At 39.7% G+C, this 566,222-nt stretch overlaps 1 protein-coding gene across 4 annotated transcripts; it reads left to right on the top strand.

The window, feature by feature from the left end:
* Positions 1–204,504: 204,504 nt before the first annotated feature.
* Positions 204,505–535,179, top strand: LOC149168312 (mitogen-activated protein kinase 9-like). 4 transcript variants are annotated; one of them, XR_016259748.1, is made up of 11 exons: positions 204,507–205,215; positions 379,358–379,766; positions 379,907–380,034; positions 380,287–380,346; positions 443,669–443,818; positions 444,117–444,272; positions 444,434–444,571; positions 444,713–444,786; positions 534,135–534,236; positions 534,320–534,443; positions 535,048–535,179. XR_016259748.1 is itself a non-coding variant. In XM_089428259.1 (10 exons), the coding sequence occupies exons 1-10, from the start codon at positions 204,961–204,963 to the stop codon at positions 534,384–534,386; spliced, it is 1,530 nt and encodes a 509-aa protein (XP_089284385.1). In that variant the 5' UTR covers positions 204,507–204,960; the 3' UTR covers positions 534,387–535,179. The 4 variants fall into 4 exon arrangements, 3 of the variants coding, with proteins under 3 accessions (XP_089284386.1, XP_089284385.1, XP_089284384.1); XM_089428259.1 differs by having other exon boundaries at positions 444,713–444,777; positions 534,320–535,179; XM_089428258.1 differs by having other exon boundaries at positions 534,320–535,179.
* The last annotated feature ends 31,043 nt before the right edge of the window (positions 535,180–566,222 follow it).

Below are 566,222 nucleotides of genomic sequence, written 5' to 3'. Positions count from 1 at the left end.
ATACCTTGGACCAATACCATGGATCAAAATACCATGGACCAAATATCATGGACCAAAACTAAGTTTTCCAACATGTACGCACCTTTCCATCTGTGAAAGTGCGTGTGTACGCTATATGCACCTTTTGGTCTGCGAACCCACATGTACACACGGCTTGGTCAATGGGGAACCTGCGTATACCTCTCTTTCTTCATTCTATGAGCCTGAACTGTGATCTGTCATCTGCGTGAGTTGCCATCAAGGACAACACCTATGTCATAGTGCCAAATCTATATCATAATGCCAACAATCTCCCCCTTTGGACTTGATGAAAACCCCATGTCACTCTCCCCCTTTTTCATCAAGGGCAAAGGGTTATTCTCCCCCTGAGTACATGTTCTCTGATATGCTGAAGTGTGTTTTCCATGCTCCCCTTGAATATAAGCAAGGTCTGCAAAAAGATGACTCTATACATACATCATAAATGACCTTCCTATCACTAATGACTCATACATACATCCATCTCCCAACCAAGTGGGGATATACCAAGTTTGACTCATCCACCCAACCAAGTGGGTATATACCAAATTATTATACATGTCAGAACAAGAACATTACATCAACCATCCCATGCATAGTTGGGAAACAAAATAGGTTGTTTCATGACCTTGACAATAAAAGATATACATGACATAGAGGCCAAATATCTAAAACAAGACTATGATAGTTATCAGCAACTATCATCAGCAGCATCTGTCAATTACCATCCAGACCAGCAACCATGATCTCCCCTTGAACATGTTCCACCTGTATAAAAAAACAACTGTGAATTTATACCAAGATCTTCTAAGATAATGCCAATAATGCATTACTATAAGTATATGCTCCCCCTGAACCTGTGCTAGATGATCACTATCAGATCCATATCAAACTTCTTTCATCCACTGATTTTCTTCAAACCAACATATACACAACTGTATCCAAAGCAACCGACATATGTACACGGATACGCTTCATGAAACTCGCGTACAACCACTTTTCTCTGAAATAGATAAGTTTTAACAGCAAGATGACGCATCAACTAATCCCAGCTTCTATCTGACATATTCAAATGTCTCTCTAGGCAGTGGTTTGGTGAATATATCAGCAACCTATTCTTTGGAGGGAATATACTCCAATTTGAGCTTTTGTTCAAGCACTTGTTCAAGTAGAAAATTATATTTGATGGGTATGTGCTTGGTCTTGGAATGCATGACTAGATTCTTTGAAATACTGATTACACTCATATTATCACATAGAATGGAGATGGGTGGAGTACATGTGATCTGAATGTCCTACAATGTTTGCATCATCCAAAGGAGTTGTGTGCAACAAGATGTAGCAGCCACATATTCTGCTTCAATTGTAGATAATGCAATTGAACTTTGTTTCTTATTGAACCAAGACACTAATCTAGAACCCATATAGAAATCACTACCACTAGTGCTTTTTCTGTCATCCACTCTTCCTGCCAAATCTACAGATGTATATGCATGAAGTGTAAGATTTGTATCCCTAGGATACCATAAACCAAAATTCTAAGTTCCTTGAAGATATTTGAAGATCCTTTTAACTTCCTGAAGGTGTGATTCCTTTGGATTTGCTTGGAATCTTCCAACTATTCCCACTGCATGCATGATGTCTGGTCGGGTACCTATTAGATAAAGCAAACTACCAATCATGGATATGTAGGTTGGTTGATGTACTGTTGTTGATTCATCATTTGAGCTGAGACTGCATCCTGTTACCATGGGGGTACATACTGGTTTGGAACATTCCATGCCATATTTTTTCAAGATCTACTTGAGATACTTGGTTTGTGATAAAAAAATACCATCTTTATTTTGTTGAACTTGTAGGCCGAGAAAATATGTGAGCTCATCAAGAAGGGACATTTCAAATTCTTGCTGCATTACCAAAGCAAAGTTTTGACTCATGGCTTCTTCATTGCTACCAAAAATGATATCATCAACATACACTACAAGTATTAGCAATTTATCATTATCAATCTTTGTATATAGATTGCTATCAGTTGATCCTTTTGAAAAACCTTGTTGATGGAGGTATTTGTCAAGACGGTAATACCAGGCCCTTGGAGCTTGTTTTAGACCATAGAGAGCCTTTCTGAGTCAGCATACAAGTTTTGGATCATTTCCAAGGATGAATCCGTCTGGTTGCTCAATATATACTTCTTCTTCTAAGTCTCCATTAAGAAAGGCATATTTTACATCCATTTGGTATGCTTTGAATTTCTGAAAGCTAGAGAGAGCAAGGAACATTCTTATGGCTTCAAGTCTAGCAACAGGTGCAAAAGTTTCTTCAAAGTCTATACCTTCTTGTTGAGCATATCCTTTATAAACAAGTTTGGCCTTGTTTCTGATAACTTCACCATTTTCATTCAGCTTTTTTTTAAATATCCATTTGGTTCCTATGATATTCTTATCATGAGGTCTAGGAACTAATTCCCAAGTATTATTCTTTTCAATTTTCTCAAGTTCTTCATTCATGGCATTGACCCAACATTCATCTTTGCATGCTTCATTACATCTTGAGGTTCGATGGAGGAAATAAATGCTAGATAGCTTGAAGCTTCTGTAATAGTTCTTCTTGTCTGCACACCTGCCTCTTTCTATCCCAAAATTTGAGTTTCTGGATGATTTTTCTAAACAGACCTGGATGGAGTCTTTTCTTCTATTGTTATATGTTCTTCTGGTGCTTCATTGGTTTCTTCTTCTTCAAAATTAGTCTGATTTGATGTGGAAGGATAATCCTCATCTTCTTCACACTCTTCAGTTTTTACCTGCTTTGGATTTTTTCCTGCTTCATCAACCACAACATCAATACTTTCAATAATTTTCCCAAGTCTTTTATTATAACACTTATATCCTTTACTTCGGGAAGAGTAACCAAGGAGAATGCCTTCATCTGCTCTAGGTTCAAACTTGCCAAGTTTTTCATCAGTCCTTTTGATGTAACATTTTCTTCCAAAAACTTTGAAGTATTTTACAGTAGGAGTCTTACCATACCAAAGTTCATGTGGAGTTTGAGTGTTGTTTACCCGAACGTTTGCTTTGTTGAGGATAGTGATGACAGCAAATGTAGCTTCACCCTAGAAGGTTGCAGGAGTTCCAGACTCATCTAGCATGGCACGAGCCATTTGTTGAACAGTTATGTTCATCCTTTCTACCACTCCATTTTTCTAATGAGTCCTTGCGGTGGAGAATTCTATTTTCATTCCATGTTCTTCACAAAATTCTAAGAATTCATCTGAGGTAAATTCCCCTCCTCGATCAGATCTGAGGCATTTGATTTTGCGATCTGATTCATTTTCAACCAAAGCTTTGAAGGCTTTGAACTTTTCAAATGCTTCATATTTATGCTCTAGAAGTCCTATCCAACACATTCTGGAAAAATCGTCAATGAAAAATATAAAGTATTCTTCTCCACGAGGTGACTTTTTCCTTGATGGACCACATAAATCAGTATGAACAAGTTCAAGAGACTTACTAGCTGATCCTTCCTTCTCAGGGAAATGTGCTCCGGTTTTCTTACCAAATTGACATGATTTTCATATTGTATTTTCTGGAATGTTGATATCAGGAAGATCATGAACAACCTAGAATTTGCATGCTTTCCTTATTTGTGGGAAGCTTAGATGCCCCAATCTTCTGTGTCATAGCTAGTGTTCATCATTTTTGCTTAGATAGCATTGTTGTCGTCCTCCCTTGATTATGTATAAGTTGTTTGGAGTTCTTATGCCTTTGATCACGGTTTCTCCTGTATCAAGCTCACGAACAACACATCCATTTGATCAAAATACTACTTCATTTCCTTGATCACACATTTGACTGACACTCAATAAGTTATGCTTTAGACCATCAACATACATAACATTCCCATCTTTAACCTTTTCTTTTAAGAGAACATAGCCTTTACCTTTTATGATAGTAGGAATTTCATTTCCAAATGAGACCTTCTTTTCCTTTTCTAAGGCATTGTATGACTGAAGTTTTTCTTTATCACCTGTCATGTGTTTCGAGCATCCACTGTCGATGTACCACTGATTTTCTTGTCCTTCTGCATACAAGGCTATACCACATCTTTCTGTTTGTGGTTCTTTCTTTCTCCATATTTTGGGACTCAATGAAGTTTTCTCCTTCTGAGATGTTTCCTGAAATTTACTCCTGCATTCAAAATCTTCATGACCGAAGTTGTTACAGATAGAGCATTCTATTTCATTTTCAAGAAGAGAAAAGTTATTGTAGGTCCTTTTCATGATCCCTGTCACATTTCTTTGATTCCATGCTTCTCTATTCATGATGGTCTTGTAGGCAACACATTGAGTAGCTTTGTGTCCAAAGTTATGACATGAAAAACATTGGCCATTAAAGAAGTTCCTGCGATTTTTTAATCTATTGCCTGGTGATTGTAGTTTCCATTGACATTCATTCTTGAAGAAAATTAAGTATGATTTACCTGAGGTTGGTTGTAACTTTTGTTCATCCTTGAAGTAGATTGAACCCGATTTACTTGGTGAACTGCTTTATGCCTTTGCTGACGATTGTCAAACTGTTCACTGCTCTTGCTGCATCAAGCTAGCTTTTAGTGGAGGTTGACAGCTTTTGTGCTTGAGATGCTTCTTTAGTATATCCAAGACCTGTATTTATCAGAGGATAACGCTGCACTTTGATAATTTCATCTAAAGTTTCTAATCCTTTAGAAAATCTGAGATTGAGAACTTTTGTTTTCTCAATATCTTTCCTTAGACCCACAATTTCACATTCTAGTTTTTCATTGTGTTTTTCTCTTTCAGCAAGTTGGAGTGTTAGAGTATCTATAATAATATTCTTTTATTCTAAACAGATTTTGAGTTTAGATATTTATTCATAAATATTATCTTCATCTAAATCATCCAAGAAATCATCAGCTTCAAAAGCCATCAAAAGTCTATAGTCATTATTATCTTCATCACTATTTGATAAACCATCACTATCTTCATGCATATAGTAGCTCTTCTTACTTACACTTTGTTTTCTATTCCATTTTGTTGATTCCTTACCTTTATCAAGCTTATCTTTATGAGGACATTTTGCAGCATAGTGACAGACTCTTCAACAAGCAAAACATTTGAAAGGTAGTTTACCTCTGAATCTTCCAGAACCTCATTGAAGGTTCTTGACAAAGTTTTCTTCTTCCTCTTCTTCTGAAATATGTCCTGATTCATTGAGTTCTTCTCTTCCTGAAGCTTTGAATGTGGCTTGTCTCATGCCTGATGGACCTCCTTTTCTAATTTCGAAAGCAGTGAAGATTTCGTGCAGCTGTGTCATAGTGATACTCTGAAGATCCTGCTTTTCTTCTATGGCAGAAACTTTTGATTCAAACTTAGTAGACAAGGATCTTAAAACCTTTTCAACTAAAGTAACTTCTTTTATCTCTTCACCCAAGTTCTTCATGTAATTAACAATCTCATCTATACGTAAGAAGTAGTTAGTTATACTTTCATCATTGTCCATTTTGAGAGTTTCATATTGAATTCTAAGATATTGCAGTTTTGCATGTTTTACCTAATTATCTCCTTCATAGCTTAGAACGATCTTATCCCATATTTCTTTTGCAGTTTTGAGGTGCATAACTTTGACAAATTTTGATTGTGACAGACTCCCCAACAATGTATTGACAGCCTTAGCATTGGTTTCATATTGATTTTTATTTTCCGTATCTGTAGGAATTGCTGATGGAAATGTATATCCTCCTTCCACGATTTCCCAGACATCTGTTCCAAGAGATTGAAGATAGGTTGTGGTTCTTACCTTCCAATAAACGAAGTTTCTCCCATCAAATATTGGTGGTCTAATGGATCCCTCTCTTTCGTAGTTACTCATTATGATAGATCTTCCTTCAAGCGATCAAGCTTCTTCTGAAGGACCTGCTCTGATACCAATTGTTGGAAATAATACTAAGAGGGGCGGGGTGAATCAGTAATAGCAAGTCAATAAAATTTCATTTCATATTTATATACGCTACTTCAGTTAATAAAACTTGAGTGTATACGCAACTGTATTTAAGGAAACTAGTGTATACCCTTCAAACTTATAACTTAGTTAATTCATCATATGTTGATCTTTAATCTATGCATCAAAACCATATAAACAGTAACCAGGTGCAGTAAAAATAGAACAGACAATCACACACATGAACACAAGATATAAGGTGGAAACCCAATGTGGGTGAAAACCACCTGTTGCAATTGTCTCTATCTTCTTTTAATAAGAAACTTATTTTTACAATTTTTATACTGGTGCAGTCATATACCAGTACGCAGGCTTCTGCCTGCAAAAGGCTACAACCTTCTCTCATTCTCCAGCTTCTCCTGGAAGGGAGCTACAACCCCCTAGCTCTTGTACTAGTTGATGTGTTTACTAGTACGTAGGTGCTGGCCTACAGAAGGCTACAACCTTCTCTTTTCTTCCAGGGACCACGTTTCATAAATTTTCAGACTAGATCCATCAATAACATCAATCAAACATCAAATATATCTGCATCAATCAATCTCCTTTGCACCAACCAAAACTGAATCAATCAATCACTTCTCAAAATGTTGTAACCAAAATACAGTAACAGTAACCAGAACCCAAGCTAGAACCCAAAACACTGCAACAGCAAACAGAAGTAGCTAAAGCATATTTTATTAGGTATACGCTACTTCAATGTGTCGAACCTGCGTACATACGTTGTTTTCTCAAGGCGAACCTGCGTATACGTTGTTTTGATATGCATAACCAACGTGTATATGCGCCTCTGCTAAAGTGAACCTGCATACAGATCTGTAAATGATGATTTAAACTTTACAACAATTCCAGACATCAATTATACCCAGATCATCATATTTACAGATTACAACATGCACCAGTTATTCAGATAAAAGATAAAAACCACACAAACATACTTCTCTTCAAGCCTTAATATCTTGACCCATCAATAGAACTTATCCTTCATCAAGCGCTAAGGTTCATCCTTGATTCAGATCTAGTTGTGCACCATAACCCAATAACCTGTATTCTAGATCTTGCTCTTCATTAGATATTCAATTCATGAGTGCCTTTGCCTGATGATCTTCTCCTCCTTTTATAGTATTATACCTTACTCAATACCATGGTCCGAAAGCACTTAGAATCAATACCTTGGAACAAATACCTCGGGTCAACAATTCGGACAAGATACCTTGGACCAATACCATGGATCAAAATACCATGGACCAAATAGCACGGACCAAAACTAAGTTTTCCAACATGTACATGCCTTTCCTTCTGTGAAAGTGCATGTGTATGTTGTACGCACCTTTTGGTCTGCGAACCCGCGTGTACACGTGGCTTGGTCAATGGGTAACCTGCGTATACCTCTCTTTCTTCATTCTGTGAGCCTCAACTGTGATCTATCATTTGTGTGAGTTGCCATCAAGGACAACGCCTGTGTCATAGTGCCAAATCTATATCATAATGCCAACACTTCGTACAGTTCTCCCAACATCTTCTGCATAGTCAAGAATGCTTACTGAAATTTTTCATCACTCATCTTTGTTTCAGTGCTTTCACCTACATCATATCCTGTCATGGTCGACTTATGAATCACTCGTTGGTTTCCAATCTCTGGATCAATCTGCTCAAGGATTCCTTCTCCTAATTGCGACTTTGACCTAGTTAACATTTAATTGCAAATTCTACAAACACAACCAGCTTTGATACCAAATTATATGATCTGAAATGATCATAAGTTAAAACTAATGTAGAATCGATTATCCATTAATGATTTGAATGTTAACTAAAAGTGCGGAAATCGAGAGAACTGCATGAGAAAAAGACTTTACGACAGTTGATAAAACATAAGTAGGATGCAAATCAGAAGTGAAAATAGAAAAAACACAGAGATACCAGACAGCAAAATTTATTACGGAGTTTGTCCCTGATGGACTACGTCTTTGGGTCCACTTTCAATGGGTGAAGGCTTTATTAGTATTGAAACAGAAGAGGTCTATTACACAGAGATTTGACCAAACTTAATATATATGCAGGAAATTTTGGTCACTATCAAAGGATATCTCTTTGAACCAACTTTCCAATGCCTGTCACAATTCCCAATTTCGACTCGGGATGCTCCTATTACACTGAAAGCAAAACAGCCTCTAACCTCAAAAATCTACATACAAAAACAAAAATCACTCTCCCCCCACTTCAATGAACAAAAACTACCTCTTATAGCCCTACAGGTACATGTGAACTCCTTTGGACTAAACATGGTATGAATTTACTAAATTTAAGGGTTTTAGGTTTTGGTCTAACCATGTTCTGCCACCTTAGGGATAAGGTTACATGGTATTATAATTAGTTTTCACAAAATTCCAACAAAAAAAACCCATAAATAACTTTGGGTTAGCTCTGAACCATTAACAGTTACTGTCAGCATGAATTGGGTGGATCGCTGGCATGTGACCAAGTGGTCTAACCCTTGGCGGACACCTGAATAATTTACCCTCGTGGTTTCGGTGGTCAATCTGCTATGGTTACACCTGCTCACATGTTTCATGGATCCGCTACAGTTACACCTGCTCACATGTTTCTTGGATCTGCTGCGGTTATCTCCAAGCTTACGGTTAACTCTAGAACGGTCAATGCTAACCTCTGTCATTGTCAACACACCGCTCACATGTATACAGTTCCGACGCGGTTTAGTGTTGTGATTAGGAACTGTTGTAAACTCTGGCAGTTCCCATAATGTTGTTCACATTCTACCACTGTCCGCGGTATTCTCTTGCGCGGTTAAGACTGTGGTATTGCTTTTGCAATGCTTTAATGTTTTTGCAATAGGCCGAGGGTTTAGAACTTAGGGTTTAACACATAGGTTTAGGTTTTAATGCGTTAATATATTTTGTAATGTGTTGTAGTATGGTCTGAGACTTAGGTTTTTAGGTTTTTAGGTTTTTAATAATGTTTTATGTCATAGCTTTAGCACTAGGGTTTGACACCATAGCTTAGTGTTAGGACTTAGACTTAGGCTTAGGGCCATTACAAACATCTTTGTCACAATATGACATTTAGTCATTAACACCATGACTATAACCCATATCGAACCCCTGCAATGGACGACACACCCATGTTCATGATCAAACCTGGCAGAACTATCGAGGAACACTTGTCAACAACCAGATACAAAACCATTACCAAGAAAACCATTAACATCGCCTAAACAACCTGAACCATAATCAACACTGTCGAAGCTGAACGACACTGGACTGAATTGTTGATAACGAAACTGTACACTGAATGTTGATGATGACACTAAACACTAACAATGAACCTGTGCAATTGATCTGACGAAATCCTCCTGGATCAGTCGTGGTGATGATGTATCGCACACCTGTCTTCTTCCCTTGAGGCTGAATTGGACCCGCAAAGTCAATCACCCATTTCTCGAATGGTTGTAATGTCACCTGCGGCATCAAAGGAAGTTCATCCCTCTGCGATGGCCTGCCAATCCTTTAACATGCGTCACATGCCCTACAATATGCTTTCGCATCCTTATGCAGAGTTGGCCACCACAACCCAGCACACAGAACCTTCTGCGTTGTTGCTTTTCCTACATAATGTCCTCCTGCAGCTCCTCCATGAGCCTTCGCAAGAATGTTGCTTTGTTCAAAGTCAAGTACATAATGTCACAATATTTCATCTGACCCCATTTTGTACAAGTGCCCTGCAATGACGGAGAAGTCTGTCGCACGCACTACTAACTCCTTCTTCTGCTGGCTTGTATACCCTTCTGGAGTAGTTCTCATCATTAGGAAATGTATGATATCTTCAAAGTGACTGTCTGCGATGTGCACTGCAAAGAGTTGCATGTCAGGCAGCCCCTCCTCCAAGTTAGTAGGTTCCTCTCTTGTTTCAATGCGTGACAGATGATCAGGTCCCACATTCAATTGTCCTGGCTTCACAATAACTTCAAAGTCATACTCCTGGAACAACAACAACCATCTGCAGATCTCCCCCCCCAACACAGGCTTATTGACCAGGTATTTCAACACAGAATGATCTGTATACATCTTAAAATTTCCACCCAACAAATAGTGCCTGAACTTTTGGAGTGCGTACACCATGGCTAGTCCTTCGCGCTCTATAGTGGAATAGTTCTTCTCATCCTTTGACAACTTTTTTCTCATGAATGTTATAGGATGGTCCAATTCCCCCTCGCTCACTTGTGTTAGCATGGCCCCCAGCGCAATACATGAGGCATCCACGTGCACATGAAATTCCTTCTTCCAGTTCGGGAACACTAGGATTGGCGCGGTGACCATTTTCTATTTCGGCACGTCCAATCTCTTCTAGCATTCATCATTCCAACATAATGTAGCATCCTTTTTCAACAACTTCTCCATGGGCGTAGTGATCTGAGCATAGCTCTTGATGAACTTCCTATACTATCCAGTATGCCCTAGAGTTGTGCATAGTTGTTTCACATTCCTTGGTGCCTCCAATTTGATTATCACCACGATCTTCGAGGGGTCTACCATCAATCCTTGTCTACATACCACATGACCCAGCAAGATTCTGAAAGGGACACAACGCAGACACTTCCTTAGATTGAGCACGATCTGGTATCTCCAACATGTATCTAACCTCAAGCGCAGACTTGCCACATGACGCTTGACCAATCTAAGCACTATCCAATCGTCAAAGTATACCTCCAGAAACTTATAAATGAAATCTTTGAATGCCGCAATGACGACGTGTGAAATATTGCTGGCGTGTTCATTAGCCCAAAAGGCATTACGGTGTACTGAAAACATCCCCATTCAGTCAGGAAGGTCGTCTTGCTTCTATCCTCAGGCGCAATTTTGATCTGATGGTACCTAGAGAATGCATTAGTGAAAGAGTATGCTTCTTGGCCTCCTACGTTATCCATGACCTTGTCAGTGAACGGGTTTGGGAAAGGATCATGCACACAAGCATCATTCAGCTTCCGGAGATCCACACATATCCTTATTTCTTCTTTTTGTTTCTTTTCCTAAACCACTATTGGGCTTACCCAATCAAATTCTTCCGCTGGTTCAATAATTCATGCCGCAAGCATCTTATCTAACTCAGCACGAACCATTTCATTATACTTAGGATTAAGGTGGTAAGGTCTTTGTTTTACAGGTTTCGCATCCGGTTTTAGGGTGATCTTCATGACACCCAGGTCTCCTATTATCCCTTTTAAATCAAATAACTTTGTGGGGAACAAATCTTGATATTCACAGAGGAGCTCAACGGCCTTGCCTACTATCGCATCATCCCAATAGTCTCTAATCTTTGCAAATTTTGGTTCCTTCTCTGTGCCAATGTGGAACTGCCTAGTTTTCAGCTGCATGTTATGTCTGGATCCTCTATCTACGAACCTTCAACCTCTCGGTGACCTTCAGTTTCTGGAATATTAATCTTTCTGGGATCCTCGTCTTCTTCTTCAGCTGTCACATTATAGCATTCCAACGTGTGACTCAGCCGTGTAGTCCAATCAGGTTGGACCAGGTCTAAAGGATCTTGCGGTGTCCTAAAGATCACTACTTTAGCCTCCTATAGCGCTGCGTCAATACAGTCAAACCCATCCTCAAATCTGAACTTCATTATAAATCCTTGGTGCAAGATGTCCCATTCTCCAGTGCCATGGCGGAGCTCTGTTTCCAAGTACCAATGCATTGGTATGACGTCCAAGGTATGCCAAAACAGATGCACCCATTCAGGTTGGGGCTCTGCTCCATAAGCCTTAGTCTATTTGGACAAGTGATCACGCGGATCATCCCTTCCATCATACTTATCTGTCATACGCAATTTTGGCTGCCCAAAACATATTCTGATCATCCTTCTATAGTCACACCAATAATCAAAATTATCCTTGTGCATACCCCACCATCTTGCGGGCGTAGTGCGCAATACCCAGTCCAAGGCCTAGAAGTGATGTTTCTCTGGCACTTCTCTCTCAAATGCATCCAAAAAGTGATCAACATCAGTTAGCCCATCATAGTGAGGCAGATCCCTAACTTCGGATGACATGCAGCGCAATGACTTGGTCATCATATTACAACGCAGTGTAGATACTTCATGCAGTCGGTTCTGCCAGTGCTCTAATTCATCATCTAAATCTAGTGTGCAGGAGCTTTCATGGTCCCATGCAATATGTATGTCCACTGTTGAATTTACCCAATCCTAGTCTCATGTCGTTATCTTGCAAATCTAGACTAGATCGTCATCACTTTCATAATCTCGGACGGGTTCGGTATAGTGTGGTCCTTCCGCAGGATCTAGTGGCACCACCACACAGATCGACTTATTTTCAAATATCATATTTCGCTTCTTCAGGTTGATTACCCCATTCATGTCAGTGGCCCAATCGATTCCAAGGAGCGCAGGGTAGCGATTTCTATCATCCACAATCTCTATTACTTCAAAATCTGCCAGTGCGCTCACACCCTCGATGTCAAGTGTTACCCCTTACAGCCTCCCCATTGGGATAATTTTTTGTTGATTCACCAATATTAACTGGATCGGAGACCACAAGAGTGCAGGTCTCCCCATTCTTTCCCCTAGTCTATTTTGGCAAAACATTCACGTCGTACCCGAGATCTAGGATAACTTGGTCCATTTCGTATTCCCCTATTGCATGGTGAGTCTCATTTCTCGCCCGGTCCTTGCCTTATGCTTTCCAAGCTTCCTGACCTCGCATGGTTCACTAGTAGCACCATCCTTACCAGCGCACCGATTGGTTGGTTCCTGTAGGCCCTTCACAGCCTTACTATCGCAGAGTAGTTTCATGCAAGTCTCCAAGAATGTGGTAACCATGGATGGGTCCATTTCTTCAACTGGTTTCTCCTGACTTGCTGAGGTAGAGACCTCAACGAAGATTTTCTTTGCTTCCATAAATGTTTTGTTTACGTGTTCTAGATTAAACCCATTCTCTTTTTCTGGTGCTTTGCGGACCCATTCACCTTTTGCATGTTGCTTGCCTTTATCCTCCCCCATCGTAGTTCTGCTTCACAGCATAATGTTTACCTTAGGGTCTTCCTCGCGAGGCTCCACCCTCATCATCTAGAGGTTTTGCGTTGGTTGCGAAGGTTGTGCTCCCTTTTCGCGAATCTTAGCCAACAATATAGGGCAATCCTCAGTCGCATGGTCAAACTGAGTATAGTAGCGGCATCACAATCGTGTTGGATTTGGACAGTCCCTCGTGTAGTGTCCTGGTCCTCCATAATTGTAACGAATCAGTTGTCCTCAGCCTCTACCAGACCCTCCTCCACCTCGGCCTCGGTCACGCCCATGATACTCACCTCGCGTTCCCCCAACGCCTTGGTCTCGAGGCCACATTTTTGCCTACACCCTGTATGCATCTGCCTTGTCCATCATCAATTTGTAACTTAGGCAATTGCGCCCGTCATGACCTACTGATTGACAGAAGTTGCAGAAGAGTTGTTGTGGTGTCTACATGAATTTTTGCAGCAAATGGCAATTGTTGATCGCACGTTTCCCACCCACCTTGCATATAGCGCACCATAATGAGGGCCCTGTACTTTGCCTTATTGCAGCCTCCGTTGTAGAGGCACTGATCCCCCTGCTGCAACATAGTTCACGAAGACTGGGCAGTGATCCTTGTCATGCCCCTTACCTTTGCATTTTAGGCACCAAATGTTAGCCTCTATAATACTAGTGATTCCCCCATTACTATTTTCATGGTATCCCTTATTTATATTATTGTGCCCCTATTGTCCCCACATTGTTATTAGTATGCCCCATAGAAACCCACTATTGTTATTTTTGTTCCCTTATGTTATTACTGTTATGTCGGCTTGATTATATTGTGACCTCTTAGAATCCTATATATAGAAGGGAGCTTTAGTCATTTGTATCATCCAAGAATTTTTCATTTGTTTAATGTAAAGGAGGTTTCCCCCTCGAAGAGGCTGAATTCTAAGGCGTTGATCTATCTTTCCTATTGTTCTGTGAACTGGTTTCCTAATATTTGGTATCAAAGCTTTGGATTCTAGAGTTCTGTTGCCCCAAATAGGTCATCGTTGCATTTTCGCTATAACTTTTTTCTGTGACATTTCAGAAGCTACAAAAATACCCATTTAAGCCGAAATCGTTTTGAACTTCGGGTCTGAATTTTAGAGCTTGTCTCACTATATTTGCGGAGATATGGTATGAAGAAGTTAAGGTTTTTGTAGACTCCCGAATTACATTCCAAACAAGCGACCTAGGGAAAATCGTCATAACTTTTATTTTGAGTATCAGATTGAAATTTCATAAGATGTTTCAGAAAGAGGATGGCCTATAGTTTTTTGTGTATCAGTTTTAGGTACTAAGTTTGAAACAGTGACACGTGGCACGTGGTACAAGTTTGATCTACTAAACTAGTCTATAATCAGGTCACCGTGGGAGATTTGGCATAACTCTTTCTTGGAGAATCCAATCTTGATCAGACTTGCAAGGTTAGAAAGAGGACTCAAAGGGATATCGCAGGACGAGATTTTAGATATTCAATATTTACAGTTACAGAGATACGATAGATTCAATATCGAGCTCTTACAAAGTGAAAAAAAGGTGTGTAGTTTTTTTTTTGAATTTTGCATAAGATTGTTTTGAAAAATTAGTTTGAAGGAATTAAAAGGGAATAGTGAAGAATTATTAGCATTAATTAATGCCCCAAAGAAAGAAAATGGAAACACCTAGTAAACAACCTAAAATCTCTAGCATGACTCGTGAAGAAGAGGAAGAAATGCAACATGATATATCAAAATTACAAGACCAAGTACAACAAATTTCACTCTCACTAAAGGTAAATGAAGCCAAGATGAATGGCGTGGAAGCCAATATGAATGGAATGCAAGTTAATATGGACGGTGTAGAAGCTAAGATGAATGACATGGACGCTAAGATGAATGGCATGGACGATAAGATGGAAGAATTGAAGATAAATTTGAATAAGTTGCTACAAGAAATGGTCACTAATGGTGAAAGGGTATTAAAGGAAACTCATGATGAGAACAAAAGAAATGTTAATCATGATTCATAGACTCTAATGTTGGATTGAAAACCCACCATGTTCCAAAAATCGATATGAGGAAGTTTGAAGGGAAGGATCCCGGAACATGGATACTACAGATGGAGCAATTTTTCAATCTCCATAATGTAAAAAACACACAAAATGTACTTATTGTAACTTTATATTTGGAACCAAATAAGTTTGTATGGTATCGATATCTTTTCTCTTGTAAAAAAATTGTCACTTGGGCAATTTTTACGGAAGAAATGATAGCACATTATGAGGATACAAAAATCAACACCTTTTTTAGCCAATTGATAAATCTCAAACAAAAGGGTTCAATGATGGAGCACATTTAGGACTTCCAAAAATTGAACATAAGGGTAAAATATATTCCAGAGGAGCATAGGGTTAATGTGTTCATAGGGACTTTAAAGGATAATATCCAACATGAGGTTCGCCTTTGGGAACTTGATTCATTGGAGAAGGCATTCAGGTTAGCAAGAAAAATGGAAAGAAAAATTATGGCAACCAGGAAGCCTACCACTCACAACTATAAAGATGGAAGTGTTGTTGCCCCTAGCCTTCCACAACCTACAAGGCTGACACCACAACAATTGGAAGAAAAAAGAGCAAAAGGGCTTTGTTACAGTTTTGATAGAAAATACACTGAAGGTCATAAGTGTGTTGAGAAGAAATTATTCTACATAGATTATGAAGAGGAGGAAGAAAAGGAACAAGAAATGTCAAAAGAATAGGATATACTCCATGAACAAACCCTAGATAAAGAAGAAATGAATCCAACCATATCTTGTAATGCATTGGTTGGAATTACCACTCCTCAAACTATCAAGATAGAAGGAGATATCAAGAATAAAAAGGTAATAGTTTTGATTGATTCGGGAATTACCCATAATTTTATTCATTGTAAGATCGAAAAGGAATTGAATTGCTTCCTATATCCAGCACTAGAGTGTCAAGTGATGGTTGCAAGTGGAGGAACCATAAATTTCTCAGGAAAGTGCCATAATATCAAGCTATCCATGGGAGAATATGTATTGAATAGCCCAATGCTTTCTACTCCAATGGGTGGTGCTGATGTTGTACTAGGAGTCCAATGGCTACAATCCTTGGGTACAATAGCTTTTAATTTTCCAGAATTTTTCATGAAATTTTGTGTGGAAGGAAAGGAAGTTGAATTAAGGGGTATTGCAGGGAAACCGGGAAAGATAATCATCTCTAACAGTATGACAAAGCTTCTAAAGAAGGAACAATGAGGTTTAATTGCACAATTATGTTCGCTAGGGTTCCCACATTAAAATCATATATTTCTCCAGATCTCTAAAAAGCCTTGGACAACCATTCCAAGGTATTTGAGACTCCCAAAGCTCTCCCACCTATTCGTGATCATGATCATGCTATTCATTTTATTCCAGGAAGTGTTCCTCCAAACATCAAGTCGTACAGATATCCCTATGCCCAAAAGAGTGAAATTGAATGTATGGTTGTAGAAATGCTAGAGGCTGGTATAATTCAACCTAGTCAAATTTCTTTCTTTGCTCTAGTAGTATTGGTGCAAAAGAAGGATGGATCATGGCACATGTGTCCAGATTATAGGGAGCTCAACAAGGTCACTATTAAAGATAAATTTCCCATTCCTGTCATTGAAGAATTATTAGATGAATTGTAGGATGAATTTACTTCACCAAGTTGGATCTTCGTTCAGGATATCATCAAATCAGAATGAAGACAGAAGACATTCTAAAAACAACATTTAGAACTCATGAGGGTCATTATGAATTTTCGGTCATGCCTTTTGGCCTTACCAATGCACCTTCTACATTTCAAGGTTTGATGAATTCCATTTTCAAACCCTTCCTTAGAAAAATTGTGTTAGTATTTTTTGATGATATACTAATCTACAGCAAGTCTTGGAAGGATCATGTTGAACATGTTGACAAGGTGCTCAAACTATTGGAGGAGAAATAATTATATGCAAAAGGTTCCAAATATTTATTTGGAGTACAAGAGGTGGAATATCTGGGTCATATTGTATCTCATGAAGGTGTTAAGGTAGACCCTAGCAAAATTAAAGCCATTAAGGAATGGAAAATCCCCACATCCATAAAGCATCTGCGAGGATTTCTCGAGTTGACAGGGTATTTTCACAAGTTTGTTAAGAATTATGGGAGAATAGCAGCACCTCTAACAACATTATTGAAGAAAGATGCATTTTCATGGACTCCAGAAGCAACAAAGGCCTTCGAACATCTTAAAGAGGCAATGTGTCAAGCACCAGTCTTAGCTACGCCCGACTTCACAAAAACCTTTATTGTGGAATGTGATGCTTCAGGAAATGAAATTGGTGTTGTTTTAATGCAAGATGAAAGACCCATTACTTTCGAAAGTCGTCCAATCAAGGGAAAGTATTTACACAAAGCTATTTATTAGAAGGAAATGTTGGAAATACTACATGCACTTAAGAAATGGCGACCCTACCTAATGGCAATACACTTCAAGGTAAAAACTGATCATGATAGTCTTAAATACTTTTTAGAACAAAGATTATCCTCTGAAGAGCAACAAAAATGGGTCACAAAGATGTTGGTTATGACTTTGAAATCATCTAAAAAAAAGGGAAGCAAAATTTTGTGGCAGATGCACTCTCAAGAAAGGATGTGGATGTGGAATCATTGTTGTGCATCATTTCTATTATCCAACCAGATTGGATAAACAAAGCAAGGGAGGAATGGAAGAATGACGAAGAAGTGTGGGCACTCATTCAAAAGTTACAACAAGATCCCAATACATCTGATACATTTAGCTGGAAAATTGATTTGTTATGGTACAAAGATCGTTTATGCCTATGTAAGAATTCCCAACTCAAACAAAGTATTCTTATGGAATTGCACACTTCTCCCTTAGGAGGGCACTCAGGATTTTTAAAAACTTACCACAGGGTTAAGAAGGAATTTTTTTGGGATGGCCTTAAATCGAATATTCAAAAGTTTGTGGTGGAATGTTTAGTTTTCCAACAAAATAAAGTTGAAACAATTAAGACCTTGGGTCTATTACAACCTTTATCCATTCCAAGCTAGCGTTGGGAGGAGGCTTCAATGGATTTTATCATAGGTTTACCCAAGTCCGAAGGAAAGCGTGTCATCATGGTGGTAGTTGAAAAACTTACCAAGTATGCACACTTTTGTGCCTTATCACGTCCATTTAAAGAAAGTACAGTTTCTACTGCATTTATGGAAACAATTCAAAATCTACATTGAAACCCAAAGATTACTGTAAGCGATAGAGATCCCATTTTCACCGGAAATTTATGGACAAAATTATTTTCTTGTCTCGGTACTCAGTTAGATCATAACTCATCTTATCATCCTCAATCTGATGGGCAAACTAATATAGTAAACAAATGTTTGGAAGGATATCTTCGTTGTTTTGTATCTGATAAACAGACACAATGGGTCAAATGGTTGCCTCTGGCTGAATGGAAGTATAACACTTCCTTCCATACTGCAGCAAAAAATGACCCCATTTATGGGACTTTATGGATATCATCCACCATCAATCACATCATATTTAAGAGAAAATTCTAAGGTTCAAGCAGTGGAACATCACATCGATCATCAATAACAAGTTTTGCAACTCTTAAAGGATAACCTCACATTGGCACAAAATAGAATGAAACAACAGGCAGATCAACATTGCAGCGAAAGAAGTTTTCATGTAGGTGACTGGGTATTCCTATAGCTACAACCATATAAACAAATTTCCCTCAAGCAAGCTAAGAATGATAATAAATTATCACAAAAGTATTATGGTCCTTACAAGGCGTTGCAAAAGATTGGTACTATGGCATACAAATTGGAGCTTCCTGCAGCTTCCTGAGTGCACCCAGTTTTCCATTTTTCATGTTTAAATAAGGTTATAGGTGATAAGCTCCTAGTTAAAACAATATTTCCAGAACTTGAAAAGGAAGGAAAAATCATATTGGAACCGGAAGCATTCACAGAAAAAAGAACTCGACAGCTACGAAATCAATCAATTTCGGAGTATCTCATCAAGTGGAAGAACTTATCCGCTGAAGATTCCACATGGGAGGATGAGAATTTTATACAAAAGCATCCATAACTACTCAAGCATTGAGGACAACGCTTTTCGGAAGGAGAGGGGCATGTTATGCCCCTATAATACTAGTGATTCCCCCATTACTATTGTCATTGTATCCCTTATTGTTATTATTGTGCCCCTGTTGTCCTTATATTATTATTAGTATGCCCCATAGACACCCACTATTGTTATTTTTTTTCCCTTATGTTATTACTGTTATGTCAGTTTGATTATATTGTGACCCCTTAGACTCCTATATATAGAAGGGAGGTTTAGTCATTTGTATCATCCAAGAATTGTTCATTTGTGTAATTTAAAGGAGGTTTCCCCCTCAAAGAGCCTGAATTATAAGGTGTTGATCTATCTTTTATATATTTTTGTGAGCTGGTTTCTGCCAATGCGGTCGAGCCCATGGTCGATACCATCTGTGATCTTATCTTCAGAAGCTTCCAATCTCCTTTCTAACTCCAGTGTCCAAACAATCGGAGTGTCAAGCCTCCACCTTCCTTGGTCGTCTGCCAACTTCGCGATCCACTTGTATAACTCAACTTGGGAGGAATAGAAGAAGATTTCGTGTATTTCTATGTACAGGTATCTGTCCAACCACTTGTTATTTCTTCAATCACGGATTCTTGTTTTCTTGCGCCGCAAATTCGTGGATCTTTCTATCCAACCAGTTTTTGATATGTTTCTTAGTTGGATTCCAATGATACGACATCACACATCTTGTTATGCAGATCTCGGTTTGACAATCGAACCATTTTTTGGCTTGATGGGCCTTGACCCAGGTTCAGCGTTAAGCAGCCAAGCAAATACTTATGTTACTGGCCCTTTTGGCATCAACCCGTGGAGTGCGGACTGAAGTCTCACCCGAAGCAGTATGGGGGGATGTAGGAACCAAGTTTCTACACCTTGAGATAGTTGTGATGTCGATTTTATACCCTTACTCCTGTCTTCACACAGATCGATAAGCCTTTAGGGCTTATCGATGTATTTCCTCTTCCGTCTTTCAGAACCTCCACGAAGGTATCTGACTGTCCTTCACGCAACCCTAAACAATGATTCAGGCACTTACGCGCCTTTGTAACTATGTTACTGTCTTGTTTCCCTAATTATCTTAATGGTTAGCCAAATTTATCATGCAATTAAGATTACCCTCGCGTAAACATATATTATTACTTGTGTTCAAATAACATATAGAAATAGATACATTCACGCATCAATTTAACATTATAATGTAAACCCAGAACTTAACATATCATAATTGGATGTAATAATCAGAGATAGAAAACACAGTGATTCCAAAATACTTCTCTTTATTTACGATTCAAGTTCCTAGTACAGACTCTATCCACCCTGCGCACATAGCTGCAGGGTTCCACGCACTTGACCGCAGACTTCCAGCCTAGGCCTCTGTGCACTCAGCTATAGAGCCTCTTCCTATGCTAAGACTCTTGCTCTTAGCGCACCCAAACTTACTAATGACTCATGACTTCTAGCTTACTTACTGTACTGTCGACTTATATCTTCTAAGACTTCCCTTTTTATTCAATCCCATGGTCTCCGGACAATGGGTATATCTCCAAAACCGACACAACTTATCTAGACTAAGGGCAGAAAACCCTTTTAACTTTAGACATATTTGCGCTCTGCGACCACAAAATGTGGAGAATTTACGTTTCTTTAAAAAAAAATCGGGCCTTCTACCCCAAAACTTGGGTGTTTAACCCCAAAATTGACCCCTAGGGGAACCGTTCCCAACAGTCATCTACTACCTTACTCTACATTGTTCCCCAAAATTGCACATAGATGCCCAGATGACCCTTGCTGCCTTATTGTGCCCTACCTCTAGAAATTGTGCAGACATTACCAACTACTCATCTACTCCCTTCCTCTGCACTCTTCCCAAAAATTGCATAGAGTTGCCTAGATGACCCTTGTTGCCTTGATCTTCCCTTCCTCGTAAAATTGTGCAGACATGTATGGTAATGCCCCTACTGATTATTGTGAATTTTTCCCAGAAATTGTGCATTCATATTCACCAGGTCCCTCTATATCCCTGCTCTGTCTTCCATCTAGAAATTGCGCAGTCATGAACAACAGTCCCTCTCAAGTGCTGCTATGTCCCCCCTCTGGAAACTACGCAGAACTGCCAAGTAGTCCTTTTCTAGCCCCGCTTTGTCTTCCCTCCAAAAACTACACAAAGGTGTCTCCCTTCTGGGTCCAACTTTGCAACTAACACTAGTGACTTTCATTGCGCAATCCTGCCTCCCAGTGATCACTGCACAGTTTTTCCCGATAGTGGAGGTTGTCCTCCCGGAATGCCTCATTCTAGCCTGAGATGCATTATGTGTTCTCTCAATGAGTTTTCCTCCTTCCTTGTCACCTGAAACACGAGAACAATTCATCATGCTATATTAGGAGTTTTTGGATTTGATGTCATCCCCGTCATGAGTGAATTGCAGGAACAAGTACACTTGTAGATCACGGTGAGACGACGAAGGGGATGAAGAAGGATTGTACATGATATAAGACGTTCTTGTAGCTAGAAGGATGTACCAAGCATATCAAGAAACAAGCGAAAGGAACAAATGCATTGAAACATCAAGCAAGAACAATACCATCGAAGACCCCACAACACTATGACATGTTGAGCAGAAGACAAAGCACACCAAGAGTACATGCATCACTCAACAATGCAGCAGCTTGACATGGACACCACAGTCTGCCAATACATGTCAGCAATGTCATGTCGAGTTGTGTCATGAGTTGTCTCGACCACATCACCATTATGGTCCATATCCATTGTAACTGAATGTAATGTAAATTGAATTCCAATGGACGCACACGGAAGTCGAAGAGTCATGTTAGTTTAAAAGTCATGGGAAGTTGAATAGTCATGAGGGTATTCCAAGAGTCACAAGGGTCAAGAATCCCCCTTGGCTATATATACCCCTCCCTTTGTATGAGCAAGGACTTTTCACCTTGGCTCTTCCCACATAGCCTTGAGATTTTGTAGTTTTTTCTTTGAGGAGCGAGGAGTGGCTCCAATGTCCCACTACTGGGAGTTGTGATGTATGGTGTACAGATGTATCTTGGGAATTTTGCTTAACTTAGAAACCTATTCAAGCCAACACGTTTTCACACATGTTTTGTAGATTTTTGTAATATTACTCTTTAAATATTTATAATGCATATTTTCTTAACCCGTAATAAGATAGTTGACCTACTTTGGTTATTTTAGTACTTACATTGTTGAAGATGTGTTTTATTTTTTATCACTATTGTCTTTTCTGTGTGGACTACTCTACAGGACATTAGATAGACCATTCTTGTTTATTGGTTATAACGACTGTCACCTCCATGTGGACTACTCTGTTGGATGGTGTAAGTGTTTTCTCTTGCACTTTGGTTTTAGCGACTGTCGTATCCTTTGTGGACTACTCCGCTGGATGCCGGTTAGACCCTTTTTGTTTATCGTATCTCTCTCCCTGGGTGCTACTACTACCTCTCATCTAGAGGCTTACTTTTAATCTCTCCCTTTACAGTAAGAGGACCTGGACACAAGTTACATTACGCACTCACCAGGCATACTCACCTCTCTTTTTGAAGATACAAGCATAACACTCTCATGTGATGAACAACAAGAGCTAAGGCAAATCTCTAATATAATGGCAATCGAGCCATCGTACTGGATGGTACTTCTACACCAGTTGGGACTTCATGCCGGGGAGATCCCCTGAATGTTGGTGGGTCCAGCACCGTCAACAGGGTGTTTATGAGGCATTACTTCTATTTTCGTATTCACTATTTGCATTAGTTGTTATTTTTCCTACAATATAGGCTCTTGCATCTTTTCAAAATATTTAGCAAAATAACCATATTCATGGAACTTTGTTACAGTTAATTAGAGTTTCTCGTACTTCAACTCACGAAGGTGATCCTAGGCACTCAAATTCGGCTACACTACCTCAAGTAATCCATTCTTTAAGTCAACTATTTTCATATGTGCACTCAAGCATACTAACTTACCTTTGGTTCCCACTTATTTAAAAATTTATCAATATTATTTCCAATTACCTAGAAGGTTAAATCATCCCAAAATGTCAAAAATAAGTACAGAATATGAATGATACCATAATAGACTTGGTGATTTCCTCTTTAGGGTTATAGTCCATTAACCAACAATTTAATTATACCCTTAAGGAACCATGACCTACTTCTTAAGATAAGGACACACTTTCTTCAACTATAACATGAAGCCAATTTAAATTTGACCACACAAAAAGATAATTGAAGACCCTTGCATTAAGATAATTTAGTGTTTTTTCAAAAAATATCAATTACCTTATTATTTGGCCATTTCCCCATAAATTTCACAAACAACACTTTATGTACAAAGAGAAGAAATTTTTTTGTAATAAATGACGTAATGATTCTTATCTCAATGATGTTTCTAAGGTTCCATATAAATCTTTCATTGGATACTTGAGTTTTTTCTCTTTGAAGACTTTGCAACTAGGGCTTAGAAATCCACAACTCCTCTTCTAAATGATTGTGCATTGAGATCACAAACATAAATAGGGGATCAAATGAAACCATAGCACCAATCCAAAAATCAATAGTAAAAAGTTAAAAACTAGCACTAAATAGTGTCTTAGGTTTGAACCATGAGTGCGCTAAAGAGAGAAAGATGTCAAAGCATGAGTGCATTGTACATGATGTTGAAAGGTGTAACTATGTTCAATCTTCATAAGTATCATTGTACTTGTATCAATATTCATTTCATGTAAAAACAAAAATAAGAAAAAGAAATTATTATTATTATTATTATCTAGTCAAATCATGTTCTTCAGCCTTCTAGGGTTTATTGAGACACTAAGAAAAATTATCATGAGTCAAAGTCCCATTTGGACTATTTGTAAGAAAGAAAAAACTTGAGTCAAAACAATCAATTTTGTCACCACAAGACCAAATTGACCCTCCAAATGGACAAGTCGGCCAGCCCATAAGTTGTGTCTCTTCATATGCTTGAACAACTTTGCTCCATTTTTGGAAACCAATCACTCAATTTTTTGTGCAAAAGAAAGAAGGAAAATCAACTAATTCTAAGTAGAGAGAAGAATATAATAGAAGAGAGAAAAGAAGAATTTATTTCTACCCTAATTTTTGTTCACACGTGTTCTCACCGAAAAAATGATGACCTAGCCATTTCTAACTAGGTGGATCAAAATACACCATGTAGGATTAATTTTACCATTGTAAAATCACTTTCATTATAGGAAATAATTTAGTAAACCATTTTTATTAAATTATTTCTGTTTAAAATAATAATAAAACCCCAATGAAAATAATTGAATAAATCATTATTTACTTAATTTTTTCTAGAAATAATTATTAGACCGTTTTTTTATCATTATTTCTTAACACATTTGACTAAATTATCTTCGAATAATTAAGTAAATCACTATTTATTTATTCCTAATGGTTGGATTTTGATTTGGTCAATAATATTTTATTATTTTCCAATTCCTAATTTAGCCCAATACTTTGTTACAAATAAGAGGGTTTTCCATTCATTCTTGACCATGATCATTATCATCGCCACCATTATCATCTCATAACTTTTGAGCTCCCACTTGAGTTCCATATTTTTTTTGGTTTTTTTCTGCATATTTGAGAGAGAAGAACGAGACTGCTAAAGCACAAGGACATCAAAAGGACCCATCCCACGAAGGGGGATTTATAGACCCATGTTGTAAATCTTCGTCACTGGGTGTTTCAATAAAACTATAATTCATGTAAAGTCTTCTATTGGGTTATTACACTTATTTTTCTGCTACTACATGTTTTGGGTTTGCATTAGATATTTTCTTGCAGGGTTTTATCATGTTTTATTGCAGATCTGAAGCATAAAAGCGACCACATCTTATTGTTAGGGTCACTTGTCACCAGTGACTTAAGTGAATAATTTTTGGTACACATACTAAGAATTTTCATAGTAACAAATGGAGACTCCGCTAGTGTAGTGATTCAGATTCTTGGTGACTATCATTTCAATGGTCTTCAATATTTTTTCTAGCTATTTTTAGCCTCTCAATTTCCATTTTTAGATCTCCTTTGTTTTCTGGAAAAAAAATGGTTTATGTTGGTTTTCTGCAATCTCTCCGCGGGTCATAGGTACTATCCAAGTAGGAGACATCCCAATTTGGGTGATATCTATCAAGAGAAATTTGTGGGAGAAAAACACACTTTTGGCCTCTTTTCTATGTTCTACAACGCACTTTTCAGACCCTTTTCCGCATTCCAACACACTTTTTAGGCCAGTTTCTGCATTCTGTCATTTTTAAGGAATATATATATATATATATATATATAATAAAAAAATAAAAATTCAGGATTTTCTAGATTTGTTGATTGTGTTGCGTGTGTATTGGGAAGGGATTTTATTCTTTCCTGAGTCACCCCTAGGCCTAGATTCTCTTAGTAATTTCTCGTTGAGGAAGGAAAAATCCTCCAAGGGTTTAGAGTACACCTCCATCATTTAGGAAGACATTTGTTGAGTTGAGGAGTCTAGGGTACAACACTTTCAACTATTGATTTCTAGGGTTTTGTCCACTATTTTACAACCCTTTTAGATAGGTTTACTCACCATTTTACTCCCTTTATAGTTTGTTGTTTCCTTCCCCCTTAGGATACCCTTGTGTGTCCTAGGTTTTGAAGCTTCTTTCCTATCCTTTTTTAGAATTTTCACCTCTGATTTTTGTTGATTGTCTACACCATTTTCAGCAACCTTGTGCCTTTATATCCCAATCCCTTAGACATTAAATCTTTTGGCCATAAGTTTGTCTTTTAGTATCTTGTTCACCACATTTTTTTAACTACTTGATAACCTTCTTGGATGGGGGTTTGTGTGCCTAGATATGTTGTTCATTTACTGTCCATTTTCAACATTATTTACAGTTTTTCAACACTTTATTTTCAGCAACACATGGCATCATAAAACATGTTCAATTAACCCATCCACTTAACTCATCATTTTCACACACAAACACCCTAAGAGAACGTGAGCTTGGTTAACACTATCAAGCTAAGACTTAAAACACTACACCTTAATAATTCAAAACACATAGATTAAGCCCACTTGGGCAACAGGGCCAAAACAATATGTGTAGTTAGGTGTAGGATCAGTGGGATACGCTTCCAATAACACCCACCGATCACTTACATTGATTCATAGAAGTTGACTTATTAGGGAGCTTAAAATTATTCACCATCCCACGGTCCAAATTTTAAGTGCGTCAGAAATCTAATTCAGAGGGGATTAGGCTAGGTCATCGTGCGAGCGGTTCTCCTCGGGGCTACCTAACCCATGGCAGTGAATCTCATGCATTGTTTGATCACCAAGAAGCTAAAGACTCGACCGCCACCATGGGACAAAGGTAACCATAGTTACCAATCATGGGAAAACACCCTATAGGACTAGTTGTGTGCAGAAGTTGGTTCTCTACCCCACCTTTCTCTAGACATTTTTGCTTGTGCGGATTAGATTCCATCAAGTAAGAAGTCTTTTGGAAGGCCATCTAAAATAGTAGATTCAAGACATGTTTGAGGAATTAGATCACCTATAGGCTACATGTCATTTTTCTTTGATAGTATGTGTTTTCTTGAATTAGAGTAGCATATTAATATAATTAGTTTACACTTGGAATGATTGCATTAGGTGTTTTCTTGTTATTTATTTCTCTTTTTCTCCTATCGTCACCTTTTATCTTATAGAGTCATCTTTATCTTGACATCATTGCACCCTCTAGGTGTTTGTTGCAGAGACTTCCTGGACTTCACCCCATTTTTCTTTAGGACATCTTACCCCTCCTCGTCGAGTTAGAGTTCATCCTCCTATTCCTCCAATGAGTCCTCATTCTGGCTCTAGTTCTGATGATTCTTCCAATTCTTCCTTTGATTTTGCATCTTCCCAACCCCATACCACCACCATTTCAATCACCAAGGTGGTAACCAAGGTAGCCCCGTAGGTGGAACCTCTTCCAGTATGGTCACTAACCTCCCATTTCTCCCCTATATGGTTGGTTTGACCCTTCTATATTTCAGCCAGCTCATCAATGATCCTCTTCTCCATGACCCCAATTTTTCTGTTATGCCTACCAAACTTCCTTCTAACATCCCCAAGTTAGAAGGTAATCCTGAAGAAGACCCCACAAATCATTTTTTCTCTTTTCATATGTGGTGTCCATCTAATTCCATCATTGAAGACTCCATTCATTTTTTCCTTTTCTAGTGCACCCTTACTGGAGTTGCTATCAAGTGGTATGTAGACTAGCCGCATGCCTCCCATTCCACTTTCATGACTCTCACCAAATATTTTTTGTCATAATTCTAGTTACCCCTCCAATATGAAACCATTACTGAAACGGTGACCTCTTTTCATCAAACTTCTGCCACCCACCTATCTGACCATGTTTAAGAATGGCATAGGAGCAGGAGCATGTGTAGAAGCCATGAGTTTGAAGACCATGTCTATATGGGTTGGTTCCTGTTATATCGATTACAACCACCCTCCAAAATTTTGGCTCGCATGTGAATTTCGAAGCTTACCTTAAATCCTGCGATCAATCATCCTTGGTCACTTTGGTAAGATGATGATTTCAAGCTCCCCTCATGAATCTTGAGTTGTCAGTGTTCTCATATTTATGCAACATGTGTCATCTATGGGCATAGGGGTTGTTTTTTTACATGTAAAGGGAATGTTGTCCTGCTTCAAGGGAAGCATGTGTGCATGAGTGGTTGTCATCACATAGACATGTTTCACACTCACTTCATGCACTCTTGTCACGAAGGTTTTTGCATCAAGCAAAGTATGTATTGTGCATTATGGAGTGTCTACATTGTGCCACTAAGTTTCTATGTGTGATCACAGTCAAGTCCTATCAATGTGTACGTATATTTCATTGATATCACACTTAGCCATTTTCTCGAGCAACCTAACCTCATCTAGCTTCCGGGAACTATGTGCTTTGCTTCTGCAACCATCAAGCTTCCTCCCTTGCCTGCTGAAACCCCACAGAGACCCCAGCCAGCAATTATGTTCAAAAATGTGCAGAGCAGTCAGGTAACCAACACTGCTCTCCATAAATGTGCAAAGCATTCCAGCTGCACTGCACTCACAAATTGCGTAGAGGTGTCCTCCCAGGACCCATGTCCCGCAGCAATGCCCTGAGCCACAAAACCGTGTAGTGTAGTCCAAGTTGTGTTGTCAATATTGCATGCAGAAACTACACAGGTGAGCCTCCCAAGGCCTCATTCTGGCATAAGTCATTGTTCGTTGAAATTGCGTAAATCTACCTCTCTGTGACTACAGGAAAAGGTGACATGTTGAAATCGCTTCCAAGGAGTTGAGGAGAAGGACCAAGGAACCAAGTAATGGAAAAGATCAGGACCACATGCCAACTTCGTCAGATGCATGATCATCTTGAGGGTAAGCATGGTAAGTAAAGAACACCTTTCGTAGTATACTTCTTAGTTGAGTTTGCAGGACTGCTTGTCATTGTCATGTCATCCTATCCTCGATAACATGCATGTGTGTAAACATGAAAAGTTATTTTATGTGTTTCTTCTACCTGTCTTGCTTTCTTTTCACTTGTTTGACCAATTGTCGTCTTCAGCATGTTGATTGTTACGTCATGCTTGCGACCTCGTTCTAGTGATGTTGAAGGTTGTGTTTCAGTTGTGTTACTATGTAAACATATATCACACTCACAGACGATGTTGTAAGTACTTTCACCTGCATCCGAAAGCAAAAGACGATGCATCATGGTAGACTAGGAGAGTTTTGGATTTGATGTCGTCTATTCATGAGTGATTGCATATACAAGTACATGGATGAGACATGGCACGATGACGAACGGGATGGACAAGGAGTGCATGCAAGGAGACTTGTTTGCGAATGGACGAACACATGGAGCATTCCAAAGTACAAGCGAAGGAGAGACGTGCACATGCAACATCAAGCGAACACCAAAACCATCGAAGACCCCACACACCTTTCCATGTAGAGGTGAAGCTAGGATACACCAAGAGCACATCCATCACTCAGTAGCACTACAGATTGACATGCACACCACAACTAGCATGAACATACCAGCTATGTCGTGTCGAGTCATGTCATGAGTCATATCGGCCACATCACTATTGTGGGCCATACTGTTGTAATCAATGTAACGTAACATGGAAGTCCAGGAGACCCACATGTAAATTTGAAGACTCGTGTAAGTCAAATGGTCATGAGGGATGTCGAGCAGTCACAAGGGGTAGTTTTACCCTTGGCTATAAACACCCCTCATTTTCACATGCAAAGTCTTTTCACCTTGGCTCCTCCCACATAGCCTTAAGAGTCTATAATCTTTACTTTGAGTCGAGAAAATAGTGGCTCCAATGCCCCGCTATCAAGGTTAGTGATGTAATGGTGTATAGATGTGTATTGTAACTTTTTCTTAATTCAAAAGCTTGTTAATTAGCCAGCACATTTTCACACATGTATTGTATTCGTTTGTAACACTATTCTTTGGACGCTCGTAATTCATGTTGCTTTAACCTGTATTAAGACAGTTGAACTATTTTGGTTGTTTTAGTACATATGCTATTGGAAATGTGTTGTATTAGTTTCTAACATTGTCTCTCCGTGTGGGCTATTCCACCAGACACTCGACATATTCATTCTCGTAAACTTGTTATAACGCTCGTCGCACTCATGTGGACTATTCCACTAGGTTTTGTACGTGCTATCTGTTCACTTCATGTTTGTGACTTCCGCATCTGTGTGGACTACTCCGCTGGAAGTTGCGCATGTCCTATTGTGTTGTGTGTCTCTAGCAGAGTTGGGAATATTCCCTTTCAACCTAAGACTCACTTCCACCCTATCCCTCTGTAGTGAAAGAACTTTGACACAAGCGACACTAAGAATTAACCAAGCACATGAACCTTGGTTTTTGAAGGCAAAGCAAACCACTCTCATGTGCTAACAAGAAAGTGTTAAGGCATATCTTTAAGATAATGGCAACTGGTCCATCGTACTAGATGGGACTCCTATACCAAACAGTGTGAGGTCTAGTTGGGACTTCATGCCGAGGAGATCCCCTGAATGTTGGCGGGTCCAACACCATCAACATTTCTAGCATTAGAAGGAGGGCTAGATGACAAGATGAGTCCTCAAAATCTGTTTTGAATATTCCCACATCTATCATTTCTTATGTCACACTTAGTCCTCTTGAATGTATGTCCTATGGAAATGACTTTGAAATCCTGGAGTATTTATGGAATGACTTGTCACATAATACATATGATGTTGAAGATGAAGCATCCGTGCTTAGAAACGCAGTTGGCATCATAGGCTCTTGTGTGAGGCATGAAATCCATGAAGATTACATGACCTGTGCATTATTTGCATACACGCTTTGTGGGCACCCATTGCAATGGCTTGTCACGCTGCCCGAAAATATATTCACTCTTTCCACCATCTGTTTGCAGAGATAACCCATGCTTTCAATCATTTTTATCGTAAAGCACTCCATAAAGAAATTCTAGAATTTCGCAAAGCACCTAATGAATCTATTGAGCAATTTCACACATGCTTTTGCAATCTTACGTACTGATTTCCTGAAGATGAAATTGATTTGGAATTCCTTGATGGAAGACTTAACTATCTTCTTTACATCTTTGAAAATCTGAAATTCTTGGAATCATCTGAACCCCTCCCAGCATACCTCGGTGTTAGAGCTTCTAAATCTAAGATGAACGAGGTTGTTGTCACAAGTGATTGTCCATCCTCTTCTCATCCAACAGCTCTAGCTCCGCAATGTGAGGTGGGAGAAGGTGCGCGCATATCTGTTGAACTGCCACATCCTCCTACCCCACCTGCTCTTGATATCTGCATAGATTTGGCTTACAATCATGCTAGTTGTGATGTGGACTTATTACCTCAACCTCTATCCCCACACTCTTCTGATCCTCTGGATTGTATTGTCTTGTGTTCTTCCATTCCAGACTCCACACTTGTTATGAATGAGGATCAAGTTGTCGACGAAATCGGTGTTGTGCAACCAACCTGCGCTATCATTCATGATGAGTGTGTGTGGGAATCTAAAGAAGAACTGACGGTGAACGATGACTCCCTTCCATTCGTGCCTCATCCGCTCCATTGTAGAATCCCTGGTGATCCTTCCACTTTTCATTCTCCCTGTGAAAACTCATTTTCGGATGATTCTACCTTCGATCATTCACAGGACACACTGTATGTCAGCCTGTCATTTCAAATTAGAGAGGATGCATCTTCCTCTAAAAATTCGTCCTATTTGTCATCTATCATTTTTTTAAAAACAAAGGGTGAATATCCTTTCGTCTCATCCACCCCTCTATTCATCAAATCATGAGGATGCCGACAAACATCCCTAATTTTCTGATTGTGGTTATCATGATCTCTGTAATTCTTCATTTGATCATGATGTTGATTCACTTGTTGTTAATATATCTAATCCACTGGTATCTGATGATCTACCTATTGACGGAGTCGAAACCCTACAGGCTATCGAGGAACTTTAGCCTAGGTTGATGGTTATATCAGGACCTCATTGTCCTAAGGTTAGTTCCACTTTCAACCAGAAATTTTTTGAAACACCCAAGGCTCCTCATCACTCTCTGCTTTGCATTAAAGATCAACCAAACACCCAGATTTCGCTTCCTCCACTCGAATCACATGATCCCATCGCTAAAGCTTTGGAGGAATATTTCACAACCAACATGCTTTCAAAGCATAAGTTGTTGGTATTTCTCATGTTCGCTCGTATCTCATAGTCCAAAGAGTGTTTATGTTCACAGTCTCCATGCAATGCGTCACAACACCATGGTACATCTACAGAATGTTTATTTTGTGCATTGGCTCTTTTCTATTATATGGATGTTTTAGAACTCGGAGCGTTTTGGTCTTCGTTGATCTATATTTCTTGGTCACTGGTTTACATGCATATATTTCTTGTTAACCATGCCTTCACTAACATGGGCCAGCCAATGTGTCGGTGGTTGCATTGGAAATATCACTTCACATGAGTAGGCCCATGCATTGTTTAGCATAGGAGTAGGATTAGTCTTTGCTTCTTGCTTTTCTTTGCTTTCTGGTTTTCATGTTTGTTTGCTTGATTATTTTGTTTGGTTTTCTTGCTTGCTTTATTTTCTTACCTATTTTTCTCTCGCTTTACTTCTGTTTTTTTCTTGTTGCTTTCTTTTCTTGCTTGTATCCGTAGGTTAGCCTCTCGTGAAACTTTGTTTGGCTCTCGAGACAAGTTGGGAAAATATAAGAGGACTTGTACAACTAGCAAAATCTGGTTATCTGTTGTCCTCTCTCTTTATGAAGAACTTGTTGTCTTCAGTCGATGATGCCTTGATGGAAAATACATTGTGTTCAGAGTGAGTCTTGGTGAAAACACAAAGATTGCATTGTTAACTAGTACCACCTACTATAATCAGTTCTTTTGGGTTAACCCTTTTCATCTCATTCAAGTAGAGTAAGGTGAGGGGGAAAACATTAACAAGTATGTCAGAGGTATACATAACATACTTCTTTGAAGGAACAACATATTATGCTCTTAATATGTCGGGATCCCTCTTTCACCTCTGAAATAAATAAGTGCCTATGCACAGCTTAAATAATAATAATAATAATAATAATAATTAGTAAGGCGAAAGAAGAGAAAGGCTTCCTACATAGACAGGTGATGCAAGTAACTCTGCCAGCGTACTGACTAGGCTCACTTGCAGCAGAGTGATGCTTGTATTCCTATGTGACTCCATCAGGGTACTGTCCAGGCCTACTGGTAGCGGAGCAACACCACAGATGAAACTTAAAATTTGACAGTTATATTACCTATGCATCAATATATCCCTCATCCCCAATCAAAATAACTAAGTTGACTTGGCTTGGAATGTGTGTTTATCGATCAAGAGAATGGTAGGGACTACATCTTTCACACAAGCTAGTGTAGAAGCCATCATGATCAAAGAATCGAGAAATACTTTCAGAAGGGTTAGACTTGATTTTCACGAAACAAGGTCCATTAAAAGAGATGGCATTCTACCAGTGTGTTGCCAAGTGTTGTAGTGGCAACAACCACCCTCCAAAATTTTGGCTCACATGCGAATTCGGAGCCTACCTTGGATCCTACAATCGATCATCCTTTGTGACTTGTTGGTAAGATGATGATTTCAAGCTCCCCTCCTAGTTCTTAAGAGCTGTTAGTGTTCTCATCTTTATGTAGCATGTATCATCTTTACGCATAGGGGTTGTTGTTTTTTATGCAAAGGGAATGTTGTTTTTCTTCAAGGGAAGCATGTGCACATGAGTGATTGTCATCACATACACATGTTTCACACTCACTTCACACACTCTTGTCACAAATGTTGTTGCGTCAAGAAAAGTATGCCTTATGAATTCTTGGTGGTTTATGTTGTGTTACTAATTTTCTATGTGTGATCACAGTCAATTCCTATCAATGGTTACATATATTTCATTTATCTCACTCTTAGCCATTTTCCTGAGCAATCTAGCCTCATCCAACTTCCCAAAATTGTGCGCTTTGCTTATTATCCCATCAAGCTTCCTCCCTTTCCTACTAAAACCCCACAGCCCACAAAGACCCTAGCCAACACTTCTCTCCAAAAGTGTGCAGAGCACTCAAGCAGCCAGCACTGCTCTCCATAAATGAGCAGAGCAGTCCAGATGCACTGCAATCAAAAATTGTGCAAATATGTCCTACCAGGACCCTTGCCCTGCAATAGTGCCCTAATCCACAAAACTGTGCAGTGTAGTCCAAGTTGTCTTTTAGATATTGCATGCATAAACTGCAGAGATAGGCCTCCGAGGGCCTCATTCCTGCAGCAATCACTGTCCGTTGAAATTGTGCAGATCTACCTCTCAATGACTACATGAAAAGGTGACATGTTGAAATCACTTCCAAGGAGTTGAGGAGAAGAACCAAGGAACCAAGTAATGGAAAATATCACGACCGCATGCTAACTCTATCAGATGCATGATCATCTTGAGGGTAAGTATGGTAAGTAAAGAACACCTTTCGAAGTACACCTCTTAGTTGAGTTTGCAGGATTACTTTTTATTGTCATATCATCCTATCCTCAGTACATGCATGTGAATAAACACAAAAAGTTATTTTATGTGTTCTTCTACATGTCTTACTTCCTTTTCACTTGTTCCACTAAATGTCATATTTGGCATGTTGATTGTTATTTCATGCTTGCGACCTTGTTTTGGTGATGTTGAAGGTTGTGTTTGAGATGTGTTCACTCTATAAACATTTATTGCACTCATAGATGATGTTGTAAGAATTGTCATGCAAGTGTCGTCGTGGTTGTCTGAATGTCTATCTGAAGTGTCACACTTTTCGCTTTCACCATTTGACAGTCCCGCAATCAGTCACACTGAGCGTTGTTGGTTCGAGGTGTCTTGTTGTCGAGTCGTGTCGATTGTGTGTTTGCAAGGTTGTTTATGCACAAGTTCACTTCCTCACACACATTCATTTTTATGAAACTATGTCGACCGCACCACCCCCAAATGGTCGAACCACCGTTGAGTTGCACTGCATAGTCTCGGCCTTCAGTGATTATGTATTGTTGCTCAAACTTGTGCAGAGCTTGAGGTTGTCTCCCAGGCAATCTTCATAGCACAATCATGGAATCAACTCGAATGACTGTCATCCAAAATAGCACATAATTTTCTTAGCAAGCCATCTCAATCTCTGTTTCCTCCAAGCAAATCAACCAAGCCTCCAGCTGGTCAACCAGAGATTTTGATCGGGGAGTGGCCCCGGGCCTCACTCCTCCAAAAAATTGTGCAGAATCTGCCAAGCATGCCCGCTTCCGCTGATTGAAGAAACTACGTAGACATGCCAGACACACACATGTTGCCTATTACTGCACTGCCCTAAAAAATTGTGTAGTTTCTCCAGCCAGTCACCCTGTCAGCTAGCCTACTGCTCGTCCTAAAAACTACACAGTTTTCATGAGAAGTCTCCCAGTTTGCCAACATCCTACTCAGCTCAGAAGCTACACAGGGATGTCCAGCAGGCTAGCCTCCTAGCTCTGCGCAGTTTTTTCCAACAGCATCCCGCAGCCTGCAGCCACCCCAGAGAAATTGTACAGTTTTCACTGTCAGACTCCCTCTGATGCCTACATTGTCTCACTTAAAAAATTGTGTAGATCTACCCTCCAGCCGAGCCAGATCTAGTGGACAGTCACTGCTGATCTGGACTGCCCATATCATCTTCCCAGTGACCTCTGCGGAATTTTCATGGACGGTACCCAGAGCCCACATCCCAGGTTGAAATGTTCCTTGCACAGTTTCAAAGCCTTGTCCTCTCTCCTGATCACCTGCATCCAAAAGCGAAAGATAATGCCTCATGGTAGACTAGGAGATTTATGGTTTTGATGTCGTCTCTTCATGAGTGATTACAGATATAGGTACATGTATGAGACATGGGGCAATGATGAATGTGATGAACAAGGAGTGCATGCAAAGAGACTTGTTTGTGAACGGACAAACACATGAAGCATGCCAAAGTACAAGAGAAGGAGAGATGTGAACATGAAACATCAAGCGAACACCAAGACCATCGAAGACCCTACACACCTTGCCATGCAGAGGTGAAGCTAGGATACACCAAGAGCACATCCATCACTCAAAAACATTGCAACTTGATATGCACACCACCACCAGCATGAACATACCAGCTCTATTGTGTCAAGTCATGCCATGAGTCATCTTGGCCACATCACTATTGTGGGCCATACTGTTGTAATCAATGTAATGTAATGTGGAATTCCAAGAGACCCACATGTAAATCTAAAGATTCATGTAAAGTTGAAGAGTCGTGTAAGTCAAACAGTCATGATGGAAGTCAAACAGTCACAAGGGGTATTTTTACCCTTGGCTATAAATACCCCTCATTTATATATGCAAAAGACTTCTCACCTTGGCTCCTCCCACATAGCCTTGAGAGTATGTAATCATTTCTTTGAGGAGCGAGCAGTGGCTCCAACGCCCTGCTATCAGGGTTAGTGATGCAATGGTGTACATATGTGTCTTGGAACTTTCACTTATTTCAAAAGCCTGTTAACAGGTCAGCACATTTTCACACATGTATTGTATTCGTTTGTAAGACTATTCTTTGGACACTTGTAATGCATGTTGCTTTAACATGTATTATGATGGTTGAACTATTTCATTAGTTTTAGTACATATGTCGTTAGAAATGTGTTGTATCAATTGCTAATGTTGTCTCGCCCGTGTCGTCTATTACGTTGGACACTTGACTGATTCATTCTCATAAACTTGTTATAACGCCCGTTGCACTCATGTGGACTATTCCATTGGGTTTTGTGTGTGCTATATATTCACTTTGTGTTTGTGATTGCTACATCCATGTGGGCTAGTCCATCAGAAGCTACACATGTCTTGTTGTGTTGTGTGTCTCTAGCAAAGTTGGAACTATTCCCTTTCAACCTGAGACTCACTTCCACCCTCTCCCTCTGCAGTGAAAGAACTTTGACACAAGTGACTCAAAGCACTCACCAGGCACACCAACCTCATTGTTAGAAGACAAATAAAACCACTCTCACGTGATAACAATCAAGATCTAAGGCATATCTTTAAGATAATGGAAACCGGGCCATTGTACCGGATGGGACTCCTACACCAAACGGTGTGAGGTCTAGTTCGGACTTCATACCAAGGAGATCCCTTGAATGTTGGCGGGTCCAACACTATCAATAGTTCCTTTGAACACTTTTTGCCCCCATAGGTACATATGTTAACTCCCACTTCCCCCAGACTGAGGAAGAAGCGCTCTATGTAGCTTTGAAATATGACTTGATCTATGCATAATCATTATATGTTTATGTTGTCCTTCCCAATATACCTCGACCTGGTGCTGCTAATGCGTTGGTGGCATCTCGTGCCACTAACAGTATTGTTGGATCTGCCTCCCACCCTCCACCTTCACCATATGCTCCACCTTCGATGAGTTATGGTCAACCCCAAAGGGGGACCAGTTCCTCTTACACCTATCCCCCTTAGGTCAACACTTACCTAGGTGCAATCATGTCATATGCATATCCCTATCCACATCAGTCAATGCCAGGGCCAGTTTTTTCTCCACCTGGTTATCTAAATGTTGTCATGAATCATCTATACCCATATGCACCGCCCACCGCTCCAACCCCTCCAGCACCAATACCATAACCTCCCATGCCCCCTATACCTTTTCCACAACAAAAAACTCCTCCTCATGGTCAAGTGTATGCTTAGCAAAGTGCAACCAATCCCCCCAAATCCAAGAAAAATATTAAGGGGAAGGGTAACTAGAACCAACCATCTAAAGGTAACCAAGGAAACCAAGGTCCACCACCTAATGCCCCTAAGGGTGACCAGCCTAATCCTGCAACCCAACAATAGGGAATATAACCCAAGAAAAACAAAGCTCTTTGTATAAATAAATATTGTTCTTGTTGTGATGTATTTAGGCATTATACTCACGAGTCTCCTCTTTTACCTTAGATGGGCCAAGCATGGGAAGATTAAGCAGCTACTTCTAGGGGACCTCATCCCATTTCTCCACCTCCTCCCCATCCTACTTCATCACAACCAATTGTGCTTGTAAATCCCTTTCCCCATCAGGGATATGTAGCTGCCCAACCCATACAGGGTAATGTCACTCCTCAACCTTCACAATTTGGCTAGAATAATTACCAGTTCCTCATGATGAATTCCGACGAAGTCAAACGAAACAATTTAACCTTCAGACTCGGTCGCACCAATATGACAAGCCCCCTACAAAGTCAATAACTGATTCCCAACCTAAATTTTTCATTGAGCCTTTGTCATCACCAAATGGTCCCTTATAGATCCCTCTACCTAAATTCAAGGTTCCCTCCAAGATCCCCAAATGACCATTAGGTCGAATGCTACTTCTTTTAAAGTCACCCATACCTATATCATAGTAGATGACATGGCACAATCCCCTGCTCCCATGTCAATGTTGGAAGTCCTCCAGACGTTCCCATCCCAATGGAAAGCTCTATTATATTCTTTAGGCTTTATGGATCCCTCTGACGATTGTCTGGTTGTCTTTGACATTGACAAAGTAGAACATCCCCCCCCCCCCTCCTTCCTTAGTTTCCTTTCAAATACCAGCCTCCATAAAGAACGCCGCAGTCCAATGGTGTATCATAGATGAAAGAACCTCCACCTATGTGATGATCACTAGTGTTTGGAAGAAACTTGGTTCCCCTTATTTGTCCCCATCTACTATCACTCTTTGTTCATGAGACGGTCACCCCTCGAAGCCCCTCAATTTTTATCGCAATTGTCCCATCATCATTGTCAGAAAGACTGTCTTCATTGATAACGAAGTCATTTTTGCCCCATTACATTATAACATCTTGTAGGGTCGTAGTTTCACCTATGCCATGTCAGAAGTCACATTCGTTGTCTTTTTCAAGATGTGCTTTCCTCACAATGGAAAGACCATCACTATTGATTATTTGACTTACTAGGACCCTCAGTCTCATACATCTCCTCATACGATTATCTCATCAATGACGGGAAATAAGACTACCACTTCCCTTACCGATGTGTCTCGTGGAGTCTATAAAGATTCCACGCTACTTGGGGCTTGTTAGAGTCGGTCTAGTAGCCCTCCATCAGCGATAAAAACTCTTTGCATTTGCATAAGTAGGTGTCTCATCAGTGTCATTTCATTGCATTCCATTAGGCATGCCATAACCCTAATGGAGGAGCTGGTGTCTTTATTCCCCTCTTGGCACTGCTGGATCAAGTTGTTTCAGTCTATAAATTCTTTCAAGGTTCCTTGTCTTGTCAAAGTCCTAGGTCTAGGGTTTAGGTCCAATTTGTCTTTGAGGTCATGTCTTTAAAGGTCAATAAATGCCCAACAGGCCAGAGGGATGACTATCCAAGTTTTTCTTCAAAGCTTTCTTCAAAGATTTCATCTTGTACAGCTAATTTTAACCTTGGATTTAAAAACCCTGTTTTTAAAGACAAGGTCTTTTTCTCATTTTTGTAAAAAAAATTGTAAAAATTCAAAAAATTTCAAAGGACAGCATACAGCCCTGGTTCCCTTTGCCAAGATTCCTCAGAAGCGTTCCCTACAAAAATTTTCAAGACAAAGCATCAGTTCAAACAATTTTAGGACAAAAGGAAACCATAAAGTCAGCAGCATTTAAATTTTGAAAAAGTGTCAAGTTAAAAACATTAGAAAGAGGGTTTGAGGAGAAATTAATTTAAATCAAGCCTATAAAGCCCCTCTCTCCTTCTATTTGATCATCATTTGCCTCAAAGCAATAGTGAAGCGCGATTTGGGCGATTTGGAGAGAAATTGAGCAATATTGGCAATTTGAGCCCGCGCGAGACCTATTGAGCGCGCGCGACCTATCAGGGGGGTTCCTCCAGTTGAAAAATTACATTGGCGCGACCTATCAAGCGCGCGCGACCTATCAGCACCTGCGCGCGACCTGTTGGGAAATTCATCTACAAAAACCGCCAGTAAACTCCCAAACAACCTCAAAATTCTTCAAGACTGCAAGTAGACCTCTGATCATCAAAGTATTTTACTTGATAAAGAAAAATGAGCATGGGAAAGGTGTTTTAATGTCGTCAAATTGAAATGAGAGATTCATGTATATTTGCTTTAAGAATGTCAAAATGCTTGTAGAACTATGGTTTGTTTTGTTGTTTCAAGGTCATCCTTGTCACCCCACTTTTTCCCCACTTCTCTTTACCACCTCATATATCATTTCTACCTAATCTCCCTACCAAAATATCAAAAGCCACTAAAACCCTACCCCTATTCCTAAAAATCAAGAATCAAACCCTAAACCCTACTTCCCATAACATCCTTGCAAATGAAATTGTATGATGATATGTATGTCATGATTCTTCCCCTTAACTCCCTATTTCCCTATTTCATATATTTTTCCCAATTTCCCTTCAAAGTCTCCCTTCCCTAACATTTCCCTTGTGCTATTTGTCTCCTTGAAACAGCATTACAAACAGGGAAAAACAGCAGGTCATTTGAGCAGAAGCAGCAGTACATTTCAACCACTTTGCTCCTGAAACCATGTCAGAAACCGAAATCGACTATGAGCAAAGTGATGACCATGAGTCAACACCAGAAATTGAGATACAAAGGAGGCCTCACAGGGGTGGTAAGAGTGGACACCATAAGAGGGAGGAGCCCACCTCTTTGACCGATTTGCAGGCTTGTCCACTTGCGGTCACATGTTTCCGCTACCTCTCATGTTATGAATTTTGCGAGAGGATTTCTCAAATTCAGCATCATAGGGAATTGGCTCGCTTGTTTGTTTTGCATTTGCATAATGGGCATGTAAACCTTGCAGGGGTGGATTTTACATTGTCATCTGAAAGTATTGCTCAAGCAACAGGAATACCCAATGTGGGAGAAGAGTGGAACAAACGCAAAGTGTTGGACAGATTTCATTATGAGCCCTTCGTTAAACCTGCCTACATGAGGTCCATAACTGGTATGTTTCCTTTCAGATTTTTGAGGGATGAGTATGCTCCCATGATGAGGCTCATCATGCTCTACTTCACCTGTGAGGGCGGGTTTGCATATGTATATTCGTACCATATTCGCTTGTTGATGCATTTCACTCGGGTACGAATGATGAACATACCATGGTTCATGTGTCGGGATATTGAGAGGATGGTGCCCTTGGTGCAGAGAAGGAGCCCAGCACAGCAACATAGGAGCATTTATCATTATGGTTTGATTCAGCTTGTGTTCATGCATCAGTTGGTTCAGCAGGGTATCCCATGGGAGGATTTTATCTCTCGGGATTTTTTCACAGCATCAGCATCATCTCCCCCTGAGGTTGTTCATGAGGAGGTAGGGCCTTCACAGCAGCATGATAGTCCTGAGACCAGACATGTCAGCTCTCCTCCATTGGTCACTTATGAGAGAGGCCACAGAGGCAAGGAAAGATGTTAGATTGCCTATATTATGTACTTTCTTGGTCATTTTCATGGTTGGACTCTTGAGGGAGAAAGCTCTATTGTATTATTCATTGTATCTCTGCAATTTTGGCAAAGGAAGAAAGACCAGGGTTTTGCAGTCCTTTTTGGGATTCCTGTGGTTACATGTATTGATGGTGTGCTTCCCTTTGTACTTGTAAGTGTGTTGTGTGAAATCATCCTCTTTCTTTTTCTTATGAAATTAGGCAAATGAAGTGTTAAAGTAGAATTCATGATTTCCATGCTCTGCTTTTAAATTTGCTTAATATCAATGTTTTCATCTGTTTAAGGAGAACTCAAGGTGATTGCTTGCTCTCCTTAGCTCCTCACCGGTCATTCCTACCCATTCACTTAATTTAAAGGCATCAATACAGTCTCCTACCTTGCCCCAAAGAACCCCCTGCAAAAACTGTGTCCAATCCCCGCACCCAAAATTGCCTTTCCCCGATTTTCCACCAAAATCCAAAAATCCCAAAACAAACTCTTTTTATCAGTTTACTAGCCTAAAATCAGTGTTTCCTTATTGGTTGTCTCACATGTTGAAGATCTTTACCGAGATAGATCGGAGAGAGCCCTATCCTACCCCGTAGGGCTAGCTACGAGGCTAAGTGGTTTGATGTTGCCTTGAAGTTTTCCTTTCTCAGCCTGAGGTGAAATTTCAAGCACTAACATATTGGCGACCATACTGGGGAGAAAAAATTGTCTGTTGATTGATGTGTTTGCTTCATAAGTCTTAGACAGAGCCTGAAGTTACGCCAGGTAGCCTTCGAAACGCTTTTGCTTTGCATAAGCAGAAGTAGATAAATGCTGCTTCAGTCAATCTCCGTGAGCTTTTGAATACAGCACTTCAATTGCATTATACCCCAGTTCATTTGTAAACTCTGAACTTTTGGATGATTAGTTAAGAGTTTTCACAGGCTGATTGGTTATTTATTCCTTGATTTCCAAACTGGCTTCCAATTCTGGTCGTATATTCAAATTTCATTCCTGTCCAGCTATTTTTAAGTATCTTGAAGACATTGATTTTGACGAGAGTTTTGAGTTGTCCTTGTTCAAAACTAAATCTAAAAGTGCACTTGATTCTCTAGTTCTTAACCCTTATTTCGTAGCTGCTCTTGAAATTGAGAGACACAATAAATTGATTGACAATTTCATCCTAAGATCTCTTCAGTCGGATATTCACGCTACCAATCTTGCTGAGTTCATTGAAACTATATCAGGTCATATTGGATCTACTATCACAGCGCATGAGCAGTCCAATCCTCCTTTTATTTCTGTTTCTCCCATAATCACTTATCCCGCATCTACAATTGGTTCGCCTTCTACATCCCATACCACTTCTCCTCCTCATACACCTCATACTACAGCTAGACCCAATCTACCTAAAGCAATGGCTGCCCGATTTGCCGCACTTGCTCTTCCCCAAAATCTGCATGATATGCCAGCCGATTATCAAAGTAAAATTCCCATGTTTGATGGCACTCCACAGAGTATTTCTGCTCAGCAACATATAGATAAAATGACGACTTTCTTTGATCTATATGATATAGATGAAGAAGATGTAACTATGTGGTTGTTTGTACAAACGTTTGATGGCGAAGTAAGAAAGTGGTTCAGAGGTTTGACAGCCCTGAGCATTGCTACCTTGGAAGCACTTCAGAACCAGTTTCTAGATCGATGGGAAATCAGAAAGGATCTGCTTCAGATTAATGCTGAATACAACAACCTCAAGCGTAATCATGGTGAGTCAGTCCAAGACTACATTATAAGATTTAACACGGTTTACAATGCTATCCCAGATGATTTCAGGCCATCTAGAAAATCAGCACTTCTCAAATTCTCGGATGGTTTTGATCCGGAGATGGCTTATTCATTGCGAGATAGATATCTGCCTACCTTGGAGGATATGCAGAAAATTGTTGTTAGTGTTGAAGCGAATTTGAATGATAAAAGGTCAAGAATGAAGGAGGAAAAGCGAGTTACAATCAAAGAGGAAGCATCCACATCAGATCAGCTTCTTCGTGAAGTTGAAAAGATTAAAAGGGCACTTGAAAATGTTTGTATTGATAAGACGGAGCCTCAGATTCGTAATACTAATTTCCGAGGTACACAGCAGCCACAATATAGAATCAAGCAGCGTGAAACAAAGGCACAAGAGGCAGCAGTTCAGCAGCAAATTAAACCTCCTTTTCAACATAATTTTGTTAGCCAAGAATCAGAGGATGAAGGTGATACGGTGGGAGAGGAAAATCACTTCTTCACTCCTGATGATCTGCCCACTTATGTTACAGAAGAAGAAGAATTGGTAAGTCACTCCATCATCCCTCAGGATGAACACTATATCTTGTCAAATGATGCAGCACTTGAAGAAGAATCGGAAGAGTATCAAAGAGGGTACCTAAATGCTTTATCCGCTCAGCAGAGACAATTAAGAAACCGAGTTGTTCCCATAAATCCCATTCAGAAAAGGAAAGATACTTCAGCAAAGAATGATTCGGCTCCCCCACACACAAAAGGAAAAGACATAATTGATCCTTCAACAAGTCAATCATCCTCAGCAAGCAAGATAGATCAGTCATCAAGCACACCGAGAGATAAAGGTGAAAAAAGAGAGGTTCCGGCTAAAGAAGGTGAGAAGGTTTCAGTTTTCAGTTTGGAGAATGAAATTTCAAAGTTGAAAGTGTCCATTCCTTTGACGGAAATCATGAAGAACAGCACTTACCGAGGCCAAATTTCCAAGATGCTGAATTTTGATCCAATGCTAGACACGGTGAATGTAGAAGATGATCAGCCGGAGCTGATTTTTGGGCCTGCTTTAAATGGTGAGTCTCCCGAAAGTGATGTTCCTCCATTCTATATCAATTTAAGATTGCATGAGTATGTGTTGCACAATGCCATGTTTGACTCGGGAGCTTCCCATAATTTGATGCCGAAAATGATTATGGAGAAGCTGGGACTTGACATCACAAGGAAATACCATGATTTGTATTCGTTTGATTCCAGCCGGGTAAAATGTATTGGTTTGATCAAGGACTTGGTGGTGAGCCTAGATCAAATTCCAGGGAAGAATGTTTTGATGGATGTGGTGGTGGCGGATATTCCTCCACGATTCGGCATGTTGCTTTCTAGATCTTGGGGAGCGAAACTCTAAGGTACACTTCAGCTCGATTTTTCCTATGCTACAATTCTGGTCTTTGGTCCGATGAGGAAGTTATATCGGGAACAAAAGATGAAATACATGATCACTAGTAAGGAGAAGCCAATCAATCATCCTGTAAATTATGTACATACAGATTTAGAGTCATTTGTTTTCATTGCGGAGAATTTTAATGAGATAGATAGTCAGTTAGTTCAAGCAGAAGATATACTAGACATTTCAGAAAATTTCAGAGAAATTTTGAGAAAGGAAAGGGAAGAAAGGTCCGTTGTCATGAAGCCAACAGCTGAGATCAATGGGCAGCAAACAGAAAATGCAGAGACATCACATTTTCAGCACTTAGAGGATGATGAGGATGGTCTTTGGACCATGGATTTTGATGGCGCTGTGGGCAGCGATGGTGCTGGTATAGGTGTGTGGATTCGAAGTCCATTTTCTATCCGAAACGAAGTCCCAAGCAAGGTACGAGTATGCTCTTACAAACTGGCATTTGATTGTTCAAACAATGAGGCGGAATATGAGGCCCTCATTGCCGGTCTGAAAATACTTCGGAAGTTGAAGGCAAAGAAGATAGCAGTATATGGTGACTCCGAGTTGGTTATAAAGCAAGTGAAAGGTGAGTTTCAGGCCAAGCATCCTCGTATGCGAGCATATCGAAATGTTGTCCTAGATATCTTAAAACTGTTTTCTGAACATACTTTGACATGTGTGCCCCGTATCCAAAATGGTGTCGCGGATGCATTGGCTAAGGCAGCAAGTAATCTAAAAATCCCCATGAATTCCAGCAATAAGTTTGAGATTTATGTGAAGCACCGTCCTACAGTCCCAGACAATCAAAGTTGTTGGCAAGTTTTCTAAGATGATGAAGAAATCAAGGATTTTCTGCAAGTTGAAGGTGAGTTCAAAGACATTTCCATAGATACAGAACCTGAGGAAGTAAATCAAATGGATGTATTGCAGCTTAAGGATAATTTCATTCCTAAAGGATTAATTCCTTTGGAGGAGCTGTTTGATCAAGATGATGTGGCTCGCAAGCCAACCTTGAGGCCAACGGAAGAAGGTGTCGAAGAAGTGAATCTCAGAACAGCTGAAAATCCAAAGATGGTGAAATTATCGAAAGCATTGTCGCCTAAGGTAAAGAAAGAGTATATCAGATTGTTGTCTTCATTTTCTAATGTTTTTGCATGGGACTATTCAGATTTGAAAACTTATGACACAAGTATCATTCAGCATACCATTCCCATAAAGCCGAATCAAAAGCCTTTCTAACAAAAGTTGAGAAGAATTAATCCTAAGCTGTTGCCATTGATTGAGAAGGAAGTCAACAGGTTGTAAAAATCTGAAATTATAGTGCCAATCAGATTTTCCGACTGGATTTCCAACTTGGTGCCCGTGAGAAAGAATACCGGTGAGATCCGCTTGTGTATAGACTTTAGAAATCTCAATAAAGTGTCGCTAAAGGACAATTATCCGCTGCCCAAGATGGATCATATATTGCAGTGGGTATTTGGGGCATCAAGGATGTCTCTACTTGATGGTTATTCCGGGTACAATCAGATTTTGGTGCATGAGGATGACCGCGACAAGACTGCATTCACTACTCCATGGGGAACATTTCATTATGCCAAGATGCCATTTGGATTGAAGAACGCAGGTGCTACCTTTCAGCAGGCGATGGACATGGCCTTTTCTAATGAGAAAGATGTCTTTTTGGTCGTTTATCTTGGTGATTTAACTGTGTTTTCCAAATCTGATGAAGAGCATTTGTATCATTTGACAGTAGTGTTTGAAAAGTGCAGAAAATATGGTATCTCATTGAATCCGAAGAAGAGCCTTTTCGCCATGAGTGAAGGCAAGTTTTTGGGCCACATCATTTCCAAAGATGGCATTTGTATAGATCCTGCACGTGTGGAAGCAATTCAGCAATTAGAGCAGCCCCGAAACAAGAAGGAGATTCAGTCCTTTAATGGCAAGTTGAATTTTCTACGTCGCTTCATCCCAAATCTTGTCGAACACCTTAGAGAAATCACTAACATGCTCAAAAAGGACAGCCAGCTCAAGTGGACCGAAGAGGCGGTAAAATCTTTCAATTTAGTAAAATTAATTTTATCTTCAGCCCCAACTCTAATCAGCCCAAATTACACACAAGATTTTATTTTATTTTCATTTGCTTCTGAGCATACATTGGCAGCTGTGCTCATGCAAAAACAAGATGGAGTTGAGAAGACCATAGCTTTTTTCATTTGTATTATAAGGGATGGAGCGCTGAAGTATAATATCATTGAAAAACAAGAATTGGCGCTGATAAAAGCTTTGAAATATTTCCGTGTGTACATATTGAATTCTCATATTTTGGCATATGTTCCTAATGCTATTGTTAAATATGTTTTGATCCAAGTGGAGCCGGAAGGAAAACGGGGTAAGTGGATTGCTGCACTATTAGAGTATGATGTGGAAATCAAGCCTACCAAGCTGATCAAGGGCCAAGGTCTCGCTAAATTGATGGCTGAAACAAATCTCCATGTCCTAGACATTAATTTGATTGCTGCCTTGTCCGATGAAGATGAAGAAAATCCAGTGCTACAGGTATCCGATATCTTTGTTTCCTCTCCTTGGTATGCTAATATTGTATATGTGCTTCAAAACTTGTCTTCACCTCCCGGAATGCCTCGAAACAAAGCAAGGACATTGAAGTTAAAGGCTGCCAAATTCTGCATCATCAAATCTGCACTATATTGGAAAGACCCCGGTGGCATATTGCTGAATTGTTTGGTTGAGGAAGAAGCTAAGAGAGCTATTGAGGATTTCCACAAAGGTGACTGCGGGGGCCACTTGTTTTGGAAGACTACGGCAAACAAGATCCTAAGGGCAGGTTTCTATTGGCCTTCATTGTTTTCAGATGTATATAAAGCAGTCAAAAGTTGTCATCAATGTCAAATTTTTCAAGGAAAGCAGAAATTACAGCCTTTGCCTCTCAAACCTATTGAAGTCAGCGCACCATTTCAGCAGTGGGGCTTGGACTTCATCGGCGAAATTCATCCAGCATCTTCCGGACAGCATCGATGGATATTGACAGCCACCGATTACTTCACAAAATGGATTGAAGCCATTCCCACCCAGTAGGCCACGAACTTGGTAATTATTTCTTTCCTTGAAAATAACATATTGTCACGTTTCGGCTGTCCAAATAAGTTGATTACAGATAATGCAGCAGCATTTAAATCGAAGAAGATGATTGATTTTTGCTACAAATATAATATCAGTTTGGGGCATTCGTCCGCCTATCATCCGCAAGGAAATGGGCTGGCAGAATCTTCAAATAAATCCTTGGTAAACATCATAAAGAAATTGCTGGAAATCAACAAGAAGAGCTGGCACAAAAAGTTAGTAAATGCATTATGGGTTGATCGTGTAAGTCAGAAAAGGTCAATTGGGATGTCACCTTTTGAACTGGTTTACGGGACAGATGCACTGTTTCCTACTTCACTTAGTATTCTGGTAGTAAGGTTGCTTCAAGAAATTGGTGGTGAGGAAGATTCAATGCAAAGGTGGATTAGTCAAATGATTCATTTACAGCAGACACGGGAGGACGTTCTTCAAAATACTCTCAAGTTGCAAGAGCGCATAAAGAAAATCTATGACAGAAAAGCAAAGCCGGATGACTTTCAGATAGATTACGTTGTTTTGAGGTGGGATGCCCGAATTGAAGACAAAGGGAAACATGGAAAGTTTGATAACTTATGGAAAGGTCCTTACAAAATTGCAGCATACCGTGGTCCAAATGCCTTTCTTCTCAAGGAAATGAATGGTGATGATTGCCTCGGAGGGTCGGTCAATGGCCGACTGCTTAAAAAGTACCATGTCTGAGCATTTTTTGCTCTAGCCATTGTCATTGTAATTACCATTTTACTTTATATTTCAATGCAAGTGTGCACTGATCTTTCATCTTTAGTCTGGGGCCCGCGGTGAAGGCTATAATTCTGAAGATGGAGATTAGTTGGTGTGAGTTTTTATGTTGTTTTTATCAGTCCATTTTCTGTCCAAAGGTTGAGTTAGTTTGGGTCAAATTTAGTCCAATTTTCAGTCAGTTGTTAAAGTCAATAAAGCTGTCCCGTTTTGGGTCACATATGTAAATAATGACTCCATTGCCCAATGATCGAAAGGCACTGGTCTGCTCTCCCAGAGGTCTAAGGTTCTTGGTACCTCCAAGGAGCTACCATCGCCATTGGAGCCAATGTTAGAGTCGGTCTAGTAGCCCTCCATCAGCGATAAAAACTCTTTGAATTTGCATAAGTAGGTGTCTCATCAGTGTCATTTCATTGCATTCCATTAGGCATGCCATAACCCTGATGGAGGAGTTGGTGTCTTTATTCCCCTCTTGGCACTGCTGGATCAAGTTGTTTCAGTCTATAAATTCTTTCATGGTTCCTTGTCTTGTCAAAGTCCTAGGTCTAGGGTTTAGGTCCAATTTGTCTTTGAGGTCATGTCTTTAAATGTCAATAAATGCCCAGCAGGCCAGAGGGATGACTATCCAAGTTTTTCTTCAAAGATTTCATCTTGTATAGCTAATTTTAACCTTGGATTTAAAAACCCTGTTTTTAAAGACAAGGTCTTTTTCTCATTTTTGTAAAAAAAATTGTAAAAATTCAAAAAATTTCAAAGGACAGCATACAGCCCTGGTTCCCTTTGCCAAGATTCCTCAGAAGATTTCCCTACAAAAATTTTCAAGACAAAGCATCAGTTCAAACAATTTCAGGACAAAAGGAAACCATAAAGTCAGCAGCATTTAAATTTTGAAAAAGTGTCAAGTTAAAAACATTAGAAAGAGGGTTTGAGGAGAAATTAATTTAAATCAAGCCTACAAAGCCCCTCTCTCCTTCTATTTGATCATCATTTGCCTCAAAGAAATAGTGAAGAGCGATTTGGGCGATTTGGAGAGAAATTGAGAAAAATTGGCAAGCTGAGCCCGCGCGCGACCTGTCAGCACTTGCGCGCGACCTGTCAGCACTTGCGCGCGACCTATCAGGGGGGTTCCTCCAATTGAAAAATTACACTGGCGTGACCTATCAAGCGCGCACGACCTATCAACACCTGCGCGCGACCTGTTGGGAAATTCATCTACAAAAACTGCCAGTAAACTCCCAAACAACCTCAAAATTCTTCAAGACTGCAGGTAGGCCTCTGATCATCAAATTATTTTACTTGATAAAGAAAAATGAGCATGGGAAAGGTGTTTTAATGTCGTCAAATTGAAATGAGAGATTCATGTATATTTGCTTTAAGAATGTCAAAATGCTTGTAGAACTATGGTTTGTTTTGTTGTTTCAAGGTCATCCTTGTCACCACACTTTTTCCCCACTTCTCTTTACCACCTCATATATCATTTCTACCTAATCTCCCTACAAAAATATCAAAAGCCCCTAAAACCCTACCCCTATTCCTAAAAATCAAGAATCAAACCCTAAACCCTACTTCCCATAACATCCTTGCAAATGAAATTGTATGATGATATGTATTTCATGATTCTTCCCCTTAACTCCCTATTTCCCTATTTCATATATTTTTCCCAATTTCCCTTCAAAGTCTCCCTTCCCTAACATTTCCCTTGTGCTATTTGTCCCCTTGAAACAGCATTACAAACAGGGAGAAACAGCAGGTCATTTGAGCAGAAGCAGCAGTACATTTCAGCCACTTTGCTCCTGAAACCATGTCAGAAACCGAAACCGACTATGAGCAAAGTGATGACCATGAGTCAACACCAGAAATTGAGATACAAAGGAGGCCTCACAGGGGTGGTAAGAGTGGACACCATAAGAGGGAGGAGCCCACCTCTTTGACCGATTTGCAGGCTTGTTCACTTGCAGTCACATGTTTCCGCTACCTCTCATGTTATGAATTTTGCGAGAGGATTTCTCAAATTCAGCATCATAGGGAATTGGCTCGCTATTTTGTTTTGCATTTGCATAATGGGCATGTAAACCTTGCAGGGGTGGATTTTACATTGTCATCTGAAAGTATTGCTCAAGCAACAGGAATACCCAATGTGGGAGAAGAGTGGAACAAACGCAAAGTGTTGGACAGATTTCATTATGAGCCATTTGTTAAACCTGCCTACATGAGGTCCATAACTGGTATGTTTCCTTTCAGATTTTTGAGGGATGAGTATGCTCCCATGATGAGGCTCATCATGCTCTACTTCATCTGTGAGGGCAGGTTTGCATATGTATATTCGTACCATATTCGCTTGTTGATGCATTTCACACGGGTACGAATGATGAACATACCATGGTTCATGTGCCGGGATATTGAAAGGATGGTGCCCTTGGTGCAGAGAAGGAGCCCAGCACAGCAACATAGGAGCATTTATCATTATGTTTTGATTCAGCTTGTGGTCATGCATCAGTTGGTTCAGCAGGGTATCCCATGGGAGGATTTTATCTCTCGGGATTTTTTCACAGCATCAGCATCATCTCCCCCTGAGGTTGTTCATGAGGAGGGAGGGCCTTCACAGCAGCATGATAGTCCTGAGACCAAACGTGTCAGCTCTCCTCCATTGGTCACTTATCAGAGAGGCCACAGAGCCTTATTTGCATCAGCTAGGCGAGTATTATCTCCACACCAGGTGGAAGGGGTCTCGCCTTCTTGATCAGCACAACGAGTGTTATCTCCACACCAGGTGGAAGGGGCCTCGTCGCCGACAGCAGCATAGGTATCAGAGAGGGGTAAACAGCCCAGGATTGATGAGGGGCCATCAGGTGTTCCAGACATAGAGATTGTTGACCTTGATATCAGTTCTCCTAGTCTAGAGTCAAAGGAGATCATTCAGCACCTAAGAGCTGAAAATGATTCATTGCAGTGAAGATTGGAAGGAGCACAATGGACGATCACATATTTAGAGTAGCGCAAAAAGCAGTTGGAGGATGAGCACACTCTTGATGAGTTGCGGAGGATTCATGAGGACCGCAACTTGGCTCGAAAGAGACCCGGCGATTTGGTACCCGTTGAGCGAGAGGCTATGCTTCTCCGGGTCAATGCTCATTTGGAGAGGCTGCTGGCTAAGGCCAACAAAGATAAGGACTTGCTCAGGAACATGAAAAATCACTATTGGGCCCGAATGCACGTATGCAAGGCAAAGATGAAGGTGATTCAAGGGCGAATGGCCAAGGCAATAAAACGACGAAAAAGGCTTGATCCCCTCCACATCTTGGCTAAGGCTTCCTTGAAGGAGCATGATATTAAATGACCTCACTACAGCACAGATTTCAAAAAAATTTGAGCATTTTTGGTCTTTTATGAATTTTTGGGCAAAAAACAGGTTTTTCACCTTGATAGGTTGCGTGCCGCGCGCGACCTATCCGATTGGCAACTTCATTTTGGGAAAACTCAGCCTTTCTGGATTTTTCATGCAAAGTTACACCTGCTCAGCAATTACCAAGAGATTTCATCAAGTTTTGAGCCTCCAAAAGGTCAAAACACATGCAAAAAATGACTTTCTGCCACCTTTTTGACAAACAGGAAGCAGTATTGGGAGATTGCAATTTTGGAGGGGCAAATGGCCACCAAATTCAGAAATTATAGTTGGGTTGGAAAGTAGACATCCATACCTTTCCAACAAGCCCATTGTTGCCTCATGTGGACACCTAGAAGTGCCTCAAATAGAGCTCCAAAGAAGCGCAACCTATCAGGATTAGGGGCGCGACCTATCAGGCAATTTTCATAATTTTTCACCTACAGCTCAGGAATTCGCCCAGCTTTGGCCAGTTTTGACTTGGGATGGGATTTTTCACCCTCTTTGATGTAATTAATGTATTTTCATGTTGATATGACACTTATTTACCTATTCTAGAAGATTCATTCATGAAATAGCAAACATTTAATGAATGAATTGGTTTCCTAGCTTATAGAGGCAAGTTGTTTTGACTGCCTAGATTTTAGTGCTCAGTTTAGAATTGGTTGAAACAGCTCCTAGAAGGATGAGCTCGACCCCTAGAGGCAAGGAAAGATGTTAGATTGCCTATATTATGTACTTTCTTGGTCATTTTCATGGTTGGATTCTTGAGGGAGAAAGTTCTATTGTATTATTCATTGTATCTCTGCAATTTTGGCAAAGGAAGAAAGAACAGGGTTTTGCAGTCCTTTTTGGGATTCCTGTGGTTACATGTATTGATGGTGTGCTTCCCTTTGTACTTGTAAGTGTGTTGTGTGAAATCATCCTCTTTCTTTTTCTTCTGAAATTAGGCAAATGAAGTGTTAAAGTAGAATTCATGATTTCCATGCTCTGCTTTTAAATTTGCTTAATATCAATGTTTTCATCTGTTTAAGGAGAACTCAAGGTGATTGCTTGCTCTCCTTAGCTCCTCACCGATCATTCCTACCCATTCACTTAATTTAAAGGCATCAATACAGTCTCCTACCTTGCCCCAAAGAACCCCCTGCAAAAACTGTGTCCAATCCCCGCACCTAAAATTGCCTTTCCCCGATTTTCCACCAAAATCCAAAAATCCCAAAACAAACTCTTTTTATCAGTTTACTAGCCTAAAATCAGTGTTTCCTTATTGTTTATCTCGCCCGTTGAAGATCTTTACCGAGATAGATCGGAGAGAGCCCTCTCCTGCCCCGTAGGTCTAGCTACGAGGCTAAGTGGTTTGATGTTGCCTTGAAGTTTGCCTTTCCCAGCCTGAGGTGAAATTTCAAGTGCTAACATATTGGCGACCATACTGGGGAGAACAAATTGTCTGTTGATTGATGTGTTTGCTTCATAAGTCTTAGACGGAGCCTGAAGTTACGCCAGGTAGCCTTCGAAACGCTTTTGCTTTGCATAAGTGGAAGTAGATAAACGTTGCTTCAGTCAATCTCCGTGAGCTTGTGAATACAACACTTCAATTGCATTATACCCCAGTTCATTTGTAAACTCTGAACTTTTGGATGATTAGTTAATAGTTTTCACAGGCTGATTGGTTATTTATTCCTTGATTTCCAAACTGGCTTCCAATTCTGGTCGTATATTCAAATTTCATTCATGTCCAGCTATTTTTGAGTATCTTGAAGACATTGATTTTGACGAGAGTTTTGAGTTGTCCTTGTTCAAAACTAAATCTGAAAGTGCACTTGATTCTCTAGTTCCTAACCCTGATTTCGCAGCTGCTCTTGAAATTGAGAGACACAATAAATTGATTGACAATTTCATCCTAAGATCTCTTCAGTCGAATATTCACGCTACCAATCTTGCCGAGTTCGTTGAAACTATATCAGGTCATATTGGATCTACTATCACGGCGCATTAGCAGTCCAATCCTCCTTTTATTTATGTTTCTCCCATAATCACTTATCCCGCATCTACAATTGGTTCGCCTTCTACATCCCATACCACTTATCCTCCTCATACACCTCATACTACAGCTAGACCCAATCTACCTAAAGCAATGGCTGCCCGATTTGCCCCACTTGCTCTTCCCCAAAATCTGCATGATATGCCAGCCGATTATCAAAGTAAAATTCCCATGTTTGATGGCACTCCACAGAGTATTTCTGCTCAGCAACATATAGATAAAATGACGACTTTCTTTGATCTATATGAGATAGATGAAGAAGATGTAACTATGCATTTGTTTGTACAAACGTTTGATGGCGAAGTAAGAAAGTGGTTCAGAGGTTTGACAGCCCGAAGCATTGCTACCTTGGAAGCACTTCAGAACTATTTTCTAGATCGATGGGAAATCAGAAAGGGTCCGCTTCAGATTAATGCCGAATACAACAACCTCAAGCGTAATCATGGTGAGTCGGTCCAAGACTACATTATCAGATTTAACACGGTTTACAATGCTATCCCAGATGATTTGAGGCCATCTAGAAAATCAGCACTTCTCAAATTCCCGGATGGTTTTGATCCGGAGATGGCTTATTCATTGCGAGATAGAGATCCGCCTACCTTGGAGGATATGCAGAAAATTGTTGTTAGTGTTGAAGCGAATTTGAATGATAAAATGTCAAGAATGAAGGCGGAAAAGCGAGTTACAATCAAAGAGGAAGCATCCACATCAGATCAGCTTCTTCGTGAAGTTGAAAAGATTAAAAGGGCACTTGAAAATGTTCGTATTGATAAGTCGGAGCCTCAGATTCGTAATCCTAATTTCCGAGGTGCACAACAGCCACAATATAGAATCAAGCAGCGTGAAACAAAGGCACAAGATGCAGCAGTTCAGCAGCAAATTAAACCTCCTTTTCAACAGAATTTTGTTAGCCAAGAATCAGAGGATGAAGGTGATACGGTGGGAGAGGAAAATCACTTCTTCACTCCTGATGATCTGCCCACTTATGTTACAGAAGAAGAAGAATTGGTAAGTCACTCCATCATCCCTCAGGATGAACACTATATCTTGTCAAATGATGCAGCACTTGAAGAAGAATCGGAAGAGTATCAAAGAGGGTACCTAAATGCTTTATCCGCTCAGCAGAGACAATTAAGAAACTGAGCTGTTCCCATAAATCCCATTCAGAAAAGGAAAGATACTTTAGCAAAGAATGATTCGGCTCCCCCACACACAAAAGGAAAAGACATAATTGATCCTTCAACAAGTCAATCATCATCAGCAAGCAAGATAGATCAGTCATCAAGCACACTGAGAGATAAAGGTGAAAAAAGAGAGGTTCCGGCTAAAGAAGGTGAGAAGGTTTCAGTTTTCAGTTTGGAGAATGAAATTTCAAAGTTGAAAGTGTCCATTCCTTTGACGGAAATCATGAAGAACAGCACTTACCAAGGCCAAATTTCCAAGATGCTGAATTTTGATCCAATGCTAGACACGGTGAATGTAGAAGATGATCAGCTGGAGCTGATTTTTGGGCCTGCTTTAAATGGTGAGTCTCCCGAAAGTGATGTTCCTCCATTCTATATCAGTTTGCGATTGCATGAGTATGTGTTGCACAATGCCATGTTTGACTCGGGAGCTTCGCATAATTTGATGCCAAAAACGATTATGGAGAAGCTGGGACTTGACATCACAAGGAAATACCATGATTTGTATTCATTTGATTCCAGCCAGGTAAAATGTATTGGTTTTATCAAGGACTTGGTGGTGAGCCTAGATCAAATTCCAGGGAAGAATGTTTTGATGGATGTGGTGGTGGCGGATATTCCTCCACGATTCGGCATGTTGCTTTCTAGATCTTGGGGAGCGAAACTCAAAGGTACACTTCAGCTCGATTTTTCCTATGCTACAATTCCGGTCTTTGGTCAGATGAGGAAGTTATATCGGGAACAAAAGATGAAATACATGATCACTAGTAAGGAGAAGCCAATCAATCATCCTGTAAATTATGTACATACAGATTTAGAGTCATTTGTTCTGTTTGCGGAGAATTTTAATGAGATAGATAGTAAGTTAGTTCAAGCAGAAGATATACCAGACATTTCAGAAAATTTCAGAGAAATTTTGAGAAAGGAAAGGGAAGAAAGGTCCGCTGTCATGAAGCCAACAGCTGAGATCAATGGGCAGCAAACAGAAAATGCAGAGACATCACATTTTCAGTTCTTAGAGGATGATGAGGATGGTCTTTGGACCATGGATTTTGATGGCGCTATGGGCAGCGATGGTGCTGGTATAGGTGTGTGGATTCGAAGTCCATTTTCTGTCCGAAACAAAGTCCCAAGCAAGGTACGAGTATGCTCTTACAAAGTGGCATTTGATTGTTCAAACAATGAGGCGGAATATGAGGCCCTCATTGCTGGTCTGAAAATACTTCGGAAGTTGAAGGAAAAGAAGATAGCAGTATATGGTGACTCCGAGTTGGTTATAAAGCAAGTGAAAGGTTAGCTTCATGCCAAGCATCCTCGTATGCGAGCATATCGAAATGCTGTCCTAGATATCTTAAAACTGTTTTCTGAACATACTTTTACATGTGTGCCCCGTATCCAAAATGGTGTCGCGGATGCATTGGCTAAGGCAGCAAGTAATCTAAAAATCCCCATGAATTCCAGCAATAAGTTTGAGATTTATGTGAAGCACCGTCCTACAGTCCCAGACAATCAAAGATGTTGGCAAGTTTTCCAAGATGATGAAGAAATCAAGGATTTTCTGCAAGTTGAAGGTGATTTCAAAGACATTTCCATAGATACAGAACCTGAGGAAGTAAATCAAATGGATGTATTGCAGCTTAAGGATAATTTCATTCCTAAAGGATTAATTCCTTTGGAGGAGCTGTTTGATCAAGATGACGTGGCTCGCAAGCCAACCTTGAGGCCAACGGAAGAAGGTGTCGAAGAAGTGAATCTCGGAACAGCTGAAAATCCAAAGATGGTGAAATTATCGAAAGCATTGTCGCCTAAGGTAAAGAAAGAGTATATCATATTGTTGTCTTCATTTTCTAATGTTTTTGCATGGGACTATTCAGATTTGAAAACTTATGACACAAGTATCATTCAGCATACCATTCCCATAAAGCCAAATAAAAAGCCTTTCCGACAAAAGTTGAGAAGAATTAATCCTAAGCTGCTGCCATTGATTGAGAAGGAAGTCAACAGGTTGTACAAATCTGGAATTATAGTGCCAATCAGATTTTCCGACTGGATTTCCAACTTGGTGCCCGTGAGAAAGAAGACCGGTGAGATCCGCTTGTGTATAGACTTCAGAAATCTCAATAAAGTGTCGCTAAAGGACAATTATCCGCTGCCCAAGATGGATCATATATTGCAGCGGGTAGTTGGGGCTATAGGAATTTACAGGGTAAGTTCCTCAGAAAGAATACCAAAAGGACACTGCTCACAACCAGATCTCAAATCAATACACGAGTATTTTTGACGTGGTTAAAACCCTCAAAGTGCAAGGAGGGAAACAGTCCACGGCCTGTCCCAACGTGGGTACTACAGGCAATTTATTAATCAAAGAATGAAAATTTACATAAGCTTCTCTCATGCACGGATTACCCGAACAATGACCCTCCATGCGCTTTAAATAGAACTCATGGACCAATCGGGTGTCAAGCCACGGATCAAGTGTCGGTAATACCGAGGTGAGAGTGAACCGTCGGATCACTACATATCGTGACCGTCGGATTGTAAGTTACAAAATGTACAACGGTAAAGAAACACACTTTACCTAACTCTAACCTAACTCTATACTAGACCAAGTTGAACTTAACTATATCCTATGTGTCGGAATATCCTAACATCCCCCCTTAAGAACAACTTGGGATAGGATTGAAGGATTTACAAATATGACACAATAGGAGAAGGAAGGAGGCACTAGAGCCTATCCCCCCTTAGTGACAACTTCCTGAACTCCAAGCATATATCGAATTTTAGTGAACTTCGCCTCTGTGAGAGCCTTTGTGAAGATGTCTGCAACCTGATCATCTGTTGGACAATATTGCACTTCAAGAACATGGTCATGAATGAGCTTTCTGATGAAGTGCATGTGTAGTTCAATGTGTTTGCTGCGCTGATGCTGGACTGGATCTTTGCATAGCTGAATGGCACTTTGATTATCACACCAAAGTGTGGTTGGATGTTGCTGCTCAAAGCCAAACTCTGAGAGGATCTGACGAAGCCACAAGGCTTCCTTACTAGCTTCCACGACACCACGATACTCTGCTTCTGCTGACGAAAGAGAAATGGCAGCCTGTTTCTTACAAGCCCATGTAATAGGTCCTGAACCAAGAGTGAAGACATAACCGGCAGTAGACTTCCGATCATCAGGGTCACCAGCCCAATCAGAATCAGTGAAACCAACTAACAGAGGAGCTGCTTTGGCATTGTAATGAATCCCAAACTGTACTGTACCTCGAACATAACGAAGTATTCTTTTAGCTGCTTTCCAATGACTTTCACGGGTGTTTTGCATAAAACGAGCAACAAGGCCAACAGCAAAGGAAAGATCAGGACGAGTATGGGTTAAATACAAGAGTTTTCCGACAAGTTGACGGTATAAGGTAGCATCAACTTCAGGAGAAGTACAAGAGACTGAAAGTTTGACTCCAGACTGAAAGGGAGAAGGGGTTGGCTTACAGTCTTCCATGTGAAAATGACGAAGAATATCACAAGCATACTTGGACTGGGAAAGGAAAATACCCTCTTGGGATTGCAAGACTTGAAGACCGAGAAAATAGTGTAAGTGTCCTAAGTCTGTCATTTCAAATTTCTTTTTAAGGCTGGACTTCACATGGTTTATAAGGTTGGGATCACTACCAGTAAGAATAAGATAATCAACATAAAGAACAAGGATGATAAGAGAGTTGCCCACTTTCTTGGTGTAGACAGTATTGTCAGAATGACACCTAGAAAAGCCAGATTCTAAAAGAAAGCTATCCATTTTGGCATACCAAGCCCGAGGAGCTTGCTTGAGGCCATAAAGGGATTTCTTAAGTCGACAAACAAGGCTGGAGTCTGTTTGTATGAAGCCAATGGGTTGTTCCATATAGATTTCTTCCTGCAAGTCCCCATGCAAGAAGGCAGATTTAACATCCATCTGATGGACTTCCCATTTTAAAGAGGCAGCAAGGGAAAGAACAAGGCGGATAGAGTTCATTTTGGCAACAGGGGAGAAGGTTTCAGTGTAGTCAATGCCTTCAACCTGTGAAAAGCCCTTAGCAACGAGACGAGCTTTATGTTTATCAACTTTCCCATCTGGTCCATACTTGGTTCTGTAAACCCATTTACATCGAACAAGTTTGCGTCCTTTGGTAGAGGAACAAGATCCCATGTATCATTTGTCATCAATGAATGATATTCTTCATTCATAGCTGCTTCCCAATGTGGATGGCCTGAAGCTTCTGCAAAAGTGTCAGGATCATGATTTACTGGAGCTTGAGCCAGTAAAGAAGAGGCTCTTTCAAACTTAGAACGTGTACGTCGCTGATCTGTAGGATCACCGGCAAGATCACCTGCTGCATCCCGAGTAGCACGGACCCATCTTGGAAGTTGAGGATCCTGAGAAGGTGGGGGAGGATTATCATCCTCGCTTTCATCATCTGAAGAAGAAATGTTTTCAAAAGTAGAAGAGATAGAAAGAGGTGGCACATCCGCCGGACTAGGCTCGCAGGCCGATTTATTTTCATCAAATTTTACATCTCTTCTAATGAAAACATTTTTGGACTTAAATGGAATAAGTCTATAACCTTTTACATCTTCAGAATATCCAACAAAAGTACATTTCTCACTCTTAGGTTCTAAAGCTTTATGCTTTTCATCTGGAATATGGGCCCATGCTTCACTTCCAAACACACGAAAGTGACTTACATCTGGTTTAATGGAACTCCAAGCTTCTTCTGGAGTGATATTCTCTAGAACCTTAGTAGGAGTGCGATTGATTATATAATTTGCACAATTAATTGCTTCGGCCCAAAAACTAAGACTGAGTCCTTTAGATTGCAGCATACAATTAGCCATTTCCTTTAAGGTGCGATTTTTCCTTTCAGCTACACCATTTTGTTGTGGAGTGTATGGAACAGTATGTTGCATTTGAATGCCATTTTTGGTGCAAAAGTTGATGAATGTGTTTTTAACATATTCTCCACCATTATCAGTTCTTAGCTTAAGAATTTGATGTCCAGATTGTTTTTCAACAAAGGCTTTGAAGGCCAAAAAAGTGTTAAATACTTCGCTCTTGAGTTTTAAGAAGTATACCCAAGTGCGTCTGGAGAAATCATCAATGAAAGTTAAGAAGTACTTGCAGCCAGAGAATGAAGCAACAGGAAGAGGACCACATAAATCACTGTGCACAAGTTGTAAAGGGGCTGAGGCGTGCCAAGAGGCACGTTTGTCAAAATTGTCCCGATGATGTTTTCCAAGTACACATCCGGAACAAACACCATCTCTGCAAGATACCATAGGAAGACCTGTCACCATATTTTCTTTACATAGATGCTGAAGGGAGCGATAGTTTAAGTGACCAAATCGCTCATGCCAAAGTTTGCTCACTTCATCATTATGAGCAACAAATACTGAGGGAAGATTTGATGACCCAAAGTTGTGAAACTTATACAACCTTTTGGAATCATCAGCAAGACCAGTAGCTAGAATCTGTTTAGGATCTTTTAGATCCTTGATTACAACATCATGAGGTGAAAATTCAACAATTTTACCTTCACCTGAATGAGTTATCTGATAGACAGATAGAAGGTTGCAGGATAAGGTTGGAACACATAATACATCATTAAACTGACCATTGTCTAGATGAACAGTTCCAGTCCCTACAACATTAAGAGATCTATCATCACCAATATATATATTTTTGGTGTTACAATCATTTAAAGAAGAAAACATGGCTTGATTTTTGGCCATGTGACAAGAGGCTCCAGAATCAATGAGCCACTCATGAGAATGAGAAGAAGAAGAAGATACATTTAATGCATAACCAGACTGAGATGATTGATAATGACATGCAGAAAGTGCCATTCCGGAAGTTGAAGTTGAAGTAGGCTCCACATGGATGTTATGTTTCTTCATTGCAGCTTCCAAGGCTTCCATCTTCTTAAAGCATTTAGATTCTAAGTGGCCATCTCGATTACAAAAGTTACAATGTCTATCAGACTTCTTCCATTTGTTTTTATTGGTCTTATCATTTTGCTGAAATGATCTTTCATTTTGAGGCTGAGATGGTTTAGGACCATTCTTTTGAGGATATGACTTGTTAGGATTCTTTGAATTTGGTTGCTGCTGGGCTAACGCTTTCGTGGAAGAGTTTCCAAGATTAAGAAGACCAAGGTGTAAGAGTTTTTCTTGTTCTCTTATTAAGGAATCACAAAAGGAGTCAAAGGAAGGGGCCTTGTAGTCTTGTCCTTGACAAATGAAAGCTTCTCTTGTAGAATGGAAAGTGGAAACAAATACAGAGTAGGCTGGTCCCAACTTAGTAAGGATGGAATAAATAAGGTTACCATCGTCTTTCTTAACTTTAACACCTTCCAGGAGATATCTAAGGTTCTTGAATTTGGACAAGAAATCTTCAATGCAAGAAAAATTATTAGGATCCAAAGTAAGCAGCTCATTTTCAAGTTGATGGGCTCTAATTTCATTTTTAATCCCAAAAACTTTAGCATTTTCTAATGCTTCATGAGGAGTCTCAAGTTCTGCAATGTGGAATCTAAGATTAGGAGAAATAGACATCCCTATCAAACCACGTGCTTGATCTTGTCTATTTTCCCATTTTGCCACCTTGTCTTCATCTTTTGGTTTCTTCTCTTGGTCTTAGGCTATTCTGAAGAGACCTTTACTTCTAAGTAAATCTTCGATGTAGGCTACCCATTGGAAGTAGTTAGTGCTGTCAAGAATGACTTGGCATGGGCTTTCCATTTAAAAAAAAAAAAAACTGAAGCTGAAGATGCTGAAAGTAGGTGTTCCAATGGATAGATCTCGAAAAAATAGGCGGTTTTAAAAAAAAACGGCTCTGAAAAAGACTTCCGGATGAAGAAGTTATGGCTTTTTGAAAAATAATTGTTGAAGTTGTCGGCAAAGTGCGCGAATGTGCGGGAATGAAAAAAAATCTGCCCCCACAAAATGGAGACTTGAACCCAAGACCTCTACTCTCTTAAAATATCTTTGAACCAATTGATCTATACAAAAAATTTGAGAGAGAGAGAGAGAGAGGGGGGGGGGGCCTTGGTTTGTGTGCTTGCCTTGAGAAACCTCTTTTTCCCTACAAAACACAAAACACAAAACCCAACACGAATATGCAAAGAAAAACGAACCTTGCGGCTCGAAGTTAGCTTTAGCCAAAAAACTAGAAATTTTATAAAAAAAAATCTCAAAGTTAGCTTTAGCCGAAAAAACTAAATATTTTTCTCAATGTTTCTGATTTTCCGAGATCACACTAAGGTGCAGGGAAAAGAGCATACGCATGAGAAAAAACCTTCCTTTCTGTTTCTGATTTGCCCAGATCGCACAGAGTCGCAGGGCAAAGAGCATACGCAGAAATGAAAGGTATAGATCCGGTTAAAAAAAAAGCTAAATAAACCAAAACCGAAATAAGCAGAGAGAAAATAACAGTAAACTGCAAAAAAAACACTGTATACCTCCCGATCTGAAAAATGACGCAGCTAGGGCTACCGGAAACCTTTTCGCGTGAAACGAAAGGGGTTCCTCACTGTAACAGATGCTCCGAACGCAAAAAAGCAGTCCTCTCGGCCCGAAAGCAGTCAGAAACAGTAGATCTAGGAAACGACAGCCGCATGCAGTTCTACCGGCTTCAGATTTGGATCACCAATGGACGCGGCCCTCAAATAGCTCTGATACCATGTAGGAATTTACAGGGTAAGTTCCTCAGAAAGAATACCAAAAGGACACCGCTCACAACCAGATCTCAAATCAATACACCAGTATTTTTGACGTGGTTAAAACCCTCAAAGTGCAAGGAGGGAAACAGTCCACGGCCTGTCCCAACGTGGGTACTACAGGCAATTTATTAATCAAAGAATGAAAATTTACATAAGCTTCTCTCATGCACGGATTACCCAAACAATGACCCTCCATGCGCTTTAAATAGAACTCATGGACCAATCGGGTGTCAAGCCACGGATCAAGTGTCGGTAATACCGAGGTGAGAGTGAACCGTCGGATCACTACATATCGTGACTGTCGGATTGTAAGTTACAAAATGTACAACGGTAAAGAAACACACTTTACCTAACTCTAACCTAACTCTATACTAGACCAAGTTGAACTTAACTATATCCTATGTGTTGGAATATCCTAACAGGGGCATCAAGGATGTCTCTACTTGATGGTTATTCCGGGTACAATCAGATTTTGGTGCATGAGGATGATCACGACAAGACTGCATTCACTACTCCATGGGGAACATTTCATTATGCCAAGATGCCATTTGGATTGAAGAATGCAGGTTCTACCTTTCAGCGGGTGATGGACATGGCCTTTTCTAATGAGAAAGATGTCTTTTTGGTCATTTATCTTGATGATTTAACTGTGTTTTCCAAATCTGATGAAGAGCATTTGTATCATTTGACAGTAGTGTTTGAAAAGTGCAGAAAATATGGTATCTCATTGAATCTGAAGAAGAGCCTTTTAGCCATGAGTGAAGGCAAATTGTTGGGCCACATCATTTCCAAAGATGGCATTCGTATAGATCCTGCATGTGTGGAAGCAATTCAGCAATTAGAGCAGCCCCGAAACAAGAAGGAGATTCAGTCCTTTAATGGCAAGTTGAATTTTCTGCGTCGCTTCATCCCAAATCTTGCCGAACACCTTAGAGAAATCACTAACATGCTCAAAAAGGACAGCCAGCTCAAGTGGACCGAAGAGGCGGTAAAATCTTTCAATTTGGTAAAATTAATTTTATCTTCAGCCCCAACTCTAATCAGCCCGGATTACACACAAGATTTTATTTTATTTTCATTTGCTTCTGAGCATACATTGGCAGTTGTGTTCATGCAAAAACAAGATGGAGTTGAGAAGCCCATAGCTTTTTTCAGTCGTATTATAAGGGATGGAGCGCTGAAGTATAATATCATTGAAAAACAAGCATTGGCGCTGAGAAAAGCTTTGAAAGATTTCCGTGTGTACATATTGAATTCTCATATTTTGGCATATGTTCCTAATGCTGCTGTTAAAGATGTTTTGATCCAAGCGGAGCCGGAAGGAAAACGGGGTAAGTGGATTGTTGCACTATTAGAGTATGATGTGGAAATCAAGCCTACCAAGCTGATCAAGGGCCAAGGTCTCGCTAAATTGATGGCTGAAACATCTCTCCATGTCCTAGACATTAATTTGATTGCTGCCTTGTCCGATGAAGATGAAGAAAATTCAGCGCTACAGGTATCCGATATCTTTGTTTCCTCTCCTTGGTATGCTGATATTGTATATGTGCTTCAAAACTTGTCTTCACCTCCCAGAATGCCTCGAAACAAAGCAAGGACATTGAAGTTAAAGGCTTCCAAATTCTGCATCATCAAATCTGCACTATATTGGAAAGACCCCGGTGGCATATTGCTGAATTGTTTGGTTGAGGAAGAAGCTAAGAGAGCTGTTGAGGATTTCCACAAAGGTGACTGCGGGGGCCACTTGTTTTGGAAGACTACGGCAAACAAGATCCTAAGGGCAGGTTTCTATTGGCCTTCATTGTTTTCAGATGTATATAAAGCAGTCAAAAGTTGTCATCAATGTCAAATTTTTCAAGGAAAGCAGAAATTACAGCCTTTGCCTCTCAAACCTATTGAAGTCAGTGCACCATTTCAGCAGTGGGGCTTGGACTTCATCGGCGAAATTCATCCAGCATCTTCCGGACAACATCGATGGATATTGACAGCCACCGATTACTTCACAAAATGGATTGAAGCCATTCCCACCGAGCAGGCCACGAACTTGGTAATTATTTCTTTCCTTGAAAATAACATATTGTCACGTTTCGGCTGTCCAAATAAGTTGATTACAGATAATGCAGCAGCATTTAAATCGAAGAAGATGATTGATTTTTTCTACAAATATAATATCAGTTTGGGGCATTCGTCCGCCTATCATCCGCAAGGAAATGGGCTGGCAAAATCTTCAAATAAATCCTTGGTAAACATCATAAAGAAATTGTTGGAAATCAACAAGAAGAGCTGGCACAAAAAGTTAGTAAATGCATTATGGGCTGATCGTGTAAGTCAGAAAAGGTCAATTGGGATGTCACCTTTTGAACTGGTTTACGGGACAGATGCACTGTTTCCTACTTCACTTAGTATTCCGGTAGCAAGGTTGCTTCAAGAAATTGGTGGTGAGGAAGATTCAATGCAAAGGCGGATTAGTCAAATGATTCATTTACAGCAGACACGGGAGGACGTTCTTCAAAATACTCTCAAGTTGCAAGAGCGCATAAAGAAAATCTATGACAGAAAAGCAAAGCCGGATGACTTTCAGATAGATGACATTGTTTTGAGGTGGGATGCCCGAAATGAAGACAAAGGAAAACATGGAAAGTTTGATAACTTATGGAAAGGTCCTTACAAAATTGCAGCATACCGTGGTCCAAATGCCTTTCTTCTCAAGGAAATGAATGGTGATGATTGCCTCGGAGGGTCGATCAATGGCCGACTGCTTAAAAGGTACCATGTCTGAGCATTTTTTGCTCTAGCCATTGTCATTGTAATTACCATTTTACTTTATATTTCACTGCAAGTGTGCACTGATCTTTCATCTTTAGTCTGGGGCCCGCGGTGAAGGCTATAATTCTGAAGATGGAGATTAGTTGGTGTGAGTTTTTATGTTGTTTTTATCAGTCCATTTTCTGTCCAAAGGTTGAGTTAGTTTGGGTCAAATTTAGTCCAATTTTCAGTCAGTTGTTAAAGTCAATAAAGTTGTCCCGTTTTGGGTCACATATGTAAATAATGACTCCATTGCCCAATGATCAAAAGGCATTGGCCTGCTCTCCCAGAGGTCTAAGGTTCTTGGTACCTCCAAGGAGCTACCATCCCCATTGGAGCCAATGTTAGAGTCGGTCTAGTAGCCCTCCATCAGCGATCAAAACTCTTTGCATTTGCATAAGTAGGTGTCTCATCAGTGTCATTTCATTGCATTCCATTAGGCATGCCATAACCCTGATGGAGGAGTTGGTGTCTTTATTCCCCTCTTGGCACTGCTGGATCAAGTTGTTTCAGTCTATAAATTCTTTCAAGGTTCCTTGTCTTGTCAAAGTCCTAGGTCTAGGGTTTAGGTCCAATTTGTCTTTGAGGTCATGTCTTTAAATGTCAATAAATGCCCAGCAGGCCAGAGGGATGACTATCCAAGTTTTTCTTCAAAGATTTCTTCAAAGATTTCATCTTGTACAGCTAATTTTAACCTTGGATTTAAAAACCCTGTTTTTAAAGACAAGGTCTTTTTCTCATTTTTGTAAAAAAAATTGTAAAAATTCAAAATTTTTCAAAGGACAGCATACAACCCTGGTTCCCTTTGCCAAGATTCCTCAGAAGCTTTCCCTACAAAAATTTTCAAGACAAAGCATCAGTTCAAACAATTTCAGGACAAAAGGAAACCATAAAGTCAGCAGCATTTAAATTTTGAAAAAGTGTCAAGTTAAAAACATTAGAAAGAGGGTTTGAGGAGAAATTAATTTAAATCAAGCCTATAAAGCCCCTCTCTCCTTCTATTTGATCATCATTTGCCTCAAAGCAATAGTGAAGAGCGATTTGGGCGATTTGGAGAGAAATTGAGCAAAATTGGCAAGCTGAGCTCACGCATGACCTGTCAGCACTTGCGCGCGACCTGTCAACACTTGCGCGCGACCTATTGAGCGCGCATGACCTATCAGGGGGGTTCCTCCTGTTGAAAAATTACACTGGCGTGACCTATCAAGTGCGCGCGACCTATCAACACCTGCGCGCAACCTGTTGGGAAATTCATCTACAAAAACCGCCAGTAAACTCCCAAACAACCTCAAAATTCTTCAAGACTGCAGGTAGGCCTCTGATCATCAAAGTATTTTACTTGATAAAGAAAAATGAGCATGGGAAAGGTGTTTTAATGTCGTCAAATTGAAATGAGAGATTCATGTATATTTGCTTTAAGAATGTCAAAATGCTTGTAGAACTATGGTTTGTTTTGTTGTTTCAAGGTCATCCTTGTCACCCCACTTTTTCCCCACTTCTCTTTACCACCTCATATATCATTTCTACCTAATCTCCCTACCAAAATATCAAAAGCCCCTAAAACCCTACCCCTATTCCTAAAAATCAAGAATCAAACCCTAAACCCTACTGCCCATAACATCCTTGCAAATGAAATTGTATGATGATATGTATTTCATGATTCTTCCCCTTAACTCCCTATTTCCCTATTTCATATATTTTTCCCAATTTCCCTTCAAAGTCTCCCTTCCCTAACATTTCCCTTGTGCTATTTGTCCCCTTGAAACAGCATTACAAACAGGGAAAAAGAGCAGGTCATTTGAGCAGAAGCAGCAGTACATTTCAGCCACTTTGCTCCTGAAACCATGTCAGAAACCGAAACCGACTATGAGCAAAGTGATGACCATGAGTCAACACCAGAAATTGAGATACAAAGGAGGCCTCACAGGGGTGGTAAGAGTGGACACCATAAGAGGGAGGATCCCACCTCTTTGACCGATTTGCAGGCTTGTTCACTTGCAGTCACATGTTTCTGCTACCTCTCATGTTATGAATTTTGCAAGAGGATTTCTCAAATTCAACATCATAGGGAATTGGCTCGCTTGTTTGTTTTGCATTTGCATAATGGGAATGTAAACCTTGCAGGAGTGGATTTTACATTGTCATATGAAAGTATTTCTCAAGCAACAGGAATACCCAATGTGGGAGAAGAGTGGAACAAACGCAAAGTGTTGGACAGATTTCATTATGAGCCCTTCGTTAAACCTGCCTACATGAGGTCCATAACTGGTATGTTTCCTTTCAGATTTTTGAGGGATGAGTATGCTCCCATGATGAGGCTCATCATGCTCTACTTCACCTATGAGGGCAGGTTTGCATATGTATATTCGTACCATATTCGCTTGTTGATGCATTTCACACGGGTACGAATGATGAACATACCATGGTTCATGTGCCGGGATATTGAGAGGATGGTGCCCTTGGTGCAGAGAAGGAGCCCAACACAGCAACATAGGAGCATTTATCATTATGGTTTGATTCAGCTTGTGGTCACGCATCAGTTGGTTCAGCAGGGTATCCCATGGGAGGATTTTATCTCTCGGGATTTTTTCACAGCATCAGCATCATCTCCCCCTGAGGTTGTTCATGAGGAGGGAGGGCCTTCACAGCAACATGAGAATCCTGAGACCAGACGTGTCAGCTCTCCTCCATTGGTCACTTATCAGAGAGGCCACAGAGCCTTATTTGCATCAGCTAGGCGAGTATTATCTCCACACCAGGTGGAAGGGGTCTCGCCTTCTTGATCAGCACAACGAGTGTTATCTCCACACCAGGTGGAAGGGGCCTCGTCGCCGACTGTAGCACAGGTATCAGAGAGGGGCAAACAGCCCAGGATTGATGAGGGGCCATCAGGTGTTCTAGACATAGAGATTGCTGACCTTGATATCAGTTCTCCTAGTCTAGAGTCAAAGGAGATCATTCAGCACCTAAGAGCTGAAAATGATTCATTGCAGTGAAGATTGGAAGGAGCACAATGGACGATCACATATTTAGAGCAGCGCAACAAGCAGTTGGAGGATGAGCACACCCTTGATGAGTTGCGGAGGATTCATGAGGACCGCAACTTGGCTCGAAAGAGACCCGGCGATTTGGTACCCGTTGAGCGAGAGGCTATGCTTCTCCAGGTCAATGCTCATTTGGAGAGGCTGCTGACTAAGGCCAACAAAGATAAGGACTTGCTCAGGAACATGAAAAATCACTATTGGGCCCGAATGCACGTATGCAAGGCAAAGATGAAGGTGATTCAAGGGCGATTGGCCAAGGCAATAAAACGACGAAAAAGGCTCGATCCCCTCCACATCTTGGCTGAGGCTTCCTTGAAGGAGCATGATATTAAAGGACCTCACTACAGCACAGATTTCAAAAAAAATTGAGCATTTTTGGTCTTTTATGAATTTTTGGGCAAAAAACAGGTTTTTCACCTTGATAGGTCGCGCGCCGCGCGCGACCTATCCGATTGGCAACTTCATTTTGGGAAAACTCAACATTTCTATATTTTTCATGCAAAGTTACACCTGCTCAGCAATTACCAAGAGATTTCATCAAGTTTTGAGCCTCCAAAAGGTCAAAAAACATGCAAAAAATGACTTTATGCCACCTTTTTGACAAACAGGAAGCAGTATTGGGAGATTGCAAATTTGGAGGGGCAAATGGCCACCAAATTCCAAAATTCCAGTTGGGTTGGAAAGTAGACATCTAGACCTTTCCAACTAGCCCACTTTTGCCTCATTCGGACACCTAGAAGTGCCTCAAACGGAGCTCCAAAGAAGTGCGACCTATCAGGCAATTTTCATAATTTTTCACCTACAGCTCAGGAATTCGCCCAGCTTTGGCCAGTTTTGACTTGGGATGGGATTTTTCACCCTATTTGATGTAATTAATGTATTTTCATTTTGATATGACACTTATTTACCTATTCTAGAAGATTCATTCATGAAATAGCAAACATTTAATGAATGAATTGGTTTCCTAGCTTATAGAGGCAAGTTGTTTTCACTGCCTAGATTTTAGTGCTCAGTTTAGAATTGGTTGAAACAGCTCCTAGAAGGATGAGCTCGACCCCTAGAGGCAAGGAAAGATGTTAGATTTCCTATATTATGTACTTTCTTGGTCATTTTCATGGTTGGACTCTTGAGGGAGAAAGCTCTATTGTATTATTCATTGTATCTCTGCAATTTTGGCAAAGGAAGAAAGACCAGGGTTTTGCAGTCCTTTTTGGGATTCCTGTGGTTACATGTATTGATGGTGTGCTTCCCTTTGTACTTGTAAGTGTGTTGTGTGAAATCATCCTCTTTCTTTTTCTTCTGAAATTAGGCAAATGAAGTGTTAAAGTAGAATTCATGATTTCCATGCTTTGCTTTTAAATTTGCTTAATATCAATGTTTTCATCTGTTTAAGGAGAACTCAAGGTGATTGCTTGCTCTCCTTAGCTCCTCACCGGTCATTCCTACCCATTCACTTAATTTAAAGGCATCAATACAACTCCTACCTTGCCCCAAAGAACCCCCTGCAAAAACTGTGTCCAATCCCCGCACCCAAAATTGCCTTTCCCCGATTTTCCACCAAAATTCAAAAATCCCAAAACAAACTCTTTTTATCAATTTACTAGCCTAAAATCAGTGTTTCCTTATTGTTTATCTCGCCCGTTGAAGATCTTTACCGAGATAGATCGGAGAGAGCCCTCTCCTGCCCCGTAGGGCTAGCTACGAGGCTAAGTGGTTTGATGTTGCCTTGAAGTTTTCCTTTCTCAGCCTGAGGTGAAATTTCAAGACTGCAGGTAGGCCTCTGATCATCAAAGTATTTTACTTGATAAAGAAAAATGAGCATGGGAAAGTTGTTTTAATGTCGTCAAATTGAAATGAGAGATTCATGTATATTTGCTTTAAGAATGTCAAAATGCTTGTAGAACTATGGTTTGTTTTGTTGTTTCAAGGTCATCCTTGTCACCCCACTTTTTCCCCACTTCTCTTTACCACCTCATATATCATTTCTACCTAATCTCCCTACCAAAATATCAAAAGCCCCTAAAACCCTACCCCTATTCCTAAAAATCAAGAATCAAACCCTAAACCCTACTTCCCATAACATCCTTGCAAATGAAATTGTATGATGATATGTCTGTCATGATTCTTCCCCGTAACTCCCTATTTCCCTATTTCATATATTTTTCCCAATTTCCCTTCAAAGTCTCCCTTCCCTAACATTTCCCTTGTGCTATTTGTCCCCTTGAAACAGCATTACAAACAGGGAAAAAGAGTAGGTCATTTGAGCAGAAGCAGCAGTACATTTCAGCCACTTTGCTCCTGAAACCATGTCAGAAACCGAAACCGACTATGAGCAAAGTGATGACCATGAGTCAACACCAGAAATTGAGATACAAAGGAGGCCTCACAGGGGTGGTAAGAGTGGACACCATAAGAGGGAGGAGCCCACCTCTTTGACCGATTTGCAGGCTTGTCCACTTGCGGTCACATGTTTCCGCTACCTCTCATGTTATGAATTTTGCGAGAGGATTTCTCAAATTCAGCATCATAGGTAATTGGCTCGCTTGTTTGTTTTGCATTTGCATAATGGGCATGTAAACCTTGCAGGGGTGGATTTTACATTTTCATCTGAAATTATTGCTCAAGCAACAAGAATACCCAATGTGAGAGAAGAGTGGAACAAACGCAAAGTGTTGGACAGATTTCATTATGAGCCCTTCGTTAAACCTACCTACATGAGGTCCATAATTGGTATGTTTCCTTTTAGATTTTTGAGGGATGAGTATGCTCCCATGATGATGCTCATCATGCTCTACTTCACCTGTGAGGGCAGGTTTGCATATGTATATTCGTACCATATTCGCTTGTTGATGCATTTCACACGAGTACCAATGATGAACATACCATGGTCCATGTGCCGGGATATTGAGAGGATGGTGCCCTTGGTGCAGAGAAGGAGCCCAGCACAGCAAAATAGGAGCATTTATCATTATGGTTTGATTCAGCTTGTGGTCATGCATCAGTTGGTTCAGCAGGGCATCCCATGGGAGGATTTTATCTCTCGGGATTTTTTCACAGCATCAACATCATCTCCCCCTAAGGTTGTTCATGAGGAGGGAGGGCCTTCACAGCAACATGATAGTCCTGAGACCAGTCGTGTCAGCTCTCCTCCATTGGTCACTTATCGGAGAGGTCACAGAGCCTTATTTGCATCAGCTAGGCGAGTATTATCTCCACACCATGTGGAAGGGGTCTCGCCTTCTTGATCAGCACAACGAGTGTTATCTCCACACTAGGTGGAAGGGGCCTCGTCACCGACAACAGCACAGGTATCAGAGCAGCACAGGTATCAGAGAGGGGCAAACAGCCCAGGATTGATGAGGGGCCATCAGGTGTTCCAGACATAGAGATTGTTGACCTTGATATCAGTTCTCCTAGTCTAGAGTCAAAGGAGATCATTCAGCACCTAAGAGCTGAAAATGATTCATTGCAGCGAAGATTGGAAGGAGCACAATGGACGATCACATATTTAGAGAAGCGCAACAAGCAGTTGGAGGATGAGCACACTCTTGATGAGTTGCGGAGGATTCATGAGGACCGCAACTTGGCTCGAAAGAGACCCGGCGATTTGGTACCTGTTGAGTGAGAGGCTATGCTTCTCCGGGTCAATGCTCATTTGGAGAGGCTGCTGGCTAAGGCCAACAAAGATAAGGACTTGCTCAGGAACATGAAAAAACACTATTGGGCCCGAATGCACGTATGCAAGGCAAAGATGAAGGTGATTCAAGGGCGATTGGCCAAGGCACTAAAATGACGAAAAAGGCCCGATCCCCTCCACATCTTGGCTGAGGCTTCCTTGAAGGAGCATGATATTAAATGACCTCACTACAGCACAGATTTCAAAAAAATTTGAGCATTTTTGGTCTTTTATGATTTTTTGGGCAAAAAACAGGTTTTTCACCTTGATAGGTCGCGCACCGCGCGCGACCTATCCAATGGGCAACTTCATTTTGGGAAAACTCAGCAGTTTTGGATTTTTCATGCAAAGTTAAACCTGCTCAGCAATTACCAAGAGATTTCATCAAGTTTTGAGCCTCCAGAAGGTCAAAAAACATGCAAAAATTGACTTTCTGCCACATTTTTGACAAACAGGAAGAAGTCTTGGGAGATTGCAATTTTAGAGGGGCCAATGGCCACCAAATTCAGAAATTTTAGTTGGGTTGGAAAGTAGACATCCAGACCTTTCCAACAAGCCCACTTTTTCCTCATTTGGACACCTGGAAGTACCTCAAACAGAGCTCCAAAGAAACGCGACCTATCAGGATTAGGAGCGCGACCTATCAGGCAATTTTCATAATTTTTCACCTACAGCTGAGGAATTCGCCCAGCTTTGGCCAGTTTTGACTTGGGATGGGATTTTTCACCCTCTTTGATGTAATTAATGTATTTTCATGTTGATATGACACTTATTTACCTATTCTAGAAGATTCATTCATGAAATAGCAAACATTTAATGAATGAATTGGTTTCCTAGCTTATAGAGGCAAGTTGTTTTGACTGCCTAGATTTTAGTGCTCAGTTTAGAATTGGTTGAAACAGCTCCTAGAAGGATGAGCTCGACCCCTAGAGGCAAGGAAAGATGTTAGATTGCCTATATTATGTACTTTCTTGGTCATTTTCATGGTTGGACTCTTGAGGGAGAAAGCTCTATTGTATTATTCATTGTATCTCTGCAATTTTGGCAAAGGAAGAAAGACCAGGGTTTTGCAGTCCTTTTTGGGATTCCTGTGGTTACATGCATTGATGGTGTGATTCCCTTTGTACTTGTAAGTGTGTTGTGTGAAATCATCCTCTTTCTTTTTCTTCTGAAATTAGGCAAATGAAGTGTTAAAGTAGAATTCATGATTTCCATGCTCTGCTTTTAAATTTGCTTAATATCAATGTTTTCATCTGTTTAAGGAGAACTCAAGGTGATTTCTTTCTCTCCTTAGCTCCTCACCGGTCATTCCTACCCATTCACTTAATTTAAAGGCATCAATATAGTCTCCTACCTTGCCCCAAAGAACCCCCTGCAAAAACTGTGTCCAATCCCCGCACCCAAAATTGCCTTTCCCCGATTTTCCACCAAAATCCAAAAATCCCAAAACAAACTCTTTTTATCAGTTTACTAGCCTAAAATCAGTGTTTCCTTATTGGTTATCTCGCCCGTTGAAGATCTTTACCGAGATAGATCGGAGAGAGCCCTCTCCTGCCCCATAGGGCTAGCTACGAGGCTAAGTGGTTTGATGTTGCCTTGAAGTTTGCCTTTCTCAGCCTGAGGTGAAATTTCAAGCGCTAACAGGGCTTATTATGGCCCACCACCTACCCCTTTTGAGCCTAGATCATCCAGTGTTTGCATGCTTCAAGTGTCATGAGCTGCCAACAAGAGGTCAGGTAAGCCTTCATAGCAGCCAACCCCTCTGCAACCTACTTCTCCTAACTCAACCTTGCCTTCATATACAATTCCTCCAGGCCCATTTCATTCTATTGGTATCTCTCTTGGTCATTTTCGGCTCAAAACCATTCCCCTGGGTCTTTACCATATAGGATCAGTTCCCCGAGTCATTACCCCTTAGGTCAGATACCTATTTTATTCCTGCCAACAGGAATATTTTCTACCTTTTTTATGGCTATGTTGAGTCTAATTAACATTACCTTTGGGATCCTAATATGGTACATTGATCCTCCCACAAACACTCATATTAATCAACTCAAAACTTACACAACTTTGATCCTGGTTCAAACTATTTTTCCTCCCCATTCCTTTGCTTCGGTTATACAACAACCACAAGAGGAAACCACTCCTATTGCGAAAGCATCTGGTGAGGGGGGGAAATCCTAGAAAAGGGGACCCAAATACAAGGCACCCCAAACAACTCCAACTCCTCCTAAACCGTCAAAGCCTATTCATCCATGCGCTTTGTGTGATGTTTTTGGGCATGCCACCAATAATTGTACTAATCTCCCTCATATCAAGAATGTGGTTTTTGATACCTTTCTTGACTCTAGCATTCCTGAGGTCCATGTTACCTTACCTGAGTCCACCAAAAATAACAAATCCTTGCACATGAATCACACCCATTATTCCCATCACATTCCCCATCTCGAAGACTTTAGTGATACACTTCAAGTACTTTATGTGTTAGATGTCACTCAAAGTGATTCCACTTCCCCTCTACCTATGGGTTTTGGTCCACTGTTATTTCAAAATAGGAGGTTTCCCAACCCATCATTTTGATTCCCCCTCCTAATTTCGAGATGAAGGATAGTTTCACCCTTGTTCTCTACCTTTCGTTGTCCATGGTATCGATCTGTTGGGACTCTCTTGACATTTTCTATTGTGATTTAGTCAAACCTTCTTCGACGAACACTTCAGTCTCAACATCAGTAGATGTTACATCTACAAGCCATTTGTCTCCCCTTTTTTATGATGCACACGTGAACCTTGTCTCTCATGAAGATGCCTCAGGTAACTCCTTGATCCAAATTGGATCCTAGAACACTCTCTAAGTTTTCATGAACTCTTTAAAATTCACGCCAAGGATTAAAAGTCTTATAAATATCAAGCTTATTGGAGATATCCTCGTAACAATTGCAATTTGTGATCAGCGTGGAGCAACGAGGACCGTCAATCAAGCGCGCAAACCACCGGCCCAAGGTAATGCACGCTATCGCAAATTAGCAATCCGGAGGTTATTTTGAGAAATGGGGGTAGGTTTTGATATGCGATTCCAAGGCAAACCCCTCAAAGAAGGAAAGGCCGCAAGCACCCAGACCCGAAAATTTATAAAATGCAACGGATATCGTTCTGATTCCGTGGAAGCGGGATTCCACAAAATCGGAAAAATAATAGAGGGGCTTCGAGCAGTAAGCGGTTTCAACCGAGTCCCGCCCGATGCCATGCAACGAGTGCCACGCGTCCGGCAGAAGAGAGAGAAAACCGGACGGGTAAACATCATGCTACTTAACCGTCCGATATGAACGATGACCGTAGGATCTGGGGCCCCCATATCAATGGTGGAGATGTGTTCCGATGGATGACCGGACTTGACGAGGTTAACAGGTAGAGTTTTATAGGATTTAAAGTCCGACGTGGACGATGCGTTGGCAGAAGGTCATGTTTCATGGGCATTCTTGGAGTTAACGGAAGAAATGATCGTTTCGAAAACATCCAAGAGAACTGACACTCAGTTCGTTATGAAATAGGTGGCCACCTCCCTGTGAGGAGTTATACAGTGATGATTACGCAGAATAGAGGGATTCTGACAGACAGAGGCAAGGGAACCGAAAAGTCAGGAAGCGGAAACAAACAGTCGGGAATCAGATTGGCTTAAAAAGTCACAAGCTGACAGAGAAAGCAAGCAAGTTAGAAGCAGAGATAAGAAGTCGAGCTAACCTATAGAAGCAAAGGCAGCATCGAGCCAGAGTCAAGACAGAGACAGAGAGAGTCGGAGAGGTTGTTTGCTCCAGAGAAGGCTTGAGAGGTTCAAGCACACTCCTCTGTAATGCATGTCATATATGAGTCTCAAATTGGGCTCATACTACTATGACCAATAGAGGTTAAGAGTTCAGTGAGGAGAGTCTATGTACTCCAGAGACCTGGGGAATCCAAGTACATTCTTACTGATTTGTATCTACTGGGCGAGACTCAAATTGAGCTCACTGTTGTAAAAACTCTACTTTGAAAACATAATAGAGAGGCCACCATTGAAGGCTGGACTGGGAGACGTAACCCAGGAGTATTGGGTGAACTCCTTATTAAACTTGTTATGTTTATATGTTTTCCTGTTATGTTTTCTTTAACTGCTTCATTGCCGGTGTATTTCACAATATTATCGATCTGTTGCATAAAATAACATAGGCATATCCATGCACATGAGTCTGTAATACCTTAATAATTGTCTTGGATCAATTCCAGATCAAGTGGTATCAGAGCTCTAGGTTGCTAAGGTTAGACAAGCTTGTGTTGGATTCTTTTTGTTGAATGATAACTAGATCAAAGATTAAATTAGGAGAAGGAGAGTTGGTTGAAGCTAACCTAGAAATTGGAAGAGTCTATCCTAAGAGGAAAATGTCAAAAGAAAGTCCCTTGGAATCGAACTCCCAGTTCATGGATATTTTCATGACCATGAGAGCCATGGTAGAAGAAATGTATAGAGAAATTAAGAAAGGTAGAGGTGAAGAGTCATCAACCTCCAAACAAGATAAAGGAGTAGAAGAACCTCTTCTAGTTGCCCACCCATAAGGAAAAGGAAAAGAATAGAAGCCCTCTCCACCATCTCCCCCATGATCACCTTCATCATCATCTTCTTCACACAAAGAAAGCCCTGAAAAGAAAAATAAGAAACCTTCTTTGATTAAATTAGATGTGAAGTTTGATTTTCCAATTTATGATGGAGAATTGAATGTAGAAAATCTAGATAACTGGATTAGACAGATTGATGTATATTGCAGAGTGTAGAACATCAATTTAGAAAGGAGAAAGATTCAGTTCGCTAGCCTACGCCTTGGAGGCACCGCCCTGGTATGGTGGGAAGGCAGGACACAAGCTAATTTGAATAAGCATGGTAAAATTCTTTCTACCTAGAATGAATTTGTTTCTACAATTAAAAAACAATTCTATCCACTAGCTTATATGCAGCAAGCTATGATGAGTTGGAAAACTCTTCGCCAATTGAAAGGGAAAAGTGTACAAAGTTACACCCAAGAATTTATGAAAAGAGCTTTGATTCTAGGCATTTATTTGGACTCACCTGAAACTTTGCTAAAGTATATAGGTGGTCTACATAGTTATTTGAGACATGCCATTCTCATGTTTAATCCCACTAGCATAGATGAGGTATCTATTCAGGCTACATATCTAGAGGCTAGAGGCAAGAATGTGAACCCAGAAGTTGGGGGATCATCAAAACCCACTGCAAACAAGAGCAAGTAAAAGAGAAAGAAAAAATGGAGAGAGAGGAAGGAAAATGTTGTACAAAAGACCAAACCTTCATGCACTCACTGTAAGAAGGATGGGCATGATGATGGACACTGCTGGATTCTGCATCCGGAGCTGAAACCCAAGAAGTACGATGGAAAAAAGAAGAAGACTACTACAGCTATTCAGAAGGATTTGGGGTCAGACTCATGGGATGAAACAACAATCGCAGCCACAGGTTTAAAAGGTAGTCCGCTTTAGAGAATGCAGAAATCAAGAAGCAAGTACAGGAGCTGCTCGAGAAAGGGTTCATAAGACCTAGCACATCACCATGTGGGTCTCCAATTGTCTTGGTGAGAAATAAAGATGGCTAGTGGAGAATGTGCATTGATTACCGAGCACTGGATAAGATAATGATCAAAAATCATTATCCCCTTCCTCGTATAGATGATCTATTAGATCAGTTGCAAGAAGTTGTTTACTTTTCCAAGTTGGACCTGCATAGTGGCTACCATCTGGTGAGAGTTGCAGAGCAATATGCATGGAAGGCTACTTTCAAAACAAAGCAAGGATTGTATGAGTGGTTATTTATGCCTTTTGGCTTAACTAATGCTCCTGCTACTTTCATGAGATTAATGAATGATGTACTTAGGCCTTTTATTGATGATTTTTTCATTGTATATTTAGATGACATTCTTATATTTAGTAAAACATGGGAAGAACATTTGAAGCATGTAAAGCAGACCCTAGATGTTTTGAAAAGAGAAAATATTTATGTTAAGCTATCAAAATGTGAATTTGGAAAAACATCTTTGAATTATTTGGGTCATATTGTAGGGGGTGGTGAATTGAAGATAGATCCCTCTAAGGTTGCAGTCATTGTAAACTAGCCTAAACCCAAATCTGCTACAGAAGTTAGAAGCTTCCTAGGAGTAGCACAGTATTGGAGAAAGTTTATTGCTAACTTTTCCTTGATTGCAGCTCCCTTACATGCTTTAACAGGATTAAATAAGGTGTTTCAGTGGGGAGGCAAATAACAAAAAGCCTTTGACACCTTAAAAGAAAATATTAGTATAGCACAAGTACTAGCGCTGCCCGATCTTCAAAGACCCTTTGAGATTGAAATGGATGCCAGTGACTATGCCATGGGAGCAGTGTTGATGCAGCACGGTAAACCCATATGTTATCATTCTGAGACATTTAATTCTGCAATAGTTAATTATCCCACATATGATAAAGAATTGTATGCATTAGTACAAAGTGTGAAAAGGTGGAAACATTATTTAATGGGAAAAGGGACAGTTCTACATACTGATCATAAACCACTTCAATATTTACACTCACAAACTAAGTTGCAGCAATCAAGACACTATAGGTGGATGGGTTTTCTATAATAGTTTCATCTTGTCATCAGATACAAAAAGGGCATACACAATAAAGTTGCAGATATGTTGTCCAAACCAATCATAAATGCATCTACTATACTTAAGCATAATTCAGTATGCATGAAAGCTTCATTGAATAGTATGATCAAGATATAGATTTTAAAAATGTATATGCAACTTTAAGTCATGGAAAACAAGTAGAAGAATTGGATTATCATGTTAAGGACCAACTCTTGTATCATTTTGCAAAGTTATGCATTCCTCAAACTAAAAGAGTAAAGATCATTCGAGAAGTACACACTTCTCTAATATCAAGTCACCTTGGTGTAATTAAAACAGTTGCACAGCTGCAAATATTTTTTTATTGGCCAACAATGAATGAAACAATTTCTAGATATGTAAGAGGGTGTACCATGTGTGCTAAAAGCAAGCCCAGCAATAGAAAACTAGGCTTGTACACTCCACTACCAGTTCCTTCTCATCCTTGGGAAAGTGTTTCCATGGACTTTGTTGGGGGACTGCCTAAATCTAGAAAAGGTCATGACTATTTATATGTTATTGTGGATAGATTCAGAAAAATGTGTATTTTAATACCTTGTAACAAACAGATTACAGTTGAACAATAGAAAAAGTTGTTCTTTCAGCATGTGTGGGTTCATTTTGGATTACCCACTTCCATTGTATCTGATCGAGATTCCCGATTTGTTGGGAAGTTCTGGTCAAGTCTCTGGGAATTGATGGACACCAGACTAAAGAAGAGTACAACCTTTCATCCACAAACAGATGGCCAAACAGAAGTGGTCAACAAGACAGTAATCTAGTTTCTCAGAGGCTATTGTAGCAAGCATCCCAAGCTTTGGGATGAACATTTGTGTTATGTGCAACATGCTTACAACCGAGCTAAACATTCTTCTACACAGAGATCTCCTTTTGAGACCTGTTTTGGTTTCATACCAAGGTCTCCCTTGGATTTTGTCTTTGGTAAAGACATAGTGGTTGATGGACACAGTGATGTGGACAAGGAAACCAAGCTCATTGAACAAATCCAAGAGATTCACCAGGTAGTGCAGGAACAGCTGGAAGAGAGCTAAGCCAAGTACAAGGCAAGGCATGATAAGCATCGGACTGAGCATCGTTTCCAAGTTGGTGATCAAGTCTGGATGTATATCAGCAAAGACAGAATGCAAGGTGAAGGTAAGAAGCTGAAGCCGATAAGGTATGGAACTTTCTAGATACTTGAGAAAATCAGTGAGAATACTTTTTGCCTTAATTTTCCAGCTTACATGCACATCTATTCAGTAGTTAATGCGGAAAGCTTGAGACTGTTTGAACCTTCATTGATTGAAGATCCCGAAGAGTAGAGTCAATTGCCTTCTATTGATGATTTGTTGCCTGAATATCTCAATGAATTGCAGGAAGACACAATTCTGGATAGGAAGGTGAGAACTATGCGTAGAGGGGATGTTGAGTACCTCAGGATTGGGCTCAAAGGTTTAAAACCAAGCAGTGCAATATGGATAGAAATTGGGTAAGCGAGGAATCTATATCCTCACTAGATTGATGCTTAAAAACCAACTTTTGGTGGTCCAAAAGCTTTTTCAGTGGGAAGGCTATGATCCAAATTGGATCCTAGAACACTCTCTAAGTTTTCATGAACTCTTTAAAAATCATGCCAAGGATTAAAAGTCTTATAAAGATCAAGCTTATCGGAGATATCCTCATAACAGTTGCAATTTGTGAACAGCGCGAAGCAACGAGGACCATCGGTCAAGTGCACAGACAGTCGGCCCATGGTAACGCGTGCTATCGCAAATTAGCAATCTGGAGGCCATTTCAAGAAATGGGGGTAGTTTTTGATATGTGATTAGTGACAAGAAGGAAAGGCTGCAAGCACCCGGGCCCGAAAAATTATAAAACGCAACGGTTATCGTTCTGATTCCATGGAAGCAAGATTCCACAAAACAGGCAGAATATCAAAGGGGCTTCTAGTGGTAAGCGGTTTCAACCGAGTCCCACCCGATGCCATGTAGCGAGTGCCACATGTCCAGCGGAAGAGAGATAAAATCATTCACATCGGACGAGTGAACACCATGCTACTTAGCCACCCGATATGAATGATGACTGTAGGATCTGGGGCCCCCAGATCAACAGCGGAGATGTGTTCTAATGGATGACCAGACTTGAAGAGGTTAACAGGCAGAGGTATATAGGATTTAAAGTCCAACGTGGACGATGCATTGGAAGAAGGTCGTGTTTCGCGGGCATTCTTAGAGTTAACTAAATAAATGGTCGTTTCGAAAACGTCCAAGAGAACTGACACTTAGTTCGTTATGAAATAGGTGGCCACCTCCCTGTGAGGTGTTATGCAGTGATGATTACGTAGAACAGAGGGATTCAGACGGACAGAGGTAGCGGAACCGGAAAGCTGGGAAGCGGAAACAAATATTTGGGAAGAAGATCGGCTTAAAAAGCCACAAGCTGACAGAGAAAGCAAGCAAGTTAGAAGCAGAGATGAGAAGCTGAGCTGACCTGTAGAAGCAAAGGAAGCATTGAGCCAGAGTCAAGACAGAGACAGAGAGAGTCAGAGAGTCTGTGTGCTCCAGAGAAGGCTTGAGAGGTTCAAGCGCACTCCTCTGTAATGTATGTCATGTATGAGTCTCAGATTGGGCTCATACTAGTGTACCCAATAGAGGTCAAGAGTTCAATGAGGAGAGTCTGTGTACTCCAGAGACTTTGGGAATCCAAGTACAGTCTTACTGATTTGTATCTGTTGGGTGAGACTCAAATTGAGCTCACTGTTGTAAAAAATTTGCTTTGAAAACATAATAGAGAGGCCACCACTGAAGGTTGGACCAAGAGACGTAGCATAGGAGTATTGGGTGAATTCCTTATTAAACGTGTTGTGCTTATATGTTTGCCTGTTATGTTTTCTTTAACTAATTCATTTCCTATGTATTTCGCAATCTTATCAATCCATTGCATAAAACAACATAGGCATATCCATGCACATGAGTCTGTAATACCTTATTAATTGTCTTGGATCAATTCCAGATCACTCCTCTACATCATGTGGTCTCTCTTCCTCCCTTCCTTAAAAAAAACATCTCCCCTACCATCAAAATTAAAATTTTGAATAAACCACGGATAAAAAAATATATCACCTTGGGGCAAAATGCACCCCGGACACTTTTTCACTTGGTCTTATTCTAAGATGCCTAGACTCGATCCCACCATTGTTGAAAATCACATCGAAACTTGGACCAATGTCATTCTTGTTTACCAAAAGCAAAGGTCAATCCATCCTTTCAAGCGTGATGCTATCAAATCTGAAATCGATAAGATCAAGTAGGATGGTTTCATTTACCCCGTTGAATACACCACTTATGTGTCCAATCTTGTTCCTGTCCTAAAGAATCAAGGCACCATTCGTGTTTGCATGGACTTTTGCGATCTAAACAAAGCTTGTCCCAAAGGCAAATTTCCCAAATATTTCATAGACAAAATCATTAATGGGTGTGCAAGGCATGAGGTTCTTTCCTTTATGGATGGATTCTCTGGATATAAAATAAGTGATACTGACCAACTTAAAACCGCCTTCACTATTCCATGGGGAACTTTTGCTTATAGGGTCATGCCTTTCGTTTTAAATAATGCTTGGGCCACTTTTCAGTGTACCATGTCCTAATGTTTTCATGATTTGTCTCATATTATTCTTGGGTATATATCTAGATGATCTCACCGCTCGTTCCAAGCTTTGGTTGCAACACCTTCATGATTTGTGTACCATCTTCTTTCATTGCCTGAAGTATAACATTTGCCTCAATTCCTTTAAGCGTGTCTTTTGTGTTCATGTCGGCCTGTTATGCCCCTATACCAATAGGTGTCATATATCATGATTGACTTGGTTAGATTTGTAATATGTTCATACCTTTACCTGTTGCAAAGGTTTTCCATATTTGTAAAAAAATAAAAATAAAAATTTAAAAAATGTAAAGAGGGTATACCCCAACAAAAAGAGGTCAAAAAAGGTCAAAAAAAAATGAAAGAAAATGAACCCCAACAAAAAAAGAAAAAACCATGAAAGCGTGCAAGTCTAAATGCCACTACTTGTTTACTTTTGTATAATAAAAACTGTGTGTAGCTTGTCACTTATGCCACAATTCATGAATAGTCAAACAGTTTAAGCTTGGCTAGTTCATATTTTCAATTTCATGTTGTAGAAAAAGAGAATAAATATCTGACCAAACAGTGTAATCTTGGCAGATAAGTAGATAGGTAGAGTGAATAAAAGGAGCTCAACAGTTTAATCTGATCCCTTGGATGTAATAAGTGTAGACTTAGATAGGCATCACCATGTAAAAGAAAAGAAAGTTTGATAAGGGTTTTCCAATCTAAGTCCACCCTAATAAAGAAGTGAAAATGCTAAGTTAAGTAGGTAGGGTAAGTAGATGATGGTTGCAGAATAATATGTGGTGAATGATAAGTCTAAATGTGTAAATCTTTTACTTTCATCATAATGGCAATGGAATGTATCACATGGAAGTCACATCAAGCAAGCAAAATCAAAATTAATTAACTTCCCTACTCATTTCCCCTAAATTTTCACTAATTTCCCCTAAGTGCAAAGGTATTTGTCAAATTAGAGGGGCTCAGAGAATTTCTCTGACTTTTGGAGGGACCGGACCCTCGGCCCAATAATCTATAATACCTAAGCACTTAAGCTCATTCATCAATGATCACACCCCTTCATAAATTATTCATTTCCCTAATAAATCTTTGCCTAAGTAAAATCCTACTTTACTTGGGGAAAATAAAAACAATTTTTATATAAACCCTCATGTTCACTTAGCCAAGTTTTAATATACATGAAAATGTTTTGAACTTAGAACGCATTTCATAAAGTCATATTAACTACTAATTCATATTATTAAGTAATTCCCCTATAAAAAATTACCCACTCTCGTATTATTATAAAAATGTAAAAAATCCAAATTCTTATATATCCCGCCCCTCGGTTAAATATAACCATAATAGAGTTAATAGATGTCTCTGATAATCAACCAAACAATAAATAGCCTTCCAATTCCCTTCCTTCCAAGGGAACTATGGAAGAACCTCCAGAAGTTGATTTAGTAGAATCAGCAAATCATGATTCCACTCTTGAAAAGGATAAAAACATAGAAAACATAGAAAACATAGAAAACAGAGAGAATACTGTTGTTCGAAATCCAAAAGCCCAAATAGAAAAACCCTTTAATCTGGAAACTGAAGTAGGTAAGCTGAAAATTGTTGTCCCATTATCTGAATTAGCTAAACATGATGCCTACCGAACTCAAATCAATAGATCATTGAAAATTACTGGAACTGAAGACTCAGTTAATCTTTTTGATGACCAACCCGAATTAATCTTTGGCCCAGAAGTGAATGGAAAACCATTGGAAGGAGGAATTCCTCCCTTCTATGTGAGCTTAAACATACATGATAAGATTCTTCACAATGCCATGTTTGACTCTGGGGCATCTCATAATCTCATGCCCAAGTCTGTAATGGAAAAGCTAGACCTAGACATCACTAGACCATACAAAGATTTGTTTTCTTTTGATTCTAGTTAGGTGAGATGTTTAGGATTGATAAAAGACTTGTGTGTTTCATTGGTTCAATACCCTGCAAAAAAAAATTTAATGGACATAGTGGTAGCAGATATACCACCCAAATATGGCATGTTATTATCCAAATCCTGGGGTGCTAAGCTTCAGGGATCTCTTCAATTGGATATGTCATAAGCTACAATATCAGTTTTGGACAACCAAAGAAACTATACAGAGAAACATTGATGAAATATGTAGTAAGTAGTCAGGAAAGACCCCAAAATTTCCCCATCTACTCAATACACTCTGATATGGACTCATTCATTCTTTACAATACATAAACCAATCCTTCCAATGCTTTAGAAGTTTTAGCAGCAGAACCAAAAGAAATTAAAATAAAAAAATCAAGTGTTCGTATCCAGGAAATATCAAATAACAAAGAAAAATCAGATGAGAACGAAAAACCAGATCCCACTGTTAAACAAGCTCCTACTACCCCAGACACTAATTATGAGCATGAAATCCTTTGGCATTTAGAATTTGATGGCTCAGTCAATAAACTAGGGGCAGGAGCAGGAGTTTGGGTGTACAATTTAGAAAACGATCATGCTGAAGGCCATGCCTACAGACTAAATTTTAAGTGCACCAATAACATAGCAGAATATGAGGCTCTCTTGTTGGGTCTTAAACTTGTTAAAAGATTAGGAGCAATCAGAGTGTCTTTCATAGGAGATTCAGATTTAATAATCAAACGGATTAAAGAAACTTAATCAACTAGAGATCCTAGACTAGGATATTATAGAGGAACAGTCATAGAAATTCTCAATACTTTTTTGGAAACTCAGCTTGCAACTATTCCTAGAAAACACAACATGCAAGCCCACAGCCTGGCTATGTTTGCCAGCACCTGCAAATTACCTTTTCAACCTAATCATCAGTATACTGCTGAGATTAGGCACAGACCAACCATCCCTGATAATATGAAGAACTGGCAGGTTTTTGATAGTGATGAGCAGATCAATAACTTTTTAACTTTAGATGAAGATTTTTCTAACAGTAACATAGATGTTGATATAGTTATTAGTTCTAATCAAATAACTGAGGTAGAAACAAATGTTTTCGAGGAAAGTTCAATAAATATGCTTCATCCCACAAAATTCACACATAAAGAAGTTCAAAATCTGAAACAAATGGACCTAGATACAATAAATGAAAAAGAAACGGAGGTTATCAACCTAAAGGACAATCATTTACCCAAAGGATTGACTCCTCTAGAAGATTTGTTTGATTCCAATGACATTCCCAAGAAACCTAAAATGGAACCATTAAAAGCAGATATTGAAGAATACAACTTAGGAACTCAGGACAATCCAAAAATGATAAAATTGTCAAAATATTTACCTCCTGATCAGAAGCTAAAGTATGTTGAACTTATGAGGGAATTCCAGGATGTCTTTGCCTGGAGTTACAAAGATTTGAAGTCCTATGACACCTCTATTATTCAACATACTATACCTCTGAAAGAAAATCAAAAGCCCTTTAAGCAAAAACTCAGAAGAATTAACCCTGTGTTATTACCATTAATTGAAAAAGAAATTAAATGCATGTATGAAGTAGGGATTATTGCCCCTATTAGATTTTCAGAGTGGGTGTCTAACTTGGTACCTACTAGGAAGAAAACTGGGCAGATAAGGTTATGTGTTGATCTGAGGAATGTGAATAAGGTCTCTCTTAAAGATAACTATCCTATACCCAAAATGGATCATATTTTGCAAAGGGTAGTGAGTTCTTCTAGAATTTCACTTCTAGATGGGTTTTCAGGACATAACCAAATCTTGGTTCATCCTGATGACCAAGAGAAAACTACTTTTACAACACCATGGGGCACTTTTATGTACATCAAAATGCCATTTGGACTAAAAAACGCAGGAGCAACCTTCCAAAGGGCAATGGATATTGCCTTTGCCAAAGAAATTCATGATTTTCTTGTTATATATCTGGATGATCTAACTGTTTTTCTAAATAAGATTAACAACACTTGGATCATCTCAGGCAAGTCTTTTTAAAATGCGGAAAATATGGCATTTCTTTGAATCCAAAGAAGTCGTTGTTCAGTCTGGAGGAGGGTAAACTTCTAGGTCACATCATTTCCAAAGATGGCATTCGAATTGACCCTTCTAGGATCGAAGCTATTCTACAGATACCTCATCCAAGAAGAATTAAAGAACTTCAATCTTTCCTAGGGAAGATAAAATTTTTAAGAAGATTCATTTCTAACTTAGCTGAACTCATTAGATTACTAAATAACATGCTAAAAAAGGATTCAAGTATCAAATGGATAGTAGAGGCCAAGCAATCATTTGAAGAAATTAAAATGGCCTTAACCAGAACATTGGTCCTCACTAGTCCACAATTTGATAGAGATTTCATCATTTTTCTTTTGCATCAGAACACACCATAGCTACAGTTTTATTACAAAAGGATGATCAAGGATGTGAAAAACCTATAACCTTTTTTAGTAAAGCACTTAGAGATGCATCATTAAAATGAAAAATAATGGAAAAACAAGATTTTGCATTGGTAAAAGCCATTAAAGACTTCAAATTCTACATATTATACTCTCATGTGATAGCTTATGTTCCTAATGCAGTTGTCAAAGACATCCTAACTCAAGATGGAATTGATGGAAAAAGAGGTAAATGGATAGCTACCATCTTAGAGTATTATATAGAGATAAAATCTACAAAACTAATAAAAGGTCAGGGATTGGATAAACTCATGGCAGAAACTAATTGTCAAGCCCTGGACATAAATGAACTGGATAACGAGCAGGAGATGGGGACTCCACAAATAAACCAGGCCTTTGTAGACTCACCTTGGTATGCTGATGTAATTTATGTTTTACAAAACCTACAGGCTCCTCCAGGGTTATCCAGAACCAAGAATAGGTTTTTATAAATGAAAGCTTCAAATTTTTGTATCTTAGATAATACTCTTTTTTGGAAAAATCATGAAGGTATTTTATTGAATTGTTTATTAAAAGATGAAGCTGACAAGGCTCTCCAAGAATTTCATGCAAGAGACTGTGGTGGACATCTCTATTGGAAGTCAACTGCAGATAGAATCCTAAGGGCTGGATTCTATTGACCAACCTTGTTTGCAGATGTCAAGAAATTTGTAACTTCTTTCCATAAATGTCAAATTTTTGAAGGCAAGAGAAAGTTGTTGCCTTTACCCCTAAAACCCATTTCCACCGAGAAACCTTTTCAATAATGGGGTCTTGACTTCATTGGAGAAATCCATCCACCCGCTTTAGGCCAACACAAATGGATACTCATTGCCACTGACTATTTCACTAAATGGATAGAGGCCATCCCCTCCAGACAAGCCAATGACACAATGATCATAGGTTTCCTAGAAACCAATATATTGTCCAGGTTTGGTTGCCCCACTAAAATCATTATTAATAATGTTGCAACTTTCAAATCAAAGAAAATGATTAGTTTCTGTAACAAGTATCACATTACACTGGGCCATTCCACAGCCTACTACCCTCAAGGGAATGGACTGGTTGAATCTTCCAACAAGAGTCTCATTAATATCATCAAAAAATTGTTGGAAGAAAACAAGAAAACTTGGAACAAAAAACTGATAAATGCTTTGTGGGCAAACAGGCTTACAACAAAAAAATCCATTGGAACCAGTCCTTATGAGTTAGTATATGGCATGGAGGTTGTATTTCCTTCATCATTAGGAGTTCTTGTCATGAAAATACTCCAAGAAGCTCAAGTGGAACCTAATGATATTCAAAGAAGGATAAACCAGACTATCAATTTACAGCAGACTAGGGAGGAGGTGTACCAAAGATCCCAAGTGTTGCAGGAGAAGCTTAAGAAGATATTTGACAGAAGAACCAAGGCAGAAGATTTCTACCTTGGAGATAAAGTGTTAAGATGGGATTCCAGAAGAGAGGATAAGGGGAAACATGGGAAGTTTGACTTCCTATGGAAAGGACCATACATCATCTATGCTTTCAAGGGAAACAATGCATATTTTCTTAAAGAGTTAGATGGTATAGAAGCAGAAGAAGGACCAGTCAATGGTCAGATGTTAAAGCATTACTTTGATCCTACTTACTAATGTTACTATGTTCTTTACAGTACATATTATATCCTTTGTAATGTCATAGTGTTGATTGGACAATGAGGTTTTGGAGTTGAAGCCCGAAGAGAAGGTCCTAAGCTTCAGAAGTATCACTGTTATAAATACAATAAAGCAGCAAGGAAAAGAAGATTGGAGAGCACAGTCAAAGTCATTAAGAGGCCACTGATTTACTGTTCTTGACATTCCACCAGGGAAAACCATCCCCAAGTGGAGCCACAGTTATGCCCCTATACCAATAGGTGTCATATATCATGATTGACTTGGTTTAGCTTTGTAATATGTTCATACCTTTACCTGTTGCAAAGGTTTTCCATATTTGTAAAAAATCAAAAAATTAAAAAATGTAAAGAGGGTATACCCTAAAAGAAAAATCAAAGGGTGAAAAGAAATAAAAAGAGGTCAAAAAAATGAAAGAAAATGAACCCAACAAAAAAGAAAAAACCATGAAAGTGTGCAAGTCTAAATGCCACTACTTGTTTACCTTTGTATAATAAAAATTTTGTGCAGCTTGTCACTTATGCCACAATTCATGAATAGTCAGACAGTTTAAGCTTGCTAGTTCATATTTTCAATTTCATGTTGTAGAAAAAGAGAATAAAGATCTGACCAAATAGTGTAACCTTGGCAGATAAGTAGATAGGTAGGGTGAATAAAAGGAGCTCAACAGTTTAATCTGAGCCCTTGGATGTAATAAGTGTAGACTTAGATAGGAATCACCATGTAAAAGAAAAGAAAGTTTGATAAGGGTTTGTCAGTCTAAGTGCACCCTAATAAAGAAGTGAAAATGCTAGGTTAAGTAGGTAGGGTAAGTAGATGATGGTTGCAGAATAATATGTGGTGAATGATAAGTCTAAATGTGTAAATCTTTTACTTTCATGACAATGGCAATGGCATGTATCACATGGAAGTCACATCAAGCAAGCAAAGTTAAAAATAATTAAATTCCCTACTCATTTCCCTTAAATTTTCACTAATTTCCCCTAAGTGCAAAGGTATCTGTCAAATTAGAGGGGCTCAGGGCATTTCTCTAACTTTTGGAGGGACCGAACCCTCCGCCCAATAATCTATAATACCTAAGCACTAAAGCCCATTCATCAATGATCACACCCCTTCATAAGTTATTAATTTCCCTAATAAATCTTTTCCTAAGTAAAATCCTATTTACTTAGGGAAAATAAAAACAATTTCTATATAAACCCTCATGTTCATTTAGCCTAAGTTTTAATATACATGAAAATGTTCTGAACTTAGCGCGCATTTCATAAAGTCATATTAACTACTAATTCATATTATTAAGTAATTCCCCTATAAAAAGTTACCCACTCCCGTATTATTATAAAAATGTGAAAACCCCAAATTCTTATATATCCTGCCCCGCGGTTAAATATAACCATAATGGAGTTAATAAATGGGATTAATTAGTTAAACTGTAACTAATTAAGAACCCCGACCCTGCCATACTAAGTGAAGATTAATTAGTCACCAGGATTAATTAATAACTCAACAACCAATCTTGTCGCCGTTGATGTAATTAAAAAACCTTTAATTATGTTGGGCCCGCCCTCCATTAACTTTCCGCCACCTCACCTCCCCGATAGTCGTCTGATTGGATCCCTCAGATCCGACGGTTGTCACGCATATCGCACGGAGCGCGCGATGGAGAGCGGTTTTCTGAACAGTGCCATCGCCATGCGTCACTAATCGTGTGGAATCGCGCGGTCATGCCCAAATACCACCTCCCATCCACTAGCGGTGCGATGAAAACCGCTTACTGCCTCCTGCTACTGACAAAATGTCAAATCATTCTCCCACTGATGCCACCTATCCAAATCTCGAACCCGCCAAAAGTTGATTTTGCATAAAAAACAAAGTTAATCAGTTTTCGTCCTTATTTTCGAAAAGTGCATGCATGCAGCAACCTGAATGCTGAAATCGACCAGCTCGTGCACCCAACCGTCAGCCACCCTGAAACTTGCAGTCGACGTTGCTCCAAGTCCACCATTCACACCCAGTGCACCTGCATTCCATTACCCATAATTAAAAATAGGTATTTACCAGTTTCCGTCCAGAAACCCTATAAATACTTGCTTTCTCTGCAATTAATTGGAAAAAACCCAAATTTCACCAAAATTCAGTTGCTGCATTTAGAATTCAAGTTTCCCAAGACCCTCTGTTTCACCAATTTCACATAAAAACCCTAGTTTCCTATCTGAATCCACAAGAACCAGAATGGAAACCTTCGTGGCCCTCAATGTAGCACCTATCACTACCCCTCACTGTGATTTAGATTATCTACCCTTAGCAGATAATTATTTTCAAATAAAAGACCTGGATACTGATAAAGATCACCTGAAAGTATTTTTCCAATGCTGGGACAATCACTTGAATGGCTATGATGCCCTAGGACTATGGGAATCAAATCTCCCGATGTATTTTCTCCCCTCAGTGCGCATTTTCCCTGACATTATCCATCGGTGTCATGCCAATTATGATCCCAATCTCAGAGCAGTAATGTCCCCCAATCAAATTATTCTCTTCACAATTACTGCAGAATCAATCAATGAGATGCTCCAGTTTCATCCTAGTCAAGACCTTTGGTGGGCTCCAGTATTGTAGCAATAATGCTACAACTCCTGGAGCTCCCTATCTCTAATTTTATCAACCCGGTAGTTCGTACAAACTTGGAAGCGACGGTGTTGTATGCACAACTACTAGCTCTTGTCGAAGCTGTCACTTGGTCAGCTGGCACAAGTCCGCTAGGGCTCAAGCCAACTTCTATAGGCTCACAGAAGAAGCTTTATGAATGATGGATGAAAGCTAACTCAAAGGAGACTAGTCTATTTGCAAAAAGAAACTGAAAGCCAACAAAGCATGAAAACCATAGTAAACCCTAATTTGGTTAGCTAGACCCTAACTATGCAAAACTGTGAATGAAACTACTACCACTAATGCCATTACTTGTAGTGAGCTGAAATACATGCATCTAAGCTACTTGCATCTGAAAAGACATGTTTTTTGTATTTTTTCATTAAGTGGTTGGATTGGTTGTGATGATGCTTTTGATTAGGGTTTGGTTGTGCAGGAGCGGTTGGAATGGAAGGAAAGCATGGGCAAGGTCAGGATGGCTAGGGGAGGTCCCAGAGGGTCTCTAGCATCAGTCCACAGAAGTCTACCACGTTTGGATGCTCAGCAACCGAGTTTGCAGGCTTCTACAGGAAGTCTGCAGGGGATCCTACAGGAAACTCAGGGGTTTCTACAGGAAGTCTGTGCAGTTCTACATGATGTTTGGCCGTGGAAGTTTTGGGAGATGGTGAAGTGTTGGAGTGGTGTGGGAGGATAGGTGACATGGAGATGGAGTTGGTGATGGCTCAGGAGCAGAAACATCAGATGGAGGAAGAGTGCATGCAGTGGTTTGATGGTTGGAAGGATGGGATCAACGAAAGTGTAAGTAAATGGAGCTAAGTGATTAATAGATGAGTTGGAGGATAAATGAGCTGGGCAGAGGCTGAGTAGGTGGATTGAGGAGAGATCAAGAAGAAGAAGAAGAAAGTGGAATGATAAGGAGCAGCGTAAATGAAACAAATGACTTATGAACCAAAAGCGGGAAATTCATTAACCTATGATAACTGTGCCATGAAACCTATGAACAGCAATGGAAAACCAAGAAATGAAACTCGTGCATGGAAGTGAAATGTAGAAGTATGGTTCTATGTGAAAAGTGCATGGATGGATCTTCAACGAAAATGTCTATGTTGCAGCTTGCATGGAAGTGAGAAGAACTGCGTTTCTTTTTGGTGGTTGGTTATGGACTGCACCCCAATCCCTAACAGAGATGGCAGTGAGCCTTAACAACCTTTTGCTGGAGCTCCAATAGGTTATATCTATCCTCTTCTAACCTAAGCAACTGGAAACAAATTCACCATAAACTAATCCTATCGAAGCTCATGAAAAAGACTAAATTAACAAACTGTAAATTCGAATTGCATGGTAAAGTAAAAAAACTCAAAGTGCTGGAACGAAATGCAACAACATTACAACACCGAGAAGATCTATTTCTCTCAGGTTGGGCCCTAACCTGAGAGCTATAGCTCCCTTAGAAACTCAGAATGAGATCAAAATCTGCCTGCCTTTATTCATAAACGAAAGTCTGATGTCATGCCAAAACTGGCTTACAAAAGGAACAAACACCGAGCTATAGCTCGTACTTCCAAATTACAAGAGCAATACAAAAGTTCAAAAAGATTCTATCCAAGGCTAAGGCCTCATTATTTATGCAAAATGATCATCCAACAGGTGTCCTTGATTTGAGGAGCTCGGCTGTCCAACTGAAGTTTAAACTGTTGATCCTGTAGGACAGTCATAATTGCTGTTCCTATAGAACAGTTATAATTGTTGTTCCTGTAGAACAGTTCGCTGCCTCTAAGCTCGATGGGGAGATGGATTGGAGCTCAGAGCTATGGTGGGAATCACGAGGAAGGTCCCCACGACTGTGGACATCCTCTCCTAAAAACCAGCAATGCCACCTCATTGTCTCCTTGTCTCCTTTTTCGTGATCTTTGCTCCCTTTTAATGCCAAAAACCTGAAATTATCATGTATTAGTCACATAGATAGAATGCCTACCCTTCTTCCTACAAACAACACGAATAAACCAAGAAATGAATGCATAAGAAATAAAAAATGAATGGTTTGAGCAGAGCAAGTAGGCTAAATGAGCCCAAATTGTACCAAAAATTGGGGCTCATCATCACCCCCCAGCTAAACTATTTGCTCATCCTTGAGCAAATTTGCTCTGGCTCCTCGTCTTTGGCCGAGAACTAGAGCCCGGAGCATGCTTTTCCTTCCCTGTTTTTGGTGGTCCTGCCTTTTCTGCCGAGGGTGGCGCTGTTTCATTTCCTATTTTTGGCGGCCCTGCCTTCACTGCCCCTGGTGGTGACGAAGGTGATGCTTCTTCCCCCTTTCCTATTTCCTTGAGCCGGGCTTCGGAAGGTGATTGGCCTATTTTTCGTGTCCAGGAAGTTATTTTTGGGCTCCCCTTCTCGGGGGTGCCTGATGTTTTAGAGGGGGTTCTTGCACTGGGTGAAGTAGGGACATCCCCTAAAGTGGTTTGGCTGCCGGGTGGAGGCTGTGGCTTGCCCGTGGTTATCCACTTGCTTCTCCTGGCCTCAGATGGTAGAGGGGTCTCCCTCTCTCTCTTCTCCTTCGGCTTTGGAGGTGTACTGAGAGCGGCCAGCGTCACTGCTGCCTCCTTTTCTAGAATACCAACCTTCTCTTTCTTGCGTTTTGCTCTCTCAGAGCTCCTTGTAGAGGGCCCCTCCTTTTCAGATTTCGGGCTTCCTGTAGAAGACCCTGCTTTGCCCGCTTCTGGGCCTTCTGTAGAAGATTCTTTCTTTCCCGCTTTTGGGCTTCCTGTAGAAGACCCGGCTTTAGCCACTCCCGGGCTTCCTGTAGAAGGCCCTCTCTCTATCTTCAGACTTCCTGTAGGAGGCTGTTTCTCAATGACTTTCGGGCTTCTTGTAGAAGCCCCTTTTTCCAATTTTGGGCTTCCTGTAGAAGCCCTTGTCTCTGTCTTCGGGCTTCCTGTAGAAGCCTGTTTTTGCAATATCGGGCTTCCTGTAGAAGCCTTCGTCTCCGTTTTTGGGCTTCCTGTAGAAACCTGTTTCCCAACAATTTTCGGGCTTCCTGTAGAAGCCTTGGTCTTTGCTTTTGGGCTTCCTGTAGAAGTCTGCTTCTTAATGATCTTCGGGTTTCCTGTAGAAGCCTTTGTTTTTGTTTTTGGGCTTCCTGTAGAAGCCTGTTTTTGCTTTCCTGTAGACACAGGTGTCTCCACCTCTGCTTGCTTGCCTGCCTGAGTTTTGCTTTTTGCTTTGGTTGCAGGTGCTGTTGAGGTACTTGGGCTGATGTGGACCACCTCAGCTTTGTCCATTCTGCTCTTCATCCTCTTTTCCCTTGCTGACAGGATAGGTGTGCCACCTTTTTCTTTGTCCTCCTTTTCCTCATGCTTCTTCCTTTGCTCTTTCTTCTGTACTGTTGTCAGGGTCTCTTGGTCTTCTTCCCTCTGTTCCTCGGCCACTGCTTCGTGTTCCTCACTGCTGGAGGAACCCGTTTCTTCGATCAACATTTTAATGTCCCCATCTTTTGTCAAATTCCGGAAGGATTCCCATGAGAGGGGAACCTTATATGAATGCAATGCATCCTCCACAAGAAGCTTGATCAACCCATGGTGGGCTATCTGATCTGGTATTCCCTCTTTCAGCTTTGTAGCACACTCCATTAGAGACTGCAGGAGGTAATAAGGGATGCTCAGTTTTTGTTCTACAGGAAGGTCAATTCAGTGCCTCAATTCAGTGAGCAGCCGAAAGTGATATGCATACGCGATGCTGAAACGGCCTTCACAAGTAATATATTTCATGATTTGCAAACTGACTTCATTCCAAGGTGGCAACAGGCTCGTTCTTCGCACCCTGTTTTTGTCCTCCGAGAATTCTTCCTCAGGTGGGAAGAATTCTTTCTTTGCCTGCTGGCTCAGCTTTCTTTCTTCCTTATCCCACGGCAAACCCATAGGAAGTTCTATGATCCGACTGATATGTTCTGGGGTGAGCTTGAGGCTTAGACCTCTGAAGTTCACTGTGGCCAGTGTCTGGGATTTAGGCTTCAGAGCCTGCAAGAATTCTTCGGCCTCATCGTAGCCCTGCAGCTTATCACAAAAAGGCATCCATTGTGCTCTGGTGAAGAGCTCTACCACTGCCGGGTTTTCCCTTAATTTGGTTGAATCAATGGGTTCCCGTCTTATAAACCCACCCGGCATGATGAACACGGTCATTTTAATTAAAGGTGGCAAATGCAAAAGAGATTTGGTCTATTAAGACAGAGCATGCACATAATCCACAAAATTCAACACAGTCTACTTATACCGACATCCTATAGAACGATAGCATAGGCACAGCAAACAACAATTCCACCAATATCTTTATGACCCGACTGTGGACGATGGTCTTGCCACTTCTACTAACCAGTTGCATGAAGAGTTCAGGGTTACCTCTTTAATTGGCCACCTTTTTTCGTGAGGCGCCCGCTTCCCTGTAGATGACTGTGTTCCTGTAGACTGCGTTCCTGTAGACTGCGTTCCTGTAGAACTGCGTTCCTGTAGAACTGCGCTCCTGTAGAACTGCGTTCCTGTAGAACTGCGTTCCTGTAGAAGCAGTGCGCAATTCTCGGGGAGGACTGTAGTTGGCCTGCGCTCGAGGTGTGCTTTACCGGCGTTCTGGTAGCCAACAGCTCGGCGTATCAAAGTGCAGAGGAAATCATAATAGCCACCCGAGTTTGAAGTGTTGGATGATAAATGCATGCGCATGATCTAGCCGATTAGATTTTGAATCGGCGCAATCCGTGGCGCGGGGGATGAGCTGTCCCCGCCGGACCGTTGGGCGACGTCATCCATCATCCGCCTGAGTATTCACTTTCTGCCGCATCCATTCCCACAGATTTGCCGCCGCCTTTTCCTGTTAAACTCATGCTTCTGACGAGAGTGTTCTCACGTGCGTGCCGTTCATTCTCTTTGTCGTGGCCGCCACCCACACATCCAATTACACTTTAACTAGCCGACGTGGCCAGTCGACTGGCCATACGGCTGCTCAACCATTCAATTTTACGCTATGCAAACAATTTCAAAGTAAAATTCATGCGATTTGATGGAAGGAAGGGTTGAGACACTTACATGCGTGGCTGCACACGATTTTTCCAGTTCTTGGACGATGGTGAGTGGATCTACCTGCTGCATGCGACTTACACAGACCCGGAGGCTCGTGGTTACAGGCTGCCAACGATGGAGTGGATGTTTTGCTTGCATGCGCCCGCGTTTCATTTCAGATGGCGGTGCTGTGAAGGGTATCCACTCGAGCAGGTTGAACTGTTACAGGATTCCCGCGAGGTGTCTCGTAACAGTCCTTTCTCCTTGGGTGCATGCTGCACGACGGAGGTTCTGGCCTTTCAATCACGTTCCCGGAGCTCTTGATGCCTGCGGTATGAGATCCCAGCATTTGTTTAACTTTGAAAATGACTTTTCCCGCGAGAGCTCATCGATCTTCTTTGTTGGTGCAGGGAACTTGGTCGCATGTCGACAAGGATGGTGGAGCAAGATAACAGCAATGTGCAAGGGTGCCAACAGAGGCTTGCATGCATCCAAACCAATCCATAGTCGCTAAATCTCCTTTTAAGATGAATTCTGGCCGTCCAAAACTCCTACAGGAAGTTTCCTGTAGAACACAGAGCTTCCTGTAGAAAGTTCGGCCTTCCTGTAGAAAGTCTGTACTTTCCTGTAGAAAATCCGCGCCTTCCTGTAGAAAGACTGTATCTTCCTATAGAAAGACAACATCTTCCTGTAGAAGATTCAAACCTTGATAAAATTGCACATACCTTGAAAAAACATGGGTACCCTTGGAGGAGGTGCTGGTGAGGTTCCTTGACAGCATGATAAGGACCCTTGGATCTGAGTTGAAGGGCTTCCTCTCCTCCATAGAACATCTGCAACCTGCATGCAATTTTACCATATTTTGCTTATTGTTTTTTCTTTTTCTTTTTTCTTTTTTTTTTTTTTTTTTTTTTCTTCTTTTTTTTTGAAAGATAACAGGGGCGCCTCAAAGAGGTTTTCACCCGTGCCATCTGCCCTGAGCGCCTCAGAGAGGTTTTCACTCAAGGATCTTTTTCAAACCTTTTCTCCTTTTTTTTTTTTTGAAAGACAATAGGGGCGCCTCAATGAGGTTTTCACCCCTACTACCTGCCTTGGGCGCCTCAGAGAGGTTTTCACCCAAGGATCTTTATTTCTTTTTTCTTTTTTCTTTTTTTTTTCTTTTTTCTTTTTTTCTTTTTTCTCTTTTTTTTTATATATTTTTTTTTATCCTTCAGGGTATGCCAGAGGCAGAGGCAGAACCCTTCTCTATGACCAATACAGATTTCTCTATAGTTTTGATGAACTCTTGTCTTGAGAGAGGTCTCCTGTAGATCTTCAAACGATGCCCATTGACAAGCATGGGAATGACTTCCTCATCAATGGTTCGAATGAGGACAGATCCATTGTCATGGCATTTCTCCACTGCATATGGTCCTAGCCATCTGGTTCTCAGCTTCCCCTTGAAATCTTTGTATCTGGAATCATACAACAAAGCCCAATCTCCCGGCTGAAATTGCTTGTCATGGAGATGTTGGTCATGCCACACCTTTCTCTGAAGTTGAACCACTTCTGAGTGAAGGAGGACCTACATTCGGTGCTCATCCAGGCCATTCAGCTGCAGTAGCCTTTCTTGTTGTGCATGGCTGAGATCTAGGTCCAGCTGAGCTGCCATCCTCAAAGTGTTGTATTCAAACTCAATGGACAGCAAAGCTCTCTTCCCATAGACCAGCTCATACGGTGTGAAGCCGGTGGTGGTCTTCCAAGTAGTGTTGTAAGCCCATGTGGCTTCAACCAGGCGATCTGCCCAATCCTTTCTGCTGCTGCTCACCACTTTAGTCAAGATCCCTTCTAATGCTCTATTGGTGACTTCCACCTGCCCATTTGCTTGAGGGTGATAAGGGGTGGAAGTCCTATGCTTGATCTTGTGATGAGCTAGGAGATCTTCAACCAGGTTGGAGGTGAACTGGCTCCCTTGATCGGTGACCAGCTCTCTTGGATAGCCAAACTTATAGAAGATGTTCTCTCTTAGGAACTCGGCCACCTTCTCTTCTGTTGCTGCTTTGATTGCTTTGGTCTCGGCCCACTTTGTCAAATAGTCAGTACACACAATGATGTAAGTCCTTTGCCTCGAAGAGGGGTTGATCGGGCCCACAAAGTCCATGCCCCACTTCTCAAATGACTCAAGAGTCACTTGAGTTTGGAGAGGCATCTCATCCCTTTGGGTCGGTTTCCCCATTCTTTGGCATTGGTCACATTGACTGACATATCTTCTGACATCTTGATGAAGTGTGGGCCAATAGTAGCCCGCCTGCAGGATCTTGAAGGCAGTTCTCTTTGCTGCAAAATGCCCTCCACAAGGCCCATCATGACAAGTGAGGAGGATATCAAAGACTTCCTCCTCCCTTACACAACGCCTTAAGATCTGATCGGGGCCAAGCTTGAACAGATTGCCCCCGATCCAAGTGAATGAGGCACTTTTTCTGATGATTCTGCTCTTCTCTCTGGAAGATAGGTGTGGAGGGAACTGTGCTGAAACAAGATAGTTTGCTATATCAGCAAACCATGGAGAGAGTACTGAAATAGCAAACAGATGTTCATCGGGCATCTGGTCGTCCACTGTTCCATCCTCATCTGCAGACAAATCCAATCTAGATAAAAAGTCAGCAACTACATTTTCTCTACCTGGTTTGTCAACAATGGTCAAATCAAACTGCTGCAATAAAAGTAACCATCTAATAATACGAGCATTCACATCTGGTTTATTCATTAAATATCTAATAGCAGCATGGTCAGTATGTACAAAGGTCTGGTAACCAGTAATATAATGTCGGAACTTGTTCAGTGCATGGACCACAGCCAAGAATTCTTTCTCGGTTACAGTGTAATTCAGCTCAGCTTTGGACAAGTTTTTTCTAACAAAGTAAATGGCATATGGAAGTTTTTGCTCAACTTGTCCTAAAGCTGCACCTATGGCTTTGTTCGAGGCATCAGTGTGGATGTGGAAAGGTAGGGCCCAGTTTGGACCTCTCAGGATTGGGGTTGACACCAACTTGTCCTTTAATTCATTTAAAGCCCTCTGACAATCGTCAGTCCAATTAAACTCCACATCTTTTGCCAACAGGCCAAACAATGGCAAGGCTAGCTTGCTGAAATATTTGATGAATCTCCGGTAGTATCCTGCTAATCCCAAGAAACTCCGGACATCCCTGACCTTTTGAGGAGGTGGAACCCTCTTGATGAGAGCAATTTTGTTAGGATCCACCTGCAATCCTTGGCAAGAAATGGTATGGCCTAGCACGGTCCCTTCAGTCATTAGGAATTCACATTTTTCAGGACTAAGGGACAAGTTCATCTCGGTGCATTTGGTTAGGACTTTTCCCAGGTTGGACAATGCTTCCTGGAAGTTGGCCCCATAAGGAGTAAAGTCATCCATATAGATTTCTACTGCATCATGGACCAGCTCCGAGAAGATGCTCAAGACAGCTCTCTGAAAGGTAGCAGGAGCATTGCATAGCCCAAAGGGAAGGACTTGATATGCAAAGGTACCCCAAGGACAAGTGAAGGTGGTCTTATCTTGGTCTTCCGGGCTGATTTGGATTTGGTTGTACCTGCTAAACCCATCCAGGAAAGAGAAGAACTTCTTTCCTGCCAGTCCATCCAACACTTGATCTATGAAAGGTAGAGGGAAATGGTCCTTCTTGGTAGCTTTGTTCAGTTCTCGGTAGTCCACACAGATTCTCCATTTCCCATTTTTCTTGGGAACCAACACTAGAGGGGACACCCATTCACTATCTGAGATGGGGTAGATGAATCCGGCATCCAACAGTTTTTGCAATTCTTCCTTGACAATGTCCTTAAGGGTTGGATTCATTCTCCTCTGAGGTTGCCTAACCGGTTTACAATCCTCTTTGATGTATATATGATGGGTACAGACCGAAGGATGGACTCCTTTCATTTCCTTATAGCTCCAAGCAAAAGCATCTAGGTGATTGGCCAACAAACTACACAGCTCCTTTTCCTGGGAAGGAGATAGGGAGGAGCTGATCTTCAATGCCTTCTCAGGGCCGAACTCCACATTCTTGACTCTAGGAGTAACAGGGTTGGTTGTACAAAGATCCACTAGGGTGCTAGCTTGGGCATCCTCCACCAATTTCTCTAAGGGTAGTGCACTGGAAGGTGGATTCTGGATCAAGGTCTCGATCAAGTCATCCTCGGTTGGGGGGTCTCTTCTAGTGGTATCTAAGGTGCACAGAGGTGCTGAGTACACCTCGTCTTCCTCTCCTTCTTCCAACCAGAGTGGTAAGTCATGCTCCAAGGAGGGTTGGGCAGGAGGGTATAGGACTAGCTGCTTGGACATGGGACCATTTTTGATGGTCATGTTTCCTGCACGACAACTTATGTAAGCATCTGCAGTAGCTAACCAAGGCCTTCCCAAAATGAGAGGATATCCAGTAAGCTTGGCCTTTGGTTGCAGAACCAGGAAGTCTGCAGGGTATTCCCAAGAGTCAATGGAGACCAAGACATCCTCCACAATCCCTTCGAGAGTCACGGTGGAGCGATCTGCTAATTGCAGTACTGTTGAGGTCTTCCTCAAGGAACCCTGAAGATTAAGCTTAAGCATGGTATCCCTGGTCATCACATTAATGGCGGCCCCCAGATCAATCAAGGTGTGAGGTATAATGGTACCATTGATGTGAACATCTACTACAGGACTTCCAGGATCTAGGTACTTTGGGCAGATGACTTGTCCTAACATAAGGTCAGACAGTTGTCCTATGACATTGATAGTTGAGGCATCTTTCTTATGTCTGCCTGGGTGTTTGAAACACTTCTCCTTAACCAGCTTGTTGTATATTGGCACATCCTTGATGGCTTGGAGAAGTGGTATTTTTACACACAACTGCTTGAGCTCACCCAGAAGCTCATCCTCCTCTGGGTTGGGTTTTGTGGTGGCTGTTAGTCTCTCAAGAAAGGGTGGAATAGCCTTTGGTTCACTTTCCTGTTTATCTTCCTCATCCTCTGGGGGAGGAGGTTGGCGATCTGGTAGAGTCTTTCCAAATCGAAGATTGATCTCCTGGATCTCCACAGCATAGGTAGGGCATGAGGTTTCCCCAGTGTATACCTGCTGGGCCTGTCTATTGTTGGGGTTCGGGTTCGGTTGAGCAGGCATTTGAGGTTGCCTTGGAGGAGCAGGAGGTAATGGCTGAGGTTGAACTGGTGGTGGAGGCAAGATGGCAGGAGGAGTGTTGTATTGGGGCCTCCACCCCGACTGAGGTGCATTCCATTGAGGTTGTGGCTGGGCATGTGAGTGATATGAATGAGAAGTAGGTTGAGTGGGGTACTGAGGTGAATAAGACCATGGAGGAGGCATGGACCATGAAGGATGAGCAGGGGGACCCCAGGAAGGCATAGGAGTCGATTGATTGGGGCTGTAATAAGCTTGAGATGCCCCTTGCATCCCCTGCTGATAAGGTCTAGATCCTTGTGGCCTCCTTTGGTTGAGGTAGTAGAGAGGCTCTGTGGGAGCTTCTGTCCCTTGGTACATGGCTTTAAACCCAGGTAAGGTTGGACAGTGATTTGTGGGATGGTCCTCCTCACAAACGAAACACACTTTAACCGAATGCAATGGACATTCGTTCTTAGGGTGCCTCCTTGTGCACCTAGGGCAGAAGACAGCCAAGGCTCTCTCAGCCTCTTCTTTCTTTTGCTGAATCCTGAATGTGTCAAGCTGCATGGCAATGGTTTGTCTCACCTCACTCTTAAGATCTTCTAATTGATTTGCAAGCTCATGTTTGGAGAAAGGGACACTAGTTGAGAGCTGGTTTCCTCTACCTCGTTTCCGAGCTGCCCTGGAGTGGTTTCTAAACACAGTCTTGATGTCCTCATAAGGAAGTTGATAAATGTCCCCCCCAGCTAACATGTGAAGGGTATCTAAGAGGTCTTCAGGGACTCCTCGGAGCAGGACCAACTTGAGGGATTCAGGGTCAAGTGTGCACCTGGCCCGCTTATAGCTTAGTTGGAACCTCTCCTCATAATCCTCTAAGGACTCATCATTTCCCATGGACATCTGAAAGATTTCCCCCTTTGTTTCCTTGGACCTACAGTAATCCCGGTACTTGGTATTGAAAGCTTGCTGCATCTGTGCCCAAGTGGTGATACTATTCCCAGGTAAGCCCATGAACCAGCGTAGTGCTGCATCCTAAAGAGTGGAAGGGAAAAGTTTCAGCTTTTGCTCATCTTCAGTATAGTCATAGGTTCTACAAAGGACAGCAAACTCAAACAGGAAGGTATCTGGATCTTCAGTGGTCAGTCCATGGAAGTGAGGTAAGGCGGAGGGGCTAATGTTCTTCATTTTCATCTCTCCATTGGTCTCTCGGATGGGGAAGGCACCTTCTATTCTCTCATCTTCTCTTCTATTGTCAGCCATAGCTTCAGATGGAGTGGTCTCTAACTCTTCTTCTACTATAGGGTCTTTGGATATCACAGGATGTTCACCTATAGGTTCTTCTGGGTCACTGTCACCAAAGAAGAGAGAAGGGTGACTCAGTGATGTGGTGGGGGTGTTTGGTAGGAATTTGCCTGATCTATCTCGGTTCCTACGAGGCATGAAATGGAAAAGACTTTCTTTTTCTTTTGATTACTTTTGCTTGCTTTTCTTTTGGTACCTGCAAAACTGAGACAGATTGATCTACAACTAACTATGAAAGATGCAGAATTAAACTGAAAGCAGGAAAGAACTAATCTACTTTGCTCAAATGAAATTGCAAAAATGGAAATGCTAGTCTACGCTTGCAGAAAGGAAATGTTAATCTATGAAAGCAGGAAATGCTAATCTAGGAAAGCAGGAAATGCTAATCTATAAAAGCAGGAAATGTCTATGCTACTTTTGCAGAATGGAAATGAAGTAAACTACTTAGCAGAAGGCAAGAGTAAGAAAATAGAAGAAAAGCAACAATTACTAATACTCTAACGCTTCCCCGGCAACGGCGCCAAAAAGATGGTGGGCTCCAGTATTGTAGCAATAATGCTACAACTCCTGGAGCTCCCTATCTCTAATTTTATCAAACCGGTAGTTCGTACAAACTTGGAAGCGACGGTGTTGTATGCACAAGTACTAGCTCTTGTCGCAGCTGTCACTTGGTCAGCTGGCACAAGTCCGCTAGGGCTCAAGCCAACTTCTATAGGCTCACAGAAGAAGCTTTATGAATGATGGACGAAAGCTAACTCAAAGGAGACTAGTCTATTTGCAAAAAGAAATTGAAAGCCAACAAAGCATGAAAACCCTAGTAAACCCTAATTTGGTTAGCTAGACCCTAACTATGCAAAACTGTGAATGAAACTACTACCACTAATTCCATTACTTGTAGTGAGCTGAAATACATGCATCTAAGCTACTTGCATCTGAAAAGACATGTTTTTGTATTTTTTCATTAAGTGGTTGGATTGGTTGTGATGATGCTTTTGATTAGGGTTTGGTTGTGCAGGAGCGGTTGGAATGGAAGGAAAGCATGGGCAAGGTCAGGATGGCTAGGGGAGGTCCCAGAGGGTCTCTAGCATCAGTCCACAGAAGTCTACCACGTTCGGATGCTCAGCAACCGAGTTTGCAGGCTTCTACAGGAAGTCTGCAGGGATCCTACAGGAAACTCAGGGGTTTCTACAGGAAGTCTGTGCAGTTCTACAGGATGTTTGGCCGTCGAAGTTTTGGGAGATGGTGAAGTGTTAGAGTGGTGTGGGAGGATAGGTGAGATGGAGATGGAGTTGGTGATGGCTCAGGAGCAGAAAAATCAGATGGAGGAAGAGTGCATGTAGTGGTTTGATGGTTGGAAGGATGGGATCAACGAAAGTGTAAGTAAATGGAGCTAAGTGATTAATAGATGAGTTGGAGGATAAATGAGCTGGGCAGAGGCTGAGCAGGTGGATTGAGGAGAGATCAAGAAGAAGAAGAAGAAAGTGGAATGATAAGGAGCAGCGTAAATGAAACAAATGACTTATGCACCAAAAGCGAGAAATTCATTAACCTATGATAACTGTGCCATGAAACCTATGAACAGCAATGGAAAACCAAGAAATGAAACTCGTGCATGGAAGTGAAATGTAGAAGTATGGTTCTATGTGAAAAGTGCATGGATGGATCTTCAACGAAAATGTCTATGTTGCAGCTTGCATGGAAGTGAGAAGAACTGCGTTTCTTTTTGGTGGTTGGTTATGGACTGCACCCCAATCCCTAACAGAGATGGCAATGAGCCTTAACAACCTTTTGCTGGAGCTCCAATAGGTTATATCTATCCTCTTCTAACCTAAGCAACTGGAAACAAATTCACCATAAACTAATCCTATCTAAGCTCATGAAAAAAGACTAAATTAACAAACTGTAAATTCGAATTGCATGGTAAAGTAAAAAAACTCAAAGTGCTAGAACGAAATGCAACAACATTACAACACCGAGGAGATCTATTGCTCTCAGTTTGGGCCCTAACCTGAGAGCTATAGCTCCCTTAGAAACTCAGAATGAGATCAAAATCTGCCTGCCTTTATTCATAAACGAAAGTCTGATGTCATGCCAAAATTGGCTTACAAAAGGAACAAACACCGAGCTGTAGCTCGTACTTCCAAATTACAAGAGCAATACAAAAGTTCAAAAAGCTTCTATCCAAGGCTACGGCCTCAGTATTTATGCAAAATGATCATCCAACAGGTGTCCTTGATTTGAGGAGCTCGGCTGTCCAACTGAAGTTTAAACTGCTGATCCTGTAGGACAGTCATAACTGTTGTTCCTGTAGAACAATTATAATTGTTGTTCCTGTAGAACAGTTGGCTGCCTCTAAGCTCGGTGGGGAGATGGATTGGAGCTCGGAGCTATGGTGGGAATCATGAGGAAGGTCCCCAAGACTGTGGACATCCTCTCCTAAAAACCAGCAGTGCCACCTCATTGTCTCCTTATCTCCTTTTTTGTGATCTTTGCTCCCTTTTAATGCCAAAAACCTGAAATTATCATGTATTAGTCACGTAGATAGAATGCCTACCCTTCTTCCTACAAACAACACGAATAAACCAAGAAATGAATGCATAAGCAATAAAAAATGAATGGTTTGAGAAGAGCAAGTAGGCCAAATGAGCCCAAATTGTACCAAAAATTGGGGCTCATCAACCTCACCCCAATTTCTCTTGGAGATTTTCTTGAGAAATCATCTAAATTGTCCCAGTCTGAACTCAGTCACCTTTGCCAGACTTTCATAGATAAGTAGCATCAACCCAAAAATCCCCCTCCTTATTTGTCAGTTTTCTTCACAGAGACAGGCAAAACTATAGTTGATATGATAGTTGCAGTCATGGGTTTCAATACTAGTGAGTATGTGGATGATGTTACCCTAGCTTTGATGTACATCTTTACCCATAGTTAGCCTCCTGCTGTCAAGTACAACTATGTTGCATTTATTGCTGAGAAAATCCATGACTAGTTCATGAGGCTGGAAAATGAAAAAGTGTTCAAGTATTCCACATTCATCTATCACCTTCTCCTCTTCTATCAGTCTGACAAGTTCCCATTTTCTGTAAATAAACTTGATACAAAGGGTAACCCCAAATCAGTCATTTTTTGGACTTCTATTTTCCACCATTCATTTGCTTGCCCTTATTCATACAATGAATTCATTGACCAATTTGTCCACCCAGTGACCACCATGCTGACAGGAAATCCTCCTCCTAGGATAAGTGATGAAATCAAAAGAATCCTTCAGTTATCCAAATAGTACAAGGTAGGTCACTGGTACTTGTACCAGAATCACACATAGATCAGGATATATGGTTGTGAGCTTCCTCCGTTCAAACTACCAATATGTTCCTATGAGGTTGTTTGCATTGGATTATTATAGACAAATGATAAACTCGGATCAGATTCACTTTACCAGGGCCAAGAAGAAAGCACAGTTCAGAATCAGGGATCACCTAGGCCCATTTGTCTGCAACAATAGAGAAGCAAGAAAAGCGGTAGAAGAAATCCTAGAACACATGAAATTAAATAAAAGTTCTGGTTGGAGATATGACCCACACAGTCCATTTGTGATAGGAGAATGAAAAATAAGTTATCACCATATTTTCATCACAGAATCCCTGAAATAGAGCAATATGCTAATATGGATGAATGGAGGGAAGGAACTTTAGTTGAGACGGATAGTGATCAGGTTAATGTAGATAATGTGATGAAAGTCCTAGAAAAGAGACTTGACCTGGACTCTTTTGAACAAGTACCAGTTGGAACTTCTCAAAAGCCAACACCAGGAACTAGTGCCTCTACAGTAGATACTTCTCAAAGGCACTCCCAAGAAACTAGTGCACCCATTGCAGAATCATCACAGGGAAAAGAACAAGGAACCAGTACTCTAGCATTAGGACAATCAGACATGTCAAAGCAGCCTAAAATCTCTGAATAATAGGCTCAACCACAGGCCCATCCAGCTCAGATTAATATGGGAGACCCCCCAGTTTTGCATACTCCTCTGAATTAGCAAAAGAACTTAAAAAGAGATAGGGAAGTAGCTACCCCTGCCAGTGGTCCTTCAGACCAGCCTGGTGCTAAGAGGCACAGGCTAAATCCACACTCAAAAGAGGAATTTTTTGAAGAAACTATAAGGAGTTTGAGGAAATAATGTGGAGACAGTCTGTATACTTTCCCAGTAGGTGGGACACCTTCTAGCTCACAAAGACAGGATCTTGAAAGATAGCAAAGTACTGAAGTTTCATCTTTCAGGTCTTCATCTAACAAGACCTTAGACATCAAAGAAAAATTCAAGGAAATAAATGCCAAAAATGAACCGCTAAAGGCCCAAGCTTACACTCAATATTTGAAGATGGCTCCTACCAATCAAACTAGGTTGATGTCAACTTATGACATTAAGGAAGGAAAAATGCAGATGAGTTTTTTAAAGCCTAAAGCACAGCAGCCCGAATCACTTGTAGACTACCTCAAAACTAATTTTGAGGTCTTAGCCAAAGACATTCACCCCATAGATCAAATATAATTGCATAAGCAAACAAGGGAAATGGTTTACTCAACATTGACAAGCAAGGCCATGATGGCACACAGATTGGAGTATTCACTGAACAATACCACGACTCAATTACAGTTAGAAAGAACCTCCTCACAGGCAAAGGACAACAGAATCAAATCATTGGAGGATTTGATTATTGGATTGGGCCATAACCCAAAGGATGTCAAAGCTGTAGAGGCCCTAATAAAGAATAAAAATGAAAACATAGTTGCCTTGAGAAAGCAGTTTCCACCACTTATGCATCCACATACTGCTGAAGTAATTGAAAAGAAGAATGAAGAAGAGCTTATGGACTTAGTCCTCAAGCTAAATGAACAATTAAGGGAGACAGAGCAAGAATTAGAGAAAACACTACAAAACAGGCAGAGTGAGTCGACCTCTCAGCCTCAAAATGTAGTACCAGTAGTTTCTACAACAGTCCCTTCTACACTTGCAACAGCTCTTGCACCAAATGTCCCTTTGGAAACTGCTGAAACCATTGAAGTAACAGGTACAGGTACAGGTACAGCACAGGTAGGAACTTCTAGTAAAAGCATAGAAGATTTAATCAAATCCATGGAGGAAATGAAGCTCCAGGTCACTGAACTCCATAAGGTAAAGGAGAAATTCATTACCTTAGAACAAAAGTATGATGTGTCTAAAATCAATTTTGTTGAAGAAGTGAGGAAAAATAAAGGCTTGGCTCAACAAGTAAAAACACTAGAAAAGGATATCACATTTGAAAAGCCTTTAACAGATATCAAGAAAATATTATGGACCAACATCACTCAATCAATCAATGATGTTTGGTCATCAATACAAATCATTTTTGAACAGATAGACCTAGTCAAAGTTGCTCTTCAAGAGATTGCAAAAACCAAGGAAGAGCTGGGAGGGAAGCCTAAAGAAGCTATCAGGCTAATAAAATTTCTGAACAGTAGAAACAGGCATCAATTGGAACAGCTGAATATTGAGGATAGAACTGGAACCATCCTAGAAATCAAGAAAGTCTTAACCAAAAGGACTATGATGCAGAACCTGGAAAGAAAATGTTAGAATATGCAGGAGGATATAGATGAATTTATGGAAAAGTTTGGCATCTTACATAGTAAAGGACTTCCAAGTCCTTTAGTCATCAATGATAAGTTAATGAGGCATGAGGATTATATCGACAAATTGGATCAATATGCAAACAACCAAGCCAGTTCCTCTGCTAGTTCATCTACCCCCAAGGCATTACCTACAAGAAGAGTTCTCTATGACAGTTTAGAGAACCTTTTTTATGTTGAGCATGAATTGAAACATTTGTTTCTAGTACAGCCAATTTTTGTAAAATACACAGAGGTCGATGAAATCTATAGAAAACTAATAAGGACCAGGATACCAAGGGATGACTGGTGGACAGATATGACAGACATTTTGTGATCTACCTTTGTAAAAAGAAAATTGAAGAATTTACCATAGTCAATTTTGGTAAAAGAAGGTTAATGATGATAAAGCAGATAAAGAGTATCAGCCACAGGTAAAAGAGTATCAGTGAAAAGATGAAAACAATCAGCCAGCACAAAATTACGAGCAAGACAACAAGATGCACAATCATAGGGCCTGCCTCTAGCTCATTCAACAAAAATAGGGATAGCAAGCCAGCAGTTCACTTTCAGTTTCTATCTTCGATGCCATCTGTCTCTACTTTTATGTAAATTATATTTAGTCTTCCTAGAATATATCTCTCTCAGTTAGGAGATATTTTGTTGTAAATTTTTGTATAAGTACTTCCTCATTTGAAGTACTTAGGGTGGATCCTTACACATTTCTGTAGACTCTCTATTTTGGAATAAAAGTGGTGTTGAACAACTATTGTATGGCTGGATGGACAAAGTAATAAAGCAAAGGACTTTTACAGGATTCATGTGTCAAACGAGGGACATAAAAGTATTCTATATCTCATGTTTTTACAGTTTTCTGGTTTAAATATTTCACATGTGTTTCATATTTGAATAATAAACGAAAAATTATATTTCAGAAAGTGCTTTACTTCATTCTATCTTTAAAATCGTTTATATTCTAAATGTTTTCTTATAAGCTATCATAGGTAGGGAATTCTTCACTGCTCCCTACTTCTTAGTTTATCATTGTGGCCATTAACAAGAAATTCTTAATTACTTTTTGTTAATGATCACCCACTTTCCCTCATCTTGAACTTTGTTGAAGGATTCTTAATTGCCCTTCCTCCTTTTCAAGACCATTTCACCCTTTCAAGTTACCATTTGTCTCTTGTTTAGCCATCTTTCCCTGTTAAGCCCTCCTTTGTTGAGTCAACCTGATCCAGTTAAGCCATCTTCAGTTGACTCTAGAGCCCAATGGCCTGAAATACCTTGTTCTGCCAATCTGCTCTCGAATTCCACCACCAAACAAAACTCAAAACACCCCAAGCTTTCATAACTAGCCTAATATCCTATAAACAAAGCTAAATCATTAAGAGAGAGCCCTATCTAACTACATATTGGTTAGATTCTATACTTAAAAGTTGGTTTGTGGTTACCTCAGACCCCTTTCCTTCTTCTGACAACTTCAAGGAAATCTGAGTGATAACACGGTCGACTATTAGACTTAATTTTGTCCAAATATAGAATCATGCTTGACCTTCTTAAAGTTCAATCCATTCTCGAACTTCCTCCTCCTCGCACCCTTCGCTAGTTACAAAGCCTTCAAGGCAAAGCCAAATTTCTTCGTCGGTTTGTTCCTGACTATGCCACCACTACTCATGGGTTTCTTAGACTCCTTCGATCTAACATTCCATTCATTTTGGATTACCAAGATCAATAGTATTTTGATGCCCTCAAATGTGCTATCACTTCTGCTCCCTTGATTAGCCCACCTAACTTTGAAAGGGACTTCATCTTGTATACCTCAACTTCCACCTATTAAGTTGTCGGGGTCTTAATCCAAGAAGATTGATGAGCCCCAGTGTTGCAACAAGAATGTTTCAACTCCCAAAGCTACCATCTTAATTTATCAACCCATGGTTCATACAAACTTAAGAGGTGTTAACACTATATGTGCAGCATGCAATGTGTCAATTATAAGAAGAGTTTCGGCGAAAATCCCTTGTTCTTGTGGGACCCCCTATATCGGGGAAACAGGGCACTCCATCAATCAATGGATCAGCGAACATGCAGCTAACCTAAGACATGGGAGAACCAAGTCTTCAGCGTTAGCAGAGCATGCGGAAAAGACCAAGCATCAGGTTTGTATAGAAGTGGCCAAGTTTATTGCCAAAGTTCCTCGGTTCCATCATTGTAAATTCAGGGAAGCTATTGAGATTGAAAGAAGGCCTAACAAACTCAATAGAAATGACAACTGGAAGATCAATAGCTTTTGGATCCCTGCCCTTTCTTCCTAGTCTTTCTTTTCCTTTCTCGCCCCCCTTTTTATCCTTTTCAAGCTTTCGTTGTTCCACATGGAGCCTTGTCTTTTCCTTCCTCCTAGGGTTTATCCTTCTTGCTCTGTGGTTTTCTAATGGTCCTTTTCCTGTCCTTCTCCTTCTTTTTATTTTGTGTCGCTCTTTATTTTTATTTTTTTCCTGTTGGATATTAATAAATTATAATCTTATCTATTATTCCTTTTTAAATAACCCCCCGCCTTCCTCCTTTTTTTTTTCTTTTTTTTTACATAAAAAACTTATATATATACATATTTATTTATTTATTTATTTTTAGTTTTATTTTTATTTTATTTATTTATTTATTTTTATTTTTTTCAACTAAATTTAACCTTTACCTGCTATGTTCTTAGTTAGATTTATTTTTTTATAGTTATTTTTTTATTATTATTTTCTCATTCTAATATATATTTATTCTAACTAACTTTTATCTTAAAATTACTTTGTATATTAAAAGAAAGATCTCCCATATAATTAAATTTAAATTACAAATAACTTATAATTTTTAATTATTAAATGATACTTTTTAACTATCTATTAACTTGAACACCAATTAAAATTATTTTTTATATTTTTATATATATTTTAAAGGTATGGTCACCGAATATAACTAACTTCCTTGAAATTATATAACAATGATTTTATGACTCTGGTCCCTAAGTCAAAATTAGTCGTGGGTCAAGTTAGCCATTGGAGGCTCTGCTCAAACTATTTAACATGCAAAGTTGGATATGTTTCTTTAACACCTCCTGACGATGAACCACACTGGTTGGTTCGAAACGGGTCGACAAAGGTTTTCTTCATGTGATTTTCGCCGAAACTCTTCTTATAATTGATATGGATCACAGAAGCCTCAATTCAATAATGCAATGTGTCCTTATTTCATTGATATTATGCAATGAAGTGAATGCCATGAAATCCAAACCTAAACTAATTGCAGAAATGGAAAGGAAACCTAATTACTTTTGCAGAGAGGAAATCCTAGTTACTTTTGCAAAAAGGAAAGGCTATTCTACTTTGAATGAATGTAAATATTATTCCTATTTGTAGATATGTAAACATTAACCTATTTGCATAGTGTGAATGTTACCTCAAAAGGAATCCTAGTCTATGCAATAGAAATAGAAATGTTGGGAATGTAAACCATAGCTTAAGATGTATGAAAAAAAATTAATCACTCTTCAATCACTGCATTCAAGGTAGATCTTCTCAACAAATTTCATAAGGTTCTTCATAAAATAATCATGAAAATCATCATTATGCTCTTCAAGTCATGAATATGTCCACAAACCATAACCGAAGAGGTGAATTGCAATGGAGAAGAGGCAAGGCTTAAGAGGTTTTTTGTCGTACTCAATCATGTTTTTGCAGCCTAAGGGTCATTATTCAAGCATAAGGTACAAAAACCAAGGTTTTGGAGTAGATCTGGTCAAGTTTACGCCTATTACAGGAGTGTTAGGTGAGGTGCTACGGGAGGTCTTGTTATGCTATAGGAGTGAGATAACTTGTTGAATTCCCAAGTAAATCAAATGAAAATTACATGGGAAATTTGTTTTTATTAAGTATGATGTCCTAGGAATTTGTTCCAAGTGGAATTACTCCAAAATACCCCTGTTAACATGTGCTACAAAATAATAGAAAATTACTACCCTAAAAACTGAATATTCAAAAACTAGTGAGATAGGAAATAGTTAATCTACCAAATTCCTAACCTAATCAAGTGAAAATGATATGGGGCAAAATTTTTCTATTAACTTCAATCTTTTTATGACCCAATACAAGTGGAATAAACTCAAATGAAGGTCATTGGCACATTCTAAAAAATAGCAAAAAATTACTATTATTTGGCTACATGGGACTTCCAGAAATTCTAGATTTGTGAACTAGTAAACCAATCCAAGTAGCTCAATGATGAATATGACTTTCTGTAGTTGTTCTAAGGATGCATAATGCTTGTGATTCTATAAATAACCTGTAAAATATCTCACTTTAATCATTTAACCAATATGACCTACAATAAAAGAAGCATAAATAGTAAATATTGAAATAAGAGATGCAAGTGAAAAATATATTCAAATGAAATAAATAAATTTTACAAGAGGGCTCTAATGCTCTTAGGATGGCCAATCCCAAGGAAAATTGGATTCCTAATAAGGAAAGCAAGCTTTAGAAGCTAAAAATGGCACCAAAATTTATTATTTGAATCAATCCAAGTACATCCCTGCTAAAAATGAAAGTGGAGCTGCTAAATAACAAGTTTTCTCCACAAGAAGACTAATAAATACATGCCCCTAATGGGCCAATTCGAATTGGTACTTACACAAAATTATGATGAAGCATTCTCCTTGAAAGGAGGAAGCTTTCCCCTCCAAAATCCCTCAAATAGTGGATTTGGTTCTCAACACTAGGAATCTGCATTAAATGAGAGGGATCACATTCCTAGATTTTCTCAATCACTAGAGCTCCAAAATTTGCGCAACAATTTCATAATATCTTGTTCATTTATGTTCAAATATTGGTCCATACTATAGTAAGGAGTAAGTCCCTAGATTATTTCCTCCTCCAAATCTTCAAAATTTGCCCAATATTCTCACAATATTTTACAAAAATAAATAATATTAGGCACAAATATGCAATTATCTCTAAACCTTCCTAATGGACATATTAAAGTTAAAAATATGTCATCTAATGCAAAAAGAGGGGTTTAATGTCTTGAAGGATGGTAAGATGGGCCTTAATTTATTTCTAATTTGGAGGCCCTCAAAAGATGGTTTTGGAAATGAGCATGTCATCTATTATGTCCATAAGAACCTTAATAGTACCCCTATGTCCTATTCCTATCAATAAAAGTTGGTGTTCGTTGTTGTGTTCTCCATTCAAAAACTTTGTCATTATATCATTACATTTACCACCAAAGTTGTGAATAATACCAACCCCATAGCCTTCTTGTTTAGTCGACGGATCATAAATGGGAAGTATGCATGTTGGATCATTATCCTTTAAGAATTCGATCTAGAATTTGTCACACCCAAGAGTAAGAAAGGTTTAGCCCTTGGTGAAATCATTTCTGAATTTCTGGTGCACCAGATCCATCAATAAATGATTACCTTCAAAACAAGCACTTGTTTGTTATAACATCGGATGATCATTGGTATGGTGACATCCTTACCTATTTGCGAACCCATAAATTCACCCACATCCTAATTGTTATGATCGATGACGTATTCGGTGTCAAGCCCCTCATTATCTCCTCATCAGTGACGATATTTATCATCGCAATGTTGAAATTTCCCATCATCATTGTCTCACCCATGTTAAAGATGAGCAAGTGCTCAATGCTTGTCACGGTGACGCTTGTGGTGGTCATCTCTCCGAAATGGCCACTGTCCAAAAATTCATGTGTGATGGATACTTTTGGCCTTCTCTCTTTAGCAATTGCATTGAGGCAGTGAAAAACTGCCCCAATTGTCAATTATACACCCCTAAGGCTCGAGCTCCACCTGCTCCCCTCCATCCTGCCATCGAAATCGATCCTTTATGTAAATGGCTTATTGACTTTAAGGAGTGTCGACCCCTATCTACTAATAACCATAAGTATATTATCATACTAATCATCAACTATTTCACCAAATGGGTGGAAGACATGCCCACATTCGATAACACCGCAACTACTGCAGCCTTGTTCTTCTTTAACCATGTTATCACTCGATTTGAGGTTCTGAAGAAATTGGTTTCCGACCATGGCTGACACTTCGAAGATGAGATTTGATGTGAGCTATCCTCACTATTGGGATTTGAACACCAATATTCATCATCTTATTACCCCCAAGGCAATGGCCAAGTTGAAGTTGTCAATTATATTCTTAAAACTGCGCTTCAAAGAATGGTGAATAAGCACAAGACCAATTGGCACCTTATTCTCTTCCCTGCATTATGGGCCTATAGAACCTTTGTAAAAACCACCACCGGGTTCACTCCTTTCCACCTTGTTTTTGGACAGGAGACAGTCTTACCAATCGCATGTGAAATCCCCCCCTCCCTCCACCTTGTTGTTGAAATCCTCCCGAACACCCAAACTTTAAAACAAAGACTCATCACGCATGACCGCGCCAATGAGGATCGTTGTGTTGCATTGCAAACCATTGAAGCAGATAAAAATCTCAGCAAATCTCAGTATGACTATAAATTCCACCCTTGTACCTTTCATGAAGGTGACCTTGTTATCATCTATGACTAAGATCATGATGTATTGGGGCATGGGAAGTTTGAACCATTATGTCTCAAACCTTACATCATTTGTAAATGTTTGGGAAAGGGGGAATACCTTTTAGAGGGTCCAGAAGGTCAAATCCTTCCTAACCCTCGCAATGCATTCTACCTAAAGAAATTTTACCTATAAAATTTCTCATCGAAATGCATGTCCTTTTTTATTTATGTATTTAGATAGCTTGCATCCCACATCATCTCATTCATTTTCTTCTTGCATATTTCAGATCGATCCATCATCCACACGTCATATCGGTTATGCCAATTTTTGGAGTTGCTTCTCCAAGAATCTACACTCAGTAGCTTGGGCCATTTTCACGCCTTTTCATTCATTAGTTCTCTCAAATGGTGTCTGCATTAGATCTGCCACCAATAAGCAGGTCGAATATGATGCAATGGTAGGTTTTGTAGTCAATGCCCTTGATCATCGCATCCTTCACCTTCATGTTTTTCTTGATTCCTTGCTACTTGTCAAGCAATTGAACAACATTTATCATGTGTGTAATCTTATCCAATTTAGAAAATAACTATGTGTTAAGCTTTTGACATGTGAATTTGAATGCATTACATTTAGTCATGTTCCTAGAGGACAAAATAACTATGTAGATACCATTGCAAATAACATTCTAGATTTGCATTTATCACATGCATATACAAGAAGACATCCATAGCATAAACAAATGGCAAACCACAATTGTCACAAAAGATGCATAGCCATATTATGTATCATAACATCCAAAATATAGTGTTTGAGTCCACTACTCTAAATATATCCAACATGCCCATATCATGTTACTTACAAAATTAGGGTCCCACATGTCCCTATGCCTAATAACTTTCGTTTGGTGGATCCCATGCCAGTGGCTCCATTCTACCCACCCATCAGTCTCAAACTGCATGACCGGCCATTACTATGCACCTCGTGATACCTCACCATTCAGAGGGAAGCCCAGTTCACACATCTATATAATGATCTTCTAGCTCATGCCATATGTGTTTTGTCACCCTCGTCATTAGAAAGATCAACCTATGTCAGGGATCCTCCAATAGCGCATCAGTATCTTATCTTTGTTGTGATGCCAAACCTCTATGATTTGCAACCCCAGAGATGTGGTTCATCCTGCGTAACTTGTTAGCCTCACTGGTGATATATCTACATACTACAAGTATCAAAATCACTAACACAAACATATATTTTCTAAAATATTCATGCGACCAAAATATAGCAACTAACACTTACCATATGGACCCCATGCTCATCCTGGTTGGAGTGGTAAGTCAAGATTTCCCTGGTAGTTCATTCCACTATATGGATACTCATTTATGTATAGTGGCATTTGGTCCCAATAAGTGAAGAACTCAGGTCGGAACACCCATCCGACTCCCCCTCCTCCACCTCACCACAGTAGCTGCCCCTAGTGGCACATCTTGGGCTCCTGCAGGCCCCCATTACGAATTTGTACATGTGGATGAATGGTAGGGACGTTCTCAATGAAGAATGATCATATAATTGTCTCAAATGAATAGTTATCATTGGTCCATCACTTGCATAGTCCCAATTATCATTTCAACGATGACAGCATCGTATGAGCCCACCCACAGTAGGTCCTGTTAGCTTTGTTGTGCAAAAGAATCAAAAATGGATTCAAACACTCTCAAAGGCTGCAATTACACTTATAATTATGCCAAAAGATCCATGGTTGCTGTTGAAATCCTCAAATTATGGCTAAAAGCTTTCCACCGATCGAAAAAATTGCAAGAGGAAAGCCCTTTGGAGGGCAGAAATACACTATCGGGAGGCGAAAATACCCCAAAAACCATGTAAAAATCAAAGTTACAGGCTTAAGGATCCGCTTTAATCTCATCCGTTGGATCTGGCCGATCAACGGTCCAGATCACGTCGGCATATCGCAATTCGGGGGATGCCGTGACAGCGACAAAGGGACAGGGCCTTCACATATGATATGCTTCCGACCCGATAAGCCGGACCCGATGGCGTTTTAAGTTGTTTTTGATAGATTATCAGGTCCGCAGCGATTGGGGCACAAGACATCGCCGATGAGTGATCGCCGATATCACATCGGCGAGTTGCAATGGAGGACTTACAAAAGGGCTTTTATATTTCGCCGATGAGCGATCGCCGATATCGCATCGGCGTTTCCAACGGAGCATGGCCTTTTGCATATATATGAGCGATCGCTGATGGGCCGGACCCGACGGCGATGTTAATTCCTTCTGATTGATTATCGGGTCCGTGGAAATATAGCTATCGGCGCTTTCAAAGGGGTGGGCTTTAACATGAGTTATGTTGTGATGCGATGGGCCGGACTCGACGGCCATACAATACTCCATTTCATATTATTTCGGGTCCGCGCCCTTCGCGTTTTTAATGTTTTTTATGTATTTTCTTTGTATAAAGAAATTACAAAGGAGGCCTTGGGCAGGTGTCGATTGATGGAGTTTGGACCCAATGGGTCGGACCCGATATTTTATGAATCATTTCTTATAAAATTTCAAATCCGCGCTTAAGCCATTTTCAATGGTTTTGGGCGCATTTTCTGTGTATAAGGAAATATAAAGAAACAGAGGATTGGCCGGTTAAGATATGCATTGCGACCCGAAAGGCGGACCCGATAGATGATTGAACCATGCCCGAACCTTTTAAAGTCAAGATTGAAGCAATGATGGGCGGGAATGAACAGTTTGGGCAGCGTTTCACTGTTTATAAGCAAAACAGTCATAATGGAGCCATTTTTAATGTTCAGCTGCTGCAATTAATCAACAGTATGGCCGAGAAGGAAGCAGGACACCGTTTATCAGATCAGTGCATTCAATGGTTATGGCTCCTTTGGTATTTCATGCCACCTGCTCAAAGGAGGACTGCAGAGCAACAGAGGGGTCAAATCCATTTACAGCACAGCCAGATTTGTACCAGAGGCCCACTCCTGAATGTAAATGTGGTTGGTGGCCATTTATGGGCTCCTCCACGCATAGCTAACAAAGATATTGTGTAATGAGACACCATATATACTGAAAAAACCGATGTAGTGAGATTGATGAGTGTTTGATGAATGATAGTTTTTGTTGTTGCATTTAACTTCTGGAGACTGTAAATACTATGAGACCTGCAGCTTCTGGTCTTGATCTTCACTAATACAAGCTTCTTTTGTTGTCATGTGCTCACTTTCCACTTCTCTTTCTTGTTCCAGGCTGTGCCAGCTTGCATTTGTTTGATGTGTTATGGATTTTAATATCAGAGGGGCTGTCATCCCACCTCTGTATTATAATTTAGTGGTTCATTAAAATTGCTTGAAGATTGTTGTTGTTTAACATCAGGGAGCTGTCATCCTGTCTGTGTATTAAACAATAGTTCTACAGATCTTCTAACGGGTTGCAGCTAGCCATCACAGGGTCCTGTGTATCTGTTGGTGTAATTAGTCTTCTCCATCATCACTTTTACCTTAAACTGTGAGTAGTTGGTAGTTGAAAGCCTTGTAGTTTGTGGGTCTTCACCCATGTCTAGGGATAATCATAGTAGGAGTGGTTATCTGGCTTAAATGTGCAGCATATCTTCATTTATCCATCATCTTATCCAACCATAATTGTTGAATTTTTAATGTTCCTCAACATCACTGATTTACAACCTAGGTGAGTTTCTTGGGGTGATAACATTAATTGGCGCCGTTGCCAGGGAGATGAGAATTGGAACTCAAGCTTCCCCGGGAGAACGACATAGTTTCAAGCTTTGATGACAGACAAGGTTTGAACACAGTATTGGTTGTAATCTTCTGTCTGGCAACTCCATTGGTGGAAGACTATCCTTTAGTGACTCCACTTTGAAGTTCTGGCTCAGTTTGTGAGGCATACTAGAAGAAATCCGCAGAAATCTCCAGCTCAACCATTGCATGACCCTGAGAAAGTTGTTAAATCGAAGAAATCATCACAGAAAGGGGCATCAGGATCAGGTAAGCCTAAAAACTCCAATTTATCTCTGAAAGATGAGTTTATAACTGAAGAATTACAGCTTGAAGTCTTAGAGCCCAACACTGTTAATAAAGAAATTCCTTCAAAGATTAGTTTAGCCCCTTGTGCAGTTAGTTTCCCTTTGAATCTCAGTCCAAATAAAGCTTCCCATAGTGTCCAAAATATCCCAATATCTCTGCCATCCATTACATTATTTCCTACTGCTCCATCTGCTAGTGTTCTTCCACATATTCCAAACATGGCAGGACAACAAGCACCTACTAGGATTGAGAGGATTGTTGCTGCTAGATATGGACCTTTTGTATTGCCTGTGCCTTTAAATCCTATGCCTGCGGGAGAATATCAAAAATATATGCCTAAATTTACTGGAATAGAGGGAGTAATAGCAGAAGAACATCTTGAAGCCTTTTACAGTTATGCTGATAATTTAGATATAAGTAAGAATGATGTATGGATGAGAGTTTTTGTCTAAAGCCTTAATGGAGAGGCTAGGAAGTGGTTTAGAGAATTACCCCAAAGATCTATAATAGATATTGAAGCATTAGATGATGCATTTTTGATGCAATGGGGAGATAAGAAGGACTTGTTGTATTATCATACAGAGTTTGGAAACTTGAAAAGAGAAAAGGGTGAGTCTTTTCCTGACTTCAATAAAAGATTTAATAGAATGTATAGTAAAATACCAGCTTAGGTAAAGCCTACCCCCACTGCTGCTAAACTCACATATGCCAATGCTTTTGACTCTGATTTCTGCTTATTGTTGAGAGAAAGACGATGTGCTACTCTGGGGGATATGCAAGAGGCATCCTTGGAGGTGGAATCCAATATTTTGGCAGCAGAGAAGTTAAAGAGTCAAGTTGATAGAAGAAGGCCGAGAGGTGAGGCTTCTTCTTCCCCTGCATCAACTTCAGAGCCTAAATTAGAGAAAATGACTAAAATGATCGAGTCATTGGCTGCTGAAATTTCTAAGTTAAAGGTCGAGCAGACTTCAGGCAAAACAAGGCAGCAAAACACATTTGCTCCAAGAAATCCAAACCCATTTAGAAAAGCAAATGAGCAGCTACAAATTATGCAAAGGGGTGAAGAAGCAAAAGAAGATCATAAGGTTAAAGCTCCCTTTCAGAATGCAGTCATGGAGGGGGAAGAATTTGAAGAAGATGAGGATGAAATTCACTGCTTGGAGGATAAAGGCAGCGCTGCATTTTTAACATTGGTCGAATATGAAGAGTCATTGCTGCAAGAACAAAACAATTAGAGGTGGGACAAGGGTGTTGTTCTGCAATCTGGTGAGCAGCAACAAAGATATAATCTAAGATCCAATGTAAAGAATCTCAAATAAAATGTGGCTCAAGAAGCAACTGCTCAAACAATGCCACAGAATAGCAGGCAAAGAAGACCAGCAGCTGATCCTATCACCCTCAAAGCTCCAGTTCAAGAGGTAAAACTGTTGATAAAGTATTCTCTTCTTTTAGTTTTGAGTCAGAAATTCAAAAATTGAAAATATCCATGCCTCTGGCTGAATTGGTGAAGAGTGAATTATTCAGAAAACCCATCCTTGAAGCCCTTGAACTAGAATCTAAACAAACCTCCATTGACTCTGTCAATTTGCAAGATGACAAGCCTGCTATTGTGCTTAGCCCCATGATTGAACCCGCTGATAATAGTTCTCCATATTTCTATGTTTCGTTAACTATCCATGATAAAATCCTCCACAATTGCCTTCTAGACACAGTGGCCAGCCACAATTTAATGCCTAAAACTGTCATGGAAGAGTTAGGCCTTGATATCACTAGACCTTATCATGATTTGTTCTCTTTTGATTCAAGGAAGGTAAAATGCCTTCGATTAATTAAGGATCTGGCCATTACCTTAACCCAGCTACCCATGAAAAGTATGATGATGGATATAGTGGTGGCTGATGTTCCTCCGAAGTTTGGTATGTTGTTGTCTAGAGGATGGATGAAGAGACTAGGTGGAACATTGCAGAATGATCTATCTTATGCAACTGTTCCAGTGTTTGGAGGAGAAAGCAGGAGGTTATATAGAGAAGCACAGTTAGCATATATCATTAGTGATTAGAAGAATCCTACAAACCATCCCATATATGTAGTGGACATTGATTTTGGAGCTTGCATTCTCCAAATAGAAGAATCTCAGAAGGTTGCATTGCATATCAGGAAACCAACAGCTCTGGCTGAGCATGATACAGGTGGTCAGGTTTGGGAGATGTTATTTGATGCAGCATGTACCAAGGAGACTGCAGGAGCAGGGGTGGTGCTAGTATCTCCACAACAAGACACAGTTCAGTTGTCTCTAAAGCTAGTTTTTCAAGTGACAAACAACATAGCAAAATATGAAGCACTGCTGTTGGGCCTTCATGAAGCCAAAGATAGAGGAATAAAAAATCTGAAGGTGTTTGGAGATGCTGATCTGATAATTCAGCAAGTAAATAAAACATTCCAAGCAAAGCATCCAAGGCTGAGAGCTTATAGAGGTGAGGTATGGAGAGTCAAAGAGTTCTTTGATTTTTTCTGAATTTCATATATTCCTAGAGCCCAAAATCAGCTTGCTGATTCCCTTGCTGTCTCTGCTAGTTTTTTCATCCCTCCATCGCCTCCCAAACTAGTTTATGAGGTACAAATGAAGTATAGACCCTATGTGCCCGATAATGTTCACCATTGGAATGTTTTTGATGATGATGATGAGTTAAATAGGTTCCTTCAAGTCATTGATAAGTTCTCTGAAATGCAAATTGACCAAAATAATGATGCTTTGTTAGAAGATCCCAAGTCCCAGCTTAGAAATAAGATTGGCAAGAGTACCATAGTCCAGGTTCCTAGTAACCATATCCCTAAGGGTCTAATTCCTCTTGAGAGCTTGTTTGATGACAATGATGTGCCTTACAAAGCTGCCCAAAAAGAAGATCAGTCTGCAGTTTGTAAGCATGATATAGGAAGTCCAGGTCAGCCCAAATTCCTAAATCTGTCCACTAATTTATCTGCTGATCAGAGTGTTGAATATTGCAAATTAATGAGGAAATTTGCTGATGTGTTCGCTTGGGAGTACAGTGATCTGAAAACATATGATAGGAATATAATTCAGTACGAAAGTCCACTTGAGAAAGGCACTATTCCTTTCAAACAGAAGCTGAGACCAATGAATCATATGCTCCTTCCTCTGGTTGAGAAAGAAATTAAAAAGCTGCTAGCTGTTAAGATTATAGTGCCTCTCAGATATTCTAAATGGGTGGCCAATCTGGTTGTTGTGAGGAAGAAGAATGGAGAAATCAGACTGTGCGTTGATTTCAGGAATCTAAATAAATGCTCTAAAAAGGATAACTATCCCCTGCCAAAAATGGAGCATTTGTTGCAGCAAGTCTCAGGTGCCAAAGTAATGTCTTTTATAGATGGATTTTCAGGCTTTAATCAAATCGTTGTGCATCCAGATGATCAAGAGAAGACAACATTTACCACTCCTTGGGGCAAGTTCATGTATGCCAAAATGCCATTTGGGCTTATGAATGCTGGAGCCACCTTTCAGCGCGCTATGGATATTGCTTTTGTGGGTGAAAAGGATAAATTTGTGCTAATTTATCTTGATGACATAACTTTTTATTCTGGCAGCCATCATGATCATCTACAGCATTTAAAGAAGGTGTTTTTAAAGTGCGGGAAATTTGGAATTTCACTCAATCCCAAAAAATCCCAATTTTCTTTGGAAGAAGGCAAACTGTTGGGGCATGTAGTGTCTACTGTAGGTGTTCAAATTGACCCAGAAAGAGTCAAAGCAATTCAGGCCTTGACCCTGCCAAGTTCAAAGAAAGACTTACAGTCTTTTCTTGGGAAAATTAACTTTGTAAGGAGGTTCATTCCTAATTTTGCTGAGCTGGTTAAGCACATAACCTCCATGTTGAAAAAGAGAGCAGAGGTAAAGTGGACTGATGTGGCTAGAAGATCTTTTGAGTCCATTAAGATGGCTATTGTGGAAGCTCCTACTTTAATAAGCCCTGATTATAGCAAGAAGTTTCACCTATTTTCATTTGCTTCTAAGGATACCATTGCATTTGTCCTGTTGCAGCAAGATGAAGCAAGTCAAGAGCATCCAGTGGCCTTTTTTAGCAAGAATCTGAGGGATGTTGAGCTGAGGTATGATATTATTGAAAAGCAGGCTTATGCTCTTATCAAATCTTTGAAAGCTTTCAAAGTATACATCTTGCATTCCAAAATAGTTGCATATGTGCCTTCTGCTGCAATAGAGGATGTCTTAACGCAACCTGATGCTGATGGAAAAAGAGCGAAATGGATTGCAAAAATGATAGAGCTTAACATAGAGCTGAAGCCCACCAAGCTGGTAAGAGGTCAGGGGCTTGCAAAGTTATTGGCTGAAGAAAATTGCAGGCCTTTGGACATTGATTTCTTGTTCACTGTAGCAGAAAATGGTCAAATAAAAGAGCATGAAACAGCTGAATCACAGAGAGGACAGTCAGTAACCGAGAACTTAGCTTCATGTAGCTGGTATGCTGTAATAATTAGTTTCCTGCTAAAGCTAGGAGTTCCTTCAGACTTTTCTCAAAGTCAAGAAAGAACGTTAAAGCTCAAGGCAACAAAATATTGCATCAATGGTAGCTTGCTTTATTGGAGGGATCCATCTGGAGTGCTTTTAAGATGCCTGGATAAACAATACTCAATAAAAGTTTTGTAGCAATTCCATGACAGCATGTGTGGAGGACATCATTATTGGAGGACTACAGCTCAAAAGATTCTCAGAGTTGGGTACTATTGGCCCTCTTTATTTTCTGATGCATTTGCTTTTGTTTAATCTTGTGACAGATGCCAAAGACTTGAAGGTAAGCAGCAACTAAAATCCCTGCCCCTAAAGCCAATAATTGCAAAAGGAGCTTTTCAGCAGTGGGGCTTGGATTTCATTGGTGAAATCAACCCACACTCCAGTGGCCAGCACAGGTGGATATTAGTTGCCGCTGATTATTTTACAAAATGGATTGAAGCAATCCCAACAAGGAAGGCTGATCATAATGTGGTAATGAAATCTTTATCAGAAAACATTTTCAGCAGATTTGGTTGCCCAAATAAGCTTATAACAGATAATGCAGCAGCCTTCAAGGCAAAAGAGTTGGTGGAAATGTGTGATTCAATGGGCATTAAACTTGTTCATTCCACCTCTTATTACCCCCAAGGGAATGGTCTAGAAGAATCCTCTAATAAAATTCTGATCAGGATTATTAAGAAGTTGTTAGAGGATAATAAGAAGAATTGGGATATCAAGCTCAAATATGTGCTTTGGGCAGACGGAGTTACCATCAAAAGATCTACAGGCTGCTCTCCTTTCAAGATGGTATATAGTACTGATGCTATTTTTCCAATTCAACTCACCCTCCCCGTGGCAAAGTTGCTCCAAACAGCTCAGAATGAAGAAGATGTTATGGCCAATAGAATCACTAATTTAACAGAATTGTATCAGATCAGAGAGCAGCTGATTGAAAAAGCTACAGCACATCAGCAAAAGATCAAGGAGTCTTTGACAAGAAGGCAAAAAGAAATGATTTGCAGGTTCGGGATTTGGTTCTAAAATGGGATGCATTTAAAGAAAAGAAAGGCAATCATGGGAGGTTTGATGCTCTCTGGACAGGCCCTTTCATCATTTCACAGATTCAAGGAAACAACACCTTCATACTGAAAAGTATGGGAGGAGAACCAGTCTTTGATGGCCCAGTTAATGGGCGGTTTTTTAAGAACTATGTGATTTAAGGTCTTTTGGCCTTAAAAGCTGTAAATATTGTGATTTTATCAGTTTTTAGTACAGCTATAGTAGACTCCATGCCCAATGGAACACTAGGAATTTTGGCTAATCTGTATGTTGCTGGAAAGGCATTGATCTGCAGGTTCTTGAGACCTCACTGGGAGGATCTCATCCCCAGAAGGAGCCAGTGTTAGCTTTGCTGTGCAAAAGAATCAAAAATGGATTCAAACACTCTCAAAGGATGCAATTACACTTATAATTATGCCAAAAGATCCATGGTTGTTGTTGAAATCCTCAAATTATGGCTAAAAGCTTTCCACCGATCGAAAAAATTGCAAGAGGAAAGTCCTTTGGAGGGCAGAAATACACTATCGGGAGGCGGAAATACCCCAAAAACCATGTAAAAATCAAAGTTACAGGCTTAAGGATCCGCTTTAATCGCAGCCATTGGATCTGGCCGATCAACGGTCCAGATCGCATCGGCATATCGCAAGTCGGGGGATGCAGTGGCAGCGACAGCGACAAAGGGATAGGGCCTTCACATATGATATGCTTCCGACCCGATAAGCTGGACCGATGGCGTTTTAAGTTGTTTTTGATAGATTATCGGGTCCGCAGCGATTGGGGCACAAGACATCGCCGATGAGCGATCGTCGATATCGCATCAGCGAGCTGCAATGGAGGACTTACAAAAGGGCTTTTATATTTCACCAATGAGCGATCGTCGATATTGCATTGGCGTTTCCAACAGAGCATGGCCTTTTGCATATATATGAGCAATCGTCGATGGGTCGGACCCGATGGCGGTGTTAATTCCTTCTGATTGATTATCGGGTCCGCGGTAATATCGCTATCGGCGCTTTCAAAGGGGCGGGCTTTAACATGAGTTATGTTGCGATGCGATGGGCTGGACCTGACAGCCATACAATACTCCATTTCATATTATTTTGGGTCCGCTCCCTTCGCGTTTTTAATGTTTTTTATGTATTTTCTTTGTATAAAGAAATTACAAAGGAGGCCTTGGGTAGGTGCTGACTGATGGAGTTCGGACCCGATGGGTCGGACCCGATATTTTATGAATCATTTCTTATAAAATTTCAAATCCGCGCTTAAGCCATTTTTAATGGTTTTGGGTGCATTTTCTATGTATAAGGAAATACAAAGAAACAGAGGATTGGTCGATTAAGATATGCATTGCGACCTGAAAAGCGGACCCGATAGATGATTGAACCATGCCCGAACCTTTTAAAGTCAAGATTGAAGCAATGATGGGCGGGAATGAACAGTTTGGGCAGCATTTCACTGTGTATAAGCAAAACAGTCATAATGGAGCCATTTTTAATGTTCAGCTGCTGCAATTAATCAGCAGTATGGCCGAGAAGGAAGCAGGACACCGTTTATCAGTTCAGTGCATTCAATGGTTATGGCTCCTTTGGTATTTCACGCCACCTGCTCAAAGGAGGACTGCAGAGCAACAGAGGGGTCAAATTCATTTACAGCACAGCCAGATTTGTACCAGAGGCCCACTCCTGAATGTAAATTTGGTTGGTGGCCATTTATGGGCTCCTCCACACATAGCTAACAAAGAGATTGTGTAATGAGACACCATATATACTGAAAAAACCGATGTAGTGAGATTGATGAGTGTTTGATGAATGATAGTTTTTGTTGTTGCCTTTAACTTCTGGAGACTGTAAATACTATGATACTTGCAGCTTCTGGTCTTGATCTTCACTAATACAAGCTTCTTTTGTTGTCATGTGCTCACTTTCCACTTCTCTTTCTTGTTCCAGGTTGTGCCTGCTTGCATTTGTTTGATGTGATGTGGATTTTAATATCAGAGGAGTTGTCATCCCACCTCTGTATTATAATTTAGTGGTTCATTAAAATTGCTTGTAGATTGCTATTTTTTAACATTAGGGAGCTGTCATCCTGTCTGTGTATTAAACAATAGTTCTACAGATCTTCTAACTAGTTGCAGTTGGCCATCACAGGGTCCTGTGTATCTGCTGGTGTAATTAGTCTTCTCCATCATCACTTTTACCTTAAACTGTGAGTAGTTGGTAGTTGAAAGCCTTGTATTTTGGGGGTCTTCACCCATGTCTGGGGATAATCATAGTAGGAGTGGTTATATGGCTTAAATGTACAGCATATCTTCATTTATCCATCATCTTATCCAACCATAATTGCTTAATTTTTAATGTTCCTGAGCATCACTAATTTACAACCTAGGTGAGTTTCTTGGGGTGATAACAGGTCCCTACCAGTACACTATCTACAAGCATCATCTTCCCCCTCAGTGATGTGATGAAAGGCATGACTACCCAAAATTTGCATCATTTTTGTGGCTATAGACCGTGCCTCAAGTCTCTCCATGTCATAAATCTAGATGGTTATATTCTTTGTATGAGCACCCAATACACAGTGATGCTCCAAAAACTCCCCTATATTCCTCCCATAAGGTAGCATTGGATGTATCTCCCCAACCACCCTAAAGGTTATAAATCTTGTCAAGAAGTATATGTCCTGGATAGTGATCTCTATCCTATGCCCTTGTACCACAAAGGCCTCTTGATCTATATCCTAATAACTCACAATCCTATATAATAGTAGCTCGCCAACCCTCATCAATGGGTTCTCCAAGAACTTAAGTAACCCATATCGCGCCATAATCCCTCTAACTGCTTGGTTCCACTAAAGCTCAATACAAAGAGTATCAAAATCTCTATCTCACCATACCAACTTTATCTCTGCCATACCTACAAAATACCATCATATTTTGTTAGTTCGGAGTCAAAATCATCCACTTCTGGTTCTTAGCTCCAACTTACTAGAGCCCCATACCTTCTTTTCCCCTCAGTCCACAACATAGTTTTTCCCTTCAAAATTGCATTAGACGCACTTTTTCCCCATTTTATATGCTCCAAAATGCAGAAAAGAGGCGGACAACTACGTTCATACTGTGAGGAATTGTAAGGGTTCCCCCACTGAGCTGAAGCCTTAACCTGAAAGTCTAATCCATGAAAATTGATGAGTAAGGTTAGGTCACCTACCTGTAACTCACAGATCCAAATTCTCATGGTCGGCTTGTCTGTTATGATCTGGTCCTTCTCATTCTCTCCAAATTCTCCAACAACTCACTATGCAAATGAATTGGATTTGGGGGAAAGAAGCCCTTTTATAGGAAACCCCTAGTTTTTATGTCGCCCATTCTAACCAAACCGTAGCTTGATTTGATGAATCGTCAGCACTGTTGGAAAGCTTTGACCGAGTTCTATAATGGTTCTTTTTTTTGTGATTTCACACTTCCTAGGAAGCCAATTTTTCCATGAGATCTCACTTTTCCACTTATTAAACTCAAATTTCTTCATAAGAACCACCTATACTCTAGTACCACTTTACCTTTGCATTGGTCAAACCACGTCTCGATTTTCATCATGAGTAACAATTTTTCAGTTTATAGTCTAATTTGGGCCTCCCCCAGGTAGCAACTTCATCGAGTCACCCTTGTTCATAGCATCAAAGATGAGTCACCCTTACATTTGAGGAGGCTATTCTAGGTCCCCTTGAGTCCTGTTACAATATATCATCCATCTTTGGGTTGCATTCATCTCATTTTTCTCATATTTGACCTCCAGCTATACTGCTCCATCTTTGAAAAGTCTTTGTCTATGTAATTGACCATACCCTATGGAATAAAGTCATTCATTTCCACGTCAACCATACATATCATGCTCTGACAAGGGAATTCATCATTCCTCCTCTCATATTGTATCCTTGAATCATCATCCCTGGTGTTCGTCCATCAATCACATTGTTATGACCCTCATGCCTTTGTTGAGGAATCATCATTGCCTCACCTCTGGCAAGCCCCTCTTTTGTCGACTTCAACACATTTATTCCAGGAGAGTGGTTTCGAGGGCAGTGTACCTTGGTTCCTTCTTTCATTGTTGTTTGGTTCCTCGGATCAAGCAAATGGAATCATCATTGCCCTTTGACTTAGCTGTTTCTCGCATCCTCAACTCCGACTCATTATCACACAATCAAAAATTGTACACTTGATGGTCTGGTGATCCAGCAGATTCTACCAGTATTTCTCAGGTGTGTGTGATATGTTCCAAATCTCATCAGGGGGTGGCCCTTCAGGTAGCCCCCCACTTATCCAGCCTCAAATGAAGTTCCATAGATTTGGTTGGCTCGGTTCCCACTCCTTACAGTGCCCATAACATGCATGTTTCATTCAGATGATCCATTCAGATCTTCAAAGCCCTTTCCTTTACAGCAGGGCTTCTTTGGTTGTGATTCCCCCTCACCATATCAACTTGAGGGGCATGTTATCTCACGTACTCAAATGTTATTGTATTCAGTATTGGCCTTTGTTTTCTAGGCACATTATGTATATGGGACTCGTTGTATTATTGTATTACATTTGCTCCATTGATGCCAGCATATCATGTACTTTGTAGCTCAATCCCACATTGTTGGGTACACCATTATTATTTGTACTTAGTTATCTCAGTGGGTATGTATATGCCTCCTCCGCCTCATTTGAGATCATGTACTCCAAAATAATAGGAGACTTATATCAGCTTAGTGGGTCTCACCCCCTCCATTCCTCGTCCTTCCTTGCATCACATCAGCTCTCTCTCTCTCTCTCTCTCTCTCTCTCTTCTTTGGTGTCTCATCGAAGTGGAACCTACAATGTATTTTGTTCATACGATTTTCTCCTCACGTTTGTATGTTAGGGGCCAATCTTTTATCACCTAAAAAATGATCACCTAATCATTTCTAACTAGGTGGATTGAAATACACCATGTATGATTAATTTTACCATGGTAAAATCACTTTCACCATAGGAAATAATTTAGTAAACTATTTTTATTAAATTATTTTTGTTTAAAGTAAAAAAAATCCATGAGAATAATTGAATAAATCATTATTCATTTAATTTTCTCTAGAAGTAATAATTAAATCAATTTTTGATAATTATTTGTTAATACGTTTTACCAAATCACATTGAATAATTAAATAAATCACTATTTATATATTATTCCTTATTCTTATTTTTGGAATAATTGTTAAACCATTATTTAATAATTATTTCAAATTCACATTTTTCTTAATCCTCACAAAGTGATTAATTAATCATTTTATTTGTTAATTACTTCAACAATTTTCTAAATAAAGATATTTGACTATTTTGAATATCTTTTCCCTCTCCAAAAAAATATAATAACGTCTTCCTAACAACTAGATTTTGATTTGGTCAATAATAGTTTCTTATTTCTCAATTCCTAATTTGGTCTAATACTTTGTTATAAATAAGAGGGTTTTCCATTCATTCTTAGCATGATCATTATCATCGTCACCATTATCATCTCACAACATTTTAGCTCCCACTTGAGTTCCATCTTTTTTTTGGGTTTTTTCTACATATTTGAGAGAGAAGAACAAGATAGTTGAAGCATAAGGACATCAAAAGGACCTATCCCATGGAGGGGTATTTTCATACGCATGTTGTAAATTTTATTCACCGGGTGTTTCAATAAAATTATAATTCATTTAAAGACTTCTATTGCATTATTACACTTCTTTTTTCTGTTGCTATATGTTTTGGGCTTGCATCAGATATTTTATTGCAGGGTTTTATCATGTTTTATTGAAAATATAAAGCATAAGACTGACCACATCTTATTGTTAGGGTCACTTGTCACCAACGACTTAAGTGAAGCATTTTTGGTACACATACTAAGATTTTTCATACTAACAAATGGCGACTCCACTAGTGTAGTAATTCAAATCCTTGTTGATTGTCATTTTAGTGCTCTTCTATGTTTTTGCTTACTATTTTTAGCCTCTCAATTTCCAATTTTAGATCTCCTTTGTTTTCTGGAAAAAATTTGGTTTTTGTTGGTTTTCTACATCTTTCTGCATGTCACCGATACCAGTCGAGCAAGAGGCGACGCAATCGAGGTGATATCTATTAAGCAAGAGTTGTGGGAGAAAAACACACTTTTTGGCCTCTTTTTTTCATTCTACAATGTACTTTTCAGGCCTCTTTTTTTCATTCTACAATGTACTTTTCAGGCATTTTTCTGCATTCCAACACTCTTTTCATGTCAGTTTCCGCATTTTGTCATTTTTCATTAAAAAAAAAATCAAAATTTTCTAGATTTGATGACTGTGTTTCATATGTACCGGGAAGGGTTTCTATTATTTCTTGAGTCACCCATAGGCCTATACTCTCTTAGTAATTTCTCATTAAGGAAGGAAAAATCCCCTTAGGGTTTAGAGTACACCTCCATCATTTAGGAAGAGATTTGTTGAGTTGAGGAATCTAAGGTATAACACTTTCAGCCATTGATTTCTAAGGTTTTTTCCACTATTTTACAACCCTTTTAGATAGGTTTCTTGACCATTTTACTCCCTTTCGAGTTTGTTGTTGCCTTAGCCCTTAGGATCCCCTTGTGTGTCCTAGGTTTTTAGAGCTTCTTTCTTATCCTTTTTCAACATTTTCACCTCTGATTTGTGTTGATTGTCTGCATAATTTTCAACAGCCTTATGCCTTTAGATCCTAGTACCTTAGACATGATATATTTTGGTCATTTGTGTTTCTTTGAGTAGCTTGTTCTCCACCTATTTTTTTAGTTGCTTCATAGCCTTCTTGGTTGGGGCTTTGTGCGCTTGGATTTGTTGTTCATTTTATGGTCCATTTTCAACATTATTTACAGTTTTTCAACACTTTATTTTCAGCAACACATGGCATCATAAAACATGCTCAATTAACTCATCCAATTGATACATCATTTTCACACACACACACCCTAAGTGAACGTGAGCTTGGTTAACACTACCAAGCTAATACTTAAAACACTACACCTTAATGATTCAACATACATAGATTAAACCCAATTGGGTGGTAGGGCCAAAACAATATGTGTAGTTAGGTGTAGGACCGATAGGATAGGCTTCTAAAAACACCCATCGATCACTTACATTGATACATAGAAGTTGATCTATTAGGGAGCTTAAAATCCTTCACCATCCCACATTCCAATGTCAGAGTGTGTTAGAAACTCGATTCACAGGGAGTTAGGCTAGGTCATCGTGTGAGCGGTTCTCCTTGGGGCTACCCAACCTATGGCGTGGAATATCGTGTATTGGTTGATCACCAAGAAGCTAAAGACTCAACCACATCCATTTGATAAAGGTAACCATAGTGACCAATCATATAAAAGCACCCTATAGGAATGGTTGTGGGCACCAGTTGGTTCTCTACCCCACCTTTCTCTAGACAACTCTGCTTGTGGGTATCGGATTCCGTCAAGTAAGAAGTCTTTTGGAAGGCCATCTGAAATAGTATATTTAGGACTTGTTTGATGATTTAGATCACTTATAGGCTAGAGGTCATTTTTCTTTGATAGGGCATGTTTGCTTGAATTAGAGTAGCATATTAATATAGTTAGTTTACACTTGGCCCCATTGCATTAGGTGTTTTCTTGTTGTTTGTTGCTCTCTTTTTCCTATCGTCACCTTCTATTCCATTAAGTCATCTTTGTCTTGACATCACTATTCCCCCTAGGTGTTTGTTGCGAAGACTTCATGGATTTTTCCCCCAGTTTCCTTTAGGACATATTACTCCTCCTCGTCGAGTTAGATTTCATCCTCCTAGTCCTCCATTGAGTCCTCATTCTGACTCTAGTTCTATTGGTTCTTCCAATTCTTCCTTTGATTTTGTGTCTTCCCAACCCCGTACCACCACCATGTCAAGCACTAATGTGGGTGTGGGAAACCAAGGTGGTAACCAAGATAACCCCACAGGAGGAACCTCTGTTGGTATCGTCACTAACCTCCCATTACTCCCCTATATGGATGGTTTGAGCCTTCCACATTTCAACCAGCTCATCAACGATCCTCTTCTCCATGACCCAATTTGGTCGGTTATGCCTACCAAACTTCCTTCCAACATCCCCAACTTTGAAGGTAATCCTATAGAAGACCCCACAAATCATGTTTTCTCTTTTCATATGTGGTGTTCATCTAATTCCATCACTGAAGAGTCCATTTGTCTTTGTATTTTCCAACACACACTTACTGGAGTTTCTTCCAAGTGGTTTGCGGACCATACGCATGCGTCCCATTCCACCTTCACACCTCACCAAATATTTTATGTCATACTTCTAGTTACCCCTCCGATATGACATTGGTACCAAACTTTTGACCTCTTTTTGTCAAATTTCTATCACCTGCTTATTTGACCATGTTCAAGAATGGCATAAAAGGAGGAGCATGTGTAGAACCCCTTAGTTTGAATACCATGTCTATATGGATTGGTTCCTTAAATGATTTTGGCCCCCATAGGTAAATATGTTTCCTACCACTTCCCCCAATCTGAGCAAGAAGAGCTCCAAGTAGCTTTTAAATATGACCTAATTTATGCTCAGTTAGGATATGTTTATATTTTCCTTTCCTGATTTTCCTCAGACGAATGCTACTAATGCACCAGGGGCATATCATGCCACTGACATTATCAATGTATCTATCTCCCACCCTCCACCTTCACCATATGCTACACCTTTGATGATTTATGGTCAACCCCAAAGGGTAACCAATTCCTCTTACACATATCCCCCTCCTGATACTTCACATGTCAAAACATACAAGGTACAAAAATGACATATGCATATCCCTACCCACATTAGTTGATTCCAGGTCCATCTATTAATCCACCTGGTTATTCAAATGTTGTCAGGAATCCTTTCTACCCATATGCACCACCAAATGCTCCAGCCCCTTTGGCACCAGTGCCCCAACCTTTCGTGCCTCCTCCACGTCTACCACAAGAACAACCACCTCCTCAAGGTCAAGTGTATGCTTAGCGGAGTTCAACCAATCCCACCAACCCCAAGTGAAAGAATAAGGGGAAGGATTTCTAGAACCAGTCATCTCAAGGTAACCAAGGCAACCAAGGTCCACCACCTAATGCCTCTTAGGGTGACCAGCCTAATCCCGCAACCTAGCAATAGGTCGGACAACCCAAGCAAAACAAGGCTCTTCATAACAATAAATCATGTGCAAGTATTTTTCCATTATACTCACGAGTGTCCCCTTTTATCTTAGATGCGCCAAGCATAGGAAGATCAAGCAATTGTTTCTATAGGACCTCAGCCCATTGCTCTACCTCCTCCCCATCCTTCTTCATCACAATTGGTTGTGCTTACAAATCCTTTTCCCAATTAGGGATATGTAGTTTCCCAACCCACACAGGGTAATGTCACTCCTCAACCTTCACAATATGGGCAGAATAATTACCAGATCCTCATGACGAATTCCAACGAGGTCATCACCAAACAAGTCAACCTCCAAACTTGGTCGCACCAATATGACAAGCCCCTTGCAAAGCTAGTTACTAATTCCCAACCTAATGTTTCCATAGAGACTTTGTCATCACCAAATGGTCCCTTACATATTCCTCTACCTAAAGTTGGGGTTCCCTCTAAGATCCTTAAAGGACCATTATGTCGAAATCTTGTTCCTTCTAAAGCCAGCTATACCTATAGCATAGTAGATGACTTGGCACAATCCCTGGTTTCCATGTCAATGCTAGAAGTCCTACAGACATGCCCATCCCAACGTAAAGATCTATTATATGCTTTAGGTGCTATGGATCCATCTAACGATCATCTAATTGTGTTTGACGTTGAAAAAGTGGAACATCCCCTCATTCCTTCCTTAGTTTCCTTTCAAATACCAGTCTCCATAAGGAACGCCATAGTCTGTAGGCTTTGACCCCTTACAAAAATTACTTGCATACGAATTCTAAAACACAGAAAATAAACAATGCGAGAGCATAACACATAAAACACATATACACAGATATTTTCCCCTGGATCCCAAAATCGGGACCACCAGCTTGATTTTTCATTATGTTCCTTTCAATGTTACAATACATATGTATACATCTCGAAGCATCCAATACCATGGACCGAAAACCATCGCGTCCAAAACCATGGACCGAAAACCATCGCGTCCAAAACCATGGACCGAAAACCATCGCGTTCAAAACCATGTGCGAAAAATCATGTACAATACCATAGGTAGGTTTGCCCAACCTAACATAGGGTCTAAAACCAAAATTTTCTAGGGCATTGCCCCAGACCCCATAGAGTGGGGTTACCTACACCTCTCAAACACCCTGTGACTCCCCCCCCACCCCCAGCTACACAATCGACACAATGAAAGGGGGGCTTTGCCCCCCTTCTAACCCCCCGGTTAACTACGTGGACTAGTCATGGAAAGAATATAACACAACCCAACATAGTCCAGTGGTGTATCATAGACGAAGGCTCCTCCATCTATGTGATAGTCGCTAGTGTTTGGAAGAAACTATGTTCTCCTAATATGTCCCCATCTACTAGAACTCTCTTTGCTTCGGATGGTCACCCCTCGCATCCCCTCTATTTGTATCACAACTATCCCATCATCGTTGCCAACAAGACTTTCTTGATTGATATCAAAGTCATTGATGCCACATTAGATTATAACACCTTTTTGGGTCGTAGTTACACCTATGCCATGTTTGTTTCCGCATTCATTGTCTTTTGTAAAATTTTCTTTCCTCACATTGGAAATATCGTCACTATCGATCAATTGATTTACTGTGACCCTCAGTCTCAGACATCTCCTCATACCACTATCTCATCAATGATGGGAAATAAGACTATCACTTCCCTTATTGATGTATCTCCTGTAGTCTATAAATATTCCATGCTATATAGGGTTTATTATAGCCCAACACCTACCCCTTTTGATCCTAACTCGTCCAATGTTTGCATGCTTCAAGTGTCACGGGATACCAATGAGTGATTTGGTATGCCTTCACGGTAGCCAACCTGTCTACAGCCTCCTGCTCCCAACTAAACCCAACCTTCAAGGACAATTTCTCCAGTTTCATTTCCTTCTACTGTTATATCTCAAAGTCTTTTTCATTTCACAACCATTCCCCCAAGTCTTAACCATATAGGAGTAGTTCCCCTAGGTCATTACCCCTCAAGTCAGATACCTTTTTATTCTCGCCACCAACAATATTTTACCTTTTTATTCTCTCCACCAAGAATATTTTCTACTCCTATTATGGCTATGTTGAGTCTAATTAACATTACCTTGGGGATCCCAATATGGTACATTGATCCTCCTGAAAACACTCCTCTTTATAGCCTCAAACTTTACACAACTTTGACCCTAGTTAAACCTATTTTTCATACCTCTTCCTTTGCCTTAGTTCCACAACAACCTCAATAGGAAACCACTCCTATTGTGAAAGCATATGGTAAGGGGGGAAAGCCCAGAAAAAGGGACCCAAAGATAAGGCACCCCAAACAACTCCAACTCCTCCTAAACTATCAAGCCCTGCTCCTCCATGCACTTTTTGTTATGTTGTTGGGCATGCCACCAATTATTGTATTGATCTCCCTCCTATCAAGAATGTGGTCTCTAATACCTTTCCCAACTATAGCATTCATGAGGTCCATGTCACCTTACCTGAGTCCACCAAAAATAACAAATCCTTACGCATGAATCACCCTTGTGCTTTGTGTGATAACTATGGCCATTATTCCCATCATTGTCCTTGTCTCAAAGAATTTTGTGATACATTTCAACTACTTCACGAGTTAGATGTCACTCATAGTGATTCCACTTCCCCTCTACATGCGAGTTCTAGTCCCATTGTTATGCCAAAAAAAGAGGTTTCCCACCATTGTGATTCCCCCTCCTGATGTCGAGATGATAGATAGTTCCGCCCCTATTCTCTACATTTAGTCATCCATGGGATCGATCTATTGGGACTCTCTTGATGTTTCCTATTGTGCTTTGATTGAACCTTATTCATAAAACACTTCGGTCTCAACATCAGTAGATGTACATCTACAAGTCATTTGTCTCCTATTTTTTACTATGTGCATGTGAACCTTGTGTTAGTGTTGGTATCTTCATCCCTCCATCATTGATAAATTCTCTTTTTGCATGGATTTTAGGTGTCTCATCTGATCAGTTGCATTCCATTATGTCATGGATCAACTGATGGAAGTAGTTCACTGTCAAATTTCCCTCATGGTCTTTACCTGCTGGCCTATTTTCACAAGTTCAAGTCATTTACAGTCATTTACATTTACAAAATCCATTTTTATGGTTTTCAAGTCTCATTAGGTCTAGGGTTTGCTACCATGGTCTTCAAAAGCTCAATAAGAGGTCAGCAGGCACATGAGGATGTTTAATAAGTTCATAAAATCACAAATTTCACTTATGATTTTCTTCATAAAGGGTTTTTACCTCAAAACTCTATTTTGAGGTGAAAACAGAGTTTTTCTATTTTCATGTACAAATTTAGGTAATTTTAATGTTTCATATCTAATAAAGCATCATCTGCAGCCCTGGGTTATCTTTCCAAACTCCAACACTCCATCTCCTACAAAAGAGACAAGAAAATCCAAGCATGAGTCCATCAAATGACAAAAAAGAGAACCAAACTGCGAAACAGGGTTTTTAAAAAAAGCAAAGTGAAAAGCAAACTTTAGAAAGTGGGTTTTCTAAATGAAAAATTAAAGTCACTTGTATATAAAGAGATCATTTGTGTAGAAGACATCATTTTGTGTAAAGGAAAGAAAGAACAGGAGGAAAATCGTGTTTGAGGAGAGAAAGGAAAAATCGCAGCAAATTTCAAGTTTTTTCCTTGGCGCGGCACACCTAGGCATTGGCACGGCGCACCTGCCAGGCGCTACGCCCTTGGGAGTTGGTGCGGCGCACCAATCAACCAAGTTCAAAACTCATTCAATCGACTTTCTAAAGCTCCAAATTTTGCAAGTACAATCCCTTCAAGTAAGTAAACCCTCCCATTTTCCATAAAAAGATATTTAGTCATCCTTGATGGTGTTTTGAAAGGTGAAAATTCAAACCCTAAATTGTTGCACAGTTGTCTTGCAAAACTGTCTAGGGTTTTGTAGGGTTTTTTTCATTCTTGTTGTTTATAATCCCTTGCACAATTTTTCCATATCCCATCCCTCTCCACTACATTTCCCTAATTTTATTCCCCTTTCCCTCTCTCATTGACACTCATCCTACCCCCTATCCCCAAACCCTAAGCCCTACACCTAATTCCCACTATTCCCAAACCCTAATCTTCATTCCCAAAACCCTATCACTCCCTAGTAATCCTACATCCAGCATCAAGACCTTCCTTTCCACTCATATTTTCAGTCCACTCATCAAATCCCAAAGGAGAAAACAACAATCACCTATTCTTGAGAAAATCTCTTCATAGTCATCCTTTTACACCATATGTTGGCAAATATGGAAATAGATTCAGCTTATGAAAGGGATGAGGAGATTGTGAGTGATTCCTCCCAAGAGATTCATGCACCAAGAAAATCACATAAGGGAGGAAAACACATCCGGGAGGAGCCCACCACACTCACAGAGTTACTAGCTTGTCCTCTTGCAATAACATGTTTTAAACATCAGCCTTGCTACCAGTTTTGTGAGATGGTGGAGAGGGTGAAATACCACCATGAACTTTCCAAGCTATTTGTCCTTCATCTTCACAATGGATAGGTGAACATAGCATGTGTTTCCTTCACTTTGACACCTGAAACCATAGCTACAGCAACAAGTATTCCAAATGTGGGTGAACAGTGGAACAAAGGACAAATTGTGGGCAAAGAGTATTATGAGCCTTACGTCAAGGCTAGTTATCAAAAGCAAATCAATAGGATCTTTCCTTTCAGATAGCTACAGGACACTTATGCTCCACTCATGAAGCTCATTATCAAATATTTCACCTGTGAAGGGAGGTTTTCTCGCTTGTACACTTACCATGTTAGATTGTTGATGCACTTCACTAGAGTGAGGATGATGAACCACCCCTATTTCATATGTAGAAATATTGAGAAGATGGCTACATTAGTGCAAAGGAAACCTCCTCCTCAACAGTTTAATAGCATTTATCATTTTTCATTGATCAAAATTGTTGTTTTGCATCAGTTGAGCTTGCTGAATATTTCTTGGGATACCTTCATTTCACATGAGGTTTTCAAAGGCCCTCAGGTGACCCCATCAGTGTTTTAAGAGGAAGGAGGGCCTTCAAATCAGCTAGAGGTTCATAAGACTCAAGCTATAGGAGTGCCAGTATTTGTTACTTATGAAAAAGGCACAAGGAGATTATTTGCAATTGCCAAACGAGTATTATCTCCACCTGGGGTGGAAGGGATCTCGTTTTCTTCACCCGACAATAGGCAAATGCTATCTTCACCCGTGGTGAAAGGGGATTTTCCTTCTTCAGCAAAGCAGGTACGGGAAAGAAATCATTGCATGATGAAGGGCCTTCTGAAGGCCAAGACAAGGATTTCATTTTGATTGAGGACGAGGACACTGATTTGGGCTCACTCAAGGATGAGATCATCAAGGAGCAGGAAACTGAGATCAAAAACCTATCACTTAACATTGAGAGGGCTAAATGGATTATTAATTACCTTGAGCAACAAAACAAGCAGCTAGAGGACAAACAAACAATCATGGAGCTGCAAAACATAAGAGAAAACTGGCAATTGGCAAAGAAGAGGAAAATCAAGCTAACTTCACTAGAGCAAGAAATAGAGGCCGACCGAGAATCATGGTTGGAAAGAGTCAATATTCACCTTGAGAAGTTGTTGGACAAGGCTAACAAGGAGAAAAATATGTTGCACCACATGGCTCATCATTATTTGGCCCGGAACAAAATTTGTAAAACAAGAATAAGAAGCTTAAAAGGCAAGTTAAGGAGAACTTTGAGAAGTAGGAAAGAGAAAGATAAGCTCAAAATCTTGGTTGAAGCTTTGTTGGCCCAGCATAGCACCTGACTAAGATCACTCATGCCAAATTTCAAGAAATTTGGAGAACTTTTTGACATTTTTGAATTTTTCAGGGAAAAAATAGGTTTTTCCGGCAAGTGCGTAGCACCACCGGCGCTCGCTTTTGATAGGGACCTCCATTTGAAGAAAACTTTTCATTTTTGGATTCCTTATGAAAATTTATGCATGCTCAAAAATTACTAGGAAATTTTGACAAGTTTTGGACCTCCAAAAGGGCCAAAAACACCCAAAAAATGCCCTCTCTGCCACTTTTTGGCCACACAGGAAGCAATCTTGGGAGATTGCAATTTTGGAGGGGAAAATGGACTCCAAATCAAAAAATTCAAGTTGTTCTAGAAAGTAGACTCACAGGGCTTTCCAACAAGCTATCTTGCACTTGATTTGGACCTCGGGAAGCCCTCCAAAAGCAGCTTGGAAAAAGCACTATGCACAAAAAAATGGCACTACGCACAGGATGAAAAAGTGCCAATTTTGCTCAAAAACTCTGTTTTTCGCCTAGTTTTCTTCTAGTTTGACTTTTTCTCTCTTATGGTCAAATTCATGATGTGACATGATGTAAATTGATGTACTATGATGTAAAAATTATAAAAATTTACTTGATAAGGTAGATACATCAGTTGTAGGTGGTTTAGAGTTGAATGAATCAGTTTCCTAGGTTTTAGAGGCAAGCTGTTCCACTGCCTATTTTTGTGTTCCTAGTTTAGATATGGTTGAAACCACCCCTCTTCTCATGGATTAGACCCCTGATGGATAGCACAGGTGGTTTGGAGGTCTATATCATGTGTTTTTTCAGTCATTTGTAAAGGTTGGACTCTTGTGGATGCATTGAGCTACTTTGTACATCACTTCTGCAGTTTGGCAAGGAAATAAACCAGGGTTTTGCAGCATTTTGTGGGATTCTTGTGGTAATGTGATTTAGCATTGTGTTCTTCTTTGTAATTTCAGTTTATCTTATGTTTATGTGTGCCATCATCTCTCTCTTTCTGCATAACTAAATGAATCAAGTTTAAAGGTGGAATTCATTGGTGTTTCAGTGCTCTACCTTGGGTTTTATTTAGTTCTACATATTTTCTATTGTTTGAAGAGGACTCATGACAATTTCATGCCCTCTCCAGCTCCTCACCAGTCTTTAGACTCACCATTACACTCATTTCAAAGTGCTAAGACACTTGCCTACCTCGCCCCACAGAAACCTCTACAAATCTGTGTTGATTTCCTGGACCCAAAGCTTCCTTCCCCATCTGATCTAGCAACCCAACCATTAAATTCAAATCAAATTCCTCTGAGCAAGCATACCTAGCCTAAAATTAGTATTCATTTCAGTCATCTCAAGCCTTACTTGCCATATTTTCTTTGATATTGACAAGGAGAGAGCCCTATCCCGGCCTAGCAGGGCTAGCTACCAAGTTAAGTGTGGTTTGATGTTACCCTAGACCTGCCTTTCTCAGCTTGAGGTAGATTTAGGCCCTAACACCTTGTCTCTCATGAAGATGCCTCAAGTATCTCATCTTCATCGTGTGGTCTCTCTTCCTCCCTTCCTCCCATCTTTCATTCCAATGAAGACAACATGGAAGCCATGACCACCCCTAATTATCCTTAGGATGATATGCACCATTGTGGATACTTCCTACCGTTAAAAAATCCCATTTCTACACCAAATGATTTTGAAGAAGGAAATATGGATAAAATCCCCCCTACCATCAAAATTGACATTTCAAATAAACCGGGGATCGAATAAAATATCACCTTGGTGGCACAATGCAGCCCGGAAGAAATGTATGGTTACACTAACTTATTCAAATAATTTTGTGATGGTTTCTCCTGGTCTTATTTCGAGATGCCCGGACTTGATCCCGCTATTGTTGGACATCACATCGACACTTGGCCTGATGCCATTCATGTCTGCTAAAAGAAAAGTCCTATCCATCCTTCCAAGAGTGATGTAATCGAAATCAATAAGCTCAAGATGTTTGGTTTCATTTACCCCTTTGAATACACCACATGGATGTCCAATCATGTTCCCTTCCTAAAGAAGCAAGGTAGCATTCGTGTCTGCAGAGACTTTCGCGATCTAAACAAATCTTGTCCCAAAGACAACTTTCCCACTCCTTTCATAGACCAAATCATTGATGAGTGTGCGAGACATAAGGTTCTTTCCTTTATGGATGGATTATCTAGACATAATCAGATATATATCTGTCATTTTGATCAACTTAAAACCGCCTTCACTAGTCTGTGGGGAAATTGTTCTTATAGGGTCATGTCTTTCACTTTAAATAATGGTGGGGCCACTTTTCAGCGTGCCATGTCAAATTTTTCTCACAACTTGGCTCACATTATCCTTGCATATCTAGATGATCTCACTGTTTTTTCCAAGATTTGGTCACAGGACCTTCATGATTTGTTTACCATCTTCCTTCGATGTCGCAAGTATAAAATTTGTCTAAATCCCCTTAAGTGTGTTTTTTGTGTTCTTGTCAGCCGACTATTGGGCTTCATTGTTTCCAAAGATGACATCACTCTTGACCCTCTCAAAGCTCAAGCCATTTTCGAACTTCCTCCTCCTCGCACCCTTCGCCAGTTACAAAGCCTCCAAGGCAAAGCCAACTTTCTTCGTCGGTTTTTTCCTGACTATGCCACCACTGCTCACAGGTTTATTAGATTCCTTTGATCTAACATTCCATTTTTTTGGATGACCAAGCTCAACAGTATTTTGATTCCCTCAAACATGCTCTCACTTCCACTCCCCTGATTAGCCCACCTAAATTCGAAAGGGACTTCATCTAGTATATATAAACTTCCACCTATTCGATTTCCAAGGTCTTAATCCAATAAGATTGATGAGCCCCACTATTGCAACAAGAATGTTGCAACTCCCAATTCTACCAACTTAAATTATCAACTTGCGGTTCGTACAAACTTAAGAGGTGTCACAACTATATGTGAAACATGCAATGTGTCCTTCATTGATATGACGCAATGAAGTGAATGTCATGAAATCCAAGCATAAACTAATTGCAGAAATGGAAAGGAAATTGAATATTTTGCAGAGAGGAAATACTAGTTACTTTTGCAAAATGATAAGGCTATTCTATGTTGCATGAATGTAAATGTTAATCCTATCTGTAAGAATGTGCGAGAAACGTAAACATTAACCTATTTTCAGAGTGTGGATGGTATGTCGAAAGGAAGCCTAGTTTATGCAATAGAAATAGCAATGTTGGAAATGGAAACCATGGCTTAAGATGTATGAAACAAAATCAAATCACTCTTCAACCACTACGTTCAAGATAGATTTTTTCAACAAAGTTCATAAGGTGCTTCATAAAGTAATCATTAAAATCATCATTATGCTCTTCAAGTCGTGAATCTGTCCACTAAACATAACTCTAGAGGTGAATTGAAATGGAGAAGAGGAAAGGGATTAAGATTTTTTTGGTATTACTCAATCATGATTTTGGATACTAGGGATCATTATTCAATCATATGGGACAAAAACCAATATTTTGGAACATATCTGGTCAAGTTTACACGTGCTACAGGAGGTGCTATAGGAGGTCTTGTTTTGCTACAGGAGCGAAATAACTTGCCTAATGTCCAATTAAATCAAATGAAAACGACATGGAGATTTTTTTTTATTAAGTAGGATGTCCTAGGACTCCATTCCAAGTGGAATCACTCCAAAATTCCCCTATTAACATGTGCTAAAAAATAGCAGAAAAATAGTACTCTAAAAACCGGAAATTCAAGAATTAGTGAGCTAGTTAACCTACCAAATTCCTAAGCTAATCAAATGAAAATGATATGGGGTAAATTTTGTTATTAACTTGAATGTTTTTATAACCCAATACAAGTGGAATAAACTCAAATGAAGCTCATTAACATGTTCTAAAAAATAGGAGAAAATTACTACTATTTTTGCTACAAGGGACTTCTAGAAATTCTAGATTTGTGAACTAGTAAACCAATCCAAGTAACTCAATGATGAATATGAATTTTGAAATTTCTTCTAAGGATGAATCGTGATAGTGACTCTGTAAATAACCTATAAAATAGCTCACTTCAGTTATGTAGCTAATATGACCCACAACAAAAGAAGCATGGATAGTAAATATAGAAATAAGAGATGCAAGTGAGAAAGACATTCAAAGGAAATAAAGAAATTGTACAAGAGGGATCTGAGGTTCCTAGGATGAAGCCTAAGGAAAATCAAATTCCTATGAAGGAAACCAAGCTTTAGAAGCTAAAAATGGCACCAAACATAATTATTTGAATAAATCTAAGTGCATCCCTTCTAGAAATGAAAGTGGAGTTGCTAAATAACAAGTTTTCTCCAAAAGAAGACTAAGAAATGCATGCCCCTACAGGCCAATTCGAATTGGTACTTATACAATGTGATGAGGAAACATTCTCCTTGAAAGGAGGAAGCTTCCCCCTCAAAAATCCTTCATATAATCGATCTAGTTCTCAACACTAGGAATTTGTATTAAATGACAAGGAGCACATTCTTAGATTTTCTCAATCACTGGAGCTCCAGAATTTGTGCAATAATTTCATAATATCTTGTTCATTTATTATCCAATCTTGGTGCATCCTGTGGTAGGGAGAAAGTCCCTAGATTAGCTTGTTATGAACCCTTCTAACAAAAATATAGAAAAGATATATCAACGACTTCAAAATCAGCCTCTTCGAGGGGGCAACCTCCTTTACATTGCACAAATAAACAATTCTTGGATGATACAAATGACAATACCTCCTTTCTATATATAGGAGTCTAAGGGGTCCCAATACAATTAGAGCCTACATAACAATAATATTCTAGGGACACAACAATAACAATAGTTGGGTTTTATGGGGCATAATAATAACAACATGGGGGCTATAAGGGCACAATAATACAATAAGGGGGTTTCACTAATAACAATAATGGGTTATACTAGTAGTATAGGGACCCAACATGCCCCTCTCCTTCAAAAATTGTTGTCCTCAATGCTCGAGTAGTTCTGGATGCTTCTATATAAAATTATCATCCTCCCATGTGGAATCTTCAGCGGGTAAGTTCTTCCACTCGATGAGATACTCTAAAATTGATCGATTTCGTAGCTGTAAATTTCTTGATTTTGTGACTGCTTCAAGTTCCAATGTGATTTTTCCTTCCTCGTCAAGTTCTGGAAATAATTTTTTAGCTGGGATATTCTCCCCTATAACCTTGTTTAAGCATGAAACATGGAAAACTGGGTGCACTTAGGAAGATGCAGGAAGATCCAATTTGTATGCCATAGTACCAATCTTTTGTAATACCTTGTATGGACAATAATATTTTGGTGATAATTTATTATACTTCTTAGCTTACTTGAGGGACATTTGTTTGTATGGTTGTCATTGTAGACATACCCAGTCACCTACATCAAAACTTCTTTCGTTGTGATGTTGATTTGCCTATTGTTTCTTTCTATTCTGCGCCAAAGTGAGATTATCCTTTAAGAGTTTGAGAACTTGTTGTTGATGCTCGATGTGATCTTCCACTGCTTGAACCTTAGAATTTTCTTTTAAATATGATGTGATGGAAAGTGGATGATATCCATAAAGTGCTATAAATGGGGTCATTTTTGCTGCAGTATGGAAGAAAGTGTTATACCACCATTCAACTACAGGCGACCACTTGACCCATTGTGTCTGTTTATCAGATATAAAGCAACAGAGATATCCTTCCAAACATTTTTTCACTATCTCAGTTTGCCCATCAGATTGAGGATGATAATATGAGCTATGAGCTAACTGGGTACCCAAATATTCCACCTCTTATACTCCAAAGAAACATTCGGAGCTTTTTGCATATAATTGTTTCTCCTCCAATAGTTTGAGCACCTTGTCAACATGTTGAACATGATCCTTCCAAGGCTTGTTGTAGATTAGTATATCATCAAAAAATACTAATACAAATTTTCTAAGGAAGGGTCTGAAAATGGAATTCATCAAACCTTTAAAAGTAGAAGGTGCATTGGTAAGGCCAAAATGCATGACCAAAAATACATAATGACCCTCATGAGTTCTAAATGTTGTCTTTGGAATGTCTTCAGTCTTCATTATAATTTGATGATATCCTGAATGAATATCCAACTTGGTGAAGTAAATTTCTCCATGTAATTCATCCAATAATTCATTAATGATAGGAATAGAAAATTTATCTTTAATAGTAAGATTGTTGAGCTCCCTATAATCTAGGCACATGCGTCGTGATCCATCCTTCTTGTGTACCCTTAGCAGAGAGAACTTTGACTAGGTTGAATTATACCAACCTCCAACATTTCTGCAACCATACATTTAATTTCACTCTTTTGGGCATATGGATATCTGTAAAGCCCAATGTTTGGGGGAACACTTCTTGGAATCAAATGAATAGCATGATCATGATCACGAATAGGTGGGAGGCCTTTGGGAGTCTCAAATACCTTGGAATGATTGTCCAAAATTTTTTGGAGATCTGGAGAAATAGATGATTTCGATGTGGGAACCTCTAGTGAACATAATTTTGCAATTATGCCCTGGTTTTCTTTCTTTAGAAGCTTTTTCATACTGTTAGAGATGAAAATATTTCCCGGTTTCCCTACGATACCCCTTAATTCAACTTCCTTTCCTTCCCAAAAAAATTCAAGTAAATTTCTTGAAAATTAAAATCTATCGTACCCAAAGATTGTAGCCATTGGACTCCTAGTACAATATTTGAACCACCCATTGGAATGGAAAGCATTGGACTATTCAAGACATATTTTCCCATGGATAGCTTGATATTATGGCACTTTCTAGAGTAATTTATGGTTCCTCCATTTGCAACTATTACTTGACACTTTCGTCCTGGATATAGGCAACAATTCAATTCCTTGGCTATCTTACAATGAATAAAATTATGGGTACTACTCGAATCAATCAACAATATTACCTTTTTATTCTTGATATGTCCTTATATCTTGAGAGTTTGAGGAGTGGTAATTCATGTCAATGCATTACAAGATATGGTCAAATTCATTTATTCTTTCTCTAGGATTGGTTCCTGGGGTATATCCTCTTATTTTGAGGTTTCTTGTTCCTTTTCTTGCTCCTCTTCCCCATCTATGTAAATTAATTTCTTCTCAGCACACTTATGACCTTTTGTGTATTTTCTATCACAAGTGTAACAAACCTCTTTTTCTCTTTTTTCTTCCAATTGTTGTGGTGCCAACCTTGTATGTGGTGAAAGGCTAGGAGAAACAACACTTCCATATTTATAGTTATGAGTGGTAGGCTTCCTTGTTGCCATAATTTTTCTTTCATTTTTTCTTGCCTACCTGTATGCCTTCTCCAATGAATTAGGTTCCCAAAGACAAACCTTATGTTGAATGTTATCCTTTAAATTCCCTATGAAGACTTCAATCCTATGCTTCTTTGGAATATCATTTACCCTTATATTCAATTTTTGGAAGTCCTCAATGTGCTCTGCCATTGAACCCCTTCGTTTGAAATTTATCAATTGGCTAAAGAAGATGTTGCTCTTTGTATCCTCATAATGTGCTATCATTTCCTCCATGAAAATTGACCAGGTGACAAGTGGTTTATGAGAGCAAGTCCCTCTATACCATACAAATTGATTTGGTTCTAAATATAAAGATGCAATGTGTACCTTTTTTGGCGGTTTCACCTCAAGTAGATCAAAATATTGCTCCATATGTAGTATCAAAGTTACCGGATATTTTCCATCAAATTTCCTCATATATATATTTGGAATATGGTGGGCCTTCAATCCAGTGTTAGAGTCTATGAAATCGTGATTAACATTTCTTTTGTTCTCATCATGAGTTTCCTCTACTACCTTTTCAGCATTAGGAAGCCTTTCTTGTAATGACTTTGACCCACCTTCCTTCAAACCTTCCATGTTTCCATTCAATTTATCTTCTATACCATTTATCTTATTGATCATATCTTCGATCACATTCTTCAAATCATCCCTCCAATTTTGCTTACTAGGTGTTTCTATTTTCTTGACTCGAGTCATTCTTTTTCTTGCTTTTAGGAGCTCAATCTTGAATCTATTGTATCTTTGAAATTTCAGCTCTCCAACGTCTGAAATTGTGACCTGTTGTATCCCTCTATGTCCTCTTTCCAATGCCACCAGCCTAAAGAAAATTGGTTTCTCCAAGAAATTGTTATGGCCAATCTCCCAAGATGACCTAATTATATACTTTTTTAGTAGAGCAAACTTGTACGGAGTTCCACGTGTCACTATTTCGACCTTCGGACCTGAAAACAATCGACAGAAGACTACATTCCATACTCTTTCTGTAAATTCTTATCAAATTTCAATCCGATGCTCAGAGAGAAAGTTATGACAATTTTCCCAAGGTTACCTGTTTGGGATGTAATTCGGGAGCCTACAAAAATCCTAACTTCCTTGGATCATATCTCTGAAAATATAGTGAGACAAGATCAGAAATTCATACCTAAGGTTTATCAATATTTTAGCTCAAATGGGTTTTAATTTCAGCTTCTAAAACATCGTATATATATATATATATATATATATATATATATATATATATATGCCAAAATTCCATGATGACCTGTTTGGAGCAATGAAACCCTAGAATCCAAAGCTCTGATACCAAATGTTATGAAACCGGCTCACAAAAAGATAGAAAAGATAGATCAATGACTTCAAAATCAACCTCTTCGAGGGGGAAACTTCCTCTACATTACACAAATGAAAAATTATTGGATGATACAAATGACAAGGCCTCCTTTCTATATATAGGAGTCTAAGGGGTCCCAATACAATTAGAGCCTACATAACAATAATATTGTAGGGGCACAAAAATAACAATAGTGGGCTTCTGTGGGGCATACTAATAACAACATGGGGGCTATATGGGCACAATAATACAATAAGGGGGTTGCACTAATAACAATAAGGGGTTACACTAGTAGTATAGGGACCTACGATATCTCCTCCTCCAAATCTTCATAATTTGCACAATATTCTGCAAAAATAAATAATATTAGGCACAAATATGAAATTATCTATAAACCTTCCTAACGAGCATATCAAGGTTAAAAATATGTCATCTAATGGAAAAATAGAGGTTTAATGTGTTGAAGGATAGTCATATGGGCCTTAATTTATGTCTAATTTGGAGGCCCACAAAAGATGGTTTTGGAAATGAGCATGTCATCTATTATGTACAAAAGAAACTTAATGGTACCCTTGTGTCATATTACCATGAATAAAAGTTGGTGTTGGCTGTTGTGTTCTTTGTTCAAAAACTTCGTCATTATATCATTACATGCACCACCAAATTTGTTACTAATTCTAACCTCGTGGCCTTCCTGTTGAGTCAACAGATCATCAATGGGAAGTATGCATGTTGGATCACTATCCTTCAAGAATTCAATCTAGAATTTATCACACCCAAGAGGAAGAAAGGTTTAACCCTTATTGAACTCATTTGTGAAATTCCTATTGGTGTGCCAAATCTACCTGTAAATGATGACCTTCCAGATGAACACTTGTTCGCTATAACCTCATATGATCCTTGGTATGGCAACATCCTTACCTATTTACGAACCCATAAATTGGCCCCCCATCTTACTCATGATGATCGACGACATATTCGACATCAAGCCTCTCGTTATCTCCTCATCAGTGACAATATTTATCATCGCAGTGTTGACATTGTCCTCCGTCATTGTCTCACCCATGTTGAAGTTGAGCAAGTGGTCAATGGTTGTCACGGTGACACTTATGCTGGTCATCTCTCCAGAATGGCCACTGCCCAGAAATTCATGCACGTTGGATACTTTTGGACTTATCTCTTTATAGATTGCATTGAGGTAGTCAAACACTATCCCAATTGTCAATTATACGCCCCTAAGGCTTGAGCTCCACCTGCTCCCCTCCATCATGTCATCGCAGTCGGTCCTTTCTATAAATGGGCTATTGACTTTATGGAGTGTCAACCCCCATCTACTAATGACCATAATTATATTATCATGGTCATTGACTATTTCACCAAATGGGCTGAATCCATGCCCACGTTCAATAAGATCGCAAATATTGAAACCATGTTCTTCTTTAACCATGTTATCGCTCCATTTGAGGTTATGAAACAATTGGTTTCTGACCATGTCCGACACTTCAAAGATGAGATCTACCATTAGATATCCTCATTGTTGGGCTTTGAACCTCAATATCCATCATCTTATTACCCCTAAGGCAATGGACAAGTTGAAGTTGTCAATAAAATTCTTAAAATAATGCTTCAGTAGATGTTGAATGAACATAAGACCAATTGGCACCTTATGCTCTTCCTTGCATTGTGGGCCTGTACAACCTCTGTAAAAACCGCCACCAAGTTCACTCCTTTCAACCTTGTTTTTGGACATGAGGAATTATTACCCATCGAGTGTGAAATCCCCTCCCTCCACCTTGTTGTCAAACTCCTCCCAGACACCCAACCTTTAGAATAAAGACTCATCATGATTGAGTGTGCCAATGAAGACCATCGTGTTGCATTTCAAACCATTGAAGTGGCTAAAAAAAACTCCAAAGCTCAGTATGACCATAAATTCCACCCTTGTACCTTTCACAAAGGTGACCTTGTTCTCGTCTATGAACAAGCACATGATGTCTTCGAGCATGGTAAGTTTGAACCATTATGGCTCGGTCCTTATGTCATTTGTAAATTTTTGGGAAAGGGGATATACCTTTTAGAGGGTCCAAAAGGCGAAATCCTTCCTAACCCTCATGATGTACTCTACTTGAACAAATTTTACCAATAACATTTACCATGGAAATGCATGTTCTTTTATATTTCTACATTTAGGTAGATTGCATCCCCCATCATCTCATTCGTTGTCTTCTTGCGTCTTTCAGATGGATCCATCATCGACACCTCATATCAATTATTCCAATGGTGCAAGTCACTTCTCCAAGAATATAGCCTCGACATCTTGGGCTATTCCCCCCCCCCCCCCCCCTTTGCATTCATTAGTTCACTCCAATGGTGTATGCATTAGATCTGTCACCAATAACCAGGTTGGCGATGTAGCGATACGTTTGTTATTCGATGCCCTTTATCATCTCATCCTTCACCTTCGTGTTCGTCTTGATTCCTTTCTACTTGTCATGCAATTTAACAATGTTTATCACATGTAATCCTATCATATTTAGAAAATATCTATGAGTTCAAATTTTGGCACGTGAATTTGAATCCATTAGATTCAGTGATGTTCATAGAGCACAAAATAACTATGTAGATACCATTGCAAATAACATTATAGATTGGCATTTATCACATGCATATACAAGAAGACATCCATAACCTAAATAAATGGCAAACCACAATCATCACAAGAGATGTATAACCATATTATGTATCATATCATCCAACATATAGTGTTTGTAGTCCACTACTCTAAATACATCCGACATGCCCATATCATGTTACATCAAAAAGAGGGGCCCACATGTCCCTATGCCTAATCAATGTCTCGAACTGCTTGACCGTACATAGCTATGCACCTTGTGTTACCTCACCGTTCAAGGGGAAGGCCAATGTGAACATTTGTATATTTATCTTCTAGCTCATGTCATTTGTGCTCTATCACCCTAGTTAGTAGCAAGTCGAACCTATGTTTGAGATCCTCCAGTAGCGCATCATTATCTGATCTTTTCTATGATGTCAAACCTCTCTAATCTGCAGCCCCAGATTCTACGACCCATCTTGCATATCCTGTCAGCCTCATTGATGCTATATCTGAATATCGCAAGTATGGAAATCAATACCACATACATATATTTTATAAACTCTACACGCAACCAAAATATAGCAACTATCACTTACCATCTGGACCCCATGCTCGTCCTGGTGAGAGTTCTAAATCGCGATATCCCAATTAGTTCATTCCACTATATGGATAGTTATTTATATACAATATTGGCATTTGGTCCCAGTGAGTGAATAACTTAGGTTTGAACACCCGTCAAACTCCCCCTCCTCCACCTCGTCATAGTTGTTGCCCCCAGTGATGCATCCTGGGCTTCTACATGCCCTCGTCACGAATTTGTACATGTGGAAGGATGGTAGGGATCTTCTCAAAGAAGAATGAGCATACAACTATCCCAAATGAACATTTATCATTGGTTCATTGCCTGCATAGTCCCAATTATTGTTTCAATGATCATAGCATCATCTGGGCCCACCCATAGTAGTTCCATGCCAGTACACTCTTTACAAGCATCATTTGCCCCCCAGTGATGTGATGAAAGGCATGACTACCTTAAATCCACACCATTGTTGCGGATATATCCCATGTCTCCATTATCTCCAAGTCATGAATCTATATGGTTGTACCCTTTTCACGAACACCCGGTACACAGTGACACTCCACAAACTCCCTTATATGCGTCCCATGAGGTACCACTGGATGTATATCCCCAACCACCCCCAAGGGTGGCAATCTTGTCAAGAGTATATGTTCTGAATAGTGATCTCGATCCTATGCCCCTGTACCATAAAGACCTCATGATCTGGATCCCAATAAATCACAATCCTGGATAATAGTGGTTCACCAACCCTCATCAATGGATTCTCCAAGAACTTAAGTAACCCATATCGCGCCAAAACCCCTATGACTGCTTGGTTCCCCCGAACCTCAACACAAAGAGTCTCAAAATAACATTCTCACCATACAAGCGTTAGCTTTGCCATACCTGCAAAATGCCATCATGTTTTCTCAATTCAGAGTCAAAAGCATCCACTTTTGTTTCTTAGCTTCAGCTTACCAGAGACCCCAGACCTGATTTTTCCCTCTGTTAGGGTCCTATAATTTTTTTAGGATCGTTTGATTATAGATGATCATTATTATGTTTGAAATGTTGTAAATAATATTCCATGTTGTAAAATATTTCCAAAAAAAGGTCAAAACCTTAAGAAAATTTAAAAAAAAAATGCTTGCAAGTCAAAATGCTACATTAGAGGATAATTATGTATGTTTAGATTAAATTAATCACATCATTTAAACGTGATTAAATGAATTGTAATAAGGGAGGAAGAACAGATTAAGATTCACTTTAGATATAGAGCATTGTTACCTGAATTCTATATTCAAAGATCAGAAGAAACCATTGAAAGTATTCGTAGTCGGGTGCAGAGTGTAGATTTAAACAAATTCTTCCCTTTACTTATCTATTGAATAATTCAGATTTGGAAACAAATATGTTAATAAACAGAGAAATATAAACACATAAGACGATAGATGCACTTCACTAACAACTTGACACAAGAATCCTGTGAAAGAGCTTCTTTATTACTGGTAAATCCGTTGATGCTTCAGAAAATATACAATAGTGTTCTTTTGCTCAAAAACCAACATCTCTTATTTGTTTATATTTCTCTGTTTATTACACATATTTGTTTCCAAATATGAATTATTGAATACTTAACTAAAGGGCAGAATTTGTTTAAATCTACACTCTGCACCCAGCTACGAATAATTTCAATTTTATTTATTTATTTATTTATTTTTATTTTTTTTTGCAGATCTTTGAATACAGAATTCAATTAACAATTCTCTATATGTAAAGTGAATCTTAATCTGTTCTTCCTCCCCCATTTCACAAACTTTAAAGAATCTATTCAGTTTGACTACCCTGCATATCCTAGATTCCTAAGAAAAGCATATCAAGTTCTAGATCTGATTTCTGATGGTGGACAGTGATCAGACACAAGAAGGTTGTATCATTTACCTGGCGACTCCATGTTCAGAGTATCCAGAGCTTCAAAGTTTTTAGTGTGACTCCACTATCAAAGAATCTAGATTTTAGATCTGTAGGGATTTACAAGGAAAGTTCCTCAGACAGAACACCAAAGGACACCGCTCACAAACAGATCACAGATCAATACACTAGTATTTTGATGTGGTTAAAACCCTCAAAGAGGGAAACAGTCCACGGCCTGAGCCAACGCGGCCACTTCAGGCAATTTATTAATAAAAGAATGAAAATTTACATAAGCTTCTCTCATGAACGGTTAACCTACAAATGACCCTCCATGCTCTTTAAATAGAGATCATGGACCAATCGGGTGTTAAGCCACGGATCAAGTGTCGGTAATACCAAGGAGAGAATGAACCGTCGGATCACTACATATCGTGACCGTCGGATGGTAAGTTACAAAATGTACATAGTAAAGAAACACACTTTACCTAACTCTATACTAGACCAAGTTATACTTAATTATTTCCTATGTGTCGGAATATCCTAACATCCCCCCTTAAGAACAACTTGGGATAGGATTGAAGGATTTACAAATATGGCACAATAGGAGAAGGAAGGAGGAACTAGAGCCTATCCCCACTTAGTGACAACTTCCTGAACTCCAACCATAAATCGAAGTTTAGTGAACTTCGCCTCTGTAAGAGCCTTTGTAAATATGTCTGCAACTTGATCATCTGTTGAACAATATTGCACTTCAAGGACATGGTCATGAATGAGCTTTCTGATGAAGTGCATGTGTAGTTCAATGTGTTTGTTGCGCTGATGTTGGATTGGATCTTTGCATAGTTTAATGGCACTTTGATTATCACACCAAAGTGTAGTCGGATGTTGCTGCTGAAAGCCAAAATCTGACAGGATCTGACGAAGCCACAAGGCTTCCTTACTAGCTTCTACGGCACCACGATACTCTGCTTCTGCTAAAGAAAGATAAATGGCACCTTGTTTCTTGCAAGCCCATGTAATAGGTCTTGAACCAAGAGTGAACACATAACCTGCAATAGACTTCCGATCATCAGGGTCACCAGCCCGATCGAAATCAGTGAAACCAACCAATAGAGGAGATGCTTCGGCACTGTAATGAATCCAAAACTGAACTGTACCTCGAACATAACGAAGTATTCTTTTAGCTGCTTTCCAATGACTTTCATGTGGGTTTTGTATAAACCGAGCAACAAGGCCAACAACAAAGGAAAGGTCAGGACGAGTATGGGTTAGATACAAAAGTTTTCCTACAAGTTGACGGTATAAGGTAGCATCAACTTCAGGAGAAGTACAAGTGACTAAAAGTTTGACTCCAGACTGAAAGGGAGAAGGGGCTGGCTTATAGTCTTCCATGTGAAAATGGCATAGAATATCATAGGCATACTTGGACTGGGAAATGGAAATACCTTCCTTGGATCGCAAGACTTGAAGACCAAGAAAATAATGTAAGTGTCCTAAGTCTGTCATTTCAAACTTCCTTTTAAGGCTAGACTTCACATGGTTTATAAGGTTGGGATCACTACCAGTTAGGATAAGATCATCAACATAAAGAACAAGAATGATAAGAGACTTGCCCACTTTCTTGGTGTAGACAGTATTGTCAGAATGACACCTAGAAAAGCCATTTTCTAAAAGAAAGTTATCCATTTTGGCATACCAAGCTCGAGGAGCTTGCTTGAGACCATAAAGGGATTTATTAAGCCGAAATACAAGGCTGGAGTCTATTTGTATAAAGCCAATAGGTTGTTCCATATAGATTTCTTCATGCAAGTCCCCATGCAAGAAGCCAAATTTAACATCCATCTGATGGACTTCCCATTTGAAAGAGGAACCAAGGGAAAGAACAAGGCGGGTAGAGTTCATTTTGGCAACAGGGGAGAAGGTTTCAATGTAGTCAATTCCTTCAACTTGTGAAAAACCCTTAGCAACAGGATGAGCTTTATGTTTATCAACTTTCCCATCTGGTCCATACTTGGTTCTGTAAACCCATTTGCATCTAACAAGTTTTCGTCCCTTTGGTAGAGGAACAAGATCCCATGTATCATTTGCCAATAATGAATGATATTCTTCATTCATAGTTGCTTCCCAATCTGGATGGCCTGAAGCTTCTACAAAGGTGTCAGGATCATAATTCACTGAATCTTGAGCCAGTAAAGAAGAGGCTCTATCAAACTGATAACACGTACGTCGTTGATCCGTAGGATCACCGGCAAGATCACCTGTTGCATCCCGAGTAGCACGGACCCATTTTGGAAGCTGAGGAGCTGAAGGAGGATCCTGAGAAGGTGGGGGAGGATTTTCATCCTCGCTTTCATCATCTGAAGAAGAATCAAAAGTAGAAGAGATAGGGATAGGTCGCACATCCGCCGAACTAGGCTCGTAGGCTGATATATTTTCAACAAACTTTACATCTCTTCTAATGATAACATCTGATGAGCCCCAAAAATGGATAATTATTTGGGCTCATTCAACCTCCTAATTCGACTTAATCCACCATTCTCATTAGTTTATTGCATGTTTTTTATTATATTTATGCTAATAGAGTGAATTGGGTTAGTCATTATGCCAACAAGTCTAATGGGTGCTTTGTGTAGCCTTTTTGGTCAATTTGGAGACAAAATTGAAGGTCTTAATGAGCACTTGGCAGCCAAATTCGTGGGAGAACAAGGGAGAGGATTTGTAGGAAGGTGTCCCCTTCATTTATGGGCCCTTGCCTCAAATTCTCCACCATCAGCTCGAAGTTCAAGGGCCACCAAATCAATTAGCACAAGGGAAGCCAAGCAAGTCAAGTAGGATTGCTGATAACTACAAGTTTTGGGCAGCCGAGTCCCTAAAGTTTAGGAGGACTGTTGGGGTCCTCAATTTGTATAAATAAGAAGGCTTAGGGCCTCATTTTGGTTAGCTAGTGGTTATTCATTTTGTAGCCAATGGTTAGTCATTTTGTAGGCAGAAGTTAGCTAGTTTGTACTTCGATTTTTAGGCAATAGATTAGCTTTGCTTTCAGCTCATTTTCAAGTTCTCCTTGTGGACAGTTTTGATGTAACTCTTCTTTTCTTGCTCAATAAAGATGAATCCAGCTTTGCACCAGCTCTAAATCTCTCTTAGGAGGCTATAGCTCTTGGGTTTGGGCCCATCTCAAGCGCCCAATACCTCCTTTGATTATCTTTATGTGTTTTTGCTGCATTCTTAGAATAAAATCTGTTATTTAGATCTAAACCTTGTTTTGTTATTTAGTTTGTTTTTTGATGAGTAAAATAGCTTTTCATGCTCAGATTTAGTTGATAGGTTTTTAACAGAAAAAGCTTCAAGAAAAGGGCCAACAAACATCAGTGGTTTCACCTCTCCTTCAGTGGGATCAGGAGCTGTGACTAGGATGACTTTGTTGCCCACAAAAACACTGACTTTGCTTTGCCATGCAATTATTAGTGTTTGGTTTTCATTTGCAGAAGTTGGTTACATGTTCAGATCTTTGAATGCTTCATTGCATAGTTAATATACATGGTTTTCTTGCAAATAAAGTTGTTGTCCATTCTTGTCACTGTTAGCTAGATCATATTAGGGTAGCATAACTAGATCTTTGTTTTCTTGCATGTCTTTGTTGGTTCAGTTGGAAACACAAATTGCAGAGCACCTGTACCACTTCTCTGTCTACCCAGACTCCCTCAAACCCATCTTCTCCATCTCCTAACTTGGTTTCTTGCCTCACGTTTCCATACTGCCCTCATAACCCTACCTTTTGTGCAGCATTACCTCAGTCTTCTTGGAACAAGTCCAGCCATCTACACCTTCTCCTCAACTCTATCCATCAGTCCTTGGGTCATTTCAGGCCCCTACCCTACCTCCCTATCCATTCATGCACCTTACCTCACTCACCCATCCTCCAAAATCCAATTTTTAACATCCTGTAGAAAAATTACAGAACATCCTGTAGAACCCCTGCAGACTTCCTGTAGAAGCTCACGAATGAGGTTTCTTGATAGCCAAACTTTGTGGAACTCTCTGGAAGGGTGTTAGGGACCCCTTAGGCCCTCTCTGTACCATCCCAACCTTTTCCAAGCATTTCTCCTCCTTGATCCACCCCTGCACAGTGAAAAGCCAGTTAAAAGCACATGCATGATAATTCTAATAACTTAGTCAAAAATACAAAATATGTTTTCTTCAGCTAGAGGCAGTGTAGACACATGTATTTTACCTTCATAGAAGTAATGGCATCTCTTTTCGTAGTTTGCATTCTCTCCTTTGCGTCAGTGGGACTAGCTGGTAGAATTAGGGTTTGCTAGGGTTTGCGTTTCTTTTTGGCTTTTAGTTTCTTTCCGCAAGTAGATTAGCTTCCTATGAGTTAGCTTTCATCCATCAGTTAAAAATCTTCTTCTAAGAGCTCATAGAAGTTGGCTTAAGCCCCTAGCGGACTTGTGCCAGCTGACCAAGTGACAGTTGCGGCAAGAGCTAGTACTTGTGCATATAGCACCGTTGCTTCCAAGTTTGTTACAAACTACCGGGTTGATAAATTAAAGAATGGAGTTCCAGGAGTTGTAGCATTATTGCTGCAATACTGGAGCTCACCAACATTTTTGGACTTAAGTGGAATAAGTCTATATCCTTTGACATCTTCAGAATATCCAACAAAAATACATTTTTCACTCTTAGGTTCTAAAGCTTTATGTTTCTCATCGGGAATATGGGCCCATGCTTCACTTCCAAAAACACGAAAGTGACTCACATCTGGTTTAATTGAGCTCCATGCTTCTTCTGGAGTGATATTCTTTAAAACCTTAGTAGGAGTGCGATTTATTATGTAATTTGCACAGTTAATTGCTTCTACCCAATAATTAAGACTAAGTCCTTTAGATTGAAGCATACAATTAGCCATTTCCTTTAAGGTTCGATTCTTCCTTTCAGCTACACCATTTTGTTGTGGAGTATATGGAATAGTATGTTGCATTTTAATTCCATGCTCAGTGCAAAAGTTGATGAAGTTGTTTTTAACATATTCTATGCCATTATCAGATCTTAGCTTAAGAATTTGATGTCCATATTGTTTTTCAACAAAGGCCTTAAAGGCCAAGAACATGTTAAATACTTCACTCTTGAGTTTTAAGAAGTATACCCAAGTGCGTCTGGAGAAATCATCAATGAAAGTTAAGAAATACTTGTAGCCAGAGAAGGAAACAACTGGAAGTGGACCACATAAATCACTATGCACAAGCTGTAAAGGGACTGAGGCGTGCCAAGAGGCACGTTTTTCAAAACTGTCTCGATGATGTTTTCCAAGTACACATCCGAAACAAACACCATCTCTGCAAGATACCATTGGAAGACATGTCACCATATTTTCTTTACATAGATTCTGAAGAGAGCGATAGTTTAAGTGACCAAATCGCTCATGCCAAATTTTGCTCACTTCATCATTATGAGCAACAAATACTGAGGGAAGATTTGATGACCCAAAGTTGTGAAACTTATACAACCTTGTAGAATCATCAGCAATGCCAGTATCTAAAATCTGTCTAGGATCTCTTAGGTCCTTAATTACAACACCGTGAGGTGAAAATTCAACGATTTTACCTTCACCTGAATGAGTTATATGATATATAGATAGAAGGTTGCAGGATAAGGTTGGAACACATAATACATCATTAAACTGACCATTGTCTATATGAACAGTTCCAGTCCCTACAACACTAAGAGATCTATCATCACCAACATATATATTTTTGGTGTTACAATCATTTAAAGAAGAAAACATGGCTTTGTTTTTGGCCATGTGATAAGAAGCTCCAGAATCAATGAGCCACTCATGAGAATGAGAAGAAGAAGATACATTTAGTGCATATCCAGACCGAGATGCTTGACAACCACATGCAGAAAGTGCCATTCCTGAAGATGAAGTTGAAGTTGAAGAGTGCTCCAAATGGATGTTATGCTTCTTCATTGCTTCTTCCAAGGCTTCCATCTTCTTAAATCATTTGGATTCTAAGTGGCCATCTCGATTACAAAAGTTGCAATGTCTATCAGTCTTCTTCCCTTTGTTTTTATTTGTCTTATCATTTGTTGAAATGATTTTTCATTTTGAGGCTGAAATTGCTTATGACCCTTGTTTGGTTTAGGACCATTCTTCTTAGGATACAACTTCTTAGGATTCTTTGGATTTGGTTGTTGCTGGGCGGCTAATGCTTTCTTAGAAGAGTTTCCAAGATTAAGAAGACCAAGGTGTAAGAGTTTTTCTTGTTCTCTTGTTAAAGAATCACAAAAAGAATCAAAGGAAGGGGACTTGTAGTCTTGTCCTTGAGAAATGAAGGCTTCTCTTGTAGAATGGAAGGTGGAAACAAACACAGAGTAGGCTGGTCCCAACTTAGTAAGAATGGAATAAATAAGGTTACTATCTTCTTTCTTAACCTTAGCACCTTCCAAGAGAAGTCTAAGGGTCTTGAACTTGGACAAAAAATCTTCAATGCAAGAAAAATTATTGGGGTCCAATGTAAGCAACTCATTTTCAAGTTGATGAGCTCTAAGTTCATTTTTAATTCCAAAGACTTTAGTAATCTGTTTCATTGCTTCATCAGGAGCATCAAGTTCTGCAATATGGAATCTAAGATCTGGAGAAATAGACATCCCTATCAACCCACGTGCTTGATCTTGCCTATTTTCCCATTTAGTTGCCTTATCTTCATCTTTCGGTTTGGTTTCTTGGCCTGTGGCTATTTTGTAGAGACCTTTACTTCTAAGTAAATCCACAATGTAGGACCACCATTGGATGTAGTTGGTGCTGTCAAGAATAACTTGGCATGTACTTTCCATTTTAACAGAAACTAAAGCTATACATGCTGAAACTAAGTATTGCAATGGAAAGATCTCGAAAAAATAGGCTGTTTCAAAAAAAAGGTTCTGAAAACGGCTTCTAGATGAAGAAATTATAGCTTTTTGAAGAAAATTTGATGAAGTCGCCGATGAAGTGCGGGACTGTGCGGAAATGAAAAATCCGCCCCCACAGAAAGGAGACTTGAACTCAAGACCTCTACTCTCATAAATTAGCTTTGGACCAAGTGAGTTATATAAAAAGTTAGAGAGAGAGAGAGAGAGGGAGAGAGAGGGAGAGAGGGAGAGAGAGAGGGAGAGAGAGGGAGAGAGAGAGAGAGAGGGAGAGAGAGGGGGGGGGGGGCGCTGAAGCTTTGGTTTGCGTGCTTGCTTTGAGAAAGCTCTTTTTCCCTACAAAACAAAAAACACAAAACCCAACACGGACGTACAAATTATGGCTCGAAGTTAGCTTTAGCCGTAAACTAAATATTTTACTCAATGTTTATGATTTTCCGAGATCACACTAAGGCGCAGCGGAAAAAATCATACGCATGAGAAAAATCCTTCCTTTCTGTTTTTGATTTGCCCAGATCACACAGAGTTGTGGGGCAAACAGCATACGCAGAAATGAAATGTATAGATCTGGTAATAAAAAAAGCTAAATAAATCGAAACCGAAATAAACAGAGAGAAAATAATTGTAAACTGCAAATAAACATTGTATACCTCCAGATCTTAAAAAAAGACGCAGCTAGGGCTACCTCACTGGAACAGATGCTCCCAACACAACAGAGCAGTCCTCTCGGCCCGAAAGTAGTCAGAAACAGTAGATCTAGGAAACGGTAGTCGGATGCAGTTCTATTGGCTTCAGATTTTGATCACCAACAGAACCGGCCCTCAAATACCTTTGATACCATGTAGGAATTTACAGGGAAAGTTCCTCAGACAGAACACCAAAGGACACCGCTCACAAACAGGTCACAGATCAATACACCAGTATTTTGACGTGGTTAAAACCCTCAAAGAGGGAAATAGTCCACGGCCTGAGCCAATGCGGCCACTTCAGGCAATTTATTAATAAAAGAATGAAAATTTACATAAGCTTCTCTCATGAACGGTTAACCTACAAATGACCCTCCATGCTCTTTAAATAGAGATCATGGACCAATCGGGTGTTAAGACACTGATCAAGTGTCGGTAATACCGAGGAGAGAATGAACCGTCAGATCACTACATATCGTGGCCATCGGATGGTAAGTTACAAAATGTACATAGTAAAGAAACACACTTTACCTAACTCTATACTAGACCAAGTTATACTTAACTTTTTACTATGTGTTGGAATATCCTAACAAGATCATTCATGGTGACTCCACTACAAGTTTATCATATTTCTTGCTATACAAGATGACATGGTATGTGGCAAATCCTCTATCTTGTGAAGTTTTAAAATAAGTCAGGGATAGATTAGCTGATTTTCAAATTGATGAAGATTTTTCAAAGGCAGTGTTCATTGTTTAAAATTGAGCAAATTTTCTCATGAAAGTAAAATTTGTTTTCTTAAGTTAGTTGTTGAAAGATTCGAGAAGGATATTGAACTTTTGGATTTTCAGATTCAGTCATAAAATTTCCGAGATCCTAAACAATTCTTGGAAAATATTCCTTCTCCAAAACAAGAGGAGATTGTATTGCCTTTTGATTTACAGATTGATGAGAGTTTTGTTTTTTAACATAAGGCAGAAACTGAAAAGTTGGAATCATGGTTTAACCTTGAGAATACAACTGATTAAATACTCCAGGCTCAATCGATCAATGAAGGCATATAAGGTAAACTAATTATCATGCCTTTATTGATCCTATAGCAAACAACATGGATGTTATTTTCAGCTCAAGTGTTCAATCATGTTTTCATGACCAGATCCAACAACAGTTACCATTGCACTCTACAACTTTGATTTTAGGGACAAACAGTCAAGAAGTCCACTTATTTCAGCAGCTACTTGACTGGCTTCATTGGCATTTTTGTATTATTTGATTCAGCATAATTTTCAGCAGCGTAGAGTAGGTAGCAGTGTGAAAATAAGCTCAACATTTTGAGCATCTTTTTCAAGTATTACTGTCAATTTTAGTTTCAGATTGCAGTACAATTTTCAGTTCAATGTATATTTCAGATTTCAATGTGCAGAATGGTTTTGGTTTTAGTTTAAGAGTTTCAATCATAGATTTTTTATGAAAGAACAGGTTGCAGATTTGGGATTGGCCCAATGGATTAGGCTACTAGTCTACGGTGTCCTTAACACCTCACAAGAAGAGTGCCATCCCCAGCTAGAGCCTATGTTAGGGTCCTATAATTTTTATAGATCTTTTTATTATAGCTGATCATTATTATGTTTGAAATGTTGTAAATAATATTCCATGTTGTAAATTATTTCCAAAAAAATGTCAAAACCTTAAGAAAAATAAAAAAACATGCTTGCAAGTCAAAATGCAGCATTAGAGGATAATTAAGTATGTTTAGATTAAATTAATCACATCATTTAAATGTGATTAATGAATTGCAATAAGTCCTTGGTACTATAGCTTTGATTTTAGTGTAGAGTTGAAAACGACAAATGGAGATTTGTTGTATGTGGTTAAATAACGCACATACTCCCCTCTCCCGATCACATCGCCTTTTTCATCGGACGAATCCAGCGTCTTTTCGGACCCCCCCCCGCTATGATTCTCTTTAACATCGAGGGGGTTCGAAAAGCAGTTTCCCCGCTGCTACATGTCTTCCCCTCATGATTTTGGACCCCCCCCCCCCTCTAATACCACAAACAGCTCCGAACCCCCTCTGAAAGCGGTTTCCACCGTAACATGCCTTCCCGCTAACGTCACCCCCCACTTCCACTCAACTCCATTCCCCTATGCAACGTGTCCCTTCCGTCCATCACCAACCACCAACATTTAACCTTGTTGTCACTCCTGCACCACTCATTGCCTACCACTTGGACTATTTTCCCCACTCACCTCCACGTCATTTCTCCACATCACCCTTGCGGACCCCACTTCCTTTCCACTAACCATGTGCCTCCACATAATCCCCCACCTCCATGTCACTTCTCGCCTCCACATCATATGTATGTTTCATGGTCAGTTAAACTATGTTTTTTCCTATACATCATGGTAATTTAAAACATGGTTTAAAAATAGCTGAGAACGAATTTTCAAATTTGGAAATTTTTTCTTATAACACCTTCATTTACAAAAACCTCTCTCAGTTTTCTAACATCTGTTATGGCTTGGGAGATTCAGATGAAACTTTGCAGGCATATTTTCTCGAATTTTTCTGTTTTTAGCCAGTGTTTTCAAATGCGGTTTCCGAGCAGGTGGAAATGAATTTTCAAAACATGAAAGAGGTTTTTTGTTACCAACATGATCATTTACAAAAACCTCTCTCTTTTTTCTAATATATATTATGGTTTGGGTTATACAAAGGGATTACATGACCCTGTTTTTCAGAATTTCGGGAAGAAAAAAATCAAAGACAATTAGCGATTCAGATGCCACCTCATCAAATAAGAGTTGTTATCAAATTCGAATTTCTCTTCTTTGTCACCAGCAATCCAAAAATATAGTTCCAAGTAGATTCATTAGTTTTGAATGTCCTATATTTCAGTTCTATTTGTGTAATACAGTTTGAGATATTTGTAACAAATCTTGATATTTTTTCAAGATATTTTAGTTTAGAATTTTTATAAATACTTCATCATTTGAAGTAACAGATGTTGGTTTTTGAAAAAAATAACACTATTGTATATTTTCTTAAGCATTAGCGGATTTACCAGTAATACAGAAGCTCTTTCATAGGATTATTGTGTCAATTTGTTGGTAAAGTGCATCTATCGTCTTATGTGTTTATATTTCTCTGTTTATTATACATATTTGTTTCCAAATCTTAATGATTCAATAGATAAGTAAAGGGCAGAATTTGTTTAAATATACACTCTGCACCTAGCTATGAATAATTTCAATGTTTTCTTTTGATCTTTGAATATAGAATTCAGGTAACAATGTTCTATATCTAAAGTGAATCTTAACATGTTCTTCCTCCCTTATTATAATTCATCTTAATCTTAATATGTTCACCCTTGTTCAGAGCATCAGAGATGAGTCACCCTTGCATCTATGGAGTCTGTCTCGAGTAATATTGGGTCTTGTTACAGTATATCATCCATCTTTGTGTTGCATTCATCCCATTTGCTCAGTTTTTGCCTATATCTATACTACCCCATCTTTGAAAAGCCTTAGTTTGAGTAATTGACCGTCCCCTCTGGAATCAAGTGAGTCTCTTCCAGGTCAACCATACATATCATGCTCTGATAAGGGAAGGCGTAAGTCTGCATCTCATCTTGTATCCTTCCATCATCATCCTTGGTGTCATTCCATCAATCGCATTGTTATGACCCTCGTGCCTTTGTTGAGGAATCCTCATTGCCTAACCTCTAGTGTGCCCTCTTCTATCGAATTCAACACATTTATTCTAAGAGAGTGGTTTACAGGGCAGTGTACCTTGGTCAAACTTTCATCATTGTTTAGTGGCTTCAATCAAGAAAATGGAATCATCATTTCCCTTTGACTTGGTTATTTCTCACATGCTCGACTCCATCTCATTATCGCATAAACGAGAATTGTACACTTGATGTTCAGGTGATCCAACAGATTGTACCAGTATTTCTTGGGTGTGTGGGAGATGTTCCATACCAAGGGTGGCCCTTCAAGTATCCCCCCACACATCCAACCTCAGATTCAGTTCCATGGATTTGACTGGCTCAGTTCCCGTCACTTGCAACACCCCCAATATGCATGTTTCATTCAAATGATGCATTTAGATCTTTACATCCCTTTCCTATGCAACATCGCTTATTTGGTTTTGATTCCCATCACCATATTATCTTGAGGGGAATGTTATCTCATGTACTCAGATGTCATTTTTTTCAGTCCTGACCTTTGTTTTCCAAGCACATTATGTATATGGGACTCATTGTATTATTATATTATATTTTGGCTCATTGATGCTAGCATATCATGTACTTTGTAGCTCAGTCCCACATTTATGGGCACGCCATTATTATTTGTACTTAGTTATCTCGACGGGTATGGGTATGCCTCCCCCGCCTCATTTGAGATCACGTACTCTAAAATAAAAGCAAACATAGATCAAATTAGTAGGTCTCGCCCCCTCCATTCCTTTGTCCTTCCTTGCATCACATCAACTCTCTCTCTCTCTCTCTCTCTCTCTCTCTCTCCGACTCCCCTTTGGTGTCTTGTGGAAGTGTAACCTACAATGTATTTCAGTCATACGATTTGTTCCTGGTGCTCATACATTTGGGGCCAATCTTTTATCACCTAAAAAATGATCACCTAGCCATTTCTAACTAGGTGAATCGAAATACACCATGTAAGATTAATTTTACCATATTAAAATCACTTTCAACATAGGAAATAATTTAGTAAACATTTTTTATTAAATTATTTCTATTTAAAATAAATAAATAAACCCCATGAGAATAATTCAATAAATCATTATTTATTTAATTTTCATTGTAAATAATTATTAATTCATTTTTTGATAATTATTTATTAAAACATTTTACTAAATCGCCTTGGAATAATTAAATAAATCACTATTTATTTTTTCTTTTTTATTCTTATTTTTTGAATAATTGTTAAACCATTATTTAATAATTATTTCAAATTCACACTTTCCTTTTTTTTTCCAAAAGAAAAAATTGAACTTTTTATTACCAGGATAAAAAGTTACAAGTATATACCGCAGCATTCAATTTGCTCTATAATTTGCGGATCATAGAGCTCGCTGGATGTGGAAACTTAGTCCCGTCCAACTAAACAAGTAAGGAAACCCACTGAAACAGATACACGGCCTCCTCATATGAGGAATGCTCAGGCCAGTGCCCGTCCAGTTGGAGAGCTTAAAAAAAAAAAAAACAAGAATTATGAGAAAAGACCTCAGCGAGAACAAATAAGAGAAGTGAGAGAAATCATGTCTTTCTCCCCTTTTTCTTCTCAACTTTTTTCCATTCTCCTTGGGATGGAATTATGGGAACAAGTTGAAGAGGATTTTCTTCACTGGGTCGAGGATTTTCCTTGTCTGAATCAGAGGCGTCTGGAGAGTGCTGCCTTTTGGTTCCACTGATTTCCATTGAATTTGAGTTCTTTCCGGGTTGTGATTCCATAGGTTCTTGTGGGGGTGCCTTCTGAGTTTCTGTTTGGTTGCTTTCATTTTGGACTGGTTCTTCCTCCTCATTTTCTTCTTCCTCATCTGATTCTGTATAGGAGAATTTCCATCCTTTTTTATGATTACCTGTTTTCTTCTTTCTACAGCTGTTCTTTTTGTATTCTGGACATGCATTTTGCAGATGTCCAGTTTGCCGACATATTCTGCACCTGAAAGTTGTATTTTCATAATCTAATGACTGCAACCAGCTACGGTCTTTGTGTTTCAGTTTAATGTTTCCCGGTAAACCTTTACTAAGATCTACTTCCACACATATGCGAGCGAAAGTAAAAATTCTTTCTTCAATTCTTTGTGTATCCATTTTGATGAATCTACCTATGGAGTTGCCTATACATGCAAGTATCTTTTGGTCCCAGAAATGGATAGGGAGGTTATGAAGACGTACCCATATAGGCATCCGAGATACAACAAAAGTGTTTGCGTCAAACTCCGGGAACCATGGGGTAATAAAGAGGCCTGAAGAACCCCATAACCACGGTCCTTGCTGAAACACAAGCTCTCTGATTTCTGGCGTCTGAAATTTTACTATGAAAAATCCTTTTGAACAGAGGTGGATCTCACAGTCCAGAGACCAATTTGTGAGTATCCAATGAAACAGTTCCAAGGGTTTGGGCCAAAACCCATTAAAATGGCAGATGATAGCTTGCTTCCCATAGTTGTCGCATACCTTCTCTACTTCTGCTATATCGATTGTTAGTTCTGGTGTGTGCTGCATTTATTCCACTAAGTAAGGGCTTGGTGCTGCTCCGACATACTTTGGGACTGTCGGAGGGGCTTTCCCACTTTGTAATATATGCTTGTAGGACGCTCCTTCACTTCTGTTTTGCTGGTGCTGAGCTGGGTTGTGATTCGATTTGGACCCACTGTCTCCTGTTGTTGTTTTGCTGGTAGCTGCACCTCCTCGTAGTCTCATATTGAGAATAATTGTAGATCCTGATTTGATGTTGTACTCCTTCAAGGATCTGTGATCCTGTAGCGATCTGCCCCCTGTTACTAGATTTTGCTCGCCTGCCGGATAGCCAATCTGGTTAGCTATGTTATTTTTCAGATCTATAGCCCTATCTGTAGCATGAGTCCAAATCAGGATTGTATTTCCCATGGGCGTTCTAACGAGGATTTGAAAACGATTGGGTTCTGTCCCGGCAGATCGTGGACTGGCGAAACTGTGATCTCTTACCAGGGTTCCAAATCTTGTTTTTGGCAGATCTATCCCTTTGACCCTGCTCTGCACCTTATACTCACTTCTAAACAGCCTGTTCGGTGAAAGAGCTTCCGGATCTGACCATAAATAGGGTCGTTCTTCCATTAGAATGTCTGGATCTACGAGCCCGAGACTCGATCTATGCTCATTGCCGCAGATCTGTGGATATGTTGCCTGATCGGGGCTCAATGGCGGATGTTTGAACCGGTGGATGTCAAGAACAGCAACAAAATAATACAGATCTGCGCTTTGATATGCAAAAAACCGGATTATTTCTTCATACCTGTGGCAGGGTCGGTGATTTTTCGTCCTGAGGGCTCCGTGTTTGCTAGAGACAGCGTCTTCACAGAGCGTGATCTCGGAGGCATTTACAGTTGTCTTCTCTGCCTGATGAAGCACCGTATTCAACAGATCTGGCCAATAGCGCAGCTCCGTTCTTCTTGTAAACCCTGTCTTCTGCAGAAAACAAAAAACCCTGCTCTTGGCGCACCGAAAATAGCCGATGCAGTTCGTGCGTGTTCCGGCTTCTTGCTTGCGAAGTCTCTGGTGGTTTGGCCGACGCAGGTCAGACTAAGAGCCATTGCAACCAGTCCTCAAAACAATCCTTCCTCTAATTCACACTTTTCTTAATCTTCCCAAAGTGATTAATAAATCATTTTATTTGTTAATTACTTCAACTATTTTCTAAATAAAGATATTTGACCATTTTGAATATTTTTTCCCTCTCCAAAAAATATAATAAAGTATTCATAACAACTAGATTTTGATTTTGTCAAAAATATTTTATTATTTTCTAATTCCTAATTTAGCCCAATAAGTTGTTATAAATAAGCGGGTTTTCCATTCATTCTTGACCATGATCATTATCATCATCACCAGTATCATCTCACAAAATTTGAGCTCCCACTTGAGTTCCATCTTTCTTTTTTGGTTTTTTCTGCATATTTGATAGAGAAAAACAAGATAACTGAAGCACAAGGACATCAAAAGGACTCATCCCACAGAGGGGGATTTATATACCCATGTTGTAAATCTTATTCACCAGGTGTTTCAATAAAATTATAATTCATTTAAAGTCTTCTATTGGGTTATTACACTTATTTTTTCTGCTGCTATATGTTTTGGTCTTGCATCAGATATTTTCTTACAGGATTTTATCATGTTTTATTTCAGATCTGAAGCATAAAAGTGACCATGTCTTTTTGTTAGGGTTACTTGTCACGAGTGACTTAAGTGAAGCATTTTTTGTACGCATACTGATAATTTTCATACTAACAACACATGTGAGCTTCTTCTATGGTTTTTTGATGTTATTACTGGGGCAAAATTTTAGGGCCCGAGATTTAATGGAGGTCGAATTTTCAAGGATGGACTAGAATTAGAGAATTAACAAAATTGAATTTTGTTGACTTTTTTTTATGAAGATAACTTGGAGAGGGGTTTACTTGGGTCTTTGTGGTAGTTTTGGTCTTGGTCTTTGGTCTTGGATATATCACTTTGGTTTTATTCTATAAGAAGATAATTTTTCTTAGGTTTTCTCCTTTGTGGGGTTTTTGCCTTGGCTTGGAGCCTACATATTTGTATTATTTATCTCTTGTGATCTTCATGTTTTGTACTTTTTGTAATTGCTTGATGAAGAAGAAGAACAAAAAAATTTAATAAATCCAACAAAAATTCACAAGTAATTATCATGACAGAGAAATCAACCCTAATCTACAAGCCTATTGATTTCTCAACATGGTATCAAATCTAAGGTGAAAGGAAGGAAATTTGAAGATCACATATTGTTGGCAACTTGAAGACCCTATTGTAGCAGATACCTCTTGCTCTATCATAACGTAGCACTATCAAAGTTTGGCATGTAAGAAGAACCTAAGAAACCAAAATCATTGCTATATGACATGGAACTTAAGGCACCTTCTTCTATATAAGTTTTTGCATCTTCTATCATCATGACATGCAAACATACAAAATTTAATAAAACTCTCTTTCTGTGACATGTAAAGTACTAAGGATCTAGATTTTCATGGCATACACTTATGTGACATCCGAAGCATGGACAAAATTTTATGGTAAATTTCTATGCAAAACATGGAAGATTCTATCTATGATTAGCATCCCTCAATTGAAGCAAGAAATACATATCATCAATTTTTTATGTGTTTGTATGAAGAACGTTAAAAAATAGGTAGTATCCTTCAGCAAGAAGTTGAAGAGTTTTGATATCGTTGAACTGACAGAGGATTGATTCAATCTAGGAATATTATTATGAAGAAATAAGAGATTAAGGCTTGTGAAATCAAATGTGTCAACAAAGTTTGGCTCCATAAGATGTTTGATGAACTACTTAATGACATGTTGAAGATTTGTGAGGATTGACAAAGATCTAGGAAGGTCGAAGCTCGTTATGATTGATGCAAGATAGAAGCCAAGAAACTACAACTAGATCTCCACATAACAAAAAGAAACTAATGTATTGGTGTAGAATGAGACAAGATGAGACTTGTGCTTATGTCTCCCTAGATGAGAGGGAGTAAGGATATCCTCCCTAGTTTAGAGGGAGTGATGGTGGACAATATATTCTCCATGTGTCATGCACTATGACCAGGACTAACAATTGTAAGCCTAGTGAAGGCACTGGTGAGGAGATTGTTGGATTGGATAAGAATTTAGGACTGATACTCCTTGAGGAATGGTATCCAAGATAGGAGTAGTCCCAAGGACCGATACTCTGTGAGGATTTGGAATCCAAGATAAAAGTAGTCTTGAGGACCAATTTTCTCTAAGGATGGGATGATATATAATATAAGAATAGTCATGTAAGGACATATTTGGTGAACATTTGGATGGGGTATGTGCCTTGAGAGGTGATGATGGCGTCCAAATGTTTGCCTCCCAACATTGTGATCTAATCAAATGGAGAGTTAGATCTTGTCAATCAAGGCATTGTTATTTTTTAATTGATAATGTTGATTATGATGATGCTTATCAATCCGAACTCTTCTTATGAGAATATTTGAATTTGAGAGTATCCTAGTATCCTATTGAGTCATTATGAATACCTCCCTAGTTAAGAGTGAGTGTTAAAAAGTGAAACTAGGTTTGGTCTTCATAATTATCATTATACTTGTATCAATATGTATTTCATGTAAAAACAAAACGAAGAGAAATAAATTATTATTATTTTCTAGTCAAAGCACATTCTTCATGATTCTAAGAGTTATTGATTCAATAAGAAAAATTTTCATGAGTTAATGTCCCATTTGGGCCATTTGTAAGAAAAGAAAATTCTTATTTTGAGTCAAAAGAGTCAATTTTGTCACCACAAGACCAAGTCGGCCCTCCAAATAAACAAGTCGGTCAACCCATAAGGTGTGTCTCTTCATATGGTCAAACAACCATGTATTGGCAACTATGTTCCACATTTTGGCAACCAATCACTTGATTTTATGTGAAAGAGAAAGAAGGAAAATCAACAAAGTCTAAGGAGAGAGAAGAAGACAAAATAAGAGATAAAATGAATTGATTCCTTCCCTATTTTTTTTTTCACACATGAGAGCATCTTCTACGGTTTTTTGAGGTTATTACATGGCTGAAATTTCAAGGTTCAAGATTTCAGGGAGGCCAAATTTTTCAAGGAGGGTTGACTTTTGTTGAATTTCTTTTGATGACGATAACTTGGAGGAGTGCTAACTTGGGTCTCTATGGCAGTTTTGGTCTTGGTCTTGGGTCTTGGATATCTAACTTTGATCTGATTCTATAAGGATATTTTTTCTCGGGTTTTCCCCCTTGTGGGGTTTTTGTGGCTTAGAGCCTACATCTTTGTGTTTTTTGTCTCTTGTAACCTTCATGTTTTGTACTTTTGGTAATTATTTGATGAAGAAGAACATAAAATTTAATAAATCCAACAAACATTCACAAGTAATTATCATGATAAAGGAATCAACCCTAATCTACAAGCCTATTGATTTCTTAACACATGAGATGTAGAAATGAACACAAAAGGAAAAATATACCAACCATAAGAGAATGCCAAAGATCTATGTCCATAGGCTTAAAACACTTGTATTCGAGAGATGTTTTGTAAATATGTTTCAAGTAGGCCATCCTATCAAGACAAGTTATGGGCCCGCATTAGCATGCACTCCCCATGAGGGTTATTGAGCCTACTTATCAAAGTTAACTAAATTGACCTTAACCATAACCTAGTATTATAATTGTTAGCACTCCTACGGATCTCCAAGGCTGAGGAAGAGTCCAGCTGAGGTAACCACATACCAACCTTTTGACTTGGTAGCTAGCCCTACCAAGCCAGAGAGGGCTCTCTCCAAAGAATCATAGCCAAGAGGGATAGATGAATTAGGGTTTTAGGCTAGGTATAAAGTGCAGAGGTTGTTTTGATTTGATTTGATTGGGTTATTTGCTAGATGAGGGTATTAGGACAAAGAGGCTAGATCAGGGAAAATAAGATATGATTGTAGACATTCAAAGGGGTAAGGTAGGCAAAAGGATTAACACTTAAAAGGTGATTTGGTGAGATGGTTTAATACTGATGAGGAGTTAGGAAGAGCATAGGAGATGTATTCTTCCTAAACTAAAGAAAGTTGGACAAATTATGATAACTTTCCCAAAACAGAGCATGAGCAAACATGTATTATGCCTATCAACTTGAAAATTATCATATAACAGACATGAAATGGTTTATGAACTTACAAAAATTTCATACAAATGATAACAGAGAAGAAATAATGCTAATCTTTCATACCACAAGTATCCCAAGGAAATAGTTGCAACTCATCTTTTAAAAATGGAAAAATTATGATACAATAGTGCCTTTGATCAATACTACAACATCCAACTGAGTCCAACCTCTGAAAAGAGTGAAGAAATGGAAGATATTGATATCAAAAAAACCATCTCTCATTCTCAGGGGTCGAATCCCTGAGTTGAGGAAGGGATCCGCAAAATTCTGAACTGACACCTAGAGTGTAGAGAGCTCTAAGTGACTCCTCCCTAATTACATTGAAACTGATTCATTTGATTTGATGAAGTCTATTTACTTAATGCATTTAACCCTAGGTAATTTATCCACATCATTATTACATTTACAACATCAATTACATCAGTAAAAAGTTGATTTCCAAAGATGAAAATCAAATCTGGAGAAAACAATGACAAATTAGGCAAATGGTCAAGTGTGCCATCTTTCTGTCAAGTGCGCCCTCCATCTTGTAGGATGCTTTTGACTACCTTCTTGGTGTCCAAATTGAGCCTAGGACAACTCATTGGAAAGCTTGTCCTGTATAATTTCCAAATCTGCCTTCAGTTTCCAAAATGGGCTTGATTTGACCCTCCAAAATTTGATTTTCCCAAGATTGTTCTGTGCGTAGCACCTAGGTCAAAATTGAGGTAGAAACATGATTTTTTGCCTGTTTTTTGCCCTTTTCACCTGCTAGTTTTGCAAACTAAGGCTGGAAACATGGTTTTATTAGATGTATTTATCATTATGCATTCAGTGGTGGTCTCCATTTGCTCAAAAATTTCCCTCAAAAAGTGTGTAGCGCCTAGGGCGCTATGCGTTTGACCATGATGCTCATATAAAATTGCCCTAAAAATCAGGGAAAACAGAAAATTTGAAAAAATGAGCCAAGAGGCTTCAAAATTGGTCAAGTAGCTGATGTTGGTGAGGCTAGGATTAGAGTGAAGCCTTTGCAAGTATATCAAGTTTCTTTTTCTCTTCTTGGTGAGTTAGGGCTTCAATTTTTGCCTTTGCTACTTTGAGCGTTGCCCTTGCATTTCTTTCTTAGTTGGCGTAATGTTTTTCCATCTTCCTCTGAATGTTATTTTTCTGATTAGCCTTGTCTAGGAGTTTTTCTAAATGTTGATTGACTTTGTCAAGCCAATGCTCCCGGTTCTCATTAATCAAGATGGAAAACTGCTCATTCCATGTGAGTTGATTTGCAAGCTTAACCTCCTTTTGTTTCTCTAGTTCTAGAGCTCTTTTTAGCCCTCTAGTCCTAGGTCTACTTTTTGGTTCTTACTCTTCTTCAGGTTCAACATACTTGTCATAGGCCTCATAAAGCAATGCCTTGGATTTCATTGATTCTCTTTTTGCCTTGATGAGCTGAATCTCCATGACATCATGTTTGGCTTGAAACTGCTGATTTTCTTGTTCATAATATGAAATAATATATTTTGACCTCTCTAAGTTGATCTGGAGCTCCCTGATGAATACATCTTTTTCCTTGATGACAATGCTAGTGTGCTCATTGTCATCATGCTCACCTAGGTCAACCAAGTCAAAATCTTTGTCTCATGGAGATCTTCCTCCTCATGCTGAATCTTTGTCTTTGTCATCTTCTCTTTGCCTTTGTGTGCCTGCTTTGCTAGTGAAGAAGGCAAGGCCCCTCCCACAATCTGTGGGGCAAACACCTACCTATGTCCTCTATGATAAGTGTGTACCAATGTGCCCAAATTTTCCCTTTTAGGCTTGATGACCTCAACCTCCTCTATTTTCTCCAGCTCATTGATCTCATCTCTGCTAGGTAACTCAATATGCTCATGAAATGGTGATGGTGGACGTGATGGTGAAGGAGACTAATTTGATGATGATGAATGATCTATGGGTTGAGATGGAGGAATGGATGTGGAAGGATGAGATGATGAAGGTACATTTTGAACTTTCTGAATAGATGGATCAGTGAATATGGGATTGGCTATGAAGGTACTCCATGCAATGTTCAGCTCGTTGAGGTGATAGAGGACTGTGATTTTGATGAGGGAATGATGAAAAAGATTCTTCATTTATTGCTCATACTCTCTTTTCTGGACAATATATGCCATCTTATCAATGCTCTCAGAAAGGTAGTAGGGTATGTTGAGCTTCTTTACCCTAGTGAAATGCATTAAGAGTCGGATGTGATAGGAATAAAGTCTAGAAAATCTACCTTTACATGAAAAGTATTTCATGATAATCTTCATCATTGGGGCATATCTGTCCAAGAGGTGAGAAAAAGGAAAATATATCTTTTTCTCATTTTTGTACCTTGGTTTATGAAAGGCTCATAGTAATGTTTCTCCAAATCACCTTGCTTGAACCATTTCTCCCCAACATCTGGGATCTCGGTGGCTGCTAATAAAGTAAAAGTGACACCAGCTAGAGTAACTTGGTTATCATGGAGTTTAGATATGAAGAGTCTAGTCAACATAACATGGTGTTGGACTTTTTGAATTTGCTCACAAAATTCATAACGGCCAAGATATTTGAAAGATGTCACAGCCATAGGAGATGCCAAGAGTTCCCTGATATATGTTGGCTCAAATCTGAGTGCTTTGCCCCCTTTGTGTGGTCTCTTCACCTCTGTTTCTTCTCCATCATTGTATGGTTTGTTTTCTTCTTCTGCCATGGTGTTTTAATGTCAAAACCCTAGGGAGGTATGATGTTGTTGGAATGTGGTTTTTAGGAGTAAGGAATGGGGAAGGGAAATTGAAGGAGATGGGTTTAGGGATTTATGTAATGGAGGAGGGGTATGAAAGTGTTGGGGAGTGAAATTTGGGAATTGAGAGTGAAATGGTGGTTTTGAGGGAGATACTAGGGTTTTGATATGAGAAAAACACCAAATTTTTAAATAAACTTTCAAAACACCATAGGAATGACTATAGGAAGAAGGAGAATGCTATCTTATCAATTACTCACTTGCTGGAGGTTGAATACAAGGTTGGTGGAGCTTTGGAGGTGATTTTGGCTTTCCTGGACAAGTGAGCAGTGCCACAAGGAAGTGTGCCTTTTCTCTGGCAAGTGTGTAGCGCCTGAAGGAAGTGTGCAACACCTGAAGGGGGTGCGTAGCACTTGAAGGAAGTGCGCAATGCCTGAAGGAAGTGCGCAGAGCCTGAAGGAAGTGGACAACGCCTTAAGGAAGTGCATAGCGCTTAAAGGAAGTGTGCATCGCCTGCTTTGTTTTTTCAAATTCACCCAGAATCTTGATAAATTCTCTCTTGGGGTTTGCTCAATTGATGGTAGGAGGCAAATGAAGTTGAGTTTGATGCTAATAAGGCCTTTATACTTGAGTGAATTTGATTTTTTAACTTTAAAACCCACTTTCTAATGTTTCAATTCACCTTTTTGAAAACTTTGCTAATTACCCTTTACACTTTGATTTTCTTCTTTGTAGATTGATGATGCTGGAGTTTGGCACTCTTTACATTTGAATTTGGTTTGATGAAGTTGGCATATAGAGTTTCAGTATAATGAACATAAAATTACATAAATTAAAAAAAAAAATATTACATATCTATTTTTTTGGAATAAAATTACAATCTGAAATAAAACTCATACTTGGAATGAAAATTAGAACTTGGGCAACCATAGTTATATTTTTGCAAATCCTCTTTAAATGAAAAAGGGATATTATTTTGCTCACTCTCATACTTTTTTGCTGGACTTATGTAGTGAAACGGAGCATTATTGGACCTTGGAAAATGAAACCTAGTGACCTAATGGGACCTTGAATGAACAGACTCCATGTTGACTTGACTGACATAACAATATGATGGAATGAGCTTTTATGATTGATATATGCTTAGTAAGACATGAAGGTGGGCCCGCAAGTATTGATTTTTGACGGAGAATGGGACTTTTGACTTGGGCTACCATCAGTGAGTATATTTTTGAATGAGGACCTAGGTGGAATGACAAAAAATTTAGAATGGGACCCTAATATGATATAAATAGAGGAGTTTTGATCACTAATGCTAGTATGCAAATAATGACTCTAATAATAGTAAATGATGATCTTAGGAATACTTAATGCCTAACCAAATAATTAAATGACACAAAGAATAGATATGGATTCTTACGAAAGAATACCCAAATTAAAAATAAATCGACCAAATTGGAGTCTGGATGAGGGAGATATCATTGATTTAAAATCAGCTATGTTGCATAATTTGTTCTAACGATAATTCATGGACAACGGATACCCTATCATTTATTTGTAGATTTTGATGATAATTTCAGAAAACTAATTGCATATATGAGATCCTCTTGAAAAATCACCCAATTTCAAAAAGCAAATGGGTCGAATCATAGTTTCGATGTGGGAGATATCGTTGATTTAAAATCAGCTTTTTTTTTTAGAACTTTTGTGACGATGGAACAGTTGCAATGCAAATCTGAGATTCCAAAGTGTCTAGATAGGATTTCCAACACATGGGAAGATGCAGAATGGTAATTATGTTTCCATAAACAAGTTATAATATAGATTATGAGTTATATTGACCAAGTTATGTCTATTTTAAATCTGGAGCAACATTTAGAGCGGGTTAACTTTGGAGATGTTCCCTTCCACCCCGCTTTAGTAGGCACCTGCTTCAGATTCATCAATTTCAACATAGCAACATCTGACTTGGGTTTTTTGGGGATGTGCCCTCCCAACCCATGCTATGTAGGCACCTGCTAATTCATCAACAATCAACATCACGGTTATGGGTCCACTGCATAAAATCCTTGTCATCGAAGTCCATTTGCTAGGTCGTACATCGTTAGTATCATAGTTGGTCACAAGAATTATAGGGTATGTCTATCCTCAGATCTTCATTTTTTATGGTTTTGGGTCATCCACAAATCCACACTACATTGAAGTCCATTTTCTAGGCCACACAGTGTTAGTATCACAGTTGGTCACAAGCATTACAGGGTATCTCTATCCTTGGATCTTCATTTTTCATGGTTATGGGTCATCCACAAACCCTCACTTTGTTGAAGTCCGTTTTCTAGGCAAAACATTGTTAGTATCACAATTGGTCATAAGAATTACAGGGTATCTCTATCCTTGGATCTTCGTTCATCATGGTTATGGGTTAACCACATAAAACCCTTCTTTTTAGTGGCTCTTCATATTCAACACAGGGTTCTTAGGAGGGAAATTCATGTAATGGGGACCATTGCTTCTTAAAGAGGGAGGAATTATCCGAATGGAAAATGGCATCTACCCATGGAATTTACCCATGGTATTGTAAGTGGCATTCACCCATGGTATTCATCCACCCATGGTATTCATCCACCCATGGTATTAATTCACCCATGGTATTTGCCCATGGTATTATATGTGACATCAACCCATGGTATTCATTTGCCTATTTACCCACCCATGGAATTTACCCGTGGTATTGTAACAAAAAAAAGACTATAAGTAACAAGTCAAATTTTGTAAAAGGACAGATTGTCCACCACAATGTAGCCTTTACAATTATTATTTTTTTTAATAAAAAAAGTTCCTTTGTGGTTTTATTTACTGTGTGTTCTCTCATTTTCTTTCTAGCATTGCAAATTTTCAGATCTTGGAGGCCTCCCGCCCAAGATCCATTTCAAATGTTTTGATCTTGGGGGACCTCCCCCCAAGATCCGGATCAATATTAGCATTGAAATTTGCAATAAGAAATATTGAAAATGGCAACAAGAAGATGATTCTAATTTAATTTTCCCTTAATTAAATTAGAAATAAATTGCAATTCCACATCACATGACAACTTGTACGGGTTAACTAAGTTAGTAAGACTTAGTTAGCTCAATCAATTCAAGTTGAGGGGTCAAACTAGAGGCATGTAGAGTTATCCCTAAGCTTTAGTGGGTCCAGTTGCAGTTTATTTGAGTTGTAATTATTTAACTTAATTATTTGAGTTAAAATCAATTAGCTCTAAATTATGAAGGAACTAGTGAGAGGTTAAGTAAATTAAATTGGATTTAATTCACGTGCAGTGATAATTAAATTGGATTTAATTCACGTGCCACATCAATCAGATAATTGATAATTCACTATAAATAGTTGTTGCATGTCAATTCTGAGGAAGTCCCAGTTGAGATTGAATTTAAAGGGAAGTGTACTATCAGTTGTATAATCATCAAATTGTACAGGTGGTGCATGCAGTCTGAAGGTGGTCTAAAATAAATCATTCCTTAATTGGAGAACTCGCTAATTTTAACCATTCGAATTGCCTTTAAAAGGAGGAATGAAGGCACAAGTTTAATCATTGTTTTGATGAGCACAAGTTGGTGAGACCAATAAATAGGAAGCACAAGTTTGTGCGTGGAGCTTGTGAGGGCAAGGAAGTAGGAGCCTAGAAGGCTAAGTATTAGCCAAAGGCAGTTGGTTAGGCAGAGGATAGAAGGTACTTGTGCAAGTTGAGCTCAAGGTTGAGCAGAGCATATTGTATTCATCCAAGGCTTGCCTAGGAAACAATGAGATAGATAGAGATAGTGCAGAGGTTGCTCTGGCTTAAGAAAAGCATTGAATATTCTCATATTTTCTTATTAATGCAATATACAGATAGCAGTGGTTTTTAGCTGTGGCTTTCCCCAGAAAATCATTGTGTTATGTGTGATTGAATTCTTTCTCTTATATGCTTCATGATTTCATCGATTGTTTAATTGTTTTTTATGATGAGTAGAGTATATTCAAGTCAATTGTTTTAGCATATTACAATTTTTAGTTTGAATCTACAAGGAATTTCTACATGGTATTAGAGAAAGATTTTTTTGGGCAACGAGTTTGCAGAGAAGATCTGAATTTTTTTGTTCAAAATTATAATAAAAAATATCATATCTGGATTCCTTGCGAAAAAATACCCAAATTCAAAAAAACAATCGGTCAAATCAGAGTTTGGATGAGGGAGATATCGCCAACTCAAAATCGACTCTTTTTTCCAGAAAATTTTGTGATGGCAGGATAGTTACAACGTGGATCTGAGTTTCCAGAGTGCCCAGATGAGATGATATTTAGAAAATGGAATATTTCCTCAGATGCCTCGCCACGAGACAGATCAAACAAATCAATGTGCGAGTCAAGAACCTGTATGCTCTCAAGGTCGAAGATGCATGTGAATTAGGAAAGTGTTCCCTCTGCGGATAGAGGCAACCCATCTAGCCCTAGAGTGGGTCTAGTCACAGCAAAGAAAAAACAAAAATTGATTCCCTTAAATAGTTATCGTTGGAGGCCTACCTCAAACCGGTGGTTGATGAAGTTCTGTCGCGCTGCTCCAGCTTCCGTTTCCTTCTCCTTAATAAGCAATCAACCTGAAACACCACAAGAGAACAACAGAGCACATAACCGAGAACAACAATGATCTATTTACTCATAAAGTCAAGAAATCATGAGCTATCAAGTAAATTATATACAAGACATAGGAAATCATCATTGATTGTATTAATAATGAATCAAGAGAAAAGCTTACAACCAAGTCTTGACGTCGCAAGCCTTCTCAAAGGGTCCTGCCAGTATGTTTCTTCAAGCATCCACTCTCAAGGATGGGTCTTCCAACATACAATATCTCTCTCTCTCACTCACAAGATTTTATACAAAGTTAAGGGCACTCCACAACCTCTTACAAACTATTAGCAATCCCACACTTGCCACACTCACACCAAAGCTATCTACCAAACTTGAAAGCACTAGCAGCATTGTCCAACCAAAAGAACTAGTAGATCATAGCAATGATGAGTGATTTTATAGGAGAAGGAGTCTCCATGAAATGAGGGAGAGGGAGCTTATCCTCAAGGAAGGTAGCACAAAAGATGGAACTACCATTCCAGAGGGGGAAGGGCGACCCAAACTGACCCAACAACCAGGTCTAGAGACATCCAGAAGGCTGACTATTGGAACAAATTCACCCAATCTAGATCGTCGCTAGCCGTAAACTAAGTCTCTGCGATGGCATCGCTAGGAGGCAATGCATGCAGACCAATCGTCGCGATAAATAGCTAATAGCCTCGCACCGGGCCTTGAAATCTGACCGTCGTGGGAAACAGATGTACACCTGCAACGGGGTCGCGATGAGACCGTTTATGACAGGGGACCGTTGTGTATATTAAGGGTTTACTCGCGACGAGGCAGAAACTTAGGGAATGAGGGTCAACTTGCAACATCAGAGAGCATTTGCTTAATCTTCTTACATTAGTGGGAAGATATGAACATGTTTATTTGACACATGACACAGTAGAGGGACTGAGATGAGGATAGTGAAAAATTACTGTGTAACAATGCATGCAAAGCTTTAAGGAGCAAGGCAAAGGTTAGAGACTTAGTGGTTGAGAGGGAGCATGAATTACCTCTCAACATGCAGCCTTAGAAAGTTGTGGAGCAGCCACAACTAGAGAAGAAGAGAGGAGACTGAGTGGAGGCATCCACTCAAGTAGAGACCTCTAGTACGGGGGAATTTTGAGCCAAGTGGGCAGAGAGAGCACATGAAGCCATACCTCGAGGTGAGAGGTGGGGTGATGTGAAGTAATAGTCCTAAGAGTGCATAAATTTGGGCAGAGTCCATTGAGATGTTTTGTCTCATGGATCATTACCTTGCTATGGGAGACCACAATACACAATATCATGATGGATGAGTGGAGGTTGATCCAGTTAGATGTCAGAGTGACAGAGGCAGAGACTAGCAACAGCCAGATACTAGGGAGCACAGAGGAGAGTTGGCAGCAGTGCACATGGCACAGTGCAAAGTCAGCAGCAGTGTAGAGTTTTCAATAGACAATGCAGTAGCTAGTAGCAGTCAGAGACTTTGGTGATAGATACATCACACTAATTCAGTTTGGATGCTTTTTCAGTTTCAAAAGTTGCAGGAGTAACAACACTAGAGAAAAGTGTTACATGCAAAACATTCCAAAGGTACTAGATCGGGATAGAGTTGAATTCCTATATTGTTGAGAGGGAGTGTTGAAATTTGCAACAAGAAATATTGAAAAGGAAACAAAAACAGGCTTATAATTTAATTTTCCCTTAATTAAATTAGAAGTAAATTGTAATTCCACATCACATGACAGCTTGTATGAGTTAACTAAGTCGAGAAGACTTAATTAGCTCAGTTAGTTCGAGTTGAGGGTAAAACTAGAGGCATGTAGAGTTATTCCTAAGTTTTAGGGGCTCCGGTTAATGTTTATTTTGAGTTATAATTATTTAACTTAATTATTTGAGTTAAAATCAGTTAAACTAGTTCTAACTGATGGAGGAACTAGTAAGAGGTCAAGTGAATTAAATTGGATTTAATTCACATGCAGTGATTAATAAGATAGTTGATAATTCACTATAAATAGTTGTTGCATGTAAATTCTAAGGAAGACCCAGATGAGATTGGAGTTAAAGGGAAGTGTACTATCAGTTGTATAATCATCAAATTGTACAGGTGGTGCATGAAGTCAGAAGAAGGTATAAAAAAAAATCATTCCTTAATTAGAGAACTCACTAATTTTAATCATTCGAATTGCCTTTAAAAGGAGGAATGAAGGCACAAATTTAATCATTGTTTTGGTGAGCAGTTGGTTCAACCAAGCAATAGGAAGCACAATTTTGTGCATGGAGCTTGTGAGGGCAAGGAAGTAGGAACTTGGAAGGCTAGGAATTTGGCTAAGGAAGTAGGAACTTGGAAGGCTAGGAATTTGGCTAAGTATTGGCCAAAGGTAGTTAGTCAGGCAGAGGATAGAAAATACTTGTGCAGGTTGAGCTCAAGGTTGAGCAGAGCATATTGTATTCATCCAAGGCTTGCCTAGGAAGCAATGAGATAGATAGAGATAGTGTAGAGGTTGCTCGGGCTTGAGCAAAGCATTGTAATCTTCTCATATTTTCTTTTTAATGAAATATACATATAGCAGGGGTTTTTAGCTATGGGATTCCCCGGAAAACCATTGTGTTATGTGTGATTGAATTCTTTCTCATATATGCTTCATGATCTCATCGATCATTTAATTGTCGCCAATGACGAGAAAAGTATATTCAAGTCAATTGTTTTAGCATATTATTATAATTTGCAATTTTAATAGAAGGAATTTCTACAATTAGATGATCATGACCACATCTGAAAATTACATCATTTGTAACAATACCCCTTACATCGAACAAAAATCCATGAAAAGGAATTGAGAATACAAATTTGACTGGGTTTATAGATACCCAACTTAATAGAGGGTTCACCAAAGCTAAAATACAAATGAGACCAAGCTTATGGATAATAAATTGTAATAATGAGACTAGGTTTATGGATAATCAATTCTAATACAACTATGAGTGGATTTATGGATACCCATCTCAAATAGGTTAATTGTAGCCAAGATACATCAGTTATTAGAGCTATGGATACCCAATTCAAAATAAAGTTTGCCCTATTCATAACATCCCCCTTGAACCTAAAGAGGGGACCATGGAGAGAAGACATTACACCACAATCTCCCCGTTAATGTTGTACATGAGCCACACGGTGAAGAAATATCCCTCCCTAAATGCCATATCAATGCGAACATGGTTCCACAACCTAGTGAAGCTGGCCTTTTGCATAGATATAGAATAAGGATCCACTTCAAAATGTTACAAACTATATCTAATCACAAAACTATGAAGTGTAATATATCCGAAAATGTTTACCATCATGTTGTGGAAGAAAGAGATCCACTAAAATACCCTAAGAATCATTTATAGACATCAATGAGACAAATCGTACAAACATGTGAAAAGAGGTTGCATTAAAGAAGGTGAGAAAGTATCAAGCCCTACTATAAGAAGTTAGACCAAATGGTCATAATATGCTCAAGAATATCATTATGAACCAATTACAATAATTGAGACGCATGTTTCACATCAAAAGGAAATGAAGTAACCATTGCTCCTAGAACATAAAAAATGTATTCAAATCCGGTAGGATTAATAATGGAAGTGTCACATCCTAGAATAGGCAAGGCCCAATAGGAAAAATGTGCATTGTAAGGAAAATCCATAAAGTTTAGCAACATTACAAAAGAAGTATTTGTAGAAGTTACATCAATATAAGAAGGTACATAAAAAGGCTTAAGAGCATTATCAACAATTCTTGATATGTGAAAGTCATAGGAGGAACCAAAAGGAGAGCTAGGGTTTCAGGGCGCTGACAAGATGAAGAACCAGGGACAGAATATGGCAGGAGTGGCCTTGTGCAGAGGCGTCGATGCTCTACTTACGGATCACAACGCCTTACCATGTGGAATCAGAGCCGAAAAGGATGTGGCAATGAGGGTTTTAGACGAGGCTTTGAAGCCTTGTGGCACACTGATTTCAAAGGTCATGATGCAGAACCCCATCTTTGTCATGACAGAGCTTCTAGACGTAGAAGACCAAGTGAAGAGGATTGAAGGGAAGTATAGACACATGTTGGTTCTGAAAAATGGTGAGGACAAGGCTATTGGAGCTCCTCATAAATTACGTTGCAGCACTGTCATTTGCGGCAAATCACCCAGGGTCCCTGCGTCTGTGCACAATCGATGGCTTTGGCCCGAGTTCTTGGAAGGCAAAAACCCTATGGGCTGCGAGAAAAACTTCTTAGAGGAGAAAATAGAAGAGCTGAAGGAGATCATTGCAAGGCTTGATCTTGACTCAGATGGAAGCCTGATGCAATTAGAGCTGGGGTTTCTTCTGAGATCCCTGGGACTGAAGCCCAATTGCGAACAAGGGCTAGAAAATAGCACGGAACTGAAGAGCCTGATTGATCTCGTAGTAAAGATAGAGGTCACGAATAATCAGGGGCAACTACTAGTGCAACTTCGCTCCTTGGTCAGGGACGGTAATGGCTACATTACAGCAGCGGAGCACACGCGGTCAATGGACAAAACGGGCCATACCCTATTTTTCCGAGAGATCTCTAAGATGTTTTCCAAGGTGGATATGGGTGGAAACAGGAAAATAAGTTTTTTAAAACTCATCGTCGCTGACACTTTTGTTTTGGTCGATTTCTATAAAGTATTTTTGATGCGGAGCACATCTAGCAGAAACCCAAAGACTGAAACAAAGGCGAATCGAGGACTGGGTTTCAGACGAGGCTCCGGGCAAGGCCAAGGCGACAGAAGCCGAGGGGATCCTCTCCCTTTGGTAGTTGAGGAGCATCATATCAGGAGTAATGAAGGAAGTTACACCTCTTCACGAAGGTTGTTCAAGACTCTTGGAAAATTAGCCAAAACTGCCAAGACGCTGGAGGAGTACCCACAGACTACAGAGCATTATGGAGACAGAGAAGCTACACGACCATGCATGAACCAGAAGTACACAGAACCCCCCTTCATGGTAAATTCTAATCGCTTTCAAATTTTTATTAAAACCCCCTCAGGGAAATCTACTTTGATTTGGGTCCATGCAACAGACAGTGTTATGATTTTGAAGAACATCATTGCCCATCATATTGGCTACCCGGATGGACAACAACATCTATTATTTGGGGGCAGAACACTACAAGATTATAGATCCATTATGGACTACAACATTATGTCAGAATCTACTATAACACTCAATCTGAGACTGCGAGGTGGTGCGGCAATAGGCAGCTCAACAAAACAAACAGAAGGAGGCAGTGGGACAAGCAAAAAAACAAAAAACAACACAGAGCCACAACAACAGCATAGAAATGAAGGAATATCTTTCAAAAGCATCTTACAAGGGGAAAACCTCCTCCAGCAACTCCAAAGCAAGCTGGAACAGAACCCAGTCCATACATAGTGGAGCAACTGAACTATACACCAGAACTAAAAATAGATATACTAGAAACAGATGAGATATGTAATACTTATGAATCACAAGCCATCATTTGTCGTTTCAACGGATTTTGGCCAAAACCGTTTGAACTATTCCATTGGATTTTCACAAAATGGACCCTACATTGTGAGATTCATCTCTGCTCCAAAGGGTTTTTCATAGTCAAATTCCAATCAACAGAGATAAGAGACATAGTGATACAGGAAGGACCTTGGTTTTGGGGATCTTCGGGCCTCTTCATCACACCATGGTTCCCAGAATTTGATGCCAATACCATGGTTGTTTCCAGGATGCCAGTTTGGGTACATCTACATAATCTCCCAATACACTTCTGGGACCAAAAGGTTCTTGCATGTATAGGCAATACCATCGGCAGATATATTAAAATGGACACACAAAGAGTGGAGGAAAGAATTTTTACATTCGCACGCATCTGTGTGGAAGTTGATCTCAATAAGGGCTTACCGGATCGCATATAGCTGAAGCACAAACAACGAAGCTGGACACAGACAATAGACTATGAAAACACAACATTTAGGTGCAGAATATGTCGGCAAATAGGACATCTACAAAATACGTGCCCAGAATACAAAAAAGACAGCCGAAGGAAGAAGAAAACCGGAAAACACCAAAAGGGTTGGAATTTTCCCCCACCAGATCCTGAAGAGGAGGAGGAATTTGAGGTGGAAGAGCCCATCCCAAATGAGAACAATCAAGTAGAAACCCAAGAGACATCTCCACAAGGACCTATGGAATCACAACCAGAAAAGAATTCAGATACAATGGAAAACAGTGGAACCAAAAGGCTACATGCATCAGACACCTCTGATTCTGACAAGGAAAATCCCCAACCAGGTGCTAAAAATCCACTTCAACTTGTTCCCACGATACCGTCTCAAGGGGAGTGGCGCAAGGTCGAGAAGAAAAAGGGGAGGAAAACATGATTTCCACCCCATATTGTTATATCAGTGCTCCCTGCATGGAACACATGTTTCTAGTTTTTTGTTTATTTGTATATCTACATACTGACAGGCTATATTCGCCTCACATATGCATATGCTATGGCATCTACAAAATGTAATTTTCAAGCTTTAATGGAAATTACGATTTTTTCCAGGGGAAAAAAAATAAGGTACATAAAACTTTAATAGAGAAAGATCCCTCTAATGGGCTAAGAATAATTCATAAAATAAATCTCATAAATAGGTAGTGGAAATGATCCTAGTAGAACATGAGTGGAAACTTCAACAATTATAATAATCATACAAGGACCATATAAATAATACTAGAATATAGGCCCATGTGTTTGATCCAGAGCCTTGGAATATAAGGTTGTTGAATTCATATCATGATTAAGGGTTTGATACAATAGCTTAAACCTATATAAAAAGTGCACGATTAGATGTGCATTGAAAATTTTGTTAGCCATTTCATTTAGAAGATCCTTATTGAAGATTTTATTACTACAATTTTTTCAATCCCTTGAATACAAGCTAATCAAGAGTTGAAGACACCTATTTGTAAGACAAATATTTCATATATGGTGTTTCTATATAAGATCTTCCCAAACATAAGTGTTACCATTGAATAGAGAAAAAGATAGTATGAGTTATTAGGTTCAACAAAGGAGAAGGCTTCATGTAGTATTCAAATAATCCCTTATATAGACCCAAGAAGGAAATCATACTAGTTATTACAAGAAACAAGTGGTGTATTATCTCTATAATTGGCTGGCACAAGCCATAGCTAAAAACTCCCGACTTGAGAAAAAAATATTGTTGCATAATGAATAAGAAGATAACCTAGATTTTGAGAGAGGGAAAATCCCTAGGAAAATCCTAGGAAACCCTAAGAGATTGTTAAGTCCTAAATTTGTTGCCTTCAGGGAAATCCCTATAGCAAAAAATCATTAGAATACATTTAAAATAAATCAGATATGTAAACCCTAGTACTACATCCCTTAGGACAATACCACTAGACCAAAAGCCCCTGAAAAACTACCATGGAAAATTACATATGGAAATCCTAGTTATACAATCATAAAAATGATGTTGTAAGCTAAAATCTCCAAATTATGGTTGAAAAAATTGACATGGAACCAAAAGCCTCCAAAATAACTATTGAAGAATGTCAAAATATATCACCAAGTAAACCTTAATGTTAAAAGCACTAATATATGGACACAATATCAATAATTAATGTGGAGGAATGACATGTAGAACTTAACAAAGAACCTCTCTAGATACTAAAACACAATGAAACAATCTATAAGTTCCTTTGGTTAGGGTTTCTTTTGCATGCCAAGATTCATCATAAATATATCAAGATGAACAACTAATAAAAAACCAAAAAACAACAATGAAATGGGTAGGGAAGGTTCATTTCTATTTTGATACCTAGAGAAAAAAGAGAAAAAGCTAATAATAAATATTGTGATAGTGATAAAAAAAAGAGTACACTAGAGAAATAAAGATGCCCAAGCATAAGTCTGTTGTATATGAGATGCATAAATGCACACAAAATAGAAAAATTATCAACCACGAGAGAACATTAAAGATATAATGCCCATAGACCTAAATCAATTTTATTAAGAGTCTTAGCTTAATGACCAGAAATATGATTTACAAATGAGATTTGAGTTGTGTACCCATACACAACTTAGGTAGATTGCTCTAGAAAATAGGCCCCATGGGCTCACATAGTTAGGGTTCACTCCTTAATAGGGTTATTGAACCTACATATGAATGATATCTATGTCAACTTTAACCATAACCTAGTATTAAATAAATGATGGCCTTAGCCATAATTAATGTTAACCAAATGCATTAATGGCGCAATATGATATGTTCATGGAAATATATGAATATTACACCATTCTTAACAATTTTTAGTGGCCATGGAGTTGTCTTTGTTGTGTATTCAATCTTACATGAACAATATCTTTTGTGTATGGTTTTCATGATGCGACTTTGAAATTTCATGGTGACGAGGGTGGATACACTAACTACAAATTTTTGCTTCATCTCTTCTCATTTTTTTATTTAGTATTGACATTAAATTTTTTTACAACTATTATGTTTTCATAATGATTAGTTTCCATTATTAAATATGATGAGAGGGCGGGATTTAATTCATCAATTCTCATGTGTGCATGATGAATATAATGCAAGTCTCACACATTTGATCATGGCATTTAGGTGCCCCATGTTGATTTTTGTAGCATTAGATGTGTTGAAAATGCAACAAGATGATGGAGCTTAGTGAAAAGAAGTCGCCTTCACTAAGTGGGTTCGCAGGCTATTTTTGGTGCAAAGTCTATTTTTAGACTATGCCTATTTTTAGACATACAGATCATGGTCTATGAGTTGCAGGATGCTATTTATGGATGATTAGTCATGTTGGTAAAAATAGATGGACTTCTATTTTTATACATATGGGCGGAGTCTATTTTTAGATTACCAGTCTAAAAATAGAACAGTCGAATATTATTAGCTCTTAATAATATTTGGACTATAAACATTATCTTATCCTCTTGCAGCACTTCAGTTCGAGCTACGGATGTGGCACATGCAACTGTCAGAAGGAAATACGCTTTTCTTATGGGTTAGTTGAGCTATTGCATGATGGACTTCAGTTAGAACTCAAGTGATTGAGTTTGGTGGAGTTGATTGAGGAGTTGATGGAGTTATGTTCAGTTTGACTTGGTTGAACTAGTTGTATTTAGTCTAATTGCCAAATACACTAGTGATGAGTGATGTGAATTAATTATTAATTAATTGACTAATTATTAACTCATAAATCAACTAAAGAATACATCAGTTAACTCAGTGCATGGACAGTTCAGTGGAGACAAGTGTTAGAGGTGGGTGAAAGAGTGAGACCGCTATCAGTTGTGACTATAGCTATGCATGAGATTTGCACAATCATTGATTGAGATTGCCAATGAGGATTGCGCAGTACAAATGAAAGGAATTCAAATTCAGATCTGATCCATTCTCACATTGGATTGCGCAGTAGAGGCAGGCAAACAGTGGAGGAGATTTGAACCTGTGACTTGATTCAGATCGAAGCTAGTTTGTGTGTAACAGGTGGAGATAGTACTGAGTACTTGCGAGGAGTATTGTACTATGTATTGTTACATGTTCTCTATCATAATAATATATAGATAGTCGGGGGTTTTCAGCTGTATGCTTTCCGCGGTTACATACTGTGTTGATATGTGTGATTGATGTTTCAATGTGTGCATGTGATTGTTTTTTATTCCGCAAATTGATGATCAACATAGAGGAGATTATGTATTATGCATGAATTCCGCAAATAGTGTATAATCAGGATAATCTCTGTGAATAAGTGTTATATTATTCAAATTTCTACAAGATGTGCTCTTGCCTCAAGATTTTGCAGAGAGGCTAAGACACATGCATTCTCCATGATCTTAAATGGAGCAAATTAGTAATGTTGTGATAATTCCCCATTCAGAAATAAACCCAAGATGCTTATCATTTTCTTATCAAGTTCATGAGGATTCACCATGTTTTCTTAATTAACTAATTCCCATGAGATTTTCTTATGTAAATGTTATAAACAATTTAACATAAAATATATGTTGAAAAAAAACAAAATAACAACAAAGAACATCAAAAGATAACACACAACACAAAGATTTAATGAGGAGTTCACCCCTCCTGGGCTACATCTCCTTGGTCTAGCTTCCAATGCGTGAGCCTCTCTATTATGCTCAAAATTACAGCAAATGTGTGTTTACAATGCTCAAATTCCTCTGAAACCTGTCTCAATGAGTTCAAAATACTCAAAGAACATCAAAATATAACACACAACATAGAGATTTGATGAGGAGTTCACCCTTCCTACGCTATGTCTCCTTGGTCCAGCTTCCAATGCTTGGGCCTCTCTATAATGCTCAAAATTACAATAAAAGTGTGTTTACAATGCTCAAATTCCTCTGAAACCTATCTCAATGAGTTTAGAATACTCAAAAATGGCCATCTAGCCTCTTTTTACATCCAATTTGGATAAGAACTAAAGAAGTTATGACTTCTCCTAGTTCTCCCACTATTTGTTCCACAAATTGCTCCAAAACCGACATAATCCCACAAATTTTCTCCAAAATCCGCTAACTTAGCAAGAATTTGGTTGCACCGCAGGCCATAACCTGTCGGTCGTATCGCAATTGGCGAGGTTTGGCGCGCTGAAGATCTTGTTAACACTACATAATGTTGCAATAGCGACATCGCGGACCCGATGGGGATATAAACTGGAATTCATAACATCTCGCATCTGGGCAGTCTATCGCTCATCGCAATTGGCGTTAATCGGTGGTAACATAAATATCAGCAGGGTTTTGGTGCGATATGCGATTATCACAAATCGCAACCCAACTTGTCGGGGGATGATTTCCATAATACCTTCCACCTGTGATATGCAATTGCGATTAGATCGCATCGCAACGTGTCTGAACTGGGGCCGATTCTTAATACCTTTCTACCTGCAACTTGCGATATGTGATATGCGAGGGTCAATGGTGCCCTGCCACTTGGAACCTCCTCATTCGATGGGACCTTTTCCACGTCATCCAATCCTGCCATGTAGACAAGTCAAACTTGAACTTTGACTTGCTCTAACTTTTGCATACAAGCTCAGATTTGAGTGTCATTCACACTGTTGGATTTAGAATGACGAGCTCTTAGATCTAAAGCTAAGTTTAACAAGATTCTGAAACTTTGATTTTGAGCATAAACTTGAGCACCTGATCACTCCTCCCTACTGGAAGCCTTTTAGACCCCAAAATATTATATTCAATTATTGAATATATGAGGGTACTATTTCCTCACCTTCCCCTCTTAAATCCATTTGGCCTTTGATGGATTTGTACCTTTGAGACCCACTCAAAGATAATCAACATTTACCCTCTTTAATGACCTCGTTCTTCTATTAAGTATGGTGTCTTGCTGAAGCTCATCAAGAAATTCTGGATAAAAATATTCAATTGATGGAATCTATACACTTTCTCCTTGATCTTCAATCAAACGAGGCTCATAAAATTTCAAATTTTCAACATTAACAACGGAATAAATTTGCATATATGAAGGCAAATCAAGCTTGAAATCATTATTACTAATCTTTTCTAGAATTTTAAATGAATCATAAAGGATTGGTTTTATCATTATACCTTCACCTTGAAGCCTTTCCTTGCTAATGTATAGCCAAAATTCATCACCAACTTGAAACTAATGATCCACACTATGCTTCTCATGCCTTGCCTTATACTTTCCTTGACTCTTTTCAAGTTGTCCTTGAATTGTTTGGTGAATCAACTGACTTTGCTCAATGAATTTCTTTGCTCTATCTATGTCGTTATGTCCATGTACAACTACATCTTTCTAAAATATGAAATCCAAAGGTGATTTAGGCAAATAACCAAGACATGCCTCAAAAGGCGAAGTTAGATTAGAAGAGTGTTTTGCTCGGGTGTAAGCATGTTGAATATAATGCAACTATTCATCCAACAACTTAGGATGTTTTCTGCAATATCCTCTTAACAAATGAATAACTGTCTTATTAACCACTTCAGTTTGACCATCTATTTGTGAATTGAAGGCTATACTTTTCTTCAACTTGGTGTCCATCAAGTTCCATAAACTTGACCAAAAATTCCCAACAAATCGGGAATCACGATCACTTACAATAGAAGTAGGTAATCCAAAATGAAACCATACATTTTGAAAGAAAAGTTGAGTTGTTTGCTCAACTGTAATTTGCTTTTTACAAAGCATTAATATGCACATATTGTTGAACCTATCCACAATTATGTACAAATAATTATGACCTTTTCTTGATAAAGGAAGACCTCCTACAAAATCCATAGAAACACTTTCCCATGGACATGAAGGCACTGGAAGTGGTGCGTACAATCTTAGTTTCTTATTACTAGGCTTATTGACTACACACAATGAACAACCTCTAATAAAACGTGACACACTTTCAAGCATACGAGGCTAGTTAAAAATGTCTGAAGATTTGCCACTGTTTTGCTTACACCGAAATGTCCAACAATAAGAGAAGTGTGTGCTTCCCTTGTGACATTTTCTCTCTCTCCCTGTGGAACACAAAGTTTTCGCAAATGATACAACAAATTATCATGTACATGGTAGTATAATTCCTCAACTTGGTGGCCTTGACTCAAGTTTGAATATACCTCTTGAAAGTCAGTATCATGTGCGTATTGTTCAACATAACTTCAGGTAAAACATAATTATTCTTGAGTAAATTGGCTACATTAACAACCAGTCTAGAAAGCATATCAACAACTTTGTTATGAATACCTTTCTTGTACTTGATTATCAAATGGAATTGTTGTAAGAATCCCATCCAATGAAAGTGCCTTGATTGCTACAATTTTGTTTGAGATTATAGATATTGCAAAGATTGATGATCGACGTGAATAATGGTTTCTTTTCCCATCAAGTAATGCTTCCATTTCTTCACACTTTGCACCAATGATTAAAGATCTTTATCATATGTAGGATAGTTAATAACAACACCATTAAAATTCTCAGAATGAAATGAAATGGGCTTACCATGTTGTAAAATAACTGCACCCATGGTATAGTCACTTGCATCTGTTTGTATTTCAAATGGTTGTTTCAAATTTGAGAATGCTAAAACTAATTCTGAATTGATCTTTTGTTTTAAAGCATCAAATGCTTTTTGTTGTTTGCCTCCCCACTGGAAGACAACCTTCACGCTGGTCAAAGCATGTAGTGGAGCTGCTATGGAAGAGAATTTGGCAATAAACTTCCCCAATACTGCGTTTCTCCCAAAAAAACTCCTTACTTTTGTGACTGATTTGGGTATTGGCCAATTCACAATGACCGAAATTTTAGAGGGGTCAATATTCAGCTCACCTCCTCCAACTATGCGGCCCAAATACAATAAGGAAGTTTTCCCAAATGCACATTTAGACATCTTCAAAAATAATTGTTCTTTTCTCAAGGCATCCAACACTTTCCTCACATGCTTGACATGCTCTTCTCGTGATTTGTTGAATATCAAAATATCATCTAAATAGACAATTAAAAACTCATCAAGAAAGGATCTTAAAACGTCATTCATAACTCTCATGAATGTAGTTGGAGCGTTGCAAAGACCGAAAGGAATAACCAACTACTCAAACATTCCTTGTTTGGTTTAAAAAAAAGTCTTCCAAATATCTTCCTCAGCTATTCTAACTTGATGATATCCACTTCTCAAGTCTAATTTAGTGAAATATTTTGCATTCTTCAACTAATCTAGCAAATCAACTATTCTTGGCAGTGGGTATCGATTCTTTATGGTATTTTTGTTCAAAGCTCGATAATCTACACACATGAGCGAGGTCCCATCGTTCTTGGGTACCAAAACAATTGTTGAACCACATGGCGAAGTAGAGGGACGAATTACACCTTTATCTAACAATTCCTAGACTTGTTTCTTAATTTATAAACTTCCCATAATTGATATTTGATACATACCGATGTTTGGGAGTGGACAGTCTTGTTGTAGCTGAATTTCGTGTTGAATTCCCCTTTTTTGTGGCAATTCATTTCGTTCTTGAAACATGTCCCCATATTGATTGACCACATCAACCAGTTCAACTTTCAGCTTCACATCACAACCTGTAAAGGATTCATGCTCCGCGTCATTCCTCTGCTTGATCATAAGGAGCACGAGATTCTTGTTGGAATTGACCAGTTGTTTCATTTTCCCTGCACTTGCTAAAGACATATTAAGCTTTATACGATGGGATCTCACAATATACTCCACTCTGTCTTTGAACAAATGATATTTGTTCTCAAATCTATGGAAAACGACTTTCCTGTCATATAGATACGGGCTTCCCAACACAATTCCATAAATATCCAGCGGCACTACATCAAATTCGACTTCATCAACGAAATTGACAGTAATAGAAAACCTGAAAACACATTTCCTTGTGACCTAAATATTTGCATACTTGGCTATCCAACCCAACGGATACGGCTTATGATGAGGCACGTTTCCAGATTCAATTTCTTGACCAAGTCTGTAGAAATTAAATTTGCTTGAGATCCATTGTCAAACATGGTGTCGATCTTGGTGTGTTTGGAAATAACTCAGATATGGAACACCTCAATTATGTTTTCCTCATTTGAAGCGTTATTGGAGTTATTTATTGTGCTGGTGCTTGCCACGACTTCCTCTTTGCTTGCTTTTTCCATGGCTTTTCCTTTAGTGACTATGGCTGCAACCTTTGATTCATCACCTGAGTCAGAACCCAAGTCTTGTTGTACACCAACGATTGTCTTCTGTTTCCCTTTATTATTAGATTTCTTCGGTCGTAATTTAGGACGAAGCGTCTAGCAATGCGCTTGATCATGGCCCTCTTTAGAACAATTCTTGCACACGGGTTTCTCCCCTTCTTTCTTGACAGAAGCATTTTTCTTCTGCTTTCCTTTGAAATTCGTTCCTTTTGCACCACTTTGGAATAACTTCTTCTTACCTTCTTCTTGTACATTTTCCCTCTTGCTTCAAGGTGTGTAGCTTGAACATATACCTCATCAAGATTCGTGGGATTAAACATAAGAATGGTGTGTCGAAGATAGATATGCAAACCTCCTATATATTTCAACAAAGTATCTTGTGACTGCAAATCTACTCCTAGCATAAAAGCTCTTCTCCTAAACTCTTGAGTATACTCTTGCACATTTTGACCTTTTAACTCTATGAAATTTTGCCAATTCATGATAGATTTTTGCATGGGCTAAAGGGTAGAATTGTCTTTTTTATAGCAGCAATGAAATCAGACCAAGTAATAGAGATATTACCATGTTTTTTGATCTCGTCTTGAGTCCTTGATTCCCACCATACAAGTGATGCACCCTCCATTCTCAATGAAGCCAACTGAATTTTGATATCATCCTCTTGAAGGTTCTGAATTCTACAATACACCTCCAACTGACGAATCCAGTTATCCATATTTTCTACGTTAACTTCTCCATTGTACATAGGCAACTCGAATTTAACATCAATCTTTAGAAAAGGTAATTTACCAGTTCCTTTTGCAGAATGATGATGAGTATGAGTAAGGGTTGTATTAGTGGAAGAGTGTGAAGATGCTTGTGAAGTAGAATATGAAGAAGATGGTGGAGACGGTGGAGGCTTGTCTCCATTCCTATTACCTCATTTTCCATTATCTCCTCCTGAAGAACCTTCTCCTTTGGTAAGTTTGGAACTTTCTCCTTGTAATCTTCTATTCCTCTCTTGATAGAGGACCTTCACCATCTCTGTCATATCAAAGAAAGCCTTTATGAAGGTCTTCTCATCTTCTGTCATGATAGTTTCTCCTTCATGAGACATGGTCTCTGAAGACTCAATTCAAACTTCTGCAACTTGAGGATGTACTAGTGTAGAGGACTTTGGAAACCTTTCTCTTCTTCCCCTTGAGCCAACTATAGGGATTTCGACCAGCTTCCCTTATCCTCTTTTGAGTTTTAACCTTGTTAGCATGACACAAACATGCAGACAATTCGATCAGTCTATCACTCATCGCAATTGGCGTTAATCGGTGGTAACATAAATATCAGCAGGGTTTTGGTGCGATATGCGATTATCACAAATCGCAACCCAAATTGTCGGGGGCCGATTTCCATAATACCTTCCACCTGTGATATGCGATTGCGATTAGATCGCATCACAACATGTCTGCTCCGAGGTCGATTCTTAACACCTTTCTGCCCGTGACTTGTGATATGCGATATGCAAGGGTCAATGGTGGCCTGCCACTTGGAACCTCCTCATTCGCTGAGACCTATGCCACGTCATCCAATCTTGCCATGTAGACAAGTCAAACTTGAACTTTGACTTGCTCTAACTTTTTCATACGAGCTCGGATTTGAGTGTCGTTCACACCGTTGGATTCAGAATGACGATCTATTCGATATAAATTTGAGTTTAACAAGATTCTAACATTTTGATTTTTGAGCATAAACTTGAGCACCGATCACTCCAATACCTAGAAATCATTTGGGAAAATTCCACCTAGAGATGGTCTAATTAAATGAATTAGCTTTTAAAAATGATTTCCTAAGTCTAAACTTAGGTAATTTGGTTAATTAAAGGGTATTAATTAAATCAGGTGTGAATCTTCTAGAAGAAGACGAGGATCAACTCCCAGTTAATCTTAGCCCTTGACTATGTTTTAATCTTTCCTGTAAGAGCTCCAATGAGAGATTATAAGAAGGAGTTCGATTGGCACTTGGAGAACACATTGAATGAGAGATCAAAAATCGAATTCTCTCAAGAGTAGCAGTGTTGAGTTTCCAGAGTGAGATCAAGTGATCTTCTTGCAGTGAGGGGCAGAGAGAGTAGTACGGAGGAGAGTTTTCCAAATCGGAGCGTGAAAGGCAGAGAAGGCATATAGAAGTTCACTGAAGCAATGTAGTGTCACACAAAGGAAGTGCAGAGCTTCAGAGGGAGTTTGAAATCTAGCTGGGAGAGTCAAGATCCAGTGCCAGCAGCCGGGGTGTGAGACCAGAGGGCTAGAAGATCAAATTTCCAGACAATAGAAGATCATCAGAGGAGGTGATGTAGAGCCCAACCAATGTGACACATAGCTGCGTAGGATTGACACATAAGCTACAGAGGTAGCGTGGGGCCAACCAACCAACCCCTGATAAGTGTCAGATCTCCCGAATTAGTGTGAGATTTTTCTCACTAACTCTTTGCCAATATTTCTCTATATTGGATAACCAGTTTGGGCATCCAACAATTTGTACTCATATTTACTACTACATAATAATTAAAACCCTGAGTTGCTGCACCGGTTTTCCCACATTGGGTTTTTTTGGGGACATTGTCCAAAAACAATTATGTAGATGTGTATGATGTTTATTTCTCTCTTGTGTTGTATTTTCCACAATATTTATTTTGTGTAGGTTGCAGTGTATGTATTTCGATATTTGCTGTATAAAAATGCAAGTAATTTGTTCAAGTAATTAACAAATAGGAGATGATATATCATCAATTTGTTGCAATAGGAATAAGGGAACCGATTTTTCACACCCCAATGGTAACCTCAAGGAAATGGATGAAGCCTAATGGGAATTGAAGCTCGATTAATGACAAGAAAGTTTTCATTTTTCACCATTGGATTCAACCCATTTGGATATAATGAAGAAATGCACATAACAACAACAATCACATAATAAATGCCCACGGGGCTTTGGATTAACAGTGAATGGGTGCGATGTTAAGGCACTCCTTGCGATAGGTCACCAGTTCAAATCCCCCGTGGGTACTTAGGTTAGTCTTAACTAAAAAACAAAAAAAACAACAACAACAACAATCACATAATAAATTAAACAACTTTTGGATTAGAATATAACAAGTTATGTTATAGCTTTGTTTTGAGCATGGCCACGTGGTAATGTGTTGGTTGAAAGTAAGAACTTGAAAGTGGCTAAATATAAAACCCACCTATTAGAAGGGCTAGGCATCAAGTTACCACTAGTAACTTTATCTGTGGACGTAGAGGTACCTGAGCCTACAAAGTTAACAAAGTATATGGCACCATCTATTGAGGGAAGTGGTGTAGACACATATATAGAAATGGCTAAGGATTCAACCTTTCCATTGGAAATGTTCCTACTTGACTATCCCACTAGAATGACAAAGCATAAACATGTTACGAATAATTTAAAATGGGAAAGGAAACCAATCCATTTAATTGACCTACATAATAATTAATGTTCTTAAAGAATCAAGCAATATCCACTTAGTTTGTTGGTTGAATTGAAATTTAGAAGGAAAAAGGGAAAAATAGTGCAATCCATCACATTGCATGATCCCTAGTGAAGGGAATTAGTATTAGGTGGTTCCTTAATAGATTAAGTAAAGAAATGAGCTATGTAACCTTTCGAGAGGAAAAAAATCTAGTTGAGCTTTTAGGGCAAGATGAAAGGCTAAACATGAAATCTTTCATTGTGAATCAATTAGTTATAGGGATCCAAATATTAAATATCAAACTTGATTGAGAAAAAAATTGTAAAATATTCATATTAGGAAAGTTGTAATTAAAAAAGTGAGCTTTATAAGCAATCAATGTGGAACACTCTCAAGCCTACAACAAATCTCGTATTGTCTAAGTAGTCAACAAAACAAAACAACAAATTTGATAAAACGAAATTTCTTGTATCCAACTCATTTAACTAGTTTAAAAGTTTTGAGGTTCCAAGTTAATTTAGAGACCCTAAAAACCCCTTCGGGCACGGTGGAAATATAAACAAATTCACAATTTTTTTAAAATTATATCAAAATCCATTATATTGCAAATAAATAAATTATGTTGATAATTTAACGCACACCAATTATTAATGTAAATCAGAATCCAAGTCATAAAATATGTTATGAAACCAGCTCACAAAAAGATAGAAAAAATAGATCAACGCCTTAGAACTAAGCCTCTTCGAGGGGGTAACCTCCTTTACATTACACAAATGAATAATTCCTGGATGATACAAATGACAAGACCTCTTTTCTATATACAGGAGTCTAAGGGGTCATAATATAATCAAAGCCGACATAACAATAATAATGTAAGGGCACCATAATAATAATAGTGGGCTTCTATGGGGCACAATAATAACAATATGGGGACTACATGGGCACAACAATATAATAAGGGGTTGTACTAATAACAATAAGGGATTACACTAGTAGTATAGGGACCTAACATGCCCCTCTACTTCAAAAAGTGTTGTCCTCAACGCTTGAGTAGTTCTTGATGCTTCTTTATAACATTCTTGTCCTCCCATGTGAAATCTTTAGTGGGTAAGTTCTTCCATTTGATGAGATACTCTGAAATTGATCGATTTCGTAGTTGTTGGGTTTTTGTTTCTGTGACTACTCCAGTGTCCAATATGATTTTTCCTTCCTCATCAAGTTCTGGCAATATTGTTTGAACTGGGATCTTCTGCAACTTTTGAATGAGTAGCCACACTTCTTCGTCCTTATTCCATTCATCCCTTGCTTCATTTATCCAATCTGGATGGATAATAGAAATAACACAAAACAATGCTTCCACATCCTCATCCTTTCTTGAGAGTGCATCTGCATCAACATTTTTCTTCCCTTTTTTGTAGATGATTTCAAAGCCATAACCCAACATATTTGTGACCCATTTTTTTCTGTTTTTCTAAAGATAATCTTTGTTCTAAAAAGTATTTAAGAATATCATGATCCATTTTTACCTTGAAGTGTCTTCCCATTAGGTAAGGTCGTCATTTCTTAAGTGCATGTAGTATTGCCAACATTTCCTTCTCATAAATAGCTTGCTTGAGACGTAGCCGTAAAATTACCCAATCGCCTACATCAAAACTTCGTTCACTGCGATGTTGATCTGCTTGTTGGTTCATTTGATTCTGCACCAAAGTGGCGTTATCCTTTAAAAGTTGGAGAACTTGTTGTTGATGCTCGATGTGATCTTTCACTGCTTGAATCTTTTTCTTCTTGATATGTCCTTCTATCTTGAGAGTTTGAGGAGTGGTAATTTATTCCCATGCATTACAAGATATGGTTGGATTCATTTCTTGATGCTTGATGTGATCTTTTACTTCTTGAACATTTTTATTCGTGATATGTTCTTTTATCTTGATAGTTTGAGGAGTGGTAATTCTGGCCAATGCATTACATGATATGGTCAGATTCATTTCTTCTTTCTCGATGTGATCTTTCACTTCTTGAACTTTTTTCTTCTTGATATGTCCTTCTATCTTGAGAGTTTGAGGAGTGTTAATTCTTGCCAATGCTTTACAATATATGGTCGGATTCATTTCTTCTTTCTCTGTGGTTGGTTCCTAGATTATCCTCTTCTTTTGACATTTCTTGATCCTTTTCTTCTTCCTCTTCACAATCAATGTAAAATAATTTCTTCTCAGCACACTTATGACATTTAATGTATTTGTTATCACAATTGTAACAAAGCCCTTTTGCTCTTTTTTCTTCCAATTGTTGTGGTGTCAACCTTGTAGGTTTTGGAAGGCTAGGAGAAACAACACTTCCATATTTATAGTTGTGAGAGGTATACTTCCTTGTTGCCATAATTTTTCTTTCCACTTTTCTTGCCAACCTGAATGCATTCTCCAATGAATCAGGTTCCCAAAGAAGAACCTCATGTTGAATGTTATCCTTTAAAGTCCCTGTGGAGACATCAATTCCCTGCTTCTCTAGAATATCATTTTCCCTTATATTCAATTTTTGAAAGTCCTCAATGTGCTCTGCCATTGAAACTTTTGTTTGAGATTTGTCAATTGGCTAAATAAGGTGTTTCTCTTTGTATCCTCATAATGTGTTATCATTTCCTATGTGAAAATTGACCACGTAACAAGTGGTTTTCGAGAACAAAATCCTTTATACCATAAAAATTGATCTAATCTCTATATATGAAGATGTAATACATACCTTTTGTAACAGTTGCACTTCATGTAGATCAAAATATTGCTCCATCTATAGTATCCAATTTACCAGATCCTTTCCATCAAACTTCCTCATATCACCTTTTCTTGATTTTAGGAGCTCGATCTTGAAACGACTGTAACTCTGTACTCTTAGATCTCCAAGTTTTGAAATTGTCTCCTGCAGTAGCCCTCCGAGTCCTCTTTCTAACCCCACAAGTCTGATCAGAATGTGATTCTCCAAGAAAGAGTTATGCCCAATCTCCTAAGATGACCTGGTTATGTAATGTTTCAGTAGAGGGAACTTATACAACATGCCACGTGTCATTGTTTCGACCTTTGAATCTGAAAAATATACACAGAAAACTATAGTCTGTCATCTTTCTGTAACCTCTTATGAAATTTCAATTTGTTTTTCAGAGAGAAAGTTATGACTATTTTCCCAAGGTCACCTGTTTAGAATGTAATTCGGGAGTTTGCAAAAACCCTAACTTCCTCAGATTATATCTCCAAACATATAGCGAGACAATATCTAAGATTCGAATCCGAGATGCACCAAGATTTCGGGTCAAATAGGTTTTAATTTCAAAATCTGAACATTCTTAGAAAAAATAGTATGGCGAAAATTCCACGATGATCTGTTTGAGATGAAATTATGGAGCTTGCAAAAACCCTAACTTCCTTAGATCATATCTCCGAAAATATAGTGATACAAGATCTGAAATTTGGACCAGAGGTTCAGATTGGTTCCTTCTCAAATAGTTTTTTTTTATCTTCTGAAAATTCGTAGCGAAAAATTTATAGTGAAAATGCCACGATGACCTTTTGGAGCAGCGAAACCCTAGAATCCAAAGCTCTGAAACCAAATGTTATGAAACCAGCTCACAAAAAGATAGCAAAGATAGATCAACGCCTTAGAAATAAGCCTCTTCGAGGGGGCAACCTCCTTTACATTACACAAATGAACAAGTCTTGGATGATACAAATGACAAGGCCTCCTTTCTATATATAGGAGTCTAAGGGGTCATAATATAATAAGAGCCGATATAAAAATAATAATGTAAGGGCACAATAATAATAATAGTGAGCTTCTATGGGGCACAATAATAACAATATGGGGACTACGTGGGCACAACAATATAATAAGGGGGTTGTACTAATAACAATAAGGGGTTACACTAGTAGTATAGGGACCTAACAAAATATAACACTTTAAGATTAAATTTTACAATTATTATATGCATTACATATATAACAATAACAAATCAATACCATATTTTCCTAAATTTGATAATAACCATCAATCTAGATTCATCTTAACTCCAGATTTATTAAGCACAAAGAGGGATTAAATCTCTCAGGGTGCAAACCTCTTTTCTGAGTGCAAAAACTCAAAGAAAGGTGTGCACCTCAAGAGATTTTATTTTTGAGTGCAAAACTGGAAGACAGGTTTACACCTCGAGAGAGGGCACTTGATAGATCCAGAGTTAAGATGGATCTCGGTTGGTTTAGTTATTATTATTATTATTTTAATTTTTATGTAATTTCATAGTCAACATGTTATATATATATATATATATATATATATATATATATATATATATATATATATATATATATATATATATCATCATTTTTATGTAATTTCACCATGTCAAACTGTTTAGATAACATAATATAAAATGTAATAAAATTAAATTTTAAAGAAAATATATTTATAAAATATTTTGATTGTGAAATGAGATATGATTTTTTGTCATATGGTATTGATGAGCTATGGTATTGGTTAATAATATCCATGTAAAGTGGAGTGAGTATCCATTGTTAAAAATCTTGTTATATTTTAAGTATTCTTTTGTTTATGAAATGAGAGATAGTTTTTGGGTAAGTGGTATATTTATAAAATATTTTGATTGTGAAATGAGATATGATTTTTTGGCATATGGTATTGATGAGCTATGGTATTGGTTAATAATATCCATGTAAAGTGGAGTGAGTATCCATGGTTAAAAATCTTGTTATATTTTAAGTATTCTTTTGTTTATGAAATGAGAGATAGTTTTTGGGTAAGTGGTATTGATGAGCTATCTTATTGGCCCATGGCATGGTATGGTTAATAATATTCATAGTAAAGTGGGGGTGAATATCTATAGTTTAAAATCTTGTTATATTGTAAGTTTTATGTGCTTATTAATAAAATTTAAATGTGGTTACAAAATTATTATTTTAATTTATATGGTAAAATTGGTCTTAATTTACCCATCAAGCTTGTGATTTCAATAAATTCCTACCGGATTTTAGAGAAATTAGGCATCCAAAAAGTCTCACTAAAGACAACTCACTTAATTTACAGGTACTAATTATATCTTATATTTTAATGTGAAAGAGTTATAGATATATCTAAAAAAAATAATTATATATATTTTTTATTTCTTTTAAATTTAATAAAAAAATGTTATAAATTAAATATAAAAACAACTATTTATAAAATTTTGATTGTGAAATAAGAGATGGTTTTTGGGCATGTTGTATTGATGAGCCATGGTATTGGCCCATGACACTGTAACAAAGCCTATTTACAAGCTAATAATATCTATGACAAAGTGGCGTGACTATCCATAGTTAAACATATTATTATATTGTAAGCATTAAATTTTTTATGTTCTTATTAATTACATTTAAATATGGTTGCATAATCATTATTATATTTTATTATGTAAAATAGATCTTATCTTAGTGTTGCTACTTATATGCTATATATTTTAATGTAATATTACTTTTAACAAATATGTGTATTATAAATTGGACATACTAATATACGGACATGTAGACATACTAATTTAAATTCAATATATTAAACTTGTAAATGTTAACAAACTCTTTTAGATTACACCTACATATCACCCCTATATTACAAAGCCTATTTACAAGTTAATAATATTTATGACAAAATGATCGTGAATATCCATAGTTAAACATATTACAATATTGTAAGTTTATTATAAACATTAAAGTTTTTATGTTCTTATTAATTGCATTTAAATATAATTATATAATCATTATTCTATTTTATTATGTAAAATTAATCTTAACTTATTATTGCTATTTATATGTTATATATTTTAATGTAATATATATATATATATATATATATATATATATATATTTTATCTAAAAAAATTATTAGTAATTTTATTAATAAAAAACCTTGAATTTATTATTTTTATTACTTTTAGCTTTTTAAGAAAACTATAACATCTCTTTTATATTACTTTTAACAAATATATCTCTTTTATATTACTTTTAACAAATATATGTATTATGAATTAAACATACTAATATAAATTCAATATGTTAAACATATTAAACATAAAAATGTTAACCATTTAAAGCAATAAAATTTTCAACCCTAGCTTGGTAGACTTTAAAATAATTTCTTTCTTTCCCTAAATTATCTATCATAAATCATTAACCCACTATCCAATATAACCAATTATCATAAATCATTATCGATCATGTGACACAATATCAAATTGTAAAACAAAGTTACAACCATATGAAAAATCAAATTTGTAATATCACACCATAAATTCTTAACCCAGGTATTTGGCTTTGTCTCACTTAAAAAAATGACACCATAAATCCTGAAGCGTGTAGTCCCCTTCTCTTACTTTAATAATGGCACAGGGCATGGGAAGTTATCCACATGAGGACAGCGGCACAGCCAGGAGAGGAAGAGGGTTGGAAACCAACCAAATATCTGTCTATAATCAAGCGAATCACGTATATGCCGTATGCTGCCGAAGCTCCATAAATTTTTGGCGTCAAATCCACACCTCAGGTGGGTTTGATTGGTTTGATTCCGGCCAACCTGCTTGTCGTGTTCCTCTTCTGCATTTACGTTGAAAAGTAGAAAAGACGCGGTCATTCGATTTCAGGTGTCAGTCCATGCGCAGTGCACAATAATAGCACTCCGACTCATTCACATAAACATAATGTCTCGCATTAACGCAGGTCATGCCCGTTCGCTGATATTCCTCTCCACTAAACTCGTGAAATCTTTATAAATATGAAAATGCGCATCCCACAAGGTCTTTCTGGTATCAGGATTCGATCACCACATTTCAGAGGTCGACATTATGGGAGGAGACATTGTTGACAGCATTCGCAGATGGGGAGAGCGAAGGTGGCACCGTATGGCCAAGGCCCAGAACAACAACAATACGGAAGAAGACAAGTCCTCGTCTTCTGGATCGTCAGCGCCCACTTTTACTGAAGACGATCAGGCTGTTGAATACATTGAAAGGCCTCTCGATCCTTCTACTTTACGGCCTGTTCGAGTGCTCCCCGATAAAACCAGAGGAAGAATGGCAGCTCCTGATCCCGACCGGAAGGTCAGCCATACTACTCTTCTTACATATGGAATCTCCTATGTTTTCAATTTTTACTAGTTGTTTTAGGGGAAAATGTGTGGCAAATACAATTTCAAATTCATAAAACTTCTTGGTGTTCACGGTCTGTTTGTTGTGCCTCTTGATTGTGTTTCATGGCAAACTTGCATGAGATAGGATTCTCAGATTTTAATTTCTGTGCTGCTTGTTATGAGGTTGATTGTGCTAAAGGAATACTCACATACAAGATTACAAAAACTGAATATAAAACGCAAGACATCAAGCTTGCAAATAAACGGAAATTGTCATTATGTATGCTCTATATTGTATTAGATATTTATATAAGTATAATAATGTTGGAGTGTGATCATTTTAGGCCGAGCCTTTTAGGGTTGCTGTTAAAATACACACAATTCAATAAATAATCAAGTTTGATCAAATCACCAATAATTTATTTCCAATGAGATAGGAAAAAGACAATATATCAAGTGAGAAGTATAGATTAGAATTACAACACACTTGAAGTAAGTCCACGAGGAACTTAGGGGCTACCATCAATTGCTTCAAAATCTAGCACCTTAGTGCAAAGCTTCACTAAGCAACTTCGATTAGTGAGGGAGTTACCATTGTCACCTCAACAACTACTTACCCCATTTCTATGGTTGGATACAATCCCCACTAGGGAGGCTTCCCTTGTAGATCTTAGGGATCAAGTAACCCAAATAGATTTAGGCTAAATGCTCCCTAAAGGTTTTACAACAAGATCCACCCAAGGACAAGTGTGCAACGTTTAGGGTTTCAAGTGATTTATTGTATAATTCTAAGAGAGTGAGTTCAAGCGATCCTATGGCTCAAACTAGACAATTTAGTTTGACCAATAGAGGATCAAATAAGGCCATCAAAAAATATACATTGCTGTCATAAACTAGGGTTTCAATCAGTGATTTATAGCATGCAAATATTCTATAATAGCAATAAAAATAAGTCCCATAATCTATGACAAAGAAGTGTAAAGTTAGTATTAAAATTGGCAACTAGGGCCAAATTGCACTTAGGACAACTCATGTGATGGAGATGATTATTGCATTGGATTCCTCTTTTCGAGAGGTCCAATTTTGATATAAATATCATCTCATTTTGACAAGCAGAAGTGGAATTTTGAATTTATTCTCTCTCATGCACAAATTGTCAAGGTCGGCCTCAATCAAATGTAGGCTCAAGAAGTCCAATGGATGTGTGTCTTCACCCTCAATAAATTGTATAAATAGGAGTGACCTCTCTCCTCCTTTGGACATCACTCATCACATCATTTCATCTCTCTTCTCTTGATTGGTTCGTATAGCTTGGGCATCTTCTCTCTCTTCTTGCACGTGTGGCAGGAGGTAGAAAATTTCAGGGTTAAGTGCAGGCCTAATTTTAGAGAATTAAACCAGCATTGACCAGGGCTCATTTGACCTTCTTTGCTTATGTTTTCAGGGTAGAATTTCAATTTTCCTAGGCCGAGTTGTTGGGCACAGAAATCGAAATGTTTTGGGTAGTTTGACCAGCATTGACTTTTGCATTGACTTCAGATTTGACCGCAAAAACTACATCAATGTTTCTTTCTCCTTTGACTAGGTTTGACCGAATTGTTTTGGGCTGACTTTGACTCTCCTTGAAGGCCGAATTGGGCTGCTATTGACCGAGTTGTTTGGAGGACATTTTGGCGTTGATTTGACCAACATTGACTTTCGGGTTAGGGCTGCAATTGATTATTGTTGACTGCTGATTTTGACAGGGTTGTTTTGACTATGTATTGGACAAGTGGATTTGATCTATGTAATCTCTCTCTTTGCTGAAATATTGAATAATAATAAGAAGATTTGATCAAAGGGTTTTCCCCACATTGGGGTTTTTCCCTAGCATCCGCCAAATCTTGTGTCCTCTTGTCGTGGCTTGTCTTCTGCACATATTTTTATGTTCTATCTGCATTTACTGTCAATGTGATTAAGTTAATGTGATTGCTACTGCATATAATTGAAAATTGTCATTGGGCTACTAAAGGAACATTGAAGTAAATTGTGCTAAAGCATAGAACATAACATTGTTATCTAAAATTAACATGGTATCAGAGCTCAGGTGAAGACAAAACCTAAGCAAGAGTGAGGAAAAACAATCACTAAGAGAATTTGTTAGACACGAACTAGTTCTAGTCCCAATGACGAGTACATATTACTTCAAATCCAAGGACAAGCTTAAGAACAAATCTGACTACCATGCATGGAAGATGTCTTTAGATTTGACTTTGGAAGAAAATGATGCCATGGACTATGTCAAAGGAAGAGTAGTGGAGCCTCCTTCAAATGCATCTGCAGCTACACAAACAAAGTACAAGAAAGGTGATGTTAAAGCTAAGAAAATTATTGTTGATTCTATTCACAAACCTTTGGTTGCCTATATTTTTGATTTGGAAACATCTAAGGAATGTATGACAAGCTGGTTGGGATGTTCAAAGTAAATAATGCAAATCAAGTTCTCTTTCTCAAGAACAAGTTGACAGACATCTGTCATCCATCGTGTTATCTCTGCCAGCACAATCATTGTCACATCCATATCAAGATCACGATTATGCATCATTCATCATCATGCATCTTAGGCAAGGTCACTACCATCACTAGAGCAAGATTACTATCATCATCTCACTGTCATCATATATCATAATAGCAAGGTTACTACCTTGTCAAGATCACTGCCATCCATTTAGGTCACTGGCATGTATTAAGGTCATTGTCATGTTCATACTGAGTTCATTGCCATACTAAATATCTCTGCGACGTTCATGGTCATATCAAGATCATTGCCACACAAAGATACTCTTACTCTTATGTCAAAGGTTATTGTCATAACAACAAACTCACTGTCATATCCAGGTAATAGTCGTGCATCGTGATTATCTATCATAACAAGGGTCACTACTATATATATATATATATATTTATTGTCATACTAGTGATATTAAAACGCTGCCATAACATATATTGTTGTACATAGAATAAGGTCACTATAGATTTCAGTCATGATTTATAGTCTTATAGATCTCTACCATGTAAAATGAGCCATTGTAATGTATGCAAAAGAGAATTTGAACCATCAATGAATGCACATTGTGTATGTGAGTACAAGAACGAACGCGAACAATAGATCCACTGTAGATCTGAGCCCAAGAACATAAGCGAACCACTGGTAGTAAACAAGCCATCTCGGGAATAAGTGTGATGCCTCATAGAATAGATGCAATACCTTAGAACAAGTGCGAGCCATACATAATGTTGATGATGAAAACTTGACTAAACTGAGAGGGGAGGGGGCGGTTGTTGGTTTGGGGTAGCATAGGATGTGCTCTAGCCACGAAATTTGGTGGAGAGGTTGGAGATCTCCAATACCCAGAAAGGGTTTGGGCAGATTCTAAACAGATCAGGAGATATTAAAATAACTAATATTTTTAATGGAGTCCCTAAGTCTAAACATATGGAAAATAAAATATTAATGTGTATTAATATGAATCCATGTTAGAATGGTCCAAAAGACATGTATCAAGCCAGATCTAATCTTAGCCATTGATTAGGGACTTAATCTCGACCGTTGAGATGTCAATAGAAAAAGTATAAGAGGAGGCTTGAGGGGCACTTGGAGAACATACTGAGGGAGACCAGTCAGTTCAATTTCTAGAGCGGGGTTTGCTAAGAAATTGAACCAGTGGTCTGGAGAGCAGTCAGGAGGCAGCAAGTACGAAACAAAGAGACGGGAGATCAACGCAGAAGAGGCAGACACAGAGCCAGAGGAAGCCACACAGAGGTAGCAAAGACTGCGCAGAGCCAGAAGGGCTTGCATCATCCACATAGAGGCTTCATGAGTGACATAGAAGCCCAGAGAGGCTGCGCAGAGCCTTAGTAGGCTGACATAGAGGGTTTCAGGCTGACGCAGATGGTTACAGGCTGTAGCAGAGGTTAGTAGGGCCTATGCTGGGTTTAGGAAAGTGCTAGAAGTTTGTCTATCTATGGGTAAGCTAGTTTGGCACCCTGTTGTACAAGAAAATTGTTGAATAATAAAATCGTCCCTTGCTGCACCGGTTTTCCCACATAGGGTTTTTCTGGGGACATTAGTCCAAAATAACTGTGTCAATGTGTGCATATTTTTGGTTACGTATTACGATGTGATATCTGCAGCAATATTTATTTTAATGTTTGTTGAAGTAATTTCATGAATAACTTATGATGAAATAAGTAGGAAAAGTAAATCAGTTGTTGCAGTGGTAGAATTTTCACATGGTATCAGAGCAAGTAATCAGAGACAGAAAGGGAAAATCAGTTATAGGTCAAGACCACGATGCAGAGGCATCCACCTTAGGGGACTCATGTAGATTTTCAGAAGATTGCACAAGAGAGAGAGATTTCGATTTCTCTATGTTGGCTTCCAGGTTGGAAGAAGAAGTGGCGTGCATGACTAGTGCTGCATCATCAGAAGTATGGTATATAGATAGTGGAGCCTCGTGGCATATGACGAGAATTAGGGAGTGTTTCTTAGAATATCGAGAAGAGAAGATGAACTTTTAGATCACCATGGGGAACAAGGCAAAGTGTACTCCAATAGGAAAGGGTAACATAGTTTTTTAGACAGAATCGGGAGATCGGTTCTGTGCCACAAATGTGTTGCATGTACGAGGATTAGGGATGAACTTATTTTCCGTGCCACAACTACAAGGCAAGGGCTATGACGTTTACTTCATCAAGGAAAAGGTATACGTCAAACACCTGAGTTGGAAAAAGAAAGTGTAGATCGGGATCAAAAGTAATTTGTTGTACAGATCAATGTTGAAAATATCTGTATCGGCAAAATATCGGCGAGGGTCCAGAAAACATCTTATCGGCAATATTGGCGAAAATATAGGCAAAATATCGGCAAGCATAAAAAATGCATAATATATTCATTTTTTTTTAGATTTTTAAACATATAAAGCAATAACAACATGAAATAAACATATTGGCACATAAATATGAAGAAAGCATTGATATATATTATGTCAAATAGAAATGATACATCAAAAGTGATACAAAATCCCGCTGATCCCTGATAATTGTCCAATCAAGGACTCAAATGTGGAGAACCAATACAAAATAACATCACATATATAAAAGTATCTCATCATCATGAGTTATATGTAGCAAAACAAATAAAACTAGCAACGATCTATCTGAAATCACTGCCCTGTCCCCCTTTTACGGGAAAACATGGTGGGTTGTTTGGCCTGCCTCTAGTAGTAGACGGCCATGGCCTTGCCTCTGCACCTAATGTCAAATAATGAGTGCTAGGTATGGAGATGTGCTCTCCTATATTTATAGCAGATGGTGTTGATGCTGATGCTCCCACAGTGTCCTCCTCCTCCTCCTCTTCCTCCTCTTGCTCCTCCTCCGAGTGCTGCTCCTCCTTCGAGTCCTCCTCTTCTTGTTGCCCCTGTTCTAATGGATCATCTGGCTCTAACCATGAATGTGACTCCTCCAAGATGGGCTCCTCAGACTCCACCCTCCATTGAGACAATATATCAATATTGTCTAAGGAAATGGCATCTGGATCCATTGGTGCTTCTATTTGCCTCACTCGAAGTCAGATATTGTAATGCACATACACTAAATCATTGAGGCGTGCGAACTCCAACCTGTAAGAGTGTAAAAAAACTAATGAGTCTTGACTCTTGACTCTTGACACTTGAAGGTCATAAATTAAAAATAAAAAATTACAATAAGTGTAATTGCTCAACTGAAGGCTGGAGCTCAAAGTTATACTTGTTGCGCTTTTTTGCGTGTATTTCACTCCAATTGCACTCACACCCTGAAGATCTACATGTTTGACTCAAGATTCTTATGGCCAATTTCTGCAAATTTGGTGCCCTTGCACCATAGCTTCGCCACCAAATATCTACAACAAAATAAAGAAATAAAAAATTCAAAAACTTAAAACATAATTAAAATTTCAAATAAAAGTTACATAATTGAATTTTAAATAAATAGAATTATAAGTAAGGAAATTCTAAATTGAAAATTATAATTTCTAATGAGTGATGACTTGTCACTTACATGGCATGAAGAGGGTCCTTTCCCTAATAGCATCATCAAAGCCAAATAGGCCAACACAATCCTGATAAAACTATATCTTGCGATTGATTTTGCTACGAAGCTCAGGATCAGGGATCATCCTATGAATATAGGAATGGAGCCTTTCCATCACCTCGCCATCAAAATCAAAGCCGCATTTGTATGAAAATGTGGGGTTGAGGAAGAGTGTTGCTGCATGAATGGGTCGATGAAGCATCCCTGTCCATCGACTATCAATCACATCCCATAACATCATATGCCTATCAAGGCCAGCAGAACCCTTGCCTGCATAATAAGAACAAATGGCCTCCTTGGCCCTATCCATGGCTTCATACAAATAAGCCATTGCAGACTTCTCCCCATCTACCAATCTGAGAACCTTTACTATAGGTTCACTAACTGAGCATGCTTCTTCTACTCCACACCAAAATGTGTTAGAGTACACCATTTTTGCAATGGCTCTCCCGTCCTGTCTCTTGTTGTATCTACAATTACACCAGTCATCAGACACAAACATTTTCTTCAGCTCGAACTGACATCGAAGCAAAGACTGAAGATTAATAAAGTTTGTGGCAAAACGTGTGATCGTAGGACGCCGCAACAACTTGTTTCTAGTGAACCTCCTCATGAGGCTAAGAACAAAATTATGGTTATAAATAAACTTGGGGATGCTCCTAGCCATATCAACCACCTCCTTGATGAAGGAGAGTTTCCCCATATCCTCAAGCAGCAAATCGAGAGAATGTGCTGCACATGGAGTCTAGAACAATGTGTGATGCCTCTCCATAAGCATATTGCCGACAGACACATAATTAGCTGCATTATCTGTTATGACTTGCACCACATTTTGCACACCAATCTCCCGAATGAACCCCTCTGACAACTCACATATCGTTGTTGCATCTTTGATATGTTATGATGCATCCACTGATTTAATCAACATGGTACCTTTAAAACAATGTACCAAGAAATTTAGAAGGGTCCTACCCTTCCTATCTGTTCAACCATCAGACATCACTGTGCATCTAGAAACTTCCCATGTTTTTTTCAATTCCGCCATTCTAGAGTTGATGCCCTGCTTTTCTGCTTGAAGAATTGGCCCCTACAACTCCTCATATGTAGCACTTTTGTACCCTAGGCCCACAACAACAATAGCATCACACATTGGCTACCAAAATGGATTGGTTTTGGTGATGCTGAGAGGTAAGTCGCTCCAGAAAAGACACCTCCCCATGACTCTATCTGCTTCTTGCTTCTCATTTTTTTTAACAATTGATTTTATGCGAGGTTGTGCTCCATGTCCTGTTCGTGGAACAAAAAATGATGACCTCGCACTAGCAGTAGCTGGTGATGCTGTGGAGCCCCTCCCACTACCCTCAATATCAAAATCAGAAGAAGATATCCCAAAAGATCTACTTGCATGTTCAACCTTGTTTCTTTTTGTCTCTTCTTTCTTTCCGCCTTTTTCATCAATTGCCTCAAGAGCTTTTTGTATAAGCTCCAGACTAAAAATTGTACAAATCCCAACATCATGTCCAGTGAGTCTAGCCAGATGGTATTTCAATCGCGTAACCCCTCTTATCATCCTGGTCCCACACAATTTGCACGATAGATATGCCCAATTTGTCCCACCATCAGACTCCCCATACTCCCAAAATGGGTCCAAGGCTTTTGGCATATTTGAATTTTGTAGTGAGCTAACTCAAACCTAGGGCACCAAAAAAAATAAATTGGAATTAATAAGTAATAACCACCTCATTTTACAAAATAATTTTTTTGCTACATTATTTGCAATGTGAATTCAATGAAAAATCATAAATGACAATAAGAGGGTGCATTTGAAAGTTAAAAAACAAATGGAGTTTGTTGTCCAAATATGGAAAAAACCCTTGCATTTGCTCATGGACATGAAAATTATAGAAAATGGAAAAAAAAAACAAGCAAAATGTTTTTAGGCAAATAGGCAAGCAAGAATAACCCTAAAACTATCAAAAAAATCATTAACATAGGGGTTTATTTGAACATACCTGTTAATGGAAGAAATGAAGATTGTCTCATTGTTCTTCAATCTTTGATCAACAAAATATTTGTTGTTGGTGGTGATAATGGCTATTCAACCCTCGAATCCTCCTTGGTAGCAAGCACAATGCTCTCCCCTTCCTTCTCCAGCAATCAGAAATCAAAATGAATGAAAAAAAATCAAAATCGACCTTTTCTAGCCGCGACGGAGAAATTTGTTTTGAGCCCTGCGATATTTTGCATCGTAGCGCGATATTTTCCTGAGATATCACCGATATTTCGGAAATATCGCGATATTTTCGGTGAGACAAAATATCGCGAAATTTCCTCGGCGATATCTCGGCTCCCCGAAAATATCGTGATATTTGCGAATATCGGCGATATTGTCATCATTGGTATAGATTACAACTAGAATCTCCAATGGCACTAATAGGCAGTCATGGGGACAAAGGCGAACGAACTATGGCATAGAAGGATGGGTCACTTGCACCATGGAGCTCTGAGAATTCTCAGGAGCACTGTAATAGGGGTTCCAGATCTAAGTACGGAACGAGATGATGTATGCAGGGGATGCGCTCTAGGAAAGTATGCCAAGGCGACATTTCCTAGGAGCAACCACAGGGCCAAGAGTGTACTAGGATTGATACACTTAGATATTTGCGGACCTATGTCCATCAAAGCTCTCAGCGGTGCCGAGTATTTCCTTACTTTCATTGATGACCACTCAAGGAAAACTTGGATCTATTTTTTGAAAACCAAGGATGAGGTTTTCTGTCGATTCAAGGAGTTCAAGGCTCTAGTGGAGAATCTGACAGGTAAGAAAATAAAAGTCTTGCGCTCAGATAATGGTGGAGAATATGTCGATAAGGACTTCACTGATTTTTGCGCTAAGGAGGGCATTAGAAGAGAGTGGACAACTCCCTACAATCTGGAGCAGAATGGGGTGGCATAAAGGAAAAACAGGTCTTATTGTAGAAGGAGCTAGGGCCATGTTGTATGATCATGATATGCCAAAATTACTGTGGGCAGAAGCATGCAACACAGTTGTCTACATTTAGAACAGGACTCCTCATCGGGCACTGGGCAAGATTACTCCAGAGAAAGTCTTCACTGGGAAGACACCTGAAGTCAATCATTTTAGGATATTTGGGAGTTTGGCATATTGTCGCATACCTAAATTAAAGAGGAAGAAGCTGGATCGGTTGTAGAAAAGGGGTATCTGGTAGGATATAACGAAAACGCTAAGGCATACAGGATCTATCTTCCAGGGAGCAGGAAGGTAGTAGTGCGAAGAGATGTAAAGTTCAAGGAGGACAAAGCTTTCAGAATATCTCGCGAAATGCCTCCCAAGGAGTAGTCGAAAGAGGATCCGTTGGTCATGCCTGTTCAACCAACAAAAGTGAAGAATCCTTCCTCGGATCAGGAAGATTCTCAGGATGAGGAAGAGGAGCAAACAAAAGCACCTGTTGGTAGAGGAAGAACCAACAGGGAACTTCGTCAGATTCTGTGTGATGCAGAGAACTTCATCAGAGAGCCAAGGAATAGTAAAAGGGAGCGAAAACAGCCAGACAGGTATTAGGCGTTAGTAGCTCAGGATGGAGAGCCTGCCAACTTCAAGGAGGCAGCTCAGCATCAGGTCTGGCTAGATGCGATGGTGGAGGAGTATAACTCCATAATGGTAAACGATGTCTGGGAGGTGGTGTCAAGGCCTCAAGACAAATCTATGGTAGGTTCAAGATGGATCTACAAGATCAAATATGCTGCGGACGGCAGTATTGAAAAATACAAGGCTAGGTTTGTGGCTAAGGGGTATGCTCAAAAGGAAGGGATTGACTATGAGGAAACCTCCCCCTCGGTGGCCAAGTATGCATCTATTAGGACCGTGGTATCTCTTGCAACTCAGATGGGATGGGAAATCCATTAGATGGATGTTAAGACGACATTTCTGAACGGGGTAATAGAAGAAGAAGTATACATTGAACAACCAGAGGGCTTTGAAACTCATGAGAAGAAGTCTCATGTATGCAGACTGAAGAAAGCCTTGTATGGGCTGAAGTAGGCACCAAGAGCGTGGTATGGTCGAATAGATGGCTACTTGCATAAGATGGGGTTTGTCAAGAGTGACTATCTGGTCGTAGAGAGCGAGCCACTTATCTTAGTATTATATGTGGATGATGTCTTCCTGACAGAATCATCTAGACTCATTGAAGACTGCAAGAAGAATCTAGCCACAGAGTTCGATATGAAGGATCTGGGACGAATGCACTATTTTCTAAGGTTGGAAGTTTGGCAGCAGAAAAGAGAAATCTTCCTTGGGCAAGGAAGGTATGCTACAGAAATTCTGAAAAGGTTCGGGATGGGAGACTGTAGACCTATGGCTACGCCAATGATCACCAACTGGAAGAAGATTGATGCATCAGAAGACAAGGATGTCGATCCCACCCTATACCGATAGCTCATAGGGTCCCTGATGTATCTAGTCAATACCAAGCCAGATATTTGCTACGCTTTCAACACCCTTAGTCAGTTCATGGTGGAACCAAAGAGGGCTCACTAGGCAGCAACCAAGCACGTTCTCAGGTATTTACAGGGAACAGTTCATTATGGACTCTTGTACAACAAGGGGAAGGATATCAGGTTGAGTGGATTCACTAATGCAAATTGGGAAGGAAGTTCAGTGGATTGGAAAAGTACCTCTGGGTACTGTTTCAACATTGGATCAGGAATAACCCCCTGGTGCAGTAGGAAACCAAAGTCCGTGGCTCTGAACTCGTCTGAGGCAGAATATATGGCAGCAAGCACAGCTTCGTGTGAGGCCATATGGATTAGAAAACTGTTGTAAACCTATTCAAAAGAAATATGGAGGTGACTAGGATCATGTGTGATAATCAGAGTTGCATCAAACTCTCTGAGAATACAGTATTTCATGATAGGTCAAAGCATATTGATATCCGGTGTCACTTTATCGGAGACTGTGTCCAATGTGGAGCTATACAGTGGAGCTACACTTCTACAGGGGAACAAGTGGCATATATTCTCACCAAGGCCCTTGGAAAGTCAAAATTTGACTAATTCAGAGAACAGATGGGGATGGTAAAGAACCCCTTTCAGAAGTAGTCTGTTAGCAGCACGAATAAAGAGGGAGTTGCGGTGCAGATGCAGTGTTGGGAGAAAGGACCAATAGCAACACAAATGCAGAGGGAGTTGCAGTGCAGATGTAGTGCTGGGAGAAAGGACCAACAGCAGCACAGATGCAGAGGATGGTGCAGTGCAGATGCAGTGCTGGGAGAAAGGACCAACAACAACACGGATGCAGAGGGAGCTGTCATACAGATGCAACAGTGGCAGTGGCAGAACCATGGGCAGCAGTACAGGATGCAGCGATGCAGAGAATGTTGGGCAAGGAGCCCTAGCATCAACACAGGTACCGATGTCAGATGATCAGAGTAATACTCAGTGAGGAGTATTGCTAGAGCACATTCCTCGCTAAGAGGGAGTGTTGATCTGGGGTAGCATCGGATGTGCTCTAGCCACAAAATTTGGTGGAGAGGTTGGGGCACATGAGATCTCCAATACCCAGAAAGGGTTTGGGCAGATTCTAAACAGATTAGGAGATATTAAAATAATTAATATTTTCAATGGAGTCCCTAAGTCTAAACTCAGGGAAAATAAAATATTAATGTGTATTAATATGGATTTGTGTTAGAATGATCCAAAAGACATGGATCGAGCCAGATCTAATCTTAGCCGTTGATTAGGGACATAATCTCGGCCGTTGAGATGTCAACAGAAAAAGTATAAGAGGAGGCTTGAGGGGCACTTGGAGAGCATATTGAGGGAGACCAGTCAGTTCAATTTCTGGTTTCGGGTTTGCTGAGAAATTGAACCAGTTGTTTGGAGAGCAGTCAGGAGGCAGTAAGTACAGAAAAAGAGATGGGAGATCAGCGCAGAAGAGGCAGAAGCAGAGCCAGAGGAAGCCATGCAGAGGCAGCAGAGACCGCGCAGAGCCAGAAGGGCCTGCGTCATCCACGCAGAGGTTGCATGAGTGACGCAGAAGCTTAGAGAGGTTGCGCAGAGCCTCAATAGGCTGACACAGAGGGTTTTAGGCTGATGCAGAGGCTTTCAGGCTATAGCAGAGGTCAATAGGTCCTACGCTGGGTTTAAGAAAGTGCTGGAAGTGTGAACAAGAAGTAATAAGCAATCCAAAACATCACATGAACACATAACATCAACATATATAGACACCAGATATAAGTGGAAATCCATAAAGGGAGAAAACCACAATTTGTTATTGTTGTGATGCAAAGGCAAGCTCCTACTCCCTTATTACATCTGATTTTTTGTGGGCTTTGTTACCCACCATTTTGTGGGTAATATCCATAGGAGATTTTTTTTTCTCCAAGATGGTCTTCAGCCGGCAGCTAGTAGCTAGCTTATTGTGCCATTTCTTCACTACCTGAGGCAACTATGTGATCCCTATTCCATCTGCCATGATCATATTTTTGAAAGTGGGCCTCCCAAATCTAAAGGTATGCCTTGTCATTTGGAAATTGAGTATTGTAGTTTGCTTATCATGGACACTTCTGGGCATGGATTAATGGGGGGATTCAGCGAAAAGAATGGGATATGTCTGTGTTTCTATTCCGTAGACCCATTTTAGGTATTAACCTTGGATTTTAGTCCCGTGGGATCTCTCTTACTGACCATTTGGCCCTAGGGATGGCATTTCATGGGAAACCCTGATTTCGGTTGTGTGGTCCCGCTCCCTTATGTTGATTTATGTAGCTTGGGAGGTACTCCAAGCCCTAGGGTTCAGGGTTTGGGGGTCACTTGTGGTCTTGGAATCCAAGCATGGGGTTTTGCATCCATCGGGATTTGGGTCAAAACCATGATGAATTTGCGCTTAGGAAAATTTGAGGTGATAGAGCTTGGCGAGCCGATTCCAACACTCCAAAGATCACTCAAATCAGAGCTCTAGAACAAAGTTATGAATTTTTGAAGGTGACAAATAATTATGGACAGTCAAGTCATGTAGGCTTGAAGTGAATTCGTCCAAGAGACATGTCCCTTCATGAATTCGTTGGAGCCCCTCATTTGGATATAAAAGGAGGGTGAATTGATGTGTTTTTGAACAACGTGGGAGAGGTTTGCCTGGAGGCCAAAGTTCTAGGCATGATTCTAGAGTGTCTAAGGGTTGATTCAGGGTTAAAAAGGCAGGTCCGAGGAGCTGTTCTAGGGCCGAGGTGCTGGGCTACTAGGCCGAGGATCTAGGAGGCAATACGTTGCTGTTTGGGGTGACTGTTTGGAACATTTTGGAGGAGGCCAAAAGCTACAACAAGATGCTGTGCTAGGCCGCAGGCCATAACAAGCAGCTGGAGGTATTCTAGGACTGCGTTGAGGTGGACAAAACCTTCAGAGGATAGCGTGGCATGGGAGGAGCCTCTCCAAGGTAGGCCGCAACCCTTGAGGGCTAGTTTTGCTGACTGTGTTGGGTTAAGGGCTGCATATTGTGCCCTAACTAGAATTGCAGGAGCAACAAGCAAACAGTGGAGGACAACAACATTTTGTGGAGGAGTGTTGGGTCAAAGTGTTGACCAGATTGGATTGTGGTTGTAGTAGCCTGTTGGTGCCATGTGGAGGATCTTCCGAGGAGGTGAAGAGTCTTCCTAGGAGCAGAATTGACAATGACATGATTGGGTGCCATTGATTTGATTGGAGGGTAGTGTGTTGGCTACCCAAAGTAGCCCTAGAGCAGTAGACAAGAAGGACGTTGTTGGTGCGTGATTGGGTGAAGTTTGCAGCCTAATGAGTAGCTCTTTGATGGACGAAAGAGGCTACTAGAAGGAAGATTGAAGCTCAGGTATTGGCCAACCTAGAGAGCAGTTTGATGAGCCCGTGTACATGTAGCATAAGTGACTTGCAACATTATTAGGTGGCAACCCTCTTGGAGTCTCGATGTGTAGTGGCCTTGATGGACTAAGGCACTACTAGTGAGCAGTACGGGAGCAAAGGACTGACATGACAAGATACGACATCGAAGTTGTGCAACGAAGTTTGTCATTGTATCTTGTATACCATAGATTGTTGTATTATTCAGATTTGGTTTAATATAATGAAGATTGGGATTGTACAATTTTGTTAAAAATCCTGTATATTTGTGCATATGTGATTTACTGTTTTATATTTCCGTTGTGCAAAGTAGTTTATGGTTGAGATTCTTGGTTTGGTAGCGTCAGTGATTTTAAGACTATAACCTAGACCTAAGGTCATGGAAATTCAACACTTTATTTGCTTATATCACCCTCTTTCCATTCATTATTACCCTATTCATCATTTCTCCCACTTGGGTCCACATTCCTCCATTGGGTCCACATAGGGTTAGCATGCCCTTTCCCCTGCCTGGAATGTGCCCCAAAGGTTGATGCAGCTAAAAGGAAAGATAAAAGCATATATGGCCACATTCAATAGGAAAATGTACCACAAAATTCAAAAGATGGCCGGGACAAACACATTTAGCACGTGGGCAAAAACCAATGCATGAGCTCTACCCCATCATCATGGCCATCACTCTGGTTCCTACAGGTTCTATGAGCCTTCTTCATCATATAGGAACCCACGATTGTCCCAACCCCTGGCAGGAGATGAACTGCCCCACCTTAAAAGGGGGAATTCACTGCTATATCTTATACATCATGCTTTAACCCCTTGAGCCCCGAGCAGTTAATCAAAGAAAAAAGGCAAAATGCGTAAAAGAAGAGTGGAAAAATCAAGGTCGGGGCACCTCATGTACCACGATTGCTCCCTTCTATACATTATAAACCCAAGTGTGGGCTCCCCTTTTATTAGCTACTTTTGCATACCAGCATGTGACCCAAGGTTACCCCTTCTCATCCCCTACTTCATTCACCATATCTGTCATATGCCACCACCTTTTGAAGGATGTACCTTGAATATTGTTCCCTTTAGAAGTAGAAACCACCTAATAGGGTATTTGGTTAACCCCATTTGGAGTTTAGGAGACATTGGCACATCCCGAAGCCCATTATGGAAGGGCAGACCATTATGAAGTTCCCACCTGTGGTCCATGATTAGGTAAGACCATTTATTTGATTTCTCTAATAGCTTGTTTTATTGGAAGGCTATGGGACACATTGGATCTTATGCAGGATTGCAGATGGTTTCCATTTGGGGTTTGGTCTCCCTAAATGGGGTCCTAATCCTCCAGAGGGCTACACTGGCACATGTAGGGTGAGCATTGAGAGCCATGGGCCTCCACAACAACAGATTACATCCCATGGATCCCCGCAATGTTGATTTGAGGTAGCATCAGATGTGCTCTAGCCATGAAAATTGGTGGAGAGGCTAAAGCACATGAGATCTCCAAGACCTAGAAATGGTTTGGGCAGATTCTAACCAGTTTGGGAGATATTAAAATAATTAATATTTTTAATGGAGTTCCTAAGTCTAAACTTAGGAAAAATAAAATATTAATGGTTATTAATTTAAAAATGGGTTAGAAGGTTCCAAAAGTCATGGATCAAGCCAAATCTAATCTTAGCCATTGATTAGAGATTTAATCTTGGCCGTTGATGGACCAACGGGAAAAGTATAAGAGGAGACTTCAGGGTCAGTTGGAGAATGCACCAGAGTGATCAGTGATTCATTTTGCTAGAGCGGGGTTGCTAAGCGAAAGTGAATTAGTGATCAACACCAAATGGCAGTGAATACATAGCAGAGAGGCAGAGTTAGTACCAGAGAGACATCACGGAGCCTGTGGAGGTGACGCAGAGGCAACTGGGAGCAGCGCAGAGCCAGGAGAGGCCAGTGTGTGTGACGCAAAGGGTTTGAGGGTTGACACAGAAGCTTCAGTAGCTGCGCAGAGACTAGCAGAGCTGACGCATGGCCAAGAGGCAACACTGGGAGGACTTTCGTGGGATAGACTGGGTGCTGGTGAGCCGGGTAGGGTGACGCAGTCCCTATCAAAGTGACGCAGAGCAGTGGAAGCTACAATTTTTGTTGTGGGATCGTTCATCCAGTGATTAATCGGCCGAAATATCTGTCTCTGAGGAGAGGTACCATTGTCGAGGGCCTTCTCTGTTGGGTGAGCCATTTCTGGCACCCTAGTTGTATTATGAAAATTGCATAATAATAAAACGCTTTGAATCGCTGCACCTGTTTTCCTGCATTGGGTTTTTCCGAGGACATTGGTCCAAAAATAACAGTGTCACTTGTGTGCTTTTTTCTTTCAGTTGATGATCTGTAGATGTTGATACTGTACTTGTGTTTATTTTCAGTATTTACATGGTAAATAACTTGTTAAGTAATTAAACAAGTAGGAAGAAATAAACTAGATAGTACAAGAAGAATTTCTAATAGGTTAAACTTAGAAATTCCAACATGGTATCAGAGCGTGGTTGCAGATCGTAGGAAAACTAAAGGCATCAGCCGAGCAGAGCATTTGCAGCAGATTCAATTGTCCCAAGTGACAGAGCTGATCCTTGCAAAAGGTGACAAAGGAAGGAGTGACGCAGAGGGACTGCGTCATCATTTTGGGCTAGAGAAAGGCAGCGCAGAGGCTAAGGGAGGCAGAATCAAGATCACGTAGAGGCTAGGAAGGCTGACGCAATTGGCTGGGGAAGCTGATTTTCCGGTGCTGAGATTGCGCAGAGCCAAGTGGCTCAATCTTTCAGTTGCTGGGGTATAAGAGGATGCAGGTAATTTGCGGAGCGAAGCTGGTGGGGTATTGTGGTCAAAACAATACCTAACAGGGCACGACCAAGGAGGAGGGAGTTGTTGTCGAGGCAGATTTCTAGCCAAGGAATCCAGATCAGTGGTGCAGTTGCACAAACGATCGAAGTGGGACAACTTGGCGTTGGCAGAGGGATTTTGAGAAGGGAAATCGAGACTCAGAGGGAGTTGAACCAAGAACTTCCAGACAGGAAGAGACTCAGCAAGAGTCGAATAGAGGACTTTCGGGAGGGAAGTAGAGAGACTCGAAGGAGTCGAAAGAAGAGCAGTGAGATGGTCGTGAATGGACTGAGAGATCAAGATAGGTTAGACGGAGCATCCAACTTTGTGGTTTGGAAGGCTAGGATCTTGTCCATTCTAGACAGATATCGCATCAAGGACTTCGGCTTGAAAGTGATGGCAATCCCGGTTGACCCAGCTGAAAATGAGAAGTACGAGGAGGCAATGACCAGGGCGAAGTGCATCATCCTTGATGGGGTCAAGGATCATGTGGTGCTGCATATTGCCGAGAAGGACACAACAAATGAGATGTGGGAGGCCCTGAAGAAATTGTACCAGCATACTTTCGTGTAGAGGAAGATGTTACTTGAAAATCAGCTACGGTCATACCAGATGCAGAAGGGAGAGCAGATAGATGTCTTCCTCGGTCGATTGAAGGAGATCTGTGACCAGCTAACTTCCATAGGGGCCACGCTAGATGAGGAATTGATGGTGAGGACCGCATTGAACATAGTCTCATAGGATTAGGAGGTATTTGTCCAGAGCATACTAGGTAGGACGAGCCTTCCGGATTGGGAGGAACTGTGGGCGGCTCTTCGTCAAGAAGAGATCAGACGGGTGACCAAGGTGGGGAATAGCGGCAAAGGGGTCAGAATCAAGAAGGAGGAAGAAGAGGATGCGGCTCTAGCATCTACGGGAAAGCAGGAGAAGAGAAAGAAGAAGGACCTCTCCAAGGTCAAGTGCTTCCATTGTGGGGAACTGGGTCATTTTGTGAACCAGTGTCTTAGGAAGAAGAGTAAGGGAGAGGCTTCTGAGACCAAGGTAGCGCCAACAAGGGCGACAAAAGAAGTTGAGGAGGATGACGATTGTGCCATGAGTGCTCATGTGCCACTTGAGAAGAAGTGGGGAGACATCGAGCTGTAGTCAGACAGACTACATGCGATGAGGGGTAGGGTCCTTGAGGTACCCAACCTCTTGGACTATACCTTGCTACGGGAGCCTTGAAGAGGAGTAGCAGGACTGGCGGATGTTGGTAGAGACAGATGCGGATTGAGCGACAGAGAGTGCTACAGTGCAAGAGTCCTGGGACAACTCAGGGCTCGCAGGCTGCAACAGTGCGAGAGGCACGGGAGTGTTGCACCAGTGCAGGATGGCACAGAGAGGTGTGCAAAGGTGCGAGATGCAGGGAGTTGTTTGTTGGAATTTCTAAGTCTGACACGTTAGAAACACTTCATGCACTTTATTGATTTATTTCTACCTACTTATTTTGTTAATTAACAAGTTATTTACCATGTAAATACTAGAAATAAATACAAGTACATGCTTAACACATTACAGATCTTGAATCAATGATATATCCATGAGCTGGGTTTTAGGGTATATATATCTAGGTTATTGAAGAAAGATGTGAGAAATTAGGTCGGCCAATGTATTTATTTATTAATTTTTTTTTTATTTTTTTTCAAAAATTTATTGTTTTGAATAATGATTTATTTACTTTGTAATGAGTTTGAATTATTTATTTATTTATTTATTTGTTTTATTAAATTATCTGTTTATTATGATTATTAAATTTTTATTTATTTATTATAATTTCTTTATTCTATTTTAATTTTTTAACTTTTAATTTTTAGCATAATTATATATTTTGAAAAATATGTATCTATATATATGTTTTAATTTAATTTAATTAATTAATCAATTATTTATTTATTTATTTGTTTGTTTTATTTAATTTTTATTTATTATAATTTCTTTATTCTATTTTAATTTTTATAACTTTTAATTTAATTATATATTTTAATAAAAGTTTGATATTTAATTTAATTTAATTAATTAATTAATTATTTGTTATATTTAATTCTTTGTTTAATAACTTTTAATTTTTATTTTAATTATATATATTAATAAAAGTTTGATATTTAATTTAATTAATTAATTATTTGTTATATTTAATTCTTTGTTTAATATGATTGTTAAATTATTATTAATTTTTATTTATTTCAATTTCTTTCTTTTATTATAATTTTTATAATTTTTAATTTAATTGCATATACAAGGTTTGATGAAATATGAAACTATATGATTATTGTTATAATTATTATATATATATATATATATATGATATATTTTTAATTTAATTAATCAATTAATTAATTAATTAATAAATATAAGATTAATTAATTTATTACTGTTTTATGATTTGATTAGGTTAATGAATTAATGCTTAAGGAGTTTTAAAATGATGTCGCGTCCCCTGATGATGGACTCACTTGGCAGTCCGAAACGTTGGGTTCACAAAACTCCTCAACAGGTTATTCATCCTCTATCTAAAACCATCTTCACCTGTATGGACTCCCTATTTAACAACATTACAGATCATCGACTGAAGGAAATACAAACAAGCACACAAGTGAAACTGTTGTTTTTGGACTAACATCCCCGGAAAAACCCAATGCGGGAAAACCGGTGCAACTATCTGAGGGTTTGATTTATTAAGCAGTTTCATAATACAATTTGGGTGCCAAATCCGGCTCACCCAACAGAGAAAAATCTCGGTAGTAGTACCTCTCTACTCAGAAGCAGATATTCCGGCTGAAACCCCGGATAAACACTCCGACAGCTCCACAACTCCAATCTGTCCCACGAAATCCCAGCATCAGCCTCTAGTGACTGCGTCAGCCTCTCTCTGGCCCAGCGTTAGCCCAACGTCACTCTGGCTTAGCCTACGTCAGCCTCTGGAGGCACTGCGTCAGCCCTTTGGCCCTCTGCGTCACCCACGCTGGCCCTCTGAGGCACTACGTAGCTCCTGGCTGGCTCTGCGTGAACCTTTGGCTGCTTTTGCGTCCCTCTCTCCAGCTACTGCGCTGATCCTCCCGGTGTTATCTCTGCCTCTTTACTTCTGTATTCACTGCCCCTCAGCTGCAACTCTGATCACTCTCTTAGCTTTCTTGGCAAACCCATCCCCAGAAAGTCGAAATCTTGATCTCTTGGTGTGTTCTCCAAGTGACCCTCAAGTCTCCTCTTATACTTTTCTCGTTGAGAAATCAACGACCGAGCTTAAGTCCCTAATCAACGGCTAAGATTAGATCTGGCTTGATCCAAGACTTTTGGACCATTCTAACACAGTTTTATATTAATTCACATTAATATTTTAATTTCCCTAAGTTTAGACTTAAGGACTCCATTAAAAATATTAATTATTTTATATCTCCCAAACTGTTTAGAATCTGCCCAAACCCTTTTTTGGTATTTTAGATCTCATGTGCCTTAGCCTCTCCACCAATTTTCGTGGCTAGAGCATATCCGATGCTACCCCAAATCAATGTTGTTGTAGCAGTGCAGAGGTCAGTAGAGGGAGCACTTGTTAGCGGCAGAAGGAGCTTTAGCATCGGGAGTGTCTCTAGCCTGACAGGGATGTCAGATGCTGGGTGGATCAGTTAGTTACCTCTTAGTAATTGAGTTGCAGTGCAATAGCAATATCTAGTAGCATGATGCAACATGATGAGAGGGGGATGCAGTGCAGATGCATTGTTGGGAGAATAGACCAACAACAACATGGATGCAGAGGGAGCTACCATATGGATGCAATAGTGGCAGTGGCAGGGCCATGGGCAGCAGTACAGGATGCAACAGTGCAGAGGATGTTGGGCGGGGAGGCCTAGCATCAACACAGGGACCGATTCTGGATAATCAGGGTGATGCTCAGTGTGGAGTATTACTAGAGCATAGTCCTTGCTAAGAGGGAGTGTTGATTTGAGGTAGCATCGGATGTGCTCTAGGCATGAAAATTGGTGGAGAGGCTAAAGCACATGAGATCTCTGAGGCCCAGAAATTGTTTGGGCATATTTTAACTGGTTTGGGAGATATTAAAATAATTAATATTTTTAATGGAGTTCTTAAGTCTAAACTTTGGAAAAATAAAATATTAATGGGTATTAATATAAAATTGGGTTAGAAGGTTCCAAAAGTCATGGATCAAGCCAAACCTAATCTTATCCTTTGATTAGAGATTTAATCTCGCCCGTTGATGGATCAACAAGAAAAGTATAAGAGGAGGCTTGAGGGTCAGTTGGAGAATACACCAGAGTGATTAGTCATTCATTTTGCTAGAGCGGGGTTGCTAAGCAAAAGTGAATCAGTGATCAGCAGCAAGGGGCAGTGAATACATAGCAGAGAGGCAAAGTTAGTACCAGAGAGACAATGCAGAGCCCGTAGAAGTTGACGCAGAGGTAGCTCTGAGCAGCGCAGAGCCAAGAGAGGCCAGCGTGTGTGACACAGAGGGTCTAAGGGTTGACGCAGAAGCTTTAGTAGTTGCGCAAAGGCTACCAGAGCTGACGCAGGGCCAAGAGGCAGCACTGGGAGGACTTTTGTGGGACAGACTGGGTGTTGGTGAGCCGGGTAGGGTGATGCAGTCCCTATCAGAGTAACGCAAAGTAGTGGAAGCCGCAAGTGTTGCTGTGGGATCATTCATCCAGTGATTAATCAGCCAGAATATCTGTCTCCGAGGAGAGGTACTACTGTCGAGGGCATTTTTTGTTGGATGAGCCATTTTTGGCACCCTAGTTGTATTATGAAAATTGCATAATAATAAAACCCTCTAAATAGCTGCATCGATTTTCCCGCATTGGGTTTTTCCGGGGACATTGGTCAAAAAATAATGGTGTCACTTGTGTGCTTGTTTTATTTCAGTTGATGATCTGTAGATGTTGATACTGTACTTGTGTTTATTTTCAGTATCTACATGGTAAATAACTTGTTAAGTAATTAAACAAGTAGGAAGAAATAAACTAGATAGTACAGGAAGAATTTCTAATGGGTTAAACTTAGAAATTCCAACACGACCATTCAGAGATTGCTCGTGGTTCACTTATTGAACGAGGAGGATGCACCTGATCCATCATGCCCAGCTGGTCCCAGAACTACACCATACACTTGGCAGATGATCCAGGACTTGCACAATGATGTGGCATAACCTATACCATCATCCTAGCCCTTGCAGGTGATCTACAGGCATCTTAGGTTTGTTTGGAGACCCATGAGGACACTTGTGTGCCCCCACATGTCATTTGGATCACCACAAGTTATTACAAGGGGCCAACCCGTTGTCCACTGTTTTTGAGGGTCCTATTCTTCATTATGACACCCATGGACCTCATTAAGCCTCTTAGAGGGCCCTACGACATGAATAGATTATTATTTGACTTTTTGAGAGGCTTACTTTTTCATTTATGAGCTAGTTTGAGCTAGTTTGATGGGCTTGTCACCAAAAGTTGTATTATTAGAATATTATTTTATTTTTGGGGCTTATGTAGGCCAAGGAGGCTAATTCGAACTTCTAATTTGTGTATAAATACAAGTGAGATGAGATCATTTGTTCATAATCACTTTGGTTTGAATCTCTCTCTTAGAGAATTTCACACTTTTTTTGGAGGATGAATTGGAGGTTTTATGGATGAATTTTGATGTATGGATATTGGTTTATCTTCTCATGGAGTTTCTCTCTTGTCAATTATGAATGGTTGGATATACTCTGTTACATGTAAGTACGTGCTTTTTGATGTTATTCTTGTTTACTTTTGCCATATACGTTGGACTGAGATTTTTGCTATTCTAGGGCTAATTGCTGCATGCATTTACTGCTTAAAATTGTGGAATTTGTCTCTATTATAGCATCTTTCAATGTATAGGCCATGCAATATGAGTGAAATCTCCTTGGGGTAATTCTATCAAAGCATTTGACCTTGACAAGCCATTCCTTTTGCACATCGAAGTATAAAAGCTTCAAGGTTGCTTCTTCTTGACCTAGAAGGCAAGCGAAGTGATCTTGAGGCCTCCTTGACTGGGAGCCAAGTAATCCTACTCATATTCATCATAGAATCCATTCTCCCAAAGATTAAGGCACTGATCTACCAAGGGTGGTCACTAAAAATCATATTCTTTCACTTCCTTCTAGGCCCAGCCACATTGGGGTACCTAGGGCATCAATTTCCCGACAAGCTATCCATAAAAAAAAATTGATCTCCTAGGGTCTCCTGCGGTGGCCTTTCCTCTAGCTTTCCTCCAATTTTGAAGACATTCCAACGGTGCAGTTGGGAGAAAAGCCAAGCCCTAGCTCCAGGATCAAATCTTGCCTTGCCATCCCCAAGGCTAGTACCTCATAGGGTCAAAACAACATCTTTGAGTGAAAAACCTTCTTTGATCCTTTCCCCACCTTGTCTAGGGTAAAAAAATCATTGGTTGCTACGCTCTTTCCTCATACCCTAGACATGGTCCGCTTGACCCTATGTGGTCCCGTTCCTTTGAAAGATCATTCTTCAAGAGCCATTCGTGATACCAATTCTAACAAGGATTTTAGGGATTGGGGAACTCCTTCACAAGTCTTATCCCATAAACCTAACCCTCAAATACTTTCCTCCTCTCCCTAGAATACATAGTACCTTGCTCAGAGAGAAAGCAAGATCCATCCTTCAAATTCTTCTGGGAAAGGGTTTATTTGAGTCACTCATATCCATTGACTTATCCTTCATTAGTGACTCCATACATACCGAGTCTCCTCCCATCGGTGAAAGTCAATAACTAGAAGGGAGCCTTAGCTGAGGTGATAGTGGGCTAAGTCTCCATTTGTTGCCCTTGACCTAGCATTTGTCCTTTAGGGATCCCCCTTAGGTTCCCCTCTAGTTTGAGCGGTAATAGGCTCCAACCTACAGGAGGCTGCTACCTCAATTTTTTTGCAAGCTACAACATGCAAGGGAGCTCCAACTACCATAAGTTTTTTGCGGGCTACAACCCACATAAGGCTCCTACCTCAACAGGCTACATCCTGTTCTTTATCAAGCTCCAACTTGAAAGGAGACTATAATCCCGTGATACATACAAAAAACAACATGCTGGTTTACCTGGTCATCAATTCTACATATCTCCATTTTTATCTTTGCCTATTCTTCCCTCCAAATTTGCTTCACATCAGCTTCATGTGTTGGATAACTCACGAATAATCAACTCTCACATGCTCTCTAACTCTCTAACCCTCCAGCTCTCCAACCTTACACAAATTTATAAATGAACTTTGATGGCTGTTAGTATTCCACTCACATGAATCTGAAATGACAAAACTTGTCTCTTTGCATTCCAAAGGTGTCTCTTCAATTCCAAAACTGCTTAAACTCTTGAATATTAAAATACATAAAAGGAATTTCATCATATCCAAATGTCATGCATTCATATTCTTCATGTCAATAAAATAAATAAATAGCATGCAATAATACAATCTTGCATTCATATTCAAATAGCCCCGCATCACAATGTTTTTCCATGTCTTTGCCTTTTCCTTGCATCTTGCCTTGCCTTGCATCATGTTTTTGTCTTGCCTTTGCTGTCATGGAGCCTTGCCTTTGCCGTCATGGAGCCTTGCCTTTGCCTTGCATCTTGACTTGCCTTGCATCATGTCTTTGTCTTTCCTTTTCTGTCATGGAGTCTTTCCTTTGCCTTGCATCACAACAATTCAACTCAACCAAACCAATCTTCAAATCAGCCTTACACAAAACATTTATGTAAGCATACCTTGCACCCAAACACAACAAGCATACCAAACATACCAATTTGCTTTGCAAACATAACAACCATATCTAGTATACCATGCTGCTTCTTTGCCATAACAATATATGCAATCAACTCAACATGTAACGACAACATATGAAAGCAAGCTAACAAGCTATTCTCCTTTACCTCCAAGGTATAACAATGCCTGTATCAATACAAGCATGTCATCAACAATACATGTGCCATCATATTTTCCTACTCCTTTACCCTTTGTTGTTCTTGTTGTTCCTTTGCCATCACCTTCATCTCTTGCTGTCAAATATCCCTGCAACATACCTTGTTTCTCCTATGCCTTTGCTGCTCCTTTGCCTTCACTGCTCCTTTGCCTTCACTACTCTTTTGCTGCTCCTTTGCCTTCACTGCTCTTTTGCTGCTCCTTTGCCATCAATGACAACAACGCCATCAGTTGAACCAATGTAAGTTATGTGATGACATACCTAATGCCGAACCACTTTAAATTATGAGTTTCCATACTTAATGTTGAACCATTGTAAATTATGCGATGCCATACTTAATACGTGTCATTATTGGAGTACGCGAAACATACTGAAAATGTGTGTCATCACTGGAGTATGCATACTGTTGTTGCACAAACTAGCAAGCCTAGTATAAAGGATAGAGCTAGAGGGCACAACAACAATTTGGGACAAATGCCCATTGTCACCACAATGTAAGTCCCCTTCTCTTCTCATATTTTCTCTTACAAGAAGAGTCTCAGTATCCCTCACTTGTGTTATATGTGTGAATTATGAGATTCAAAGTGAGGCAAGGATGGCTCATTCAATGGAAAGACTCAATTGTTGGGAGAGATTTGGGAGAAGCTAGGATGGCATTCCACGAAAAACGCCTTGAGATAATTACTATATGAGACCTAGGGTTGAGATATTTGACAGGATATGAGCTCATCCAACGTCAATATAGTCAAGAGAAAAGGTTTCGAATGATATGCTACCAAGGTACAAACCTTCAAGGAATCGCTAAGTTGAAGGGAAACTTCAAGGGTCCAACTCAGTGCGAAGGCTAGGGCATCATTTTTCTTGAGATTCAACTGCGAGATATGCCTCAAATTAAGAGGAGATCTAGAGGAAACACCAATGGAGAAGCTTGTCCAAACGATTATGCAAGAGCTTCCTCCTAATGAATATTGCATCAAGCCCCAAAGAGGCTTCCTTGGCCTTAAATGGACGAAGAAAGAGAGGAAGGAGGTGAAGAGAATGATAGTTCAAAAAGTGAGAGTGATCACCAAGGATCTAGGACCAGTGCCTAGCAACTGGGAAGATTGGAGTCAAAATGATTAGGATTTGGGAATGTCGCTCTTCAAGGAGGCCTACTGAAGCAGCTTCGCTCTCTATGGGTGTAGCTACATGAAAACCTTAGAATTTTATACTTCGGTGGCAATTGTTATGGAGTTTCAAGGATGCACATGCAAATTATCCTCTAGGAACGTTCATTCTTTCATTATCTTATGAGCAACACATGCCAAATTTTCAATTAACATAAAGGCCTTAACCAATCTTTCACGAATTAGGGCACAGTAATAACCATAAGACAAATTCCATGCATTAGACATTTATTATCTCAGAAATATAGCATTAAAAAGGTACTTTCAAGACAATGAAGAGTATATCCATCCACAATAATGCCCAAGAGAATCTCCAAGAGAGAGCGAAATTTTTCCACACATAAAAATGCATTTATTCATCCAAAATCATTCAACAAATTGCAAGCGAAAAATCTCTAATGAGAGGGCCGAAAATTGAGAGAGACTCTCTCTTATCTATACAATCCTAATGAGTTCGAATTTCCTAATGAAGAAGCCCCTAATGTGTTTAAACAAGGCAACAAACCCTTGATTACAAGCCAACCAAGATAGCTTTACACTAATTATTATTTTATTTGACTTTTAGCCCAAGTAATTAATGTGAAGTGCTCTCCAAGGCTAGCCTTGAGGCCTCATGTGCTGAGAACGTGGGTGAGGGCCTCAAAAATGATGGTCAAGGGGGCGATGCCCTCCAAATGCTGCAAAACACCTCCAATCCCATCTTGGCCTTTGTGGGCTCCCAATCAATCTCATTGGTCCTAATGCTTCAAAATCATGTCGATGCTCCATCAATGAGGGCTAGAAGATGACACATGCCCTCCCATGTCCCTTCGGATGAGACAAACGCTCATCTGGGCCCTGGATCAACTGCCAAGTGTTGGGTAAAAATGTGTGGCCGACTCGGCAATGTGTTTCAAGCGCATCATCATCTATGTATGGCTGGGGCACGAAGAAGTAATGTGTGGCACTGAAGAAGCCCATGGTTTAGCAATCAATGCTTTACTGTGGTGGAGGCCCATAGCTCTCAACGCTCACCCTACAAGTTCCATTATGACCCTCTGGAGGGCTTGGATCCCGTATAGGGAGGGCAAGTCCAAGATGGAAACCCACCTGCAATCTTGTATAAGATTCAAATCGCCTTCTCACCTTCCAATACAACCAATCATTAGTGCAATTGAGTAAATAAGCTTGCTAATAAAGGGCAAAAGTGGACACTTGATAGTGGCATGCCCTTCCAAATGGGCTTGAGAATGTACAAGTGTTTCCTTGCTCGACAAGAGAGGTTAATAAAGGACCCTATTAGGTGGGTTCAACCTCTAAGGGAGTGACGGTCCATGGTACATCCATTAAATGGCACGTGTCATGTGAAGTGATGGTGGAAAAAAGTGGGGCAATAGGGATGGTTCCATGCCACATGCCATGGTACAAGGGAAGCTATAATGAGGGAATCCCACACCATGGGTATATAAATGTGAGAGAGAGAAATCGCAGTACATGAGTTACCCCATATTTTTATTTTTCCACCCTTCTTCATATGCCTTTTGCCTTTTACTGATTTTTCTTTCTTTTACTGTTTAGGGCTCTAAGGGATGAGAGATGATGTGTATGATGAAGCAATGATTACCTCCTTAAGGTTGGGCAGTTCTTTGCCCATCAAGGATTGGGACAATCATGGGTGTCTTAAAGATGCAGGGGGCACTGAGAGGGGCCCTAGTAACTAGGGTGATGGTCATGATGATATGGGGAGAGCTCAAGCTTGGCTTTTGCCCACACGCTAAATTTTTATGTCTTGCCCATCTTTTTCATTTTGTGGTACATTTCCTGTTTTTAGTGGCCAAATTATTCTTTTAACTTTCTTTTTAGCTGCATCAACCTCTGGGGCATCGTTCTAGGCCCGACCCAAAGTGTGGACAAGGGGAGGGGGAGGCTAACACCTTCTGGACCCAATGGAAAAATGTGGATCTGGAAGGAAAAAGTGTGAAAAGGGGTTATAATGAGTAGAGGCGAGTGAGATATATGGTGTCAAGAAGCAGGACCACGCAACCAATATTAGGGTTTCCCGTGTAGTGCCACTCCTAAAGCTAGTAGCCAATAGAGGAGATCCCACGTGACTAAGATACAAGATTAACCCCCAAGTTGGAACAAGGGAACAAGAGTAGAATCCAAGCCCATTCTTTTCGCTAAATCCCCCCACTAATCGTGTCCAAACGTGCCCAATAAATGTAAGCATAAACACCCAATTACATAATGAAAAGTCATACCTTTGGGGTAGGAAGGCCGACCTTCAAACTTGCGATTATGACAGATGACCGAGGGTACACAATATCTGGCTCAGGTGGCGGAGCACGATGGCACATCGAGCTATCAAGTGGCTGCAAGGGGTTGCCGGTTAGAGACAAATCTAGGAGAAAATTTCTCTTATAGGGATCACCCACGTGTGGTGGGTAACATCTAGCTCCAATTGGGACATGAGCTCTCAGTAGAATGCACAAACCATGTACTCGAACAGGGAGGTCATGAGAACACCGACAATCTCTTGGGACTGCAAACCTGTTACTTGCACATCAAAAATGAAGCAAACATGACAACATGCTTTTATGGGGTCCTCTGTTCGCCCATGCTTTTGTTAGTCCTTAAAAACAAGAGGAAACAAAATCTATGCAAATCTCACCTAAATGCACCTAATATAGCATGAAAAATATAATATGATGTTAATTTCTAATGCAAAACCAATATGCAATGCATCCTACTCTAACATGCATCTTACATCATGCAAGTACTAAGCGTAGTCATAGATCCAATGCAACCAACATATTATCCAATCAATATGAAAACACCTACTCCTCTGCTTACTCATGCAATAGATCCAAAGGCAAGGGCAGGAATGGCCATATGGAAGGTAAGAAGGGCAGGAGGTGGGTAGATAAAATGACCACATATGGATGATCATGGGTGAGGAGGGAATAAAAAGATGCAACCTACTCCATTGGATCCCTTCCTTTAGCCAAAAGATAGAGATATCGACAATTAAACTCATGAATCTCCGATGAATGGTAATCTCAGGCATATCATCTTGATCATGGTCCCTATCAATGATGTCATGGTTGGAATGAAAAGGGACCGATGATATGGAGAAATACAACTAGCAGGTTGCTTATGATGATCACACTCAGGAGAGAGAGAAGGCTCCTCATAAAAAGGGATGAGGAAAGGGTCCAGATGTGATTCAACTATATTCCCAGGATCATGAGAAAAGACAAGGCTCCTATTGATAATACCATCATCAGTATCGTAGATAGGGTCCTTGTCAACATGCATTGGTCTCCCACTTCCCCTCTTCAATATGCAAGAAATCACTGGTATAAATGCCCAAGGGGCTAGCAAGGTCATCTTCCTTATTACTTTCAAAGGAATCCTCTTCTTTGTGATCCTTCTCATGCTCAATGAAGGCTTCCTCTTGAATATCTAATGCTTGGCAAACTTGAAAAGGCTCAAGGAAGCTATCAAAGAATGGTTCAATTGATGAGATGCTCCTAGGTTTGCAATTATATAACCATGAAAAATCACCATGGAGGGATCTCATGAACAACATTATCAGCACATCGTGATGAACCACTTTAACCTTCTAGGCATATGTAACAAAACTTGCTACATGATTAACTGCAGAAAGAGGATCACCATCAAAGTTGGACATCCCACATATAGTATTCCAGGTGAGAAGAATAGGGTGCCCATTGATGGAAGCGATGTCTAGAGCAGGGAATTCTTTGAAACAACACCTCATGTTAGGTTTACAGATCTCAATTATGTAGGAGTTGCCAGGGTGAAACTAGAGATGCCTAGAGAGATGCTTGCTTCACCCTACAAGCATTGACCTTAAAATTCAATGAAGAACTAGGGCTTCGTTCTTCTAATGGAGTCGCTAAAAGGATATATCAATGATGTAGTATGGAAATAAGACACACATCTCGTGTCCTCAACAACAATGCCAAAAATGTTGCTGCACAAACTAGTAGGCCTAGTATAAAGGTTAAAGCTATTGGGCATGACAACAATTTGGGACAAAGGCCCACTATCACCATAACCTAAGTCCCTTTCTCTTCTGAGCTTTGCACCGACTGAAGGAGTCCCATTAGCCCTCACTTGTGATATATGTGTGAATTATGAGATTCAAAGTGAGGCAAGGATGGCTCATTTAATGGAAATACTAAATGAGGGGTGAGCTTTGGGAGAAGCTAGGATGGCTGTCCGTGAAAAACCCCTTGAGATAATTACTATACGAGACCTAGGGTTGAGATATTTGATAGGATAAGAGCTCATCCAAGGTCAAGATAGTTAAGAGAAAAGGTTTTGAATGATGTGCTACTAAGGTACAAACCATCAAGGAATCCGTAAGTTGAAGGGTAGCTTCAAGGGTCCCACTCAGTGCGAAGGATAGGGCATCAATTTTCCTGAGATTCAACCGTGAGATATGCCTCAAATTAAGAGGAGATCTAGGAAACACTAGCGTAGAAGCCTATCCAAACGGTTTTGCACCAACTTCCTGCTAATGAATTTCAGACCAAGCCCTAGAGAGGCTTCCTTGGCCTTAAAGGGACGAAGAAAGAGAGGAAGGAGGTGAAGAGAATGATGATTCACTAAGTGAGAGTGATCAACAAGGATCTATTGCCAGTGCCTAGCAATTGGGAATATTGGAGTCAAAATGATCAAGATTTGGGAACTTTGCTCTTCAAGGAGGCCTAAAGAAGCAACTTCACTCTCTATGGGTGCAACTACATGGCAACGTTTGAATTTTATACTTTGGTGGCAATTGTTATGGAGTTTCCAATAACATTAAGGCCTTAACCAATCTTTCATGAATTAGCGCACAATAGTAACCATAAGACAAAAATTCAATGCATTAGACATTTATTATTTCATAAATATAACATTAAATAGGTACTTACAAGACAACGAAGAGTATATCCATCCACAATAATGCCCAAGAGAAGCTCCAAGAGAGATAGCAAATTTTTTCCACATAAAAATGCATTTATTCATCCAAAATCTTTCCACAAATTGTAGGCCGAAAATCCCAAGTGTGATGATCCAAAATGAGAGAGAGTCTCTCTTATTTATACAATCCTAATGAGTTCGAATTTCCTAATGAAGAAGCCCTTAATGTGTTTAAACAAGGTAACAAACCCTTGGTTACAAGCCAACTAAGATAGATTTACAGTAATTTTTTTTTTTTTGACTTTTAGCCCATGTAATTAATGCAAATTGCTGTTTAAGGCTAGCGTTGAGGCCTCATGTGCCGAGAATGAGGGCGAGGGCTTCAAAAATGATGGTCAAGAGGGATATGTCCTCCAAATGCCACAAAACACCTCCAAACCCCAACTTGGGATTTGTGGGCTCCCAATGGGTTTCATGGGTCTCCAAATAGCTCAAAATCATATTGATGCTCCATCAATGATTGCTAGAAGGTGACACATGCCCTCTCATGTCTCTTTGGATGAGACAAAACCTCGTATGGGCCCTGGATCAACTGCTAAGTGTTGGGTACAAATGTATGGCCGACTGGGCAACGTGGTCCAAGTGCATCATCATCTCTATATAGCTGGGGCACGAACAATCAATGTGTGGTGTTGAAGAAGCCCATGGTTTAGAAATAATTTTTTTGTTGTGGTGGACACCCATGGCTCTCAAAGCTCACCCTACAAGTGCCATTATGACCCTCTGGAGGGATTGGATCCTATATAGGGAAGCCAAGTCCAAGATGGAGACCCACCTGCAATCCTGTATAAGATCTAATGTGTCTCCTCACCTTCCAATACAACCAATCATTAGTGCAATTGAGTAAATATGAATGCTAATCAGGGGAAAAAGTGGACATTTCATAGTGGCATGCTCTTCCAAATTGGCTTCAGAATGTATAGTTGTTTCCTTGCAAGACAAGAGAGGTTAATAAAGGACCCTATTTGGTGGCTTCAACCTCCAAGGGTTTGACAGGTCCATGGTATATCCATCAAATGGCGAGTGTCATGTGAAGTGATGGTGGAGCGGATTGCGGCAGTAGGGATGGCTCCGAGCCACATGCCATGGTACAAGGGAAGCTACAATGAGGGAAGCCCACACCATGGGTATATAAATGTAGGAGGGAGTAATCGTGGTACATTAGTTACCCTGGCCTTTGTTTTTCCACCCTTCTTCATATGACTTTTGCCTTTTATTGATTTTTCTTTGTTCTATTATTCGAGGTTGAAGGGGATGACAACATGATATGTATGATGAATCAGTGATTACCTCCTTAAGGTTGGGCAGTTCATCACCTTCTAGGGGTTGGGACAATCATGGGTTCCTTGAAGATGCAGGGAGCACTCATAAGCACCTTAGGAACCAAGGTGATGGCCATGATGATAGGGGAGAGCTCATGCTTGGGTTTTTCCCATGCACCAAATTTTTATGTTTTGACCATCTTTTGCATTTTGTGGCACATTTCCTGTTGTAAGTGGCCAAACCATGCTTCTAACTTTCTTCTTAGCTGCATCAACCTCCGGGGCATTGTTCGAGGCCCAAACCAAAGTGTGGACAAGGGCAGGGGGAGGCTAACACCTTGTGGACCCAATGGACGAATGTGGACCTGGATGGGAAAAGTGTGAGAAGGGGTTATAATGAGCGGAGGGGAGTGAGATTTACGACATTGGGAAGTGGGATCACACAACTAAATTAGTGTTTCTGTTAGTTTTGGTAGCATCAGATATGTTCTAGCCACAAAATTTTGTGGAGAGACTAGAATACATGAGATTTCCAAAACCCAGAAATCGTTTCTGGAAATTCCACCTAGAGATGACTTAATTAGATTATTAGTCGTTTTCAAAATATTTCCTAAGTCTAAACTTAGGGAATATGACTAATTAATCAGAATTAATTAAGTTATGGTGTGAATCTTCTAGAAACTCACATAGATAGACTTCAAGTTAATCCTAGCCATAGATTAATATCTAATCTTGATCGTTGAAGTCTCAATAGAGGATTATAAGAAGAAAGTCGATGGGGCTTGGCGAAGACACTTGTAGAGTTCAATTTTGTTGAGAAATCGATTTTCAGAGTAGCCGTTGTGTGTTGTCGAAAGTGATTCAATGAGGTCGAAGCAGTGAGAGAGGGGCAGAGATAGTGAGTCCAGAGGAAGCTTTTCCAGTTCCATTGAGTAGATTGCAGAGAGGCAATGATTGCCACAGAGAGGCAATGCAAAGCCCTCTTGGAGAGATTCCTGTTTTGCGGGGGAGAAGGAGATTCTGAGCCAAAATTTGGGCATAGGGTCCAGAGGCAAAGAGTATCATATTCCCATACAACATTTGACGAGACAGTGATCCAGGTGGATGTTGGTGGCCACCTATTCCACTTGCACCCCCACCATTGTTTCTTTCAGTTTTTTAGTTTCCTTAATTGTAGCACAGTTTACTATTTTTGGCAGTTTTTCGGGTCCTGAACTTCTAGAGCCATTTTGAGGCCCTAAACGACATTTTTTTGGCAATATTCCTTTGGGTGATTTCATTGAAATCACATTTTCAGTTGTAGTTCTCGAAGAGATCTTTCCAACGAGGTATCATGCGCGTCAAACAAAGATAATATGACCAAGTTACGACCCCGGGAAGTTGGCTTCCCAACTAACCCCAACGAGGCCCATAAACTCTTGGTGTTACATCTCCTCGGGTTAGGGTTTTGGTTGTTTAGGGTTTTCTCTTATTGTTCAATAATAAAAAGGCCCTTGAGCCTCATTGTAACTCAGTTTAGAGGCATGTAGCCGCCACATCTCTTCTCAAAGATAAGCTACCATCGCCCAAGCTAGTCTCATTTCCATTCTGTTTGTAAGCATATTTCATTATTTGATATTAATGAAAGGAAGTGTTATTTCCGCTGCATCTCTGTATTTATGGTTATATATGTAATTTGTTGCGTTCCTGTTTAAATTTGGATCAGTGGAATTAGAGTAGTCTGCTATTTCTCTGTTTTTCTTTGCATGTCCCTAACGAGGTCGAGATATAAGGAGTTAGGGCTCGAAATGGTTGAACCTTTGCAATGTTGGGTTGTGTTATATTCTTTCCACGACTAGACCACATAGTTAACCGGGGGGTTAGAAAGGGGGTAGAGCCCCCCCTTTGTTGCACCGATTGTGTAGCGGGGGGAGTCACAGGGGGTTTGAGGGGTGCAGGTAACGCCACTCTATGGGGTCCGGGGCAACGCCCCGAAAAATTTTGGTTTTGGACCCTATGTTAGGTTGGGCAGACCTACCTATGGTTTTGTGCATGATTTTTTGCACATGGTTTTGGATGTGATGGTTTTCAGTCCATGGTTTTGGATGCAATGGTTTTCGGTCAATGGTATTGGATGCTTCGGCATGTATAAATATGTATTGTAACATTGAAAGGAAAATAATGAAAAATCAAGCTGGTAGTCTCGGTTTTGAGATCCAGGGGAAAATGTCTGTGTATATGTGTTTTATGTGTTATGCTCTCACATTGTTTATTTTCTGTGTACTAAAATCGAATGCAGGTAATTTCTATATGGGGTTAAAACCTACATTTGGTATCAGAGTTGTTTTGGCTTCAAGGGGACGCTTTTGTTGCTGAGGGGTTTCGCTCGGGCCTATGGTAGACCCTGTTCAGTGGGAGATCCGCGAGATCGATTCTGGTGGTGAAAGAAGATGGCGAGCAATGGAAAGATAAAGATCGAGAAATTTAATGGTCAGAGTTTTGAGTTGTGCATACTCAAGATGGAGAATCTGTTGGTGGATAAAGATTAGTGGATTGCGGTAGATCCGGATACTAAACCAACGGGAGTGTCCAATGAAGAATGGAAGAAGTTGGATTGGAAGGCAAAGAGCACAATACGATTGTGTGTCTCAGATTCAGTATTGCTGAATGTATCAAGGGAAGCTACGACGAAGGCTTTGTGAAACAAGTTAGGGACTTTGTACCAATTTAAGTCTCTAGTGAATAATTTGTTCCTAAGGAAAAAGCTGTATAACCTAAGGATGAAAGATGGAGACTCGGTGACAGAGCATCTGAATGCGTTTAATACTATGGTAAGTCAGTTATCGTCTGTTGATATTAAAATTTCAGATGAAGATAAGTGCATCAGTTTTTTGTGTTCTCTACCAGATTCGTGGGATAGTCTTGTTATTGCAATAGGTAGCAATACAACTGCCTTGTAGTTTGATAAAATAGTCTCATTCTTGCTGACGGAGGAGATAAGGCGGAAAAGTATGGAGATCCAGAATGGTGATGCCTTGTCTGTACGAGGACGGTCCCAGAATAGAAACAAAAATAAGTCATCGAGTGGGAGATCTAAATCTAGAGGGAGATCTAAATCTCTAGGAAAACCTATAAAGGTGGTGTGCTGGAAATGCAGAAAGGAAGGGCACTACAAAAGGGACTGTAAATCTAAAGCTCCTGATAAAGAAAAGGGATTTAATGATGCTCCTTCTGCAGAGGCGAAAACCACCACAAATGAAGGTAGGGATGTGTACTGGGCTTCTTCAAGTACACATGTAGATCATGAGGCATGGTTGATTGACTCAGGTGCATCCTTTCACTTCACTCCCCATAGAGATTGGTTTTGCGAGTATGAGAAATATGATGGTGGTGATGTCTTCTCAGGGGATGATAGGAAGGCTAGAATCGTTGGTCGCGATAAAGTAAAGTTGAAGTTGCAAGGTGGAAGGGTTAGAACACTTCCGGGTGTTCTACATATTCCTGCATTGGCCAGAAATCTGATTTATGTAAGCAAGCTGGATGATGTAAGTGTAAAAACAATGTTCGAGAAGGATACCTGCAAGATGGTTCGAGGGCACTGGTATTGATGCGGGGAGTTTGGATTGGAACTCTGTACAAGTTGCAAGGTAGCACTGTGGTTGATGGGTGCAACAGTTCTGTGGTTCCTGAAAGTGGAGCAGAAAATCTAGTGGTCTCTGGAGAGAAGATCATGCTGTGGCATCAAAGGCTTGGACATATTAGAGAGAAGGGCCTTCGAATACTTCATGGTAAAGGTATGGTAGAAGGTATGAGTAATAGCTCTCTGGATTTTGATTTTTGTGAAAATTGTGTATATGGGAAGCAGAATCGAGTGAGTTTCCCCTCTGGTGGTAAGAGGGCGAAACAAGTATTAGACTTTGTGCACAGTGATGTGTTTGGACCTATGAAGGTTTCATCACTGGGTAAGTCTGTGTACTATGTATCATTTATAGATGACTTTTCAAGGAATACATGGATATATTTTCTTAAGAAGAAACCTGAAGTCTTTGACAGGTTTAAAGAATTTAAGGCTCTGGTGGAAAACCAGACAGAGAAGAAGATAAAGGTGCTGAGGACAGATAACGGTGGAGAGTTTTGCAGTAAGGAATTTGAAGAATTCTGTAAGAAGTGTGGTATAGCACGACAGAATACTACTCCATATACACCTCAGCAAAATGGAGTTGCAGAAAGAATGAACAAGACATTGATGGAAATGGCAAGAAGCATGCTCAGTGGTGTCGGGTTAGGACAAGAATTCTGGGCAGAGGCGGTAGAGACAGCATGTTACCTGGTCAATAGATCACCTTCATCAGCGTTGTAGGATAAGACTCCACAAGAGGTATGGACTGGTAAGAAACCCTCTCTTTCACATCTGAGGGTATTTGGATGTGATGCATATGTACATGTTCCAAAGGAGAAACGAACCAAGTTGGATAGTAAATCTGAAAAGTGCATCTTTATTGGGTATAAGAGGGTTATAAGCTTTGGAACCCAATAACAAGGAAGGTTGTGTACAACTGAGTGTGGTGTTCAGAGAGGTGAAAGATGTTATTAAACATGAAGTCCAACTAAAGGAACCTGAGAAGATAGAGTTTGAGCTAAAGGAGGAAGAATCAGACTCTACAACAGAGGTGGAATCAGAAGATGAAGAGCCAGAAACTCCGGGTGTGAGAAGATCAATTTGAGAAAGAAGGTAGCCAGAAAGGTATAGTCCATCTTCTTTCTGTTCAAATTTTGCTTTATCTATCATTGATGATGATCCCAGAACTGTGAAGGAAGCAGTAGATTCAGAGGATGGAAAACTTTGGAAAGAGGCCATGGTAGACGAAATGGCATCTTTGCACAAAAATGAGGCTTGGGATTTGGTGGAGTTGTCGGCTGGAAGGAAACCCATTGGCAGCAAATGGGTGTTCAAGAATAAGACAAATGCAGAAGAAAAGGTGGAGAAGTATAAAGCTCAGTTGGTAACAAAATGTTATTCCCAGGTGCTGGGAATTGATTTTGGTGATATTTTTTCTCCTGTTTGATCCAGATTTAAACAGGAATGCAATAAAATACAGAGATAACCATAAACACAAAGATGCAGCGGAAATACTACTTCATTTCATTACTGTAAAATACTGAAATATGCTTACAACCAGAAACGGAAATAAACCAGCTAGGGCGATGGTAGCTTATCTCTGAGAAGAGATGTGCGGCTACATGCCTCTGAACTGTTCTAAAACTGTATTACAATGAGGCTCGAAGGCCTATTTATTGTTGAGAAACAATGAAAAACCCTTCACATCCTGAAACCTAACCCTAGAAGATGAAACGCCAAATTGTGGGCCCCGTTTGGGTAAATTGGTACATCAATTTCCCGGGGTCGTAACTTCGGCATACGATCTCTATTTGACGCGTACGATAGCTCGTTAGAAAGATCTATCCGAGTACTCATGGACCCATATTGCCCCAGATTCCCAAAAAAACGTCGTTTAGGGCCTCAAAACGGCTCCAGAAGTTCAGGACCCGAAAAACTGCTAAAAATAGTAAACTGTGCTACAATTTAGGAAACTGAAAATGCTGAAAGAGGCAGTTATGGGGGTCCAAATGGGATAGGTGGGTGGCCACCAACATCCACCTGGATCATTCCTCCCCCCTTAGGAAGCAATGGTCCCCATTGCGTTGAGTTCCTCCCTGAGATGAGGAAGCTTCTGCTGAGTTGGGTTTCTGGTGAGCCGTTCTGCAATCTCTGATATGTCCAGAAATGGTGGGAGGCATGGTCGACGATGGTCCACATTGAACACTCGGTGCAAGCCAAGGAATGGAGGAATGTTGTGCTTCAAAGCATTGTTGCTCGTAGCCTTGGTACTGGTGTAAGGACCATGTCGGAGTCGCCTGAGTTTCTGATGGGTTCTGGTAAGGTGTTCTCTCTGCAGATATAACCAAACTTTGTCGCCCACCTGAAACTTGTGTCGTACTCCTTTGGGTGAGGAGAAGTTGTTCCTATGTCTTGTCATGACTGTATCCATTTGCTGCTGCTGCTGCATGGAGGAACCCTTCGCGGAGGTCATGGATGTGATGACAATCTTCCCCTTACTTTGGGAGTGAACCAGACAGATGAATTTCCTGGTTTGGGAGATGAGCTTGCTGCCTTTCTTAGCAGTGATCAAAGATGTGGCCGTAGGTGGGGCTACCTCCGGTATCCTGTATAATGAATTATTTAAAGAAATAATGACAACAGGAGGCCTTGACTCATACACAGCATGTTGCCTCCACAAGTATGGTTGGCCTAGTAATACATCACAAACATCCAGAGGTGTAACATCACACAATACCTCGTCTGTGAAGGGTTTGATGTTGTAGGGAAGGCGGCACTGCTGGCGAACTTTCAGATCTCGTCCTTCATGAAGCCACCCGATACTGTACGGCTGTGGGTGTGGTGTAGTCGGTAGGCCCAACCGCTTCACAACCTCTGCTGAAATGAGGTTCTTTTGGTTGCCACTGTCGACAATGAATTGTAGCGGCGAACCCTTCACCCACATCTGTGAGTGGAAAAGACGCTCCCCTTCCTCTGGATTTTCGAGCTCATCTTTCTGGATCTTGGCGGTGGCAACAGTGGCGCTGGGATCCGCATCAATGATTTGCTTCCCTTTGCCATTCCCCTTGTCGGGTTCTTGCTCAGGGTCAGAACATGCATCTGATTCGGAAGCCTTCAACTCAGCCACCAGCGACTGCTTGGTCCGACACTCACTTGTGTTATGAGTGGGACTCTTGTGGAACTTACACCACTTCCCTGTGTCCTTCTTCAGCTTCATGGTGTTGTTCTTTTCTTGCGGCTTCGACGGGTTGTCTTGGGTCACCCCGCCTTGGCTTTGTCCTTTGGGCTTCGGATTTGCAGATCCAAAGTCTCGCTTCTTCTGTTTGAACTTTTGCTCGATTTTGACAGCGTATCGATATGCTGTGCCGAGTGAGGGGATGTTCAAGAACCCCATCTCTTCCTGGATGTTTTTGTGTAGGCAGCCGCGGTATTTGAGTACCAGATGCAGCTCAGAATCTTTGATACCCAACTGTGTGCGAAGGGTATGAAAAATGTTTGTGAACTCCGGCACATCTTGGTCTCGTCCCTGCCGCAGTGTGGTCCATTTGATGTATTTGTCCTCATAGCTTCCGACAGGGTAGTACTGCTCCTTGATGGCATCCCGGAAGTCATTCCAAGTGGGTGCGGCTGAAAATAGTGAGCCTGTACTTTCATCCTTCTGCTCGCAGTAGGTTTCCCACCAGTCCTTGACGTGGGGGGCTGCTTTGAGAAGAGCGAAAACAATCTTTTCTCGACTTGAAAATTCGTGAACAGAAAAATACCCATCTAGCAGATTTAACCATTTATCTATGGCATCTGCGTCTATTTTACCCTCGAAGATGGGGATTTCAAAATTAACTTGTACCTTAAACGGCGTGGCGTTTCCAGAGTTGCTATTGGAAGCCGATGCGTCGCCTCTGGGTAGCCGCTGAAGGATCTGCGCAAAGCTATCCATCATCGCGTTCCTTTGCCGCTCGAGCGCTTCTTCAAGCAATATTTTGATAGGATCTCCTGCCCCCTCGTCTCTCTTCTCATCCGCCATGGGAGGCCGTCGGGATTTTCGAGGCTGGTCTTGCAAAGGTTCGACCAGTTCAAGCCCTAACTCCTTATATCCCGACCTCGTTGGGGACATGCAAAGAAAAACAGAGAAAAAGCAGACCGCTCTGATACCACTGATCCGGATTTAAACAGGAACGCAATAAAATACAGAGATAACCATAAACACAAAGATGCAGCGGAAATAATACTTCATTTCATTACTGTAAAATACTGAAATATGCTTACAACCAGAAATGGAAATAAACCAGCTAGGGCGATGGTAGCTTATCTCTGAGAAGAGATGTGCGGCTACATGCCTCTGAACTGTTCTAAAACTGTATTACAATGAGGCTCGAAGGCCTATTTATTGTTGAGAAACAATGGAAAACCCTTCACATCCTGAAACCTAACCCTAGAAGATGAAACACCAAATTGTGGGCCCCGTTTGGGTAAATTGGTACATCAATTTCCCGAGGTCGTAACTTTGGCATACGATCTTCGTTTGACGCGTACGATAGCTCGTTAGAAAGATCTATTCGAGTACTACCACTTTGGGAGGCAACATGGGTCCATGGACCCATGTTGCTGGACCCATGTTGCCCCAGATTCCCAAAAAAACGTCGTTTAGGGCCTCAAAACGGCTCCAGAAGTTCAAGACCCGAAAAATTGCTAAAAATAGTAAACTGTGCTACAATTTAGGAAACTGAAAATGCTGAAAGAGACAGTTATGGGGGTCCAAATGGGATAGGTGGGTGGCCGCCAACATCCACCTGGATCACTGTTGCCAAGGTAACTGCTATTAGATTACTTTTATCTATTGCTGTTGCTTTTGATTTTGAGGTAAAATAGATGGATGTGAAGACAACATTTCTTCACGGGGATCTCGAAGAGGAGATCTACATGAAGCAACTTGAAGGCTTTGCGGTGAAGGGTAAGAAAGAAATGGTATGCAAGTTAAAGAAGTCTTTGTATGGGTTAAAACAATCACCAAGGATGTGGTATAAAAAATTTGATACATTTATACGGGGACTTGGCTTCACCAAAAGCAAAGCAAATCACTGTGTATTTTAATTCAATTGGTGACCGTGTTATTTATCTGGTCTTGTATGCGGATGACATGTTGCTGGTTGGAAATGTCAAAGAAATAATTCAGGATTTGAAGATCAATTTGTCCTCCAAATTCGACATGAAAGATATTGGTGCTGCAAACTATATTTTGAGCATGGAAATTAAAAGAGATCGGACAAAGAGGAAGCTCTGGTTAAACCAGAGGAAGTATGTCGAGACAATATTGCAGAGATTTAATATGTAGGATAGTAAACCAGTGAAGGTTCCTATTCCTGTAGGTGTAAAATTATCTGTTGAACAGTGTCCCAAGACACAAGAAGAGGAAGAGGACATGCCCCGTGTTCCATATGCAAGTGCAGTCGGTAGCCTGATGTATGCGATGGTTTGTACTAGACCAGACATTGCATATGCAGTGGGAGTATTCAGCAGGTTTATGTCAAAACCAGGGAAGGAGCACTGGACAACAGTGAAGCGGATTTTCAGGTATTTGCGTGGCATTAGTGATTATGGTTTGTGCTACCAAGGAAGACCAGGATTGGACAGAGTGTTGGATATTCATGGCTTTGTTGATGCAGACTGGGTTGGAGATCTAGATCAGAGAAGATCTACAAGTGGGTATGTGTTTAACCTATTTGGAGGTGCAGTCAGTTGGATGAGTAAGAAACAATATGTAGTGGCACTATCAACTACAGAGGCAGAATATATGGCAGCCACTCATGCAAGCAAGGAAGCAGTTTGGTTACAGAGATTATGTTCAAGTATGGGGTTAGTACAGGGAGTTATAAAGATAGACTGTGACAGCCAAAGTGCAATTTTCTTGGCAAAGAACCCTGCATATCATTCGAAGACAAAAGACATTGATGTTCAGTATCACTTTGTGAGGGATATGTTAGAAGACAAAAAGGTGTTGTTGGTAAAGGTGGACACTTTGAAAATTACTGCAGATGCATTGAAAAATCTGTGAGCTCTGAGAAGTTCTCTTGGTGTAGAGAAACAATGGGCGTTGCAGGGCTGGATAAATGACTAAGCTCTCTTGTGGCCCCTTGTGGAAAGAAAACAACAAGTGGGAGAATGTTGGGTTGTGTTATATTCTTTCTACGACTAGCCCACGTAGTTAACCGGGGGGTTAGAAGGGGGGGCGGAGCCCCCCCTTTGTTGTGTCGATTGCGTAGCGGGGGCAGTCACAGGGGGTTTGAGGGGTGTAGGTAACCCCACTCTAAAATTTTGGTTTTGGACCCTATGTTAGGTTGGGCGAACCTACCTATGGTTTTGTGCATGATTTTTTGCACATGGTTTTGGATGCGATGGTTTTCGGTCCATGGTATTGAATGCTTCGGCATGTATAAATATGTATTGTAACATTGAAAGGAAAATAATGAAAAATCAAGTTGGTACTCCGGTTTTGGGATCTAGGGGAAAATCACTGTGTATATGTATTTTATGTATTATGCTCTCGCATTGTTTATTTTCTGTGTTCTAGACTCGTATGCAGGTAATTTCTATACGGGGTTAAAACCTACATGCAAGACCAGCCTATAAATCCCGACGACCTCTCATGGGGGAAGAAAAGAAAGACGAGGGAGCAAGAGATCCTATCAAAATATTGCTTGAGGAGGTCCTCGAGAAACAAAGGAACATGATGATGGATAACTTTTCCCAGATCCTTCAACAGTTGCCCATCGGCGGCGCATCCACATCCAACAGTCACTTTGGAGCCTCCACACCTTTTAAGGTACAAGTAAACTTTGACATCCCCATATTTGAGGGCCAAATAGATGCAGATGTCGTAGATAAATGGTTGAATCTACTAGAAGGATATTTTTCTGTTCATGATTTTTCCAGTCGAGAAAAGATTACTTTTTTTCTCTTCTCAAAGTCGCCCCCCACGTCAAAGACTAGTGGGAAACCTATTGTGAGAAAAAGTATGAAAGTACGACCTCATTTTTTTCATCCGCTCCCACTTGGAATTCATTCCGAGACACCATCAAGGAGCAGTACTACCCTGTCGGGAGCTACAAGGACAAATACATAAAGTGGACCACGACGCGGACCCTTCACATGAAGTTGGGTATCAAGGATTCAGAGAAACATTTGGTACTCAAGCACCGCGACTGCCTACATAGATACATCCAAGACGAGATGGAGTTCCTCGACATCTCCTCGCTCAACACGGTGTAACGATATGCCGTCAAGATCGAGCAAAAGTTTAAACAGAAGAAGCAAGACTTTGGATCTGCTAATCCAAAGTAAGGGAAAGATGCCCCCAAACCGCAGAACAACGGACAAAGCCAAGGCGGGACGACCCAGGGCAACCCGCCAAGGCCACAAGCAAAGGACAACACTGTGAAGCCGAAGAAGGACACGGGAAAGTGGTGTGAGTTCCATAAGAGCTCCACCCATAACACAAGTGAGTGTTGGGGCAAGCAATCACTGGTGGCCGAGCTGAAGGCTTCAAAATCAGATGCATATTCCGACTCTGAGTCAGAACCCGACAAGGGGAATGACAAAGGGAAGCAGATTATTGATGCGGAGCCCAACGCCATCATCGCCACCACAAAGATCTAGAAGGAGTAACCCGAAGATCCAGAGGAAGAGCGTCTCTTTCACACCGAGATGTGAGTAAAGGGTTCCTCGCTACAGTGCATTGTCGACAGCGGAGCCAAAAGAACCTCATTGCAGCAGAGGTCGTGAAGCGGCTTGGCTTACTAACCACAACACACCCACAACCGTACACCATCGGGTGGCCTCACCAAGGACGGGATCTACGCGTGAGCCAACAATGCCACCTTCCATACAGCATCAAGCCCTTCACGGATGAGATATTATGTGACGTTTCTCCCCTTGATGTTTGTGATGTATTATTAGGCCAACTATACTTGTGGAAGCGACATGCTGTGTATGAGTCAAGGCCTCGCCCTGTTATTGTTACATTGGGAAATAAGTTGTACAGGATACCAAAGGTAGCATCGCCTATCGCCATCTCTCTGGTTACTGCAAAACAATGTAGTAAGCTCATTTCAAAAATCGGGAATTTTTTTCCTGATGATACCTCCTCAAGGAAAGAAGAAAATGGTGGCCATGACCTCTAGACAGGGCCCTTCTGCACGACAACAACAAATGGACAAGGTCGTGGAGGAGTACGAGGACATATTCACCTACCTTGCACGGGTGCCTCTGCACTGTCAGGTCAAGCACTTCATCGATCTGATCCCAGGTGCATCGTTACCCAATGGACCAGTCTATCGGCGTTTCGTTCTGGAGAATGATGAAATTAAGAGGCAAATTTAGGAGCTGCTGCAGAAAGGTCACATTCGGCCGAGTTCATCGCCCTGTGGGAGTCCGATCGTATTGGTATAGAAGAAAGATGGGACTTGGAGACTCTGTATTGACTATCGAGCGCTGAACAAGATCACTATCCAGAATAGGTACCCGATCCCATGGATTGATGACCTTCTGGACCAACTCAAGGGGGCAAAATATTTCAACAAGATCGACTTGAAGTTTGGATATCACCAGGTACCAATCGAACCTTTCAATGTGTGGAAGATTGCCTTCAAAGCCAAGGAGGGCCTTTTCGATTGGTTGGTTATGCCTTTCGAGTTGACGAATGCTCCTGCAACCTTCATGAGGCTGATGGATGACATCTTGTGGCCATTCACCAACTCATTTGCAGTGGTATATTTGGATGACATCTTGATCTTCAGCCAGAGTTGGGAAGAGCACCTCCACTACATCCGATAGGTTCTCTAAACACTGCGGTAACACAAGCTATGTGCCAATTTGGAGAAATGCACTTTTGGCATGACCCAAGTTCAGTATCTGGGATACATTATTGTTAAGTTATGGTATGTTCTATGCTTAGTGCAATTTACTTCAATTTATTCTTATTAGCCCAATGTCAATTTCATTGTTTAGCAATCACATTAACATAAAGAAGAAGAAGAAGAAATGATCGAGGATATATCATACCATCCTCCACTGACCCGAAGTTTGTCCCAGAGAGTGCATCATACCACTCTTACTGATCCCAGATCAGTGCCAGAAGAGAGTGTCTCAAACCACTAATACTGATCCCAAATCAGTTTCATTGATCCCAGATCAATGAAGGTCATCCTAGCATAGGGAGTACGGTAGATACAATGATGCGTCCATCGATAGTACTACTATGGTCCCTAACCCCATTTCCCTACTCATTGGCCAGATGAGAGGTACTTCCCATGAGTCCCAGACTGCATGGGTAGGATGCCTTGACAGGAGAACCACTCATCCTGTCCATAAGTTGCCACGGGTTATCACAAGGGAAGGCTGAACCTTTGACCTTGTACATAATGCACCACTAGGGGAGGGTGAGTCACCCTATGGTCGCTTGTCGCTCCAAGAAGTACCCCAAGCCCCCCAGAGCTCCTAGAGCTCAATGCATGCATCATGCAGGACCCTCATAAGAGGGTCTCTCAACGACTCCAAGTCGTTCTCAGAAAGTCAAGAATTTGATGTTTCCCAGGGGCTTCGTCAGAATGTCGGCGACTTGCGCATCTCTATCGATATGTTGGAGCCTTATTGGTCCCCGTTGTACCATATCCCGGATAAAGTGGTACCTGATATCGATATGTTTGGAGTGATCATTTAATACAGAATTATTTGATAAACGAATCCCACTCTGGTTGTCACACAGGATCACGGTAATATCCAATGTAAATCCAAACAACTCACTGAAGAGCTTCCGCAACCAGACAACCTCACAAGAGGCCATACTCGCAGCAATGTACTCTGCCTCAACAGTGCTCAAAGCCACTGACTTCTACTTCCTGTTCATCCAGGATATCGAGGCAGATCCCAAAGAGAAACAACACTTGGAAGTGCTCTTTTGGTCCACCACACTACCTGCCCAATCAACATCAGTATATCCATGTAGTCTCACATCTCCAGCAGTGTATCTCAACCCATGAGTGATTGTGCCACGAAGATATCTCAACAGATTCTTAGCACCAATCCAATGTGAGTGGTGAGGCTCAACCATATGTTGACTCAACGTGTTGACTGCAAAACATATATTCGGACGGGAGTTCACCAATAACATCAATGCTCTGATGAGTTGACGATACTCGGTAGCATTTTGCAAAACAGGTTCGGCAACACTACCGCTTAACTTCTTGAAGTCAAACTCCATCGGGGTAGTCACGGGCTTGTAGTCCACCACACCGAATCTCTCCAATATCTTCACCACATATTTTCCTTGAGATAGGAAAATCTCCCTTGGGTTCTGCCAAACTTCCAGTCTTAGGAAATAATGCAGCAGCCCTAGGTCCTTCATCTCAAACTCGGAAGCCAACTCCCTCTTACAGTTGTGAATGAGAGGGTTTGCACCTGTCAAAAAGAGGTTGTCAACGTACAACACCAGTATGAGAGGCATATCATCTTCAACCTTAAAGTAAAGGTTTGGACCGACTTCACTCCTAGTGAATCCCAGCTTCATCAAGTAGCTATCGATCCTCTCATACCAAGCTCGGGGTGCTTGCTTCAACCCATAGAGGGCTTTCTTCAACCTGCACACGTGAGATTCCCGATCATGAACCTCAAATCCCTCGGGTTGTTCCACATAGACTTCCTCTTTGATCGAACCATGCAAGGACACGTTCTTGACATCCATCCAATGTAGGTTCCATCCTTGCGAAGCAGCAAGGGCTATGATCAAGCAGATGGTGGTGTATCGGGCAACATGTGCAAATATCTCGTCATAGTCTATACCTTCCTTTTGAGAGAAGCCACGAGCGAAAAAATGAGCATTGTACTTTTCAGCACTTCCATCAGCTCCATGCTTTATCTTGTAAAGCCATTTTGAAGTGACAACTGTTTTGTCTTGGGGTCTCGGGACCACATCCCAGACATCATTATTCATGATGGACTCGTATTCCTTAGTCATAGCATCCTTCCATACTTGATGCTTCACAACTTCTGCGAACGATGAGGGCTCATTTTTGAATGATCGTGCTCATAATGGTCAACTTTCAAGTATCCATGATACTTGGTCGGCTTCTTACTTTCCCGGAAAGTCCCTCTGGGTGCAATGTGTCCTTTAGCATTATCAAGTGTCCCCCTAAGCCATGAGGACCTTTTCCTAGAAGAGGAAGGCTCTTGCAGAGGGGGATCAATAGGGTCCATAGGTTCTCCACTTCGGGCATTGTTTCATCTTTCTTTTCCTTCAGTTTGCTGGTGTCAGCTTCTCTAGATTTCCTTAGTATAGGAAGATTGCCAACTTTGTAAGAGCCATATCTTCGTCAAAGGTGACATCATGGCTAATCTCGACTTCCCTTTGACTAGCCACATAGATTCTGTAGCCCTTTGTATTTTTGCTATAGCCCACGAAGATTCCCTTCTTTCCACATGCACCCAATTTATTCCTTTTCTCTTTCGGCACATGAAAATATACAGGACTTCCAAAAATTCTAAAATGAGATACATCAAGTTTCTTACTAGTGAACATCTTTTCGAGAGTCTTGGAATCCAATGCTTGATGAGGGCATCGGTTTTGAACATATACGGCGGTATTCACGGCTTTGGCCCATAGAAATTTTGGAAACCTTTGATCATGGAGCATGGAACGAACGACTTCCAAAATTGTACGGTTCTTTCTTTCCACCACACCATTCTATTCAGGAGTGTATGGTGTTGTGGTCTCCCTCTTAATGTCAGCTTCTTTGCAAAAGTCATGGAACTCATTGGATTCATACTCGCCCATTATCAATCCTTAAGATCTTGATCTTCTTCTTAGTTTGATTCTCGATCAAGGCTTTGAAGTGACGGAACCAAGAGAACACCTCAACCTTCTTTTTCAAGAAGCATATCCAAGTCTTATGAGAATAATCATCTGTAAAAGTGAGGTAATATAAATATCCTCCCAAGGAGTTCACATGCATCATACCAGATATGTCGGAGTGAACCAATTGCAATATACCGGAGGTTTTGCTATCGCTGGAGGGGAATGGTCCCCTTTTTAGTTTTCCTTCGGCACACTCCGGACATACACCTTCTTGCTCTACTTTAAACTCGGGCATCCCTATCACCATTTGTCTCACATAAGGTAGAGCTTTATAATGAAGGTGAGCAAACCTCTGGTGCCATAGTTTGGACTGAAGAGATGTGTCACAAGACATGTCACCCAACAGACTTCCTCCGACTTGATATAAATAGTCAACTCGAAACCCAAGAGTGAAAGAATCTTTAAAATTCTTTTTCCATACACGTACCTTGCCATCGATGAATGCCACCTTGTAGCCTTTGTCTTCCATTATCGAAATGGACACCAGGTTCTTCTCGAGATCAGGTACATATAGGACTTCTTGCAAATGAATTGTGTTACCCTAATTTAATTGAAGAGAAACATTCCCTATGCCTTTCACGGGGTATTTGGATTTGTCTCCAAGAATAATTTCCATGTTGGTGTCCTTCTCTATCAGATTAGAGAGAGCTTCTTTGTAACCAGTGAAGTGCCTTGAGGCACCACTATCAATAAGCTAATTGCCCAACGAATCCGGAGGAGAAGTAGTAGAGAGGGCCGATATCAGATAATATTCATCTTGCTTATTGTTAATGTTAGATTCATACTTGGAGTTTCTTGCCTTCTTGGAGGTTTGACCACTTCCTTGATTTCCGACATTCCTCTTTCATTTTCCATTGAACCTGCCCTTCCTTTGATTGTTGTTGGAATTGCCTCGGAAGTGATTTTGATCATCGTCATGAGATGTATCCTTTCTATCAGGACACTCCCTCGTACAGTGGCCAATTTTGTTGCAAATGAAACATCTTCCTTTCCTTCCGCCTTTCGGTCCGACGTTTCCCTTATATTTTGACCTGGAACTATTTCTCCTTTTAGCATGAGTGGAGAAAGCAATGGGATTTCCTCTAAATGCAGGCATTTCCTGCTCTTCCATCCTTGTCTCTTCTTGAATGCATCATGCCATCAATTCCTCAAATCCTGGAATTACATTATTATTGAGAAGAGTGGTTCTAAATACATACCATTCGGATGGGAGCCCTCCAAGAGTTGTGATGTTCAGTTCCCTGCCAGGAATGACATCCCCAATCGATAGGAGATCATTCTTGATCTCGGTGATCCTTAAGAAGTAGGTTTGCATATTTTCATCTTTTCCCTTCTTAATTTCCTTCAACTTATTCTTAAGGAACAAAACTTGATTTGCATCACTAACTTTAAACAAGCTTACCAGTCTATCGTATATTTCCTTGGAGGTGTTCAACTCAGAAACGTAGGCCACCAGGCGCTTGTTGATAGAGTCTCGTATGATCTTTTTTGCTTTGAATTCTCCCTTGGTCCACTTGTTCCTTGCACCAACCGATGCATTTGATGGAGGCTTAATGATTCTACCTCTCACATGGTCCAACACTTCCTACTCTAACAATGTCAGATCGAGAGACATCTTCCATCCGTGATAGTCAGACTTCTCACGAGCTTGTCTTCAGCAGGGAAATTGATGAGGAACCCATGGAGTCTATAGACTTTTCCAGCAGTCTTCGATGATTGCTCTTGCTCTTGCTCTTGCTTGGGCTTTGTCTTCACCTCACCTCTGATACCATGTTAAGTTATGGTATGCTTTATACTTGTGCAATTTACTTCAATTTCTTCCTATTAGCCCAATGTCAATTTCACTGTTTAGCAATCACATTAACATAAAGTAAAACGCTGATAGAACATAAATAATCGATAGAAGACAAGCCAAGCTAAGAGACACTGGATGTGGTGGCTAGCCAGGGACAAACCCCAATGTGGGGAAACCCTTTGATCAATTCTTCTATAATCTTCAATAGTTCAGCAGAGAGAGAAATAGTACAAATGTACAGTTCTATAATTTTATGACAATAGTAATAAAAACCTAACTAACACTTGCAAAGTTGGTCAAACAATCCACAAATGACCTTGATTCAACCTTGGTCAACTCGGCCTTCAACAGCAATGAAGGTCAACCCAAAACAACCCAAAAGAGATGGTCAAAACAGGTCAACGCATATGCAGCCCTGCGGTCAACCCTAACCAGTCAGCGCTGGTCAATTCGGTGGTCAAATCAGGTCAACGGATTGCTGATCAGATCTACGGCTTGCTTGATGGAGACTCCTCACACTAGGCTGAAGTCAAAACACCTTCCTCATTGGTCAACACAGTCACCCTTAGCTTGTTGCACCTAGGTCAACCATAGTCAACGCTGAAACAGACCTGCGTCCTCCTCCTAGCTGCATCTTCTTTCTTTGCTGCGTCCTTCTTCTCCCACATGAGAGATGCTACTCCTTGTATACCCAATCAAGTAAGGAGAGAGAGAAGAATGTAAGATGAGATGAGATGAGTGAATAATGCCTCAACCTATCTTGTCTTTATATGAAACGTTGAGCATGTGTGCCACACATTTAGCTGCTGGCCGACCTTGATAATTTGTCAAGTAACTACAAATAAATTCACACCTCCATAAATACTTGTTGGAATCAGATGATCGTTAGGTCAATCCTACACCTCTTGACGAGAGAAATCCGAGAAAAATATCAGCTGCCATAAATAAGATGACCCACATGGAGTTGCCAATTTTAACAATTATTGATGAACGAGGGGTGCATGTGGATCCAACCAAGATCCAAGTCATTCAGGATTGGCCAGCCCCAACCACTCTGATAGAGCTCCGTATCTTTCTAGGTTTTTCCAATTTCTATCGTAGGTTCATGTTGGGGCTCTCATATCACTTGGCCGTTGAGTCAAGTCACCAAAGGAGAAGCGAAAGCAAAATTATTTTGGTCTGAATCTCACAGAAGGCATTTGCAGAGTTGAAACATCACCTCTGCTCTGCACCAGTACTCACATTACCAGACTTGCAACAACCATTTGAGATCGAGACAGATGCCTCTGACTATGCTATTGGGGTAGTCCTTACTCAACAGGGGCATCCAGTGTCATATCACAGTGAGACACTTTCAGACACAATTCAAAAGTATCCCACTTATGACAAATAGATGTATTCCATTGTGCAGGCCTGCCGACAATGGAAGCATTACATTTTCGGGAAGGGAACGTTCATCCACACAGACCACTGACTCTTACAGTTCATACAGGTGCAAGGGAAGTTGCAGAATGATCGGCATCAGAAGTTGTGCACATACTTGCAACAGTTCCATTTGAATATCAAGTACAAGAAGGCTAGCACAAATAATGTTGCAGACTGCCTCAACCGACCACCGATCATAGCGTTAACCACCGTGCTCAACTCTTGTGGGAAAGAGACTTCTGATTGGCCACTTCTCTACAAAAGCGACCCAGAATTCGGCCACACATGCCATACGCTCTTGGAGGGTCATCAAGCTCCATATTTTCACCTTTAGGATGCTCTGTTATGCCACTTCGGACACCTTTGTGTTCCTTCAAGCGAGCGTGCGAAGATGATTTGGGAAGCGCACTACAGTCAGGCCATTGGGCATTTCAGGGTCGAGAAAATGGTGGCAATACTACATAAGTATTTCTATTGGCCGAATCTTCGATAGGATGTCAGTAAGTACATCAGATCCTGCACTGCCTGCGCCATTGCCAAATCGACCATCAAGAAGCAAGGTCTCTATACTCCGCTGCCTACCCCTAGTCGACCTTGGGAATCCATCTCCATGGATTACATGTCAGGCCTTCCTTCTACTAAGCATGGCAACGACTGTGCTTTTGTGGTCATCGACAGATTCTCAAAGATGGTCATTATGGCAACCTGCAAGAAGAGTATCACAGTAGAAGCCACTTTTAAACTTTTCTTTGAACGAGTGTGGGTACACTTTGGGATCCCACAGTCTATCATCTCAGATCGGGACAGCAGGTTCCTCAATACAAATTTTTCCACTCTTTGGTCGATGCTAGACACCAAGTTCACTAAGTCCACAACTTTCCATCCCCAAACTGATGGCCAGACAGAGGTTGTCAACAGGATGATCGTACACATTCTGCGCATGTACAACTCAAAGCATCCACGCACATGGGATGAGAGCCCCCCTTATGTCCAGTACAACTACAACTGGGCTCTCCACAACTTGACTGGTCACAACCCTTTTCAGGTGGGCTTGGGATTCCAGCCACTATGTCCCATTGATGTGGCCATACCATTTACAACGACTCAGGCAGATTCGGCTCATGTCCAGTTTGAAATCGACAAGGCAAATAGCTTCATTGAGAACATTCAACACATCTACCAACAGGTCCATGACATATTGGACAAAGCCAATGCTAAGTACAAGCAGCGACATGATCAACATCGGGTGCCACACAAGTTCCAGGTGGGTGACAAAGTTTGGCTACATTTGCAGAAGGAGCGCCTCGCTGGGCTCCACTGCAAGATTCGCCCGCTTTGATATGGGCCATACACTATCACCGAGGCTGTGGGAGATAATGCTTTTGAGCTTAGCATTCCCCCATTCCTTGGCCTGCACCCAGTGTTCAATGTGGATCGCCTTTGGCCATACTTTCCACCATTACTGGACATCTGACATTGCAGAACGGCTCACACCAACATAGTTAAATCCAGACTGCATGGAACAAGCCACAACTGATCGGATCATGGACACGTAGATCAAGAACACTCACCAACAGAAGATCTAACTGTATCGAGTTGTCAAAGCCGACCAAATCCTGCACCAAGGAAAATGGCTCACTGGGGACCAAGTTCAACAAAAGTTTCCTCATCTCATGGAGGAACTCAATGCAATGGAGACCATTGCTTCCTAAAGGGGGAGGAATGATCCAAGTGGATATTGGTGGCCACCTACCTATTCCACTTGAACCCCCACCATTGTTTTTTTCAGTTTTTCAATTTCCTTAATTATAGCACAATTTACTATTTTTGGCATTTTTTCGGGTCCTGAATTTCTGGAGCCGTTTTGAGGCCCCAAACGACGTTTTTTTGGCAATATTCCTTTGGGAGATTTCATTGAAATCGCGTTTTCAATTGTAGTCGAAGAGATCTTTCCAACGAGGTATCACGCACATCAAACAGAGAATATGACCAAGTTACGACCCCAGGAAGTTGGCTGCCCAACTAACCCCAACAGGGCCCATAAACTCTTGGTGTTACATCTCCTCGGGCTAGGGTTTTGGTTGTTTAGGGTTTTCTCTTATTGTTCAATAATAAAAAGGCCCTAGAGCCTCATTCTAACTCAGTTCAGAGGCATGTAGCTGCCACATCTCTTCTCAGAGATAAGCTACCATTGCCTGAGCTAGTCTCATTTCCATTCTATTTGTAAGCATATTTCATTATTTGACATTAATGAAAGGAAGTGTTATTTCTGCTGCATCTCTATATTTATGGTTATATTTGTAATTAGTTGCATTCTTGTTTAAATTCAGATCAAACAGTGAGAGGAGACGTAGTTCTGAGCTTGTGGGATGCAATAATTGCGTAGGCTGACACAATGACTGCGCAGAGGGAGCAAGGAGTAACTCTATTCGAGCTGAGGTTAGTGTGTGATCGCCTTTGGAGTGAGAAATTTTTCTCACTAGTTATTATTGCCAGTGATTTCTTTGTTTGGATTGCTAGTTTAAGCATCCATAGATTGGCCTCATATTTTCGCTACTGCATAATATTAAAACCGTCAGTTGTTGCACCGGTTTTCCCAAGTTGGGGTTTTTTCTGGGACTTTGTCCAAAAATAACGATGTATTTTGTTTGTGTGCATCTATTTCTTCCAACGTTTTTATTTCTTCAGCAATATTTGTTTTGTGAAGGTTGCAATAGTACCATGATCTCCATGAAGAAATATATAGCTATTGTTGGAAACAAGTCCCTAGTTAACAGGGAGCTTGGGTATGTTCCTTTCATGTAAAGGAATGAGTAGATCCTCCCTAGTTGAGAGGGAGAGATAGACACACCATTCTTGTCTTCACATCATGAAGAAAGAATGGTCGATTGGGTAAACATCTAAGACCGATATCAATACTCTTTGAGGATGAGGTAGGGCATCCAATATGCAAGAGTAGTCGAAGAGAAGGTTCCTTAAGGATGTGTAAATCTAAGAAGGGAATGGTCCTAAAAGGTCATACCTTGTGAACATCCTGGATGGGGTATGTGTCTTGAGAGACATTGATGAAGGTGTCTATAAATCATTGTCCAACATTGTGCTCTAATCTAGTGGAGAGATATATTTGTTAGTCAAGGCCTTGCTATATGACAATGCTGGTGATATAATGAGATGCACTGATATAAGCTGAAAATATAGCTTATGAGATGGCTTACCAATCTGACTCTTCTTATGAGAATTCTTCAGTATGACAATGTCCATGTACCATCAAGCGTTATGAATACCTCCCTAGTTAAGAGGGAGTGTTGAAATGTGTAACTAGGTTTGGTCTTCATAATATTCTATGTCATATTGCTTATATATATTTGATGTAAAGGAGAAAGAAAAATTATTACTGTTATTTTATAGCATGGGTTTCATGTTCAAGGTTAAATTGTTCTAGGTCGAAGCACCCATTGTGTGCTTCTAGGTTTTGTCATAGAGTCAAGAAGTCAAAATAGTCATTGTCTTATGTAGTAGACCTTACTGGGCATTTTGTAACAAGTCAAAAGAATTATTTTTGAGTCAAATATGTCAAAATACTCCTCCAACACCAAGTTGGCGTGGCAGTGAAGAAGTTCAACCCTAAGAGTTCAATTGAAGGCAACACCTTACAACCATCTCCCAGACCAGAATTGGAGAAGTTCATGAACCAGGAGCAGTGGTCTTAAGGAACTCTCACAGAAGCAGATGAACAGGTTATATCCACTCCACAGGTAAAGACTCCAACTACTCAGAGTACTCAACACAAAAGAGCCAGAGAGGAAACTCAGTCAGCTTCAAAATCAGTTAAAGAGTACTCTATACTACAAAAGAAGTTGAACACTGGATTGTCCATATCATTAGGGAGCAAGCCACCAGAAATAATTGATCTTGGAGAATTGGAAGATATTTCATCAGCTGGGACCACTGATCCTAAACCTCCTTCTACTTCTTCAACTCCTTCTTCAACTGAACCTATGGAGATTATTCAGTCAACTGAGACCAACTCAGTAGAAGATACTAATATCTTCTCAACATTTTTGGAAATCAAGCAAAAGAATGAAAGTCTTAAATCACAAGTGTACAGTCAGTTTTGGAAACAGACATCCACTTCTCAGCACAGACTTCTCTCTGCCTTTGACAGTGAAAGAGGAAGGATGCAAATGGCATTTTTGCAAGCTCAAATTCCATTTCCCAAATCCACAATAGACTACAAGAAGACCATCTTCTCATTTGATGTAAACCAAATACATCCTATTGATCAAATGGATTTGCATAGGCAATCAGGTGAGATGTTATTTTCAACAATGACTACAACTGCCATGTCTCTTTCCAAGCTCAGAACTGCTTTGTCAAATGTGTAGTCACAACTTAAGATTGAAAAGATGTCATCCTTATCTAAAGATAACAAACTAAAGTCTCTAGAAGATATTATTATCAAAATTTGATATAATCCCCAAGACTGTAAAGCAATTGAAGAAATACTCTAGAAGAAGAATGTAGAGATTACAGCCTTGAAGAAACAATTGAAAATACCTTCAACTGAGGATCCACAAACCAAAGAGATGGCAGAAAATGAACAACACAGAGAGGAGATGTTGAAGCTCATTATTGAGCAAAACATACGGATCAAGAAAATGGAAGAGCAAATAGAACAACTGTTCAAGGAAAAAGACGCAGCACAACGTGCTGTGACCTCAGTGACAACAATTCCCATAACAGGTACAGATCTAAGCTCAGTTCCTACTGACATTGCTTCATCCTCAACAATAGTTGAAACAAGAAGGTTATCACAGGAGCTACAAGCACAGAAACAACAAAACAACAGAAGCAAGAACCTTAAATTCAACAAAAAATCAGAATATGTAATTTAACACAGAATTTAAATAATTAAACTAATGAAAACCAACCTGTCTGCTCTGCTACTGTAATTGTTCTACTGTAATTTTGTCCTGGCTGCAATTTTTGTAAAGCCCTGGCTGAAGATACATTTGATTTGCTTCAGTTCCTGCTCCCGTTACCCAAAGACCAAAACCTCCCAGCCAAACTGGGTACAACCTAGGTACTCAGTCCAGAATGCTTCTCAATTGATGCAAACTGTTCCCCTGTGCCCAAAAACTTCAGAAACTAACAAGGGTCAGTCCTCACTGTCTGTAATCTCTTGTTACAGATTTTCCTCCTCTCAACTGTGCTTCCCCCAATAGCCAAAAGATTTCCCCCCTTCGAAACCCTTCTTCCTCTCTTAAATAGTAGAGGTCCCTCCACCTCTACGCATTCGATCACCGTCTTTATAAAAGAATATTATTTTTTGTTAAACGATGGTTGCCTCATCATGCTTCTTGCATTTAATTGAATCAGATGACTTTACAACATAGGGTGGAATCACTTTTAACTATGACGGTTGGTGTTTTGATTTACTAAAATAGTATATAGCCATAATGATTTAAATATTATTTTATTTTTATAACATATCAGGTTTAATAATAAAGTTTATGGATTTAATTTATTTAATATACATTTTGGGTTATATACGAGCTGGTAAACCTATGAATAAACTCAACATTTTCACTATATTTCTTACTAAATGTATATTCATTCTATTTACGAGAATTAGGTATTTAATTAACACTTTTGATAATTAATTCATTTATCTTATATTTAGACATTCTTCATGAGTAGTTGATATATATACTAGTGCAATGTATATGATGCATGCATATGTAGCTATCATATGCATACCTCACATGCATGCTAATATTGCTATGCTGCTCGTGATTCGAGATAGGTTGTTACATACACCCCTCCTTTAGAAAACTTTTTCCCGAAGTTAAGGGTTTATAGAGTATATCGATAATTCCTTTAGGGTATGTAAGGATTGTGTTCTGTGATTGAATTTTCATTTATAATTGTGAGGACACTTTAAAATTTGTGATTTGAATGTTGATAGGTTTATAATTTTAATAGTTAAGCCTGACCCTGACCAGACTCCCAAGCTATTCTAGAATCATCCTATCCTTCCTAATCTCTTCCGCTTCCATCCTATCCGTCCTCTACTAGAGTGTGCCATGGCATCAACTATATTGACTAACCATTCATAGGCTCTCAAGAGTATCAACGTCGATTATATCAACCTGATTGCCCAGTAGGCATCTGGCAGTCATCATCACACGTCTAGGGGAGCGTGATTCGCACAGTCCTCCCATGACTCCACCCCTCCTAGTGGGATCAGGGTCAACACCCTATCATGGAATCTCTTTGAGCCTTAATTGCTCTGAAGTTTTTGTCATCATGTGGTCATCTTGGTAATGATGTTATCTGTAACATAAACACTTGTCCATACATTATAAAATATGCATCAATATATTCAAAATAAACAATTTCTGTATAATTCATACATGTTATCTACAATATAAAATACTTGGCCATATCTAGCTCATGTTATTAGCTTTCATATTAACCTGTAATTATTCTTTTATTTCTAGCTCATCAATCATATCCATATGCATCAATGAGACAAATTTATAGATATCTTAATTCATAACATAATTCATGATTTAGATTTTATAGCAAGTTTCATATTGGTATTTATATCCTAACAATGTTAATTAAATGAAGGTTGTAGAGCATTTGAAAGAACATCACAAGATGGAAGACAATTGAAGTTGTGTACTGAGTAATGCATCATAATTTCAGATTGAAGTAATTGTAAAATTGGTTCTCATTGCCATTTGAAGTTGCATAGTTAACAGGCATTAGAGTTCAGGTTTGATATGCCCAGTTGAGCAGATAACTTGATCTTTGTGCTTACTTGGGCATGCCTTTCCTCGGCACATATTTAGCATGCGAATCTTGGTAACAATACGCGAGTTGGATAAAGCTTAGTTGGATGGTTTGGTCAAAAGGTTGGATATGCCCAAATTTTCGGCACATATATGTTTTTGTTATGTTCTAACCTCTCTAAAAACATTTGTTCAAATCGTATTTTACTTGTTCTAAAATAGAGGACAACCTTTAAATCTTTGCTTAATGACCTGGAAAGTATTTAAGCAATATGATTTGAAATATATTGCAATTACTGATAAAAATATTTCTGAAGGAATGGCTATTCCCATATCTTGAAAATGGTATTGAGTTAAGAGTTAATTATTAAATAGTTTATTTAACATTTAATATCCTTGTAGGTGGTGCAGAGTAATCCTTTGTGACTTTGCTTGGGCCATTTTATTGTAATGAGTCCGAGCACACAATGTGGAGGAAAACTTCGTCATTGAAAACTTAAAAAAAAAAAATATCAAGGAAGCAACAGTAGTAGGGTTAGATGTGCCATGCATGACAGAGAAGTTGCTGACAAAGATGAAGAAGAGATTGAGAAAGAAAAATTCAAGGTCAAGACTTCAGAGATTGGTGTTAAATTTGTTTCATTATAATTGGAGAATGTGGGTTCTCACTAGGTAGTGTGTTCCCAGATGATAGTGAAGAGTCTGTGAAGGAGTGTGCCATTCCTTTGGTGCTTTGTTTATAGTAAGAATGCAGTAACTGAGGTAGTTTGTTCAGAGTCCAATTTTATGCCTGCAAAAGCATTGTGAAAATTATTGTGTTGGTGGGAGAGGCAATAGTTTATATTCGTCACTGGATGAAACCAGTTAGAATGATGTAAGAATGCATGTTACATATGCTCTGGATGAAGTTTCCGCAACAGTGCATTTGCAAAGATTGCCATTGTATATCTAATAATAAATAAATAACTTTAGTGAAACTCTGAGAAGTTTCTGTGGAGGAATTGGGAGAAATGCCTGTTCGATTATTAGAGAAATGATAAATCCGAAGCATAGTAGAATTTGTAGGTGTTATCAATATGCTTGAGTCAGAGAGTTAGAGAATTCAAATGCAAGAAATTTTCGACTCATTTTTGGATGAAAGTTGTCAAGCTATTCTAAAGATGCATGCCATGGAGATTGTTGAACTAGACATCAGAAGGTTGGATTGCAAGAGGTTTTAAAATCTCAGGTTCACATTAATGAGAATCCTCTTAAACATGAATTTAATCAAGGGTTTAAAGGAGAGTCACCTGGATGGATTACAATTGTTAGGAAATGACAATGAACAAACAATTGTCAATTCTCGATGGATTTTTTTATTTTTTATTTTATTTTCACACTGCCCACGTGCTTACCAAATGAAAACCTTTGACCAAAATTCAATTTAATAGGTACAATGAAATTAATGCGTTGAAAGATTTAAAATGTCATGGAAGAGGAATTTGCAGTCATAGATGTCGAAATGGAGAATGATAATGAGTTTGTTTGGAAGAAAACACTTGGTACTGATATTATTATGCTCCAAAACATTATGGATCTGAAGGTTTCGTAATTGACAGAATCAAAGAAATTTGACAATTTTGTCATTGCTAATTTGAGTGAAAGTGATGTAGTGAAAACTCAGAGACTAAAAAAATTTCTAATTCGATAGAACCTTTCCCTTTCCAAAAGGTGAGTTATTACAAGTCTAAATATAAAATGAGGGAAAGCATTCCTCATTCTCCTTTTATTGGGCCATTCACAGATTGACACGAATTAGAAACCTCATCTTAAACAATAGTCTAATGAATTAGTATGGAATGTGTGGAAAAGTGCAACTGATACTTGTAGACATATTATGCAGATAGTCAAAATGAGTATGGAAGTATTGATAAGACTTATCCATTGGTAGACGAACTTGAAAAGATTGAGAGATCAACTTAGTTTACACCAGAAGTCACCTATCCACAAAAACTTAATGACCTTACTTTTCAGCAATTGTGACTGATGGTTATCAGCAAGCAATGCAAATTGCTCAGTTTAGCATGAAGATAGTGGATAGGTGTGCAAGAAAACTGAACATTCATCATAGAATTTCAAAAGAGTGGTGAAGTTATTGTCATTAGCATGGATATAGAATGTGATTATACTAGGCAGACTGGTCTTATGAATGGGGAATTTGAAGAGGGGTAAATCGGTGAAGACTAACACAGAAATAGAGGCTAATATCACCCAGCAGAGTGCTCATATGAAGCCAGAATCTCCTTTAGTCTCGAATTCTTCCGTCCTCTATTTAAAACACTGTTGACCTCTGAAGTCAGACATGTTTTTTTTAGAAACCGTTGACGCTGAGTTAATAATTCCCAAGTGAACAATCACACCAGTTCTTTCCATTATTGGTGCTTACATATAGTTCTGCGACCATAATATATATATATATATATATATATATATTTTTTTTTTTTTCAAAGTAGACACTTCAATCTATATAATAAATTAAATTTCTTTCAACTAATATTTATTAATCAATTCAAAAGTATCTTATGTTATAATGATCATAATAATAATCTAATCTAATTTGAATATAATGCTCCCACGTTTACATAACATACTTATTGTGAAAAGCTATTAGTTAATTAATATAATCTACTCATCCCACTTTAAATTAAATTTTGTTTAGATATGCAGGGTTCAAAGTAACATTACAAATGGCGTGGCTATATTTTAATGTAATTTATAGGTAACCAGATCTCTGTTATTAATAACACTTATCTATATAAAAAAATATTAAAATGAAGTGTTTTTTTTTGGGTTATACATTTTTTCTCATATTCCCACCTAGCTCGACCTAAATTATTACGAAACTTTTTTCTTGAAAGTTTTTATTTACTAATATATTCATAAAAGGTGTCATTAACATGATAGTTAATCTTCATATATAAATATTCATTGGTATTTTGAAATATTAAATTGTAATCCTAACAATACCATAAATCCTAACTTATTTATGTATTAAAATAATCTAAAATTTAATCAATTTTTTTTTTTAAATATTATGTTATGGCAATATATAAAAAAAATTGAAAATTTATTAACATTAAAACTAAGTGGAATCTCAGTAAAGCTTTGTGAGTGTCTTTGGGTTTTAAGATGGACAATCTCATTTAGATGTTAAGTAGTGATTCCATTCTAACTATAAACTAAGTTTACCTATTAACATAAATATTACAAAAATAATTTCAATAAAATGTTATCCTCTAAAATTGTCTCTTCAATCTAAGTTATATTTTTCTTTATCTTACTATTTTAATAAAAATCAGAGGAACTATAACTGTCTCTATATACTTTCTTCATAAAATGTAAACATTTATTAATATTTTTAAACTCATTTAAAATATAACACCTTTAAAAAAAAAAATATAATAAAAAATACGTTGCCATATTTTACATTTAAGTATCATTGACTTGAATGTTTAATCGAAAGACTTAAAGACTTGTTTAATTGAAAGACTTTTGATTGATTTTATGAAAGTGCTCACTAATTCTACCCCCACTGAAGAGTGCAATCAATCCTTTATTCAAACTTTAAGCAGACGGAAATATTTAATTAATACGAGCGTCGTCTTCTTTTTTCAAATTTACCCAACTGCAAGATGCCGAAAACATTTCTGACAATACTTTTTCATTTATAGATGGAAAGATTTAATTAATATGAGTGCGGTCTTAGAAATTTAGGCAAAAGATTTCTGAGAATAATTTTTATTAAAAGATTTCCGAGAATATTTTTTTTTGATTAATGTTATGCGAGTGCTGCCTTTCCATGACTAATTTTACTGCGAATACAATTTCCGAGGTAAAGGCAAATCACAGTCTTCGGATCAAAGTTAATATGGGCGGCCAAAACATAGTTTACGGCTTTGGGCACATAGAATGTTCTTCCTACTTATCTGTCATATCCTATTGACTTAGTGATTTATATGGGCGTTAAATCTGGTGGACTCCGTGTTTGATTTTTTTTTTTTTTAACTCTATAAATTTACGAAGGTGGCCCACGGTCACGTCATAATTAGTGGGTTTTCAACACCGGTGGGGTCTCCTTCTATTAAGGTTACGAATTAGATTTTCATAGAAAATTGACACAATGATGTGTTTAAAATATGCTTGGCGTTCTCCCTCGATTTGGCACCTTTTGTCGAACTTCATTGCTGGCCATCTATGACATATGCTCGTTTGATGACGTCTTGGCGACACCATTGATACCTTGCTGTCTACGTCACCAACCATACATAATAACTTATACCAGATTATATTAATCACAATCTTTTGTTTTATTTATATATGTATTAATTTGCTTTGCAAAATGTCTATCGACTCCTACAGGTTTATGCCATTGCTGCTGCAGGGCTGGATTCCTATTCCGTGTAAAGGCTTTTAAACGTATTTCGATGGCAGCTTTTGACCATACGGTCTTCAGAATCCGTGCATAATCGACACCAATTCCTAATCTTCTTCTGAATCCCAACTCGGTTGAGCAGGAACAACATGCCTTTGAAATTCAGAAGAGTGGCTTGGTTTGCCATCAAATTGTTTTGCAATACCTGTTCCTGGACCAATGCCACCCTCTCTTTCAAACTGTTTGAAAAAGCGTGTTCTAGGCGAGTCCGGATTACTATCCTATGGCCTGTGATCAACGCCTAAACTACTAAGAAATTCACCAGCAACAGAATTAGGCATGTCATCTAAACTGCACGCCTCTGGCAAATTATCATTATTTTTGGCCTACTCAAGTTTAGGAGTTCTTTCACAACCTGCGGCCTAAAATGAGAATTCAAGGTCTTCGTTTCCCTTAACAAAGAAACATCTATCCATTCGTCCGTCGGTTCTTTTATTTTGTTTCCCCCAACTTCTCTAAATACGGTAACATCTTCTTATTTTTCCCCAAGCCTACGATCCGTAATCATATGAGTTAAGAAATCCATGTAATCTTATTTCAAGTGAAAATTATGAAATCATCACAAAATTGAATTTCATAAATTAAAAACCGAAATAGCCGGGACTGTTTAATTTGAAAACGAGATTTAATGGGCCTGTAAGGTCTCGCAGGGTTCAAACTTGGCTCCAATACCATAATGTAAGAACCTTAAATTCAATAAAAAATCAGAATATGTAATTTAACACAGAATTTAAATAATTAAACTAATGAAAACCAACCTGTCTGCTCTGCTGTGAAGCTCGACTATAATTGTTCTGCTGTAATTTTGTCCTGGCTGCAATTTTTGTAAAGCCTTGGTTAAAGATGCTTCTGATTTGCTCCAGTTCTCGCTCTCGTTATCAAAAGACCAAAACCTCCAAGCCAAACTGGGTACAACCTAGGTACTTAGTCCAAAATGCTTCTCAATTGATGCAAACTGTTCCCCGTGCCCAAAAACTTCAGAAACAAACAAGGCTCAGTCCTTACTGTCTGTAATCTCTTGTTACAGATTTTCCTCCTCTCAACTGTGCTTCTCCCAACAGCCAAAATATTTCCCCCTTCGAAACCCTTCTTCCTCTCTTAAATAGTAGAGGTCCCTCCACCTCTACGCATTCGATCACCGTCTTTATAAAAGAATATTATTTTCTGTTAAATGGTGGTTGCCTCATCATGCTTCTTGCATTTAATTGAATCAGATGACTTTACACCATATTGTGGAATCACTTTTAACTATGATGGTTGGTGTTTTGATTTACTAAAATAGTATATAGCCATAATGATTTAAATATTATTTTATTTTTATAACATATCAGGTTTAATAATAAAGTTTATGGATTTAATTTATTTAATATACATTTTGGGTTATATACGAGCTGGTAAACCTATGAATAAACTCAACATTTGCACTATATTTCTTACTAAATGTATATTCATTCTATTTACGAGAATTAAGTATTTAATTAACACTTTTGATAATTAATTAATTTATCTTATATTTAGACATTCTTCATGAGTAGTGATATATATACTAGTGCAATGTATATGATGCATGCATATGTAGCTATCATATGCATACCTCACATGCATGCTAATATTGATATGCTGCTCGTGATTCGAGATAGGTTGTTACACTGTTTGCCTCCAACCTTGAAAGTCCATCCTAATCGTGCCATAAGGAACACCAAAAAAAGGAACATCACAAATTTCCTCGCCCCAAGATTTCTTGCCCTCAAGCAATCCAAACCTTTGGACTAGTCTGGTGGCTCAACCCAACTGTAACCCAATGCTTGGATCCCATACAATATATTGGGTGATGCTATGCCTCTGTGTCAACCCACCATGAACAGACCCCTCAACTCCTGGGTCCAAGACCAATCTCTAACTGAACCTGTCTTCAACAAATCCTCCTGAATCCCAATGCCACCATGGCCAATCATCAACTCCCCTATCCCATGGCTCCAACTGTGCCTTGTCTCTCGTTGTAGATGCTACTCCATCAATCGAATACCAACTCATCACTTCTCTCCATTCCAACCCCTGACATAAACCAATGCCAATCCTACTTTGCTGACACTGGGCTGGAATGTTGAAGAGTTGTCGACCTACAACCCACTGCCAACTAAAACATGCAGTATACCTCACATCTAAGGGCTCTTGCTGCAATATGTCCTTGTCTAAACATATCACCCCATCAGTAGGGTACCAACTCATGACCCCTCGCCAATCCGTCTCTTGGGAGGAATTTAATGCATGTGTACCTATGTATAGAATAGGTCTATTAGGTGGATGTTGGTCCATGCTCAACTCTTGTCGCTCCGACCAATCAACCAACAAGGAAAACTTTACCCCTCTCTCGGAAGGATAAAGGTGGGCAAATGGTGCCGCAAGCCCTATATATGTACTCCTTAAGAGGGCTGCCACCAGTATATACTACAACCTTGTTAGCTGCCACTGCACCTATTTGCACCTCATCAATGGGTAGACCCATAGATGGATGCACCACCATCTCTAGAATATCCCCACTCATCTGACTAGAAACTCTGTGCTCCTCCAGTCTACCAATCTCCTGCAAAGCTGCCCTGTTAGGCTCTAGCACCTCCTGATGACAAGTGTCGACAATCTCGTTGACTACCTGGGCATCTGTCTGCTCCTTGCTAATGGTTAATCCAAAGGACAACTGCTCATCCTCCTCCATCATGCGCTCAACATGAGCCACTAGTTGTCTCTCCAAAAATGTCCAACTATGCCCATCGTGCATATCATACTCCTAATCTGACCCAGGTCCCACCATATGCTGCTCACGCTGAATCATCATGGGCGACGCATCTCCCTGAATGTCTCCCATGGGGTCTACTGACTGCTCACAGGAGTGTGTATCTAAGTTGTTGTCAACAACTACATACAACTGATCATGCTCCTCAGAGGTATCCTCGTAAGAACCCATGGACTCAAAAGAAGAATCCTCATCTGGAAAGTCATAGGGATCCTCCTGATCTACTCCAGTCATCTTTGTTGTATCACCCAAGCATGAGTGATTAGGTCTCTAGGCTTCTTGCAAGTGAAGCAAAGCCCCTTTCTCCTCAGCGCATTCTTGCTGTACGGTTGGTCACCACAAATCCTTCGCAAATCCTCTGTCAACTGTCTCCTGAATAGTTTTATGTTCTGCTTAACCCACCTTTCGGCTAGGTCATAAGCAGCAAGTGAGAGCAACTGCTCCTTCCTCCATGCTAACAACTTGGCCCACAACCTCTTGTAAATGGCTTCATGGCCTCTCATACATGATGACACGATGGATTAGATGTATGTTTTGGCTGGGTCAATATGATGTCTCTTGATGCCGAAAAAACATTGGAACATTTGCAGGATCAAGTCACCACACTCAAGATCAAACATGATTTCATAAGTCCTAGTCATGGCCATAATTTCCAAAACCTAAAGCTTCTTCCCAAATGTCGGACCCACAGAGTTATCCAAGTCTCGTAAGGTTTCTACCATAAGCTTGAAGACTCTCTTTATAACATCATCATCGTAAGGAGCTATAGGGCCGATCAATATCATGATGCTACTAAGGCAAGAGGCAACTGGAAGTGTGACCCCTTCACAAGGGTCCTCCAAAAAGTTGGGCTATATTAAAGCTAACATGGCAATTTTCAAAGCTCACATCAACTTCTTCCCCTCTAATTGGTCTATCTCGGGAAGGAGAGTGTCAAGTTATACTAATTTGGAAAGGACTGTCCATGTGACCTTCATGTGTTTTAAATCTGTCCAAAGTGCAAGGGTTTTGTGTCTAATCTCCATCTCCTTTTGTAGATCCCTTGGCTGTTATTTTTGAAGAATGGCGTAGACCCCTCTTGATAAAGGTTTGTTGCTTTGTTACACTGGAACCACTCCCAAGAGTTAGGAAACTTGTTCCAATGGTTCCCGCGCTCTCGAGAGCTTTGGAACTGTATGGGAACGTTTCCTTTTAACGGGAGCTACAATGGGAGCTTGGGAAAGTTCTGGGAGCTTTGAAGACTGGTTTTTTTGGAGTTCCGACGTTCCCTGGGGTTGGGGAATATGGGTTGGGGAATACAAAGCCTGTAGAGAAATACGCTGCTCGACAAAACATGACCCTATGTTGAAACCTTCGCACGGAGAAAGGCCAAAGACATCCTTAACACCAATATCCTTAATTGAGAAACTGGAGGAATCTCTTCATGGGTTAAGGAAGCGTGTGGCACCTCGATGTAAGGAAGATATTTGGGATGTCATACTGATGAGAATTTCTTTTGTTGTTTATGTATATATATCACAGAAGATTGTGTGTGCATATTGTATGTGGCAGTCAATGCTTAAACATTAGAGTTGTTTAACTTTTTCTCTTAAGAACAACTAGAGAAACATATGTAAAACTGTTCCTTTGTATTTTTAAGCCAAATTGCTTCAAAGACTCGTCATTTGTCAGAGAACTGATAATGAACTTGACATTTTAATATTTTATATATATATAAAAGGGAGACTCCCGGAGAGAGACACCCAAAGAATATATTTATATATAAGAGAGATTATATATTTATTATTTATATATTGAAATTGATTTTAATATTTTAATATTTTCATTCAATATCAATTTTGATTATTATATAAATTATATAATTAAAAAAATATTTTTATTTTTTTATTATATAATATTATTGTTCCTGATTAGCCGTTTCCCGTAAATTTTAGGGAAACCTCTAGCTATTCCCAACACCCGTACCCAAGTTCCCAATGTTCCCACGTTCCAGAAACTCATGCAACATAGGTTTGTTGTCTTGCTTGGGTTTCTGGTCCAATCATGCATGGTGGTTCAAGGAACTCATTTATGTGTTGTTCAATCTCCTCAATTCATTCATGAGTGTTGTGAGCCTGTCCATGGTTTAAAGGACAAGAACAATTGAGGTATTCTGTCAAGCATTTCATGGTTATATTGTTGCAGGGGAAACATTTTTATTGATGCTAATCACAAGCGTATAGTAATGCCTAAATGGAATATCCAACTCTAACCAACAACTGATATCTTAATTCTAATCCTAGAAAGTTAACACAACCACTCATAAAACCTTACATTAGTGATATTTTGAACAAGACATAGCATTCTCCTTATCATATTAAGAAAGATACACAACAGAAAATATAAGATGGAACCTGGTGTTGAGTAGCAGCCAAAGGTGCCTTCAAAATTGTAAAGAGATACACGAGCTGCTACAGGTCTACAAGAAAATCCGACCTCACTGGACAAGCTGCTACAGGTATCATAAAATCATTTCTAGTTCTGAAATATGAATAGGTTTGAGGAAATTTGATGTTGTGGCTTAGTATCACGATCCTCCACGAATCAGTGTCAGCTTTTTCAAAAAAACAATTCAATGCCTCCTTGTAGAAAAAGTGTAGTGACCCAAATGATAATCCTGAAGAATATCATGGGCATTCGACCCCCCCCAAAAATTCGACACCCTTGATCCATAAAAAATGCATTGAAATTTTGCCCTCACTGCCTAATGCAACTGCCCTTGTGAAAATCTTCTCATCCTTGACACAAAGAATTTGCTAGAGAAATGATGAATGGCAGGGATATAATAAGTTAGGAAGTATGATGACTGCCAATAAAAAATCTCAAATATCCCAAATATTGATTTGGGGTAGCATCGGATGTGCTCTAGCCATGAAAATTGGCGGAGAGGCTAAAGCACATGAGATCTTAAAGGCTTAGAAATGGTTTGGGCAAATTCTAACCTGTTTGGGAGATATTAAAATAATTAATATTTTTAATGGAGTTCCTAAGTCTAAACCTAGGAAAAATAAAATATTAATGGGTATTAATATAAAATTGGGTTAGAAGGTTCCAAAAGTCATGGATCAAGCCAAATCTAATTTTAGTCGTTGATTAGAGATTTAATCTCAGTCGTTGATGGACCAACGAGAAAAATATAAGAGGAGGCTTGAGGGTCAGTTGGAGAATACACCAGAGTGATCAGTCATTCATTTTGCTAGAGTGGGGTTGCTAAGCAAAAGTGAATCAATGATCAGCAGTAAGGGGCCGTGAATACATAGCAGAGAGGCAGAATTGGTACCAGAGGGACATCGCGGAGCCGAGAGAGGTTGATGCAGAGGCAGTTTGGTGCTACGCAGAGGCAGCTAGGAGTCGTGCAAAGCCAGGAGAGTTCAGCATGTGCGACGATAGAGGGTCTACGGGCTAACGCAAAAGCTCCAGAAGCTGACGCAGAGGATAGTAGAGCTTACGCAGGGCCAAGACGCAGTGATAGGAGGATTTCGTGGGATAGACTGGGAGCTGGTGAGCTGGGTAGGGTGACGTAGTCCCTATCAGAGTGACGCAGAGCATTGGGAGCTGCAATTGTTGTTGTGGGATCGTTCATCTGGTGATTAATCAACCGGAATATTTGTCTCTGAGGAGAGGTATTACTGCGAGGGCATTCTCTGTTGGGTGAGCCATTTCTGGCACCTTGGTTGTATTATGAAAACTACATAATAATAAAACCCTCTGAATAGCTGCATCAGTTTTCCCGCATTGGGTTTTTTTCTAGGGACATTGGTCCAAAAATAATGGTGTCACTTGTGTGCTTGTTTTCTTTCAGTTGATGATCTGTAGATGGTGATGATGTACTTTTGTTTATTTTCAGCGTTTACATGGTAAATAACTTGTTAAGTAATTAAACAAGTAGGAAGAAATAAACTAGTTAGTATAGGAAGAATTTCTAATGGGTTAAACTTAGAAATTCCAACACCAAGTACACTCTTCTTAGAGCAACATTCCAATACTGATTTGAGATAAATGTTGCCCAGATATCAAACTTTAAGTCAAACCCAAAATACTGCTATATGTCCAACCCACAATTACAATAGAGTAACCAACTAATATGTAAGCTGCCCAGAAGTGATCGTTTACTCCTTCAATTGACCCAAAATAGCTCAAACCAGCGTCAGAGACAACCTTGGTTGCAGGAAAAAGGGTCCTCCACGCAAATATGAGATGATAACTACTCTCTACTCAAACTCGTCCTCAACATTAATACGCCCTTCATTCAACATAAAAGAGGTCTATGGTCTGCCCAGAATGACTGATAATTTCCACAAAGGACACGCTACCACAATGTTGTCCAACTACCATTAAATTGTGCCTCTGGTGGATATGTCCAACATCCACGCTTGTGAACATTGTCGCTTTAGTACTAAGGAAGAAAGTCATCGTTCAGTAGAGATTCAACTCAACATTCAACCCTTAAATGAAATTCGTGTCCTGCAGCTCTATATGTTCAGAAAGGAAACAACAACTATTTCACCAAGCTAGTCAGGGGTCACAACCTACCAGGAACTGTTAGCATTCTTTACATGGAGATTGGCTCCACACGGCTTTTTCAGAGCAATGTTGTGCCCTCCATCGCATTCCATGGCTGCGCGCTACAATACACTAATCCACAGGAAACGTACCACCACTGCAATTTAATCCAGCCATAGTGATCATTGCGACCTTCGATTGGTAGTTTTCTTTGCTTGTATACTCGTTCTCTGATCTGGAATGGCACGTCCCTGTGATAATAATCAGGGTTCACAATACCGACAACAACTTTGTCTCCAAGATATTTGATTCTTCCTTGGAAATGATGAAGAATTGGCTCACGATGATAATTCTGGCTACGTAGAGAAGGGACCCACGAACTATCAAGATGTTGACAAATCGATCTCAAGCTTATTTCACTGGTGCGAATTTCCTTTATTGCCAAGGGAGCAAATTGATCCTCAAACTTGTTACAGTCACTGTCCCGACTAGCATCGCATCACGACAACTCCTCCAACCTAACCATTACACGACAATTAATGTTAAATCCTTGTTGTTGAAACAAAAATGAGGTAGGGAAAAAGATTCGGTACTTGGGCGTGATAACTACTGAAAACCATTTCACAAATTTGGCAATAAAATTGACAGTCCTTAAAAAATTATAATTTCATGTTTTGACTTGCTCACGATCTTATTTTAATTCCTGGCTCCTTCAAAATTTGATCGACGACTTGAAAAGGTGTCAAACAAATGTCGTTCCAAATAATTGATTCTATCAACAAATAACATTTGCCTCTTTAAAAAATAAATCAGCCCCTCTATTTTACTTTTGGCCTTTATGAAATTCTGCCCTTTATAATTTCTTCAAACCTCGTTCATAAAAAAGATTGATCAAAATGCTACGTCCTTAATACTTTTGTCAAATTGCCAATTTGTCGGATGCTTAGTAAGGAAAATTTGTTGAGCGCAAGGACTGAGTCTTTGGCTCTTTCGGAAAAAGTATTTCTTTTGTAATAAACCCTCAGGCTGGCAAGAGAACCAGCTCTGATACCACTATAATATTCCAAACGGGATTTTGGACTAATTTTGCAAAACTCCAATTCAACCAAATTTCTCCATAAAATTACTATTCATTGAACAAAAAATTTCCATGTAAAAATATAATCACTAAAATATGGCAAAATAACAACAAGGTGCATTGGAACAATCTCAACTTTTATTATAATAGATAAATTGGGGTTACATGCATATACAACCAAAATAGCTGAGATGAAAATTTGGCCTCCAAGATAATCTGTTGCACTGCACCAACTCTCCAAACTGACATGAACTGCACTGCTAAGCTCTCGTGAATTTTGGATGAATTCACCAAGGGAAGATGGGTACTCACCCAATCTCACTGAATCACTCGAGGGTTTCTGTCCTGGGGTTACACATGAAGTAGAAAATTGGGTTTTCAAACCTCTCATACAAGAAGAAGATCAAATCCAAGATGTATTCTAATGGTCTCCTCCTCTTTTTATAGATCTGATGGACCCCTCCAGAAGCTCCTATTTTATTATTATTTTAATAATTGAGCACATTTCCCTTAATTAAAATATCCTTTTAATGTGGGAAAATTTTAAATTGGCCACCATGCCTTCTCAGGCCACTGAAAATCACCACTAACCGTCCCATCCTATAGATCTTCTTGTTTCAGTTCCAATGAGCTATTACACCAAGGTGTTTCATCAAGTATTCCTCTCAGAATGCCACCTTAATCTTAATTAATTGAGTTAGGCACAATAATAACCCCATTTTACGTGAATTATCTGAATGCAATGGAACAAGAAGCGAGCTGTGTGGAATCAATCTTGATGATGGAAGATGGCAAGTGAACTCCTTCAGACCCCATAAAACACCTCCAAAAGCCCCTAGGCTCACTGATGAAGTAAACCTGCACTTGTGACCTGTCTGCCTCCAACCTTGAAAGTCCAACCTAACCATGGCATAAGGAAAACCAAAAAAAGGAACATCACACTACCGATTGAAGACAAATCTAGGAGAAAATTTCTCCTATAGGGTCACGCATGGGTCATGGGTAACATCTGCCTCCAATTGGGACATGAGCTCTCAGTAGAGTGCACAAACCATGTACTCGAATGCCGAGGTCATGAGAACACTAGCAATCTTGTGGGACTGCAGACTCGTTACTTGCACATCAAAGATGAAGCAAACAAGGCAACATGATTTTATGGTGTCTTCTTATTGCCCATGCTTTTGTTAGTCCTTAAAAATCAATAAGAAACAAAATCTATACAAATCTAACCTAAATGCACCTAATATAGCATGAAAAATATAATATGATGTTAATTTCAAATGCAAACGCAATATGCAATGCATCCTACTCTAACATGCATATTACATCATGCAAGTACTAATTGTAATTATAGATCCAATACAACCAACATATCATCCAATCATTATGAGAACATCGTCTTCTCTGCTTACTCATACAATTGATCCAAAGGCATGGGCAAGAATGGCCATATGGAAGGTCACAAGGGCGGGAGGTGGGAAAATAAAATGACTACATATGGATGATCATGGGTGAAGAGGGAATAAAGGGATGCAACCTACTGCACTGGATCTTTTTGTTTAACCAAAAGATAGAAATATCGACAACTAAACTCATGAATCTCCGATGAATGGCAATCGCAGGCATATCATCCTCATCATTGATGAAGAAGGGCAATGATGTATGTTAGGATTCTTCTCTACTTGATAACAATTTGTGAAGCACTTTTATAATTATCTTAGATTGATCTTCTTGTTATTATTAGTATGTGTGTTTCATCAAACTGCTACCAAAACATAAAGACAAGAACACAGATGTTGGTTCTCTGCCAGGGCTAAAACCTTTCTCTCTTAGAGAGGAAAACCCTTCAATAAGTTTATCTTATTGAAGCTTCTTATTGATCAATGCCAAACCCTAGACCCTTTACTAGGATGCCCTCCAATCACAAGTCAAGTCCTTCCTCTATTCAACACTTTGTTCCCGCCACATACACTTCCTACTTCTGGCACTTTGCTCCCCAACACTTCGTCCTCCTCCTTCAATCTTTGTCTAGAGATAGACCTTGCTTATGTGAGCTTCTTGATGCGATATGCTTCTTCTTTACTTAGAGATGATATTCACTTATGAAGACACCCTTCCCTTGATCTAACGAGGTTCTTCTTGAGATAGGTCTGCAAATTGATGTAACTGAACAACCCTGGTTTTGCCACGTGTGGTAGGAACCCCAGAGAATTAGGGTCCTTTTTCCTTCGCTAGGCTTGGGAGGCCTTGTAGACTTAATTTCTCACCCAAACAATGATAATTCATGGACTGTTCTCTAGCTGCTGTTATGCCGCAGACTTGCCCTCCTTTTCTTTGCACGTGTGACTGTTTCTAGCCCTAGAAACAATCCTCTTCACTTCGGTCTTCTTCCTCCTTCCTTCGCTGCACTAGAAGACCCTTAACCTCGTCCTTTTTGTCACTTCTTCTCGGTTTATGTACTTCACTGATTTCAGAGATGATTCGTTGACTTTTGAGGGAGTGGACAACCTATATTTATATAGGACTGTCCCTCCTTTAGGCTGACTTGAGGCCGACATCATGACTGTAGGTTGACTTGTCAATTTTTATCGTTTAACTTCTTTTTGGAGGACGTTGCTGCACAGAGAAGACTTGCACTTGCCTTGGAGGTATTCGTTTGGCCTTATACAATATTATACATAGTGTAACATGCCCTCTAAGGGTCTTACATAAATACATTGACTCTTTGACTTCCTAGAAGCACTTAAACATGTGCTTGACCTACTTCAATGAACAAGAAACTCATTGACAAATAATATAAAAATAATTTCCCTTTTCTTGAATAAATACAAATGTCAAAATTACATTTATGAAGACCGAACCTAGTTACACTTCCTTTAACACTCCCTCTTAACTAGGGAGGTGTTCATACAACATTACAAGGTGTTTGACTATGTTTCAATCTTGAAGAATTCACATAAGAGTAACTGGATTGGGAATTGATCTGTTATAGCATCATAGTAACCAACATTGTTTCCACATCAAGGCCTTGACTGACAGCTCTATCTCTCAATAGATCAGAGCACAATGTTGGCGAGACCAATGACTTATAGACACCTTAGTCATTGTTTCTCAAGGTACATATTGTCATGTCCCTTCTCAAACACATTTGTAACAGGGTGTTTCCACACATTTTTGCGCAATTTTGGCTAAGGGAAAGAATCCAACATTTTCGACTTAGGGACTTAAGAGAAAATTTGACTTAATCTGGTTGCTAGTGGAAGGTGGAGGCCACCAACGTGGGAATTTGAACTAGGTCATTCGAATGGCTTGGAGGGAATTCAAAGTGCTGGATGGAGGGGCCCACATGAGGCAAGGAAGACCGACAAAGATAAAAGAAGGAGGGAGCTGTCATTTGGATTCATTATTACACCTTGCAATCAAAATTACTTGATTGTTCGTTCTGTTGTTTAACTGAGTCAACTGGCTGTTTAGCCACGAATCTCTCAAGCGGAAGATTCAACCTCTACCTCAGGGGACCATCTGTGCCCGCCCTAGAGAGGTAGTTCCATAAGTATTTCAGGAGTTCCGAGAGTGTTACAACACTACCATTCAACCACAACAGGGAGTGTGTATTTTTGGCTAGCTGGAGAATACGCAGGGGGAGTTTGGAGCTATCAGTGATCAAGCAATTGCTGGGAGGGTTAGAGGATTGGCAGAGCAGCAAAGGGCCAACCTTTCTTGTGAGTTTTGGAGCTAGAAGAGCCAACATCCTAGCAGTTCAAATTACTAGGCTTGTGGACAGCGTAGAGGGCCAGTCAACAATTTCGTGGAGCTAAGGAGTAGGTGCCATAGGCCGGAAGCCCATCTGGGAAGTCAGGGGATTGATAACAGAGGTTAGCTCAACACTTTGGGTCCATTTCCGAGAAGATTTACAGGCAGATTCTAGCAGGCCAAGTTTTGCAGTTGCAACTGAAGTTGGGCTCCAAGGGGGTCGAATTTCAGAAGTGTAAACCAGCCAAATTCCTTCGTGGGTTTTTTTGGGTTTTCTAAGAGGGGTCCGTGGGTAAAATCTCAGAATTTTCCGATTGCTATTCAGGCCTGAAATCCTAATTCATATAATAGGGCGAATTGCCAGTTAGCTAGAGAATTTGCACCATTTTGTGGGTTCAACTTTGGTTCTGAGATAGGCAAAACCCTTTCTAGGATTTTGTGGGTTTTGGTCAAGGAGCATGAGGTTAAATTTGCAGCATTTTCTAAGCTTCGGAGGTGGAGTTTCTTGCAATCCCTTTTCAGCCAGCAGATAGTTTTCTGGGCAGCGCAGTGCAGATTGGTGCAGCAGTTGGGCAGCCTTCAGTTCAACCATTTTCTCACTTGGGTTTGGTTATGCTTGTCCATTGAGACAAGCCCAGGTGCACCATCTTATTATCCATCGTATTTTGTCTTCAGAAAAGTAATAAAATGGATCAACAGTTCCTTATTTGCAGCATTTTCATGGGTGTTTAATGTGTATTTCGTTTTTATATTCTTTTGCATGGATTATTTGCTTTATATCACTTGTATTCCTATTTAGGAATATTACACATACCCACCTAGGTGTTCCCTGAGTATGACCTTGTAGGACTATTCTTATCTTGGGTTCCAACCCTCAAAGAATATCGGTCCTCTTGCCTACTCTTGTCTTGGATGCCCTACACATCATCAAAGAGTATCAGATGCCAGATGATTACCCAATCCTCCCATTCTTTCTTCCTAAGTGAAGACAAGAATGTTTGTCTATCACTTCCTCCCAATTGTGGAAGACATGCCTAAGTATCCTTTGACAAGGTACTTGTCCAAGTTCCTTTGTATTGGGAACTTGTCATAACTCCCTCTTAGCTAGGGACTTATCCATTAATCAACAACTTCTTCGTGGGTCCTCCAACTGCTTGATCTCTTTCTTTCCTTTGACGTCATGAAGTCTTTGTTCGAACTTCTTCCTAGTAGGGCACCATCCATCGATCACTTTCCTTCCTGGTTAGTCATGTCATTATTTCCTTCGTGGAAAGTGGCCTTCTTGTCATATATCAGGTTCTCTTGTCATTTGGTTATTCCTTGTCATATTGTCTATGCTTCAGACTACTCTTCACATGGATGCTTCTTTGTACTTACTTGTTCCCATGCTTTGATCTAGTAGCCCTTCATGACTTCATCCTGATATTGCTTCAACATTAAATGGTACATTTGTCGGATGACTTCTTCATCATGACATCTTCGTAGAGTAGAACCAGTTACCTGCACCTTTCATATCTCCAAGGGCTTCATAGGTGTCAAGGGTCCTTTGATCTTTTCCTTTCTTAGTCAGACTTGTCCTGCTGTCTTTTGGGAGATGTCTTCAATGAATCTTTGTCAGATAGTGATTCTTTGTGATCATGGCGTTCTTCACATGCTTGATCTCTTTCTTCATTTGCTTCTTCATGGATAGATTGATCAACCACCTTATGCTCCTTGTGGGAGCACTTCTTCATTGCTTGCTTCTAGGACTAGTCAACATTCCTTCTTCACTTGCTTCTTAGTCAGCAATCTTATACTCCTTATGTGAGTATTTCCTTTTGTTGACCTTCATTGCATTGTAGTACATGCCTTCGAGCATGTCATTGGTGAAAGAGATTCTTTCCTTCTTGATCATGTTATAGAACTATTCCCATGACTCAATAATATACATATGATAACATGACTAAACTTGATGCATACATACCTCATCTTGATTCTCCTTTGATCATCTTAGCTTCATTTGGTTGTCCTTGGTGTGGCCCTTCTTGCTTCATCTTAGCTTGCCTGCATATCATCCTTTTCTTGAATCCCATGAATGGGATTCCCAATGAGACATCTGCTTTTGTTTATGAATCTTCTTTTGAAGATTCCATCATAGGATCTTAAAGACCCTTACACTGCAAATGTTTCTTTCCTTTTGATGATGGAGGTCTTCTAAGATTCTTAATCATGATCAATTTCCTTTCATTGTGGATGAGGTCATATTCTAGGTATGCTCCTTCTACATGAATAGCTTGGGCTACATTTACCATGCTCCTATATTCTAGAAGATATTTCTAACCATGCATTTTGTTCTTATTTATAAATGCTCTTTTTGCATGAAGATTTAGAACTCTATGTACATCATGCTTCTAGATTCTAGAAGATGTTTCTAGCCATGCAATTTTATTCTATTCCTACATGCTCCTATCCTACTCAAAGCTTTGAAAGAATACTTTAGGTAAAGAAGTAGACTTAGTCATAGTCGAGATCCGGAGGATCTACCTTCTTTTGCTTCTTGTCTTCTTCTTTAATTTCTTGAGTCACATGAGCTTCTTCCCTTTTTCTTTTGTTGTTGTTGTCCTTCTTTAGTTTAGGAGAATTCCTTTTGGAGTGTCCATATTCTTGGCATCCATAGCATTTGGATTTTGGACATATCTTTGTTGTTTGTTCTTCGTGGACCAAATTTGTCAAATTTTCCCTCTTGGCCATGGTAGCAACTGCTTGCTCCTTTGATCACACATCCTCTTTTGCTTTGAGTCTTGTTTCCTCTATCTTGCATAGAGACCACATTTCACTTAGTGGGGTGGCTTCCTTCTTTGCATATATGCTTGATGTGAAGTTGCCCCAATCCTCAGGTAGAGCATTGAGTACTACAGTTGTCATTTCCCTGTCGGATATGACTTCCCCTAGCTCTTGAAGTTGATCCCTCATCTCAGACATCTTCATGAAGTAGAGAGCTATTCCTTACTTTGATATCTTCATCTTGTACAATTCATTTCGTAGAGATATCACTTCTTCAGTTGTGCTTACCGAGAATAGCTCTACTAGTTTATCATAGATTTCTTTTGATGTTTCAAGTTTGGAGACATAAGGAATGAAAGAGTCTTTGATGGATTCTATTAGAATCCTTTGAGCTCTTGTCTCATCCTTATTATACTTGCCTAAGGCTTGATGAAGAAAGTTATGTGAATTATGACGATCATGATGACTTTGATGAGAAGGATGGAAGCCATGAAATATTCTCCGATGTCATAGAAAAGAAGTTGATCTCCCTAAGTAAAAGGGAGCTTGGGTATATTCCTTGTATAGGAATGATTAGATCTTCACTGGTTAAGAGGGAGTGATGGATATTGTTCTCTACTTCATGTGTCATGCACTAGACTAGAACTAACAATCGTAAGTTTTAGTTAAGGCCATGAGTGAGAGGACACATCACTCTTGTCTTCATGGAAACAAGTCCCTAGTTAAGAGGGAGGACATACAATAGTCATGATTCAGTGTTTCTTGGGAGCGGGAGCGAAAGCGGGGAGCGGGAGCTACATTTTCAGAAGCTCCCGGTTTGGGATCGAATCCCGGAGCATTTTTTATATAATATATATATTTTTTATATTTTGATACATATATGTCAACAAAAACATGTAGAATAATGAATTAGATATAAAAAACATAAAAACACATAGATTGAACCATATAACAACAATCATCTAGAAGTTATGATCCTCATCAACCACGTCCACAAATTAGTAACATAGTAACATACAACATATTGAGTCTCATGATTCATCAATCTTAAAGTTTCAAGCTTTCAAAATTCAATATATAACATTTATCATAATTGATCACCAAAGTTGTACTTGTAAGCTAAGTGTAACCATTACAACAAATAATATCTAACATGAAATGAAATGTTATAAAATGAAATGAAATGAAACAACTTTCAACTGTCATGAAACATCATATTCATAATTCATTACTAATGAGTTATAATTGCCAACTTCAAACTTAAATTGTCATATATTGTTTAAAAAAATATCATAATAAATATGAAAGAGTCAATAGTTATAACTACTAGAAACTAGAAAAGAGAAGTAAATCTATTATCTATTTCTTATGCTTGGGCCTCTTGCCACCACGAAAAATGTCTAATTTTTTAGTCTTGTTGGAAAATCAGGATCTTTGTCATTACTATCACCCCCTAAGCATTAATATCCAAAGGTATCTTTGTCATTACCTCTATATCTGTATAGGGATCTTTGTCATTAATATCACCCTCTAAGCATTAACATAAGATAGAAAAAGCATAGCATGTCAAGTCAAGATTTTGTTTGAGTGATGCGTACATTTTTAGGAGGGTCATGATAGAGGAGTTCGAAAACCAATGTCACTAACATCAATGTACATAGAGGGATTGGTGCTCTTGATTAAATACGAGTTCCATACCCTAATACATGACAAAATTCAATGGAAACATTGCAATCCCCCAATCCTGAAATCCTGAAAAACTGATAAGTCTGCTGGATTTTGAATGAAATCTAAAATTCTACTTTCTCCATATGAAATCCAATGAGGCCGGAATCACTCTCAAACATCCTGAGTCATTTCATGGTAATGTTAAAAATTTAAGTAAAAGGATGAAAATGAAGATTAAGGAGAATGTCACTTTTACTTTAAGAATTTAACATTACCATGAATAGCATATCAATACTAGGGCCATAGACTTGATCATTAAGTTGCCCCACTCAAAAATTCTCTGTTTCTTTAAAAAAAAATTGCATTTCGAACATTACTACAAAAAAAAATTGAAAAAAAGGCAAAACGCTCCCGAAAAGGTAGGGAGCGAATTTTTTTTTAGGGAGCGCGCTCTCGAGTCGCTCCTGCCCGGAGCGTGGATTGGGAGCGGGATCGAGGGGGGGGGGGCGACGCTCCCCCGCAACACTGGTCATGATGGACACCTTGAAAGAAGAAAATCAGAGAATGCATTTTGAGTCGCTGTTGAGATAAGAAAAGCAGGCTTTGTTTGTAGAATATGTTGTTGCATGTGAAGTAGGAAAGGAAGATGTATGATTAAGGAATCTTCTGTCAAGATTTGTTTGGAAGTCCTACTATGATAAATTGAGCAACAACATCAATTGTCTGAAAAACCCCGAAGGTTTGTGTTTACTTATGTACATGTGAAAGTTTTTTGCTGATCGGGGTTGTGTTTAATAGTTTATACAGGTAAATCTCTCAGAGTTTTGATAACATGTTTTACATGACGATTATCGATCAGTTTGATCGGGAGTGATTTGTTACTGATCAATTTGATCGGGGATGATTTGCTACAAATTGAAATAATTGGGAGTGTGGAGGCTTTGTGGGTAAGACACATTGCCTAGGAGGACATTCGGCTGACACTTTGTGTTGATGTCTGGAACTTGAAGTAGGGAGGGTGGCGTTGGTCATAGAGCTCTGACCTTGGATACACACCTAGATCCCTTGGTTGATGGTTAGCAAGTAAGCCTGATGGTACCTAGAGAGGCTGAAAGCTTTAGTCCATCTTAGTCCCACTCTGATAGATTTCCCTGGTCAGGAATCTAGTCCATGGCATTGAGGTGGCTAAACTGTTGAGAGACCTTAGATAGATTGCTCTAGTTAGGAATCTAGTCCATGGCATTACGGTGCCTCAATTTTGAGATCTTCCTTGTACTTGTTATTATGAATACCTCCCTAGTTAAGAGGAAGTGTTGAAATATGTAACAAGGTTCGGTCTTCATAAATGTATTTGAGTCACAATGAAGTGTATTTATCAAAAGAATGAAGAAAATATTATTATTATTATTATTATTATTATTATTATTATGACTTATTAAAGCATGGGTTTCATGCTTGGGTCATCATGTTCTAGGTCAAAATCCCTATTGACGACTTCGAGGATTTATTCTGAGTAATTAGAGTCATTGTCCATTAAAAGAGACCCTTCTTGGGGTTTTGAATCATGTAAAAATAATTAATTTTGAGTCAAATATGCTATTTGTCCCCTCCACACCAAGTCGACCTCAAGAAGGGTATTTTGACCTCTCTAGAAGGCTATATGCAAGGCAATTCGAATTCATTTGGAGCAATTCACTCTCTCACACATAGTTCAATATCTTGAAGTTGGAAGCTGGGAAGTGCGAAGTTGAAGAAAAGCTAGAAAGAGGTTGGAAAGGAGTGCGAGCTTTTGGAGGAAGAAGGAAGACACCAAGATCGAATTTTGGTTCATCTCTCTCTCACTTCTGAGGAGTATCAAGGGAGATTGAAGTTTTCTTTGTCTAGTCGAATCTGCTGCTACTGCTACTGGGTCGAAACTGCAAGTTGATGCTACTAGGTCGAAGTTGCTTTTGAAGGGTTATCATCTGCAAGAAAGATTAAGGGCTGACTTGGTGTGGAGGAAGTCTTTGTCTAGGTCAAAAGTCTTGGATTATTGAAGGAAGAATTGTTGACTGGGTTTTCCCCTAGCTGTCCGCGTACATCTGTTGTCCTTGTGCTATTGTGGTAATTGCTTGATGAATTAAAAGATAAAAGAAGAACATAAAGATAAAAGAATTACAAGTAATTATCTACATAAGAAAATCTTTGTACCTTTCTGATTTTCTAATAGACCCTTGACCAAGATCCTCCAAGACCAAGTCAAACCTTTTGATCTTTCCATGCATCAACTTCTGCAATTTCGACTTCCAGCAAATTCTTCTGCAATTTCAACCCAACAGTGTCTTTTTCAACTTTGAACCAACAATTTCTTCCGCAATTTCGACCCAATAGTTTCTTCTGAACTTCGACCCAACAATGTCTTCTGCACTTTGACCTACCCAACAACTTTCAAATGCTTCGACTTGCCCAACAACTTTCCAGCACTTCGACCTGTCCAACAACTTTACAGCACTTTGACTTGCCGACCAGCTGTAGAAACCCTAACACGAGAGAGGGAGATTGAACTTGCTTGAGTGAGTGTCCAAATGAGGTCGAGTTCCTTTTCGTTTATAGGCCTGTGAGCGTACGAATTGCTATCTTTAGGCCGACTTGTCCCTTCATTGTTGATTTGGGGTAACATCAGATGTGCTTTAGCCATGAAAATTGGTGGAGAAGCTAAAGCACATAATATCTTCAATACCCAGAAATGGTTTGGGCAGATTCTAAACAGTTTGGTAGATATTAAAATAATTAACATTTTTAATGGAGTCCCTAAGTCTAAACTTAGGGAAAATAAAGTATTAACGTGAATTAATATAAAACTGTGTTAGAAAGGTCCAAAAGTCATGAATCAAGCCAGAGTTAATCTTAGCCGTTGATTAGGGACTTAATCTCGGTCGTTGAATTGTCAACGAGTAAAGTATAAGAGGAGGCTTGAGGGTCACTTAGAGAACACACCAAGTTGATGAAGATTTCGATTTTCTGGGGCAGGGTTTGCTGAGGAAGTCGAAAGAATGATCAGAGTTGCAGCTGAGGGGCAGTGAATACAGAAGCAGAGAGGCAGAGATAGTGCCCGGAGGATCAGTACAAAAGCTGGGAGAGAGGGACACAGAGCCAGCCAGAGGTTCACGTGAAGCCAGCCAGGGCTCACACAGAGGCAGACAGGAGCTACGCAGTGCCTCAGAGAGCTAGCACGGGTGACGCAGAGGCTCTAAGCGCTGATGCAGCGCCTCTAGAGGTTGACGCAAGGCGAGCTAGGGTGACACTGGGCCAGAAAGGGCTGACACAGTCCCTAGAGGCTGCGCTAGGGTTTTAGTGGGGCAGATTGGAGCTAGGAGCTGTCAGAGTGTTTATATGGGTTTCAGCCAGAACATCTGTCTCTGACTAAGAGGTACTACTGCTGAGATTATTCTCTGTTGGGTGAGCCGGTTTTGGCACCCAGATTGTATATGAAACTGCTTAATAATTAAAACCCTCAGATAGCTGCACTGGTTTTCCCACGTTGGGTTTTTCGAGGGACATTGGTCCAAAAACAACGGTGTCACTTTTGTGCTTGTTTTGTTTCCTTCAGTTGATGATCTATAATGTGTTGAGCATGTACTTGTATTTATTTTCAATATTTACATGGTAAATAACTTGTTAATTAATCAGAACAAGTAGGCAGAAATAAATCAGAAAAGTATATGAAGGGTTTCTAACAGCTAGACTTAGAAATTCCAACATTCATGTAGGCCGACTTGATATTTGCACCATGATGAAGTCTTGGAAGGTCTTTTGACTCAAATAAATTTTCTTTACAATATGTAATATGCCCAAATGGGTTTTCAATACATGACAATGACTCAATTGACTTTATGAGAATCCTAGAAGCACTCAATGGGTGCTTGACCTAAAAATAAGTTTCTCTTGAGCATGAAACCCATGCCTCAAGAACAAAAGTAAAAAATTTATTTTTTCTCTTTTCGTTAAATACATAAAATCATATTTACATATGTCATTATGAAGACCGAACCTAGTTACATATTTCAACAACACCCATTTTGTCACAAATCCAAGGAAACAATGGACAATTTCTTTTAACGATCAAAATCATTAGCCAATCAGTTCTCATATCATTGTAAACCCAATTTTTGCAAATTGTAATATAAATGATGCTAGTGCGACCATTTAATTATGTAACAACCTAGGTAAGCCTTTGATTTTGGCGAGGAATTTCATTCTAGGAGGTTTTTTTTTTTGTTTGTAAGCATTGTAGAACTCTATGTATTAGCTATTTTCATAAGTTTTTACATCCAAAACCTCTATTTTGTCCCCTGCTTGGAGGAAACCAGGTGACCACCGGCCAACATTAAAACCATTCCAAAATTTGAATAAGTTCATGCGAATCCATCCACTTTTCTATAATGACTATTTCTACTATTGACACTAAAGAACAAAACATACCTGCTTATTTCCTTCATCTAAATCAAAATTCAAAGTCAAACTATCAAGATCACTAGACTAGTCCTCATCTGAGGAAGCTATCTGAACTGAAGCATTTGCACTAGGACCTAAAGCCTTTGCACCGGGGCTTGGCAGCTCGCGTCTCTATGCTAGATTCCATTTGATCTCTTTCAGAGTCTGTTCGATCCTTCCCAGTGCGAGATTGTTCTTGTAGGTCTGGATCTATATGGTCACTATATCCTTGAGAATTTCTTCCGGGATTGGGTCCTTCTCCTTGCTGCTTTCCTATTTATCTAGAACTTCTCCTTCCATGTGTTCATGGTGAAGAGTCATAGCCCAGGCTACAACGTATTTCATTATCCAATATTGCTGTAGGGTCTTTTAGAACAGCGATTACCTACCATTTGTTGTCCCCGGATCCTGCAACATTCCTTCCCCTTCTTCCATGGGTATGTCTCTGCACCTGAGGTTGTTTCTTAAATCTCGCTCCCAGCTCCAAATCTGGTCTCTATCCTCCTTTGGGATCCTTTCCATGTAGGAGTCTATGATCTTCTTCATTTGAGCTCTGTCGGGCTTCCTACCCCTTTTCTGTCCCTGACTGCTGGTGCCTTCTTCTTTCTTGGCGGTCCTCTTGCTTCTCCTGGGGGCCATTCTTCTTTTTGCTTTGCCTTTAACACTTTTTTCCTGTTGCTCTTTGTTTTGTTTCTCAGTCTTGCCTTGTTCTGTTGCGAGATCTATCACAGAGTAAACACAAATGTCAGTCTTATCATTTAAGTTTACATTATTATCCTTGGATTTTCTCCCCCCCCCCCCACCTCTTATTTCCAATCCTCCGGTTTCCCTCCCTCTGAGTTTTTGAACTTTGGCAGCCACCCCTACTTTGCTTGGCTTTGGTCTTAATAACTCTTCTGGTCGTGGGGTACCTGTGGTTACTTTGCTTAGCCCTATCCATGCAAGAAACCCACGTTTGGTTATTTTTCCTTCTCTCCCTCGATGGTTCGCCCCTGGTGCGGATTGGTTTACAGAGGCCTCCCCTTGGGTTGGTTTTCTTAGAGTTACCTGCCAGGTTTATGCTGGCTAAGAGTTCTCCCCTCTCCCTAAGGTGCAACTCCATTCTCATGGATTCTGGAGTTTCCTTTCCCCGCCGCTTTCTTCTAGGGCAACAAGAATTCTTCCTTTCCCTAGAGCATGAGAAACCAGGGCCTCTATTCTAAGGTTGGGGTCGGTTGAAATTGGTTCATCCAAGCCTTGGCTCTCGGGTTTCTCACCATCTCTCTTAACTTTCTCTCCGTCCCTGGCACCCAGGATCTCTTCGAGGTGATTTCCTTTCAGACCTCTGAGAATGCTATGATAATTGAAGTGATCAAACCAGATATGTGTACCATACTGCATTTCTAACCTATATTCCAGACAATTTACACTTTCACAGTTTAAGACTAGAGAAGTCACATACCCTTTCATCGTGCTTCGCCTTGCTTGCTCCTTCTTCTTCCTCTTGCTTCCCGCTCTTCCGTTCTCGCCACCTTTCTTCTTTCTCGTCTGCATGCAAAATACCTCTTTCCCCTTTTCCTTAGACTTTATTCCTTTTTCATTCCCTCCTTTTGTCGTTACCGCCAACTGTCCTGTTTTCGCCTTGGCACGCCTCCCTTCCCTCCTACTTTGGGATGCTACCCTCCTGTCCTGTCCACCGTCCTTCATTTACTTCTTTCCTCTCTCGGCTGCTCTTGCCGTTGGGTCGCTGACTCTGCCCTGCCACTTGGCATTAATTCGCTGCTCGTCCTCGGGTTTGCTGTCCTGCCCTCTCCTCTTCCATTCCTTTCCATCTCTGCCCCCTTACTCTCGGGTATTGTCCTTTCGCTGCCCCCCTTCGTCATCCTACCGAACTCCAATCTTATCTTGTCTTGCTCCACCTCTGTCCTGTACTGTTCCTCTTGCGACTGTCCTTTTCCCTCTCTGCTCCCGTCATGTCCGGGCAATTTCTCTAGATGCTCGCTCTGGACCCTGTCTTGTTCTATCATTTGTAACAATTGCTCCATATCCTCTTTTTGGAGGAGCTCTTCCGCGCCTGCATCCATTTGTTTCTCTTCTTTTCGACATCCCCAATTTGCAAGGTAATCTGCAGGAGCATTTCCTTTGCGTCTTACATGGGACGGTATGATGTAGGCTATCTTCCTCAGTTGGTGGCTTATTTCAGTTACTATCCATGCCATTCACCAGCTTTGACTCAGCTTCTCTGCTAGTACTCCTTGCTGTAGTTGTTTGAGTGTTTCTTTCATGAGCATCAAATCTCCTTCTATCTGGAGTTTTTGATACCCTTCTCTGATAGCTATTTCTATCCCCCTGTTCAACGCATGGAATTCAGCCTCATTATTTGATGCCTTTCCGCAGTCCATCGCATAAACCCAGCGGGTTCTACCTCCATCATCTTTGAATATCCCTCCTATGCCTGCCTCCCCTGGATTTCCTTTTGCCGCTCCATTGAAGTTTAGTTTTGTGAATCCCTGTGGCGGGTTCCTGTAGTGGTCTTCTTCCCCAGCTTTACCTGCCTTATGTTCTCTTCCAACCATGCCTGTGGTGCTTATTTTAATTTGCAAGCGATTCAGAATACGTGTCTCCGTTGGGTCTGTCTTCCAGTCTTCGTCATTCCACTTCTCGAGGATGATGGTTTCTCTTATGTTCTGTATAGTTTGGCTCCATATTTCCTTCTTAGCTTTTTCGTCTTCCTTGAATATCAACCGGTTTCTTGCCTTCCATATGTTCCACAGGAAGAACCCTATGGATAGATTCCAGGCTCGGTTCAAGATTATATTACAGTACGGTTTACTCCTCCATTTCTCTACAGTTGTAGTTATGCTACTTGTATCTCTGTCGCTAATCTCAAAGAGCTGTTGGTGGTTTTGCCACAGGGTATTGCTGACGCTACAGGAGTTTGTCAAGTGCTCCATTGTTTCTTCTTGTTCCTGGCAAAGGACACAGTGCGATGGTCCGTGCGTCCCCTTCCTTCTCAACTGGTCCCAGGTTAAGGCTCGCCCATGGGACAGTATCCAGGTAAATAATGCAACCTTTGGCCAGGTTTTCAATTTCCAGATTCTATCCCATTTTTTGATGTCTGGGTTGCTGGTACTACCGGCCTTTATGTAATATCCTTCTGTTGTCGTAAACATTCCTTTGATGCATTTTCCCCACCTTATAATGTTTGTTCCTTCTTTGACTGCAATTTTCCTTGTCTCCATCTCCTTTTTGTAATTTACCCATTGTTCTATTTCTGGTGCTTCTTGCCAATCGTTTTTCATTTTCCATTTTCTCCAGTAACCATCCCTTTCAGGCAGCCAGTAGTTTCAGGCTGCGTCTTCCTCCATTTGGGTGGTGAACTGTTGAATATCTTGGAGTTGAGGTTGCTGGTTGAGGGTTTCTCTCTGTTGCCATGCCTCCTTCCAGAAGTTTGCTTTGTCACCCTCCCTAATTTCCCAGAAGCTATGTTCTCTTATCAGGTCCTTATTTGACCTTGCTAGGTTCCAAATTGCTGAGCCTTTCTTTTTTGATTGGCTTCATAATTTTCCTTCAGGGGACCTTGCCATCTCATATTTCTTTTCCCATAATGTTTTCCATAGATCTTCTCATCCTTGAATCCACCTCCACCATAGTTTTGCACCCATTACTTGGTTTAATATATATGGATCACACAACCCTAATCCTCCTTCTGTTAAAGATTTGCTCAGCCATTTCCATGAGAGCAGCGCCCACTTTTTAGTTTTGTTTGTTCCTTGCCATAGAAAGTTTTTGAAAATTTCCACCATTTTTTGGCATATAGTTTTTGGAATAGCTTGACTGGCCATTTGGTATATTGGCATGGATTGGAGGACCGACTTGAGGAGAATTAGGCGACTCGGTATGTTTGCGTTCTGAACGTCCAGTTGTCCATTCTTTTTCGAATTCTCCCTATCAGGTTTCCCCAGTTAGCTGTTCTATTTTGCTTGTCACTCAGCTGTACACCCAGATATTTGGTAGGGAACTTCCCTATTCTGAACCCCATTGTTCTGGCTAGGAATGATTGTAAAATCATTGGGGTATTGAAAAAGAAGATTTTTGTTTTATCTTTATTTATCTCTGTACCTGATGCTTTTGTAAAATCTTCAAGGATTTCCAGTAATTTCTTCGCTTCCTTAAGATTGGCTTGGCCATACATCATTACATCATCTACGAATTGTTGATGTGTAATGGCTAGTTCTTCTCCCCACAATCTAAGTCCTTTTAGCTTTCCACTGTTCACTCTTGCTTTTATTAATCTACCCAGACCATTAGATGCTATTATGAACAGGAAAGGTGAAAGAGGGTCCCCCTGTCTAAGTCCTCGGGACGGTTTAAAGGTTTCTGTGGGGGTTCCATTTAGCATTATGGACATACTTGGAGTGGTGATCATAGACATTATCCATTCTATCCATCTATCATCGAACCCATAAGCTTTTAGGATTCTCTGAAGGTATTCCCAGCTTAGCTTGTCATAAGCTTTAGCTAAGTCAAGTTTGATCATCATACCTTTGTGTCACGAGTTCTTCAGTGAATGAATCGCCTCTTGTGCAACTATGATTCCATCCACTATCTGTCTCCCTTTCACAAACCCTGTTTGTTCCTCAGAAATCAATTCTGGAAGGATAGATTTTAATCTGTTCACCATTATGGTGGCTAGGATTTTGTAAATTACATTACATAAAGCTATTGGTCTAAAACCTTGAGGTTCATCTGCCTTTTCTAGCTTCAGAATCAATGCTAGGAAGGTTGCATTCCATGCTGGGTGCATTCTTTTCGTGCACCTTGATTCTTCCACAACATTTACTATGTCTTGCTTCATAAAACTCCAGGTTGCTTGGAAGAATTCTACTGTATATCCATCCGGTCCTGGGGCTTTGTTCTTAGCCATTGTCTTCACTGTCTCCTCTACCTCTTTTTCAGTGATTACTCTTAGGAGTGCCATGTTCTGCTCTTGATTCACCCTTCTGGGGATATATTGACTTATTTTTACTATCTCCTCTTCTCTATTGCTTTGCGTCTCAGTCAAGATGCCTTTGAAGTGCTGTATCAGTAGTCTCTCCATTTCCTCTTTCTGAGTTAACATGTTGCCTTGGTTATCTCTTAGAGAAAATATTCTATTCTGCTCCCTGTGCTGCTGCATGGCTCTGTGGAAGAATTTTGTGTTTCTTTCCCCCTCTTTCAACCATTTTACTCTTGACTTTTGTCTCCACAAGATTTCCTCTTGTTTTCTTCTTTCCTCCAGCCTGTTTAAAACCCCTCCTTCTTCCTGAGCTAGTTCCTCTGTTCTCCCCTCTTCTATTATTTTCTGTTGTATCCTTTTCATATCTGTCTACAACTTTTCTTGGTCTTTTTTGGATATTGCCAAATTCTTCTTTATTCCATTTCTTTATTTTGCCTTTTAGCTCCTTTAGTCTTAATTGGAGTGTGTGCATCTTATTCCTTCCTTTTATTTCCGCCTCATTGTTCTGCCACCATTGCTCCATTTTTTCTATGAAGGTTGGTTCTTGCAACCAAAAAGTTTCAAACCTAAAAGGTTTGTGTTGATTTTGATTGTTCATGGCAATTTCTAGTTTTAAGGGCCAGTGGTCTGACCCTTGGCATGGAAGGATTGTCGCTTCATAGAATATGTCTTTTCCAATAAAGTGTTCTATTGCTAGAAACCTATCCAGCCTGGAAGCTATCTGCCTGCTTCCTCATCTTTGGTTATTCCAAGTGTATTTTCCATTAATGGTGTGTATATCAATCATTTTATGAGTTGATTGTGTTTCTCTGAATCTTGCCATGTCTGGTTCCTCCCTTTGCAGTCCCCCCTTCTTTTCCTCTTTTGATGTGATCATATTAAAATCGCCTGCTATTAGCCATAGTTTTTCTGTGCATGTTTTCTAACTGTTGCAGTTGGGTGAGGGAGTTCCCTCTTTCCACTGCTATATGGGGTCCATAAACCGCCGAAATTAAGAACCAATCTTTGTGGCCTATCAATTTGAATCTCCCTGAAAGGATCATTTTCATTCCTATCCAGTAGTCTACAGTGACTTCTGCTGAGTTCCACAGGATTGCAATCCCCCCCGCACCACCTTTTGCATCAATTGTCATACATTCGTATGTAGGTTTGTTTTTTTAGAATCTCCTCCATTTTACCCCTTGTTATTTTTGTTTCTTGTAGCAACATAATTTGGGCTTTTCTCCTTTAATCCTTTCTGCTAGGTATCTCTCTTTACCTTTGCTATTAATACCTCGAATGTTCTAGGATGTAATAATCATTGGGAGGGTGGGGTTGTTTGGTGGAAGACCGTTGAAAGTGGTACAACTCTTCCTGTATTAACTATCATTTCGCCCATGACTTGTATTGACTCCTGAAGATTCTTTCTACCTCTTTTTTTCCCTCCTTTCACTTTACTTTGTTGTTCTTGGTTATTTTCAGGTTGTATACCTAGTTGCTCATTCCTTTGTGTGTTTCCTTGATCTTGTTTTTCTTTATATTTTTGGAATGTTTCCTTGTATAATTTTTATTCCTCTTCTGGGATAAACCTTTCGTCCAAGTGTCTCCATTTGTCCAGAAGTTTCCTTAGAATTTCTTCTTCTTTCACTGGATCTTCCCCTTTGTTGGTATCTATTTCCATTCCTTCTTTTTCCGGATTATTCTCCTTTTCTTGTCCCACCTTTTCCCCTGTTTCTCTTTGTTTTTTTTTTTAGTGCTATTTGTGTCTTGACTTGGTTTGCCTTCCTGTTCTTTTTCCTCCTAATAATCCATTCCTCGGATCTTTGAATATTCTTCTTCTACCTGTAGGATTTCAAACCTATTTGCCTTATTTGTTTTGGCTGGTTGTTCTTTTCTTCTGTCCTTACGGGTTTCCTTTGTGGGTTTTTCCCTGTTTTTTATCTCTTGAATCTTGATACCCATCATTATCTTCTTGCCCTTTCCTCTATTGCTTGCTCTTCCGTTCTTCCTCTTCTACATTAAGGGGGCATTCCTTGTAGAGGTGCCCATATTCATGGCATTTTCTGCATTTGAACGGGATGTGTTCGTAGTCTAGTGCCTGCTGCCACACCTCCTCGTGGTATTCTAGCTCTACTGCCCCTGGGATAGGGTTTGCTATGTTCATATAGACGCAGATTCTTGCATAAGAGGTATACCTTCCTTTCTTTGTTGATTCAGCTATTTTGACAAAGCTACCTATGGTATTTCCTATTCCTTCCAGAATCTCTTGTTCCCAAAAATCCTTTGGTAATCCAAGCAGTCTTACCCACAGTGGGGCTGCTAGGAATTTTTCTGTGTCAGGGTTATAACATTCCTCCCAGTACCTCATGAATGAACCTGCATTATTATGAAAATACAAACCATTTTCAAACACTCTTTCTTTATCTTGCAGGTTTGAGAAGATTACCATAAAGAAGCCTCGTGCGCCTAGCTTCAACTCTATGTGGCCTTGGGGTTTCCATTTCTGCTGTATCCATCTTGTAAGGTCTTTTTCTGACGGCCAGACACCGATGAACTTGCATATTAGTGCGTGGTCCTTCATATAACTTCTATAACGCTCGAGTTTGTTCATGGGAATAACAAATCTCGATTTTTATGTTGCACATGGTAAGCATTTCCCTTTGCTTCCTGCCTGCCATCTTGCTCCGAGGACTGGTCCCAGTGTCCTTATCTCCTCGTCCAGTTTGCTGTTGCTTGTTCCCTCTCCTGCCACTGCATCTCTATAGGAGGGGATCTCTCCCCTCCTAACTTCCTCTGTCATTTCTGTGCTCTCTTGGTTTCAGTTTCGCTTGTCTGCTTGTTTTCGAGGTTTTCCGTGTTGCCTACCTCATGGCCGCGTGACCATTAGGGTTGCAGAGCTCCAAGAAACCCTCATCGTATTTAATAATATCAACATTTTAAAAAGAAGTATCCTAGGAGGTTTTTTAACCTCACCGAATTATATGTGTTTCTAAACACAAATAATCGACGGCGTTTTTCCTCCAGCTTAAACTCCAAAGCTAGGGTGGAATTCATTGACAAGGTCTTAGGTGAGTCCTAGTGTTATGTTGAGTCTTTGTAAAAGTGGTTTGAGAATAATTTCAACTATTTGGATAAATTATTTTATTACAAATCACTTGGTCTACTAGATCATATTGTGTTGCAGAATTGGGTAATTATTTTGAGGGTCTATATGTAAACAGGTATCTCCCTTTGAGGGTTGAATTTGTAATTATCTGATGAAAAAAATATTTTAGTGCATGGTCTCTCGTACTTAGACACCATGGCTAAAATATTTGAGGTTGGAAAAAGTAATTAATCCCCTCAAGTGCTAATTAATTAATTTTTCTACCAAAATAAAATTAAATCCTAAGCCAGAAAATTAATTAATTTAGAGCCAAAAATAAATTTTAGAGAAATTAATTTGTCCAAATGAAAAATGACCAAAAAAGTCGGGGTAAAAAAGAAGTTAATTTTTGGAGGTTCCCCACCAAGCAAAAATTGATATTTTAAGAAAAATTGAGCCCCTAAGCTTGGTGGTTAAGCAAAGTCAAAATTTTGAGGAAATTAATGCAAAATATTTATTTTTGGATTAATAAGAAATGGTTTTTAAGAGAAAATAAAAAATTCCTCAAAAATAAATATTTTCGATGGTTGAGATTAGAAGATCATCAAATTTTTATCAATCGTTGAGATTACTTTGCCGGGGATCAAGCCAACTAGCCCTTATTTTCCACTTAGAGGATTTATTTATAAATTAGAAGTCATTTGCTTCTCAAGTCATGATGAAAATTCTGACTTTGGTTTAAGTAATTTTGTAAATGCTGGTATTGAGCCATTGATATGCTGGGAACGTTTGAGATCATAATAAAAATACTTTGGGGTTCAGTTCATGGTGTTCTTTGTCCATTGATTGGTGGTATGTGCTAGTTATGTGCTTTCCTATATTGTGCTAAATTTTTATATAAGCTTGTTATTTCATTTGTCGGTGATAAGAACAACCTATTGGTAGATTTTGGGTCTATTTTAGGTGATCTGATTCACCAGATGTCTAACAAGTTTGCTTGAAGAAATATATAGGGATTTGTAGGTACACCAACTCTTGGGCTCCAAGTTCACATATTGGTAATTTATGCTTAATAACATCTTTGACATATTGGTAATATATTCTTAATAACATCTACCTTGTTGTTTAATACTTGGGCAATTATATCTTGGTTATCTCTTGTATCTTGTTGGCACTTGTAAAATTGACACTTTTTCTTGTGTATAAGATTCTCCCTCACTGATTAAGTACTTTGTGTAATAATTGAAGCTAAATCATAATTAAGTACTTAAGATCATAATCAATTCTTAACTCAAGACCATTCAAAATATCTTACATCGTATTCTAGGCCTAGTTGTGCATTAAGTAACTTACCTCCAAGCATAAGCTTGGTTGATAAAAAGATAGGAACACCTTCCATCTCTTGCTTGTGAATGCTAGACCCTCTCTAGTGGTTAAAACGGTGACCTTGTAGTGATCAACACCACAATCTTTGCAGCACTAGAGGAACTAGATATGTTAGATTTCAAGTAGAGGTATCGTTAACCAAGCCTTTGCTTGCTTCACCTTCACTTCTATCTGCCATTTACTTTTGAGACTAGCCTCAAAATAGATACGGATCAAGGGATACATTTACCTAGGTATTTAATTAAAATAAACCAAGATTTTGCATTTCACCTAGATTTTAGATTTTGCATTACATATAGGATAGTTAAGCATCAAAGCGACGATTGTTCTTCTGGTTACCTGGTCCTTAAGTGATATAAAGCAAGTAGTTGACTCCACAAAGCACTGGTCTCATTGATAATTAAATATAATCTTTTAAGTTGCTAAAATCAACCAAGTGGCTAGGCCATTCAATCGTGTCTCCCAGACTTGTTGGTTACCAATAAGTCTTGCCTTTTCATTCTCCATTAGGACTACCCCCCATAGCCTGCTATTGGGTGACAACTAGAACAGAGAGGTCGAGGATTAGAGTGATAGACCCCGACTTGAGTCGTTGTCACACCGTGCCTGTACAATCTGAGAGACAACACCCCAGATGCACATGTGAGCTACAGGAAGTTACGATCCACCAAAATGTAATTGAACCTTAGAAATAGATATGAGAGTCCATTAGAGTATCATGAGCCTTGCAATAATCTTAATATATACTTATTCGATGGGTGAAAGTGATCCTTCAAAAGAGAAGCTGACTTTGTAATCTTTGAGGGAATCACATGAATTTGAATTTTTTCTCAAAGTAATTTAAATATATTCCACTTTAATAATTTGTTGCCCACATAATAATAATTTTCCTATGACCAATTTGAGTTCTTCTTTGGGGGTTTCTGTTGGGGCAGATGAGAATCTATTGGGGTTTAAGGTTTCCCTTTGGGAAATTTGTCCCAAAGCTGCCCAAATTTCAACAGCCACCATCCTATACTGCTCCTTAGATAGAAGATACCTTGTGCCAAAACAAGCGGAGAAAATAGAAAAGAAGAACTAACTAGGGTGGAATCTTTCACCACCAAAATTAGTGGAAAAATGTTAGTTTTTGTAGCATCGATTGTGTTCTAGCCGCGAAATTTGGTGGAGAGGCTAGAATACACATATTCTCTAAAAGCCAGAAATAGTTTCTGGAAATTCCACTTAGAGACGACTTAATTAAAATAATTAATCTTTTTTTAATGGTTCCTAAGTCTAAACATAGGAAATCTGATTAATTAAAGGGTATTAATTAAGTCACGGTGAGAATCTTCTAGAAGAGGACATGGATCAAGTTCTAGTTAATCTTAGCCATCAGTTATGTTTCAATCCTGGCCATTGATGTCTCAACAAGAGATTATGAGAATAAATTCGATGGGGGTTGGAGAACACATTCGAGACACCAAGAATTCAATTTTGCCGAGAAATCGATCTATAAAGTATAAGCATTCAGTTGCCGGAGGTGATTCAGTGAGATCGAAGCAGTGAGAGAAGGGTAAGGATAGTAAGGCCGTAAGGAGATTTTTCCAGTTCGGTGTGTGCATAGAAGAGAGACAATGAGTTCCATAGAGAGGCAACACAATGCTTTAGAGGGGAATCCGTATTTTGCTAGGGAGAAGTCGAAATTCAGTGCCAAAAACTGGAGTGGGAGCCTGGAGGCCAGGAGGATCAATATTCCAGACAACAGCTCATCAATTAGCGAGAGAGACCCTGGTCTGAGTTGTGGGACGCAACACTACATAGGCTGATGTAGGGATTGCGCAAAGGCAGCAAGGAGCAGCTCATCTTGAGCCAAGGTCAGTGTCAGATCAACAGTTGAAGTGATATTTTTCTCACTAGATCTCCTGTTAGTCATTCCTCTGTATGGATATCTAGGTTTGAGCATCCATAGATTTGTACTCAGATTTACTACTACATAATAATCAAACCCTCAGCTGTTGCATTGGTTTTCCCAAGTTGGGTTTTTCTGGGGACATTGGTCCAAAAATATCGGTGTATTTTTGTGTGTGTGCATCTATTCTTCCAATGTGTTTAATGCTTTCGCAGTATTGTATTTGTGAAGGCTGCCGTGTATTAGTTTCGATATTTACCGTAGAACATAGTAAATAATTTGTTCAGTCTATTTAACAAATGGAATAAACTTAATCAGTTGCTGCAGTAGGATTCGGGGTTTCCGAATTTTCACATGGTATCAGAGCACAGATCGTACGCCGGAGAGCTCAAGAGCAGAAGGTAGGAGGAATTTCGAATCTCTGTAGAGGCAGTAGTTCGAAACCCTCTAGAGGCTGCGCAGTCCTTGGGTCTAGAGGGTCAGATATTTGAGGAAAATTTATTTCTCTGAGAGAGTCGACAGAGAAATTCGATTTTCCATATTAGAGCTTATGTAATGATCCTAAATACGAATACAAATGATATAAAGCAAATAATCTGTGCAACAAATTATAAAAATGAAATACACATTAAATACCCATGGAAATGCTGCAAATAAAAAACTGCTGAGCCATTTTATTACTTTTCTGAGGGAAAAATACAATGGATAATGAGATGGTGCACCTGGGCTTGTCTCAATGGACAAGCATGAACAAACCCAAGTGAGAAAATGGCTGAACTGAAGGTTGTCCAACTGCTGCACCAATCTGCATTGCGCTGCCCAAAAAACTACACTGCAAGAAACTCCACCTCCGATGCTCAGAAAATGCTGCAAGTTTAACCTCAAGCTCCTTGACACAAACTCACAAAAACCCAAAAAGCGTTTGGCCTATCTTTGAGCGAAAGTCAAACCCACAAAATGGTGCGAATTCCCCAACTAACTAGCAATTCGGCCTATTATAAGAATTTGGATTTCAGGCCTAAATAACGTCCGGAAAATTCTGAAACTTTAACCACGGACTCTTCTCAGAAAACCCACAATACCCATGAAGGAATTTGGTTGGTTTAGGCTTCTGAAATTCGACCCCCTTGGAACCCAACTTTAGTTGCAACTGCAAAACTCAGTCTGCTTGTATCTGCCTGTAAATCCTCCCAGAAATGGTCCCAAAGTGTTGGGCTGACCTCTGCTATCAATCCCTTGACTTCCTGGATGGGCTCCTGGCCTATGGCACATACTCCTTAACTCCACGAAAATGTTGGACCGGCCCTTTGCGTTGTCCCCAAGCCCAGTAATTCGAACTGTCGGGATGATGGCTCCTAAACTCACAAGAAATGCTGGCCCTTTGCTGCTCTCCCAATCCTCTAACTCTCTTGGCAAATGCTTGGTCACTGATAGCTCCAAACTCCCCTGCATATTCTCCAACTAGCCAGAAATACGCACTCCCTGTTGTGGTTGAATGGTAGTGCTGTAACACACTCCCAAAACTCCTAAAATACTTATGGAACTTCCTCTCTATGGCAGGCGCGGAAGGTCCCCCGAAGTAGAGGTTGAATCTCCTGCTTGAGAGATTCGTAGCTAAACAGCCGATTGACTGAGCTAAACAAGAGAGTGAACAATCAAGTAATTTTGATTGCAAGGTGTAAGAATGAATCCAAATGAGAGCTCTCTCATCCTTTTATCTTTGTGGTCCTTCCTTGCCCCATGTGGCCCCCCCCATCTAGCACTTCGAATTCCCTCCAAGCCATTCGAATGGCCTAGTTTGAATTCCAACGTGGGTGGCCCCCACCTTCCACTAGCAACCAAATTAAGTTGAATTTCCTCCTAAGTCCCTAAGTCGAAAATGTTGGGTTCTTTCCCTTAGCCAAAATTGTGCAAAAATGTGTGGAAACACCCTATTACAAATGTGTTTGAGAAGGGACATGACAGTCCTCCCCTCCCAAATGTTGCTTGCCCTCAAGCAACCTCAAAGCTAGGTGCTCCAAAATGTGCTCACCCTCCCAGGTGGCATCCTCATCCGACAAGCTCCTCTAATGCACCAAAAATCATTTGTCCTCAAGCAATGCCTGAGCAAGCATCCTCTCTAACTGCTGCTCCCCACTGTCACTGCAACATGTGCTAGCGTGCTAGATGTGCTACTGGATCATGCCTGACCTCTGCACTGTCCTGATATGAAAGAATCCTTTGATACCGGATCCCAGACAATCTTGTCCAACACGAAGCTCCCCTTGCTCCATTCACTATCCTACCTGGTGAAAGTACCAAAAGTTCTGTGCTCCATCAGTGACTTGCTAAAGCCTAATATAAGATCTATATGATCTCCCCTGCAGTAGCCGGCGCCTCCCTAAAGGTTATTGAGTTGTGAAGAGTTATGATGCCCCAGTTCCCTGCTAGTCCTAGAGTAGTGCCACCATGATGACGCTGCGCTACTCTGACTATGTCATACTCCCCATCGTGCGCAGTTAGTATCCTCCTCTGTTGGAACTCAATGGTGGAATACTGAAAGAGGTGAGACACATCCTGCCTGGGCATCTCCATGGCAACAAGGCCTACCCATGCAAATCTAACTTCGAACCTGTGCAACAATAGAGAATGTCTGCCTCCCCATATGATGAAACCCTCTTTGAGCCCCCATGTGTCATCCCAAGAGTGAACTATATCACACTTTGCCACGACACTGATCATCACGAGTGATCTATCGATCAACTGAATCCCTGCACCCCATAGCTAGACCTGTTGTGGCATAGCCTTGTCAACCAATGGAATCCCTGTAGCCCTCATCTCTAGTCCCTGCATGTGATCACTATATAGGCTCCATATGTTGTGGGCCAATCTGATGCATGTTAATTTTCCCTGTGCCTGCCACTGTGTAGTATCAATGATCGTTGGGAGCCACGTGTGCCAAAGAGCTACCCCCTGAATGCAACCAAAATATGGGTATCCAATACTTGTAATCGACTCAGGGTATGTGGATCCCTCCTTTCCCTACCAACCATCTCCCCTGGGCCCGCCATATGCCCTCTCAATAATGTCCCAATATAAGGTTTGGAGCCCGGACACATACTGGGAAACTACCTCAGTCGTAAGTGCTATCCTCTACTCATGCTTGGTCCAGACATGCCCTGAGAAAAGAGTGACACATGTATCCCTCGGGACTAGAAACTAGACGCAGGCTCAATGATGAATGATATGCCACTCCTGTAGATGATCACCTCATTCCCCAACCTGCGGCTGTCAACTGGCGCACCAATCCAATGCCACTGCTAAAAAGTCTCCCCCATAGTGCGCTGAGTATCACCCAAATATCTCGGGTGAGCTCCTCGTCCTCCGCTGCTCATGCCCAGAGTGCAGTGAGTCGACAACAAAACCGACTGCGCCAGGAGGGATGTAGAAGATGGTCAAGTGTGTGAGTCCCCATGGATACCATCAAGTATCGCTCATCTGTGTCCCCATTGATCTCGGGTAAACTATGCCCAAAGGTATGCTCGATGTTTCCGTCCAAGGGTCTCCCTGGAGGCAACACTCCAAGACCTCGTTGTGTAGTACTATACACCACTGCGTACCACCAATCATCGTAGTACTCTTAGACATGCCACTGTACATCGCAACCAACCCCTGTACACCATTGGATACCCTCAGCTACGGCTATGCCATCCTGTACCATCCTGTGTCCCACCTGTGTCATTGTACCTATCACTCCTCGCATTTACTCAATGCGATGTGAGGCACTCCCACTCCACAGCGCAATCCAACATACTACGACACACCCCCATGTGTTTCCATGCCCATCAACAGACCACTGCTCTATGCTAGATTCTCGGATCTCCTACCCATCCCTGAATGAGATGGCCTAGAGTTGTGTCCGTATGCGTCGGCCAACATCCAACCCGGATCATCACCTCCATTGTCGCATCACCATGCTCTCCAATGAGGGGACCTCCCCTCTAAGTCCTCCCTAAGGGATCCAAGAAGTGAACCTCCGCAGGTGTCAGAAGCGATGCCACTATTGCTCTTCTCCTTTGTGTCTCACACAAATGCAAAGAATCCACAACTCCATACAAGGCACTATGTGGTGGCTTGCCAATGTCACCTCCTCCAACAAACTCTTGCCAAGGTATGCTGATTATCTTGAGACCCCATGTATAATTGTCATACCAAGACAATCCAAGGAGTCTGCCCAAAAACTGGTTGGCCATTGGTGTTGACAGAAACTCTCCTAGCGGAGGTGCACACTCGACTGCTAGGTTAACTATACCCTCTAGGTCTTAGTCAACCGGTATACCTGGAAAATGATAGGCGGTCATTCTCGGATCCCAATACTAGTCGGGGCTTCCAGCGTCCCTAGTGCCTGGAAACTCCTGCTGAGCTCCACCTGGATCCACTACCATCTCCATAGTCCACTCCATCAGGTATCAACTAAGAATCTCTTGCCATCCAACCCCAAGGGAGGGATCGAATGCACGAACTCCTGCACATAGAACAACCCCAGCATGCGGATGTTGTACCCTATGCAACTCAGGTCGTCTTATCTCGTTATCCCGGTCAATACATGAAATCTAACTAGGTAGCTCTGTGTCTCTCTGTCCAATGGGCCAAGGTAACCTAATAGTGCTGCCAACCTCATCTATGTATGCCCGAAGAAGGTTTCTATCACGCCCCAACGTGCACTCTAGCTGCACCAGTAGGGAATCCAACCGCTCCCCAACGTGAGTCAATTGGATGTGGACTCGGCACGAACTGCTCTCATGCCCTCCAGCTCCTCGTTCTGCTGCAAAATAACCTCACGTACTAACATGACCTTCCTTTATAATGCTAGAAGGTTGGCCTGAAACTGGTGGAACTGTCGTGGGCATTTATCACCTGTAAACTCGGTCACAACTCTAGATACCTCAACAACTATTGGGATCCTGTTTGTTGACCACTACGTGTCAACGACCCATAGCAGTACACCCCTTTTTTTTGCAAAAGGGATAGCGCCTGATCGATGTGTCCGTGTCGTCCAGCTATCATCATTAGCTTGATTATCATGTTATAATGTAAACCCATTCTGCATATATGTGATGTAAATAATCTCAGCAGATCTGTGTCATGTATGTAATTGCCTAGGTAAACCTATTTTTCTAGTAACGATCTACATTCTGGGAGGTTTTTTGTCTCACCGATCCATTCTCGGATGGTCGGCAGAGTTTTCCTTCAGCCTTACCCCAAAGCAGGAATGAATTTTGTCACCAGGGTCTTAGGTGAGTCCTAATGTTATAGATAGAGTCTGTGTAAAAGTGATTTGGAATAATCCTAACTATTTGGTTAGGTTATTTTATTACAAGTTGCTTAGTCTGCTGGATTATATTTGTGTCGCAAAAATGGGTAGTCTGTGAGGGTCTTTTTCAAATGGGTTTTCCCCCATGAGATGTAAAAAATGTAAAAAATCATGATGTAAATTGTTTTGAGGGCTAGAAAATATTTTATCCCCTCATAGGTCCTAGGTCCTAGGTAATTTTCTAGAGGCAAAATTCGTGGGTCCTTTAGAAAATTAAATTTTAACAGGTCCAAGGACTAAGGTTAATTGATTATTTTGCTAAATTTTATGCCTTGGGTCCCTGGGGTTAAGTCAAAGTCAAAATTTTGAGGAAATTAATTCAAAAATTTAATTTTTGAATTAATTAAAATGCATTTAATTGAAAAATTCGAAATTTCCTCAATATTTAAAATTTCGACGGATGAGATTAAAAGAAATTTTGATCCTCATCAATGGTCGAGATCACTTTGACAAGGATCACTCGAACTAGCCGTTGGAAGATTTATCTTTAAATAGGAGGTCAGTTGTCAGTTGAGATCATTCGATCTTTGAGTCGTGTGCTAAGTGAAAGCTCTCTTGTAATCATTTTTTTTTATGAGCAATAAAGAAATACTTTGGGGTTAATTTTTGCTGGTGTTACTCTTCGTGGAAACGCTGTAAGATGTGTTATTTTCATGCATAGATTTCCTTTTAGCCATTGATGATAGTTTTATTAAGAGTGATTTAAGCAAATGTATCTTGCTTGATCACTGGGGTTTGAATGGTAATTTAAGTTCTGAATATAATGGTAGGTATCTCTATTAAATTTGAATTTTATTATCGTTTTCTCACTCTACGTTAATGGTTGAATTGAGTTGTGTAGGGAATTCTTGATTTTTAGATCATCGGGCGTTCGAGGAAGTTTTCAGTTGGACTAGCCAACTCCCGATTAGTATTTTCTGAAGAGCCTAGCTTGATTGAATCCCGGGCTTATCATAAGAAGTTTCATTGTTGATGCATGAAGGGTTTTGGGCGAAGCACCTCTGTTTAAATTTAAAATTTCAAAAATTTTCTGTGCTAAATTGATAAATTTGGCTTTTAAGAGCCTCAGATTATCAGATCTGGGAGCGGAGTTGGACTCACACTTGCCAGATCTGGTAGATTTGCTACACCTGTGCATAGATCTGTAAATTTTTTTTTTTAATTTTTTTGCTTAGGGTTTTTGGGGTTTCATTTTTTTTGGTATATCGGGATTTTGGGTGTTTGTGTTTTCAGGAACAGGTTGCAGATCTGAAGGTGAAGTTTGATTTTGAAGCCAGATCTAGGCCCTGGAGGGTAAGATCTGGCCTTAGAACCATCTCTTGCAGGGGCATTATTTCTGCAGTCCAGGGTTTTAATTTTTTTTTATCTGGAGACGATTTTACAGGGTTTCAAGTAATAAATCTGAAGCAGAACATATAAATTTTATTCAGAAATCTCTGGGAAATTTTTAAGGGTTTATTGGGCTGCTACTTTTTCTGTCTGCTGCCTGGGATCTTCAATTTTTCTGTTGCCTGAAAAATTTCGAATTTTTTTTTTAGGCTCACAACTTTTTGCTGCTGCCTACAGAATCCTGCCTACAGCGTCCTGATTGCTCCATCCTTCACGTAGCTCCATCCACACGCTGCCTATTACTCATACCTGAGCCTTCCATAATCCGCAGTCTTGCTTTCGGATTTTTCCTCATGTCCATCCATGTACAGCAGCAAAGCTGTCCGCTACTCACTTCAATTCCGACCTGCACAGTCTCTACACGCTGCTTCTTCCTCCTAACCCGCAACATTCTTCAAGCCTACGAATCCCTCAGCTCCATCGACCTCTTGCGTTTCCATTTTGCTGTCGTTGTGAGCCATTCCCTCTGTCCAAGCTATCCCTTCCTCTCCACTCCCCTCTCCACGCTATCCCTTCCTCTCTGCTTGCTCCACGCTATCCTCAATCACTGTCCACGACTTCCCTCCTGCGTGTTGCCTCCTCCTGGACTTGCGTTAAAACCCTCTATCCTCTGTGCGTTTCTATTCGCTCCCTAAACCTGCAAACATATGTTGCCATAGTAAACACACAACCCATTCCTTGCTTTTATCCGCAGTCCTGCTTTCGGATTTTTCCTCATTGCTCCATCCTTCACGTAGCTCCATCCACACGCTGCCTATTACTCATACCTGAGCCTTCCATAATCCGCAGTCCTGCTTTCGGATTTTTCCTCATGTCCATCCACCTACAGCAGCAAAGCTGTCCGCTACTCACTTCAATTCCGACCTGCACAGTCTCTACACGCTGCTTCTTCCTCCTAACCCGCAACATTCTTCAAACCTACGAATCCCTCAGCTCCATCGACCTCTTGCGTTTCCATTTTGTTGTCGTTGTGAGCCATTCCCTCTGTCCAAGCTATCCCTTCCTCTCCACTCCCCTCTCCACGCTATCCCTTCCTCTCTGCTTGCTCCACGCTATCCTCAATCACTGTCCACGACTTCCCTCCTGCGTGTTGCCTCCTCCTGGACCTGCGTTAAAACCCTCTATCCTCTGTGCGTTTCTACTCAACCTGCAAACATATGTTGCCATAGTAAACACACAACCTATTCCTTGCTTTTCTGTCGTCCCTCCTCATCCACGCAGCTCCAACGCTGCCATACCCCTCGCTCTGCTCCCTCATTGCTTGTTGTGTCTCCTCTGCCTTCATCGAGCTTCCTCATTTTCCCTCTCCGGCTACCATCGAGCTCCCATCCTCACAGTCTTTTAAACCTGCACGCACACACAACAGCATAGGCATTCCATTTTCTTTATTTTATGTATTTTTTTTAGGTAGGTAGGGTTAGATTCATTTTATTTTTATTTTTTTGTTTTTTGAAGTTCGATTTTTGATTTGTTTCATTAAATCTCATTTTCAGTTTGTTTTTCTTTTGGCTAGACTTTAATGAGATTCATAAAAAATTAAAAAATTAAAATGAATCAATTTTGATTTGATTTGATTTTGATTTTAATTCAAAAAAATATAAAGTTTCAAACTCTAAAAAATCCTAAAAAATTTAAAACATTAAAAACTAATTTTTTTTTTTTTCTTAAAAGCTAAAAGGGACTTCGCATTTTGTCACTTTAAGAAATCCTAAAATATTAAATCGAAATAAGTTTCATATTTAAGGGTTTTAAATCTTTTATGTGGCATTTGGCCCATAAAAAATTTTAAAAAATTGTTATATCTTTTTTTATTTATTTATTTTGGGTTGTTTGGCATATCGAGAAATTCACCTAAGGAATAATTAAGCTGTAAAATTTAAAGACTGTTGTGGTATCAATATTTTTCATTTCTCTATAGTTAAATGTGCTTAAATTTTTATCTGAAGATTAACTATTTGAAAGTGGTGTGTTTCCTAGATTTGGGTCACTAAGCATAACTTTTTTTTAATCTCGGATCGAAATTGGTTAGCATTTAAATTTCGTGGTTGTTTAAAGTATTTGTATCTCTTGAAATTTAATTGCTAGAACATTGTGCATCTGTTGGATATCTTGCATCTATAAAAATCTATCGTGATTGCTTGAATCATTTAATGCTCGTTACATGTTAGACATTTTGCAAATATTTTCAAGAAATTGTTAAAGAATTTTATTGTGAAATTATAAAGAGATTTCATATCTGTGTTTCCTAAGAAGCAATTGATAATTGATTACTTGGTCTCCATCTCCCTAGCAAGATCGTTGATTCCATAAGGCACTGGTACTAATCATTTAAAATCTAATCAAATTCTAGGTCTTGCGAAGCCTTAATCAAGTACTTGATAGCCTCGCTGTGTCTCCTGAATTGGTTGGTTCCCAACCAGTTCTTCTTCGTTCCATTTTTCCATAGGGTCTACCCCCCTTAGCCTGGTATAGGGAGACAACTGAAACGGAGAGATTAGGGATTAGGTTGACAGCCCCCAATCTGAGTGTTGTCGCGGTGTCTAGACATTCTGTGCAACAACATTTTTTGGCGCCGCTGCTAGGGATAGAGTTTTTTCTGTCCTTGGTTTCTTTGACATTCATCTCATTCCTCTCGTCTCTTGCCGGGATAAGTTCCTTGTCCTTGTTTCCTTGCTTTCGGGTTATTCTGAGTTAGACTCTTTGTCCGGGTGGCGACTCCACTTCATCTATCTTCTGCAAGAGTGTATACTAGAAGACATCCAAGCAGTTTGGTTAATCCTGCTCCTGATCCTAAAAGGGCTCTCAGAGTACGATTACACAAACTCTCTTCTCGTACCCTTCTTGTTAATCTCGGACAAGAAGCTCTCTCTAATATCCGTTTTCTTTTTACTAACTCGGTCGAGCACGACATCATGGACATATTCGCCCCCTTGTGACTTTTCTAACATTCAAGGTTATCCCAATGATATTCCAAAGCATGGGATGGATAAATTGCCTATCTTTCAGGGCAATAATGCAGTTAGTGCTAACTCTCATCTAAAATCTTTTAGTTCATGGCTGGGTAAGTATGCAAGGGCTACTGATTTTAATCATGAAGATGTAAAAATGACCCTTTTTGTTCTTACCTTGGAGGGGGATGCTTTAGATTGGTTTACGGAAAAGCCTCAAAATTCATTTGATTCTTTGCAATTGATTGTTAATGCCTTTAAGGAAAAGTATGGAGATAAGAGAGAAGGAAGGCATCTCGTAAAAGCTATCAGTATCATTAAAAAGAGAGAAAATGAGACCGCAGAAGAATTTAACAAGAGGTTCAATGATATTATTAAGGAATTACCTCAAGATTATAAACCTACTGATAAATCTCGTTGGGACTTTTATATTGATGCCTTTAGCCTTGAGCCTTCTTATGAGTTAAGACGTGCTAAACTTCCTGATTATATGGATTGTCAAGCTCTAGCAGTAGAGCTTGAAAAAGATAAGGTAGCATCTGGGAAGTCTGAAATCCCATGTTTTGATAGGGCTTCAATGAAATTAAAAGAACCTAAAGGAAAAGAGGTTCAAGAATCTGATAATGACCTCGTTCAGAAATTACTGCAAAAAATTGAAAGCATGGAGATTAACCAAGCGAAATTAACCTCTAACCATGCTAAGGAAATAACTACTTTGCAGAATAGGTTGGTCCAAATTGAAAGAGCTCAAACGCAAAATTTCCAACCTAGAAATAATAATTGGTAGAAGAAAGGTCAATCTAGTGAGCAGAGACCACCTAATCCGCTTGAACATACTAATTTGGTTGATGACGCTCCGCCTTATTGTCGGGCTTGTGATGCTCTTCATGAGGAGGGAACTTGCCCCATAGTTAGAAGGATTTTGGATAATGGAATGTTTGGGGCAGGTAATCAACTAAATTGTGTGGGTAAAGAGTTTTCTTTGTCTATGAAAGACTGGATGGAAGTTAAGGAAAACAGTCAAGATGTTATGCCTCCCACATCAGCTATAAATAATTTTGAGAATGAAGAAGATATGATGGTTAAATTATATGGTGAGAAGCCTTCTCTAGACCGAATCATGGAAATTGCTAAAGATAAGGGTTTAACTTATCAAAGAAGGGATAAAGATCAAACCGGGAATCAAATTCCCCCTTGAATTTTTAACCCGGGTTCAAACTCTGGATTAGATGTCGATCTGGGAAGTTGGTTTAATAATGCAAAAATCTGGGTTCCTGTCTTCGAGATTGCGAAGATTTCTTCCCAAAGGGCTAAGTTACTAAAATCTATTGAAGCTCCTCAAGTGAATGTTTCTCAACAGAAGGCACCTGAGGTTGATTATCAGGATGCTCCTATATATTTGCAAAGTTTAGATTCAGATAACAAGGATCATCAACCATTCTTTATTACTTTGATGGTTAATGGGTATAAATTAAATAATTGCATGTTAGATTCTGGTGTGTCGGCTTGTGTCATGACCAAGAGGGTCATGGAACAACTTAATTTAAGAGTTTCTAGGCCTTACTACAATATATGTGCCATGGATTCTAAGAAGATTGAAGTTCACAGTCTGATCAAGGATTTACAAGTTCATTTATCAGTTTACCCTGACATTATGATTGTTATGGACATTGTTGTTGTTGATGTGCCTGATGCTTGGGGTATGCTTTTATCTAGAAAATGGGCCTCTGATCTAGGAGGGAGTATTCAAATGAATTGGTCATATGCTATGATTCCTTCTCCTAGAGGTGATGGTTTTGTGAGACTTAATAGAGAACTTGAGAGAAGATTCCATGTTGAAGATCCTAAGAGACCTCATAATGAAATAATTAAAGAACAATTTGACATTGGGAATTATGGTATCCTGTCTAATTCTATAATTCTTCTAGATGATAAGGTTGATAAAAAAATTGGGGGTCTCAAGGATAAAGTTTGGTACATGTATTTTGATAGGGCGTCGTCTAGGCATGGTAAAGGTGTAGGAATAGTGTTAAATTGGCAAATGGGGCCAAACTCCATGTGGGTTAACTTATTTATGGCAGCTGATATTTTTATTGGATCCCTCTCATCGAGAGGTGTAGGATTGATCTAAAGATCATCTGATTTTGATTAGTATTTATGAAGTTATGAATTTATTATGTTATGGACAAATTGTCAAGTCGGCTAGCAACTTGTGTAGGCTCAGAAGCCCAATAGTCGTGTCTATTCATCATCTACGTTTTAGTATAAATATAAAGGACTTGAAGTCATTTGAAAAGACACATACTCTTCATGTGTGGTCTCCTCCTCTCCATGTCTTTGGGTTTTGGTGAAGGAGAGACACAATGAAGATATGCTGGCCTAAAGGTGATGCCCTAGCCGTAGGATGATCTACGCAGCAAATAGAGACACCTATACGCTGTCTAAGGAAATTCATACGCTGTCCAAAATTACAATCTAGGAGGGTTCTTTATGCAGCTAAAGGAGGCTCTTATACGCAGTAAAGGGGAGGCCTTAACCGCAGCCAAAAGGAGCATCTACAAGGAGTAATCTGGCCGCAGTCAAGCCATGCCCTAGCCGCAGTCAAGGGAGATCCTATATCGCAGTCAACGTGGTTAAGGAAAAGCCTAATCTACGTTGTCTAGGAAGCTTCTATAACATAGCTAGGAAAGGTTTTATCACAATCAAAGGAAGCCCTAAAAGACCCTAACCACAGGTCTAGAAGAGACCTTAGTCACAACATTCAAGGGTGCCCTAGGCCACAGTCAACAAGTGTTTTATGCAGCAAAGGAGGCACAAATACAAAAGAAAAGAAGAGGCCTTATCCGCTGATATGAAGAGACCTTATCCGCAGTAAATGAAAGACTGATCATCAACCCTATATGCAATAATAAGGAGACCCTGATACGTTGGTAAGAAGGAGACCAGATCTGCTGTTCAAAACGCAGTCCAACTATGATTCTGTTGTGCCCTAGCCGCAGTGGAAGGAACCATGATACAACAAGGTTAAGGGGCTATTTGAGCCTCTCTGTTACAACTGTGTAAGGGTGGTTTCTTCTTGTTAGAAGGTTGAGTTAAAAGGAGCAGTGGAACAAACCGGTTGGGGTATCACTGGAAGATCAAGTATAACGTTTATGCTGCTATAGGAAGACTGTGTGTTAGGTCGCAGGCCATAACACCACAGTCAGCATTTCGTATGGTTATTTGAGAGCTCAGATTAATACCATAATATATGGAGCTGTCATGCATTATACTATTGAGATCTCAGGCTATTAAAGGGTTGTCTGATGCTGCTGTAACATGTGATGGACAAAGCTATTGTCATGGGTCAATATTTCTATGATGATGAATGAGATCATGGACATAAAGGGCAGCATGATAATGAATGAGATCATGGACATGAAGGGCATCATGATGATGAATAAGATCATGGACATGGGCAACATGATGATAATCATGATTAGTGCAACATGGTGTAGTATGCAGTGGTGCAGCAAGTGGACCAGATGCAACACAATGATAGGTGGAGTCACCTTGGAGAATCAGTTGAGGTAACATGTCTTCAACTGATCTCATAGATATAGAAAGTCAAAGTGTTGACTTCTGTTGTAAATGTACTATCTCTCTCTCTCTCTCTACTGAACTTTGAAGAACATAAAGGAAGAATTGATGAAGGGTTTCCCCACATTGGCGTTTGTCCCTGGCTGGCGCCACATCTTGTGTCCTCTTGTCTTGGCTTGTCTTCTGCAATTTATATTATGTTCTATCTGCAGTTTACTTTATGCTGATGTGATCGCTAATCTGAAAAGAAATTGAAATAAATTGCTCTAGCATAGAACATGCCTAAACTTAACAAATAGTATTAAAATCTCCCCTTGGTCATATTTTCAAATTTGCCTATCGGCTGGAGTTTGAAGCAACCAACAACGTTGCTGAATATGAAGCTTTGTTGTTGGGTTTTGAGTTGGCAAAGGCTTTAAGAGTTAAGTTGCTTAGCATCAAGGGGGATTCTGACTTAATTATCATGCAAATTAAAAATAAATTTACATGTAAAAATCAAAGGTTAAAGAATTATCAAAATGTTGTGTGGGATACTTTGATGCCCTTGACTTTGAGGCTATCTCAAGAGAGCAAAATAGTTCGGCAGATGAGCTTGTTATAGTTGCTTCTACTTTGTTGTTATTTGATGGGTTGATTAAGGATAAGATAAAAATGGAAGTTATATTTAGGCCTTCTGTTCCAGATAACTCAGAGTATTAGATAACTCAAAGTATTGGCAAGTTTTTTGTGACGAGAAACAAGTGATTCGTTTTCTTGATAATTTGGATGGAGTTTGAAAATTTTCGGATAGATTCTAAGGAGGATGGATCTGATGATCATGAAGATATCATAAATCCGACTCCTAGGAATGTGGTTTTTTTAGAACAACACTTTGATCGGCATTGTTAGAGTCGGTCTAGTAGCCCTCCACCAGAGATCAAAGCTCTTTGCATTTCATGATTAGGTGTCCCACCGGTGTGATCATGTTGCATTCCTTTAGGCATTCCATAATCCCGGTGGAGGGAGTTTGTGTCTTTTATTCCCCTCTTGTTTGGCTCTGCTGGTTCAGGTTTGTTTAAGTAAATAAAATCTTCAAAGGGTCATTCATCCTGCTTTAAGTTCCGAGGTCTTAGGTCTAGGGTTGAGTCCATTTTTGTCTTGAGAGGTCATAAAGGACCAGCAGGCCAGAGGGATGTCCTTCATTAAACATCATTTCAATAATTCTCACTATTGTACAGCTAAACTTTCACCTTGTTTTCAAAAACTCTGTTTTTGAAAAACAAGGGTCATTATCTCATTTTTGTAAAAATTCTCAAAATTTCAAATTCTTCAAATGTCGAAGTGCAGCCTTGGTCTCCTTTGCCAAAGCATCCTAGAAGCTATCCCTGCAAAAATTTTCAGAAGAAATCATCATTTCAACCAATTTTTCAAAGAAAAGAAACCAAAAGTCAGAGCTAATTAATTCAAAAAGTGTCAACACTCAAAACATTATAAAGTGGGTTTTGGGCAAATGAAAATCTAAAAGGAAGCCTATAAGAGCACATCACTCTTCATTAGCAACTCATTTGCCTCTCACAAGCTAAGTGAATCCTTGCAAAGGCGGTTTTAGGAGTTCTTGAGCAAATTGGGCAGTTTCAGGGGCGCGCTACGCGTGAGGGAGGGCGCGCTACGCGTCAGGGGCGCGCTACGCGTCAGGGAGCCTTTCTCAGTGTTATTTTGCACGTGCGCTATGCGTCAGAGGGGCGCTACGCGTTGGGCAAGGCGCGCTACGCGTTGGGTTTTCAGCTCAACAAATTGCCAGCAAGCCATCAAATCGATTTTTCTCTCAAGCACATTGCAGGTAGGCCTCTCCTTCATGGTTAGATTTGGTTTTGCAAGATGAAAGAGAAAACTAATATGTTCAAATGCTATGAAAATGTTAAATCAAAACCCTACATTGTTGTGGAAAATTTAAAGTCTCAATGGTACTAGGGTTTCAAATTTCTCTTGTTGTCCAAGGTTGCCCATTTGTAATCCCTTTTTCCCTCATTTTCATCACCTTTCTCTTTCAAATTTTCCCATGAAATTTCATAATTCTCCTCTCTAAAATTCCTAAAACATACTTAAATTCCCAAACCCTGCTTCACTTTAAAATCCCATAATTTTGTGATTTCCCATGCTTGCCTTCCCTAAATTCCTTCTTTATGTTTATTGTCACTAATTCCCTCATGTTACCCTATCCCTAACAATTCCCTTGTATTTATGTCCCCTTGGTAACAACATTTGAAAAGTCAAACAACAGTTAATTGGGTGCAAAGTCAGCAATACATTTCAGCCATCTTGCCTTCAAAACCATGTCAGAAACCGAATCAGATTATCAGCAGAGTTATGACAGTGAATCAACACCGGAGGTAGAAGTGCCAAGGAGGCATCACAAGGGTGGTAAGGGTGGTCGGCATGTCAGGGAGGAGCCCACTTCTTTGGCTCAATTGCAAGCCTGTCCACTTGCAATGTCATGTTTTCAGTATCACTCATGCTTTGGATATTGTGAGAGGATCTCACAAATTCAACACGATAGAGAACTGGTCCGCTTGTTTGTCCTACATTTGCACAATGGCCATGTGAACCTTGCAGGAGTGGATTTCACCCTATCACCTGAAATTGTTGCTCAAGCCACCAGGATACCAAATGTTGGGGAAGAGTGGACCAAGCGCAAGCTGCTAGACAAATTTCATTATCAACCATACATCAAACCCAGATGCATGAGACACCTAACTGCTGTTTTTCCTTTTAGATTCCTAAGGGATGAGTATGCACCCTTGATGAGGCTCATTATGCGCTATTTCACTTGTGAGGGCAGATTTTCACGTTTATATTCGTACCATATCCGTTTGTTGATGCATTTTACCCGGGTACGAATGATGAACATTCCATTTTTCATGTGCCGAAATATAGAGAAGATGGTGCCCATAGTGCAAAGAAAGAACCCCGCTCAGCAACTCAAAAGTATATATCATTATGCACTGATCGAGATCATAGTGATGCATCAGTTGGCACAGCAGGGTATTGCTTGGGAGGATTTCATTTCTCGCGATTTCTTCATGGTACCACAGCCACCTCCTGAGATTGTCCATGATGAAGGAGGGCCTTCACAGCAGTATCATATTCCAGAGCCCGAGCATGTCAGCACTCCAGCATGTGTTACATATCAAAGAGGCCATAGGGTCTTATTTCCATCTGCACGGCGAGTATTATCTCCACATCAGGTGGAAGGGGTCTCGCCTTCTTCATCAGCACAACGAGTGTTATCTCCACATCAGGTGGAAGGGGCCTCGTTTTCGACAGCAGCACAGGTACAAGAGAGAGGCAAGCAGCCCATGATTGATGAGGGGCCATCAGGAGATCCGGATATAGATATTGTTGACCTTGATATCAGCTCTCCTAGCTTAGAGCCAAAGGAGATCATTCAGCAACTAAAGGCTGAAAATGACTTGTTGCAGCAAAAGTTGGAAATGGCAAATTGGACAATCACATACTTAGAGCAGCGCAACAAGAAATTAGAGGATGAACACACTCTTGATGAGTTGCGGAGGATCCGAGAAGACCGGAACTTGGCTCGCAAGAGACCCGGTGATTTGACACCTATTGAGCAAGGGTCTATGCTCATTCAGGTGAACACTCATTTAGAGAAGTTGATAGCCAAGGCAAACAGGGACAAAGATATGCTCTGCCACATGAAGAATCATTATTGGGCCCGCATGCATGTGTGCAAAGCAAAAATGAAGGTACTCAAAGCACGCTTGGCCAAGGCACTAAAACGGAGGAAAAGGCCCGATCCACTTCAAATTTTGGCTGAAGCCACCTTGAAGGAGCATGGTGCTCAATGATACACCTCCAGCTCAAAATTCAGGAAATTTGGAGCAATTTTGGTTAATTTTGAATTTTTTGTGCCAAAAACAGGGTTTTGCCCTCAACGCGTAGCGCGCCGTGCGCTACCCTTAAGTTGGGGAGGTCCATTTCACGAAAACTCAGCATTTTTGGATTTGTCATGACAAAATACACTTGCTCAGCCACTGCCAAGACATTTCATGGAGATTTGAGCCCCCAAAAGGTCAAAAAACAAGCAAAAAATGACCTTCTGCCACTTTTTGGACACACAGGAAGCAGTCTTGGGAGATTGCAATTTTGGAGGGGCAAATGGCCACCAAATTGAGAAATTCCACTTGGGCTGGAGAGTAGACATCCAGACCTTTCCAACAAGCCCACTTGTGCCTCATTTGGATGCCGGGAAGTGCCCCAAAAGTGGGCTGAAAGGCGCGCTACGCGTTGAGAAATGGCGCGCTACGCGTCAGGGAAATTTGCCAGTTTTGCACCTTCAGCTCAGGAAACGCAGCATTTGACCAGTTTTGACTTTTTGGTGGGATTTTTCATCCTCCTTGATGTAATTGATGTAATTTCATGTTGACATGACACTTTTTTACCTATTCTAGAAGATTCATTCATAAAATGGCAAAAAATTAATGAATGAATTGGTTTCCTAGCTTATAGAGGCAAGTTGTTTTGATTGCCTAGTTTGTAGTGCTCAGTTTAGAATTGGTTGAAACAGCTCCTAGGATGATGAGCTCGACCCCTAGAGGCAAGGGAATGTGTTAGCTTGCCTATATTATGTATTTTCTTAGTCATTTTCATGGTTGGACTCTTGAGGGATAAACTTAGACTATTTTACTCTTTGTATCTCTGCAATTTTGGAAAAGGAAAGACCAGGGTTTTGCAGCACTATTTGGGATTCCTGTGGTGATTTGTGTTGATGGTGTGTTTCTCTCATGTACTTGTAAGTTTGTTATGTGTATCATTTTCCTACTCTTCTCTTGTGCAAATTAAGTAAATGAAGTGTTAAGGTAGAATTCATGGTTTCTATGCTCTGCGTTTAAGTTTGCTTAATATCTATGTTTTCATCTGTTTAAGGAGAACTCTCAATAGTTTCTTGCTCTCCTTAGCTCCTCACCGGTCATTTCTATCCATTCACTTATTTCAAAGGCATCAAGACAATGTCCTACCTTGCCCCAAAAAGACCTCTGCAAAAACTGTGTCTCATCCCCGCACCCAAAATTGCTGTGCTCAGTTTTCCAACAAAACTCTAAAAATTTAAAATCAAACTTTCCTTATCAGTTTACTAGCCTAAAATCAGTGTTCTTTATTGGTCATCTCTGCCCTTTTGAAAACCTTCTGCCGAGATAGACCCGGAGAGAGCCCTCTCCTGTCCCCGTAGGGCTAGCTACGAGGCTAAGTGGTTTGATATTGCCTTGGATTTTGTCTTTTTCAGCCTGAGGCCAAATTCAAGCGCTAACATATTGGCGACCATACTGGGGAGAACAACTTGTTTGTGGATTGATGTGTTTATTTCATAAGTCTTAGACGGAGTCTGAAGTTATGCCAGGTAGCCTTCAAAACGCTTTTGCTTTGCATAAGCGGAAGTAGATAAACGTTGCTTCAGTCAATCTCCGTGAGCTTGTGAATACGGCACTTCGATTGCATTTTACCCCAGTACATTTGTAAACTTTGAATTTTTGATGATAAGTTGAGAGTTTGCACAGGCTGATTGGCTATTTGTTCCTTGATATCCAAACTGGCTTCAGATTCTAGTCATATATTCAAATCTCATTCATGTCCAGCTGTTTTTGAGTATCTTGAAGACATTGATTTTGACGAGAGTTTTGAGTTGTCCTTGTTCAAAACCAAATCCGAAAGTGCACTTGATTCTCTAGTTCCCAACCCTGATTTTGTTGCTGCCCTTGAAATCGAGAGACACAATAAATTGGTTGAAAATTTCATCCTAAGACACCTTCAGACAGATATCCAAGTCACTAATCTTGCTGATTTCCTCGAAACTATATCTGGCAATATTGGATCTACTATCACGGCTTCAGTTCCGCACGAACAGACCAATCCTCCTTTTATATCTATATCCCCTATAGTTACACATCCTGAATCTACAGTCAATTCTCCCTCTTCATCTCATATCGCTTCTCCTCTGCCTACACCTCCCTATACCCCTCATACTACAGCTACACCTACTCCACCTGCTACTCCTAGACCCAATCTACCTAAAACAATGGCTGCCCAGTTTGCCCCACTTGCTCTTCCTCAAAATCTGCATGATATGCCAGCTGATTATCAGAGTAAAATTCCCATGTTTGATGGCACTCCTCAGGGTGTTTCCGCTCAGCAGCATATAGACAAAATGACAACTTTCTTTGATCTATATGAGATAGATGAAGAAGATGTAACTATGCGTTTGTTTGTACAAACATTCAGAGGAGAAGTAAGAAAATGGTTCAGAGGTTTGACAGCTAGAAGCATACCCACATTGGAAGAACTTCAGAAGTAGTTTCTAGATCGATGGGAAATCAGAAAGGATCCACTTCAGATCAATGCCGAGTACAACAATCTCAAACGAAATCATGGTGAGTCTGTCCAAGATTACATTATCAGATTTAATACAGTTTACAATGCTATTCCAGATGATTTAAGACCATCTAGAAAATCAGCTCTTCTCAAATTCCCGGATGGCTTTGATCCGGAGATGGCTTTGATCCAGAGATGGCTTATTCACTGCGAGATAGAGATCCGCCTACCTTGGAAGATATGCAGAAAATCGCTATTAGTGTTGAAGCGAATTTGAATGATAAAAGAGCAAGGATGAAAGCTGAAAAAAGAGTAACAATCAAAGAAGAAGCTTCTACATCAGATCAGCTCCTTCGCAAGGTAGAAAGGCTGCTTGAAAACGCTCATCTCGACAAGCCGGAACCGCAGATTCGCAATCCTAATTTCCGAGGTCCGCAGCAGCCACAATACAGAATTAAGCAGCGTGAAACAAGGGCACAAGAATCAGCAGTTCAGCAGCAAATAAAACCTCCACTTCAGCAGAATTTTGTTAGCCAAGAATCCGAGGATGAAGGTGATACTATCGGGGAGGAAAATCATTTTTTCACTCCTGATGATCTGCCTACCTATATTACAGAAGAAGAAGAGTTTGTGAGAAACTCCATCATCCACCAGGATGAGAATTATATCTTATCAAATGATGCAGCACTTGAGGAAGAATCGGAGGAGTACCAAAGAGGATATCTCAATGCTTTGTCCGCTCAGCAAAGACAATTAAGAAATCGAGCTGTTCTTATAAATCCCATGCAGAAGAAGAAAGATACTTCAGCAAAAAATGATTCGGCTTCCCCACAGAAAAAAGGAAAAGAGATAATTGATCCCCCAGCAAGTCAATCATCTTCAGCAGATAAGGTAAATCAGCCACCAAGCACAATGAAGGATAAAGTTGAAAGAAGAGAAGTTCCGACCAAAGAAGGTGAAAAGGTTTCAGCATTTAGTTTGGAGAATGAAATTTCAAAGCTAAAAGTATCTATTCCATTGACCGAAATCATGAAAAACACCACCTACCGAGGTCAAATTTCCAAAATTCTGAATATTGATCCAATGCTTGACACGGTAAATGTAGAAGATGATCAGCCAGAATTAATTTTTGGGCCTGCTTTAAATGGTGAGTCTCCTGAAAATGATGTTCCTCCCTTCTATATCAGTTTAAGGTTGCACGAGTATGTTTTGCATAACGCTATGTTTGACTCGGGTGCTTCGCATAATTTGATGCCGAAAGCAATCATGGAAAGGCTGGGATTGGACATCACAAGAAGATATCATGATTTGTATTCATTTGATTCCAGTCGGGTAAAGTGTATCGGATTGATCAAGGTCTTGGTGCTAAGCCTAGATCAAATTCCAGCTAAGAATGTCTTGATGGATGTGGTTGTGGCGGATATTTCTCCGCGTTTTGGTATGTTGCTTTCAAGATCTTGGGGAGCTAAGTTGAAAGGTACACTTCAGCTAGATTTTTCTTATGCTACAATTCCAGTCTTCGGTCAAATGAGAAAGTTATATCGGGAGCAAAAGATGAAATACATGATAACTAGCAAAGAAAAACCAATAAATCATCCTGTAAATTATGTACATACAGATTTGGAGTCGTTTGTTTTATTTGCTGATAATTTTAATGAAATAGATAGTCAGTTAGTTCAGGCAGAGGATATACCAGAGATTACTGAAAATTTTAGAGAAGTTCTACAAAAGGAAAGAGAAGAAAAGCCAGCTGCCATGAAACAAACAGCTGAAGCTAAGGGGTAGCAAACAGAAAAAACAGAGGCAACACAGTTTCAGCAGTTGGAAGAAGATGAAGATGGTCTTTGGACCATGGATTTTGATGGCGTTGTGGGCAGCGATGGTGCTGGTATTGGTGTGTGGATTCGAAGTCCCTTTTCTGCCCGAGACAAAGTCCCAAGCAAGGTGAGAGTGTGTTCCTATAAACTAGCATTCGATTGTTCAAATAATGAGGCAGAATATGAGGCTCTCATTGTTGGCCTTAAAATTCTTCGTAAGCTGAAAGCAAAGAAGATTGCAGTCTATGGCGACTCCGAGTTGGTGATAAAGCAAGTTAAAGGTGAGTTTCAGACCAAGCATCCTCGCATGAGGGCATATCGAAATGCTGTCCTAGATATTTTGAAATTATTTTCTGAACATACTTTGACATGTGTGCCCCGCATACAAAATGGTGTTGCGGATGCACTAGCTAAGGCAGCAAGTAACTTAAAAATTCCAATGAATTCCAGCAATAAATTTGAGATTTATGTGAAACACCGCCCCACAGTTCCAGATAATCAAAGATGTTGGCAAGTCTTCCAGGATGATGAAGAAATTAAAGATTTTCTGCAGATTGAAGGTGAGTTTAAAGACATTTCCATAGATACAGAATCAGATGAAGTAAATCAAATGGATGTGCTGCAACTTAAGGACAATTTTATTCCTAAAGGATTGATTCCTTTGGAAGAGCTGTTTGATCAAGATGATGTGGCCCGCAAACCGACATTGAGACCAACTGAAGAAGGTGTTGAGGAGGTAAACATTGGAGCAGCTGAGAATTCCAAGATGGTAAAGCTATCAAAATCATTGTCACCAAAGGTAAAGAAGGAGTATGTCAGATTGTTATCTTCGTTTTCTAATGTCTTTGCATGGGATTATTCAGATCTGAAAACATATGATACTAATATCATTCAGCATACTATTCCTATAAAGCCAAATCAGAAACCTTTCCGTCAAAAGTTGAGGAGAATCAATCCTAAATTGCTGCCATTGATAGAAAAAGAAGTGAATAGGTTATACAAGTCTGGAATCATAGTACCTATCAGATTTTTCGATTGGATATCCAATTTGGTACTCGTAAGAAAGAAGACCGGTGAAATCCGTTTATGCATTGATTTCAGAAACTTGAATAAGGTGTCTTTAAAGGACAATTATCCGCTGCCCAAAATGGATCATATATTGCAGCGAGTAGTTGGAGCATCAAGGATGTCGCTACTCGATGGCTATTCCGAGTACAATCAAATTTTGGTGCATAAGGATGATCGTGACAAAATTGAATTCACTACTCCATGGGGAACATTTCATTATGCAAAGATGCCATTTGGTTTGAAAAATGCAGGTGCCACTTTTCAGCGTGCGATGGACATGGCCTTTGCTAACGAGAAAGATGTCTTTTTAGTTGTTTACCTTGATGATTTGACTGTATTTTCAAAATCTGATGAAGAACATTTATACCACTTGAACATTGTTTTTCAAAAGTGCAGAAAATATGGTATTTCGCTGAATCCAAAGAAGAGTCTTTTCGCAATGAGTGAAGGCAAGCTCTTGGGCCACATCATTTCCAAAGATGGCATCCGTATAGATCCTGCACGTGTTGAAGCTATTCAACAACTTGAGCAGCCTCGGAACAAAAAAGAAATACAGTCCTTTAATGGTAAGTTGAATTTTCTGCGTCGCTTCATTCCGAATCTTGCTGAGCATCTTAGAGAAATCACAAACATGCTGAAAAAGGACAGCCAGCTAAAGTGGACCGAAGAGGCGGTAAAATCTTTCAATTTGGTAAAGTTGGTTCTATCTTCAGCCCCTACTCTAATCAGTCCGGATTACACACAAGACTTTATTTTATTTTCATTTGCTTCTGAGCACACATTGGCAGCTGTACTAATGCAAAAAAGAGATGGAGTTGAGAAGCCTATTGCTTTTTTCAGCCGTATTATAAGAGACGGAGCATTGAAGTATAACATCATCGAAAAACAAGCGCTTGCGCTTGTGAAGGCATTGAAGGATTTCCGTGTGTATATATTGCATTCTCACATTATAGCATATGTTCCTAACGCGGCAGTAAAGGATGTTTTGGTACAGGCAGAACCAGAAGGAAGGCGGGGTAGGTGGATTGCTGCATTATTAGAGTATGATGTGGAAATTAAACCCACTAAGCTGATCAAACTTCAAGGCCTTGCCAAATTAATGGCTGAAACAAATCTACATGTCCTAGACATCAATTTGATAGCTGCCATGTCCGATGAAGATGAGGAGAATTCAGCACAACAGGTATCTGACATCTTTATTTCTTCTCCTTGGTATGCTGATATTGTATATGTACTTCAAAATTTGTCTTCACCTCCTGGGATGCCTCGAAATAAAAGTAGGACATTGAAGTTGAAAGCAACCAAGTTTTGCATCCTTAAATCTGCACTATATTGGAAAGACCCCGACGGAATATTGCTGAATTGTTTGGTCGAGGAGGAAGCCAAAAGAGTTGTGGAAGATTTTCATAAAGGTGACTGCGAAGGCCATTTGTTTTGGAAAACTACAACAAATAAGATCCTAAGGGCAAGTTTTTATTGGCCTTCATTATTTTCAGATGTATATAAAGCTGTTAAGAATTGTCATGAGTGCCAAATTTTTCAAGGGAAACAGAAATTGCAGCCATTGCCTCTCAAACCAATTGAAGTCAGCACACCATTCCAGCAGTGGGGCTTGGATTTTATCGGCGAGATTCATCCGGCATCATCAGGACAGCATAGATGGATATTGACAGCTACAAATTACTTCACAAAATGGATTGAAGCCATTCCCACCTGGCAGGCCACGGATGCGGTAATTATTTATTTCCTTGAAAATAATATACTGTCACGATTTCGCTGTCCAAGTAAGTTAATTACAGATAATGAAGCAGCATTTAAATCAAAGAGAATGGTTGACTTTTGCTATAAATACAATATCAGCTTGGGGCATTCTACCGCCTACCATCCGCAAGGAAATGGGTTGGCAGAATCTTCAAATAAGTCCTTGGTAAATATCATTAAAAAGTTGCTTGAAATCAATAAGAAGAGCTGGCATAAAAAGTTAGTGAATGCACTGTGGGCTGATAGGGTAAGTCATAAAAAGTCAATTGGCATGTCTCCTTTTGAGCTGGTGTACGGGACAGATGCAGTGTTTCCTACTTCGCTTGCTATTCCGGTGGTCAAATTGCTTCAAGAAGCTGATAGTGAGGAAGATCCCATGCAGAGGCGGATTAATCAAATGATTCATTTACAACAGACAGGGGAGAAGGTTCTTCACAATACTCTCAAGTTGCAAGAGCGCATAAAGAAGATTTATGACAGGAAAGCAAAACCAGATGACTTCCAAATAGATGATGTGGTTTTGAAGTGGGATGCTCGAAATGAAGACAAAGGGAAGCACGACAAATTTGATAATTTATGGAAGGGTCCGTATAAGATCGCAGCATATCGTGGCCAAAATGCTTTTCTTCTCAAGGAAATGAACGGAGATGATTATCCCAGAGGGTCGATCAATGGTCGGCTGCTAAAGAGGTACCATGTCTGAGCATTTTCTGTTCTTGTCACCATCAATACATATCGTTTTACTCTTATTTTATCGCATGTGTGTACTAATCTTTCATCCTCAGTCTGGGGCCCGCAGTGAAGGTTATAAGTTTGAAGATGAAGGTTGGTTGGTTTGAGGTTTGACAAGGTGTTTTTATCAGTCCATTTTCTGTCCACGATTGAGTTAGTTTGGGTCAAAGTTGTGTCCAATTTTCAGTCAAATCTGCAGTCATTAAAGCTGTCAGAGTTTGTGTCAAATGAGTAAATAATGACTCCATCGCCCAATGGTTGAAAGCACTGGTCTGCTTTCCCAGAGGTCTGAGGTTCTTAGCATCTCCAAGGAGCTACCATCTCCATTGGAGCCAATGTTAGAGTCGATCTAGTAGCCCTCCACCAGAGATCAAAGCTCTTTGCATTTCATGATTAGGTGTCCCATCGGTGTGATCATGTTCCATTCCGTTAGGCATGCCATAATCCCGGTGGAGGGAGTTTGTGTCTTTTATTCCCCTCTTGTTTGGCTCTGCTGGTTCAGGTTTGTTTAAGTAAATAAAATCTTCAAAGGGTCATTCATCCTGCTTTAAGTTCCGAGGTCTTAGGTCTAGGGTTGAGTCCATTTTTGTCTTGAGAGGTCATAAAGGACCAGCAGGCCAGAGGGATGTCCTTCATTAAACATCATTTCAATAATTCTCACTATTGTACAGCTAAACTTTCACCTTGTTTTCAAAAACTCTGTTTTTGAAAACCAAGGGTCATTATCTCATTTTTGTAAAAATTCTCAAAATTTCAAATTCTTCAAATGTCGAAGTGCAGCCTTGGTCTCCTTTGCCAAAGCATCCTAGAAGCTATCCCTACAAAAATTTTTAGAAGAAATCATCATTTCAACCAATTTTTCAAAGAAAAGAAACCAAAAGTCAGAGCTAATTAATTCAAAAAGTGTCAACACTCAAAACATTATAAAGTGGGTTTTGGGCAAATGAAAATCTAAAAGGAAGCCTATAAAAGCACATCACTCTTCATTAGCAACTCATTTGCCTCTCACAAGCTAAGTGAATCCTTGCAAAGGCGATTTTAGGAGTTCTTGAGCAAATTGGGCAGTTTCAGGGGCGCGCTACGCGTGAGGGAGGGCGCGCTACGCGTCAGGGGCGCGCTACGCGTCAGGGAGTCTTTCTCAGTGTTATTTTGAACGTGCGCTACGCGTTAGAGGGGCGCTACGCGTTGGGCAAGGCGCGCTACGCGTTGGGTTTTCAGCTCAACAAATTGCCAGCAAGCCATCAAATCGATTTTTCTCTCAAGCACATTGCAGGTAGGCCTCTCCTTCATGGTTAGATTTGGTTTTGCAAGATGAAAGAGAAAACTAATATGTTCAAATGCTATGAAAATGTTAAATCAAAACCCTACATTGTTGTGGAAAATTTAAAGTCTCAATGGTACTAGGGTTTCAAATTTCTCTTGCCATCCAAGGTTGCCCATTTGTAATCCCTTTTTCCCTCATTTTCATCACCTTTCTCCTTCAAATTTTCCCATGAAATTTCATAATTCTCCCCTCTAAAATTCCTAAAACATACTTAAATTCCCAAACCCTGCTTCACTTTAAAATCCCATAATTTTGTGATTTCCCATGCTTGCCTTCCCTAAATTCCTTCTTTATGTTTATTGTCCCTAATTCCCTCATGTTCCCCTATCTCTAACAATTCCCTTGTATTTATGTCCCCTTGGTAACAACATTTGAAAAGTCAAACAACAGTTAATTGGGTGCAAAGTCAGCAATACATTTCAGCCATCTTGCCTTCAAAACCATGTCAGAAACCGAATCAGATTATCAGCAGAGTTATGACAGTGAATCAACACCGGAGGTAGAAGTGCCAAGGAGGCATCACAAGGGTGGTAAGGGTGGTCGGCATGTTAGGGAGGAGCCCACTTCTTTGGCTCAATTGCAAGCCTGTCCACTTGCAATGTCATGTTTTCAGTATCACTCATGCTTTGGATATTGTGAGAGGATCTCACAAATTCAACACCATAGAGAACTGGTCCGCTTGTTTGTCCTACATTTGCACAATGGCCATGTGAACCTTGCAGGAGTGGATTTCACCCTATCACCTGAAATTGTTGCTCAAGCCACCGGGATACCAAATGTTGGGGAAGAGTGGACCAAGCGCAAGCTGCTAGACAAATTTCATTATCAACCATACATCAAACCCGGATGCATGAGACACCTAACTGTTGTTTTTCCTTTCAGATTCCTAAGGGATGAGTATGCACCCTTGATGAGGCTCATTATGCGCTATTTCACTTGTGAGGGTAGATTTTCACGTTTATATTCGTACCATATCCGTTTGTTGATGCATTTTACCCAGGTACGAATGATGACCATTCCATTTTCATGTGCCGAAATATAGAGAAGATGGTGCCCGTAGTGCAAAGAAAGAACCCCGCTCAGCAACTCAAAAGTATATATCATTATGCACTGATCGAGATCATAGTGATGCATAAGTTGGCACAGCAGGTTATTGCTTGGGAGGATTTCATTTCTCGCAATTTCTTCATGGTACCACAGCCACCTCCTGAGATTGTCCATGATGAAGGAGGGCCTTCACAGCAGTATCATATTCCAGAGCCCAAGCATGTCAGCACTCCAGCATGTGTTACATATCAGAGAGGCCATAGGGTCTTATTTCCATCTGCACGGCGAGTATTATCTCCACATCAGGTGGAAGGGGTCTCGCCTTCTTCATCAGCACAGCGAGTATTATCTCCATATCAGGTGGAAGGGGCCTCGTTTTCGACAGCAGCACAGGTACAAGAGAGAGGCAAGCAGCCCATGATTGATGAGGGGCCATCGGGAGATCCGGACATAGATATTGTTGACCTTGATATCAGCTCTCCTAGCTTAGAGCCAAAAGAGATCATTCAGCAACTAAGGGCTGAAAATGACTTGTTGCAGCAAAAGTTGGAAATGGAAAATTGGACAATCACATACTTAGAGCAGCGCAACAAGCAATTAGAGGATGAACACACTCTTGATGAGTTGCGGAGGATCCGAGAAGACCGGAACTTGGCTCGCAAGAGACCCGGTGATTTGACACCTATTGAGCAAGGGTCTATGCTCATTCAGGTGAACACTCATTTAGAGAAGTTGATAGCCAAGGCAAACAGGGACAAAGATATGCTCCGCCACATGAAGAATCATTATTGGGTCCGCATGCGTGTGTGCAAAGCAAAAATGAAGGTACTCAAAGCACGCTTGGCCAAGGCACTAAAACGGAGGAAAAGGCCCGATCCACTTCAAATTTTGGCTGAAGCCACCTTAAAGGAGCATGGTGCTCAATGATACACCACCAGCTCAAAATTCAAGAAATTTGGAGAAATTTTGGTCAATTTTGAATTTTTTGTGCCAAAAACAAGTTTTTGCCCTCAACGCGTAGCGCGCCGCGCGCTACCCTTAAGTTGGGGAGGTCCATTTCACGAAAACTCAGCATTTTTGGATTTGTCATGACAAAATACACTTGCTCAGCCACTGCCAAGACATTTCATGGAGATTTGAGCTCCCAAAAGGTCAAAAAAAAGCAAAAAATGATCTTTTGCCACTTTTGGATACATAGGAAGCAGTCTTGGGAGATTGCAATTTTGGAGGGGCAAATGGCCACCAAATTGAGAAATTCCACTTGGGCTGGAGAGTAGACATCCAGACCTTTCCAACAAGCCCACTTGTGCCTCATTTGGATGCCGGGAAGTGCCCCAAAAGTGGGCTGAAAGGCGCGCTACGCGTCAGGGAAATTTGCCAGTTTTGCACCTTCAGCTCAGGAAACGCAGCATTTGACCAGTTTTGACTTTTTGGTGGGATTTTTCATCCTCCTTGATGTAATTGATGTAATTTCATTATGAAATGACGCTTTTTTACCTATTCTAGAAGATTCATTCATAAAATGACAAAAAATTAATGAATGAATTGGTTTCCTAGCTTATAGAGGCAAGTTGTTTTGATTGCCTAGTTTGTAGTGCTCAGTTTAGAATTGGTTGAAATAGCTCCTAGGATGATGAGCTCGACCCCTAGAGGCAAGGGAATGTGTTAGCTTGCCTATATTATGTATTGTCTTAGTCATTTTCATGGTTGGACTCTTGAGGGATAAGCTTAGACTGTTTTACTCTTTGTATCTCTGCAATTTTGGCAAAGGAAAGACCAGGGTTTTGCAGCACTATTTGGGATTCCTGTGGTGATTTGTGTTGATGGTGTGTTTCTCTCATGTACTTGTAAGTTTGTTATGTGTATCATTTTCCTACTCTTCTCTTGTGCAAATTAAGTAAATGAAGTGTTAAGGTAGAATTCATGGTTTCTATGCTCTACCTTTAAGTTTGCTTAATATCTATGTTTTCATCTGTTTAAGGGGAACTCTCGATAGTTTCTTGCTCTCCTTAGCTCCTCACCGGTCATTTCTATCCATTCACTTATTTCAAAGGCATCAAGACAATGTCCTACCTTGCCCCAAAAAGACCTCTGCAAAAACTGTGTCTCATCCCCGCACCCAAAATTGCTGTGCTCAGTTTTCCAACAAAACTCTAAAAATTTAAAATCAAACTTTCCCTATCAGTTTACTATTCTAAAATCAGTGTTCTTTATTGGTCATCTCAGCTCTTTTGAAAACCTTCTGCCGAGATAGACCCGGAGAGAGCCCTCTCCTGTCCCCGTAGGGCTAGCTACGAGGCTAAGTGGTTTGATGTTGCCTTGGATTTTGTCTTTTTCAGCCTGAGGCCAAATTCAAGCGCTAACAGGGATGATGCCACAAAGATGAAAGAGGAAAATAAAATGGATCCAGGCGAATACATCGAGGTAAGCATTGTTACTTCTAGGGATCCAAAGATTATCAAAATTGGCAAAGGTACTAACGTTGAAGAAGGAAAAAAGTTAACCAATTTACTTCGTGAATATCGAGATGTTTTAGCATTTTCTTATGATGAATTAAAAGGTTATGGGGAAGATGTCATGGAGCACACTATCCCTTTGAAAGTTGAAAATGCTAAACCCTTTCGTCAAAAGCTTAGGAAGATAAATCCTAAGTTAGCCCCTTTGGTTCAAAAGGAGCTTTCAAAGATGCTTGCAGCAGGAATTATTTCTCAAATGAGGCATTCAACATGGTGTTCCAACCTGGTGATTTTTAGGAAAAAGAATGGTACAATAAGACTTTGTGTCGATTTTCGAAACCTTAATCTAGCATGTAAGAAAGATAATTACCCTTTGCCGAACATGGAGACTATGTTGCAGAGAGTAATTGGTTCTGGAATGATGTCATTGCTAGATGGTTTTTCTGGATATAATCAAGTATGGATTAAGAAGGAGGATCGTTACAAAACTACATTCACCACACCATGGGGTACTTTCGAATATATTAGAATGTCGTTTGGGTTAATCAATGTTGGGGCTATGTTTTAGAGGGCTATGGATTATGCCTTCAAAGGTTTAATTGGGAAGTTTATCGAAATTTATCAGGATGATGTTACTGTTTTTTCTAAGGATGGTATTAGTCATATAAGTCACCTTAGGCAAGTTTTTGATAAATGTAGAGAGTACATGATTTCTTTAAATCCTGTTAAGTCTGTTTTTGGAGTAACTGAAGGGAAATTACTTGGTCACATCATTTCTAAAGATGGAATCAAGATTGATCCTAAAAGAGTTGAGGCAATCCAAAAGATTCCTCTTCCCCATAATCTTAAGTCCCTTCAGTCTTTTCTTGGAAAAACAATTTTTCTTAGAAGATTTATTCCAAATTACGGGGAAGTAGCTAAGGCTATTCAAAGTCTTCTGAGGAAGGATGTAAAATTTGTTTGGCAAGAAGATGGCAAAAAGGCTTTTCAGCAAATCAAAGGTGCTATTGCAAAAGCCTCTGTTTTAGTTAGTCCTGATTACTCTAAGGATTTCATGATTTTCTCTTTCGCTTCTGAAGATACCATTGCTGGTGTGTTATTGCTGAAAAATAAGGATGGTCACGAGAAGCCTATTGCTTTCATGAGTAGAGCACTTCAAAATTCTGAATTAAAATACAATACCATGGAAAAACAAGCTTATGCCTTAGTCAAATCTTTTAAGCATTTCAAGACTTATGTGGGTTATTCCAAAATCATTGCCTTTGTCCCACATTCTGCGGTTAAGGATATATTAACTCAAACTGATTGCTTAGGGATTCGTGCTAGGTGGGTTACTAAAATACAAGAATATGACTTAGAGATTAAACCCACCAAGTTAGTTAAAGGCCAAGGCTTGGCTCAAATGATGACCGAAGGTAACGAGAAAGCTCTTGGTTTGATTTGTCTTAACGATTCATCTTCACCTGAGTTGCAGAGGTTAGGAGAGCATGAGTGGTACAAGGACATTATTTATTACTTGTTAAATCTTATATGTCCTAACCATTTAGTCGCTCATAAGAGAAGGGCTCTTAGATTAAAAGCCACTAAGTATTGCCTCATGAAGGATGGTCTTGGATGGAGAAATCCTGATGGCATCGTACTTAGGTGTGTTGACGAAATTGAGCCCAAGAAGCTAGTTTCTGAGTTTCATTCGGGGTTTTGTGGTGGTCATTATGCTGCTAGAACTACTGCCCACAAAATTCTAAGAGCTGGTTATTATTGGCCTTCGGTTTTTCTGATGTGCATAAGTTTGTTAGAAGTTGTCAAGTCTGCCAACTGTTCATTGGGAAACAGAAGCTTGCTGCCCTGCCCTTACAACTTGTGGTTGTGGAGGCTCCTTTTCAACATTGAGGTCTGGACTTCATTGGGAAGTTTCATGAAAATTCTAGCAACGGCTACTCATGTATTTTCACTGTTATCGATTATTTCACTGAATGGTTTGAAGCCATCCCTGCTAAGAATGCCATTGAAAAGGTCATTATGGATTTCATTGAAAATAATATCATTACTAGATTTGGTGTCCCTGCTAAGTTCACTACTGATAATGCCAAGGCTTTTAGTTCTTCAAAATTTTTGTCTTTTTGTTTCAAGTGTGGCATTGTCTTATCTCATTCATCAAATTACTATCCTCAGGGTAATGGACTTGCTGAATCAAGTAATAAAAATCCCATAACCATTATCAAGAAGATAGTAGGGGATAATAAAAGATCTTGGAATAGCAAAATCAAGTATGCTTTATGGGCAGATAGGATCACTAAAAAGAAAGCTACTTGTAAAAGTCCCTTTGAATTAGTTTATGGCTTGGATGTAACCTTACCTGTGCACTTGAAATTGCCAGCTTATCAACTTATTCAACATTTTTCCACTAATAAAGATGTTGTTCAACATAGAATTGATCAGATTGTGGAGTTGGATGAAACTCGTAGGACAACTTTTGATAATATATGTAAAAGTCAATCTAACATTAAGAAAAGCTTTGATAAATCATCTCGATCTAGATCTTTGCAGGTTGGAGATATGGTACTCCTTTGGGATCACAAGAATGAAAAATCGGGAAAACATAAGAAATTTGACAATTTGTGGCGAGACCATACATTATCCGAGACATTGCTGGGCCAAATTCATTCCACTTGAGCAGATTGGATGACGAACCACTTGACTCACCTGCGAATGGCCAAATGCTCAAGCTATTCTTCAAATATGACATCTGATGCCATGGGGGATCCTCTATATTTTATTTCTAACCCCACACCTTGTCATTTCAACATTTTATTTTTGTTTTAGGATTAGATTTACTTTTCATGTTACTAGATAGTTAATAAATGAAGAGCTTATATCTTTCCTGTGCTTAATGTTATATGATGATTTTTGGATGGACGCTACTTACGTTTCGTTGTGTGTTGCGTGGATGCAGATTCAGGATTCTCACATTCCTACAGTGCAGCGACATGTGCCCAAGTAGAGCGAGATGTTGACCACTACATGTCAACGACCCATAGCAGTACACCCCCCTTTTTTGCAAAAGGGATAGCGCCTGATCGATGTGTCCATGTCGTCTAGCTATCATCATCAGTCTGATTATCATGTTATAATGTAAACCCATTCTGCATATATGTGATGTAACTAATCTCAGCAGATCTGTGTCATGTATGTAATTGCCTAGGTAAACCTATTTTTTTTATAACGATCTACATTCTGGGAGGTTTTTTGTCTCACCGATCCATTCTCAGATGGTCAGCAGAGTTTTCCTTCAGCCTTACCCCAAAGCCAGAATGAATTTTGTCACCAGGATCTTAGGTGAGTCCTAGTGTTATAGATCGAGTCTATGTAAAAGTGATTTGGGAATAATCCTAACTATTTGGTTAGGTTATTTTATTACAAGTTGCTTAGTCTGCTGGATTATATTTGTGTCGCAGAAATGGGTAGTCTGTGAGGGTCTTTTTCAAATGGGTTTTCCCCCTTGAGATGTAAAAAATGTAAAAAATCATGATGTAAAGTGTCTTGAGGGTTAGAAAAATAATTTATCCCCTCATAGGTCCTAGGTCCTAGGTAAATTTAAATTTTCCAGAGGCAAAATTCGTGGGTCCTTTAAAAAATTAAATCTTAACAGGTCCAGGGACTAAGGTTAATTGATTATTTTGCTAAATTTTATGCCTTGGGTCCCTGGGGTTAAGTCAAAGTCAAAATTTTGAGGAAATTAATTCAAAAATTTAATTTTTGAATTAATTAAAATGCATTTAATTGAAAAATTTGAAATTTCCTCAATATTTAAAATTTCGACAGATGAGATTAAAAGAAATTTTGATCTTCATCAACGGTCGAGATCACTTTGACAACGGTCACTTGAACTAGCCGTTGGAAGATTTATCTTTAATTAGGAGATCAATTGTCATTTGAGATCATTCGATCTTTGAATCGTGTGCTAAGTGAAAGCTCTCTTGTAATCCTTTTTTTTTATGAGCAATAAAAGAAGACTTTGGGGTTAATTTCTGTTGGTGTTACTCTTCGTGGAAATGCTGTAAGATGTGTTATTTTCATGCATAGATTTCCTTTTAGCCATTGATGATAGCTTTATGAAGAGTGATTTAAGCACAGGTATCTTGCTTGATCACTGGGGTTTGAATGGTAATTTAAGTTCTGAATATAATGGCAGGTATCTCTATTAAATCTGAATTTTATTATCGTTTTCTCGCTCTACGTTAATGGTTGAATTGAGTTGTGCAGGGAATTCTTGATTTTTAGATCATCGGGCGTTCGGGGAAGTTTTCAGTTGGACCAGCCAACTCCCGATTAGTATTTTTTGAAGAGCCCAGCTTGATTGAATCCCGGGCTTATCATAAGAAGTTTCATTGTTGATGCATGAAGGGTTTTGGGCGAAGCACCTCTGTTTAAATTTAAAATTTCAAAAAATATTTGTGCTAAATTGATAAATCTGGCTTTTAAGAGCCTCAGATTATCAGATCTGGGAGCGGAGTTGGACTCACACTCGCCAGATCTGGTAGATCTGCTACTCCTGTGCATAGATCTGTAATTTTTTTTAAATTTTTCTGACTTAGGGTTTTTGGGGTTTCATTTTTTTTGGTATATCGGGATTTTGGGTGTTTGTGTTTTCAGGAACAAGTTGTAGATTTGAATGTGAAGTTTGATTTTGAAGCTAGATCTAGGCCCTGGAGGGTAAGATCTAGCCTTAGAACCATTTCTTGCAGGGGCATTATTTCTGCAGTCCAGGGTTTCAATTTTTTTTTTATCGGGAGACAACTTTACAGGAGTTTCAAGTAATAAATTTGAAGTAGAACATATAAATTTTATTCAGAAATATCTGGGAAATATTTAAAGGTTTATTGGGCTGCTATTTTCTTTTCCTATCTGCTGCTTGGGATCTTCAATTTTTCTGTTGCCTGAAAAATTTCGATTTTTTTTTAGGCTCACAGCCTTTTGCTGCTGCCTGCAGAACCCTGCCTACAGCTTCCTCATTGCTCCATCCTTCACGTAGCTGCATCCACACGTTGCCTATTACTCATACCTGAGCCTTCCATAATTCGTAGTCCTGCTTTCCTCCATATGCTGCCACAAAAAATCCGCATTTTTCCTCATCTCCATCCACCTGCAGCAGCAAAGCTTTCCACTGCTCATTTCCATTCCGACCTGAACAGTCTCTACACGCTGCTTCTTCCTCCTAACCCGCAACATTCTTCAAACCTACAAATCCCTCAGCTCCATCGACCTCCTGCATTTCCATTTTGCTGCCGTTGTGAGCCATTCTCTCTATCCAAGCAGCTACCCTCTCCACGCTATCCCTTCCTCTCTGCTCGCTCCACACTATCCTCAATCACTGTCCACGACTTCCCTCCTGCGTTCTGCCTCCTCCTGGACCTGCATTAAAACCCTCTATCCTTTGCGCATTTCTGCTCGCTCCCTAAACCTGCAAACATACGTTGCCATAGTAAATGTAACAACCCATCTCAAATCACGAACAACATAGCAATATTAGCATGCATGTGAGGCATGCATATGATAGCTACATATGCATGCATCATATACATTGCACTAGTATATATATATATATATATATATATATATCAACTATTCATGGAAAATGTCTAAATATAAGATAAATGAATTAATTATCAAAAGTGTTAATTAAATATCTAATTCTCGTAAACAGAAGGAATATACATTTAGTAAGAAATATAGTTGAGTTTATCCATATGTTTACCAGCTCATATATAACCCAAAATGTATATTAAATAAACTAAACCCATAAACCTTATTATTAAACCTGATATGTTACAAACATAAAATATAATGTAATATTTAAAATCATTATTGTCTTTATACTATTTAATAAATTAAAGTACCAACTATCATAATTAAAAGTGATACCATTTGATGTTGTAAGGGGATCTGATTCAATCAAAGGCAAGAAGCATGACAAAGCAACCACCGCTTAACAAAAAGAAATATCTTTTCATAAAGGCGGTGAACGGATACGTAGAGGTGAAGGGACCTCTACTATTTAAAGGGAGGAAGGAGGATTTCAAAGGAAAAAAAAAGAAGGAAAATTTGTTGTCATAATCTTGGCTAACTTATATTCAAGTCTATTACAAGAAGTATAGGATCAACTGATGCAATATGTACTTAAAGAGTGGAAGGCCTCCTTTGATATAGGTGTGGGAGAGCAATCCTGATCGATCATTTCCTAGAATAAAAGAAAGGAAATTACCAGCCATTTTGAATTAGTCCCGGAATCATTAAGTTATACAACAAGGGATTCTTGAACTCTGCACACTCCTATATCTTCACACTTCAGAATTTTACCCCTGTTTATTCTCTAATGTGTACTGTCTATATTGTAGAACAAGAAGAATTTTTACAGGATCCTTAGGATGCTCTTTTACTCAGATTTCATAGCTAATTCTGAAGCACTAGGATTACTTTCAGACTAAGCAATTTGGCTTGTAAGCTTTATTATAGTTTCTTATAGTCACTTGGGAGACTCAGGGTTCAAGGTAAACAGAGCACTTAATCCTGCGTCCTCTGATTTATGGTTTCTGTATGAATCCGCTGTGTCGTTTTGTATTAATATATTTATAAACTTTCAAGAAATATCTCTCTGTAGTGATCTGGGTTAATACACTATAAAATCATAAACTGTGTTTTAGCGGGGAATTGTGGAAACGACAAGTGACCGCAGACCCATTTGTACACACCGATAGATAGCGTATCCTTGGAACAAGCGATGTCTATCTCTTTTGTTGTGAAATTGCACTGACAATATGATAAAATAAACTTCGTATCGATGTACTGGAAATGCTATGAATAATCAGAGACTTCAGAAATCAATGGGCATTTTCTCTGCTCTGAATGATTTCTTTTCCCATGTGATTTTTTACGACAGGAGGTGGTTGGTATAAGCCGAAACTGAAGAGGGAAGAGCCATTTCAGGGCAATTTACTCTTTACCATATTCAAAAATGAGTAATAGTTTGTCCATAGATATGACTTGGAGCATTTGTATTTGATCAGGGCATTATCGACCAGCCTTAGATTCTAGTATTGGCCGTGAGGAATAAGCTCCAGATACTTGGATCAGTCAGCCAAAAGCCCTTACTGCTGAAATAATGAATAAAAAAAATCAGTGTCCAAAAGTCGAGTCACATCATACAGGGACTATGACTTTAAGAGTGATAATCATTGCTATAAATTTAGGAAGCTCCACAGGTCAGCTCTTTTAATATATATATATATAGGAATGTGATGCTATGATACTACATAAGTCTGCAAATACATAAGTTTGCAAAGCATATTTTAAAACAAAATGACTGCTTTTGTACCTTTGATTGACTCGGTCAAGGATATACCTGAAGTAGGAGTCTCAGTTTCTTTTCTTGGATGCATAAGTATTAAGTCAAGCCTTTGAAATATACTAATGCCATGAGCTTGAGAGGGCCTCGGCTTCTTTTGTAACTTCACTATGAGGCACCCAACAAGGCCTTAGAAGGGCTTTAAATCAATTCGAATTCTTTATCAGAAGGGCTACTCCTGTGAGATCATAAGTTCAGTCACCCACAGACGTATATAGTGTTTGGATCCCATAGGTGGTACAGAATTCAGATTGCTTGAAAAATATTGATTGATACATAAAATATTGATTGACTTAATGAAGTGCACAGGAATCATCAGTGACTGAGATTTCCTAGTTCTCACTATTTTTTTTTTCTTGGAGCCAGGACCATGTCCTTTGCTTGGTGTTTGGAGATTCACATCCCTCTTCCATTTACGAAGCACAATCCTTCAACGCATCAACGAGCTAAGGTTCTGAGAATTGAACTCTTTTTAATACTTAGCCATCAAGCATAGGTCTTGCTAATCATTCCCCTTTAAATTCTCTGAAAAACTTGACCATGAGGAGTCCTAGAATGAATTAATCGAGAAATTAGTGGCTTTCCTAGAAGCTCTGATAGCATAAACGTTTATATTCAATGTGCTTAGATTTTGGGAAAAACCTATCAAACTTGAAGTGTGATTTTGAGCACTAAAGTGGCTCCATTTGGGGAGAATACCTCCCCACGGGGCACCGAGAACCTCAAAATATCCATAAAATGAGAAATTAAATTACATATGAAGCTCTAAGTTTGCATTTGCAACTATGTGCTCAATGAAAACCTAAAAAGATTTTCCCCTGAACCACATGTTCTTCCTTCCATTAACGCTGGCTTTTGTATGCGTCTAGAAAAGCCGTGTTTTTATCAATATCTTCCTGAAAACATAATGGAGACACAAGAGAACCGCGTCAGATGTACAAAACTGTATACTTTTGGCCTTGCTAACCTAGATTACACAAATTAAAAGCGCTAAATGCTGAAGAGTTCGAGTGACACTGAACATAAATTTCTGTGTACCGAAACTTTTCAATTTTATACATTGTTCACTAATGTGACTCTAAAACAAAGTAATTATCAAATGACTAAATCTCAAAAGAGAAAAAAAGGTCAAAACCTAACAAATTCCAACCTAACAATATAAAACTAACTACTGCTCAATCCAATATGTCTGAGCTGATTTGACTCTATCCTATCTTATCCTTATCTATACAAGATACAAGTGATGAAGTAAAATCATGTTTCCATTGCTATTAAGTCAATACAATTTGATAAAAAAAATTTAATCTGGTTTCACAATAAAGAATTCTTGTGGGCGCATAGTTACCAAACAGGATGACAAAGTCGGAAAAGCTAGAATTTGTATTCTTCTATAGGAAAAGAACCAAAAGTTTTAGAATTAGGGAAGCCCGCGCAAGAGGAAAACCCAATTGGCAGAAATAGCTAGAATTGGTATTTTACACAAGACAAATCAGAAAATCTGGGATTCTCTCCGGTTAAGAAAGGGTATTTCCTCGGTATCCAGTCGACGAAAGAGTGTAAGATAAATCAGCATGGCCCTCGCCGCCGCAAAAACCCTGGTATTTCTCTACAAATTCAGACCTTCATTTACCGGAATCTACTTGATAGATTGCAAACAGTGGAGCGAAGATTTAGTGGCCACTGCAGGTGAAGTGCTCGCTAGGTTGAAAGGAGCTCATCCACCAGAGTACAGAGCACAATCAAAATAGAATTTAAAATAAAATTTCACCTACATTCCAACGGAGCTCAATCAGAACGTTTAGGCGTTAATTCTATGAATTTAAAGGAGGAAGTTTCAATAGCATTTTAGATCGAGCTTTTAGGTTAGAAGGGAAGGAAGGGTCAGGTTAGAAATGGTCTGAGTGACAAGTGTGGAAACGATTATTTCCATGTGTCTGGGCAAGGGTGGTCCGAGTGACAAGTGTGGAAACGATTATTTCCATGAGTCTGGGCAAGGGTGAGACGTGTATTAAATGGAATTCAATTTTAATTTAAAAAAATTATAAATATTTTATATATTAAAAAGTATAAATTAAATATCTATGAAATATTGGTCCGCTCTTGTCAAATTCTAAGTTTATATATATCTATATATATATACAGAAGAAAGGGAAAAATAAATCTGTTGGAGGGATGAGCCAGAGGCTGGATTTTGGAACTGAAAATTGGAAAGTCTTCAACTGTTCTTGGAGTTTTGGGCACGGGGGCCAGTGGACTTCCATTTCGAAGTTCTCTGGATCTGGGAACCGCAGAGGTTGATCCCAGATAGGCAGGGAGGAATAAGTTGGTTTGGTAATGGAATCAGAAAACTTGGAGCAATGTGATCAACACCAGACGGGAGGATCAGGTACAGGTACGCAGATGCATTTAATTTGATAGAATTTATTTGATAGAATTTTACAAAAGAAATCTGTCAATCTGATAAAATTTAATATCAATCTTTACATTTGATTGAAATGAACTATCAGTCTTTACATTTGATTGAAATGGAATATCGGTCTCTATAGTAAACACGCATCTCATTCCTCGCTTTTTCGCCGTCCCTCCTCATCCACGCAGCTCCAACGCTGTCATACCCCTGGCTCTGTTCCCTCATTGCTTGCTGCGTCTCCTCTGCCTTGATCGAGCTTCCTCATTCTCCCTCTTCGGCTACCATTGAGCTCCCATCCTCACGCAGTCTTTCAAACCTGCACGCACACACAGCAACATAGGCATTCCATTTTCTTTCTTTTACGTATTTTTTTTAGGTAGGTAGGGTTAGATTCATTTTTTTTTTTTTTTGAAGATCGATTTTTTGATTTGTTTCATTAAATCTCATTTTCGGTTTGTTTTTCTTTTGGGTAGACTTTAATTAGATTCATAAAAAATAAAAAAAATTAAAATGAATTGATTTGATTTCATTTTTATTTTTTGATTTTGATTTTAATTCAAAAAAATATGAAGTTTCAAACTCTAAAAAATACAGGCCGCCATCATGCTACAACATGGCTCGACTAACAGGCTGCCATCACGCTACAGCATGGCTCCTAAAAAAGTTAAAACATTTCTAAAAAACTAAAAGGGACTTCACATTTTGTCACTTTAAGAAATCCTAAAATATTAAATCGAAATAAGTTTCATATTTAAGGGTTTTAAATTTTTTATGTGGCCTCTGGCCCATAAAAAAGCTTAAAAAATTGTTAAATCTTTTTTTTTTATTTATTTTGGGTTGCTTGGCATACCGAGAAATTCACCTAAGGAATAATTACGCTACCAAATTTAAAGACTATTGTGGTATCAATATTTGTCATTTCTCTATAGTTAAATGTGCTTAAATTTTTATCTGAAGATTAACTATTTGAAAGTGGTGAATTTCCTAGATTTGGGTCACTAGGCATAATTTTTTTTTTTTTAATCTGGGATCGAAATTGGTTAGCACTTAAATTTCGTGGTATTTTAAAGTATTTGTATCTCTTGAAATTTAATTGCTAGAACATTGTGCATCTGTTGGATATCTTGCATCTATAAAAATCTATCGTGATTGCTTGAATCATTTAATGCTCTTTACATGTTAGACATTTTGCAAATATTTTCAAGCAATTGTTAAAGAATTTTATCGTGAAACTAAAAACAGATTTCATATCTCTATTTTTGAGGGAAAAATACAATCGATAATGAGATGTTGTTGTCTCAATGGACAAGCATGACCAAACCCAAGTGAGAAAATGGCTGAACTGAAGGCTTTCCAACTGCTGCACCAATCTGCACTGCGCTGCCCAAAAAACTATGCTGCTAGCTGGAAAGGGACTGCAAGAAACTCCATCTTCGATGCTCAGAAAACGCTGCAAATTTAACCTCAAGGTCCTTGACCCAAACCCACAAAAACCCAGAAAGGGTTTGGCCTATCTCTGAGCCAAAGTCGAACTCACAAAATGGTGCGAATTCCCCAACTAACTAGCAATTCGCCCTATTATAATAATTTGGATTTCAGGCCCGAATAGCGTTCGAAATTTTTTGAAATTTTAACCACAGACTCCTCTCAGAAAACCTAGAAAAACACACGAAGGTATTTGGCTGGTTTAGACTTATGAAATTCGACCCGCTTGGAGCCCAACTTTAGCTTCAACTGCAAAACTCGGCCTGCTGGATTCTGCCTGTATATCCTGCCGGAAATGGTCCCAAAGTGTTGGCCTGACCTCTACTATCAATCCCTTGACTTCCCGAATGGGCTTCCGACCTATGGCACCTGCTCCTTAACTCCACGAAAATGCTGCACTGGTCCTCTTCGCTGTCTCCAAGCCCAGTAATTCGAACTGCTGGGATGCTGACTCCAAAACTCACAAGAAATGTTGGCCCTTTGCTGCTCTCCCAATACTTTAACTCTCTCGACAAATGCTTGATCATTGATAGCTCTAAACTCCCCTTGCGTATTCTCCAGCTAGCCAGAAATATGCACTCCCTGTTGTGGTTGAATGGTAGTTCTGTAATGCACTCTCGAAACTCCTGAAATACTTATGAAACTTCATCTCTAGGGGGGGGCACGGAAGGTCCCCTGAAGTAGAGGTTGAATCTCCCGCTTGAGAGATTCATGGCTAAACAGTCGCTTGACTCACCGAAACAACATAGTGAACAATCAACTAATTTTTATTGCAAGGTGTAAGAATGAATCCAAATGAGAGCTCTCTCCTCCTTTTAGCTTTGTGGGCCTTCCTTGCCTCATGTGGGCCCCTCCATCTAGCACTTTGAATTCCCTCCAAGCCATTCGAATGGCCTAGTTCGAATTCCCATGTGGGTGGCCCCCACCTTCCACTAGCAACCAAATTAAGTCGAATTTCCTCCTATGTCCCTAAGTTGAAAATGCTGGGTTCTTTCCCTTAGCCAAAATTGTTAAAAAATGTGTGGAAACACCCTGTTACAAATGTGTTTGGGAAGGGGCATGAAAACTTACCAGAGGTAGAGGGAGACACAATATTTTCCTTGCAGAGAAGATCTTCAGCTGGGACGCAGTTATTTTGCAGCAGTTTGCTAGTGCAAAATAACTTTAGGAGGAAGGACGAGCACACATCGAGGGAAGTCTTTTCTTAGGAGACTTCTAGCCCATAAGTTCGATTTTTCGTAGCAAAGCAACAATAGCCATGAGCAGATTTGCCCATTTCACTAGGGAGTGTGTAGAGCTAGTCAACCACTGAACAAAGGAGAAGAAGAGGAATTCGACTTTTTGCAGAGATGGCATTAGCAAGGCTGAGAGATTTGGAAGGCAAGAATTTCCTGTCTTCTAGATGAGTATGATCTCAAAGCTTACATCGATAGTGTGGTAGTTGTACCGCAGATGTAGATCCACTGAAGGCCTACAAGAAGGAGATGGCGAAAGCAAAGAGGTTGATTCTTGATGGGGTTCGAGATCACATGGTGTCTCACATAGCTCGTAAAGATATTGCTCGATAGATGTGGGAGGCACTTCCTACGCTATGCGAGGGATCTTCCGAGCAACAAAAGATGTATCTTGAGGAGAAGATGAGATGCACAAGGATGCAGAAAGGGGAGCGCATAGACCCCTTCCTCACTAGGCTTCAGGATATCCGAGACCAGCTGTTTGCAGTAGGGTCAGTGCCTCAGCCTATAGAATTGGTGCGGTTTGCTCTAAACAACGTTTTCGAAGAATGGCAGGTCTTCGTCTAGAGTATTTTGGGCAGAGAAAAGTTGCCATATTGGGATCGCATGTGAGCTGATCTGTAGCAGGAGGAGATTAGGCAATATTTGGTGAAGAGCATCATCAGTGGAACCAGCAATAGCAGTGGGACGAAGCCAGTGAAGGAAGAGGAGAATGTGGCCCTCGCATCAAAGGGGTAGCACAGGAGGAAGAATGACATTTCCAAGGTGAAATGCCTCAGATGTGGTGAGCTTGGCCACTACAACACTCAATGTCCTCTAAAAAATAAGGACAAAGAGGAGAAGCAGGAACAACAAGTTGCATTCGAAGAGGCTGACAAGCTGTCCTACAGATTGGAGGAAGAGTTTGCCATGATCATCGATATACCTCCAGGAGTGAGGTGGAGTGATTTGGTTTTGTAGCCCCAGAGAGTTACAGGATGGACATGATTCTTGAGGAGGTCCACCTCATGAATGAATACCTTGCTATTAGCTAACTAAGAACTAGCTGATCATAGTCATGGAGGATGCTTTTATAAGAGGAGGAGCCTCCATAAATTAGGGGAGAGGAAAATTATCTTCAAGGGAGGTTACTTAAAAGGCGAAACCACCATCTCAAATGAGGAGAGGCATACTTCTTTGACCCAACAACCAACTCTAGAACCACCCAGGAGTATTCTGTTTGAACTAATTTGCCATATCTACGTCGTCGCAGGTCAAACACTGGGACTCAGAGACGACATCGCGAGGCGTTAGTTCATCCTGGGCTATCGTCACAGGTAGGATACTGATGTCCTGCGACGATCTTGAAACATGGGTAAAAAGGGATTAACTTCAGGATTAATGAGTTTAGGCAATCTTCTTCAGTAATATGGAAGATTTGGACACATATTTTGGTATATGACAAAGAACAGATGTCATTCAGGGACCGACTCTATCCAGGATCAGGGGATGCGGGGTCAGTGACAAAATACTGTGTAATAGATGCCCCCTAAAGCATGAAGGCCGAGAGAGTGGGAGGGGTGAAATGCTTTACGAAACCATAACTGAACCAGAACACCATCGCGGAGAACCTGCAGACACAAGTACAATTGATATCTCTGATAGTGAAAGAAGTACATGTAGTCGAGGTATGGGCGCAGCCATCCAAAAGACAAATAGAACTGGTCTATGGTATGGACGCAGCCATCTAGTCGAAAAGACCATATGAAAACATAGGTATGGTCGCAGCCATCCAGAAAAACTCAGGTATGGTCGCAACCATCCAATCAAAAGAGTCATGTATAAATAATCCACACAACCTGGACTTGTGTGATTTGAGCCCAGGGTCTTGAATCCCGACCTGTCCATCGTACAATTTCTAATATGAGAATAAATGTGTTGAAATCGAGCATACTAGAAAATCGCTTGATTAGCGGCCAATGATGTGAACCGTTAACAAGCGCGAGAAAGACCACTAGTAATGTCAATGGTTCTTAAGGTACCGCGAGTACAATCCACAAAGTGTGAAGAATGATCTGGAGTCGAACACTTGTGAAATCACCCGATCGAAGACCAATTATGCAAGTCTGTCGTCGAGTGCGAAGGACTTGCCTTTGAGGCATGCAAGCTCCAAGGTACTCGAAAGGGGTCTCTAGATCAACTTCCTGGATAATGAGTTGATGTCGACAGGAAGCGATCCGTTGCAGGAGGGCCATAATGTTTCCCACATCAACAACGCGAGACAAAGGAACAAGATGAAGATGGATGAAGCAGAGAATCAGAGGAGGATGTAAGGATGCAAACTGCAGAAGGATTAAGCTCTTGAACATATCAGCGATATGACTCCGGAATGCGGCAGCATTTTGGTACCAAGGAATCGAGGGTCATGCAGAGACAGCAGGGATCGAATGGAATGAGGCAAAATGAAGAACCCAAATCCAGGAAGGCCAATGACAAAGTGAGGATATCCCAAACCCGACAGGAAGCAAAAAGTGTCGATGTTCAAGAGTGACAAGGTGCTATAGGTAATCAATAGAATATTTCCAAATTTTCCCCCACCATTTTTTTTTAATTTATTTATATTATTTAATTTTTTTTTTTTTTTATACTAGAGGAATCGGCAACGGCAATGGTATCGTACTCGCGTTACACAGGGTCGAATCCCATCGGCTACCTCTATAACCTCTAAGAGGGTCCGCCCAGGCCGCCTTGAACGTCCCTCGAGTAGTCTTGGGGTTTGAACTCGTGACCTGCATAGCTGCACGAACGACTTAGCAAATCGTTCACTTGCCACTAGACCAAACCCCCACGGCCTAAAGGTAGTAGGCTTGGCCCGATTTAGACTAACTACTCGCACGACGAGCTACGACCTTGCTCGGGATCGAACACAAGACCGGTCCGTCATGACGAGGCCGACTTTACCACTACGTCGTCTCCACTACCTTTTACCTTAAAAGGTAGTGGGCTTGGCCCGGTTTAGACTAACTACTCGCACGACGAGCTACGACCTTGCTCGGGATCAAACACAAGACTGGTCCATCATGACAAGGCCGACTTTACCACTACGACAATTATTTTTGAAACACAAGCTTGAAGGGGATAGCATATGCTTGCAATATAAGTTTGTCTTTCGGACAAATCCAACCCAGTGAAATTTTAACGAGCCCTAGGGAGGAAAAGTCGGGTCTCATCACGACGACGAGTTCAATGTCATCAGGGTTTAACGAGTCCGACCTCGGTAAAACTCGGAGTCTTTTTCATATTTAGAGAGTTTGAAAAAAGCATGGAAAATAAAACTCCAGATGGGCCCTTTTCGTATGTTTGTGTCTCTCGAGCTCGAAAAGGTAGAAAATGATGCTTGAGAGCACTGCTTGACCATTTCAGTCAAGGAGTACTTTTCGTAAATAGTGCCTCCAGTCCAAAAAAGTAAAAAACTTTCTGGATACGACGTTTCACAACCATTAACGAGCTTGAAACAACAAGGGCTCGACAATCTTTTCACGTTTCAAGAATCAGAAAAGAGCTTAAAGTTGACTCAGAAAGGATTTTTCGGTATTTACTGAGTATATAATTCATGGATCGATCATCGCCAATGTTCGAAACACCTGTCGCTCGTGAAATTTGGCGACCGATTCCAGGAGGCTCAGGGATCCATTGCTTGTCACGCTACTTCCAAGTAAATGCCATAACCTTTCCTGTGTTTTTATGCCAAAATAGGATTCAATTTCATGTTTTGAACCGTGGTTTAGAGCGATTTTTTGGATTAAAAATCTGCCTCGGTCGTCGCAAGTTTCCCTCTCGGGATTGCGACGACCGAGAAATTTACACTATGTAAAAACAGGTTCGTCGCAAGAGATTGATGTAGACCCGAGAGTTTTTACACTTTGAAAATCAACTTGTCGCAACTGTTTTAAAAACAGCTGCGACAAGCGCCGGAACCAAATTTTTTTCATTTATAAGCAGTTTCAAAGGATGAAAATGGATGGATGGCATTTGACAAAGGTATGTTTGTGCATGTAGGGACAAGAAATGGCTTTCGTATGGCAAGAACGTACTCATGATAATGATGATGTGATGGGAATGGCAGATCCTCAGTGTCTGAACATCTTGCGAAACTATTGGTTGTTAAAATTCTTCCTGAAACCACTTCTGAGAGCACAAATGGATCTCTTAGAGTATTTGATCCGAGCATGGAATCCAACAGAAGGCAAATTCATAATCCGCGGGCAAGAAATTGAGTTTGATGCCACGATATCTACTTTTTGACTGGGTTGTCAAGGAGAGGAGAGATGCCCCACATGGTGGGAACTCGGGTTACTGGAGACTCTTTGGACACACTTAATGCAAGGGTGTGCCCCCTAGGAGCACAAAAATCATCAACAAGTGGAAAGTTGCAGATTGCCATTGCTAATGATTTGTCGTTGCGTATTGCTGTTCAACATTACTAGAGCAGTTGGCTCCCAAGACTAGCATGAGGCGACCAAGACTCAACTACGGTTGGCCCAAGATTGCTTGAATCCTACCATGTTTAACTGGGCCGAGGTCGTGTCTCTCTATTTAACTGGGCGGAGGCCGTGTCTCTCAATATGAAGAGACAACTGACCAAGTGCCATCGGGGTGAGACGAAACAGTTCGGCTACGGTTCAATCTTGATACCGCTCATGTTGGAACGAGTACCAATCCTCCAGAGACAGGACGTGACGGTGGGATGGCCAGGACCACGACAGACACAGATTACTCGTTGGGCTCTTGTGATGCCGCGAGGAGGCGGTGGCCAACCTGTATCATGGGGTCCAGAATTTGTTGAATGGATGAACCGTCAACAAGTCATAGTTGAGGATTGGCCATACGCTGGGATGGACTTCAAGGGCGATCCAGACATGTTGCTTCCTCCTGGCGAACAGTGGGACGAGAGAGGTAAGATACTCAGTTTGACCGACAAAGCTTTTGTAATTTTTTGGGTTTTTAAATATATATGTCCTAATTATTATGTTCAATCTTTGCAGATGTTGGACCTGAGAGACCCGTAGGTCTATCTCCTATCGCCCGGAGGGTTGACAGGGAGATTGACTTACCGCCTCCGGGTGGAGAGGCCGAGGACGAGATAGCCCGTAACCTAGAGGGCTTAACTGAGGGAATCCCAGACTATGCAGGATTCGAGGAGATTCCTAGGCAGTACCAGCGACATACGCGAGGGTGTCGTACAGGATGCATCAGCTGCTTAGACGCGTGGTTCAGGTAGTAGTTTGCTACATAGAGCATGATGCATAGTAGATTTCTATTCTTTTTCTGCAGATTTTGAGAGAGATGTGTCTCGCGATGTAACTGAACACACACACACACACACACACATATATATATATATATATATATATATATTTTGGGTGCCATGGTGCGCAACACATGATATATACCTATCTATGTTTCACTATATCTACTTATTGTGTCTTGATTGCCTTGCTTATGATTTTTATAAATTACGCAAATGTCTATCTAATACTTGGTTCGCTAATGCATCAGTTAACGTATTTAGCCTTCTAGGAATGTGTCGATATGTGATATAATCAAAATTCCTTTCCAGTAAGCGAACCTGTAAATACAACCTTAAAATTTGAGGATTTCTGACGGAATAACGCCTGTTAAGTTGAAGAACAACAAGCTAGGAGTCTAGATTCACAATCAATGCGCGAATATTGAGGTCAACAACCTCAGCCAGTAATTTGATGACGGTGCTATATTCAGCGACATTGTTTGTGGTACACCCTAGACAAACACCTTGAAGATCCACTAACTCACCGTGAGGATCATAGATAACCCATGCCGCGGAGGAAAGATTCCGGGTACTGCGATAGGCACCATTAGCGAAACCGATATAAGGTGCGACAGACATCTGCATAAGAAGTAAAAAGGACACAATAAGCGGCAAACACTTACACACCAAGCCAAACATGTACAAAATGAAAAACACACTTATGTACACAATAATGCACGAAAGACTCATGCATAGTATTTCTTAAGATAAATCCCATTCCGGGGCTTATCTAAAGGGTTACCTTCGTAATCAATTAGCTCATAAGCCCCTTTTTGCAATACTCGTTTGATGATATAGGGCCCATGCCACATGGGTTCGAATTTGCCTGCCCCCAGATTGTCATTAGCTTGGTCATATAGCATGACTAAATCTCCCTCCGTGAAGGAACGTGGGTTGATTGTTTGATCAAAGTGAGTTTTGAGTCTCTTCTTTTGTGCTTCAATAACTAAAGAATCAAACTAAAGAAGCAAGTCGACAAGTCTCGTCCAACCGTTCTAGATAAAGAAGGCGTTCTTCCACCGGAGTAGTGTTCAGGAGCAATTCGACAGCTAATTTGAGAGAAGGGATTTCACATTCAATCGGTAGTGTAGCTTCCATACCATAAACAAGTTGAAATGGTGTGAATTCAGCTGCATCTTTAACCGAGGTATGGTAGGCCCATAGGGTGGAAAACAACATTAAATTCCAGTTTACGGCTTCAACTTGGCCATTGGCCTGAGGGTAATAAGGTGTCAAACTATCGTGACGCAAGCCTAACTGGTTGTCAACTTAGTCATCATATAACCACGGAAATGGGAACCATGATCAGCAATTATAGCCTGAGGGACTCCGAACCGGGTAATCACATGATTGAATAGGAATTGCGCAACTGTCTTACTGTCATTAGACAATGTAGGCATTGCTTCAACTCATTTCATAAAATAATTGATGACAATGATGATATACACATGCTCCTCGGCCGAGCGAGGGTTACAGGTCATAAAATCAATGCCCCATTTAGCAAAAGGGCCTACGGTAATGACAGGATGCAAAAGGGAAGGTGGCGCACGCATCTTCCGCTGGTAAATTTGGCACGCGTGACAGGAACGGACAACAAGAATGCAATCCTTAAAAATGGAGGGCCAAAAGTAACCAGCATGAAGGATTTTTTGGGCAGTAGCATAACTAGACATATGACCGCCACACGCGCCAGAGTGGCAGTCATTCAAGACTCTTTCAGCTTCCTCGAAAGTCAGACAACGATGGAGAACTGAATCAACGTCGAGACAGTATAAAGTGTCTCCAATAATACGATAAGGCTGAGAATGGTGACGAATGCGTCGCTGAGCATCCTTAGACAAATCAGGACGGAAGGAAGACGTCTGGAGGTAGACAATAATGTCACCATACTAGGGATTGAGGGTACTGATCAAGAAAAGGGTGTCGTCCAAAATGCGGTCCTCTATCTGAGAGGGAGTGGAAGCAGACGGTAATGAGCAAATTAACTCAACGAAGACCAATGACTTTTTAGACTTAGCAGTAGTAAACTCCAAATCGAACTCTTGAAGGATAACAATCCATTTTGAGTACTTGCCCCCTAGCAATTGACGTGACAAAATGTAGGTCATCGGGTTGCAATCTAAAATCACGGTCGTCGTACGCAACAAAATATAATGATGAAAGCGTTGGACAGCTTGGACAACTGCCAAGGCGAGCTTCTCGACATAAGCATAATGAGTCTCAGTGTCAAGAAGGTTGTGGCTAAGATAATAGATAACGTGCTCGGAACCATCGTCGTCGTCTTGAACCAAAACCATACCAATAGTACTATCAACGACAACTAGATAAAGCGAATAGTCACGATGATAGTCGGGTGGACGCAACAAAGGAGCAGAAACAAGAAGTGTCTTGAGTTGCTCGAATGACCTTTGGGCGATGTCATCCCAAATAAATGGAGTGTCACGCTTAAGGAGACGCATGTAACCTTTAGCAATCTCGGCGTAGTTAGGGATAAAACGACATAGGAAATTGGCTTTTCCTTGCAAACTCTGCAACTGATGCAAAGAAGCAGGAGGCGGGAGATTCAGTATAGCTTCAACCTTGAGGGGATTGAGACAAATGCCCTCTTTAGAAACGAAAAACCTAAGGAGTCTGCCGGATTCGATGTAGAAGACACACTTATGCGGATTGAGATGAATACGGTAATGTCTACAGCGAAGAAAAATCTGGCGGAGGTGGTTTGGATGGTCAGAGCATTTAGCTGAATGAGCCAGAAGATCATCTAGATACGGCTGAACAATGTGACGGATGTCATGAAAAGCATAGGACATTGCTCGCTGGAAAGTGGCACCGACATTTTTCAGGCCGAAAGGGAGCTTTTTGTAAGCAAAAGTACCCCACAGGCAGATGAAGGTGGTTTTGTGTTGATCGGCAGGTGAAATATTGATCTGGTTGTAACCAGAAAAGCCATCCATAAAAGAGAATATCTCACTCCCAGCACAATCGTCGATAAGCTGGTCAATAAAGGGAGTAGGATAGTTATCTTTCGGACATGCGCGATTGATGTCACGATAATCAACACAAACCCTAATAGTGCCCTGCTTTTTGGTCACAGGGACAATGTTAGATACCTAGTCTGTCAGTGGGATAGGATAAATAAACCTTGCCTTGAGAAGTTTTTCAACTTCTCCTTTGATGGTCGCGGCTTTTCTTGGGTGCACGGGGCGTAAATGTTGTCGAACTGGCTTTGCACCAGGGTATGTAGGTATCTCGTGTACCAAAATACTTGGATCAATACCGGGCATTTCTTCATATGACCAGGCGAACACATCACGAAACTCGCGGAAAAGGTCGGTGTAAAGCTGGATCTCCTCAGGAGAACAAGTAACTCCAATGTGAATATTTTCAACAATCCCTGGTTTAATAGAGATGTCGATGGGCATGGTTTGCGTAATATTCCCCATATTTCCCTCAGAAAAAACCTCATGAATCAGGATAGGCGTCTGAAGCGGATAAGAAGGAATACAGGAAGCAAACTTACCTAGACATGCAGTCATGGCCCCATGGCTTGGGAGGAACAAGGAACGATGGTGATGATCGAGCCACAGAGGATCCGCAAAAGACATAGTCTCAAGAATTGCTTCATTGGAAGGAAATGTCCCTTGTAACGAATCCGGAGAAACAGGGTTGCCAAGCCAAGGGAGTCGGAAGATGAAATCGAAGCTGAAACGATTTCAACATAGTTGAGCTCGGCAGGGCTCAATGGCATAACCTCACCCCATGAATCTAACTGATCGACAAGGGGAATCACCCAAGGATTAGGATTGATAGAAATCATATTAACGGAGGCAATATTGGGAGGTGTGAGTGAAAAAACACCCATAAGGGCAGGATCTTTAAAGAGTCTAGCACCCACACTCTCATAGGGAATACTGGTATGCTCCACAAACGGAACATTGCCATCCGAGGAAGAGGAAGCGAAGAAAGACAATTGATCGACCATGACGATTTTCCCTTGATGAGGAAAACGAAGTACACGAAATAACGATGAAGCCACAGCACGCATAGTGTACGTTTAGCTTCACCCTAACAAAAGGTTGTAAGTCAAATTAGCGTCAACAACTTCGACTTCGACCTCAACAGTCTTCCCTTCCAAGGTGATAGGCAAGCGCGGGAGAATACCAAATGGACGAGAATCTCTTCCATCAAAGGCTTCCAAAGTATTAGGAGATTGACTCAAAGACGGGGAGCCGATGGCCTTCCAACAAGCAACAGACATGATGCAAGTGGAGGCGCCCTCATCAATAACAGTACGATGAATATTCTTCGAGTTAATGATGAATTGAATGAGAAGAGTGATTTGATGAGGCAATCTCAGCACATGGTTCTCAAGATCGAATGTAATTAATTTCGAATCGGCCGGTCAATGCCACCAATGGCTGATAGCAGAGACTTCCGTTGGGGGGACAACTTTGGATAACTTCCAAAGCGGACATAGCCGAAGGAGCTTGGGCTAAGTCTTCAACAATACTATAGTGCTGCGCGGCACGAGGATTAGGGTTATAGGAAGATTTCCAAAGAACTCCCTTTGTAGGAGGTCGAATGACAGACTTGATGCTGGGCCGTTCAATATGAAGAGGGCCAGAACTGGACGAAGGAACATTCGAAGGGACTTTAGGTTCCTTGCCGACAGACGGAGGATATTCTTTCACTCGAGTACTCACATGAATAGGGATAGTCCCAACCATAAAAACTTGGGAGCCAAAAGTGGAAGAGGACTGAGGTCGATCGACCACCATTTGAGTTTGCTGGGAGGGAAAAGGCTTTTTAAGTACAACAGGAGTTCCTTGAGCCCCCTTAAGCAAACGACTAACTTCAGACCGTCTAGGACAGTCTTTCGTGTAGTGATCCTCGTCACAGATAAGACAAGGATACTTAGGTTTGCGTTTAGAACTATCATCGATTGGAGGCTTAGGAGGATCTTGCTTCGGTGGATCAGCCTTATTTTTACCTTTCCCCTTCTTACCTTTCGAAGTTTTATTTGCCGCGGTGGATTGAACGACATTGCCTCCAAAGGTTTTACCAGTATTAGATGCAGACTGAGAAGCATTTTCACTAGGAGCAGTAGGTTTTTGCTTTGCAGGAGTCGTGGAAGAATTTCAGGAAGATGAAGCAACGAAACCAATAACACCGTTGACAGAAGGTGTCGACGGAGCTTTAGAAGTTCCAGGTCGTGGAGCATCAGGCAAGACATCATAAAGCGTGCCAGATTGGGAATAAACCAAATCAAGATACTGAGCACGCGCGATAGCTTGCTCTTCAGTAACACATGCCCCCATAGCAATATCTCGGGCTATCGGACCGACAAAAGAGGTAGTAAACCAGTCAGTCAGAAGCTGATCAGGGATCCAGAACTTAATCAAACGACGTCGCCTTCTCCATTCATGAATATGATCGGAGATGTGAGTAACTGTGTCCTGTTTCAGAGAAGTAAGGAGATGTGTTCCCATTTCATAACGAATCGGTAACTGAAAATGGGTAAGAAATGCCATCGCAAGCGAATTGAAGTCTTGGAAAGTTCCACGGGTAAGCTCAATATACCATTTCGCAGCGGAACCAGTAAGAGTCCTTTGAAAAAGATGGAGGCAAATAGAATCATCAAGCCATGAGTTAGATGAGCATCAGAGGTGATAAGTCATAACATGCGCTTGGGGATTCTCTCCAGATTTACCATCGAATTTAGGGCAATCACTGGGAATTTTGGTCAGAACTGGTGGCCAATACGGATTATGGAGGATAGGGTCGTTCATTAGCTTGGACACATCTGGCAGTTCCAAAGTTTCAAGAAAAGGTAATTGAGGGTTAAAGGACATCATAAGCCTCTGATAAGGGTCAGCATTAGGGTTCTCTTGTGGTCACCAACAACCCCCCTTTCTTCATTTGACATTAGCAATAACGTCAAGCGAAGAGGGGACCCTGAACGAAAATCCCAAAAAAATATTTTTTCTAAAGTTTTTGTATTTCTCTCCCTAAGGCTCAAATCGCATCGCAAGGAAAGGCCAAAGCATAACTCGAGCGCAAAAAACAAATACTGCGAAATTGCGATGCGAAGTTTATCGCATCGCATACCTCACACGCGCCCCTTAAAAGAAAAACCTTCAAGCGATGCGATCACCGATATGCGATATCGCAAATCGCAAGCATTACACTATACGATGTAACCATTAAACGAGAACTTGCGATATTTGCGATTTGCGATTTGCGATCTGCGATGGCAGCGATCTGCGATCTGAAAAGACTTACCACACGATAGACCCATGCATTAAGCGCGCACCTTGACTTAAGTATCTAGGAATGATTGCGTTACATTTATCGAAGAGTCAAGTGATGATGGATGTCAGAATTGTGTGTTCACTAGAGATTAATGCTTTCACGTCAAGTCTTTTCATTTCACTTCTCCTTTGCGTAAACTGCAAGACACGCAACTGATATAAGTTTATATGCAGGAAACATCTGAAGGAAAGAGGAAAGCGCCAATCAGCAAAGAGAGAATGCTTTCGCAAAATGGATGCCGCATGCAGCAAAACCGCGGATCTCAGGCTATCAGCCAACCGGCACTGATGAAATTAGACTATCCAGGACTCAGAGTCAAAGGCGCACAAAAGCAGCGTATTCAGAAAAGATCCTGAAGCTAAGATTTAGTGAAGCAGAGAAAGAAGCGCATGAGAAGGAGAACGCTTCAGGAAAACCTGGAACAAAGAACGGAAGAAATTCTCGAAACAGGGAGTTTCCCATGCAGCACGACTCTTAACCCACTCAATCCACCGCACGACCGAAAACCGAAAACGGCAACAGCAAAATCAGTTCGAGAAGAAACTGGGACACGCTAAGTATACACGCAGCGAATACACCCAGCTAGAGAAAGGTTTTCGAAAATATCTTCTGGTCTGCCGGAAGGAAGCGCCAGCTCCTGCTATTTCCACTTTTATCTCCCGAGCGAAACAAGAAGGCGGCTAGCCGACTCTTCCCAGGAAAGCATTACACTGTTGACAGCACTAAAGAGAATATACAGAAACGGTCAGAAATTAGATTTTAAGTTTAGAAATAAAGTTGCTTTTAGTAAAAGGGCGGTCATTTGAGGCCGATTCCCTAATTTCATGTAATGAATATTGATTAGTTAGTAGTATTTAACCCTTCTCATGGTTTTTGGAGAAGGGTCCGGAAATCTGTCAAAAAACTTATCCTCAGAACATGCACTTCTGCACCCTCAGAGGAGGTTTTTGATGAATGGATGGATCGAGATTTATTTATGTTTGCATTTTAATATCTGTTACTGATGTTGCACTTCTGTACTCTTAGCAGATGTTAGAACAAGTAGAAATAAATCATTGTTACTTGAAGTTTATTAGTGAACTTAGTCATAAATGGTACTTTTATCTCTTGGCTAGATTCTACTAGTATTCGTAAAGTGATATGTGGCTGAGTTCTTTGTATGTTATTGCATGAATGTCTGTATTACCATTTGGCACTTCTGTACGGTGGGGTCATTTATTTATGTTTAACATATAGAAAACTGATTATGCGATATGTTGTTCACAACTACTCTGCCTAACTTCTTATGCAGAATGGTTTATCTTTATTGATTTATATTCTGATATCAGTTGAATGATCTTTATTATCGGCTGCTGTTAGAAATCTTTCTAGATCGCATAACAAAAGAAAAACACCCCGGGTTAGCGTAGATTAGATGTATTTTTCTTCATTAGATTACATTAGCATAGAGTTAATTTAGCAGTTAGAATTAAGACTAGCTTAGAAGAATCCCTCCCCCTTTTTAGATTAATACCATCAGACTCTACGCACACACACACACCCATCACATTGGGAAACTGGTCCCATTACCCCCAGTCGGACCCGCTACTCCAAACGGGCAAGGAGCCGCCAACCAGGTTCCGGACCGGGTGGGTATCCCCCTTGTTGTTGACCCGACCTCGGGGCCCTCAACATTTCTGGCGCTAGAAGGAGGGCCATAGCTATGAATGGCACATAATCCAAAATCCAAATACCATTCTAAGAGCAAATCACCCTCACCAACTTCCCCAACTTCCCCAATACGACTAAACTCGGAACTGGAAGTCGCCCGGACATCCACCGCTGCTATACATCCCGATACATCAGAACAACTTATTGTCGATCCCCCTGAAGTTCAAACCTTGATCCGTAAACTCCAGGGATTCTCTATTTTTAACCAGAAATCTGATAAATCTAAAGGCAGCTTGACTTCGCAATACAACCCTGCTCATCCCCTGACCCGATTGAAGAGTGAAAAGTTTGGCATTCAGCCAACTGAAATCCCTCTCCCCACTAGGAAAAGAGCAAGGAAAGCATTTCAAGAGTCTGACAGAGAGACTCTTTCATCCACCTCATCCATTTCAACTCCCTCTCCGCGAAGTCGACCACCCACATCTCCACCTCAAATCACTCATCCATCTTCCGCAACCCTTCCTCCACAATCGTCAAAGATCATAACATCTCTATCTTCTCAACCTCAAAGATCATCTTCTACACTTTTACTAACCAGCAACTCAGCGATGGCACAATCTCCATGGAATAACCCTGGGGCGGTTCTAATGCCTCCACCCCTGAGTCCAATACCTGCCCATCCCGAGAAGTGGTTACCAAAGTTCAATCCAGAAACTGGAATGCTAGCTGAAGAACATATCAATAATTTCATGCTTTCTGTTAATCTCAACGGAGTTACCAACGAAGACGCCGTGGTCCGACTCTTCCCCTATACGATGCAAGGGACGGCCGGGTCATGGTACTTCTCGCTACCCTCCGGATCTATCACCAGCTGGGATATTTTTCAAAATCAATTTCTCACTAAATTCGGCGATGATAGATCGGCAGCGACACTGATCAATGATCTGTCCAATCTTAAAGCTGAGGCTCGGGAACCCATTAAATATTTTAACTTACGGTTCAACAAGATCCTCAATAAAATCCCCGCTGCTTCCCAACCCAGCGAGGAAGTAAGATGCGAATGGTACATCACCGCCTTACCTTCAAACTTGGCCATCTTCGTAGATAGGGCAAGCAAGACAACCTTAGTCGAAAATTTGGCTGAGGCATTAGCAGTCGAAAGACGCGTAGTAGCCCTAGAAAAGAGATCTACAATCGAAGAGCGTAAATCTAAGAAAATCTCTTTCAAAGAAGAAACCAAGAAGAAGCAAACGAAGGATCCTTTCGACATGGAAGGATTACAAAAGGTATTAAAGGCCATGTCAAATGAGATGATTGATATCAGGAAACAAGTATCAGAATCGTCCCCAAGAAAGCCTTTTAGGAGTTTTAAGAGAAATCCTCCTATGGAGACGAAGCCACCTAGCGTGGTCTCTAATGTGGAATCTGAAGAAGAAGAAGAAGAGAACACCGTTGAAACACATACCGACGATGAAGAAGTGGTGGAACTGCAAGGAATGTGGGATTTCATCCTCCCACAAGAGGAAGATCAAGAAGCACTTCCGGTTAGTACAAGAAGCAGAAATCAACTTGATCCTCCCCAGACTACCCCAAAACAGAAGGGCGCAAGCCCTCCAGCAAAAGAAAAGGCCGCAACAAAGAAGACAACCCCAAAAGCGACCTCATTTAGCCCAGTCCAATCAGAGCAATCGCCTCCATCAAAGACACTAATAGTGTCGGATGAAATGGAGTATAACATCATCGACGACATGAAGAAGACTAGGGCTAATATCACCCTGTACGAGCTGAGCAAATTGAAACACCAACAGAAGATCATGATGAAAGAGTTACACGCCGTACCTACTGCGCCTCTACCTACAGCTATAGCTTCCCATAATATAGGAAGACCCCCAATCAACGCGATCAATAAAATCGATCCAAATGACATCGCCTTGATTGGAGGGAGGTCTAGATCTCACACTCCCCCTTTCCTCCTCACTTACGAGATCTTTAACAGAAACGTGCATAACTGCTTGGTTGATTCTGGTGCTTCAACCAATATTCTACCCAAATCAATATGTGCCAAACTTAATGTTCAACCGCAAAAATCCGCAGTGCGCATAGTTCAACTTGATCGATCACAAGTCGAAGTGATAGGCGAACTTAATCAAGTGAACATAAGACTATCGTCCAACCCCAAGGTGTGCCAGGTCATCGATATTCTAGTTGCTGACATCCCTGAATTTTATGGTCTAATTCTTAGCAGGGATTGGTCCGAGAAGCTCCACGGATATTTTTCGACTGACTGGTCGCACATGTGGTTACCCTTCAACGGGAAGCCAAATCAAATAAAGGTTGAACGAGAACTGCACCAAAAGTACATAGTGACGGACCTGGAGGGAGAGAACGAAGCCATAGCATACAACAGCAGCATCATAGGCAACTATTCGGTAGACTCTTTCCTTGGAAATTTCAATGCTCACATATCACCATATTTAGAAAATTCAGTCGTGTCCCAAGTAGAAAACTTTTCCCAGACTGATGATTCAAAATGTGTTAGTTTCTTAGATAACCCTGTAAATACTTCTTTATTTTGGAAATTATATTTTGATGGCTCTAAGTCCAACGAGGGAGCGGGAGCAGGATGCGTCTTGATTAGCCCAGACGGAAATAAGACCATGCTCACATGCAGACTGGAGTTCGATTGCACGAACAACACAGCGGAATATGAAGCCTTGGTGCAAGGCCTATACAAAGCAATCGGCTCCAACGTCAAATATCTTCAAGTCTTTGGAGATTCCGAGATCATCATCAAACAGGTACGTAACACCATACATTGCCTGTCTAGTCATTTAAAGCACTACCAATCTTTAGTGCAAGATCTCACTGCGCATTTTACAACATTTAATATTTCATCAATCCCAAGACTTCACAATGCAAGCGCAGACCTGCTAGCAAACGTAGCCTCCAGACTCATTCCCTCCGAAGATTTTAGTCCAGATAGGTTTTCGATAGAATTAATTTTTAAACCATCTATCCCTGACAACATCACCAACTGGAGAGTATTCAACGACGACCCAGACATCGTAAGTTTCCTTACCTCCGAAGGATCCTACTCAAACCAGATAATCGACGAGGACTGTCATGACCACCAAATACAACAAAGTAGCACTGATAACGCTATACCCAAATCAGTGGTCAAATTAGAAGATTTGTATGACTTAAAAAGTCGGTTCAAAAGGTCAGCTAACGCCAAACTTTACAGTTCAACTTTGAACTACGAATCAGTGAACTTAGGAACCGACGAGAAACCCCAAAATGTCAATCTAGGCCAAGGCCTAGCTCCTGAAGAAAAATCAGCATACATCCGTCTTCTACGACAGTACAAGAACGTCTTTGCCTGGAACTACGATGAGCTGAAAACTTATAACACTTCTATCATTCAGCACACTATCCCTATGATCGACAACGAGAAACCCGTCCAACAAAAGCTCAGAAAAATCCACCCCAACCTGGAAAATCAGATAAAAACTGAGCTGAATAAGTTGTTGAGAGCCAGAATAATTTTCCCGGTCAGACATTCCAAATGGGTATCCAATATGGTACCTGTTAGGAAGAAAAACGAAGATATTAGAATCTGCATCGACTTCCGGAATCTCAACAAAGCCTGTCAGAAGGACAATTTTCCCCTCCCACCTATGGAGCAAATATTACAGGCTGTAGCAGGCTCAGAATTGATGTCTTTCCTGGATGGATTTTCAGGATATAATCAAGTGCTGGTACACCCAGACGATCAGCTAAAAACCACCTTCCGAACTAAGTGGGGTACCTACGCGTATCAAAAGATGCCGTTCGGTCTGATCAACGCCGGCGCTACTTTTCAAAGAGCTATGGATATTGCGTTCAAAGGGTTAATCAATAAATCAGTAGTGATTTACCTGGATGATATAACTGTGTACTCCAAAAAACGAAGCGACCATCTCAAAGATTTGAAGCAAATCTTTCAAAGATGTTTAAGGTATGGAATCTCGCTTAACCCGAAGAAATCTTTTTTCGCGTTGAGTGAAGGAAAATTGCTAGGATTCATAGTGTCCAAATCGGGCATCCACATCGAATCTGCCAGAATCAAAGAAATTTCCGAGATATCCATGCCCCATAACAAAAAGACCATGCAATCTTTCCTAGGACAAATCAATTTTGTGAAAAGATTTGTCCCAGATTTTTCACGTATTATTTCTCCTTTACAAAAAATGATAAAAAAGAATTCAAACTTTAAATGGGGTCTAGACGAGCACGAAGCGTTTAACTTAATCAAACAAGCCATCATCGACGCTCCATCCCTAGCAACCCCAAATTTTTCAGAACCATTTGTCTTATACACGTTTGCCTCAGAGCATTCTTATGCTGCGATCTTGACCCAGGCAAACAAAGAAAAGGCAGAAGCCCCAATCGCATTCTTTAGCTCAAACTTACAAGGTACTGAGCTGAAATATTCAGACGTAGAAAAACAGGCATATGACGTCTTTAAAGCAGTCAAATATTTCAGACCCTTCTTGCTAAAGGCCCATACCAAGGTCATAGTACCATTCCCGGCGGTAAGAAACCTCCTGATTCAGAAAGACGTGGGCGAAAAGAGACGAATTGGATCACCGCCTTGCAAGAATACGACCTGGAAATCAAGCCGACACACATCGTAAGAGGCCAAGGCTTCTGCAAGATGTTAGCTGGAGCATCGCAAATCCCCGAAGAGTCACCTGAAGAGGTACACGCGTATGAGGTAAGCCTAAACGACGCAGAATCATTTTATGCCGACATCATTTATTTCCTAAAGAACTGATATGCTCCATTTCACCTGGATCACATAAAAAAGAGAGCCCTGAGGTTAAAAGCCAAACAATACCAGCTCATAAATGATGTCTTATTTAAAAGAAACTATGATTCTGTGCTTCTTAGATGTCTTGAGAAAACTGAAGCCGAAAAGGTTTTGCAGGAACTCCACGATGGACCAGCAGGTGGACACTATGCTGGAGAAGCCACTGCACACAAGATCTTACGTGCAGGATACTACTGGCCCACGCTGTTCAAAGACTCGTACAATCACGTGAGAAAATGCCAAGTCTGCCAAACTGCTGTAGGAAAACAAAAGAAGTCATCCATGCCACTGCAGCCGGTTAACATCGAACAGCCGTTCAGCCAATGGGGCCTGGACATAATAGGTGAGATCGTTCCTCACTCCTCTAAACAACATAGGTATATCCTCACTGCAACTGACTATTTTACTAAATGGGTAGAGGCAGTTCCGCTCAAGACAGCTAATTCTGAAAACATTGTTGAATTCATAGATCAGTTTATCATTACTAGGTTTGGATTGCCGACGACCTTAATATTTGATAATGCTTCATATTTTTTTTGGAAATACCATGACTGAGTTCGCGCTCAAAAGAGGGTTCAAACTAAAGTATTCTGCCAACTACTATCCGCAAGGCAATGGGTTGGCTGAATCAACGAACAAGAACCTAATCAGGATTATCAAAAAGACAGTTGACCAAAACCAAAAGAATTGGCACAAAGCGCTGGTAAACGCCTTATGGGCAGACAGAATTACCAAGAAAGCCTCTATCGGAACTTCTCCCTTTAATTTGGTTTACGGGAGAGAAGCAGTTCTTCCTACTCACTTACTCATCCCCTCTTTGTCCTCAGTACAATACATTGATGAAGTACCTACTTCTCCCTTACAACTAAGGCAAATGGAGGTAATCAAGTTAGAAGAACGACGAGAACAGGCCAAGAAAACCCATGCTCACCACCAAGCGCTGATAAAATCCTCTTTTGACTCGAACATAAAGACCAGAAAAAACTTCCAGATGGGTGATCTAGTTTTGAAGTGGGATAAGGCTCACAAAGAGAAGGGCAAACATACGAAATTCCAGAAGCTATGGCTTGGTCCTTTTCAAATCGTAGAAGTCATAGGCCCGTCGACTTTTGTGTTGCAGGACTTGACAGGCAAGAGAGATTCACTGCCTGTAAACGGACAAATCCTCAAAATGTATTTCCCATAGAAGGTCATCCTTCTGTTTTTGTAGGATAGTTTTAAATTTTCATGTTAGTTTTCATTTTTTCATAGATAGGGCTGGTTGTGAATGATCATAAATAGTATTCATGAAGAAACATACCATTTCTGTATCAGATTTTGATTTCACTTGTATAAATAGCAAAACTTTTTGAAAAATCTGACTTTTATTATTGACAAATAGAGTTAACTTTAACCTGAATATGATGTTAGTTTCAAACTTCATAAAGAAACCTGGGATGAGAGTAACTTTTGGCAAAAATTGTTTTATGCCAATACTATGAAAGGTATCATCGATAGCAAAATAGGTATTCTCTGCAAAACTGCTGTTCTTAAAACTCTATTATTGTCGTCCAGAGCTTTCTTAAGGAAAAACAATGACTTCCTCCGTGCTAAGGAAAATCGCAGCATCCAGAGAGACAATCCAAGAAAACACTATATCTCAAAGAATAAGAGGTCTCATCACGAGCCGGCTTATCATGATCACAGATATTATAACTTGCTGACTTTGCCACTACTGTCTACCAAAACAGGGCAACGACTCAAGATTGTGCAATCGAAAGACAAGGGGTCTCATCACGAGCCAGCTTGTTCAGCAAAAAGTATAAATCAAGTGAGTGACTGTGTCATAATTTGGCCACCAAACCAAGACATTGTTCTTTAGAGAATAAAAAATCAAAAAAGAAAGAAAAAGTGTCAAAAGGATTTTTCTCTGGAATGTTGTAAATAACCTCAAGCAGGAAAAAGGATCATTGCTGGATAACATGGTAACCCTGTCGAGGCTATGGACGCTTGCGGGCAGCAGAGGCTCTACCTACGACAAATGAGCATACTTTACAAAGCCAGTACGCAGAGAAGACCTTATTTTGTCTTTGAGGAGACTGAGTAATGACTAGGTATGAACACAAAAAATAACCCAGGGGAAACAAACAATCAGAATCAAATAAGAAGTTGTGACGAAGCATCATTGACAGGATAAAAGGTAATACTCTATCTGTCCATAACAAAATTTAGGCATAAGAAAACTTTTCTGTTTTGGAAGTGAAAATGCAATAGAACAAGCAGAGATAACTGGTTCTTCACAGTGAATCGCCATTGTTGTGGTCACCAACAACCCCCCTTTCTTCATTTGACATTAGCAATAACGTCAAGCGAAGAGGGGACCCTAAACGAAAATCCCAAAAAAATACTTTTTCTAAAGTTTTTGTATTTCTCTCCCTAAGGCTCAAATCGCATCACAAGGAAAGGCCAAAGCATAACTCGAGCGCAAAAAACAAATACTGCGAAATTGCGATGCGAAGTTTATCACATCGCATACCTCACACGCGTCCCTTAAAAGAAAAACCTTCAAGCGATGCGATCACCGATATGCGATATCGCAAATCACAAGCATTACGCTATACGACGTAACCATTAAACGAGAACTTGCGATATTTGCGATTTGCGATTTGCGATTTGCGATGGCAGCGATCTGCGATCTGAAAAGACTTACCACACGATAGACCCATGCATTAAGCGCGCGCCTTGAAAGAATTTAATGACCGCATGCTTAAGTATCTAGGAATGATTGCGTTACATTTATCAAAGAGTCAAGTGATGATGGATGTCAAAATTGTGCGTTCATTAGAGATTAATGCTTTCACGTCAAGTCTTTTCATTTCACTTCTCCTTTGCGTAAACTGCAAGACACGCAACTGATATAAGTTTATATGCAGGAAACATCTGAAGGAAAGATGAAAGCGCCAATCAGCAAAGAGAGAATGCTTTCGCAAAATGGATGCCGCATGCAGCAGAACCGCGGATCTCAGGCTATCAGCCAACCGGCACTGATGAAATTAGACTATCCAGGACTCAGAGTCAAAGGCGCACAAAAGCAGCGTATTCAGAAAAGATCCTGAAGCTAAGATTTAGTGAAGCAGAGAAAGAAGCGCATGAGAAGGAGAACGCTTCAGGAAAACCTGGAACAAAGAACGGAAGAAATTCTCGAAACAGGGAGTTGCCCATGCAGCACGACTCTTAACCCACTTAATCCACCGCACGACCGAAAACCGAAAACGGCAACAGCAAAATCAGTTCGAGAAGAAACTGGGACACGCTAAGTATACACGCGGCGAATACACCCAGCTAGAGAAAGGTTTTCGAAAATATCTTCTGGTCTGCCGGAAGGAAGCGCCAACTCCTGCTATTTCCACTTTTATCTCCCGAGCGAAACAAGAAGGCGGCTAGCCGACTCTTCCTAGGAAAGCATTACACTATTGACAACACTAAAGAGAATATACAGAAACGGTCAAAAATTAGATTTTAAGTTTAGAAATAAAGTTGCTTTTAGTAAAAGGGCGGTCATTTGAGGCCGATTCCCTAATTTCATGTAATTAATATTGATTAGTTAGTAGTATTTAACCCTTCTCATGGTTTTTGGAGAAGGGTCCGGAAATCTGTCAAAAAACTTATCCTCAGAATATGCACTTCTGCACCCTCAGAGGAGGTTTTTGATGAATGGATGGATCGAGATTTATTTATGTTTGCATTTTAATATCTGTTACTGATGTTGCACTTCTGTACTCTTAGCAGATGTTAGAACAAGTAGAAATAAATCATTGTTACTTGAAGTTTATTAGTGAACTTAGTCATAAATGGTACTTTTATCTCTTGGCTAGATTCTACTAGTATTCGTAAAGTGATATGTGGCTGAGTTCTTTGTATGTTATTGCATGAATGTCTGTATTACCATTTGGCACTTCTGTACGGTGGGGTCATTTATTTATGTTTAACATATAGAAAACTGATTATGCGATATGCTGTTCACAACTACTCTGCCTAACTTCTTATGCAGAATGGTTTATCTTTATTGATTTATATTCTGATATCAGTTGAATGATCTTTATTATCGGCTGCTGTTAGAAATCTTTCTAGATCGCATAACAAAAGAAAAACACCCCGGGTTAGCGTAGATTAGATGTATTTTTCTTCATTAGATTACATTAGCATAGAGTTAATTTAGCAGTTAGAATTAAGACTAGCTTAGAAGAATCCCTCCCCCTTTTTAGATTAATACCATCAGACTCTACGCACACACACACACCCATCACATTGGGAAACTGGTCCCATTACCCCTAGTCGGACCCGCTACTCCAAACGGGCAAGGAGCCGCCAACCAGGTTCCGGACCGGGTGGGCATCCCCCTTGTTGTTGACCCGACCTCGGGGCCCTGAACAGGTTCCAACCAGAGCCTTGTTGCCCCCATGGATTTTGTCCACAAGGATTTTGTCTGTAAGGGTTATAGTTGGGCGGGGTAATGCCATAACCTGGTTGTTGTCGTGGATTTTGAGCACCAAGAAACCATTGGTTACCGGCTTGACCAACAGGGACAGAATATGGCTGCTGAAAATTTTGATACAGAGCACCCTGAGGTACTTGGAGACCGTATTGTGGCTGAGGTCCAGACTCCAAACTGTGCCTGAGGCCCATGCTGCATTTGATAAATAGGTCGGGCTTGAAATCCAACTTGGGTTTGGAGACCGGGTTGAGCTTGGAGTCTAGCCTGAGTCTAGAAACTGGGTGGGGCTTGAGAACCAGCTAGCGTCTGAATGCTCGGTTGACTGAGAGGTGGATTGATTTGACCGGACTGATGTCCTTGTTGAAACTGGAGCTGACCCAACTGGCCAGAAGGTTGGCCTTGTTGGAACTGAGGTTGACCTACTTGTCTAGAAGGTTGAGCTTGCTGGGTGATAGGTTGACCTTGTTGAAACTGAGGTTGGCCCATTTGACCAAAGGGTTGACCTGGTTGGACAGTAGGTTGGCCTTGCTGGAACTGAGGTTGTCCTACTTGACTAGAGGGTTGACCTTGTTGGGCAACGGGTTGGCCTGGTTGAAACAAAGGTTGACCTAGCTACCCAGAAGGCTGACCTTGTTGGGCAACAGGTTGGCCTGGCTGGAATTGAGGCTGACTTGGTTGACCAGAAGGTTGCCCTAAATAAACAAAAGAGGCACCTGTGGAGGCCAAAGGTTGTCCTTGAAAGGGTTGTCCTTGTAGGCCTGAAGGTTGCCCTTGAAACGGTTGCATTGCAAACCGAAAGGCTGCCTTTGTAAAGGTTGGCCTTGCGGGCCATGATAAGTGGTGTGATTCTAGGCAATCGACAACGAGACAAAAATTTCAACTGTGGGCTTTGGAGGGAGGGACCCAGTGTGATAAATATGAGCCCCTCGGGGATCATAATAGTGTAACGGGTTATGCAGATAGGAAGGTGGTTGGGAGCCCAGAGGGTTATGATTCAGGTTTTGAAGAGCAAACATGTATTGCTCATATGACCATCCTGCCAGAATGGAACCGGAAGAAAGTGGTATATTACCCGTAGGGTGAATGACTCTAGACGCCAAGGATGAAGGACCACTATTAGCGGGTTCAAAAGAGGGCCCGGTAATAGTAGTAACCACCGAGGACGTAGTAACTGCACTAATGGAAGGAGCTGTAGAGGCCACACAAATAGTGGGCATTGATGGAACAAACTTGACTGATGTTACCTAAGTCTGAGGTGTGGAATTCAAAGCCATGAAAGACCTTGAAGTTAGGGTTGCAGTACGAGACCACACAGAGCTCCGATTTAGAGATGTGGAACCAATGGTGTCAAAGAAAGCACGATAGCGCAATGGTAATGACACACCAAGAGTAGTGTTAAAAGGGAACCTTCCGGGGGAAAAGGAATTCCTCCACTTGACACACGGTTCTCTTCGCCGCTAATGAGACTCGTCTCATCCATGTCGGAAGAAGACATTACAATCGAAACACTAGGAGGAGTAGACTGGAGGTCCTCATTTAAATACTCTTAGAGAGGAGTCTAATTGATATCAAAAGGCTCCTCTCCCGGAGCTCGAGAGTCAAGAGGCTGAACACTTGGAACAATAGGAAGGGTACCACCAACAGTCGATACCTCAAAAGAGACAGGAGATGCAAAGTCTCCGTCGCTTGGTAAAGAAGACGGAATTGGTGAGTCCGCCAGGATGGCTTAGCTCAAAAGGTCTAGGAGAAAAGATATAATCAATAAGGTTGCAGAAAATCTATCAAGATGTGATCACAATGCGGCCAAGATTAATAGGTAAAATGTTATCGTGACAAATAAATTTTATGACGTTGGAACGAAACTTTTCCTTTTCATGTTTAAAGAGTCGAGAAAAGGAGCTAAAGATGACTCTAGTCGCCTTCGAAGTTTAATGAGCCTGAAAGGACAAGTGCTCAGATGATCCTTTTACTTTTAAAGAGTCAAAAAGTAACGAAAGTGACTGCTTTGGAATTTTAGGCAAGAGGTTTACCAGACAAATCATAAAACTGCATATACACCTTGGTAATAAAATGAAAGAGAAATGACCAAAGACTTTCCCTACGACAGTCAATCTTTCCGAATGCTCTGTTCGGTGCGTTACGACTCGTGAGGCGGTAAACTCTGCTTCCTATGGACAATAGGATGATAACCTAGTGGGGTCTCCCAATATATACACGACGGTAAGGGGAGCACAAATCCATACTAGCATCTATTGCACCACAAAAGGAGGAATCACCCAACCTTAGTGAGAACAATAGGAACTAGGTTTAACGACGCCGGAACATGTCTTTAGCCTAGACCTCTAGATATGTGAGCATTAGGTTCCAATGTGTTTTTAAGTTCATTCAATAAATTTTAACAGTTAATCTTGAATTAAGTCTCAGTTTCAAGGACTTATCGAATGTATCTTTAACACTCTTAGAATGCAACTAGATGAGAAAAAAACCATTCTTTTCGATGAACGACAACCTAAATGAGGGTAAGGAGTTCATTTCCAAGCGAATGAAGACAATAACAAGCAAATGCAAGAACAAAAGTGCAAGCAAGTAATCCAATCAATAGGAAACACAATGCATCAATTTTCGCTTATCTCACAACTACTATGACGAAAAATGAAAGATTTGAATTTCGCTTTTCAATTCCTAATCATAAAGAATCTACTAATGCAAACATGCTTTCATTTTCATATACTATATGAGTGCAATTGTTTTTTATTTTTGGAATAAATAACAAACAAGCTAATGCACAGCCTGACTGATCAAAAGGAAAATGTAATCTATGCTTCAATAATGAATGGAAATCAAATCAACACAACAAGCTAGTTTGATGACCAATCACTACGGATCAACCAGGAATATGGGAAAGTAGCAAGAGAACAACTTCAAACAAATCAATAAGACTGTTGTGGATGTAGTTCAGAAACTTGAAAGGACAAGCAACCCAAAACCAACGAATTCTTGACGGAACCCTAAAAGACCTAGGTCACACAATCCAAAAAGCCAAATTTCATACAAATGGAACCAAGAAGGAAATGCCTCAGTAAACACGATCAAAACAAGCTTAACAAGGTGAAAGAAACAACGAAGGACAAGCTACAATGGTCTATTCAGGAGGCAGGGCTGTAAAAGCCCTACAGGAATCATCGCAGGCGCAACACTGACAACATGAGACGATCGCTAATCGTCGCAAGCACAACACAGGAAACTGAGTGACATCGTCACAAGGGTACACCTGTTCTCAACGACGATCCGATTTCAGGAATCGTCGCAGCTGTATGACGGGATATTCGCGACGTACAGCGAGGGTAAAGAGAACAGGAGCAATTCGTCGCAGCTGTTAGGAATTAAACAACGACAATCTCAATAAAGAGGGAAAACAAGGCAAAACTAGCAGAAAGACACCAGGCTTGTCACTGAGACAGTGAGGTGGACTACCAGATCTACTCAAGTGATCCAAATCATTGATTGTTCAGTCCCAAAACAAAGAGACACTATGTAATTCAAACGAAAACAACAAGAGCAAACTCAGGAGACAACACACAAAAGGTCCCCAACGGAGTCACCAACTTGTGAATGCAGGTAAGTTCCTTCTGCGGACAGAGACAACCCCTCTAGCCCTAGAGTTGGTCTAGTCACAGCAAGACAAAGACAATAGCTAATTCCTTATATAGTTATTGTTGAAGAGGCCTACCTTATACCGGTGTTCGATAAAGTCTTCGTCACGTCGCTTCAGCTATCGCTTTCTTCTCCTTAATGAATGATTCACCTGAAACAACATACGAAAATGACAAAACACATAATAGAGCACAAAAATGAACTATCTACTTATAGAGTCAAGGAACCATAAGCTATCAACATACATTTCATACATAATATAGGAAATAACCATTGATTGTATTAATATAAACAACAGTAAAGCTTACAACCACGCCTTGACGTTGCAAGCTTCCTTGAAGGGTCCGATCAGTATGTCTCCATAAGCATTCACTCTCAAAGGTCTCCCAGAAACGCTGATGACTCTATCTCACCCAAAAGCACAAGTATGAAACTAAGGCAATCACAACAAGGCTTCCTTCTCACAAAACCATTTCACACTATCAATCCACAACATGAAAGGCTATTCTCATACCTCAAAAGCTATTGCTATGCTATCAGCAATCCAAACTGTAACCTATCAATCCAACAAACCAGGAATTAGCTAACTAAGAACTAACTGATCATAGTCATGGAGGATGCCTTTATAAGAGGAGGAGCCTCCATAAATGAGGGGAGAGGAAACTTATCTTCAAGGGAGGTTACTCAAAAGGTGGAACGACCATCTCAAATGAGGAGAGGCGAACTTCTTTGACCCAACAAACAACTCTAGAACCACCCAGGAGTACTCTGTTTGAACTAATTCACCATATCTGGGTTGTCGCAAGTCAAACACTGAGACTCAAAAACGACATCGCGAGGCGTTAGTTCATCCTGGGCTATCGTCGCAGGCAGGATACTGATGTCCTACGACGATCTTGAAACATGGGTAAAAAGGGGTCAACTTCAGGATTAATGAGCTTAAGCAATATTCTTGAATAATATGGAAGATTTGGACACATATTTGGTATATGACAAAGAGTAGATGTCATTCAGGGACCGACTCTATCCAGGATTAGGGGATGTGGGGTCGGTGACAAAATACTGTGTAACAGGGACGCAACATTGTGTAGGTTGACGCAGGGATTGCATAGAGGCAGCAAGGAGCAACTCATCTTGAGCCAAGGTTAGTGTCAGATCAACAGTGGAAGTGAGATTTTTCTCACTAGATCTTCTATCAGTCATTTCTCTGTATGGATAGCTAGATTTGAGCATCCATAGATTTGTACTCATATTTACTACTGCATAATAATCAAACCCTTAGCTGCTGCATCGATTTTCCCAAGTTAGGGTTTTCTGGGGACATTGGTCCAAAAATAACGGTGTATTATTGTGCGTGTGCATCTATTCTTCCAGTGTTTTTAATTCTTCCGCAGTATTGTATTTGTGAAGGCTGCATTGTATTAGTTTTGATATTTACCGTAGAACACAATAAATAATTTGTTCAGTTTATTTAACAATAGCAGAAACTTAATCAGTTGCTGCAGTAGGATTTAGGGTTTCCGAATTTTCACAAAAATAAGGGGTCTTAAAACCCTCAGAGCTCTAGCTCAAGAAATCAAATGATTTGATCCCCAATTGATGATGCCTCATTTGATCTCCATCCTCTTATATTTATAGATTTTCCCATGGGCTCCAAAGTGTGAGGGTTGTGTGTGTGCAATCCATAATTTAGCCCCACCAATCCAAATTTTCCCAATGTTGCCCCATCATAAGAAAAAATAGGTTTTTTACCCCTTTAACAAGACTGTAGTCTACTGGGCTGGACAAACTATTTCCTCCTCCATTAGCCATCAATTTGGAGAGGAGATTGCATCTCCCCCTTTGACATCAATGGAAAATGGGGTGCTCCGCCTATCTGCTTCTTCTCCATGATCTGTTAGCTACTCCCCCTTTGACATCAATAGCAAATGAGTGCTCCACTAAGATGCAAGAGAGATGATGCCCAACTTTTGCCGAAGATATTCAAATGTTTCTCGAGGCAGAGATTTGGTGAAGATGTCCACAATTTGTTCCTTAGTGCTAATATATTCCATTTTAATATTCTGATCAACAACTTGTTCTTTGAGAAAGTGGTACTTGATCGGGATATGCTTTGTTTTTGAGTTCATGACTAGGTTCTTCGAGAGATTGATTGCACTGGTATTGTCACAGAAGATAGTTATGGGCTAATTTATTTCCATTTTGATATCCTTCAAGGTTTCCTTCATCCACAGAATCTGAGTACACTAGTCTGTCGCTGCTATATATTCAGCCTCAACTGTGGAGAGAGATATAAACGACTACTTCTTGGTTAACCATGATACATGACAATCTCCTAAGAAAAATGCATTTCCACTGGTGCTCTTTTGGTCGTCAATACTTCTTGCCCAATCAACATTGTTGTATGCTGTCAACGTAAGATTTGTGCTCTTTGGATACTATAGTGAAAAATCAAGGGTGCCTTTTATATATTTGAATATCCGTTTTATAGCTTGCATGTGATATTCCTTAGGAGTTGACTGAAATCTTGCCACCATACCAATTTCCTGCATGATGTCTGGCCTTGAAGCTATTAGGTATAAGAGACTTCCAATCATTAATCTGTAGAGAGTTGCATCTACCTCAGAAGATTCATCATCCTTACTTAGCTTACATCCTCTAACCACAAATGTACTTACGACAACACATTCTTCCATTCCAAACCATTTAAGCATTTCCTTGAGGTATTTTGTTTGTGTGATAAAGATTCCAACACTGGTTTGAGTTACTTGAAGTCCAAGGAAGAAGGATAACTCTCCAATCATTGACATTTCAAACTCTTTTGATATTTCTTGGGCAAATTTGTGACTCTTTTTATCATTGTTGCTACTGAAAATCAGATCATCCATACACACAAACATGATTAGCAGGTAGATCATCCATACACACAAACATGATTAGCAGGTTGTCTTTGCCCATTTTCATGTATAAGTTGCTTCTTGCAACTCCTCTCTTGAACCCTTGTTGTTGAAGGTAGTGGTCTAATTTGGCATACCAAGCTCTTGGAGCTTGTTTTAATCCATATAGGGCCTTCTTCAATCTGCATACATAATCTTTATTCTCTGACAAGTCAAAGCCTTCAAGTTGTTTGATGTATACTTCTTCGTTTAAATCACCATTTAGAAAGGCTGATTTTACATCCATTTGGTAAATTTTGAAGCCTTTAGAACATGCAAATGCTAAAAACAATCTTATAGCCTCTAACTTGGCAACTGAAACAAAGGTTTCTTCAAAGCCAATTCCTTCAATTTGAGCATACCCTTTGCAAGCCAATCTTGCCTTCTTTCTGCTTACCTATCCTTCTTCATTCATTTTGTTTTTGAACATCCACGTGTTTTTTATTACGTTTTTATCCTTTAGATGAGGCACAAGATCCCAGCTTTCATTTTTTTTCAATTTGGTTCAGCTCTTCTTACATGACATTTACCCAATGTTGATCCATACTTGCTTGAGTAAAATTCTTTGTTTCTATTTGGGATTGCAAAGCTATATTTCTTTTCTTTGGTCTAATGGTCATTCTTCTTCTTGTTTGTATCCCTTCGTCCATATCTCCATTGACCTGATTTTCCGGATGATGCTTTTGTACAAACTTGAATGCTGTCTTTGTTGGAGGCTGTGTTTCTTTCTCTTCTTCTAGGTTTTCTAATTCCTCTCTTCCTTTGCAACAATTTCTTCCTAATCTGTAAGGATAAGATCTTCTTCATTTGTTAGATGTGCTTCTTTTTCAGGTAGAGCCTCATTTTCTTTACCATCAATGCTTTCTACTACCTTGTGAAGTCGATTGTTGTGGCATTTGTAGGCCTTACTTCTTAATGAGAATCCAAGAAAAAATACTTCAACTACTCAGGAATCAAACTTTTCTATTTAATTAAGCATTTGCTTTTGAATATTCTGAAGTGTTTCACAAAAGCTGGCCTTCCTTTCCATAGTTCATATGGATTCTTATTGTTGTTTACCGGTAGTTGTGCCCTGTTTATGATATATACTAGTATCCCAACTGCCACCTTCCAGAATTTAGCAAGTGACTTTGCTTCCAACAACATCGTTCTTGCAGTCTCCTGTATTGATATGTTTTTTTCTATCTACCACTCCATTTTGCTGCAGGTTTCTAGCAACAGATAGTTGCCTTTTGATTCCATGTTTTTCATAGAACTCATTGAATTCCCCTGAAGTAAACTCTCCTCCTCTATCTGATCTTAAGCACTTGATTTTCAAATAACTTTCATTTTCAACTGATGCTTTGAAATTTTTGAAACAATCTAACATTTCTGATTTATATTTAAGGAAAGCTACCCAAATCATTCTAGTATAATCATCTATAAATAACATAAAGTACCTTTCTCCCTGCAATGCTGGAGTTTTGGTTGGTCCACATAGATCTGTGTGGATAATTTTTAGTTGCATTGATGCTGAACATTACTTTGACTTGAAGTTGGTCTTGATTTGTTTTCCATGTTGACATGATACATAGATAACATTTGCTGGTTTTGAAATTCTGGGCATTTCTCTTACTGCTTGTGTTTTGCTGATCTTCACCAGGTTATCAAAGCTGGTGTTATGCCATAGCTAGATTTCATTTGATTGACTCATGTAACATCTATCATCTTGAATTTCACTAAGAATGTATACATTATCTGCTATTCTTACGCTTTTCCTACGAGACCTTGAAGATTATCTCCTTATTTCACAATCTTTGGCATGGAAGATGAGATTGTATCCTTGATCACACGTTTCGCTGATGCCTGAAGATTGTGCTTAAGGCCTTCAACATATAGCATATTCTGTACTTGCCCTTGCCGTTGTTGAGAGTCACTGTGCTTATTCCAACAATTCTAGCAGATCCATTATTTCTCAGAGATACTATTTCAGCTTCCAACTTTTCACAGATCTCTTTCTTTTCCATCAGCTTATTGGTCAAGACTTCTTCTATTCACTTAGCTTCTTCTTTCTTAGTTTTGAAAGAGATGATCTCTTTGGTTAGCTTTTCATTCTTCCTTCTGAGTCTATCATTTTCTTCTAAGGCACTAATAAATTTTGCCTCTAAATCACCCATATCTTCAGTCCTTTCTTCTTCTTCTTCCAAATTTTCTGCTTCATTTGAAACAGCCATAAATAAGATTTTTCTGTTTTCATCATACTCTTCCTCGTCAGTGTAACGAATAAAATATATAAATAATATAAATATAATGTAAAAGATAATAATCATAAATAATAGTTAAGTTAAGCTAATAATTAGGTTGAAGAGGCATGTCTAATAGGACATGGCTCTTCATCAAGAGACGCTTGCGTGATATATAAGCAAGCCTCTTGTTCTCATTGTAAATCATTATCATTATCATTCTTATTCATATTTAATATACAATATTTTTATCCTCATGGATATCTTTATATTCCTAGTTTTCTGGAATAATTACTTTATAGAAGGAACTTTGTTCACTTCATTTGGTATCAGAGCCACGTTTGGCTGATCACCAGGCCTTCGGCTATCAACCTATCATCAACCTTGTTGCTGTCATAATTGAAGCGTTTCGCTATATATTGGGAGATTCTCCATTTTTTAGGCCTTTGGCCATTAAAAAAGAATTAACCAAAAAAAAAAATATAAGTAAATAAATTAAAAAAAGAAGAAGAAAATAAAAAGTAAAAAAAAAAAAACAAAACGGATAAAAATCTCATACCAAGTATATTTTAAGCTTCTTACGTGGAGAAGCCCGTGGTTTTAAAAACAACCCATGGTAATTGCCCATGGTATTTTAAAAAGTTGAAGAAAAAAAAAGAAAAAAGAAAAAACAAAAGGAATACGTTTTACTTTTTACGTGCAGAGCATTTTAACGGAGGTTTTAAAAACAACCCATGGTAATAGCCCATGGTATTTTAAAAGTTAAAGAAACAAGAATACAAAAGCTCTTACGTGAAAGGTAAATATTACTTTTTACAGGAGGTTTTAAAAACAACCCATGATAATAGCCCATGGTATTTTAAAAGTAAAAGATATTTTGATAACATTGGAGAAAAAAAAAGTGTGATCTAAATAATTTTAATCGTTCAAATCTAAAAATTGTGACCGTACCAAGAGTCACGTCTCATCCAAATTTTCGAGAAAAAAATATTATTATAATTATAAAAAAGGATACTATATAAGCCTATATAGTTACATATAAAAGGAAAAGTGGGTTTCAAAAAAGTATATATAAATTTTATATAATTATAATTTTATAATATATATAAATTATTATTATATAAAATTTTTATTAAAAGAGCGAACCAAAAAAAGAAGAAGAGGAGAATATTTGAAAAATGTATATAGGAGAAATAAGTGATATTTTATAATAAAAATAGCTCCAGTTGACATATTGTTTACGTAAAAACATCAAGGAAAAAATGGAGACTAGTAATGAAAGGTTTCCTGAAACTCATAGTACATGTGTTCACACACTATTTAACATCAAAGGATCACTCGCAGGAAGAGATATCATAATCTCTATCAGTCCTACTGAAGGAAGTAATTATGTTAGTCCTAGACTCCTAAATGTGCTAATCAATTGGTGATTCCTGAATCAAATATAGTTGAAACAAATTTTTTTGGCAAACAATATGATATAAGCAATTTACACCTAAATATTGGAGATTATACTTTTACCTCACAATTCACCGTGCAAATCCTATCTTTTAACGATAGTGACATTGTTTTGGGATCACCATGGATGAAAACTCTAGGTTCCTTTATTCTAAATACTAAGAAAAAGTTTTTAACATTTTCTTACAAGAAGAAGAAAATAACGCTCCAAGATGTTACACTGAAACCTAATTCAGTAACACCAGAAGATATATCGGATATTTGAAAAGTAATTTCTCAAGAAGGTAAAAAAGTATTACAAAATATGCAAAATGAAATTGACAAAATCACTATTGACAAAAATGAAGAAGTTTCTCGACTTAAAAACCATAGTGAAAAATTGCTGACGCAAATTAAGATACTAAAGAAGGATAAGAAGTCATTAGAAAACCAGGTACAACAACTTATCAAGAAGGAAGCATCAAATGTAGGAATTCAAGTTGATGACAAAACAACACATACCGATTCAGTGAATGTCATAACTCAGGAAGAAGACAAGCAAGTTGAAGAAAAGACGCGCGTGGATGTTTCAATTCAAAAGATGAACATCCCCAATGAATGTTTCATAACAAACTCAACATCTTCGCCAGAAGAAAATATAAAAATTGTCACATGCCTAGTAAGGAAAAATCAAACAAAAAAAGTTCCATATTGGCATCCGAATCATAAGAACAGACGAATCAACCATGCTACATATTTGAACAAGTCAGAAACGAAACAACAAAATGATGTTCCGGATAATAGTGATGTAATCTCAATCCAGTCTTATGCTAACAAATAGTCACAAAATTCCAGCGATCAGAATGCTATACAGAAGATTAATCTGGGATGGTCTGATCCCTTCTCGGTGTGACAGTTTTGTTTGTCACTAAGAAGATCATATTAACTTGTATCGACGAGGATGACTATTCCAAAATAGAAAGACTTTCAAAGCCGAAAAAGAGATCAAGCTTTTTTCATCGACAAGCTTTGAGGACAAAGCTTTTTGAGGAAGGAGGCAAGTAACGAATAAAATATATAAATAATATAAATATAATGTAAAAGATAATAATCATAAATAATAGTTAAGTTAAGCTAATAATTAGGTTGAAGAGCCATGTCTAATATGACATGGCTCTTCATGAAGAGACGCTTGCGTGATATATAAGCAAGCCTCTTGTTCTCATTGTAAATCATTATCATTATCATTCTTATTCATATTTAATATATAATATTTGTATCCTCATGGATATCTTTATATTCCTAGTTTTATGGAGTAATTAATTTATAGAAGGAACTTTGTTCGCTTCAGTCAGAGACATTACTATCTTTCTTGGAGAGGAAATTCTTCTTTTTCGACCCTCCCTTTTTAAACGTCCTTTTCTTGGCTTCTTCTTCATCATCACTGTCATCTTTAAGAGAACATTTAGTAGCATAATGTCCTATTTTACTGCATCTGAAACTATGTTGCATGAAACTTCTAGGAACCAGACATTTCAGGCCGTACCCATACCCGAAACTCCACTGAAACTCAGCCGAAACTTGACCATCATATAATCATCTATGAGAGTTAATATAGACTTGATTTTCCTTCAAAATTGTCATCTATGGGTGTTATTCCCCTTTTTCTTGCAAGATAATGTGTTATTCACTTATTTATAATTTTTTTTTTTTTTTTTTTATATACATATATGATGTTAAAGCTGATGTTTCGGCTGACATTTCCATTTTTGGGAGGTGACGTTTCTAAACGTACCCATTTCGGAAACTCTGAAACATTTCGGCGTTTTGTGCAACTTAGATCTGAAACAAATGAGAGGTAACTTACCTTTAAGCTTGGATCCTTTCTTTAGCCTCCTGACAAGGTGTGTCATTTCAATACTAGATTCATCGCTAGAGCAATCATAACTCTTGCCTTTTGTTGATGACTTTGATGCTTTCAATGCAACTTCCTTATTGGTTGGATTTATTGACCTCATCTCATATGCTATGAGAATTCTGTGAAGCTCATCCATTGATAAAGTGTCCAAATCCTTTAGTTCTTCTATGGCACAGACTTTAGCATCAAAATGATTTGGAAGAGATCTCAAAACCTTTTGGACAATTGTTTTTTCTTCGACTTTTTCATCAAGCACTCTGAGAGTTAACTACTTCATCTACTCAAAGGAAGTAGGCAACAATATCTTCTTCATCATTCATTTTTAGACTTTCAAACTGTTTTCTGAATGTTTGAAGCTTTGCTTTTTTTACCTTGTCATCTCCTTCATAGATACTTTTAAGCTTGTCCCACATCTCTTTAGCTTAATTACAATTCATGTCTCTGGTGAATTCTGAATCTGGCAGGCTGCTTGATATGGAGCTCAATACCTTGACATTTGCTACATATGCCTTCTTCTCGTCCCGGTCTATTGGAAGGGGAGATGGGATCTTGTATCTGTCTATAACCGATTGCCAAACTTCAACACCAAGAGACATCAGATAGTACTTCATTCTAATCTTCTAGAAGGCAAAGTTTGTTCCATCAAAATGGGGAACTTTAAGTGCTTCTTTACTGGCCATTATGATTGGGAAAGCCTTCTTCCAGTTGTTTGGTTGTTCTGAAGAAGCTGGCTCTGACACGAATATTTAGAAGCACTGGGGGGGTGTGGAGGCAGTGAATCAGGGTTTCATCCAATCATTAATTTTATAAGTTTAAAATTTAAGCCAGTCTATCAGAATCTCAAAGCATAAACCATTCAAGTACACTGAAATTTAGAATAAAAATGAAATTACTTGAATATTTTTAACTCATCTTCAATTTACAAATGATGATGACACCAATCCTTCTTCATAAATTTAGGCTTCAACCTGTCAAATGAGGACACCAATCGTCTTGTACAAGCCCAGGCACAAACCTGGCAATAGAATGAGGACACCAATCCTCTTGAGCAAGCCCAGGCTCCAACCTGGCAATAGGATGAGGACATCGATCCTCTTCAGGCACCAACCTGTCCTAAACTGCTCCAAAATAGTCTACTAAAATGCTAAAAAATTACTCCAAAATAGGCTCCAAAACCACCTCAAGACAAGCTTCAAAATAGGCCAAGACTGACTCAGCTACAGGGACGAATATAGAGGCTAACTGCGGTTGCAACAGGGCCAAAATCTGAGGCAGTCACAGGCTGAAAACTGAGCTGCAACAGGGGCCGGATCTAAGGCTGAGACAAGCCGAAATCAGGGCTGAAACAGGTCTGATTTAGGGTAAAACAGAGGTCTGAATTAGGTATGAATTCTGTCCCGCAGCTTCTCCAAAAGAATGGTCCAAAGACTGTTCAAAACAGCTTTAAGAATGCCCAAACCAAAAACAGAAAAACCCTTCAAACTTGCTTCTCAAACTCCTTGCTTCTTTCTGTCCTAGTTCATGAGATATGCACCTCTTAAATGCTTCATCCACATGTCCGAAATCTTCCTTGAGCTCAGCCGAGTTGCTTGGCTGGCCTATTTATAGTGATTGACCCCTCAAATCAGGGCTGACTTGACACTGGCTGAGCCCACCTGAGTTTTGGCAGGGAAATTCAAAAATTCATATCTCCTCAACCGTGAGGAGTTATGGGACATGCCACCTACTGTTGGAAGGGCCTCGAGAAGCACTATGAGATGGTGTAATCTATTCTTGTGTTGGCCTTGATTCTTTCCACCGAAATCTTGATTTACTTCAGGGGCTGCTTCTAGCTTCAAGACCATGCTTAACCATTGCTTTGACATCAATGACAATACCTATACAAATGTTGCCTCACTGGAGATGACAAAGCTTTGCTAACTATATATTACTTATAAGGAAGTATTTTCTAAAAGAGGATTTGGTCCAATGTATTTGTGTGATATTCTCTGAACAGTTATTAGGTACTTTAATTTTTCAAGTCACAGTATCCCCATACAAAAATCTGTCTGTGCCATCCCCATAAGCAGATCAGTTTGGTTTGGAAACTTGGGATTCAATCACCTTGAAAGCTTCATTTTGTAGGTTTCTAAGTTTCATTTCATAAGAAAGGAGTCATAAAGTAATATTTTCCTGCATGTTATGTAGGCTTTTGTTATCTAATCAAATTTGCTGTTTCTTCCTCGCAAATGATTTTCCTGCTGTTTCTGCTGACATGTAGCAAAAGTGTTATCATGAAATTGAAATCTTGATCAACTTCTGATATCTTCTTCTGTTCCAGTATATTATAGAAACAGAATTCTTTTCAGATTATGGGGAAGCCAACCGATACCAAATACAGGAGGTGATTGGTAAAGGAAGCTATGGAGTTGTTTGCTCTGCAATTGACACTCACACAGGTCAAAGAGTGGCAATCAAAAAGATTAATAATATATTTGAACATATATCTGATTCCACTCGAATTCTCAGAGAAATCAAGCTTCTAAGGCTACTTAAGCACCCTGAGATTGTGGAAATCAAGAACATTATGCTGCCTCCATCTCCAAGGGAATTCAAAGACATATATGTTGTTTTTGAATTGATGGAATCTGATCTTCACCAAGTCATTAAAGCAAATAATGATTTGACTCCTGAACATCATAAATTTTTCCTTTATCAGCTTCTCCAGGCCATGAAAAATATTCACACAGGTCTGCAGACACATAAATCCTTATAGAGTTTGCATTCACTCATTTTATTTGCAATCTTGCCACCCTGCCCTCTTTTGTTCCATTCCTTTTAAGACTTGATTTCTTACAATGATGGAATTATATGTCTGAATTTCTGGCAGCAAAAGTTTTCCACCGCGATTTGAAGCCAAAAAATATTCTGGCAAATTCCAACTGTACACTGAAGATATGTGATTTTGGTCTTGCTCGTCCATCATTCAATGACTCTCCTTCAGCCATATTCTGGACAGTACATTTTCTAACCTCCTTTGTTGTATGAAAATTGATGATGCAAACTTGTGAGTGATTCAAAAACTTGATGCACTATGTAGAGTTTATAAAGTGCATTTGATCCATGGATATTAAAGAAACTTTGCATCGCATTATAGATCGTATAGATATTTGGTTAACCAGTTCATTGTAACTTGTGCTAGTTGCCAAAGCTGTTGTCATAAAGACAATATCCTTCGATGATGTTTGCATTCCTTGCATTTTGTTACAGGATTATGTGGCCACTAGGTGGTATCGAGCCCCTGAGCTATGTGGTTCTTTCTTCTCGAAGGTGAAGTGGCTAATCCATTTTCCAGTTGGACTGTTTGATGTTTATATTGTTATCCTGGTAAATTGTAGCTCAACTTCGTGCTTGACTTTTCATCATTGGAAGGAGGATGCTCTACTCTCTAGAGTAGCTACAAGAAAGGCGTGGAATTTTTTTATACAAATACTGTGGACAAAATACTTTGTCGATTGTGACACATATAAGATAATATAATCAAATTAATGTCCAACAAATGATAGGAAAATCAGGTCAAGGGGACTAAAAGAGTACAACAGTCCAAAGAGACAACATGACTAAACTATTTTTTAAAGCAATAGAGGTATACTCTCTGTATGAGGATGGTAGTTTGTAATTCATCTCAAATTTTGTCAACAGATGGCATTCCATGGCAAAAGGCTAACTGCATAGGAACAATGCCTAGATAGAACTTCACAAAGCAAACCAATTAAATGCCTTTGACATCCTAGAAGTAGAGTTGACAAAAACTATGCAGATGATGTTATATTGTTCCCCTGCTTCGTTGCAGTTCAAATAAAAATGGTTTAATTGCTATGTTAATTTAAGGTATGTTCTATGCTTAGAGCAATTTATTTCAATTTTCACAGTTAACTCAATATCTTTTCCAGATTAGCAATCACATCAGCAAAATAGTAAACTGCAGATAGAACATAAACATAAATCGCAGAAGACAAGGCAAGACAAGAGGACACAAGATGTGGCACTAACCAGGGACAAACCCTAATGTGGGGAAACCCTTGTTCAATTCTTCTTATATGTTCTTCAATAGTTCAACAGAGAAAGAGAGAGATTTAGTACATATACAACAGATTTCAACATGTTGACTTATCTAAATAAGAGCATAGATCATCTCTCAGTAGATGATGCATGAGGTAGCTGAACTCAGTTGAAGACATGTTGCTTCCACTGATTCTCCAAGGTGACTCCATCACCTATCATTGTGCTGCACCTCGTCATCACGCTCCACCTCACTGTGCTGCACCATGCTGCACCCATCATCACTATGCTGAACCTCATTACCATGCTGCACACATCATACTGTTGCACCTTTTGGTATTGCAACATCTTGTTGTACCTTATCGTCTTGCTGCACTTGCCAGTGCTGCCTCATCCTGTACCTTACTGTGCCCATCATGCTGCATCTCACTGTAGCATTTAATATCACTGTACTATATTAGCAAGTGCTCCACACAACGTTGTCATGATGCCCATCATTGTGGTGTAGCATTTCACATAATGTTGCCCCTTATCACAATGTTGTCATTGCTCATACTGTTGCACCATGATTGCTTGTTGTCCCATGCAAGCACCATGTCCTTGCTGTCCTATCTACCTTTGCTGCACCATGTGACCTTGCTGTCCCATCTTCCTTTGCTGCACCATGTGACCTTGTTGTCCCATGTATCTTGCTGCCAACACAACATACAAACGCTGTTGTTTGTCACTTTATTACTGCTGTAATTTCTGGGACTGGTTTAAGGCATACAACAGTCCCTAACCATCGTCAAATCTTGGCCCAAAATTGCCCTTATGAAATGCGACCTATGCTAGTAAGGCTTCTCTCCACTTGTGCTGCTGTTCCGGTACTGTATAGCCCCAAACACTTCCACCCTGTCCCTGTTTTGAAGTGGTTAGGCTTGCAGCCTACCACAATCCTTGTTGTCACCTACAACCCTCTCCAAAACAGAGTTCCTTACCTCGTTTGCTGCCCAACAGACTTGTCTTTGACCTGCGTTTAGCCCTGAACACGCTCGACCTTCTTGCAATAGCAACCAACCCTCAAAACAGATCCTAGAGGTCTCCACATTGCCTTCTTTTCCTTGCTGTAGTTGCCTCCTGTTCTCCTCCACATCATGATGTCCCATAATCTCCTCGTGTTGATTTGGGGTAGCATCGGATGTGCTCTAGCCACAAAAATTGGTGGAGAGGCTAAGGCACATGAGATCTCCAGTACCCAGAAAGGGTTTGGGCAGATTCTAAACAGTTTGGGAGATATTAAAATAATTAATATTTTTAATGGAGTCCCTAAGTCTAAACTTAGGGAAAATAAAATATTAATTTGAATTAATATAGATCTGTGTTGGTCCAAAAGTCATGGATCAAGCCAGATATAATCTTAGCCGTTGATTAGAGACTTAATATCGACCGTTGATTTGTCAACGAAAAAAGTATAAGAGGAGGCTTGAGGGTCACTTGGAGAACACACAAAGAGATCACAATTTCAACTTTTTGGGGCTGGGCTTGCTGAGAAAGTTGAGAGAGTGATCGAGTTGCAACTGAGGGGAAGTGAATACAGAAGCATAGAGGCATAGATAGCACCGGGAGGATCAACACAGTAGCCGGAGAGAGGGACGCAGAACCAGCCAAGGGTTCAGACAGAACCATCCAAGGGTTCACGCAGAGCCAGCCAGGGCTCACCCAGAGGCGGCTAGGAGCCACACAGTTCCTCAGAGGGCCAGCGTGAGTGATGTAGAGGGCTAGAGGATTGACGCAATGCCTGCAGAGGTTGATGCAGGCCAAGCCAGAGTGATGCTGGGCTAATGCTGGGCCAGAGAGAGTTGACGCAGTCCCTAGAGGCTGACGCTGGGTTTTCGTGGGGCAGATTGGAGCTGTGGAGCTATCAGAGTTTATCCGGGGTTTCAACCAGAATATCTGCTTTCGAGTAGAGAGGTACTACTACCGAGATTGTTCTCTGTTGGGTGAGCCAAATTTGGCACCCAGATTATATTCTGAAACTGCTTAATAAATAAAACCCTCAGATAGCTGCACCAGTTTGCTCGCATTGGGTTTTTTCCGGGGACATTAGTCCAAAACAACAGTGTCACTTGTGTGCTTGTTTTTGTTTCCTTAAGTAGATGATCTGTAATGTGTTGCGCATGTACTTGCATTTATTTCCAGTATTTACATGGTAAATAACTTGTTAATTAATAGAACAAGTAGGTAGGAATAAATCAGTAAAGTACATGAAGGGTTTCTGACAGATAGACTTAGAAATTCCAACACCTCGGCGTTCTTAATTGCGGCTAGGCTTTAGTGTTAGGACAACGTAAGGGATTGCTGAACATCCCTCATTACCTAGGGCACCTAACCCTCTTGACTACGACTAGGTGTCATGACCCCTTTAGGACAACACTTAGAGCTTTCCTCAGTAATTGCATTAGGGGTTAGGGCATCTCCTCTAGGTCATGCATAGATCATCTAGGATTGCATTTGCTTCATGCTAGGGCTCCTTCCCTACTGCGTCTAGGGCTTGTAGAGACCAACTTATAGGGCAGCAAGTAGTCCTCCTTCTTGACTGCATCTAGGGCTTGTACTATGGCTCCTTACCTTCTGCGTTTAGGGCTTCCTCTATTAGATTTCTCTTCCACTAAAACCCAGAACAAGTGGAGAGAAATCGAGAGTGAAGTGTGTGTAGAAATGACTATCAAGTCACCTCCTTTTATACTAAAACGTTGAGCACATGTGGGGGTTATTTGGTTGCTGGCTGTCCTTGACGAATTGTCTTATAACACAAATAAATTCATAACTCCATGAATACTTTTCAGAATCGGATGATCCTTAGATCAATCCTACACCTCTCGATGAGAGGGATCCAAGAAAAATATCAGCTACCATAAATAAGATGACCCACATGGAGTTTGGCCCTAGTTGCCAATTTTAACGCTCCCTCTCAACTAGGGAGAACTCCATCTGTTGATCCAAATGCCAGACTGTACTATCTTTGCCATCAGTGCCTTGCACTTCTCTGCTCTGCTAAACCATGAAGAAGAAGAATTGATCGAGAATGTCTCATACCATTCTCTACTGACCCGAAGTCAGTTCCATATGAAGAGAATGTGTCATACCACTCTTACTGATCCCAGATCACTTCCTAAAGAGAGTGAGTTATGTCACTCTTACTGACTCGAAGTCAGTTCCAATTGATCCTTGATCAATATCAAAAGAGAGTGTCTCAAACCACTCATACTGATCCCAGATCAGTTTCATTGATCCCAGATCAATGGAGGTCATCCTAGCATAGGGAGTACGGTAGATACAACGATGCATCCATCGATAGTACTACTATGGTCCCTAACCCCATTTCCCTACTCATTGGCCAGATGAAAGGTACTTCCCATGAGTCCCAGACTGCATGGGTAGGATGCCTCGACCGCAGAACCACTCATCATGTCCATAAGTTTCCATGGGGTATCATAGGGAAGGCTGAACCATTCACCCTATACACAACGCACCATTAGGGGAGGGTGAGTCGCCCTATGGTCGCTTGTTTCTCCAAGAAGTACCCCAAGCCCCCCGGAGCTCTTAGAGCTCAACGCATGCATCAAGAAGGACCCTCATAAGAGGGTCTCTTAATGACTCCAAGTCGTTCGGGAAATTCACAAATTTGACCTTTACTCGGTGCTTCGACAAAATGTCTGCGACCTGTGCATCAGTCTCAATGTGATGGAGCCTTCTCGCTCATCGATGTACCATATCCCAAATAAGGTAGTATCTGATGTCTATATGTTGGAGCAATCATAGGATACATGATTCCTCAATAATCGAATCCTCCTTTGGTTGACACAGAAGATCACGGTGGTATCCATCATGTGTCAAACAACTCACTGAAGAGCTTCAGCAACCAAGCAGCTTCACACGAGGTCATACTCGTAGCTATGTATGCAGTCTCAGCGGTGCTTATAGCAACTGACTTCTACTTCCTGCTCATCCAAGATATCGAAGCAGAACCCAAAGAGAACCAACACTCAGAAGTGCTCTTGCGATCCTCCACACTGCCTGCCCAATCAACATTCGAATAATCATACAACTTCACAGTTTTGGCAGTGTATCTCAAGCCATGAGAGATTGTGCCCTAAAGATTTCTCAGAAGATTCTTGGCACCAATCAGTGAGGCTCAACCATATATGAGCTCATCATGCTAACTGCAATACATATGTCCGAACGAAAGTTCACCAAGAACATCAACGTGATTGAGTTTATGAAACTCATAGGCATTTCCCAAATCAGGTCCGGCATTACTACCACATAACTTTTGAAAGTTAAGATCCTCGAGCTAGTCATGGGCTTGCAGTTTACCATTCCAAATACAGAATCCAACTCCCTCTTACTTTTGCAAATGAGAGGGTTTGCACCTGTCATAAAGAGGTTGTCCTCTGAACGTGCCAGTATGAGAGGTCTATCATTAGGTGCCGGTATGAGAGGTCTATCATCCACAACCTTCAAGCAATGGTTTGGATCGACTTCACTCCTAGTGAATCTTAGCTTCATTAGATAGCTATCAATCCTCTCATACTACACCCGGGTGTTAAGCCATAGAGGACTTTCTTCCAACTGCATACATGAGATTCCTGATCATGAATTTGAATCCCCTCGGGTTGTTCCAAACCTGTGGACCTGCTACATGAGGGGAATGGTCCCCTTGTAAGATTTTCCTTCGGTACATCTCAGACATGTACCTTCATGCTCCTTTTGAATTCAGGCATCCCTGTCACCATCTGACTCACATCGGGTAGGGCCCCATAATAAGTAGACCTCCGGTGCTATAGATGAGATATGTCAATTGACATGATCCCCAATGGATCATCTTGCAACTGAACCCATGAGTAAAATCATTCTATTTTCAAACACGTACCTTTCCATCAATGAATGCCACCCTGTAACCTTTGACTTCCATTGCCGAAATGGACACCATTTTTTTCTTGGGATCAGGTACATAAAAGAGATACTTGTAAATGAATCGAGTTACCCTCATTCATTTGAGGGGTAACATTCCCTACACCCTTTCCGGGATAGGTGGCATTGACTCCAAGTATAATCTCACGATTGTTTCCATCTCTACCAAGTTAGAGAGAGCACCCTTCTATCCGATGAAGTGCCTTGAAGCACTGCAATCAATAAGCCAAATTCCCAAAGAGTCTGAAGGAGAGGGCCAATATAAGATAACGCTTCTTTAACTTTTCAGAAACAACATTTGATTCTTCATACTTGGGGTTCCTTGCTTTCTTGAAGAGTCGGCTATTTCCTTGATGACCCGCCTTACTTGTCATTCCTTTGATCATTGAAGATGTCCCTGGACTGATTGTTATCATCATCAAGTGATGTGTCCCTACCATTCGGACACTCCTCAGCATAATGGCTGAACTTATTACAAACAAGGCATCTGCCCTTCCTTCCACCCTTAGATTTGGACTTCCCAATGAAGTGATCTTTAGGTAGGCCATCATAAGCTTCCGCTGCGCCAGTCTGATAATATTCTCTGCTTCGACTTCACCCTTGGTGAATTTGAAGAGGGATGAGGAATCCACTGATCCTATTGTCCTTTCCCAATTGTCTTCGGTGATTGCTCTTTCACTCTTGCTTGGGCTTTGTCTTCACCTCAGCTCCGATACCATGTTAATTTAAGATATGTTCTATGCTTAGAGAAATTTATTTCAATTTTCACAGTTAGCTCAATATCTTTTCCAGATTAGCAATCACATCAGCATAATAGTAAACAACAGATAGAACATAAACATAAATCGCAGAAGACAAGGCAAAACAAGAGGACACAAGATGTGGCGCTAGCCAGGGACAAAATCCAATGTGGGGAAACCAGTGTGGAAAAAGTCTTCAAAAAATCGGGATTAAATCCTAAAATTGCGATTTTTTCAACAAAACAATTTAATCCTCCTATTTTTTGCAGACATTTTCAGAAACGAAAAAATCGCGATTTATTTGTTATATGCTCGATTTTATCGGGAGTCGACCCAAAAACTCTGCTGTCTTGAGAGTTGAGACTTAGACAAGACTCAAGATTCAGTGGTTGATTCACTATTTTGATATGTGATGTAGCACTAGACTTCATATACATATTATATATTAGCTTTCTTTACATGTTTATGTGGAAATGCATTTATTTGATGTTGTGGATACTCTAGATGTTCAAAAAGATAAAAAAATGAATATTTTTTGTGTTTTTTTTAATTTTGCCGACTTTTTCAAAAAACTCCCGACTTTAACGAGTTTTTCAACTTTTGGACCCTTGCCGAATTAATCCCGACTTCGACTTTTTTCACATTGGGGGAAACCCTTGATCAATTCTTCTTATATGTTCTTCAATAGTTTAGCAGAGAGAGAGATAGTACATATACAACAAAAGTCAACACGTTGACTTATCTAAATAAGAGCATAGATCATCTCTAAGTAGATGATACATGAGGTAGCTGAACTCAGTTGAAGACATGCTGCTTCAACTTATTCTCCAAGGTGACTCCATCACCTATCATTGTGCTGCACCTCGTTGTCACGCTCCACCTCACTGTGCTGCACCATGCTGCACCCATCATCACTATGCTGGACCTCATTACCATGCTGCACACATCATACTGTTGCACCTTCCGGTACTGCAACATCTTGCTGTACCTTATCGTCTTGCTGCACTTGCCAGTGCTGCCTCATCCTGTACCTTACTGTGCCCATCATGCTGCATCTCATTGTATCATTTAATATCACTATACTATATTAGCAAGTGCTGCACACAACTTTGTCATGATGCCCATCATTGTGCTGTAGCATTTCACATCATGCTGCCCCTTATCACAATGCTGTCACTGCTCATACTGCTGCACCATGATTGCTTGCTGTCCCATGCAAGCACCATGTCCTTGGTGTCCTATCTACCTTTGCTGCACCATGTGACCTTGCTGTCCCATCTTCCTTTGCTGCACCATGTGACCTGCACCATGTGACCTTGTTGTCCCATCTTCCTTTGCTGCACCATGTGACCTTGCTGTCCCATGTATCTTGCTGCCAACACACCATACAAATACTGCTGTTTGTCACTTTATTACTGCTGTAATTTCTTGGACTGGTTAAGGCACACAACAGTCCCTAACCGTCCTCAAATCTTGGCCCAAAATTGCCCTTATGAAATGCGGCCTATGCTAGTAAGGCTTCTCTCCACTTGTGCTGCTGTTCTGGGCACTGTACAGCCCCAAACACTTCCACGCTGTCCCTGTTTTGAAGTGGTTAGGCCTGCGGCCTACCACAGTCCTTGCTGTCACCTACAACCCTCTCCAAAACAGAGTTCCTTACCTCGTTTGCTGCCCAACAGACTTGTCTTTGACCTGCGTTTAGCCCTGAACACACTTGGCCTTCTTGCAATAGCAACCAACCCTCAAAACATATCCTAGAAGGCTCCACACTGCCTTCTTTTCCTTGCTGTAGTTGCCTCCTGTTCTCCTCCACATCACGCTGTCCCATAATCTCATCGACCTTCTTAATTGCGGCTAGGCTTTAGTGTTAGGACAGCTTAAGGGATTGCTGAACATCCCTCATTACCTAGGGCACCTATCCCTTCTTGACTGCGGCTAGGTGTCATGACCCCTTTAGGACAACACTTAGGCCTTTCTTCCATAACTACATTAGGAGTTAGGGCATCTCCTCTAGGTCATGTGTACATCATCTAGGACTGCGATTGCTTCATGTTAGGGCTCCTTCCATGTTGCGTCTAGGGCTTGTAGAGACCAGCATATAGGGCATCGAATAGCTCTCCTTCTTGACTGCGTCTAGGGCTTGTACTAGGGCTCCTTACCTTCTGCATTTAGGGCTTCCTCTCTTAGATTTGTCTTCCACTAATACCCGGAACAAGTGGAGAGAAATCAAGAGTGAAGTGCGTGTAGAAATGACTATCGAGTCACCTCCTTTTATACTAAAATGTTGAGCACATGTGGGGTTATTTGGTTGCTGGCCGACCTTGATGAATTGTCTTATAACACAAATAAATTCATAACTATTGAATACTTATCAGAATCGGATAATCTTTAGATCAATCCTACACCTCTCGATGAGAGGGATCCAAGAAAAATATCAGCTGCCATAAATAAGATGACCCACATGGAGTTTGGCCTTAGTTGCCAATTTTAACATACTATTTGATGTTTATACTGTTATCCTGGTAAATTGTAGCTCAACTTTGTGTTTGGCTTTTCATCACTGGAAGGAGGATGCTCTACATCTCTAAAGTAGCTACAAGAAAGGCATGGAATTTTTTATACAAATACCGTGGACAAAATACTTTGTCGATTGTGACACATATAAGATAAGATAATCATATTAATGTGCAACAAATGATAGGAAAATCAGGTCAAGCGGACTAAAAGAGTACGACAGTCCAAAGAGACGACATGACTAAACTATTTTTTAAAGCAACAGAGGTATACTCTCTGTATGAGGATGGTAGTTTGAAATTCATCTCAAATTTTGTCAACAGATGCAATTCCATGGCAAAAGGCTAACTGCATAGGAACAATGTCTAGATAGAACTTTATAAAGCAAACCAATTAAATGCCTTTGACATCCTAGAAGTAGAGTTGACAAAAACTATGCAGATGATGTTATATTGTTCCCCTGCTTCGTTGCAGTTCAAATAAAAAAGGTTTAATTCCTATGTTGCATGAGAACCTCTGAAACATGGGTATGGGAGTCCAGTACAGCCAAAAGTCTTGTCCAAATTTGCAGGAAATGGCAGGTTGGGACCAACAATATTATATATTAAAAAACATTAAAAAATCAGAGGTTAACCCATTCAAACCTTAGATTCTTGAGATCAAAGTGCTAAAGCTCAAGTAAGACCCTAGGGGCACTAAATAAGGGGTATCCAATGGCACAAAGGTAGCTTCTTCACACTCTTTTGGATGACTATCCTCCTGCACAATGGGGGTATCTCTAAGAAAACCATAAACCAATTAAATAATGATCACAAGGATTGAAAGAGAAGGCTTAGAAATACAAATCTAAATTTGGATTTAGAGTTTAATTAATTTCAGATTTGTAACAGCAAAAATAAGTGGTTGATTTTATTATTTTTAGGTGTTTGAGAAGTGAGAGTAATGCCTAAGATTATTATTGGGCAAATTGAGTCTATGTACCAATGATTAATGAGTTCCTTCTCATGAAATAAAGTGAAACTAAAGCTGGAAATTAGTAAGCTACTATAACTACACCCTTATATGGCTGTCCGAGAATGCAGAAATTTGTTTCAGCTACCCTAATGAAGGATGATTATCATGTATATCATGAAGATATGTTTACTACTTAAAAATGTAAATTCCAGCCAACTCTAATTAAGAACAATGGCATTCATTTAGCATTTCCAACAGTGAATATAAAGAATTTAAAAGGAAAATAAGCCACAAGTAAATTCTTCTAAGCAAGGAAAAAGTTACCTGGATAAAGCCCTTATAACATGTTTGAAGAAACCATATTCACAGCATTCATCTTCAGCAAAATAGATATGAGTACCTAAACCTCAAGCTCCAATGAACCTTGAAATCAACTCAAAACTATAGTTTCCAGTCTCTCCACAAACTTTCAACAACCTAAAACAGTAGGATGAGCTTCTTTTATATAGAGATCAAGCTCAAAACCTCCTGTTACTGATCAAGTTAGTAGGGTTGCCAAGGCCTTTGTAGCCTGCTATGATTGGTACACATAGGATGAGGGTCCATTTTCAACTCTGCCCAAATCCCCACTCTTTGAGGCCAATTTCCTTTAGAAAAACTATGGGCGGAGTCCTTTTAAATACTTCACCTAACCAATGAGGATCAATGGCTTAAATGGAGTCTATGGATGAAGTGGAGGAGTTATTTTTTTGTTGTCCTATTAGTTTATTATGTAAAAATCTGCAGCAAAACCTATGGATGAGTAAGATAAGTCACTCAGACTGAAAAATATAACAATGTAAATAACTGAAATGAGTGTTTAATTAATATACTAACCAAATGTGTGATTTTTTCTATGACTAGAGCTATGGTTAGAGGTGTTCCATTGTTATTTTGCTTGTTGTCTAGTGACTGCAGAATGTAAAATCTGCAGAAAAACTTACTAACAACAGCAAATCCCCTTGAAAATTGTAATGTCCCTTCCTAGAATAATTTTCCTTGAGTTTATTATCACAAATTTTGGCGATTTTGTTTACTATGGGACCCATGAAATTTTGGGCTAGGACTTAGGAAAAGGGAGGCCGAAAATCATTTTGATGGTGGGACATGGGGGCCACACCCACATGAAATACACATCACCTTAGAAGGAAATTCGATTTGCCAAGGAAGGGGGTCAAAATACTTGATGGAGGGACCCACATGGGAAGGTAGCTTGAAAATTATAAATAGAAGGAGCTTAGAAACTTTTGGGGTCTAAGTCAATCATACACTTCTCTTGCTGCTCACGCTGCTTAGTCGGGTCACAATGTAGTTCAGCACAGAGCTTTCCAAGGGGAGAGCTCACCCTTCTTTCGGTGGACTACGAGTGCCACCCTAGGGAGGTAAGTTTGTGCCAATTTGGAGGGGATATTGGAGGAGTTTAGAGCACATCGTACAACCTTTCTCTTAGCCAGTTCGTACTCCAGGAGGACGCAATAGGGGACCACGAACTACTCATTCCAGCTATCTTTCGGGTGGTGTTTGTTGGGAGAAATTTTGTATAGTGGCTCCAGGGGAAGACCAAGCTAATTGAGGAGTTTTGGGGCAGGAGATTGCTATTTGGAGGTAGGATGAAATTCATCCACCCAGGGCTTGTGCGGTAGTCATTTTCTGGGCACACGTGGGAGATTGGGGGAAGTGCTTTGGAGCTGGATTTTGTCGGGAGAATTGAGGAGATCTTAGGGGAGGTGAAACTCAACTTTTTTGGAGTGATTGGGAGGCCTTTCCAAAGAGTTTGCAGACAGGCCATATTTTCCAACTAGTTGGGGAGGACGTGGTAATTGGGGCCAATTTTCAGACGTTAGAACTAGGCCAAGCCCTTTCTGGGTCATTTGAGAGGAGATTAGGGCTAATTTTGCAGAATTTTCTGAGCACCTGAGGTGGTATTTACTGCCCCTCAGCTGCAACTCAAATCACTCACTCAATTTCCTTAGCAAAACCTGCCCCAAAAAAATCGAATTCTTGATCTCTCTTGGTGTGTTCTCCAACTGACCTTCAAGCCCCCTCTTATACTTTTCTCGTTGGTCCATCAACGGTCGAGATTACATCTCTAATCAACGGCTAAGATTAGATTTGGCTTGATCCATGACTTTTGGACCATTTTAACTTAGTTTTATATTAATACCCATTAATATTTTATTTTTCCTAAGTTTAGACTTAGGAACTCCATTAAAAATATTAATTATTTTAATATCTCCCAACTCGGTTAGATTCTGCCCAAACCATTTTTGGGTCTTGGAGATCTCATGTGCTTTAGCCTCTCCACCAATTTTCGTGGTTAGAGCACATCCAATGCTACCCCAAATCAACATGTATGTGAGCCTGAAAGGGTTTTGTGTGTGTGTGCATAGAGTAGTGAGAAGAAGGCCAAGTGTGGCCAAGTTCGAATCTAAAGCCAGTTAATGAAAATTGGGCAAGATTCTCTAAATATGTATACTTAGGTGAATGGTTTGAATAATGTGAAGGTGTATTAAAACCTGTGAGTATTATAGTTGAATTGAACTGTGTGTGTATAAGCGAGATCTGTCATAACATTGGTTCTCTGTATATGAATTTTGTGTGTGCATTTTAATTTTATGTTTCAGCCCCTGGAAAGATTTCTTCCTGTAAGATTCTGTGTGTGTATTGAGAAGAATAAGAGACTATCAATTTACAAAGGATTGCCAACAAATATTCCGTTATTACAGTCATCTTGCATTGCTGAAAAAGAAGATAATGCTGAAATCCGAGTAAGGGAAGCCATGATTCAGTCAATTCTATAGGAAGGAACAACTGAATCAAATATATTCACAGTGAAGTGGTTATAATGGGAATGATTTGGAAATATCTTTAGGGGAAGTCGATTTAGAGTCTATGCTCCTGAGCACACCTAAGAAGGGCGAATCCACATAGGAAGAAATATAGAATTGAAAGGATCATCTTGCAGACTTAGAAAGAAAGGTATGTTGTTATTGTCTAATGGTGAGAGTGCTTTCATACGAAATAATGCACATTTCATTCATTCCTTTGGGCGTCAGGCCTCGCGAAATATTATTATTTGAGATGAGAACGATTTCCATTTCCCGTGTGATGATATGTATGAAAACATGAAATTGTTGTTCTCTCATAAAAGCACAAGAGAATCCGTGCAATGAACATATGTGGATCACTTGCAGACTTAGAAAGAAAGGTATGTTGTTATTGTCTAATGGCGAGTGCGCTTTCATACGAAACAATGCACATTTCATTCATTCCTTTGGGGGCCGGGCATCGTGAAAGATCCTCTTATCATCTGAGATGAGAACGATTTCCATTTCCCGTGTGATGATATGTATGAAAGCATGAAATTTTTGTTCTCTCACAAAGGCGCAAGAGAATCTATGCAATGAACATCCGTGGATCACTTCAGCGCAAAGATCTAGTGGAGATTCTGAAGAGATCTCTTACCACTTAGGAAGTGTGCAAGAAACAGAATTTCAAAGAGATCTTATGCTTTAGCGCAATAAAATAGGGACTGATAGTGATCCAGTGGTTGGAGGATCAGACTATTGGAAAATTGAGATGAAAGTGCACACAAGAAGGTGACAAAATCAAAATTATAAGGTGAGTGCATCCATGGATACTCTAACCGTGCCTTGACCAAAGAGTGCACGCATGGTCTTTAGGTTTGCGCTGAAGAAGAATAAGCGCACTTGCAAAAAATGGAAACACACTGAGTATGGTATGGAATGAACAAAGGAAGAGTCGATCTGCGCTATTGAAGGATCGATGAGACATTAAATTTAATGTGCTACCAAGACTGAAACCTGCGCTAGGGATATTTCACAACCATGATCGCTCTATATGCGCTCGAAGAAAACATTCATTAAGAGAATGCATTCAAAAAAAATAAATGCATGCTTGAGAGGAAAGAGAAAGATGGACAAGGGGAAAGACTGGCTATTCGAGAATGTTAGAGGAAGAAATAGGGGTGCACCTGCATCACAATAGTTGTTGTCAAGTCCAAGTACAAGAAAGGAGAAATCAAAGCTAAAAAAATCATTATTGATTATTTGAAGGATCATCTGATTACTTATGTTTCAAAGATGAAAAAGTCAAAGGAAATGTATGCCAAGTTGATTAGAATGCACGGGGTCAACAATTTAAGCCGTATCATCACTTTGAAGAATCAACTCAGGGACATCAAGATGAATAAGGGTGAAACCATTCAAGCATACTTCATGAGGATATCACAAGTCAAGGATTAACTTTTTTCTATTGGTGAAATTATATCTGATAGAGAGCTAGTGCTGGTTATGCTTGGAGGCCTATGTATTGGGAAACATTTATCACAACCATTAGCAACAATGACAAGCTCCCCACATTTGATGAGCTCCTAGGCAAGTGCACTGAAGAGGAGTCCAGGATGATGTCTAGAGGAAGAATTCAAAAGCATGAAGAAGGAGAACTTATTGCATTTTCTGCCCAAGCCAAGAAGAAGAAAGAGAAAGGAAGGCCCTCAAATTGGAAGTCAAGAAAGCAAGGTCAAGGATTCAAGAACAACAATAGAGGATTCAAGAAGGACATGTCCAAGATCCAATGCTACAACTGCCACAAGCATGGTCACTATGCCTGAGATTGTCTGAAAGAAAGAAGTGCTCCAAGGAACAACTCTGATCGAAGAGAAAAGAGACTCGTTGTGCTCCTAAGAGATCAAGGAATTCAAGGTATTATAATAATACAACTAAAACTCAATCTGAATAATTTCTTATTTCTGCTCATTCTAGTTCCTCGTCTCTGGAATCTTTCGATAGCTTGTTAGTAGATAGTGGGGCCTCTAGACACTTCACTGGTTATCGCAAAGTCCTCTCAAACCTGGTTGAGAGGGAGTCCAATTTGGAGATTATTCTTGGAGATAGTGCTACATATCCTATAAATGGGATTGGGTCAATTTCTTTTCATTTGGATTTTGGTCAAACTATACATCTACAAGAGGTTCTGTATGTGCAGGGATTGAAAAAAAAATATTGTATCTATATCTTCCTTGGAGGACAAAGGATTCAAAGTTGCTTTAATCGATGGAAAGGTCCATGCTTGCCCAAGAGGGTCTAGCTTGAAGGATGCCTTCATTTTGGGGTCTAGAATTGAAGGCCTTTACAAAGTCAATGGAAGACCAATCCAAGCATTGGTCCATGATAGTAATCATCAATGTGAGCTGTGGCATCGAAGATTCGCCCACCTTCACTCCAGACCTTTGCCTAATGTCAGAAAGATGGTTTCTGGGAAGCCTGAGATACGACTAGATCATGGAGTTTGTCAAGGATGTGACTGTGGAAAACATGTGAAGGGACCATTCCCTTCTAGTAGGAGCAAGACTAATGGAATACTTCAAGCTATACATTTTGATCTGTGTACCCATGCTTGTTTCCGCTCTTGATGGCTATTTGTATTATATAATCTTTGTGGATGAATTTTCCCACAAGACATGGATTTTCTTCTTAAAGAAAAAGGACTAAGCATTTGACATGTTCAGGGACTTCAAAGCACTGGTGGAAAATCAAATTGGAAAGAAGATCAAACTTTTGAGGATTGACAATGGAGGAGAATTCACTTCAAATGAATTCATTGACTTTTGCAAGGAAGCTAAAATTAAGGAGACCATCATACCTTATAACCCTGAACAAAATGGTGTAGCTGAAAGGAAGAACAAGGCTTTCATGGAACCAACCAAAGCTATGTTACATGATCAAAAGTTGCCAATGTTCATATGGGGAGAAGCTGCTATCACTACTATCTGTGTTCAAAATAGAACTCCTCACCGAATCTTAGGTGACAAGACTCTCGAAGAGGCCTTCACAGGTTTGAAGCCCGTGGTTGGACGCTTGAGGATCTTTGGCTGCCCCATCTACTTTCATGTGCCAAAGGAGATGAGGACCAAGCTGTAAGATTTAAGAAAGAAAGGTACTTTTGTTGGTTATTATGAAAATTTCAAAGCTTATAGAATATATGTACCTGGTCCAAGGAATATAGAGTTTAACAGGGATGTGACATTTGATGAAGATGTTGTTCTTGGGAAAGCAAGGGACTCTCCTCCACCCACCAATGTTGAGAGAAAGGATGATGCCCTAGATGTACAAAAAGAGCCCCCCATGCATGAGCTTGATTTTGTTGATGAACCCATGGCACCCATGGATCCTTTGGATCCCCCTCCATGTGGTCCTTCCTCTACGAGGAAGAGAACATTATGGTTTCGTGATACTTTACAGGATGCTGAGAGATATCTTGCCCCGAGAGGAACCTTCAGAGAAAGCAAGAAGTCATGTCAATACCAGGGATATGTTGTAGGTATGAGCGACATTATACAGACTGAACCATGCGCTTTTGAAGAAGTTGTGAAAGAACAAGTTTGGAAGGATGCAATGGCTGAAGAATATGAGTCCATCATGAAGAATGATGTATGGGAAGTGGTTCCGAGACCGGAAGGTAAATCTGTTGTGACTTCAAAGTGGATCTACAAAATTAAGCATGGTGTTGATGGAAGTGTTGAAAAGTACAAGGCGAGGTTTGTAGCTAGAAGATTCTCCTAGAAAGAGGGAGAGAACTATGATGAAAATTTTGCACCTATTGCTCTTGCTGCTAGCTAGGGATGGACACTTCATCAAATGGATGTGAAGACTGCATTTCTACATGGCATTCTCAAGGAAGAGGTATACTTGGAGAAACAATAGGGCTTTGAAGAGCATGACAGGAAGATTCATGTGTGTGGACTGACAAAAGCTCTTTATGGATTGGAGCAAGCCCTTAGGGCTTGCTATGCCCACATTGATAGCTATTTGATGAAGCTTGGATTTACTAGAAGCAATGTTGATCCGAACCTCTACTACAAAGTTGACCAAGGTATGCCTTTGATTATGGTATTACATAGTGATGATTAATTCTTGGCAGGTGGAGAGCCTCTTATTCTCCGGTTTTAGAGGGAGTTGGCCTCTGAGTTTGAGATGAAAGATCTTGGTTTGATGCACTACTTCCTGGGCTTAGAGGTGTGGCAGAGACTTGGTGAGAATTTCCTTATGTTTATGAGAAAAAGTTTTTCGGCGTAAATCACATGATAATACATTTGTCGACGCGTTCCTAACCAACGAGTGTGGTTCATCGCCAGGACAAGTTGAAGAATCAGGTCATGGCTGCAAATTATGTTGTCAAGCTGTTGGAAAGATTTGGAATGGTGGAGTGCAAATCCATGGCCACACCGATGGAAATAAACTTCAAGAAGTTATGTTGTGAAGTTGCGGGACCTGATTTGGCATATCCTTCTAAGTGCTGACCACTGATTGGGGCATTGATGTTGTTAGTGAACACTAGACCAGATATTTTTTGTTGTCAACACCTTGTGTAAATTTATGGTGGATCCATTACATGCACACTGGATTGCTACTAAGCATGTGTTGAGATACCTACATGGGACTATTAATCATGGATTGAGATACGCTGCTGGAAACTTGAGACTTCATGGATACATTGATGTTGATTGGGCTGGAAATGTTGTTGACAAAAAGAGCACATCTGTGTGTTGATTTAGCTTAGGGTTTGCCACGATACCTTGGATGAGCATAAAGTAGAAGTTTGTTGCCCTTAGTACGGCTGAGGCTGAGTACATTGCTGCTAGCATGGCTAGTTGCGAGGTAGTGTGGTTGAGAAATCTTGTTTGAGAGTTGTTTGAGCAAATACTGGACACGACTGTGATATATTGCGATAATAAGAGTGGGATGTGACTCTCAGAGGATCGTGTGTTTCATGACATGTCCAAGCACATTGAGATTAAATATTACTATATCCGGGATATGGTGCAGAGAAGAGCAGTAAGGCTCCATCCCATCTCGACTCATGATCAGATAGCTAACATTCTTACCAAGCCTTTGCTGAAAGGGAAGTTCTTGGTCTTCAAAGAGCAACTTGGATTGGCAGATGTGACCCTTTTGGGAACGGGTTACGGCTGATGACAAGCATTGAGCTTTAGGAGCTCTTGGGGGCATGGGGTACTTCTTGGAGCTATAGGGTTTGGAGGATCCTTATCTTTTTGATGAGTTGATATCCTCTAGTCAAGTTCGAGACTTGACAGAGTGCATACCCCAACATGTATCCTACCCACAAGTCGGGCTTGTTGATATTGCCACTCACTTGGCCAATGAGTGAGGAGACTTAGGTTTGGAGGATCCTTACCTATCACAGACACATCTACTAAATTGATCTCCCTAAGTCCGAGATGGATGGTGTTCAACCACTTGATCACTAAGGATCATGTTAGGTATGACATAGGGTTTGGAGGATCTTTACCCTAGTGGTAAATTGATCTCCCCTATGGTCGATGAGGATTAGCCGATGGACATAGGGTTTGGAGGATCTTTACCCTAGTGGTAAATTGATCTCCCCTATGATGATTTTTCTTGTTTAGATCGAGACATCATTGATGAGAAAAAATGAGTTGAGATGAGATGAGATATGATGCAACAATGATGAGACATGTACATCCAAGATGAGACATATGATGCAGAGTGTTAAAAGATTGGCAGTTAAGGAATGAATTTCCCCATTGGAGAAGCAAACAAACCCTAAGGAGACCCCTCTTCGACTTGGGAAAAATCAAATTTGCAAATGGAAGAATATTATTATTAATACTAGTCCAAGTCAACAAGATTTTGAGAAGTTGGCCTAGAGAGAGAAATTCAACCTCCTAACTCCCATATAAATACAAGTTCGTTGACCTCACATGGAGCCTAAATTCCGTGTAAGGACCAAACACAATTTAAACCACTAATTTCTATAGGATTTACCAAATGCAATCTAGGCATAATTTATCAATTTAATTCACATATACATACTTGGTTTCCGAGTTTGACGTCGATTCTGTGCTGATGTAGCCCCAATTGCTCCCGATACCAAATGACCAAATCCTCCTAGCCAAGTTGAGCACAACCTTGGTACCCAGCTCCAAAATACTTCCCAATTGGAGTATTTTGGCCCTCGTGCCCAAAAGCTTCAAGAATAATTGCTCAAATCTCAAGTTTTGATTCGAATATCCAACTTTGAATCGAATGTCCAACTCTGATTCAGATCTCCCATTCTCTTTCCCATTCTCTTTCTAGTCTTTCTTACCCAGAAAAAACCCCCTTGGTGTCTCTACATGCTTGGGATAAATACCTTTCCTTGCCGGTCACCACCCTCTTCCACCACCCTCATCAGATTTTATTTGACAGATATAAGCTTTACGTGTAAAGGGAGGTGAGGATATATATATATATCTTGATATGTTTGACATTTTTAAACTTAATAATTTTAACTTTTATAAAGTTTAATTATAATAAAAAAATCAATAGTTATACATATATATCAAATGTTTGTTATATTAATTTAGAAACTTTAACTTATAAATATATATTTATATACATATATATATATATATATATAACAATAATTAATTTATAACTTTAACTCTATAGTGATCAATATTCACATTAGGAGGATTGGAATTGTAAATTTTATTTGACGACCATATAAGTACAAAGTATTTAATATGTATATTTTGAGTGTCGGATTTTATGTAATATCTCTGTTCTCAATAATTTAGGTATCTAGACCCTTTTCATTCATTTAAACATTTTTTCTCATTATTTAATAAGTATACTAGTGCAAGGCATGCGATGTATGCATATGTAGCTATCATATGCATACATCGTGTTGACCCCTACTGGTCAACTACCCATGCAGTGCACCCCGTTTTTCTTGACAGAGAGAAGCAGCACCTGATCAGCATGACCGTGTCATCCTGCCATCATCAGCAACTTGATCATTTTTTTTGTAAACCCAGTCTGCATGTATAAGTTGTAAATAATCTAAGCAGATCAGAGTCATGTATGTAAAGTTGCCTAGGTGGACCTAACTTTCTAATGATGATCTGCGTCCCGGGAGGTTTTTCGTCTCACCGATCTACGATCGGCAGAGTTTTCCTTCAAACCTGACCCCAAAGCCGGGATGCATTTCGTCATCAGAACTTTAGGAGAATCTTATATGTTGATCTGCTAGATTATAGTTGTGTCGCAGAACTGGGTGTTTTGTGAGGGTCTGTATTAAATGGGTTTGTCCCTTAAGATGTAATTTTGTAAAAGTCATGATGTAATGTGTCCTGAGGGTCGAGAAATGTTTTAAATCCCCTCATGAGTCCTAAGTCCTAGGTCCTAGGGGATGTTTCCGAAAGATAGTTCAGTGATCCATTTTAAATGAATTAAAAAATAAAAAAATGAATAAAAATAATAAAAAATTAATAAAAAATTAAAAAATGAAGCAAAAAACCCTAACTAATAAAATAATAATATTTTAAGTTAATAAATCGACGGATGAGATCAAGAAATGTCTTGATCCTCATCAACGGTCGAGATCATTTCTACATGGATCACTGAACTAGCCGTTAGGATCATTTCCTTTATATAGGGTCTTAATGGGTCATTTCAAGGAATCTGATCTGTGAGTCTGTACTGAAAAAAAGCTCTCTTGTAATCTGATTTTCTGGTTAATAAAAAGACTTTGGGGTTCAAACTGGCTGGTGTTACTCTCCGGAATTGCTGTGAGATCTTTAATTTTCTGCATATTTCAGTTTTTAGCCATTAATCATAGCTTGTTTTTTTAAGAGTAGTGTGAGCACAGGTATCTTGTTCACCTGCTAGGGTTTGAGGGCTGCTAGGGTTTCTGAAATAATGGCAGGTATCTCCATTATTTTCTGAGATCTAGCAGCACTCTTTCTCTCTGTGCTGATGGTTGCTTGAGGTGTGCAGGAAAACCTTTCTGAAGGAAATTGTGGGCGTTTGGGGAAGTTCTAGGCTGAACCAGCCGACTCCCACTGGCTTTTCTGTGCAGAGCCCAGCTGATTGTTCCCTGGGTTAATCATTCAAAGTTTCTTTTTCTGCTTTACATTGAGAGATTTTCTTTCTGTTCACAGTGAAGTTCAAAATTTCTGATACACTGAAAGCATTACTGCAATTATTGTCAAATCTGGCATTTCAGGGGCCAAAACTGTAAATTAATTAAGTTGTTCTATGGTTTTAGATTTTGCTTGGTACAGTTTTGATTAGGGTTCTCAGTTTTCTTGTATCTACAGGCAGCTCATCGGTCCAAAACAATGGCGTAAGTTATATTTGAATGAGCACACAGAAAGCAGGGTTTCTGACGGCGTGAGCAAGAAAAAACGTGATTTATGAGTTTTGCTGAGCATAAATCTTCATCCGGTTGACCTACGTATGCATCTCCTCCACGCTGCCATTACATTTCATTGTTCGCCTGATCCAATCCGTATCTGTCATAGCACAATGCAAAGAGAAACACGCAGATGCCAAAGCGTGACAGTGCATTAATGCGGCATCGAACCAGCGGTGGGCAGCGGTGGGAACTTCATGTTAACCACGAAATATCTCAAATCGTTTCTGCGTAATATCAAATCTGGCTGTTTATGCATCTGATCACCTAATGTCCACCCTTGAGCACGCGATTGTAAAACCCTGCCACGCCATCATCGCAGCTGTGCACTAACTATGTAAAAAAGATTATTCCAGCATCGTTTTTTCAAACTTGCAGCACCAGAGCAGTCACGCGGGGAAAAAATCGATTCATTCACGCCCTCACTCGTCCGCCGTCTGGTTATTCAGCAGTTACTCAGGTATTTTCATTCAACGTTGATTCGGGTTCTTCCCTGCCGCCGTCGAGTTCTAGACGTGTTTCCGTTTTTTGATATGTATATAATGGCGTAGGTTTTGATTAGGGTTAAGATTTGTATAGTTTTTATATAGATTTCTTTTTTTAGTCTTAGGTTTAAGTTTAACGTAGGTTTTTTTTTTATATACGTAGATTTTAATTTGTGTCTAATCTTTAGTTGGGGTTGAGATTTTTTTTAAATTAGATTTTGATTTTAGTTTTGACTATAGCTTAGTTTATAATTAGATTTTAATATAAAGTTCTGTTTTGAAAATGTGAAAAAAAAAAAATAAATACATATATATATATATATATATATATGAAAAGGTTCATTTTATTTTTAGATTGGATTTTGTAAATTTTTTTAAAATTTTAATTTAGATTTTTCATTTAGTTTAGATTTAATTTAGAATAAACTTTTAATTTTAGATTTTGATAGTGTTGTTTTAGTCTAGGAATTAAATTTTTAATTTAGGCTTAGTTTTATAGTTTAGTTTTAAAATAATTTCTAGATTTCATTTTATTAAAAAAAAAAAAAAAAAAAAATTGAAAAATATAAAAATTTTGTGGAAAGTTATTTTGCCAGATTCAGTGGTTTTTCACGTTATATCTTTCATGCTGAGATCAAAGTTTTCCAAGTCGATATATGAAATATGATATCTGGTCAATGGTTCATGACTCGTGGTGATTTAAAGCATTCATCTTTTAAAATTTTCATGTTGCTGGATATCGTTTTGGTCATTACAAAGCTTTGTGGTTTTAACAGATATCTCGCTTTTAATGATAAATGATCGCTGTTCATGATCCATCTTTTTATCATTTAAAAAGTAATCATTTAAACATTAACTCCACAAGGCACTGGTCTATTAAATCTCTAAACCCATCGAGCCCTATCTATATCGTATCTCGTGTTTCCCAACCAACTGGTCGACAGTTGGCCTCATCATCTCACAGGGACTACCCCCCTTAGCCGCGGGAAACAAGCTTAAACGGAGGGATCGGGGATCAGAGTGACAGCCCCCGGTCTGAGCGTTGTCGTGTCATTCTGCGCGACAACATTTTTGGCGCCGTTGCCGGGGACAGAGTTTTTCTGTTCCTGGAGTTTCATCGACATTCATCTTCTCATCTCTCATTTGAGCTGGCAGATTCAATATTTTGGCATCTTTTCATCACATATCAGCATCATCTCTTCGGTGTGTTTCTTGTTTGGGTGGCGACTCCATTTTTTATTTTTTCCCAGACAAGAAGCCTCCCGCATATCTGTTTGTTAGTTACTTCTCGGATCTTAGAATCAATTTTATTGTTCAAGTGGCGACTCCACTTCTTTCATCTTTTGATTTTCTTGAGCAAAGAGCTAGTTCTATCATCCATCTGATCCCTTATTGTTCATCATGGATTATTCATTTAAACCATGTCATTTTACTGATAATCTCCATGATCTTCCGAAAGAGGCCATTGGTAAATTACTTAAGTTCTCGGGTGATGATTCGGTCGTTGTTAAAAGGCATTTAAACATGTTTACTTGTGTAATGATCTTATACTGTAGATTTCCTCAATATAATAATGAAGATTTCAAGATGCGTCTATTTGTCCGTTCTTTAGAGGGTGATGCCTTGAATTGGTTTAATAACTTTCCTAATGATTTTTTCACTTCTTTACAAGAGATTCTCAATGCTTTTAAAGATAGATATGATAGTCCAAACAGCTTACCTTCTACTTCTAAAATTGTTGAACAGAAAGAAAGTAATTCAGCTGTTGAAGAAAGATTTCAAGGTCAGAATGTGTCATCCACCGGAAATATTGCAGATCATCATAGTGAAAAATCAGGGATAAGTGACAATGAAAAAGAAGAGCAAAAGCAAAATTTAATGATGCTGGTGAAAAATATGGAAAGCAACCAAACTAATCTTATCAATGATGTTAAAACTTTACGCACCCATCTGGAAAAACGTAATAGGGAGTTGGAGGTCACACAAAATCAGCATGCTAAGGAAATTGAGGCCATGAAAATTAGATATGAAACATAAATTAGAAGCATGCAAAGCAAGATGTCAGTCTTAGAGGAAAATATGGTGACCATGAAAGCTGATCATGATAGGGAAATTGACTCTATGACATTTAATCATAACAATCAGTTGGCTGACATGCAAGCGAATCATAAAGAAGAAATAAATTTCATGCGACATTGCTTGATGGACATAGAGGAAAAGAATGATAAAGTAATAAAACACATGCAAGAACACCATACCATGCAAATCAACGCTATAAGGGATGAATGCTCTAGTCAGATGGATGCCATTAGAATACAAGTTCAAAAGATTCAACAATGGTCAGATGATAAGAGAAACCAGGAGCCTTCTCATTTGCCGCAACAAGTTCCATATTACTATGAGGAGGCCATTAGGTGGATAATTGAAGGTGATCCAGATAAGCTTAAAAACGATAAAAATCAGATGCAAGACACAAACGGACTTAGCATGCATATCTTACACACTTCATCTGATAGTTTCGAAACAGAAAGTTCCAGATCATCAGTAATTCATCCTGCCAGAAAGAAGAAGCGCAAGAGGAAGAAGATTAGACGAAGATTTGATGCATCAGACGGCCGTGAGCAGCTTGATTTTCGGATAGGAAGGAGTCCTACCATATGCAAAATTGGACATGGCACATCCGACAAGCAGCCGACAGATTTGCCTGAAAGCAGGCAAATGCTCAGTATGCACTATATTGAAAACATCTGATGCCGTAGGGCATCCTTTGTATCGTATTTCTAACCCTACTCCTTGTTTTTTCCGCATTTTCGTTTCTGTTTTAGAAAGTTAATAAATGAAGAGCTTTTTGTGCTTAACGTATATGCTGATTTTTGGATGGACGCTACTTATTTTTGTGTTGTATGGATGCAGATTCTGGATTCTCACATTCCTGCAAGCAGCAACGTGTCCCCAAGTAGAGCCAGATGTTGACCCCTACTGGTCAACTACCCATGCAGTGCACCCCGTTTTTCTTGACAGAGAGAAGCAGCACCTGATCAGCATGACCGTGTCATCCTGCCATCATCAGCAACTTGATCATTTTTTTTGTAAACCCAGTCTGCATGTATAAGTTGTAAATAATCTAAGCAGATCAGAGTCATGTATGTAAAGTTGCCTAGGTGGACCTAACTTTCTAATGATGATCTGCGTCCCGGGAGGTTTTTCGTCTCACCGATCTACGATCGGCAGAGTTTTCCTTCAAACCTGACCCCAAAGCCGGGATGCATTTCGTCATCAGAACTTTAGGAGAATCTTATATGTTGATCTGCTAGATTATAGTTGTGTCGCAGAACTGGGTGTTTTGTGAGGGTCTGTATTAAATGGGTTTGTCCCTTAAGATGTAATTTTGTAAAAGTCATGATGTAATGTGTCCTGAGGGTCGAGAAATGTTTTAAATCCCCTCATGAGTCCTAAGTCCTAGGTCCTAGGGGATGTTTCCGAAAGATAGTTCAGTGATCCATTTTAAATGAATTAAAAAATTAAAAAATGAATAAAAATAATAAAGTAATAAAAAATTAAAAAATGAAGCAAAAAACCCTAACTAATAAAATAATAATATTTTAAGTTAATAAATCGACGGATGAGATCAAGAGATGTCTTGATCCTCATCAACGGTCGAGATCATTTCTACATGGATCACTGAACTAGCCGTTAGGATCATTTCCTTTATATAGGGTCTTAGTGGGTCATTTCAAGGAATCTGATCTGTGAGTCTGTACTGAAAAAAGTTCTCTTGTAATCTGATTTTCTGGTTAATAAAAAGACTTTGGGGTTCAAACTGGCTGGTGTTACTCTCCGGAATTGCTGTGAGATCTTTAATTTTCTGCATATTTCAGTTTTTAGCCATTAATCATAGCTTGTTTTTTTAAGAGTAGTGTGAGCACAGGTATCTTGTTCACCTGCTAGGGTTTGAGGGCTGCTAGGGTTTCTGAAATAATGGCAGGTATCTCCATTATTTTCTGAGATCTAGCAGCACTCTTTCTCTCTGTGCTGATGGTTGCTTGAGGTGTGCAGGAAAACCTTTCTGAAGGAAATTGTGGGCGTTTGGGGAAGTTCTAGGCTGAACCAGCCGACTCCCACTGGCTTTCTGTGCAGAGCCCAGCTGATTGTTCCCTGGGTTAATCATTCAAAGTTTCTTTTTCTGCTTTACATTGAGAGATTTTCTTTCTGTTCACAGTGAAGTTCAAAATTTCTGATACACTGAAAGCATTACTGCAATTATTGTCAAATCTGGCATTTCAGGGGCCAAAACTGTAAATTAATTAAGCTGTTCTAGGGTTTTAGATTTTGCTTGGTACAGTTTTGATTAGGGTTCTCAGTTTTCTTGTATCTACAGGCAGCTCATCAATCCAAAACATGGCGTAAGTTATATTTGAATGAGCACATAGAAAGCAGGGTTTCTGATGGCGTGAGCAAGAAAAAACGTGATTTATGAGTTTTGCTGAGCATAAATCTTCATCCGGTTGACCTACGTATGCATCCCCTCCACGCTGCCATTACATTTCATTGTTCGCCTGATCCAATCCGCATCTGTCATAGCACAATGCAAAGAGAAACACACAGATGCCAAAGCGTGACAGTGCATTAATGCGGCATCGAACCAGCGGTGGCAGCGGTGGGAACTTCATGTTAACCACGAAATATCTCAAATCGTTTCTGCGTAATATCAAATCTGGCTGTTTATGCCCCTTGAGCACGCGATTGTAAAACCCTGCCACGCCATCATCGCAGCTGTGCGCTAACTATGTAAAAAAGATTATTCCAGCATCGTTTTTTCAAACTTGCAGCACCAGAGCAGTCACGCGGGGAAAAAAATCGATTCATTCACGCCCTCACTCGTCCGCCGTCTGGTTATTCAGCAGTTACTCAGGTATTTTCATTCAACGTTGATTCGGGTTGTTCCCTGCCGCCGTCGAGTTCTAGACGTGTTTCCGTTTTTTGATATGTATATAATGGCGTAGGTTTTGATTAGGGTTAATATTTGTATAGTTTTTATATAGATTTCTTTTTTTAGTCTTAGGTTTAAGTTTAACGTAGGTTTTTTTTTATATATACGTAGATTTTAATTTGTGTCTAATCTTTAGTTGGGGTTGAGATTTTTTTTAAATTAGATTTTGATTTTAGTTTTGACTATAGCTTAGTTTATAATTAGATTTTAATATAAAGTTCTGTTTTGAAAATGTGAAAAAAAAAAAAAAAAAAAATATGAAAAGGTTCATTTTATTTTTAGATTGGATTTTGTAAATTTTTTTAAAATTTTAATTTAGATTTTTCATTTAGTTTAGATTTAATTTAGAATAAACTTTTAATTTTAGATTTTGATAGTGTTGTTTTAGTCTAGGAATTAAATTTTTAATTTAGGCTTAGTTTTATAGTTTAGTTTTAAAATAATTTCTAGATTTCATTTTATTAAAAAAAAAAAAAAATTTGAAAAATATAAAAATTTTGTGGAAAGTTATTTTGCCAGATTCAGTGGTTTTTCACGTTATATCTTTCATGCTGAGATCTAAGTTTTCCAAGTCGAGATATGAAATATGATATCTGGTCAATGGTTCATGACTCGTGGTGATTTAAAGCATTCATCTTTTAAAATTTTCATGTTGCTGGATATCGTTTTGGTCATTACAAAGCTTTGTGGTTTTAACAGATATCTCGCTTTTAATGATAAATGATCGCTGTTCATGATCCATCTTTTTATCATTTAAAAAGTAATCATTTAAACATTAACTCCACAAGGCACTGGTCTATTAAATCTCTAAACCCATCGAGCCCTTTCTATATCGTATCTCGTGTTTCCCAACCAACTGGTCGACAGTTGGCCTCATCATCTCATAGGGACTACCCCCCTTAGCCGCGGGAAACAAGCTTAAACGGAGGGATCGGGGATCAGAGTGACAGCCCCCGGTCTGAGCGTTGTCGTGTCATTCTGCGCGTCAACACATCGTATGCATGCTAATACTCTTTTGCTTATAGATCGAAATGGGTCATTAGATTCCACACATCACATCATTCATTCATTGGTTCGTACACTTTTGAAATTGCAAGGCCGAGTTCACACATGTGAAGGAGAGAGAGACGAGTTTTGTTGACTAACATTGACTTTTTGTTTTGGGCATATTTTGACCAGTGTTGACTTGATCGATTTTCTGATCTATTTTGGGAGGCCAAATTCATGGAGACTTTTACTGATTTGACCTAGGGACTTTGACCATCTTTGGCCGCATATCTAACTAGGTTTTGACCATAGGTTGACTTTGACGGTTAAGCAAATTTCTTTGACTAAATTTGCCTGAAGAAGGAAGACCGCATAATTGCTACTTTGACCAAAATTTTCTGAGTTGTTTTGACCATTGACTTTGACTAGTGAGGGTTGTCGTTGACTGTTGTTGAATTGACTTCCATAGGGCCGAAAATTGTAGACTGGTACTTTGGCCAGATTTGACTTTATCTCATCATTGATTGGTTTTTGGATTGCTGATTTGGAAAGTCAAGACTTTGACTTTGATTTGTTGATGGATGTACCACTATTTTAAGATTCAGTCGGCTCGGAACCGACTCGGTTGAGTTGGTCTGAGTCAAGGCCTCACCTGGTCAACTCGGCCTGTGAACCGGTTCGGTCGGCCGGTTTATTACCAAGCCGGCCGAGTCCGAGCCTACTCGGCCGGGTTGGAGACAACAGTATAAAAGTGATATTTATGACATATGTTTATGACAATATGGCTTGACAACAATATAAAAGTGATGCATGGTTATGATGTATGGTCAGTGATCCATGGAAGTGATGCTTGGGCAGTGACTGTAATGCAAAGGTTGAGCTATGACAATCATGTTTCTCTTTTGAGGTATGATACATCATACAAATTGATATGGCATTGACCTTGTTGACATAGCAATGACCTTGACACATGATTGAGTGTCCTTGAAACTTAGTAGTAGGTCAGTCATCCATGACTTGGCCTGACAATGATACATAGGGCAGTAATCTTGTATGTAACAGAAATCTTGTGATATAGCAGCAACCTTGTGATATGACAGTAATCTTGGCAGTAATTTGTATGATATGTAATGACAAGTATGACAGTATTGTGTGATTAGACTTGACAATGAAATGTAATGGCAGTCATCTTGATATATGACAGTGCTCTTGATATGACAATGCCTTAAGGCCTAGACATATAGCAGTGACCTAGTATATGACAATCATCTCTATGTAATCTTGAAATTATATGGCAGCAATGAACGGCTTGTTCCTTTGACTTGATAGTGATAACAATAACCCCATATATGATGGTCACCTTGTTATATGACAATCACCTTGGTGTATCTAATTAGACTGTTGAAATTTTCTGACTATAACAACTTGGTAGCTGATTGCACATCTAGGGATACATCAACAATGGTTGGATACTAAGATTGTCTTGAAGTTTGAATTGAAGGATATGATAGTGAAGGTGTGAAGGATATGACAGTGAAGGTGTATTATGCTACAGCTAGGGTTTGAGTAGGGTTTGTTCTACAGGTTGAGATGATGAGACAAAACAACTGAATTGTTGATAACAGTATTTGAGCATTGATAACAACATGCTAGGGTTTACAAGTTGAGTAAAGCTAATGCTTTGTGTTTGGAAACATGAATGAAAATCTTTAAAATTATGTTTTTTTATTAAAAAAAAATAATATATTTTTTACAACGACCGAGTCAATGAAATCGAGCCGGCCGAGTCGATACCAAGTCGGAGTTGGAGTCGGAGTCGACCCTCGACCGAGTCGGAGTCGGAGTTGGAGTTGGAGTTTTAAAACATTGGGATGTACTTGGACTATGTATCTTTGTTGAATATTTGATCTAATATAAGAAGAATCTGGTTGGATTTCCCTCCTTGTGGGGATTTTCCTTGGTCTTTGACGTAAATCTTTGTCTCTCATTGATCTTGGTTTTCTTCTATTGTGCGTATTGTTTACTGGAAGAAGAAATTGTTTTAGTGATTGTTACAACATACAACATTGTGAAAATTAATAGGAAGAAGATCCAATCTCCAAGGAAAGAAAGACTTGTCCAAAGTCCAATGCTATGGATGTCACGAATTTGGACACTAAAAATAATTTTCCTGAAGCATCGAACCAGTGTTGTAGGAATTGTCCCCCCGCCTCCCAAGGAACCGGAGGCAGATCAGTGTCCCGTACGGATCCGCCACCAGTCCTTCGGCGGAACCGTAGATCGAAAAATCGGATCTGCAGTTCCGCCTTTTTTTGGTGATTCCTGGAAAATTGGAACCGTGGGGGCTCGATCTGCGGTTCCTATTGCCCAATGCCCGGTTCCTACTGCCCGATCCGCGGATCCATAAAGGGTTGGGTGTGGATCTGTGGAGATTCGGGCGTGTATCCACCGTGGATCGTGAGCGGATCCGAGAGAAGGTGGACGGTTCCACGGAGCCTTTTTTGTTTTTTTTGTTTTTAGAAATTTTGAATTGTTTTGTAAGGAACTACACTTTCCGAAAACTCCCAAGGTGCCCCTTGATGCTCCCTAGACGCTTCTTAGATGCTCCCTAATGGTAATGTTAAATTCTTAAAGAAACAGTGGCATTCTCCTTTATCTTTCATTCCATCCTTTTACTTAAATTTTTAACATTACCATGAAATGTCTCAGGATGTTTGAGAGTGGTTCCAACCTCATCAGACTTCATATGGAGAAAATAGAATTTCATATCCCGTTCAAAATTCAACAGACTTAATAGTTTTCAGGATCAAGGGGATTGCAGCGTTTCATTGGATTATATCATGTATGAAGGCATGTGACTGACATTTAATCAAGAGCACCAAGCCCTATATGTACCCCAGTGTTGGTGTTATTGATTGTTGAACTCTTTTCTGATGGCCTTAGCCATTATGTACCCTTCACTCAAGTCAAAATCATTGATCAGGTATGTAAAGCTTTCTCTACCATATTATAAGGCTTGGATTAAGCTGTTTGATCAAAATTAGGCAATGTTGACTAAAATCCCTATAGAATTGAAGTAGAGGCAAAGGCTAGACAAGAGAAGAGGAATGTAGATTGTAGATGGTTGATGCTGGAACAATTAATCACTGATGTACAATGGATGCCATATCTATCTTGATTTATGTAAAAATATGCATGTTTTCATGTCTTCTACAACTAATTTGGTATTTTGGATGTTTTTTTAAATATAAAAGCAAATATATATATATATATATATATATATATATATATATATAGTAGACGCTTCCGAGACGCTTCGCTTCCTAGATTTTTGGGAAATGACGCTTCCGCGTCCCCGCTTCCAAAAAACGTCCCCGCTTCGTGTAACATTGCATCGAACAATAAGAAGAGGAACGACAATAATGATGATGAACATCCTCCTAAAAAGAAATCCAAGAATGATTCTTCAAAGGCTTTAGCATTTGATGTTAAAGACTTATATTACTAGGATTACCTCAAGTAGTCTAGGAGCAAGAGAGAGCCGAAGGGACCCCTCACATTAAATTAGAAGTTGTTTAGAACCCTTCTTAAAAATTGTCACTAGAAAATTGGAATTCTTGATAAGGAAGTTCTAAGGCCTATGGATAAAACCCTAGAATTTAAACCTAGTTCAACCCTTTGTTCAAAAGGGGAACCCTGTCACTTCAAAGGAAGGAATGACAATTGAAGGATGGCATGGACAAAGTTGCAAATGGATGCAAAGAGTATAAATATTAAGAGGGAGCTTCCATTCTTCTAAAAAGGATAAGTATTTTATATCTTTCTTATTTGATTTATTGTTGTTGGTTAATCTCTTTTCTTTGAATTCTCTTCTTGGTTGTAATTGTTCTTCCATGGTTTCCTATGAGGATTGCAGGTATATAGAAGAAGTTGCCAAGGCACTGACAACAAATGGAGGAATTAGAAGAATGAAGCAAAGCAAGAAAATTTTCCATAATTTCTATATTGTTCTAGATGAAACCCTAGCTCAGAGGGAGAAGACTGTTTGAAGTATGACAAACAAAGAGAAAAGGATAAGATTCAAGCATTTAGCAAATGGCAACTTGGAAACAAGATTTGAGAAGGTTCTCCCAACCAGGGGGAGTGGATCATGTCAAGACATTTTCCTCAGTTGTAAGGGTCGCCTCAGATCTTTGAAGGACATGGAAAGATGCCTCTTGATCAAAGAATACTTGTGGGCTTAGTTGAATAAATCAAGGGTGATCCTATATATGATTTGTTTTTAACAAAAGCTGAAGGACTTGTTGACCACTACGTGTCAACTATCTATAGCAGTACATCCCCTTTTTCGCAAAAAGGATAGCGCTTGATCGACATGTCCGTGCCATTCGACTGTCATCATCAGCCTGATCATATTATGTTGTAAACCCAGTCTGCATGTGTAATTTGTAAATAATCTTAGCAGATCTGAGTCATATATGTAAATTGCCTAGGCAAACCTAATTTTCTAGTGATAATCTATGTTCCGAAAGGTTTTTTGTCTCACCGATCCATGATCGGCAGAGTTTTCCTTCAGCCTAACCCCAAAGTGGGAATGGATTTTGTCATTAGAATCTTAGGGGAATCCTAGTGTGCTTCGAGTCTATGTAAAAGTAATTTGGAAATAATTCTAACTATTTGTGTCGCAGAACTTGGTGGTCTATGAGGGTCTATGTGAAATGGGTTTTCCCCCTTGAGATGTAAAATTGTAAAAGTCATGATGTAAAGTGTCTTGAGGGTTAGAAAATGTTTTAATCCCCTCATAAGTCCCAAGTCCTAGGTGATTTTTCCAAAGGCTAAGTTCGAGGATCCAAAAATAAAAAATAAAAGATATAAATAATAAAAAATAATAACATTAAAAAATAAATAATAAAATAATAATAAGTCAAAGTTCTGAGAAAATAAATGCAAAGTTTTAATTTTTTAATATATTAAGATGCATTTAAAATTTCGACGGATGAGATTAAAAGGGATTTTGATCCTCATCGACTGTCGAGATTAGTTTGACATGGATCACTCGAACTAGCCGTTGGGAATTTTTCCTTTAAATAGGGTGTTAGGGGTCATTTGAGATCATTCGATCTTAGAGTCATGTGCTAAAGAAAGCTCTCTTGTAGTCAATTTTTGTGCAATAAAAAAAGACTTTGGGGTGGAAATCTCGCTGGTGTTACTCTTCTGGAAATGCTGTAAGAATGTTTTATTTTTTTGTATAATTTTATTTTCAGCCATTGATGATAGCTTGATGAAGATTGATTTAGGCACAGGTATCTTGTCTGATCTCTGGGGTTTGAATGATAGTTTAATTTCTGAAATATAATGGCAGGTATCTCCATTTGATCTAAATTTCACTGCTGTTTTCTCCTTCTATGTTAATGGATGATTTAAGCTGTGCAGGATATCTTTAATTTTGAGTTTACCGGGCGTTAGGGGAAGTTCTCGGCTGAACTAGCCAACTCCCAAATTGCGTTTTCTGAAAGAGCCATGCTAGTTTTAATCCCGAGCTTATCATTAGAATTTTTGTTGCAGATGCATGAAGGGTTTTCTGAAGCACCTCACATTAAGTTTAAAATTCTGAAAATATTTCTGTGGCATAACAATAAATCTGGCTACCTAGAGCCTTCATTGTGTAAACACTGTAATTATTTAGCTGCTTCTTAGGGTTTTTAGGGTTCCATTTAGTTTTTGCATTTTTAGGTTCTGGCTGTTTGTTTTCATTGTTTTCAGGTTGCAGGTACAGGGTTTGAGAATTTTTCAGGGTTTCTATCAGGCAATCTGGAGCAGAAAGGATTTAAAATTTCAGTCAATTTTCTGGACTATGGGTCTGCTACCTACGTTTTCAATTTTCATTGCTGCCTGGGGTTTTACTACTGCAGAAAAATTTTGGAATTTTTTTTAGAGGTCGCAGTCATTGCTGCTCCCTTCAACCTACACAAGACTTGCGTATTCACCTCTGCATGCAGTCATTGCTGCTCCCTCCACCTTCTTCTTTCATTTCCGCTGCCAGTGCATTGTCCATTTGCATGCTACCTCCTCCACGTGAACTGCCTCTCCATAATTCGATCCACCTGCGTATTCTTTTCCTGCACAGTCATATCCCTTACCCTGCTCGCGTTCAGACTCCTCAATGCTGCCCTTCAGTCATCCGCTCCATTCTCAGCGACCTGCAAAACAAAAAAAATCACTCACGCAGTCTCTCTCACGCTCTGGCACGCAGCCCCTTCACATTATCCGCAGCAAACCTCTGCGTGTTCCTTTCACAGCCTCATCCGCGCATCACTTGCATGCTGGTTTTCGTATGTCCTCACGCAACGATCACCATTGAACCTCCGCGGACCTGCACATGCTCATGCACAACACACAAAATCATTGAAACGATTCAACGTGGGTAAGAATTGGGAGTTTTTCATATGCGTTGGTTAGATTTTTTAATTTCGATTCAGATCTGAGTCATTTTGGTTAGGTTTCGATTTTAAATTAAAGTTTAGTTTTATCTTTGGTTTAGACGTTAGTTCATTTAAATTCTAGATTTATATCTTTTGTTTTAGTTTTTAGATTCAAATTTTAGTTTTAAGATAGGTTTTAGTTATAGTTTATTTGCTTTTTCACTTAGTTTAGTTGTGTATATTTAGGTTTTGGTAGTGTATAATTTTTCGTTTTAGATTTTAAATTAAAATTTCTTTTTAGTTTTAGTTTTATATATACGTTAGTTCATTTTAGTTTCAGATTTATCGAATTCTTGTTTTAGTTTTAGATTTAGACTTCTTTAAATTTAGATTTAATTTTGTTTAAAGTTAGATTTTAATAATAAAAAATCATAAAATATAAAAATTATAAAAAGTTTGAAAAAATAAAAATAAAAAATCAATTTTAATTTTTTTAAATTAGCTGTTAGTTTCAAGTTTAGTTTTGTTTTATTTTTTAATAAATCAAAAAATCATAAATGGTTTAAAAAATAGAAAGGTTCCTTTTGCATTTTTTTGGGATCTTAGTTTAGAATAGATTTTAGCTTTATTTTGATTTTTAATTTTAGAATTTAAAAAATAAAAAAGTTCTTTTAGGATTTAGTTTTAATAATTTTAAATTTCATTTAGTTTAGTTTAGTTTAGTTTTATATATATATATATATATATATATATATATATATATATATATATTAAAAAATATTTTGAAAAAGGTTAACAAATAAATTGAAAATTCATTTTTGGTGTCTTTCGTGGTATCTATGTTCCACTTTTTTGTAGTTAAATGCACTTAGATGTTTATTTAAAGTTAGCTATATGAAAGTGGTAATTGATTAGCATTTAAATTGTATGGTTGTTTAAAGTATTCAATCTTTAGAAATTTAATTGCTGGATCATTATCAAAGCGTTGAGTTTATTGAACATCTTGCACCGCTTAGGTTATTTGATGATAAATGATTGTTTTGCAAGGTTCATATTTCTGCAACATTTAACAATTATTCAATCATTAACTCCATAAGGCACTCGTACATTAACTTCTAAAATCAATCAAGTGCTAATTTGCCTTGCTGTGTCTCCCAACCCAACTGGTCCACAGTTGGTCATCCTTTATCCCATAGGGCCTACCCCCCTTAGCCTCGGGAGACGGATTAAACGGAGAGATCAGGGATCAGGGTGACAGCCGCTGATCTGAGCGTTGTCGTGATAAGGACAACAAGACTCATGTGTCAGAAGGAGCAGTTATTGCCTCTCGAGGGAGTAGTCTAAAAGCCCTGTTATGACCTCAGAGAAGTTGACCTCAGATTCTTGGATGATGGACTGTCAGTTGCTTTTGTTTGATTTCTTTGACAAGCATAAAACATATGTCAAAGGCAATGGATATTGCAGCTGGATTGGCTAGTTGAGAAGCATTATATCTTCAAAGGTCACTTGCAAGTTTTGATCAAATGTAGGTGACGACCATGATGCCAAACATGATGCAGAAGGGAGCAGTGAAGCTCTAATGTATTTCCACTGATGAGAAGATAGCCGATATACTGATGAAGCCTCTCCCTAAAGAGTCGATTAAGATGCCGCTTTGATTGAGAGGGAGTGATGATTGCATGATAGATATGGTTTCTCCCTGTGTCATGTACTTTGACTTGATTAGGGAGGTTATCCTTGTGTCAAGTACATTGACCGGAATTAGGGAGAATGGTTTGAAAGGTTAGATAGCATCATGGACAGACACTTTCCCTGTGTCATGTACTTTGACGTGATTAGGGAGGTTATCCTCGTGTAAATTACATAAGCCTGACTGGGAAGAATGCTCCGATAGACTGACATTCTTCCTATGTCACTGTATAAGACTTGATTAGTGTTGTTGTCCCTATGTCACTTTGACCTGAATTAGGAAGAATGGTTCGATGGACAAACATTTCCTTGTGTCATTTTATAGTGACCTGATTAGGGAGGTTATCCCTGTGTCACTCTGACCTATATAGGAAAATGGTTCGGCAAAGGACAACCATTCTCTTTGTGTCATTGTATAATGACCTGATTAGGGAGGTTATGCCTGTGTCACTTTGACTTGGATTAGGGAGAATGGTCCTAAAGGTTGTAGCTTCCTAGCATCTTGCTCTGATCACTTTCTAGAGAGAGCTTGCTTATCTTTGATAAGTCCTATGGTGGTTCACCTAGACTAAGTCTATAGTTGTTTGTGTTGAAAAATGTGTAACTAGGTTCGGCCTTCATTAGTATGAAATGTACTCTTGTATATATAAAATGAAAATGAAATTATTATTATTATTGGAGCATGGATTTCATGCTCAAGTTCTTTTATTTTATAGGTCAAGCACCCATTGAGTGCTTCTAGGGTTTTTCCTAGGTATAAGAGTCATTGTCATATATGGAAGACCCTATGGGCACATTGTAAATTGTAAAAGAAAATTTATTTTGCCTTTAAAATGTGAATACCTACAAGATCAAGTTAGCTTAATGAGTTGTCAAGTCGGCCTACATGAAGAGCCACGTCCACCCTTGAAGGAGCCTATATATAAGAGGAACTCGTCCTCCATTTGGATCATTCATTCACTCATGTCATATGCGAAGAAGGCAGAAGAAGAAGGTCGAAGAAGGAAGTGCGCAGAAGAGAAGGATGAAGAAGTATAATTGTTTGGGTCTCTCTCCATTCTTTTGGAAGTGTGAAGTTAGGGTTTTTGCGTTGGGCTAGTTGAGGTTTGATTTTGGAAGTAAGAGAGAAGGAAGGGTAGTGAAGGTCTATTAGGGAATCTTACTAGCCCTAGGACTCAAGTCAAGGCAAGCGAGGTCAAGGGCAAGGAAGTTAGAGGGAGATCAAAGTCTCCTAGAGAAGAAACAACAATTGCTAGGGAGCAGAATTTCGGATCTATTGGGAGGTCGAAGATATTTCAGCAGGAGGCCGAGGAAGACTTGATCTTGGAGGGTATTTGTCTGAGTCTAGGTCATGGTATTCGTTAATTAAAAGATCTGAAAGATAAGAAGAGATTTTACAGGTTTTCCCTCAAGAGGAGGGGTTTTGGTCTTGGCTTGCAGCTTATATACTGTGTCATTTTTCTCACTGTTTTTGTAGTTGTTTGATGTATTGCACATTGCAATAAGAAAGATAAAATCTAATAAGTAAAAAGGTAACACAACAAATTATCAAGTTAAGAGAATTAACATATACATTTCCCTATTGAATTCTCAGCATGGTATGGGAGGAAGGTTCTCTAAGGGCATCATGAAGATCTCCTCTATAATGAAGAAGGTCATCAAAAGGATTGCAAGCCATCTCAAGAAAGGTATCAAAGAAGTGTGGAGTTTCATATTCTCTTCAAAGAAGGTATCACTCAAAGAAAGGGATGAGGGACTCTTTTCGGCTTTCTCTGGGACATTCCAAGACAAAGACATTTGGGTGATTGATAGCGGTGCATTAAGGCACATGACTGGTATCTCCCACCAATTGAAGACCTTCTCAAGAGGAAAATCCGCATACTATGTGGAACATGGAGACAACAAAAGCTATCCAGTGAAAGGCATTGGATCATCATCCATAAAGCTCAAAGATGGAATCAACATCCACCTCAACAAAATTTTGTTTGTTTCAGGTTTGCACAAAAATCTACTTTCTATTTCAAGCTTAGAACATAAAGGAGATAGAGTAGCCTTAATTGATGATAAAGTAGTTGTATGGGCAAAAGGCTCAAGCATAAAACAAGCAAAAGTGATTGGCATCCGAGAAGGAATGCTCTACAGATTAATATCTCCCATAAACCATGCCCTATTCCACACTGAGATTAGTCCATCTAAACTTTGGCACTGAAGGTTTGGTCATTTACATTTCAATATACTTCCAACTCTAAATTCCATAGTAGATGGAATATCAAATCTAAAGGAGGATCATGAAGGTGTCTGCAAAGCATGTGCATTGGGAAAAAATACCAAGAGACCATTTGGAAGCAGTGCTTCACAGCCGAAAGAAATCTTGGATCTCATTCACTCTGATGTGTGTGGCCCTATGACTCCAAAATCACTTGGAGGACATCTTTATTATGTCACATTCATATATGATCACTCAAGAAAGACTTGGGTTTACTTAATCAAAACCAAGGATGAAGTATTTATAAAATTTCAAGAATTCAAAGCCGAAGTGGAGAACCTTACAGAAAGAAGAATTAAGATACTAAGATCTGATAATGGAGGAGAATATACATCCAAAGAGATTATAACATTCTGTAAGGAATCTGGGATTAAGAGGGAGTTGATAGTTCCTTACTATCCCGAACAAAATGGAGTTGCGGAAAGAAATAACAGATCCATTGAAGAAAGTGTCAAAACATTTTTACACGATCAAGATCTACCTAAGTTTTTGTGGGGTGAGGCAACAAAGACAACAATCTACATACAAAATCGATGTCCTCACAGATCTCTATGTTGCAATTTCTAAATTTAACCCGTTAGAAATTCTTCTTGTGCTATCTGATTTATTTCTTCCTACTTGTTCAATTACTTAACAAGTTATTTACCATGTAAATACTAAAAATAAATACAAGCACAATATCAACACATACAAATCAACAACTGAGAGTAAACAAGCACACAAGTGACACCGTTGTTTTTGGACTAATGTCCCTGGAAAAACCCAATGCGGGAAAACCGGTGCAACTATTTAGGGGGTTTTATTATTATGCAGTTTCAGAATACAACCCGGGTGCTAGAAATGGCTCACCTAACAGAGAATTCCCTCGATAGTATACCTCTCAGTCGAAGACAAATATTTCGGCTAAATCACTAGATGAACGATCCCACAACAACAATGCAACTTCTGCTGCTCTGCGTCACTTTGATAGGGATTGTGTCACCCTATCTGGGTCTACAGCTCCCAGTTTGTCCCACGACAAATCTCCCAGCGCTGCCTCCCGACTCTGCGTTAGCCTCTTTGGCCCAGTGTCAGCCTCTCTGGGCTCTGCGTCAGCCTCTGGAGCCTCTGCGTCTCACACGCTGGCCCTCTCTGGCTCTGCACAGCGCTTGGCTGCCTCTGGCTACCTCTGCGTGGCCTCTGGCTGCCTCTGCGTGGCCTCTAGCTGGCTTTGTGTCAACCTCTCCCAACGTCTGTGTTGATCCTCCCGATACTTACTCTGCCTCTTTGCTATGTATTCACTGCCCCTCAGCTACAACCTTGATCACTCACTCATTTTCCTCAGCAAACCTTGCCCCAGAAAATCGAGTTCTTGATCTCTCTTGGTGTGTCTTCCAATTGACCCTCAAGCCTCCTCTTATACTTTTCTCGTTGGTCCATCAACGACCGAGATTAAATCTCTAATCAACGACTAAGATTAGATTTGGCTTGATCCATGACTTTTGGACCATTCTAACCCAGTTTTATATTGATTCACATTAATATTTTATTTTTCCTAAGTTTAGACTTAGGAACTCCATTAAAAATATTAATTATTTTAATATCTCCCAAACTGGGTAAATTCTGCCCAAACGATTTTTGGGTCTTGGAGATCTCATATGCTTTAGCCTCTCCACCAATTTTCATGGCTAGAGCACATCTAATTCTACCCCAAATCAACACTTCCTTTTAGCGAGGACTGTGCTCTAGTAATACTCCTCACTGAGTATCACCCTGATCTTCCAGCATCGGTCCCTGTGCTGATGCTAGGCCTCCCCGCCCAACATCCTTTGCACTGCTGCATCATGTACTGCTACCCATGGCCCTGCCACTGCCACTGTTGCATCGTACGACAGCTCCCTCTGCATCCGTGTTGCTGCCCATGGCCCTGCCACTGCCACTGCTACATCTGCACTGCATCCCCTCATCATGCTACATCGTGTTGCCCATAACACTGCCTCTACTAACTGTTGCACTGCATCCCCTCTCATCATGTTGCATCGTGTTTCCCATAGCACTGCCACTGCTAACTGCTGCACTGCAACTCAGTTACTGAGAAGTAAGTAACTGATTCTCCCAATTTTGACATCTTTGTTAGGCTAGAAGCACTCCTGACGCTGAAGCTCCCTCTGTCGCTAACAAGTGCTCCCTCTACTGACCTCTGCGCTGCTGCAACAACATGCATCTTGCGCTGTTACCTCACGCTGTCTCGGGCATAGTTGCGGGGGAGCGCCCCCCCCTCCCCCTCGAACCCGCTCCCGAATCGCGCTCCGGGCCGGAGCGGCTCGGGAGCGCGCTCCTTAAAAAAAATTTACGCTCCCTGCCCTGTTCGGGAGCGTTTCGGGGAGCGATTGCTCCGTCGCTCCCAGAGCGATTTTTAACGCCCAGGAGCGATCGGGGAGCGATCGCTCCCTGATCGCTCTCGGGCGTAAAAAATCGCTCTGGGAGCATTTCGACAGGCGCCGGGAGCGATCCGACGGAAAAAATTTCCCCGGACGCCAAAAAAATCAAATTTAAAAAAAAATTTGGTTTTAAAAGCCCAATGGGCCTAAAAAAATTTCATTGTGACTTCATTGAGCAAGAGGTTGGAGCAAGAGCAAGAGCAAAGGAGCGAGCAACAAGTGCTGAGGAGCGAGGAGCAAGTGCCAAGGAGCGAGGAGCAAGTCTGCAGAGGTAAGTAATTTAGTAATTTAGTTAGTTTAGTTAGTTAGGTAGTATTTAGTTAATTTAATTTAGTTTATTGAGTTTAAAAATCATAAATTTAAATTAAATTAATTAATCCCAATAAATTAAATTAATTTGTAGATTCAAGAATCAAAACCCTACAAACATCAAACACCATGGACCTGGCTATATTTCTTGGCATTTTCCTCTTCCTGGTCCCTTTTATGGTTATTATGGTGCTGGAGAGTAGGAAACGGAGGGGCCAAACTAAAGAGGGCGATGAAGAAGCTGGAGAAAGTCAAATTGGTGAAAACCCTGGTGAGGAGGAGCTGGAGGAGGGTGAACATGACCCTCAAAAAACTAAACAAGACCAAACTCCATTGTGGAAATATGTTAACAGGGCTGAAACAGGGAGAGGGGGTGGAACCACTAAATTTCATTGCCCTCATTGCAACACTGAATACACAGGTTCATACACCCGTGCTAGAAGACACCTCTGCAGGAAAAGGCCATGGGATGGAGACAAACAAATAGGAATCAAAACTTGTACAGCGGTGTCAGCAGCGGATAGAGCCAAATACATAAGGGAAGAGGAGGAAGCCCAATACAAATCAAAAAAATCAAGGGGTTTCTTTGAACCAAGCTCACAATCACAAAGAACTCCTTCAGCATCCTCCCAAGGCAATGGATATGGAGGCACAGGGTCATCATCTTTAAGGCGTAGAACCATATCAGATTTCCTTGATGAGGGGTGTAGGAATGATGTGGATTCAAAGGTTTACAAGTTTCTCTATGCATGTGGGATACCATTCAATGTTCTTCGCTCACCTTATTGGCATGAAATGGTTTCTGCCATAAATGATGCCCCTAAAGGATACAAGAGCCCTGGGTATGACAAGGCAAGAACCGTTGGCCTTGATCATGAAAAAGCAAAAATATCACATTCTTTGAATGGAATGACAAGTTCTTGGACTGACCATGGGGTGTCCATTGTATCTGATGGATGGACAAATGTAAAAGGCAAGCCATTGATAAGTGTTCTTGCTGTGTCTGTTAGTGGTCCCATCTTTCTAGCTGCACATGATTACTCAGACAAGTTCAAGACCGCCATCAACATTGCAGAAGCATTACTTGAAACAATTGAGCGTATTGGCCCATACAATGTCATCCAAGTCATCACTGATAATGCTCCTGATTGTAAGGCAGCGGGAGCAATTATTGAGGATAAATACCCGAACATATTTTGGTCTGGATGTTTGGTTCACACATTGAACCTTCTTCTGCATGATATTGTCAAGAACAAAAATGAACAATACCAATGGATTGGTGATTTGTACAAGAAAGGCAAACAAATGATAAAATTTATTACAAATCATAGCAATACCCATGGCCTTTTCCGCAGTGACTCGAGATTGGAGTTGTTGAAGATTGCGAAGACCAGATTTGGTAACTATTACCTCACCTTCAGGCGCCTTTTGAAGGTAAGAGAGGCATTAGATAGCATGGTATCAAGTCCACATTGGCAGGTATTAAAGGAAAGGGCTACAAATGTAGCTGACATGGCAAGTTTTGAAATGGTGGAGGAGGCCGCACTTGATGGGCGGTTTTGGACAATTGTGAGGCAGGTATTGGATTTCACCAAGCCAATTTATCACATGATTCGGTTTGCAGATACAGACAAAACAGTGATTGGCGAGGTGTATGAGCAAATGGATACCATGTTGGGGGAAATAAAAGACATTATTCATAATAGATATCCCAACTTGTACAAACTGATTCATGATTGTGTGTGTGAACGGTGGAATAGGCTTAATCTTCCACTACATTGCTTGGCGTATATCCTTACGCCAAAATACTACTCTACATATTGGTTGGGCCAACCTGCAGCAGGGGGTGGGGTTAGGACCAAACCCCATTTAGATCCAGAGGTAACTGAAGGATATTTGGAAGCATTAGAAAAGTTGGTACCTGACAGGGAGGAATGTGCAGTTGTGCACCTTGAAATAGGCAGATACTTCAATGGCACTGGTTTGTATGGTAACTTCCATGCAATGGACGACAGAGATAGATTTGATACTCTCACATGGTGGGAAACATATGGCGGGCATGGACTTTTGCCAAAATTGGCAAAAAAAGTTCTTTCACAGGTTGTAAATACTTCTTCTGCAGAGAGGTGTTGGAGCACCTACAGCTACATACATAATGTGAAAAGAAACAGACTCAATGAAAACCGAGCAGAAAGCCTAGTTTATGTGCATTACAACTTGAGGTTGTTGAGTCATTACTGTGATTGGGCTTATGAGGATCCCACATATAAAATTTGGGACAATCACCCAGAGGATGACAATTTGGAGGATGGCATTGTACATATTGAAGAACTCGAAGAGGAACTTGTAAGGGATGAAGATGAAGCAGCTGCAGCAGCCATGCCACCTCCACCTCCACCTCTACCATCCAGTAGCAGTGCTCAAGGTCCGAGTCTTGTTCCTTTGCTGTCGCCACCTCCATCTACACCCTCACGTGGAGGTTCTAGTTCTGGTCGTCAATCTGTGCGGGAGACTCCTAGAAGACCACCACGACCTGCTTATACTCCTGGAGACTCTCGTGGCAAGGGCCACATGTAGATTCTGATTTACAATTTACTTGTCTTTTTTAGTTTCTATTAGACTTTAGTTTTCATAACTATTGAGTTTTGAGTCCTTGATCCTTGACTCTTGACTCTTTCATATCATAATGATATTTTTTGTAAACAATATATCACTGTGACAATGAAAATTTGAAGTTTGAAGTTGGGCCTTGGCAATTATAACTCATTGGTAATGATGTGAATTATGAATATGATGCTTCGTGAAAGACTAAAGTTGTTTCATTTCATTTCATTATTCATGTTTCATTTTATAAATTTATAACATTTCATAGCATGTTAACAGTTAGAAGTTAGGATTTAGAAATATCTTAGATATTACTTCTTGTAATGGTTAAACTTAGCTTACAAGTACAACTTTGGTGATCAATGATGATAAATGTTATTGAATTTTCAATTTTGAAAGCTTGAAGTTGAAACTTTAAGATTGAATTTGATGAATCGTGATTCATGAGACTCAATATGTTGCAGTTGTAATATGTATTTTACTAACTTGTGGACATGGTTGATGACGATTATAATTTCTAGATGATTGATGTGATATGGTTCAATGATCAATCTATGTTTTTTTTATGTTTTTTATGTCTAATTCATCATTCTACATGTTTTTGTTGACATATATGTATCAAAAATTAAAAAATATAAAATATATATATATTTTTAAAAAATCGCTCCCAGATTCGCTCCCAAACCGGGAGCTTCTGAAAATGGTCGCTCCCGCTCCCCGCTCCCGTTCCCGCTCCCAAGCAACATGGATCCTGGGATTGATGCACTGTAGCACTCTCTGTTGATCCATCCGCATCTGTCTCTACTAACATCCGCCAGTCCTGCTACTCCTGTTTAGGGATCCCGTAGCCACGTATAATCCAAGAGGCTGGGTACCTCGAGGATCCTACCCCTCATCGTCTGTAGTCCATCTGACTACAGCTCGATGTCTCCCCACTTCCTCTCAAGTGGCGCATGAGCACTCATGGCACAGTCGTCATCTGTCTCCACTTCTTTCTCTGCCCTCGTTGGCGCTGCCTTGGTCTCAGAAGCCTCTCCCTTACTCTTCTTCCTTGTACACATTCACATGGTGACCTAGTTCCCCACAGTGGAAGCACTTGACCTTGGAGAGGTCCTTCTTCTTTCGTTTCTCCTGCTTTCACGCAGACGTTAGAGCAACATCCTCCTCTTCCTCTTTCTTGATTCTGACCCCCTTACCGCTACTCCCTGCCTTGGTTAGCCGCCTGATCTCTTCTTGACGAAGAGCTGCCCACAATTCCTCTCAATCTGGAAGGTTCGACCTGCCCAGTAATCTCTGGACAAATACCTCCAATTCCTCTGAGATTGTGTTCAATGCGGTCCTCACCAACATCTCCTCATCCGGCGTGGCCCCTATGGAAGTCAGCTGGTCTCGGATCTCTGTCAATCGCTCGAGGAAGATATCTATCTGCTCTCCTCTCTGCATCTAGTATGACCGCAATTGATTTTCTAGAAGCATCTTCCCCTACACGGAAGTATGTTGATACAACTTCTTCATGGCATCCCACATCTCATTTGCCATACCCTTCTCGGCAATATGTGGTACCACATGATCCTTGACCCCATCAAGGATGATGCACTTAGCCATGGCCATTGCCTCTTCATACTTCTCATTTTTAGCCGGGTCAACTAGGATCACTATCGTTTTCAAGACGAAGTGCTTGATGCGATACCTGTCTAGAATGGACAAGGTCCTGGTCTTCTAGACTACGAAGTTGGAGGCTCCGTCCAGTCTGTCCTGATCTCTCAACCCATTCACTCCCATTTCGCTGCTCCTCTTTCGACTCTTTCGAGTCTCTCTACTTCCCTCCTGGAAGTCCTTTGATCGACTCTTGCTATGTCTCTCAACTTCCCGTCTAGAAGTTCTCAGTTTGACTCCCTCTGAGCCTCAATTACCCTTCTGGAAACCCCTCTGCCAATGTCAAGATGCCCCACTCCGATCGTTTGTGAAACTGCACCACTGATCCAGATTTCTTGGCTAGAAATCCTCAGCAGCAACTCCCTCCTCCTTGGTCTTACCTTGTTAGGTACTGTTCTGACCACAATATCCCACTAGCTTCGCTCTGCAACTCACCTACAGCCTCCTATGCCTCAACAATCTTAAGGTCTGAGCCTCTAGGCTCTACGCAATCCCAACACTGGCAAAATCTGCACCTCCTGGCCACAGCGTCAATCCTTCCTGACTGAGAAAGATGACTAGGCACTGCGTAGGTCATGTCTACTCTTTTCTGCCTCAGCGTTGATCCTCCTCCTAACTGATGATGCAGGCTCTCTTTGTCACCACTTCCTTGCTGCTTTCTGCTAGGAACAACTTCTGTCACTCAGAACAACTATTTCTGCTGCTGCTACTCTGCTCGGATGATGCCTTTAGTTATCTTGTGATCTACAACCACGCTCTGATACCATGTTGGAATTTCTAAGTTTAACCCGTTAGAAATTCTTCCTGTGCTATCTGATTTATTTCTTCCTACTTGTTCAATTACTTAACAAGTTATTTACCATGTAAACACTGAAAATAAATACAAGCACAATATCAACACATACAGATCAACAACTGAAAGTAAACAAGCACACAAGTGACAACGTTGTTTTTGGACTAATGTCCCCGAAAAACCCAATGCGGGAAAACTGGTGTAGCTATTCAGAGGGTTTTATTATTATGCAGTTTCAGAATACAACTTGGGTTCTAGAAATGGCTCACCCAATAGAGAATGCTCTCGGCAGTAGTACCTCTCAGTCAGAGACAAATATTCCGGCTAAATCACCGAAGGAATGATTCGGCAACAACAATGTAGCTTCTGCTACTCTGCATCACTTTGGTAGCGACTGCGTCACCCTATCCGACTCTCCAGCTCCTAGTCTGTCCCACGAAAATTCTCCCGGCACTACCTCCCGGCTCTATATCAGCCTCTTTAGCCCAACGTCAGCCTCTCTGGTCCAGCGTCAGCCTCTCTGGGCTCTACATCAGCCTCTGGAGCCTCTGCATCTCACACGTTGGCCATCTCTGGCTTCTGCGCAACTCCTGGTTGCCTCTACGTGGTCTCTAGCTGGCTCTGCGTCAACCTCTCCCGGCTTCTGCGCTGATCCTCCCGGTACTCACTCTGCCTCTCTACTATGTATTCAATGTCCCTTAGCTGCAACTCTGATCACTCACTCAATTTCCTCAGTAAACCTTGCCCGAGAAAATCGAGTTCTTGATCTCTCTTGGTGTGTCTTCCAATTGACCCTCAAGCCTCCTCTTATACTTTTCTCATTGGTCCATTAACGACCGAGATTAAATATCTAATCAACGACTAAAGATTAGATTTGACTTGATCCATGACTTTTGGACCATTCTAACCCAGTTTTATATTAATTCAAATTAATATTTTATTTTTCCTAAGTTTAAACTTAGGAACTTCATTAAAAATATTAATTATTTTAATCTCCCAAATTGGTTAGATTCTGCTCAAACCATTTCGGGGTCTTGGAGATCTCATGTGCTTTAGCCTCTCCACCAATTTTTATGGCTAGAGCACATCCGATGCTACCCCAAATCAACACTCTAAAGAAGAAGACTCTGGAAGAAGTCTTCACTAGGAAGAAACCATCTATCGATCATCTCTGAATCTTTGGATGTCCTGTGAATATTCATATACCAAAGGACAAAAGAAAGAAGCTGGATCCTTCCGGTGTGAAAGGTATATTTGTTGGGTATAGTAACTCATCGAAAGCCTATAGAATCTATATGAAAGATGGACATCACATTGAAGTTAGTCGTGATGTCATATTTGATGAGAGCATAGCATTCAAGAAATCAAAAGAACTTTCTATAGATTCTGATGACGAAGAACTTCCTATATTTGAGGAATAACTTGACAAGGAAGGATAAGGATCTCACCATGAGGAAGAAGGACCTAGTGAACCTGTTCAACTCGTGGTCATTCAAAAACAAGGAAAAGGCCTAACTAGTTGAAGCTTACACTACTTGATGCAAAAGGTCATGGGGCAGCTCAAGGGTCATTTAGAGAAAGTAAAAGACCCAAGAGATAGTCTAGGTATGTTGCATACATGACAAAATTAATAGAAGCAGAACCATCCACCTTTGAAGAGGCTGTAGAACATCGAGAATGGAAATATGCCATAAATGAATAATATCAATCTATAATGAAGAATGGAGTCTGGGAGATCGTACCTAGGCTTGAAGACAAATCTGTAGTTACTTCCAAATGGATCTATAAGATCAAGCATGCAATTGATCAAAGTATAGATAAGTATAAAGCAATATTTGTGGCAAGAGGGTTCTCCCAACTTGAAGGCATCGACTATGAAGAAACATTTGCTGCAACAACAAGACATACAATGATTCAATTATTTGTCTCTCTTGCAACATCAATGGGATGGAACATCCACCAAATGGATGTCAAGGCTACGTTTTTGAATGGCACTATAGATGAAGAATTCTACATAGAACAACCCTTGGGATTCAAAATCAAAGATAGAAAGGCATATGTTTGCAGATTGAAGAAAACATTATATGGCCTCAGGCAAGCACCAAGGGCATGGTATGCTAGAATGGATGCATACCTATAGAGATTAGGTTTCACGAATAGTTCTGCTAACTCAAACCTCTATATTAAGGTTGTAAACAGTGAACCTGTAATTATTCTTCTATATGTTGATGATCTTCTCTTTACAGGTGTAGAAGGTCGAATTGAAGAATATAAGAAGCAATTGGAGCAGAGTTTGACATGAAGGATCTTGGGCTTATGCATTTCTATCTGGGACTAGAAGTCTGGTAGGAACCTAATGAAGTTTATTTAGGTCAAAGAAAGTATGTGATCAAGATACTAAAGAAGTTCGACATGATGGACTGTAAAACTTTGACCACTCCTATGATCACAAACTTGAAAAGACTAAGGAGTTCCGAATCAAGCCCTTTGGATCCCTCCAGATATATACAATTGATTGGCTCATTAATGTACTTGGTGAATACTCGACTCGACATATGTTTTGCAGTAAATATACTCAATCAATTCCAAGTGGATCCAAAGCATGATCATTGGATAGCAGCAAAACATATTCTGAGATATCTGCGAGGAACCATCAACTATTGCTTGAAATATGCTAGAAGGAATGATCAATTGACTGGTTATACAGATTCTGATTGGGGAGGCAGTGAACAGGATGGAAGAATCACTACAGGAGGATGTTTTAGTTTGGGATCATCTATGGTCTCATGGATGAGTAGAAAGCAAGATACCATTGCTTTGAGTAGCACTGAAATTGTGTATGTTGCAGCATGTGAAGTTAGCCGAGAAGCGGTTTGGTTAAGGAAGTTGTTATCTGACTTATTTAAAGTACCGATGAACCCTACAGTGATACGTTGTGATAACACCAGTTGTATTCGTTTTTTGAGGACCCAGTGTTTCATGGGAAGACAAAGCATATCAACAACAAGTATCACAATATACGAGAGCTAGTAGAAAATGGTATGGCACAGCTACAGTATATCTCCACTGATGAGCAGGTAGCTGACATATTGACGAAATCACTTCCAAACAAGAAGCTTGTATAATTAAGGGACAAGCTTGGTTTGGTGGATTTGTCCTCCCAAATTGAGAGGGAGAGATAGACACAACATTCTTGTCTTCACTCAAGAAGAAAGAATGGAGGATTGGGTAACCATATGGCATTCAGTGCTCTTTGAGAATGTGGTAGGGCATTCAATATAAAAGTAGTCTGTTACGAATGTAAATTATATAAAATAGCAATAAATATAAATAAATGTAAAAATAAATAATCAAGTAATGGTTATGTTAAATAGTCATTAGTTAAGTGAAAAGACATGCCTAATCATGTAAGGGCACTTACCTAGGTATAAAAGCAGAACCTCATTGTAACATTCATCACTTGTACATTTTTATATATAATAAATTATTATTACAAAATACCTCTTGTGTATTTTTACATTTAGTCAACAAGCCTATATTTTTGTTGCTTAAGTGGTATCAAAGTCATGTAAGACTTTGAACATTATCCGCTGCACAATATAACCATGTGAGTCTTTGAATGTTGTTTGTTGCACAATATGCCTTTACGTTTACGTCCTGAACTCATTGAGTAGTTTAGTAAAATTCAAGAAAAGTTTCAACAATGGGAAAAATCATATGCAATAGTTAAGGCAAGTCTAGAGGAAATCGATAGTAAGGAAGATGATAGCGATGGTGAAACGAAACAAGGTGAAGCATTAGATGATTATAATGTTGAAGATGAAGATGTTGCAGAAAATGATCAAGATGATGATTCCGATGAATCTGATATAGATCAAGATGATGATTTCGATGAAGTTGGTCTTGATATGGATGAGAATGATATAGATCAAGATAATGATCGAAATGAAGATGATGTGGATGAGGACTATCTTGAGAAACAAGAAGATGAACAATATCATAACAATGAGGAAGATGATGATGAAGAGGAAAATGTGGAAGAAGAAAAAGAAGAAAATACTTTTGATGAAGAATCACCACATTCTACAGAAGATCAGAAAGAGGTTATGTCAATTTCAGATTATGATGAGAATGAAGATGATCTTAAAAACGAAGATGACTATGAATATGATGATGATGATAATGATGAAGATGACCTTGAAACATTTGAAGTTGTGCAACATGTTCCCTTCAATGAATTTGGTAAACTTGACCCACCATCCGATGAAGAAGAATTTATAGTTAGATTGGCTGACAACGAGGAATACAAGAATAAGGTGCTAATAAAACACACTAACATTGATATTAGTAGAATATTTTTGGAATGTCTTAGACCCGACCTCCAAGTTACTAGTGATCCAATTGCTCCTCGTAGAGAACCAATTACTCCTGGTGTCCAATTGGGGCAATGTCGAGTTCGCTCTCGCTCTCCACCGTATCAAAGGCTATCAGAACAATGATTAGGGAAATTAACGGTTGCCAGTAGCATTCAATCTTCCCAACAATTTCAAAGAGTACCTTATCAATTGAAGTTTCATGGCAACTTTAAAGAGGTCAGAGCTTGGGCCCAAAGAAATGATATTGTTCATGAACATATTATTTTCTGGAAAATTTATGATTTTTTTGAGGAAGGACGGGCTTTGATCTCCAGAGGTTTTGGAAACTTGAGAAAAAGAGTTGAAGGAGACTTTACAAAGGTTTATATGACTATTTTCCAACTGTGTTCCCAAAAGCATCCTCATGACCACCATCAGCGACTGTACGAAATGTATAGGAAGTCGTTTTAATTATACATATCTTTGGTGGTTTTACCAACATTGAGTAAACAATAGAGTGGTGAGTTCATTTCTAGGGAATTTAAGAAATGGGAAAATTACAAGCTTATGGTCCAATACATGTCACACATGTTCTCTCATTTGGATCTCTACTTCGTGGGCGGAAGAATGGGTGTTGTGCTGCCTAGTCTCAGAGAAGTTGCGTTGCTCTGCTTCCGTGAGCTTAGGTATGATCACGTGTGGATGGATGTGAAGAGTGGTGTGTTGGATTTGATAAAGCGAGAGCGCGAGGGAGAGTAGATTGACAGGGATTTGGTGAAACTTGTTGTGAACATTTTCTTGGAAATTGGTAATGGTAATGGTAATGTATGGGCCCCAAAATGGACTGCTGCCAATTGACAACGTTGCCGTCCACACTGCCATTGACCACGCTACCATGCACCGCGTTCTCGGCCGACACCCTTTTCTCTGCCTTGTCGATGTTGCATACTACAAACTGCAAGATGGTCTGCACTCCTGTTCTTGTTCTAGTAAGCACGTCGACCACTCTTGTTCCTGTTCCAGTAAGCACGTTGACCACTCCTGTTCCTGTTTGTGTTCCTCCTCCATTCCGTGGTCCCGTCAATGTTATCCATCAGGTCAACGTAGTTATCCAGTCATGTCCCTTCATTTGGGGTTATACTATTTCATTGTGTTGTAAGCAGTTTAGTTATATATATATATATATATATATATATATATATATATATATATATATATATATATATATATATATATATATATTAATTATATAATTAATTCAATAATTTAAAAATAATTATTTAATTATTATTCAAATGAAAAAAAACTATTATTATAGATAAATAATAAAATGAAAAAAAGGGTGAATAGATATAACCCTGGGTTCAAGACAGTGTTACTAGTGAATTATACAAGCTGAGCTACCAATGACGTCGAGTCACATATGTCGAGATGACAAAACGTAAGATGAAGAAAATTTTCATAAATATAACTTTTCGAGGACAAAGCTTTTGAAGGAAGGGGTAATGTTACGAATATAAATGGTATAAAATAGCAATAATATAAATAAATGTAAACTAAATAATCAAGTAATGATCATGTTAAATAGTCATTAGTAAAGTGAAAAGAGATGTCTAAAAGACATGCCTAATCATGAAAGGGCACCTGCCTAGGTATAAAAGCAGGGCCTCATTGTAACATTCATCACTTGTACATTTTTATATATAATAAATTGTTATTACAAAATACCTCTTGTGTATTTTTACATTAAGTTAACAAGCCTATAAACAGTTTTGTTGCTTCATAGTCATGGACCGATATTCTTTGAGGATTAGCTACCCAAGATAAGTATAGTCCAATGGGAGGTCATACTTTGTGAACACCCAGGTGGGGTATGTACCTTGGAGAGACAATGATGATGGTGTCTATACATCATTGGTCTCGTCAACATTGTGCTCTGATCTTATGGAGAGATAGAGTTGTTAGTCAAGCCCTTGCTATATGGCAATGCTGGTTATTATGATGCTAGACAGATGGGTTACCAATTCGACTCTTCTTATGAGATCTCTTTAGATTGAGAATGACCATGTACCTCTTATGAATACCTCCCTAGTTAAGAGGGAGTGTTGTGTAACTAGGTTCGGCCTTCATTAGTATGAAATGTATTCTTGTATATATAAAATGAAAAAGAAATTATTATTATTATTGGAGCATGGGTTTCATGCTTAGGTTCTTTTTATTTTATAGGTCAAGCACCCATTGAGTGCTTCTAGGGTTTGTCCTAGGTATAAGATCCATTGTCATATATGGAAGACCATATGGGCACATTGTAAATTGTAAAGGAAAATTTATGTTGTCTTGAAAATGCCAAAATACCTCCAAGATCAAGTCGGCCTAATGGGCTGTCAAGTCGGCCTACATCAAGAGCTACGCCCACCCTTGAAGGAGCCTATAAATAAGAGGAACCCGTCCTCCATTTGGATCATTCATTCACTCATATCTTATGCGAAGAAGGCAAAAGAAGAAGGTTGAAGAAGGAAGTGTGAAGAAGAGAAGGACACAGAAGTCGAAGTGTTTGGGTCTCACTCCATTCTTCTAGAAATGCAAAGTTAGGGTTTCTGCGTTGGGCTAGTCTGAGGTTTGATTTTGGAAGCAAGAGAGAAGGAAGCAAGCGAAGGTCTCTTAGGGCATCTTACTAGCCCTAGGACTCAAGTCAAGCCAAGCGAGGTCAAGGGGAAGGCAAATTAGAGGGAGATCAAAGTCTCCTAGAGAAGTAGCAACAATTGCTGGGTAGCAGAATTTCGGATCTACTGGGAGGTCGAATATATTTCAGCAGGATGACGAGGAAGACTTGATATTGGATAGTATTTGTCTGAGTTTAGGTCATGGTATTTGTCAATTGAAATATATGAAAGATAAGAAGAGATTTTATGGGTTTGTCCCTCAAGAGGAGGGGTTTTGGGCCTGGATTGCAGCCTATAAAATGTGTCATTGTTCTTGTTATTTTGGTAGTTGTTTGATGTATTGCACACTGGAATAAGAAAGATCAAAGCTAATAAGTAAAAAGGTAACACAAGCAATTATCAAGTTAAGAGAATTAACATATACATTGCCCTATTGAATTCTCAACAGTTTGATGGTGAAACATGATTATGATGATGTTGGTGAATCTAATATTGATGATGATGCTTATCTTAATATTGATATTTCCTTAGAAAATTTGTCAACCTAAGATTATCTTGATAGTCATTATGAATACCTCCCTAGCTAAGAGGGAGTGTTGAAGTTTGTAGCTATGGTTGGTTTTCATATTAATATATTCATCATTGTTGTACATGTAAAGCATGATCTTAATGTGCATATCAAAATTATTTTTTGTTAAATTCAGATTTGAAGTTTATTTAGAGCCCCAAGTTTCCAAGTCGCCTCCCTTCTCCTTAAGTTGTCTTAGTCTCCTTTGGCACCCATTCAACCTCCTGATTAGCTATAAATTGAAATCATTCTTCCTCCTCTCAAAGGGACAATTCGTTTGAGCAAGAAGTAATACATCTTTGGGCATACGAAGTAAGTTAAGGAGTAGATCAAGGAAATAACAAGATTGGATTTATTTGTGGTATCGCTTTATGCAAAGAAGTCGATTTTTTGTGGAAGTAGGAGACTGCACATATTGTGATCATCCCTTTGTTAGAAGAGCCAAAGGCTATGGTTAGTATATGAAGTAAAGGACCGAAAGACTGTGAGAGATTTGAACCTGTGGTGTCCTGTGACTAGCATTCCGTGATAGAAGACCAAGATTGTGAGAGATCCGATCCTATAGTGTCCTGTGACTAATATTCTATGATAGAAGGCCGAGACAGAGAGATTTGAACTTGTAGTGATTGACAAAGATACAAACTTAAGGTCTGTGATAATGTGCAAAGAGAGAGATCCGAACCTATGGTGATTGGCAGAAATCCGAATTAGTACAAAAGTTTGTGATGTATTATGTGACAGAGATCTAAACCCTTACAAAGGTCTGTGGTGACTGGTATGATAGAGATCCAAACTAATACAGATAATTTGTGGTGACTCCTGTGGTTGACAGTTGTGATGGAGGGCTGACTTGGACACTTGGTGAAGCTAGCTATTTTGACCATAATTTGACTTTGATATCTCTTGTTGGATTGAATATCTAAGGAAGTTGTTGGGTTTTCCCCTTGTGGGTTTTTCCCTGGCCTTTGGCCTATCTCTGGTGTCTCTTGTCTTTTGTGATATCTACTTTCTTGTCATTGCTATTAGTTGAATTTCTGAAGTATAATTATTTGATGCAGAAGAAAGATTAAAAGAAGCCCTAATAATTCGCAGATAATTATCAGTAGCTCAGAAATAATACTTGTACACATTGTACCTGATTTCTCAACAATGCAAAAGGGAGCAGTGAAGCTTCGACACATATCCATAGATGAGTAGATTACAGACGTTCTCACCAAGCTTCTGTCTAGAGCGAAGTTTGTATACTTCAGGGATAAGCTTGGCGTGATGCAAAATGTTTCCCTCGTTGAGAGGGAGTGGTTATGTCTTTTGCAAGAACGGGCAAACTGTCTCCTGAGAAGCTAGACGAACTTGGCTGGGTCATATTGATTTGATCAGGGGAGATGGATACGTTCACTTGAGTAGCCATGAAGGACTTTGGCTGGGTCATGCTGATTTGACTAGAGGAGATAAATGAAATCAACCGAAGAAGCCATAAAGGACTTCGTTGGGCCATGCTGATCTAGCCAAGGGTGAATGGTCCAGAGGCAGATCCTCTCTTGAGAAGCCATGAAGGAATTTGGTCAGGTCATGCTAATTTGACCAAAGGAGATTGATACATTTATTTGATGAACCATAAAGGACCTTGGTTGGGTCACACTGATTTGGAAAGGGGAAAATGGCCCATGATACTCATTTCCTACTCTAGGATGTAGTGATCTATAGAAATGCACCAACATAGCAAGCTCATAAACTTTTCTTGTGGAGGAGAAATTCCTGCTAAGGGGAGATATGTTGCATCCAAGGAGAATGCCTCCCTCGCTATGAGGGAGTGTCATTTGTTTTTAGCATCAAGAGGTATTCCCGTATGGCCTAGAAAAATTAAATAAATTTATTTTGAAGGTATCCAAATCAGCCCAAGAAGTCAAGTTGGCTTAGGGAGTGAAAGGGTGTGTCCCTTGGGTAATTTTACCACCATTCGACAAGTATATATATGTGATGTGACATTTCATTTTGACTACCATGCGAGTTTCTTCTTCATCTTTGTAAGGTCTCTCGGATAGCTGCACGTGTGGAGAAAAGGGGTATGTGTTGATTGTTGATTGAGTTGCTTGACTGAGATTTTACTAGGCCGGAAAGTTGACTGCAGGTTGTAGGGTTGACCATAGGCTGCACTTTGACCACAGGGCCGAATTTGATCGTAGGATGACTGTTTTACCAACATTGAATTTTGGCTGGTTTGACCAATGTTTAATTGTTGGAGTTTGATTGGACTTGACTGGGACTTTTGATTTGGATATTGGCACAGATTTCTAGACAAATTGGATTTGTAAACCTTGCTAAAGAATAATTTCTCCTAAAGAAAAATTGTTCGGTTTTCTCCCAAGGTTGGGGTTCCCAAGGTAAAAATATTGTCTCTATTGTGCATGGCTGTCTTTCTATGATTTTATTGTTTCCATTTCATTTACTATTGATATTTTCTTAAGTGTAATTTCTTAATGATACCAGTGGCATAAGAATACTGTAAATCATTAGGAAGTAATTAGTTGGTAGAAAATAGAATTCTACTATATAGCTTGTAGAAAATTCAACACTTCGCTACCACCTAATGAACCTATCTTAGCTCGACCATGAATTGGCCAAGTGTGTTCACAACAAAACTTATATCTTGCCTAGTTTTCACCAAATACATCAAAAAACCTATCAACTTCTTGTACCTTGTGGGGTCCACCAACTCGCCTTCAGAAGCACTTAGCTTCTTCAAGTTAGTGATCATCGGTGTAGACATAGGCCTGCAATCCTCCATCCTAAACCTCCTCAAGATCTCAACTGCATACTTTCCCGGTTCAAGGAAAATCTCTCCTCGGTATTGCCACACCTTGAATCCCAAAAAGTAGTGCATCAAGACAATGTCCTTCATCTTGTGCTCCGAAGCTCAATCCTCGTTGGGCATCCCTATGAGCTTATCTGATCTTGTCAAGAAGAGATCGTCCACATAAAGTACCAAGATGAGAATCTCACCCTCAATAAGTACATAGTACAATTTGGGATCTGCCTTGCTCTTGGCAAATCTCAAATCAAGAAGATATCCATCGATCCAGGCATATCATGCGCGTGGAGCCTGCTTCAGTGCATAAAGGGCCTTCTTCAACTTGCATACGTGGGAATCTCTCCCATGCACCTCAAAATCCTGAGGGTGCTCAATATACAAATCCTCCTCAATCACTCCACTGAGGAAAGCAGTCTTCACATCCATCTAATGTATCCTCCATGCCATCTCTAAGGCAATGGACATAATTGCTCTAATGGATGCATATCTAGAAATAGGTGTGAATGTCTCCTCATAATCCACTCCCTCCTTCTGGGACAACCCTCTTGCCATGAACCTCGCTATGTACTTCTCGACACTGCCATCAGCTGCACATTTGATCTTATAGGTCCATCGAGAAGTGACCACAGACTTTTCCTCCGTTCTCGGCATTATGTCCCATACATCCTTGCTTATGATGGATATATACTCCACCATGGCGTCCCTTCAGACATGCTTATCTATAGCCTCCTCAAAAGTGGAAGGCTCAAACTCACTGACACTGCTCATCAATGCCAAATAACTAGAAAATCTTTTTGGTGGTCTGGTCTGCCTGAAAGTGCTGCTTGGAGCCTCCAAATTCTACTGAACATTGCTTAAGGTCTGCTCGGCCCATATTGGCCTCCTCCTGTTAGAGCTCGAAGGAATATCTAGCTCCTCCTCCAGATCTGCTGAATGAGTCCCTGTTGCTAGTGCTGTTGTCCCTTTTTAGGCTTAGGAGCTTCTTGTTCCCAATCCTCTACCACTGCGGGCTCTTTCTCGTGAGATCTCATAAAGGTCTTGACCTCATTAATTCTGATATCTTGACTCAAAGTCACCTTGCTCTGTCTTGGAATGTAGACTCGGTAGGCCTTTGAGACCTCAATGTAGTCCACAAATACACCCCTTGTTAATTGGGCTCCAACTTAGTCTTTGTGGGAATAGGAACATAAAATGGACTACCGAAGATGCACAAATGGCTCACATTTGATTTCACTATTGTAAGCATCTCCTCAAGAGTTGCATCCTCCAATATCCTCTGAGGACTCCTGTTTTGGAGATATGCAATTGTATTGTAGGCCTCTGCTCACAAAAGCATATGCAATTCCTAATCATAGATCATTTCCCTCATTGCCTCCATTATGGTCCTAGTCTTCCTCCCGACAATCCCATTTTGTTGAGGGTTGTAAGCTACCATGAGCTCCTCCACCATGGCATCCCTTTAGACATGCTTATTTATAGCCTCCCCAAAAGTGGAAGGATCAAACTCACTTATGCTGCTCATTAATGCCAAATAACTAGAAAATCTTGTCGGTAGTTTTCTCTCCCTGAAAGTGTTGTGAGGAGCCTCCAAATGCTCCTCAACATTGCTCAAGGTATGCTCAACCCATCTTGGCCTCCTCCTGCTAGAGCTCGGAGGAATATCTTGCTCCTCCTCCAGATTTGTTGAATGAGTCCCTCCTGCAAGTGTTGTTGGTCCCTTTTCAGCCTTAGGACCTTCTTGCTCCCGATCCTCTACCATTGTTGGCTCTTTCTCATGAGATCTCGTAAGGGTCCTGCCCTCATCAATTCTGACATCTCAACTCAAGATCACCTTCCTCTATCTTTGAATGTAGACTCGATAGGCCTTTGAGACCTCACTGTAGCCCACAAATACGCCCCTTTTTAATAAGGGCTCCAACTTGGTCTTCTTCTTTATGGGAATGTGAACATAAAATGGACTACTGAAGATGCGCAAATGGATCACATCCAATTTCACTATTGTGAACATCTCCTTAGGAGTGACGTCCTACAATATCCTGTGAGGACCCCTGTTCTGTAGATACACAATTGTACTGTATGCCTTTGCCCACAAAAACATAGGCAATTCCTGGTCATAGATCATTTCCCTCATTGCCTCAGTTATGGTCTTGCTCTTCCTCTTGACAATCCCATTTTGTTGAGGGTTGTAAGGTACCGTGAGCTTCTTAATCCTCACTTCCCTACAAAAATCATAGAATTTGTTGGAGGTATACTCCCCCCTATTATCAGATCTCAACACCTTAATTGTCTTCTGAGTCTAGTTCTCCACTAGAGCTTTGAACTCTTGAAACCGATCACAGACTTCATCCTTAGTCTTTAGGAAGTAGATCTAAGTTTTCTGAAAAATCATTTACGAACATTTTAAAGTATAAAGACCCTGTGATTGATGTCACATACATAAGACCATAGATATTTGAGTGCACTAAGTATAACACTCCCTTAGACTTGGTTCCACTATGAGGATACACAGTCTTGGCTTGCTTGCCAAGCGCACACCTTTTACACACTCCATCTTGTTCCACCCTGATCTCTGGAAAACTTGTTGGAAATACTAAGAGGGGGTGAACACGTATTTCACCTCAATTAGTTAATTTAATCTTGAAAGCATTAAATAACATTAGCATTAGATCAAAACATAGATCAACATCACATGACATGAACAATTAGTAAAACCATTTAACAATGCACAATGTCAAAGTCAGTACACAAGAGATTTTTAGGTGGAAATCCTTCTGAAAGAAAAACCATCGAACACTTTTAATATAGTACTTTAAAAATTACATCAGCAAGAAGCTCCAACTTCTAAGATTCTCCAACAATAACTGGAAGGAGGTTCCAACCCCCTAATTTATCTGCTCCAACACCCTGATTTACTAGTTCCAACTAGAAGTAGGCTCCAACCCTTTGGTTTTATCACCTCCAACTGAAAGGATGCTCCAACTTGCCCTAGCACCATCCTATGACCCTGAAGTGTTCTCAGGCTCCAACTTGAAGGAGACTTCACTCTCCATCTTGCACCACCATGCCACCCTAAAGATAGAAGATAAAAGAATAAGATAGATTACATTGAAAACTTTGCTCAACAACTGCTATCAATAACACTGTTGTTATGCCTTTGCTCTTGTCATATCACTGTCATAATACTGCATAAATGCCACCACTCTTATTGTTAACCCATGCCCCCACATGTATAGTCCAATGTTCCACAATTCTGTCTTGTGCCCAGCCTTAAGCCATCTCAACGTCTCCCTTAGGAGAGACACAAGCATAAGACTTGAAAGCCAACTATTTCTCTGTAATACAATCATTGGCACATCAACAAACCCTTCTCAGCTATATACAACAAATGATCACTCAACTGAGAAAACTTAGTTCTGCTACATACATCAATATTGTAATAGCAGTAGCAATATATGGTTAAAATAATTTGATATAAGTCCTCTGCCCAACAAACTCTTGAGCAACTTCAACGATGAATAAGACTATGTGATCAACAAACAGATTTGAGCAATGTAGTGCTCAACAATACATCAAGAATACTTATTATTCTAATTTGAACAATGATTTCTTGACAGATAATGATAAGCCTCAACAAGTCTGAGTCGTCAATACAAACCTCAATTACTCCCTCAACAAATTACCAACATAAACAACTTCTAATCTCTTAGCAATAATTTTGTCCATGTGCTTCAGTAGCTCTAACAAGTTCAAATCTATGCTTTGTCTCTAGTTCTTAGATATTGATACCTGTTACCCACCACCTGTTGGTAGTATGTATAGGAGACAATTTCTCTCCTAGATGGTCCTCAAGTCAGCAGCCCCTTGCAGCCACTAGATAGCTCAATGTGCCCTTATCTCTGCCACCTGAGCCTACCATGTGGTCCCTCACCCTATTGTTATGATTGTATGTTTGAAGGTGGGCCTCCCAACCCTGAAGGTATGGCTTTCATTGGTGTAGTTGAGTAATTTTCCCTACTTGTTATGGACACTTTTGGGCATGGGTTGGTGGGGGGATTCGTCGGGAAGAGTGGGTTAGGTTTGTATTCTTGTCTCCATTCTAGATTTCGTGCTTACCCTTGTATCCTAGTCTTGTGGGATCTCCTTTACTGGCCATTAGATTTAGGGTTGGCTCTACGTGGGAAATCCCGATTTTGGTTGCGTGGTTCTACTTCCCGACTCCATATACATCACCCCCCTTCCACTCATTTTAACCCCATTCATCATTTTTCCCATCCAGGTCCACATGTGTCCACTGGGTCTACATAGGGTTAGCCTCCCCTTCCCCTTGTCCACACCTTGGGTCGGGCCTGAAATGATACCCCAAAGGTTGATGCAGCTAAAAAGAAAATAAAAGTATAATTTGGCCACTCTCAATAGGAAATGTACCACAAAATGAAAAAGATGGTCGGGACATACAAATTTAACACGTGGGCAAAAGCCAAACATGAGCTCTACCCCTTATCCATGGCCATAAACCTGGTTCCTATGGGCCCTAGATGAGCTTCTTCCATCATTAAGGAACCCATGATTGTCCCAACCCCTGGTGGGTGATGAACTGCCTCACCTTAAGGGGGTATCCACTTCTATATATTACAAATCATGCTCTCAGTCCTTGGAGCCCTGAGCAGTTATGAAGAAAAATCAATCAAAGGCAAAAGGCATATGAAGAAGGGTGGAAAAACAAAGGCTGGGGTAACTTATGTACCATGATTTGCTCCCTCCTACACTCATATACCTAGGTGTGGGCTTCCCCTATTATAGCTACCCTTGTGCCATGACATGTGGTCTGGATGTTTCCCCTGATCCCCACTCCATTCCATTACTATATCATTTGCCACCTGCCACTTGAGGGATGTACCATGGACATGTCACCCCCTTTAAAGGCTGAAAACACCTAATAGGGTCCTTGATTAACTCCTTATTGAGCTTGGAGACAGTTGTACATGCCAAAGCCCACTATGGAAGGGCATGCCACCATGAAGTGTCCCATTGATTCCATGACTTCTAAGCGCTTTTAATTGATTATTCTAATGATTTGTTGTATTAAAAGGCAAGGGGACGCATTGGATCTTATGTAGGATTGCAGGTGGGTCTCCATTTGGGGTTTGGTCTCCCTATATAGTGTCCTAGCCCTCTAGAGGGCCAAATTGGCACTTGTAGGGTGAGCATTGAGAGCCATGGGCCTCCACCATAGTAGAGCGTACTTCATGGATCACCAACACCACTTGTTGATTGCTTGTGTTCCACCTTTTGGATGAGGATGATGCACCTGGTTCACCATGCCCGACCGACTTTACACATGTACCATTCACTTGGCAGATGTTCCAGAGTCCAGATAATGTCTTCTGCTACAGAGGAAGGGCTTATATCATCATCCTAGCCCTTACAGATGGTCTATCGGAATTTTCAATCCACATGGAGACCCATGAGGACGTCCTTGTGTCCCTCTAAACCCACTTGGGAGCACCATAGGTTCTTGCTGTGAAAACTGTGAAGTCAATAATGGCATACATACATTTGTGATATCAATGATACCATGTCGTACATAATGCAGAGTAACTGTGTAATCATTGTCATATTATACTAGAAATGCAATATCATTGTCATACCAGGAGTGAGATCATAACCATACTTTGTAGAGGAAGCCATATACCCTTTACGTAGAAGCAGAGATCAATGTGAGTTACAGAGATCCGAGAACATATATATCAAATTGAACCATGATCATATATCACTGAGGTATGTTGAAGCCGAGATCATATATATAGTAGACAGAGCGAAATCGTATTTATTACAAACACCATAGTCGAGAGAGAGATCATAGTTTTTCAACTAGAGAGCGATTTTATGTCATACAAAGACATTATATAAAGAGCAAAACTCTTGTCCTGTAGCAGTTGCGAGAGAGAGAGTCGGGAGACCTGTAGCCTGAGTCTTGGAACCATGCGAGAGTAAATAGTCTTGCGATGTCATATAATTAAGAATTTGAGATGACATTGATTAATGCAAGAGTGCCTATGATCACTGTGACCAAGAGCGAAGGATCAATCCCATACGAAAGTCTTGTGTCATGCCAAGCGAAAGACAGTGCCATCGAGAAATTGAGTCAGCGAGTTGTTGAAACCCATATCACCACAAACCATAGTGATGAACCCTTTGACCAAGAGTGAAAGCCCTAATCAGAACAAAGATACGATGCCTAGTCAAAATAGAGATGTGATGCCTAGTCAAGAGATGCGAAGCCCAATCATTACAACGTTGTGATGTCCTTTTTGGCCTATGTTACTTTTTGGTGACACACAAAGATAATCTTTATATAGTATATGATAAGGTCCCTTATATGAGGCCGGCATTAAAACATGGAGGGAAATTTAAATCTGAATTTCCCATTAATATTTATATTATTCAAATTCCCTTTTAAATATTTGTTCAAATAATTATTTCAACTAATATAATCCTTCTTGGGTCTCAAGGGGCTGCTTTTGGAGGCTTAGGGTTTCCCTTAGGTAAAATACGTCCCGATGCTGCCAAATTTCAACATGTTCAAGAGCTTGTAAGTCTGAGCATTGATGTCATTTAGAAGTATGGAGTACCTCAATTGTGACAATATTTAATGTGATTAATCAAAATTTAATTGTCCTCATATCAAATATATGTAAAGGTTCTTACTGCGTTAATGGGCACTAGGGATTATGGCTTGTAGGTTAGAAGTGCCGCTTGTGGCTTCTCTCATTGTTCTCTTCCCTTATCAGGCTTCAACTAGTTCATATTGTATGTCATACAGTTCTAGCAATTATGATGTCAATTGCCCCAACTATTCTGCATATCTAGTTTGCATTATCCACTGTCATTAATGAAATGCTAATATAATAAAATAAAAATATTATCAAGACTTGTGTTCAACATTTGAAGTTTTTTACATTCTCTCTTGCATGATTCTGTCCATTAATGCCTTATATTTTCATGTCCATTTTAACCCAGACAATTTTTGATCTTCCTCCATCTTTCTTTGCTATGATGCATGCATGTTTATGTTATATAAAATTCAGATTCATATTTATGTTATATACATCCTGTCTTTCATGTTACAGTACACTCCTGCCATCGACATCTGGAGCATAGGATGCATATTTGGTGAAATTCTGATGGGAAAGCCCTTGTTTCCAGGGAAGAATGTCGCACATCAGCTAGATCTCATGACGGATATGCTTGGCACACTGTCTCTAGACACAATTGTCAGGGTTGACATTCTGTTTTTCCTTTATTATGTTTACAGTTTGGATGCATGATTGTGGATTTGGCTGTATTTGGCCAAACATTCCCCTGGGGGTGTCTTGTTATCATAAGCTATACTTGGATCTTTGGTAATACGTGGGGCCATAATGGTCATCATTTCAGAATCATTTGTGACAAAAATTCTATGAAATGCATTCCATTCTGACCTTATCTTTTGAAATAAACAAATTTTCACATTGTTCTCATCTTAGATTTCTGTATTTTGAAATTTCACTTTTGTGTGGATCATCTTGGTAATTTCAGATTAAGAATGACAAGGTCAGAAGGTATCTAAGTAGCATGCAGAAGAAGAAACCAATACCATTCTCCCAAAAATTCCCGAATTCAGAACCTTTGGCACTTGATATTCTTAAACAGTTGCTTGCACTTGAACCAAAAGATCGACCAACAGCTGAGGAGGTGAGAATCCGTTAGATGCTCTATATGGAAATCCAGAACACTGTTACCATCCATGTTTAATATCATGGCACCGATCTTAATCTTGGTTTTGCTGACATCGATAGGATGAATACATTTTAATTATTTATATCTGATTTTTAATGCTTTGAGAAAATATGCAGGCTTTAAGTCATCCATATTTCAGAGGTTTAGCAAATGCTGACAATGAAATTCCAGCACATCCTATTTCAAAAACGGAGTTTGAGTTTGAAAAGCAAAGGTTAACCAAGGATGATCTGAGAGAGCTAATCTATAGGGAGGTAAATTAACTAATCAAGTTAATGTTCTTGCTTGATGTTTTTAGTGTTATGGTTGTGTGATCTCATCTTTCATGACCAAAGCACAAGGTCTTGACCTGTCTTATTAAGTTCTTCATCTTCACTTGGTGTTTATTGAAACAGATCGCAGAGTATCATCCTTGGATGCAGGTGGAGAATCTATCTGGTGTGGACCTTGCCAATTTTAGGTATCCAAGGTTCTGACTAGACATATTCTTATTTGAATATCCATGCTAATAATTGGTGACTGGAAATTCATATGCCTTATGATTAAATAATAGCTACAAATTACTTCCAAATTTAAAAAAAATGTCTTTTCCTTTTCTTTTCTTGGCCTTATATTAGAATTCCTGCTCCAAGCCATAGCTTTGCTACAAAGTGGCAAGTCCAAGGGAAGATATTGAAGTACTTCTTAGGTACTAGAATAGCCACTAATGAGGTGTCTCCTCTTTTTCTCATTATCAAGCTAGGCTTTTCATCCTTGATAGGCTTAAATTTTGGTTCTCATGAAGCTCCTTCAAATGTCTTTATTAGGCCTATCATGGGTTCTCCATCTTAAGATAACATCATCAGAACTTACGATTTTGTTGTCAATAAGCTCCTTCAAATGTCTTTATTAAGTCTCTCACGGGTTCTTCATCTTAAGATAACATCAAATGAACTTATGAGCTCAAATGTCTTGTACATTAAATGGGGTTCCAAGAAAAGTGTTTTGCTAATATTTGATTGTAAAAGGTGATTTGATTTTTAACTTTTCCTGAAATAGACATAAAAATGCAAATAAAAATCATATGAATTCAGATGGTTGTACCATACAATGAGACATCATGCCCTTCAGAAGTATTGTTAGCATAAACTCTTAGATCCAAGTTTCAATTTCTACTCCATGCATTATCAGCATTTGCCTCCTTGTTAAAGATGACTTTGTTTCTACTGTTATAAACAACAGTTTATTAAAGGAAAATATCCAACATAGAAAAGATAAGATAAAATAATCCATATATACATATATAGTGTGTGTATGTGTGTGAGAGAGAGAGAGAGAGACAGAGGGATTGAATGATTGCAATAACACATGACATTTGTGTGTGTGTGTCTATCCTCACACACACACATTACATGAATAGGCACATATCTTTTGAACATTTCCCTTTTAAATATATTATTATTATATGTACTTTATGTTGATTACATTGTCTCCCTCTTCAGGGATGCTTTGTCCTCAAAGCATAATTTGAAAAATTTACATGTAATGTTTTCACATGATGTTTTTTCCTTGATATTGTCATGGTTGGAGAAATGAAATGGTATGATTTTCAAAGGATTAAAGAGAATTTTTATGTTGCATCTAGATTAGTCCAACCTAGGTAAATCTTTGTTAAGTTTAGGTATGTTCTATGCTTAGAGAAATTTATTTCAATTTTCATAGTTAGCTCACTATCTTTTCCAGATTAGCAATCACATCAACATTAAAGTAAACTGCAGATGGAACATAAACATAAATCATAGAAGACAAGCCAAGACAAGAGGACACAAGATGTGGTGCTAGCCAGGGACAAACCCCAATGTGGGGAAACCCTTGATCAATTCTTCTTATATGTTCTTCAATAGTTCAACAGAGAGAGAGAGAGATAGTACATTTACGACAGAGGTCAACACTTTGACTTATCTAGATAAGAGCATAAATCATCTCTAAGAAGATGATACATGAGATCAGTTGAAGACATGCTGCTTCAACTGATTCTCCAAGGTGACTCCTTCACCTATCATTGTGCTGCATCTTGTCATCATGCTGCACCTCACCATGCTGCACCCATCATTACAATGCTGCACCTCAAGCTGTACACATCATACTGCTGCACCTTATGCTGTACACATCATACTGCTGCACCTAATGCTGCACTTGTTGCACCATGCTGCCACAACTGTCCCATGTACCATACTGCTGTCCCACTGTTGGTGACATAGCCATTCCATGTTTGCCATACTGCTGTCCCACTGTTATGCTCCAACAAGCATCATAGCCTAGCTGTCCCAATGTGTTTGCAGCACCATGCTTGCCACCATGTACTTGCTGTTGCTGCTGTCCTATTGTGCCACAACTGCACAATGTCATTGCTGTCCTAATTAGCATGTCATTGGGTTGTCCCATCATAGTTGTTGTCCCAACATGCTGCTGTCCATGCTTGCTGCTATCCAATGAGTTTGCAGCACCATGTACCTTTGCTGCCATGTCACAACTGCTGGCTGTCCCATCATAGTTGTTGTCCCAACATGCTGCTGTCCATGCTTGCTGCTATCCAATGAGTTTTCAGCAACATGTACCTTTTCTGCGATGTCACAACTGCTGGCTGTCCCATCATAGTTGTTGTCCCAACATGCTGCTGTCCATGCTTGCTGCTATCCAATGAGTTTGCAGCACCATGTACCTTTGCTGCCATGTCACAACTGCTGTCTTGCCTTAGCATTCTTTTGCTGTCCTAATTTACTATACAGCTGTCCCTTGCAGCTCCATGCTTTCCATGCTTACCATCTGTTGTTTCACCATGCTGCACTACTGCACTGCATCACAGGTTAGGGCATCACCCTACAACCCTTATCCTCCATACAAATCAGCAAGACAACCTTCTAAAGACTGTGGTTCTCCAAGGGAATAACCCTCCACACCTATGCTATTCCTTTTGGCTTGTTTAACTGCGGTTAAGGCCACACTGTCCCTACAGCTCCTTCACGTTGTCTAGGGCAACCTCTTCGCTATTCCTTTGACCCTTTATACGACAACTAAGACTCTGTTGTCCACACAGCCCTTCACGCTATCTAGGGAAGCCTACACGTTGTCCCTTTGACCCTTCATGCTACGATTAAGACTCTTGTTTGACTGCGGTTATGGCTGAATTAGATCAGCATTTAGGGCAGGATTAGATCAGCGTTTAGGGCTGGATTAGACCAGCATTTAGGGCAACCTTTAGTCTACATCTAGGGCTGCTTTCCATCTGCGTTTATGGCAACCTCTTTTCCTTCAACGTCTAGGGCTTCCACTCCTAGATTTCTCTTCCACTAAAACCCAAGACAAGTGGAGAGAAATCAAGATAGAAGTGTGTGTGAGAAATGACTCTCAAGTCATCTCCTTTTATACTAAAACGTTGAGCACATGTGGGGTTTACTTGGTTGTTGGCCGACCTTGACGAATTGTCTTATAACACAAATAAATTCATAACTCCATGAATACTTATCGAAATCGGATGATCTTTAGATCAATCCTACACCTCTCGATGAGAGGGATACAAGAAAAATATCAGCTGCCATAAATAAGATGACCGACATGGAGTTTGGCCCTAGTTGCCAATTTTAACACTCCCTGTCAACTAGGGAGAACTCCATATGCTGATCCATATGTCCAATTGTACTATCTCTTCCATCAATGCCTTGCACTGCTCGGCTCTGCTTTGCTTTGTTCTGCTGAACCACGAAGAAGAAGAATTGGTCGAGAATGTCTAATACCATTCTCTACTGACCCGAAGTCAGTTTTATTGATCCCTGATTAATATCACAAGAGAGTGTCTCAAACCACTCATATTGATCCCAGATCAGTTTCATTGATCCCAGATCAATGGAGGTCATCCTAGCATAGGGAGTACGGTAGATACAATGATGTGTCAATCGATAGAACTACTATGGCCCCTAACCCCATTTCCATGCTCATTGGCTAGATGAGAGGTACTTCCCATGAGTCCCAGACTGCATGGGTAGGATGCCTTGATAGGAGAACCATTCATCCTGTCCCTAAGTCGCCACGGGTATCACAGAGGAAGGTTAAGCAATTCACCCTGTACACAACGCACCATTAAGGGAGGGTGAGTCGCCCTATGGTCGCGTGTTGCTGCAATAAGTACCCCAAGCCCCCCGAAACTCCCAGATCTCAATGCATGCATCATGCAGGACCCTCATAAGAAGGTCTCTCAACGAATCCAAGTCGTTCGGGAAAGTCACAAATTTGACCTTTCCCCGGGGCTTTGTTAGAATGTCTGCGACCTGTACATCAGTCTCAATGCGATAGAGCCTCCTCGCTCATCGACGTACCATATCCTAGATAAGGTAGTATCTGATGTCTATATGCTGGAGAAATCATAGAATACGGATTCCTCAACAATCGAATCCCTCCCTGGTTGCCACGGTGGTATTCATCATGTGTACAAACAGCTCACTCAAGAGCTTCCACAACCAAGCAGCTTCACACGAGATCATATTCGTAGCTATGTATTCGGTCTCAGCGGTGCTTATAACAACCGACTTCTGCTTCCTGCTCATCCAGGATATCAATCAGAACCAAAAGAGAACCAACACTCGGAGGTGGATATTCAGAGCTCGCAACTTAGTCGTCATTTAGTCAGTGCGTACTCCAAGAGGATGCAGTAGAGGAATACGCAGTAGATAATTCAGTGGCTTTCTGGGGAGCAGTTGCCGGAGGAGTTTTGGTGAAGTAAGTGCGGGGGAAGACTAGCCTTTGGGAGGATTTTGGGAGTGGGAAATTTCTGTTTGGGAGCAGCGTGATTACCAACACTCAGGGCCAGTGCAGGAATCCCTCACTGGGCACACGTGGGAGTTTTGGGTCAGTTTTCGGAGCGAGTATTTGTCAAGAGAGATAAGGGAAAGTTTAGGAAGTATTATCTCAACGGTTTTTGTGTGTTTGGGAGGACTTATTCAGGAGTTACAGACAGGTCATACCTTATAGCACTTGGAGGAGAACACAACCCTTGGGAGGCCGAATTTCCGGGGTCAAAACCATTGAAGAAAGTGTAACTAAGTTCAATATTTACAAATGTAATTTTGATCTTTGTACTTGTTAAGAAAAAGAAATATTATTTTTGTAAATTATAAGAATGAGCTTCTTGCTCATTTCATAGTCTAGGAAAGTCAAAGAGTCAAAGTCATGTATAAGGAGCTCTTCTTGAGCCTATGTGCAAATGTATACTAGTCTAAAAGGCCCTCCAAGACAAGCACAAGAAGAAGTCTGCAAGCTAAACGATGAAGAAAGCAGTGATGTTAGGCTCAAAATATATTTAAATGACACGTTGGCTCATATTTGGAGACACAATAGTTCAAGGTGACATGTCGCTTATTAATGGAGGCAAAACCACTATAAATACCCCACTAGGGTCACCATAGGAAAATAAGAAATCTCAGACTTCTCAGCAATCTCAGATGGGTACAAGAGGTGCAGGAATTTCAGATTAGGGAAGCAGTTCAGGATCTCAGATGGAGAAGTATCACTGCAATTTCGGATGGGTAATACAATGAGATACTCTCGGCATATAGGTGTCAAGAAGAACACAATCTCCTTCTCAGTACAAATCTCAATGCTGTCATAACTGAAGTAAGGATGATCTCAGAATCCTACTATACTACACATTGTCTAGGCATGATGGAAGGATCTCATAGTAATACATTGTCTTGGCATGATGGATGGATCTCACAGTAACACACTGTCTCAGCATGATGGAAGGAACTCATAGTAACACACTATCTCGGCATACAGGTGCAGTCACAATCTCATTCTTGAGGAAGATATAAAGGTAACGATTTCAATCATGATGAGACTGTCATAATATCAGGAATTGTATATGCAGCTCTCCTATACATATGAAGATCTCATAGAAGAAGACCTCGATGATGGAGCAACAATGATGATGATCTCAGCGTTGATGTAGAAGAGGATTGGTGTCTTGGTCTTGGAGTGGCCTAATAGGTCAAGGGTCAAGGTCTTGGTATTCGTCAATTGGAATCTCTATAAGAAGAATTTAGTGTGGGTTTTCCTATCCAAGAGGGAGAGGTTTTGGCCCTGGCAGTAGGTCAAGGGTCAAGGTCTTGGTATTCGTCAATTGGAATCTCTATAAGAAGAATTTAGTGTGGGTTTTCCTCTCCAAGAGGGAGAGGTTTTGGCCCTGGCAGAATGCCAACATCTTGTGTTCTTGTCTCTTTGTTTTGGTAGCTATTTGATGAACTAAAGAAGACACACTAATATTAAAGAATATGCTAATAAGCAAAAAGTTGAAACATCTCACAAATAGTTATCATGCTAAGAAGAATCACACTAACTCTAACTGCCCTAGATTCTTCAACATGGTATCAGAGCTAAGGTGTTGAAGTCAAAGGAAGGGCAGCAAAAGAGACATACAAGGATCAGTCTCCAAAAAGGGCATCAAAACAAGTTGAAGGGTTTTGTCAAGATTAAAGGATCAAGTCTTCAACAAGCAGTCTACAACAACAAGACAATTCAAGATCAAGTAATCTCAGTCAAAGTGAAGTCTCAATGCTAGTGCTCAGAATTCAGATCATAGTCAAAAGAAGCAAAACACAGTACCTCTCACAGTTTTGGTGCTAGCCCCAAATTGGGTGTCATTACAATCTATGTCATACCACAAAGATCTCAATAACTTAAGTATGAAGCAGTTTCGATGCTTGGTATTGGACAATGCTTGAAGGTCTCAAAGGAGATCTTTGTTCATGCTAGTCAACTCAAGCAAGGTTCTACTCCAGCAAGGAGCATCACAACAAGGCCACAAGGATATACAATCACATCATACATTACAACAATATCACTTTAGAAGGAGAACACAATGCCACATCTCAGATGGGCATCATGACAGTGCTCTCAAAAATTCTTGATTTCGATATCATACCCTCACAGTCAAGGAATCAAGTAATCTCAACATATTATAAAAGCAACAGTGCTTGGTGCTGAACAATGCAAGGAAGTCTCAAGGAAGATCTTGGAACTCAGTTGTACCAAGCAACTCAAGCAAGAATCTCATTGAAGGAGATCATTCAAGAAAGCGTCAAGGTGAAGATTTCATTTTCACATGACAAGTGAGTATCTTTTCATTCTATAATCAAATATTGTTAAATGACTTCATGATTGCAAGGACATCTATGAAGTTGAATGGGTCATCAAGATTCCTTACATGAAGAAGGAAGATAGACACAGTCATCTAGATAGCTGAAGTCATTGAGCATATCAAAAGGTCTCCTCTGAATTCATGGAAAGGGATACTTATAAAAGATCCCCTCATATAGCAACATTGGAGACATCAAAGAGATGTAGATAAACTCATTCTCTAAAGATGCAATGAAGGTCACATGAATTTTGATCTACGTGAAAGTAAAGGGTATTAAAGGATGTAGTATATCCTCCATCTACAAGACCTAGAAAGAATGATAACCATAATGCACTAACAGATAATCAAAGTAACAAATATCCATGGGACAAGAAGGTTACCTCATTCGACAACTTATGGTCTCTATGCTAAATAGAGAAAGACAAGTTGATGACAAAAGTATTGAAGGGTAAAGGACTAAATCATGTGCAAAAAAGAAAGGGAAATTTGGTCCTCAAACAAGGCAGAATAGGTATAGCTAAAATTATGGAAACTTGTATCACTAGATAGATGGAGGAAGCTGAGGAAAAGGGCCAAGGAAAGATGGAGTAACAAGAATAGGTATAGCTAAAATTATGGAAACTTATATCACCAGATAGATGGAGGAAGCTGAAGAAAAGGGCCAAGGAAAGAGGGAGTAACAAATCTCTACTATGATTGGGATAGTATCCCTCACAAAAGGGTCCTATCATAAGCTTCTATTATAAGATATGACAATGATAATATGATGCATCGTGGCATCATGGAAGCATTAGAAACAAGAGCTCGTGACATCACCATGGGAATCATGAAGGACAAAATCCATGACAGACAAACCTGAAGGATATAGCTCTTGGGAACATCATTGGACATTGAAGGAAGGGAAGAAGTCATCTAGGACAAGGCTCATCATACATCAAGACAAAAAGAAAACATCTGCTAGATGAGGATATACAAGATCCTCAAGATTCTTTGATGGAATTCTCATTGGAGGGTTCACTAATCTAGAGAGGAAGCAAGTGTTTCATCAAGAACTCCAACTTGTGGAATTCATGGATGATGTTATGGTGACATAAGATGAAAAGCAGATCAAGAGGTTGAAGACACTTCAATCAAGGAAGCTGCTGGAAGAAGCCTAGATGACCTAAAGGTAAAATAAGGTATGTATGCTTGTGTTTAATATTATAATGTCATGTCACATGGTTGCAGGTAACATGGATCATTACTTCTATCTTGAGAAGCATGATCAAGAGAAAAAGGATCTCTTCCTTTGAAAGGATGCAAGAAGGCATAAGACACACTAGATGAAATCAACATACTATGTCCTCATATGAAGTATGAGGTGGTTGATCACAAGTAAGAAACTCTTATTAAAAGCACCAGTGAATGGAATGTATGGAGAAGGAAGAGATTGTGAGATATGCAACCCTAATGAAGGTAATAAACATCCAAAAGATCAAGAAGACTTGACTAGAAAATCTCCCGGAAAGATATGAAGACTTTGATGGAAAAGATGAAGACCCTTGACAATGGATATCTTTGGGAGATGTGTCAACATGTATGTTGGATGCTGATACTACATAAAGATGTCATGATGAAGAGCCATCTCGTAATGTATGATTTGATGTAATATGATGTTTTGATTTCTTGAAGAATGTCTGGATAATGCAGGGCTACTCAAACAAGAGTTGTAAATATAAGTACAACTAGCATTCATGTGGTGGATGGAAGAAGCATGTGGTGGATGGAAGGTTCCAGATATGAAGAAGGCCACTTTCCATGAAGAAAGGAATGACATGACAAATGAAGGAGGAAAGTGATCGATGGTTGTGGCCCTACAAGGAAGAAGCTCAACTAAATTTCATGACATCAAGAAGAGAAGTTGATCAAGCAGCTGAAGGACCCACAAAGAAGAAGTTGCTGATGTATAGAAGAGTCCCTAGCTAAGAGGAAGCTCTGACAAGTCCCTGATCAAGAGGGAGCTTGGATTAGATCACCCTTGATTAAAAAGGAGTGACAGTTGTGTTTTTCTATTTCATGTGTCATGCACTAGACCAGGACTAACAGTCGTAAGTCTAGGTGAAGGCCATGAAGAGAAATGTAAACACATGATATCCTCCCTAGTTGAGAGGGAGAGATAGACACAACATTCTTGTCTTCACTTTGGAAGAAATAATGGAGGATTGGGTAATCATCTGGCATCCGATGCTCTTTGAGGATGTGTAGGGAATCCAAGACAAGAGTAGGCAAGAGGACCAAAATTATTTGAGGGATGGGAACCCAAGATAAGAATAGTCATACTCGATGAACACTCGAGTGGGTATGTACCTTGAGAGACAATGATGAAGGTGTTTGTAGTCATTGGTCTCACCAACATTGTGCTCTGACCTAATGAGAGATAGACCCGTCAATCGAGGCCTTGCTGTGGAAACAATATTGGTTACTATGATGCTATATAGATGGGTTACCAATCTGATTCTTCTTATGAGAAATTATTCAGATTGAGAATGACGAAGTACCATTATAAATGCCTCCCTAGTTAAGAGGGAGTGTTGAAGAAAGTGTCACTAGGTTTGGTATTTACAAATGTAATTTTGATCTTTGTACTTGTCAAGAAAAAGAAATATTATTTTTGTAAATTATAAGAATGAGTTTTTTGCTCATTTCATAAGTCTAGGAAAATCAAAGAGTCAAAGTCATGTATAAGTAGCTCTTCTTGAGCCTATGTGTAAATGTATACTAGTCTAAGAGGCCTTATAAGACAAGCATAAGGAGTCTGCAAGCTAAACGATGAAGAAGGTAGTGATGTTGGCCTCAAAATATATTTAAATGACATGTCGGCTCATATGTGGAGACACAACAGTTCAAGGTGACATGTCGGCTTATTAATGGAGGTAGAACCACTATAAATACCCCGCTGGGGTCACCACAGGAAATTAATAAATCTCAGACTTCTTTGCAATCTCAGATGGGTACATGAGGTGCAGGAATTTCGGATTAGGGCAACAGTTCAGGATCTCGGATGGAGAAGTATCACAATAATTTTGGGTGGGTAATATAGTGAGATACTCTCGGCATATAGGTGTCAAGAAGAACACAGTCTCCTTCTCAGTACAAATCTCAGTGTTGTCATAATCAAAGTAAGGATGATCTCAGAATCCTACTATACTACACATTGTCTAGGCATGATGGAAGGATCTCATAGTAATACATTGTCTTGGCATGATGGACGGATCTCACAGTAACACATTGTCTCAGCATGATGGAAGGAACTCATAGTAACACACTATCTCGGCATACAAGTGCAGTCACAACCTCGTTCTTGATGAAGATATAAAGGTCATGATTTCAGTCATGATGAGACTGTCATGATATCAGGAATTCTATATGCAACTCTCCTATACATATGAAGATCTCATAGAAGAAGACCTCGATGATGGAGCAACAGTGATGATGATCTCAGCGTTGATGTAGAAGAGGATTGGTGTCTTGGTATTGGAGTGGCCTAATAGGTCAAGGGTCAAGGTCTTGGTATTTGTCAATTAGAATCTCTATAAGAAGAATTTAGTGCAGGTTTTTCTCTCCAATTGGGAGAGGTTTTGGCCTTGGCAGAATGCCAACATCCTGTGTTCTCGTCTCTTTGTTTTGGTAGCTATTTTATGAACTAAAGAAGACACACTAATATTAATGAATATGCTAATAAGAAAAAGTTGAAACATCTCAGAAATAGTTATTATGCTAAGAAGAATCACACTAACTCTAACTGCCCTGGATTATTCAACAAAAACCGAGCCAAATCCTTTCTGGGTTTTGATGGGTTTTACTTGAGGAGTGTGGGGCTAATTTGGTAGATTTTTTTGAGCACCGGAGACAGGGTTTCCAACAACATCTTTGCAGTAGATAACACAGTTTCTCAAGGGCAGCGCAAGTCATCATTGCAATAGTTATTTTTGCCATCTGGGCTTGATCATGCTTTCTTTTGAGGCAAGCCCAGGTGCACCTCTTCCACATTATTGTACTTTTATCCCAGATTATAATAAAATGGCTCAGTTGTTGGATATTTCTGGATTTTCTATGGGTGTGCACTTAATATTTCAATCTCTCGGTGTTGTTTCCATTGTTTGCTTTTCTTATCACTGTTTTTCCTAGTTTGGGACATTACAGTGGTATCAGAGCCCTGACCTTGGCTTAGTCATAGGGGACTTTCCTATGAGTGAGGAGGACAGGCAGAATATCGCCTACAGGGGATAGAGGTAGCAGAGTTGGGATAGGGAGTTAGAGATTACACCAGACACTAAGGAGTGTGGGAAGGTTGTGGTAATAGAGGACATGGTGGAAGCCAGGAGTAAGGAGGATATGGCCTTTGACAGCGTCTTGAAGGCCCTTAGTGATTTAGCGAAGGGGTAAAAGGAGATGTTGGATGAGATCAAATAGCAGAACTGGGACCGAAGCATCCACCGAGATTTCCTATTTGGGGAGACTTCTGGGGCCTCCCAATAGTATGACCACCCTTCACCAGCTACTCACCCACCAGCCTCAGGTGGGCCAACTAGGACCACGCTGCCTTCTTTCCTACCATCAACACCTAGTGAGCAGGGTGGACCAGATGACCAAATTCCCATGGGGGAGTATTTCAAGGAATGGCATGTTAATCAAGGTTGTCATAGATGTCAATATGGTAGTGTTTGTGATGGCAAATTCTTGTGATCATAATGTTTCCCATGAAGGACCCAAGGACTGAATACAACATATGGAATGAATATATATATATATATATATATATATATATATATATATACAGACAGAATAGAAGCAGTAGACCCAAGGAGGAAATCCAAGGAGAAGCAGATCCATGAAGTAACAGGAGCAAGAAGCCAAGGAGGAAAGCCATCAGGGAAGCCATTGGAAGACAAGAACAAGAGCCATCAAAGAGTAGCCATTGAAAATCATAGAGAAGCCACAAGAAATCCAAGCCAAGAGTAAGAGTCTGTTACAATATGTTTTTATTGAAATATCGCAAGTACCAAGAGTAAGAGCCATATCGGAGATATCGCATGAAATATCAGAGTAATATCGGAGGAGTTAACATATCAGAGAAGTTAACATAATCGGAGGAGTTAACATATCGGAGGAGTCAACATATCAGAGGAGTTAAGGAACATCCGAGTATTAAACCATGGAAACTCTTTAAAGTTCACAACGCATGTAATAAAACCTTTTTAACAAAAGTCCACAACGCATCGGAGTTAATATATCGACGAATTTATTATGCGTTACCACTCGAATTCCCCGATTGCGACATGAGTATTGCGGACCCGCTAGACCATTATAATACACCTTAATGAAACATCGCGTCTGCCGCATCGGAAGTTATGTATCGCAAAGTCTTAAAGATATGTCACACAAAAAACCATTGATTGCGATATAATATTGCGGACCTGCTGCACCATTATAATACGCTCTAAAAGAAATATCACATCCGTCGCATATTGCAAGCCATAAAAGGATGCTACATTCAAAATCGCTGATTGCGATAGAGTTGTGGACCCGACGGATTTATTAACAACTGTTCAATATCATATCGCATCTGCTCCATCGGTAGTAGGGGATTGGCAATGTTATGTGCAGACCTCCGAAGTTGCGATTGTGGGAGTTTTATGAAGTTGCGATTGCGATTTAAGCAGTGACGTGGCATGTGGGACCGCCAGACATCTATTATAATATGGATTTTCGTAAATAAATAGGTTTATGATATAATTGTAATGTGCGACCCCATACACAAGTCGACCTCTCCTCCAATGATCATGTCTTTTGGGTATTGATGAGATTCATATATATATAAAGTTAAACGCTTCACCTCGAGTATGGAATTGAATCTCGGACATCCATTACAGAGTAGAAGGACAGTTCACAACTCGTGAACGTGAAGGAACAGAAGAAAGAAAAGCTGAAGTTTGAGTGAGCGAAAGAGGAAGCCGAAGGACGAGTGAGCGTAGAAGGAAGCCGAAGGTCCAACAGGAAGAAGAAGGAAGCCAAAGGTCGAGCATTCTGTTGACTGGGTTATTCATTGAAAGGATCAGACCTAGAGTGAATCCGTAGAAGTGTAGCCCACGATCTATTAAAAAGACTGCATAGACATGGTCGTTTTAATTGAATACACAACCTGTAGCCACAACAGTCACTCCTTTGAAGGAATTACTCCTGAAGTGCCACTCGTGAAGCAGTTACTACGACAGTAAGAATAGAGGGTCGAAACAGAGAGTTGTTTTGAAAAGACATTGAGGCCTAGTGAAAATATCTTGTTGATAAGCATCAATAGATCTTGAAGATCATGATGCATTGTTGAAATCATCATGAGGTAAACTTTGCAGACTCTATTGGGCAATATGAAGAATTGTGAAGACTCCATATGAAGACATGTTGTCATTGATGAAGTAGCATGGAGACTATAGTGAAGCTATAGATTGACAAGAACTCAGTGAAGAAGAGTTTGGGAGCTGTGAATTACTATAAACACAAGGTCGGTGCCTTGAGAAGAGAGGGTTGGTGCCCTGAAGGTTGGAGCCTCGAACAAGGTAGGTGCCTTGAAGGGTAAGGTTGGAGCCCTAGAGGATCAGTGTCCTCAAGAACCAGGTCGGAGCCTATACCAGAGAAGGGTTGGTGCCCTAGGGGTTGGAGCCTCTAAATGCAAGGTCGGTGCCTTGAGAAGATAGGGATGGTGCCCTAGAGGTTGGAGCCTCACAAAAAATTGTTGGTGCTTGGAAACAGGTTGGAGCCTGGGGAATTGAAGATCGATGTCTTGTACTTGATTCATTATAAAGATTATATTAATAAAAACATTCAATTCTATTGCTTATTTTGTGTTCTAAATATAACTGATTTAACTGGTAAAATTCACAATTGAAAAGGAATATTGATTCACCCCCCCTCTCAGTATTTCCAACATGGAAATCCATGGTGGAATATTTCAAGGCAGCCTTATCTTTCAGAGACTATTGTCAGCTCAAGCAAAAATGAGAAGGGCAGGAATTATGGAGGCCAGGGCACGCAGAGCTCCAACTTGCAGAATACTACTGGGAGGATGTACTTGCCTACATATGATAGCATTACCAAGTGCGCAACTCGGGCTTGGGTGGAGAAGCTGGATACTTATTTCCAGCTCAACAAGATGACAAAGGTGGAAGCCATTAAAATGGCTACCCTACACTTAGAGCGGGAGGCACATGGCTGGTGGTTTCAGGACTTGTCCACTCCGGGGCATGCCAATGTGACTTCCTATGAGGATTTCACGAGGAGAGTGGTGGAGCATTTTGATCAGAGGGATTCAAAAGCTCACTTCAGGGAGATGACCCAACTCAGACAGACGGGTCATCTAGAGCAGTATATATTGGAGTTTCTAAGGGTCTTAGCCATGGTGTCGGAATTGTCGAATGCTAGAAGGGTGTACATGTTCATAGAGGGGTTGTTCGAGCCACTGCGTGGACTGGTGAAGTCACGTAGACCCTTTACTCTATAGTAGGCTGTGACATGTGCTAGAGACTTGTAGGGGGCTATCCCCAAGACACGGGTACCTATTCCATCACGTACTCCCTACCATCAAAAGGGAAGTGGTACTTGACCACCACCACAGAGAGCAGTCAAAGGACATGGGAAGCTAGATGAGCAGACTCAGAAAAACATCAGGAGGAGGAAACTGTGCTTTACTTGTCGGGAACCATGGGCACCAAGCCATCAGTGCATAGTGGGAAAGGTCCATTATATCAAGGTATTTTCGAATAGCGATTAGGAGGATGATGTGGAGTTGTAGTATGGTGGGGGAGATAGTGAAGATCTGGCAAAGAGGGGACCACAACCACTACCACCACATGGGGGAGCATCTTTTACACCATTTGGGGGAGTCCTTGCTTCCTTATGCGAGGTCCCCAAATTTCTGACTCTAAGGATTAGAGGCACAGTGCAGGGGCAACGTGTCTTAGTCCTAGTAGATAGTGGGGCTACCCACAACTTTATTGATTCTCAAATGGTCAGGAGGAGGGGCATCACCACAACAGAGTTTGAGGGGTTTTCTATCATGGTCCCGGGGGACAGGACAATGCAGTGCATTCAGTATGTTCCCGCTTTGATAGTGACCATGGGGAACTACTCGATGACGGATCATTTTTTCATAGTGGATGTACCAGACACCAACGTAGTGATGGGTGTCCAATGGCTATACTCCCTTAGCCGAGTCACCACCGATTGGAGGAAGTGAGAGATGGAGGTCACCAGGCCGAATGGAACGCTGGTAGTCCTTAGGGGCATGCACTCATATCCTCCACAGATAGTTTCAGCACATCGGATAGAGGCAAATTTGAGGCACGGAGACATAGCGTGGGCTGTGGAGCTAAGGATTTCAGAGGCTGGGGGATAGGCCCAACCACCACACCCAGACATACAGGCCATATTAGACAAATACTCAGTCCTATTTGGCGACATTCCAACAGGGCAACCACAGAATAGGGGTTTCAAGCACACCATTGAGTTGGAGCTAAGTGTGCAGGTAGTTATTACCACCCCTTATAGGCACCCCAAGGCCTGTACGAACGAGATTGAGCAGGGCATCAGGGAGTTGTTGGCGTTGGGCCACATTAGGTCGAGTTCCAGTCCCTTTGCTTCTTTAGTGGTGCTAATGAAGAAGAAGGACGAAACCTTGCACATGTGCATTGATTATAGGGCGCTGAGCAAGAATTTGAAGAATCGATACCTCGTCCCGCGCATCGATGAGTTGATGGATGAGCTTAGAGGAGATAAGTACTTCTCTAAGATAGATCTGCACTCGGGGTACCATCAAATCAGGGTGAGGGATCATGACATCCCTAAGACAACCTTCAGATTCCATTATGGGCATTTTGCGTTTCTAGTCATGCCCTATGGGTTGACCAATCCACTTGCCACCTTCCAGTCATGTATGAACCATGTGTTTTGGGCAATGTTACACGAAGCGGGGATGAAATTGGGACGTTTTTTTGAAGCGGGGACGCGGAAGCGTCATTTTCCAAAATTCTAGGAAGCAAAGCGTCTGCTATATATATATATATTGCATTTATATTCAAAACAAACATCCCAAATACCAAATTAGTTGTAGGAGACATGAAAACATGCATATTTTTGCATAAATCAAGATAGATATGGCATCCATGATTCCATTGTAGTTACTAGTATGTACATCAATGATTAATTATTCGAGCATCAACCATCTATATTCTAGCAATTACAAACATACATCAAATTTTTAAGCATATTATAAAACATAAAACATAGAGCATATTATGATTTTTCTAGCAAGTGAGCAACTGCCAACATTTGTCATGTCCAAAATTCAAATAACAATGTTTACAAAATAGGTCACTTGGTCACCGCCAAGGCAAAAAGGTTCAAATTCACAAGCCTACAAGTCTAATGATTAATCTATGACAAAAGTAGTAAATTGTGAATATATCTACTAATCTCTCCTCCTTCCACCACGAAGAGAACGTGGTGGCGGGCCTCCACGTGGTGGCAATGAAGAAGATGGTGCCTGTGGAAGTTGTGGCATTGAAACTGATGAAGACAAACCCCCTGTTGTTGGTGTTGAACCATGGAACCTAGGAACCAAGGGACCAGATGGGGGTGGCATCTCACCTCGATCATCATCATCCTGGAATCGCTCAAAAAATTCATTCAAAATAAAACCACTAGTTAACAAAAAAAATAAAAATAGGAATTAGAGAAATGCTTTATAAGCAAAATTCATACCACAATGGACATATTTGAATAAGAGCATCCTCTAGTTGCTCTAATCACAACACTCCATCCTCCAAATTGGGATCCTTTGGATTCCTGTCCCAAATCTTAAGGTCTTTATTAGTCTTTGCATCATCACAGTAATGGGAGAACAATCGCAAGTTTTAATGAACATAAACCAAGCTCTCTGCCCGATCTAAACTCAACCTGTTCCTTTTAACACTGTGGATGAAAGAATAAGAGCTCCAACGCCTCTCTGCAGAAGAAGTGTTTACCACCTGTGATAGTGCTCGCAATGCCAAATTCTGTAGAAGTGGAGTAGCCCCTCCATGCATGTTCCACCACTGAAGAGAAGAAAAAGTCTCTCGATCTCTAATTGCATGCATGCTCCCAAATGGACCAGTGTTAAGCGTATAGTTGCTCAATTGTCTCCGTACCATGGCAGCCTCCTCCTCATCAGGGACTAATTTACTCAATGCAATCATATATTTTTTTTGAACCTCTTGATCTTGGTTTGGTTTTCTCCCGCTTCCCCCCCTAGGTGCTGGTGTTGAAAGCCATGATGGATGATGGTATTTAGGTGTCAAAACATATGCTAATGCATGCAATGGAAAATTTAGCATTTCCCATCGGTTTTCCACCTCTGGACGAATATAATTGTACAAGGCGATATCTGTAGGCTCAACAATGTCTTTAATCTGCTCCAACATGCTATCCATTTGCTCATACACCTCCCCAATTATTGGTCGATCTGAATCTCCAAACTTGATCATGTAATAAATTGGTTTGGTGAATTGCAAAACATATTTAACCTTGTGACCAAAAGTACATGTCAAGAATAGTGTCCTTGGCTACATTAGCACCATCTCTATTAGTGTTAATTTCCTCCCATGATTCAGCACGCACCATATTAGTTAAAGCTTGTCTCACCTTCACTAGCCGCCTAAAGGTGAGGTAATAACTGGCAAATCTTGTTTTTTCAAGTTTAAGCAACTGCAAATTGGAGTAAGTGCCATAGAAGTAGTTTACTCTTGTATGCCATGTGATGAATTTAATGAGTTGCTTCCCTCTCTTGTAAAGCTCATTAATCCACCCACATTCTTTATGCTTCACAATATCATGCATCAAAAGGTTCAATGTGTGAACTAGGCACCCAGACCAAAAGATGTGTGGATGAGTACACTCAATAATTTTTCCTTCTGCCTTACAATTTGCTGCATTATCTGTGATCACTTGAACCACATTATTCGGACCAACATCTTTGATTGATTGCAATAGATCTCCAATGTTTTGGGAAGATGCACTGATGGAGGAGAAGTCATGACATGTAATAAATACTACACCTTTTCTTTTTCTCTTTCTAATAACATTGTTCTAGCTTTCTCATAGTTGGGGGACTTGTATCCTTTTGGGGCTTCATTGATGGCCTTTACCATTTCATGCCAATAGGGAGAGCGAAGCACATTGAATGGTACACCGCAAGCACAAAGAAATCAAACTATCTTTCCATTCACATCATCCCTCCCAACAACATTCAGGAAATCCCCTATTGTTCTTTTACCTCCAGAGCTTCCAGAAGTACCATGAGGAGATGAACTACCAAAGCTAGAGGTTGCACTTGGTTCAGAATGAGTTTTTTGTTTCTTTCTTTTTTCTTGTGAAACCTCCTCTATTTGGATGTATTTTATTCTTTGTTCAACTAAAATGTTTGGGAAAATTTGTATGCCCACAACACCCTTTTTGTCATCACTGCCCATCACCCCACAAAGATGCCTCCTCACATGGGTGCATGAACCACTGAATAGTTTTCCTCCATGACAAGCATGAGGGCACAAAAGTTTGTAGCTTCCACCACCCTTTCCCCCTTCAAGTTTGGTCACATAGTTCCACAAGGATGTTAATGCAGCTTTCCCCTCTAGTGTTTCAGTGTTCCCTTTAGGTTCAACTTCATCCCCTTCCTCTTCAAACCCTTCCTCCTCATCATACATCGGGTCACTCATATTGGGACCACTATCCTCTTGTTCTTCTTTCCTTCTATTCCTACTCCCCCTTGCCATCATTAAAACCAAAAGTGGAATGATACATAGAAGCCAAAAGAACACCATCTTGGAATATGGATATAGGTGGTGGACAACCTGCAATTAAATGAGCAAGTAGAAAGAATGGGAAAGAGTAGGAGAGGGAGGAGAAAAATACAAAAAATAATGTCAAAAAAGTGAGGGAGTTTTGGGTTTGCACTTACCTCTTTAGCTCTTGTAGATGGAAGCCCTCCAAGCTCCTCCTCTCAGCTCCTCCTCCAAGCTCTCCTCTCTTCTCTCCTCCAAGCTCTCATAAACTCAAAGTGAGCAAATGAGAGATGAATGGGTGTTAAATCCATTCACTCTTCACCCTAACCCAAGGTGGACACACCCCCAACCAAGCAAAAGAAAAAAAACGTCTTTTTTTGGCCCGCGCGGCGGAAACGGCGGACGCCGGCTGAAGCGGTCGCGATTCGTACGGATCGGACCCCGAAGTACGGTGCTTCGTACGGCCGAACCATTGTACGAAACACGTTTTGGAAAAACCGAAACACGATTCGGCTGTATGGTTCCAAAAATGTCAGGAAGCACCTTTAATAGCCCGAACCGCATTTCGAAGGGCGATTGCCCCGCGCGTCCATATGGATTGCGGATCGGGATTTTGATCCAGGGGGGGCAGGACGTTTCCCGCAACACTGGTTTCGAGGGAAGTTGAGGAGGTTTGTATTGGTGTTTTTTGACGACATCTTGATCTATAGTAGAACCTGGGAGGAGCACTTGTAGCACCTGGAGGCGATGTTGCGTATTTTGGAGGAACAACAGTTTTACGCCAAATTGTCCAAGTGTGAGTTTGGGCTGACTGAGATGCTCTACTTGGGGCACATCATTGGCGTAGATGGGGTGAAGGTGCATGAGGAGAAGATACGGGCTATTCGGGATTGGTCAGTGCCTAGAGATGTGACAACATTGAGGGGGTTTTTGGGAATCTGCACCTATTACTGAAAGTTCGTCAAAGGATTCTCGCAGTTGGCGACACCCCTCACGGATTTGACCAAGAAGGGGGATTTTGCATGGACAGATGGAGCCCAGTCAACTTTTGATCACCTCAAGGAGGTGATGAGTAGTTGCCTGGTGTTGGCACTCCCAAATTTCACTTAGCCATTCACAGTGGAGTGTGATGCATTAGGAGAGGGGATTGGGGCAATATTATCCCAGGATGGACATCCCATTGCTTTCGAGAGCCGGAAGCTCCTACCACATGAGAGGTCGTATTCTATATACGACAAAGACATGTTGGCCATCATGCATGCGTTGGCCAAATTCTGGCAGTACTTAGTGGGTAACTGATTTCAGGTGAAGACATATCACAATAGTCTTCGCCACTTCATGGGGCAGCAGGGCCTCAGTGACAAATCACAAAGATGGGTTAGCAAGGTGCAGGCTTACGATTTTGATATTGAGTATGTGCGGGGAAAGCACAATGTAGTGGTCGATGCATTATCCAGGAGACTCGCAAGCCTCTCACTCATGAGCATTTGCCATGACTGGAAGGCACAATTGTTGGTAGAGTACTCCAAAAACTGGTTGGAATGTGAGATATTTGAGGGAACACATGCAGATGAGCGCTACAGGGTGATGGTTGAGGTCATATATTACAAGGGGCGCATATTTTTGGTACCGGGCTCACAGTTGAGGGAGAGGGTACTCCATGCAACACATGATTCCCCATTATCAGGGCATCAGGGTTTAGGAAGACATACATGGCAGTCAGAGAGCGCTTCACCTGGAAGGGCCTCAAGGGGGACGTGTTGAGGTATGTGCAGGAGTGTGAGGCATGCCAGAGGAACAAAGGGGAGTTGACCCATCCAACTGGGTTGTTGCAACCTCTTCCCATTCCTGAGGGGAAATGGGAGAGTATCTCCATGGATTTCATCATGGGGCTTCCCACAGTGCAGGGCAAGGATTGTATTTATGTGGTGGTTGATCGGCTGACCAAATATGCCCATTTCTTCGCCATTCCGACCCAGTATTCAGCCTCACAGGTGGTCAAGTTGTTCTTCAGGGAGGTCTTTCGTTTGCACAGACTCCCTAAGAACATAGTCAACGACAGAGATAGTCGGTTTATGGGGGGATTCTTGCAGGAACTCTTCAAATTAGTGGGTACTGAGCTCACCCTGAGCACGAGTTACCACCCACAAACAGACGGTCAGATAGAGCAAGTTAATAAATGGTTGGAGGGCTATCTCAGGAACTACGTGACCGGGTAGCAGAGGGCATGGATTCGATGGATGCACTTGGGCGAGTATTGCTACAACACCACTCATCACATGTCCATCGGTATGTCACCCTTCTGTGCTTTATATGGTTATGATGCCTTATCTTTCGCTGATATTGTTTTTGGAGACAACAGGGCCCCAAAGGCCAAAGATTGGATCCTAGAGAGCCAAGACATTCTCAAGGCTCTCAAGGACAACTTATTGACAACACAAAATCAGCAAAAGATGTATGCTGATAAGCATCGGATTGAGAGGCATTTTGAGGAGGGAGACTTGGTGTACCTACGGCTACAGCCATATAGACAGTCTACCTTGAAGCAGAAAGGGGCCAAGAAGCTGCAACCACGTTTCTATGGGCCATATAGAGTGGTTAGGAGAGTTGGAGAGGTGGCCTACGAGTTGGAGCTTCCCTCAGGGAGCAAGATTCACAACATCTTCCATGTTTTGTGCCTCAAGAAGGTGTTGGGCCAATAGGTGACGACAACTGTAGAGTTGCCCCCGCTTGATGATGAGGGGCATCTGGTTTTGGAACCGGAGGCCATTCTGGAGACTCGGGAAAGGAAGCTAAGGAACATAACCATCAAAGAGTTTTTGGTGCGTTGGAAGAACTTGTCGGATGAGGATGCCACCTAGGAGGGTGAGCACATATTGGAGCATCCAACGTTGAAGTTTCTTGAGGGCAAGCAACATTTGGGAGGGGAGGACTGTAATAGGTTTAATTTCTCACAATTTTGGATAATTTTGGACACCATGGAACCCACTCAATTTTGACATAGGGACTTAGTGAAGAAAAGGAGGCCGAATTACCTTGTTAGTAGAATGTGGGGGCCACCCACATGGAAAAAACACACTTGGCCAAGTGAAGAGTTTGAATAGCCTTGGAGGGAATTCGAATGGCAAGGAGAAGGGGCCCACATGGGAAGGAAGGCCCACGAAATTATAGATAGGAGGAGCTCATCTTTACAAGGGCATCTTTTGACTTATTGAACTCAACCTTAGTTGCTCGAGCTGCTTAGCCCGGTCACTCGTTATTTAGCATGAGCTCTCCAAGCGAAGAACTCATCCTTTCTTCGGTGGACCATGAGTGCCACCATAGTGAGGTTTTTTTCTATCATTTCGGGAGATTGCAGGGGGATATTCAAAGCCACCAAATCAGCCATCATTCAGCCAGTGCGTACTCCACAAGGACGCAATAGAGGAATACATAGTAGATAATTCAGTGTCTTTCCATAGAGAAATTGCCAAAGGATTTTTGGTGAAGGAAGTGCAAGGGAAGACTAGCCTTTGGGAGGATTTTAGGAGCGAGAGATTTCTGTTTGGGAGCAGCGTGATTACCAGCACTTAGGGCCTGTTGACCACTACGTGTCAACTACCCATAGTAGTACACCCCCTTTTTCGCAAAAGGGATAGCGCTTGATCGATATGTCCGTGCCATTCGACTGTCATCATCAGCCCGATCATGTTATGTTGTAAACCCAGTCTGCATGTGTAAATTGTAAATAATCTTAGCAGATCTGAGTCATGTATGTAAATTGCCTAGGCAAACCTAATTTTCTAGTGATAATCTATGTTCTGGAAGGTTTTTTGTCTCACCGATCCATGATCGACAGAGTTTTCCTTCAGCCTAACCCCAAAGCTGGAATGGATTTTGTCATTAGAATCTTAGGGGAATCCTAGTGTACTTCGAGTCTATGTAAAAGTAATTTGGAAATAATCCTAACTATTTGTTTAGGTTATTACAAATTGCTTGATCTGCTAGATTATATTTGTGTCACAGAACGATCTATGAGGGTCTATGTCAAATGGGTTTTCCCCCTTGAGATGTAAAATTGTAAAAGTCATGATGTAAAGTGTCTTGAGGGTTAAAAAATGTTTTAATCCCTTCATAAGTCCTAGGTCCTAGGTGTTTTTTTCCCAAAGGCTAAGTTCGAGGGTCCAGTAAAAATAATAAAAAGTAAAAATAATTAAAAAATAAAAAATAAAAGATAAAATAAAATAAATTTAAACAATAAATAAAAAAATAAAATAAAATAATAAAATAATAATAAGTCAAAAGTTTTGAGGAAATAAATGCAAAATTTAAATTTTTAATATATTAAAATGCATTTAAAAATTTCAACGGATGAGATTAAAAGGGATTTTGATCCTCATCGACGGTCGATATCATTTTGACATGGATCACTCAAACTAGCCATTGGGAATTTTTCCTTTAAATAGGGTCAGGGGTCATTTCAGATCATTAGATCTTAGGGTCGTGTGCTAAAGAAAGCTCTCTTGTAGTCATTTTTTGTGCAATAAAGAAAGACTGAGGTTGAAATCTTGCTGGTGTTATTCTTCTGGAATTGTTGTAAGATGTTTTATTTTTTTGCATAAATTTATTTTCAGCGATTGATGATAGCTTGATGAAGAGTGATTTTAAACACAAGTATCTTGTTTAGTCGCTAGGGTTTGAATGGTAGTTAAATTTCTGGATATGATGGCAGGTATCTCCATTACATTTGGATTTTAGTATCGTTTTCTCCTTCTTCGTTAATGGTTGAATTAAGCTGTGCAGGAAATCCTTTTTTTTGAAATTACCGGGCGTTCAGGGAAGTTCTCGGCTGAACCAGCCAACTCCCGGATTGCATTTTTTGAAGAGCCCAACTAGTTTTGATCCCGGGCTTATCATTTAGAATTTTTCTTGTGGATGCATGAAGGGTTTTCTGAAGCACCTCACATTAAATTTAAAATTTTGAAAATATTTCTGTGGCATAATGGCAAATCTGGCTATTTAGAGTGTTTAATTTGTAATCACAGTAATTATTTAGATGGTTTTAGTTTTTTTAATTTTGTTTCTTGCACATTTTACTTCTGGGTGTTTGGTTTTTGCAGGTTGCAGGTCAGAGGAAAACTTTTTTCCCGAAGCCAGATCTAGGCCTTGGAGGGTAAAATCTGGCCTCAGGATCAGCTCTGGTAGAAATATTCACTTCAGATCTGGAAATTTCTTGTGGGGTATTTCATCAGGGAAATATGAAGCGGATTGATTTAAAATTTTTAACTCTTCTGAAGAATTTTGAGGATTTTCAGGTTGTCTGTCTGTTGCTACCTGTGGCTGCCTAGGGTTTTATTTTCACAAAAAAATTTTGAAATTTTTTAGGAAGAATAACCATTGTTGGGACAGGGTTTTTCATCAGCGTTTTGCAGGAAATATTCCATGCTATCCATTGAGCTCTCAATCCTCTCTATGCTATCCCTCTACCAACATTCCCTTCAACAATGCCTTTCCTTATCCTGCAAAGCCTGCCTTCATTCTCACGCAGTCACCCTCCTTTCACCCTTCTCGGCTTGCATTGCTGCCTATTTCCCTGCATCCAGTTACCATTCAAAACCTGCGTCCTGCCATTTCTCACATCCCTCTCCACGTCATTTCTCTGCTTGCCATTGCCTCCATCTTCACACTGCTAGAAATCCATACACAATACATCCTTCATCCTACCTGCATCTAATTCCAGCTCCCAATGTTGCCTGTACGCTTCCATACCTGCAAAAACCCTGCGCGTGGGTCCTTCTCCTCTTCAACCTACATCGAAATCAACTATCATACATCTCTGTCGACCTGCATACCCAACGTGCTGCCAAAAAAGCCATCAAGTTGCCATTCCCGCCGTCAAACTCCTTAGGCTCACCAACTCTGCACACATCGAACGCTCAACAAATTTTGATTTCGATTTATGAATGTATTATTTCTTTAGGATTTAGGTTAGCGTATTTGTTTTTCTTTCATTTAATTAGGATTTAATATTTAGTTTATTTTAGTTTTGATTTTTCTTATTTAGATTTAGATTAGTTTAATTAAAGTTTAGTTTTAGTTTTAAATTTATTTGATTTTAGTTTTGTCTTAGTTAAATTTTAAATCATAAAAAAATAAAAAAAATCAAAAATTAAAAAATCGTAAAAGGTTTAAATTTTAGATTTTACTGGCTTCATATTCTGCTTTGATTTTTTAGATTTATTTGATTTTAGGATTTAGTTTTAATAATTTTAAATTCCATTTACTTTAGTTTAGTTTTAATAATTTTAAGTTTCATTTACTTTAGTTTTTTGCTTAGTTTAGTTTAGTTTTATTTAAAAATATAAAAATATTTAAAAATTAAAAATTTTGAAAAAGCTTAACAAAAAATTGAAAATTCATTTTTGGTGTCTTTCGTGGTATCTATGTTCCACTTTTCTATAATTAAATGCACTTAAATGTTTATTTAAAGATTAGCTATGTGAAAGTGGTAATTGTTTAGCATTTAAATTGTATGGTTGTTTAAAGCATTTAATCTTTAGAAATTTAATTGCTGGATCATTATTGAAGCATTGTGAGTTTATTGAATAGCTTGTATTGCTTGAGATATTTGATGATAAATGATTGTTTTACGAGGTTCATATTTCTGCAACATTTAATAAATAATCATTTAATCATTAACTCCATAAGGCACTAGTACATTAATTTCTAAAATCAATCAGGTGCTAAATTGTCTTGCTGTGTCTCCCAACCCAGCTGGTCCACAGTTGGTTTTCCTTTATCTCATAGGGTCTACCCCCCTTAGCCTTGGGAGACAACTTAAACGGAGAGATCGGGGATCACGGTGACAGCCCCTGGTCTGAGCGTTGTCGCGCTGCCCAGACAATCTGTGGGACAACAGGGCCAACGCAAGAATCCCTCACTGGGCACACATGGGACTTCGTGGGTCAGTTTGCAGAGCAAGTATTTTCCTAGATAGATAAGGGAAATTTTAGGAAGGATTATCTCAGCCATTTTTTTGTGTTTGGGAGGACTTATTTAGGAGTTACAGGAAGGTTGTACCTTACAGCACTTGGAGGAGGACGCGACTCTTCGGAGGCCAAATTTCTGAGGTCAAAACCAAACCAAACCCTTTCTGGGTTTTGATGGATTTTGCTTGTGGAGTGTGGGGCTAATTTGGTAGAATTTTCTAAGCGCCAAAGATGGGGTTTCCAACAGCATCTTTGCAGTAGACAACACAGTTTCTCAAGGGCAACGCAGGGCATCATTGCGGTAGTTATCTCTGCCATCTGGGCTTGACATATTATCACCTGGGCTTGATCACGCTTGCCTTCGAGGCAAGCTCAAGTACACCTCTTCCACATTGTTATACTCTTCTCCCAGATTATAATAAAATGGCTCAGCTGTTGGATATTTTTGGATTTTCTATGTGTGTGCATTGAATGTTTCAATTTCTTGGTGTTGTTTCTATTGTTTGCTTTGATTATTACTGTTTTTCCTAGTTTGGGACATTACAAACACGTACAGACTTAATGGTAAACAACTCACACGAATAGAATTATGTTTAGCAACAGTTCATAAGCATACATCAATTTGCTTCAAACTCTAGTCTTCGATTCAATTCAAAGCCCCACCAACTTACAGTCCCATTGGCCATTCAATTACACCATTCACGCAAAAAACACTTCCATGTTCACACAAAAGGAAAGTATAGTGATGTGCAACCTATACGACATCAATTTCACATAGAAAGAAATGAGCCCTCTCTTCTCCTCCTCTCTTTAGCCTCCAGGCACTCGTTCTCTTTAAGAACAAAAACTAACATGTGACAACCAAGAGTCACAAGAGGTGAATCGTTTCATCTTCTCTACAAAACAAAGGAAACTAGAAAGGCACATTTACAACAAAAAATAACTCCACTTATTAAAAAAATCAAAACTTCTCCTATATTAAACATTCAAAATTTCTAAACCAAGATTTCCCCCCAATATTACCATGTCACCATCCCATCACATTGGCAAGCTGTTAAGTTATGGTATGTTCCATGCTTAGAGAAGTTTACTTCTTTATATTATTATTATCCACAGATTAGCAATCACATGTACATAAAGTAAAGTGCAGATAGAACATTAAACGATCAACAGAAAAAACAAGCCAAGACAAGAGACGCAAGATGTGGCGGCTAGCCAAGGACAAACCCCAATATGGAGAAACCCTTTGATCAAATCTTCTTTTATCTTCAATAATTTAGCAGAGAGAAATAGTACATAAATCTGATTTACATCAGCAGCAACAAACCCTAGATCAGTCCTCAACTAGGGCAGACAATATCTTGCAAACCGACCGTCGAATTGGCTTGATTCCTTCATCAAAAAATGCGGCCTTCTAGGGAGAGTCAGTTCCACCTACAACGCAGTTCTGAGAGAAATATGGTCAACACTGGTCAAACTTCCGATCTGCAGTTGCAGCGCTAAAATCTGAGTCCTTCCTTCCACACGTGTGAGAGAAGAGTCTCTTTCTGCGTAGTAGGAGAAGAGCCTCTTTTCTGCGTAGGAGAGAGAGAGAGATGTGATGAGATGAGTGTGTCAAATTGAGGAAAATACCTCCTGTATTTATATACAAATGTTGATGATGAGTAGATGCGACTGTTGGGTTTCTGAGCCTACATGAGTTGCTGGTCGGCTTGATAATTATTCCATAATCAAAATAAATTCATATCTCCATAAATACTTATCGGAATCGGATGATCTTTAGATCAATCCTACACCTCTCGATGAGAGAAATCTAATAAAAATATTATCAGCCATGAATAAGATGTCCCACATGGAGTTTGGCCCTAGTTGCCAATTTTAACAAAAGCTTTGTCCAGTCTTTATCAAACCTTGAGCTCAACCTATGCACCTGCATTAGGCTTCCCAGGAAAGAAAAAATTTATGAGCTCCTGCTCATAAGTTCTTCGACAGAATTACCTGCTTTTTGTAGAGCTACCACATTCATCCAAGTAGAATCTTCAACCGAATGACCTTCCCATTTCACTAAGTATTCTAGATATTCTTGCCCTCTAGTCTTTTTTGCAACCATTGTGTCCAAAATCATTTTAGCTTCCAATGTTTTTTCCATAAGCATTTGTTTTACCCACTGCTGCTCACTGACTTCATCACTGTCTGTGTTTGCTATAAATGAGTCTTTTTCATTGGCTAGATAAGGATACAAATCAATCACATTGAAAATTGGTGAAATACCTATGCCTGTAGGTAACTCCAGTTCATAAGCATTTATAGAAAACTTGTAAAGTATCTTGCAAGGACCTATCTTCTTCATCTTAAGTTTATTATACTCCCCTCTTGGAAACCTCTCCTTTCTCAGGTGAGCTAAGACCATGTCTCCCACCGCAAAGTTCACCTATCTTCTTTTTAAATATGTTTTTTGCTTGTATTTGGAGTTGTTGTCTTGTAACCTCTGCTTAACTTGCTCATGTAACTCACTCATTGTTGCTGCAAAATCTTCTCCTTCAACACTTCTTTGTTCCATTCTACCCAAATCTCATGGTTCACAGACTCCCCTAGCTTGCATTCCATACAAAATCTGAAACGGAATTTTCCCTATGCTCCTATTTGGCGAATCATTATATGTGAACTCCGCTTGAGCTAATACACAATCCCACTGCTTGGGATGATCACCCACAAGGCTTCTCAATATGTTCCCAAGGCTTTTGTTCACCACTTCGGTCTGTCCATCTGTTAATTTTAGGTATGTTCTATGTTAGAGCAATTTATTTCAATTTTCACAGTTAGCTCAATATCTTTTCCAAATTAGCAATCACATCAGCATTAAAGTAAACTGCAGATAGAACATAAATATAAATCGCAGAAGACAACCCAAGACAAGAGGACACAAGATGTGGCGCTAGCCAGGGATAAACCCCAATGTGGGGAAACCCTTGATCAATTCTTCTTATATGTTCTTCAATAGTTCAGCAGAGAGAGAGAGATAGTACGTTTACAGCAGAAGTCAACACTTTGACTTATTTAGATAAGAGCATAGATCATCTCTAAGAAGATGATACATGAGATCAGTTGAAGACATGCTGCTTCAACTAATTCTCCAAGGTGACTCCTTCACTTATCGTTGTGATGCATTTCATCATCATGCTGCACGTCACCGCTTTGTACCATGCTGCACCCATCATCACTATGCTGCATCTCATCATGCTTTATTTCATATCTTCATAAATACTTATCGGAATCGGATGATCTTTAGATCAATCCTACACCTCTCGATGAGAGGGATCCAAGAAAAATATCAGCTGCCATAAATAAGATGACCCACATGGAGTTTGGCCCTAGTTTCCAATTTTAACACTCCCTCTCAACTAGGGAGAACTCCATCTGCCGATCCATATGTTCGACTGTACTATCTTTGCCATCAATGCCCTGCACTGCTCTGATCTGCTGAGCTCTGCTTTGCTTTGCTTTGCTCTGCTCTGCTCTGCTGAACCATGAAGAAGAAGAATTGATCGAGAATGTCTCATACCATTCTATACTGACCCGAAGTCAGTTTCATCTGAAGAGAGTGTGTCACATCACTTACTGACCCGAAGTCAGTTTTATTGATCCCAGATCAATATCACAAGAGAATGTCTCAAACCACTCATACTGATCCCAGATCAATTTCATTGATCCCAGATCAATGGAGGTCATCCTAGCATAGGGAGTACGGTAGATACAATGATGTGTCCATCGATAGAACTACTATGGTCCCTATCCTCATTTCCTTGCTCATTGATCAGATGGGAGGTGCTTCCCATGAGTCCCAGACTGCATGGGTTGGCTGCCTCGACAGGAGAACGAATCATCCTGTCCATAGGAGAACGAATCATCCTATCAGTGGATGCCACGGAGAATGAATCATCCTATCAGTGGATGCCACGAAGAATGAATCATCCTGCCAGTGGATGCCATAGAGAATGAATCATCCTGGCCCACAGTCGCCATGGAGAACGAATCATCCTGGTCCACAAGAGAACGAATCATCCTGTTCCACAGTCGCCACGGAGAACGAATCATCTTGGCCCACAGGAGAACCAATCATCCTGTTTCACAGTTGCCATGGAGAACGAATCATCCTGGCCCACAAGAGAACGAATCATCCTGTTCCACAGTGGCCATGGAGAACGAATCATCCTGGTCCATAGGAGAACGAACCATCCTGTTCTACAGTCGCCACGGAGAACGAATCTTGGCCCACATGAGAACGAATCATCCTGTTCCATAGCGCACCACCAGGGGAGGGTGAGTCGCCTTGTGGTCGTATGTTGCTCCAGTAAGTACCCCAAGCTCCCCAGAGCTCCCAGAGCTCAATGCATGCAACATGCAGGACCCTTATAAGAAGGTCTCTCAACGACTCCAAGTCATTCGGGAAAGTTACAGATTTGACCTTTCCCCGGGGCTTTGACAAAAAATGTTTGCAACTTGTACATCAGTCTCAATGTGATGGAGCCTCCTCGCTCATCGACTTACCATATCCCAGATAAGGCACTATCTGATGTCTATCTGCGGGAGCAATCATCAAATACGGGATTCCTCAATAATTGAATCCCACCTCTGGTTGTCACAGAGAATCACAGTGGTATTCATCATGTGTACAAACAGCTCACTTAAGAGCTTCTGCAACCATGCAGCTTCACACGAGATCATACTCGTCGCTGTGTATTCAGTCTCGCCGGTGCGTATAGCAACCGATTTCTGCTTCCTGCTCATCCATGATATCGAAGCAGAATCCAAAGAGAACCAGCACTGAGAAGTGCTCTATGATCCTCCACACTGCCTGTCCAATCAGCATTCGAATAATCATGCAGTTTCATATTTCCGGCAGTGTATCTCAATCCATGAGAGATTGTGCCCCGAAGATATCTCAGAATATTCTTGGCACCAATCCAGTGAGGCTCAACCAAATATGAGCTCACCATGCTAACTGTAAAACATATGTCCGAACGAAAGTTCACCAAGAACATCAATGCGAATGAGTTTATGAAACTCAGAGGCATTTCCCAAATCTAGTCCGACATCACTACCATATAACTTCTGAAAGTTAATATCCTCGAGGTAGTCACAGGCTTGCAGTTTATCATTCCACATTCAGAATCCAACTCCCTCTTCTGCAAATGAGAGGGTCTGCACCTGTCAGAAATAGGTTTTTCTCATAAGGTGCCGGTATGAGAGGTCTATCATCCACAACCTTCGGGTAATGGTTTGGATCGGTTTCACTCCTAGTGAATCTCAACTTCTTTTGACAGCTATCAATCCTCTCATACTATGCCTGGGGAGTTTTGCTTCAAGCCATAGAGGGCTTTCTTCCACCTGTATACATGAGATTCCCGATCATGAACCTCAAACTCCTTGAGTTGTTCCAAACCTATGGACCTGCAACATGAGGGGAATGGTCCCCTTGTAAGATTTTCCTTCGGTACATCTCAAACATGTACTTTTCATGCTCTTTTTGAATTTAGGCATCCCTGTCACCATCTGACTCATAGTCCTTCGGTGCTATGTGTCAATGGACATGGTCCCCAGTGGACTTCATGTAACTTGATACAACACTGAACTCAAAAACATCTTTGAAAATTCTATTTTCAAAGACGTACCTTTCCATCGATGAGTGCCACCCTAAAACATTTTACTTCCATTGCTGAAATGGACACCAGGTTCTTCTTGAGAGAGGTACATAAAAGAGATTCTATAAATGAATTGAGATACCCTCATTCAATTGAGGGATAACATTCCCTACACCCTTTCCAGGATAGGTGGCATCGGCTCCAAGTATAATCCCATGATTGTTTCCATCTCTACCAAATTAGAGAGTGCACCCATCTATCCGATGAAGTTCCTTGAAGCACTACAATCAATAAGCTAGATTCCCAAAGAATCTGAAGGAGAGGCCCAATACAAGATAACGCTTCTTTATCTTATCAGAAACAACATTTGATACTTCATACTTGGGGTTCCTTGCTTTCTTTGAAGAGTCGCCCATTTCCTTGATGACCTGCTGTTAAGTTATGGTATGTTCTATGCTTATAACAGTTTACTTCTTTGTCTTATTATATTCCACAGATTAGCAATCACATGTACATAAAGTAAACTGTTATAAGTAAAGTGCAGATAGAACATTAAATGATTGACAGAAAACAAGCCAAGACAAGAGACACAAGATGTGACGGCTAGCTAGGGACAAACCCCACAATGTGTGGGGAAACCCTTTGATCAAATCTTCTTTTATCTTCAATAATTTAGTAGAGAGAAATAGTACAATAAATCTGATTTATATCAGCAGTAGCAAACCCTAGATCAGCAACATCAACATTAGCGACTTCATCATCAAAACTAGGGCAATCGATATCTCACAAACCGATCATCGGATCGGCTTGATTCCACCACCAAAAGTTGCAGCCTTCAGAGGAGGTTCAGATGAACCTACAACACAGTTTAGAAGAGGTTTGATGGTCCACACTGGTCAAACTTTGGATCTGCAGTTGCAACTTCCTTCCAACTAGGTGTGTGAGAGAGACTCTTTTCTGCGCAGTAGAGAAGACCCTCTTTTTTGCGCAGGAGAGAGAGAGAGATGTGATGAGATGAGTGAGTGCAAATGAGGAAAATTCCTTTTGTATTTAACTATGTTGCCAGGGAACGTGGGTTCGAGGACAGGGACATGTACGGGAACAGGGACGGGGATGTCATTTTTTGAAACAGGGAGCGTGGGTTCATCGGGGATATATTATAATTTATATATATAATATATAAATATTATATTTTATAAATTATAATATATATGAATTTGTATATTTTTCAACTTTAAACAAGAAAACTAAAATATTTATGATTTAACGGTATTGATTTCAGAGGTTAAAGGCTAATCGAATATCCTCTTTGAAGAGATAATAGAACCCAATTTATGTATCCTTATTCACTGTCCAGATTTCAAGATTTTTGCCAAACCCTGTAGCAGCTTGCCTACTCAAGAAATCAAGTTAATTGCAAAAGCTCTGACAATCAGCAAGTTTAAGTTCTTATGAGATGGAGCATGTTCCAGGTGTGTCCTTCGCAATGGCATTGTAAAATTTGGGAAATTTGCTCTTAAACAATATCAGACTTTGCCTTATTAAACTACGATTTTTCAGAGAACAAGCTGTGTTTATTGCTGATCCATCTCTGCTGTAGAAGACTGATTTTAATAGCTGAAGATCTATTATTTAAAGGCTGATATTCCATTTATATACTGCTGTAATGCTACCAGGTTCTACCGTTTTGACCTTCACTACATCTATTGGTGTCTAATTAATTGCATGACCGTTTATGCTCAGAAATTTTCATCATTTTAAGTTGTAACAACAGTGAAAGTCTAATTCTGAGTTTATAAATAAGTTGTCTAGTTATTTGAAGCATTTTCCCATTGCTGCAATGACTCCTGTCCATGTCACTTGAGAGAAAATATAAAACCAACATGTACAGTAGTTGTCCTTCAACTATTTGATAAAATACCTCAATTAAGACTCATTGAAACTCAATTAAAAACTCAGAAATTTTAAGAGAAAATTGAGTATATTTGAGTTGGGAATATTACATCTACATCAACACTTTCCAATCCTTTCCAATGTATCAAAAGAACCCGGTTTATGATTTCAAAGTCTCGGGTTCTTTCAAGAAGAACCGGGTTCTTCATTGTTCTTCTCAGAGGTACCCGTTCCAGCACCCGGAACATGGGGACGGGAACCCGGGACAGGTTCGAGAACCCCACCCCTGGGTTCGGGAACCCGTGCAACATAGGTATTTATACACAACTAATGATGTTTGAATAGATGCGACTGTTGGGATTTTGAGCCTACATGAGTTGTAGGTCGGCTTGATAATAATTCCATAATCAAAATAAATTCATATCTCCATAAATACTTATCGGAATCAGATGATCTTTAGATCAATCCTACACCTCTCAATGAGAGGAATCTAATAAAAATATTATTAGCCATGAATAAGATGACCCACATGAAGTTTGGCCCTAGTTGCCAATTTAACACTCCCTCTCAACTAGGGAGAACTTCATCTGCAATCTGTCTGTCGGTCGCTACTATTCATCCATCAAATGCACTGCCCTGTACAGCCTGACCCTTGCCCTGCTCTGCTCTATTCTGCTTGTTCTGCTTTGTCTTGTTCTGCCCTGTACTGATCTTTATTGTTCTTCTCTGCTCTTGTCTGAATTATGAAGAAGAAATGATTGAGGATGTATCATACTGACTCAAAGTCAGTCTCAGAGTATGTACCATTGGTCCTAGACCAGTCTCAACCAACCTGAAGTCAGCTTCATAGTGAGTACAACTCCACTGGTCCCAGACCAGTATCATCCTCCACTGGCTCAAAGTTAGTCTCAGAGTGCATACCACTGGTCCCAGACTGGTCTTAACTGACCCAAAGTCAGCTTCATAGTAGGTACCACTCCTACCACTGGTCCCAGACCAGTATTGCAGTCTTAGAGAGTGTACCACTGGTCCCAGACCAGTATCGCAGTCTCAGAGAGTGTACCACTGGTCCCAGACTAGTATCGCAGTCTTAGAGAGTGTACCACTGGTCCCAGACCAATCTCAACTGACTCGAAGTCAACGTCATAGTATGTACCACTCTCACTGGTCCTAGACCAGTACCGCACTGACACAAAGTCAGTCTCAGAGTATGTACCACTGGTCCCAAACCAGTCTCAACCGACCCGAAGTCAGCATCATGGTATGGTACAACTCCTACCACTGGTCCCCAACCAGTATCATTAATCCCAGATCAATGGAGGTCATCCTAGCGTAGGGAGTATAGTAGATACAACGATGCGTCCATCGGTACTACTATGGTCCCTAACTTCATTTCCTTGCTCATTGATCAGACAAGAGGTACTTCCCATGAGTCCCAGACTACATGGGTAGGATGCCTCGACAGGAGAACTTAATCAATCCCGTCCTCACAGGAGAACACATCAATCCTGCTACAATTGCCATGGAGAACACATCAATCCAGGCCTCACAGGAGAACACATCAATCTTGCTACAATCGCCATGGAGAACACATCAATCCAGGCCTCACAGGAGAACACACCAATCCTGCTACAATCGCCATGGAGAACACATCAATCCAGGCCTCACATGAGAACACATCAATCCTGCTACAATCACCATGGAGAACACATCAATCCAGGCCTCACAGGAGAACTAATCATCTTGCTACACAGGAGAGTGAATCATCTTGTTCCACAAGAGAGCGAATCATCTTGTCCCACAAGAGAGTGAATCATCTTGTCCCACAAGAGAGCGAATCATCTTGTTCCAGTGTGCACCACCAAGGGAGGGTGAGTCACCATGTGGTCGTATGTTGCTCCAGTAAGAACCGCAAGCCCTCAGAGCTCCTAGAGCTCAATGTATGAAACATGCAGGACCTTTGTACAAGGGTTTCTTGACGACTCCAAGTTGTTTGGGAAAATCACAGATTAGATCTTTCCTCGGGGCTTCGACAAGGTGTATTGACCTGTACATCATCTTAATGCGATGGAGCCTCCTTGCTTATCGACTTACCATATCCCAGATGATGTCTATCTGCTGGAGCAATCGACGAATACGAGATTCCTCAATAATCGAATCCCACCTCTGGTTGTTACAGAGAATCATATTGGTATGTGTTCAAACAGCTCACTGAAGAGCTTCCCCAACCAGGGAGCTTCATACGAGATCATACTCGTAGATATGTATCCGGTCTCAATGATGCTTAACCGACTTCTGCTTCCTGCTCATCCATTATATCGAAGCAGAATCCAAAGAGAAACAACACTAAAAAGTGCTCCAGTGATCCTCCACACTACCTGCCTAATTAGCGTTCGAATAATCATGCGGTTTCATATTTCCGGCAGTGTATCTCAATCCATGAGAGATTGTGTCCTAAAGGCATTTCAGAGGATTCTTGGCACCAATCTAGTGAGGCTCAACCAAATATGAGCTCACAATGCTATCTGCAAAACATATGTTCGGACGAGGTTCATCAAGAACATCAATGCGAATGAGTTTTTGAAACTCAGAGGCATTTCCCAAATCTGGTCTGACATCACTACCATATAACTTTTGAAAGTTAAGATCCTCGAGGTAGTCACAGGCTTGTAGTTCACCATACCAAATCTTTTCAAAATCTTCACCACATATTTTCCTTGAGACAGGAAAATTTCCCTTGGCTTCTGCCACACTTCAAGTCCTTGGTTCTCCATTTCAAATTCAGAAGCCAACTCCCTCTTACATTTGTGAATGAGAGGGTATGCTACTATGCACCTGTTAGAAAGAGGTCATCCACATACAACACCAGCTAGGATCGGCTTCACTCCTAGTGAATCCCAGCTTCATCAAGTAGCTATCGAACCTATGATACCATGTTAAGTTATGGTATGTTCTATGCTTATAACAGTTTACTTCTTTATCTTATTATATTCCACAGATTAGCAATCACATGTACATAAAGTAAAGTGCAGGTAGAACATTAAACGATCGATAGAAAACAAGCCAAGACAAGAGACACAAGATGTGGCGGCTAGCCAGGGACAAACCCCATAGTGTGTGGAGAAATCCTTTGATCAAATCTTCTTTTATCTTCAATAATTCAGCAGAGAGAAATAGTACAATAAATCTGATTTATATCAGCAGTAGCAAACCCTAGATCAGCAGCATCAGCATTAGCGACTTCATCATCAAAGCTAGGGCAGTCGATATCTCACAAACCGACCGTCGGATCAGCTTGATTCCACAACCAAAAGTTGCAGCCTTCAGAGGAGGTTTAGATGAACCTACAATGCAGTTCAGAAGAGGAGGTTTGATGGTCCACGCTGGTCAAACTTTGGCTCTGTAGTTGCAGCTTCAGTTTCAGCAGCGTCCTTCCAACTAGGTGTGAGACAGAGACTCTTTTTTGCGCAGTAGAGAAGACCCTCTTTACTGCACAGGAGAGAGAGAGAGAGAGATGTGATGAGATGAGTGAGTGCAAATGAGGAAAAGTCCTCTTGTATTTATACACAACTGATGATGTTTGAATAGATGCGACTGTTGGGCTTCTAAGCCTACATGAGTTGTAGGTCGGCTTGATAATAATTCCATAATCAAAATAAATTCATATCTCCATAAATACTTATCGGAATCGGATGACCTTTAGATCAATCCTACACCTCTCGACGAGAGGAATCTAATAAAAATATTATTAGCCATGAATAAGATGACCCACATGAAGTTTGGCCTTAGTTTCCAATTTAACACCTGCATTACCTATCATTCCTTTGATCATTGAAGATGTCCCTGGAATGATTGTTATCTTCATCAAGAGATGTGTCTCTACCATTTGGACACTCCTTCGCATAATTGCTGAACTTATTGTAACCAAGGCATCCGCCTTTCCTTCCACCCTTAGATCTGAACTTCCTAATGAAGTGATCTTTAGGTAGGCCATCAGAAACTTCCGCTGCACCATTCTGATAATATTCTCTGCTTCGACTTCACCCTCGGTGAATTTGAAGAGGGATGAGGAATCCACTGATCCTTTTGTCCTTTCCCAACTGTCTTCGGTGATTGCTCTTTCACTCTTGCTTGGGCATTGTCTTCACCTCAACTCTGATACCATGTTAATTTTAGGTATGTTCTATGCTAGAGCAATTTATTTCATTTTTCACAGTTAGCTCAATATATTTTCCAGATTAGAAATCACATTAGCATTAAAGTAAACTGTAGATAGAACATAAATATAAATCGCAGAAGACAAGCCAAGACAAGAAGACACAAGATGTGGCGCTAGCGAGGGACAAAACCCAATGTGGGGAAACCCTTGATTAATTCTTCTTATATGTTCTTCAATAGTTCAGTAGAGAGAGAGAGAGATAGTATGTTTACAACAGAAGTCAACACTTTGACTTATCTAAATAAGAGCATAGATCATCCCTAAGAAGATGATACATGAGATCAGTTGAAGACATGTTGCTTCAACTAATTCTCCAAGGTGACTCCTTCACCCGTTGTGTTGCATTTCATCATCATGCTGCACGTCACTGCGTTGCACCATGCTGCACCCATCATCACTATGCTGCATCTCATCATGCTTCATTTCATATCTTCATAAATACTTATCGGAATCGGATGATCTTTAGATCAATCCTACACCTCTCGATGAGAGGGATCCAAGAAAAATATCAGCTGCCATAAATAAGATGATCCACATGGAGTTTGACTCTAGTTGCCAATTTTAGCACCATCAAATTGTGGATGATAAGCTGAACTGAAGTTTAACTTGGTTCCAAGTTTCTTCCACATGGTTCTCCAAAAATTCCCTGTAAAGCTTGTGTCCTTTTCAGAAATTATACTCTTTAGCAAACCATGCCGTCGAATAATTTCAATGAAATACAAGTTAGCCACATGTGTAGTGTCACTAGTTTTGTAACATGGAATAAAATGAGCCATCTTTGTAAATTTGTCCACAACTACAAGTATTGAGTCATTACTTCGCTTAATATTTGGCAAACCCAAAACAAAATCCATACTCACTAAGTCCCATTGTCTACTAAGAATGGGTAAAGGAGTATATAGTCCAACATTTTAGCTCGTTTCTTTCACATGTTGACATACCTTGCACCTACTCTCATATCTCTAATCGTTTGCTCTCATCTTTGGCCAGAAATAGAAATGGTCCAACTGCCCAAGTGTCTTCTCAACACCAAAGTGTCCTGCCAAACCTCCATTGTGCTTCTCTTGTATCAAATTCTCTCTCATAGAACAATTGGGAATACATAGTCGGTTGTTCATGAATAACAAACCATCCTACAACATGTACTCTTTCCATGGGTTCTTATCTATGTTCACAGGGTTCTTGCACGCATCAAAAGCTTCTTGAAAATCAGCATCAATTTCATACAAATCCTTCAAATAGTCAAAGCTTAAAACCTGCACTTGACTCTCTTGCATGATCAAACTTCTCTTGCTTAAAGCATCATCTACCTTGTTTGCTTGTCCATGTATATGCTTCAAAACGAAGGTGAAATTCTCTAGAAATTCAACGGACTTGGCGTGCTTATGGTTCAACTTGTGTTGTTGCTTTATATACTGTAACGCAATATTATCAGAGAAAAAAACAAACTCCTTGGGCATTAAATAGTGCCTCCAATGCTTCAAAGCTTGAATCACAACATAAAACTCTTTGTCATAAGAAGAGTATTTCTGTTTTGAGTTACTTAACTTCTCACTGAAATATGCAATAGGTTTATCTTCATAGCTCAGTACAATTCCAATGGTTGTCCCACTGGCATCATATCTCACTTGGAAAAGCTTATTAAAGTCAGGATACTTCAACACTGGTTTCTCAGCGATCTTCTTCTTCAATAGTTGGAAACTTTTCTCTATTGTTGTTGTCCAACAAAATGGTTGTCTATCCTTCTTGATTGTATCTATGATAGGTGTGCAAATACCACTGAAGTTCTTGATAAACTTTCTATAGAAGCTAGCTAAGCCATGAAAGCTTCTAACTTCGAAAATTCTCTTGGGTGAAGGCCAATTCACAATTTCCTCTATTTTCTCCAGATCCATTTTCAATCCATCTTTGGAAATGACAAAACCTAAGTATACTAACTCAAGTTTCATAAAAGTACATTTCTTCAAGTTAATTAACAACTTTTCTTGCTGCAATCTTTCCAGAACATATCTCACATGTCTGAGGTGCTCTTCTTTAGTTTGACTGAAAATTAAAATATCATCTAAGTAAACAATGACAAACTTACCAATGAACTCCTTCAAGACTTCGTTCATCAACTGCATGAATGTACTGGGTGCATTTGTCAGTCCAAATGGCATGACCAGCCATTCATACAACCCATCATTGGTCTTGAAAGTTGTCTTCCACTCATCCCCTTCTCTGATCCAGATTTGATGGTAACCACTTTTCAGATCAATCTTTGAAAAGTAAGTTTCTCCACTCAAACAGTCCATCATATCATCCATCTGTGGCAATGGAAATATGTATCTAATCGTGATCTTGTTGATTGCTCTGGAATCTGTACACATCCTCCACTCTCCATCCTTCTTTGGACTTAGTATGACAGGCACAACGCATGGACTCAAGCTCTCTCTTATCAACCCTTTGTCCAACAACTCCTAAAGTTGTTTCCTTATTTCTTCATTTTCCTTGGGTGTCATTCAATATGCAACCTTATTTGGAAGGCTTGCTCCTGGTATCAAATCTATATGGTGGCTGATGCTTCTTTTGGGTGGCAACTCGCTTGGCAAATCATCTACTACAATATCATTAAATTCATGCAACATTTCCTGAATTTCAATAGGTAAATTTGCAATTTCAGTGTGCAGAAGTATTACCTTTGGTTTGCAAATTACTACATAGCTGACCTCCTCTTTCTCCATTTGTTGCAGAAATTCTTTACCACTTAACAATAGTGCCTTGGGGATGCTTGTCCTAGCTATACTTTCTTCCTTCAATGGTACAAGAGTATGTTTGATGCCATCCTTTTCAAACTTGTAGCAATTTCCCTCTCCATCATGTATCACTTTCCTGTCGAACTTCCATGGTCGACCCAAAAGGATGTGGCAGACATCCATTGGTATTATATCACAGATTATCTTGTCTTTATATTTACCTATCTGGAACTCAACTTCACTCTATTATTTCACTAACAGTTGTTGTCCCTTTTGCAGCAACGATACTTTGTACGGTGTTGGATGTTTAATTCTCTCTAAACCCATTTTTTCCACCATTTCTAAGTGTTGACCACTATTGGTCAACTACCCATGCAGTACACCTCCTTCCTGTTGGCAGAGAAGGGTAGCTCCTGAGCAACATGTCCGTGCCAGCCTACAGTCATCGACAGCTTGATCATTTTTGTTGTAAACCCAGTCTGCACGTTTGAATTGTAATTAATCTAAGCAGATCAGAGTCATGTATGTAAAGTTGCCTAGGTGGACCTAACTTTCTAATGAAAATCTGCGTCCCGGGAGGTTTTTAGTCTCACCGATCCATGGATCGGCAGAGTTTTCCTTCAAACCCGACCCCAAAGCCGGGATGCATTTCGTCATTAGGACTTTAGGAGAATCCTAGCGTGTTACTCTGCTAGATTATAGTTGTGTCGCAGATCTGGGTGGTCTATGAGGGTCTATGTTAAAGTGGATTCATCCCTTTGAGATGTAAATTGTAAAAAAATTGTAAAAAAAATCATGATGAAATGTGTCTTGAGGGTTGAAAATGTTGTAAATCCCCTCATGAGTCCTAGGTCCTAGGTGCTAGGTGATGATTCCAACGGCTGGGTTTGATGATCCGTCTTAAAATAAATTTAAAATTTTTTTTTTTTTTTTTATGAATAAAAATAATAAATTCATATATAATAAAAAAATTAAAAATAAAAAAAAAAATTAAAAATTAAAAAATTAAAAAATTAAAAAAATTTTAAAAAATTTTGAAAAATAAAAAATAATAAAAAATAAAAAGCATAAAGCAAAAACCCTAAGCAATAAAATAATAATATTTTTGTGGATCACCCAAAACTAGCCGTTGGGATCATTTCCTTTATGTAGGGTCTTAGGAGGTCATTTTCATTTTGATCTGATCTGTGAGTCTGTACTGAAAGCTCTCTCTTGTAAACTGATTTCTGATTAATAAAAAGACTTTGGGGTTCAAACTGGCTGGTGTTACTCTCTGGGATTTGCTGTGAGATTTTTGCTTTTCTGCATATTTCAGTTTTCAGCAGTTAAAATAGCTGTTTTTCAGAGCATTGTGAGTACAGGTAGCTTGCTCATGTGCTAGGGTTTGAATGTTGTAGGGTTTCTGGAAATGTGGCAGGTATCTCCATCATTTCTTGAAATCTAGCAGCATTTCTTGCCCTCTTTTGCTGATGCTTGCTTGAGGTGTGCAGGAAACTTTTAGGTGAAGGTTATTTGTGGGCGTTTGGGGAAGTTCTGGGCTGAACCAGCCGACTCCCACAAGCTGTTCTGTGCAGAGCCCAGCTGTTTTTGCCCTGGGTTAATCTTTTAGGGTTTATTTCCTGTTTTACATGAGGGATTTTCTTTATTTCACAGTAAAGTTCAAATGTTTGATATCTTGAAAATGTTACTGTAATCATGGTTAAATCTGGCTGTTCCAAGAGCTGTAGAATTTCTGTAACTGTGGGTAAATTTTGAATGTTTTACGCTGAAAATTTTGCATATCCCTGCTAGGCTCTTGTTTTATCTGTTTTCCAGGGTTTCAAAGGCCCATGCTGCTGCTGAAAACACATTGCGCCAGAGTGAAAGTCAAGCGTGAAAAGGTGCGTTCTGCAGGTTCCAAACCATCCCAGGTATTTACAAAACCCTGCTGTTCTTTTAAAACTGCAAGCACATCATTAAAAAAGACAGAAAGGTTTCTGAAACGTAATGGAAGCATAAATGTATACAAAACTTAGGGCTTCGATTTGATTTTCTTTGAGTTTCGTTTTGTTTCAAACGTCTGCATTTAAAATTTATTTTGCCGGCATAGTCATAATTCCCCCAGCAAAGCCGTCAGTGTGTATTTCCTGCGTGGGGGGCTTAGAAAGTGTTCAAGCCGTTAGCTGCGTTCAGCAAATCGAAACAAATAGTGGCATTCACGAGTTTTACCAGCTCCTGCAACAAAAAAAAAAAAAAAAATTTATTTACCCACGCATCTTCTGCAGCTGGTAATCTTCAAACCGATTCAAATTTTTTTTAAAAATTACTGCGTCCTGGCCTGCAAAAGGAAAACCGTGACATTTAACTGCGATAGCCCCTGCGTGTTTCCTCTTATCGTTTTGGTTTTCTCATCTGAGTCTGCACGCTGAGCCGTGGCCTCCTCTTCACACAGTTATTCTGCTATCCCCGCGTCCTCATTTCCGTAGCTGCATTGACCATTCATCTGCGTCTTTCCTTGGGATTTGGCCTGCAAACCCCCCAGCCTTCGAAGCCTGTTCGTTTATGTGCATCCACTGCTGTCAGTTGCCCAGATCGAGGGTTCAGGCTCTCTGCATCGAAATTTTTTTGGGTTTGCTGTAGCCGAGGGTCACCCGTTCAGCATTTCAGCGTGCCATTGCTTCCCTTTCATCTCAGCGTTTCTCCCCCGCCGTCGAGTTTCAGCTGTGGGTTGTGGTTTGAATGCGTTTGGTTGGCTGCCGGTAGCATAGTCGGATGGTTAGCATAGGATAGTTAGGGTGTAGCGTTGTATTTTTTTTATTTTTTTTTTAATTTAAATTTTGTTTTGTTAAATTTCATTTCATGGCAGCGTATAGTTGTTAGAAAGTAGATGTGTATGCTTTACGGTGTTAGATTTTAGAATTTAAATTTTAGATTTTAACTTGTTAATTCTTAGTTTAAATTTTGGATTTAGTTTTATTTTAGAATAATTTCCAGATTTTTATTTTTAGATTTTATTATAAAAAAAAAAAAAAAATAAAAAAAATAAAAAAATTTGAAAAGCATAAAAGATTTTCCTTTTGTTGAGAATTACTGTTACCTCCTTCAGTTGTTCATCATCGCGTATCTTTCGTGCTGTGGTCTGAATACGAATTGGATATCTGGTTTCACTGTTATTTCAAGCAATTTATCTCTCTTGGTTTGCCGGATATTGTCATTTGAGGAGCCTTGTGGTTTAATAGACATTTAAAGCATCGCTCTCTTTGTCTGATAATAAATGATTGCTGTCTGTGGCTTATGTTCTTAGATCATCTAACTGGTAATCATTTAGACCTTATAAGGCACTGGTCTGCTCAATTCGTCAAAGTCATTTAGTGCATCTCGTCTCCTGGCCCAACTGTCTGGCAGTTGGCCTTCATCTTTCCTCAGGGTCTACCCCCCTTAGCCGTGGGAGACAGGCTTAAACGGAGAGACCAGGGATCAGAGTGACAGCCCCTGGTCTGAGCGTTGTCGTGTCAGTTTGCGCGACAACATTTTTTGGCGCCGTTGCCGGGGATAGAGTTTTTCTGTCCTTGGTCCTTGTTTTTCAAGCTTTTCCGTGCTTAGCTTCTTGTTCAAGTGGCGACTCCACTTCCATTATTATCTGCGAGAGTGTACACTAGAAGACATCCAGGCAGTCTGTGCAACCCCACTCCGGATCCTGAAAAGGTTTACAGGGTGCGATCACACAAACTCGCTTCTCGTGCACTCCTTACAAATCTTGGACAAGAAGCCCTTTCTGACGTTCATCTGCTCTTTAGGGGTCAGGTTAGGCGCAACACCATGAGTCTGTTGGGTCCTTGTGATTTCTCTAACATTCCTGGAGCCCCCAATGATATTCCATCTGTTGGGATAGACAAATTGCCTAGCTTTCATGGAGATAATGCCATTACTGTTAATTCCCATTTGCGAGATTTCAACATATGGATGGCTAAGTACGCTAGAGCTCCTGATTTTGATCATGAGGATGTCAGGATGACCCTTTTTATCTTGACTCTAGGAGGTGATGCTCATGACTGGTTTACAGAAAAACCTCCTAATTCTTTTGACTCTTTACAATCAATCATTAATTCATTTAGAGAAAAATATGGAGATAAAAGAGAGGGACGACATCTTGTAAGAGCTCTTACTCTGATGAGAAAGAGAGAAGACGAAACTGTTGAGGAATTTAATAGAAGGTTTAATAGCATTATTAAAGAACTACCTCAAGATTATAAACCTTCAGATAAAACTCTCCAGGATTTTTATATTGATGCCTTTGGTCCTGAGCCATCTTATGAGTTAAGGCGTGCTAAACTTACTGATTATCGAGCTTGCCAAACCTTAGCTGTAGAACTTGAGAAGGACAAGGCAGCTTCTGGGAAGTCTGAAATCCCAGGTTATGACAGGGCTGCTACAAAACTGAAGGAAACTAAGGGAAAAGCAGCCCAAGAGCCTGAAAATGAACTTGTTCTCAAATTGCTTCAGAAAATTGAAACCATGGAAATTAATCATAACAAGGAGATAAACACTTTGCAGAATAGGTTAATTCAAATGGAAAGAGCGCAACCGCAAAATTTTCAGCCTCGAAATAATAACAGAAATAGTAACTGGCAAAGAAAGGGTCAAACTAGTGAGCAGAGGCCCCCTAATCCGCTTACCAATCTGGTGGATGATGCTCCTCCCTACTGTCGTGCTTGTGCTGATTTTCACGAAGAGTCCTCTTGTCCCATTATCAGAAGACTTCTCGATAATGGAATGCTTGGGACAGGTGAGCAAATAAACGTAGTAGGGAGCAAGTTCCCTTTGCCCATGAATGATTGGATAGAGGTTAAGGAAAGGAGCTATGATGTTGTGAATCCTCAATCCGCTTTTAGCATAAATAACCTTGAAGACGAAGATGACATTTTGGCTAGGTTATATGGTGAGAAACCTTCTCCTGAGAAAATTCTGGAAATTGCTAGAGATAAGGGTTTGACATACCAGAGAAGGGATAAGGATCAGAGCAGGAATCAAATTCCTTCTCGAACTTTAAACCCTGGTATAAATTCGGGAATAGATATCGATTTGGGGAGTTGGTTTAATAATGCTAAAATCTGGGTTCCCGTCTCTGAGATCGCTAAGATCCCTTCCCAAAGAGACAAATTACTAAAAGCAATTCAGGGTCCTCAAATCAACGCTTCTCAGCAGAAGATTCGTGAGGTTGACTATCATGATGCTCCTATTTATCTGCAAAGCGTAGATGCTGATAACAAGGATCATCAACCCTTCTTTATCACCTTATTAGTCAATGGGTATAAATTGAATAACTGCATGTTGGATTCAGGCGCATCTGCTTGTGTTATGACTAAAAGGGTTATGGAACAGCTTAACTTAAGAGTTTCCAGACCCTACTATAATATATGCGCCATGGATTCTAAGAAGATCGAGGTACATGGTTTAATCAAGGATTTGCAAGTTCATCTTTCGGTCTACCCAGACATCATGGTTGTTATGGATATTGTTGTCGTTGATGTACCTGATGCTTGGGGTATGCTGTTATCTAGGAAGTGGGCCTCTGATCTAGGGGGAAGCATTCAGATGAATTGGTCATATGCTATGATTCCTTCTCCTAGCGGAGACGGTTTTGTTAGACTAAATAGAGAGCCTGAGAGGAAATTTCATGTTGAAAATCCTAAAAAGCCTCATAACGAGATAATTAAAGAAAAATCTGACATCGGGAACTATGCTATCATGTCCAATTTCATAATTCCTCCCGATGATGAGATTAAAGATCTTAAGGATGAAGTCTGGTATATGTATTTCGACGGTGCTTCCTCTAGTCATGGTAAGGGTGCTGGGATTGTGCTTAAGTCTCCCCTTGGTCACGTATTCAAGTTTGCCTATCGTCTAGAATTTGAAGCAACCAACAATGTCGCTGAGTATGAAGCCATATTGTTGGGCCTTGAATTGGCCAAAGCTTTGAAGATTAAATTGCTTAACATAAAGGGGGATTCCGATCTGGTTATCATGCAGCTTAAGAACAAATTCACATGTAGAAATCAGAGATTAAGAAACTATCGAAATGCTGTGTGGGATACTATGGAGCACTTCGATGCCCTTAACCTTGAAGCAATTCCTAGAGAGCTAAATAGTTCGGCAGATGAACTTGCCGTAGCTGCTAGCACTTTCCAGTTGTCTGATGAGTTAATCAACGATAAAATTAAAATGGAGATAATATTCAGACCATCTGTCCCAGACAACTCAGAGCATTGGCAAGTTTTTAATGATGAAAAGCAAGTCGTTCGTTTTCTCAATAGTTTAGACGAGTTTGAGGATTTCCGGCTAGTTTCTGGCGAGGATGGGTCTTTAGATCAAGGACATATCATAAATCCCACTCCCAGAAATGTAGTTGCCTTAGAGCAATATTTTGATCGGCATGATGCCACGAAGCTGAGAGAAGAAGACAAGTCGGACCCAGGCGAGTACCTTGAAGTTAACATTGGTACTTTTGAAAGTCCGAAAATGGTTAAAATCGGTAAAGGTACTAGTCTGGAGGAAAGGAAAAAGTTAATTGGTTTACTTCGTGAATATCGAGATGTTTTGGCTTTTTCCTATGATGAGTTGAAGGGCTACAGGGAAGATATTATGGAGCATACTATTCCCTTAAAGGACGAAAATGCTAAACCTTTTCGGCAGAAACTTAGGCAGATTAATCCTAAGTTAGCCCCTCTGGTCCAAAAAGAACTTGCGAAGATGCTTGCAGCAGGAATCATCGCTCAAACTAGGCATTCGACATGGTGTTCGAATTTGGTGATTGTCAGGAAGAAGAACGGTACAATAAGACTTTGTGTCGATTTTAGAAACCTTAATCTAGCATGCAAAAAAGATAATTACCCTTTGCCAAAAATGGAAACTTTGCTGCAAAGAGTAACTGGGTCTGGAATGATGTCGTTGCTAGACGGTTTTTCTGGTTATAATCAAGTTTGGGTTAAAAAGGAAGATCGACACAAGACCACATTCACAACACCATGGGGCACTTTTGAATACATCAGAATGCCGTTTGGGTTAACAAATGCTGGGGCTACTTTCCAGAGGGCCATGGATTATGCCTTCAAGGGGTTAATTGGGAAAATCATCGAGATTTACCAAGACGATCTTACTGTGTTTTCTAAAGATGGTATCAGCCATATAGATCATCTTAGGAAGGTTTTCGATAGATGCAGAGAATATGGAATTTCTTTGAATCCGGCTAAATCTGTCTTTGGGGTAACTGAAGGGAAACTTCTGGGTCATATCATTTCTAAGGAAGGAGTCAAGGTCGATCCTGAACGAGTTGAAGCAATTCAAAAGATTCCTCTCCCGCATAACCTCAAGTCCCTTCAGTCTTTCCTTGGAAAGATAAATTTTATTAGAAGATTCATCCCGAATTATGCAGAAATAGCTAAGCCCATTCAAAGTCTTCTGAAGAAGGATGTGAAATTTGTCTGGCAAGAAGAGGGCAAAAGGGCTTTCCAAGAAATCAAGTCTGCTATCGCGAAGGCTCCTGTCCTTGTTAGTCCTGATTACTCCAAAGATTTCATGATTTTTTCTTTCGCTTCTGAGGATACCATTGCCGGTGTCTTACTTCAAAAGAATAGAGAAGGTCACGAGCAGCCTATCGCTTTCATGAGTAGAGCACTTCAAAATTCCGAATTGAAGTACAATACCATGGAAAAGCAGGCCTATGCCCTAGTCAAGTCTCTTAAGCATTTTAAAACTTATGTGGGTTATTCTAAGATCATCGCTTTCGTCCCACATTCTGCTGTTAAAGACATATTAACTCAAACTGATTGCTTAGGGACTCGCGCTAGGTGGGTTACTAAGATACAGGAGTATGATTTAGAGATTAGACCCACTAAGCTGATCAAAGGACGAGGTTTAGCTCAAATGTTAGCTGAAAGTAATGAAAAGACTCTTGGTCTGTTTTGCCTTGACGATCTTTCTTCACCAGAATTAAGAAGGTTAGCTGAGCATGAATGGTATAAGGACATAGTTTACTACTTGACAAATCTTGCGTGTCCTAACCACTTAGTCACTCATAGAAGAAGGGCTCTTAGACTAAAAGCCACTAAGTACTGCCTTATGAAGGATGGCCTTGGATGGAGAAATCCAGAGGGCATAGTGCTTAGGTGTGTTGACGATGTTGAGTCCAAAAGATTAATCTCCGAATTTCATTCAGGATTTTGTGGTGGTCATTATGCTGCTAGAACTACTGCCCACAAAATCCTGAGAGCTGGCTATTATTGGCCTTCGATTTTTTCTGATGTGCACAAGTATGTTAGAACGTGTCAAGCCTGTCAACTGTTCACTGGGAAGCAGAAGCTTGCTGCCCTTCCTCTACAACCTGTTATTGTAGAGGCACCTTTTCAGCATTGGGGTCTGGACTTCATAGGGAAGTTCCATGAAAATTCTAGCAATGGCTACTCTTGGATTTTGACTGCTACTGATTATTTCACTAAATGGGTCGAAGCCATTCCTGCTAAGAATGCCACTGAAAAGGTGATTATGGATTTCATTGAGAATAATATCATTACTAGATTTGGTGTCCCCGCTAAGATCACTACTGACAATGCCAAGGCTTTCAGTTCTTCGGAGTTTACATCTTTTTGTTTCAAATATGGCATTGTCTTATCTCATTCGTCGAATTACTATCCTCAGGGTAATGGTTTGGCTGAATCAAGTAATAAAAATCTCATAACCATTATCAAGAAAATAGTAGGAGATAACAAGAAGTCTTGGGACAGCAAAATCAAGTATGCTTTGTGGGCAGACAGAATTACTAAGAAGAAATCTACTGGTAAATCTCCCTTTGAATTGGTTTATGGCTTGGATGTTAGCTTACCTGTGCACCTAAAATTGCCAGCCTATCAGCTTCTCCAAAATTTTTCCACTGATAAAGATGTTGTTCAGAATAGGATAGATCAGATTGTGGAGTTAGATGAGACTCGTCGGACAGCTTTTGAAACTGCATGTAAAAATCAATCTAATATTAAGAAAAGCTTTGATAAATGCTCTAGATCTAGATCTTTGCAGGTTGGAGATATGGTTTTACTTTGGGATCGCAAAAATGAAAAACCAGGAAAGCATAAAAAGTTTGACAGCTTGTGGTTGGGACCGTACATCATTAGAGACAAAGCTGGACCAAACTCATTCCACTTGAGCAGATTGGATGGTGAATCACTTCATCTACCAGTGAACGGCCAAATGCTCAAGCTGTTCTTCAGAGATGATATCTGATGCCGTGGGGCATCTTTTGTATTGTATTTCTATCCCTACTCCTTGTCTTTTCAGCATTTCATTTCTGTTTTTAGGATTAGATTTACTTTTCATGTTATTAGTTAGTCAATAAATGAAGAGCTTTTATCTTTCCTGTACTTAATGCATATGATGATTTGGGAATGGACGCTACTTATTTTTATTGGTGTGTTGTATGGATGCAGATTCTGGATTCTCACATTCCTACCAAGTGCAGCAACGTGTCCCCAAGTAGAGCCAGATGTTGACCACTATTGGTCAACTACCCATGCAGTACACCTCCTTCCTGTTGGCAGAGAAGGGTAGCTCCTGAGCAACATGTCCGTGCCAGCCTACAGTCATCGACAGCTTGATCATTTTTGTTGTAAACCCAGTCTGCACGTTTGAATTGTAAATAATCTAAGCAGATCAGAGTCATGTATGTAAAGTTGCCTAGGTGGACCTAACTTTCTAATGAAAATCTGCGTCCCGGGAGGTTTTTAGTCTCACCGATCCATGGATCGGCAGAGTTTTCCTTCAAACCCGACCCCAAAGCCGGGATGCATTTCGTCATTAGGACTTTAGGAGAATCCTAGCGTGTTACTCTGCTAGATTATAGTTGTGTCGCAGATCTGGGTGGTCTATGAGGGTCTATGTTAAAGTGGATTCATCCCTTTGAGATGTAAATTGTAAAAATTGTAAAAAAAAATCATGATGAAATGTGTCTTGAGGGTTGAAAATGTTGTAAATCCCCTCATGAGTCCTAGGTCCTAGGTGCTAGGTGATGATTCCAACGGCTGGGTTTGATGATCCGTCTTAAAATAAATTTAATTTTTTTTTTTTTTTTTTATGAATAAAAATAATAAATTCATATATAATAAAAAAATTAAAAATTAAAAAAAAAAATTAAAAATTAAAAAATTAAAAAATTAAAAAAATTTTAAAAAATTTTGAAAAATAAAAAATAATAAAAAATAAAAAGCATAAAGCAAAAACCCTAAGCAATAAAATAATAATATTTTTGTGGATCACCCAAAACTAGCCGTTGGGATCATTTCCTTTATGTAGGGTCTTAGGAGGTCATTTTCATTTTGATCTGATCTGTGAGTCTGTACTGAAAGCTCTCTCTTGTAAACTGATTTCTGATTAATAAAAAGACTTTGGGGTTCAAACTGGCTGGTGTTACTCTCTGGGATTTGCTGTGAGATTTTTGCTTTTCTGCATATTTCAGTTTTCAACAGTTAAAATAGCTGTTTTTCAGAGCATTGTGAGTACAGGTAGCTTGCTCATGTGCTAGGGTTTGAATGTTGTAGGGTTTCTGGAAATGTGGCAGGTATCTCCATCATTTCTTGAAATCTAGCAGCGTTTCTTTCCCTCTTTTGCTGATGCTTGCTTGAGGTGTGCAGGAAACTTTTAGGTGAAGGTTATTTGTGGGCGTTTGGGGAAGTTCTGGGCTGAACCAGCCGACTCCCACAAGCTGTTCTGTGCAGAGCCCAGCTGTTTTTGCCCTGGGTTAATCTTTTAGGGTTTATTTCCTGTTTTACATGAGGGATTTTCTTTATTTCACAGTAAAGTTCAAATGTTTGATATCTTGAAAATGTTACTGTAATCATGGTTAAATCTGGCTGTTCCAAGAGCTGTAGAATTTCTGTAACTGTGGGTAAATTTTGAATGTTTTACGCTGAAAATTTTGCATATCCCTGCTAGGCTCTTGTTTTATCTGTTTTCCAGGGTTTCAAAGGCCCATGCTGCTGCTGAAAACACATTGCGCCAGAGTGAAAGTCAAGCGTGAAAAGGTGCGTTCTGCAGGTTCCAAACCATCCCAGGTATTTACAAAACCCTGCTGTTCTTTTAAAACTGCAAGCACATCATTAAAAAAGACAGAAAGGTTTCTGAAACGTAATGGAAGCATAAATGTATACAAAACTTAGGGCTTCGATTTGATTTTCTTTGAGTTTCGTTTTGTTTCAAACGTCTGCATTTAAAATTTATTTTGCCGGCATAGTCATAATTCCCCCAGCAAAGCCGTCAGTGTGTATTTCCTGCGTGGGGGGCTTAGAAAGTGTTCAAGCCGTTAGCTGCGTTCAGCAAATCGAAACAAATAGTGGCATTCACGAGTTTTACCAGCTCCTGCAACAAAAAAAAAAAAAAAAATTTATTTACCCACGCATCTTCTGCAGCTGGTAATCTTCAAACCGATTCAAATTTTTTTTAAAAATTACTGCGTCCTGGCCTGCAAAAGGAAAACCGTGACATTTAACTGCGATAGCCCCTGCGTGTTTCCTCTTATCGTTTTGGTTTTCTCATCTGAGTCTGCACGCTGAGCCGTGGCCTCCTCTTCACACAGTTATTCTGCTATCCCCGCGTCCTCATTTCCGTAGCTGCATTGACCATTCATCTGCGTCTTTCCTTGGGATTTGGCCTGCAAACCCCCCAGCCTTCGAAGCCTGTTCGTTTATGTGTATCCACTGCTGTCAGTTGCCCAGATCGAGGGTTCAGGCTCTCTGCATCGAAATTTTTTTGGGTTTGCTGTAGCCGAGGGTCACCCGTTCAGCATTTCAGCGTGCCATTGCTTCCCTTTCATCTCAGCGTTTCTCCCCCGCCATCGAGTTTCAGCTGTGGGTTGTGGTTTGAATGCGTTTGGTTGGCTGCCGGTAGCATAGTCGGATGGTTAGCATAGGATAGTTAGGGTGTAGCGTTGTATTTTTTTTATTTTTTTTTTAATTTAAATTTTGTTTTGTTAAATTTCATTTCATGGCAGCGTATAGTTGTTAGAAAGTAGATGTGTATGCTTTACGGTGTTAGATTTTAGAATTTAAATTTTAGATTTTAACTTGTTAATTCTTAGTTTAAATTTTGGATTTAGTTTTATTTTAGAATAATTTCCAGATTTTTATTTTTAGATTTTATTATAAAAAAAAAAAAAAAAAAAAAAAAAAAAAAAAATTTGAAAAGCATAAAAGGTTTTCCTTTTGTTGAGAATTACTGTTACCTCCTTCAGTTGTTCATCATCGCGTATCTTTCGTGCTGTGGTCTGAATACGAATTGGATATCTGGTTTCACTGTTATTTCAAGCAATTTATCTCTCTTGGTTTGCCGGATATTGTCATTTGAGGAGCCTTGTGGTTTAATAGACATTTAAAGCATCGCTCTCTTTGTCTGATAATAAATGATTGCTGTCTGTGGCTTATGTTCTTAGATCATCTAACTGGTAATCATTTAGACCTTATAAGGCACTGGTCTGCTCAATTCGTCAAAGTCATTTAGTGCATCTCGTCTCCTGGCCCAGCTGTCTGGCAGTTGGCCTTCATCTTTCCTCAGGGTCTACCCCCCTTAGCCGTGGGAGACAGGCTTAAACGGAGAGACCAGGGATCAGAGTGACAGCCCCTGGTCTGAGCGTTGTCGTGTCAGTTTGCGCGACAACACTAAGGAAACAAGATTATCATGGCTTCCGTTGTCAATCGCTACCTTGCAGCACTTCCCCTTTGCTTTAGACATAGTCTTAAACAAGGATCTTCTTTGGGCTAGTTCAACAATTTCTTTTGCTGGATTTAACAAGACTTTATTCATCATCAACGCCTCTCCGGTTTTCGACATATTTTTTTCCTTAGGTGCTTGTGCTTATGTTGCTTCTAGATTAACTATGTGTGCACCAAATTGTCCCGTCTTCTCATTCTCTAGACACTCAAAAGATCCGTGACCCATTTTGCACATCTGCAGTGTTGGTAAATAGGCTCTCTGCCTCTTCCTCTGTCTCTCTGGTAGGGTCTTCCTCCTCTGGTGCCACCTTTCTTTGGCTGCCCTTGTTGTTTTGAGCTGCAAGCCTTCCTCTTCCAGTTGATTATCCTTTTCTTCTAGCAAAACCACAGCCTCTACCTGAGTTTTGCTTTCTTACTATCTTTTCTTATGCCTTCAAGGCACACTGGTACACTTCTTCCATGGTACTTGGAGGAAGCATGTTGATTTCATCTTGAATATCCATTCTTAAGCCATTAATATACCTTGTTGTCTTTTCTAGGGTGTCTTCCACATAACTCGCTCTCAAGTTAACTCTATAAAATTATTCAGTATATTCTTTTACCGTCAGTGACCTTTGCTTGAGGTTCTTCATCTACATGTAAAGAGTTAACTAGTAATCTTTTGGTAAGAATTTACTCTTCATCTTTGCCACCATTCTGTCCCAGCTTTTGATCAATGTCTTATTCTTCTTTTTCCTTTCAGCCTGCACATTGTCCCACCATAGTGCAGTGTGACCCTTCAACCTTGTTACTGCAAACTTCACCCTTTTGTCATTGTCAATCTCTTCATATTCAAAATACTTGTCTAACTCACTGATCCAATCAAACAAATTTTCAGCTACCAAGTTGCCATCATAGGTAGATAATTCAGGTTTTGGTCTTAAACTTGAGCCTAACAATGATCTCAACAACTTGACTTTTGGAGGTTCCTCAATGGGTGTTGGTCCTTTTTCCTCAACTTCTTCTTCAGTTCACTAATATCTCCAATCTTAGGATCTTGTTGTCTTCCTACCTCCATGACCTCTAAACGAGCTTGCAGACTCCTTATCTCTTCTTTGAGCTCTGCATTACCCATGGGTCTTCCTCCTCGACCTTGTGCTCTTTGTCATGTCCCATTTTTATTCTTCTTCATAGTACAACCATGGTGGATTTCAAGGGCAGGCGATGGCCAGCTCAGTGGTGCAGGTTTATGTCATCAGGGGTCCCGATGCAGTTGTGAGGAGTTTTTATGAGATTTTATGGCATTCGCTTGGCATATTCCATCATCTGCCCAATTTTCCTTAAGTTCTGTCTCATTCCGACAACTTTCAAAAATCAACGTTATTATTGGGCATATCTCAATTAATTATGCTCGAGGTGGCATTCCTGGGAGATTAATTAATGGAACACTTCAATGTAATAGCTTGTTGAAACCGGAACGAGAAGATCTACAGGATGGGATGCTGAGAAGAGGCTTTCAGCGGCCGAAGAGAGTATGGTGGGCGATTTGCCATTTTCCTTAGTTAAAAATTACTTTAATTAGTCATTTAATCAAGGAAAATAATTAATTGGAGAAAAAAGGGCCAAAAGTGACTTAGTGAAATAAAATAAAATTAAAAGGTCACTTGATAAAGTCAATGGAGGAGCTTCTAGAATAATAATAAAATAATACATAAGATGCTTCTAGAGGCTTGGAGATCTATCCATGAGATCTATAAAGGGGGAGAAGGTCGTTTGAGGACATTTTGGATTGTGTATTGTTTTGTGGAGAGGTTTGAGAACTAGGTTCTCTACTTTAGCAGTAGCCCGAGGACGGAAACTGCCGGGTGATTCAGTGAGAATGGGCGAGCACCCATCTCTTCCCTTGGTGGATCCATTCACGGTTCACAGGTTGCAGTTTATTGTTCTTCAGTTTGTTTTGGATGTCTATTATGGCATTATTGTAGATCTGTTTGCGGTTAGATTATCTCAGCTATATGGGTTGTATGTGCATGTAAACCCTAGTTCATATAATATAATAAAGTTGAGTATTTTCCTGCTCATTGTGTTATGGGATTAAAATGCTTATTTGCTTAGTTTTACATAGCAATCTTCTGTTTATGGATGATTTTTTTATTTAGAATTTTTCTGAGTTAAAAATTTGAGTTTTTCCAAATTTATTTCATTCGGGACATTACTCTCTTCTTTCTCGCATAGCCATATTCTTGCTCTGATACCGCAAATTGGTGCAATAGGCAAAGCCAAAAGGAGATTTAGATCGAAATGTGGTCTTGAAAAAAAATTATCAGTCGCTACGAAATAATTTCGGAATGCCCCTTTCTAGTTCACTATCCAATTGCTACAAAATAATTTCGTAGCGCTGTTCACTATGAAATAATTTGGCAGTGCACTATCGAAATTTTGTACAACGATCTCCAGGAAGGTGAAACAACTCAACTCTCTGCAAAATCGACTTTCCATGACCTTGACTGACCCCTTGGCGCAGTGAATGATCCCACTTGCCTTTCTTTGTCAAGGTTTGCACACTAGCTCAAAGCTAATGGTCAAAAATCCAATCTAAAGGATGTGACATCATCTGAAACAGGGCACTCTATTTCAATGCTTAGTGCACTATAAACACCTCACGTTCCCACTCCTGAACACCATGGCACATTCCTCTACGGGTTGTGAGACCATTTCAACAAGAATACACAAAATATATGAACAAACCACAACGACTAAGGCTTCAATGCTCAGATTCTTAATGTAATTCGATTGAACAAGTATAGACTTTTAAAGATAAACAACGCATAGGAATAAAATTACGATTAGCAACAGTTCATAAGCAAACATCGATTTTATTCAAACACTGGACTTTGATTCAATTCAAAACCACACCAACTTATAGTCCCATTGGCCATTCAATTACGCCATTCACACAAAAAACACTTCCCTGTTCACACAAAAGGAAAGTACAATGATTTGCAACCTACAGGACTGCAATTTCACAGAGAAAGAAATGAGTCCTCTCTTCTCCTCCTCTCTTTAGCTTCCAAGCACTCGTTCTCTTTAAAAAGAAAAACTAACATGTGACAACCAAGAGTCACAAGAGGTGAATCATTTCATCTTCTCTACAAAACAAAGGAAACTAAAAAGCCACATTTACAACAAAAAATAACTCCTCCACTTATTAAAAAAAATCAAAACTCCTACTAAACATTCAAAATTTATAAATAAGGATTCCCCCTCAGCATTACCATGTGACCATCCCATCACATTGGCAAGTTTTGTCCAATCTTCATCAAACTCTGAGCTCGGCCTATGCACTCGCATCATTAGAGTAAATTTCCTTCCCAATCTACATTTCTTTTTTGCTTCATATCATTTCTAAATCAATTAAATAAGAAAGAACTAACTCCTCTCTTCACCCAAGACCCCATTTAAGTAACTAGTCTACTAATTGTTGAGTGAAGCATCACACATAGGGAATCCTCGCATAGCCATTCAAGTGAGTTGAACTTATAGAGTGGGGACTTTTGCCAAGGTGACAATGAGCACTTGTCCTCTGTGTGTCGGCTTAGCATATTATTGCAAGGACCTTGGAAAGGCTGCTAGTTTGGGTGGTAGCATTGTTGGCATTGTTGTGGGGGATGAGGTCAATTGATTTAGCTATTCAACGAGAACGTCTTGGTAAGGTTGTTCTCGTTTTGTATCTTGTTGAGGTCAATATATCATTCCTAACTGACAAGATATCACATGGTAGCTCCACTTGAACAAAACATAAAAAGGTATATTGTGAGAAGAAACTTTCCAAAGGTAAGAACCAAGGTATATTAGTGACCAGTGTTGCGAAAATCGCGATATTATTGTGATAAAATCAGAAAATCGCGATTTTTTCGTAAAAATTGCAATTTTTTTGGAAAAAATCTTTGGATATATATATATATATATATATATATATATTTTTTTTTTTCCTCCGATTTTTTGATGAGGAGGAGGTGACACAACCTACCCAGGCTACCCCTGTCACTAGTAGAGGACGTGGTCTACCTCCTGTAGCTCCTAGTTCTTTAGCTTCTAGAGCACAGCAGAGTCCACTGCCAACTCCATCGGCATCTACATCTAGAGGGGTAGAGGAAATCAATAGTATTAGACTTTAGTTATTTGGTTCATTTCATTGTATATGACATTATGACTGATGATATGAGATACATTATTATATTTTTTGTTGATATTTTGAGGTTGAGTTGGAACTCAGGATTCAGGACTTACTATTCAGGACATGATTCACTGTTATGTGTGATGTAGCACTAGAAATGATATTATACATCTTATATATTAGTTCTTTTATCATATTTATGTGTCAATGTATTTATTTTTTGTTGTAGATGCTTTAGATTTAAAAAAAAATTGAAAAAAATAAATATTTTTGTATGTTACGATTTTTTCCCAATTTTTACGATTTTTTCCCCTCGCCGATAATATCCCGATAACGATTACTGCAATATTGTCAGTGACTGCACATTTATGATTTTACAATTAATAAGCAAATTTTCAATTTAAGGAATCATCATTTTAATATATGAACTTGAAGTATGGGTTCTAATAAGGATTTATCTCTTGATTATATGTTTGTTCCTTTGGATTTATCATGCATTCCGAGATATCCATGATTTCCCATAGCTAATTTGCATATGCAAATCCCTGAGTTTAATGGAAATCCATTGCTGCCTCCAGATTTGTTACAAACTTTTTCGAAATATATTGTAGATACTAACATTGTCTTTGAAGATGACTTAGTGAAAGTCTTTGCATGGTCAATGCATGGATATGAAGCATGGAAATGGCACCACAACTTTGAGCCCAAAGAGATAACATCATTTCATCAGTGCTTCAAAAGTTTTCAGAAGTGATGGATCTATTGGTATGAAGAGGTTGAAGATATTTATGCTTTGTTGATATGCAAGAAAGAATGCAGGACAAGATCAATGACTTGAGTATGAAATTTGATGAACATCCCTCCAATGACCTGCTTATGGAAATAAAATGGGAAGAGGATGCTCTCAATTTCTTGTCAAACTATGTTAAAACACAATATGGTGGGCCTTGCATACAAAATCTTGAAGAAATAGTGGTCGTAGAGGTTATTCCAAATCCGACCACTCTACTACCACAACAAATGAAGGAATTACAAATGATCATAACTCAAAATTAGATTACCATGACTCGAAATCAGACCACAATGTAACAAAATCAGATTTCCATACAAGGTAGGATCCTAAATTTGGGACAAGATTATGTAGGTGTGGAAGAAGAAGATCTTTGTGAAGAGGTTGAACCTTTTTCGCCCTCCCCTCAACCATTAGTGCATGATTCAAAAATGATGATGGATGTATGGCCTTTTTGAAAATGGTTGAGGAAATGCATGCAGCAAGTGGTAAATAGGATCTTACTCAAGAAGGAAATCAAGAGACCATCGATATCCATCTTTGAAGAGGTCAATAATCAAGAAGACCTCACAATAGAGTTCAATGTATCACCTCAAGAGGAGAACAACAGTGAAGAGTCCCATCTCTTTGAAAAGGACAAGGTGGTTGAATTGAAAGAAGAATACTTCTACCGATACAAATAAGAAGATGAAGACAATAAGACAAAGAGCAATGTGTTTGAAATTGGTAGTTGTGGTTGGTATTTTCATAGTCAAAATTAAAGGAGAAATCATTTATCTTCTAGTTATCCAAGTCAACCTCAAATGTACAAGTCAGCCCCACCACTTGAGGTGGTTTGACCCTAAGGTCAAAACCCTCTTCTTGACTCACATATATATTGGGCATTCATTGACCTCATTTGGCATCATCACACATATCATTCATTCAACCAAACACAAGAAGATCTATTCACACATGCGAGGAGAAAGGAGGATTGACTTCTAGGTTGACCAACTCATTTGACTTTTGTTGACCAGTGTTGACTTGATTCGTTTCTCTCTTGTTTGACTGAGTTATTGACTAAAGTTTGAAGGCCAAATTCTTCTGTGGTTCATTGATTGTGCTTTGACAAAAAAATTGTCTTTGTTGTGAAAATTCTATCACTGCAGCAACTAATTTACTTTTCCTACTTATTTCACCATAAGTTATTCATGAAATTACTTCAGTAAACATTAAAATAAACACTGCTGCAGAGATCACGCCGTAATACAGAAACAAAAATATGCACAAGAATCAACACATTGACACAGTTATTTTGGACTATTGTCCTCGGAAAAACCCAATGTGGGAAAACTGGTGCAGCAAGGGAGGATTTTATTATTCAACAATTTTCTAGTACAACAGGGTGCCAAACTGGCTTACCCACAGATAGACAATTTTTCCAGCACTTCTTCTAAACCCAGCATCATCTCTACTGATCTCTGCGTGACCTGAAACCCTCTACGTCAGCCTGTTGAGACTCTGCGCAACCTCTCTGGCCTTCTACGTCACTCCTACAGCCTCTGCGTGCATGACGCAAGCCCTACTGGCTCTGCGAAGTCTCCGCTGCCTCTGCGTGGCTTCCTCTGGCCCTGTGTCTGCCTTTCTGCCTTTGTGTTGATTTCCCGTATCTCTGTTCCGTACTTTCTGCCTCCTGACTACTCTCCAGACTACTAGTTCAATTTCTCAGCTAACCCCGCTCCAGAAATTGAACTAACTGGTCTCCCTCAATGTGTTCTCCAAGTGACCCTCAAGCCTCCTCTTGTAATTTTCTCGTTAACAAATCAACGACCGAGATTAAGTTCCTAATCAACTCCAAATATTAGGTTTGGCTTGATCCATGACTTTTGGACCATTCTAACACAGTTCTATATTAATACACATTAATATTTTATTTTCCCTAAGTTTAGACTTGGGGACTCCATTAAAAATATTAATTATTTTAATATCTCTCAAACTGTTTAGAATCCGCCCAAACCCTTTCTGGGTATTGGAGATCTCATGTGCTTTAGTCTCTCCACCAATTTTTGTGGCTAGAGCATATTCGATGCTACCCCAAATCAACACTCCCTCTTAGCGAAGATTGTGCTCTAGTAATACTCCTCACTGAGTATCACCCTGATCATCCGACATCGGTCCTTGTGCTGATGCTAAGCCTCCCTGCCCAACATCCTCTGCATTGCTGCATCCTCTACTACTGCCCATGACTCTGCTACTGCCACTGCTACATTTGTACAACAACTCCCTCTGCATCCGTGTTGTTGCTTGTCCTTTCTCCCAACACTACATCTGCACTGCAACTCTCTCTGCATCTGTGCTGCTACTGGTCCTTTCTCCCAACATTGCATCTTCACTGCAACTCCCTCTTCATTCGTGCTGCTAACACACTTATTTCTACTTCCTCTTTACCATCCCCATCTTTTCCCTGAAGTAGTCAAATTTTGACTTTCCAAGGGCCTTGGTGAGGATATCTGCCACCTGTTCTCTTGTAGGAGTGTAGCTCAACTGTATGTCGAAGTTTTTAAGTTTACCTAGTTAGAAACCATCCATGCACTTTATCTGATTTATTCCTACCTACTTGATATTTTTCCTTAACTAGTTATTTACAATGTAAATACTGAAAATAAACACTAGTGCATGCTCAACATATTACAGATCAGCAACTAAAAGAAACAAGAACAAACACACCACATGATACCATTATTTTTGGATTAATATCCCCGGAAAAACCCAATGTGGGAAAAGCGGTGCAGCTATATGAGGGTTTCTTTATTAAGCAATATTAGAGTACAATGTGGGTACCGAAACTAGCCTACCCAACAGAGAATTTCCTTAGCAGTAATACCTCTCGGTTTTTGACAAATCTACTAGCTGAAACCCCGGAGAATCCTTTCGACAGCTACTCAACAACAATCTACCCCAGAAACCCCAATGTCTGCCCAATCTGGACTGCGTCAGCCTCTCCTAGCCCAGCGCTGGCACTGTGTCGGCCTATCTTGGCTTGTGTCAGCCCCAAGAGGCCCTGCGTTAGCTACACTGGCTCCTCTGGTGCTCTGCACATCACTTAGCTGCCTATGCGTGGCCCTGCGTGAGCACTGGCTGCTCCTGCGTCTCTCTCTTTGGCTGCTTTGCTACTATCCTGACACTATCTATGTCTCTTTGTCTCTCTGTACCCAATGCCCCTCAGCTACTCTCTCGATCACTAATTCTATCTCTCTTAGCAAACCTCGCTCTAGAGAATAGAATGATTGATCACGTTGGTGTCTTCTCCAAGTGACTCTCAAGCCTCCTCTTATACTTTTCCTGTTGACATCTCAACGGCCGAGATTAAGTCCCTAATCAACGGTTAAGATTAGATCTGGCTTGATCCATGTATTTTGGACCATTCTAACACAAATTCATATTAATACACATTAATATTTTATTTTCCCTAAGTTTAGACTTAGGGACTCCATTAAAAATATTGATTATTTTAATATCTCTTGATCTGTTTAGAATCTGCCCAAACCTTTTCTGGGTATTGGAGATCTCATGTGCCCCAACCTCTTCACCGAATTTCTTGGCTAGAGCACATCCGATGCTACCCCAAATCAACACTGCACAACTCTTCGTTGGACACAATTTGTGACAAAGTGACATCTGATATCAATATGCTTCGACCTATCATGAAACACTGGTTTCTCAAGGAGTTTGAAGCAACTCTGATTATCACACATGATCCTGGCTGCCTCCATATTTCTTCTGAATAGGTTCACTCACAGTTTTCTAAGCCATATGGCCTCACACGAAGTTGTGCTTGTTTCCATATATTCTGGCTTAGATGAGCTCAGAGCCATGGACTTCTGGTTCCTACTACACCAGGAGATCATTCTTGATCCAATGTTGAAACAGTTCCTAGAGGTACTTTTCCGATCCATTGAACTTCCTACCCAATCTGCATTAGTAAATCCACTCAACTTGATATCCTTCCCCTTGGTGTATAAGAGCCCATAATCATCTGTCCCCTGTAAATACTTGAGAACGTGTTTGGCTGTTGCCTAGTGTGCCCTCTTTGGTTCCACCATGAACTGGCTGAGGGTGTTGACAGCATAGCAAATATCTAGCATGGTATTGACTAGATACATCAGGGACCCTATGAGCTGCTGGTATAGGCTGGGATTGACATCCTTGTCTTCTGATGCATCAATCTTCTTCCAGTTGGTGATCATTGGCGTAACCATAGGTCTACAGTCTCCCATCCCGAACCTTTTCAGGATTTTTGTAGCATAACTCCCTTGCCCAAGGAAGATCTCTCCTTTCTGCTGCCAAACTTCCAACCCTAGGAAGTAGTGCATTTGTCCCAGATCCTTTATATTGAACTCTGTGGCTAGATTCTTCTTGCAATCCTCAATGAGTCTGGATGGTCCTGCTAGAAAGAGATCATCCACATATAATACTAAGATAAGTGGCTCATTCTCTATGACCAGATAGTAGAGATTCAGATCCATGTCACTCGTGACAAACCCCATCTTCTGCAAGTAGCCATCTATTCGACCATACCACGCTCTCGGTGCCTGCTTCAGCCCATACATGGCTTTCTTAAGTCTGGATACATGAGACTTCTTTTCATGAGTTTCAAAGCCCTTTGGTTGTTCAATGTATACCTCTTATTCTATTACCCCATTCAGAAATGTCGTCTTGACATCCATTTGATGGATCTCCCATCCCATTTGTGTTGTAAGAGATATCACAGTCCTAATAGATGTATACCTGGCTACCGGGGTGAAGGCTTCCTCATAGTCAAATCCCTTACTTTTGAGCATACCCCGTAGCCACAAACCTGGCCTTGCATTTCTCAACACTGTCGTCCGCAACATATTTGATCTTGTAGATCCATCTTGAACCTACCACAGATCTGTCTTGAGGTCTTGACACCACCTCCTAGACATCGTTCACCATTATGGAGTTATACTCCTCTACCATCACATCTAGCCAGACCTGATGCTAAGCTGCCTCCTTAACACTGGTAGGCTCTCCATCCTGAGCTACTAATGCCTAATATATGTCTGGCTTTCTTTGCTCCCTTACTATTCCTTGGCTCATCGATGAAGTTCTCTGCATCATGCAGAATACAATGAAGTTCCTTGCTAGTTCTTCCTCTGCCAGCAGGTGCTTCTGTTCGCACCTCCTCCTCATCCTGATAATCTTCCTGACCTGAGGAAGAATTCTTCACTTCCGTTGGTTGAAGAGGCATGACCAATGGATCCTCTTTCAACAACTCCTTGGAAGGCATTTCACTAGATCTTCTGAAAGCTCTATCCTCCATGAACTTTACACCTTGTCGTACTACTACCTTCCTGCTCCTTGGAAGGTAGATTCTGTATGCCTTAGCATTCTCGCTATATCCCACCAGATATCCATTTTTTGCAATCTGATCCAGATTCTTCCTCTTTTCTTCGGGAATGCGACAATATGCTAAACTACCAAATATCTTGAAATGGCTGACTTCAGGCGTCTTCCCAGTGAAGAATTTCTCTGGAGTTATTTTGCCCAATGCTCGATGAGGAGTCTTGTTCTAAACGTAGACATCTGCGTTACATGCTTCTGCCCACAGGAATCTTGGCATATCTTGATCATACAACATGGCCCTAGTTGCTTCCACAATAGTCCTGTTTTTCCTTTCTCTCACCCCATTCTGCTCCAGATTGTAGGGAGTTGTCCACTCTCTTTTGATGCCCTCCTTAGCACAATAATTAGTGAAGTCCTTATCGACATACTCTCCACCATTATTTGAGTGCAAGACTTTTATTTTCTTCTCAGCTAGATTCTCCACCAGAGCCTTGAACTCCTTGAATCGACAGAAAACCTCATCCTTGATTTTCAAAGAATAATTCCAAGTTTTCCTCGAGTGGTCATCAATGAAGGTAAGGAAATACTCGACACTGCTGAGAGCTTTGATGGACATAGGTTCGCAGATATCTGAGTGTATAAATCCTAGTACACTCTTGGCCCTGCGTTTGCTCCTAGGAAATGCCACCTTGGCATACTTTCCTAGAGCGCATCCCCTACATACATCATCTCGTTCCGTACTCAGATCCGGAACTCTTGTTACATTGCTCCTGAGAATTCTCAGAGCTCCATGGTGCAAGTGACCCATCCTTTTGTGCCATAGTTTGTTCAAGTCCTTGTCCCCATGATCTATTAGTACCATTGGTGATTCTAGTTGTAATCTATACAACCGATTACTTTTGATCCTGATCTGCACTTTCTTTTTCCAGCTCGGGTGTTTGACGTATACCTTTTCCTTAATGAAGTAGACATCATATCCCTTGCCTTGTAGTTGTGACACGGAAAGTAAGTTCATCCCCAATCTTGGTACATGCAGCACATTTGTGGCATGAAACCGCTCTCCCGATTCTGTCTAAAAAATATGGTACCCTTTCCTACTGGAGTACACTTTGCCTTGTTCCCCATGGTGATATGAAAGTTCATCTTCTCTTCTCGATATTTTGAGAAACACTCCCTGATTCCTGTCATATGCCAAGAGGCTCCACTATCTATATACCATACTTCTGATGATGCAGCACTAGTCATGCACGCCACTTCTTCTAGCCTGGAAGCCAACATAGAGAAATCGAAATCTCTCTCTTGTGCAATCTTCTGAAAATCTGCTTGAGTCCCTTGAGGTGGATGCCTTTGCATCGTGGTCTCGACCCATAACTGATTTTCCCTTTGTCTCTGATTACTTGCTCTGATACCATGTGAAATTTCTATCATTGCAACAACTGATTTACTTTTCTTACTTATTTCATCATAAGTTATTCATGAAATTACTTCAATAAACATTAAAATAAATACTGCTGCAGATATCACACCATAATACAAAAACAAACATATGCACAAGAATCAACACATTGACATAGTTATTTTGGACTAATGTCCCTGAAAAAACCCAATGTGGGAAAACCGGTGCAACAAGGGAGGATTTTATTATTCAACAATTTCTAGTACAACAGGGTGCCAAACTAGCTTACCCACAGATAGACAAATTTTCTAGCACTTCTTCTGAACCTAGCATCAACCCTACTGACCTTTGCATGACCTGAAACCCTCTGCGTCAGACTGTTGAGACTCTGTGCAGCCTTTTTGGCCTTCTGCATCACTCCTGTAGCCTCTGCATGGATGATGCAGGCCCTACTGGCTTTTCACAATCTCTGTTGGCTCTGCGTGGCTTCCTTTGGCCCTGCATCTGCCTTTTCTGTCTTTGTGTTGATCTCCCATCTCTCTATTCCATACTTGCTGCCTCTTGACTGCTGTCCAGACCACTGGTTCAATTTCTCAGCTAACCTCACTCCAGGAATTGAACTGACTGGTCTCCCTCAGTGTGTTCTCCAAGTGACCCTCAAGCCTCCTCTTATGCTTTTCTCGTTGACAAATCAACGGCTGAGATTAAGTCCCTAATCAACGACTAAAATTATCTCTGGGTTGATCCATGACTTTTGGACCATTCTAACATACTTCTATATTAATACACGTTAATATTTTATTTTCGTAAGTTTAGACTTAGGGACTCCATTAAAAATATTAATTATTTTAATATCTCCCAAACTGTTTAGAATCCGCCCAAACCCTTTCTAGGTATTGGAGATCTCATGTCCTTTAGCATCTCCACTAATGTTCGTGGCTAGAGCATATTCGATGCTACCCCAAATCAACATTTGTTGTGGTTGTTCACTAAGAGTTGAGCACATGTCAACTATTGAAGTTTGACCGAAATTAATTGTATAAATTGCAGGCTGAATTTCAGCCCTTTGAACAGTAGCCTCAGACTGAAATTCGGTCCTCTTGTGCAGACTTTGACTGTGAGCAAGCGTTGACTTTTTCTCTCATTTGACTGGTTTTGACTTAGTAATTGTTGAGGTCAAAGATTGGCATTTTGACTAGAATATTATGATGTACAATTGATGAATTGAATTTTCTCTCATAAGGAAAGATTACTGGGTTTTCCCCCTTGTGGGGTTTTGTCCCAAGAAATTTTGGTGTCTCTTGATTTATTGTTTTATGTGATCTCTATAGCTCTATTGAAGTTTATAACAGTATTGAAAATATTGGTATCGGCAAAATATTAGCGAGGGTCCAGAAAACATCTTATCGGCAATATCGGTGAAAATATAGGCAAAATATCGGCAAGCATAAAAAATGCATAATATATTCATTTTTTTTTCAGATTTTTAAACATATAAAGCAATAACAACATGAAATAAACACATTGGCACATAAATATGAAGAAAGCATTGATATATATGATGTCAAATAAAAATGATACATCAAAAGTGGTACGAAATTGTAATATCCCTTTCCAGGAATATTTCTCAAACACTAGCAAACCCCAACCAGAAAAACGTACAAGTGGTATAATAGCCGGAAAACTCACAGAGACGAAATAACGATAGTGCAACAAACAACAATGTATACATGAAACGTAAACAAATACTCAAGAAATGCAGCGAGAAATGCTAAGCCATTTTATTATACTGAGTAATAGATAGAGTACAAGAGGTGATCAGGAAAATAGCACCTCGAATTGCACCAGGCAAGTGAAGAAATATACTCAAAATAGCAATGAAACGGCCCCTCTCAGAACTGCGTGGAGGCTGCTGGAGAACTGTTGTGCTGCTGTTGCTGCTGGAATCAAGTGAGGATTTGGGGTTGTTCCCCTCCTCAGAAAATTCTGAAACTTTGGAATCAGACTCTACTCAAGAAATCCAGAAAAACCCAGAAAGCTTTCCTGGAATGGCCAACCCCCGAAAATCACCCCCTTGGGGTTCTGCGCAGTCTCTCAAGGCTCTGCGCTGCCACTGAATGAAACCCTCCAAAAATCAGCCAGAAACCTCTGCCAAAACCCTCCAATATGCAAGGGTTGATCCCCTGCTCAATCTCCCAACACAAATCCTACTGCAAACCCTCAATCTAGGACTCCTGCCAGAAAGAACTGTGTCGTCCCTCTCAGTGCTGCGCAGTCCTCCAAGATGCTCAATCCCCCTACCAGAAACGCTGATGAAACTACTACCAAAATGTTGATGGAAATACCTTGCCCGAGTAGGCACTCGAAGTCCCCTGGGGCTAAGGGTGAAATCTCCAAATGAAGACACTCAATGCACTAAACAATGCTGCAGACTAGCTAAACAGCCAGTGTGCTCTAAGTAGAAGTGACTAGCTCCAATGCACATAATCGAATGCCAAAATGAGGAAGCTCCTCTCTCCTTTATAACCTTTGCCTCTCTCAATCCCAAGGCCTACCTTCTCCAACGTAATTCCTCTCTTGCCACGTGTTTCTTCCCTTCTGCGCAGTCCCTCCAAGTGTCTTCGTGGGCTCCATCTCTGCGTCCCCCTTTGGCCCCCTTGGCTCCCCTTTAAGTCACAACGTTGTGCTACTAGGAAATGACTTTTATTCTAAAAGCGAGTCATGTCCCCTTTCCCTCACCTTTTTATTCGTAAATAACTGTAGAAGGCAAAAATAAGCAAAATCGAATATTCCAATTAGCCATGGCTACTTAGGAATATTACAGTCTCCCCCGGCAAAATGTTGCTTGTCCTCAAGCAACTGAAGTGATGGATGCTGCAAGATTTTCTCACTCTCCCAAGTGGCATCCTCATCCAGCAAATTCTTCCACCTCACCAAGAATTCCCGGACCGTCCTGCTCTGCAGCTGCCTCTCCCTGGTATCAATAATAGCCTCTGGCTGCAACACCAAATGCCCCTCATCATCCATGGGTGGTAGCTCCTCTGTCACTATCACCTGCTGCCCCAATGCCTTCTTCAGGCATGATACATGAAAAACATTATGAATTTTGCTGCCTTGGGGCAACTCCAAGTCATATGCAACATGTCCAATCTTGCGTATCACCCTGTAAAGCCCATAAAAGCGGGGCTTGAGCTTCTCAGCCCCGTTCTGCTTCAGTGACGACTGTCGGTATGGCTGTAATCAGGTAGACCATGTCCCCTACCTCAAACTGTCTCTCCACCTGACCCCTGTCAGCGTACAACTTCTGCTGGTTCTGTGTTGTAACCATGTTATCCTTGAGAGCTCGGAGGATATCCTGACTCTCTTGGATCCAAATCTTGGCTCTTGGAGCCTTGCTATCACCAAACATCATGTCAACAAAAGATAAAGGATGATACCCATACAAAGCATAGAATGGTGACATACCAATGGACATGTGATGTGTAGTGTTGTAGCAGTACTCCCCTAGATGCAACCACTTCAGCCATGCCCTCTGCTGCCCACTGACATAGCTATGCAAGTAGCCCTCCAACCACTTGTTAACTATCTCCATCTGTCCATCTGTCTGTGGGTGATAGCTGGTACTCGGTGTCAAGTCTGTCCCCACTAGCCGAAAAAGCTCCTGCCAAAACCCGCCCATGAAACGGCTGTCCCTGTCACTGACGATAGTCTTAGGAAGTGCATGTAGCCTGAAGACCTCTTTGAAGAACAACTCGGCCACCTGTGCTGCTGTGTAGTGTGCGGATATGGCAAAGAAATGTGCGTACTTTGTTAGCCGGTCAACGACGACAAAGATACAATCCTTGCCCTATACCATGGGAAACCCTGTGATGAAGTCCATCAAAATACTCTCCCATTTCCCCTCCGGAATGGGAAGAGGCTGCAATAAACCCATGGGATGGCTCATCTCCCCCTTCTTCCTCTGACAAACGTCGCACTCTCGGATATGTTGGAGTACGTCCTCCTTGAGGCCCTTCCATGAGAACCTCTCTCTCATGGCCCTGTAGGTTTTGGTAAACCCCTGATGGCCGACCAATGGTGAATCATGTGATGCCTGGAGTATCTCCTTCTTGAGCTGAGATCCCTTAGTCAAGAAGATCCGATCCCTGTAGTAGATGATCTCATCGACCACCCTGTACCTATCATCTGCCACCTGCCCATCCAAAACCTCGCATGCAAACCTGTCCTTGGAGTACTCCACTAAGAGTCGAGCCCTCCTGTCTGTGTCCAAGTTCATAAGAGATAACGTGGTTGTTCTATGTGAAAGAGCATCTGCTACCATGTTGTTCTTACCCTTGACATACTCAATGTCAAAGCCATATTCTTGGATCTTGCTGATCCGCTTCTACTGCATGTCTTGTAGTTGCTTTTTCTCCAAAAAGAATTTGAGGCTGTTGTGATCAATCCTCACCCTAAACCTGTTACCCACTAAATACTGCCGGAACTTGGCCAATGCATGCATGATGGCTAGCATCTCCTTGTCGTATATAGAATACAACCTCTCGTGCGGAAGGAGCTTCCGGCTCTCATAGGCTATAGGGTGACCTCCCTGCATCAATACTGTGCCAATCCCCTCTCCCGACGCGTCACACTCCAAAACAAATGGCTGCGTGAAATCTGGCAATGCAAGCACTGGGCAGCTACTCATAACCTCCTTGAGCCTGTCAAAGGCTCGCTGCGCTGTATCCGACCAACTGAAAGCCCCCTTCCTCATCAAATCTATCATGGGTGCAGCAAGCTGTGAGAAACTCTTGACGAAATTCCGGTAGTAAGTACAAATGCCAATGAATCCCCGGAGTTCTGTCACATTTCTCGGCTCCGGCCACTCTTTAATGGCCCTGATCTTCTCCTTGTGGACTCTCACTCCGTCCACCCCTATGATGTGCCCCAAATACAACATCTCCGTCAACCCAAACTCACACTTGGAGAGTTTGGCATAGAACTGTTGATCCTGCAAGATACGCAATACTGTCTCAATGTGCTGGAGATGCTCCTCCCAAGTCCTGCTGTAAATGAGAATGTCATCAAAGAATACCAACACAAACTTCCTCAAGTGACTGCGGAAGATGTGATTCATGCAGGACTGAAATGTGGCGAGGGCGTTGGTTAGCCCAAAGGGCATCACCAAGAACTCAAAGTGCCCATAGTGACACCTGAAGGCGGTCTTGGGAATGTCCTGCTCCCTAACGCGAATCTGATGGTACCCAGATCTCAAATCAATATTTGAGAAGAACCGTGCTCCTCTCAACTCATCCATCAAATCGTCAATCCTGGATATGGGGTACTTGTTCTTTAGTGTCTTTTTGTTCAGGGCCCTGTAGTCAATGCACATTCTCATGTGTCGTCCTTCTTCTTCACCAACACCACGGAAGAAGCGAGAGGACTCGTGCTCGGCCGAATGTGCCCAAGAGCCAGCAACTCCTAAATGGCCCACTCAATTTCATCCCGATAGGCCTTGGGATGCCTATAGGGGGTAGTAATAAGTTAATAACTGCCTGTATGCCCTTCTCAAGCTCAATGGTGTGCTTAAATCCCCGGTCCAGTGGCTGTCCCGGCGGAATCTCCCCAAACACTATGGCATACCGGTCAAGGATGGACTGTATCTCTGGGTGTACCGTCTGCCCTGTAGTCCCTGCCTCTGATGCACAGCTACATAACCCACTCTACGTCCCCCTTCCGGAAGACTGCCTCCATCCGATGAGCCGAAACAGTCTGGGGAGGATATGTGTGCTGTCCCCGTATCTTCTTATGCCTCCCTGTCTTCTCATCATCCCACTCCATCTCTAGGGTCTTCCAATCTGTCGTGACCTTCCCTAGAGTGATAAGCCACTGAACACCCAGTATTATGTTGGTGTCCGGAATATCGACCACGAAAAAGTGGTCAGTCAATGTGTAGGTGCCCATCGTCACTAACAGCTCTGGAACATAACAAGCACACATCATGGTCTGATCTCCTGGGACCAAGACTGAAAACCCATCAAAGCTCTCTGTCTGTATACCTCTCCGCTCAACCATTTGTGCATCGAAGTTGTGGGTCCACTGTCAACCAAAACTGATACTCACTGACCATGTACTGTCCCCCGTACATGTAGCGTCAAATACTTGGGAACTCCTCGCAACGCTGCAAGGGCCCCTCCAGTAGGTGCAAAAGATGCACCACCTGCTGCTGGCGGTGGAGGTGGCAAAGGTCCCTGCACGGCATGACTATCTTCTGCCTCCGCATCATCCTCCTCATCCTCTTCCCCACTGCTCTCGGAGAAGACCTCAATAAAATGTGCTTTGCTAGCAGCACATCTATGTCCCGATGCCCGCAGCTCCTGACATGTGAAGCACAACCGCTTCTTCTTCAGCTCCCTCCTGGCATCATCGTCAATCTGAACACGTCCTGGATTCCCCTTTGGAGGCGGAATCCTCACATCCTTTCCCTTAGGCTGGAAGGCTTGCCTCTGGGGGTAAGGTGTCCGGGTCCTGGGTAAGGCTTCCTGTAAGTCCCGGGTCCTGCTAATAGCGTCCTGGAGTGTGGCTGGTTTAGTGGAATGGACTAAACCCTGAAGTGGCTCTGTTAACCCCTCAATATACATATAGATCCTCCGTGTCGTGGATAGTTCTGGCACCATCACTGAGACCCTCAAGAAATCTGTAATGTAGGTCTTTGGGCTCCCTGTCTATTTGAGCCTCGTCAACTCAACAAAATGTTGCTCTGGATCCCTCCGATCAAATTGCTCCATCAATCTCCTGGTGAACTCGGCATATGTCGTCACCATGGAGTGCCTGAGTGTAACCATCCCATGAAACCACCAATCCTGGGTCTCACCATCCAAATGTAGTGTCGCCACTTTGACGGCCTCCGCCTCCGACATTTGGTTAAGCTGGAAGTAAATGTCCAGCTTCTCCACCGAAGACTTTGCCGAACTGTTTGATGAACCATCAAACGTAGGTAAGTGAAATCTACTAGCTGCACGGTGGTTATCACCATCATGATAATGCCGGTATCCCCTGTGATGGTCACGGGGTCTACTATCCCGCTGGATCTGAACAAAATCCTTGAATGAGAGGGCTTCCCTGAACTCCTGACTATAGGCCTGGTATTCTGCAAAATAATCGCATGACTGGCCTCTACCTCTTGCTAGGCTACGGCCCCCGTGTTTGCTCCTAAGAAAGTGGGCATGGTAGAGCGTGTAGGGGCATGCGAGGCCACCTCCTGCGCAGTATCATGCTGCTCTGGCAAATGATGGGATGCACCCGATCCCTCACCAATCTGAAGAACCCGTGGGCTCTCGCACTGTCTAGCCTCTACTGCCGTGAATCCCTGCCCCATCACCTCAATCGGCCTCGACAGATCCTGCACTGTTTTGAGGAGCATATCCGCAAATCTCTTCCCATCCTCGTCTGCCATCTGATCCTTCTACTCTGCGTCCACCATGGGCTCTTCCTGTTCTGCGTCCACCACCGGAACATAGTCCCCCTCTCCATAGGTGTTCTCCAACCTACGCTCAGTGTCTTTGTATCTCCTACCTCTATAACAGATGTAGGGTTTTTTCCCCCGGTGTCATAGATTACTAGCTCCACAGGCTGAGCCAGATCTATGCTCTGATACCACTGTAATATCCCTTTCCAGGAATATTTCTCAAACACCAGCAAGCCCCATCCAGAAAAACGTACAAGTGGTATAATAGCCGGAAAACTCACAGAGACGAAATAACGATAGTGCAACAAACAACAATGTATACGTGAAACGTAAACAAATACTCAAGAAATGCGGCGAGAAATGCTAAGCCATTTTATTATACTGAGTAATAGACAGAGTACAAGAGGTGATCAGGAAAATAGCACCTCGACTTGCACTAGGCAAGTGAAGAAATATACTCAGAATAGCAATGAAACAGCCCCTCTCAGAACTGTGTGGAGGCTGCTGGAGAACTGTTGTACTGCTGCTGCTGCTGGAATCAAGTGAGGATTTGGGGCTGTTCCCCTCCTTGGAAAATGCTGAAACTCTGGATTCAGACTCTACTCAAGAAATCCAGAAAAACCCAGAAAGCTTTCTTGGAATGGCCGACCCCCGGAAATCACCCCCTTGGGGTTCTGCGCAGTCTCTCAAGGCTCTGCGTTGCCACTGAATGAAACCCTCCAGAAATCTGCCAGAAACCTCTGCCAAAATCCTCCAATATGCAAGGGTCGATCCCCTGCTCAATCTCCCAGCACAAATCCTACTGCAAACCCTCAATCCGGGACTCATGCCAGAAAGAACTGTGTCATCCCTCTCAGTGCTGTGCAGTCCTCCAAATGCTCAATCCCCTTGCTAGAAATGGTGATGAAACTACTACCAAAATGCTGATGGAAATAACTTGCCCGAGTAGGCACTCGAAGTCCCCCGGGGCTAAGAGTGAGATCTCCGAATGGAGACACTCAATGCACGAAACAATGCTGCAGACTAGCTAAACAGCCAGCGTGCTCTAAGTCGAAGTGACTAGCTCAAATGCACATAATCGAATGCCAAAATGAGGAAGCTCCTCTCTCCTTTATAGCCTTTGCCTCTCTCAATCCCAAGGCCCACCTTCTCCAGCGTAATTCCTCTCTTGCCACGTGTTTCTTCCCTTCTGCGCAGTCCCTCCAAGTGTCTGCGTGGGCTCCATCTTTGCGTCCCCCTTTGGCCCCCTTGGCTCCCCTTTAAGTCACAACGTTGTGCTACTAGGAAGTGACTTTTATTCTAAAAGTAAGTCATTTCCCCTTTCCTTCACCTTTTTATTCATAAATAACTATAGAAGGCAAAAATAAGCAAAATCGAATTTTCCAATTAGCCATGGCTAATTAGGAATATTACAGAAATCTTGCTGATCCCTGAAATTGTCCAATCAAGGTCTCAAATGTGGAAAACCAATACAAAATAACATCACATATATAAAAGTATCTCATCATCATGAGTTATATGTAGCAAAACAAATAAAACTAGCAGCGATCTATCTGAAATCACTGCCGTATCCCCCTTTTACGGGAAAACATGATGGGTTGTTTGCTAGGCCTCCCTCTAGTAGTAGACGGCCATGGCCCTGCATCTGCACCTAATGTCAAATAATGAGTGCTAGGTATGGAGATGTGCTCTCCTATATTTATAGCAGATGGTGTTGATGTTGATGCTCCCACAATGTCCTCCTCCTCCTCCTGCTCCTCCTCCGATTGTTGCTCCTCCTCCTCTTGCTGCCCCTATTCTAATGGATCATCTGGCTCTAACCATGAAGGTGACTCCTCCAAGATGGGCTCCTCATACTCCACCCTCCATTGAGACAATATATCAATATTGTCTAAGGAAATGGCATCTGGATCCATTGGTGCTTCTATTTGCCTCACTCGAAGTCGGATATTGTAATGCACATACACTAAATCATTGAGGCGTGCGAACTCCAACCTGTAAGAGTGTCAAAAAAACTAATGAGTCTTGACTCTTGACTCTTGACACTTGAAGGTCATAAATTAAAAATTAAAAATTACAATAAGTGTAATTGCTCAACTGAAGCCTGGAGCTCAAAGTTATACCTGTTGCGCTTTTTGGCGTGTATTTCACTCCAATTGCACTCACACCCTAAAGATCTACATGTTTGACTCAAGATCCTTATGGCCAATTTCTGCAAATTTGGTGCCTTTGCACCATAGCTTCACCACCAAATATCTACAACAAAATAAAGAAATAAAAAATTCAAAAACTTAAAACATAATTAAACTTTCAAATAAAAGTTACATAATTGAATTTTAAAAAAATAGAATTATAAGTAAGGAAATTCTAAATTGAAAATTCTAATTTCTAATGAGTGATGACTTGTCACTTACGTGGCATGAAGAGGGTCCTTTCCCTAATAGCATCATCAAAGCCAAATAGGCCAACACAATCCTGATAAAACTGTATATCGCGATTGATTTTGCTACGAAGCTCGGGATCAGGTACCATCCTATGAATACAGGAATGGAGCCTTTCCATCACCTCGCCATCAAAATCAAAGCCGCATTTGTATGAAAATGTGGGGTTGAGGAAGAGTGTTGCTGCATGAATGGGTCGATGAAGCATCCTTGTCCACCGACTATCAATCACATCCCATAACATCATATGCCTATTAAGGCCAGCAGAACCCTTGTCTGCATAATAAGAACAAATGGCCTCCTTGGCCCTATCCATGGCTTCATACAAATAAGCCATTGCAGGCTTCTCCCCATCTACCAATCTGAGAACCTTTACTATAAGTTCACTAACTGAGCATACTTCTTCTACTCCACACCAAAACGTGTTAGAGTACACCATTTTTGCAATGGCTCTCCCGTCCTGTCTCCTACTATATCTACAATTACGCCAGTCATTAGACACAAACATTTTCTTCAACTCGAACTGACATCGAAGCAAAGACTGAAGAGTAATAAAGTTTGTGGCAAAACATGTTATCGCAGGACGCCGCAACAACTTGTTTCTAGTGAACCTCCTCATGAGGCTAAGAACAAAAGCATGGTTATAAATAAACTTGGGGACGCTCCTAGCCATATCAACCACCTCCTTGATGGAGAGTTTCCCCATATCCTCAAGCAGCGAATCGAGAGAATGTGCTGCACATGGAGTCTAGAACAATGTGTGATGCCTCTCCATAAGCATATTGCCGGCAGACACATAATTAGCTGCATTGTCTGTTATGACTTGCACCACATTCTGCACACCAATCTCCCGAATGAACCGATCTAATAACTCACATATCGTTGCTACATCTTTGATATGTTATGATGCATCCACTGATTTAATCAACATGGTACCTTTAAGACAATGTACCAAGAAGTTTAGAAGGGTCCTACCCTTCCTGTCTGTCCAACCATCAAACATCATTGTGCATCCAGAAACTTCCCATGTTTTTTTCAACTCCGCCAATCTAGAGTTGATGTCCTGCTTTTCTGCTTGAAGAATTGGCCCCTACAACTCCTCATATGTAGCACTTTTGTACCCTGGGCTCACAACAACAATAGCATCACACATTGGCTGCCAAAATGGATTGGTTTTGGTGATGCTGAGAGGTAAGTTACTCTAGAAAAGACACTTCCCCATGACTCTATCTGCTTCTTGCTTCTCCATTTTTTTAACAATTGATTTTATGCCAGGTTGTGCTCCATGTCCTGTTCGTGGAACAAAAAATGATGACCTCGCACTAGCAGTAGCTGGTGATGCTGTGGAGCCCCTCGCACTACCCTCAACATCAAAATCAGAAGAAGATATCCCAAAAGATCTACCTGCACATTCAACCTTGTTTCTTTCTGTCTCTTCCTTCTTTCTGTCTTTTTCATCAATTGCCTCAAGAGATTTTTGTATCAGCTCCAGACTAAAAACTGTACAAATCCCAACATCATGTCCAGTGAGTCTAGCCAGATGGTATTTCAATCGCGTAACCCCTCCTGTCATCCTGGTCCCACACAATTTGCATGATAGATATGCCCAATTTGTCCCACCATCAGGCTCCCCATACTCCCAAAATGGGTCCAAGGCTTTTGGCATATTTGAATTTTGTAGTGAGCTAACTCAAACCTAGGGCACCAAAAAAAATAAATTGGAATTAATAAGTAATAACCACCTCATTTTACAAAATAATTTTTTTGCTACATTATTTGCAATGTGAATTCAATGAAAAATCATAAATGACAATAAGAGGGTGCATTTGAAAGTTAAAAAAAAATGGAGTTTGTTGTCCAAATATGGAGAAAACCCTTTCATTTGCTCATGGGCATGAAAATTATAGCAAATGGAAAAAAAAACAAGCAAAATGTTTGTAGGCAAATAGGCAAGCAAGAATAACCCTAAAACTATCAAAAAAATCATTAACATAGGGGTTTATTTGAACATACCTGTTAATGGAAGAAATGAAGATTGTCTCACTGTTCTTCAATCTTTGATCAACAAAATATTCGTTGTTGGTGGCGATAATGGCTATTCAACCCTCGAATCCTCCTTGGTAGCAAGCACAATGCTTTCCCCTTCCTTCTCCAGCAATCAGAAATCAAAATGAATGAAAAAAAATCAAAATTGGCCTTTTCTAGCCGTGGCGAAGAAATTTGTTCTAAGCCCTGCGATATTTTGCATCGTAGCGCGATATTTTCCTGAGATATCGCTGATATTTCAGAAATATCGCAATATTTTCAGGGAGACAAAATATCGCGAAATTTTCTTGGCGATATCTTGTCTTCCCAAAAATATTGCGATATTTGCGAATATCGATGATATTGTCATCACTGGTCATTTATGATTTTATAGTTAAATTTTTTCAAGTATAACTACTTAATGATTGGAATGCTTTAAAGAAGTCAAATTGTATCATTTGAAGTAGTTATTAGTTTGAAAATTGTTTAGTCTTGTTTGCAACTAGAAAATCAACATGGTATCCGAGCTTTTGGTGAAGGAAACGCGCAATTAAGAGCATTGAGATCATCTTGGAGAGCTTTGAGATCCTACATCTTTTGTCTTGATTGTTCATCTTCGTCATGAATTTCTTCACGAAGATAGAAAACAAGCTTGAAGGAGCTACAAACTTCAGAGGTTGGAATACTAGAATTGACCTTGTTCTTGTAAGGCATAAGGTCTTGGGTATTGTGAAAGGAAAGGTTGTTGAACTTGTTGATCAAGAAGGAAAAGACAAGTTCCAAGAAGTTGATATCTTGGCTATGAACATCATTGTGGAATCTTTTAGAGATCACCTAATTCCTTATATTGTTGATCTTAAATCTTCGGAGGAAATGTATGAGGCTCCCACTGGATTGTACACCATTGATCCGTAAACTGTCATGGATATTCCACTGGACAATTCGTCACAACGGATCTGATAATATTATATAAAAAAATTGAGATTATACACGATTACAGTTTTATTTAATTTCTAGATCTGTAAAATTAATTGTAATTTGTGCATGCATGTAAAAGTAAATCAAGTAGAAAAAGTAGAGAATGACAAAATAAGCTCACACGCACATAATACACAAGATATGCTCTCTAGGAAACCCCTTCGGGAGAAAACCCAATTGGAAGGTGAGGCCGATTTGCTCTCTTTCTTTATCTGGAAATATGGCTACAGATACAAAGAAGCAATGCCTGTGGCCTGTGGGCTACTACAGTGCATAGATCCTCTCTGTGTGCTCCACCTCTTATCTCTCCTAGCTACCTTTGCTCAACTATGGGACAAAATGCTCTCGAAAGAATTGAATGCCTCTTCCTCCTAGTGGCCTGGTTATAACACCACCCGATAGCCTACTAGTGGTTAAGTTTGACTACGTCAACTCTTAACTAGAGTTACAAAATAGACTCTTCTAGAGTATTTTACATCACAAAAACGTGGCTAGCCCCTTTTACATGAATAATGGGGGCTGACGCGACATCCTCCCGAACTATAGGTGTGAAAACAGGAAGGTCAACTTTTGAGTGGCATAACTTTTGCATACAAACTTTGATTGACGTGATTCTTGTGCCGTTGGAAAGCTCTCTGTGTGTAGAATAGCATGAAAAGGTGTTGCATTTATGCGGCGAAGTTTTACCCCCAAAAAACGACATTTGATGCCTCAAAATACTCTCGGAAGGTTTCGGACCTCGTTTCGCCAAACTAGGTCCCGCCAGTAAAAAAGGTCCCGTGAGCTGATTCCTCCATTTTTTCCATTCCAAATGTGTCGAGATGGATGAAAAACAATATAATGATCCAATTCAGATCAACCATCAACAACATTAGTCAATATACAGGTCTAAGGAATCAACTTCGTTATGTTAAGAAGACAAAGAATGATACTATGGCATCATATTTCATTAGAATATCTCAAATGAGAGATCGACTCAAAGTTATTGATGAAGAGGTACCTGATAAAGAACTAGTAGTTGTGCACACAATGGTTTTCCTAACACTTGAGCCTCTTTTGCATCAAGCATTAGTGGAAGAGATACAACCCCTACCTTTGATAAGTTATGGCCTGCTTGCACTCAAGAAGAATCTAGGCTCATGTCGAAAGGTAGGATTCCAAATCCAGGTGAAGATTCTCAAGCTTTTGCAACCCACTCAAAGAATAGCAAGGGAAGAAGAAATTTTGGAAGATTTCAAAGAAATACAAGTAGAAGACCTACTTCAAGGCCTGCTCCACAAAGAAGACCTCCTCCTCCCTCTCAAAAAAGAAGGGACATGTCTACTATTCAATGTTTTCGTTTCCAACATATGGTCAATATCAAACTAGGTGTCCTCAAAGGAATGATGATTGAAAAAGGATAGGGAAGCATCATGCCTCTGCAACTGATATTAATGAACCTTCATACAAGAGGAGGCCTAGGAAGAGAGATTCTGATAATGATGAATATTCCTTTTAGTTTGATTTCAGAGGTTTTATTGCTGGTCATAATGAATTTTGGTTGGTGGACAGTGGTGCCTCTAAGCACATGTTTGGAAGTTGTGCTAATCTCTTTGAATTGGTTGAAAAGAAGATATCTCAAATGGTGGAGCTTGGAGACAATGGCAAGTACGAAGTCAAAGAAATTGGTTCATCTTCCTTCCAATTGGAATAAGGAGGTAATGTCTCTATTAACAATATTTTATATGTTCTCGGTTTAAAGAAGAATTTGTTTTCCATTTCATCTTTTGAAGACAAAGGATATAGAATTGCTTTCATTGATGGTCAAGTTATAGTATGGAAGAAGGACTTCTTTGAATCTGTCAATGTCATTGGTGTACAAATAGGAGGCCTATATGTCTCCTTGGACACTCAATTCAAGCCATGATACACAACACATCTGATCTTTGTGAACTATTGCATTGAAGGTACTCTCATGTTCATTATAAAGCTTTAACTAGAATGAAAGATTTCGTTAAAGGTGTACCTGAAATCAAGATTGAACGTGATGGGGTTTGCAAAGGATGTGCTCTTGGGAAAATGCCAAAGGAATATTTACTAGCAATGATAGTAAGTCCAAAGGAATCTTGGACTTATAAATTATGATGTTTGTGGACCTATGTCTAACAAATCCTTGGGTGGACATTTGTACTATGTCACTTTCATTGATGATTACTCTTGTAAAACATGGATTTATTTCTTGAAATGCAAGGATGAAGTGTTTGAAAAGTTTTGAGAATTCAAGGCACAGGTTGAAAATGCTACAGGAAGAAGGATCAAGAATTTAAAATCTGACAATGGAGGAGAATACATATCGAAGGAGCTAATAGCTTTCTACAAGGATGTTGGAATTAAAAGGAAGTTGATTGTTCCCTAAAATCCTCAACAAAATGGTGTTTTCCAAAAGAAAGAAGAAAATTACTATGGAAGTTTCCAAAGCCATGCTTCATGATCAAGAGTTGCCTATGTTTCTATGGGGAGAAGCTTCAAAGATAGTTGTTTATGTTCAAAATAGATGTCCACACCAAATCTTAGAATATAATATTCCTGAAGAAGTCTTCACAGGTGAGAAGCCCAATGTTAAACATTTGAGAATTTTTGGTTGCCTTGTTTATGTTCATGTGCCCAAAGAAATAGAACAAAGTTGGAACCTTCAAGGAAGAAGGAAACTTTTGTTAGCTATAGTGAAAATTTAAAATCTTTCAAAGTCTATGTATGAGGACAATTATCAATTAAAACTTGTAGGGATGTCATTTTTGATGAGGATGCTTTTTCCTGGAATTCCAAAGGATCACACTTGGACTCTGATGATGAGATGCAGGTGGCTCCTAAGAATTATAAATCAAAACCTAGAGAGCTTAAATCTATGGAACAAGATCCTTTTGAAGAGTTAGATGAACTACATGATTTTGTTGAATCGACAAGAGTTGTCGTACTTGAGACAAGATAAGACTAGCCTGGCTTGAAAGAACCTTAAAAAAAGTAGGACATGCAACACCTCGTGGCAATAGAAGTATTCAGGATAGGCAACGTTGATGTGCAAGATCATTGAATTTGAGCCATCCACCTATGAAGAGGTAGTTGAACATCAAGTTTGGGGAGATGATATGATTGAAGAGTACCAGACCATATTGAAGAATGATGTATGGGAAATCGTGCCAAGACTTGAAGGGAAATTTGTGGTGTCTTCCAAATGGATCTACATAATCAAGCGTGTAGTTGATGGAAACATTGAGAAGTACAAGGCAAGATTTGTGGCCCGAGGATTCTCCCAGAAAGAGGGAGAAGATTATGAAGACACATTTGCTCCTATTGCTAGGTATTCTTCTATTAGATCTATTATTGCTCTTGCTTCTATTACAGGATGAAAATTGCATCAAATGGATGTTAAGATTGCTTTACTAAATGGAGTCATTGAAGAAGTATATATTGAACAACCTCAAGGCTTTGAGATTCATAATAGAGAGACACATGTTTGTAAATTGAAGAAAGCCTTGTATGGGCTTAAGCAAGCTCCTCGTGCATGGTACTCTCGTATTGATAGCTATTTGTTGAGTCTTGGTTTCAAAAAGAGCAATGTTGATCCAAATTTGTACTTCAAAGTTGTTGAAGGTGAGCCCTTGATTTTGTTGTTGTATGTAGATGATTTATTTTTGACAGGGGCTAAGAATCTCATTGTCCAATGTAAGAGGGAGTTGATTTCTGAATTTGAGATGAAGGATCTTGGTCTTATGCATTACTATTTGGGATTGGAAATATGGCAAAAGCTTGGTGAAATCTTTGTTGGGCAAGGAAAGTACATCATTAAGATCCTTTAGAAATTTGACATGATGGATTGCAAGTCCATGGATACTCCCATGGTGACAAATTTGAAGAAGCTGCGAGATTGTGATTTTGATTTGGTTGATCCCTCTATGTATCGTAAATTGATTGGCTCATTGAACTATCTAGTTAACACTAGACCTAATATCTACTATGTTGTGAACATGTTGAGCCAATTCTTGGTTGAGCCCCGACATGTGCATTGGGTTGTAGAAAAACATATTTTGAGATATCTATGTGGCGCCACTGACTATGGTTTGAGATATGTTTCTAATGGAGAATGGCAGCTACATGGTTTTACAGATGCTAATTGGGATGGATGCACTGACTATAGAAATAGCACTTTTGGTTTCTATTTTACGTTGGGCTCTGCTATGATATCCTGGTCAAGTAAGAAGCAAACTTCTGTTGTTCTTAGTATGGTTGAGGAGTATATAACTACTTGTTCAGCCTGTTGTGAAGCAGTTCAGCCTCAAAAGTTGTTTGTTGGTTAGTTTGATCAGGTGTTGGAATTGTCTGTTGTATATTATGACAATCAAAGTTATGTAAAGCTTTCTGAGAACCCAATTTTTCATGATAAGTCGAAGCACATTGATAGGAAGTACTAGTGCATCCAGAATATTGTTCAAAGAGGAGTTGTGTGGCTCGAATACATTCCTACTTATGAGCAGGTTGTTAATGTTTTAACAAAGCCACTGTCTTGGATGAAGTTTGCTTATTTCAAAGAAATGCTTGAAGTGGTTGAGAATCCCTCTCTTGGAGAGAGGGATTATTAATTGTATAACAATGAGATTAACAATATTCCTTGGGCTTAGTTGAGAGACCATGGTTTATGGTCGAGAAGATTGTCTGGTTACTCCCTTGGGTCATTGAGATTGACTGAGAAACCAATATAGTTGGCGAGTTTGGTTTTGAGGCTTGGAGTGATCCCTTAAGTCATTATGTTTGACTGGGAGACTAGTGGATTTGGTCGGGGACACTGATTTTGAGTTCTCTTCCTTGATTCATTGTGTTTGACTAAGAGACGGAGTGGACTTGGTCGAGCAGATTGATTTTGAGTACTCTCTTGGGTCATTGTGCTTGATTGAGAAACCATTTCATATGGTTGGAGGGTTTGAACTCTTTGATCAATCCCATGGTCAGTTGGGTTCTAACCTTGATGCCATTGTGTAATATGTTGAGAATTCAATAGGGCAGTGAATATGTTAATTCTCATTAACTTGATAATTGTTTGTGTTATCTTTTACCTTTTTACCTTTGTTCCTTATTATTACAATGTGAGATACATCAAACAACTACCAAAACAATAAGAACAGTGACACAGTATATAGGCTGCAAGCCAGTGCCAAAACCCCTCCTCTTGAGGGGAAAACCCTTAAATATTTTCTCTTCTTATGGATCCTTCAATTGACGAATACCATGACCTAGTGACTCAAACAAATACCCTCCAAGATCAAGATCAAAGCCTCGTATTGCAAGAACTTCGACCTCCTACTATAGATCCGAAATTCTGTCTCTCGACAACTGCTGCAACTACTGTTTTTCCTCTTAGAGACTTTGATCTTCTTTGTATAGATTCCTCTTCCCTTTTCTTGCTTCTTCTTGAGACTTAAGGCTAGTGAGACACCATAAGACACCTTCACTTGACTTCATTTCTCTCTTTCTTCCAAGATCAAACCAAAGACAACTCCAGCGCAGAAACCCTAGCTTCAACTTTCACATGGGAGAGAGATAACTAGCCCAAGCACTTCGACTTATCTTGGTCCTCTTCTTCGCATAGAATGAGATGTGAGTGAGTGAGTCTAATGGAGGACGAGTTCCTCTCTATATATAGGCCTCTTCAAGGGTAGACATGGCACTTCATGTAGGCCGACTTGATCTTGGAGGGCATTTCGACACTTTAAAGACAAAAACAAATTTTCCTTTACAAGATACAATGTGCCCATAGGGTCTTCAATATATGACATTGACTCTTAAACCTAGGATATACCCTAGAAGCACTCAATGGGTTCTTGAACTATAAAATAAAAGGACTTGAGCATGAAACCCATGCTTCAATAATAATTTCTTTTCATTTTATATTTTACAAGAATACATTTCATACTTATGAAGACCAAACCTAGTTACACATTTTTCAACATAATATTCCTTCTTAGGAAATACAATGATAGACAAAGAAAAGACTGACATGCACACACAAAATATAAGTAGACACCCAGAAAATCTCCAAAAACACCATCCACTTGAGCCATTTTATTATTTATATGGAGCAATAGTACAATGGGGTATGGAAGGAGTGCACCTGGGCTTGGTACAATGGCAAGCTAGACAAGCCCCAGGTAGGAAAATACAACACCCACATGTGAGAATGAGTTGTCCCAAATATGCCCTGGAGAAACTACTTTGTCTGTTGTAAAGAAACTGTTGAAAGGCCCTCCTCCGGTGCTCAAAATATTTTGAAAAATTAGCCTTGTGCTCCTCCCAACAAACCCACCAAAACCCAAGCCTAGTTTTGACCCCCGAAATTGACCCCCAAATACTACGTCCTCCTCAATTTGCTGGAAATATGGCCTGTCTAAAAATTCACTGTAGAAGGTCTCCAAACACTCCAAAATGCTGAGCTTTACTACCCCAGATTACTTCCTCAAATCCCCTACACAACCCAGCTCCACAAATCCTCTCCTCAACTCCCCACGTGTGCCCAAAATTAGTCTCCTGCACAGGCCCTGGAGAAGAGAAATTCATTCTGCCTTAAAGCAACAACCTCTGGCCCCAAAAATCCTCACAAGGTTTAGCCTACCCCTGGAGCAGCTACACTTAATTTCTCTCGGAAAACACCCCCTGGAAAATGGCTGAAATGAGTGGCATGTGATCCTCTATTGCGTCCTCCTGGAGCACGAATTAGCTGAGAGAAATGGCTGAAAGATGCTCCCATAAATTCCCCAAATCTCCCTCCAATGTAGCAGCAAATTGATCTTCCTAGGGTGGCACTCAAAGTCCATTGAAAGAAGGGTGAGCTCTCCCCTTGGAAAGCTCTGTGCTAAATAGCAATGTGACCCAGCTAAACAACTTGAGCAACAAGAGAATAATTAGGTTGACAAAAGACCCCAATAGCTGCTATGCCCCTTCTATTTATAATTTGGACTTGCCTCCCCATGTGGGTCCCTCCATCAAGTATTTCGACCTCCTTGCCTTAGCAACTCGATTTTCCTTCAAGGGAGTGCGTATTTCATAAGGAGTGGCCCCCACAAACCACTATCCAAGTAATTTGACCTCCTCTCCTAAGTATTTTTTGCCCAAAAATTCGTGGGTACCCCACATTAGCCAAAAATGCAAAATTGTGAATCCCCTTAAGAAAATTTATTTTTAGGAAGGGACATGACATTGGGTTTGGCTTGCGAGATGAGTTTGATGCTATGTATCTTTCCTTATGATGAGACTTGTACATATGATCTCTCCCTTAGGTCATTATTTAGAGACCAATGGATTGGTCGGGGAGTTTGATCTTAAGAGAGAATGAAAAGTACCTCCCTAGCTAAGAGGCAGTGTTGGAAATTGGTAGTTGAGGTCGGTATTTTCATGGTCAAAATTAAAGGAGAAATATTTATCTTCCAACTATCCAAGTTGGCCTCAAATGGACAAGTCGACCCCACCATTTGAAGGGTTTGACCCCAAGGTCAAAACCCTCCTCTTGACTCACATATATATTGGACATTCGTTGACCTCATTTCGGATCATCATACATATCATTCATTCGACCAAACACAAGAAGATTTGTTCACACGCACAAGGAGAAAGGAGGATTGACTTATGCATTAGCCAACTCATATGACTTCTATTGACCAACATTGACTTGATTTGTTTCTCTCTTTTTTGGTAGAGTTATTGACTTGAGTTTGAAGGTTGAATTATTTTCTAGTTTGTTGATTGTGCTTTGACCAAAAATTTGTCTTTGTTCAGGGCATTGACTGAGTTGACCGCAGGTGAACTACTGTAGTTTGACCAAAGTTGACTATGGAAATTGCAGGCCAAATTTCGGCCCTTTGACCAACAACATCAGGCTGAAATTTGACTCTCTTGTGTAGACTTTAATTGTGAGAAAGTGTTGACTTCTTCTCTCTCATTTGACTTGTTGAAGATTCTAAGTTTACTTAGATTAGAAACCCTTCATGCACTTATTCTGATTTGTTCCTACCTACTTGTTGTTTTTCTTTAACAAGTTATTTACAAAGTAAATACTAAAAATAAACACCAGTGCATGCTCAACATATTACAGATCAGCAACTAAAAGAAACAAGAACAAACACACCACATGACACCATTATTTTTGGACCAATGTCCCCGGAAAAACCCAATGTGGGAAAACTGGTGCAGCTATCTGAGGGTTTTCTTATTAAGCAATATCACAGTACAATATGGGTGCTGAAACTGGCCTACCCAACAAAGAATTTCCTTAGTAGCTATACCTCACAATTTGAGAGAAATCTCTTGGCTAAAACCTTGGAAAATCCTTCCGGCAGCTCCTCAGCACAAAACTGCTTTGCAACCCCAACGTCTGCCCAATCTGGACTGCGTCAGCCCCTCTCTGTCTCACGCTGGCCCTACGTCGGCCTTTCTAGGCCTGCGTCAGCCCCAGGAGGCGTTGCGTCAGCTCTGGGAGCCTCTGCTTTAGCTGTGTTGGCCCGTCTGGTGCTCTGCGCAGCACTTGGCTGCCTCTGCATGGCCCTGTGTGAGCCCTTGCTGCCTCTGCGTCACCCTCCTTGGTTGCTACGCTACTCTCCCGACACAATCCCTGCCTTCTCTGTTTCTCTGTACTCAATGCCCCTCAATTGCTCTCCTGATCATTGATTCTATCTCTCTTAGCAACCCCCGCTCTAGAGAATAGAATCACTGATCACTCTGGTGTATTCTCCAAGTGACCCTCAAGCTAAGTTGCCGGAAATGGCTACCTAAAAACCCAAAACGCCGTTTTCCGTTTTGGATCCATATCCACAGCCAAAACAGCGAAAAAATGTATTTGGTGCCTTTTTTGTTTTTGGAAACTTCCCGTTTTTTTACAACTGTTTTTCAAGCGTTTTTACAAAAAAACCCTCCCGTTTAAAAAAAAAAACATACATTTGCCTGAAATTGTGATACTTTTTGGCATAAATCAAAATGTTTTTTTAAATGCACACCTTTCCTGCCGGGAACGGTGAAGCTGGATTGCATTTTTTAACACATCACTTTTAATTTTTAAAGTGTTACAACTTACGGTTTACAACTTTACCCTAACCTAAACGACAAGTCACGAGTGTTGCCGCCGATTGTCATTGCCGTTGAGAAGTTGACTGTCCAGACACCAGTGTCATCGCCGCCGAGAGATATAGCTGCACAGTGCAGTGTTCTGAATGCTGTCGAAGCATCGTTGGTCCTGGTATATACTAAACAGTGGTGGTGTTATCATTTTGTATTCGGTGGAGCACACATTTTAGTTAATAAGAAGTTTAGCGGTGAATCATGAATGTTATAATAATCGTCAATGATGATGACAATGTTGAATGTTTATAAATTATGGCATATGCTGAATTGATGATGATGAATCATGATAGATCATACTAACACCACTGATCTGTGATTTTGTGGTCACAATTTTGGTATTTTGACTCTACAACTGATGCATCAGTCATTTGAAATGGGGCTGCAAGGTTGTATAGCCTTATTTCTCATCCACTGTCACCGATTTGTTCACTGTCTTATGCCACACATTTATTACAGACCTTAATCATCAAAAGAAGCCATAGTAACAACCCTAAACATACTCTAAAATTTAAATTAGTCACATAACACTCACTTTATAGTTTATAAATGTGAAGCACTTAATCATCAAAAGAAGCCATAGTAACAACCCTAAACATACTCTAAAATTTAAATTAGTCACATAACACTCACTTTATAGTTTATAAATGTGAAGCATTTGGCTATCATTTTATACAAGTTTTGGTGACTAATCTTTACTGTTAGTAGTATACAAAAATTGCAGGGGTCTGATGTAGGCTACAGCAGTCTAGCTTCTTGTTCACAGTGGCATCTCTTTTAAATTTTAATGTGTTTAAACTTTAGCATCAAACTATATATTTGCTTCTCTTCCTTGCATTTAGTGTTGAATTATGAGCAATCTCGTGGGCTGACCTTGTCATATTTTTTATTGACATATGAGCTCTAGAAGGTTTGATATAAAATTGCAGCAGTCTGATATAATTAGTGCTTTGAAGTTTGCTCTTGGCATAAAATTTGTTTGACTAATCTTGTGGGATGACTGATAAGTAGTTACAGTGCGCTTATCTTGTCTTTTTTGAAGTCTGATATATGATTATATCATGATTCATATATCATATAAGTTTACAGAAGTCTGATTTTCATTTCACTCTATCATCATAGATGATAATTGATTATGTATTTACTCTTTTTAGTCTTTAAAGTTTATATCTAATCTAGATTCTGAAATATGAATGGCAATATGAAATTTTTATTTTTAAAATATATATATATATATATATATATATATATATATATGTGCCGTTTCCTGCCGTATTGTATCCTGATTTTTTGAAAATTTTCTGTATCCGTATCTGTTCCTGTATCCGTTTCCATGCAACTTAGCCCTCAAGCCTCTTCTTATACTTTCCCTATTGACATATCAACGGCCGAGATTAAGTCCCTAATCAACGGCTAAGATTAGATCTGGCTTGATCCATGTCTTTTGGACCATTTTAACACAGATTCATATTAATACACATAATATTTTATTTTCTCTAAGTTTAGACTTAGGGACTCCATTAAAAATATTGATTATTTTAATATCTTCTAATCTGTTTAGAATCTGCCGAAACTCTTTCTGGGTATTGGAGATCCCATGCGCCCCAACCTCTCCACCAAATTTCGTGGCTAGAGCACATCCGATGCTAACCCAAATCAACATGACTGGTTTTGACTTGGCAATTATTGAGGTCAAAGGTTGGCATTTTGACAAGAATATTCTAATGAACAGTTGATGAATTGAATTTTCTCTCATAAGGAAAGAGTACCAGGTTTTCCCCCTTGTGGGGTTTTGTCCCAATAAATTTTGGTGTCTCTTGATTTATTGTTTTTTGTGATCTCTACTGCTCTATTGAAGTTTATTGTTGAAATTTTCAAGTATAGTTGCTTAATGATTGGAATGCTCTAAAGAAGTCAAATTGTATCATTGGAAGTAGTTATTAGTTCGAAAATTGTTCTAGTCTTGTTTGCAACTAGAAAATGAACACAATGAAGAAGAATCTCCTTGTTCTTCAATCAAGAATCAAGAAATATTTGAAGAACAAAAATATGAGGAGCGCCTTGAAGTCGAGATTATTCAAGAACCCACCCTCCCTCCTTCAGATGAAAGCACAAGTTCAAAGTTCAACATGATAAACTCCTTTCCTAGCAATTGATCTTCATGACAATCTCCTAGTGTTTGGAGGAGGATGATTTAGTAAACAAGCATACTGCTAAGGAGGATGGTAATCATGAAGAATTTGAAAGTATTGATGCATTCCTTAAGGTTGATAGATATAAATGGAATTTGAGCTATTCTTTCTTCACCGGTGATCCTATATATGATATATACACTAAGGGATGTTAGATTGCAAAATTTTGGCCTCGTGAGCAACCAAGTTATTCCATGGACTATGAATAGCCATATCAACTGATACAGGAGCAGACATATGTACAGGTGCAGAAAGAAGACTTCTACATTTAAGATACAAGAGAAAAAGTTCAAGAATGAGTGTTGTTACCAATCCGATTAGCAGGGTTGCTAAGGTCCGAGCGACCTGTTGGAATTGACACACAGAAGGAAAGGACCCACTGTCACTTTGGCCTAAGCCCCCACTGTTTAGACCCAACTACCTCCAAAATGTCAAGGGAGGAATCCAAATTGATAAGACTAGTGCCTTAGATGGGATCAAAATCTCGCTTCCTGGTGTCTGAATGCAGTTCCTTAAGAAATAATTATCATGAAGTAAAACTGTACCATAGGCATTGACACACTAAGTTATCAACCCTTAGCATGCAGCCAAACTTCTATAAGGCCACCAATGATTGACCTTTATTCAATGTATTTGGTGCTTTTGTCCAAATCAGTTAGGTAACTTGTGACATTTTGATTCCTTATATGTGCTAATCATTTCCTGATGGCAGTGCTGCAGACAAGTTCAAAAGGCCATTTTCTCATTTAAAGGAATGCTATGAAAATGGTGAAAAGTGCCCTCCCCTTGACAGACATCATGCCTCTTTACCAAGGTGCATTATTGCGGCAATATTTAGCTTGTGTTATAGGTTTTGTAGTGTACCTTTTTGCAGTTCTGATTGTTCTTTTGTTACAGAGAGCGCATATGTGAATTTGGAGAGGCATCTACAAAGCAGCATAAGGATTCAGGCCAAGATCAGTAAAGACTAGTACTATTGTAAATAAAGCTTCCTTTCCAAATCCACCATCAGCTCCCCAATGTGAGTCTGACAGTGCCCTGTTCTCAATGTTTTCTAAGTTATCCTTTCATGGACGGATACTCTGATGCAGAATGTGACATGCTGAAATGATTATTTAGAATGTATTAAGTAGTATGGGTATTGTATGTGATATGAGAAAACTATTGCAGTTTAAATTTAGCAGTTGATCATTTTTAGAATATAATTCGAGAAATTGTCTATCATATGCCATGTTGCTTGTAAAGATAGGGAGAGTCATTGGTTCCAGAATGTTTGTAGGAGGTGATGGGAATAAATAACTCTCGATTCAAAACAGCCACTGTAGGGTGCTTGTATCAAGTGGTTTGCAGTACGAAGTTTCTGCTAGTACCTATTATAATTGAGCTAAATCATGACAGTGAAATCCATAGGATGAAAACAATTGTACTAAGGTTTGGTTGCAATGATATTCGAGGTAGATTTAGTGCTAGGTTGATAAGGGAAGTCCAGAAATCATGAGGTGGCTACAGCTGCTAGCATGAATGTTATTAGAGTAGATTTAAAGGTAATGTCTAGCAACCTGATCTCATTTTTGTTGAATGCAATGAATATTTGATGCCTGATTTTCATGCTTTATTGTCACCAGGATTCAGAATTTTAGGTTTAGAGGATTTGCCTTCATTGGTACGAAATTTAATTCAAATTTCAGCCAGTTGTACCACATTGTGAACACCAGAATTGTATTTTAATATCATTCCTTTGCATTTATAATACTTAATTCGATTTTGGATTTTGGAAAAGTTTGATATGTACAGATACGGATCCAATGTTTCAGGATTGTGAGCTAAATGACACTGTTTCATGTTTCGTGTTTTAGAAAAGTTTGTTTTAATGATTGTGAGTTAAATGACACTGTTGTTGAAAGTTTTCATACACCTTTCACTTTGTCTATAACATTATTTAGTAACTTCATTGCAACTTCCTTATTTGATTATGAAGAAACTATAATCGGACCTTGAATATACAATAGATAAGCTATGTGCCCTCTCTTTCAAGAGCTTTGTATAGCGTGTGCATAGTTTTCAGGCTTCTGATTGGAAATAATTTAATTATGGAATCTGAAAAAATGGCTAACCTGTCTATATATGTTTTAACAATAAGAGATCTTGATTCTTGAATGTGTCACAGAAACTACTTTCAGCTTGCAATCAAATTTATGTAGCATGAGCAAATGCCAAACGGCCTAATGGAGTCAGATGTCAGATTTTGTTTTTTTGAAGCCGAAAACCATGAAAGATTGACATCATTTCAAACCACTTTAAGGATGTTCCTGTTGCCCTCATGTCAGCGGGGGAACATACAGATCATTGCAGTATTCTTCACAGCCATTGTAAGCCCAAGGTCACAAGTCAAAAGCCATATAATAACCATGTGAGGCCCTCTATGAGGCATCCTAGAACTTGTCTTGTTGTCTATGTCTTGTTATTTTGGTCAGACCATGGCCGATCCTTTGATGTTCCTCTCAGGACCTCTCATCCTGTATAGGATTGAAGGGCCAAGGATGGGCTTACTTGAGAACTCGTGTTTTTATGGGAGCCTGCTTTTGTATGGGTGATCACCAGTGTATTAACCAATCCATCATGTATCTACTATCATGGTGCACCTGTGACTTACAGCATGGTTATGAATCTATAGAGTCTATAGGTGGCCTTCGCTTTGGTGTAGTATCTCTCAAACAGCTCTCATGCATGGCAGTCTCATATTATCAACTGTCTCAATTCACGATGCAACTTACATCTCCCAATGCAAGTGGTCTTGGAAGTCAAATAGTCAATTTGGTCTCAGTTTGTTCAACTTGATGTGAGGGTTGCATGCCACAAACTTTTTCCAAACAATAAAAGAAGTGGCAATTTACAGCTGGCCAAAGGTGGTCAAACAAGTCGTACAAGTTTGAAGGGGGTAGAATTGGGTCAGCGTTGGGCAATTTGGATCATGCATTACATCTGAAGTGGTCTACAAATTGAGAAGAACAAAACCCAAGTCTCAGAATCCTTGAATTTGTTAGGGTGTTAGAGAATCAACATGGTGGATTGATGGCAGGGGCAGTGATGATGTGGAAATACTAGGTGGGAGTTGAAATTTGAAGACATACCTAGTTCAAATTTGGGCTAGTTTGAACTAGCCCATGTGTCAAATTGGCCAAATTTATCAAGGCATTGGAGATCTAGAGCACATTTGGCTAACTCGAATTTACTAAAAATAAGTCCAGTGAATTAGTCTATAAAGGTCAACTAGCTGTTTGAGGAGTTAAATTAGTTGTTGCAGTTACCTTGGACGAAGAAGTTAAAGAAAGGATCATCTACTCGTTGTTATAAAGTCAAAAAATCAACTCAAGGACCAAATTGAACCACCAAAAGACTAACTTGAGTTGGTTTGTACCAAGTCAGACTACCAAGGAGATGTTGGAGAGGGGTATTGAGCTACTTACAGTTACAATTCTTCATTATTAGTCTTCTAGACCACAATGCAAAGAGAATCTTGGACCAAATTTGGGCTCTGTGAGCCAATTCAACCCCCTTATATTCTTGTAGTATAATATGTTATGAAATTTCCAAGTTTCTGACATGTAAATGACTAGTAAAATATAATTTTCTAGGGGAAGAGTCTAACTAGACATTAGCTATCCGTTAGAAAATAAATTAGAAAAGGCTCGCGTTTCCTCTCATTGATGTTGTTGTTGTCTTGTGAGATAAGTTTTATCAATAAAGATCTTTCATTTGCAGAATTTTGTTCAATTTTGTTTGCACATTGTCTGGGATGGTTTTTAGTGGTGTTCCTTTCTTGATTAATTGTTGTTTCCAAGTTTAAATCTAATTATTTTTCCAATAAGTAAGTTCACACAGAAACTAACAGTTTGAGCCACCGAGGGGCTACATAGTCACGTGGAGAAGGAAAACAATGAAAAAAAATGGTTTTTATTTTTGTTTTTCGAATGGATTGCTCTAGCAAAAGTTGGACTATTCAAGCATGAAGCTTCAACCAGGATGGGAGCTCATACTCCATCTCACACTCAAATCATATGCCAGAGAATGCCACGTCAAAGAGTTGCTCCTAATTGGGTCCAGGGGAAACTTTAAGGATGTGATGTTTACCATAAAGTTTATAATGGGACGTGAATAGTGTATTCAATGTCCAATTTAAGGTAGATGAATCATTCAAAATTTTTTATTGAAAACTATATCGACTTTATGGATAATTCTTTATTGAATAAATTCATTAGGAAAATTCGAAGAAATATTTATGACCGATGTTTCTTGTGTTGGGTTGGGTAAATATTTGAAGTATTAATTTTCTTGATGTTATATATAATATGAATATTCTATTGCAATTTACTGCTTATATTATTGTAGTTTTACATGTGCAAATTTCAATTGAAATGTCAATATAGGTTTGGACACCAATGGACATTGCTATAAATAATATTATGAAATAATCAAATTTCAAAAATACTCAAACACAATTCCCAATTGAAGGGTTAATGGAAGCATATTGTATTGGTGAATTTATACATAAATAATGATGGCAATATACCTATATAGGACGCTACTTCACACCATCATCTCAGTAATGTGAAAGTAACATAAAGTAGTAGGAATCTCATTCAATTCATTTTTTGGTGGGGAAAATATCTTCCTATTCATTTATAAAATCTTAACAAATTAAATAATAAATTGCATAAATAAAATGCAAGTGTATTGTTAGGTTGAGTCATCAAAAAAATAATTTAGTTAGGTTCTCTCACTAGAACTTGCCTCGTCTTAAATATTTTTTGATTGTCCACAAGAGCAAGGTGGTCACTTCAAATACCGAACTCTAGATAGGATTAGCATTGACTAGTTTGTATTAAAGTTGAAATAGAGGATCAAACTAGTTGTATATTATTTATTCATATAAATCCTATTAATATCTAGTCATTCATATTTAGAAATTCTGAGAGATCATAATTTCTTTTTTCTCAATTCAGTGTTCTCATTCATTTTTCAATTTGTCTCCTTCCATCAACTAAACTTCATAGTAAAAAGTGATTGATTCTTTAAATATTTAGCATTCATTCAAGCATGGATTGGCACCATTCCCTTCCTATAATTGGCATGGATGCCCCAGTGGGGGTGATGGCCCCTGGACACACGAGCGATGGTGGTGAGGTGTCAATACCCTAAGGGAGGAGTTGTTAGATGTTCATGCGTATTGAAGGAAGCTGGTGTGGGCAAGGTGGAACATATGGAACTTTCGACTGTCACTAGTTTGTTATATCTCTACATGAGGAACACTTGAGGTTGAGTATTCTTAAGGTTATGGGATAGTTGGAGGGAGGTGGTAACACTGAGGAGTATGCACAGACTAGCCAGATGTGCATGCCCCCCAGGTCTTCGTGGTTGCATCATCACACAGTAGCTATAGCACTGAGGCCGAAGGAGTGGTTTTGGTGGAGGGTGGGATTTTCTAGGTTTGGGATCCTGACATGGGTAGGATTGAGTAGTACTCCTTCCATCGGCAACTGTAGTAGAAGCACATATTTCTAGACTGCGGACGTGGGATAGGAAGCCTTATGGCTTGGACTGGCTCCCTGGGCGAATTGGTAACCCCACTTATCCCTAGCTCCTTTCTACAGTCTGACGCGACCCTCAATTATCTTGTTATTGTGTTTATTTGGTTTGGTTCTCTAGTCTAGTTTGAGTGCTTGTTTAGGGTGTGATGTCACCCAAATTGTACACGAGAATGCGACAACACTCAAGGCAGGGGCTATCACTTTGATCCCGATCCTCTCCATTTAAGTTGTCTCCCTATAGTAGGCTAAGGGGTAGTCCCTACGAATGAGATGACAAGTTCGGGAGACACAATTGAATGGCCTTGCAACTTGGTCAAGGATGATTGGCAAGTTTAATTATTTAGCACTAGAATAAATTAATTGAGATTATCAATTAGAGACCAGCTCCTTAGGAGTTGATTTACTTGCACAATAAAGATTAAATTCCAACTTATCAGATGAACAATTGCTTCTAGGATGAAAATAATCCTATATGAGATGCAAACTCTTGGTTAATTAGTTAGAATGCCTATTCTAGGTGAACCCTTTCTCTCAACTTATTTGAAGTTAGTCTCGAATGTAGGTTGTAGAGAGAAGTCCACAGGAAGGAGGCTATGTCCTCATTAATAATACCTCCTATGGAGTTCTAACCACCTGAGTGCCTTCGTTCCTACAAGGGATTGCCACAAGAGAACCACAAGGTCACCGTGTTAACCACAAATGAGGATCTAAACTTTGCAAATTGGGCGAGAAAGATGCTCCTATCTTCTTACAACCAAGCTTATGCTTGGAGGTTTATTTTAATGATGCACTTCTAATCCTAGAATGATATGCAAGATATGAGTGATAGCTTTAAGTGAGATTATTAAATGACTTTTAAGTACTTCAAGTTAAATTACTTAAGATTCAATGATGTTCAATACAAGAGCATAAAAGAAGTACTTGAAGAGAAATTATAGGAATAAATCTCACTAAAACAAATGTACCAATGAACCATTTGATTTGCTAATTAAAGTACTTCAAAACCAATTTGTTCAATGAATCAATGAGACAAACAACTTCCAATAGATTATCCAATCACAAGATTTATTCAATGACTTAACAATCTCAATGAGACAAGTGCTCTAAAACAATGACAATGAAAAGCAAGGAGCACCAATTTATCAATGGAGTTGAAATGTAGGTTAGAAACAAAATGAGACAATGAGGAATGATCAAAAGATATATAAAGTGATCTCATTGTTCTTTAAATGATAAAAATAAGGAGCAAGAACAATATCACTTTAGAAATTAGACACATTGCTCTTTAATAGGCAAGATGCTCTAGAAGTAATAAGAGAAAGGACAAGATACACTTATACAATAGCAATAAAAAATTATAGCATTAGTAATCATTCAAGATTCTTATATCAAGAGATGCAATTACCTTCCTTAGGGCACAACTTTTATATTTCTTTAAATGTTTATGTTTGGTAATTTAATTGAGTTTAAATCACTACATAAATTATCAACTAGGGCTTGTAAACTGATGAAGTGTATGTGCACCAATTGTGCTAGGATTCTTTATTATGTGAGTAAATTGTCAAATTGAATTAGGATGTTTTCATGCACATGGTTCATCTAAGAAATTGTCACTCTTGCAAGAAAGCAAAATATCACATTGATAGAAATAAAACTAAATTAAAGTGCAGAAGTAAATAGCAAAACCAAATCCAAATTCTCTTTACGTTTGCAGAAAAGAAAAACTAATCTAAAATTGCAGAAATAAAATATCACACCAACACAATTAAATTTACTTCTCACTGACATAAATGAAAATAATATAAAGTACATAAATAAAATATCACAATAGCAAATCTGAATCACACTTATAAAGCCTGGGAAGAATTATACTCCTAATTGTATTTAAATGATTCTACTCTTAAAAATTTACATGTGTGATGGATCCTTTTTTTTATTTATTTCCATCATCCTTCACATAACGAATTGATTAAATCTATAAAATAAATCTTCAGCAAACTTTGTTCTCACTGTAACAAACACACTTAAAATCAAAACTACAAGATTAGTTGAGTTAAACTAATGCTATAGAACTTAAGATATAAAACTGAAATACTAATTGAAAATAAAATAAGACCTTACAGGTCCTAGGGGCCTGTGTGTTGTAGGTAAGCAGCGGTCAATCAAAGATTAAACATGCATTAACGCAACACATAGAGGAATAATCAAGCTCGATTTTGTAAATGCAAAGAGTGTTTAAAAATAATAATCAGTCTGTCATCGTTGTGTGGAGAGGTAGGTTTCATAACCTCCTTCAATAAATTGTTTAAAGATTTTCATGCCTATCCTACTCGACATAAATGCTAAAGATAACATAAGATTTATGAAATAATGATTCCTCATGATCTTCTATCGAAGCAAATCATGAGGCAAAGTATCAGCTTCATCCTTATCATCAATCTTCTCACTCGCCTGATTCATCTTTGACTCTTTTTCTGTTGGGTTGACTTCCGCGTTGACCTGCTCATACAATACCCTTATCATCTTACTGGATCATGAAGATAGGTGGATATTGTTATGTTGGTTTTTAGCTACCTGTCCATATATTTCGCTACTCAACTAGCATTTTGGAACCTACAGATTCTTGAAGTAGGTTGTAGAATCGATCATTAGTTGCAGAATTGATGCAATTCGGTAGCTTATCCAAATATTAAATCAAATAATAAGGAAACAATGAAACTATGCATAAAAGATGATTAGGTACTTGTTTTTGTCATTAACCTTGCACGCTAACACCTTATTAGGAATATTATGATCAAAAAAGAAGGAAATGGAGTGTATGGAGTTTAGGGAATGTGTCAAAAAGGAACAATTTTGGTCTTCAACATTTCCCCACACATAAGATATTGCATGTCCTCATGCACAAAATTTCAAAATTTGTGACCCACTTTGTCACCGAGCTACGTCTGAAGCTTGAGCAAGAACATCTACATTAATATTATCTATTTTTCTAATTTTTTTTCTAGTTGCCATCATTGGTTTCCTCATTAAAATCTTGCATTGAAAACCCCTAATTTTACTTTTGAGAAGTTTATTTTGAGCCTTTAACTTCTTGTTTTCTTGTACCAATGGCAAAGATGTAAGAGAATATTATCATTTTGAGTCCTTTGAATGTCATTTTGTACCTTCATTGCTTCATGTTCCTGCTTCAGAAACTTGTTTAACACTTCTAATTCATAAATTTCCTGTTTAAGAAAATTTTCAATTATGGATTCTTTTGGAGCACTGAAATGAATCTCTCCACTTAGAATTTCTTCTTGATTTGAGGATAAATCAACAATTTTTCCTTGTGCTTTATGTTCGAGAGATTCTATATAGTCATAGATTTATTGTTGAACAGGGTCAATTTCTGGTGTCTTCCTTGTTGGACTTGCAATTGGTGATGGTATTTTCTCTGCTTCTTCTTCTTCTAAATCAACAAAACCTAGAGACTGGTTAATGGCTGGTTCCATAAGTTGTGCACTTCTTCTTGATGGTTCTTCAGCAGTGAGGGCTCATTTTCTCTTGCTACTTTTGTTTTACTCTGTTCCTTCCTTTGATGGATTTCTTTTTTTAAGACTTTAAAACATTTGCAAGAGTGGTTTCATCATCATAATCGTTATGTGTGTGCTCATCTTGTGGAATTTCCTATACAGGTGTTTCATTTTGAAGCTTAGGGTTTGAGGGAATTTTTCTACGACTTCTTTTTATCTTAGAACCAGATTCATCTTGCTCAAATTCCTTAAAGTGATTTTGATCCAGGAAATCCTCCCAATTATTCCCTTTACTCTTCAAATGGGCTTTAATTAAGATTTTTACTAACCCATCATGATACAAAAGATTGTCAATAAACTGAATTTTTCTTTGGATATTAGCGGCCATTTTTCTTAAACTACAAAGCAGGAAATATGGCAAATTGATTTCGTTGCCATCAATGAAATGCATCATCAACCGAGCATGGTAAAAGAACATATTTCCAAACCTACCCTCATAGGTTATGAACTTTTGAATGATTAACAACAAATTTCTCCATTTACTTTTTAAAGTTGTTACTAGAATTCCCTTCTTAAAAATGGAGATGTCCATACTTGGGTTTTTCAAGAAGATTTCCCAATCTTTCTCTCTTTGATTTTGCGGCTTTTAAACCAAATTTCCCTATTTCTCAGCAATCCTGTAGCTTCTGCCATGAACGAATATATCAGGACCAACCTAATATCTCCATTTTTTGCTTCTATCCCATCATATCCTGAACAAACGACTTTGTAACCTCCTTATCATGCCCATCAAAATTTTCAAAGAACTATAACCACCGTGCCTGTTGCAATTGTTGTTTCACCTGTGGATAAACTTCAAGAAACTTGACTCCATTTGGCTCAGAACGCACAATAATTCCCATGGTGAGGAAGCTTTAGTCCGTAATTTCCCTATTTGACAGGATTATGGAGTATAGCAAGGGCGGGAACAAAATTTAGGTAGTAGTTGAGGGATTTTCAGTAAAGAAGAATGAAATCGAAGCGAAGGAAGTGGGATATAATGCGAAGGAAATGGGATGGTATACAGGAGAAATGGGATATATATGAATAAAAGTGAATGAATTTAAAGAATAGTAAGGTTTCAATGTCATTCGCATTTCGTGATGATTATCAAAATTTTATGCATTGAATGGTAAAAAATCAATCTTATGTCATGACAAAGGTAATCATTACATAATATGGTGGAGGCAACAATTATAATCATCTATTTATATCATAACTCAATGTCTAATCCTAATTATTTAACTAATATTTACATACATTTCATTTAGCCTTACTAATTTGCTCTTTTTGTAGGTTGCTCAGGTTGCTCTAGTTGTAATCTCCATTCAGATTGCTTTGACCATGATCTTCATTTTCTTTGGTTGTAATCTATCAAGTCAGCTGCGGAATTTTATGAGAGTTGTAGATTATTGAAAATTTTGTAGTTGTCTTATTTCTGCAAAGATGAATAAAGAGAAATGGGACAAGAATAGGGAAATTAAAAGAAAATCTAGGCTGCCAAGAATTCATGGTTTTCAACTATAATTTTCTGTATAAACGTGTCAAAAATGCTGGTTTTCATATTTATACAGTTATTATTTTTATTTTTATTTTAAAATAAAGTAGAAGGCTAAGTTGGAGAGGAAGAAGAATCTTCCTTGACCAACTTCAAATCAAGATTATCTTGCAGATTTCTTATGAACTATTCCTTTGTTAATGGTTTATGATATATTCATAATCTATGACCATTTACAATTTATTTTTTCTTCATCAATAGTTTTAATTTTGACTACTCCATTATCAAAGATAATTTCAATCTCATAAGGACCAAGCCAATAAGTTTGAAATTTTCCTTGAAAATCTTTAAATTTAGAATAAAAAAACAATGCCTAATCACTCGGTTTGAACTTCCTAACTTTGGTAAACTTATCATCTCATTTGGATCTCTTTTGTTGAACTATATTGGTTCTGTGAATAATGCCTTCTTGTGTTTCATCAAGTTCATTCAATTGCTCCATTATTTCTTTTTGGACTTCCAATAGATCAAGAGCCAGTTTGACTGTTGTTTTGAAGGTCTTTATTTGGAACTCAATAGGAAACAGGACTTGCTTCCCATAAACAAGTTCATAAGGAGTATGTCATGTTGTGTTTCTCCGTGTCGTACGATATGCCCATAAAGATTTTCGAACTTTTTCTGCCCAATCTCTTCTATGCAGATGTACACTCTTGGTAAGAATTGTTTCAAGTACTTTATTAATAGCTTCAACTTGTCTGTTTGTCTGTAGATGATATGGAGTGGACTTCCGATGTTTGATCCTGTATTCCTTCATTTTCTTTTGCATCCATTTGGATGTAAATTGAGTACCTTGATCTATCACAATTTCCTTTGGGACACCAAAACAAGTGAAAATATCCTAAAAAAAAAATGAAACTAAAAGATTTTCAGTAGCAAAAGGAAGTGCTTTAGCTTCTACCCATTTTGTGAGATAATCTATACAAAAAATAATGTACATTTTTTGCCTTAATGGTGGATTTATTGGACCAACAAAATCCAGAGCCCACTTTTCAAAGGGTTCAATAAGTACTTGAGGTTGTAGAGACATCTCATTTGAAGGAAAAGGTTTTCCCATTCTCTGGCAACTATCACATCTCTTAACATACTCTTTGGTATCTTTAAAAAGAGAATGCCAATAATATCCTAAGAGAAGGATTTTATAGGCAGCAATTTTATCAACAAAGTGTCCTCTACATAGTTCATTGTGGCAAGCCTTTAATATTTCTAGTACTTCATCGTCTCTGACACATCTTTGAATGATTAAATCAGACCTTGTTTTGTATAATTCTCCATTTATCCATGAACAAGATGCATTAGTTTGAATAAATTTCCTTTTCTCTCGAGGAGACAAGTATGAAGGTAACTTCTATATAGCCAAATAATTAGCAATATCTACACAACAAAGAGATTTAACAGATACTGCAAAAAGGTATTCATAAGGAAACTTATCTTTTACAAGAACATCCTTATTATTATTTTGGATTCTAGATAAAAAACCAGTAACTGTATTCTTCTTTCCAGGCCTATCCAAAATAGTAATATTGAATTCTCGTAATAAAAATAATCATCTTGTAACTCTGCCATTAGTAAATGATTTATTCATTAAATATCTAATTGCAGAGTAATTTGTGTGAACAAAATTTTCATAACCAGTGATATAGTGTTAAAACTTGTTAATGGTGTGTACAACAACTAAAAATTCATTTTCTGATACATTATAATTTAACTCTGCAGGAATCAAATTTTCACTTGAATAATAAATGGCATGAGAAGTCAAATATATTTGTCCCAATACAACTCCCAAAGATGTATTTGAAGCATAAGTTGGAATATGAAAAGGAAGACTCCAATTTGGTCCTATTAAGATAGGTGCTTCATAAATATTTTTTTTCAATGTTTCAAAAGTTTTTTGGCAATCAAAATTCCAAGTGAATTCACAGTCTTTTGTAAGTAATTTGAAAAGTGGTGAGGCTATTTTTGTGAAGTTTTCTATGAATATTCTGTAATAACCAACAAAACCAAGAAAAATTCTAACATCTCTTGACAAACATGAACTGATAATTTAAAAATAACTTCTACTTTAGATGAATCCACTTTAATTCCATCTTCTAAAATGTGGTGGCCTAAAACAATTCCCTTAGTGGACATCATAAAGCATTTTTCATGGTTTAATGAGAGATTTGCTTTTTTACATGTATTGAAAACTTTTTCTAAATTTTCAAGAGTTTCCTCAAAATAACTATCATAGACAGTGAAATCATCCATGTAAACTTCTACACAATCATGAATTAGATTAGAAAAAATGCCTAGAACTGCCCTTTGGAATATTGCAGGTTCATTACATAATCCAAAAGGAAGTACCCAGTAAGCATATGTTCCCCATGGACAGGTAAAAGTTGTCTTGTTATGATCTTCTAGAGCTTCTTGGATTTTGTTATATCCACTAAAACTATCCAAGAATGAAAAATATTTTTTCCTTGCCAATGTATCAAGGACTTGATCTATAAAGGGAAGTGGAAAATGATCTTTCAAGGTTCCTTTATTCAATTCCCTATAATTGATGCATTCTCTCCATTTTCCATTTTTCTTTGGAACAATCATAATGGTGAGACCCACTAATTATCTGATATTGGGTAAATGTAATTCACATCCAACAGTTTTTGTAACTCTTCTTTAACAATTTCCCTTTAATTTGGATTCATCCTCCTTTGGGGTTGTCGAACTAGTCTGACATTTTCTTCGAATAGATATAAAGCATACAAGTATTAGGATCAATTCCTTTCATAGCAGTGTATTCCCATGCATAAGCAGAGGAATGTTCTTGTAACATATTTATTAATTCTTTCTTTTGGGATTCTTCCAAATTATCATTAATGTTCAAAGTTTTCCTTGGAAAGATTTCTATTAAAGAATTGCCAAAAATTTCCATGGAATGTAAAGTCATTTGATGTGATGATAGATATTCAACATTGTATTGTTTTTGAAAATTATGATCTTGTTCACAATATGAGGAAGAATCATTATTATTCATTAGATTTAAAATTTGATCTTTTTCATCTATTTGTGAAGTAGAAAATATTGGTTGTATATCAAAATCTTCATTATCATCATCTATCCAAGCTTTAGTTTCTACTTTTTGTCATTGTTTTTGCGGGAGGATATAGTGTGAATTTCTTAGTAGAGCTTCCATAAGAGATAAACATATCACCAGATCTACAACTTATAAAAGCATCATTTGTAGCTAACCATGGTCTTCCTAGAATCAATGGATGTCCTAAATTATTCTTGGGAGTTAAAATCAATAGGACATTCCAAAGAATCTAAGGAGACAAATACATCTTCTAATGTACCATCTGGTTTGATAATTGATCTATCTGCGTACTGTAGTAATGTTAATTTGTATTGCGGATTAGAAAGTTTTAATTGATCCATCATTTTTTTACTCGTGATTTTGATAGATGCTCCTAAATCAATTTATGTGTTTGGAATCTTGACACCATTAATTTTTGTTTTCATGATGGGACTACTTGGATCCAGATATTTTTGAACTGTTGGTTTTCCCATCATAATATCTACAATTTTTCCAACTAATTGAATTTTTTTAACTTCTTTTCTTTTTCTTCTCGGTTTTTTAATGCTTAACTCCATGATTGTCTTTACAAATATTGGTATTTCTCTTATAGCTTGTAACAAAGGAATTTTGTTGCAAACATTCTTCAATTCATCTAACATATCATATTCAGGCAACACAATTTGTTTTTTTATTCCTTTGTCAATTTATAGCCTTTCAGGAAAGGGTGGATTTTGAACAGAAACATAAGGTTGTTCTACAATGGGAGTTGTGTTTATTGTGGTATCATATACAAGGGTGCTCTCTTTTTTAGGAATTTCTTCTTGATTAATTGATGTCTCTTTTTCAAGGGGTTCATCCTCTCCAGATTCTTAAATAACAACAGATGGTGACTTCTTTTCCAAAACTCTACCAGATCTAAGTTGGACATTGTTTAGATCTAATGGAGTTATCATGCAAACTTGGAAATCTTGGAAAATGTAACTATGTTTAGTGTTCAATAATGTACTTGAGTCATCATATAATGCATTTGTCAAAAGAATAAAGAAAAGAATTATTATTATTATTATTATTATTATGACTTATTAAAACACGGTTTCATGCTTGGGTCACCTTGTTTCAGGTCAAATTCCTTATTGAGGACTTCTAGGATCTATTCTGATTTTATAGAATTATTGTACATTTAAAGAGACCCTTCTTGGGCTTTTGAATCATGTAAAAAGGTTAAGTATTGAGTCAAATATGAATTATGTAACCTCCACACCATGTCGGCCTAGAAGAAGATCAAGTCGACCTAAGTACCCTATTCGACCCACAAGAAGTCTACAAAAGAAATCTCATTGAATTCATTTGGAGCATCATTCTCTCACATGTTCGAATTCATTTGTAGCTGGGAAGAAGCGTGAAAATATCTTGTATCTAGGCAGAAGTGCGAAGTTCTCTTATAGCTAGGAAAAGGTGTGAAGTTTTTTGTCGGGAAGCCGAAGTGAATGTGAATTTTGGGAAGTCTAAGGAGACAGAAAAATAGAAATTTTTGGTATCTCTCTCTCTGTTTCATGTCCTAGAATTGGAGATCGAAGTCTTCCAAGTTTCACTATTGCCGAAAGCAGCCAGTTGTCGTAAGTTGTTGCCTAATTAAAGTTGATGGAAAGAGGTCGAAATTCTGGGAGGTTGACTTGGTGTGGAGGGCAAGTTTGGTCTTGGTCTAGGGTGAAGAGTCTCAAAGAATATTATTGAAAGGAGGAATTATCTTGACTAGGTTTTCCCCTCAAGGGGGTTTTTCCCTAGCATGTGCCTATATATGGTGTCTATTGTTTTATGTGATGTTCCTTTTGGCATTTGCTTGATGAACTAAAGAAAGATGATATAAAGAATCATAATAATAAGAAACATCACAAGTAATTATCGAGAATAAGAAAATATTTATGCCTTTCTAATTTTCTAACATGGTATCAGAGCTTTCATGAAGAAGGAAGAAAAAGGCAATCTCAAGCACTTGATCCATTAATAGATATTATCTCAAGGAAGGAGTCTATTATATTCAAGGAATATGTCTAACTCAATCAAGGGTGAGAACAAACTTGAAGGAGCCTCTAACTTTAAGTCTTGGAAGAAGAGGATTGACCTAATCCTCGAAAAGAACAAGGTGTTGAACTTGGTAAGAGGAAATGTAAAGAAGCCTACAAAAGAAGCCAGTGATGTTGACAAAACGAAATACAAGGATTTAGAATTTGTGGCTATGACTATGATGGTAGAAGGGATAAAGGACAATCTTGTCCCATCATAGTTAATATTGATCATGCTCAGGAAATTTATGAAGCCTTATCAAAGCTATTTACTATTAAGAACATTGGACAAGTAACAAGTTTGAAGAATGAGCTGAGGACTACAAAGATGACTAAAGAAGATATTGTGGCAACCTTTTCTGTAAATAAATAGACTCAAGGATGATCTCTTGGCCATTGATGAAATTGTTCTCAACAAAGAACTTGTGATCACTGATCTATTATGATTACCACCCTCTTGGGGTGCATTTGTTGTAGGTCTCAACAGTTGGAAGGTAGCTAATTATGGATTGCCTGTAGTCAAGAAGAACTAAGGATCTCTATGGTTACCAATCCTGAAGGAGTATCAAATGCATACGTTTCTCATCATAAAGGAAAGAGATCGAAGGGACCAAGGAAGAAAGTTGACATGTCCAAGATAGAGTGCTATCAATGTCATAAGAAAGGTCACTTCAAAAGTGATTGTCCCGACAATCCAAAGAATAAGAAGAGAGGAAGGGATCAAGCCAACCTTGCTATAGAAGGAGACTCAAAGAAATTCAAGCCTGAAGAACCTGACATTAGGGACTTACACTATTAAGTCCTTTGCTTGTAACTTTATATATCTTGTTTTATATGTTTTAGAATTTATATGTTTTTAATATATTTTGGAAAATACATTTTTGTATTGTTTTTATAAGTTTGTAAGTATCCCTTAAGCTTTGGAGGAAGCCCCCAACAACTCCCAAAGATAAGTATCTTATGTCTTTTCAGTTTTCGGTTCATGTATTCATTTTTGTTCTCATTATATTAGATACTAATCACCTTTATCCCTTTATTGTCTTAATTAGGAAAATCATCTGCAAGAAAGAGGATCTCTCAAGGCAAGGTTAGTCAAGAAACAAAGGTATGATTTAAATACATTGATTGAAAGAATTTTTCATTTGATGATCTATTACTAACTTTGTTATGACTAACTATATTGAATCATAATGATTCTTGTTTTGGGTGATTCGTCTCTTGATAGATCTACCCACCCCACTCATATTCTGAACTGATTATATAGAACCCTAGACAGGTTTTGGAAAACCCTAACCGAAGGATATGCTAATGTGAATGACTGAAACCTTAAACAAATTAGATATATTGTGAGATGATGTTTGAAGTCTTTTATTGATGATGTCATGTTTGGGAGTTTGATATGATTGGGAAAACCTAACTTGTTAGGGTGGAATGATAAGGTCTAAAATCCCAAACCCTTGAAGTTTTAGTAATGTTGGGTTTGCTATGTTTCTACATTGAAATCCTAGTCCATTAAGGTTTGGTGGAATGTGTGAGCAAGACCCCTATATTGTCTTAGAAATGTTTTTCTTGGTATTGGTGTGTTTGTCTGATCAAACCCTCGTATAATCAAGATTGTTGTGTATGTATCTCTTATTCGATATTTCCTGTGAAGTTGGGTTTGTCTAACACATGATATGGAATATATTTCCATGATGATGAAATCTAGGCATATATAAATATGTCCTTTTTTATTGAAATCCTAGTTTGGTCTAAGTCAGATGCATTAATGTTGTTGGACATATGATATGCCTATGTATGACGTGCATGAATCCCTAGATATGTGTGTTCACCTAGTCATTGATGGTCATAAGTCTTAGGATTTAATGGAAGTTCTTGTCTAAGATTCTAGGATGATAATATTTGGGAATCTAGGGTTTTGTAGCTAAACCCTAGTGAAGTTAAAATTGTCTAGTATGTGTGATATAACAATCTGAAATCTGTTAAATGATTGTTGAAAATAAAAATATAGGTTTTTGCAGTTAGATTCTAGTATTAACTTTGTCAAGTGTGAAATATAAGAATCTGAGATCTATGTATTGTTGGGATAGTGAAAATAGAATTCTAGGGTTTTGGAGGTGAACCTTAGTCAAATTAAAAATCTTTGATGATTTGAGCTTTGTGTAAATTGTGAAAATTGGAATTCTAGGGTTTTGGAATTAAACCTTAGTCAAAGTAGAAATCTCTGATGTATAATGACTATATGATAATTTGAATTTTGTGAAAAATTGTTGAAAATTTGAATCTTTGGTTGAGATTGATGATTGATCAAAAATCTAGGGTTTGCAACTAACCCTGGTGGTAGTTGATAGTGTTAGTGACTGATTAATGGTTAATTGAAAATCTAGGGGTTGGAACTAACCTTAGTGGAAGTTGGTCAGGTTAATGACTAATTTGTGATTAACATTAATTGATTCTTTTGTATGAAATCTAGGATTAATATGAATCTGTAGTGAGAAGTCTAACATATGAATTTTGAAAGGATGTTAGATGTTTTGTAGATCGATATTTGTTTGAAATGATTTCTAGGGTTTTCTATATGTTGTAGGAAGGTATGTCATACCTTTTGAAGGAACATTGAAACCCTAGGTGGAATGAAAGTTGTTGTGAAGTAGTCTAGGATATATGACAAAGTCCCTAGCAAGATGTTGAAGAGTATATGTCTCTTGTTTGTAATTGATTTTGGTTATCTAGTATGTATAAAGATGAAATGCTTCTATGATTTGGTATGGCTAATATCATGCTTTTGTAGATTTGGTTGTACTTGCTATTCAAGTTGTGCAGGTTCACAATATTCAAGATGGTGAATATGTTCATTGATGTGATAAGCATGATAGGGATAATGATAACTCTGATGAAATGATTGGAAGCCACAAAATATTCTCTAATGATGGAAATGAAGAATTTTATCTCCCTAAATTAAGAGGAAGCCTGAATAGAATAGATCTCCCTAAGATTAAGAGTGAGTTCGGATAAAGAGGTGCTTCTTGATTAAGAGGGAGTTCAGATGAAGAGGTTATTCCTGGTTGAGAGGGAGGGCATAGCTTGGTGTTAATTGTAGTAAGATGATATGTTATTGCATGAGAAGTAGGAAAGGAAAGCATATGGAATCTTCTGTTAAAGGTTCAGTTGATAGTCTTACTATGGAAAGTTGAGAAGCAACATCAAGTTGTCTGAAAGACCCCAGAGGTTTATATTTGATTATGTGCATGTGAAAGTATATTATTAATTGGGGTTGTGTTTGTACAGGGGAATCTCTCGAATTTTTTGATAGCATGTTGGTTACCAATCATTTTGATTGGGAGAGATTGGAAATTCTTGATCTGCATGATCAAGAATTGTTGAGGCTTTGCGAGTGAAGCATTGCCTGGGCATACATCTAGCTGGCACTTTGTGTTGATGTCTGGGTCCCGATGTTGGAAATATGGTGTTGATTATTGAGCTTTGTTTTGGATACACACCTAGATTTTTGGGTTGATGGTTAACAAGTAAGCCTGAGGGTACCTAAGGGAGATGAAATATTGAGTCCATCTCAGTCCCACTTGGATAGATTACCTTGGTCAGGAATCTAGTCTATTGCATTGCGATGCCTAAATTGTTGAGTGACTGATTGGATAGATTTCCCCGGTTAGGAATCTAGTCCATGGCATTGCGGTGCCTAAAGTTCTTCATGGTTCATATAGTTTGAGATCTTCCATTGCATTTGTACATTATGAATACCTCCCTAGTTAATAGGGAGTGTTGGAAAATGTAACTATGTTCGGTCTTCAATAATGTACTTGAGTCATCATGTATGGTACTTGTCAAAAGAATAAAGAAAATAATAATAATTATTATTTTTGTGACTTATTAAAGAATGGGTTTCATGCTTGGGTCACCTTGTTTTTGGTCAAATCCCCCATTAAGGACTTATAGGATTTATTCTGAGTCTATAAAATTATTATACATTTAAAGAGACTTTTCTTGGGATTTTGAATCATGTAAAAATGTTAATTATTGAGTCAAAATGAATTATGTAACCTCCACACCATGTCAGCCTAGAAGAAGATCAAGTTGGCCTAAGGACCCTATTTGACCCCACAATAAGTCTATAAAAGAAAGCTCATCGAATTCTTTTGGAGCATCATTCTCTCACAAGTTCAAATTCTCTTGTAGCTGGGAAGAAATGCGCAAATCTCTTGTAGCTGGGAAGAAGTGTAAACTTTTCTTGTAGCTAGGGAAAGGTGTGAAGTCTGTTGCCAGGAAGCCGAAGTGAATACGAGTTTGGAGAATTCTAAGGAGACAAAGAAAAATGGAAATTTTTGGTGTCTCTCTCTTTCTGTTTCGTGTCCTAGATTTGGAGATCAAAGTCTTCCAAGCACTGTTGTTAGAAGTTGCTAGATGTCGGAAGTTGCTACCTAGTTGAAGTTGTTGGAAAGAGGTTGAAATTATGGAAGGTTGACTCGGTGTGCAGGGAAGGTTTGGGCTTGGTCTAGAGTGAAGAGTCTCAAAGAATACTATTGAAAGGAAGAATTATCTTGACTAGGTTTTCCCCTCGAGGGTGTTTTGCCCTGAATGTGCCTATATCTGGTGTCTATTATTTTATGTGTCATTGCTTTTAGTAATTGCTTGATGAACTAAAGAAAGAAGATATAAAGAATCATAATAGTAAGAAACATCACAAGTGATTATCAATAATAAGAAAATATCTTTTCCTTTTTGATTTTCTAACAGGAAATTCTAACCTTGTATATTGTAGACATGTTGTGAATTTTTATTATTCGGATTTGAAAGTGGATGAGCAGGTAGTTGATTGGTTTTTTGGGGTATGACGTGGATAGTAATTGAAGTGGTTTATTAGTAGGTTGAGTTTGATTTTGAAATTGTGGAAAAGTGTTTGACTGAGGAGGATAGTATGGAGATTGATATGGAATAAATGGGTGTTGAGGATTCCTAGGAGGATACTTCCAATCTTGTGTCCATAATGGATATTGAGGTGGCCAGTTATTCCAAGGCATTGGAGTATTCCAATTGTTTTGAGGATGTACAAATGATTGGTATTGAGGACTAATACCTTGTACCATATTGGGTTGTTGTGGTGGCCATGGTCTTTTACAAATAAAACAGAGTGCCTCAACGTAGCTTGCTTCAACTTCATTTTGCAAGACTACTTTAAGTCCAAGAAAAGAAGGGCATTACTTTGTGATATGAATTTCTTCATAGATATCACATATTTCTACACTACTAAGAGGACATTCTCTTAGAGCATGCTTCTTCTTACATTTAGGACAAAAAATTGATAATGCGGAATTTTCAACTTTTTGCTTGTTTTGAACCTTAAAAGTATCTATTTGTTCACTAATACTCCCTAACATATCTTTTTTGAAATTGTCAAGAAAATTTCCTATTTCTTCTCTATTTACTATCCTAGTTGCAGATTTATTAATCCTAGACATAACAAGGTCTCTTGGATTTTTCCCAGTTCTAGCCTTTTCTCTTGAAAAGTTTACACACAATTCATAAATTTCTCCAAATGATAACTGAGAAACATCTCCTTTTTCCCATTAAATTGAGAATATCTACCAACTCATCTCTAATGGCTTTTAGCAAAAGAGCTTTCAGATTTTCTTCATCCAGATAATGCATTTTAGCCCTGTTAATGTTGTCAGAAAATCTTTCAACGAAATCCTCAATATTTTCATCCCCTTTTTTCATCATTTTAAAGGCTTCATCTTTAAGGTTATGAGGCATACAATAGTCTTTGTATTTTTCTAAGAACACATTTTTCATTTCTTCCCATTTTCTTATGGTATGTGTTCCTAATCCCATAAACCATTTAAGTGCTCTGTCTTTAAGAGTGGCTGGAAACAATTTCAATTTTTGAGAATCAAGAAATTAATCATAAGATCTACACAAGACTTCAAACTCAAAAAGAAATGTTTCAAGATCCCCATGGAAATTAGGTAGGATGAAGGATGAGATATTCTTCATTGTAACTGTGGTATCTTCATCTAAGACGAGAAACCCAAAAGGTTCTAGTTCTCCTCTACCACCTCTTCCTCCACCACCTCCTTTACCTCCCCATCTACCTCCTCCTCTATTACCTCTTCCACCTCCAATCATAAATTCACCATTCATATTATGTACTTCTCCTTCTCCTTCCCCTGCCATTGTAGATTCTTCAAAGCTAAAGTAGGGTTCTTCATTTGGATTTTCTAGCTCCTCTTCTGGTTCTTCTATCAATGGAATAAAATAATTTTCTTCTTCTTCTTCACTAGGGACTTCCAATTCTTGTCCTAGAATTGGTTCTCAATTGAAGATAGAAAGGTTACTCCTCCTATTGGGGATGTAGCTTTTTCCACTACAGCTTCAGTAGAATTTGGTGAATCTTTTGGTTGGATTTTAGATCTTTGTACCTTTGGAAGCCTAAGTCTACCTAAAATGATGGAATATGAGTTTTGGTGGATGGTGTGGCACTACGAGGACGTGGTGGGGTGAGTGGTTATGTTGGAATGGAACTCTTACCTCTACTTATAAACCTAGCACTAGAATCTATTTCCCTATGCATAATTATGTTTTTATCATTTTGTTTAAGGAAATACTCCTAAAAATAAATAATATATACAATTTATCGACAATAGCGCCAAAATGTTTGGAATTTAATTGAGTTTAAATTATTGCATAAATTATCGACCAGGGCTTGTAAACTGATGAAGTGTATGTGCACCAGTTATGTTAGGATTCTTTATTATGTGAGTAAATTGTCAAATTGAATTACAATTTTTTCATGCACATGGTTCATATAATAAAATGTCACTCTTGCAAGAAAGGAAAATATCGCACTGACATAAATAAAACTAATTTAAAGTGCAAAAGTAAATAGAAAAACCAAATCCAAATTCCCTTTACTTTTGCAGAAAAGAAAAACTAATCTAAAATAGCAAAATTAAAATATCACACCAGCATAATTAAATCTACTTCTCACTGATAGAAATGAAACTAATCTTAAGTATATAAATAAAATATCACACTAGCAAATCTGAATCACACTTGTAAAGCCTTGGAAGAATTATACTCCTGATTGCAAATTAATGATTCTACTCTTCAAATTTTAGATGTGCATAATTGATCCCTTTTTTATTTATTTTCTTCATCCTTCACATAACAAAATTATTAAATCTATAAAATAAATCTTCAATAAACTTTGTTCTCATTGTAATAAACACTCACTGAAAATCAAAACTACAAGATTAGCTGAGTTAAATTAATGCTACATAACTTAAGATATACAATTAAAATAATAACTGAAAGTAAAATAAGACCTTACAGCTCCCAAGGCCCCCCCTTTGAGTTGAAGGTAAGCAATGATCAATCAGAGATTAAACACGCATTAACGCAATGCACAAAGGAATAATCAAGCTTGATTTTATAAATGCAAAGAGTATTTTCAAAATAATAACCGATTTGTCATCATCGTGCCGAGAGGTAGGTTTTATAACCTCCTTCAATAAACTGTTTAGATATTTTTATGCCTATCCTACTCGACATAAATTCTAAAGATAACATAAGATATTATGAAATAACGATTCCTCATGATTTTCTATTGGAGAAGCAAATCATGAGGCAAAATATCAACTTCATCCTTATCATCGATCTTCTTGCTCGCCTGATTCATCTTTGGCTCTTTTTCTGCTAGGTTGACTTCCACGTTGACCTGCTCATATGGTACCCTTATCATCTTGATGAATCATGAAGATAGGTGGATATGATTATGTCATTTTTCAGCTACCGGTCCATATATTTCACTCCTCAATTGGTATTTCAGAACCTACAAATTCTTCAAGTAAGTTGCAAAATCAATCATTAGTTGTAGAAATGATGCAATTCGGTAGATTGTCCATCAAGGTCTTGGATAGATGGTGATTTGGTGCTCTGATAAGGCACTCCTTGATGTGAAGTCCCCAGTTCAATTCTCTACCCCGATCGGGTTGATATATTGGACATGATGAAGATGTAGTCCCACCAAGCTTACGAAAAAAATAAATTATTTCAATGTCCACATTAAATAACATAATATTATGAAAATATTAAATAAAATAATAAGGAAACAATGAATCTAGGAATAAAATATGATTAGGTACTTGCTTTTTCCATTAACCTTGCAAGTTGACACCATATTGGGCTTATTATGATAAAAAAGGAAGGGAATGGAGTGTATGGAGTTTAGGGAAGGTGTTAAAAAGGAACAATTTTGGTCTTCAACAGTTTATAGGTAATGTAAATGGAGACAAAAGTAAAATTATGCTTATGATGTAATGCAAAATGCAAAGAGTGACCAACAAGACAACAATTATCTCTCCACAATGATTAGTCCAACCACTTAGAGCGAAACCACTTAAATCACTTTTCCAATGAGAAGAAATGATCCTTAGAAGACTCAAAATGAGTTTCTTGTGAATTTAGGTGTTCCCTTTATCACTGTTATGATTTATATCAAAACTGTAAATGCATATATCAAACCTTAAAAATCATATGACAATCCTCTAAATTCACTTAGAACATCAAGAATGCAATAACCCAAATCTTTCCTATCACTTGAAATTAAATGTATGATGGTAATTGACTTACTTTAAAGTATTTTATGGCTCTTCTAAGGTGTGTATTCATAGATTTTACCACTGTTATTAAATGACTTCAGTTATGATCATAAGACAATGAGGAGGCAAATGTGATTAGTGACCAAACCCTTAGCCTAAGGCCTTGTGAGATGGCTAGTTGGCTTCCAAAATGCACTTGGACTCTTCCAAACACTTGCAACACAATTATTAGTCTTGACAAAAAAATGAATCAACCCTCTTATTGTTGAAGCTAGGGCTTCTAGGCTAAATGAGGGACTAATGAGGCCTCAAGCCCTTGAATCCTCAATGAAAAGTCTGAAAACCAAATGTTATCTTGGAAAGTCAATGGATCAATTGAAAAATAATTTAGAAATCAATTTGAAATCATTGCCAACTTACCATAGGCCTACAAACACAAATATTAGTGCCAAATTCAAGTAAAATAGTCTAAAAATAACTGCAAAAAAATGGAAAGAGCCCTAATAGGGCTAGTAGCTAGGGTGATAAGTCAACCTAGGCTTGTGGCCTAGGGATACAAACCTACCAAGGCTTGCGACCAAGCCCAAAAGGGTTGTGGCTTCCCTCAAAAGGCCTTTAAGGCTTGTGGCTAAGTCCTAGAAGGTTGTCACAAAGGGCTTCAAGCCCTTAAAGGGTTGTTGTTTTCAAAGATAAGGCCTTTAAGGCCTGCGGCGAGGCCTTAAGAGATGGTCGCTAGGGTTATAAGGCCCTAGAAGGGTTGCGACCAACTAGAGAAAGCCCTTAGGGGCTTGCTAGGCCTAAATGGCCTCAAAATGCCCATGACCCCCTTGAAAACACAATCTTACCTCAAGAAAAACACCTTCAAAGGCTAGCAGCTTCCTTCTTCAGCTAGACGTTGAGTAAATGTGACTTGGGGAAGCTAGATCTTACCCTTTAGGGCCTAGATCAACTTCATTATCTTGAATGAATAGCCCAAAAGTTGTTTTTTTCTTCAAACCCTTGAGCTATCATCTGAAAAAATTAAATAAGAGAAGACCCAAAAACCCAATATATACAACATTTGAAATAAAACCCCAATACTATACAAAAATAAAAAAAATGGTATTTCGAAATACAAGGGATAGTGGAGAAATAATTTACAAATATTTACAAAATTTACAAAATAAATTTTTCTCTCATTAGCATAATAAAATTTATGGCACAAGCAAATAAATTTGAAAATATGTAATGCTCCTAGTGGAAAATTAATAGTGATAAACAAAGCATACAAGGTATATGCAACATAAAATACACACAAAATTAAATACCCAGGAATTCTCCAAAAACTGCGCCAATATGGATCGTTTTAATTATAATTCAAATGGGGTACAATATGAGAATGGAGTGAGTGTAGTTGGGCTTGCTCTAGGCAAGCTAACAAGTCCCGAGTAATGAAAAAATATTTCCCAAGTGTTGAAGAGAAGCCCCCACAATGATATGTGCTGACCCTAGAAAAACTACACTACTGGTTGGAAGAATCAACTCTTCAAACCACTATCGTTGCCCATAAATTTCTACCAAATTAACCTCGGTCTCCTCTCAAATAACCCTCCAAAACCCAAAGATGGTTTGGCCTAGTTCTGACCCCCGAAATTACCCACAATTTCCATGTGCTCCTCCAGTGACTGGGAATTTTGGCCCACCTGAGGAAATCATATTTTCCCTCCAAAAATTATGCTAAAGGCTAGGAAAATCCTCCTTAGATGTCTCCTCCAAACCTACTTCCATTCAGCTCCAAGTTCCCATCCTCTCAACTCCCACGTGTGGCTCAAGGAAAGCCTTTGCGTAGGCCCATGTAGTCACTGGAAATCGGTGATGAAGCTACAACAAAGACCTTCCATAAACATGCCCAATCAGCCCCTAGAACTCCAGCAATTTGGAGTCCAAGCCTATCCCTAAAAGCCCAACAAAAATGTTTCCCCACAACTTCCTTTCCCTAGGAGATCGTACTCCCTAACTGCATCAGACTACTAAGAAAGACCCAAAAATTTGCGCGAATAATCACCAGAAAAACTCTACAATGTGAAATGGAAATCCTCCTAGGGATGGAACTCAAAGTCTACTGAAGGAAGGGTGAGATTTTTGCTTAAAGATCTTGTGTATTGAACAACACTCTATTGACACAGTTGAACAGGTTGAGCAAACAATGGTTTGGCTGTCAAATGAGCAAAAAGTTCCAAAATGAGTGCTTCTCCTTCTATTTGTAATTTGTTGCCCCCTTCTTCCCTTTTGGGCTCCACCACATTGAACTCCCTTCTTCCCTCTTCTCTCTCCAAATTGAATTCTCCAAAGGGGTACGTATTCCCTCTTATATTGGCCCCAACATCCCACTAATGCCACAATTTTCTCCTTTTTCCTATAGTGGGGTCCCTTCTTAATAAAACATTATGCCTCCTTTGCATTTACCCACTTTTCCTAAGTTGTAAGTCCAAAATTTAATAACCTTAGGAAAAATTGCAAAATTGGTGAGGTTGCCTGGTAATTTTCATTAGAGGGGATATCACAGTCCTCCCCTCCCAATTGTTGCTTGTCCCCAAGCAACTATAATTTCGAGTGTTGAAGAATGTGCTCACCCTCCAAAGTGGCATCCTCACCTGGCAAGTTCTTCCATCACACCAAATACTCCCTGATGGTTCGACTCCTCAATCTCCTCCCCCTAGTCTCCAAAATAGTCTCTGGCATAAGTACCAAATGCCCCTCATCATCTAATAGGGGTAGTTTAGTAGCATTTGTAACGTGTTGTCCCAATACCTTCTTGAGGCATGAGACATGAAAGACATTATGGACCTTGCTTCCGAGTGGAAGCTCCAACTCATGAGCCACCTCTCTAATCTACCTGATCACCCTGTAAGGCCCATAAAAGTGTGGTTGTAGATTTTCGGGCCCCTTTTGTTTCAATTTAGACTATTGATATGGTTGGAAGTGTAAAAATACCAAGTCTCCCACTTCAAAGTGGCTCTCGACCATTAGCCTATCTACATATTTTTTCTATTGATTTTAGGTGTTCTACATGTTGTTCTTGAGAGCCTTAAGGATGTCCTGGCTCTCCTGAATCTAATATTTGGCCCTTGGGGCCCTCCTATTTCCAAAATCAAAGTCAGCAAAAGATAAAGCATCATACCCATATAAATCATGAAAAGGTGACATACCGATGGACATGTGGTAGGTGGTATTGTAGCAATACTCCCCCAAGTATAACCACCTCATCCAAGCTCGTTGTCGCCATGTCACGTAATTTTGCTGGTAGCCTTCCAACCAATTTTTGACTATCTCGGTTTGCCCGTCTATCTGAGGGTGGTAACTAGTACTAGGAGTGAGCTCAGGGCCCACCAATTTGAAAAGCTCTTGCCAAAACGCCCCCATGAAACGACTATCCCTGTCACTAATTATGGTCATGGGAAGACCATGAAAATAAAATACCTTTATGAAGAACATCTCTGCAACTTGCGAAGCAGAGTAACACATGGGGATTTCAAAAAAATGTGCATACTTTTTCAACCTATGCACCACCACGTATATGCAGTCATGGCCCTACACGATGGGAATCCCTAAGATAAAGTCCATAGATACTCTCTCCCATTTCCCCTCTAGAATAGGAAGTAGTTGTACTAACCCAACTAGATGGGCCAACTCCCCCTTGTTCTACTGACAGACCTCACACTCCTGCACATGCCTCAAGACATCCCCCATGAGGCCCTTCCTTGTGAAACGCCCCCTGACGGTCCTGTAGGTCTTCAGGAACCCCTGATTTCCTACAAAGGTGAATCATGGGTTGCGTGGAGAATCCTCTCCCTCAACTCCAAACTTGGTACCAAAAATATGCGCCCCTTGTAGTAAATGACATATGTCATCACCCGGTAGTGCTCATCCCCATGAGTACCCTCCAAGATCTCACCCGCTCATTTATCCTTGGAGTACTCCACAAAAATTTATGCTTTTCAATCATGGCATATGCTCATGAGTGAAAGTGTAGAGGGCCTCCTAGATAGGGCATCTGCCACCACATTATGCTTGCCCTTGACATACTCAATGTTGAAATTGTAGGCTTGGATCTTGGTGACCCACTTTTGTTGTCTATTATTGAGGCCATTCTACCCCAAAAAGTGGTGAATATTGTTATGGTCAGTCTTCACTCTGAATCTGTTACCCACCAAGTACTGTCAGAATTTGGCCAACGCATGCATGATGGCTGACATCTCATTGTCGTAGATGGAGTATAATATCTCATAAGGAAGGAGATTTTGACTCTCAAAAGTGATCAGCTGGCCCCCCCATGACAATAAAATGTCAATGCCTTCACCTGATGCATCACACTCCAAGGTGAACGACTATGTAAAATCGGGTAGTGCCAACACTAGACATGCTACCCTTGCACTGTGCCTTGGATGCTTAGGGTAAAGTACTTGGGGACCCCATGCAATGAAGCAAGCACTCCCTTAGCAGGTGAAAAAGGTTCTCTGTGAGGGGTCATGGTGGAGGTGGTCCCCCTGTTGCATGTGGCTCCCTGTTTCCCCCATCTACCTCCTTCTCTACATCATCCTCTTGGCCACTGTTAGAGAAGACCTCTATATAATGGGCCTTGCCCGTGGTTAACCTATGGCCTGGTGCCTAAGTTTCCTAGAAGGTGAAGCACAACTTCCTCCTCTGGGAATCCCTCCTAGTCTCCTCATCTAATTGTTCACGCCCTAAGTTAGCTCTCGGTGGTGGGGCTTTGGTGTCACAACCCTTGGGAGGAAAAGGAGCTCGTGGTGGAATCACTGCGCTAGCCTTGGGGATTGTCTCTTGCGAATCTCGGGAAGAAGTCATGACCTCCTATAACGTGGTTGGTCTGCGATATCTCACCAATCCACGTAAGGGCTCAAGAAAACCCTCTACAAAAGTGTAGACCCTCTTGGAATCAGACAAGTTCAACACCATCATAGACAACCTAATTTTTTTTTATATGTAATGCTTAGGGTTGTCGGCCTTTTTGAGCTACGTAAGCTCTCTAAAGTGTTCCTCTGGGAACCTTCTTTCAAAACGCTCCACAACCCTCCATGTGAAGTCCTCATAAGAAGTCACACCTGCATGACCAAGCATAGTTAGCCCATCGAACCACCAATCGTGGGCCTCTCCTTCCAAGTGTAAGTTAGTAATCTTGATGGCCTTCAACTTTGTCATCTAGTTGAACTAGAAATATGTATCCATCTTCTCCACCCAAGACCTAGTTGTGCACTTGGAAGATCCATCAAATGTGCGGAGGTACATCCACCTTGTAGAGCATTGTAGCTCTGAGTTCTATGTGTTGGAACCCCATATGCCCCTATCCTTCTCATTATGCTTGAGCTGGCATAAATATTTGAAGGATAGGGCAGCCCTAAAATCATCCCCATAAACTCCCACTCCAAGAAGTCTCCCATGGGAATCTTGTCCTGTCCACCTTGCTCACCTAGTCATGAGGGAAAAAATGTTCGCAAAGTGGTCTTGGTTGGCCCACTGAAACCATGTGGGTGAGTCACTAGTGAATGGTGGTTGTACTAGTGGGAAACCCCTGAAATTTCCCCAAATAGGAAATCCTGATAAATGCCCTTGTCCCGATTCTGCTGCTTCATTTCCTCCAACATCTCCTTCTTCTCCTTGGCCAAGTCATTTAGGGCCTTCATGAGGCTGTCAAACACTGCCTCCTCTTTTCTCTTCATCTCCCACATATCTAACTCCTCCACTTCCTGCTCTGGGGTCTCATTGTCAGGGGTGATTTCCAACTTTCTTTCCCTAATTTGGTACCTCTACCTCTGGTAGGTAACGTTCTCCTTGTCGTCCAAGGTCATAGAAATAATCCCAAAACTTAGCCAAGATCAGAGCTTTTATACCACTATAATATTCCTAGTGGAAAATTAACAGTGATAAACAAAGCATACAAGGTACATGCAACACAAAATACACACACAAAATTAAATACCGAGGAATGCTCCAAAAATTGTGCCAATATGGACCATTTTCATTATAATTCAAATGGGGTACAATATGAGAATGGAGTGAGTGCACTTGGGCTTCCTCTAGGGAAGCTAACAAGTCCCAGGTGATAAAAAGCTATTGCCTAAGTGTTGAAGAGTATCCCCCACAATGATCTGTGTTGGCCCTAGTAAAACTACATTGTTGGTTGGAAGAATCTTCTATTTGAACCACTTCTATTACTCAGCGAATTCCAGGAAATTAACCCTCGCCTTCTCTCAAATAACCCACCAAGACCCAAAAAAGGTTATTACCCCCAAAATTACCCTCAATTTCCATATGTTCCTCCAATGAATGGGAATCTTAACCCACCTAAATAAATCATTGTTCTTCACTCCAAAAATAATGCCAAAAGCTAGCCAAATTCCCCCTCGAATGTCTCCTCCAATCCTGGCTCCATTCAAATCCAAATTCCCATCCTCTCAACTCCCATGTGTGGCTCAAGGAAATCCTCTGCACAGGCCCACGCAGTCACTGGAAATGGATGATGAAGCTATAGCAAAGATCTTCTAAATACATGTCCAATGAGCCCCCAAAAATCTAGCAATTTGGAGTCCAATCCTCTCCCTAAAATCCCAACAAAAATGTTGCCCCACAACTGCCTTTCCCTGGGAGAGCATACTCCCTTACTATGTCCAGTGTATTGAGAAAGACCCATGAATTTGCCTAAATAATCACTGGAACAACTCTACAATGTGAAATGGAACTCCTCTTAGGGACGACACTCGAAGTCCACCGAAGGTAGGGTGAGATTTCCGCTTGGAGATATCGTGTGTTGAACAGCACTTTGTTGACTCAACTGAACAACTTGAGCAAACATTAGTTTGGTCGTCAAATGAGAAAAAAGTCCCAAAATGAGTGCTTCTCCTTCTATTTGTAATTTGATGCCCCCTTCTTCCCTTTTGGGCTCCACCACATCGAACTCCCTTCTTCCTTCTCCTCTCTCCAAATGGAATTCTCCAAAGGGGTGTGTATTCCCTCTTGGAGTGGCCCCCACATCCCACTATTGCCACGATTTCCTCCTTTTTCCTGTAGTGGGATTCTTCTTAATAAAAAATTATGCCTCCTTTGCATTTGCCCACTTTTCCTAAGTTGTGAGTCCAAAACATAATAACCTTAGACAAATTTGCAAAATTGGTGTGGTTGCTTGGTAATTTTAATTAGAGGGGATATCAAAGTCCTCCCCTCCCAAATGTTGCTTGTCCCCAAGCAACTATAATGTCGGGTGCTAAAGAATGTGCTCACCCTCCCAAGTGGCATCCTCATCTAGCAAGTTCTTCCATCACACCAAATACTCCCTAATGGTTTGGCTCCTCAATATCCTCTCCCTAGTCTCCAAAATAGCCTCAGGCTCAAATACCAAATGCCCCTCATCATCTAACAGGGGTAATTCAGTAGTAGTTGTCACACTTTGTCCCAATACCTTGTTGAGGCATGAGACATGAAAGACATAATGGATTTTGCTTCTGGGTGGAAGCTCCAACTCGTAAGATACCTCTCCAATATGCCTGATCACCTTGTAAGGCCAATAAAAGTGTGGCTATATATTTTCAACCCCATTCTGGTTCAATGTGGATTGTCTATATGGTTGGAGGCATAAAAATACCAAGTCCCCAACCTCAAAGTGCCTCTCGACCCTGTGTCTGTCTACACATATTTTCTGTTGATTTCGGGTGGTCTACATGTTGTCCTTGAGAGCCTTAAGGATGTCTTAGCTCTCTTGAATCCAATACTTTTCCCTTGGGGCCCTGCTATCTCCAAAAACAATGTCAACAAAAGATAAAGCATCATACCCATATAAAGCACATAAAGGTGACATATCGATGGACATGTGGTAGGTGGTATTGTAGCAATACTCCCCCAAGTGTAACCACCTCATCCAAGCTCGATGTTGCCCTGTCACGTAATTCTGTAGGTAACCCTCCAACCACTTGTTGACTATCTCAGTTTTCCCATTCATCTGAGGGTGGTAACTGGTATTGGGAGCGACCTTAGTGCCCACCAATCTGAAAAGATCCTGACAAAATGCCCCCATGAAACGGTTGTCCTTGTCACTAACTATGGCCTTGGGAAGACCATGCAAATAGGAGACCTTTCTGAAGAAAAACTCTAAAAATTGCAAAGCAGAGTATTGGGTGGTGATAGAAAATGAATGTGCATACTTCATCAACTTGTCCACCACCATGTATGCAGTCACAAACCTACACCATTGGAGGTCTTGTGATAAAATCCATAGAGATGCTCTCCCATTTCCCCTCTGGAATGGGAAGCGGTTGTAGTAACCTGGCTGGATGGGTCAACTCCCACTTGTTCCTCTGACAAACCTCACACTCCTACACATGC

This window comes from Pinus tabuliformis, chromosome 4_2 (genome assembly GCF_031772625.1).
Source record: "Pinus tabuliformis cultivar Carrire ecotype Pingquan chromosome 4_2, CPIR1, whole genome shotgun sequence".
Lineage (NCBI taxonomy): Eukaryota > Viridiplantae > Streptophyta > Pinopsida > Pinales > Pinaceae > Pinus > Pinus tabuliformis.
Note: the sequence above shows the minus strand (reverse complement) of the source record. Positions and strands in the feature narration are given on the sequence as shown.

Excerpts from the sequence above, each read along its gene's own strand:
- LOC149168312 (XM_089428258.1), top strand. The coding sequence starts at position 204,961 with ATGGGAGGAGACATTGTTGACAGCATTCGCAGATGGGGAGAGCGAAGG. Across the intron at positions 444,273-444,433 it reads ATCGACCAACAGCTGAGGAG|GCTTTAAGTCATCCATATTT; the intron begins GTGAGAATCCGT and ends GAAAATATGCAG. Across the intron at positions 444,572-444,712 it reads GAGAGCTAATCTATAGGGAG|ATCGCAGAGTATCATCCTTG; the intron begins GTAAATTAACTA and ends TTATTGAAACAG.